This window comes from Sus scrofa, chromosome 6, assembly GCF_000003025.6.
Source record: "Sus scrofa isolate TJ Tabasco breed Duroc chromosome 6, Sscrofa11.1, whole genome shotgun sequence".
NCBI lineage: Eukaryota > Metazoa > Chordata > Mammalia > Artiodactyla > Suidae > Sus > Sus scrofa.
The window spans coordinates 150,187,135-150,763,850 of NC_010448.4; the positions used below are offsets into that span (position 1 = coordinate 150,187,135).

General features: G+C 40.3%; 3 protein-coding genes and 3 pseudogenes across 9 annotated transcripts; 2 read left to right on the forward strand and 4 right to left on the reverse strand.

Moving 5' to 3' along the window:
• LOC110261403 lies at positions 10,973-27,252 on the forward strand (annotated as a pseudogene).
• On the reverse strand, positions 32,869-41,024 carry LOC100624077 (endogenous retrovirus group V member 2 Env polyprotein). Of its 2 annotated transcripts, XR_002345170.1 has the most exons (4): positions 40,856-41,024; positions 40,082-40,162; positions 34,093-36,619; positions 32,869-33,683 (listed from the first exon to the last, which is right to left on the reverse strand). XR_002345170.1 is itself a non-coding variant. In XM_005658141.3 (3 exons), exon 3 carries the CDS (start codon positions 36,167-36,169, stop codon positions 35,063-35,065), a length of 1,107 nt encoding a protein of 368 aa, XP_005658198.1. In that variant the 5' UTR covers positions 36,170-36,619; positions 40,082-40,162; positions 40,856-41,011; the 3' UTR covers positions 34,128-35,062. The 2 variants fall into 2 exon arrangements, 1 of the variants encoding a protein (XP_005658198.1); XM_005658141.3 differs by lacking the exon at positions 32,869-33,683 and having other exon boundaries at positions 34,128-36,619; positions 40,856-41,011.
• On the reverse strand, positions 42,701-43,353 carry LOC110261404 (annotated as a pseudogene).
• Positions 61,580-418,431, reverse strand: PATJ (PATJ, crumbs cell polarity complex component). 5 transcript variants are annotated; one of them, XM_021096557.1, is made up of 45 exons: positions 418,298-418,431; positions 404,756-404,815; positions 404,487-404,653; positions 401,865-402,059; positions 399,756-399,895; positions 393,709-393,904; positions 391,600-391,728; positions 378,867-379,085; positions 372,520-372,622; positions 369,422-369,513; positions 367,438-367,579; positions 361,614-361,757; positions 357,261-357,337; positions 355,214-355,270; positions 343,431-343,565; positions 337,783-337,944; positions 333,928-334,059; positions 309,097-309,306; positions 304,264-304,377; positions 302,050-302,445; positions 296,455-296,578; positions 289,712-289,886; positions 278,244-278,315; positions 276,183-276,360; positions 270,372-270,482; positions 266,021-266,098; positions 255,134-255,233; positions 217,867-218,063; positions 191,362-191,453; positions 170,135-170,207; positions 155,352-155,444; positions 140,187-140,261; positions 134,627-134,741; positions 130,874-131,007; positions 110,589-110,672; positions 104,393-104,586; positions 100,881-101,028; positions 99,644-99,730; positions 95,735-95,849; positions 94,453-94,490; positions 91,141-91,263; positions 90,303-90,407; positions 72,498-72,604; positions 69,040-69,163; positions 61,580-64,351 (listed from the first exon to the last, which is right to left on the reverse strand). In XM_021096557.1, the coding sequence occupies exons 2-45, from the start codon at positions 404,775-404,777 to the stop codon at positions 64,205-64,207; spliced, it is 5,721 nt and encodes a 1,906-aa protein (XP_020952216.1). In that variant the 5' UTR covers positions 404,778-404,815; positions 418,298-418,431; the 3' UTR covers positions 61,580-64,204. The 5 variants fall into 5 exon arrangements, with proteins under 5 accessions (XP_020952216.1, XP_020952218.1, XP_020952217.1 ...); XM_021096559.1 differs by lacking the exon at positions 361,614-361,757; XM_021096558.1 differs by lacking the exon at positions 155,352-155,444.
• On the forward strand, positions 428,177-467,797 carry TM2D1 (TM2 domain containing 1). Of its 2 annotated transcripts, XM_013988894.2 has the most exons (7): positions 428,177-428,394; positions 429,627-429,700; positions 434,626-434,734; positions 443,509-443,600; positions 451,918-451,991; positions 462,375-462,503; positions 464,726-467,797. In XM_013988894.2, the coding sequence occupies exons 1-6, from the start codon at positions 428,237-428,239 to the stop codon at positions 462,483-462,485; spliced, it is 618 nt and encodes a 205-aa protein (XP_013844348.2). In that variant the 5' UTR covers positions 428,177-428,236; the 3' UTR covers positions 462,486-462,503; positions 464,726-467,797. The 2 variants fall into 2 exon arrangements, with proteins under 2 accessions (XP_013844348.2, XP_020952221.1); XM_021096562.1 differs by lacking the exon at positions 462,375-462,503 and having other exon boundaries at positions 428,194-428,394.
• Positions 496,073-497,387, reverse strand: LOC110261220 (annotated as a pseudogene).

Consider the following 576,716-nt stretch of genomic DNA (forward strand, 5'->3'; position numbering starts at 1 on the left):
AAGAGCCCTAAAGCTGTGATAAGTCTTTGTTCTAAAGGCAATGAAAGCTATTGATTTATGATGGGGAAGTTCATTCATCTAACCCTCAGTTAACAGACTCGGCAGGTACTTCCTTCTTTCCAAACACTGTGTTCGGGGCTGGGCACATACAAGTAGGCAAATTAGGTACAGAATTTACAGATTAGCAGGGAAGAAAGACAAGTCATTTTGGCCCAGAATGATGCACGTTGCAACCGGGAAAGTTCAGGTTGTGATGGGGACATATTGGCAGGGGGTGGGGCGGGGGAGGGGGGCTGTGCTCAGTCTAGCCTGAGGGTGGGAAGAGGGTCAAGGAATACTTAACCAGTGTGCAGGATGATTAGGCATTAGCCAGGCAAAAAGTAGCTGAGGAAGCATGCATAAAGACTCAAGACCAGAGACGACATTGATCTGGAGCATTACAACTTTAGTGTTCTCAGGTAGAAAGAAAGAACTGGAAGATGCGGCTAGAGAGAAAGCCACTGTAACGAGCTGGGACTTGAAAGAAATAGGAACACAGGAAGTGATCCTCAGATTTACAATTTAGAAAGAACACTCCAGGTTTGGGGGCATGAGTGACACTTACTCAACAAACACTTGTGGACTATCTATTCTGAGTCCTAAGCTCTAGAGGTCATGGTTTGGTGGAGGAGACAGACATAGGCTGATAGCAACTGTGCAGTGGGATGAGTAGTGGAGGTCTAGATAGGGCTGCAGGAACTGACTTGGCCAAAGGGAGTCAGGGAAGCCTCCAGAGGAGGTGGCTTTTGAGCTAAGCTGTAAGGATGTATAGGCGTTTGCCCAGGCTTTCTAGATAGAACAGCAGGTGTAAAGGTATAGCACATGGAAGAGTGTGGCCTGCTCCTTCAGAGTCATTTTAGAATGATTTGGGTTTAGGCTGCGTGGGAAAAGTGACTAGAGAGGAAAGTCAGTAGACACAGTCATGTGCATATTGAGCTCAGGGATTTGAACTTGAACCTGTACTTTAGGGTGTAGGAGATTTTCTTAGAGAATTTGAAGCTCTCTTTGGAAAAATGCATGTGTGCCAAATTTGCATGTCATTTCAGGGATTCAGAAATCTGCAGTTAAAATCTCACTGCTCCAGGCCATGGGGTGCCATGGAAGAATTTCGAAGTAGTGCAGCCACATGATCAGATTTGCGCAGATCACAGGGGGTGTGTAGAGGGAGATTGGAAGCAAGAAATATGCTAAGAGTTTCTCATAAGGTACTGAGTATGAAGCAGTGAGGGCCTGTTCCCCTCATGGCATCAGTGGAATAAAAAATAGGCTACATGCATACTACCCAAAGCAATCTGCAAACTTAGTATGATCCCCATCAAATCACCCATGACTTTTTTTTCACAGAACTAGAACAAATAATCATAAAATTTATATGGACCCATTAAAGACCCAGAATTGCCAAAGCAATCCTGAAGACAAAGAACAAAGCAGGAGGCATAACCCTCCCTGACTACGTACAGAACTACAGTAATCAAAACAGCATGGAACTGGCACAAAAACAGACATGTGGATCAATGGAACAGAACAGACACCCCCGAAATAAACCCACACAGCTACAGTCACTTAATCTTGAACAAGGGAGGCAAGAATATACAACAGAGAAAAGACTGTTTCTTCAGCAGGTCATATTGGGAAAGTTTCACAGCCACATGCAAATCAATGAAGTTAGAACACTCCCTCACACCATATACAAAAATAAACTCAAAATGACTTAAAGACTTAAATAGAAGACACGATACCATAAAACTCCTAGAAGAGAACATAGACAAAACATTCTCTGACACAAATCGTACCAATGTTTTTCTTAGATCAGTCTCCCAAGGCAATAGAAATAAAAGCAAAAATAAACAAATAGGACTTAAACTTACAAGCTTTTGTACAGCAAAGGAAACCATAAACAAAGAGAAAAGAAACCTATGGACCAGGAAAAAATATTCGCAACTGACAAGCTTAATTTCCACAATACACAGAGAACTCATACAGCTCAGTATCAAATAAACAGCCCAATCAAGAAATGGGCAGAGAGCAGAGCTCCCGCTGTGGCACAACAGGATTGGCAGTGTCTTGGGAACATTGGGACATGGGTTTGATCCCTGGCCTGGAACAGTGGGTTAAGGATCCAGCATTGCTGGAGCTGCAGCTTAGGTCAAGACTGTGGCTCAGATCTGATCCCTAGCCCAGGAACTCCACATGCTGCAAGGTGGCCCAAAATGGAAAACAAACAAACAAACAAAGAAATGACAGAGAGTTCTCTTATGGTATAGCAGATTAAGGATCTGGCATTGTCACTGCAATGGTTCAGGTCGCTACTGTGGCGCTGGTTCAGTCCCTGGCCCAGGAACTGCCAGATGCCCCAGGCATGGCCACAAAAAAAAAAAAAGACATAAGACATAAATAGACATTTCTCCAAAGACTACATACGGATGACCAACATGCACATGAAATGCTGCTCTATGTGACTAAATATTAGAGAACTGCAAATCAAAACTACAGTGAGGCGTCATCTCACACCAGTCAGAATGGCCGTTGTCAAAATGTCTACAAATAATAAATGCTAGAGAGGGTGTGGAAAAAAGGGAAACCTCTTACACTGTTGGTGGGAATGTAAATTGGTGCAGCCATTATGGAAAACAGTATGGAGGATTCTTAAAAAACTGAAAATGGAGCTACCAGATGATCCAACAACCTCACTCCCAAAAAGATTATGATTCAAAAATATCCATGAACTCCTATGTTCAGAGCAGCACTCTTTCCAATAGCCAAGAACATAAAAGCAACCTAAATGTCCATTGACAGATGAATGGATAAAGAAGATGTGTATGTACACACACACACACACACACACACACAAATAGAATTACCACTCAGCCAAAAAAGAATGGAACAGTGTCATTTGCAATAACATAGATGGACCTAAGATTATTGTACTAAGTCATAAATAGAAAGATAAATACTATATGATATCACTTATACGTGAAATCTAAAACATTGACACAAATGAATTTATCTATGAAATAGAAACAGACTCACAGATGAAGAACAGACTTGTGGTTGCCAAGAGGGAGAGAGGGTAGAGGAGGGAAAAATTGGGTGTTTGGGATTAGCAGGTGCAAACTATTATATACAGAATGGATAAACAACAAGGTCCTACTGTGTGGCACAGGGAACAATAGTCCATATCCTGTGACAAACTGTAATGGAAAAGAATATGAAAAAGAATGTGTGTATATCTATTGAATATACTGAATCACTTTATTGTACAGCAGAAATTAATACAACATTGTAAATCAACTATACTTCAATAAAACAAATTTAAAAAAAAATAAAAAGCAGTGTCCATTTCTTCCCTCCAGCTTTAATGTGGCTACTTAAGGGCAGAACATGCCCATTCAAATGCAAGTTCAATGAGGACAGAGTCCTATCACGGTCATTGTTTAACTCCCAGCACCTAGGATAGTACCCAGCATGTAGTTGTTCAATAAATGTTTGTTGAATGAGTTACTGACTGCTTTCCCCTAGAGTGTAGCCTTGTTGTTCATTGTGTCCTCTTTGTTTAGAGCAGTACTTGGCACCTAGTTGTCACTCAATAAACATTTGTTAAATGAAAAAGAAAAAAGAATAGGGCCCTACAGGAAAGGCATCAGGGGTGGGCATGTGCCAGGATGTAATTACAAACTGGATGGTGGAGAAGTGTCACAAAATGAAAAGATGTTCCACGTTGCTAACTATTAGAGAAATGCAAATTAAAGCGTACAATGAGGTATCACCTCACACAGGTCAGAATGGCCATCATCAAAAAGTCTACAGATAATAAATGCTAGACAAGGTGTGGAGGAAAAGGAGCCCCTCCTATACGGTACAGCCACTATGGAGAACAGTATAGAGGTTCCTTAAAAAACTAAAGATAGAACTACCAGTTGATCTTGCAGTCCCAGTCCTGGGAATATATCCAGAGAAAAACACAATTTGAAAATATCCATGCACCCCAAGGTTTATTGCAGCACATTTATAATAACAAGAGATGGGAGCAACCTAACTGTCCACTGACAGGTGAATGGACAAAGAAATGTGGTGTGTGTGTATATATATGTTTACCACACACGATGGAATATAACTCAGCCATAAAAGTGAAAGAAATAATGCCATTTGCAGCATCATGGATGGACCTAGAGATTATCACACAAAGTAAGCCAAAGACAATATCATATGATATCACTTACATGAAGAAACTAAAAGAAAAAAAGAGGTACAAATGAACTTATTTCCAAAACAGAAAGAGATGCACAGGCACAGAAAACTTATGGTTACCAAAGGGGAAAGGGGGTGGAGAGAGGGACAAATTAGGAGGGTGGGATTAACATATACACATGACTTTATTTATATTTATTTTTGCTTTTTAGGGCCATACACGTGGCATATCGAGGTTCCCAGGCTAGGGATCCAATCAGAACCTTTGCTGCGGCCTATGCCACAGCCAAGCAACATCAGATCCGAGCTGCGTCTGTGACCTACACCACAGCTCACGGCAACGCCAGATCCTTGACCCACTGAGCGAGGCCAGGGATCAAACCCGCAATCTCATGGTTCCTGGCCAGATTTGTTTCCACTGCACCATGATGGGAACTCCATACACACTACTTTCTACAAAATAGACAACCAACAATGACCTACTGTGTAGCACAGGGAACTGTAGTCAATATTATGTAATAACATATAAGTGAAAAGATTCTGAAAAAGTATATGTATATATACATATGTCTGTATAACTGAATTGCTATGCAGTATACCTGAAAATTACATGACATTATAAATCAAGTATAACTCAATAAAAAATTTTTTTACTGAGTGACACAAAAATGATGGCACCACCACTATCCCAAGTATCTCTCCTTCCCTTCATCCTTAGTAGTAGAATCCCCAACTTTCAGCTGGACACATCACCACCCAGAATAGAGACTATCTCCCAGCCTCCCTTATGGTTGGATGTGGCCACATAACTAGGTTCTGGCTAACAGATGAATGCAGAGTGATGTGCGCGGCAAACTCCAGCTCCTGTATGTATTTAAAGCAACAGGAAATGCATTTCTCCCTTCCCAGTCGCTGGAATGTGGTAGCAATAAATCCTGATACACAAAGATGAGGCCCACACTCTAGGGATCATAGAATAACAAGTCAGAAGGAGCTTAAGCCCTCAGCCGCTTAAAGCCATCAAATCTTCCCCTGACTGTTTATTCCCCATTGGATGTGTGAGCAAGAAAAACTCTTTAACTTTGTTTATATCATTGGACATTTGGAATCTCTGTTACAATAGGAACCGGATAAAAATTCCAAGGGAAAAGCCCAGGAAGAGGATCTTCTCAATGGCTAGGTGTCATGGGTATGTCCTCGGGGTACCAGCCCCTTATGCCCACAGTGAAATCACCCCACACACAGCCTTGCAGAAGGTGAGGCCTCGTGTCACCATAGCAGATTCCTAAATGCAGACTCTGGGCCACAAGGCAGACCTTAAGCGAGAAGGTCTATGAACCGGCCTGGTATAGAAATGTGGACGGGACCACGGAATCATCCGAGAAACTTTGAATAAAGAAACACGTAGAGGTGTTTCCGCTGTGGCTCAGAGGTAATGAATCTGGCTAGGAACCAAGAGGATGAAGGTTCGATCCCTGGCCTTGCTCAGTGGGTTAAGGATCTAGCACTGCCATGAGCTGTGGTGTAGGCTGCTGATGAGGCTCGGATCCTGCGTTGCTGTGGCTGTGGGGTAAGCCAGCAGCTGTAGCCCTGATTCGACCCCTAGCCTGGAAACCTCCCTATGCCCCACGTGTGGCCCTAAAAAGCAAAAAAAGAAGAAACAAAATAAAGAAATACATAGAGTTTTAGGCAGTAGCAGTAGGTCTTGTTAGGGAGAAGAGAGAAAAGCCCTACAAAGGACTGAGGCATGAGAACATGTGTGCATAGAGGTCAAGATAGGCCGGAAGTATGTGCGACAAGGAGTGATGAACAGAGAAAAGATGGAAGCAGAGTCTATTGAGGAGACATGTATGGACGGTCGCCAGGCCCTCCTGTCCTAGGACCCTCCTCCCCAGCCCCATCAGCACCACGTGACTGCAGCAGGAGTGGTCGCATAGCTACAAGAAACCTTGGCCCCTGGCCACTGAAGGCTGGACACTGGAACTGACTCGGCCAGTCAGACCTTCTCCTAGGGATTTTGGAGCTGGGATTTAGGACAGAAATTCAGTCTCCTTCTGGGTGTCTAAGTTATAACATGTCACCTCAGAAGCTCCTGGCGGCCAGGGTCAGCCTTGCACACTGAGGAGCAAAAGTGACACTTCAGTCAGGAAGCCTGAAGCAGGAGTTCCAGTTGTGGCTCAGCGGAAACGAATCTGGCTAGTATCCATGAGGACGCAGGTTCAATCCCTGGCCTTGCTCAGTGGGTTAAGGATCTGGCGTGTTGCCATGAGCTGTGGTGTAGGTTGCCGATGCAGCTTGGATCTGGCATTGCTGTGGCTGTGGTATAGGCTGGCGGCTCTGGCTCCAATTTGATCTCTAGCCTGGGAACTTCCATGTGCCGCAGGTGTGGCCCTGGAAAAAAAAAAAAAGACTTCCTGGCTTCACCAGAGCAACCGTGTTCCTTCCTCAGATCCCAGCAGGTAGCTACTCTTCAGCTCCATGTCTACCCCACTGGCCTCTTCCCCCAGCCTCCCCTGGGGGGTTGTGTAACACGGTGGGAGGGGAGCAAGGGCGTGGTCCCTGGAAGCGGCTGTGTCTGGGGTTGGATCCCAGCTGGACCACTTGGCCACTCGGGCTCCTGATCTGTGAACCAGGGAGTATTAGTTCCTCCTCTGTTCTTGTAAGAGGTTGGTGAGCTGAGGCATCCTCTTAAACGCTTGGTTCCGGTGACCAAACCCAGCATGCAGAACAGGGCTCCCCCTTTCCCCTGGCCATTGAGACTTTCCCCCAAGTCCGACCCATAAAAATAGAAGCTCACCTTCACTGAGCACTTAGAACTACTTGGGCATCAATCTTAAGAGTGTCGTATGAAACCATTTACTCCTCACAACAACCCTGTGACGTAGGCATTAATATTATCCTTGTTGAACGGAAAAAGAAACTGAAGCACAGACAGGTTAAGTAATTCACCCAAGGCCATACAGCTAGTAAACAGCAGATCTGGGTCTGGCTCTGTGACTCTGCACAGGCCTGGCCGTGCCTCCCTGGGGGACTAAGATTCTGATCACCAACCCCAATTTTTGGAGGGTTTTCCCCACATCCAAGCCCTTCTTGGACACAGCTGGGAGTCCAACTTTCACCTTGACCTGGAACCAGCATCAGATTCCACAGGTTCAGGGTCCAGTCTCACAGGACTGCCCTGCACATCAGATGCCAAATCACAAGCCCAGGTTGTCACTTGTGCTTCTGACCAACCGGCTACAGCTTAGAGGTTCCCATGACCTCCTCCTTGGGTTTCATCAATTTGCTAGCTTGGCTCACACAACTCAGAGAAACATTTACTTACTAGATCACCGGTTAATCATAAAAGGTAGAACTCAGGAACAGCCAGATGGAACAGATGCAGAAGGCGAGACGGGGGGAGGGCACAGAGGGCATTGTGCTCCGCATCTCCACGTGTTCACCAACCAGGATGCTCTCTGAACCCTGGTCCTTTGGGTTTTATAGAGACTTCACTACAGAGGTAAGACTGATTTAATCACTGGCCACTGATGACCGAACGCAATCTCCAGCCCCTCTCACATCCTCAGAGTGTCAGAGGAATAAGACAGAAAGTTCCAACCCTCTAATCCCATGGTTGGTTCTCCTGGCAACCAGTCCCCATCCTTAGGGGCCGTCCAGTAAGTCTTTCATTAACACAACAAAAGACACCTTCATGGCTCTCACCACTTAGAGATTCCAACGGTTTTAGGAGCTCTGTGCCAGAAATGGGACAAAGTCCAAATTCATATTTCTTACTATAAATCACACTATCACAGGGACACTGCATGGGACACTGCGGCTCTGCTTGTAACCAGAGTGAATGTGTGATTCTGGCCTCAAGTGTGAGATACTGTGTACATTTAAGCCAGGCCCTTCTTTTGAGCCCTGATCAGTATAAAACTGATACCTTTGGCATCCCATCTGCCAGTTGTTTCCCAGCTTGGGAAATGAGAAAAGTTGTAGTTATTTATCACCCTGAACTCCTCCCCCAAGTTCCCCACACACCCTGGGCAGCACGTTGGTCATGCAGATGACACCCAGCCTGGTCCAGCTGGGCAGAGTAGGATTGCCCCCCCAGCGCCACTACAGACATCCACCCAGCTGAACAGATGACATGCAGCCCTGATAACCGCCGCATCAGTGCCACTCAAAGTCTGCCCAGTAATTGACATCTTGTGATCAGTGGACTTGTATTGTGTTTGTTTGAAATTTCATTTTCCTTCTTAGTCATTTTTACAGATGTTGTGGGTTGAATGATGCCCCCTCTCCAAAGAAGTCCTTGTCTTCTTCCCTTGGAATGTGTGCATGTGACCTTGTTTGGAAAAAGAGTCTTTGCAGACGTAATTAAGGCTGGCAAAATGAGATCATCCTCCATCTCATCCTGGATTACCCAGGTGAACCCTAAACCCAATGCCAACGTCCTTAAAAGAGACACAGAGATGGCGGTAGAGAATGGAGCGATGCAACCACGAGCCAAGGAGCACCTGGAGCCACAAGACGCTGGAAGGAGCAAGAACTGATCCTTCCCTAAAGCCCCAGAAGGAGTACAGCCCTGCCAACATCTTGATTTCAGACTTCTGGCCTCCAAAACTATAAGACAATACATTTCTGTTGATTTAAGCCACTTAACCTGTGCCTATTTGTTGTAGCAGCCAAAGAAACTGAATACAATGGCATTTTACAAAAGCATTGCTCCAAAATGGATTTGGGGTGGGGTGGGGTCACTTCTTAACCACATACCGTTTAAGAATCACTATTCTGCATAATGTCATTACCCATAACACAAAGTATCTGTTTAAAAGTCTCTTCCCCACTATGCTGTGGATTCAAGGCAGACAGGATGACTCCATATTTCTTCAGCTTTTAATTCCCATTGCCCTGTTTTTGACCTGACAAATAGGACACAATAATAAGTAGATTCACCTAGGCAGATCACCTGGGGCCAGTACGTGGCACATACATGTATGTCGAACCGCCTTAGTCCAGTGGACTAAGGCTTCTGTCCTGCTGGAACAGAGTCCCCGGAACCCCTATCCCCTTCGTCTGAGGTCCAAATGGGTTCCAACATGTGGAGAAAGGCTGGGATGACAGATGGGATTGTCGAATGCTGTCTTCCCCTCAATACCACTGGGACAGACGATAAGATAAGACTGAGTCTTAGCAGTGTCTTGAAGAGAAGAAGGCACATTGGGATATCTCTAAGGATTTGGAGTCTGGTTTAAGGTAGCTTGTTCAATGAGAGGCTTGATTAAGATTGGGTAAATATCATGAAATAATAGTTTAAGACTGATGGCCACAGCAAGGGAAGCAGCATGTATGCAAAGACTCTTGGGAGGTAAATTGTCAGTTGAGGTTTTCCTTTGAAGAGTTGAAACATTGAATGATCATTTAAACAATTTTTTGGCAATCTCTAGGAATAAGCAATAGCTACTTTATCTTCCAGGCAAGAGTCTCCCGGAAGAGTCAACCGATGTTGATGAAGAGAGTGGACTATCAGACTTGTGTTGATGTAGACAGCAGTGGTGTGGGTGTAGCTGGTTTCAGTTCTCACAAGTCAGGGGCCTAACTGAGGGAGGAGAGAGCCAGGAAGGCCCAGACACCTATCAGTTACTTATCAGGATGCTAAAACAATCATCTTGCAATGAGAAACTCCAGTTCCTCACAGCAGCATAGCACAGTAATGCCATTTGAAGGCACATTCACTTTTGTCTTGGCCCTGACGTTTCTTCACTGGCCCCTTTGGAAGCCCTTTGGTCACTCTTCTCTATCTTCCTCTTTTTCTGGCCCTGGCTTAGCCTTGACTCAATCATGGGGCTAGAATAGGTACCTCAAATCTGGATAGGCTTTCCCTTTTCTCCCAGAGCCCACCATGGTCAGTGTGAGCATGTGCTGGTGGTAAGTCCCATATGACTGTACAGGTAACTTTTTTCCACAGCCCTCCCGAACCAGGAGACCTTCCCAGCAACTTCCAAAGTGATTATCCTGCTGCAGACATCAGATAAAACCAGCGGGCCGAGTGGGGGTGGATGCTGATGCGTGCTGGAAAGGCCAAGCAAGGCTGGTGCGTGCACGGCCTCTGGCTGGAGAGACACAGATGCATCTGGCCCCAGACGAGAAGACCTAATCTAATTTCTAAGCAGGAAGACCATAGCTCCCTGTGACAGAACACCAGGCCTGATTTGCCCAGAAATTTACTGGGACTGGGAAGTGAGGGGGGATAACTAACATTTATTGAGGGCCTGCAAGACATTCTTTACACACCATTTCATGGAAGAAAGGCTTTATCCACAATCTTTGTAAACTGAATAATATTTTCAGTACCTCTAAGAGAGACCTCCGCTTGAAAGAAATGTGTAGCAAATCTTCTCTAAAATGAAGGGAATATATTCCTTTTTGGGTTTTTTTTCCCTCTAGTTGAATGCCCTTTGACAAAAATTGTCATCTGAAAGAAAGCACCCTTGCTATTTTCCCCTGAATATAGGCTGCCCAGATAGGTAAGGTGCAATTACCCCAGTCCCAGCAACAGCCACAATTCGCTGATGTTTTGTTCATTGTGAATAAAATGAAAAGCTCTGAAGGGTGAAGAGCCTGTTTTCGACATAACCATGCCCAATTTCTGCATATGCAAATCTCACCCAGGGTTCTTGTCTAGTCCTTTTGATTTAAGGTTCCAAAATATCTAGGAAAGCACACAAATCCCCCAAAGCCATCTCCAGTGAGTGTCATGTCCTGGAACGTCGACAGAGGGCGCATGTCCACTACCTCAGAGGAAGATCCAGTTGTACGAATTTCCACGGTGTGGCGGGGGGGATGCATGAGGACTCTTTTTTCCCAAGAAGTTAGAAAAACAGCGAAATAAACCCAAAGAAAGTAGAATAAGGAGGCATCAAAGTCAGCAATTAATGATTAAGAAAACAGACAAAAGAGGATTAGTAAATCTAGAAGCTGGATAGTTGAACAATACTTCCAGACACAGCTGCTTCCAGGCACCATGCCCTTGCTCCCCTCCCACCATGTGACACAACCCCCAGGGGAATGGAAATGAATCTGACTAGCATCCCTGAGGACTCAGGTTCAATCCCCGGCCTTGCTCAGTGGATTAAGGATCTGGTGTTGCCGTGAGCTGTCATGTAGGTCACAGACAAGGCTTGGATCCCACGTTGCTGGGGTTGTGGGGTAGGCCAGCATCTATAGCTCCAATTCAACCCCCAGCCTGGGAACCTCCATATGTGGAGGGTGTAGCCCTAAAAAGACAAAAAAAAAAAAAGAGTCTGTCTTCCAAAATCAAGAAGAATGACATGGTATTATCCGCTGGCTTGGGGAGCCCCAGCTCAGCTTCCAGGATTGGTACAATGATCCAGCGAGGCTAAGCTTAGCCCAGACCCATGGCAGCCCTAAGCACTTTCCTTGTACCCCATGGCCACGCAAAGCCTGCCTCCACTCCAGTTTTATTGAACTAGGTCCTTTCTACTGGAAAACTGTCTCATTTCTTTTATGCAAGCCCAAGATGTTTAGCACCTGAGGTGGTGCGTGCACCGCTGGGCCAGCTTGACCTTTCCGGAACGCATTAGCATTTCCTCCAGCCAGGCCTGCTGGTTTCCCTGACAAGCAGCAGGTTTGGAAAAGGTTACCAGTGTCCTTGGCTGCAACTGTCTCGTCAGGCTCACAGAGTACGACAGACTCTGTTGCGACAATTTACTCTGAGCTCACCTGACTGCAGTTTCTTGCTTTGGCTCTGTAAGAAGGAATCGAGGCTAAACAGGGAGGGGAGGGGACAAAGACCCAGAAGAAGGGAGGGGACTAGACAATATCATGGGTGACAAAGTCATTGCCCTGGAAAACTGACCCCTAGCCTGGGGATCTCTATATGCTGCGGGAGCAGCCCTAGAAAAGGCAAAAAGACAGGAAAAAAAAAAAAAAAGTTCAGGGGAGAGTAGTTTGCAGCAGTGACAAGCACACGCGGACCAGGCAGAGGCAAAGAGAGCACAGCAGCTTCAGGGAACTGCTAGTCCCGAGGGGTTGGATGAAGCGCAGTGAGGGAAGGGAGAAACCAGGCAGGTTCTTTATAATCTCTGCTGCCTGAAGTTTTAAACTGGTTTTGGACACGCAATTTTTAAAATTAAAATTTTCCTAATGAGAATATAAATTCTCCTATGGCAGAGAGCTTGCCATACATCTTTCTTCCCAAAGGAGCTCCATCCTAGTCTGAGAGACCTACTGCCAGGCAGCCAGGCCCAACTTTGGAATCATCAGAAGCATGAACAGACAAGGATAAAGGTCCCTACAGACAGATAAGCTTTCTGCCCCTGGTGTTCGTGGGCTCCATTCGGAACACAGAGGTCTCTGCTTCTAAGGCCCTGGCAGAGGTGAGTGGGGCTCTGGGGCTGCAGGGGGGGTGCAGCCCATGCCCTCACCCTGGGTGACATGGCAGAGGTATTGCTTCTGAGGTAACCACTCTTGTATCAGGTGTTGCTGCCTTAGTCTTTTGATAATTTGCCAGCCGAATTCAGAATTTTTCAAACAATGGTTTTGGGGGGAGTCTGTGTGGTCTCAGGAACAATTCAATTTTGTGTTTTACTTTAGAAAGGATAAGAACAAAGCTTAATATAAGCATCTTCCGTGTCTTTGCCCTATAGTGATAGAGTGGCTTCTGTCCTTGGTACCCTGGGAGAAGGAAGGCTGGTCTGAAGAGAGAAATGCCCTGTGAGGATTAGGTTTCCCCAAAATAGATGCAAAAAGCCTGTTCTTGGAGTTCCCTGGTGGTCTAATGGCTAAGGATTAGGCATCACTGGTGTGGCTTGTGTTCAGTCCCTGGCCTGGGAACTTCTGCATGCCATGGGCATGGCCAAAAAAAAAAAAAACCACAACCCACCACCGACGAAAGAGCCTGTTCTGGAGTAGACAGACCATCATCATGCTGTGAGCAACTATTATATTCCAGAAAAACAACATCGCAGAAAGGGTTATATTAATGTATTAATATTTCTAATTTCATTGGCCTTGCAGCTTTGCTTATAATTCAGATATAAGTCTGTTTCCATTTTACAGTGGCACAGAAGCTGTAAGTCCAAGGAGTTTAATATGCAGAAAGTTCAGCATTAAGTAATGGCGTTAACAGAAAATTTTATAACAAATTCTTTTTTCTTTAAAAGAAGTCAGGCCTGGGAGCTCCCTGGTGGCACCATGGATTAAGCAGTGTTGTCACTGCTGTGGCTCTGGTTACAGCTGTGGTGCAGGTTCCATTCTTCACCTGGGAACTTCCACATGCCGTGTGTATGATTAAAAAAAAAGTCAAGCCTGTGAGGCCTTTGGTTTTTGAGGAAGTGGATCAGCGGCTGACCTTATGATACCCTGTTGGTTTGGGGTTTTTTTTGGCCATGCCCATGGCATGCAGAAGCTCAAGGATCGAATGAGCCACAGCCGTGACAATGCTAGATCCTTAACCTGCTGAGCCACCAGGGACTCCCTACTCTGTTGGTTTTGAGGCCTGGGTCCAGGTGGACTCCTGGCCCCAGCCAGCACACTCAGGTCACCTCCACTCTACCACTCCCAACATCTGGGCGCATGCACCTCAACTGCACACTCCATCAACTGGGGCAGCTGGGACACCAATTCATGTACCCCAGAGACAACTGGTTCCAAAGCCTTCTTCCTTTGCAGCCTGACCTAATGTGGCTGAGGTGATGTCCTGCCAAATGGGGTGCCAATGATTATCGCCTTTGTAGGCAACAAAGTTTCATAGCCAAAGACACTGGTTGGCACCACCACTGTTCTACCAAGTAACAAGACTCGAAAACATGGCCCACCTCACTCTGATTTGCAGGAATTTTGTTTGCATAGTGTGTTAGAGAAAGTAAAGACAGCTGAAGACGTCATTATTAACTGCTAATGGGACACGCCAACTTATACCAGATGAACTATGTTTGGATGATTCAGATTTTTTCAAAAATAATTCACCCACTAGGAAAAAATACTAAAGAAATAATGAAGGAAGGCAAGAAATTTCAGAGAAGTGATGCAAGATTGCTGTCTTTATAATATCCATGTGAATGTGGAAAGTATAAGCAGGCTGATTCTAAAACCTGTGGAATACATAGGAATGTTACTTATTTAGATGTTGGTCCATTTGAAGCAGTCCTGATGACCAGTAAGGGTCATTTAGACTTGCTTGACACTTCAACTTTACACCTCTAAAAATTACAGTGCAGACCTTATTTCAAGAGTACTATTGAGCATGCTTGCTTATTTTATGCTTTAAACCTTAAAGTATGCAGCAGCTATAAAACATTAATGATCCTGGTACAAAACAAAGAGAACGTCACAAGGGTTTCCCCTTCTGAAGTGTTTTATTATCTCAAAAGTTTAAATAAGATGTTCTACTGTTATTGCTCTAGCTGTCTAGTCTATTAGCAATTGCCCTGGTGTGCTGAACAGGGTAAATGAATTCCTTAGACTTTTGCTGGAATTAATTTAATGGTGTCATGACTAAGTGGTGAACAGCAGATTGTGACAAGCTCCAAGAGATACTGTTGTTGTTGTTGTTGTTGTTATTGCTATGTCTTTAACTTTGATGATTAAAAAAAATCCAATTCTGTTTAAAACTGGAAGGAAGGAGAGAATCAGAAAGAGGAGGAGGAGTCATTCAGTACCTTAGTCAAGCCTGAGAAACACTAGAGTAGGAAATCTATTTACCAAGCCAAGATCCTAAGGTATAAGTATTTCCTTTGAAGAACTTAAATTGGTATATTCTATGGCTTTGATATTGAGGGCCCAAATAATCTTTTTTATTTTCATCTTGGGGTGGTAGGTTCAGCAAATCCAGGTGGCTTCTCAAAAAAAAAAAAAAAAAAAAAAAAAAAAAAAAAAAAAAGGAATCTGGAAACCACCATCAGCTTGAGTTAAGAAGTATGGCCTTTGGACAGAAGCTCTGACAAGATAGTGCAGTAGAGACCTTGAGCTCACCTCCTTTCATGAGCACACCAAAATTACAGCTGCTGAAGAACCATCAATAAAAAAGACTGGAAACTACCAAAAAGATACTATACATCTAAAGACAAAGAAGAAATCACAATAATAGGAAATAATCACTTGTGACATAATCAAATCCCATATCCTCTGGGTGGATGGCCCCCAAACTGGAGAATAATTATATAACAGAAGTTCTCCCATGGGAGTGAGAGTTCTGAGCACCATGTCAGGTTCCTCAGCCTGGGAGTCTGGTATTGGGAGAAGGAACCCCAAGAGTACTTGATTTAGATCAAATCTTTGATTGCAGGAGCTCCCCTCCACAGGATTAGGGAAAACAGACACTCTGCTCTTGGAGGATGCACACAAGGTCACTGTGTACTGGAACCCAGGGCAAAACCAATGACTTCATAGGAGCCTAGTCCAGACTTACCTGCTGGCCTTGGAGGGTCACCCAGGGAGATGAGAGGCAGCTGTAACTCTGGGACATAAAATCTGGTGGTGAACATATGATGGAGTACTCACTTGGGACACTGGCACCAAGACCTGGCCCCAACCAACAGCCTCTAGGCTCCAATGCTGGTATGCCTCAGGCTAAACAACCAATAGAGTGGGAACACGGTCCCACCCATCAACAGAAAGGCAACCTAAAGAATTTCTGAGCCCACACACATCTCTAGACATGCCCACTGACACAGCCCTGCTCACCAGAGGGCAAGGCCTAACTCCACTCACCAGTTGGTAGGTACTGCCCCCTCCCTCCAGGATACCTGCACAGGCCTTTAGACCAGCCTCACCCATCATGGAGAAGATACCATAAGCAAGAAATACACAGTCCCACAGCCTGCAAAACTGAGTCCACAAACACAGGTCAGGAACCACCCTGGAACCAACTGGTCCCTTGACATTGGGTGATGAGAGGGAAGTGTACTGCTGGGACATATAGGGCATCCCCTACAGAGGCTGCTTCTCCAAGGTCAAGAAATATAACTAACCTCCCACATACATAAAATTAAAATAGAATTTAGAAAAAATGAGATGGCAGAGGAATATGATCCAGATGAAGGAGCAAGATAAAACCCCAGGAGAACAACTAAGTGACATGAAGACAGGTAATCTACCTGAGAAGGAATTCGGAGTAACGATCATAAAAAGGATCTATGAACTTGGAGAAAGAATGGATGCAGAGAGCAAGAAGTTACAAGAAGTTTTTTTTGGTTTTTTTTTTTGTCTTTTTGTCTTTTTGTTGTTGTTGCTGTTGTTGTTGTTGTTGTTGTTGTTATTGTTGCTATTTCTTGGGCCGCTCCCGCGGCATATGGAGGTTCCCAGGCTAGGGGTTGAATCGGAGCTGTAGCCACCGGCCTTTGCCAGAGCCACAGCAACGCGGGATCCGAGCCGTGTCTGCAACCTACACCACAGCTCACAGCAACGCCGGATCGTTAACCCACTGAGCAAGGGCAGGGACCGAACCCACAACCTCATGGTTCCTAGTCGGATTGGTTAACTACTGCGCCACGACGGGAACTCCTACAAGAAATTTTTAACAAAGAGTTAGAAAATATAAAGAATAACCAAACAGCTGAAGAGTATAAAAACTGAAATGAAAAATACACCAGAAGTAACAGAAGAATAATTAAGACAGAAGAATGGATAAGTGAGTTGGAAGACAGATTCGTGGAAATCACTGCCACAGAACAGAAGAAAAAAAATGAAAAGAAATGAGGACAATTTGAGAGATTTCTGGGACAATGTCAAATGCACTAATATTCACATTTAGGGGTCTCAGACAAAGAAGAGAGAGAGAAACGGTCTGAAAAAACAATTGAAGATGTAATAGCTAAAAAATTCCCTAACATGGAAAAACGTAGCAGTCATACAAGTCCTGGAAGCAGAGAGAGGATCAACTCGAGGAGGAACACAGCAAGACACATAGTAATCAAATTCACAAAAATTAAAGAGAAAATATTAAAATCAATGAAGGAAAAGCAACATATAACATAAAAAGGATCCCCTATAGGTTATCAGGTGATTTTTCAGCAGAAACTCTGCAAACTAGAAGAGAGTGGCACTTTAAATTTAAAGTGATAAAAGAGAAAAACCTACAACTAAGAATATTATACCCAGTAAGGCTCTCATTCAGATTTGAAGGAGAAATTAAAAGCTTTACATACAAGCAAAACATAATTCAGCACCACCAAACCAGTTTTACAAAAAATGCTAAAGTAACCTCTCTAGGCAGAAAGAAAAAGTTACATCTAGCAAAAATAAAATTACAAAGTGAGGAAGTTCACTGGTAAAAGCATACATAGAGTAAAGATAGGAAACCATTCACACAAAAATATGATATTTAAAAAAATAAACATGAGAGGAGGAGAGTACAAATGCAGGATATTTGAAATGCACTTGAAATCAAGACATCAATAATTTAAAATAATTATATATATATATATATACACATACACTTCTATATCAAAACCTCATGGTAACCTCAAGTCAAAAACCCATAATAGATATACATACAAATAAGAAAAAGGAATCCAAACACAACACTAAAGAAAATCATCAGATCACAGAGAATGGAACAAAAGAGGAAAGGAAAAAAAAAATAGCTACAAAAACAAATCCAAAACAACTAACAAAATAGCAATAAGAAAATAAACATTGGTAATTATCTTAAATGTAAATGGATTAAATGTTCCAACCAAAAGACATAGTCTGGATCAATAGATACAAAAATAAGACCCATATATATACTGTCCAGACATACATAGAGACTGAAAGTGCGGAAATGGTAAAAGATATTCCATGCAAATAAAATTTAAAAGAAAGCTAGAGAAGGAGTTCCCTGGTGGGCTAGTAGTTAAGGATTTTGCATGGTCATTGCTGTGGCATGGTTTAATCTCTGGATTAAATCTTAGGAATTTTGAATGCTGTGGGCATGGCCAAAAAAAAAAAAAAAAAAAGCTGGAGTAGCAATACTTATATCAGACAAAACAGACTGTAAAATAAAGAATGTTGCAAGAGAAAAAGAAGGACACTACATAATGATCAAGGGATCAATCCAAGAAGAAAATATAACAATTGAAAATATATATGCACCCAACATAGGAGCACCTCAATATATAAGGCAAATGTTAACAGAAATAAAAAGGAGGAGTTCCCGTCATGGCGCAGTGGTTAACGAATCCGACTAGGAACCATGAGCTTGCGGGTTCGGTCCCTGCCCTTGCTCAGTGGGTTAACGATCCGGCGTTGCCATGAGCTGTGGTGTAGGTCACAGATGCGGCTCGGATCCCGCGTTGCTGTGGCTCTGGCGAAGGCCGGTGGCTACAGCTCCGATTCAACCCCTAGCCTGGGAACCTCCATATGCCGCGGGAGCGGCCCAAGAAATAGCAACAACAACAACAACAAAAAGACAAAAGACAAAAAAAAAAAAGAAATAAATAAAAAGGAGAAATTGACAGTACCACAATAATAGGGGGGACTTTAATACACTTATATCAAGGGGCAGACCATCCAGACAGAAAATCAATAAGGAAACACAGGCCTTAAAAGATGCCTTAGACCAATGGACTTAATTGATATTTATAGAGCATCACATCTGAAAGCAGCAGAACTTATTTTCAAGTGCACACGGAACATTCTCCAGGATAGGTCACATGCTCAGCCACAAAGAAAGCCTCAGTAAGTTTAACAAAACTGAAAATGTATCAAGCATCTTTTCTGACCACAACACTGAGATTAGAAATCAACTGCAAGGAAAAAACTGCAAAAAACCAAACACATGTATGCTAAACAATATGCTGCTAAACAACCACTGGATAACTTAATAAATCAAAGAGGAAATAAAAAAATACCTAGAGAGAAGTGAAAATGAAAACACGACACTCCAAAACCTATGGGATGAAGAAAAAGCAGATCTAAGAGGGAAGTTTAGAGCAATAAAAGCTTACCTTAGGAAACAAGAAAAATCTTAAATAACCTAATGTTACGCTTAAACTAACTAGAGAAGGAAGACCAAACAAAACCCAAGGTTAGTAGAAGGGGAAAAATCATAAGGGTCAGAGCAGAAATAAATGAAACAGAGATGAAAAAACAAAAATAGAAAAAAATCAAAAAAATAAAAGCTGAGTCTGAAAAGATAAACAAAATGGGTAAACCTTTAGCCAGACTCACTAAGAAAAACAGGGAGAGGGCCCAAATCAATATAATTAGAAATGAAAAATGAGAAATTACAACCAACACTGCAGAAACACAAAGGGCCATAAGAAACTACTACAAACAACTATATGCCAATAAAATGGACAATCTTTTAACAGACAAATTCTTAAAAAGGTACAATCTCCCAAGACTGAACAAGGAAGAAATAAAAAATACAAACAGACCAATTACAAGTACTGAAATTGAGTCTGTGATTTAAAAACTCCCAACAGGTAGCTCCCATTGTGGTGCAGCAGAAACGAATCTGACTAGTATCCATAAGGATGAGGGTTCAATCCCTGGCCTCATTCAGTGGGTTGGGGATCCTGCATTGCTGTGAGCTGTGGTGTAGGCTACAGACATAGCTTGGATCCTTCATTGCTGTTGCGTGGCATAGGCCAGCAACTGTAGCTCCTATTCAACTTCCTAGCCTGGGAAATTCCATATGCTGCAAATTTGGCCCTAAAATGTAAAAATGTCCCAACAAACAAAAGTCCAAGACCAGATGGCTTCAAAGGCAAATTCTATCAAATATTTACCTATCCTTCTGAAATTATTTCAAAAATTTGCAGAGGAAGAAATATTTCCAAACTGATTCTATGAGGTCAGCATCACTCTGATACCATAACTAGACAAAGATACCACAAAAGAACATTACAGGCCAATATTACTGATGAACATAGATGCAAAAATCCTCAACAACTAGCAGACCAAACCCAACAATAGATTAAAAGGATCATACACCATTATCAGGTGGGATTTATCCCAAGGATGCAAGGATTTTTCAATATCCATAAATCAACTAGTGTTTTATATATATACCACAGAAACAAATTGAAGAATAAAAGCCATATGGTCATCTCAACAGATGCCAAAAAAATATTTGATAAAATTCAATATTGGAGTTCCCATCGTGGCTCGGTAGTTAACGAATCTGACTAGGAACCATGAGGTTGTGGGTTGGATCTCTGGCTGCGCTCAGTGGGTTAAGGATCCAGCATTGCCATGACCTGTGGTGTAGATCACAGACATGGCTTGGATCTGGTATTGCTATGGCTCTGGCATAGGCCGGTGACCACAGCCCCAAGTAGACCCCTAGCCTGGGAACCTCCATATGCCCTGGGTGTGGCCATAGAAAAGACAAAAACAAAAATTCAATATCCACTTATGATTAAAAAAAAAAAACTCTCCGTAAAGTTGGCATTGAAGGGAACATACTTCAACATAATAAAAGCCATATATGACAAACCCACAGCTAACATACTCAATGGTGAAGAGCTGAAAGCATTTCCTTTAAGATCGGGAACAAGATAAGGATGTCCATTCTCACCAATCTTATTTAACATAGCTTTGGAAGTCCTAGCCATGGAAATCAGAGAAGAAAAAGAAATAAAAAAGAATCCAAATTGGAAAAGAAGTATCACTGTCACTGTTCTCAGATGACATATTATATACATAGAATATCCTAAAGATGCTACCAGAAAGCCACCAGAGATCATCAAGGAATTCAGTAAAGTTGCAGGATATAAAATAATACAGAGAAATCTCTTGCATTCCTATACAATAAGAGCAAAAGATCAGAAAGAGAAATTAAGGAAACAATCCCGTTTACCACTGCATCAAAAGGAATTAAATACCTGCAAATAAACATATTGAAGGAGCCAAAAGACCTGTACTCTAAAAACTATAAGGTGCTGATGAAAGAAATCAAAGATGACACAGATGGAAAGATGTATCATGCTCTTGAATTGGAAGAATCAATATTGCCAAAATGACTATATTACCCAAGGCCATCTACAGAGTTAATGCAATTCCTATCAAATAACCAATAGCATTTTTCACAGACCTAGAACAAAAAAATTTTAAATTTGTATGGAAACAGAGAAGACCACAAGTAACCAAAGAAATCCTAAGAAAGAAAAATGGAGCTGGAGGAATCAGGCTCCTGACTTCAGACTATACTACAAAGCTACAGTCATCAAAACAGTATGGGGGGTTCCTGTTTGATGCAGTGGAAATGAATCTAACTAGTATCCATGAGGATGCTGGTTCAATCCCTGGCCTCGCTCAGTGGGTTAAGGTTTCAGCATTGCCATGAGCTGTGGTGTAGGTGGCAGATGAGGCTTGGATTCTGCCTCACTGCAGTGTGGGCTGACAGCTGTAGCTCCGATTTGACCCCTAGCCTGGGAACTTGCATGTGCCATGGGTGTGGCCCTAAAAAGCAAAACAAAAAAACCCAAAAAACCCCGAAAACAAACCAAAAAAAAAAACCAGTATGGTACTGACACAAAAACAGAAATATAAATCAGTAGAACAGGACAGAATACCCAGAATTAAACCCATGCACTAATCTATGACAAACAAGTCTAGAAAATACAATGGAGATAAAGACAGTCCCTTCAATAAGTGCTGCTGGGAAAACTAGACAGCTACATGTAAAAGAATGAAATCAGAACATTCCCAAACACCATACACAAAAATAAACTCAAAATAGATTAAGACCTAAATATAAGACCAAATGCTATAAAACTCTTAGAGGAAAACTTAGGCCAAACCCTCTGTGACATAAACCACAGCAATATCTTCTCAGATCCCCCTCCTAGAGTAATGACAATAAAAACCAAAATAAGTAAATGGGGCTTCATTATATTTAAATGTTATCGCACAGCAAAGGAAATTGTAAAAAAAATGAAAAGACAACCCACAGAATGGGAGAAAACATTTGCAAATGAAATGACTGACAAGGTATTAATCTCCAAAATATATAAACATCTCCTGCAGCTCAATACCAAAAAAAATTATCCCATCAAAAAATGGGCAGAAGATCTACACAGATATTTCTCCAAAGAAGACATACACATGGCCAAAAAACACATGAAAAGATGCTCAACATCACTAGTTATTGAAGAAATGCAAATAACAACTACTATAAGTTACCACTTCCCACCATCCAGAATGGCTATCATCAAAAAGTCTACACACAATGAATACCGGAGAGACTGCAGGAAAAAAGGGAATCCTCTTACACTGTTGCTAGGAATGTAAATTGGAAAACAGTATGGAGGCTCCTTAAAAAACTGAAAATAGAGCTACCAAATGATCCTGCAATCCCACTCCTGAGCATATAGGCAGAGAAAACCATAATTTAAAAAGATATGCACCCAAGGTTCATAGCAGCACTGTTTATGATAGGCAAAACATGAAAGCAACCTAAGTGTCCATTGACAGATGAATGGATAAGGAAGATGTAGTACATACATACAATGGAATATTACTCAGCCATAAAAAGAGTGAAATAATGCCATTTGCAGCAATATGGATGGACCTAGAGATTATCATACTAAATGAAGTTAGCCAAAGACAAATATCATGATATCATTTATATGTGGAATCTAAAAGATACAAATGAACTTATTTAAAAAACAGAAATAGACTTACAGACATAAAAAACGAACTTAGGTTACCAAAGAAGAGGTGGAAGAGGGATACACTGGGAGTTTGAGATTAAAATATACACACTATTATATAAAATAGATAACCAAAAAGGCCCTACTGTATAACACAGGGAACTATACTCAATATCCTGTAATAACCTACCATGGAAGGGAATGTAAAAAAAGAATACATATATATGTATTTATGTGTGTGTATATATGTATGTGTGTGTGTATATGTGTGTATATATATATATATATATATATATATATATATATACACACATACAATCTCACTTGTATGTGGCATTTAAAAAAAATCACAAAATGAGCTTATAGATACAGAGAACAGATTGGTGGTTGCCAGAGGGGAATGGTGTCAAAAGCTACAAACTTCCATTTATAAGATAAATAAGTCATGGGGATGTAATGTAACCTCACGGCAACTGTAGGCAGTAATACCGTATGGCATATTTGACAGTTGTTAATGGTGTAAATCTGAAAAGTTCTCATCACATGAAAAAAAATTCTGCATGCATGGTGATGGATGATAAGTAGAATATAGTTTTGCAATATATACAAATAATGAATTATGTTATATACCTGATGCTAATATGTTGAATGTCAATTATACCTCAGTGAAAAAAAGACCATAATTTACCACTACCATCCCCCAAAATGCACTGTTACATGCTAAGTACCAAAAAAAAAAAAAAAACTAATCAAATAACTGAAAATTGGTATTTACACAAAACAAAAAAAAAGGAAGTAATTTGGCCAGTGCCTTCAAAGGGGAAACCTTGAAAGAAAGGACTGTATGAAGAATCCAGCCCGAGGAGAGGCTCCTCCCAATGTTTTAAACCTATGCCAATTTCTTGGCTGCTAGTTCTTTAGGCAGGAAACAGGCTCACTTAATAGACTTTGGAAAGGGGGTCAGGACTGACTGGTAGACTGAGTCCATGAGACTGACCCTTGAGGAAATTTGTCCCACATGAGACCCTGGAGATGCTTGTTTGCCAAATTCTTAAAGTATCTCTGATTGTCAGACTAGAGCACAGGGAGGCACACAATACTGCTGAGGAAGCCCCAGCACAGCAGAGATAGGTTAGAATCCTAGCAGTGCAGGATTCTTTGATGATCTTATCCCTGTTGTAAATGGTCTGAAGTCTTCCTCTGTTCCATCTCATCACACACTCTGGAGAAAGCGCAAGAGCTTTTGGTTTTGTCTTTACATTTTGTTTTGGACACTGCATTCTTCCCAGGCCTGGAAGTTCACATTTTCCAAGGTCTGAGGATAAAAGATATCTTTGAAGGTTGATATGGGAAGTGTGCGCCCAGGTTGGTCCCCTCCAAGGGAAGCCAGAGAGAGGATCCTGGGGTAGGTGTCCTGATAGTCACGGCCTCCTTGATGCCAGAACACTGGAGAAGCAGAAACTGACCCCAAACTTTGGGCTGCCCACAGTTTGCATCTTTCAAACTCTGTTGTGCTGGAGATTGGGTTTTTGGTTGTTGTTTTTACTTCTGTTTTTGTTTTTGTGGGTTTTCTTTTTTTTATTTGGTGAAATAGCCAATAATGGCTTAGTTACAAGCCGCCTAATTTTGAGCACTTGATGGATCACAAAGACTGAGTCCAATTTTCCAGCATTTGGCCGTGAGGGAAAAGCTGTTTTCCAAGGAAAGCCATTTCCCCTGAGTGTCCTTGTGCTGGTCAGCACTATTCAGTTTGTGTCAACTTTGTAGGCAGCTGCTCAAGAGCTGAAAGCTAAGTATTTGTGAGTGTCCCACTGTGCAAGCCCCATATCTGGGGAGATTCCGGGCTGCCCATCCCCTCACCTACTAAGCAGGTGAAGGCTGTTGCGTATCTTGGAAATGGCTGCTTCCATCTGGAATCTGTCATGATTGCCAACCCCAATGTCCCTGCTTACCAACGTGACCCGGAGAGTGGAGTTCTGTCCAGAGAGCACTATGACCACCAGTGCACACAGACCAACCCCCAAGAAGTCATAGCCTCTGCCTGCTCAGCTAAATCCTAGGCCTTATCCTAGGCACTTTGGGAGGCCAGGACATTCTCGAAATTCTGGAGCACCTGGAATCTCAGCTCCACGCCTTGGGATTTCCCTTTGTGAAGCTGCTGCTCTCTGAGACCTTCCTCAGCCTTCTTCCTGATGGGAGGTGTGGATGCAAGTGACATGTCCACACCTCTCCATTGATTAGAGTACAGCTGATGCTCACATCCTATGAGGTGGCGGTGGCCCTGGGGGACATTTCATGCCCCCATGAACTTCTATGCTGGCAGCTCCTTGGGGCCATGGACAGTGAAACAAAGGTGGAACCGGCTGCTCCAGGCTGCAGGCAAGGCCAGCTCTGGAAGAGGTATAGGAGGGGTCCAAGCCCCTCTCCAACTGCAGCCTGCAATGCTTTCAGCTGCAGAGGAGGTGGCATTGCTCACGTGCCGAGACTGTCCTAGGTCCCAGAGTCCTGCCCTCTGGAGGAGCAGCTTCAAGGCTGATGGTTTTCCAAACATGAGGCAGATGTTTTCTTGGCACTGAAACAGCCCACCGTGTGGGTGTGCAGAGGTCTGAAGGAAGCCCTTGGAACGGTGGCACAGGCACTGAACACACTGGGACTTTTTGATGGGATCTTTGATTTCAGCCAGGGGGTCATGCTGGCAGCCCTTGTGTGTGCCCTTGGCCAAGACTGTGGTCCCTGCTTCCCTTTGCCCTTTCATCTTGGTATCCGGATTCTGTCCCCCAAGCCTTGGTCTCCAGGAAGCACTCCTGCAGGGCCCCTTGTCACTGACCTCACTACAGGTTTTTTGGGACACCGACTGTGTCATCCCCTCTCAGGAGAGTATACAATAGTGTAGCTGAATTGCTGGCACTAATCACCCTTAACAACTCTGGTGGCCACTTCTTTCCAGCCACCACACCCCAGTGCTAGGCCTATCTCAAGCTCTTGGACCAGTTTGCAGGGTGAAAAATCAACAAATGCCTTTGCCTCTGCCTCCCCTCTTCACCTCTACCCCAACCCCTAGTGGGGACTCATGACCTTGGTTCAGTCTCTATAATCCCTGCCCTCCCTTCCTTTCCCCTACCTGGGGCCTCCACTGCTATTACTGGTCCCCACCATCACCAATTAAGAGACAAACATCAAATTATATAAGCCCAGCTCTGTACTCAAGACACTTTAATGGACTTTGATCTTGGCATCTTATATTCAAACATGAAAAATGTCAGTGTGGCCCTGGATGAGTAGAGGGTGACACAGGAAAAGCAGAGACTGGCAGCACTGTAACTGCCACACAATAAAGTATGATTTGGATTTTGAGTATCTTTTTCCTGATACATAGGAAAATCCATTTTATTTAGTTTGGATTCCTAACCATCCACACGGCCTCCAGGGCAGCAACAAGCAGGAAGGTGTTTCCAGTTATGAATCCCCAGGACAAGCTCATGCATGTGTGCACATAGACACTTAGATGGTTTGGGTGGAAGTCTTAAGTCCCAAGATGGAGGAAAGGAGGCATTGGTGGCTGAAGCCGGAAAGAATTTACATTTGAGAAGTTTGGGGAAGAGATCACCTACCAAGGTTCTGCCTGGGCCCAAAGTTTAGGCTTCCTCCATCCTGATCCCTTAGCGGTGTATGCTGGCCTGTCCAACCCTGGCTTTGTGTGTTCTCTGCTTCCCCTCCATTACTGTCTTAGCCCCGCTGACCTACGAGCTTGAAAGGTAGGATGGTGCTAGACACTGGATGGAAGCCAAAGGCAGCAGAGAAGTGACCTTTTCCCAAAACTTGATCCTATTTGCAGAATTTCTGAGATTGATGCTACTCAGTAGTGATCACAGCCAAGGCCTGAGCAGCCCATCTGGTCTGAATGTGCTGTTAGTTGTTCCTAGACACTCTGAATTTTGCTCATTTTTTTAGCCATGTTCTCCACTTCCAATGCCTCTATCCCCAGACTGCCCTCTTCTCTGATTTCAACACTACCTCTGCAGACTCACCAGCTTGTTCCTTTTCTGGAAGATCACAACAGTCCCTATCTGGCCTTCAAGCATGGCTGCCCCCAAGGAATTTAGTAATTGAGCAGGAAGTTGTATTAGGGGATATAGCACAAATGCTCTATCTAGCCCATCCTGGGACAACCAGACTAGTAGCCTTAAATCACTTGAAATTCTGAATTCTTCCCTATGGACGGCTGCTGTCCAAGAAGGGGAAAAAAAGCTAGAGTTACTTGCCCAGACAGACCCAGTTTACTGAGTTTGAGATCTTTACAGCAGAAAGTGAGGGTGGGGAGGAAGTTCTCCCTTGCTATGGTCTGCTTCTGCCTTATTTTCATTTTATTTTTTAGTTTATTTAATTTTTTGTCTTTTTAGGGCCGTACCTGTGGCATATAGAAGTTCCCAGGTTAGGGGTTGAATCAGAGTTATGGCCGCCAGCCTCCACCACAGCCACAGCAACATGGGATCTGAGCCGTGTCTGCAACCTATACCACAACTCACAGCTCAACAGATCCTTAATCCACTGAGCAAGGTCAGGGATCCAACCCACGTCCTCATGCATCCTAGTCACATTCGTTTCTGCTGAGCCACGGCAGGAACTCCTAGTCTTAATGTCTTAAAGGAATCTCTTCCTTGGCAAAAGGAGAAGACTATGAAATGGACTACGGACTGGATTACTCCCATGGACTGTTGGATTTCGTCCATAGAGTTTTACAAAAAATTGGGTTTATCATATTTAAAATTTTAGGAATTTCAGACAAAAATTCAGATTCCTGGCTTCTCTGGAAATAAGCAGTTCAGAATAGAATGCACTGAGCGGATCTGCAGCTAAGGGCTCACATGCCCTCATGGGAATCATGGGCCTCCCCCTTGAGCAAGGCCCCAAGAGGTGAAAATGACAGTGACTTGCCTACCACAGTTGCCGCTATTTGGGATTAATGGTGGGAGGGAAAGACACTGGGGGGATGAATTTTAAGGCAGGGTTTAAGGTTCAAAGGGTGAAGCTGAAGACCAGAGCAGTATCTGGTGGAACTGAAGTAAGGAGGTGAGACTTCCCCAGAGAACCTAGAATGAAACAGATCATGTGGTTCTGGTCCTGTGGTTCCCAGCAAGTGAGACAGGTTATCTCCCATCAAGCCCTCCAGGAATAATGGGAACTCTTAGGGGGTTATCCCCCTACCTCCCACACACAGATTCCATGGACCTTTTGCATCAGGATCATGTTAAAACTTGGACTCCTGGGGCTAATCCAGACCTACTGAGTCACTCACTGGGATCCAGGAAGCTGCATTTAGACAAACCATTTCTGGTCATTCCCATGGAATGAAATACTTAAAAACCACTGCATTAGAGAGTAGAGAGTAAGTCTACTAAATACATGTTACTTGAAAACAAACAAACAAACAAACATCTACTCGTGTGATTCTCATGCACTCCTCTAGGGAGGGAGGACAAGTGCTCCAGTTAAGAAACACTGGTCTGGGAGTTCCCACTGTGGCACAGCGGAAATGAATCCAACTAGTATCCATGAGGATGAGGTTTCAACCCCTGACCTCTTTCAGTGGGTCAGGCGTTGCTGTGAGCTGTGGTATAGGTTGCAGACGAGGTCACAGCCATGTGGCTGTGGTGTAGGCCGGCAGCTGTAGCTCTGATTTAACCCCTAGCCTGAGAATTTCCATATGCCATGGGTGTGGCCCTAAAAAGCCAAATATATAAATAAATAAAAATCATTGATCCACTATTTTCAGCTAAGAATGAGGTCCAGAGGATGACAAGAGGAATACCATTTACTGAGCGTAACTATGCCAGACATGGCGCCAAGCAGAAGCTTTAGAGTTACCTAGTTTAATCTCACAATTGCATGAGGTAGATACTGTTATTAAACCAGTTTTACAACTTAGGAAAGAAGCACAGAGAGGCTAAGTAACTTTCCTAAACTTGGATGCAGATCCAAGAATTTTACTAGTCATTGTTTTCTCTACTGCTTCACAGAAGATGAGCACAAGGGCCTCTATTCACTGCTGTTGGACTGCAAGTCCTGTGTGGGCCATACCTTCCTCATCATAAAATAAGTTGGGGTGCAGTGTCCCACATGATCGCCAAGATTAAAAACTCTAACGTTGAAAAAAAAAGAAAGAAAGAAAGAAAAGAAAAAGAAGGAAGAAAGAAAGAAATGGGCCATTTCCTCTGCAAAGTTATCATGTTTTGTCTGGTGACTTTTTTTTTTAATGGCTACACCTGGAGCGTATGGACGTTCCTGGGCCAGGGACTGCATCTGAGCTGCCTACTAGCAGCTGCAGCAGCGCTGGATGCTTCAACCCACCACACTACGCCTGGTATCAAACCCGCACCTCCGAAGTGACCCAAGCCACTGCACAGACTCTTAACCCATTGAGTCAGGGCAGGAACTCCTCGCCTGGTGTCTTAAGTGTTCTTCCTCAACCCCCAATCCGCCCCTCAACAATATTTTAGTATAAAAGCCTCATAGGTCTAAACTTATTTCCCTTCGAACATCAGTTCCTCTTGTAAGAAATAGAGCCTTGGGCACCTCCGCCTTCACTATGCTGGCCTCCGGGTACAGTTATGGGGCTGGGGGTAGGAGGGCGGCTGGCAAGGTAACATGCCGGCTCTTACAGGAGAAACACGAAACCAAAGCAACCAACTCATTGCGGCCAATTTCAAGTAACAATTTTAAGTAAAAAGCTAGCTTTTTATCCTCCCAGAAGGATAGACCAATGATAACCTTTTTTTCTTTTTTCTTTTTTTTTTTTCCTGTGAGAATCAAGGCCTTTCTCCTTCCAAAAGCAGATTATCTGTACTTACATTGTTCTGGACGCTCCAGAGTTGGTCCCCAGCCAGGGTCCTTCTGTCCGGGGTCCCTTGCGCCAATAGAAGAGTTCAGTTCAGAAGCAAAGGAAAGCTTTCTCCTTCCAGGAAAGAAGGGCGAAGCACAAACTCCCACTCTAGAGCAAACCCTCTCCCGACAGGCCCTTGGCGGGGCTGCTTGATAGGATGGGGGCGCGGCCCTCTCTTCAGTGGGCTCAGCTGCGCAGCCTGCGCCCCCGCCCGCGGGGCCTCCGAGCTCAGCCCACTGCCGCCATCTTGGATTGAGGCACCGCGGGCGGTGCTGCTGCTCGTGGCCCCAGAGCGGAGATGTGGAGCACCGCTGTTTTGCACCAGGAAGCCTCATCTGAAGTGCCAGGTGCAAGTCCTCTGTAGGACTATTAGCAAGTGAAACTACAGGATGTACAAAGAAAAAAAAAAAAAAAAAAAAGAAGGGTTAGACTTTATTTCCCGGGAGGTGTTGATGGGCTTTGCTGGTGACAGCATTACCGATAAGATGAACTCAGCATCTCCAAAGCATATAAAACTTACTAGCAATCTCCCTAATGCTCCATACAAAGACATCAATTTTCCTGTTAGGTCAGGTCACACAGTGGTTCAAGGAGAAGCTGGGTGGGAGGTGGAATGAACTGCAATAATTGAGAGTAAGTACTTCATAGTGCAGGACCTTGGTGCATTCTTCTATTTCTAACTCTGTTTTGGTTGAACTTTGTCCTTTTAAAAAAAATTATTTATTACCATTTTCAGGTCAAAGAAATTTACTGAGATATAAGAACATTAAGTGTAAGTTTAAGGTGTACATATTTTGTCCTCAAGCTCTAAAATTCTACCTTCATTATTCTTTTGTTACCTTTAAATAAAAGTAAAAATATTTTATTAGTATTTTAATTTACCTGAAGGTAAAAAGAGTTTGTATATTTGTTTATGGAGTCTGCTTCCCTTTAAGTTTTAACCACTTCCTGCTGCATCCTGCCTGGTACCTTCTCATTTAAAAAAACCTTACCACCTAAATTTTTTTTTTTTTTTTGGTCTTTTGTCTTTTTAGGGCCGCAACCGCGGCATATGGAGGTTCCCAAGCTATGGGTCGAATCAGAGCTGTAGCTGCCAGCCTACTCCACAGCCACAGCAATGGGAGATCCAAGCCGAGTCTGCGACCTACACCACAGCTCACAGCAACGCCAGATCCTTAACCCACTGAGCAAGGCCAGGGATCAAACCCTCCTCCTCATGGATGCTAGTCAGTTTCATTAACCACTGAGCCACGACAGGTATCCAACCACCTAAATCTTTGAATGCAGCTTTGATCATGACATTCCCCTGAAATAATCCTTCAAAAGCCTCTAAGTTCTATAAAATCAGAATGGCTTACCCCTAACTTTGGAGAAAAAGTACCAGTGGAGGCTCACTTATCTGCCTAAACATCTAAAAATTATAAAGCTAAAAAACTGCTATAAATATGCCTTCATGAGGACCTAGAATTCCAAGTTCAAATTCAGAGTTCTCAGACCCCTCAGAATGCTGCCCTAGAATCTGGAGAAGAGGGGAGTCATCTCTGGCTCGTAGCCCATCTCTTCTCTGCCTACTCCCAGCTCATGCTTGAATTTGGAGGATTCTCATAATATACAAGTGGACATCCAGACTTATGCACATGTCTCTCCAATTAGCCCCACTCAGAGAGTCAGTCCTCTGTCACCTCTAGGGCCCAGTGATGCTCACATCAGCTGTCTATCCTTGGGAGGTTAGGTGGGTAATAGGTGTTGGAAAGCCCTAGCAAGGGGCTCCAAGCTTTCCAACCAGGAAATTCCTAGGCTAGATGGTAAGGGGAGGAGTAGGTTCTCTGCATGGGCTCCTCCTTCAGCTCCTTGGACTCCTCTTGTGGGTGGGGGAAGGTCCAAGAGGTAAGGGGATTTGAGAACCCAGTGGGACAGAGATTAAGATGAGGGTTTAAGGACAGCAGTGGCCTCCAAGTTTGCTTGCAAACACAGAGTCCTCTCTATACTTCTCCCCTGAGGAATGGTTTTCTCCAGCTCTTGCTCTAAACACGAACTAAAATAAAACACAGGAGAGCAAGGGAAAAAACGCATAATCAGATAGAACCCTAAAGTGAAGCAGGGATAAAGGGAAAGAGTGACTTAAAACTACATTAGGAATAAGAAAGAAGAGTTCCCACTGTGGCACAGTGGGTTAAGGATCTGTCATCGCTACAGCTGAGGCCCAGGAACTTCCATATGCCACAAGTGCAGCCAAAAAAGAAAAAAAAAAAAAAAAAAAGAACAAGAAAGAGGTAAACGCTGGTAAAAGAAATGAAATAAAATTTTAAAATAAGCACCGGAAACCCCAAGGAGATATGATGAAGGATATTTAATGTAAATGAATTAAAATGCTAAAACCAATACAAGAATTTAAAAACAGGAAAGTAGAGGGGATAAAAGATTTAATGCGTAGAAAGGTGAGCACACAAGGCCCAGCTCTTTAGGCCTGCAAGGAGAAATGAGATAAAAAGCACTTAAAGCTATAAAATTAAAAGCACATTCTACAAGTAAATAAATGGGTGCAGTGCCTGAACATAACACCCAGGGAAATAATGCAAGCAGAGGTGTCGTATCTCAATAGAAGTCAACATCAAAAGTTACAAGGTACCACTTTTTTCATATCAAAAGGTGTTTTTAATTACAATAGTCCCCTCCCCTTTAATCCAGGGTTTCACTTTCCACAGTTTAGTTGCCTATGATCAACCTTGGTCCAAAAGTTTTAAATGGAAGATTCCAGAAACAAGTTTTAAATTGCACACCATTCTGAGTAGTGATGTAAATCATCCCTTTGTCCAGTGTCTTAGTCTCTTAGAAGCCATTTAGTTTATCAGATGGCTGCAGTATTGCATTGCTGGTATTCAACTGACCCTATTTTATGTAATAATGGCCCTCCAAATGGGGTAGTGCTACTGGCCAAAGCAAAGACATAATGTGCTTCTTTTAAGTAAAAGGGTGAAAGTTCTCAGTTTTCAAAACTGAGAATACAGTGTTTAATGGGGAGAGTTTCAGTTTGGAAAAATTGTGACATGGGCAGTGGTGATGTTTGCATGACAATGTGAATGTATTTACTGGCGCTCGACTGTGCTTCAAAATACCTGTGGTAAATTTTGTGTTACATATACTTTACCACACCAAAAAATGCAAGAGTTTAAAAGCAAATAATTTATAAACATAATTCACTACTTTAACCACTTAAACAATCTATATTGGTTATTAAAAACTCTTAAATTTAGCATTTATTTGTTATAAAATAACTCAAATTATGAACGACAGATGAAGGTTAAAAACGTATATGAAAGGCGTTACGTTACAGAAAAGGTCAAAACTGAAAACATAAGAATGATTACTAATAAAAAAGTGATCAATGTTAGTTACATACACCCTCTTGATGAAACAAACTAAAAATAGAAGTTGTATCTAAAGCTATCAACGTGAGTGTGAGGAAGCAACCAGAAAATCCACAGGTAGGATCTTCAACAGGACTCCAATAACTCCATGACTTGGGGGATGAGGGGCTGCTCTAGTTTAGCAGACAAAGAGAACTATGTGCCTCTTATTTAGATTCTGTCTTGAATAAATAAATTGTAGAAGGAAATTTTGCATATGGACTAAATATTAAGGAATTTGAAATTTATTAGCTGGGGCAATATTATTGTGATTATTTGAAAAAACATTTTTATATTTTAAGAGGTAGATACTGAAGTTTTTAAGGGTGAAGTAGTATTGTGGTTGGAATTTACTTTAAAATACTTCAGCCAAAAAAAAAAAAAAAAAAAAAGGAACAGATGAAGTAAATAAAGAAGATGCTTGTTCTTGAATCTGGGTGAGAGTTTATTCTTTTGTATGCTTGAAAGTATTCCTAAGGAGTTCCCTTGTGATGCAGTGGGTTAAGGACATGGTGTTGTCACTGCAGCAGCTCAGGTCACTGCTGTGGTCCAGGAAATTTCACATGCCACAGGTGCCTAAAAGGAAAGAAAAAAGAAAGTGCTCCTAAAATTTAAAAAATTGAAAAGTTGTGGAGTTCCCATGTGGCACAGTGGTTAACGAATCTGACTAGGAACCACAAGGTTGTGGGTTCGATCCCTGGCCTTGTTCAGTAGGTTAGGGATCCAGCATTGCCATGAGCTGTGGTGTAGTTCACAGACACGGCTTGGATCCCTCACTGCTGTGGCTCTGGCATAGGCCGGTGGCTACAGCTCTGATTAGACACCTAGCCTGAGAACCTCCATATGCCATGAGAAGTGGCCCTAGAAAAGGCAAAAAAGACCCCCCTCCAAAAAAAATTGAAAAGTTGTTAAGGAAAACCACTGAACTCTCCCAGTTGAAATGCAGGCTGTTACTGAACTGAATGCCAAACTGAGGTCTGCTCACCCAATGCACAGTAAAGTCAATCCACTGACACTGGATTGTGATGAAGAAAAGTACAGCATTTATTCACAGGATGTCAAGCAAGCAGGATGGGCAGCTAATGCTTAATGGACCTGAACTCCCTGATAGCTTTCAGGCAAGGGTTTTTAAAGACTAAAATTAAGGATGAGTGTCTTAAGCATGTGATTAGCTTATGGATTCTTCTGATTGTCTGGGTGTTAAGCAACAAAGTTATATTTCTGCCATCTTGGTCATCACTCTTCTGGTTCCAACTTTTCTGGGTCTCCATGGCTGTGGTCAGCAGGTTTCATCACGGGGTCTTGGTTTCTGTAAAACAACTCAAGAAAATGCATTGGATTGTTATCTATATCCCTTGAGGAGGAACTAGGAGTCCTGTGACTCTGCTTTATGGCTGAACTTTTCTTGCTTGATTGCTATTCTTTGTTTCTGCATTTTTTTTTCACTTCTATAATTATTAACTGCTTGAGTCTGCTCTTTGGAACCTGCAAAGGCCTAGGGGACTAAAGATTTTTCTACAAACAGGAAGTGGGGGACACAGAGGGCACTGTATCCAGGAAGGCCCTGCAGGATCCTGCTCAGTTTCAGTTCCCCCTTTCTTCCATACTCCTCAATCCTAAGGGGAACAGGGGCGACGACCGCTCTGGCTACTTCCTGCTGAACAGGGGCGATGTTAATTCTTTAGGATTAGAGGAGAGAAAGTTTTGAAACTTCTTTTCAAAGAATTCCCAAGTCCCAGGCTTAACATCAGTATTTTGGATTATGAAAACATTTGTCTCTCTTTTGACCACTTTGTCACAGCACCTGGACAGATATTTGAAAATTAATAAGCACATTACAAAGAGGATGATCATCAAAGTGGACCCTTGAATCAGTACCCCCCAAAGAGTCCCCCCTATTCCAGATGGCAACCAGGAAAATAAAAGTCCTGGTGCATATCCTCTTTAGGTCCATCCTATAACCAGGTAGCCTGTTGACTTACTTTATTTACTTGGGTTTCAACTTCTCCATTGGAATTGATGTATGTGCAGCATGTGTCATGAGCCACTGCACATACTCCTCCTTCTTTTGCCCGTAAGAAATCAAGAGCCATTCTATTATCCAGGACCACTCGAGCCATGGAGTTCAAAGATGTGTGTTGGGCTGCAATACTTTCAGCTGTGTCCTCAGCAATTTGTTCAATTGTGGCAGATAGGTTACGGATCATATCTCTATTGATATAAATTCCGGCACTTGGTATGAGGTTGCTTTGTCCTTTATTGTCCTCATACCTAGCCATTATCTCTCTTTTAAGGCGGGAGTTTGATTTAGAGTGGGAAGTGATGCTCTGCAGGCTGTGCACGGAGAAGGGGGTCCTAAAATATCCCAGTAGACATGACCCTTGCATTTGCCAGCTGTCTAAGCAGCGATGTGCCCATCCTTGCGTTGGCGAGTCACTCCCTATGCCACAGACAAAGACAAATCCTGGAGGAGCACAAGTTACACCTCCCAGGGTAGTGTCATTAATTTGTTCATTTTGGGGGAGTTTAGAGATTATGTTGTCAAGCCAGGAGTGAGAACTACTACAAGCCTTCCACAGTCCATTTACATGATATCCAACTTGTTTGACTTTCTGGCATAAATTGGAGTCAGAATTAGCCCTTACACATTCATTCAGTGTACACTTGGGGGGGTTTTGGGCATCACATTTTCTCAGAAGAAATTTGAGGGACCTTGGGGGACCAGTAGTCATTTTTCCTGCGATGGAAATTACCTCAGACAGGTGGAAGCAAGGAGTTGGGGTATTCGGAGGCCCACTGGCTATCTGAACTTGGAATGTGAGTCGTGGAGGAGAAAGATTATAGAAGGTCTCAGGGTCTGGTATGGTATCAAAATCAGTGATGGGGACCACTGATGGGAGATACTGTCCATGGCTGGCATGAGGGCTCATATGACATATCCAACAATTATTTAAATTCCCACCATCGGCTACACTCTGAGACAACTTAACTAGAGTATTTTCCTTCCAGGAAGTAGCAGACACCAGTGAGATGAGACAGTAAAGAACAACAAGAGCCATCATTACAGTTGGGGCCAACAGCTTATATGGGAAAAGAGTGGTGGCCCTAAACTTTGGTACTAACCCTATTACCACAAGGGTTAAATTAAAATAGAGCAAGAGATAAGTATCTCCTGTTATCAATATCACAACAAATAACAGATCTGATTGACTGCAATAACAGGCAGGTAAAGTGATGAATCAGGAAGCAAGCAAAGGGACCTAAGCAAATGATAAATCGGAAAAGTGCTCCAGCTGATTATAAATGCTATTATGAATGGCCACACGTCCTTGACTACTTATCTAAGATAATTTCTTCAACTTTAACTGGAGCCTGGGTCCAGACTTGCAGGAAGGAGCACTGGCTTTCAGCCAGCCTTGTGGTTATCTTTTCTTTAACTGCTGAGGACTAGGTTCGCAGTTGGGTCAGGAGCCAGCTTCACCCACGTGCCTGCTTCATCCACAGCTTGACTCCTGTCAATTTAACGGAAGAACGAGTTACCAGCAGAACAAGGTAAGGTCCCACCCTCTAAGGGTGGAGTCGGTTCTTTGGGTGTTTGCCCTTCTGCGTTTTCAGGAGTACCCAGTCTCCAGGTCTACCATGCTGGAGGGGGACATCTGTGGGAAGCATCATTTTATCAGTAACAAATTTATAAGTAGCATCTAAAACCAACCCCAGGGAGTTCCTGTTGTGGCAAAGCGGAAATGAATCCAACTAACATCCGTGAGGATGTGGGTTCGATCCCTGGCCTCAGTGGGTTAAAAGATCTGGCGTTGCCATGAGCTGTGGTGTAGGTCGCAGAAGCAGCTCGGATCCCGAGTTGCTGTGGCTGTGGTGTAGGCTGGCAGCTGTAGCTCTGATTTGATCCTTAGCCTGGAAATTTCTGTATGCCATGGGTGCAGCCCTAAAAATAAAACCAACCCCAATATTTGCACATATTTTACAGTGTCCTGTTCTCTTACCTTTCGATCAGATGTCTGGTCCCCTAACCACTCAGAGTAGAGGAAGGGTCTCCTACACAATATCTCATAAGGACTCTACTGGAGTCTACTTCTAGGAGCCACTCACGTTCTTTTTTTCTTTTTTTTTTTTAGCTACAGTTGTGGCATGCAGAAATTCCCAGGCCAGGGGTCGAACCTGCACCGTAGCAGCTACCCAAGCTACAGCAGCGACAACGCTGGATCCTTTACCCACGGAGCTACCAGGGAACTCCAGAGGCATTCTACTTCTAAGCAGTGTGACCAGCAGTCCTCTATCCCAAGTTATGTTAGTTTCTTGGTAGAAACTGTCAAGATACAAGATTCTTCTTTCTCTAGCTAAAAGGAAGTCCACAAAACCGCCAGCAAATCAAGAAGAAAAAAAAAGCATACTAAGAATAGGCCGCCTATTCTGAAAAGTTAATTCCCCATAGAGGAAACACAAGTAGATAATAAACATATGAAATGATGGGAGTCACAAGCCAAGAAAACGCAAATCAGAACAAGCTTTTTTTCACCCTTGAAATGAAGGGAAATTGGTTTACTGTGGCGCAGCCTTGCAGGAAGCCCAGGTGAGTCTCGGAATTGGAGACCTATCGAAACGCAGCCAAATGCAATTTACGATTCGTTCTATTTATTGCACACAATCCCAACATCACAAGTGAGTCATGTAAGTAAGAGAGAGAAGAGGGTTCTGGAAGGAGGCAGCCCAACGGGAATGACGCCCCCAGCCCTCACCCCCATGGGTCTCAGCATTAGAGTGAGGGGGACGTCACAGAGCCTCCAAGAGCACAGCTCACCCGTGACCAAGAGCCTTCAAGTTGCTCAGCTCAGTGGTTCCATTTTAAGGAGCCTCCAGCAGGGAGTACCCTTTAGGTCCTGGGGTGGGGGTGGGGGGTCTTATCTCTATTAATCGTTCCTGTTTCAGTGAAGTCTTTCCTTGGACCTTACCAAAGTCTTTACTCCTATCAATACTCTTAATATATCACACTTACACACTTGCAGTCTAACATCTTTTTTTTTTTTTTTTTCCTTATTTTTAAGGGCCGTGCCCACAGCATATGGAGGTTCCCAGGCTAGGGATCTAATCGGAGGTACAGCTGCCAGTCTGCACCACAGTCACAACAATGCAGGATCCAAGCCACGTCTGCAACCTACACCACAGCTCATGGCCATGCCATATCCTTAACCCACTGAGCGAGGCCAGGGATCGAACCCACAACCCCATGGTTCCTAGTCAGATCTGTTTCCGTTCTGCCACGACGGGAACCCCAACATGTGAGCTTCTTAACCTACTATTTAACAAGATTGAGTGGCAGATCTAAACTGTTTGTAAATTTTGATGTAGAATGTAAAACTCTGCTTCATGATACGTGCAAAACTGTAACATAAAATTAAAACACCTGTGATTTCTAGTAGTGACAAAGTCATGAATTCTGCCAATAATGTTGGGCTGCCAAAGCTCCAGGTTAAGGATCCTCATCCTAGACTTGTTCCTCATCAGTCCAAAGGGCCACTTCCCCTGATTCACTCTAAAATATGTGTGCCCCCACCCCCGCCCTCCACTTCTCCACTTACCGAGACACTCAACTACCAAGTCTTAGCTGCTGATTAAGTGAAAAACCACAGGCCCAAAATGGCATCACTTATGCTAAAGCCAGGAAACCAAATCTAGACTTGACTTGACTCATCTGCATGTTTCCACCTTCTCCAGAAATGTAATCCTTTTTTTTTTTTTTCTTCTTTTGCTTTTTAGGGCCGCACTCACAGCATGTAGAGGTTCCCAGGCTAGGGATCTAATCAGAGCTACAGCTGCGGGCCTACACCTGAGCCACAGCAACGTGGGACCTGAGCTGCCTCTGTGACCTACACCACAGCTCACAGCAACGCTGGATCCTTAATCCATTGAGCAAGGCTAGGGATTGAACCCGCAACCTCATGGTTCCTAGTCGGATTTGTTTCCGCAGCGCCATGAAAACTCTCTCCAGAAATGTAATCTTAACCAAGGAGTTTGGAATTTGCTGGTCAGCACCAAGGAGTGGTCTGTCTGTGGACCCTCTCCATCCCTGGTGCCCAGAGGAAGAAGTGGACTTGTGTGGTAAACTCCATTCCTTTCCCCCGTCAAAGAAAACCTGGCCTAAAAATAATCTTTCCTTTTGTTTCCCTAATGGCTCCCTTGCTCCACCCTTCTTCCTATTAAAAACCTTGTATTTTGTGTAATTGCTGGAAGCCTTCTGGTTGCCACATGGGCTGCTGCCCAGTTCTTGAAACACCTAATAAAGCAATTCAATCTTCACATGTACTCAGTTGAATTTGTGTGCGTGTTTTGTTTCTTTGGGTTGTTTGTTTTTCCTGCCACATGAAGCAGCTTGATCTGGGAATCTCAGTTCCCAGACCAGGGATTGAACTTGGGCTGCAGTGGTGAATGTGCCAAGTCCTAAGCCCCAAACCACCAAGGAACCCCTTGAATTTTGTTTTTTTGATGTTTTTTTCTTTTTTGGCTTCCCTGCAGCATATGGAGTTCTTGGCCCTGGGATGAGATTGGAGCTGCAGTTGTGACCTATCAGCAGCTGCAGTAATACTTTAACCCACTGTGCCAGGCTGGGGCTCCCTGGCACTGCAGAGACACCATCCATCCCATTGAGCCACAGCAGGAACTCCTGAATTATTATTATTATTATTATTATTTTGTCTTTTTAGGGCTGCACCCATGGCATATGGAGGTTCCCAGGCTAGAGGTCAAATCGGAGCTGCAGCCGCTGGCCGACACCACAGCCACAGCAATGCAGGATCCAAGCCGCGTTTGTGACCTACACCACAGCTCAAGGCAACACCAGATCCTTAACCCACTGAGCAAGGCCAGGGATTGAACCTGCGTCTTCATGATGCTAGTCAGATTCGTTTCTGCTGAGCCACGACAGGAACGCCCTTGAATTTTGTTTTTTTAACACTGCTCACCTGCTGAAGATCCTTGTTCTGGAAGGAGAAGGAGTTCTCTGCAGAGCAGGACTTGGTCTCCTGTAGAGCTGCGTCTCAGGCCTAGAGTTCAAGAAAAGCCCATGATACAAAATTCAAGTTTAAGGTCTAGCATGTAGAAGAGTACCCAATTTTGCACATGGGAAAAAAGATACTCATCTAGCTATGTGTTTGTTTAAACTTCTGTGACTATAGCAGTAAACGTCATTCCTTTCATTGCTTGAAAGATAATTCAATCAATTGTTTGAACAAGGAAGCAAATGCAGAAAAAGTTAACTACTTCCAAATCTATCTCCCAAACATACTCTGAAGAAATAGGTTGGAGATAAAATTCAGTGCCTCACATCTAGGAAACGGAGGGGATAGAATGAAAGCCTCGGTCCAGGCTCCAAAGCTCTCACTTAGGCCATTGCTCCCAAAGACACTGCCAATTTTACCTCCTGAACCTGGGGCAGGCAGGTGCTTCTAGGCCAGGGATCAAACCTGCACCACAGCAGTGACAATGCCAGATCATTAACCCCTAGGCCACCAGGGAACTCCCCAACCCTGTATTTAAAGGTGCTTAAGTACGTCCTCATTTCCTCCTGGACTTTGTTTTCTGCTCATGGCACTCCTCTTTCAATATCCCCATCTGGGGGGAAGGGGACACCTAGGAAAGTGCCTTTCTCCCAGGCCGGTGAGGGACAGAGCAGGCTGTAAAGCTAGTGGGGCTCAGAGCAGCACCCAGCCCCTGCCCCCTGCCTCCCCCATTCTTACCTGGAGAAGGGCGCCAGCCCAAGGACGCAGCCCTGAGCAAAGTGAGGAAGGAGGCCAGGGGACTGGCTCTATTTGTCTGGCTCCTCCCCTCCTCTTGCAGAGTCTGCAAATTCTTAGACTCAATCCTTTTTCAATCCGCAACCCCCCTCGGGATATCTCAAGCAGCCCAAGGTCCCTGCTGACTTCCTGTCCAGCGCCCACTTGAGCAACACCTCCAGCTCCCATTCGTTGGTTCTCTAGCTGAATGCATCTCGCCCCCAACACACAGCCAGGATGCCAAGCTCCCCATGCAATAAAGCCACTGCTCATTGCCGAGTTATTCAGCCAGAACCCCCAGAGTCAAACCTGTTTTCTCTCTTTTCCTCAATCCTCACATTTAATCACTCGCAAGCCCTTGACCTGGTCTGCTTCTTTCTCTCTGTGGCTCTGTACCCGAGCAGGACCCTATGGGGCCTTCCCCCCAGGTCCAATGCTACAGTGCCTCTCGGAAGCACCTAGGTAACAGTCTCTGATGCACATTTCCTCAGTTGTTTTACAGATGCTGAAACCCCCACCAAATGGAAGAAGTTAACTGCTTGACAACCATGAATCCCCAGACCTACTGGAGTCTGAAGATTGAAATGTGACACTGCTTGGTTACCGCACCACCAACCCATCAGAGATTTGTGCATGAGCTGATCCCATACCCTGGGACTCCTATTCCCCACCTAGCCTTTAAAAACGCTTTCCTGGAAAAAAAAAAAAAAAATGCTTTCCTAGAGTTCCCTTTGTGGTTCAGCGGGTTAAGAACCCGACTAGTATCCATGAGAATGTGGGTTCAATACCTGGCCTCACTCAGTGGGTTAAGGACCTGGTATTGCTGCAAGCTATGGTGTAGGTCACAGATGCAGCTTGGATCTGGCATTGCTGTGGCTCTGGCATAGGCTGGCAGCTGCGGCTCTGATTTGACCCCTAGCCTGGGTATGGTCCTAAAAAGAAAAAAAATTTCCTGAAACCCGTGGGGGCTTTCAGGTGTTCTGAGCCCTGTCCTGGACCCTTGCTCGGCACCCGCTTTCCTCACCACAACCCCTTGTTGGTAGATTGGCTTTACTGCAGGTAGGTGAGTGGTCCAAGTCTGGTTCTAAAACAGCTCCTGATGTGTGTCACAGGGCCCGGCAATCAGGGCAGGCAGATAGTAAAGGCACTGGAGAGAGACCAAACACGGCCAATATTCGATTCACTAATCACTCAGGTTATTGCACACAATTGACACACAAGACAGGTTAGTCAAAGGAGGAAAAATAAAAACAAAGGTAAGGAACCCCTCCAAGGAGAAGTCTGGGCAGGAGACATCTCAGCAGGAGCAGGGTCTCCAGACAAGGGTGAAGGGGAGTCCCCTAGACTCCGACAGGGTCCCTCTGGAACAGCTCTCAGCAGGTGCAGTCAGGTCCTCAGCGAAGAGCCTCATTTAAGCAGGGACATGTCCTCAGGGGAGGAGGCTTTGACTCTTTATCAGTTGCTCCTTCTGTTCCAGTACGTACATCACCCATCAAACTCCTCTCAGTTTATCCAAGACACCCTCAGTCCTAGAGCAGATGTTTCAAGACAACAGATATGGAAGTTGACCACTGGCCACAGCTGCCTCCATGTTGAACTGCTTTACCTGTCTTAACCCAGTTGAAATCCTCTGAGTTTCACACAAGATGAGTAGGAATCACAACACAAAAGAAGACACATTCTAACCCCATTTATAACTAATATTTGAGAACACATATAACATCAATGGTACTTAATGCTAAGACATTCAATTTACATTTTGTTTTACATCTCAAACAAGAGAGATGGTCAAAATAATTATAGTCAAAATTATAATGTCAAAAACTTATAAATGCCTTGTGTTAGTATGTCTATGTTCAGTTTTTGTTGAAATTCTTTGGCTGTAAGAAAGAACGTCCAGTTCACTTTATTGAGAGGAATAGCTCTTAATACCAAGATGGCTTTTTCTTGGCATTTCTTCTGTGATTGTACGAATGAAGTTGAGTGACAAGGTACTTACCAGGTAATTCCAAAAAAAGAGCACGCAGCCAATGATTATAAAGAGGTAGACAGGTAGTGCAACTGCCCAATATTTTGGAGGCTGATATGTTACACATAAGAAGTTTAGCCAAGTTTCAGGAATAAAAGCCTACATGGGCTAGAGGATGAAGCTAAAGTGGGAAGTTAAGAAAAGAACGAAGCATTGATGAATAGCTCTTTCCATCACAGCCATGGTGAATTTTCTATCATTTTCTCTCTGGCTTTGCACATTCTCAGTGTTAAGTCTAAGAGGGTAAGAGAGGAAAAACCAAGGGAAAGACGATTGTGCCACAGCCCCTCAACCTACACACTGTGGATCCCGAATAGTTTTAAGAGACTCGGTTTCCAGGGTCTCAACTTCCATAAGTATCTGAGGCTTATCTCCCTGAGAAGGTGAGTGAGCTATTTTTTTTCTCTCTCTTTCTCAATTTTTCTTTTCCTGATTTACAGAATGATTACTGGACTCACTATGGGGGCATTTCTCCCTGGTATAAAAGTCTAGGTGAGAGTGCCTGCTTCTGAGTAGGAATTCCAGGCCCAGCCTGGAGGATTCCCTGAGAAATATTGAAAAGGGAGTACTTCCTCTCATCCAGGCAACAAATCTCTCTATCCTGCCATCCATCCATCCATCCACTCATTCATCCACTCATCTATCTATCCATCCACCCACCCGTCCATCCATCCATCCACCCACCCCTTCATTTATCCACACACTCTTCCCTCTCTTTCTTCCTTCCTACCCTCCACCCATCTCTATTGGACTGAGAATCGAAAAAGTGAGAGAGATGTCGCCAGGATATACTTTAACACTATTATTTCGACTAAAATGTGAATTCCAACTTTTCCTGATAGAAAGTATGATTTGTCTGAGGGGACTGGCTATGCCAATTAGCTTATAATTTTCCATAAACTGGATGAACTAAACCTATTTTTGACAAAAAAAATACACTTAAAGTATGTCGGAATATAAAAAACACTAGAAAATTTATCCTTTGGGAGTTCCTGCTGTGGTTCAGTGAAAACAAATCTGACGAGCATCCACGAGGACGCAGGTTCGATCCCTGGTCTTGCTCAGTGGGTTAAGGATCCAGCATTGCCATGAGCTGTGGTGTAGGTTGCAGACTCGGCTCAGATCCCATGTTGCTTAGGCTGTGGCATAGGCCAGCAGCTACAGCTCCAATTGGACCCCTAGCCTGGGAACCTCCATATGCTGCAGGTGTGGCCCTAAAAAGACAAAGAGAAATAAAGAAATAAACTACGATTCAAAATTTTTAGATGTCATCCTAAAAATGTATTTTTTAAGGAATATAAGTGAAAAGCATTAGAAAAAAAATGTCCCTTTGGCCCCTACCTGGTCTAAAACAATCCTAAGGAATCACCTTGGAAGTAGAGAATGAACTATCCAGGGGGTTTGGGCAAAGAGGCTGAGCCTTGCAGCGGACTTCTTGTCCAAAACCAGTTCATCTTTGAGTCTGCCCAGCTCTTCAGACTTGTCTGGACTGTCAGAACAGATTTTGCCTGTTTCAGTTTGATTATGAAGTTGACACTCCTGCCACCTGCTAGACCACCCTTGGCCCCAAAGGCAGAGGCATTCCTGGACTTGTAGCATCCGAATGTTGAAGAAACCTAGCTTGGAGCAGGAGCAGAGACACACCTCTTATGCTTATTCTGCTTGAGAAGCCCTTTCTCACCCCAGATCCACCCTCTTTGCTCGGTTAATCAGCTCACTTGTCAAATGTTTAGTGTAAACATGCTGGGCGCCAAGCACTGTTTTTCAAAGTCCTGCTTTGCTGACCCTCTGTTCCTCTAAGGAGAAGTACTGTTTGACCCTCTAGCCCGAATTAGGAACTGTCCCGAGTCCCAGCATCCGGAGACTTCTGCTATTAAGGCAGTCACCTCTGGGTACAGTCATTGTTTTTTGGAATGTAGAAATGGCCACTCAAAAGACAGCTGGAGCCAGATTCAGGCTATTGGGCTGAAACCACCACTTTACCAGCTCTGTGAACTTAAGTTGGTTAACCTCTCTATGCTTCCATTTCTAAAAGCTATCAGGCAGGCAAAACAGTACCTGCCTCAAAGTTTTGGGAAAACTTGAGATAATTCAGTGAAAGTGCCTTTCACAATGCTTAGAATTCAGTGACACACGCATATTGAGATGTTTGTTAAATACAAGAAAGCATAAAGAATTAAAGACTATGGTCAACATTTGATGCACATTCTTTCGGATTTTTTCTAGCGCTTAGGCACTTACATAAAATATGAACCTCTTCCACAGTGAACTTTCCTTCTTTAGGGATTTTGATGAGATTTGGGTTAAATATAAAAGCAATTGGGGTGGAGTTTGTATATTATTCAAGCTTTCCAGGAATGAAGTCTCATCAGGCAATTACTTAACCTCTTTGTACCTTTGTTTCCCTTAAAATACTGTAGTACCTCCCTCATAGATTGTTGGTTAAGTGATCTAAAATATGCAAAAGTGCTTAGAATAGTGCTCTGGTAAGCCTCCTATAAATGTTTGTTATTGATATTGTTAATATCTGGAGTTCCTACTATGGCGCAGCAGGTTAAGCATCTGACATTATCTCTGAGGTGGCGTGCGTCCAATCCGCAGCCTGTCACAGTGGGTTAAGGATCCAGCATTGCTGCAGTTGTGGCACAGCTGTGGCTCATATTTGACCCCTGGCCCAGGAACTTCCATAGGATGCAGGTGAGGTAAAAAAAAAAATTGTTAATATCATTTGTTCCAAATTTGGCCATTTTTTTTCTCATATAGGTCTTACATATTTTCTTATTTGGGGTTAATATTATTCCTAGGTAAGAATTATTTTCATTGCTATTGTGAATGATATTCCCCCCTCCCCCAGTCTATGATTGATATGTAGGAAGGCAGTAGCTGACAGGTGACAGCTAGTGGCTCAGCCTAGCATCTCCTGGGAAAGATGGATCTCGTAAACAGATTAATTTTAATGCAACTTGTTCATTGAAAAGGTAAAGGCAAGCAGGGGTTCTACGAATGGCAGAGAAAGCTGTCAGTGATGCTTGCAGGGGAGGCCTGGACAAGGTTTCTTGGAGTCATAATATGGGGCTGGATCTTGAAGGACAAGGCATATTCTGCACATGTTGTGGGAACTGTGCTCCCATCACTACTTAGCAGTGTTCAGCAGAGGTGCCAAGGTGGTGGGCTCTGCCTCCAGCTCCCATTGACATGAGGACTCAAAGTGGAGGCAAAAGAAGAGAACAGGTTAGGGAGTCTGTTGCATCCATCTCTACTTGTGCTGGGACGAGAGACCTTCACTCCTGTAGTTCCTAAATTCCAAAGAGACCCACACTGCCCTAACCGCTGGCCCTGACTTTGCAGCCAAGATGAAACAAGAGTTTGCTTAGAGCTTTCCTTTGGGGTGTCGTAGTATTCTAGCCCAAAGGTCATATCCTAACCTACTGATTTTTCTCTAGAGGAAAGTGGCGTCTAAGGAGAAAGAATGCTTAATTCCATCCTTCATTAAAAGTTCTTGGGAGTTCCCACTGGTGTAGCAGAAACGAATCTGACTAGCGACCATGAGGTTGCAGGTTCGATTCCCGGCCTCGCTCAGTGGGTTAAGGATCGGCATTGCCGTGAGCTGTGGTGTAGGCCGATAACGAGGCTTAGATCCTTGCGTTGCTGTGGCTGTGGCGTAGGCCAGTAGCTGTAGCTCCCATTCAGTCCCCAGCCTGGGAACTTCCATATGCCATGGGTGAGGCCCTAGAAAGCAAATAAAAAAAAAAGGTTCTAGTTTCTCATTTCTGGGTGAGGGTGCACTCCTGGATTGTGGTAATGAGATTAAGCAATTTCTTTTGAACAAGATTTCATTCTGAAGGTAGTGATCAGGTCAATGGAAAACCTGCGCCATCTTCTGGCCATGATTGTGAATAGCTTTTTTGAGACGCCTTGTTCCTTTTTTTTTTTTTAAATGAAGCATAGCTGCTGTACAGTATTGTATAAGTTACATCATAGTGGTTCACAATTTTTAAAGGTTACACTCCATCTATACTTCTCTAATAGTAAACACAGGTTTTTCTCTTCTTTCCTAGTTGTTAAAACAAAATTTTGGAACTTCAGCATGTATTCAATGAAGATTTACCCAAGGAGCTTGGTGAAAGGGCAGATTCTGATCCCTAAGTGTCCACCCGTCTGCGCCAAAATCCTTCTGAAAACTGTTCATGGACTATACTGTTTCTTGAGAAACAGTAACAATGATGGGATGAATGCCAAAATATAAAACAAATAATGAGTTTCTAAAATCATTCTATGATTAAAAAAGAAACCACTTTTTCATTCAAGTATAAACGTTTGGAAAGTCCAGAAATTTTAGAGATTAAAAATTAAAATGACATATCCCAGATAAAAGCAACATTTTATAATCTTGCTTTTGTGCCTTTTAATTTTGTATCCCCAGTACAGAAATTACTTTGAAAATGTGCTTTGAACTAGGCGCGTCATTTTCCACTGGGTGGCTCTGTGCCATGTCGCGTTTACCTGTTCCCATGTGGATTACGAAGACCTTTAGGCTGTTTTCACTATTATAAATCTAGTACGGTATTGGTGTGACCATCTAGTTACATTAATCTTTGTGCAACTTTGATCATTTCCACGGCGTATACTAGGAATGATCGTGGTAACTTACTCTCTTTTTTTTTTGCTTTTTAGGGCCACACTCTTGGCATATGGAGTTCCAGGCTAGGGGTCAAATCCTAGCTGCAGCCACCAGCCTACACCACAGCCACAGCAACATGGGATCTGAGCTGCATCTGCGACCTACACCACAGCTCATGGCAATGCTGGATCCTTAACCCACTGAGCGATGCCAGGGATCAAACCTGCAACCTGATGGATACTAGTCAGATTTGTTACAACTGAACCACAACCTGAACCCCTTATTAATTCTTAATAATATTGCCAGCTCATTATTTCCTGATTTACTACATTAGCCAGGATGTCCAAAACACGGAATTGCATAGATTAAAGGAATCTATAACTTCTCTACAAACGTAACAGTCTCTAGTTAGAATTATGGAGACTAAGAGTTCCCGTTGTGGCTCAGCAGTAATGAACCTGGCCAGTATCCATGAAGATGAAAGTTCCTTCCTTAATCCTTAGTGGGTTAAGAATCCAGCATTGCCATGAGCTGTGGTTTAGGTCGCAGACGCGGTTGCCAGCGTTGCTGTGGCGTAAACTGGCAGCTGTAGCTCCAATTCGACCCCTAGCCTGGGAACCTCCATGTGCCATGGGTATGGCCCTAAAAAGACCCCCACCCCCCCAAAAAAAGATTATGGAGATAATGTTTGATGGAATTTTGCATCCTAAGAAATAATTCCTCTGCACGTAGACTTTCTTACTTCTGCTCTTTGTTTTCCATTCTACTTTTCTTCAAGTAAAAAAATCTTAAATTTTGATGGTTTTTAAAATTAGCTATTAGAAAAATAGCTAATTTTACTATGTGCCAAGCACTGCTGTTTTTACATCTACGATAATTTGTTCAATTGCCCTATGTTATGTTATCCTATGAAGTAAGTCTTATCTTTTATTTTTTGTCTTTTTGCCTTTTCTAGGGCCGCTCCCATGGCACATGGAGGTTCCCAGGATAGGGGTCGAATCGGAGTTGTAACCCACTGAGCAAGGCCAGGGATCGAACCCGCAACCTCATGGTTCCTAGTCAGATTTGTTAACCACTGGGCCACGACGGGAACTCCAGTAAGTCGTATTCTTATCACCATCTTCCCCATTTCCAGATGAGGATATTAAGGCAGACTAACTTGCCCAAAGTTCTAAGAGCCAGAATTTGAACCTGGGTGTTCCTGCTCCAGAGTCCATGCACATAACTGCTAAACAATAGTATCTCTGTGTAATACCAAACGGAAGGATTCTAACTGTGGAGGGTCAAGAAGATTTACAAAATCACTACTTCAGTGAATGTTAATTGAGCAACTACTACATGGCGAGCAATGTGCAGAGCTGGATGGATACACCGTGGTGAGATAGTCATGGTCCCTGTCTTCATGAAGCTTGGGCCAACTTAAAGCAACACACACAACATAAGAGTGTGAGTTTCAGTTTATTCGGGGAACTTACTGAGGACTATAGCCTGGGAAAGAGCCCCACAGACAGCTCTGAGGAACTGCTCCAAAGGGGAGCAGGGAGGGGCCAGTATAAATATGATTTTGGCTTGGGAGTACGTGCAGACAAGCCCAAATCTTTTTTTTTTTTTTTTTTGTCTTTTTGCCTTTTCTAGGGCTGCTCTCTCAGCATATGGAGGTTCCCAGGCTAGGGGTCGAATCGGAGCTGCAGCTGCCAGCCTACACCAGAGCCACAGCAACGCAGGATCCGAGCAGCATCTGCGACCTACACCACAGCTCATGGCAATGCCAGATCCTTAACCCACTGAGCAAGGTCAGGGATCGAACCCGCAACCTCATGTTTCCTAACCACAACCTCATGTTTCCTCAGCGGAATTCGTTAACGAATTCCTCAGCGGATTCGTTAACCGCTGAGCCACGACGGGAACTCTCCTAAATCTTGATATAAGGTTACTGCCAACCATGAGGGCGGATACCTCAGTTAATGATTTTAGTGATTTTCCTATGTATGGGAAGATGCAAGAATCCATAAAAGTTTCATTAAAAATTTTCCCAAGGTACATCTAACTTTCTAAGGGCTTGTTTTCAAAGCAGAGTGCCTCATCCTGTTCTTTGGCTGGAACTGTTTCCAGGGCACACTGTCAGTCAGCAACTGCTGTGGCTAATGACTTGATCCTTACAGAACTGGAGAATGGGCAACATTCTTTGTTTTACACTTGCAATCAAGCAGGGGAGCCACAGAGTAAACAAAAAACCCAAATAAATACACAATTGCATACTATTATAAATGTCACAGAAGCAAAGAAACAAGTACTAATATAAAAATAACAACAGGATGAGGAGGGGGTATTAGGTTATGGTGGCATCATGAATGACCTCTCCGAAGAGACACCAAATCTGGAATTGGGGGAAGAGGAAGCGTTGACTAGGCTCGAAAGTGGGAGAAAGAACTTGAGTGCAGGCCCTGGGGTCAGAAGCTCAGGACAAAAGGAACTGAAAGAGGTTGCAACAGCACAGGAGATGCTGTTAAGAAGAGATTATTCTCGGTCATGTCAAACAGGAAATGAATTTATCCTGAGGTCAATGAAGGGTTTGAAGCAGGAGTGGAGAAGGGGTTACAAGGTCCTATTAACATTTCGAGAAGATCATTCGGTTCTATAGAGTATGAACTGAAGGCTGAGAGGCTGAAAACTGAGAGAGCAGTCAGAAGCTGTTCCAGGCAGAAACGATGGAGGTCGGGACCAGGCTGGTGCCTCTGGAGATGGAGCCAAGTGGACCTTCTACAGACACGCATTTGGAGCAGACCCAGCAGTTCTGGGGTGGCTAAGACGTGAGGGTGACCTCTAGGGTTTTGACTTGGCCAGCTAGATGGAGGTGAAGGTGTTGATTGAGATGGAGAAGACGGGGGCGAACAGGTTTTGGAGGCATCACAGAAGATCTTTTAAAAAGCCAGCTCCCAGAAGTGATCTTCTACCAGAGTTCAACTAACTTAAGCTAGTTCAATCACATTCCCTTTTCAGCATAATTCACACTCACCTCCTCTTCTATCTCTATAAACAATCCTAATAACCCCAGGACAATAAGCACTGTGACCTAGGGTCTTGAGAAGTGGGACGAATGAGCACTTGCACCAGACTCCTCGAACCTCACCCAGCCATCTTTCCTTCCTTTTGTGCAGTGACTCGACCCTCTGAGAGGTCAGGGATCTTATCTGATGGTTCATGGACACATCCCTTTTCTGAGAGGGCTATTGTGTTTTCAGACTTATTCCTTGATGAGCTCTCAACCAGCCCTTTCCACTCACAATTAGAAAGTTTATTACTCACCCCCCATTTTTTCCCCAAATCAATTTCAAAGGGGAGGGGAATGCTGGAGTATTTTGGACATCAGGGCAGATATTTGAGATTTTTTTCAGACATACAACTCTTGTTCTTACTCCACTATTAGAGTGATTTCTTTAAAGGGCAAATCTGACCACAAAACTTCCCAGATTAAATGTTCTCAGTGACTCCAGGATGCTGAAAAGATAAAGTCTAGGCTGGGAAGTGGCCCAGAGGCTCCTTCCTGACTTGGATCCTGTCTGTCTGCCCAGTTACCTCTGATCCCACTTCTCAAATCTCATGTTCCAGTCACACTTGACCCTTGGTAGTTTGCTGAACTCACCATTGTTGATTTTCACTTTGAAAATGCTGCTGTTCTCCCTGGACTCCTTGTCACCCCTTCACCTAGCCACCTAGCCACCTGTGACTGCTCCCAAAGCCTCTGAAGGCAGTTTCCATAGCACCCTCTACTCGCCCCCATCACAGCATGACCTCCCTTGGCCCTAATATCAACCTCCCACTACGGCAGTACCATTTCCTTACCTGCCTCCCCTTTAGACCAAGGCGGTCAAGGACAGGGAATATGTCTTATTAGCTTCTGTATCTCTGGAACCTAACACACAGTCAGCTCTTAATAAATGTTACATGAATAGTAACTGAAAAGGTCTTACTGTACCTCGTTGTTTTAAAATCGATTTTAATGACTGTTAAATCTTTTAGCACTTTCTAAGTGTATCTAACAAAAGCAATTTTAAAATGCACAATAAAATGATAAATTCCAGCAATAGGACTGTGCCAGAGCTCAGGTTCTGAAAGGGAGCAGGACGATGGGCGCCGGGGCGAGAGGTGGGGGGGGTCGAGGGGTGGAGGGGGCCCCGAGAGGTGGTGGTGGGGGAAGGGATCTTAAGGACTGAAATTCTTGCCCTAGCCCTGAAATCCTAACATCTCTAACTTATTTGCTCACTGTCAAGAGCCAGACAATTCAGTTAATGGAAACGTGGAGCTTATAATGCAATCAAACCTGGTCATAGGACCAAACCACTAACAACTACGAGATGTGATGTCCACGCTCCTTTACTCTTAATAACGTGGCCGGCTGGGAGGGCCAACTTTCCAAATCTCTGCCCTTCTCCATCCTTCACTTCCTCTTCTAGTTACTGAAGACTCAGCTAAATGGTACATGTTTTTCCCCCCAATCTGGTGCAGCTGCTGATTGCAGACTCCGAGGACTCGCAGCGTCTCTCGTGCGCCCCCGCGCGGCTGTCTGTGGTTTCGCAGGTTGCCGCCGGGAGGGACGCACTTGGAGTCTAAAGTGAGCAAGTTTGGGTGCAAGTGACCCTGAGCCAGGCTTTCATTTCTAGCCTTTGCAGGTGAAAGAGTATCAACCTGCCAGTGAAGCACGTGTCCTGACCTCACTGCGTTCGGCAAACCAAATGCCTGGCAAACTTCCCTGGTTAAAATCCTCCCATGTCTCTAGAAAACCAGTGTTTTAAGGAAAGGTTTGAACAGAGTAATTATATTTCCATTATGGACATAAAACTCCGAAGCTTTGGGAGAGTCCCGGTGGTGTTTCAGACGAGTCCTTGATCCTCCGCTTTGATTTTTAAGCCACATTTAATTGAGGCATCTTTGTCTAATGTTAATACAGAATGGCTCTGTGAAGCAAGGACATTGCCTACTGAGCAGTCAGGCCACTTCCGGGAAGGAGTGTGTGTTGGGGTGGGGGTGAGGGGAGTCCTCCAGCTCCCTAGGGAAACAGGAAACCCCACCTCTACCCTCTGCGTTGGTCAGAAGCAAGCATTGTAGCCTTCCCAATCCTGGAAACAAAACGTTTCCATTTAATTCATGGGTCACAACTGGGCTATCTGGACCTGGTGACCGCATTCTGTCTGACAAACAGAAAAGGAGTCTGTCTCAGAGCAGAGGGGGAAATGGTTTGGCAGAGTCGGTGTGATCCCACTTCCTTCTTTGTGTGACCTTGAGCAGGTTTCTAATTTATTTGATTATTAGTTTCCACCTTTTGTAAACGGTGAGGACAATAAAATCTATCCTTAAGGATTGTGAAGATGCATTGGGTCTCCCCCCAATATTCTCTTATGCAAAATTTCAAACATTCAGCAAAGCTGAAAAATTTCAGAGAACATCCACCACCAAGACTGTCATTAACATTTTACTAGACTTGTATTATCACACAGCTATCCATGTATCCATCCATCTATTCATCCGTGAAGACTTTCTTTTAAAAGATACATTTCAAAGTAAAGCACAGAGAGATTTAAAAAATTGTATCTGGTACAGTGCCTGGCCACATGTTTCAATTCAACAAATATTTGAACATTTAGTTTGTGCCAGGAAATATGCTAGGTGCTGGGGGTACAAGTGGGAAACTTTGTCCTTAAGGTGTTCAGAATTTGGCATGAATAAGAGAGAGAGTTTAACAGTTGCCAACTTTCTTATAGTTGATAGCATAGGGAAGCTCCACAGTTGACCCCAAAAAGAGGAGAGAGACTTAACAAGATATGTGAAGTCAGGGAAGTCTTCCTGGAGGAAGTGACTTTTTCAAAAGAGACTCTGTGTGATGTGCACTTAAACTAGCTTTACTCTACACCCCAGGATGGTGAATTAACACTGAGGTTGTACCCCAAATAGGAATCTTATGTCCAAAAAGTGGATAATTAGCATCTAACACCACATGCTTCTAGAATGTCTTCAATAGCGATGGAAAGATATTATACTCTTGGGATGGCTCCACACATCAACATCAAAAATTAAAAGGTTCATTAATTATCTTAAGGGTAATTTCTTTCTTTTTTGTCTTTTTTGTTGTTGTTGTTGTTGTCTTTTTTTTAGGGCCGCACCTGTGGCTTTTTTTTTTTTTTCTTTTCCTTTTATTTAAAGGCTTGCAGCATATATAAGTTCTCAGGCCAGGGGTCCAATTGGAGCTGCTGGCCTACACCACAACCACCACAGCACCAGATCCAAGCTGTATCTGTGAACTACAATGCAGCTTGCTGCAATGCCGGATCCTTAACCCACTGATTGAGGCCAGGGATCAAACCCACATCCTCATGGAGACAACATCAGGTCCTTAACCTGCTGACCCACAACAGGAACTCCTTAAGGGTAATTATCAGGCGAAGTGAATGTGTACACGATCTGCTGTTGGTAAGAGGATGGAAGCGGCACTGTCCCCACTCTTGCTTGAATAGGAACTGGTGATCTAAAGCCAGCACCTTCAAGGGGCCTTCTGGGTTGAGAACTCTCAGTTCAGCCTGTCCCATCTCCACCCCCTCCTCAAGAAGGGTTTATCTGATGGGTCAGAACATCTGAATGTTGTTGCAATTGCCCGGGACTGAAACTTTTCAAGCCAGGTGTTTGTGGGAGGACCTAAAACAATTGTACTTAACGGCATCTGAACATTAGAATCCCCGGGGGATCCTTAAAAAAAAATCCTTGGACCTCACCTTCCCCCCCCCCCCCGCAGTTCCTATTTACAATATTGGCCTGGCGTGTAGCCAGCCCTTGGGCACTTAAAATACCCAGATGATTTTAATGTACGGCCAAAGGTGAGAACCACTGGCCTAAAAAGAAAGGACAGCTCAAGAGACTTTCTAGACAGGTGGGCTGTATGTTGTGGTGCCTGCTGACGAATGGTTGTACAGTTGCCCAACTCAGGCAGGGGGGCTTTCAGTGTGAGAGAGAGCAAGGCAGTGAGGAAGGAGGCCTGCCTTCCTGTCTGCCTCTAACACTAGGGGTCCACAGGTATTTACCAAAAAGAACTTGGCAGCTGTAACTGACCACTGGCCAGAAGGAAAATGGAAGAGAGTGGTCCACCCTAGTGGTTCTCCAACCTCTGTATGTATCAGAGGCAACTGGAGAGTCAGTTAAAACACAGGTTGCTGGGGGAGTTCCCACTGTGGCTCAAGGGGTTAAGAACCCAACTAGTATCCATGAAGATGCAGGTTCGCTCCCCGGCCTCGATCAATGGGTTTAGGATCTGGTGTTGCCAGAGCTGTGGTGTAGACTGCAGATGTGGTGCAGATCTGGCGTTGCTGTGGCTGTGGTGTAGGCTGGCAGCTGCAGCTTCGATTTGACCTCTAGCCTGGGAAGGTCCATGTACCACAGGTGCAGCCCTAAGAAGCAAAAACAAATGAAAACAGATTGCTGGGCCCCACCCCAGAGATTCTGACTCAGTTGGTCCAGGGCAGAGCACGCATTTGCATCTCTCCCAGCTGCTGCTGCTGCCCGTCAGTGGTTTAAACCTTGAGCGCCATGCTCTCTCTGCTAATGAACAAGGTGTGCGAAGACCTAAGGGAAAGAGAGCTTGGCAAGCTTATTCTGGGAGGTACCTGGTGACACCAGTGTTAATCCTATTGCTGGAGGTTGAGATGGAGGCTGAATCATGAAGTGCCTCCATAACCTGCTGAGTTTGGACTTTACCCTGAATGCACTAAGCCCCCTAATTAGATATAAATACCTAGGGCTCCCTGGTGCTGGGATGGCAGGGGCAAGATCTCAGCTATCTGCGAGGGGCCTGGGGAGGTGATTGTGGTGATGGTGACAGCATCGGGGCTGTGGACACCAGAGGGGGACAGGAGACCAGTTGAGAACGAGGATAGAGATCATGCCCAGGCTTACCTTAACGGCAAGGCTGCCTCTAGAGGAGTTGCAGTTCAAAGTCCCATCGGGTCTGTGATAGCTGATGTGAAGTGTCAACTCTGAGGGTGTTTTGGATGAGATGAACATTTAAATCAGTACACTCAATCTAACCAATCGGTTGTGTATGTGTTAAAAAAAAAGAAATGCAGGAGTTCCCGTTGTGGCTCAGTGGTTAATGAATCTGACTAGGAATCATGAGGTTGCCGGTTCGATCCCTGGCCTTGCTCAGTGGGTTAAGGATCTGGCGTTACCGTGAGCTGTGGTGTAGGTCACAGATGCGGCTCGGATCCTGCGTTGCAGTGGCTGTGGCATAGGCCAGCGGCAACAGCTCCGATTAGACCCCTAGCCTGGAAACTTCCATATGCCTCAGGTGCGGCCCTAGAAAAGACAAAACAAAAAACATGTAATCTTATAATCTAATAAATAAATAAATAAATCAGTAGACTCTGGGAGTTTCCGTTGTGGTACAGCGGAAACGAATCAGACTAGGAACCATGAGGTTTAGGGTTCAATCCCTGGCCTCGCTCAGTGGATTAAGGATCCAGTGTTGCCATGAGCTGTGGTGTAGGTTGCAGACTCGGCTTGGATCCCGCATTGCTGTGGCTGTGGTGTAGGCCAGCAGCTGTAGCTCTGATTCGACCCCTAGCCTAGGAACTTCCATATGCCTCGAGTGTGGCCCTAAAAAAACCAAAAAACAAAAAACAAAACAAAACAAAAAAACTCATTAAAAAAAAATCAGTAGACTCTGAATTGGCAGATTGCCTCACATGACATGGGTATGGACTTCAGCAGTTGAAGTCCTGAATAGAACAAAAAGACTGGCCTCCCTGAGCAGGAGGGAACTCTCCTGCAGCCTTTAGAACTCATCTGCATCAACTCTCTGGAGTTTGTGAAACTGCCAATTTTGGACTTGCCAGCTTCCGTAACTGCATGAGCCAGTTCCAGGTAATAAATCTCTCTTCTCTCTCTCTCATACACACACCACCCCCCCATTGGTTCTGTTTCTCTGGAGGACCCTGACCAATACTATGTCAGGCAGGTAATTTCTGCTCCCAACCTTTAAAAACAATAAATCCCATCCCTCAGCGGGATGGGGGCCACTTGGAACCTGTTTTCAAACACCTCTCTTGAAGTTCGCAGGAAAATAAGTTTCTGGAGTTGAGTGGCTGGTATCCCTGGTTCCATCACCATTTCTTCTGCTCTCCCAGGAGGGGAAAGCTGGGCACATATACAGACAAGATATTAGGCAGGAGGGGCAGGCGACATTGTACCTGTCATCAGCCATGGCTGTCTTGAGAAGAATTCCACCCTGCCATAAGCATTTCTCCCAGAATGTAGAGCTGAATGTGGAGTCGGCAGCCTGGGTTTCTTTGTCAATATCCAAAAGCTACCTCTCTTTTCCCTTCCTTCCTAGGCTTTATTTTTGTCTTGTAAGAACCTTGTGTGGGGGAACTAAGTTAGGGAGAACTGACATATGCTTTAAAAGTGTTGGGCTAATTTACAAGCCATGTGTGGATGCTCTGCAATAGCTTTCTAAATTGATGAATTCCCACCGAGGTTTATTGAAGACTTTTCCGCCTGCGAATTAGCTGAGTGAATGGGCAAGCCCCTTACTTCCTCTGGCATGTTGTCCCCACCTGTGAAATGGGAGTGGCAAGCAGGTGTGAGCAGGACAGACGCTGATTTTTTTTTTTTTTTTTAATGGCTGCACCTGCGGCATATGGACGTTCCCAGGCTAGGGGTCCAATTGGAGCTGTAGCTGCTGGCCTACGCCACAGCCACAGGGGATCTGAGCCATGTATGCTACCTTATATCATAGCCCATAGCAATGTCGGATCCTTAACCCACTGAGCGAGGCCAGGGATTGAACCCGCATCCTCATGGATACTAGCCTGGTTCGTTACTGCTGAACCACAATGGGAACTCCCAACAGATTCCAATTCTGAGGTGGCCAGGATTTCTAAAATCTGATTATAGAAGGAGGATCAGAATTTTTTTTGCTCCTGTATAGCTTTGCCCAGCACAGGTCCTGATACTTGATAGCAACATCTCAGGGACCCATGGCCAAAGCAGCTTCTTCCTCCTTAAAGTGACAGGAAATGGAGTGCTGCTCAGAATGGGTGGAGATTAGAGACTTTTAAACACACATGCACACACACTTCTCTTCCAAATTTTATCTTGGTTTTATGCAGACAGTGAAATTTCTTTTTCATCTTTACTTAAATACAGAGAATCTGAAGTTTGTCAAGCTATTGAAAACTTACCGTTTGTACTAGGCTGACATAAAATTGGAGTTATTACCTAAATTGAAAACTGTGTGCTCAAAAAAGTCTCACTATTCTGATCACCTTTAATAGAAAAATAGAGGTATAAATAAAATATAAAATTGGGGAAGGGAATTGGGGACACAAGGTTTGAAAACCAACACTTAAGTAAAGGAGATGTGGCTCCATCTTTCAAGATGAGGTGGTGGTAGTTCTGATCCTGATAAAGTGTGTCCTGAAGATGATGCTCCCTCCAGGTCACCTGGGCAGGTGTGGCAATGGCCAGGGGTGGGAGAAGGAGCCCAAGGACTGAGTCAAATGGACTGTCAATTCCAGAGACTGGGAGAAACCAAGGGGTATCCTGGGAGAGTGCTTCTTTGAGCAGAAAATGCTTACAGAAAATCGAATCATCATACTGTGAAAAATGCTCATTAGCATCTCAAATCCTTTTGATTAGATCAAGGATAAAGGACTTTTGCTTCTGTCCATGAATGAAATGCTATGGGAATTACCCACCTATGCTATGGGAATTTCTAGTGAACAATTAGAAAAGTGGGTATAATATATTAAACAACCATTTTCAGACACCGGACAACAGGCAGCACAGAATTTTAATGCCCCAAAGAGGGGAAACAAGGGATGGTCTACAAGTGCCCCAGTTTACTGCCTGGAAGCAGTGCCCAGGCCCCAAGTCAGCAAAAGGGAACCAAATGGACTCCATGAGCAGCGGAAAGCAAGATCAAAGTTGAGGGAGGCCACGGCTTAAGTCTTGTTAGGAATATCAATCTGCACATGCACAAGAGGGAACTCCTCAAGGCCAGGGAAGAACCATCTGGAGTGCAGACTATGGATAGTTTCCACCTGTCAGAGTAGAAAGACCTCATAACACAAAGCATTGGGTAGAAATTTCAGAATAATGACTTAATAGTGAGACAAAGTTAGCCCTAATGGCTGCATTAGACCCACCCTGAGAAAGCCTAAAATCAAGAATTGAAAGGTTCCAACTGGGAGTTCCCTTGTGGTATAGTTAGGTTAGGTTAGGACTTGGCATTTTTTACCACTGTGGCCCAGGTTCCACCCCTGGTCTGGGAACTGAGATCCCGTATCAAGTCACTGCATTCCATGGCTAAAAAATATTTTTTTACAAATGGATCAAACTGATCACAAGTTAACATAACTGCATGCCAGAACAGTCTACTGCTACTTAAAGGAATGCAGTGGTACCCATCACCCAACAATGTACATTTTCTTTTTTATTTTTGGCCCCGCTGTGGCATATGAAAGTTCCCAGGGCAGGGATCAAATCCTTGCCACTGTGGCAGGCCAGATCTTTAACCCAATGCACTGGGCTGGGGATTGAACTCATGCCACCACAGAGACAACACTAGACCTTAGTTCACTGTGCCACAGCAGGAACTCCTCTGATAATGTAAATTTTACAATGTCTGGCATCCAACAAAAAATTATCAGACATTCAAAGAAAAAAAAATTAGACCTATCCATAGTCAGGAAAGATATTTCAATCAATAGAAAGCCTCTCAGGAATATCAAAGACGGAATACTAATTCTGGATAAGGATCTTAGCTACCATAAACCTTAAAATACATTCAAGTATATGCATGGGTAAAGTACAGCCTGTGGGGCAAATGTGGCCCACTGCCTGTGTTTGTAAGTAAAGCTTTATTAGAACACAGCCAGCTTGTTCATTTATGTATTATCTATTGATACTTCCATGGTAAAGTTGAATAGTTATGACGAAGGTTGCAAAGGCCTGAAAAACTTAAAATATTATTTGGTTCTTCACATCAAAAATTTGCTGACTTCTGATGCAAAGGGAAACATGAACATGAGGAGGGAAATGGAAGATATTAAAAAAAAAAAAAAACAAATAAAAAAACATCTACAGAGTTCCCGTCGTGGTGCAGTGGCTAAAGAATCCCACTAGGAACCATGAGGTTGCGGGTTCGGTCCCTGGCCTTGCTCAGTGGGTTAAGGATCCGGCGTTGCTGTGAGCTGTGGTGTAGGTTGCAGACGCAGCTTGGATCCCGAGTTGCTGTGGCTCTGGTGTAGGCCGGTGGCTACAGCTCCGATTAGACCCCTAGCCTGGTAACCTCCATATGCCTCGGGAGTGGCCCAAGAAATGGCAAAAAGACAAAAAAACAAAAAACAAACAAAAAACCCATCTAAAGATGGGACATACAGAATTTGAAAAGGACGCTGGATGGAATTAACATGAAGATCAATAAGACCTAGTCCTTGTTTGCAAAGCTTATCATCTGTTGGGAGGAGGCTGACTTCGCTGACAATGGGTAAGTGTGAAGAAGGGAAGAAAGGCAGTGTCGCTGAGTTGATAAAATACAGTTTACAATTCCAAATTCATGGAACTAAGGTACATACCAGGTTAAAATTCCTTGCCAAGGGGTGATAGTTCTGGACGTGGGTGGCAGGGGCAGGCATATGAGCTGGTACTACTCCCATCCCAGCAGCACAGCTGACGGCTGAAGCCTTGATTTCAGCTTAGTTGCAGCTTCTTGAAAACACAAGCTCTAGTTACTCAAGCTCATGCCATCATAATCAGATAAACACTTCGTTATCTGATTTGGGGCAACCATTCAGAGCTAAGCCACCCTCAAAAATAGTTTTTTTAAAGGTCATTACTGATTTACACCACTAATCTCCAGTGTCTAAATTTAGACCTCTATAAATGGGATAAAAGGTTTATTGTTAATATTTACGTAGTACTTACTATGAGCCAGGTACTAGACTAAGGGTTCTACTTAGATTTTATTCACTATAGTGCTTAAAACCCCTTCCCCCCTTCTAGCCAAAGAGACTAAATAATTTGGATAAGGTCACATGGCTAATAACTCAGGATTCAAACTCCAGCAGTGTCATGCCAAGACTCATCTCCCCCACATACACCTTTTTTTCCCCATTGAATCTAATGTTAGATTTTTAAAAAATTTTTATTTGGCCACATCTGCAACATACGGAAGTTCCTGGACCTGGGATTGTGATAGAGCCACATCTTAACCCACTGTGCTGGGCCAGGGATCGACCCGTACCACCACTGAGACAATGCCAGATCTTAATCTGCTGCATCACAGTAGGAACTCGTTTATTTTTAAAATTCAGATGATTTACAATGTTGTGCCAATTTCTGCTATACAGCAAAATGACTCAGTTATATATTCCAGGAGACTGGGTAGAGTTCCCTGTGCTAAACAGTAGGACTTTGTGGATAATTCTAAATGCAATAGTTTGCATCTATTAATCCCAACTCTTAGGCCATCCCACTCCCTCCCCCTACGGTTGGCAACCACAAGTCTGTTCTTTATGTCCCAGAAAACTCACCTTCTGGACTGCTATACTGGCTCCTTTGTAAAGCATCTCTTCTAATGCCTGACAACACAGCTGGCAATTAATACAAGATAGTTATTAATGGGCCCCAGATTGTTAAGGGGATTGGAAAACTTTGTGAAAAGTTGAATTTTTTTTTCCTTTCTATTTGGGAACATAATAGCTGAAGAAAGAAAATCAGATGCAGGAGTTCCTGTCATAGCACAGTGGTTAATGAATCCGACTAGGAACTATGAGGTTGTGGGTTTGATCCCTGGCCTTGCTCGGTGGGGTAAGGATCCAGTGTTGCTGTGAGCTGTGGTGTAGGCCAGAGGCAACAGCTCTGATTAGACCCCTAGCCTGGGAACCTCCATGTGCCGAGGGAGCAGCCCTAGAAAAGACCAAAAAAAAAAAAAAAAAAAAAAAAAATCAGATGCAGAAATTAATATTTTTGTATAAAATAAAACTCCATTTGCTCCCTGGCAACAATATTTATTTAGAATCTTTAGAAACATTTTATACATACAGACATTCATCATTTTGTTTTGTTTGTTTCGTCTTTTTAGAGTTGTACCCGCAGCATATGGAGGTTCCCAGGCTAGGGGGCAGAATCAGAGCTGCAGTCGCTGACCTACACCACAGCCACAGCAATGCAGGATCCTTAACCCACTGAGCAAGGCCAGGGATCGAACCTGTATCCTCATGGATACTAGCTGGGTTCGTTAATTGCTGAGCCATGACGGGAACTCCAAACATTCAGCATTTTTATCTTTTCTGTCTTAATTTCCTCTCATGCTAACTCTAATTTGTAATATCATTACTATAATTAAATGGCCCAAATGATGAGGTTATAACAATATATGTGGCTATGAGAGAACTACTCCTTTCACAAATTCTCATCTTCACATCCTCTTAGTTTGTTGGTAAGTTCTGATGCAAAAACAAATGTTTTGGGGAAAACATTTATTAGTCATGCAAGAAAGAATCAGTTATGAGAAGCACTAGTTCTATCAATTTACTGGTGCAAGGAGTATAAAGTATCACAATTCCTTTATCAATAGACTTTTCGTAGCATGTCCTAAGAGGATACTGTGTAAAGAAATACAACAAGGGGAGTTCCCTGGTGGTCTAGTGGTTAGGATTAGGGGTTTTCACACTGTGGCCCGGGTTCAGTCCCTGGTCTGGGAACTGAGAGCCCACATCAAGCCACTGCACAGTGCAGCAAAAAAGAAACAGCAATGATGTATTATTTCAAAATGTGAATTTAATGGCCATTCCATCAAAATCAAGCAGAATCACATTTCAAAAGTGTGTGTGTATATATATATATATATATAATATACATCATATTATATATATATTTTTTAAGGTGCATTTTCAAGTTTTATTTGGGCTTCATTTCTTCTTGGCTGCTTGAGATGTTCTTGCAGATATAATTACCATAGAACATTCTGAGGCTGATAGGTTTCATGCATTGAAGGACAGTTTTTAACAACACTGCAGATCTTGGGATACGTTAGAAATTTCAAAAGCCATGTGTAATTTCAGAAAACTTGATACCAGTCATGAAAGACATTTTCAACAGAAAATTTAGGCACTCTATACTTTGGAATAGCCACAGAATATTCCAACAAGGGTTAATGCACTTTGTGATTACAGCGACTGAAAGATAGCTCTCAATTAAAGTCTCTACTTCTTATCAAATCACATTTTAAATTAGAGCCCACTACATTTTGCTAATTTTTGTGACTCATTTGTAGCACTGTGTTTTTGTTAAATAATGCCACACTATTGGTACGCATCTTACATGGCACACTTTTTATAGAGGAACCTAGAACATTCACTGATAAGCATCTCCCCCTTTTCCTGCTAATACCTGAATAAGAAGGCTGCTCACCAAACTGAAAGGTATTCTTGTATTTTCTGTAGTTGCTTTCTTAGCATGCACACTTCAGCAAATCGGAGGCTCCCTGGAGACCAGGAAACATTATTAGCCAAGGGGCCACCACTGACTCCCAAGGCTCAGTTCATTTGCTCAGTCACTTTGTGGCTAACTGCATTGCTCCATCTATGGTCCTACAGTCTGTGCTGTTAGACTGACAGGGAGGGAGCCAAGGGGAGGGATCTTCACAACTGTCACTTTACTTTGCACAGTGCCAAGGCCATCCAGACCTCGGCTGACTTGAGGCAAAACTCACTGATCTCTGTGGGGTGACGCTGGGGCTTCCACCTCCTCATCTGAAGCCTGAGGGGTGGTAATGATGCCCTGCCTGCTGAGATGCCATTAACTCCAGATGAAATTCCCAGACTTAGGCATCACTTAGCATTGTTAGGATTCAGAACATGGAAGCTAATTGTTCCGGCTGAGAATAAGGTGCAGTTGCTCAATAGTATGCATTTATGTAGCTAAGAAAATAATTAGGAAGCCATTCAGAATTTTTAGATTACAGTCTGCAAATTGACTCATCATAATCACCAATGACTAACTTATAAAGATCTATCCAGAGAAATGAATTTGAGACTTATGTGACGATAAGCTGTACAGAAAAGAGTATAGTAATTTCCCACGGAAGAATTTGGTATTTCATCATGGGGATCACTGCTAAGTTAATTACACTGCTAATGTTTCCTGGTGTATCTGAAGAGACAATTAGCATAGGTAAATCATGAGTGAGATGACAGGATGCTTAACATTTGTTTCTGTTCATTGGATGAGATCTGGTTGCTGCTCAGCCTCCGTATGAGTCAGGATGGGAAGAGAAGGACATAAGGAATGAGAGGCTATGAACTTTAGTTTCAGCAAATTTAAACAGAACCACTTGCAAATGTGGACAGACATTGATGTTAAATGCAAAATGCATAAGACTAATTCAGCTGTCAGGAATTGACCTCACCAAGAGGTGAGAGAGGCTGGGAAACACTGGACTGTTTGTTGACTTGGGAGAGTCATGGGAATCCTTGGCTGTCTCTTCTAAGAAGCGAGGATAAGACAGTAAGAGTGAAGGTGGGTTTTGGTTGAGACTGCTTTTCATCCTCTTTCAGATCGTGGGCTTCCTATGGATATTCTACAACAACAACTACCTCTGATCAGGACCCGAGGCTCATGACAGCACAGTTAAGACTACAGTCCCTCTCTGGTGTTTAAGAATGGCCACGGCTTGCTCATGAGTAACGCCTTCCAGAGTCTCGCCATTAACTGCTAAAATCTGATCACCTCGCTTCAATCGGCCGTCATCTGCAGCTGCTCCCTACAAACAAGAAACATTCTCGTTTAATCGGGGGTGATGCAATTAAGAGTCAAATAACATTAATATCATAGGATGCATATTAAAAGAACAACTTTAAAAACAGTTATTTCTAGGTAATGTATTTAAATTAAGGAAACTAAGAAATGTAGGACATATTATTTGAACACTAGTCGAATAGCAATCATAATTATGCATTGTTAATACCACACACTAGTAGAAATTTACTGACATTCATATTTTAATACAGGTAGGACCTTATTTCAAAATTGAGTACTGAATGGAATCTGAACGTCATACCATATCATGTTCATGAATATATAACCTACAACAAAGGCAGAACTGAATCTGGTATTAGTTTTATTGCCAACGCCATCATTATACAGGGCTTCATTGCATTATGAAGCTATCAGCACTGCAGTGATCTGTCAGACATAACTGTAGCTTCTAAATGAGTGAATTGCATCGTACGTGAATTATAACTCAATAAAACTGTTCTATATGAAGATACACAAAAGCAGAGCATCTCTAAAATTCTGCAATATCATATCCAAGAGCCTCAACTTCATCTGTGATCCATCTACATAGGTTTCTAGATGACTGCTTTCATTACAGACTCAGTCAGGCATGGCTCTTCAGAATGGCAAACACAAGAGAAACTCGGGCTTTTTTTCACTCTAAAGCTGAGTATCCCCAAATGCCACGATATTATAAGAAATACTTTGGATGGGTAAGGAAAGAAAAGACCTAGAAAATGATTCATAGGAAGCTTTCTGCATCTGCCAGGGTAACTGTGAGCATCCCTTGAAGAGTTGGTGCCCCAAGAGTTCTCTACATGATGTCGAACTACTGGGGAAAACAATCCAGGCCCACACATAGCTGGTCCCTGACTCGCTCATGCAGAAGCAGAGCGAAGCGGCACTAACACTCTAGAGGCTTGCATCCCACAGCGTGGGGGTCCTGAGCTGATGGGTGCATTAGCTAGAATTTCAAAACTGTGAACAGGGTGGAGTTCCTGTATAAAGGTGTAATAAACAGTACTCAAAACCAGGGGGAAAACACGAAGATTAAATAATTTGTAGCTTTATTCCAATCTTTTTTTTTTTTAAGAAAATGTGTTAACGGCACTAAGGACAGGATTCAACCAGTTACTCTAATGGATAAACTAACTTGATTCCGATCCATTTTACACGCTGAGATTTCAGGGCTGCCGTAAACGTCAGATACCAGAGCCATTCGTTTTTGAAAAAGCACATGAAGCTCTTCAAGTTTTCATTTTCACTACTGCAAAAGAGGAGGGTTGTTCAGCCTTCTAGGGACTGAATACTGTTTCAGGTATTGCTGTGCTTACCTGATAACTGACCTGTATCTCCTCTCCTACTTGATCAGTGTGGCATTTGTGGACTAGACAGGGAAGGAAGAAATAAACGACTCACAGGCAGATGTCCGTCTAGCTTGGACACGTGGCCTTACCCACTTGCTCTGTCCCAGCTTGGACACTTTGCCCTCCCTGATGCTGTACAATGGGCTTTCCAGCCTGGTCTAAGGATTAAGTGTAGGGCACACAGCATTGACTCAGACATGGTGGTCATGTAATAAAATGAAACCTGAATGATGATCAAACTCATGTTTTCAGATTTCACAGGCTCTGAAAAACCGCTCCCTCAATTTTCAGGGTTGCTGAAGTCTTTAGGCCAATCTCTTGTTGGTTTATGTAAAATTGGCTGCTGAAGGGACTAAGACCTAAAGTTGGCTTTGATTTAGATTTGATTTGATTTCCAACCAAACACTTGAAAGAAAAGGGAAGGCCCTAACAGTCTGTTAATCCAACTAAGTCTTTTTTTTTTTTTTTTTTTTGGTCTTTTTAGGACCACATTCTCAGCTTATGGAAGTTCTCAGGCTAGGGGTCAAATCAGAGCTGTAGCCACCAGCCTATGCCACAGCCACAGCCACACAGGATCTGAGCTACATCTGAGACCTACACCACAGCTCACAGCAATGTTGGATTCTTAACCCAGTGAGCAGGGCCAGGGATCGAACCCATGTCCTCATGGATACTAGTTGGGTCGTTACCACTGAGCCAAGACGGGAACTCCCAGACTAAGTTTTATAAAGCTTACACACCTGAAGTCCCTGTGATACTTCCTACTTCTGGAGGTGAAAGAAGACCTGGATGGGCCAAGTTAATTTTTCAGTTGAGTGAGAAAAGTGTTACAAGATGCTCAGGGTATCAAAAAGTTCATGTGATAATCCATACCCTGTGGACATCTGAGATCCAGAAACCCGAGTCAGAGACAAACATTTTAAAGACTATAGGTTCAGTGTTAAAGAAACACAGAAAATACATAGCTATAATTCTTAGATCTTCAAAATTCCTATTGGGGAATCTTTAGCTTACTGTCCAAATTTGCTTTTTTTTTTTTTTGGTCTTTTTGCCTTTTTCTAGGGTCACACCTGCGGCATGTGGTGGTTCCCAGGCTAGGGGTCTAATTGGAGCTGTAGCCGCTGGCCTACGCCAGAGCCACAGCAACATGGGATCCAGGCTGCGTCTGCGACCTACACCACAGCTCACAGCATCGCCGGATCCTTAACCCACTGAGCGAGGCCAGGGATCGAACCTGCAACCTCATGGTTCCTAGTCGGATTTGTTAACCACTGAGCCATGATGGGAACTGCAGTGTCCAAATTTGTTATACAAAGACCTTACCATAAATTCTGTTGCTAGGTTTTGGTTTATTCATTCTCTATAGAAACCTTTTACATTATGATATACTGGTTCACTCTAACAAATAAAAAAGGAGAAAAAGGCATCACAAGAAATCATGTTAGAATAAGCTATCGGAATAATAAGCAGGATAATTATTGGGATTGGAATATTCTTTTATTGAGGCTGAAATAAGTAGGCCATTAGCTAGGACTTTAGAACCTTTTTCTTGTTCTATTGAGTTTTTCATTTCCAGGTGTGCCTCACTTTACCAAAAGGTCCATTCCTTAATAAAACACACCGAGGATACTCAGTCCTTACTACGCAGTTACTGCTTGCACAGGTGCTTCCTCAATGAACTCGGTCAGTGGGGACCTTTGAAAAGAGTGTTCTGTATGAGCTTCAGTCCATTCATTACACCTACTGCTCCTGTCCCTGTTACTCTTGCTTCTTTTCAAAAATCTGCCAGAAAAGCATGTTCTGGTGACCTGAGAAATAGCGCCTGGCTCACCCCATAGTCTCTGTGCAAGTGTGGACAGGAACAGGAGTGGCCTGAATAACTCTGGGCCCCGGGGCAAAGGTCCTTAGAAATTAACCTGTCCTCCCTCTGGACTGTAGCTGATCTACCCACAGTTATGAAGTGAGCTGTGATTACAGACATTCTGGAGTGGCTTTGCAGAGGCGAAGGCAGGCAGAACTTGCGAACAAGTAGGGGCTCTCTCTGTAGCTTTCCACTGTCCTTAACTACAGAGCTGGCTCTTTACATGCAAAGCAAAACAATGCCCCTAAAGAAGAATTATCTCAGCTACTTAGGGTGTTATCTTAGGAAAGAAGGGTCTGAAGGTGGATTATCCACCTTGGAAATTCTCAGACTGGGGTTGCATGGTTATCCAGAATATTCTGATCTGCCTTCCCTCTCCCCTTTCCTCTGTCACCAGGTCAACAGTCGTGTGTTTGGGAATAACATGGCTTCTTAACAGGCACTCTAGCAAGATGGAAACAGGTGCATAAATCTGCAGCTGCCTAATGTGTTCCAAAAGCAAATGCCAGATGATGTAAGGCTTACGTCAGGTCTCAGATCCAGGTAACGGGTAGATAAGAGCTGCACAGGGAAAAGCAAACGTGCATGTAGTGTACAGTGTAGCTTTCCAGGCAGAAAGAATCTATCTTATTTTTTCTTTTGAAGATCTTTATTACTTTAGGAAAATAAAGCGCTAGGGGTCAACTGGATCAATTAATAAGATTGTGATAAAAATCAATGAAGAATAAAGTTGTAATATCAATACTAAATAATTTTCAGAGATCTCAAAAGTTTATAATAAATTTAAATTCCAACTTATAATAATGAAATGAAAAACTTATCTAAGAGCCATCTAGGGGCAGCAATAGAGGGGCACACCATGACCTCTGAATTAAGTAGGATAAACTGGAATATTTAATTCCTGAAAAATATCATTATCCTGTCTTGGTCTAACTCACTGGGCAGTTCCTGCAAGTACTTGGCAGATTATTGGGAGAGAGAAACCACCTTCGGCTAAAGCATCCTGAGGTTTTGGTGATGGGCAGCCATTGACGCTGCACCGATTTGAGGCTTATACAAAGCTTTATGCCAAGGCCTTTTGATAACATAAAGGAGAAAGCCAAATCTGTGTCCAGCCCAGAACAATAGTTCCAAGACTAAAGAACGCTTCCAAAGCATGTGGCATGCTCCTTATACTGGCTGCTGAAAGAAGACACTCTTTAAAAAGTGTTAGCATCTACTTTTGTAATAGGGTCCAAAGAAAATTATATTTCTTGTGACTCCATTTTTACATAAAAGAATTCTTCTTGTGCTAGTGTGGTGCGGGAATTTCCTATAAGATGAAAATGAAACAAGCATACATGCACATATTCAGGTATTATCCAAAGTAAAGCAAAGCAAAACACTTGAAAAAAAAATCTCACCTAGGTTTCATTAAAAAAATTAGAGTAAAAAGGAAAAAAATACCTTTGCAAATATAGTCTTGACATAAATTGGCAGGTCTCCATGGGGACTTCCATAACCCCCTACAATACTAAACCCCAATCCTTCAGAGCCTTTCTCCAAAGTAATAATCTTAGGTGGAGGTGTTCTGAAAACACAATGCATGCTGTTTAATTCAAGAATCGATATTGCGAGGGAATTTCATTTTAATGGAAGAACACAGATTTGAGAGAGACTTTCATACTGCGAAACGATGAAGGTCAATTTATCAAATCAAACTGTCAGAGAGCAATCTAGAAACTTATTTTGAAATGGCCTATATCATGCCAATATTCTCGATGTTTTAGAGGTTTCTCTTTCATAAAACTCACTGTTTTTTTTTAACTAAAAATAAAGTCATGAGGCTGACGTTGTCAAAGCACTCTTCCATTCACTGAGGTCTTAACTTTTAAACTTAACTGCTTAACGCTGAACAGAACTGTCTTCACACCCTTGAAAAATGAGCCTGGACAGGGGATATCCTCTGAGCTTGGTGTGCACCGCAGTTTCAAGTGGACTTCTGAACAAAATAGGTGACGCCAGCCCAAGAGCTCCTTTGAGGGCTGTTCCTCTTCTACCTGAACATCCTCACGGCCCCTGACCCCACTCCCACCGAGAGGGGAAACTCACTCTTCAAAAACCCAACTCTGATCTCCAGTGTGATGCTTCTCTGACCCTCTTGGAAGCATGAGCCCTGATCTTCTCTGTGCTCCCTTTGCTCCTGGTCCAGATTTCCATACGGCACTTGTCATGTCACACTGTCATTACTCAACCGTCTTTCTCCTCTAACAGGCTAGCAGCCTCTCAGGTCCCCCCCCCGTCCCCCGCCACCGCTGAGCACTCCCAACACCAAGCATCATGCCTGGCACAACCTCAGGATCATGACTGTGTAAATGATGACTGAAATCCAGGAGAGAAGAGAGAAACCATGGTGAAGCAAAACGGATGAGGACAATCTGTTTCAAATGCGCAATTTCGATTTTCAAAGCTTCGTCCAGTGTGGAAGTCATCTCTCTCAGAAACAACATAGGTAAAAATGAAATTACCTGTGTGGGCTCAAGGAGTTAAAGCTAAGCTTAACTAATGCCAATTTCTTGGTCCCAGATGTGGTTGTCCGAAGGGTAAAAACCTAAAGGAACTCTGGCACCCCAGACCCTGTCCTCTTACTTGCAGGAGTGTATCCTGGCAGTGTCACTTGTTTTGGGGCCACACACGTCCAAAGAGGCTGAGCCATCTGATATAAACACAGCCATTTGTGTACTCAGAGCAATTTGCAAAACTGGGATATAAGCAACCTTTGAAAGAGCTGTTCTGTCTGACTAGAATATTCTTCCCTCTTCTCCTCCTTAGTTTGGCCCAGCTTGTTTTAGGCTTTATTTTGAGCTGCTTCCCACGGATACCAGTGCTGATGAACTTGCTGGTTGTTTACAGCAGGCATCCCTAGTAATTGCTAACGTCTATGTCATATATATATTAACTGTTTCAAATGCCACTTCTGCTTCTTCCAGTTATTTCATTTATTTATTTAAAATTTTTTTTTTTTTTTTTCTTTTTAGAGCTGCATCTGCGGCATATGGACGTTCCTGGGCTAGGGGTCGAATCGGAGCTGCAGCTGCCGGCCTATGAGGGATCCGAGCAGTATCTGCGACTATGATGCAGATTGCGGCAATGCCGGACCCTTAACCTGCGGAGCAAGGCCAGGGATGGAACCCACGTCCTCACGGACACTATGTTGGGTTTTTAACCCACTGAGCTACAATGAGAACCCCTTTCCAGTTATTGCAACACTTGCCAACTCTTTCGGAACCATGGATGCATGGCTTTGTTTTCCAGTTCTCAGGCAGATCCATGAGGACTGGGGCAATGCCTTCACTATGTTTCTAAGTTTGAATCCTTAGGATCCAGCACTTGTGCAGTGTCTAGCCTTAGGAAAGCACCCAAAAAATATCTGCTGAAATGATTCATTATTCCCCAGGCTGAATGGTAATGACATCGTGAATAAGCTCTACCTCTCATCACACTGTGGCCTTATAAGCACGCTCAGGAACAGCCCCACTGGCTAGGCATGAACTGGATTCACGTCTCTGCAGTCAAACAGGGCCCCATTTCTAAGGATATTGAAATGGGAACCCAGGCATCCAAAGCCACTGTTCTAGAGCTAGCCCCTGGGGGCCACCAAATCTTTAGAGACGTTCACAATTGTGTCTCTTCACAATCAGAGCCTGTTTTCTCCGGAAGAGGGAGGGACACAGCTCTACTCCTCCACTGGCACCATTCGATGGAGTTTGTCTCCTTTGTCGCACACTTTCAGTTAATTTTAATTTACTTTCACGTAGAAGACTGATGGAAAAACAAACAAACTTCAAATGTTAACAGTGGTTGGATCATAAATGACTTTTAAATTATTTTATTCTAGTGGTTCCCAATGTGCCAGGAGCTGTGGAATTAGAGCAAAGGGCCTAAGTACACAGGGCATCTCTATTTCTGTGGACACATTAAGGGATGCTAAGTGTACAATATTCTTCATTTAAGGGCTCTGTTTTTTTTTTTTTTTAATAAAGGGCCACTAAAGCTCAAAAATGTCTTACTTTCATATATTTGTTACATTTTAATAGTAAGCATTCATTATTTTCATAATGAGAAAAAAGTAAAATGAGTTTAGTTTCATATTCTATCCTCAAGAAAAACAAACTCAAAGCTGTCATTTAAGCTGATGAACTATCAGGACAAAGTTGGGAATGGCTGTGACCATCAGATCCTTCCAATAAACCATTCAGATCAGTCAACAAACATTTATTTAGTGACCAGGCAGCGGAGGAGCTAAGAGGAGTAACTCTGGGCAGCATTTCTCCAAGTGTGGATCCTTTGTCTGCAGCAACATTTCCCCGGAGAACCCACCACAGACCACCTGCTAGAACCTCTCAGAATGGGCCATAGGAATTAGCATTCTAAAATACGCTCTTTAGATCATTCTTAGGGATGTTCTAGTTTGAGGGACACTGCTTTAATGAGCAGCTTTAACTGCAATGACTGGTTTTAATGAAGAATGAATGCCAGCAAGTACGACAGTAAGAGTTAACCTCAGAACAAGATTTTAGCTCGGAAGACAGAGGCAACCTGTTTCCTTGCATAATAAAGCAGGGTGCACCTGGGCCATAAATCTGTGGTTTCTTAGGGGAAAAGGCACGGGCACTGGGCACAATGACGAGGGGCTGTGCGGGCAGGCTCTGTGGCAACGGTGTGTGCAGGGGGTGGAACAAAGCCCCATTAGAAGAAGTAGGGTAATGCTGGTGCTTTCTTGGAGATTCTCTAGCAACTAGAAAAGGTAAGGTGCACCTTCCCATTCTTCTCCTTTAGACAGCAACCTTTTCTACAATCTGGAAAAGGCCTCACTGCACTTTGGCCCACACACGTATGAGATGCTCTGCATCTAGAATACTCACTCTGTGTCCTCCGGATGGTGCTCAGTAGTGGGTGAACCAAGGTGATAGCCCGTGGACATGTTTTCAAGTTGAGTTGCTATGGCGCTTATATTGGTATCTGCTACAACCTGGGGGGAGTCAGAATAGGACAATTCATTATAAGTCAGTGGGCCAGCAGAGAAACTGTGCTCTATCCAACTTCAGTTCTCAGCCTCATCTTTTTTAACCTATCTGCACATTGGCACAATGGATTATTCTAAACTATTCTCTTTATTTGGCTTCTAGGACACTCCACTTGCAACCAGTTTCCTTTCTACCTTCTGGATCACTTGCTGAAGTTCTTGGATGATTGATTTATAAGGTCATCTATAAGTGATGTGCCCAATTGGGTCTCCACCTTCGTCTCCTAAGGTTCTCCTCTGGCTTCATTCTGCTCCAGCCCTGCTGGCCTCCTGGCTGTTCCTCCAACATGTAGAGACATCCCCACCTTGGCGCTTTGCAACTGCTGTGCATTCTGCCTGGAAGGCTCTATAGCCAACATCTGCATGGCCAGCTCCTTCACTTCCCTCAGGTCTTCACTCTAAAGTCACCGTCCTTGGCCACTCTAACAAAATTTCCACACCGATATTCCAGCCCCATATTTTATATTGTTTAAAAATAAATAACAGGCTCCTGGCACAAAAACAGACACATGGATCACTGGAACAGAATCAAGAACCCAGAAGTAAATGTACACACTTAGGGTTGATTAACCTATATCAAAAGAGGCATAAATATGCTATGGGGAATAGACAGGGTCTTCAACAAGTGATCCTGGGAAAATTGGACAGGTAGGTTTAAAAAAATGAAATTAGAACACTTTTTCACATCATAGAAAAAATAAACTCAAAATAGGTTAAAGAGCTAAATGTAATACTGAAAACCATGAAACTCCTAGAAGAAAACAAGCAGTACACTCTTTGATAGAAGTCTTAGCAGTATTCTTTTGGATCTGTTTCCTTAGGTAAGGGAAACAAAAGCAAAAATAAACAAAGGGAAGTAATCAAAAGTTTTTCACAGTGAAGGAAACCACCAACAACATGAAAAGACAACCTGTGAATGGGAAAAAATATTTGCAAATGATATGTCTGATAAGAGGTTAATATCCAAAATACATAAAGGGCTCATACAAATCAATGTCAAAAAAACAAACCACTTATTCAAAAAAGATGGAGTTCCCTTGTGGCATAGTGGGTTAAGATCTGACATTATCATTGTAATGGCTGGGGTTGCTCCTGTGGCATAGGTTCCATCCCTGGTCTGGAAACTTCTACATGCTGCAGGCATGGGGGAAAAAAAAAAGACAGCAGACTTGAATAGACAATTTTTTTTTTTTTTTTTTTTGCTTTTTAGGGCCAAACTCCTGGCATATGGAAGTTTCACAGGCTAGGGGTCAAATTAGAGCTAAAGCTGCTGGCCTACACCACAGCAGCTCTGGATCCAAGCCACCTCTGTGACCTACACCACAGCTCACTGCAACGCTGGATCCCTGACCCACTGAGCGAGGCCAGGGATTGAATCCACATCCTCATGGATACTAGTTGGATTCATTTCCGCTGCGCCAAAATAGGAACTCCAACAGTTTTTTTTTTTTTTCTAAAGAAGACAGAGATGGCCAACAGGCACATGAAAAGATGCTCAACATCACTGATCATCTGAGAGAAGAAAATCAAAACCAAAATGAGATATCACCTCATACCTGTTAGAATGGCTATCAGTAAAAAGACTACAAATCATACATTGGCAAGGATGTGGAGAAAAGGGAACCCAAGTACACTTTGGTGGGAATATAAACTGGTGCAGTCACAAACAGTATGGAGTAACATAAGTGTCCATATACAAAGAACAAACTAGTTGTTACCAGTTGGGAGAGGGAAGGTGAGAGGGTAAAGATAGAAGGAGTTTAAGAAAAACAAACTACTAGATATAAAATAAATAAGATACAAGGATATAATGTACAGCACAAGGAATAGAGCCAGTATTATACAATAACATTAATGGAGTACAATCCGCAAAAACACTGAAGTACTATGTTGCATGTCTGAAACTAATACAATGTAAATCAGCTATATTTTAATTAAAAAATAAATTAAAAAAAAAAGAAACTGGCCCAAAATGGAGTCATTGCATGCTAAGCCCCTGGGACTTAACACCTAACTTAAGTGCAGTTTCAGCTCCTCCTTGGAGTGAATTTTAAACCAATCAGTCAGGAATTTCCTATCAACACTAGAGAGGGGATCTTCTTGATAAGACCCTCTGCCTTCCCCTAAGGGCAGGTGACCTTGCCTGAAATAATCCACTCTTTTATTTTCAGAGAAAGACAAATATATGATATTGCTTATATGTGGAATCTTAAAAAAAAAAAAAGATACATAGAAAAAAAAAAAGAAAGAAAGAAATAGACCCACAGACATAGAAAACAAACGTATGGTTATCAAAGGAGAAAGGAAGAGGAGGGATAAATTAGGAGTTTGGGATTAACAGATACATACTATTACATATATGATAGATAACCAACAAGGACCCACTGTGTAGCACAGGGAATTATACTCAATATTCTGTAACAGACTATAAGGGAAAAGAATCTGAAAAAGAATATATATGTGTGTGTCTGTGTGTATAACTGAATCACTGTTCTGCACACCTGAAACAAATTCAACATTGTAAATTAACTATACTGCAATAAAATAAACAAAAAACCACAAAACCATTTCAAAATATTAAGAACAAATATGGTATAGTTCCGACAGCCCATACTAGGTACAGAGAATGAAGATCTGGAGTTGAGTTTTTGCCACCTAAACGATACTGTTTTGTTTTTGGCACTCAAGTTTTAGTTTTCTCATCTGTTAAACAGGAATTATAAAAAGCCTGCATTGTCCTCTTATCCTGAAGTTGTCTTCCATCTCAACTAGTCTGTTTGTTAAGTTTGTTTTTTTCCTTTTTACACTGCCCCTGTGGGATAAGGAAGTTCCCAGGCTAGGGGTCAAATCAGAGCTATAGCTGCTGGCCTGTCTCACATGCAGCAATGCAGTATCTGAGCTGCACCAGATCCTTAACCCACTGAGCAAGGCCAGGGATCAAACTTACATCCTCACAGACACTATGTCATGTTCTCAACCTGCTGAGCCAAGACAGGAACTCCTTGTCAGAGGTTTTTATTTTGTTTTGTTTTTCAAGAACTCCTGGGCTACCTCTGCTTCTGATGAATAGTTCTTCTATATAATAGTTCATTATAACAGTGTACAAGTACAGAGTGAAGGGATTTGGATGGCAGTGAAAAAGGAGCTTGATTTGATAGCAGCTTCAGAATAAGCCACAGAGGGTATGGTTGCCTAAATAGGTAAATTTTGCCTCAGTTAGTAGAGTATTAAGAACAAGGAAAGCCACAGGCGGGGCCTGGCCCCAGCCCCTGCTGGATCAGAACACATTTTGAGTGAAGCACTGTATTTTTTTTTTTTGATTTTTCAAAAAGTTTTATTGAACTATAGTTCATTTACGAGGTTGTGATAATTTCTGCTGTACAACAAAGTGACCCAGTCATACATATCCACATATCCACTCTCTCTCAGAATCTTTTCCCACATAGATTATCACAGAACACTGGGCAGAGTTCTCTGTGCTGTACAGCAGGTCTCTGTTGGCCAATCATTCCACATACCTCAGCGGAAGCATTATATTCTGGGAGGAAACACTGCTCTGCATGGATTATTGGATCCTCTGGAAAGTCCATCATATAAAGAATGAATTGGAGAATATTTAGGATAAGAGACAAAGAGGAAATGACAGATCCTTCCTGACCACAAGAGTCCCTCCCTCTACTTACCACCAGTTCTTTATGCTCTTCTCCCAGGCAAATGGAGTGGAGGAGTTGTCTTCGCTAGGTAATCCTATCTACTCTTAATCTCCACCATCTTCAGAAGCCCATTCCATTCCAGCTTCCATCCCTACTGCCCGGCCCAAACTTTCCACTTGATCACCCTCTGGTTCTTCCCTTGCTCCTGGGGCACACCCTTCCATCTCTGCTATTCAGCCCTCATGGCTCAGTCTTGACTCCCTTCCCACTTGCACCCTCAGGGTCCAGGTCACAGCATGGACATTTCTGCAGCTCTAAATTCCAACAATGTGGATGGAGTTCCCAACATGGTTCAGCGGTTAACGAATCTGACTAGGAACCATGAGGTTGCAGGTTTGATCCCTGGCCTCACTCAGTGGGTTAAGGATCTGGCGTTGCTGTGAGCTGTGGTGTAGGTCACAGATGCGGGTTGGATCTGGCGTTGTGGCATAGGCCAGCGGCTACAGCTCGGATTCGACCCCTAGCCTGGGAACCTCCATATGCCGCGGGTATAGCCCTAGAAAAGACAATAAATAAATAAATAAATTCATTCATTCACTCATTCATTCCAACAATGTGCTGCTTCTTCTCAGCTTAGTTTGTTGTATCCAACTGCCAGTTCAACATTTGTGTTTCAATATTCCAAAGCTTTTGTTTTTTTGCCACACCTGCTGTATGTGAAAGTTCCTGGGCCAGGGATTGAATGCATGCCACAGCAGCAACCCGGATCACTGCAGTGATAATGCCAGATCCTGAAGCTGCTGTACCACAGGAGAACTCCTCAAAGTCTTATTAAAGTTAACACAACCAAACCCAAACTCTTGATTCAACAACCAAGTACCTTCAATTCATTTTCCCTCTGGTTTTCTTCTTAGTGGAAGGCACTAAGATGCCTTCTACTAAGGCACCTCAAAGCTGCCTAATTAGAAACTCACTAGGTGTAATACTGCATATACTAGATTGCTGGCTGGTGACCATCTAACTGGAAAGGATGCTAGGATGCTAAACATACAGGTGCTTATTCTGAATATCAACCTGATTCCGCCCTCACCTGTCATGTGTAATCCACCACCAAATCCTCTGGACTTTACCTCCAAAGTACTTCTCAATTCTGTTTACTTTTCATCTCTATGGTGACCATTCTGACCAAGCCATCATCACCAGCTGGCTTTTTTTTTTTTTTTTTGGTTTTTTTCCTTTTCTAGGGCCTCTTCCCGGGGCATATGGAGGTTCCCAGGCTAGGGGTCTAATCAGAGCTGTAGCCACTGGCCTATGCCAGAGCCACAGCAACTCAGGATCCAAGCCATGTCTGCAACCTACACCACAGCTCATGGCAACGCTGGATCCCCAACCCACTGGGCAAGGCCAAGGATCAAGCCTGCAACCTCATGGTTTCTAGTCGGATTTGTTAACCACTGCGCCATGATGCGAACTCCCATCATCAGCTGCCTTTTAACTGGAATTCCCATTCACCCTCTTCCACTCTTTCTTCCATACAACAGCCAGTTATCTTTTAAAATATAAAATGGATAATGGCCCTTTGCTGCTCAAAACCTTTCAGTGGTCTCTCTTTGTACCTGGAATAAAATTACAGACTCCCTAATTATAAACACAAATATCCCTCCCTAGCCTACCCCTCTAATCCCATCTTTATCTTCCACTCCACCCCACATTCCACAGTTCTCTCTGCCTGGAATTCCACACCCTCCCCACCCTCCACCAAACCAGTTGGCCTGGCATCAGCTTAAAAGTCACTTCTATCATACAAGCCTTCTTTGGCCACCCCATGGGTAATTTCTTCTGTTTTTCTCCCCATAGCACTCTAAGTATTTCTCACAAACTGTCATGACATTTCCTTGTGATTGTTAACTGCCTTTCCCACCCAATCACAGGATTCATGAGGATAAGAACAGTTTCTCAGTATGAAGGTGCCCAGCACACAATTGTTTAGTGAATAAGTGACTGAACCTAAAACCTTCCTAAGGAATATGGTGTATGAGGTTCAATTTTCTGAATTTCCACAGAGCCAAGTGAGACTGATAGAGCTTATAAAGAGACTGGTTTGGGGTCTCTTTAGGAAGAAAAAAAAAATCTAATAATTAAGGCAGTTACAGAATGGAATGGCTCCCTTTGTTAGGACACAAGCCCACGGAGAAGCAAGTACTTAAATAGACACCACAAATCTATCAAATCTCAACGTGGTCAAGGGGATTCCTGTAGTTGGTGGGAATTTGGACTGTATATTCTCAACTGACATGCAACAGATCATCTGCTATAGAGGTGAGGAAGAAGGTCAGTAGAATACTGTTTTTTACTTTTCTTTTTTTCAGGCCACACCTGCGGCATATGGAAGTTCCCAGGCTATGTGGGGGTGGAATTGGAGCTGCAGCTGCCGGCCTACACCACAGCCACAGCAACACCAGATCCGAGCTGCATCTGCGATCTACACCACAGCTCACAGCAACGCTGCATCCTTAACCCACTGAGCGAGGCCAGAGGTCAAATCTGCATCCTCATGGATACTAGTCGGGTTCTATTCTTTTTTTTCATTACTCCATGAATTGTATTACATTTATAACTGAACATCGATCATCACAACTCAATTTTAAATCATTTCCATCCCAAATCCCACTAGTCAGGTTCTTAATCTTCTGAACCACAATGGGAACTCCTGCTTTTTTCTGTTTCCTTTTGGTCGCACCCTGACATGGAGAAGTTCCCAGGCCAGGGATCAAACCTGTGCCAGGGCAGTGACAATGCTGAATCCTAACTACAAGGTCACCAGGGAACACCCCGCTTTTTTCTAAGATACCTTCAAAAGCTAAGACTTGATTGATGGCAACCTGCTCCTTTCTTTAGTGGCTCATTTATTCAACATATAACAGCTCCATGATACTGAATATAAACTGACCACTTACTCTGTGCTAAGCATTCTTCCCTATAGAGACAGGTACCATAATTATTCCCATGTTACAGAGCAGAGAGGTTAAGTAACTTTACCAAAGTCAGCTAAGGAGTGAGGGCTGGATTCAAATCCATGCCACCTCTCGCTAGAATCCTGTGCTCGTGATTGAATGCAGCGTGAGGCAAACCGCCTGGTGAGGGAGTCACAGGGTACAGACCCGGTCTGCCTCACCTGGCATCTAACTACAGTCTAGATGTGGAGCTGGGAAGAAAGAGGAGCAGAGTCAAACAAAAGCAACAGCAAGGAGAGTAGGTCTTCACGGCCCGTGCTTAGCAACAGCGGGACAGGGGAAGGAGGGAAATACATCTCTCCCAACCCCCACCCAGTACTATAAGGAGGGGGCTCAGGGTGTAGGAGGGGCATCCCACAGATGTTCTAGGAGGAAAGCTTTTGAACTTTAAGAGAGTAAAATTTCAGCAGTCCATGAAATCAGGCACGTAAAACTATGAAACCAAGGTCGTCGGTTTTATTTGGGTAAAATTATTTTTTTTTAATCTAGCTAGAAAACATCAACTTACTTCCACAGCACCATCTTACAGAAAAACTCATATTCCCTCTAAAATCTGAAGGCCTCTTGCTCACCTCCAACCTTGAAATGAAAAGGGCCTGCCAACAACCGATAATGTTAAATCCTAGGGACCACCGAGGGTCCCTGGATCCCTAGAGCACACCGGGCTCCTGCCTGGTTGGGAGGAGTGAGAAATGTGAATGATTTTCACTGATAGCTTGGTCTTCTGCAGGAAAACAAGGAGACAAATTCATCACCCCCAGGATGACTTTACAGCCTCAAGGCATATGTATCAACCACCCTGGTCTCAGAGTTGATTGGTCTTCCCAGGGATTGACCTGGGAAAGGGGATAATCTGATCTTGGAAGGGTGTAGATGTTCCTCTGGGTACAAGTTTGAGGAGATTGCATGTGGAGTGGCAGTCCTGGCTCAGCCCTGTGTCTGAAGTGCTCTTCGCCCACCAATACCAGGGACTGCAGCATGGAGGTAAGGCTGGGGAGGTCAACTTGAGTGTTTGAGGAAGGTGGGAAGGCAATAGGCTCCATGGGAAGTTAGCTCATTTTTTAAAATGTAAATCTTGGAGTTCCCATCATGGTTGTGGAGCAGTGGTTAATGAATCCCGACTAGGAACCGTGAGGTTGTAGGTTCGTGAGGTTGTGGGTTCGATCCCTGGCCTTGCTCAGTGGGTTAAGGATCCCGAGTTGCTGTGAGCTGTGGTGTAGGTCCCAGATGCGGCTTGGATCCCGAGTTGTTGTGGCTCTGGTGTAGGCCGGCAGCCACAGCTCTGATTAGACCCCTAGCCTGGGAACCTCCATATGCCACAGGAGTGGCCCTAGAAATGGCAAAAAGACAAAAATAAATGAATAAATAAATAAATAAAACAAAAATAAATGCAAATCTTGAACTCTTGGGCGCAAACTTCTGTGGTAGGTCCTGAGGACAGGGATGGGAGCAGAAGAAACCACAGGATAGCAAATTGTTCCCTGCACTCCAGTAAGCAGGCTTGCCATGCATCTAGTTCGGGAGGCAGAGAGGAACACGTGCCCTTCTGAATTGAGTGGAGAGGGATTCCTGGGCAACGCAGAGAGGCTTTGAGGTCCCGGGGATGGGTACTAAGGTCCGTGCAGCTTGATAGAGCTGTGGTGTCTGGAGTCCTTGGATCCCGCCACGGCCAACTCCAGCTCCTAAGATCTGCAGCCGAGGGTATGGCTTTTTACATCACTCAGATCAGCAACCCTTTCTCTCATCCCTCATGCCCAGGGGACTGGAGGGTGGCAGATGTGCTGCTTGTTTCCCACTCACTCTACAAGGTCATTAACCTGGTTCAAGACCTGTGGGTTCCTAAACCTATGTATTCCTCTTTGTTGCATGCAGTGCTGCTGTAGATACCCTGAGAGAGGTTCTTTTATTTTTTTTTAATTTTAGTTGATTTGCAATGTTGTGCCAATGTCTTTTGTACAGCAAATTGACTTAGGCATATATATATATATATATATTCTTTTTTTTAAAATATTATCTTTGGAGTTCCCATTGTGGCTCAGTGAATTTAACTAGCATCCATGGATGCAGGTTCAATCCCTGGCTTTGCTCAGTGGGTTAAGGATCCAGCGTTGCTGTGGCCCTTAAAAAGACAAACAAAAACAAAAACAAAAAACTTCCATCATGGTCTATCCCAGGAGATTGGATATGGTTCCCTGTGCTATACAGTAGGACCTTATTGTTTATCCATTCTTCTTTTTTTTTTTTTCATTAGGGGTCACACCCGCGGCATATGAAGGTTCCCAGGCTAGGCGTTGAATCAGAGCTATAGCTGCTGGCCTACACCACAGCACAGCAATGCCAGATTTGAGCCACATCTGTGACCTACACCACAGCTCATAACAATGCCAGATCCTTAACCCACTGAGCAAGGCCGGGGATCAAACCTGCAGCCTCTTGGATATGAATCGGGTTCATTACTGCTGAACCACAATGGGAAATCCAGGGTGCATGTATCTTTTTGAATTATAGGTTTGTCCAGATATATGCGCAGGAATAAGATAGCTGGGTCATATGGTAGTTCTATATTCAGTTTTCTGAGGAAGCTGCATACTCTCTCCCATAGTGGTTTTACCAATTTACATTCCCACCAACAGCGTAGGAAAGTTCCCTTCTCTCTACACCTTCCCGAGAGAGCTTCTTTAAGAGGGCAACTAGAAGGATGCACATATGAAATGCACAGACCTCCCTAAGGTGCCATGTAGTTGCACCGGTCCAAACTCTCACCAGATACTTAATGAAAATACTTTGTTTTCGCACATCTCCCCAACCTTGTTATGATCAAACATCTCATAAGCGCCTACCAGAGCAGAGGGATGTCGCTGACCCAAAGGAAGAAGAGGAGGAAACCTCGTCCCCGGAGCACAGGGCGGCCATGGACTTGGAAGAAGAGGAGCAGGTGTCTCTACCTTTGGAGGGGGAGGACACTGATCTGAGGGAAGAGGAGGAGGAGATCACCCCACCTGAGGAGGGATGGACGTGTGAAACGACGGATGGGAAAGAAGCCCTATCCTTCAAGCCTAAGGAACAAGCAGAGAGCGTGGAATCTCTGGAAGAAGAACCAATCAGTGTATTCCCACCTCCAAATACGTTTCCTCCTCCTGATGCAACTCCCCCTCCCTCCGTGTTTCCCCCTCCAACAGCATTTACCTTTAACTCTGTGTTTCCCCCTCCAACTGGGCATACCCCCAACTCTGTGTTTCCCCCTCCAACTGGACATACCCCCAACTCTGTGTTTCCCCCTCCAACTGGCCATACCCCCAACTCTGTGTTTCCCCCTCCAACTGGGCATACCCCCAACTCTGTGTTTCCCCCTCCAACTGGCCATACCCCTAACTCTGTGTTTCCCCCTCCAAATGAATTCCCCCTTCAAGAAAGTTCCCCCTTTGATATTTATTTCCTTCAATTTTCTCTCTTCCTCAAACTTACTCTGACATGCTCTCTTGTGCTTTGGCTCCTTTCTGGCATTTAGTAATTTATATTAAAAGCAAAACTAAATTCCATCAGAACTGTACGTTCTATATCAGGACCCTGTATGTCTGGTAAATTTTCTAATTTACCAGAGTAATAAAGCACAGGTCTTTACGGCATGGACCCTAGGATGAGCACCTTTCCTTAGGAACAGATTTGGGGGATGATGCTTTGAAGAATTGAGAAGTACACATATTTTCCAGATAAGTATGACCTTACAATGCATGAAAGCATGAGCTTCTTGCTTAGAACCTTCCTGACCTGCTAGTCCTGTAAAGGAGGGAGATTAGCTTTTAGATCTGTTAGGACTCAAGATCTTGTAGTACAAAATACAAACTCAGCACTCACGCCCAGCTGCTGTCCTGGATCCATAGAGCAGATATACTAGAGAGAGACAGGAAGGCTGTCACGTTAAGATGACCCTTGAGAAAGTTGGCATCTTAAGGGCACATTACAGTACAATCAGAAAAGCTTGCCTTGTCCTATGCCTGGCGTTTGGTGTAACTTAATGAGGTAGAAAGCATACCTGATTAAGATTTTCATTTAGAATCTAAAGACACCGATTCTAGCGGCATCAGAATATATTGATTTTAATGTACCTGTTGTAAAAATATAATGGTCTGACGGTCAAATGGTTTTAAGTTTGGAGGGAAATAAGAAAGAAAGTGACCTAGCCACATCACCATCTAGTGGCACACACCTCAAATGCCACCTGGAGAACCACCACACTTCTAGAGTTCAGAGGAATTTTAGCACCCTTTGACTTCAAGACTATGCCATTACAATGAGATAATAAAATATCACCTACTTAATGCTTAACATTTGCAATTAGCTGTTTTTATTAAATGCTACATCTCAATCCTCACAGTGACCTTGGAAGGAAGAAGCTATGATCCAGTTTTCCTAGAGGAAACTGAAGGATTAAGAGGATTCAAAACACACAGCCTTCTGAGAGTTCCCTTCTTGGCTCAGTGGTTAATGAACCCGACTAGGATCCACGAGGATGCAGGTTCGATCCCTGGCCTTGCTCAAGGAGCTAAGGATCCGGCATTGCCATGAGGTCGCAGATGTGGCTCAGATCCTGTGTGGCTGTGGCGTAGGCCAGCAGCTGTAGCTCCAATTCTACCCCTAGCCTGGGAACTTCCATATGCCAAGAATGAGGCCCCGAAATGCAAAACAAATAAAGGTAAAAATAAAAATAAATGAAAAGCACAACTTTCTGACACTAAATAGCCTACCTGTCCTACAAAATTCACCCTAGGTCTTCACTTCGACTTTCTAACCTTGAGCTTTGTCCTTTTCCTGAAGCTTATGACCACTTCCTGGCATCATTTGGCTCTTTACCCATCATGAACCCCCACAGATCAGCTGGTCCTAACTCCTGGCTTCAAAACCTAATCACCTGGAAAGCTTTAAAACATGCCAGGGTTGGAGCCATGGTCCAGACCAATTAAATCCATGGAGTGAGACCCAGAAACTGACACTAGAATCTGTGATTTTATTGGGCAACCAAGGTTAAGAATCAACCATATGTACCTTTCTAAAGCGGGGATGTGGGTGGAGAGAGATCATATTCCAGGCATAGAGAAGAGCATGTGTAACCCTTTGCTCAACCCTAAAGGATGCACTACTACTCCAGGGGCTCTCAGGTTGCTCTCTGAGCTGGCAGCATCAGTACCACTTGGGAGCTTGTTATAACTGGAAATTCTTAGATCCACCCCCGTCCTACAGAGTCAGAAGCTCTGGGGACCCAGCACTAGTGTTTGTTTAATGAGCCCTCCAGAAGATTCAGGAATGTGCAAAATTTGAGAAGCACTTCTCCCAAATGTCAAAATCTTATCTCTGTTCATTCTTGGAAAATGATTATCCTAGAAGGGAAGCCATCAGATTCAAATGCCCCTGGAAATTCTTTTATCCTCTTTTTCAGAGGTAACATAATCTCCATCTATTATCTTCTTTGCTCCCAACTACTTTCCTGCTCTCTACTGATTTGCCACCAACTTTGAAAGAAAGAAAGAAATTCCTTTAAAGAGTACCACTGATTTATCTGCCAGTTGTAGTGACTTTCCCAGCTTGATTTACTTCTGCCTCATTGGTAAGTGTGCTATTCTTTTCTTTTTGTCTTCTTAGGGCCGCCAGCAGCATATGGAGGTTCCCAGGCTAGGGGTTGAATGAGAGTGTAGCTGCCGGCCTACACCACAGCCACAGCAATGCCAGATCTGAGCTGTGTCTGTGACCTACACCACAGCTCATAGCAATGCCGGATCCCTCACTACTGAGCCAGGCCAGGGATCAAGCCCATATCCTCATGGATACTAGTGAGATTCATTTCCACTGCGCCACCAGAGGAACTCCAGTAAGTGTGCCATTCTTAAGTTTCTTTTCTCTTGGGAGTTACAGACGTGGCTCGGATCTGGCGTTGCTATGGCTATGCTGTAGGCAGGCAGCTATAGCTCCTATTCAACCTCTAGCCTGGGAACTTCCATATGTTGTGGGTGCAGCCCTAAAAAGCAAAAAATAATTTAAAAAATTCTTTTCTACTTTAAGGTCTAGGATCTATATTCTTGACTCTTGGTCTTTTTCAATTTCGTTTTTTTTTTTTTTTTTAGGATATTTCCTTTTGTGTGCACATGATAAAATTTTAATAGTACAGTATATGATAAACTCAACACTCTCACTTCCTAGAGAGAGACATATTAAACTTTTCTCTTTTCTTTTCTTTTTTTTTTTTTTTTTTGTCTTTTGTCTTTTTTTGTTGTTGTTGTTGTTGTTGTTGCTATTTCTTGGGCCGCTCCCGCGGCATATGGAGGTTCCCAGGCTAGGGGTCGAATCGGAGCTGTAGCCACCGGCCTATGCCAGAGCCACAGCAACGCAGGATCCGAGCCGCGTCTGCAACCTACACCACAGCTCACGGCAACGCCGGATCGTTAACCCCCTGAGGAAGGACAGGGACCGAACCCGCAACCTCATGGTTCCTAGTCGGATTCGTTAACCACTGCGCCACGACGGGAACTCCCTTTTCTCTTTTCAATTCTAGAAGTATAAGCTAAATAATATGCTTTATAAACCTTTTTTGAAATTTATCTTGATGACATCTATAGATTACCTATTCCAACAGATGAAAAATTTAGCTTGCCAAAATCTTACAATTAACTTTTATATTTTTAAGTTCTTTATGTTTCCTCTGTTTAAATATGTACTTAAACCTTGGTAGTTTCAATGATTTTCAGCACTCTCTTTATTTCAACTTTAAAGATTTAGTTCTCTTATATTTTCCTCTCCATGAACACATCCCAAACCCTCACGCTACTCACATTTCATGCATTATGATGCTTCATTTTATTGGCTTTATTATGATTTTAATGCTTATAAAAATGTTATTCATACTGAGCCAACTACTATACTTTGCTTACATTTCTCTCTTTTTTTAGTATAAGTTTATTTTCCTCAAGGTTAATAATGATCTCATTTTAACTTTCATACACATATCAGAAATTCAGTCCCAAACTTTCCAACTGATCTTAAACTTCCAATTCACTTAAACATATGAGATCATCTATTTGTTCCTCTTTTTTCCCTCCTTAATTTAGAGCATCTCTCTTAGAGCCCTCTTTTCCTCCTGCTCCAGTTTGGACAAATTGTTCTCCCAGGACACTGCTGTCCTGGGAACTTCCATGTTCCTCATCATTGGATCCACTGGCTTCCCTCTCTCATACTTCGCTCTTTGGCTGGAGTACATCCTCAAGTCATTTTCTCAAAAATACACTGCTGAAAAAGAGATGGGTGCCATTTGAATCTCATGTTCTTTTGGAAGCAGCTTATACTTTGAACGTTTTAGAATGTAGTATACAGGTATTATTCTTCTTTTATTTATATTGCTTATTGATTAATGGACCTTAAGCTTAACTTATTTCATATCTTTATTTTTCTGTTTCTCTTTTTCAACCCCTGGTGGTTGGATATTGGACCTCCTGAATTCATCCTGTGTCTTATTTTTCCTCTTCTATTTTCAATCTAGGGATCACAAGAGAAGTGACTGTTTTCTCTACATTATCTTGAACATGACACATCTCTCTCTCCTAACCAGCTACTGGGCCCTCTCACATCAGTTTGTGTGTGTGTGTGTGTGTGTGTGTGTGTGTGTGTGTGTTCTGGAAGATGTTCTCAAGGACCCCCCAAACTACTTTGTAGACAGACCCTTAATTAATCCCCCTTGACTGCAGACTCTCTTCTGCACTCCACACTCGCTGCTGACTCCAAGCCTTTGTCCTCTTTGTCTCCACTGTTTTCACTCATTTATTCAGCCAGTATCGGTGAAGCATAAGGTGTCAGGCAGTGAAGATGTCAACCCCCAAAAGCCTCAAATGGCTTTCTTCACCCCGGTTTCCAGCACTGACGTCTCCCCGAGAGCTGGCAGGGCATTTCCTCTGCCTGCTGGACGTCTCCACTGGGACACCTCCCATACAATGTTCTCCTCTCCCTCAACGTGCCCTCCTGGTCTAGTTAACCCTACCTCGAGCCACATTCTCCTGCAATGTCTGACCAGAATGACCCCCACAAGTTCCTTTAGCGATAAAAATCCCTGATGTACTCTTTTTATCTTCTATGTTCTCGAAGAAAGAGGTGAAAATAAACACAATTTTCTGGGGGAGAGCCTTACTTGATTTTATCCCGTTTTAGGTGCTACGGTAATTCATAGACAAAAGCACTAAACCAAGCAATCAGATTACAGAAGCAAATCTACTTGTGAACATTTAAAATGACCCTCCCTGGAGTTGCTGCTGTGGTACAGCAGAAACAAATCCAACTAGGATCCATGAGGATGGGTGTTTAATCCCTGGCCTCGTTCAGTGGGTTGGACATCCAGCATTGCTGTGAGCTGTGGTACAGGTCACCAATGCAGCTTGGATCCTGCGCTGCTGTGGCTGTGGTATAGGCCAGCAGCTGTAGTTCTAATTTGACCCCTAGCCTGGGAACTTCCATATGCCACAGGGGCAGCCCTAAAAAGCAAAAAAAAGAATATAAATAAATAAAAAAGACCTCTTATGCCCAAATCAATCCCCACTGACCGATCTATAATTGACAATAGGAACCTTTAGACTTTAAGGGCAGAAATATATACCTCCTCACTACACGTAGTAGTAGCAATTTGAACTATGGGGAGAAGCTTCCAGAAGTGTGTTGGTTGTCTCCCCCACTCTCTTCCCCTTCTCCACCCTGCAGTCTGCTGACCCAGACCTTAATCTTCCCCGCTCAATCAGCAGTTGCTGGTTGCTTTGCACGTACACCGACAATAAGTCTTTTCCACATCATCAGACACAATTATCTGACTTTCCCTACTACCCTGTCAATGGGCTGGTTCACCTAATAATAAAAATGATTACCTACTGCCAAGTCAGCTGTGATAATTGCATTGCTGGTACCACTCCATGCACATTGTTTTAATTAAAGTAAATACACTATGCAATCGAAAGGCGTCTGATTCAGGACCTAAGAATTTCCTGAATTTTGTGTTTAAGGCCTTTGGCAGCACATATGCTCCATACCCAGAGTTGTGTATATCCCAACTGTCAAAATCCCAAAGGATTCCATTAAGCTTTTAACAGCACCTGTTAGACAATAACACCACTAACTGATGTGATTAACACAAGAGAATGTTTTGAAACCAAAAGTCATTTTCTTAAAATGCAGAAATAGGAAAAATAAGGAACTCCTTCAGAAGTATGTCCACAGTGGCAATCTGGCCGAAGGAAGAGTTAACTCTGCATGGGAGAGCATGAGTTCATTTCCAGTTAAGGTATTTTTATAGTGTTACACTTTTACACTGTGTCTTCTCACTGTGAAGAAGGTGGAGCTGAACAAATTATACTGGCATATAAAAATGTCGACAGGGAGTTCCTGTTGTGGCTCAGTGGCAACAAACCTGACTAGTATCCATGAAGGCACGGTTCGATTCCTAGCCTTGCTCAGTGGGTTAAGGATCGGGCATTGCTCACTTGCTCAGTGAGCTGTGATGTAGGTCGCAGACACAGGTCAGATTCTAAGTTGCTGCGGCGTAGGCCTGCCACTGCAACTCCACTTCAACCCCTAGCCTGGGAACTTCCATATGCTGCGGGTGCAGTCCTAAAAAAAAAAAAAAAAAAAAAGACTAAAAAATGTCAATAATAGTAGATTCTGCCAAGGGAAACACCTTGTTTTTTTCCCTGACATAGTTACCATTTGAAGTAAATTCTTCATAAAATTCTGTATAACTAATGGGCCGCAGCTGGGCGACTGAAGCGCTACATCTGTACCGCCTCTAGGGGTCAGCATAACTCGAAGGAAGCACAAGGTCCGCAAATACGGAACCGCAAGGATCTGCAGGTTCTGAGGATGGCGGGGGTGGCAGGTGAAAAAGAGGTAACCCCTGGGGGTGAGGAAAAGGAGTGGAGAGGAAGCCAGCCCTCCTGCCAGTCCCCACAGTGTTTCTGTTTGTGTTCAACAAAGAGTACCCACATCACTGAATAGTATGTTGCCTATCACATAAATGCCCTGGAAACTACCGCATAAAAGCCGCTGACTTTTTTTTTTTTTAAATGTCTGTTTTGGCACTTTGAATTTAGATCTTTGAGTTATGAGTTAAGCATTGCAATTGGTCCTCCCCAAAGCAATGGTTTTTCAACTCAAACTTATTATTTAAAGACTAGAATGATTAGGGGGGCTGGCTAGCCCTCTCTCCAAGGTACTAAATGGTGGATTTTATCCTTTCCACCTATAAACCATTTAATACTACCCCTTTGGAAGTACGATGATTATAGCCATACATTTTGGAGGGAACTCATTAACAAAACTGGCTGCCAGTATGCTGCCTCCAACTCACTGCACGATATCATTCTCAGAGATATTCAAAGCGCTGAAAGAGAGGGCGGGGGGCTTAACAGCACACCTCGTTTTTACTTCCTAGTATATCTCCCTGTGCCTCTAGACAATACTCTCGGGGACCACAGTGGATCAATGATTGTCTGCCTTAGTTGATGACTACCATGCAGTGAGAATTTAGCAGTGTTGGCAATCATTCCTGCTGCAGGAAAGAGCACTGTTACTTTTCCCTTCCTTTGAAAGGAGTGGAAGAAACAACCCTTGGGCAGTTCAGACACAGTTTTGGGGCATAAGAAAAGAAATCATTTCCTATTCCTTGCAAACTTTGATTTACAAAAGGATGCCAGAAGCTAAAAGCCTTGTTGATTTATCATGTGAAGCAAAGAGTAATTTTTCTCCCCTTGTTATGCTTTCATATAATCATGCTCACTGCCTGTATGGGTGGCATTAAAGAATTTCTGAATAAAAATAATAATTTCTTGCTTTCAACCTTCATAATTCACATCAGCAAGCACCCTGCCGGGTGGTGATGCCTCCTGCCAGTGACGCTCAATCTTTTTTGCACGCCACTTATCTGCCTCTTGCAGCTGCCCTTTCCATTGATCGTGGTACCTGCAGGATAATGCGCCCGTAGGCGTTCTTCAGCAGATTAACCACATCCGCGTGAGACAGCCCATCCAGAGGTTGCCCATTAATGCTGACAATCCGATCTCCAACCTGGAGGTACAAAAGTGGGAGAAAAATCACTATCATTAAGAAAAATTAAATTTGAGAAGAATGCTTAAAATTCTTTGTAAGTCATATTTCCCATTTGTGGCTATTGTGAAGATTCTGTTGCTACTGTGTATGCATGTTCCAGAAGCATGAGGAATTTTTATGGCTTTCTCCAAATACAGACCAATCACAGAAACAAGAAGGGGGTCAAATTTGATTATTAAAAGGCCCGGCAGGCCACTTTTGTGTTTTGGTAATGGTGGTGTTGCATACATCCATTTGCCAGTAATAGTGGGGTGTACAAATTAACTGTTCAATAAAGCTCTAATGAGGAAGCCAAACATTTTCTGCTTTTTTTTTTTTTTCTACTTAAGATTAAGGGGGGATGGGGTAAAAATCATAAGAACGTTAATTCTTTTGGTGGAAGGGAGAGGCTATGGTCAAGTCTCAGGTGAAAATAATTTTGGCTGGACTGAGGTGCTAAAAATATGGCAGGTTTTGCAAATGAGCTGCAATTTCTTCTTTCACTGAGACGCTCTAGCCCAGAACAATATTTTTATATGCTCAGGGACATAATGAATTTCAGGTATAAACTTTCTCCAGTGCATTTTGCCTTCAGTGTGGGTTTCTGACAGCTGCTGGATTCCAGTTTTAAACAGAGAGTCTCTCGAGGCCACCCTCTCCCACCCCCCCACCCATCGCATGCTGTTAGCGCTTCGCCACCCCCTTTGTTTACTTTAAGCTTCTGTGTACGTGCAGCCACGCCGCTGGCCTGAATCATGGCAATAAATATTGGTATGTCTCCTAAGGGACTTCCTTTTCCTCCAGCAATACTGATTCCAAGGGCATCACTGAGCTCCTAAAAAAAGAAGAAGAAGAAAAACAATGAGTATGCACTGAACAAAGAGCCACAACCTGACTGTCCTCGGATAGATGCTGAACAGAATCCCTCTGTGATGCAGGAGGCCAGGGGAATACAGGAGTTAACTGCAGCATCTTTGAAGTCCGAAAGACCAGTGTTTCAGCTCTTACTAAGCTGGAGCACTCGGGGGGGGTCGGGGGGGGGGTCCCAAGGAAGTCCCTTAACCCCTTAGAGCTTCTGTCTCTATGCATAAAGTGGAAATAAAAGCAGGAAGCTCACAGAGCTGATGTGAGGATTAAATGAGGTGATACAGTGCAGTCCTGGCCCACAGAGAGGGCTCAGTAAAAGGCAAGAGTAGGAGTGGAGAAAACAAACAACCCTATGCTATTGCTCAGTTGACTGGCCAATGTTGATGCAAACTTGGCAAACATGTCCTCATATGGTGTTTACGATTAAACTGCCGCACATATCATGCTCTTCTGGGTGTGAACAAACACACTTGGCTCTGGAAAAGCTTCAGGCCGGCGTTAGAACAAAGGATCTTCTAGGACGCCCCCTGTCGTGATTACAGTTTGGAGAGAGAAGTTTCACGTGACTGAAAATGTTCCCTACGATTAGTAGGTGAGGCAGTCTGGTTCACTTCGACCCTGGTGAAGGGACCCCGGCTTTTGTTTATGTTTCCCCCACATTTATATCACAGGCTTAATACTTTAAAACTCCCGAAAAGAACAAATGACAAGGTTCAGGTTCTGCATGGTGGCATGGGCCCCCTATAGCGTCGCTCTCCTGCTGATTAAAATGAAGACTTTTTGTCCAAATCTAAAGAATGACTACCAGAGGCTTCTGAAAAGTAAAGAAACTCAAACAAATTGTGGTAGAGACCCAACACCTGGAGAAACGACAGCAGGGGGTGAATTTCCCAGGAGTTTTCTGGGCAGCTCTGTCCTGAAGGCAAGACCCATTCAAGGAGCTGTAAAGGTGGCGCAAACTGCTAAAACTCTGATGTTAACTCCCAACTTTCTGGTCAGAGGAACCAGGAGAAGGAGCCCTGGTGCCTGGAGAATAAAGGAAGGAAACTAGAGAGAGCCCGCCGAGGAGGGCACTCTTTCCCACTGTGAGTAAACCCAGAGAACTCTCAGGCTCCATTTAAGCCACACACGTGCAAGACAGACCCATACTTGGCAACAGAACTGAGATGTGAACAACCACGCACAAAAGGTGATGCAGAACCTGCAGTCTGAGCCTAAATGGGCAGACACTGGCTGAAACATAAATACAAATATTCTTCACAGCATAACTTTCACCCAAGCTGGGAAAAACTCCTATGTTACTTGGCAAGCAAAGAACCAGGAAAATGTGACCAACCTTCTTACGTTTTTTCAAATATGCAGGACAGTTTAAACCAAAATGATGTGCCACTGTCTGGTGGGGCTCTCAATTTACGTAGATATAAACATATGACAGCTATAACATAAATGTTAGTGGCGTGGGTGGGGTCAAGTGACCTACAGGGCTGCAAGGCTTCTGCAGTTTTAACTGATCACTTCAAAACATACACGTTTAACGTGCTTCAATTTTCCTCAATAAAGTGGGAAAAAGGAAAAATAAAGGACAACAAAACCACATAAGAAAGAACGATCATATCCTTTTTTCCAAAGTGTTTGTGATTGGCTTATATTTTCTGAATGCATCAATAGTACAGCCCTACATGCAAAATGGCAATACGCATTTTATCATGAAGTTTCTGCTTGGACTGCATGTGGGAGAATAGGGTGGGTAGGAACAGGTTTTTGTTTTTTTTTTTTAATATAAAATCCTGTAAAAACAAGCAACTGAAATGACATTAAAAATCTCAGAATGAGGGGAAATTTCTGGAATGATTTGGCTTTGTTCAAATCCATTTTCCATTATTACGCACATGTTGGTACATTTAACTTCCCCATCAGAGGAACACGTGAGTTGCCACTCTGGTGGAAAGACGCTAGGAACAGATACGGCAGATTTAGTCAAAGTTGTAGTCAGGAACAATGGACGGCACTTCCTGGCCATTCATGAGGCACTTGGTATGATGCTAAGTACACTGTATGCGTTACCTCATTTAATCCACATAACAAGATTTACCTGGTGAGGTAAGCGTAATCATTTTCAACCTACAGATGAGCAAATTGGTCACAGAGCTAATACACGGTAGTGTGTTCAAACACAACTGTGATCGAGTCCAGAAAAATAAGTTAAGCTGGATAACTTTTACGGCAGTTGATCTATGATTTACAACAAGGCCATTTTTTCATGACTTCTGGAATCCCCATTTTTTTTTATATTATGATTTTTATTTATTTTTTTCATTATAGCTAGTTCATGACATTCTGTCAATTTTCTACTGTACAGCATGGTGACCCAGTTACACATACATGCACAGATTCTTTTTTCTCACATTATCATGCTCCATCCTAAGTGACTAGATATAGTTCCCTGAATCCCAAATTTAATGGTGAGAATGATAAAAATCAAAGTGCTTTCCGGAATTCAGGATATCATACAGGAATCTCAAAGTCAGAATTTGACAATTTAAGAACTGAAATGCATCTTACACAATCTTCTCAGGAGGGCGATTTAGAATTACATATAAATGCCTCGAAACAAATGCGGATTTTGACGCAACAATTCATTGCTAATAACTGATCCTAAGGAAATCACCCATGATGAGCAAAAAAGAAAATACAAAGATATTTTGCTATAAAAGACAGCAAAAGTTGAGAAATATGCTAATATGCTTAATTATTATAAGAGGACACTGGTTAAGAAAAAGGAAAACACATTCATATGATGGATACTAAGAAACTGATAAAAATCATGCCATATGCTTCCAAAAAAACACTTACTGGCATGGCTAAAAGTTCATGCTTTAAAGTAAAAAAAGGCAAGCTACAAGAGTATAATACTATGACACCATTTTTTGCTTTATAAAACTTAAACACAGGGCATAAAAGGTAGTGGATAGGATGTACCAAAAAATTCACAGTGGGCATGTATGTGCTTTATTACATTTTTCTAAGTCTGTTGTATTACATAGACCACACATTTTCTTCAGTAACTTAAAATAACATGCTAACAATATTGTATTGAGGGGACTAGGTACATATGATGTAAATCCAACGCAAATCAGAAGAAAAACAATTCACTTACTCTGATTATCTCAACAGTCCTTGGTCCCACATCTGTGCCTATAAAGAAGCAACAAATTAACTTTTTAAAAGTAAGAGATAACATATTTAGGATATAGTATTGTCCCATGAAAATGGTATCATTTTCTCGGTCTTTCAAGAGAGAAAACTAAGGCACACAGGCATTATAACTTTTCTCAAAATTCAAACTGGCAGCTGTCGATATGGCCTATGTCCTCTATTTTAAAGAAGTCCTCTGTTTGAGATGGATGTGGCTGTAATCATTTGGCCTGACAAGAGCTGATAGGCTATAGCAGCAGCTGCCTGGAATATGGTGATTAAATGGCTTAGAGGGTGAGCCATTTGTGTTTCATTTCACATTTTTCTGCCTTAAACAAAGATAACCTTACCCAAGGAAAGACTTAAAAAGACCCCCTGCCCTATTCTACCCACAATGATGTAGGTGCTTCTGACCTTCCTGGAGTGACCTGTAATTTTTAAATTTTCTCTTTGGAAATGGCTTTACTTTATAAGTATTTTAGATTTCTGCTTTTCTCTCTTTTTTTTTTTTTTTTTTTTTTTTTTTTGTCTTTTTGCCTTTCCTTGAGTCACTCCCGAAGCATATGGAGGTTCCCAGGCTAGGGGTCTAATCAGAGCTGTAGCCACCAGCCTGCGCCAGAACCACAGCGACATGGGATCCAAGCTGTGTCTGTGACCCACACCATGGCTCACGGCAATGCCAGATCCTTAACCCACGGAGCAAGGCCAGAGATCGAACCTGCAACCTCATGGTTCCTAGTTGGATTCGTTAACCACTGAGCCACAATGGGAACTCCATCTGCTTTTCTCTTTTTTATGTGATTTGCATAAAGTTAAAAGCAAATTCCAAAAATGAATCTCTATGGCCTTCCTTCCTTTAGAAGAGGCCTTTTAGAAAGCTTGGGTGTATGTTCAAAGATTTTAAAATATTTTAATTGAAGGCAAAAAGAATCTTTTTTTTTTTCTCCTTCTTTTAGTGCCATACCTGCGGCATATGGAGGCTCCCAGGCTAGGGGGTCCAATCGGAACTGTAGCTGCCAGCCTATGCCACAGCCACAGCAATACATGATCCAAGCCTCTCTGCAACCTACACCACAGCTCACAGCAACATCGTATCCTTAACCCACTGAGCAAGGCCAGGGATCGAACCTGCAACCTTAAGGTCACTAGTCAGATTTGCTTCCGCTGCACCATAACGGGAACTTCACCAACTATTAATATTTTTAAAAATTGGGTAACAGGATGGTTTTGCTGAGGGTGTGTACCTGAGCCTTTTGGGGAAGGATCCGAAGGTCTTTTTGAGCTGACCAGGTTTTGCAGGCTGGTGATAACAGGAGCAAGGGAAGGAGGAAAGCTGCTGTGTGTGCTGTTCTGACTCCCCTGAAAAGGAAACTCAGTGCTCAGTGTTAAAAATTCACACTTATTTTACTGTTTTACTTACTGAAGTAACCATAACAATGTAATAGAAAATTCTGGAGAGCCCAAAAGAATAAAAATTACCCATACCCACTTGCTTTTCACCCTAAGCAATTCCATTAACATTTGCTCCACTGTCTTCTCCATTGTACATCCTTTTTTTTTTTTTTTTTTTTTTGGTCTTTTTGTCTTTTAAGGATAGCACCTGCGGCATATGGAGGTTCCCAGGCCAGGGGTCCAATCAAAGCTGTAGCCACCAGCCTACACCACAGCACAACAATTCTGGATCTAAGCCGTGTCTGCAACCTACACCACAGCTCACAGCAACGCCAAATCCTTAACCCACTGAACAAGGCCAAGGACTGAACCTGCTTCCTCATAGATGCTAGTCAGGTTCGCTAACCACTGAGCCACAATGGGAACTCTCACTGTATGTACTTTTATATGTGGTTTCAATCATCAAAGTGGAAAACATGCAAAAATTTTAGCTTTACATGTTCCACATGAAATCAGAAACATTTTCCTAACCTGTTACACAGCATTTACATTTGATTAGTTAACGACACTATGTGTCATTTGGGGACTACAGTCAACATTTATTTCCTTACTACCCAAATTACATGATCTATCTTATTAAAACAAGACTAATAAGATCAGAAATTTGGGAAAACAGAACCCTCAACTGTAAGCAAAAGCAACAAATACCAAGGGAACATATTGTTTTAAGAATATTAAAATTTTTTTCTCAAAGATTTTCCTGGGCTAAATTTGCTCTACCTGCATTTCATGGATTTTGAATAAATCCATGTTTATTTAAATAAATTTAAATAATGTATAATCATGTTTGGCTAGTGGCTAGTCAGTGAAAATCATATGCCCAATGAAGGATCTTTCCAAGGCAGAAAACAATGACACCAATAATGAATAAAGACTTTTTTCTACCAAATTATCAATATTATGTGTAATTGCCTCAAAATTTGAAGATAAACCTAAGCCACAATAATCACATGATAAATTATAATTTGCTCTATTTCCTTAGTGTGATGTAAGTTGTTTAATACTTTAACATTCCTTAAATATGAAAATTTTCAAATATACAGAACAGTTGAATTATACAGTAGACACAATACCTAGATTCCAAAATTAATATTTTACTATATTTTCTTTGTGGTATGTCCATATGTTACTCATTTGTCTTTTAAAAAAAATTCACTTCAAATTTACAAACATCAGTATACTTCACAATATTCATATATCCACACACACACACACACACACACACATACATATCCAAATAGTGCTTTTCTATTTTTCCTGAACAGATAGGATTTAAATAAATTGTGCTATAATAGGCAACTATTTGGAATTAAGAAAGGAAGGAAGCATATAACAATTTGCCTAAACAAAAATCTCAGAACATTGGGTTTGCCAAGGCCTTTAGAAATATGAATTTTGCCTAGCAGTGTCCCCTCAGTTATCTGAGGAAAAGATTTCTCAATACTATTACACATACGTTCCTCTGCAAAGTAGTGACACTTTTTCCTGGTTAGTGGGGCCTTTTTGTTGTTGTTGTTGTTGTTGTTTGCCACACCGGCAGCATCATACTGAAGTTCCCAGACCATGAATCAAACCCATGCCACAGCTGTAAACAGAGCCACAGCAGTGACAACACCGGATCCTGACCAGCTGAGCCACGAGGGAAAAGGCATTTTAAAAGAAGAGGCTTGGTAACCCCACAGCTAGAAGATCACTCTTAGGGAAGCGACTTTAGGACAAGTCAATGAGCTATAATTCCTCCAGACCCTCAAAAGAAAACATTTGTGTATCATATAATTGCCCTCAAAGAAATCTGTGCCCCTAGAGAGTCCTGACTGCTTTAAAAACACGTGGAGGGGAAAATGCTTGGGAATAGGTTCCATTTTTTCTCCGTCTGGGTCATGGACTGGTCTTAACTCATGATGATGGGAGAAACTTCCTTTTCACAGCCAGCTATGAGCCTTCTTCCCATTAGCCAAATCTTAGGATAGACTCTCATATCATCTAGGTCATAATTTTAAGGACAAAGCAAGAATAAAATGTATTTGCTGTTTTTCTTAAAATGGAATTAAATGTCTACCCTCTCAAATAAAAATTATGTGCAAGGACATTAAAGTATTTGATACTTTGTCCCAGGTTTCTAAAATATGACAGCTTACATTACCTAACAGATAAATGGCAATGGTAGGTTTTTGATATTTAACAATGAAGCCCCTAAATATGTTAGTTCTGTATTTAACCTGTGAACTTCATTAATCATCTAGATGCATATATATATTCCTCAAGGACAGAAATCCAGTTCTATCTACCATCTCACCTGGCTGTTCAAACTTTTCTTAAAACACTGGGATTCCTTGCACCCCTTTTTGCCTTTGCATATGTCACACCCTCTGTCTAAGAGGTCTTCTCCCTCTTTTCAACCTATCAAACTCCTTCTGGAGTGAGACCCAATGGAACCGCCTCTGTGTCACCCTCCTGTACTCTCCAGGAAGAAACATTTCATCTCCAGTGTTTTTCATTCTGCATTCTAACCCCTATGTACAATGGGGCTTCAGTGAAATCACTCCAGCTAATCTTCCCTTAAGGAGGAAGCCAAGACAACTACTTTGCATCTCAAGTTTCCACTTTTGATTCAAGTCTGGTCAGAATCCTCACCAACCACTGACTTCCAGAATCCTACTCTGGGTGTACTTGATATTTGCTACTCATTACATAAATCAGAAATGAAAAAAAAAAAGTTCCAAACTTAAACATGAAGTTTATCGGGTTTGACTGTGATGAAGATTCTCTAAGACAAGCCAGCTGATCTGTGATCCTGTCTGAACAATGGTATTTTTTTTTTTTTTCCAACTCATTTTCTAACACGAATGAGACAAAAGGGGCAGCTAATAGCATTCCGGAAACACCTGTGTGCTAACACTACAATCAGAACATCTTTCAAACAAAGGCTTTGGACAGGCTTTAAGTCTAAGGAAACCAGGGAAGGGACCAAACGTCGTGCTTTAACCTCAAAATAAAGGCCTATCTAATAACCCACAAGGGGAATAGGGGGTCTCATCTAGGTTTCTATAGCTTTATTATGACTTAACATAGAGTCTACCATCTTGATTTTGTCAGCCTTTATGATGGTAAAAACAAAACAAAACAAAAACAGTGAAATATACTTTAAAAAAAATGGTACTTACATCAGCCTTGCAAATAAACATGAGATGTTTGCTAACCCACAAAATATCACCCACTAAGACCTCCCTCCCACAGGAGAAACTCCCACACTTTGCTCTCCCAGGAATATACCATTAATTGCCCTCAGCATGTGTGAGTGGCTATTCACAAGTTAACTTTATGGCAATATTTAATTGAATGAACAGAACAATGTTGTGCTAATGAGGGTCAAATTGCCACCAGATGTTGCTGCTTTCTCTTTTTTTTAAATAAACACAGCTGTGTACAGGCAATGCCTGGGCAATATAGAACTAATAGTGGGAGAGAAAAGTTGTTCTAAGAAAACATTTGGAGGCAATAAAGGAGAGAAAAATCTAGGGATTCATGAATTTCCATCCCCCCTCTCATTTTTATTTCAAACACATTAAAGTACAACCCATTGGGTGTTGTGAATATGCTATTAGACATTATTTCCAAACAATCATTAATGAAATGGGGAACTTTCTCCCAATGGGAACAGGTGGGTGAGTGAGTCAGTCCGACAGGAGCCCATCAACAACCTGACTGTTTTGCGATGTCTTCCTCGAGGAGGTCCAGGAACCAGCTCGCAGTCTTCCAATCTCTAGCTGCACAAGCCCCTGTGCACACTTGAGAAGACATGAAAAGAACATCGGTGAAAAACTGGAGCATCTGTGTTCTAAATTATCATGGCAGAGCCTCCCACTCACCTCTGCAGCCAAGAACTGTAAATGGCCAATGAAGGCCACAGGTGGAAAGGAAATTCAGTTATCAAAAAAAAAAAAAAAAAAAAAAAAAATCACATGAGGTGACAAAAGTTCATCAACTCATGATTTTGGACTTCTTTAAACATGTTAAAAGGGTTACGTTTCAATTCACCTCTTTTCCCTTCTGATGAACGTATTCATGAGCAGTGAAATGATCAAGAAATGGTGAAAAGGAGAAGAGAAAAACCCAACACAGAGGTGATCTATACAAGCCCTCCCTTGAGTGATAACTGATAGTTGACTATTTCAGGAAATTAGGATTTTAAAAGACACAATATTCATTTATCTTTGCAAAAGTTCCCACAGTTACAGTATTTGTGAAACAGAATATGATTATTTATAGGTGAATGGACCTGGTTATAGTTGAATGGAAATTTACAAGGACTTTTATTAACCAGTTTCTTCCAAAGGAGGTAGGATCCACGTGGCAGAGATGCCTGGAAGGGAATCTTGAGCCCTAGCCTCTCTGGAGCTTCAGTGAGAGACAGCTTGGATGGCAGGAAAACCCCTCACACACAGCTTTGGGATCATCCTGCTTCTCAAACTTCCTTGTGAGACAGAGGAGTTGGTCTTTAACAATTTTTAATGTCCCTTCAAGCAATAATAGCTGGATTTGATGAATTCATAAATATAGCCTCAGAGGGAAGAAGATAAATGTTGTGACTCCAGGAGAACCTGTCCCATCAGATGCATTGAGAGGACGGTTATGGATACTTGGAATTCTCACAAATATGAAAAACTAGCTTAGAAATCCCTGAATAGCATTCCCGTCAATCCAGTCAGTCAATATTACAACTTCCTTTTAGAGCTATTCCTGATTGGCTAAAATAATCAGAGATTAAGTCTCTCATAAAGAGTAGAATCAGCATAAAGTAGAATCAGCACAATACGCAGCATATGAATATATGTTATTGGCATATAACAATCCAGATCAGAATCCAGATCCAGAATCCACATTAGAATATACAGACCTGAGTTACACCAGCCAGACGGAAAGCAGCTAGGGACTCACCTTGAGGATAGTGGCCACTGTCTCCTGGGAGGCACTTCTCATGTCCTCCCCATTCACAGATAAGATCTGATCTCCCTGAATCAACCTCCCATCAAGGTCTGCGGCTCCACCTTTCACGATGTCAGAAATAAACACTCCACTTCCATTTCTGTGAATACCATAAAGCAGTGTAATGGCACCACCTAAGTATTTCTGTACTAAATCTGAGATTACTGATACTCTGCCCAAATGATAAACCTCAGAGTGCTCACCCTTTAAAGAGTTTATACCTAAATGCTGCCTATTGTAATACTCACTTTCATTGGCCCATGGGCATAATTTCTGCAAGAGGATAATTTTAATGAAATGAAATAGAAATTCACTTTAAAGAGGAAAGTGCTGTTAAAATGTGCAAGTTATTTCCTTAGAGATCAATTCAATTGTTATCATCTGATCTATTTCTAGACTCTCACTCTCCCTCCCTTTCTCTGCCTCTATTACTTTAAGGTTTTAATTACATTTATTTTGCCATCAGATAAATAAACGTGCATATTAAAATTCAAGAGGTTAAAAAGCGGGACCTTGAAAAGTCCTCCTCTCACCTCTATTCTGTCCCCCTTCTCTTCTCAGAGGTAACCAATGTTACCCATTTCTCAGGTATCTCCAAGAGATATTCTGAGTATACATAAGAAATACCTGTATGTATAGTACATATATTTGTAAGTGGATATACATGCATATATATTCCTTTTATCCCATACAGTTTTATTTTAACTTTGCTTTTTTCACTTAACACGCTTTGGCAATGGTCTTTATCAGCACTTGGAGCTTCCTCAATGATTTTTTTTATGGCCACATACTATTCTATGAATGTTCCTTAATTTCATTTATTGGTAAACCATTGATAGATGTACAAGTTATTTCCATTCTTTGGCTATTCCAAACAACATACAGTGAATAACATACCTACAAGCATATTGCTGGGATAAATTCCGAGTCATGACGTTGCTAAAGAATTGTGAATTTTGGAAGCTTATACATCTGCCCTTTTACAATGAAACCTCTCATGCTAAGGAATGTAAATGTTCCTTACAAACTCAATCTAAAATGCTGGTGTTGTATGAAGATTGTTTCATCAACCTACTACGAGACAATAAAGGAAAAAACCATTACTCTAAGTGGAATCTCTCCAAGCACAAGTACACATCACAAGAGAGCAAACTTTAACATGGGCTCCATCAGCTGTTCTGCACCCAGATGTGCACTAAGTTTGCTTAGAAATATGTGTCCTCAGCTCCTCTGTTTTGTAATGCATTTCCAAAATGATAGTTCTATGGTGCTAAAGTGAAAAATGAGATTATGAGAGCACAGTATATAGTACAAACTCAGTGCTTAAAAGGGGTATCTTTTTCTTTTTTCTTTTTAGGCTGCACCTGCGGCATAGAGAAGTTCCCAGGCCAGAGGTCAAACCCGAGCCACAGCATGTGGCTGTGGTGTAGGTGTGCTGGCCTACACCACAGCCACATCAGTGCAGGATCCGAGCTTTATCTGCGACCTACACCACAGCCCATGGCAACGCCAGATCCTCAACCCACTGATCGAAGCCAGGGATCCCTGAACCCACTACCTCATGGTTCCTAGTTGGATTCGTTTCCACTGCACCACTACAGGAACTCCAGCTAATATCTTAATAACAGCTCAGACTGCTGGAAAAATCTCTAGGCTAGTCAGCAGAGGTCTGTGAGGGCAGATGACAATGTATATAAAATTAAGTTCGGAGTTCCCGCAGTGGCTCAGTGGAAACGAATCTGACTAGCATCCATGAGGACACAGGTTCGATCCCTGGCCTTGCTCAGTGGGTTAAGGATCCGGTGTTGCCGTGAACTGTGGTGGAGGTTGCTGTGGCTCTGGTGTAGGCTGGTCGGTAGTTGTAGCTCCGATTAGACCCCTAGTCTGGGAACCACCATATGTCACGGGAGTGGCCCTAGAAAAGGCAAAAAAAGACAAAAAAAAAAAAAAAGTTCAATTCTTCCTCATACGGTTGATACCATTTAAAGCTATTTGGGGCGTCAAGTGAAAATCCTGCAGCCCCGTTGGAATAAGTACACTGTAGATATCTAAAGCCAGTAAATGGTGGAAGTTGGAACTGCAGTTTCAAGATCCTACTTACTTCTCTAATTTATTAATATTATTCTGGAATAACTATTGCCATTCTTATGAGTAAGCAGCATGGATTTCAAAAGAGAAACCAAGCCATTGGGATCTACCTACATCTTTGGTGCAAGCTGTTATTTTGGGGACATTTTTCTTTTTTAAATCTTTTTTTTTTTTTTTTTTTTTTGGCTGTGCCTGTGGCACGTAAAAGTTCCCAGGCCAGGGACTGAACCTGTGCCACAGCAGTCACTTGGGCCAGAGTAGTGATAACACTGGATCCTTAACCTCTAGCCCACCAGGGAACTCCTGGGAACATCTTTCTTAATAAAACACTGTCAGGAAGAATCTATGTCACTCAACTATGTCAACTCAGCTAATTTCAGTAACTCTTCAAGTAGCTTTAGGTAACAGAGTATGAAATTAACATGGTACTCTATGGCACAGCAATTGTCCTAACCCAACATTGTATATATAAATCTTTCTTGACACTAGCTGTTTCTTGGGTATGGTTGCTTTAATTAACCTCCACAAGCCTCCGATCTAAGTGACTCCAAGTTGAGAGAACTTTGTTGACTCTATTCTTACTCAACATGGGAATTAAAGTCTAAACAGTCTAGGTTGACTGGACTTAGAGTTCTCTCTCTCTCTTTTTTTTAAAGACTCATCTGACTGATGTACAAATCCAGTTTTCTTTTTAGGGCCGCATCTGCGGCATATGGAAGTTCCCAGGCTAGAGGTTGACCTACAGCTGCCAGCCTATGCCACAGCCATGCCAGTTCTGAGCCGTGTCTACGACCTACAACCACAGCTCATGGCGACACCAGAGCCCCGACCCACTGAGAGGGGCCAGGGATTGAACCCGCATCCTCATGGATTCTAATTGGATTCAGTTCCTCTTCGCCATAGAACTCTCCATAGAGTTCTATCTTTATATGACACAGTTTTTGGCTAAGACCTGCTCAGAAACATAACCGATCTTATTTAAATGTTCATAAATATGTTATTTAGAAATTAAGGAGTTCCCTTTGTGGCTCAGTGGTTAATGAACCCGACTAGGATCCATGAGGATTCAGATTCAATCCCTGGCCTCGCTCAGGATTGCCGTGAGCTGTGGTGTAGGTTGAAGATGTGGCTTGGATCCTGTGTTGCTGTGGTTGTGGTGTAGGCCGGCAGCTGCAGCTTCAATTCAAACCCTAGCCCGGGAACCTCCATATGCCGCAAAAAGCGAAGGAAAAAAAAAAAAAAAAGAAAGAAAGAAATCAAGTCACTAGTCTGCATTAGGCTTACTAGGTTTTCTCTTTCAGTATTTACAGGCATTAGTCCCTAGGATTCCAAAGGAACAAGGCCAATCGGTCCTAACATTCACGTCATTTCCTTACCGTTTCCCAACGATGCTCAGGCCCAGTCCTCGGCCGGCCTTCTTCTGAAGATCCACGGGAAAAACCTCCAAGTTCTCCTCATCCCTATAGTGGGCCTCATCTCTATACACCACCAGTCGTACCTTCTGGGGGGTCTGCCTCAGAGCTGTGATGGCTTCTTCGTGGCTGGCGCTTCTGAGGTCAATCCCGTTAACCTGGAACAGTTGGCATCTGAGATGGGCTGCTGACAGCAGAAGCCTCTCTGCCTGCTGGAGCTCCTTGACCCAACCCACGAAAAACCTCTAGAAATTTCCAGCCATTTCCAAACATACTGGTAGTGACCACTAGCAGTCATAGCTGCTTCAGATACCAAGGACGTAACCCTTATACTCCACACCGCCCCCACCACCAAAAAATATTGAGGGTAGGTTAGTACACAGGAGAATGTGACTTTAGATAGCTGTGAACTTTACTACGAACTCAGCCTGAGAGAGCAAGGACTGACTGGCTCATATAATTAAGGTCAAAGGGGAAATAAACATTAGTGTTTGGTCAGCATCTTTCAGATGCAGAATGCTTATTGAATTTGACATCCTCAGCCATAACTACTGACATCACAACTACTTCAGAACAGGCCAGAAAGAGATGAGGGACTGGAATTTGACAGCGTCATAGACACCCTGAAGCCCGCTTATTTGAACCTGGATCCGAGTGAGCAGAGATAGGACCATGTATTCGACAGCAAACTGCACCAGAAAAAGCACTGAGTAAAAACACCGCCCTGTTGCTGGCTGGTCATGTGACCTCTGAGCCTCTGTTTCCTTGTCTGTTAAATGGAAATTATAGCCAACTTTTTACTTAACAAATGCCTTTCATGAGCATTTTACTCTATTAATCCTCACGTTAACTCTTTGAAATAGATACCATCTCCATTTTACAGATGAGGAAACTGAGGTATGGAGAGGTTACATGACTTAACCAAGATTACACAGCTAGCACATGGAGGGGCCACAGTTTGAACCCAGACTACCTTTCTTTCCACCCCTAGTCTCTATACCATGCTGCCTCATCTTACGCTGGGTTTTTGGAGCCCTCTGCTACAAGGAAAGTCAAATACTTTATTTTTTGCTTTTTAGGGCTGCATGTGCGGCATATGGAATTTCCCAGGCTAGGGGTCGAATCAGAGCTGCAGATGCTGGCCTACACCATAGCCATAGCAATGCAGGATCCTTAACCCACTGAGCGAGGCCAGGGATTGAAGCCGTATCCTCATGGATACTGGCTGGCTCTGTTCCTGCTGAGCCACAACAGGAACTCCCAAAAAGTCAGGATTGATGTTGATAAGTGAACTTCACACAAGGGAGAAATGGAGGGGCAGGGCAGCCCAGACTCAAAGGAAGGGAGTCCTGGGTCTCTTCTTCAAGGTCACAGCTAAAAAGTTCCAAACAAAGGGAAGGATGGGCCCAGGCTGTGGCCAGGTAGCTGGCAGAATAGGACCGTTCTTTCAAGATGCTGGTCTCAGTCCATGTTTTGGTCCATGCCTGTGTGTCCTGGGCAGGTCAAACCTACGTCTGCACCTTTATTCCCTCATTTGTATAATGAAGGGCTGCTCTACAGGCTTTTTCAGTTTTAACATTCCAAACACTTGTGCATAAAGAATGGTTGCCAAGAAATAGCAACAACAACAAAGGCAAAAAGACAAAAAGACAAAAAAAAAAAAAAGAATGGTTGCAGGAGTTCCCGTTGTGGCATAGTGGAAATGAATCTGACTAGTATCCATAAGGATGCGAGTTTGATCCCTGGCCTCACTCAGTGGGTTAAGGATATCCGGTGCTCCCATGAGCTGTGGTATAGGTTGCAGACATGGCTCAGATCTGGCATTGCTGTGGCTGTGGCCAGCAGACATAGCTCTGATTCAACCCCTAGCCTGAGAACTTTCATATGCTGGTTGTGCAATGCTAAAAAGCAAAAAAAAAAAAAGAATGGTTACAGAGAAAGAAAAAAGAGGAATGAGCCTTCTGGAGGAAGTGATTTAAAAAAAATTTTTTTTATTTTTGTCTTTTGTCTTTTTAGAGCTGCACCTGTGGCATATGGAGGTTCCCAGGCTAGGGATATAATTGGAGCTACAGCTGCTGGCCTACACCACAGCCACAGTAACACAGGATCGGAGCTGCGTCTGCGACCTACACCACAGCTCATGGCAACGCTGGATCCTTAACCCACTGAGTGAGGAGGTGATTTTTGAGCTATTATTTAAAGCTGATTCTATGAGTCAAGAAAATGATTAAAAGCCTGATTTTTCAGAGTTCCTGTTGTGGCTCAGTGGTTAATGAACCCAACTAGTAGCAATGAGGACACCGTTTCAATCCCTGGTCTCGCTCAGTGGGTTAAGGATCTGGCGTTGCCATGAGCTGTGGTGTAGGTCCCAGATGCAGCTCGGATTCAGCATTGCTGTGGCTCTGGTGCAGGCTGGCAGCAACAGCTCCAATTAGACCCCTAGCCTGGGAACCTCCATATGCCTCGGGTGCGGCCCTAAAAAGACAAATACATAAATAAATACATAAAAAAATAAAATGCAAGCCTGATTTTCAAGCTGCTTTTTCTTTTCTGGTACATCTTGGTAAGTGTGTGTACTTGTTTAGATTAACTACACCTAGATTAACAGTGATTAGGCATGGGTCTTGGATATAGATGGACTTTGGTTTGAGTGCTGATTTCAACTTACTGTGTGTAACCCTATATACAGTACTTAAGGCAGCTTCACCTCTGACTTCCACCAGCTGGAGAGTCATCATCTCTAACATCACCTTCATATCTACGTAGTGTTGTGAGGATTAAATGAAACAAACCCTGCAGTATATTCGGCATAGCTTGGCGCACAGTTAAGTCGATGGAAGTTAGAAATTGCTATTTTACAAGGAACTGAAGTCACTGCAGTCGAGGCTGTGCTCTCTCAGCACCAGCACTCACTTTAGGCCCACGAATGCACTTTCATTTTTCCTGAGATAAAACCCACAGAACAAAAGGGAAAACAATGTCTCTGGCAAAAGTGGCCTGAGCTGATTATGTTCCTGTATTCCAACAGATGGCACACTAGACCACTTCTGTTACTCAACTGAAAAAAAAGTTACCTCCATGAACGGAAGGTGAATTCTCTAAGCCTCTAAAATATCTTTGGAAAGGCCCTAACAGCTATGCTTTTAATTAAAAGCATTGTCATTAAACTGTAATGTGACAAAAGCAATTCACACTAAATGGCAGCATCAAGATGTCTGTTCAAATCAAAGTGATCGGTTCCAAGTTCACAATTTTCATTTTCTCCTCTATGGAGAGACACCACTAAATGCACCAATAATCGTAAGAGAAATACTGCCGTGCGGCTAGAGTATTGTGCGGTGATGTATTACCTTAAGTGCCTTCCATAAGTAGCAGATAAATTATTCAGAACACTGATTGTAGAGAAGTAGGGGTGGCAACAACAGGACTCCCTTTTTGAGAAGGGCCATAGGAAGCCCCATTTGTCAGGGTGTATATCATGTCCCTCCAGTAGGACGAGCATGAGGGGAAGAGAGTGAGCTGCTGCTTTGCAAGGAAAGAATAATCAAACTAAGGGCAGCCGTTCCACATTATTTGATTCCACAGGGAAAAATAAGGTATGAACCCTCTACTCTTTCTGTTCCCACTTGTACAAAAATAGAAGGGGATCACAGAAGTAGGGGTAGGGTAAGAGGAAGGACTGACCCTTTAAAAAGATCATAAAGTACAGAGTCCATGCCAATTAATTATTTGACTATATCATTGTAAGCAAAATCTGGCTTGTCTTAATTTTAACATGAGGATAGTATAAAACCATGGAAGGCCAGCTTGCATAATGCAGAGGACTCATGAGTAGAAAGGTCATTGTTTGGAAAAATACGGTCTCAAAATATATCACCGAGGCTGATCTGTCTTCTTCTCGAGGCAACCTTCAGGCCCCAGGCTGATTATATCTCATTATACATCTGTACATAGAGACAAAATCAGAACAAGTTCAAATGTGGAGTCTAAAGGTGCTTGGAAAGGAGACATGTTCCTTGACCAAACTGAGAGCTATATTTCTTTCTTTTCTTTTTTGGCCATGCCCATGGCATGAGGAAATTCCTGGGCCAGGGATCAACGCCACACTTGTAACCAGAGCCATGGCAGTGACAATGCTGGATCCTTTACCCACTAAGCCACCAGGGACCTCTGAGAGCTACATTTCTTAACAAAACACACAATATTCTTTTGTGGACAAGACCCTGTCTGGCCATCTTTCTTTGGGGGGGGGGTCTATTTTAGGGCTACATCCATGGCATATGGAAGTTCGGAGGCTAGGGGTTGAATTGGAGCTGCAGCTGCAGGCCTACATCACAGACACAGCAACGTTAGATCCGAGCTGTGTCTGTGACTTACACTGCAGCTCATGGCAACATCAAATCCTTAAACCACTGAGCAAGGCCAGGGATCAAGCCTGCATCCTCATGGATACTAGTTGGGTTTGTTACCACTAAGTCACAAAGGGAACTCCTTTAATGAGAAGTGTAGACCATCCATCCACACTGGGTAATATAACTCGGCCAAATGCCAGGAAATAGTTTACTTGACCTTTCAAATTCTCCTTGCACTTAAAACAAATTTGCTTTCTTCATGCTAATCTGTCCTAAGGATTCACTTGAACATAAATATACTTTATGGAAGAGAGAAGCTATAGCTGACGGTCTATTCAATACAAATAGATAAATTTAAAATTTTTCTTTTATTGAGGTATAACTGCTATGACACAAACTATACATATATAAAGTGTACAATTTATACTGTAAATTATACCTGTGCAACCATTGCCACAATCAAGATAATGCACATTTTTAAATCTATATGACCATTATGGAAAAATGTGTGGGCTTACAAATCATCTAAGTACCAAGACATGAATGCATCTGTATTCTTTTGAATATTCAATCTATTCCTCTGTAAACCAATTATGATAGCGAGAGCTAATTAAAAAATCTGGGGGCAGAGGGGAACCCCTCAAAACTCCTGACCACTAAAAAACTGGTGTTGCATGCTAAAGCAGACAAGTTCATTCCCAAAGAGGACACATTTATTTTTCTAACCTCATACACTTGCACTTTAATGAACACACTGGGAATATGTCCTAATCCAGTGATGAAGTACAGTACAGGCCTGCAGAGAAACCCTATAACTTGTCCTGAATTTAATTTGTAGTCAGCCTGGCCTCTCCTTTAACTCCTTCTTGCCTATATTCCCTACCCTTAATTATATCTCTAGTTTCATCTTGGGAGGCAGACTTGAAACACCAACGGGAAAAATAAAATTCTATGATGTCATGCATAATGTGCTATATTAAAGTTGCAAAGCAAAAATGCACATGCCCACCATAAAATGTTAACTATTCAATTAAATTCATCCAATGAAAGAAATAAATGTTGCCTAAAGTTTTCACACCATTGAAAAAGCTCTTTAGTTTCACCTACCAGAATGCCTGGCATTGACTTGCTCTTCAACCGTTACCTAGTTCAGATATTGCCTGCCCTGGCTCTTTTTAAAAGGCTTTAACACCTTTCCAAATGAGAGTCCTTTTAAAAGAGGCAAGTTAAGTTTCAATGTTTAATAAATACCATATACCACCTAAAAAGAAGATTCTACATTTTCATCAGCTGGAAAGCAAAGATGCCAGGGGATGGACCTCCACGTGACATAAACATTTATCAGGAATAAGAAAAATATACTTAGAGCTGCAATAAAATCTTTTAAGATATCAAATGTGCATGTTTATGTGTGTCTATAGAAGGGAATTTAGTAAGAGGTAATAGAGATGGAAAAAGTAAACTGCAATACTATAGAGTTTCCTTTGATAAAATTATAGAACCATGAGCGGTACTTTCCCTTTTAATTAAAAAAAGTTTCCAGAGACAGATTTAGGTTGATAATCTGTCATAATTCTAATGACAGCTATTTGATGCATATCAGAAGAAAAAAGAATATGAAGAATACACACACACACACACACAAAAGAAAAAGAAAAAGAAGAAAGAATATAGTACATGTTTTGTTAAATTTGGAAAAAAATAAGTGAGGATACAGTTGAATGGGAGACAGTGAATAGGTAAATTGACTGCTGGTCAAGTCAGTAAAGGAACCATATTGGATGGTATGAAACAATTCATAATCATACCTCTAATATCTGGTCACCAGCCCAAAGTCTTCCATCTCGGGCTGCTGCCCCTTCTTCATAGACTTCGTGTATAACTATAGCATCCTATGAAAAAAAAATCCTTATTAATTTTCAACAACCATAAATGCTTCCTTAAGCAAACAACCAAACCATAGGCAGCAATCCATAATTTGCAATTTGCTAATAAAGCCATATTTTATTTGACTTAAAATACACAGTTATGGTACATTTAGAGGTATAATTAATTTTTTCTAAGTTTATTATTTCATTCTTTTAGGACTGGTTTTGCCTAATATTTCAGGTTAAACTTCCCCCGTGTGTTTTACTGTTAACTCTGTGTATACATTGCTGTTACGTATAAACTTGAGGTGAACTATGCCTCATTCTTATTTACATTTTATGGTATATTTTGAAACATGGTTTCAGGTATTTATTGATATTCAAAGATTTGGCATAGCTGTGTGGCCTGATGAAGGGGGCCCATCAGGCCTCATTACTTCGGCAATGAAAGACAAGAACTTAGTGGAATGAACTGGCCCTGGAGGACAGAGCATGGAGTAGGAGAAAGGGCAATCTAAGACCAATGTGGGTTCAAATCCAGACTCTGCCCCTGTGCAATCTTGAGCAAATTAACTCCTGAACTCAGGCTTCTGAACCATAGAATCAGGACAGACAGTAGTTACGGTAGGTAAGGTTTGGTTGAAGAAAGTGTTTCATGGTTAATGAGTTAAAAAATAATTTTTCTTCAAATTAATAACCTTAAATTTGTTATCATCATAAAAATAACATGTATCAACGTAAAGGACTTGAGCAAAACCACAGGGTGTAGGAAACCACAAAAAGACTGCCTACTGTGCCTGGCCTTCAGTCCTGCTCCCCAGAAACAATGACCACCAACAGTTTCCTAAGGATCCCTCCAGACAATTTACATCCATACACCCAATTATTTATGTTCTGGTGAGATGTATTTGAAAACATTCAACAGTGTATGTTCATACAATCTTTCCCCTTTCCCTCAGGTTGAACAAGAAGTCAAGCTTTGACATTTCTTGCCTCAGGGATTTTTGTGGAGCTGAAAACTGAAGCAACCAGAAGTCATTTTTTTTCTGCTGCTTATAAAAGTGAAGGGCACTGAAAAACCGATGTTACAGGAGGTTCTAGGAGTCTTGGAGAGCTGCTGGGAGAGGAAAAGTGCTTTTGAATGGAGACTAGAAACAGAGTTGTGTGGAGCTCCCCCTGTGGCACAATGGGATGGGCAGTGTCTTGGGAGCACTGGGACACAGATTCGATCTCCAGCCTGGCACAGTGGGTTAAGGATCCAGTGTTGCTGCAACTGAGGCTAAGGTCATGACTGCGTCTGGGATCTGATTCCTGGCCCGGGAACTCCATATACTGTGGGGTGGCCAAAAAAGAAAAGGAAAAGAAACAGAGCAATCCTGAGGAACAAAAACCATGCAGGAGGCATAACTCTCCCAGACTTCAGGCAATATTATAAAGCCGTGGTAATCAAGACAGTGTGGTACTGGTACCAAAACAGACATACAGACCAATGGCACAGAAGAGAGAACCCAGAAATAAATCCAGAGACCAAGAGTCAATTTATCTTTGACAAAGGAGGCAAGAATATAAATGGGAAAAAGTCTTTTCAGGAAGTGGTGCTGGGAAAACTGGACAGCTGCATGTAAATCAGTGAAACTAGAACACATCCTCATATCATATACAAAAATAAACTCAAAATGGCTTAAAGACTTAAACGTAAGGCAAGACACCATCAAACTCCTAGAAAAGAACATAGGTAAACATTCTCGACATCAACCTTGCAAATGTTTTCTTAGGTCAGTCTCCCAAGGCAAAATATATAAAAACAAAAACAAACCAATGGGACCTAATCAAACTGACAAACTTTTGTATAGCAAAGGAAACCATAAAAAACCAAACCAAACCAAACAAAAACAACAACAAAAACCCTACAGAATGGGAGAAAACAGTTTCAAATGATGCAATTAACAAGGGCCTAATCTCTAAAATATATAAACAATTTATACAATTTAATAGCAAAATAGCAAAAGAACCAACAACACAATTGAAAAATGGGCAAAAGAACTGAATAGACATTTCTCCAAAGAAGATATACGGGTGGCCAACATGAAAAAATGCTCAACATCACTGACTATTAAAGAAATACAAATCAAAACCACCATGAGGTACCACTTCACACCTATCAGAATGGCCGTCATTAATAAATCCACAAATAAAAAATGCTAGAGAGGGTATGGAGAAAAGGGAACCCTCCCACACTGTTGGTAAGAATGTAAACTGGTACAACCACTATGGAAAACAGCATGGAGGTACCTTAGAAAACTAAATATAGAACTACCATATGACCCAGCAATCCTACTCTTGGGCATATATCCAGACAAAACTTCCCTTGAAAAAGACACATGTACCCGCATGTTCATTGCAGGACTAGTCATAATAGCCAAGACATTGAAACAACCTAAATGTCTATCAACAGAAGAATGGATTAAGAAGACATGGTATATATACACAATAGAATACTACTCAGCCATAAAAAAGAACAAAATAATGCCATTTCCAGAAACATGGATGGAACTAGAGACTCTCATACTAAATGAAGTAAGAAAGAGAAAGACAAATACCTTATGATATCACGTGTATCTGGAATCTAATATATGGCACAAATGAAACTTTCCACAGAAGAGAAACTCATCAACTTGGAGAATAGACTTCTGGTTTCCCAGAGGAGGGGAAGGGAGTGGGATGGACTGTGAATCTGTGGTTAACTGATGCAAATTATTGCATTTGGAATGGATAAGCAATGAGATCCTGCTGTATAGCACTGGGAACTATATCTAGTCACTTGCGATGGAGCACGATGGAGGATAATGTGAGAAAAAGAATGCATATGTATGAATGGGTTACTTTGCTGTACAGTAGAAAATGGACAGAATACTATAAACCAACTATAATGGAAAAAATAAAAATTATTTAAAAAAAAAAAAAGAAAGAAAAGTAACAGAGATCTGAGGGTCCCCAGAGAAGTGAGGATTTGAGTCTTGCACTGCCCAGTGTCCTCACATTCCCTGGCCCTTCAGCCCACACACAGGAAAGACTCAGCAGGCAATGGTCAAAGGTGGCAGACTCCAAGCATCCCACACTGAAAGAGGTCTTGAGTCCAAGCATGAGGCCCGGAAGCAGGAGGACTTCTGGATGTGATGAGATGGTACAGGCTTGGATAAGCATGGGCTTATGATTAACAAGATGGATTGATGACAATGACCACAGGGGCCTACCAACATTGGGGAGCTTGTGGCAGAACCAGCTCAAAAAAGACTGAGGTTGACTCTGCCTCAGTCCAGAGTGTGGAGCTTCAGAGTTAGAATTAAATTCACTTGAAGTAAATAAATGAAATATTTCTTGCAAAAATATAAGATAACCCCAAACCAAACCTTTCAAAAAACTTCAAAAAAAAAAAAAAGTTTCCTAGACAAACGCTGGGAAGCAACAAAAGAAAATAGGAGGTCTTTCAAGATGATCCATCTGGATTCCAAATATCTTTACAATATTAAATGCTCTTATTTTATCACCCACACAGTTCTGAAAATATTCTTTATTATGGCAATTACAGAGGCAGCCCCTAAGAGCCAGGAAAAGTTCCTGGATCCAGACAATTTACATTTTAGATTCTGTACCAGCAGTATATTTTAGACTATTCTTTGTTTTAACTCTGACTTATGAAGTTTCCAGACCCAGAGAGCATTTATATTGCCAGGAGATTGTTTCTCTGAACTGTTTCAGGGGAATGATCTTGAGGAAACTTGCTGGGCCAGTGGCTTAAGGCAATCCCAACAACCCTGCCATTTGACACTAAGGGCCATTTTTATGAAGGTAGTGCAGGGAGCAACTGATGCAAGCTCCTGATTACACCCTGTGCCACGCTGGTTTTCAAAGCCTTGGTGGCCAAACACCCGATTTTCATTGGATCTGGGAGAATCAGACTGAACTCATACCACGCATGGCTTTTACAGAGTTGAATTTTCAGCATAAGCTCCTTTGATCTTGGAACATTACATAAGTTGAATGGAAAATTTCTCTTAGTTCATACTCAAAGAGAAGAAAAAGACTCACTGAAGTTTCTGTTCAATAGAAGCAGACTGAATTCAAACTCTTACTTTCTGGTACTCAATGAATTATAAATACATAAAATAAATATACTGCTAGTAAGCTCAAATAAATGCTGAACTCCCTGCCAGTGATCTGTTTTTAGTCCATGAGTCTTGCCGTATGGAAAACTCCCTTTCTTTCTTTTTCTTTCTTTCTTTCACTTGACTACTGCTGTGATTTCTCTTAAAGTCAGAGAACTTACAAGAAAATGTGACACTCTGACCTGTCAATAGAAAAAGGTCACATTTCTTACCATGTGTTCCTGTCTGCCAGAAGTGTTCTATGAAGCTGTGGTTCTGGACAGCTGTATTAGTTGGGGGTGACAGAGGTGAGCGAGAAGGACCACATTAGAAATGTGAGCCACTGAATTGAAAAGTTTTTTAAACTTACACAGTTCATAGCATGGGACAGAAATAGTAAGACAGATGCTGGTTTGGGATATTTTAGGCATCTGCCTGATAAGGCTACATTAAAATTTTGGTTCTTTTTGGCTTTGAAAAAATTGTGATTAGATGAAATAATGGGTCATTGATGAAAGACCGACCTTTTTTATTTTAAAGAAAAGTGTGGAGTTGAGGCGTTCCCTTGTGGTACAGCAGTTAAGGATCCAGCATTGTTGCTGCAGCAGCTTGGGTTGCTGCTGTGGCACAGGTTCAATCCCTGGTTGGGAACTTCCACATCCCACAGACACAGCTGATTATACACTTCATTCTTACCTGCTCATTGTATCCTCCTGATCACAATGCTTTTGAGCTATTGGGCAATATTGCTTATTGGCACAGTTCTGAGTGCTTGGTCCCCCTATCTTTGTATGTTTAAATAATACTCCACCCTGGATGCCTCAGTGACTCTGTCTACCAGTACCAAGGACATCTAAACATCACCTCTTCCAGAAGCAGTCTATTGGTCCTTTCTCTGTGGCTGGGTTGCTGGCTCATGCTGAGAAGAGGCGGTAGGGATAAGTGATTATGAGGCAGGCCTCTGGAGTCAGACTTCTCAGTCCAAATCCTGGCCCTGCTACTTCTGTCCTGGGAAGACTGTTAACCTCTCAGTGTCCTCATTTTCACATGGTTTTAACAATACTATCTACACATAAGGCTTTAGGAACAATGCCAGCATGCAGTAAGGAGGTGATAACATCTCATATAACATCTGTGTGGCAAAGAGGCCCCACACTTTCCACTTGTGCCATTGAATCCTCCTAGCAACTATGCCAGTTTAGTATTATTAGTCTCATGTACAGTTGGGGAAAAGGAGGCTCAGAAGGGTCAGATTTAACCAGGTCTTTGCAGCTTCTAAGTAGGAAAGACGAAATTCCCACTTGGGACTGTTTAACACCAAAGCCTATGTTCCTAACCACTACTGCAAGCTTCTCATCTGCTTTGAATATTTTATTTTGCACTTGTATAAAAATGAACTTGAGATTTTCCATATGGCATCAATTCTGTTGAAATATTATCTCCTCGACTCCACAGCAAAAACCTTGAGGGCATGAGCTGATCCTTTTATAGAGAGTGAATAAACAGACAACTATGGAAGTGAAAACTGAAGCTTTGGGCTTAACGAGGTGGGTGATGATCTATGGGTCTCACTTGCTGGTGCTGGTACCTGATTAGGGATTTGCATGGCACAAAGCATGATGGGCAGGCCCTCTACCCACCCCGACACAAGGTCTTTCTTAATTCTACTTGTTATTCTTGTCACTTTTTCATCTTTTCAGTCTTGGTTCTGTGTACTCATATTATTCACAGAATATTTTTTGCCCCCACAGGAGCAGATAGAGACCATTATATACAAGCGATAAATCAGTGTTTAAAATAAGAAGTGGAGTTCCCATCATGGCTCAGTGGTAACCAATCCAACTGGTATCCATGAGGACTTGGGTTGGATCTCTGGCCTAGATCAGTGGGTTAAGGATACGGAGTTGCCGTGAGCTGTGGTGTAGGTCACAGACGAGGCTTGGATCCTGAGGTGCTGTGGCTGTGGTGTAGGCCAGCAGCTGCAGCTCCAATTGGACCCCTAGCCTGGGAATGTCCATATGCTACAGGTGAAGCCCTTAAAAAAAAAAAAAAAGTGTTCAATCCAGGAAAATTAATTTCTCCTAATTAATGGTAGCCTTGAGAATCATTTATAGATGACCAAGACTGACATATTAAAAAAAAAACAACTAATTTTTCTTGGTAGCAAGGTGACTTTCACTGGGACAATAGTAATTTAAATAAGATAGTTTGTTGACTTAATGTCAGAGCTGGACCAACAATTTCCCCTGGACATCCAAATTTGAGCCAGAGAAGAATTTGATCAGAGAAGAAGAGCTGATAAGAGAAGAGCTGTTTGAGAGAGTTGGAGAGTCTCGCAAACAATGGGTTTTCCCTAATCAGAAGGGTAAGGCAGGATTTTAGAAATTAGGAAAATCTTCTACTTAAAAACTTCTCCCTCACCAGTCTATATCTGAAACACATTCAACTTGAAAAAAAAAAATTCCCTTATTCCACAATTGGGGGTAATATTAAAACAAACAAACAAACAAAACCCCCAAAAACAGACAGCCAGGAAGAAGTAGCTGGCTAGGGAATTCATCATATTGTTTAAGGAATCACTCATTGCTTTAATGTCTCTATCCCTAAAATAGTAAGTATTTACTTATTTTAAAATATAAATAAAAGGAGTTCCTGCTGTGGTGCAGTGGAAACAAATCCGACTGGGAACCATGAGGCTGTGGGTTCAATTCCTGGCCTTGCTCAGTGGGTTAAGGATCTGGCGTTGACATAAGCTATGGTATAGGTCAAAGATGAGGCTCAGATCTGATGTTGCTGTGGCTGTGATGTAGGCCGACAGCTGTAGCTCCAAATGGACCCTAACCTGGGAACCTCCATATGCCGCAAGTGTGGCCCTGAAAAGCGCACAAAAAAAAAAGTATATAAATATATATATTTATATATATATAAATAAATATATATATATAAAGTATGTATACATATATATAAAGTATATATAATATGCACATGGTATTAGCCTCAAAAATAATATATGCTGAGATGTTTCTCTGTAGTACCTGTCCCTCACTCGATTCCCCTAATGAGAAACATTGAGTATGAATGTTTCTTATGTCCTTTTACAATGAGTCTCTATATCTACATTTAGTAAGTACTTAGATATATACTTAGAAACCAAATTAGGCACCAAATACTTGAAGGTTGTGCCCTCTTTTATCTGCTACCTCCTTTGTTTCATGAAATTCTGTTGGAGCCAGCCAACCATCAGCTCTTCTGTGAAACCTCTGACTCTCTTCCTCGGTAAAGTGGATCAACCTGCCCTGTGGGTCATGACTCTCTTAGTATTGAACTTACAGATCACGATAGCTTGTTCATGGATCTAGGTCCTGCATCACTTCCTACCCTCAGTGGAGCCCTTCCAGAGAGGGGCTGTTCCCAACTCTTCTTTATATCCTGGTGCTGAGCCCAGAGTAGGTGCTCAATGAATGTTTGCTAAATGACTATCAAGAAATGGGTTGGAGATAGAAAAAAGGCATCAAAATGACCCAGAAAGAGGAGGCTGGCAGGGTTATTAGGATGTCATAATCTTACCCTGACCCAAACAAGTTTCTGAAATAAAAGTATATACAATCAAAATACCCATCACACATGGATATTAAATCCATCTGAATTTCCGAAGGATTTACTTTAGCTCAGAGAGCAGTTTTAAAAAGCCAAGTATGAGGGACTTAATTATCACCAAGACCCACAAAATCACAAACATCTCCAGGGGGATTTAAACTTTGAATTACTGGAAAAGAATTTCACAACATGCAGTAATGTATCCTTAGACAGAGTCAAAGTCATCAGACACTTCAGCCCATCAATCACCATTTTCTTTACTGTTCAAGCTGCCAACAAGTAGATAAAGTAACTCACAAACACACCAATCATTCAGCAAAAGGAAATTTTACTGTTGTCACAATAGGCCCATAACATTTAAAAAAGCCATGTGTTAGAAAAATTCACCACGGGTCTCCTGTGGATTGAAGGCTACCAATGAGCACTGACTGCTGTGTGGGTAAACTATTTCCACAGAATGAGGTTTTATAGTTTTCATTTCGAGATATTCAGTGGATTGTTCTAAAAAGCATTTTAGGACAAAACTTTGACACAGAATTGTATGTCAGATATTATTATAAAGGATTACATATATAAGGCTTAATTTTACTGCTTGAAGGCACATCTTACTTAATTTGGATAACTCTGGAATTCAACTCAATCTTTGCCATACCCATAAAAGCCCCCACACCCACGCCTAAGGGACATTTTAACTATAGAAAAGTTTCACATTGAATTTCATATTCAAGTGGAAAACATATTTATCAATGATCCAAAAAGAGTGTTTTGTGTTTTTTACCCCCTGCTTTATGAGAAAAAATAAAATCCCTGCTAACAAGAAGAATTTAAAATATTATATGTAAAATGGGCATTTTCTTCCCCCTTTAGAAGAAGCCATGGTTCGGATCTCCAGCCTTAGAGGAGCAATGCTATTTTTAAACATTTAATAAAGTTTCCCTTTATGGCTGTGTGTGTTTAGAAGTCATACAGAGTTCCTGTGGTGGCTCAGGAGAAACGAATCTGACTAGGATCCATGAGGACACAGGTCCGATCCCTGGCCTCACTCAGTGGGTTAAGGATCTGGCACTGCCATGAGCTGTGGTGTAGGTTGCAGAAGAGGCTGGGATCTGGCATTGCTGTGGCTGTGGCATATGCCAGCAACTGTGGTTCTGATTTGACCCCTAGCCTGGGAACCTCCATATGCCTCGAGTGCGGCCGGAAAAAAAGCAAAACAAAACAAAAGAAAGTCATACAGACATGCCTTCTATAGAGTTTACTTTCTTAACAAGAAGGCCAAACCAATGAAGGATGATAATACAGTGGGGTTAGTAAAACATGTAAATCAAAATTACATGCAACTCTACACTGAAAAACGCATGTAGATGAGTAAGTTACTGATTTGTGATATCTATCACCGTTAGAGAGTTTAAAAAGAAAGTGTGGGTTAAGACTGTTATAGGATATCTCACGTTGAGCAAAGATGACAGGCTCCAAACTGTATTTATATAAAGGGAGGAGTATCCTAGAACATGATTCTTTTCTATCCCAAATCCCTGTGGTCCACATTCTTTAAAATCGCAGCTTTTCTTTACATTTCGATTAGAATATGATTTGCACTTTGATGCAAAAAGTGATTTGAAAAAAAAGGGCAGTAGGTTGTGAAAGAAGGACCCAGGACTGGGAGTAAGAGGAGTTAAATTTTCTGACAGCTCTGCAGGTAGCCAATTCTGCAAGTGGTTCTGCATGAACCACTTTTTTTGGTGACACTTACCATCATCAGGAAAGCACAGAGCTAAATCACAGGACTTCTAAAGTCATTCCAGCTCTAAACTTGCCCACTGTATGCCCACCTCTATGGACCCATACAGTGGGCAAAGCAAAGCAGAGAAAGCCTTTGTTTTACACAGATGCTTAGGCCTCACCTAGGAATAAGACCTCCTTCTACATGACAGACCAGGAGAACTCCAACCCTCAGAGCCTGAGAAAGACCAGAAAGATACAGGGGCTTGGGCAGACTACATGAGTCATCATTTGCTGCAAAACGTATTGGCTTAAAACAAAAACTAACCATTTGTTTGTAAAATGCAAAGATGATTCAAGACAAGTTGCAAAGTAGTTAATCTTCCCCACCTTCAGACCAAGAACTTTTTTCTTCTTCTTTGAAGCAAAAAGTATTTGGCATATCCTCATGGATTCATAAGAAGCAAACGATTAAGAGGTTACTTTCAATATTCATAAGAATGTGCAGGACCTGAGGCAGAATGCAGTCAATAATTACCATATTTCCTTTATTCTAAGATTTTTTTCTCACTTTAATAATTTTATAATTTGGTGTCCAATTAATGTACTGCATTCATACCTTGGATACAATAAGATTGTTACTTAAGAAGAAATACAGTATTTGTCAAATTGATGTAGTTTTGCCTGCCAACTTCATAGACTGAATATTCTAATTGTTCAGAATATCTGAAAGGCCTATAGGTTATACAAGGGAAGTCAGCAAGAGTCAAAGGAACTTATCTTACATATTTGGAATTTTAAGAACCTGGATTCTCTATTCTGCTCACTGTTAAAACATACGGATTTTCTAAGAATCTCAGGATAATTAAGACTTCAATTAGTCCCCATACAACTCTGCTACAAAAATAAAGAAGCATCTATATATTCTAATCTCAATTTATTCATCTATTCTAATATGCTTGGGGTGGCATATAAAGATTTGCACCTACAAAACCCTTCAAAGAGAAGGAAAATGGATCACAGGGTTCGGTACCTATTATTTTGGAATACTGCAATATTCTCAGACAATACCTACAGACAACAAATAAGCTTTAAATCAGCAATAGATATAGAGGCTCTTTTGATATAAAAGTAAAAGTAAGGATTAAATGATCAGCTATACAGTATGTAATAACATCAACCTGTGTGTGCATGACTATATAAGCTACGCTAAAACTCAAACTCAGGGATTGCAAATTTTTGCACACTATTTACAAGTAACTAAAATGTGGAATGAAAATCACAGCAATAAAAGAGCTAATATAAGAATTGCTGTGAATACATTAAAAAAATGTTTCACATTTTAAGGCTTTGAAAAGGTTTCTCTTCTCAAGCTCAGAAGAGAAAATCTTTTATATTTACTTAAAATGGAGTTCCCTAGTCAAGGCTGATTTAACAAAAAAGTTGATACTCATCAATATGAATATAATTTTTCATACTGAAATACAGGTTTAAGGAAATGGGATAATATTTGCATTATAGTTTATAAGTCCCTATAGTTCCATCTGGTCCTTATTTATCTAAATTTTACTCAGCTTGCATATTATTTTTGCTTACAGTCATCTTCTTTAAGATCAGAAATGCCCAAATCTGGAAATTTTGAGGTACTATTCATTAACATTCTTTCAGTGTGATTCATGGACTTTTTAGCAAACTCTGCTTTGATTTAAAATAAAACTAAGGTAGTAAGATGTTTTGTATAAAAATATATGACTTAAGCAATAACAATAAAAGGAACTTAGCTTTGGGGGATTACATGCCAAAGCAAACCACACTCCTCGTGAAATAGACTGTGCAAAGTTCATTTGAAGGGGAACAGCAAAATAAAACACTTAATCAAAAGTAAAATAGCTTTCTACGCTGCTTACTTAAAATATCTAGTGTTTTAAGTTGCTACAGTCCTACAGTTAAATGGTCAGAAGCTGTAACAGCTAAACAATAGCATGCCGCATGGTGAAGAGGTTAATCAGGTCACTTCAGAACCTGATATTGCTACAGCTAAAGGACATCCTTCAGTTTCTAGATGGACAAACTTTGCCACATAGCGTCCTCCCTGATGCTTGTTGTTAATGTGCCTACCCTACAGAACTCCTCTTTAGTAAGAATGAATTAAATTGAGAGTATTTTGGGTGGTGAAAAAAATAAAGGTGTACAACCTGGACAGAAATGATGAGATTCTGAATCTGACATTCCCTGGCCTTTTTAATATTAAGAGTATCTAAATTTTACAATCTGGCATGCTGGAGTTCCTCTCGTGGCTCAGTGGTTAACGAATCCGATTAGGAACCATGAGGTTGTGGGTTCGATCCCTGCCCTCCCTCAGTGGGTTAAGGATCTGGTGTTGCCATGACCTGTGGTGTAGGTTGCAGACGCAGCTCAGATCCCGTGTTGCTGTGGCTCTGGTGTAGGCCAGTGGCTATGGCTCCAATTCCACCCCTCGCCTGGGAACCTCCATATGCTGCAAGAACGGCCCAAGAAATGGCAAAAAGACAATAAATAAATAAATAAATAAATTTCACAATCTATCCTGGAAATCCACTGACCTCATTTACAATGGGGTAGTACCAAGAATATAAAGATAAATGCCCTAGTCTAACTGTTTTCCTTTTGCAAAGAGACAAGCTTATCTCCAGACCCAGAAGAATACCAGTATAGCCACTAGGGCTTATATTTACACACTGTTCTTTACAAAATGATAACAAATATTAGCTTCCATAAAACAAAACAACATAACAATGATTATGCCTTATTCTCTAGTTTAAAACTCATGAACATGAGGTTTAGAAATTTATGAGATAGGAATGCAAAGGTGGGGGGGGGATGAATTTTCTTATATTATCACTATTTTGAAAAAGAGCGTTATAAATGAAAATGTTCCTCCCTGATTAAGAAACAAATCTTAGGCGTTCCCACTGCAGCACAGAGGGATTGATGGCATCTTGGGAGCCCTGGGACACAGGTCTGCTTCCACGCCCAGTACAATGCTAGAGCTGAGGCTTGGGTTGAGACTGTGGCTCAGATCTGATCCCTGGCCTGGGAACTCCATATGTCATGAGGCGTGTCCCCCCCCCACCAAAAAGAAAAAAGAAAGCAAGCCTAATAATAATACAATCCTTGCAGAGTGGCTTCCTGCCTTTGTCAAAATATTTCCTGAGATGGGACACTCATTATCCCCAGGCAATTCATCCCATCTTTGGTTTGCTGATGTTCAGAAAGTCCTTCCTTAAAACAATGTGAAACCTGTCTTTCTATGGGTCCCTTGGGAGCACCTGAATTTTCTCATCTTTCATCCATAAGAAAATAATCTTAGAGGAGTTCCCATCATGGTGCGTCGAAAATGAATCTGACTAGGAAGCATGAGGTTGCAGGTTCAATCCTTGGCCTTGCTCAGTGGGTTAAGGATCTGGTGTTGCCATGACCTGTGGTGTAGGTTGCAGACGAGGCTCAGATCTGATGTTGCTGTGACTGTGGTGTAGGCCAGCAGCTGTGGCTCTGATTCGACCCCTAGGTGGGAACCTCCACATGCTGCGGGTACAGCCATAGAAAGCAAACAATAAATATATAAGAAGATAATCTTGCATGTTTGCAGAAAGTCACTATTTGTCCTTTCTGTCCTTTCTTTTCCAGTCTGTTCTACTCTTCCTTAGAGGATGCTGTTTCAACAATGTTTTTGTTAAGCCCAGAAATAAACAGAGTACTCTAGTTATAGTTAAAACTTGTCAGAGAAGCACTCCAGACAGATTTAACAGCATGTGCAAAAGCCCTGCCTTAGGTGGGAACAAGTCTCTTTAAAGGACCTGAAGGAGGCCAGAATGGCTAGAATTTAGCAGGAGCCAGTGAGGGCTGGGTAGAGTCCTATTTGCTTTTTTTTTTTTTTTTTTTTTCTTTTTTTTCTTTTTAGGGCCACACCTGTAGCATATGGAGGGTCACAGGCTAGCGGTCCATTTGGAGCTGCAGCCACTGGCCTACATCACAGCCATAGCCAGAGCAATGTCAGATCAGAGCCGTCTCTACAACCTACACCATAGCTCACAGTAATGCCAGATCCTTAGCCCACTGAGCGAGGCCAGGAATCGAACCCTCATCCTGATGGATACTAGTTGGGCTCATAACGGGAACTCTAGAGTCCTATTTTAAGTGTGAAGGCATTTGTGAGGGTACGAAAGATACAAAATAAAACAGGTCTGTTCTCAAGGAGGTCAGGGTCTGGTGGGTAAGGTGGATAACTCCCTTTCCAGGTGATGACACAGAGTGGCAGCGCTAGAAAAGAGGCCCACAGAGTGTGGCTTTTGAGTCAGATTGCCCGATGCAACCTCAGCTGGACCAACTGCTAGTATTTCGTGCTTGGAGAAGTTACCTAACTAATCTGTGTCTCAGTTTCTTCACCTATAAAATGGGGCGAATACTACTCCTTCTCCTACAGGGTTGTTATGAGGATTAAATGAGATGATGTTTCTAAGACCAGGACAAACCACTTTTTAAAAGTTAGATGTTAAAAAACAGCTAATTATCTCAAAATGAAGTCACTTTTCTCAACGTGCAGGTATCATCCTAAAGACGCCCAGATGAGGGGAGTGAAGGATGGACTTTAAGACAAATATTTAGTAATAATTAATCATAACTGAACTCAGTGTACACAGCCACTGCGTAAAAGTCCTTTACAATCTTAACTTTAACTAATCTCTATATCAACCTTAAGAGAGAGATTTGTCATCACCACTATTTTACAAAGGAAGACACAGATTTAACTTAGAAGAGTTAAGACACAGGTCCAAGGCCTCACAGTTAAAGACCTGGGATTCTGAGGCCTTGGGAAGCATCATCACTCTGCTATGCTGCCTGCTAGATTTAAGGAAACATTGCATATAGTCAATGTGGACCTTTGACCACGGTACTTGGAGAAAAGAAAATGCAGAGTGAAGGTCCTGGAGAACCTTTCCTCAATCTTTCTCTACTTCATTCGCTCAATCCCAAGAACAGTTCAAGTCGGCTGATACTCTAAAATAAATTTTTTCTTTGAATCTAGAATTTCCAAGGCTGATAATAAAATAACCTCAATAAATGACACTAGAGAACTATATTTTACTTCTTCTGAAGACACTGCAAAAAAAATTTTCTCATCAGCAAGCAAACATTTCTGAGAATTGGGCATTGTGAGGAATATGGTACAAGCATCCTAAGAGCTAAGAGTCCTTGATCTTGCCTTTGGCAGAATACATCAAGTCTTCGGAGCAAAGGGATTTCATGCAGACTAAAAAGAGGTGGCAGGGAGAGACAGGATGAAAGGATGGCTAGATAGATAAGACGGAAGGAAATTTAAAAAATATAAGTTAATATACTATCTCTTTTATGCATGAGCCTTAGCCGGTTTCTTGGCTGTGTGTCCCCTTAAAATTCATATGTTGAAATCTTCATGTCCAATGTGATGGTATTTGGAGAAGAATCTTTGAGAGGTGACGCGGGCATGAAGGCGAAGGCCTCATGAATGGAATGGGTGCCCTTGTGAAAGAGATTCCACAGAACTCCCTTGCTCCCTTCATCATGGAAGGAGTGAAAGAGGGCTATCATTTGACCATGCTGGCACCCTGATCTTGGACTTCCAGCCTCCAGAACTGTGACAAATAAATTTCCCTTGTTTATAAGCCACCCAGTCTGCTGTATTTTGTTACGGCAGCCCAAACGGACTAAGATATCTGCTTAGGAGAAACATAAAAACTAACCTATATTAATTAAACCTAGAAAAGTTTATACTATGGTTTTGCTTTTTTCTATTTTCTAGAGTTATTCCCTATTTAAATAATCCTGCATTAGGGATTAATAAACATTAAAGGCAGTAGAATCACCTTGAAGGGCAGGGTTATTTTAATTCTGTATCCTCAGCTCTAAGCCAAGGGCAGCCTTTGAGCAAATACATGCATCCTATCACAGAAGAGCCACATTTGCCACAAGTAGACCTAGGAGCACATCATAGGATTAAAACAACAGAGGCAACAGAGGCAAAGGTTGTCACCGAGGATCGGGTCCAGGTGTGCTCGTAAACCTACCAAGAAGCTCACCTTTAGCATTACCTTGGTGTTTTAAGAGTCTGTTTAGATGACTGGCTACAAAAACAATGAGATGCTGTGTGAGATCTCCTTCTGTGATCTGGGAAACCATCTGTCTTGGCTCCAGAGAAGCTATTTATAGCAGGTAGGACGGATATGGTGTCAAGACCAAGTCCCAGGGGTTTAATTCTTCTAAAGATGGCAAAAAATATCTGTTGGACACACCAGAAACCCTAATTGGGAGGGTTGTGGCAAATGCTTAATGAAGATCACGAGTCCTCAGAATTCGCCCTTTCCCGGCATCGGAGCTGAAGTAGGGATGTGTCATATAATCGAAAGCACAAAGTGCTAAGGTGCTTCTGTCGCGGATCTCAACACTGTCCACAATTTCTTTCCATAAGGTCTCACCTTTGTTTGCTAACTTCCTGCTGGCTGGCTGCACTTCCATGACCTGACTGGATAAAGTGACCTGGACTGTCAATTAGGCTGTGTGTCCCATGCCAAAATTTGGGAGTGGGGGGAGGAAAAAAGATAAGATTCTTATTGTGATGAATAACAGTTTTATCTGTTAAAGCACCTTCCACCTGCTGCTGACCAGCCTCGCCAAAATAACACCCCTATATATTACTTGTGAGCCTAACTTACAGCTTTTGATGAGGTACTTGAGGTTAGGAAATAAAAGCTGTGTTTCATTTTTCATGTTTAAGTGGTGCTTATCCTTCCAAGGACAATGCGATTTACAGTCTCAAAAGGCAGAACTATATATTATGAACCTCAAGATGCTCTTAAAGAATTTTTTTGGGCTGCCTCATGGTGGCAAGAGAAGCAGAGCACAGGTGAGCAGAGTCTGAGAGGCTGAATGTGTATGTGGGTCTGGGTTACACTGGTCTGGTCCTGTGTGGTGGTGTGTTGCCTCCTGCGTACAGCAGGAGCTTGCTGAATGGCTGGAAGGATGGCCAGAGGGTTTCTATGAACTGTTCAAAGACCAGGTCACATATAATTAGAGGGCATTATGAAATATACAGTTTGAAAAGATAACCTAGACCAAATCACATGAAGGGAAGCTTCTCTAAGGAAGACTTTGCCCCCTTCCTCACAAAGAGCCTCCCTTCCAGGATGCAGGAGGTGATGTCAAGCAGCAGAAGTCCTCCAGCTGGTGGCCAGAAGCACAACCATACACAGTATTAAGAACCCGAGAGCAGCCAGGCACATCTGACCAACCCGCACAAAGGAAAATTATATTGATAACAACAAAAGCGAAAAACAAAACCCAAAAAACCAAATCAGCTAACAAACTCACTCAGCTAGGCCAGACATGCTGATTAAAGTCTTCTAATTTCCTCTGGGAAATCTAGTTCTGTATTATTTTTGAGCCGTATTAAGAGAGTTATATTTATGAAAAATCAGAGGATTTTTATTCTATGAAATAACTCACTGAAGAATTTCCTTCAAGTGTAATTTCTCTGGTTCATTGCAAATATAACTTTATACAAATTCAATTTATTTACTGTTCAGGAACACCACTTTGGGAAAATGAGGCAACAGGCTATGGGAGGGGGATATCCCTCATGTTCAAAGTCAACCAGCAGTTTCTGAAAACTTCTCCAATGGCCTTAGTAGAACAATGATATATGTATACATACATAGAATTTTCTACTGTTTATAAAGGCTCTGATACTCATAGTAGTACCATGAGTTGGTATTATTAAGTTTACTTAGTACCTGTGGTAACTGAGGCTTGGAGAAGGTACATGTCCTGTGCTATTTCTTACTATGTACGAAGCACCAGGCTGAGGTCATCTCTTTGATCTTCCTAGCAACTCTACAAGGTATTAGTGCCCCACACTAATAGATCAGGAAATAGGCTGAGAGGTTAAGGGACCTACCCCAGCTGGGAATGGTCGAGAGAAAATGTGGCTGAGCATTGAAGGAGAGGGATGGTTGGCCATCTGCTTCAAGTTCAACTGAGGTGAGACTGTGGAAGCCGGAGAAGCAAGGGAAGATGCAGGCGTGGGGTTTGAGAAGGAACAGAATCTTGATGGGGGGGGGCAGCTGTGCAGGAAGAGAGCAGTTCGAGGGGAGGTGAGCAGAGTCTAAGAGGCTCAAATGTGTACGTGGGTCTGGGTTACACTGGTCTGGTCCTGTGTGGTGGTGTGTTGCCTCCTACATATAGCAGGAGCTTGCTGAATGGCTGGAAGGATGGCCAGAGGGTTTCTATGAACTGTTCAAAGACCAGGTCACATATAATTAGAGGGCATTATGAAATATACAGTTTGAAAAGATAACCTAGACCAAATCACATGAAGGGAAGCTTCTCTAAGGAAGACTTTGCCCCCTTCCTCAGTGACAAAGCCTGAACAGAGAGCATCCCAAGCCAGACAGCAAAAAAAAAAAAAAAAAAAAAAGTAGAAAAGTCCTGTGCCTTAAGCGGCCAAAGACCCATGAAAGGGCTGGGAGCTGAAAGTGGCCACTGAACTGGCTAACTCCAGATGTTCCCAATTCCATGCAAGCTGATGAAAGCATCACAGCTATGCAGGAAGCCACACACAGCAGCTCCTGCCTGCACAGGCAAACCGAGAGTAACTCAGGAAATAAATTATCCCAAACCCTGGAGAAAAATTTTAACAATACTTTAATCAAGCTGGAGGTAATAAAATCCTTTAATAAATAAATATCAGCCTCTTGAGCACATTTAGGTTCAGGTGGTTCACTGGCAGAGTCAAACTAAACACCGGGATTCTCTACATCAGGCCGGCTGGGAGAGAGAAGGATCATGACAGGAAACACGCAGAAGCATTAAGACCCTGGTTTCTGTGGCATATGCTGTTGTTGAGTTGCCTTGTGCCTCAGAGGACCAATATTTATTGCAGAAAAATAAAGTAGGACCTCCTCACCCCCCCAAAAGTACTAACACAGAAACATTACATGCCTGTCAAAAATGGAAAGAATTGTCTTATTGATCATATTATACCTGTTTTACCTAAAAACCTGGCATGTACATTTACTTTTTGCCAAATGAGCAAAAGAAATACCAAAACATTCATTTAAAAACATATTAAGCCAAAAAGAAAACAAAAAGACAACTTACGGAATGGGAGAAAATAGTTTCAAACGATGCAATGGACAAGGGCTTCATCTCTAGAACATACTTATACAACTTATATAACTCAACAGCAAAAAAGCCAACCACCCAGTGGAAAAATGGGCAAAAGACCTGAATAGACCATTCTCCAAGAAAGATATACAGATGGCCAACAAGCACATGAAAAAATGCTCAATATCCCTGATTATTAGACAAATGCAAATCAAAACTACCATGAGATACCACCTCACACCAGTAGGAATGGCCATCCTTAATAAGTCCACAAGTAACAAGTGCTGGAGGGGGTGGGGAGAAAAGGGAACCCTCCTGTGCTGTTGGGGGGAATGTAAGCTGGTATAGCCACTATGGAGAACAGTATGGCGGTACCTTAGAAATCTATACATCGAACTGCCATGTGACCCAGCAGTCCCACTCTTGGGCATATATCCGGACAAAACTCTCCTTAAAAGAGACACATGCACCCGCATGTGCATTGTAGCACTATTCACAATAGCCAAGACTTGGAAACAACCTAAATGTCCATCAACAGACGATTGCATTAGGAAGATGTGGTATATATACACAATGGAATACCACTCAGCCATGAAAAAGAACAAAATAATGCCATTTGCAGCAACATGGATGGACTCTCATACTGAGTGAAGTAAGTCAGAAAGAGAAAGACAAATACAGTATGATGTCGCTTATAACTGGAATCTAATATATAGCACAAATGAATGTTTCCACAGAAAAGAAAATCATAGACTTGGAGAATAGACTTGTGGCTGCCTGGGGGAAGAGGAAGGGAGTGGGAGGGATCAGGAGCTTGGGGTTAACGGATGCAAACTATTGCTCTTGGAATGGATTTACAATGAGATCCTACTGTGTACTGAGAACTATGTCTAGATACTTACTTTGCAACACAGCAATGGGAGGAAAAAGTATGTGTACATGTATGTGTAACTTGGTCCCCATGCTGCACAGTGGAAAAAAATTTAAATTTTTTAAAATTTAATAAAAATAAAATAAAATATATAAAAAACTTAAAAAAAACCCATATTCATTAATAAGAGTGATTGTCTCTAGGGAGAGGCCCTGGTTGGGGTTGAGGGTGGGGTTGGAGGGCAAGGCTAGGGCAAAAGGGTAGGAGGGGGATTTATCTTTCACTTTAGATCCTTCTGTGTCCAATTTAACTTTGCATAATGTGCAAGTATTGCCTATTCAAATACATATGCATTAATTAATCACATCTTTGTAAGTCAAAACCCCAGAAGTTTCACATTTTAATGGCACTATTGATTAGTGACATTCAAAATGCACTGAATAATCAAAGTTCCATCATCCGAGTAAAAACATTCTAAACCAATTTTTTAAAAAATTACAAGTAGACATGAACATGGTCAAAATAAGGCCATGCCTAAATTTGGGGGCTAGAATAACTGATGTATACTTTTATGTAGCAGTCCACTAAATAATAATGACGATCATGATAACAATAGTTCATATACGTGCGGTGAACAGTCTTCCACAGAAGTGAGACGCCTAGGACTCAGCAACGAACTCTGTGCCAACAGATATATTTCATTTCTAGAAACTTACCAAGGGTGTGTCTTTTCCTCCCACGATGCTGAGACCAAGCCCCGAACGTCCCTTGGATATTTCTATAATCATTTCTTGGCCGGGAATAATGGGACATGTGGCAGGGTCCACTGACAGAGGAGCCTGGAAACCACCTGGAGAAGGATTGAACACAGAATGACTGGCAAGTAGGAGATGCAGCTCCACCTGCACGCTCCACCGCTCGGGCCGTGTTTATCATTTCACTCCACTCCTGCCAAGCACCATGAAGGGGCAAGTGGGTCACTCCTGCCCATTCACCCGGTGAAGAAACATGACACCCCTCTGACACTTTTGAGATTAAAACAGGAACTACCCCAACCCCAACAATCAATTACTTTAGTTATACTTGACATTTTTAAAATCTTAAAATACACCATGAAAACTGGTATGGAAAATTTTAAATTGACTGAATGACTAAGTATATATGGGTATGTGTTATAATGAGAATAAAGACTGATATAAATTCTGAGCTATAGTTATAAAATACTAATTAAGAAATAATGCTTACTTTTCAATTAGAGCATATCATATGGATTAAGATGTATAAAGGATATAATCAGTAAAGTATGATGCACCTGAAAATAATAATTACCTAAAAATTATCCCCAAATACATAATAGTAAAAAAAAAAAAAAGTTATAAATACTGTGGAATTAATTGCTCGGTCCATAACTGAAAAGTTTGTTAAAGGAATTAGTGCTGTTTTACAAAGGTTTACTTTTAAAAATCATTGTTTTAAGCTGAGCTTTTCCAAAAACTGGAAGAAAAAAATATTTACAGGCTAAGAGATGTTCAGTCACGCTTACTAAAGAAGTTCTTACTAGCATAAATTCTCCACATGTTCATTTTCAGTCAAACCTAACTCACTGAAAAATGAAAACATCCAGAATTCCTATTGAAGCTCCAGGGTAATGAACCCAACTAGTCTTTGGGTTTGGTCCCTTGATTCGCCCAGTACGTTAAGGATACAGCATTGCCATGAGCTGTGGTGTAGGTTGCAGATGCCGCTAGGATCCTGCATTCCTGTGGCTGTAGTTGGCAGCTGTAGCTCTGATTCGACCCTTAGCCTGGGAACCTCCACATGCTGTGGGTGAGGCCCTAAAAAGTAAATAAATAAATAAATAAATAATCTAAACATCCAAAATGTTAGTTTCAAGAGAATCTTATACAAATAATAGTTTCTAGAGAATGCCATCTTTTCTGATAATTAGGTTTGATCATTAAGAGTACTGACTCTTACGTAGTGATATAATTGGGTAAAAGGCTGGTGACAGAGGGCCCCGTCTGCTGGTCAGGTGCAGCTAATGCACAGGGGCAAGGCTGAAATCCACAAACCTCTGAACAAGCAAGAGCCAAGAGACTGTGGCTAGAGGACCAACAATCATTTTTGTTTTCAAAAGGTTGGGGGGAAGAAAGAAAAGAAAAAGAACACTAAATTCCATGAACTTCAAATTTTAACGTCCATAAATAAAGTAGTATTGGAACACAGCCTTACTAATATATTTCCATCTAGACTACGGCTACTAATGGCAGAGTTGAGAAGCTGCAACAGAGACCATATGGCACATAAGACTTAAATATTTACTATCTGCTCCTTACACAAAAAGTTTGCCAATCCTTGTATAAACCAAAAGGAAACCGGCTCTAGCCTGTGAGGGTTCTGCTCTGACTAAGCAACAATCATTGTCTTTGGGACAAAAGGGCACAGGTTTGGGGGTGGTGCAGAAATGGATTTGAGGAGTTCCCATTGTGGAGCAGCAGAAATGAATCCGACTAGGAACCATGAAGTTGTGGGTTCGATCCCTGGCCTCATTCATTGGGTTAAGGATCTGGCATTGCCATGAGCTGTGGTGTAGGTCACAGACGCGGCTCGGATTTCGTGTTGCTGTGGCTGTGGTGTAGGCCAGCAGCTGCAGCTCCAATTCGACCCCTAGCCTGGGAACTTCCATATGCCGTGGGTGTGGCCCTAAAAAACAAATAAATAAAAAATAAACAAACAAACAAAAAGAAGTGGATTTGAGTTCCTAAGAGGGAAATCAGTAAGTGGGTGAAACTGAGGCTCATCTGTCATCAGAAAAAAGCATATAATCACAATCTAAGAGGCTGTTCCAGATCTTAGGCCCAGGTACTGGCATAGCGTAGGAGTCACATAGGTGCTGTTCCTGGCCACATGGAATTTATTAATCTGATGGCCTCTTGGTTAACAGTGAGAAATTCAGATACAACCTCAGCAACAATTTTAAAATGCCAAATTAGAGGAATATTAAATTGTAAACCTAATTTGACTCTAGATCTTTTGGCAACATGTATTTCATGCTACATTTTTCACTAATTTACCGTAAAGACAATGTAGGATAGAGGCAGCACACCACAGATGCTTTAAAAATTGATACTCCTTATGTAAATCACTAGCTTTAGTGTCTTGAGTGAGTAGAGAAAACACAGCAGGAGATACTGGTGGTGGCATTTCTTTCCCTCCTCTGCTTCTGCCTCACCCTGGCCAATTCTGGTCAGTGTTGGTATTTATTTCTCTCATAGAATCTGGCTGAAGGCCTGGCTCCCTCCGAGCCCCCCAGTCAATGCTTGGTAAATGGACAGCTGAATGAATATAACCTCCACAGATTAAACTGCAGGATGAGTAATTTCTCTTCTCGAGGTAAAGATATATGATATATACTCTCAATACTCAATTGGTCTACATTGGGGTCATCAAACATTTTTGGTAAAAGGCAGGTGGCAAATATCTTAGACCATACAGGCTCTGGTGCAGCCACTCAGCTCTATCCTTATAGAGTGAAAGCAGCCATATACAATATGTACACAAATGAGTATTCCAACAAAATACTATGTATGGATACTGAAATCTGAATTTCACATAATTTCTATGAAATAGTCTTTTGATTTTTTTTCCCAACATTTTAAAAATGTGAAAACCATTTTTAGCTTGTAGACCATATAAAAAGAGCTGCTGGGCCAAATGTGACTCAGGGGTCATAGTTTGCTGACCACATTCATCAATTATTTTAGCAAAAAGCTAGAGCTTTAGAATAATACCTGCCTGCTAAATTTTTTGTGAGTTAATGTTCATGAAAAAAATACCGTAAAGACAAATACCATGATGGTGTCAGGTCTGCTAAATTCATGCAGGGTTATATTTTACCATTGGGGAGCATGGTGTTTTAAATAGTCCTTCTTTTAAAACTGACTTATATTGCATGAAAGCAAAATGGAAATATTCATTATTCATCTTGAAGTTCTATTTTCAACCATTAGTCAGCATAATTCAACCCAGAAATTCCAAGAGAGAAAGTGAATACCAATGTTTTTAAGCACTGAAAATTAATAGTCTTTAAATAGCTGATTACATTGACCTAAGCAAAAGCTACAGTCTGGTTCAACGTGATTTTTAAGAGATACTGCTCATGAACTAAACACAATCTTTTGGAGAGCTTAGAGAATAATCTGGAAACCTCAGATTCAACTAGCATTTACTGAGGGCCTTTTTGTTCTGGTATTTTTATGTTCAATAAATAAGAGGCAATCCCATGGATGGAAATGAAGAAAATGGTGTTGGAAGTAAAGTGACCTGCCCACGTCCCATAGCTCAGGGACTGGGGTAGGGAGGACGACCAGGCTTCCTGATTCCTGGTCCACTGGGCTCCTCAGGACATCACAATTCCTTCCGTTCCTAAGGTTTGATGAATCAAGTCAATTCTGCTGAGAGAGACATACCATAGCCTGTGAAGTCTGCATCTGTTGAATGGTATGAAGCTGGTGCTAAAGGGATCTCTTGTGAACTGAAGGAGACCTTTGTTGAATATTTCTGCTGTTTACTTTGGCTGCCAGCCTACAAAAAGAAAGAAAATTAGATGAACATCAGAGAGGAGAAAGGTAACAAGAGAAAACTTTAAAATTGGTGTATTAACCAATGGTACACTCCAATAACGTCTCGTGAAAGTTTAGAGTTAGAGAGGTGGCAAGGGGAAGTTGGGATGATTTCTGCTCCATTCTCCATGCTTCCCTGTTTAACTTTACATCTAAAATGCTTCAGTGAAGGATGGATCAAGGAAGGGAAGAAGGACAGAAGCTGAAGCTAAGTGAATGGTGTGGTTTGCGAATGGAGCTGGGGCTGGGAAGCATTTTTACATGACGAAATCATCATGGAGTCTACGTATCTGTGCTGTGCCCAATGACAAACAATCTATGCTGTGGATGTTCTGAGCACACAACACTGTCCATCTTTTCTGGACATATTCATATAGTTAAAAAGCATGAGGTAGGTTAACTGCACAACATAAGGGGCAGGAAGAGACAACAAACATCTACTGAAAGCCTACTAAGTGCCAGGCACAACAATTACAATTAATTTACCTAAAATAGTGCATATTCACCTTTGATTCCCCAGCCTGGAACATAGTGTGACCTCAATAAATGTTTGATGAATGAATGAATGAATAAATGAATAAATGTAGAAGAGCAAAACTGAAGACATGGAAACAGAATAAGAAAGAAATCTGTAATTCAATGACGGTACAGAGACCTTTGCTGTGTGAGCTTTGGAAAATTAACTTGTAATTCTGTATTTTTATTGATAATACCACTAATGAATATTAGTATTAGAAAAACTAAGACAAACCAAAAGGACTCCATGCTTTCTTAACAGGCAGCTAGTTAACATAGGTAGTGACCTGACCTGCCTTCTGGATCTGTAGTTAGCCAGGGAACCCATCCCCAGCTGGAAGATTCTGGTAGAGGCAGTGAAGCACCAGACTGTCCCTGGAGTCTAGAAACAGGATCAAATTAACTGCTCCAGAACATAACCGTTCAAGATTCTGTCAATGGAAGGCTGTGCCTCACTCAATACACAGTACTGTGCAGTGTGTAACAGGAAATACAGTAACACCCATGGTACATCTGCATTGTGCGTTCCAGTTTTCAAAAACACTCTTACATTCAATGAATTCATTTAATCATGAGAACAACCCTGAGAATTAGACAATATTCTGCTTTCTTACAGATGAAGAAACTAAGACACAAATGTCAAGTGACATATCTGAAACCATACAGCTAAACAGAGGAAGAGTGTAGGACTGAAAGTGGGTATTTGAAGAATGCTACAAATTTAAAGAGTTTATCAAACAGCTAGGCAATGATTCTACTGATGTTCTTTTTTTTCTGCAGTTTTTTTATCACCGTCATTTCATAATGACTGTACACTTATTTAAAAAGACTTTTTTGGAGTTCCCACTGTGGCGCAGTGGAAATGAATCCGACTGGGAACCATGAAGTTGCAGGTTTGATCTCTGGCCTCGCTCAGGGATCTGGCATTGTCATGAGCTGTAGTATAGGTAGCAGAAGACAACTCAGATCCTGTGGTGTAGGCCGGCATCTATAGCTCTGATTTGACCCCTAGCCTGGGAACCTCCATATGCCATCTGGGTGTGGCCTTAAAAAGCAATAAATAAAAATAAATAAAAAATAAAGACTTTTTTGGGTACATATTTTCAGTGATTTTTTTTTAATTTTAATTTTAATTTAGTTATTTTTGGCTATGCCTGTGGCATGCAGAAGTTCCTGCACCAGGGATTGAACCCGCACCACTGCAGTGACCATGCCAGATCCTTAGCCTGCTAGGCCACCAGAGAACTCCATTTTCAGTGATTTTAAAAAGAGGAAAGTGGAAAAATGACAAAGTGGGGGTTACAACCAGAAAACTGAACAGTGGAACCACCTAGATATCCAGTTACTCCATGAACCACATCTGCCAACCTCCTTGAACTAGATGTGACCACAGACCACTCTATGGTCAATGGGATGGAAACAGATAGGAGCTGTACAATTTTCAGGCCATTTTCTTAAGGAGAACAATCTTGCCTTTCCCTTCTCTTTAGATGAAATACAGATGGAACAGTAGTAATTAGAGCAGCCATTTTAGACTAAAAAAGTGGATGCTACGTTTTGAGGACGGTAATCAAATAAGAATTGTACAGTAATCAGATAAGAGGTGCTTGGGTCCATGACATCATGGAGCCACCATATGGTCCTCAAACTGATCACATCTGCACTGTTATGTAGAAGAGAAACTTCTTGTACCAACGGAACATAAGCTTAACGGAGATGGTACAGCTTTCCTTTGCATCGTCTCAAGAAAGAACATTGCTAACAAAGCTAAACGCAAGCTACAGAGCTCTTTTATGAAAAATGGCATGAATTTTAAAACAGGAAAGCAGAAGAGACACCCATGACTATAGCATGACTTTTATAACAGCAGGGAATGTTTGTTGTTCATCTTTATTCCCCAGCTTATGCAGCCTCCCATTTCATTGTGCATACTAGGTAGGCTTCTAATAGATATGGGTAGAACTGAATTCAATTCAAAAATAAGGAAACAGGAGTTCCCGCTGTGGCTCAGTGCAAACAAATCTGACTAGCATCCATGAAGATGCAGGTTCGATCGGATCCCTGCTCAGTGAGTTTAGGATCCAGTGTTGTTGTGAGCTGTGGTGTAGGTCACAGACACAGCTCAGATCCCACGTTGATGTGGCTGTGGTGTTGGCCAGCGTCTACAGCTCCAATTTAACCCTTGGCCTGGGAACCTCTATATGCCATGGATACGGCCCTAGAAGGACAAATAAATAAATAAATGAAATGGTCCATAGAAACCAAGAGAAACAAAATGTGTTTAGAGGCAGACTGCTTGTTGCTAAGTGTGGTAATGGATGAACATAGCTCCCATGACTCATCCATTGACGCAAAACCAAACTACCAAGTATGAAAGATAATAAAGGTCAGATTTGTAGACTGCAACCATTAAAAATTATATAAATTTTATTTTATTTTATTTTATTTTGCTTTTTAGGGCTGCAACTGTGGCATATGGAAGTTCCCAGGCTAGGGGTCAAATTGGAACCGCAGCTGCTGGCCTACGTCACAGCCACAGCAACTCGGGATCTAAGCCGTGTCTGTGACCTACACTAGAGCTCACAGCAACGCCAGATCCTTAACCCACTGAGTGAAGCCGGGGATAAAACCCACATCCTCATGGATGCGAGTCGGATTTGTTTCCACTGGGCCACCATGAGAACTCCCCAAATTTTTTTAAAATAAGAAAAATCAGACTTGCTATTGAATGTCACTGTATTCAAACATAAGAGCTGGAGAGGACTTTATTTAAGTCATTCAACCTAACTAAACCTGGGGTTCTCAACCCTGTCTTCATAATAGGAACTGCTAGGGAGCCTTTAAAATTTATGAATGCTGGAACTCCCATTCTAGACCAAACACACTAATATAGGAGTGTGGAGCTCAGACGAGTATTTTCTGGTTTTTTTGTTTGTTCGTTTTTGTTTTTTTGTCTTTTTAGGGCTGCACAGGCAGCATATGGAGGTTCCCAGGCTGGGGGTCGAATCAGAGCTACAGTTGCCGGCCTGCATTATAGCCACAGCAACTCGGGATCCGAGCCGTGTCTGCAACCTACACCACAGCTCACAGCAACACTGGATCCTTAACCCACTGAGTGAGGCCAGGGATGGAACCCATGTCCTCATGGATACTAGTCAGGTTCATTAACCACTGAGCCACGATGGGAACTCTCATTTTCTGGATTCTTTTTTTGAATTTGTGTGTGTGTGTTTTAATTGAGACTTATTTTTTAAAATTAAATTATGGAGTCATAACCCATAAATGGGTAAATGGGTTTCTGAGATTTAGATGGAAATTCTAGGAACTGTAAAACCTCTGCAGTTGTATCAAAGTTTTATCTAACAATGTTCTTCTGGAGAAAGAGTCCACAATTCATCAGATTTTCATGCTGAGGAAAAAAAAAAAAAGACCACTCCTCAAAAGAAGATATGAATTGCTGAGTTTTTTAACACTAATTAGCTGTGTGACCACAGCCAAGTCACTCAACCTCCTAAACACCCTCATCTGTAAACTGGTGGCCATACATTTCTGCCTTGAAGGGTTGTTGTGAAGACCGAGGAGATAGGTACATAAAGAAACCTCTCGCCATGTCAGGAACAAAGGAGGAGTTCAGTTAATAATAGCTACTAATGTTTTATGTCTTTTGATAACTTGTAATAAATTATCACCCAGCTTCAGATGGAAAAACTTCAAGGATGAAAAAATTCCATTTCCTCAAGGAACCTCATTCCATTTTGGAAGAGCGCGAATGCTTAGCAAGTTCTTTATGATGAGCTGCCCCAGCTTCACTGCAGACGCTGCCCACTGCTCTCTGGGCTGTTTCTCTTCTGCAGCCACAGAAAAGGCAGATAATCACTTTCCCAAAGGAGAATGCTTTAGATATTTTAAGTGCTCCTTTTTCAGCAAGGAAAAGAAAGGCAGGAGGATGTGTAAGATGTGCCTCAGCTCTAAAGTCCTATGGTTACACAATTTTAGAGATGGTTAAAATAGAATGTGTACATGTATGTATAACTGGGTCACCATGCTGAACAGTAGAAAAAAAAAGTATTGGGGAAATAACTATTAAAAAATAATGAATATGTACCTTGAAATAGGTAAGAGTATGTATATAAAGTACTAACATATTAATAGTATTGGCAAATACATTAAATAAAAATCTGGTTCTACATTTTTTAAAAAGTGCTTAGAGGTTTTCAATTGCACCTTATTTTTAAGGGTCTTTTATACCTACTTATATTTACTTAGATATTTAGCATATTAGCATATTAGAGACTTTTCAAAGGCATTTTCTGTGGCAACGTTTGAAATATCATATATTTCCTGTAAGCTCTGATCATCTATAGTTCCATAAACATAAAAACAGTTAACATTGTAATAATGTAAATTTTAGCAGCACAGAAGTACAAATGAGCACACAGAAATGAGAATCAGGACTTAAGAAAAAGTTCAGCAGCAACACAAATACAAAAATCTGACAGAAATTTATTGTTTTTTTTTAAGAGAAGTGAAACTCAAAATACAAGGAACTGCATTTATATTTTTATAGAGCTACAAATGCTCCCACTTAAAATTTTTATTTATCTAAGACATGAGGCTCTCAGAATTTAGATGCAAGTGTGTTTTCAGGGATGCCTCACTTTTAAACCCTGCTTAAGATGCTGGTACAAGGAGGCACACAGAAGCTATTTCCACACACCTTACGCAGAATCGGTGATACAGCTGTGGGCTGACTCCAAGTTGAAAGACACACCATAACTTCCTGCCAAGTAGTAAAGGGTCTAATTTCATTTCAATCACTCCCTTTTCTTCTGGAACCCGTTTATAATGCACACCACATCAGAAGAGCAAACCTAAAGGGTAGGTTACGTACATTGTCAGTTGGACATTCTGGTGCCTTCTGCTGACCTGTCACCACACCTTGACCAGCTGCCTGGGAGATGTCTTCCTGAAACGTAAAAGATATGGCCAGTTATCAGCATTATAGGGCTCACCTGCACGCTCCAACTTCCACAGTCAAGCACCATTTAATGGGGTTTCAGGCAACTGCCAGGCAAAAAAGTTGTATTTATCCATCTGGACTAGTTCTCAGAAATGAACATAGCCTTACCATTTCTAAATGCTTTTTTGGCCCTTTTAAATCTGTTAGTCTTTAAGCCTATCAGATACCTTTGGATGGTCATTTCAGCCAGAATTTTTTTCTTCTGCTGTCATACCAGTAATCCCTATATATAGATATACTTACACTGGATATTAAATCCTTTCAGGTTTCAAGTCGTGACATGAGAAACTCACTAAAGATCCTGGGAAATACAAAGATAAGTTGGCCCTGAACTCCATGGAAAAGTGTAAACTTCAGTCTTGGGAGAGAGGCAAACTACCAGAACATGTGTGAAACCGATGAATAATTAAAGGATAGTTAACTGAAATACGTAACAGTGATAAATTGACCAGAATGCTTAGGTCCATCTTCCACCTTATCTCATCCTTTTTATTTTTTTAATTGCTTAATTTTTATTTTATTTTTTTGCCTTTTAGTGCTGCACGCACAGCATATGGAAGTTCCCGGGCTAGGGGGTCTAATGGGGGCTACACCTGCTGGCCTATGCCACAGCCTCAGCAATGCAGGGTCGGAATGGCATCTGCACCCTACACCACAGCTCACGGTAGTGCCGGATCCTTAACCCACTGAGTGAGGCCAGGGATTGAACCTACGGCCTCATGGTTCCTAGTCGGATTCGTTTCCACTGTGCCACCATAGGAACTCCTTCTCTCATCCTTTTTAATAGGCAGTTTACAGGGGAAATGATCACACAATGGTTTACTCTAAGGCATGAACTCACGCATTTGGCTTGGACAAGGCAGGGAACACAGGAAGACTGATTTGGGTAGGAGAAAGGATGGTTTACTCTGGCTCTTGGTAAATGTCTCCACACCCAGGTGGGGAGGTCTAGCGCACAGCTGACAGGTAGGCAAGCTATCTCAGGACGACGCCGAGAGGTGTGCCTTGTACAGTGGAAAGTTGGGAGTTTGTGACCCTAGCTCCTTGACTGAAAAATTACGAAATCCTGAGCAGGTTATCTGACCTCTCCAAGCCTGAATTTCTTCATCTTTAAAATGCAAGAAAAATAAGAGTAGTTAAATAATAGGGATGTTGAAAGGATTAAATGGAGGAATGCATGCAAAGCACTTAGCATGTTTCCTGGCACATAGCAAGTATTTAATAAAGATGCTAATGACGACAGTAAATGAAATCAACCTATGGGACACTCTGCTAGCTCTGCTACAGGGGTGGTGAAAAGAGTTACCTGGATGGGACACTTTCTTCTCAGGGGAACACTGGCCTATTATCTGACACCCCAACCCCAACCCTCACCCTGGTTTATTTTCTGGGCATACTGACTTACTCTTTCTTCAATAGGCTCCCATCACATTTGTAACAATACAACAGATAAAGATCAGTGTATGCCCAGCCATTATTACTAGATTATGTTATACTTTCCTTTTGTCTCTGCAATTCCTTATCAGTTTCGAACCTGAGAGATTTAACCCTACCATGTAAAACCCTGAGACAGCAGCCGAGGACTGCTGGAGGACTGTGAGTACCCAGAGCTGCCTACTTGTAACTTATGTTTTAGGACCAGAACTATCTCCCATTTAGATTATCTCTTATTTCTCCCATATGGGAGGAAGATTCTAGAACTCCTCTCCCTCATTCCTGTTTTTTTTTTTTTTTTTAACTTTACTCCTAAACAGATTATGTGACATAAAATAAATTTTTATTTTTTATTTTTTTAGAGCTGTGCCTGTGGCACATGGAAGTTCCCAGGCTAGGGGCTGAATCAGAGCTATAGCTGCTGGTCACACAACAATGGAACTGTAGCTGCTCGTCACCACAGCTACAGCAATGCCAGATCCAAGCTGCATCTGTGACCACAGCTCATGGCAATGCCAGATCCTTAACCCACTGAGCAAGGCCTGGGATCGAACCCACATCCTCATGAATACTAGTTGGATTCATTACCACTGAGCCACAATGGGAACTCCTAAAATTAATTTTAAAATTACCTCACCCTTTAATTCCTCCCTGAGCCCCTGGGTGATGTTCCTTCCACAGCATGACCAATTATTTCACCACAATTTTTGCAACATTACGTAAATTTAAGTCTTATGTGTTTGCCTTCCATATAATAACGTCATTGATTTTGTCCTACTGGTTTCTTAAACATGTGGTAGAATAGAATATGCACTTGATAAAAGGCTAGTGCTGAATGAATCAAAGTTCGAGAACTTAAATCTTAAATGCACCTGGGTGGATGTCACAGCCAGCCACGAAAGGAAGGTGACCTGTGGCCTCTACTTTAAAGATTCACAGTTGAAAAGAGAGAAGAAAGACATGGGAAGGTCAATAAATAGGGCTCAATTTTCAGAATAAAGTTCAAAAACCCCTGCCTTATAAATGGAAGCCATGGGTGTTGTTCTTTACAGTGGGGATCAAATGGCTTTAGGATCAAATGCCTCTATTTGAAAATGATACTGCAGAGGTCCGCCATCCTGGCTTTGTTTAAACCCGGATTAACCAGCAAAGTGGAGCTGCCTCTCCCAACTAAACCCACTTTGCATATGATGTAGAGGTACTATTAATTTGGTAGAATTTGTCCTCATCATTGACCCTTGTAAATAAAAGAGAGGGTGCTGGGATAGCAGCCAGAAAAATCTGGGCTTACATTGGTTATACCACTTATTAGCAGGAGTAGGACTTGGAAAACTTCGTTTTTTGCAAGAGTAAGAACTACCTGAATGAAGAGGTGGGATCAAAGTTGAGTTCAACACACGATCATTGAGCATCTGCTCTGTGCTCTGAGAAAAGATGAATGGAACTTAACATTGAAGACATATTACAGAAATAATTACGGAAATGTCGAATTACAACTGAACGATATATGGGGTATATGGGTGAAGGCATGTGGCAGACAGCAGGTGCCCAAGAGGCGTCAGTTCCCTTCTCTTTCTTTTATCTCGTCCTGAAAAATGTGAAAGGAGGAAAGCAGAGCTCTGAAAAGCATCCGGTCCACCACACTGTCCCATGTGTTATACAGAAGATCCTTAAACTTTTGGGGCCAAGGGATGGAGCCAGTCCAAGATGACCATAATAATAACATCCGCTAGAACTTGCGGAGCACTGACGCCAAGGTACCCAGCCAGGTAGGTTACACATTTTAGATGTCAATGTATGCAACAGATTTACAAGTCAGGTACAGCGTTAACTGCCATTATTCTTGGAAGCTCTGAAAGCTCTCTGAAGGTAAGACCGATGTGTCCTGTTCACTGTGATATGCCCTGTGGGGTCGCACAGTGCTGGGGACATAACAGGCTTAATTTCCACTTTCTTTGAAGGAGACCATAATTAACATAGGGTTTAGAACCTTAAAATTAGATTCAGTAAAAAAGGGTTCCTCAGAGAAGTAAAAACTTTACAAACTCAAAGAACATCACTACATTAAATAAATGAGCAAACAAAACATATAGATATGTAGGAGTAATCTCCCTCCCTCAAAAAAAAAAAAAAAAAAGGACATCACTACATCTCTAAGAAGCTCTGGGATTCAGATGATAGGGCACCAGACACAGGTAAAAGAGTATGAATTCAGGGCTCTGAGCTGCCACGTCTAAGGGCTTCTCTGGACCCTTCGTGCATGCTAAACAATTATGATTGTAAGATTACTTTCTCAATTTAGAAACATCTGATAAGTAATCATTTCCTTCCAGGCAAGATGAAATTCCACGTTGAATAACAAGTCTCCATAGCAGGCCATGAAGTTGGTTGGGAGTAAAAGAAAGCTAGCAGACACCCAAGATGTGAATTTGTGTTAAAAATGTATACCTAATATTTTTACTGTCTTGGAGTTCATGAGGTTACTTTACTGGCTACCCTCACATCTCTATATTATTGTCATTTCAATGCAGAGGGGAAGAGAATGAAAGAAAATGCCAAAAGCTTGTCTCTCCTGACTTCCATAAGGAGGAAGGCTTGACTGTAGATCCGTCTTTTATGACCAGGAAAGGGAAATTTATCATGTAGGCAAATCTCAAGTGCTTTTCAGAAATACAAGACATAAAGTACAATGAGCTGTGAAAAATATCCCCTATCTGAATGCACCTGAATTCTGCCATTGGCAATTTGCATACTGTCACAAGAGAGAGGCCAGTGCTGACTGAGACACATTCTCTCCTGCTCCCTATAGCGGATGCCTACACTCCTGCTACAGATGCCGTTCTCATATCAGATCTAAAACAGAAAATAAGATTCACATGTGGCCCTGGCTTCCACAGCCAAACTAGAAATCCTGCACTTCTTGATGGAGAGCAAACTGGGGATAAAAACGGATTTTAAGCACGCAGCTCAGAACTTTGCTTTTAAAATGAGTAGGATATTACACCTGAAAATTCTAGCCTGGATATAAGACCTAACAAGAACTTATAATCATCAGAAACACATTTTAAAGTCCCCCCACCCCAAATTTGGATGACAGCACTTTAAAAACACTTAGGAATAACTTTTAATCAAGCACAGCAGTCAAAATTGATAAATTGAACCTGTGTCAGCAACCACATGGTATGTTATACCTTATTCATTATCTTCTCACACATCCACTTTTTCTCATATTCTTTTTTTTTAATTAGTGATAATATCAACTTCCTGCATATCCAGGTTTAAAACCACAGCTAGCTTGTGTTAACCTCTCTCCTTGCCTGCTTTCATCTAATCATTTGTAAAGCACTCTCAATTCCAGGAACACAACATGAAGCAAAGTAGATTTTTCTTAGATGCTGGGATTTCACAGACCAGAAATTTTTCCAAAGAACTTTGAGGATATAGAGTTACCTTTTCTTTTTCCCCAAGTAATTGAGACCAAAGAAGTATTAGGTTGGAGCATATGAATTTGCTACTTTATGGGTCAAGAAAGGGTCAAATAGCACCGATTTCTGAGGGTCCAACCTATTAAAGTCATCTCTCCCACAACTAACCACTGTATGTTACCACCATAATGTCAGGTAGGAAGAGCCATGAACACTAAAAAATTAGGTGTGACACAGTTTTAAATTGAAGGACAGTCCTTTGGAGTTCCCGCTGTGGTGCCGTGGGTTAATGATCCCGCCTGCCTCTGGTGTTGCCAGTTTGATCCCCGGCCTGTTACAGGGGATTAAGGATCCAGTGTTGCTGTAGCTGTGACAGAGGTGGCAGATGTGGCTTGGATTCAATCCCTGGCTCTGGAACTTCCATATGCTGCAGATGTGGCCAAAAAAGGGAAACATGTTTTTAAAAATTGCAAATTAAAGGACAGTTCTTTAAATTGAATAAATTTAGCTTTATGAAGAACTCTCCATGTGGTTATTATTTTTCACATTTCCCACAGACTCATGAAAACTGTCATGGATCCACATGGGTCTAATTAATAACACTTCAGAATTATCTGGACACAGAAGAAAGCTTGGACTCTGAAGTCTGCCAGTGGCTCATATAGATTACATGCTCTGTGACAAATTAGGCCTCTCTGAACTTCAGCTTCTTTATGGTTTAATACCGAATATCTCTTGGAGAGGCAGGATGGCATGAGTCAGGCACGTGAGGCACAACCATAAGGTTTTGAATCCTTACTGTGGTACTTACTGCCTCTAGGTTTTTGAGCAAGTGAATTAACTTGTGAAATACTCAGGTACCTCAGATGCAAAATGGAGATAATAATGCTTCATTATGGAGAGGATGGAGATAATACACTGTGTTCAGTTCCCAACAAATAATAAGTGCTCAATAAATGGTAGATGGTATTTTTTTTTTTTTTTTTTTTTTTTGTCTTTTTGCCTAGAAAGGGCTGCACCCGTGGCATATGGAGGTTCCCAGGCTAGGGGTCTAATCGGAGCTGTAACTGCCAGCCTACGCCAGAGCCACAGCAACGCAGGATCCGAGCCGCGTCTGCGACCTACACCACAGCTCACGGCAACGCCGGACCCTTAACCCACTGAACAAGGCCAGGGATCGAAGCCACAACCTCATGGTTCCTAGTCGGATTCGTTAACCACAGCGCCACAACGGGAACTCCTAGATGGTATTATTACTACTACTATTAACTACTGTTTTTGTCGGGGTAAATGAGATAACCTTTTAAGGTGCCTACTACAGTGACAGGAACATAATGAGTAGCCATTAAATAACAATTGCCTATCTTACAGTGACACCTAAAACTCAGTAGACAAGAAAGAACAAATCATCTTTCCCCACAAATCTGCTTTTCCTCCTGTCTCTTTTCTCAGTGAATGGCATCAGCCACCCAGCCAGTTCCCTGCCCAGGATGAAATCTGAGAGTCCTTGCCTCACCCCACTTCACCTCCAGCTTTGACATTCACACAACCATCAAGTCCTATCAATTTTAACTCCTGTATTTACTGAACATCTTGCACTCACTGACAGATCCCTAGTTTAGATCAACTTTCATCTCAGTTACTCTAACAGCTCTCTAACTCCCAGACTTCAGTTTTGATTTTTTATCAGATTCTTCACAGGGAGCTCAGAAGGGTCTTTTCAATAGGCTAATCTCATCATTATAATCCCCCTGTAAAAACCATTCCAAAGGCTTCTGCTGGTATAAAGACTTTCCTTCTGGCCCACAAGGCCCTCTACCACCTAGCTCCCGTCTATTTCCTGGCCTTCACCTTCTACCACTCCATCCACATGGCCACAGCTAGTAGACCAGGGATACAGCCTCAGGTACCCAGAGGTGATGTGGATGACGTGGGGACTCAGGTACATCACTCAGGTGGGTGATGGGGAAGCAGGCTGGGGTTAGAGAATGGTGGAAAGGTAGGGACCGAAATAAACTAGAAGAGTGTAACTGGGGAAACAGACAGCCTAGAATGCTGGTCCATTTTCAGTAGAAAATAGAAACTAGGATTTTTAATGTAAAAATCTTCTGACAACCAGTTTGTAACCTTTGAATTAGACCTCAAATGGTAAACTCCGGATGAGAGATGTCTTTTTTATCTTTACATTCCTGGAGTTGACACACCTCAGGTTCTTGGGGAATGCATACTAAATAACGAGCTTTCTGGCACACCTGGATCTTACATAGACAAAATCCGGTGTTAACAACAGCTGCATTTACTGGGCCCTTACGGCATGCTGATCACCATTAAGAATTTCACATATAAAATCACACTTGATCCCCACAAAAAAATAGGCAGGCTTCCTCCTCCCCCATTTTTGGAGGAAAAGTGAAAACGAGTAAGAGAATTCACTTTCTAGGTCAGAGCTAGTGAGGGCAAAGGGGAAGTTCATGTTCGTTCAGACTGCAGAGCCCATGATTGATATCTGACAGCCTTTTTCATCTGAGAAAGCAAGTGCTAGCAGGCATTTGAAGATATAGGTATTATTTATAACACTCAACACTGATTTTTCAATAAGTATGTTTGGAAATTTTGTGCAGATCGAGCGTCTCAAGGTAGAGAGTAAAAAGTGTTCTAAGATATTGCTATGCTGGCTGGTGGGGACTCTTGAAATGCATCAACTGTGGCGTGAATTTCCTGTCACAGCCTATTCAGGTTAATGATAGTTAATTCAGAAACAGTTCGTGCTTCCCAGGCATCTTGCTACCCTGTAAATTCTAAAACCTCCACAAAGAAATTACAGGTTGAATGCCACATCAAGCTGACTGGAATACTCTCATTTTTCTATTCTTATCCTAAGGGTCAAAAATTACATTTCATAATGAAAGACAACAGTAAAGACAAACACGGCAGACAGTTTGAAAAAAAATCTAGACATTCTGAGGAATTTTGAAAAATCTAATCGTTATTGAGGCCGTCTCTCATGACAGGGATCGCCTGACACACAGACTGCATTGTTGCTAAGCAGTGTCGTAAAACAGGGAAAGAACGCTGGGCGCATCTGCCAGGGGCATTTCCTAGCAGGGTTAGCACGGGCTGCGGGCCAAACTCTGGGATGATGCTTTTTCTCAAGACCCAGATGGTGTAGAAAGCGCCATTTTAATAGCTCTAAATCTGCATGCAGAGGAAAGCTTAAAGCATACATGCGGCAGCAGGTTTGCGTACTGAGAGCAAGAGAGGTATATTCTTTGACTGGCAACTCTCTGTGGCTCTTACTTGGTAAACACATATATTACCTTGCCATTTATTTTATTATGATTTTTGCAAAGACGAAATGGGAGACTATATCCTGCCACCGCCATCTCTCACAGGCTGCCATTGCCATTGCCACAGCAGTCCGTCAGCATTCACTCTGGCCCCTGTCCAGCCTGATGGCTACATTACAGCTACAGTTTAGAGTCACCTCCTACTAAAGCCCTCTGTGGCTTCCCCCTGCTGTTAGCATACAGACCATCTAATCAGCATGGCCTGGCTCCTGTCAACCACTCCAGTGTCGTTCCCATCTCATCAGTTCTGGCAACCGTGAACTTTCTGAGTTTCAGTTTCCCAGACTCCCTGAGGCTCTTAAGTTGCCTAGCTCCCTCCTTTGTTTCTTTTTGTCCCAATGTCAGGTAGCACCGGCTTCTCCTTCAGTTTTCAGTTTAATTTCTACCCCCCACCCCAAGAGCCCTCCCTGATAAGGTTAAATCCCCCTATTATATGCTCTCTTAGTACCAAGAGCCTCTAGTTCTCAGCTTTGATCCAAGTTGAGATTTCAATCTATTTGTGACACGACATGATGTCCCTCTCCCACACAGACTATGAGACGCAAGGAGAGAGACTATTTATCTTCAGTAGCATCTTCCCAGGAACCAGCAGAGAAGGTAGCAACAGGCAGAATGCAAGAATCTGTAAGATGAAGTCAGGCTTTCATTCAGATGGACAAGTGGGGTTTTTTCTACCGGGGTGCAAATTACTAAACACTTGCAAAATTTTCCAAAAGATAGACTAGACATTTAAAATTCTTTGCATGGATCATATTATATTTATTTAACAGAATCACAGAATTTCCAGTCTGGAGGTTACCTAGAATCAAATTTCTGATTTTATTTCGGTTTGTGGATTATCTATATTCTATCGTTCCTTCTTTCTTCTTCCTCTTGTAATTTTTAAAAACATCTTTACTGAGATATAATTAACATAGCATAAATGCACCCCTCTAAAGTAGGCAATACAATGGTTTTGCCATTCAGAGTTGTAAAAGTGTCATCACAATTTGAGTTTAGAGCATTTCATAACCTCTGAAAAAAACTTGTACCTCTTAGGTTCCTCCTTATTCCCCAGCCATAGGCAACTACTAATTTACTTTCTGTTTCCATAGATTTTACTTCTTCTATACAATATGTGGTTGTAGCATCATGTATCAGTCTTTATCTTTCATTGCTAAATATTATTTCCATTGTATGGATATACCATATTTTATTTATGCATTCATCAGTTGGCAGACATTTAGGTTGTTTCCATTTGGGGGCTATTATTAATAACACTATGTGTTATGTGTCTTATGTGGTTTTGTTGTAAGCTAGTTGCTTTGAAATTATTTTATAGGCTATTAGTATCTATAACAACATAGAGAAAGAGACAGATAAGAAAAGAAAATGTAAACTGGTTTTACGTCAAAGCAGAAAACTACAGAATTAGACAGGGATAGAGATCCAAAAGTGGTAGCAAGAACAGAGGTTAGTATTTATAAGAAGAATATACACTACTGCCTCTTCTTTTCCTTCTCTTGCTCCTTCCTTCTGGCCTAACTCCTGAGCTTCTAAAGACCGCAAGGTGATGTGAACACCTGTCCTTGACCATCTCAAGCCTTTTAAGCACTGCTAAGTTTTGCTCATCACTGAATCCTCTGTACCTCACACTGTCTGACATGCAAGAGATACTCAATATTTGTTGTTTGAACAAACAGATCACACAGTGATATTTCTGATATTCCAAGAAAGGCTGTCTATGCGAACTACACAGTGAAGTGAAGATGGTGATTAGAGGCAAAGAGAATGGGGTTTGGGTCCCAGTGGTACAACCCACCAGCTGGGAGATCCTGGAAGAGATTTGCCATCTTTTAGCCTCAGCGTCTTATCAGTTAAGTAGGGCCAATAACGTGTTCACCATGGGGTTAAATCAGATAACCAGTATGAAAGTGCCGGACATAGCTTAGCTTCTTGAAAAGTTTTAGTTTCCTTCATTTTATGAAACATCTGTTTGGAGGTCTATATAACTTCATTTACCAGTGTGAAAGGCAAATTTCAGTAACTATCTGTTTCTACGTGTAACTTTCTATGTCGAAGTTCAAGATGTGGACAAAAGGGAAAGAAAATCACCAACTTCAAACCCCAGCATAACTTTCTTGCTGTCCTTGTTTTGTCTGCCTCCGAGAGCAGTACTACACAGGGGTTATAGGGCAGCCTCTAGTCCCAAAGGGCACAGGCCTGGATCCTGGTTTTACCATGTGCTTACTTAACATTTCAGTACCTCGATCTCCTCATCTCTAAATTTGGGTAATACCAGTACTAACTTCATAGGATTGTTATGTGAATGATCTTAGAAGAACACCTGACACATAGGCATTCACTAGATGCTGTCTATTATTATCAGCAATTGCAGTTTGGGGGTTAAAAATTCACTTCAGTTTTCTAAGTTACATCAAATGCTTCCTTCAGTACAGCCCTCCTGGCTAACCCTTAATGCTTTAATCAGCATAACACCATCAGCATCAACGAGTCCCCTTTGTACACTGACTCCAGTGTATTCTGGTATGGTTCTACATAGTATTTTTTCCCCTTTTTTAGGGCTGCACCCACGGCATATGGAAGTTCTCAGGCTAGAGGTCAAATGAGAGCTATGGCCTATGCCACTGCCACAGCAACACCAGATCTGAGCCACATCTGTCACCCATGCTGCAGTTCATGGCAACTGTGGATCCTTACTTAACTCACTGAGCAAGGCCAGAGGTTGCATCCTCATGGATACTAGTTGGGTTTTAACCCACAGTGGGAACTCCTAGTCCTTTATCAACTCCTTTCTTTTACATTAACTCTTTGTTTCTTTCTCCTATTTTACAGATGCAGAAACTGAGGCATAGAGAGGTTAAGCCATTTGCCTAAGGTTATATTGCTAGTAAATGGTGGAACCAGAATTTGAATCTAAGTAGAAAGGCTCTAATCTTTGCACTCTTAATAATTTAGTTACAGGGCCTCAAAAGAGTATATTATGTTAACACAGATATCCCCCAAATGACAAAAACATACCAAAAGATTAAAATAATCATTTGTAGGGGTTCGTGATCTTCTATGTCTAGGGAGATACCAGGGAGACAAAGGACCCTTCTCTTTTGAGGCCCATCTCTTTTAATTTCTTGTTTTGCGATCTTTCACTAAAGCAGCTTAAAGTCACATCTGTAAGTCAGGGATAAATAACTCCTGTCCTACTTTTTTACATAGGGCTATTTGGGGGATAAAATTGAATAAAATTATGAACACACTAATATCATGTTAGAAAAATTTAGATATTAAAAAATTAAGCTAATGAGATATAGTTGAGATTGTCCCGCAAATTGCAAAGCTCTATGTAAATAGGGTTTTTTTTTTTTTAAGTTCCTTTCAAAAGGCTTAATGGGCTCTCACCTAGACATCTGAAATAGATTCCAGACACTTCCCTGCCTCCAGTCTCTCACAATTGAAATCTATGCTTCACAAACCATCATCTGATCAGTTGTTTAAAAGTTATTTTTCCTTTAAAAAATATTTTAGGGAAATCTAATACCTACCTACATTATTCTGAACTCCTTGGCTGTCGATCTGGAGACTACTGAGATATGGACCAAAGCCAACCATAACTGAATAGTGGAAATAAGCATTGGAATATATGTCAACTCAAGCCTTAGTCCTGCTCTGAAAACAGGTAATCTTGGAGAAGCAATTTAATAGCTCTTTGGGGTACGGTTTCTCATGGGTAGCACTTTGGGCATGTATGTGTCCATGCAGTTAATGAGACATTTATTGAGTACCAAGCATAAAAAGATGAATACACTAATCTATAATTCATAGTGTACAGTTCTGTGAATGGTTCTACTGTTCAACCTTATTGCCCACTGTACAAAAGCCCAGCCCTTACTCGTTACTCCATAATCCACATTTTGATTCACCTGGTGAACCGTCTCCGATTTATACCAACTTCAGCAGTCAATTGCCTTCCCATCTTTAAAGGTTCACCTTAAAGGCCATGATCCAAGACACCTTCTCTAATTCCTGAATGAGACAGTTTTCCTTCCACTTTTGAACTCTCATAACATATCTTTCCCCCTCTCTCTAGTACACTTCTGCCTGGTCTAATTTTCCAGACACAAATTCTGTTATTCTCACTGATAGCTCGAGGGTAAGCCACTTAAGAGCAAGGCCTGTGTTTTTCTCCTCCTCGTCTCTCCTGTAGGGGCCAGCAGTGCTTAATGAAATGCAGGCTCCCACAGGAGGCAAGCAATGCAATCTTTAGAGGTTTAGAACCTACTGCTTCCAACTGACATAAAATAACAAAAGCCAAGGCCCATAAGGATCACAGACTGTCCTCTGACAAGGCACATCCAGCAACAACCCTGGAATGGTGAAGCAATACAGAGGAGCTCACACCAATCTCAAAACAGAAACAATCAAACGATGACTAGCGATGAGGAACTACTATCAATACGGTCAGCCCTTGAACTGCATGGGTTTGAACCATGTGGGTCCACTGATACACAGATTTTTTTCAACAGTAAATACTATAGTACTGCACAATACGCAATCTAAGGTTGGTTGAATCCATGGATGTAAAGGAACCCTGAACCCAGAGGGCATTATAACTATGTGTTATTCGTGGATTTTCCACTGCGCAGAAGGTCGGAACCCCCAAGCAATGCATTTTTCAAGGGTCAACTGTACTTTATAATGGGACAAAGATGAATATTTTAGGTTGTGCCATTTGAATTTTTTTTCCCCCTCAAACCCAGCAATTTCATATGATTTACTACAATTCGCTAATTTATGTATTATCTAACTCCCTTTCCCCCACCTACCCATGAATGAGTCTCCATGAAGGCAGGCATTTGCATTGTGTTCACTGTTATATCTCCAATGCCTTGGACATAGTGGTATTTGGCAAATATTTTCTGAATGAATGAATGAACTTACTAAGCACCAACTATGTGCCTCAAACTCCACTATATGTTTCTACTTTATTGCCCATTTGTTTCCTCATAACGTCCCAATGACTCCCATTCTTCGGAGGAGTAAACTAAGGCTTGGTGAGGTTTAACTTCCCCAAGTTAGACACATGCTTAGCAATACTTTATCCTAGGCCATTTACAATACCTAAAAAGTATCCCCCAGGCCTCAGGTCCTCTGCCTCAGGGTGGGGCTCATTCATTTTCTTGGCACTTGGAGCCCCATCACTGGCGGTGCCTTCTTGGGAAGAGGGGGCGGTGGATGATGGATGGCTTTTGCCTGCAGCCTACAAGTGAGCCTCTGTGGGATGCCAGCCTCTCCCAGCAAGCAAGGGAATGTTCTCACTCTTTTCACCATTTCCTTTGTGGATGAAATCGGGGGCCCCTACTTACAAAACCCTTTTGCTTTAAAAGGCATTTCCCTAACATCCATGGAGAAATGGTGCCAAAGAGAACAAGTTAATGGTATTTTTAAACGAAGGAAGGAGTGTGAATTTGAAATTTGTTGATGTTACCCATTCCCCTTCGGTGCAAATATGCAGTTTATCTTTTGGAAAGGGAACAGTGTAACCCTGGAACATCTTGTTCAAGAACAGCAGTCATAATCTGCTAGTCCCACTATTCTTGATGACTGACATAGGGTTTGCATAAGCGTGGCCCATTATAATTTTCCTGCAGACTGAAAGAATCAGTTCATTTTCTAGGATATGGATTCTAAGCCAGTCCTGATAGATACTTTCTAAAAGTTGAAGGAAGATAAATGGATGATTTTTCAAACTCCCTGAAATAAAATGAACAACTTTGTGCTGTCATAAAATCACAGGGACCCTCCTAAATGATTAATTCTTTGAGATTTGTAAGACAGTTTGAAACACAGAAGGGAAAAAGTCCAGATTTCTTTCCAGAACTTGCAGTCTAACCCTGGAAGTTCTAGGCCACAAAACAGAAAGGCAGATTATGAGCAAAGGGTTAAAAGTCAGATTGAATGAGATCAATCTCCAGTCTAGGACACACCGTGGAGTGGCCTTTGGTTAGTTAACATTGCTAAGCCTTCAGTTCCCTCACATGTAAAAGAAAAATACTGTCACCTACAGAAAATGAATGTAGAACACAGCATAGTACATGGTACACAGTGAAAGTTCCATAAATAGTAAATAATAAGGTATCAAATGTCAGGACACATAAGGAGGGAGCATTCTCTAAAATCACTTCTCTCCTAATGCTCCAGCCCTTGGATGAGTTTAAGCATCTTTTACTATGAATAAAGAAACACTTTTAAAAAATTAATTAATTTATTTATTTATTTTGCTTTTTAGGGCTGTACCCGTGGCATATGGAAGTTCCCAGGCTAGGGGTCAAATGAGAGCTGCAGCTGCAGGCCTATGCCATAGCCATAGCAATACAGGATCTGAGCTGCATGTGTGACCTACACCAAGGCTCATGGCAACACTGGACCTTAACCCACCAAGCGAGCCCAGGGATCGAACCTGCATCCTCATGCATACTAGTTGGGCTTGTTTCCTCTGAGTCAGAACAGGAACTCCAAAGAAACACATTTAACATCCCTTTTGAGCCTCTAGGACTAATTTGGCACAGTCCCAGCCTTAAAGAAGCCCAATGTTAAATATGATTTAAAATAGAGATTACTTTTTTAGTCGTAGACAGCACTTAAGTGTGAAGAAAGCAGGAGAACCTGTTGTTCTTTGGGTCATTTGCTGTGTGGATGAGTCATTTTTTATACAGAACAGCTTCCCCTGTCTCAGCAATCAAGATTCCTAGAGACATAAACACATCAATTGATCCAAAATATAAAAAAAATACATCCCTAAAAAGAACACTGGATGAAACGCCCAGGATTCTCACCAGTTTGGAGCTTGCACTTTCAGGCAATTGCCTAATACCAACTTCGACACTGCCGTCTTCCTCACTACCAACCAGTTCAGTGCCACTCTGATCCTACGAGACATTAAAAAGAAAATGGCAAAGACGTCATTCTTACTCACAGTGACCTGAACTGTACGCAATCAGAGTTACTTGTTTTCTTCTTGCAATGGATAGTGTCTCCTCTCCAGAAGTCATTCTTATTCCCCTCCTTTGCAGAAGAAGGCCCTCTTTTCCCTCAGGTACCTATCCCATCGCTCAGAGACACACCTTAGAGAAGGCTTATCCTCCTCTCCGTCCCAAGAGTAGGCCTGACCGCCCTAAAGCTAATCTCATTCTTTTTGCCACTGATTTTTTCAGGAACAGGTACGTGATCCAGTTGCAGTCAATGAGACACTGAGACAGCTTTGCTGGAGACTTCTGGAAAGGTCCCTTCCAGAACTTAAAGAACTGCAAGCAGTCCCCATACCTCCCAAATTAGCAAGAGAGCATTAAGTGCAAATAGCCACGGGCAGCCATTGCATAACGAGAAGGAAACAGCCTGAGAGTGACAGAGCAAAGACAGAGATGGAAAGAACTGGATCAACCAAACCTGAAGCCCAGCCTTATTCTTAGCAATCTTCTAATGAGACCTGACCCATTTACTTATTGTTTCACCCAGTTTGAGTTTGCTATTTTGTTCCCTCCAGCCAAAACTTTGAGACATTTCTTTATCTTCTGCACAAGTCTACACTGTTTGAGATAAAAAACTGTGTTTATCTTTCTTATTTCTGAAACTCAAGTACTCAGCATCCTGCCTGGCATGTGGAAAACACTTGATAAATACTGGTTGAATCAGTGAATACGGTGCTTGTTTTCTTGATGATTTTTTTCCTGAAGATTCCTAAAAATATTTAATATAAATAAGACATCTGGTAATAATAAGCCCCATTAAAATTTCAAAACACATTAGGCATCTCTTCAATTGAATTATGAGATATTAAATGTTATAGTTAATTAACCAGAATTGTCTTCACTTTCTAAGGGCACACAGAGGAGAATAAGGGTATTAATGGAATATCTACACTGTATTTATCTGGATTTTTATTTTAAAACACTACTGTCATGGGATTACTACAAATTCATGTGGGAATGTTTGTACAGAAAGAGTTTTTATTTTGAGACATTTAACCTCATAATTTAAGAAGTGCAAATTGGGAGTTTTCCTGTGGCTCAGCAGGTTAAAGATCTGGCTTTGTCATTCATTACAGTGGCTCATCTTGCTGCTGTGGTACAGGTTCAATCTCTGGCCTGGAAACTTCCACATGCTGATGGTGCAGCCCAAAAAAAAGGGCAGTGCAAATTAAAGCAAACATTCTTTTCATCTGTCAAATGGACAAGAGAATAGACAGAGAACATTCTGTATTAATAATGTTGTAGAGAAACAGGAATTCTTACACACCAGTGAAAAATGTAAATTAACACAGCCTTTTCAGAAAAAAAGCCTCATACATTATAAAGATACAGATGCAGGGAAAAATATATGTAAGCATATAGAACACATTTTTAAATGGCATACTTCTGGGGAGTAGGATTAGGGATTTTTCAACTAATTTTTGCATTTAGTAAGTTCTACACTGTTCGATTATAGAAGAATTAGTGTGTATTATTGCATGTTAAAAACAATTAGGCAAAGCTATGAGAAATGTCTAAAGGAAAAAAAAAAATCCAAGAAAGTAAGTGGCATAGGCTTTAGAATTGGTCCGACCTGCCTGAACTTAAATCTCAACTTTGTCAATAGAATTAGAATTACATGATTTTCTGCAAATTACTTTCTAAATCTGAGTTCAGTTAGTTGACCCTTGAATAATGAAGGAATTGGGCAACCAACACTCCCTACAGTAAAAAAAATCTATGTGTAAATTATAGTTGACCCTCTGTATCTGTGGATCCTCCACATCCAGCTACAGATTGGGTAGTACTGTAAAATTTACTATTGAAAAAAAGTATGCATAAGTGGATGCACACAGTTCAAACCATGTTGTTCAAGGTCAACTGCGCTTGTTTTTAAAGTACAGATAAAAGTATAAATGAAAAATACTACACCACTAGGTTGCCTTGAAGACTAATTCATTAATACTAACTTTTGTTTCCAGATTTTTGTTGACACAGCTTCTTTGACCTATTTCATATAGTTGCCATAAAAATGCTAAATGGGTTTGTACCACTGTGATCCCCATTCATAGATGGGAAAATGATACATTTAAGATACATTAAGATACATTAACAGGTTACCTTTCAGATAACCTGTTAAAAGAACTCCTAGCTGGTAAGATGTGAGCCCAGCTTCCACAGCTAGGTAAGACTGCCGCAGAAGGCCATGCTTTTGGTAATTATGCTCCAGGCCCTAAGTAAATGATGCTCTTGTTTCTCTCTCTCTCTATTATATATATATATTTTTCAGTATTGAGCAATGATAACTAATCTCAGAGAAGACAAGATTCACAATCTTAAAAAAAAAAAAAATCACTGTCATTAGACCATGGATTTAACAAAAAGCATTTCCGCATCTGTCAACCAGAAAATTTCATTAGATAGGACATCCTCTTCTCAGTGAATTTGGGGGAATCAAGAAGTTACCATACAATATAAACATTCTGAAGTTAAGAAACAAAGCTTGAAAATACATTGATTTTCAGTGTTGCCGACAGTGGGTAAGTTCCAGAGACAGAAAAATTCTTTAGATACAAACTATAGTTTTAAAAAACTTAACTGATGAAAAACCTTTAATGCTCTGGTTACTTAGTGTGTCTGGTTCTGTAAGCTGTGGGAAACCCTGAAGGGGCCCTGGTGAGGTTACGCTATCCAATCGGAGGATATGATGGAAACCATCCTTGTAACCTCAGCATTAGATTAGAAAACAAACCTACAGGTAGCTTCTCTAGTCACTCTGTAAATGGCCACCTCCTCTGGTCCCAGATAAGAGGAGGTTTTTTCACCAGGATGGTGGTCAGCTGATGCCATAGATCTAATTATGTCTCTTTGGGGAAAGTGTCGTTTAAAAAATCAGAGGAATCTTTACATTTCTCAGCAATATGAGTATGCATGTTGAAATTTTTTTGGTCTTTATAATATGAATATTAAAGAGGGAAAGAAAACAGCTGTTTGATGCTTCAACTTTTTTTTTTGGTCTTTTTTTTTTTTTTTTAGGGCTGCACCCCGACATACGGAGTATCCCATGCTAGGGGTCGAATAGGAGCTATACCTGCTGGCCTACACCACAAGCCACAGCAACACGGGATCCAAGCCTCATCTGCAACCTTCACCACAGCTCATGGCAACACTGGATCCTTAGCCCACTGAGCAAGGCCAGGGATCAAACCACTGTCCTCAGAGATGCTAATCAGGTTCATTAACCACTGAGCCACAATGGGAACTCTCTGATGCTTCAACTTTAAGAAAACATGGGCAAGGCAGTCTAGGTTGCAGATGGTCTACATCTCCTTTAAGATTTAAATAAAAACAACAAAAAAGAATACCCTTTATCTCCACCACACCCATAGATTTTATCATACAAAGTCTCCAATGCCACTTGCTCCAAAAACCTTATTCTTCTTAACTAGAAAATGTCTCTTCTTCCTCTCAGTTTATCTAACAGTTTACCAGAACTTCTCATGTCACTCACATGTCTCAATTGTATCCTAATTATATATGTACAGAATTGATCTCCCTGATGAGATGGAAAGATGCTTGAATCCAACATCTGTGCCTCATTCATTTCCTTGGTCTGATTCATTTTTATATTTATCCTAGGTCTGTCTCATTTCGAAGCTGATGCTCTTTTTAACTGAACTTTGAGCCCCTTCTAAAGCATTTCTTCTGTTTTCAGTTCCCGGTTTAGTATGAGATAGCTCCACAGAGGAGGGTTTGAGGTCAAAATCAAGGTGGAGAGTCAGGGAAAAAGGAAGTTGGAATTGAAAGAGGTTAGCAATAAAGTATTTACTTTCCTAGGAGAGCCAAAGTACATAAAAGAGTTTTCATGCTTAAATGAAGCACAGAACAAAACAATGAAACAATGTAGGGTCTGTTCTGAAAAAAAGAACGGCTTATATGTATGAAGGAGCCTTCAAAATACCCTGATGACTAGGAGCTTAGAAAACAAGAATCACTCGGAGATGGAAAGGGGAAAATAGGTCAGCAGGCATGATTTCTAAAGCACAATTGCATCATGGTGGTTTGAGGACCATCTGGCTGATGGATGGTGGCCCATTGACACCCAAGATGATTTGGCTTATCTGGATGGCTGGGTGTTGCCTCTCTCTGTTGCTGATCTTCAAACCACCTGTCCAAAGCTGCCAGCTCAGCCAAGGCTGCTCAAAGAGAATGACCTTTCCCCATGAAGACAACAGTCAGTAGATTCCACAGTGAATTATGCTTTATAGATAAATGAAAGGAAAAGGCAAGGCTCATGATTTTACATTTAACACTGACTTCACCCCTCAAAAAAAGAACTGATAAGAAATGCTTTTCAATTCCTACAGAGAAGTCTCTTACAAATTCTTTGAAAGTTTTGAACTCCCTCTGCTGGGTTCCTCCAAAACCTTCTACAGAAAGTGATGATAAGTTTTGTTTTATTTTTGTACTACTTTGTTTTTTTTCATACCCATTGTCTATAGTTTTCTCCAACTAGGCAGTGAGAACCAAGCAGGAGTTTTTGTTTTATTTGAAGGAGGCTATCAATAAAAGTTAAATTACTTGTTGTGGATTGGAAAAACACTTCTGATCAGATAAATGTTCCAAAGTGTTGTTCCCTATCCTCTTTCTCATTTAACATGACACAGGGTACATCAGTATACACAACTGTTTTTCCTTTTAAGATTTTACTAGGCAAAATTAATTTTAAAAACCCTAGCAATTATACCTCTCTGATATAACTGAACTTTTTTAAAAAAATAAATAAAACATATGTTGGTTTAAATTTTGTCATCTCATTATTTCCTAAATCCAATGCTCTCTTCAAAAAACCACAAATGATTTATTAGTTTCATTGCCGGCCTAAATTCACAAATATTTCTTTCTGCAAAGTCATATTTACTTGATGTGACAAACTGAATTTCTTCCTCCTACCACCAATTATGAGCACTATTTTCAGGGCTACTCAGAATTCCAGGAAGGCAGTGCACAATTAAAGATAAAATAGAAATTATGGTAATAGGACTCCCTAGGTGATCAACCTTGTCATTCTTTATGAGGCCTGCTCCATCTCAATATTCAAAAAAGCACAGCTTCTGAAAAAAGAAAAAAACAAAGATTCTTGTTTCTATAAAGATATTCTGAAAGACTCAGCCTGCCTGGTTGAGGAATAGAATAAATATCTTACCTCCCAACAATACCTGAGCCCTCATACCTCTGAAAAGACACCAGAGCAGTAACTTCGTATTTGGGTTTCCACCTTCAAGATATCTTTGACTTTGCTATTAGACTAATCTACCTGAAGTAGAGCCCTGATCAGATCAATTCATTATTCAAAATACCTTCAACACCTCCAAGTGCCTACGGCATGACATTCAAAGATTTAAATTCAAGTCTCTCTCATTTGACTTCAATTTATTTTTCCAACTCTATCTGCCACTACTCCCTTTCACATACCCATCTTATTCTTCTCCCTATTCCTCACCCTATTCTTTTCTTACTTTCGTGTTTTTGTCTGTGCTTTTCCCACATTCTTATCTAACAATATCCACATTTTATTTTTATTATTTTATTTTATTTTTTTGTCTTTTTAAGGGCCACACCCCTGGCATATGGAAATTCCCAGGATAGGGGCTGAATCAGAGTTGTAGCTGCCGGCCTAGGCCACAGCAACATGGGATCCAAGCCACATCTTCAACGTATACCACAGCTCATGGCAATCCCAGATCTTTAACTCACTGAGTGAGGCCAGGGATCGAACCCACATCCTCATGGATACTAGTCAGGTTCGTTACCGCTGAGCCATGACGGGATTTAAAATCAAATATATCCATCAGAAATAGCTGTTCTCCTATCAAGAAATACAATTCATCTTCTGTGAACTGCTACGATAGCTTTATCTCTTGGGCCACTCTGTTTTGGTTATTTGCATGTCTTATTTCCCCTGTGAGACTACAAGTTCTTTGAAGGTAGGAATGTTGTACAATTAATCTTTTTATGCTCTACAAAATAGGTATTTGGCAAATAGTGGCAGAATGAATTGAATCAATAAGAAATAAATATTCAGCATTGAAATAAGGCATTTAGAATGCAGTAGAAATGGCAGCAACCTAAATTTCCATTGACAGATAAAGAAGAGGTGGTACATATACATAACAGGATACTATTCAGCCATAAAAAAAGAATGAAATAATGTCATCTGCAGCCACATGGATGGACCTGGAGATTATCAAGTCAGAGAGAGAAAGACAAGTACCACATGATGTCACTTATATGTGAATTCTAATAAAAATAAAGAACTGATTTATAAAATAGAAACAAACTCACAGATTTCCAAAATCAAACTTATGGTTACCATACATAAAATTGGGGCAGACCGAGGAGAGATGAATTAGGAGGATGGGAATAACATATGGCTACTGTATAGTAGTTATTTGTAATAACTTATATGGGAAAAAAGAATGGATATATGTGTGTGTATAATGGAGTCACTCTACTGAACACCTGAAACTAACACAACATTGTAAGTCAAGTATACTCCAATAAAATTAAAATGAGAATACAGTGGAAAAGCCAAAATATAATTTCTATCATTCACTTATTTCACAAATATTTATTAAGCAAGCACTATATGCTAAGCACTGAGGATACAGTAGTCAAGAAGACAACAAGCCTGGCCCTGCAAAAGCATTCAATTTAGCGTGGTGTTTATGGACCCACTCTCTTAAAACATGGAGATAACAAAGGAAAGACAAGTGAGAAGATCTCAGTTTATAAATCCATTTAAACATGGGTCCCCCCTTTTCTTCTCTTTCTTCTTCCCTCCCTTTTTCCCTTTCTTTCTTTTCCTTTCTCTCTTTTTTTTCTCTCCCTCCCTTCCTTCCATCCGTCCATCCTTCCTCCCTTCCTCCCTTTTCTTTCCTTCTTTCTTCCCTCTGCTTTTTAGGGCCGCACCTGCAGCATATGGAGGTTCCAGGCTAGGGGTCAGATCAAAGCTGCAGCTGCCAGCCTATGCCATGGCCACAGCAATGCCAGATCCAAGCTGTGTCTTTGACCTACACCACAGCTCACAGCAACGCCCAATCCCCGACCCACTGAGCAAGGCCAGGGATCAAACCTTCATCCTCATGGATACCAGTCAGATGTGTTACCGCTGAGCCACTGCAGGAACTCCAAGGGTCCCTATTTTTCTATAAGGCCCAAGTGACATCACACAAAGGGCAAAGGGTAATTTTTATTTTTTAAACAAATCATAAGTGTAACTACAAAGGGATTAAAGATTACCAAAGGGAACAGTGTGGGATGAAGTTGGTCAGAATAGTATCCCACGTCTTTGAGCCTTATATCCCAGGTACTATGCTTATTGCTCGGTATGCATTATTTTATTCATTTTGAGTCATGGAAAAATTGGAGGCAGCTCCCAAAAAGCAATTCTTCAAGGACTGTGCATTAACAAAGAGGAAGTGGGAAGGCAACCCTGGTGGAAGAAACAACAGGAACAAAAACATAAGGGGTGGAGAGACAAAGATGCCCATGGCGGGGTGGGGGTGGGGGGTTGGAAATCAACAAACGCATGTAGAGTGCCCAGCACTGTGGTATACACGGGAGAGAAAAAGGGCTGTGGAAACAGGTATGATCACAACTACAACGAGCTCTTACTGTGTGCCAAGAGAAAGGCTAAACATTTTATAAATATTATTCAATTCTCCCACCCAATCTAAAAAATTATTATTATCAAACGCCATTTAAGAGTGAGGAAATGCCATTATCAAACACCATTTAAAAGCTCTTACAGAGCTTAACTGGCTCAAGTTCACTGTGCTAGTAAATGGCTGAGCAATGATGAGGGATCTGTTTGACTTCCAAGCTTGTGTTCTCAATCACTGTGTTGTTCAGCTGCCCCAACAATATTACAATTACCCAAAGTGCAGCAGCAGAAATGCTAATCATCCTTGACATATGTATAGAGCTGCACAGACTATAAAGTACTTTTACCTCCATTTAGAACTTGATCCTCACAGCTACCTGTTGACATGGGCATGGGAGGCTACTGACCTGGCTTTACAGGAAAAGGCAGACTCTGAAAGGTTAAATACTTTTGCAGATAGTCAGATGCCCAACAGGCAATTGGTAAAGCAAGAATAAGAAGCCACATTTTCTTGTTCCACAGTCAAGCGAGCGCTTTTGTTCACTCTCTTAGTGCACAACTGCAAGAAGCAATTTGTTCTCTGCTATAACCATGGCAGTTGCTGACACATAATAAGAGCTCAGTAAATGTTTGCTCAAAAAAGGCATGAACATGAGGTCCCATTAGTATTTAATAAAAGTGCTATTCAGCTATACTGAATTATTATGTCAGGTCTGAATTCATGATGATATGGCTGAATTTCATCTATTTGATCATGATCTAAATGGGCTAGCTCCCTCGGTCATATGTCACATATGAATTATGCTTAAGTATTTACTAGAAATAGCCGTAGGGGGAACTGGCATAGTGAGAGGGGCACACAGGTGGATGGGGAGGGATAAAGAGGTGGTCACGGGACCAGAGCAGTCCTATATAGTACTTCATATACCACCTGCAGAAGGGGTATCGCTCACCATTTGGTGGCAGCTACTGGAGGCTAAAAGTCCAGAGAGAAACTAAGAAGAAAATCTCTTTATAGCATAACTCACTGTGAATGTGCAACACAAGCATCACATAGGGTATCCTTTTAGAGAAGAGAATTTATTATATATTTATAAATTTAAATGCCTGACGTGATTTATTTTGGAAGATTAAATGCAAATAAGGCACCCTCAAACCTGATTTAAGTATTGTGATAAGGTTCTTAAAACTTAAGACTGGCATTATTTATATTTTACACATACTATTGGTTCTTTATTCAAAAGTAAAATCAGTTCTAAAATTTCAGAATACAGTGGAGTTATTTTTCTCACTTACTACTGATTCTGCTGTTATAGTATAAGTGAAATTTATTTTTTTACAGGTGACTGAATAATGACAGTCATTTCTGTGGTTAGCAAAATTTAAAAAATTAAATACGGCTAATATCAAATCATATATTTAAATATTTTAATAACTAGATCACTTTTACTGAGCATTTACTTTGTGCCATGAACTATACTAAATGCTTTAAATACATGACTTCCTTTACTTTTTTCTAGTCTACAAAGGATTGGTGGTAACACCTCCACAGACAGATGAGGAAACTAATGCTGAATAACACAGCTGTCTCTGGGCACATGGGTGTTCTCTGTAGCCTCTCTACACCCCAATCTCTTCCTCTGTAAAGTGAAAATAATAATAATGTCTCTCAGAAGTCTGGATGTAAATAGGACTTGGGACAATGTGTCTAAGATAGTGTTTAACACAGTCCATATTATACTCAATCATTCTCTTCCAAGTTGCTGCCCTGTCAGCAGGAAGGCAGCAGAAACCAGCTGGCTGGGTACAGAGGAGAGAAAACACACAGCTGATATCATAGGTCATTCCTGACAGAAGGAAAACACAGGAAAACAGAGACCCCAGAAATGGTCTTCTCAAACTAAGTGTTCACACCTCCACTATACCTTTACTCTAAGACACAAAAGCTGGATCTTACATCAGCTTTACAAGTTGATGACAGGCTAGCCTTCTGGATTATAAAGGCTTTTTTTTTGCTCTGAGAAAAAAATATGAGCAATGAAAGAAAAATTCAGTTCCAAGGGGATGCTATTTGGTCTTTTTTTTTTTTTTTTTTTTTTTTTATAGGGCCATACCTGCAGCATATGGAGGTTCCCAGGCTAGGGGCTGAATCAGAGCTGTAGCTGCCAGCCTACGCCAGAGCCACATCAATGCCAGATCCGAGCCTTGTCTGGGAACCTCATATGGAGGTTCCCAGGCTAGGGATCGAGTCGGAGCTGTAGCCGCCGCTCTACACCACAGCCACAGCAACTCGGGATCCCAGCCGCGTCTGCAACCTACACCACAGCTCATGGCGATGCCAGATCCTTAACCCACTGAGCAAGGCCAGGGATCAAACCAGCAACCTCATGGTTCCTAGTCAGATTCGTTTCCACTGCACCACGATGGGAACTCCATGGGGATGTTATTTTGATGGGAACATTCATAACTAACAATCCTATAGAAAACAATTATTCTAAAATATTGAGCTCCACCCATCCAAGAAAAAGATTTATATGACATCGTATAAACAGAAAATTAGGAATTAAGTCAATAACAACAACAACACAACCCAATCAAAAAATGGGGAGAAGACCTAAATAGACATTTTTCCAAAGAAGACATACAGATGGCCAATAGGCACATGAAAAGATGTTCATTATCGGTACTTATTAGAGAACTGTAAATCAAAACTACAATGAGGTACCATCTCAAACTGGTCAGAATGGCTACCTTAAAAAAAAGTCTAGGAGTTACCATTGTAGCTCAGCAGTTAATGAACCTGACTAGGATCCATGAGGATGCAGGTTCAATCCCTGGCCTCTTTCAGTGGGTCAGGGATCCGGCGTTGCTGTGGCTGTGGTGTAGGCCAGAAGCTATAGTTCTTATTCGAGCCCTAGCCTGAGAATCTCCATGTGCTCTGAGTGGCCCTAAAAAAACAAACAAACCCAAAAAACACAACTCTACAATCACTAAATGCTGCAGTGGATGTGAAAAAAAAAAGGAGCTCTTTACTGTTGGTGGGAGTATAAATTGGTGAGCCACCATGGAAAACAGTTTGGAGGTTCTTCCAAAAACTAGAGTTGCCATAAAATCTAGTAATCTCACTCCTGGACATATATCTGGACAAAACTATAATTTGAAAAGCTACATGCACCTCTATGTTCATTATAGCACTATTCACAATAGCCAAGAATGGAAAAAACTTATATGTCCATCAACAAATGAATGGATTAAGAAGATATGATCTATATATCATACATATATAAACATAAAATGGAGTATCACTCAACCATTAAAAGGAATGAAATAATGCTATTTGCACAACGTGGCTGGATCTAGAGATTATCATTCTCAATGAAGTCAGAAAGAGAAAGACAAGTACTATATCACTTATATGTAGAATCTAAAATAAGGACACAAATCAACACATCTATGAAATAAAAAGACTCACAGATATAGAGAACAGACTTGTGGTTGCCAAGAAGGAGGAAGTGTGGGGGAGGGGAGGAGTGGGAGTTTGGGATTAGCAGAAGCAAAATATCATATAGAGGATGGATAAACAACAGGGTCCTACTGTATAGCACAAGGAACTAAATTCAATATCCAGTGAGAAATCATAATGGAAAAGAATATGAAAAAGAATATATATATATGTATGTATATATATGTATATATATAACTGAGTCATTGAGCACTTTGCTGTATAGTAGAAATCAACACAGCATTGTAAATCAACTATACTTCAATAAAATTTTTAAAAAGAAGTAGAAATTAAGTTCTAATATTTATTGGGTAGCTACCTTGTGCCTGGTAAAAGATATCTCTATCTAGAATGACAGATAACATAGATATGGATACTTTCTTTCTCACTTAATCTTAACAACCTTATGAAAAAGTAACTGTTGTTATCTCCCTTTAGATAAGTAAGGCTAGAAGAAGTTACTATAACTACCCAAGTTCATACGACCAGGGTGTCTTTGTGCTGGGAACTAAAAGGAAGCAGTGTGCCTTTGGGGCCCCTCATCTCCACCACCATGCTAACTGCTTACCCTAGTCTAAGCACAATGAAATCTATGCTATAGAAATAAAAGCACCATGAGTTCCCATCATGGCTCAGCAGTTAACAAACCTGACTAGTATCCATGAAGGCGCCGATTCGATCCCTGGCCTTTCTCAGTGGGTTAAGGATCCCATGTTGCTGTGAGCTGTGGTGTAGGTCGTAGATGCAGATTGGATCTGGTGTGGCTGTGGCTGGCAACTACAGCTCTGATTGGACTCCTAGCCTGGGAACCTCCATATGCCATGGGTGTGGCCCTAAAAAGCCAAAAAAAAAAAAAAGAAAAAGAAAGAAAGAAAGAAGGAAAGAAAGAGAAAAAAGAAAAGCACCAGTATCAAATTATTGCTATACACATGTGTACACATTGCACATGTATGTTTATTTTGGTATTCTTTTCTGGGGGGGGGGGCTGCACCTGCAGCATATGGAAGTTCCAAGGCCAAGGACTGAATCTGAGCTGCAGCTGCAACCTACAGCACAGCTGCAACAACACTGGATCCTTAACCCACTGTGCTGCACTGGGAATTGAACCTGCACACCTCAGCAGCAACCTGAGCTGCTGCAGAGACAACGCTGGATCTTTAATCCACTGCACCACAGTGGGCACTCCGATTATGGTATTATTTAACTGGAAAATAATTGGAAAATCATCTGAATGTCTGTCAATTGGGAAAAAAAACATGTAATACAGCATACTAAAATATGACCATTAGATTAGAGAACATTAAAAATAGTGTTTCTCTCTCTCTCTTTTTTTTTTTTTGTCTTTTCCAGGGCTTCAGAGTAAAGCCAGGAAAAGCCATATGGAGGTTCCCAGGCTAGTGGTTGAATCGGATCTGTAGCCGCAGGCCTACGCTAGGTCCGAGCTGCGTCTGAGACCTACACCACAGCTCAGGGCAACGCCAATTCCTTAACCCACTGAGTGAGGCCAGGGATCGAACCTGCAACCTCATAGTTCCTAGTCGGATTCGTTAACCACTGAGCTACGACAGGAACTCCCAGTCGTTCTCTTTTTAATGTATAGAATCTATTCCAGAAGAATGACACCTCAAATTTGACGGATCTAAAACAAATCTCTTAATTTCTGCCTAAATGTAAACGGCATCACCATCCGTCTAGTTGCTCGTGCCAAAAAACTAGGCTTAGGTAAGATTCTCTAGTTCTTCTGAGCTCCCACATTTAATCAGTCAAATCTGATTCAACACCCCAAACATCACGCCTCAGCTCACTTTGCTTCCAACAACAAAACTTCACCTAACCACAATCAAGCTTCACCTGGGCTTTTGCCATCTAACATACTACTTTTACTGTCCATTCTCTACCTAGCAGACTCAATTATCAGCCCATCTCACTCCCCTGTTAAAATCCTCCCAGTGGCTTCCACTGCACATGGAATAAAACGTGAACTTCTTACTCTGACTCACAGAGCTCCTCTCTCACTTCCATCTCGCCCCACCCTTCCATCTTCCTCCCACCCCATCCTATTCCACTATTCTCCCAATACGCTCCCAGCTCATTCTCACTTGAGAGCTATTTTTGTCTTCTCTACAGAAAAAGAGCTTTCCCCTTATTTTTGCATGTCTGGCTCCTTCTTATCATTTTGACCTTGTTTAAATTTCACCTTGCCTAAGAGGCTTCCTCCATAACCAAAGTGGTCACAAGCCACATTTCCTTTTTAAATTCCCTGCAAGGCACTGAGCACTACTGATAATTCTTTTAGTCTACTTACGCTACTTGCTAATTAATTTCCTCATCAGAATGCAGCTGAACCATGGCAGGGAGCCTTATCTGTTTTCTTCATGCCTATACCTTTAATACCAAAATAGTACCTGACACGTAATATGCATTCATCGAATACTTGCTGAATGGAAAGAATAAGTATTATATGATCAAATATTTACTAAAAAAGATGCTATTCATATATAGGTGTTTATTTTTGTTGTAGGAGCAAAGGAAAAAGTAAACAGAGACAATAACAAGTAAATATTAATTTCCTTGAGAGGGAGGAGGAAAATCAAAATTTCTTTCTTTTTTTTTTTTTTTTTTTTTTTTTTTGTCTTTTTGCCTTTTTTAGGGCTGCTCCCATGGCATATGGAGGTTCCCAGGCTAGGGGTCTAATTGGAGCTGTAGCTGGCCAGCCTATGCTACAGCCACAGCAACGCCTGATCCGAGGCGCATCTGCGACCTACACCATAGCTCACGGCAACGCCGGATCCTTAACCCACTGAGCAAGGCCAGGGATCGAACCCTCAACCTCGTGGTTCCTAGTCGGATTCGTTAACCACTGAGCCACGACAGGAACTCTGAGGAAAATCAAAGTTTCTAATAACTGCATTGTTTGATTAGTTATGATAAACATGTATTGGGGGATTAAAAGTAATTTAAAAAGTAAAAAATGTGAGGAGAATGTGATATTCCCTCAGCTGATTATTTATACAGCTAGCTAAAAGTAGATCAATGTTAGTGACCTTGCTGTATTAGTAATTTCTTAGTAGATAAAAGTATTTCAAAACACCCACAATCATAACATTAAAGTCTTTTGAAACCATAAAGAAAGGTACAATTCAGTTATTCAAAAAGAGAATTTTCTAATAAATTCTGAAATGCCCAATGTGGACAACTTGCATATCTAGAATGAACCTTAAGGAACTTTGAGGAAAGCGGCACTCATACGGTTAAGTTCTGATGTGCTTAACACTTTTATAATCATACCTCAAATACTTCCAGTTTTAATTAGGGAAATCCCCTGGTTAATAAGTTCTGAGTTCAGAACACCAGACACTGAAAATAAAAAATGTCAGATTTGGGGAAAATGACCATGACAAATCCATGTCATTTATTCACTGAGCTTATTAGGAGCCAACTTACCTCAATAGAAGAAGGAGAACTTGACGGCAATGGAAAGGGAGTAACGGCCATCTGATTGACCGCATCTTCGTTTCTGCGGATGTTAAAGTAGGCAGAATCAGTACACAGTACACGTTAAGTTCTTGGCTCAAATTAGAATCGTTTCCTCAGTTCTTAGTTGAAAATGCACATACAGCACCACAGAATTTAAAAAAAAAAAAGCATGTAAATATACATTGGTTTCAAGCATGACAAGCTATTAGGCACAGAAAGAGATATATTACTCAAGGAATACTAAGGTACAATTATTAGTGACAAAGAATGATGATGCAAGGGGTTGGCCAAATCCTGCCCCGTCAGTCAGGTGCTGCAGAAGGTAATTGTGGGAAGGCATCAAGTCTCTCGGCACCAAGGACTATACACTTTTTCATATAGCCATGTGCAACTTCTAGGACCCGTTAACACCTAGAGTATTTTGTTTTTTGAACTGTAAAGTAGGTTCCCAGCTTCATCACTTGCCTTCTAACTTTGTTCTACAAGATGAAGGATGCTGGGATGTATGTGACAGTGGCCGTATGGATGGACTGTGTAAGGAGGAGTGATGGATGGGGAGAGTAGAAATCCAGACAGACAGTGCTTTGTGGGTTAGGTTAATTCTACTCCTCATTATCCTAATTGGAGCAGAAGTGGGAGCTGAAACTTCATTACCAGGAGGTGCAGAACAACTCCTAGGATACCAGTTCTGGTGATGTGGGATTGTTTCCGCTACATTACTAGCAAACGGTAGATAGGCAATGGTTCTGTGGGAGAGCTATCCTTTACTGATATTTCATGATGCATCACCAAAATAATTATCTCAATATTTACGTGACATTTGACTTTAGGTTTCACAACATAAACCAAAAACTGGTATGCAAAGATCTAAGATTCTCATAACTTTCTATGTCCAGGGTACACAGGATAGCCAGTGCTTGGCAGGAAGGCACTTAAGTCCATTTGACCAAATTCTAAAATTCTCACCAACTGAAAAAAGATTCGTTGGTTGCTTTCATTCCTACTTTGAGGCTTTAATCTTTCTTATCACTTCCTTTACCTGAAATCCTTCTCTTTCATTGCGAGTTCAGTAACCTCAACTACATGAATTATTCCCTTGAGCTCAAAAAATACAAATTGTTATCTTTAAATGCACAGTCAGCCTGTATCTTTTCTCTTTCTTTTTTTCTTTTTTTTTTTTTTGTCCTTTTTGGGACACACCCATGGCATATATGGAGGTTCCCAGACTAGGGGTCGAATTGGAGCTGCAGCTGCTGACCTACCACAGCCACAACAACGCAGGATCCGAACTGCGTCTGTTACCTGCACCACAGTTCACAGCAATGCAGGATCCTTAGCCACTGAGCAAGGTCAGGGATCAAAACCGCGTCCTCATGGATACTAGTTGGATTTGTTTCCACTGAGCCACAACGTGCACCCTGACAGTTAGCCTGGACCTTTTTCTAAGCCTAGGATCTGCATATTCAACTCCTACTTTTGCATCTTCACTAAAGGTCTTAGAAGCATCCCAAACAAAATAGAACTCTTTATCCCACTCAGTCCCCAGAATGGTCTATAATCAACTTCCTCCCCACTGTAGTAAAGATCAGCAATATTATCCAGTTATTTAACCAGGAACCTAAGAGTCATTCTTAAACCTCTCGCCCCTCAATGACATATCCACTCCATCAAGAAGTCCTACTGATTCTACCTTCAAAACGTAGCTTGAATCTTTGCACTTCTTTCTATCCTATCCTAGTATATACTGTCATCATTCCTCACCTGAATTAATCTAAGAGCATCCTTCATCCTCAGTCCAATTCATTCTTCAGCCGAATGGTTATTATGGTTCTAAAACATTAATCTGCTTATATTTCTATCACCTGCTTAAAATCCTCCTATGGCTCTAGCCTTGAGCAATATGGCCTTGAGCAACATGGCCCCAGCTCCTATCTACCAACTTTTGTCTCCCTTCTCCTTCCTCACTTTGCTCCAATCCAGCTACACAGGCCTTCTTTCCATTTCTTAGCTGAGCCAAACTCTATCCGTCTCATGGCCTTCTCTCATCATCTTCTCTTCTGCTCTGCATGCTTGATGACAAAATCCTTTGTCTGATTTTCTATTTCTCCTTCATAGCTCACCATAAATGTTATTTCCTGAAACAAGTTTTCCAGAACCTATATATAGCCAATCTATATGCTTATAGCACCCTACCAATGATCACGGATCTGTTTTCTTTCATAATTTACCTAACTGATTTGTTTGAATACTTACTTCAAATACGTCTTCCCCTTAGACGGTAAGCACTCTGAGGATGGGACTTAATTCTTCCCACTTTCAGTTACATCATCTACAGCAAACTCAGTACCACCGGGCAAATAATTTGTTCTCAACAGTTATTGAAAAAAATCACTTCAGTAAGGAGAAAGAGGTAGAGTCAGTCTCAGCACTATCACAAATTAGCGGTAGGGTTTGGGGGTAATCACTTCTAAGAGAATTAGTTTCCTGATTTCTTAAGACAGTTGAACAAGAAGAATCCTAAGCCAATAGAAATGCTTGTGGAATAAGGCAGAGTAGAAATAAGGAGATTAAACCTAGGTACCACTTCTTTCTCTAACCTTCTTAAATTTTTGAATTATCTAGCACACCAGCCAAACCAAAGCAAAAGGGAGAAAAACTAAAACCAAAGTGACACAGAGCATGAAGAATATTTCTTTTGACAGCATTATAGAGGCCTTGAACATGCACTATTATGTTAGGAGATGGCTGTTGTTTTTCAGGGAGTACAATCCATTCCTCAGCAGTTCGCCTGTACATGGAAGAAGTAATCAGTTACCCCTGGGTAAGGGATAGCATTTTCCCAGTGGCAATTCCCTTTTCCATTCAGTTTCCCCCATGGAATAACACAATGGAGCTCAGTGCTGGCTTAGAGCTGAAAGCCAACAGGACATGTCTGTTCCAGATTCAGAACCCATGGGGGTAGAGAGTATTCAGGAGTAATTAAGCAGATGGCTTTTCATATATCTTTCAAAGGTTACCGGCATTAAATATACGGCTGCACACAAATTCTTACAGAGAAATCATGATTAACTGGACCAAGTTAGCGCAAATCAGCCAAGTTACCCCTTCATAATTTAATAATTTCCCCCAAATTAGTATGCCTACAATGGCCTTTAAATCCACATTAATTTTTTTAAGCCCCCACCCCCACCCCAAGAATAGAAAACCTCAATGGAGAGAAGAAAGCTGCTTTAAGAAGTTACAGTTCATAATCCCTCATAATCCACTTGTGAGTGAGTGTTCACACACTCCGCATCAAGCAAGTGGAAACCTGACAGGGCAGCAAATTAAAAGAGAAAGATGTGGGAAGAGGGAAACAAAAGGAGAGAAGGCATTTACACTTTACACAAGCAGTTATCCCAAAAGAATTCTGGTGACCCTGTGACCCCCTCATAGTCCACGATTCTCATAAGGAAGGAAATCTGTTTGATTCATCATTAACCTTTCCTTTCCAGTATAATCAACATACGTTTCTTGGGCCCCATACAGGACACAGCCAGGAACTGTAACTGTTTGTGGTGTTTTTATGACTCCCTTTAACAGCTGCAGGGAGAGAGACAGTGGAGTTCTCCATAAATGCGAGTAAGAAGGCTTTCTGGGGTACAGAACCCTGTACATATATCGTCCTCATCACTGTACTTTCCGAGCTCTATTAAAGTCATTTGTGCTGTTCTTTCTCCTTCCCAAAACAGAAATGGGATCTTATTTCTTTGTTCCCCAGTTTGTAGCAGGACACCTGACAGAGAGTAAGTGTAATACAAATGTCTGTTGAATGACAGGGGTCTTGACAAAGCAGGAAAAACATATGAAGCAGAACTATCAAGAGCATGCCCTGTGCATTTCAAGCTGCTTCACGAGTTAGTGACAGTGCGCTGCCTGCAGTCACCCAGCTATTGGTGTTTACATGGATGAATGTTTCTTGGGGCATCTGCCCAGCTCACAGTGTTTCCCTGAATGGGCTGCACTGTGACACACGGACAGCCAGCCTCAAGCTCAGTGCACATAGGGAGCAGACATCTGCCTCGTTTTGAGCCAATCATGTTCTCTCTCCCAGGGACTCAAAATTTATAGAGACGGAGAGTGGGGTATCCAGACAATACCAGCGGAAATGCTCAAGGCGACACAGGGGGTCAGAACTCCCTCTGCTGACATCTCTGGAGGCACCCTGGTTACTTCTCTTCTGTCTTAATTGTACTTCTTAAAGAGTCCTCAGATACTCCTGGTTTGAAATGATGATGGCCCAATCCAGCTGCAAGGATCTGAGATCTAAGCAGGCTGGAATAGGTTGTAGACCCTGAGGAGTCAGCTTGAGTTTTATTTACAAACTAAATCATATCAACAGTATTTTTATTCACACTGGAATGTTTGTTCTTAAATTTTATTCACTGTAATTAAAGAATAAAGATAAAGCCTTAAAAAAAAGAGTCCACAAGATAGTACTGCCTTCTTTAAAAAAAAAAAAAATTAAGGCATTCCCATCATGGCTCAGTGATAAAGAACCTGACTAGGATCCATGAGGATGCAGGTTTGATCCCTGGCCTCCCTCAGTGGATTAAGGATCCAGTGTTGCCATGAGCTGTGTTGCAGGTTACAGATGTGGCTTGGATACCACTGTGACTGTGGTATAGGCCTGCAGCTGTAGCTCCGATTAGACCCCCAGCCTGGGAACTTCCACATGCTGTGGGTACAGCCACCCCCCCAGAAAAAAAATTTTTTTAAATTACAGTTGATTTATGTGTTCTTTACAATACGTTCTCTTTTTAATTTAAGCTGGCTGGAGTTTAATTGGTTGAAACTCAACAATATAGTTCTAAATTTATTTTGAATATATTCATTTGTTTATTTAACAAATATTTATACTATGAATACAAAGATGAATAAAACATGATTCCTGCCTTTGATGATATTAGCAATTAGTGAGGAACATAGCTAAGTAAACAGACAATTATAATGGTGGAATTTCTATCTAGGGACTGTCAATTTAGTTTTTCTCCAAAAGGATGCTAGAAACACACCCACTTCAGTTCTTTGTTTGTAGAATATACTTATATATATGGCAAACACATATTCTAGGTCCTGGTTTCAATTCTATTTCATTATAAAAATATATTCACATTGGTAAAAATCATACAACATGTGTTAGGCAGAATTCTAAGTCTTACAGGTTACGAACAGGATGAATTTCACTTTCATATAAGTCATATTCTACAGCACAGTTGACCTCAAGATAAAGGGACCCTACCAGTATGGGCCAGACTTAATCACATGAGCCCTTTAAATCTGGAGATTTCACTTCACAGAGCCTCACTGTCCTGATCTCTTAAATGAGTAGGTTGACTTAGGTGCATTCTAGAGAATTTCTGGAGGTCAGAGACAGAAAGTCAGAGCTCAGAAGTGCCATCTCTGATTTGAAGGTGAAAGGTGCCTCATGGTAACAAATCTGAATGGCCTCTAAAAGCTAGGAGAAGTCTCCATCTAAGAACCGACAAAGAAACCGACTTCAACAAGAATGAGCTTGCAAGTGGATTTTTCTCAAGGCTCTAGATGGGATCAGCCTGGTCAGCATCTTGATTTCTGCCCTGTCAACCAGTCAGCAGAGAGCCCAGCCCTTTTCAGCCTGACTTCTGACCTCCAGAACTGTCAGTTCATACACGGGGTTATTTTAAGCCATGAAATTTGTGGTAGTTTGTTATATAGCGAGAGAAAAGTAATACACAACAAAACTTTTTGATTTGGAAAACATGGGCACCATAAACATAACTTTTGAGTTATCACATATCACTATTCTAATGCTTTTTACACGTTAACTCACTTAACTTTCACAACAGCTCTATGTGGTAGTTACAGTTACTTGCTTCATTTTACACAGACATTAAGCAACCTGACCAACGTCACGAAGCTAATACATAGCAAGCTGAGATTAAAATCCAGCTGTCTAGTTTAAAAACCTATTCTTTTAAACTATTACAATGTTTCCCATGTCAGTAGCCTATTCCAAGGCCACAAATATATGCTCTTATTTATCCAGACCCATCCTGAGGAGAAGTTCTACTAGGTTGCAATTTACGCTTTTAAAGCTATTGCACAATTTTCTTTGGGGTAAAGATGCATGCAGGGTTCTAAGTTTGCTCACACTGATCCTACCAACTTTTCATATTTAAATGCTGAGTGCTACAACTGCAGTACCATCCCTTAGATGAATGACTATAAAATGCATTAAAATATTCACTGTGCTTGGTGGGGCAGGCAGGGTGGTGAATAACACAAGGGAGTACCATTCCCTCAGTCCTCTTCTGTGATAGTTATTAGCACTGCTCATAAATGCTCTGGCTTGTACTTTTCTTCACCTTTAAAGTTGAGCCAGTACTTGATTAACTGTGTTTCCCTTTCTGCATCAGTGGTCATGGAGACACATGCTGAGATGGAACTTCTGTTGCCTGGGTACGTGAATGACCACAGTGAGCAAAAAGCCCCCCTGTTGAGCCTCATGTAAACATGAGAAAGAAATAAACCTTTGTTGTTTTAAGCCACTGAGATTTGGGCTGTTAGTTACTGAAGCATACAAGACAAGGATGCCCACTCTTACCACTTTTATTCAATACAGTATTAGAAGCCCTAGCCAAGGCAATCAGACAAACAAAAGAAATAAAAGGTATCCAAATTGGAAGAGAAGAGGTAAAACTGTCACTGTATGCAGATGACAGAATACTATATATAGAAAACTATAAACTAGAAAACTATAAGGATTCAACCCCAAAACTACTCGAACTGATCAACAAATTCAGCAAAGTAGCAGAATACAAGATTAATATTCAGAAATCTGTTGCATATCTGTATACTAACAATGAAATATTGGAAAAGGAATATAAAAATACAATACCTTTTAAAATTTCACCCCATGATGAGCATTGTACAACCATAAATGTAATAAATTCATTGAGTAATAAAAAAATAAAATTGCACCCCCAAAAATTAAATACCTGGGAATAAACCTGACCAAGGAGATGAAAGACTTATATGCTGAGAACTATAAAACATTTACCAAGGAAATTAAAAAGGATTCAAAGAAATGGAAAGATATTCCATGATCCTGGGTTGGAAAAAATTAATATTGTAAAAGTGGCCATACTACCCAAAGCAATCTACACATTCAATGCAATCCCTATCAAATTACCCATGACATTTTTCACAGAACTAGAACAAACAATCCAAAAATTTATATGGAACCACAAAAGACCCAGAATTGCCAAAGCAATCCTGAGGAACAAAAACTAAGCAGGAGGCATAACTTTCCAAGACTTCAGACAATATTACAAAGCCATAGTAATCAAGACAGTGTGGTACTGGCACCAAAACAGATATACAGACCAATGGAACAACAGAGAGAACCCAGAAATAAACCCAGACACCTATGGTCAATTAATCTTTGACAAAGGAGGCAAGAATATAAAATGGGAAAAAGACAATATTTTCAGCAAGTGGTGCTGGGAAAACTGGACAGCCACCTGTAAATCAAGGAAACTGGAACACACCCTCACATCAGGAACTAAAATAAACTCAAAATGGCTCAAAGACTTAAACGTAAGACAAGACACCATCAAACTCCTAGAAGAGAACATAAGTAAACATTCTCTGACATCAACCCTACAAATGTTTTCTTAACTCAGTCTCCCAAGGCAACAGGAATAAAAGCAAAAATAAACCAATGGGACCTAATCAAACTGACAAGATTTTGTACAGCAAAGGAAAACATTAAAAAAAAAAAAAAAAAAGACAACCTATGGAATGGGAGAAAATAGTTTCAAATGATGCAACGGACAAGGGCTTCATCTCTAAAATATACAAACAATACAAACAATTTACATAACTCAACAGCAAAAAAATCAATAACCCGATTGAAAAATGGGCAAAAGACCTGAATAGACATTTCTCTAAGGAAGATATACAGATAGCCAGCAAGCACATGAAAAAATGCTCGGCATCCCTGATCATTAGAGAAATGCAAATCAAAACTAGTATGAGGTACCACCTCACACCTGTCAGAATGGCCATCATTAACAAGTCCACAAATAACAAATGCTGGAGAGGGTATGGAGAAAAGGGAACCCTCCTGCACTGTTGGGGGGAATGTAAGCTGGTATAGCCACTATGGAGAACAGTATGGGGGTGCCTTAGAAAACGATGCATAGAACTACCATATGACCCAGCAACCCCACTCTTGGGCAAATATCCAGACAAAACCTTCCTTGAAAAAGACACATGCACCCACATGTGCATTGCAGCACTATTCACAACAGCCAAGACATGGAAACAACCCAATTGTGCATCCACAGACGAGTGGATTAGGAAGATGTGGTATATATACACAATGGAGTACTACTCAGCCATGAAAAAGAACAAAATAATGCCACGTGCAGCAACATGGATGGAATTAGAGACTCTCATACTAAGTGAAGTAAGTCAGAAAGAGAAAAAGAAATACCATATGATACCACTTATATCTGGAATCTAATATATGGCACAAATGAACCTTTCCACAGAAAAGAAACTCATGGACCTGGAGAATAGATTTGTGGTTGCCGAGGGGGAGAGAGTGGGGTGGACTGGGAGTTTGGGGTCAGTTAATAGATGCAAACTATTGCATATGGAATGGATAAGCAATGAGATTCTGCTGTATAGCACTGGGAACTATATCTAGTCACTTATGATGGAGCATGATGGAGGATAATGTGAGGAAAAGAATGTACATGCATGTGTGACTGGGTCACTTTGCTGTGGTATAGAAAATTGACAGAACACTGAAAACTATAAAGAAAAAAATCATTAAAAAAAACACAACTAAATCTACACTGATTCAAACATGCTCCAAGCAAGTTTATTCCATATATATTTTTTAATTATTATTTTTTTTTTGTTTGTTTTTTGCCTTTTCTAGGGCTGCTCCCGCGGCATATGGAGATTCCAGGCTAGGGGTCTAATTGGAGCCATAGCCACTGCCTACTCCAGAGCCACAGCAATGCAGGGTCCGAGCCACGTCTGCAACCTACACCACAGCTCACAGCAACGCCAGATCCTTAACCCACTGAGCAAGGTCAGGGATCGAACCGTAACCTCATGGCTCCTAGACGGATTCATTAACCAGTGAGGCACGATGGGAACTCCATATTCTATGTATTTTTTTAAAGTCATGCTTGCATCTTACTCAGAATAGCTAAATACTGGAAACAACGTAACTGTCCACCTACAGGAGAATGGATCAACAAACTGTGGTATATTCATAGACTGGAATATTTCTCAGCAGTTAAAGGAACTACTGACATACAAAACATGGATAGATCTCCAAAAATTATATAAAATGAAAGAAACCAGACACAAAATAATGAATGTTGTTTAATTCTATTTACAGGAAGCTCGAGAATAGTTAAAACTAATCTATGGTGACAGAAATCAGAAGTGTTGGTGGCTCTGGGGGATCTAACTGGAAAGGAACACCAGGAAATGTTCTGGGGTGAATGACCTTTTTATGTTTTTGTTTTAGATGATGGCTACACAGGCATATGCTCTTCAAAACTCAACAAACTTAACACTTAAAATATATTGCAGTGAGTATAAAGTATATCCCACTTAAAAGTAATTCATAATTATATACAGTATAAAACAACTATGTGCTATTCTGGAAAGAAATCCAGTCCAAAGCAGACCTAGGTAAATGTACAGTCCTATCTGCAGTTCCACCAGTAAGATGAAAGCAAGATACTAAACTTTTAAAAAGTCTTTTTTCTTAATCTATAAAATTAGAATAATATCCTCCAATAGAATCGTGAAGTAATATAAATGTCAGAATAGTAAAGCAGCAGAATAACAATAGTTACCATTTAATATTTTATATTCAGTCTTAGATGCTTACATTAATAGGTGCTAAGTCCTCAGTTACTGTTAATTCATTCAATCATCAACACTTATACCCAAAGAAATCATCAAATCTAAAGGCTTCATTCTAAAGATTTCATCTTTATTTTCTCTTTTCTTCCAGGGTCATATCTCCATATTAATTCATGTACTTTTCATGTTGCCTATAGTGTGAAAACAGTGACCCTGCTAGTTTCCTTGTTCTGCTTTCTCTATGTTTTGGTCAATCTAAATCACTCCACTCTCAACTGTGCAAACCCTCTCTGCAACTAAGCCTCAAATGCATCTGAATAATCCAACATTATAGAGTTCCCCCTGTTAGTGCTTGTTTTGCATGATGTATAGTTATTTATCTGCATGTCCTAGACATTCTTGGAGATTTTCTTACTTAACTCCATGTTCTTATATACCATCAGAGATACAGTACGTACTCAATAAATACTTGAATTAAATTTGTTCATGTGGTTTAGACTTAATTTTATCCTATGTAAATCTATCTGGGTAGCATTAACTAGCTCTTGCTATACCAACTTTCCCAGCAGATCTCTCTCTATCTCTCTCTCTGAATTTCTAAACTACTTACATGGCTTTTCGCAGCAACCTCATTCTATTCTTCTAAGAATATGTCACTGCGTTTTGGAACATACAAGCCACACACAGGGATTTGCTGATAAAACCTTCTTTGTCTATTCCTTATCCGTCAAAGTTGTAACCATAACTAAATTGTAGTAAGAGATCTCAGTACATGTTATTTGAAGCATCAGTCCAGCAACCATTGACTGATTCCTTAAGATTAAGTAAGAGGGAATTAATATTCTCTAATATAAATTTTGAAAGAATGCTATAAATTGTGATCAAAAGAAAGATTAGTGCAATATGAGGAGAAAATGATGAGTCCAGGACAACAATGTCTGAATGAGGAGAAAAAACACATCTGATGTAATGGGCTGTGTGTGTGTGTGTGTGATTCCATAACTTTTCATTTATCAGGATCTGAGATATCTCCAAGGAGTATTTCTCATCCTTTAAAAAGTGAAAGTATGTTCCATCCTAAAATTTTTTTGGAACATCCAAAAAAATCTTGGAAAAGAGCAAAGTTGCTGGTCCCACCCATTCTGACTTCAAATGTACTACAAAGCTACAGTAATCAAAACAATGTAGTACTGGCTTAAAAACAGGAATGTAGACCAAAGGAATAGAATAGAAAGTCCTGAAATAAACCCTCACATGTCAGGTCAAATGATTTTCAACAAGGGTGCCAAGACCATTCAATGGGGAAAGAAAGATCTTTTCAACAAATGGTGCTGGGAAATTTGGATATCCACACGCAAAAGAATGAAATTGGATCCTTCTACATCATATACAAAAATTAACTCAAAATGGATTGAAGACCTAAATGTTAGAGCTAAAACTGTAAAACTGTTACAAGAAAACATAGGGGGAAAGTTTTATGACATTGGATTTGGCAATGATATATTAGATCTGACACCAAAAGCCCAAGCAACAACAAAGAGATAAACTGGACTACAATAAAATTAAAAACTTCCATGCATCAAAAGACACAGTCAACAGAGTGGAAGGCAACGTATGGAATGTGAGAAAATGTTTGCAAATCATACATCTGATAATGAATTCACAAAGAATTCCTACAACTCAACAGTGATAACAAAACAACCTATTTAAAAAAAAAATCGGCAAAGAAAGGACTTGAAAAGATATCTCTTCAAAGAAGTTATACAAATGGCCAATAAACATATCAAAAGATGCTCAACATCACTAATCATCAGTGAAGTGCACAACAAAACCATGCTGAGATACCACCTCATAGCCAATAGGATAACTAATATAAAAAAAAAAATAGAAAACAACAAGAATTGGCAAGGTTGTGTAGAAAATGGAACCCTTGTCTGCTGTTGTAGGAATGTAATATGGTGCCGCTGCTATGGAAAATACAGTGGTTTCTCAAAAAATTAAAAATAGAATTACACCTTTAGGTATAGATGGAAAGACTTGAGGGTGGTCTCAGAGAGACATGTGTATACTCATGTTCACAGTAGGATTATTCACAATAGTCAAAAGAAGCAACCCAAGTGTCTCTCAAAAGATGAATGGATAAACATTCAATAGAATATCACTCAGCCTTAAAAAGGAAGGCAGGAGTTCCCATCGTGGTGCAGTGGTTAACGAATCCAACTAGGAATCATTGCGGGTTTGATCCCTGGCCTTGCTCAGTGGGTTAAAGATCCAGCGTTGCCGTGAGCTGTGGTGTAGCTTGCAGACGTGGCTCGGATCTGGCGTTGCTGTGGCTCTGGCGTAGGCTGGCAGCTACAGCTCCAATTCGACCCCTAGCCTGGGAACCTCCACATGCTGTTGGTGTGGCCCTAAAAAAAAAAGGACAAAAGACTAAATAAATAAATAAATAAATAGGAAGGCAATTCTTCTTCTTCTTCTTTTTTTTTTTTTTTTTGGTCTTTTTGCTTTTTCTAGGGCCACTCCTGTGGCATATGGAGGTTCCCAGGCTAGGGGTCTAATCAGAGCTATAGCTGCTGGCCTATGCCACAGTCACAGCAATGTGGGATCCAAGCCACATCTGCAACCTATGCCACAGCTCACGGCAACGCTGGATCCTTAACCCACTGAGCAAGGCCAGGGATCGAACCGGCAACCTTATGGTTCCTAGTCAGATTCATTAACCACTGAGCCATGATGGGAACTCCAGGAAGGCAATTCTGATGCATGCTTCAACATGGATGAACCTTAGAAATATTACGGCTAAATAAAATAAGCCAGTAACAGACAGAAAAATACTACAGACAAATACTATATAATTCCACTTTTATAAGGTACTTAATATAGTTAAATTCAGAGACAAAAGGTAGAAAGATGGTTGTCAGGAGCAGGGGGGAGGGTAGGTGAGAATGGGGTGTTATTTGTTAATGAGTACAGAGTTGCAGTTTTGCAAGATATGAAGAATTTTGGTGATGGCTGCACAACAATGTGACTATACTTAATGCCACTAAACTGTACACTTAAAAATGGTTAATAAGGTGAATTTTATGTTATGCACATTTTACCATAAATTTAAAAATTAGGACAAAAAATACAAGTGTGATGAGAATATGTTTGAATTATTTAGAATATCACATAAAAGCATTTTATCTTCAGGACTGCTCTGGTCTTGCCATTTGGAAATTCACCTTCACTAAACCCATAGAATCTTATTTCATATCCAAAAAACAGCAATATATCGAAAGTAAAAGTTATATGCCTGAATTCAACCTGGATTCCTGAGTGAGCTGATTTCATTTTCTGCAACCTGTTCATAAAATGATCTAGGGGCTACCACATTTGTTTAGGTCCATTCACAATCTAGGGGCTACCACATTTGTTTAGGTCCATTCACACACACACACACAAGCTGTATTAATGAGGAACAGATAAATACAACAAAACTTGCCTAGATAATGTTTTTCTGACTGTACTAAATACAGTGATGAGAGGCAGCTGAGGACAGAAAAAAGAAATACTGCATTTGCTCTATTAATTGGAACATGACATACTAACATTTGGCCAGGAAAGCTCCATGTAAATGAACCAGAAGTAACATATAAAACAAATCACTACATCTCAGTGGGAACAAAACTCCTTTCTGAAAAGATACCAAGAGATATTTCTAACTCTATGAGTACATTGAACAGTTTCTGATTTCCAACAGGGAGAAACCACCAACATAGCTGAATATACTGAATCTGAAATAAATGTCCAATGACAGTGGGATTATGAACTCTATCTACTTGGCATTCCAAACAGTGCCAGTCACTAAGGAGGGCTGCTGGGAGTAACTGAGCATCTAGACCCACATCTTACAAAGGTGGCCCCAGGCAAGTTCTAAGTAATTGTTGCCAGTCATAAAATACTTGATAGTGTAGGTTGGTGGCAGTGTTAGTGTGGGGAACTTTAGGACTGGACAGCCTAGTAAGTTTCTCATAGAGATTCTTTCTAAAGACAGCATGGTAGACACCCACAGCCATTCTTCTCGTTACCCTGGCTGGCAAAGTCCAAGTGCTGTTAAGATATCCAGCCCTCACCATAAGGCCATGTGCAAGGAAAGATGACTCTTCTCACAGGCATAAGTCTGGCAAAAAGCCTGCCTGATTGCTCTGAAATCAATCTCATTTCAAGAGCCAGCAGCAATGGCAACATGTCACACTGGAGATCCTTGGTAGAGACTTGTTCAGAGGGAGGTCTATGCTCTGCTAAATAAGTTTGAAGGATATAAAAACTTCTTAGGATCAAGGGTACAGCCCACATGTGACAAGCATAGGTGCAGAGGGAAATCACTTTGGTTGCTCATGATTTGTTCAGATAACTCTTACCACCCTTCTCATTCATGAGGATTCTTTGGCAACAAGCAATAGAAATGAATTTAGGGCAATTAAGCAAAAGGTAATTAGAGGGGTATTCAGATCTCACAAAACATAGGCAGACTCTGTACTCAGACTTGGAACAGATAGGAACTAAGAGACCTCCAGTGACAAGGAAGCTGGATGCAGAATGACGTCATTTTGGGAACCTCTCATCAAGGCCCTGTGGCTCCTTGAATAAATACCATCCAAATAAAATCACTCACATTATCTGCTTCCTGTTCTAAGTCTAAGGTATCACATTGTCCATATTTAGGTTGCAGGACCACCCACTGGCCACACCTTGGCAGTGAGAGAAGGATCTGGCTCCTTCAGCTTCTATAGAGAAAGATAGATTTACTGTTTTTACTGTTCCACCACACTACATACATTGTGTGTGTGTGTGTGTGTGTGTGTGTATCTTTGCCTATCAAAGGAAATAGACATCCTATGGGGAAAGGAGTAAAAGTATTGATCAGCGGGGGGGCGGGGGGGGAAGACAAAAGGTGGAGGGAGAAAAATGCCCTTGTCATCCCTGACCATCACAATGAGGTGCTTTCGAGGGCCCAAAGAAGTGAGGCAAATAGTTATAATTACCACAAGCTGATACTATGTTAAGAAATAGGAGCAGCAAATGAAAAATTAGCAGTTCTATTCATGAGATATTAAAATTGGTTTTCAAAGATAACAAGTCCTACAAGAAAGGTGGGCTTGGTGTTTGGTAGCAACACTTTACCTAATTGACTGAATTCACCTAATTCATGAATGGCCCTATAAAATTTCTGGTTATTTCAGGCTATCTAACTCCAACCACTCCTCAAAAGAGGAAAATGTATGTCTGCTGTAGATATTCAAAAGAGAATGTCACAGGCTTTCAAGATGATTCCAGAAATGTACGACCCAGTGGAAATGATAACTGGATTAAATATACAGCTTCCCAAGGTTACTATAGACTGAAAGGGGCAATGTTTCCTATGTGGCTGTATAAATTCCCACATCTTTGACAAAAGATCAAAACACAAAACACTCCAATTCCACCTTGTTCTTGAAGTAAAAGTCTTATAAATTCTACTTATGTGCACTTGAAAAGGGACACTGCATTCTCTAATGGTCCATGAGAGTGATAAAGACGCTTGCTTACAGGTATCAAAACAAATGACATACTTAGCTGTATTCATCCAATAGTACTTTCCTAGAGATGGACTGCTTTTCTCCTAGAGATAAACATGCAGGTACACTGGGCATAACACCCAATTCCAGAAATGTTTAGGTTGCTGTCCATGCTATGAGTTTGCTGACTTCAGGTCTGAGCTTTACAAAGGCTGACACCTTTACAAAGGCTGCAAAACTAGGTTAGATGTGTCTCCCATATTTTCCTGCAGTATCACATCACTTACATCACTGGGTAAGGTACCAGACTGTTTTACTCTCTGCTTCCTGCTTTAGGGGACAGATTGTGTTATCTGTCACTTGCTCCACAGCACCCCCACAAGGTGGCACTCAGCTAATGCTTGTCAAGTAAATGTGTGAATATCTATGAAAGTCAAACTCATACTTGTTCCTACAATCTTTTTCTATTTATCAAAACTAGATATAAAAAGGTGGCTGGTGGGTTAGCAGGTTAAGAATCTGGTGTTGTCACTGCTGCGGCACGGGTTCAATCCCTGGCCTGGGAATTTCCACATGCCTTGGGTACAAAAAAACAACTAAAACCAAAGCATCATGCCTACATGTATAACAACAACCACCCAACCTAGATATAAAGGATCAAGAACATGACAAAGATGTTAAAAACAAGTATTCCATTGGCTTACTCAGCTGGAGTTACTCTGACATTCACGTTAATTTCAAATCAACCTCCTCTTTTATGGACATGGCCAGAGGATTATAGGTCACACTCTTTTTAATTACAAAAAAAACAAGACATGTTCAATGGATGGATACAGTCCTGTGGCTCCCATGGTGAGTCCACACTCACTCAGTAGGTCTTTATAGCTATAGCACTAAATCTCTCCAAGGGTTTCAGTTTCATTTGGCCTCCTTTAGCCTCAGGAGTTTTTCACAGTACACATTTTCCACATGTAATTAAGTAAAGGAGAGTGAGTTGTTATACATGACATTTAATTTTCGATAGTGGGGGAAGGTATGACAGGAGCTGCAGGCAAGATCATTAATCTCCTTGGATCCCTGCACTGCCAAACACAGCAATTCATTCTTCATCGTTATTAATACAGCATTCCTCCTGTACTGAAAATGCAGTGCTTGTGTAGAGGGAATCATGCGGCATGGAAAACCCATAGAACTGCATGGGTGGTACACGGTAAGATCCCGGATTGTGATACACGTCCAGATGATCCACCGTAGAATAATTTAGTGTCCCAGAGTCCATGTGTGCTATCGGGCACAACTACATGATTACGGAATTGTCCACAATCTAACGATGTGGGGGGAAAAGGCCAAAAAGCGATTATGTAAATCATGCGTACCTAGCATCACTTGCTAATTTTCCCTAATGACTCAAAGACCTCTTGTGAATTATAGATCAATTAGTATACGAATAAATACAAGTGCTAAAAGAATATGACAAGGACCTGATCAAACAAATGCACATCACTGCAGACTAAAGGCCCTAGTTAATTAAAATGCTGCCTGCAGCATATTTTAACAGCTTTCTGTCATTACTGTTAATCATTCTCTCAAACCCGTGGCCAGTTCCCATTTTTAATCTCAATTGTCAAGAAAATTTGAAAGGAGTTGCTGAGGTGTAAAAGCCAAAAATTTCTGTATAATGGAAATGCACAGGGAATCAAAAATTTCAGCCAAGATGGAGTTCCCGTCGTGGCTCTGCAGAAACGGAGCTGACTAGGAACCATGAGATTGTGGGTTTGATTCCTGGACTCTCTCAGTGGGTTAGGGATCCAGTGTTGCCGTGAACTGTGGTGTAGGCCACAGAAGTGGCTTGGATCTGATGTTGCTATGGCTATGGCATAGGCTGACAGCCACAGCTCCGATTCGACCCCTAGCCTGGGAACTTCCATATGCTATGCATGCAGCCCTAAAAGGCAAAACAAAAACAAACAAATAAACAAAAAACAAACAAAAAATTCAACTGAGGGAGTTAGTACTTCCAAGTAGAAACACTAACCAAAGATACACGATTTATAAAAATTAGTTTTTAAAGTAACATTATATAACACAAAGCAAGTTATGCCATTTTAAAGAAAAGTATAATTGCATCCATTGTACTGAGATGACTTAAGTGCTAACTTCCTGAAACTTGGTAACAAATCAATATTTAATTGTTTCAGGATTTGGCTCTAAAACCGACAAAATTAGGGTTCTGGTAGCAATAGTCTGAAAAAAGTAATGCATAGGCAGAGGTTGAAAGAAATACCTAAATGAGCAATGAACCAAACAGTCTGAAGAAGTGAGGATGATGTGTGGGTAGCATCTAAAATGCACAGGTAACCACACATGGTTAGGATACCAATTACCATCATACTCTTACTCGTGATGTACCGAGCTGATGAGCAGTAAATATTTTATGCTTTGATTTTCTTAAGTGCTTTAAATTCTGACCCTATTTGGTATTACTTACCTCAGTAAAATCTGTTATATTTTATTGACATGGGGATAATTCCTGTTAATTAGACTTCTCTTTATACATTTCTAAACTAAATAGCATTCTACTCCTCATTAGAACATGAGGTCATCATTTAAAAAAAAGAAGACAACGACAATGCGGAAGCATCAGCAGCGAAGGGACAGCAGACAGAGAACTAGATGTTTTAGGCAGGCTGTGTCCATGTCTCTTATTCTAACATTTACCAGAATGTCTGTATGTAATGTCTGTGGCTATCTCTTCCCATACTTAATCATTACGATGTTAATCAAAGCATCCTTAAACTGTGAATGTGCTTTACTAAAAAAAAAAAAGTCTAGAAGTAGGCAAAGCATATGAGAAATCATTCTTTTTCCCCAACCTCCTCTTTCATCCTCCCTGACTACTTCTTTCCTTTTCTTTGACCTCCGGCCTCCCTCCCTCCCCACGGTGTCCTGCCATGGACATCATCACCACCATCTCATCACCATAGCAGCCAGCCCTGTAGATTGAGTCCATACTGCCAGGCAATTTATATGTATTAATACACAAGATAATTTATGAGATAGCTATATTATTCCCATACTATAGCTCAGGAAATTGACCAAGCTCACACAGCTAGGGTATCACAGAGTGGGTTTCAAACCCAGGTGGGGTGAATTCATGATTTCTTTTTTTTTTCATCTCTAAGCCTTTGAGTTCAGTCTTGCTTTAGAAAAGAATTCATTACTGAATTCTTTTTAGGTGAGAGTTCTCAGTCGGATGACTAGTTCCTTCCCTATGGAAACTGAAGCATTAACTAATTAATGTTGGCACACAAATTATCAGCTACATATCTGCTGATCAAACAAGAGGTTGTGCTCAGTGCATACATCACTCTTGATTCAACTAATTTTCCTTTGGTCTAAAAGTGGTTATGACAATAGATTTTTCAGAATCATGCCTACATCATTTTTCTTCCTACAAAAGAAGATATAGAAAAATCTTCCTAGTTAAATAATTTGGAAAGGTAGTGGGAAAAGGGACTAAGGTATGAATGTATGAGAAATTTTGCAAAATAATGAGTAATCTATCTATATGTGGTTTTGAATCCACAAAATAAGTTTAACTTACTATGATTGTTGTCTTGGACAGTAAGTAATCTGGATTGCTCAATAGGAGCTAAAAGGAAATTTATTCTGTAAAGCTTTCTGAATACCCACTATGTGCTAGGCATGATAATTTAATGACCATGGAATAAAGGTTCATCATTAGATGACATGAAATTCTGAAAGAAGCATGATATTTCAAAAATCAAAACTGAAACCATCAGACACTAGACTACTGGGGATTTATTACTATTAAAATTCTACTCAGCTTTCTCTTCTGCATTCTAAATACTTTCAAATCATTTACCCTTTCTTAAAGATGAGGGCTTCTGTTTCCCAACTACTTAATTGCATTACACGATCTCCTTTGGAATCTATTCAATTTTTTTTCTCTTTAAAATGGGATGACTCAGTGTGAGTAATAAAGGCCCCAAAAATGCTGAAGAAGTAAACAATCATGTTAATGACATCTTTTGCTGCACTTTTGGCCACCACTGCAAGCACTGATGTGTGGACAATGAGTGCTACATAATGTCTTCTTATGTAAGCCTCAAACCACTTTATACAAAGTTCTCAAGCCTACATGGTTCAACTCTTTACTTGTGTGGGCTTCTATTGATGGACATCTTAAATTTTCGAGTGGCTGAACCTTCTTCAAGTCTGTTCATGCTTTTACATCTAACTCTAACTTTGTGACCTCTAGCTACACGAAGGATCAAGAATCTCCCCCCAAAAGAGACTGGTGCCAAACAGAGGACTTCAAGGTAAGTAAGCCAGAGGAGGTTTCTTAATACATGAAGACAGATGAGAAGGAAGGTTTCTTCCTCTAGGAAAAAAAAAAAAAAAAGTAAAAAAACCCAAAAAACCTGGAAATCTAGGAAGTGTTACTGAGCAGAAGAAAAGGGTATCAACATAGGCTTTCTCCAGGAGCAGAGGAGCAATGCCTGTGAGACTAAAGCGATGGCATGGGAAGGAATATTTCAATCACCTGCATTAGGGCCCATCTCTGGGAATAAAACTACTCCTTAGTCCCAGTCGTCTCCTGGGAATAATAAGCAGGTCTTACTGACAAGTAACTACTGAGAAGAGGAAGAATTACAATCACCACCATAAGGACCAGCTAACACTTTTTCAAGCCTTTACTCTATGCTCAACATTGTGGTAAGCATTTATTTTTTTTACGGCTGCACCAGCGGCATATGGAGGTTCAAAGGCTAGGCATGGATCTAGAAATGCAGGATCCAAGAGGCTTCGGAGGCAACCTACACTGCAGCTTGCGGCAATGCTGGATCCTTTAACCCAGTGAGTGAGGCCAGGGATTAAACCCACATCCTCATGGATATTAGTCAGATTCTTAACCTGTTGAGTCACAGTGGGAACTTCATGATAAGCATTTCTAATTTTTGAAATACCACAATGAATGAGGCAAGCACTTTATAACCCCCATTCTACAGATAATATCTGAAGCCCAGAAGGAAAAGACAGAGGGACAGTTAACATACAGGGTTAGTTGCATCCCGTAAAAATAATTCAGATTTATGTCACTTCGGTCCAACAACAGGGAATCCAACCTCATTCCACTGCTGATGAGGCAATGATGGCTACACAGAAGGAGAGTCCCAATCCTGACTCACTTATGCCAAAAGGATTCAGTCAGCAAGCAGACGAGGTATGGGCAAATGTGGAGCCTCACCAACCACACAATTCAGACAGCAGAGCTCATGTCCCCTCTGCTGTGTATTTCTTATCAGCACTCTTAACTGTGAAGTACCTAAAACTTTCCTGGGTTCTGCGTTCCTGCCCACTTTTCAACAAAGGCATTAATGAGCCAGCAAACGTACTGAGTGATGGTGACAGGAGGAGAAGCTAGAATGCTGTATTATATTTATAAAGAGGATAATCAGGAAGATCCAGGAAGGGAAGAATTTTTAAAAATGGAAAATATAAATACCAGCCCCGACTAACAGTTCTATCACAGGAAACAAATAACATCTCAAAATCAAAACAATCTAGAAAGTGTTGTTACAGAAGGAAAATGCATTTTTAGAATACAGTGATTTTGTTAAACGAACCAAAGATAAAACAGTCTCACACAAATAAGAACATCTCCAGAAGAGATGTGAAGCTTTAGAAAATCAGATTTCTCTCTCTTACCTGATGAAAACCAGCTTGACCTTTGAGGGGGCAGTCTTAATAATGGCAGATGCATTTTGGTGACTTCTTCCATACAGGATCTGATTGTTTATCTACATGGGCAAAACAAAATTTTTTTTTGTAAGATTGCAATGAGTATATTTTGTATGGAAATATATAGGAATATACTTATACATGTGTCCAAGTATATGTGTATATACTTGAAATTAAACAATGAGGTCCATTCTTTTTTAAGTAGGCAGATGAAGGACTCTTTAATGCTAAAAATCTTTCTCTACAATCTGGATTCAAACACGAATTCTAAGCAGCTACTAAGATCTTATAAATTTAGCTTTGAATGCATTTGATAAAGAACTTACAGTTTTTGACTCTTTACTAAACTGGAGAGCAGTAGTTGAGCTGGATGCAAAAACCTTATGATAAATATTTCATTTCCTATCGCTTTTCCAGGTTCCTAAAAAATGTGGAAAGCAGACCAAATTGTGGTACCCATCAGAGCTCTGAAGGGCCCATTAAACGTGATTCTGTAAACGTGTCAAGTTATTACACAGCATAAATTTTGTTACTCCAGGGGACATAAATACTATGTCTTCATTGTAAGTCAAATATTAGATCAGCTGCACAGAAACATTTTACATAACCAATCAATGAGGCATCTGCTCTTATGCAAGATGCGGTGGGATTTTTAACTTGATTGAATTCACCTAAGTATGATCTAAAAACATCTGTATTCTAAATTTTTTCACTCCAGATTTTCCCACTGCTAAACTATGATGATAGTCATAAGCAATCTTTTATTTTATTTCAGCCATCTGATAAAAGCTCATACAGTTTTGGTTTTTTCCCTCATCTCTTCAATAAGTAGTTAATGACCTATGTTATACTACCCTTATTTGAGGCCTTGATAATTTCTATTTAAAGGACAATAGAGTACACTATATAAACAATAGTAAAAAGGGATTTACACTTTTTGTAATTAGCATCTAATTTGTCTGTCCTTGATGTCTCTGAACATTTGCATTTGAAGACACGTCTGAAAAAGGTATCATTTTTGTCATAATAGCTAAACTGAGAAAATATATGGAAATAAACCCTTCAAAGGATGGAATTCACCATTTCCAAGTGGTAAAGCTGGGATTCGTATCACAGGCTGTTACCAAGACTAAACCTGAACTACATTTCACTACGCCTCTCATTTTGTCGGCTTTTGTTCTTAAGATAATCAGTCTCCCAGAAATCCAGTGATCTCCATACTGTCAATTCTCTGTGCCTCAGTTTCTCCTTCTTTAAAAGGAATGTAGGCATCTATTTCATAGAACTGTTGTGAGAATTAAATAATGCCTCAAAATTTTATTTACAGTAATCTTGATGCTCAAAGGATTTTTATGTGTTAAAATTACTTGTCTTTTCTGTTAAGATTTCTCCCTTTTTCAATATCGTGGGTTATTTTTCCTTTTTTGAACACACTCAGGGCATATTTGAAGTTCCCAGGCCAGAGGTCAAATCTGAGCCACAGCTGTGACCCATGGGCTGGAGCTACGGCAACGTCAGATCCTTAAACCACTGTGCCAGATAGGGGATCGATCCCACACCACCTCAGAGACAACGCTGGATGCTTAACCCGCTGCACCACTGTGGGAACTCCCCAGTGTCATGTGTTTTAAAATGCGTCCACCCTCTGTATGATACTATGATGATGGATACATGCCAACATCCATTTGTCCAAACCTATAAAATGTACAGCACCAAGACTGAGTGCTAATGTAAACTGTGGACTTTGGGTGACGGTGCTGGGTCACTTGTAACCAATGTACTGATCTGGAGAGGGAAGTTGGTAATGAGGGCAGCTGTGCCTGTGTGAGGATAGAAGGGATGTGGGAAGTCTCTTAGTTTTCTCTTAATTTTCCTGCTCCAAAAATATAAAAAACATTTTAACTGTCCACCCTCTAGATAATATATTTTCTCCTAATACTTCATGGCTTTATTTTTCTTATATACATACACACACACACACACACACACACATACATATATACATAACCACGTAGTCATTGGGAGTAATGTGAAAAAACATACATTAATGACATACGAAATATCCAAAATGTATTAAATGACAAAGCCTGGCTACAGAATAGTATATCTAGCATGATCACTTTTTTTTTGCTCATCAGTTTATTATAATGAACTGAATAAAGTAAGGAACTTTAAATCACAATTTGAAAATGAGCTGATGCATGAAATATGCTTGATTCAATGTCTAGGCACTCAGGTAATTATTTGTGAATATCTTCCCCACTGTGCCTGGCCTCTATTTTCAAAAAGTCTTTCCTAAACCATAACCTATCAAACCTTCCTGTCTTTGAACTCTATGGCACTAGGCTTAAAATTTTTTCTCTGATCGCACTTGCACTCCACCCACAAAGTCAAGTCCACCTGTCAGGTGGAAGCTTCAGTGCGGGCATGCAACAGTTACTGAACAGAGCTAAACCCTGTGAGGGCAAGAACTGGTATCCTTTTCTTGGAATCCTGATATCCCCCGGCTTGCACACAGAGCTTGCCACAGTGACGCTCCATGAGGATGCACTGAATCACAGAGCCCTGAATGGAAGTAGTCCTTCCATTAATTGACTGCTAGGACACTTTCTCTAAGGTGGGCTCCAGTCTTCAACGTGATTGAAGTTTTTTTGTTTTTTTTTTTAAGTTTTTTTGATTAGCAAAAGCTTGAGCATATAGAAAACTGAGCTGTTTCATGTTTATGAATATGCCTGCTTTTTAGCTGTGACCCTCCATTTTGATAGGATAGAATCCTTGGCACTACTATTCTAAGAGGGAAAAATCGCAGTCCAAATGAAAAAAGCAAGTCATTAATTTTAATTTACCTAAGAGTAAATCTCAAGTTATATCTTTCATGGTGCCACTTCTGAATATTCAGAGGCCCTGGCAGTAGAAAGGCGAGGCAGCTTGCTTGCTGTCGATGTTTTTTTCCATTGCCAACAACGGTAGCATTTACTGCTAAGGCATCAGCTCCCTGCCAATGTTCAGGGGCCTCTGGAGAGACTGTTACCCAGTGGAAAACTGGGAACAAAACAAGAAACCCAAGATAGAGTGAAACCTGATTTTACCGGATTAAATCTAAAAGAAAAGTGCATCTTTCCGGATTAAAAAAAAAAAAACAAAAAAAAAAACAAAGCCTCTTTTCGGCTGTAGAAATGATACATTAGCAGCCCTCTGAGTTTCAGGAGAGAATAATCTTTGCCTTTTCTCAGATCTTAACTGTGTATGAAACAATTTCACTATTTAAACAAAAGGTATATAGCTTCCAATGATATCAACAGTTTTTATATTTCCTCATCTCTAAGGAAACACATTCCAGAGAAAATTTGCCAAGTGATTAGAAAGACTACGCTGCACTTCAGGTGACTTATCCTATTTCTGAGAAACTGCTATTTTCTGAGGGCACTATTGTTTAAATAACAGATTTATGACATCTTCTAAGTACAGCGTTGACAAGAAAGAAAACATTTTACACCTCGTGGAAGTTTTTCGGGTTAATTCTAATTAATGATAGCCTCCAGTTACTGATTGCTTACTCTGTGCCAAACACTCTGCAAAGCTCTTTATGCACAGAATCTCAGTTAAATTTCAGAATAACTGGGTGTAATGTACTTTCACCAGATGATGAAACTGTCACTCAAGAGCTTGTTCAAGGTGATTTAGCTATTAGCTTAAAATCCTATAATCCTGAAGCACACCTAGAAGTTACATCATCTGTACAGTGTACATAAAAATCAGTTGATTTCTGAAGTCATCTTTGTAAAAATGTCTATAAAATAAACTCTGAACTGGACACTTACCATCTTGGGTCCTGGAGTTTTGAAACAAAAAGACAACTTACAAAATGGGAGAAAAATAGTTTCAAATGATGCAACTGACAAGGACTTCATCTCTAAAATATATAAACAACTTATGCAACTCAACAGCAAAAAAGCCAACCACCCAATGGAAAAACGGGCAAAAGACCTGAACAAACATTTATCCAAAGAAGATATACAGATGGCCAACAAGTACATGAAAAAATGCTCAACATCACTGATTATTAGAGAAATGCAAATCAAAAACTACTATGAGGAGTTCCCGTCATGGCGCAGTGGTTAACAGGTCCGGCTAGGAACCATGAGGTTGCGGGTTCGGTCCCTGCCCTTGCTCAGTGGGTTAAGGATCCGGCGTTGCCGTGAGCTGTGGTGTAGGTTGCAGACACGGCTCGGATCCCGCGTTGCTGTGGCTCTGGCGTAGGCCGGTGGCTACAGCTCCGATTCAACCCCTAGCCTGGGAACCTCCATATGCCGCGGGAGTGGCCCAAGAAACAGCAGCAACAACAACAACAACAACAACAAAAGACAGAAAAAAAAAAAAAAAACTACTATGAGGTACCACCTCACACCTGTCAGAATGTTTGTCGTTAATGACTGCACAAATAACAAATGCTGGAGGGGGTGTGGAGAAAAGGGAACCCTCCTGCACTGTTGGTGGGAATGTAATCTGGTACAACCACTATGGAGATCAGTACAGAGATACCTTAGAAATCTATACAAAGAACTACCGTATGACCCGGCAATCCCACTCTTGGGCACATATCTGGACAAAACTCTCCTGAAAAAGACATGTGCACCCACATGTTCATTGCAGCACTATTCACAATAGCCAAGACATGGAAACAACCGAACTGTCCATTCACAGACAATTGGATTAGGAAGATGTGGTATATATACACAATGGAATACTACTCAGCCATAAAAAAGAATGACATAATGCCATTTGCAGCAACATGGATGGAACTAGAGACTCTCATACTGAGTGAAATAAGTCAGAAAGAAAAAGACAAATACCATATGATATCATTTATATCTGGAATCTAATATACAGCACTAATGAACCTTTCCACAGAAAAGAAACTCATGGACTTAGAGAATAGATTTGTGGTTGCCAAGGGGGAGGAGGAGGGAGTGGGGTAGATTGGGAACTTGGGGTTAATAGATGCAAACTATTGCATATGGAATGGATAAGCAATGAGATCCTGCTGTATAGCACTGGGAACTATGTCTAGTCACTTATGATGGAGCATGATGGAGGATAATGTGAGAAAAAAGAATGTATACATGTATGTGTAACTGGGTCACTATGCTGTATAGCAGAAAATTGACAGAACACTGTAAACCAGCTATAATGGAAAAAAATAAAAATCATTATATATAAAAAATTTTAAAAAGTGTACAAATGCCTCTAAGCATTCCACCACAATGCACAGAGGCAAACAAAGCCTGACAGTTCTGTTAGGCTTTTGCAATCCCTAGCGCAGTATATAGTCCTGCATAAGACTGTACCTTTCTCTTTGTGCAAACAAATCATGCCCTGAACAATAATACACTTACTACATCTTTTTTCATTATACAAATAGACATATTGACCACGTTTTAAATTATTTTCTGACCCAAGCCAAAGGAAAAGTTAAAATATTTCATTCTTTTAGAATAAAAGTGATCAGATGATCTAGAAATTGGAAAAAACATTTTCCATTTACTTCCAATAAACTGAGAAGTAGAGAAACTAAGTGCTTTTCCCAAAGTTTCTCCTTTCAAAGGTGACTCAATATACGGAAAGAATAACAAATTTTTTAGATATATCCTTACCTTTGACACTATCTTATAAGGGTAGAAAGAACTATCCTTAGCCCTGACTTGGTATTCCAATTCCACCCAAATTATCTATCTATCTATCTGTCTGTCTGTCTATCGATCTATTTACCTTATTTTTTCTTTTTAGGGCGACACCCATGGCATATGGAGGTTCCCAGGATAGGGGTCCAATCGGAGCTGTAGCTGCCGGCCTACGTCAGAGGCACTGCAATGCGGGATCCGAGCTGCGTCTGCGACCTACATCAGAGCTTATGGCAACGCCGGATCCTTAACCCACTGAGTGAGGCCAGGGATCAAACCTGCAACTTCATGGTTCCTAGTTGGATTCCTTAACCACTGAGCCACTATAGGAACTCCCAAATAATCTATTACCTTAAAATCTGAGATGTACAACTCTTCCATTCAAGGGTAACCATATATTCTAAATCTGGGACATGTTGTCCCCCTTATTAATAGTGTTCCCTCTCAAAAGAAATCCAGTTTGGATGATAAATAGTATCTTTTTTCCCCACATCCACCTAGCCATGACTGTGGGAAGTACATTTTATACCTCTCCATCTCGAGTTCCGTATTACCGAATGAGAAAGCTGGATCAGGCTGGGAAGCAGTAGAGACTTTGGGGATCTTTGCCAGCACACAATCACTTCTCTCTGCAAACGACAGTCCTTGAAACCTTCCCATCACAAATGCCACCCGCGCTGGTCAATTGCCAGGTTAGAATTGCTTGTCATAGAACTCCAGGCTGAAGCTGGAGGACATATGACACAGGCTAGAACCATCAAGATTTCCTCTTTTGGGGGGTTTGAACTGTGCCCCAGCTGCAGGTGACAATCCTCTACATCTTTTCTGTGACATGGCCACAATCTGCCACATGGATAAAGAGACAGGATAAGTCACCACTCCTGAGCCCCACCCCCCAACATCCTGATTTTCGGTTCCAGAAGGATCACTCATGCCATTCCAAGAAATTCTCCTTCTTTTGGTTAAATTACCTTGAACTAATTTCTATTCTTTTCCATTGAAACGTCTCTGCTAATATCATATCAGGGAGTCCTAATTCTAAATATTAATTTATACACCCAAATTACTCTATCTTCTAGTCTTATGTTCTTTCAGACACTTGAAAAAAGAAAAAGACAAAGGAAAAGGACTTTGGTGTAAAGGGTGCTTTCTATGCTCTTGACTCACAATTCTGGTTTTCTTATCTGAGTTTGGCTTCTCTTTTGTTTACTGACAATAAAAGCCTTTCCTCAGGGTTAGCTCCGTGACCTAATATTTATCATAGGTAAGTAAGCTCATCTTTTTATAGTTCTGAATTTCCAGTTGAATGGAATGTCATTCAGGAGCACCTTAGAGCAGTTCTGGATACTGAAGGCAATAGCATCAAATAAGAAACATCTGTATTTGTAAAACATATAAGTCATATTATAATTGGTTTTCATTTTGATCCATATTTCCCTTCATGGGTTTGTTTCTGCTTACTGTAGTGGGGGAGGGGGCGGAAACAAACCAAAAAACATCACTGATTTGAGGTAAACCCTCTATATTTAGGTACCAGAGATGGGACACTTAATTGCAATCTTTTATAGAAGTAGAAGTAGAACTAGGGTTAAAGGGATATAAATTCTTTTATTATACTACATAAACTTTCACTTTAGAGGTCCTTAATTAGATTTGTTTCAATAAAATTAATTATTCAAAAATGTCCTGAAGAAATAGGCTTTCAACTACTCTTAATTTTCTATAGTTTAATTGAACATGAATATAAATTTATGCTGAAGAGTCGCTCAATTAAATCTACTCAAAATTTTATCAAATTGGTAGTAAAAGTTAATTAACTTATGCTTAGATTAAAAATATTAATTATACAAAAATTAAAATTTAGTTCAAGTAACAGATTTACCTGAGGTTTGAATACTGTGTTAAAACATACTCAACTCTCTGCCCACGTTCTTATTAAAGTAGGATGATTTATTATGAACAGTGTTAAATTATTATTAAAAAATTGAGTTGGAATTCAGGTAACTGGAATGCTGATAATGAAATCTGAAAGTCTTCCCTAATCCACCTTTAAATATGTTCTAAACTTTTCCTTCCAAAACATTACAGGCTATAGGTTAACTTTCGTCTTTAATCAATTCTCTTATTGACTATAACACACATAGGAAAAAACAAACTAGGATCCTCTTATAGGTTCCTTTTAAATCTAATAATTCCATTTCTAAGAATTCATCTTAAAAAGATTAAAAACCCAGGTTTCAAAATGTCTGTATGGCTATACCAACAACTTTAAAAAATTGGAAAAAATTATACATTCATTAACGAAAGATTTTATTATATTTGCTATCATACATCAACAAGTGGAAATCTATGCCATTAAAAGGAGGTGAAGGAGGATGACATAGATCTGTATCAACTGCCCTAAAAGATAACATTATTGAGTAAAAAAAGTAACAAAACATCATGTAATCTGTTTATCACATTATTTTCATTTATGTAAAAGTTCTGAGACTAAAGAAAGCTCTGTGAGTATCTCTACTAAATGTCAACAACAATGCGATCTCTGGTGGGAGGTGATTTCCAGTTTATTTTTCTATATTGATATCATAACCGTTTTGTAATAATATCATTGATAAATGCTTACAGCATACAAGGCATAATACGCTACACTTGTACATACACATGTGCCTTAAATACATTATTTCATACAAGTCAGTACAAGAATGCATTATTACCTCTTTACACAGATGGAAAAATTGAGGCATAATGAATTAGGAATTTGACCAACATATCTAGAGCCAATATTTATAGCCAAATCTGTTTGAATCCCAAAGCCTTTCCTATTAATAATTCAAAACTGCTTCTAAGAGTATTGGGATAGAGGGGGGAAAAGCCATAGAATAAGTAACTCCTTTTAATCCCATGTAATTTTAAATCCAATTAACAGAGCCTCACAAAATAGAAACCCCAGATCAAGAAATATTCCAATAAAGATATAATAGACATGCGTTAATACCCATCAATTTATTCACTTATCCAATAGTCATGGGGCAAGTGATGAGGATACAGGAATTTCATTATCATCATTACCATAGCTACCATGTATTGAGCACCAAGCATGTTCCAGATATCTGTTCTCTGAAAGTCACTTTATAGTGACTTTTATTTCTTTTTATTTAGTCGGATATGGTCTTTGCACTCAAGAACCTGGTACTCTAATGAGCGGCACAGTCTTGGAAATAAATAATTGTGTTGCTGTTATGATGGATACAGGCACAAAGCAAAAGGTGATCATCTTGACTCAGATGGGTACAGGCCCAGGATGCGTTGCGGGCAGGAAGGGCACCAGGACTGGGGAAAAGCATATGAAAAGACATGTAGGTGGAAAACGGCAGGTCTCTCCCTAGGAACCACAGGTATAGCTTTAGAAGGTGAGGTATAGACTTAACGGAATAGAGGTAACCAGGTCCTGTACAAAGAGGACTTCGTAGAATATCGTCTACTTCCAAAGCTCTTGGCCACCCCCACCTCCATGAAGAATAATCCTCCCTTTCCAAACCACTGCCTTCAGTTTTGCAGATGGGAAAACTGAAGGGAAGAAAAGAGCACACACCGAGGCGGGGATAGATCTGGGAAGACAACATACTCACGTAAAAATGCAATTTCGGATAACAAAAGAAAATTTATGAATCAATTATCACATTAATTTCTTTCTCAAAAGACAAAATAGTACATGTCAAGCTCCAGTAACTTAATAGTTTGGGCAAGGAAGCAGGCTTTATGGACTAAGTTTAATGAATACAGTACTGAAATGAGGTCCTCTGCTACTTCAATTTAATCTCTTTCCTGTGAAGGACAATGTTCCCAAAGGAGCACATTCATTTACAAAGCCTAAGCCTGAGAGATTTATTTTCTCTCAGACAAAATGAATTAAATTGAAAAATCTTCTAAAGGCAGAGTAATAGTACGTCACTCACATCTCTCTGAAGATGATATATTAGGAAAACAGTAAGATGTTCCTTTGAATCCTAAACCCTGACAATACTGAAAAATACTGACTTCAAAGAAGCGAGAAGGGAAATGTTTTTATGTGTTGCTCTAATTTTTAGTGTTTCTGTGGAAGCTGCCCCAATTGCTGTAGGTTGGTTCATCTGACCAAACGAAGTAGGTATCTGTAGATAATTTCCTATTACCTGCAGGGCCTAGGAAGGAATAAGGGAATAGAGGCAGAAGTACCAACTACTTCTCAGCAGCTCATTGATATTGCAGAGGAGTCATGCTCTCCTAGGAGGCTGAGGCATTACAGTCTATCTCTGTTAATGGTATTGTTAGTTTTGTAAGTAAATGGGACTCAGGAACAGTGACCTGGAATTCCTTCTTCCAAGTTCTTCCAAGAACATCAGTACATGCTACCAAGTCAAGACTTCTCCCAAACTAATAATATCCAACTTAAAAGTTGCATCATTCATACAAATAATCTGATTAGCCCTCTATTCCAAGTCCCTGTTACTAGAATCTTTTTTCTCTTGCCTTCAAAATATTTTCTTTGTTGCTTCTATAGACACAGCCATAAACCCAATCAACCATCAAAGTTTATCAAAACCTCCAACTCTCCTCCTTCCAACCCCAGTCTTGTCCCCCACTTCCCTCCCTCCCCCCTGCCACATCTCATCAGTGACTCAGTCCGTAAGGCAGGATTATATCACACGCATTTGATGTCTTTTAAAAGCATATTTCACAAGGAGTCCGGCCCTGCCACAGTGCTCAGTGTCACACACTGGAAGAGTAGGTGCTCCTGTACTTTTGTAAGTAGGACACTGAGACTCACAAGCTCGGCAACCAGCGCAAGGGTTCTAAGTGAGGTAGTGGCAGAGTCAGAATCCAAACTCAGGTCTCCCGATCCCAAAGCCTCTTTCCAGGTAGGTATGGGGCCTTTGGTATGGGTGACATGTATGTTCAACTGGAGGCTATGAGACTCTTGCTACGTTGCTTAATACTCATTCTATCACCCATATCTCATCCCCAACCACCTTGCTCCTTCTCCAAAATAATTCCCCAACACCGAATTCTCTCTGTACAGTGAGTGATGGCAGAGAAAAATCCAATTCAAATGTCAACTTTAAAAACTCTGCCTAATAAGAGTGTAGTACTATTTTCGTAGTTACTTCCTCTTGTGCATATGTGTGATATATGCATGAAATTTTTTTCAATGGAAAAAACTGCACCTGGCAGGCTGGTTAAGGTCTGATTATATCCAATGGTTGTAACATCTGGGTGGAGGGGGGGACAGCCCATACTTACATACTGTTAGTGGGGCAGAAAATGTGTATAATACTAAAGAAAGATGATTTATTTATGCCACAGGTTTATTCAAACAATTGCACAGAGACATACAGACCCGTATGTTACATTATTTGTAATGGTGTGGAAAATAATACATCATTCAGTAAAAAAAGTATGTACAATATGACTCTATTTGTGTATATTAACTATAAAATCTATATTTGCACAAACGTATATGACTATGCATGAGACCAACAGGAAGTCATGGTGAATTGATAGTGGTCACTTCCGAAGGAATATGATTATACAGGTAAAGTAGGGACAATTATTACTTTTACCTGTACAATTACAATTTTCTATGATTACATGTCACTTTAAAAACATGTAAAAAACCATAATCTACCAGTTAAAAAAGAGAAAAACAGCAGGAAGAAGCGATGCCTTTACGAAAACTTGGTATGTTAGGATATCAATTAGAATTAAAGCCAACTTGCTAACTTAATAGTTTTAAGCCAGAAACAGAAATAAGGATGGTCAGTAAACTTCAGCTAAAATCATTTAAAATTATAATATTTTAAAACTGTACAAAACTTGAAGCATTCAGCTGAGAAATTATTCTATTCTCCTGCTCTCGCTTTTCCAGCCACAGCTGCGGCGTCTAGGTCAACCCTACTTTCTTAGCATTTAGAAGAGATGGATTGAGACAGAGACGCAGAGGAAGGGCCGGCAGTACTATGGACCATGTAAGGATCTCTTCTCTGCCCGTTGTGGATTAAGGGACACATCCAATGTTACTTGAATCAGTTGTCAAAATTTGCTAGTTCCATTACTGGGTACACCATTTTATTTCATGCAGTTGCTGGGGAGTCTGTATGAACAGCAAATGGTTATATTTTCTGCTGTAAGAGGCTGCTATTATAAGAGCAAAATTTCCCATCTAGACTTCTGATTAGATTTATGTAATATTACAATTTTTTGCAACGTACAAGAAGCATACCAAGGCCTTCAAACTTCAGAGATTTTCATTTAGTAGGCTGGGGTGGAGGGTTGTTAGTGAGGCAAAACTGCCCACAATTCTGCTCTGCAACCTTGGTTAAGATCAACTTACATAGTTAAAGAGATTTATTTAGTAAAATTTTTGAGAAAGGATTTATAGCTTTTATGTTCCCCAGAATAAAGATCAGAAATACCTTAGGCTAAATTATATGCTGAAATTTGGGAAGCAAAGATTTAGGTCCCAGTATTATAAAACATTAAGTTTGAAAGGTTCTCAAAGATTTTATTGACTATTCTTCCAATTTATAGTTAAGTGATGACCAAAGAGATTAAGGGAGCTACATAAGAAAAATAATTACTTAAAAATACATGTAATATTAGAAGCTACCTCTCTTCTTAAAGAAATAGTACATTTTCAACATCTAATAGTATTTGTTTTTCCATCCTGTAATCTTTACCTCTGAATTTCAAGTCAATTACCTAAAGTTAACAAACATTAAAAAAAAAAACAAAAAACAAAAAACCAACAAGCCCTATACTAACAGATATCAAATTTAAATAAGAATTTTTATTTAGGATAATAACAAAAATAATCTCATGAATTTATGCCAAAATAGTTGAGCTAGGTCTTAAAAATGCGTTAGTATACCTAATAAAATACATGGGCAAAAGAAGAGAATAAGAAATGCACGTCTGTAATGAGAACTTATTTAAGTGGTTTGATATATATAGCTGGATTGTAGAATAGTGAAGTAGTGGCAAAAACTGAAAAAGGAAGAATTTTGAATATTATAATAAAGACTTCTGGAGTTCCTCTTGTGGCTCAGTGGTAACGAACCCTACTAGTAACCACGAGGATGCAGGTTTGATCCCTGGCCTCACTCAGTGGCTTAGAGATCCAGCATTGCTGTGAGCTGCTGTGGAGGTCGCAGAAGCGGCTCAGATCTGGCGTTGCTGTGGTTGTGGTGTATGTAGCCAGCAGCTGCAGCTCCGATTCCACCCCTATCTTGGGACCTTCCATATGCCTCAGGTGTGGCCCGAAAAAGAAAAAGAAAAAAAAAGAAGTTTTGACTAGCCCACAAATCAATATCCTTTTGTGTTATATTTAAATTTCATTTTAAAACATATACAGATATGCTAATTGGGTGCAGAAAAAGCATTTGACAAAATATCCAACTGTGATTTAAAAAGGAGGAGGAGGAAGAGGGGAAGAGGACAGAGAGGAAGAGGTAGAGGAGGAGGGAAAGAAATGAAGGCAGAAGGCAGGAAAGAAGGAAAAATAAAAGGTCATAAAAATTGAAAGGGAAGAAATAAAACTTCCTATAGTAGGTGAAATGACTATTTCCCTCTAGAAAATGCAAAGGAATCAAATTTTTTTTTTTTTTTTTTGCTTTTTAAGGGCCGCACCTGAAGCATATGGAGGTTCCCAGACTAGGGGTCGAATGGGAGTTACAGATGCTGGCCTACACCACAGCCACAGAAACACGGGGTCCGAGCTGCATCTGCGACCTACACCACAGCTCATGGCAATGCTGGATCCCCAACCCACTGAGTGAGGCCAGGGATCGAATTCACACCCTCGTGGATACTAGTCAGATTAGCTTCCACTGCAACACGAAGGGAACTCCCAATAAAAGCTCTTAAAACTAGTAAGTTAGCTTAGCATGACTATAGGATACAGGGTCAATACATAAATATATAAAAATCAATTATATTTCTACATATGTAATAGCAACAAACAAGAATGAAACTATAAAAATCCCACTTAGGAGAGCATTGAAAAATATAAAATACTCAGAATACACTTAACTGAAAATGGAAAAGCTCTACACTGAAACTTATGAAACATTGCAGATAAATAAATAAATGGAGAGCTATTCACATTCGTAATTTGGAAACTCAGAATTGCTAAGATGTCCAGCCCTCTTAACTTAAACTATGGATTTAATACATTCTCAATGGAAATCCCAGGAGGCTTTTTTTTCTTAATAGAAATTTGCAAGTTGGTTCTAAGATGCATATGGAAATTCAAAGGACAGAATAGCCAAAATCAATTTTGATAAATAAGAACAAAGTCATATGTGAAATCTAAAAAAACACAACAAACTAGTGAATATAACAAAAAAGAAGCAGACTTACAGATAGTTAAGAGATTCTAGTGGGAAAGGACATAAGAGTTTCTCGGGAGATGGAGAGGATAGGTTTTTAGATCACACAGGTGTACACAGTTGTTGAAAGCATACACAGATTTGAGCATTTTAATGCAAATTTTAACATACCCACATATACACAACTATAAAAATAATAATTGTTTAGAGCAGAGGTGGGTGTATGGAGATACAGATGATACATGAGTGGCATAGCATTGAACTATGTGACAACTATACAAAAGAATTATGTTATTCTTTTTACTTTGTAGATGTTAAAAAATCTCTATAATAAATATTTTTAAAAGACGAAAGACACATATGGATATGCCTCCCTGGTTAACATTTTCCTGATAGAATACCTTTTGATTTTCCATACTCAAACTTCATAGAACTACATCTCTCTCAATATAATATTTTCCAAATGTTTATAAAGAAAAAATTTGTATCTACATCACCCCATATAAAGTAAAAGACTTTATTTATTTATTATTTTTTTGGGGGGGGAGGGCATGCCTGTGGTAATGCAGAGGTTCCTGGGCCCAGGATTAAACCTGTGATACAGCACTGACCTGAGCCACAGGTGACACCACCAGATCCTTAATCCACTGAGCCACCAGGGAACTCCCAAAGCAAAAGATTTTAAACAGACACTTGTGAGAGAAAAGGCTGGAGCTATATTTCAAATATAGAATCACAGGGAGACATTCAGAATCACAAATTCAGTATCAACAAAGAGAGTGGACAGCTTAGATGCTAGCAGAGTTAACAGAAGCCATGTTATTGCGTACACAGCAGTTATGTTAGCCATCACAGTACCTGGTGATTCAGAAGTAGTATCAGCTACTTTACATCCTAACATGATTATATGTTACCTCTATACAATATTGTTACCATATTTTAGTTATTTTTTAGAAAACTGAATGGGAGGTTTGGAGTTGACATGTTGTGCTTCGATTTTCCTGACCTAATGTGAAATTGGGACATGCTTATTACCATGTGGGGTGGAATATCTGATTTTTCAGGTTGGATTACTGATGTTAGGCCTACATCTTAAAAACTATAATTAAAACACACATACATGAGCCATGATTGTGATGAGCTCAAGCAGGTGTTTGCTATTGTTAGTAAGGCAAATTTGGAGTAAGAATTTCATGGGAGTTCCCATCGTGGCGCACGGGGAAACAAATCTGACAAGTATCCATGAGGATGCTGGTTCGATCCCTGGCCTCACTCCCTGGGTCGGGATCCAGTGTGGCCGTGAGCTGTGGTGTACATTGCAGACATGGCTCGGATCTGGTGTTGCTGTGGCTGTGATGTAGGCCAGCAGCTGTAGCTCCTATTCAACCCCTACTAGCCTGGGAACTTTCATATGCTGCAGGCGCAGCCCTTAAAAAAAAAAAAAATCATCAACACTTCTCTTTCAGGTTTTGTATCTGAAAATTGCATGGAGTCTGTAAGAAATTTCTATTGTGCAACTAAAGCAAAATACAGAAATAAATTATATAATGGGGCTGATATAAGGAAACACTTCTCCATAGCCTAAGAACCTATCTTTCCAGACTGCACTGCAATGTGACAATGAGTAGGGCTGGAAGGGAGTGGGGAAGAAATTGGACAAAGGAGGGAACAGAGGCATGGACACTTATCCCAGTATGTCATGTAATGGTCTGAGAGTCTCAAGAGGCACAGCTGAAATCCAGTTACTCCTTCCAAACGGCACTTTCTTCCCCTGCATACATTCTTATGCCTTTTGTTTATATTCTTCTACAATAATTAACTTCCTTTGAATACCCTCATTTTTACCTTCTCTTGCAGGGCACTTTGTCTCCATGCTTTTAAGACAACATAGTTAATGGTAGAGAGCCCAAAAAAAGCTTTTGTGCAGCAATAATGAAGACTGCAATAATAAAAATGAAATGATTGTCATTCCTCCAAAAGATTAGTAAGAATATAGATCTTTAGCCAAACTATTTCAGCAGCATAGATAATGATGTGTGACCAAAAAATTCAAAACACTTCCCCCGAGAAGCCAGAGCCAAAAACAAAAATGGCAGCAGAGCTCAAAGACTTCACTCCAGGAAACACAGAAAAGAATGAGGCCACCCAATATGAGCAAGGTTTTTTACATAATATTTCCTGCAGCCTGAAAATAAAACCTTAACTCTATAGTGGCTCTGAGAGGAAAAGGTGTTAAATTATGAAACTCAGAGAAGCTCTCAAACTGGCCAAGAACAACATTTCAAAAAAAAAAAAAAGATTATTTTTCTTCTTTGGTTCTTGAGAGATGGGTATAATTTCGCTGACTGCATTCCTCTTTTAATGAATTCCAAGTGGCATTGAATTTTAAGAAGATAAAAAGAGGAACAGGGTATTGTGAGACACTATATCAGATAGTTTAAACTAGGACTGGATTAAGTTCATTAAATTAGACCTATCAAAACTAGAAAATGATGAGAAATTCACTTATTACCTTCTACGATCACCAATCCGGAACTAAATAACTTACGAACACACAATCTTTAGAGTCTAAAAAGTCAGTGTTGATTCTGCCCCTCATGTTTCAGTGTCCTTATCTGTAAAGTAGGGATTAAAACAACACTTACTTTTGCTAAAAAGAGAATGCACGTAAAGGATTTAACATTGGCTAGCAAATAGTAAGTGTTCGAGCTTAATTCCCAATACAGCTCCTCTACTCCCATTTCTTTTTTTTCTTCCTTTTTTTTTTTTTTTTTGGTATTATTCTGTTTGTTTTTTTTTTTCCCCCAGTTTTACTGCGATGTTATTGACATATAAGATTGTGTAATAAGGTGTCCAATTTGAAGATTTGATACTGCAATGGTTACCAAAATAATGTTCGTTTACCAACATATTCATCAACTCACATAGTTACCTTCTTTGTTGTTTTAATGGTGAGAAATTTTAAGATCTACTCTTAGCAATTTCAAGTATACAATGCTGTGTTGCAACTATGGTTACTGTGTTGTATGTTACATTCCCAGAACTTACTCATCTTATAACTGAAATTTGTACCCACTGACCTCATTGACTTATTCCCCACCCCTGCCAACCAGTGATCTACTGTTTCTATGAATTTATTTGTTTGTTTGTTTAAGGGTTTCGATTACACATATAAGTGGGATTATAGAGAGTCAGTCTTTCTCTGACTTATTTCACTTAGGATAATGTCCTCAAGATCCACCTCGGTTGTTGCAAATAGTAGAATTTCCTTCTTTTTATTTTTTATTTATCTGTCTCTTATCTTTCTAGGGCCGCACTTGAGGCACACGAGGTTCCCAGGCAAGGGCTCCAGTCAGAGCTGTAGCTGCTGGCCTTTGCCACAGCCACGCCAACCCGAGCCACCTCTGCAATCTACCCCACAGCTCATGGCAACACCAGATCCTTGGCCCACTGAGCCATGACAGGAACTCCAGAATTTCCTTCTTTAATAATACCCCTCAGTGTGTGTGTGTGCACGCGCGCGCACACGCACACATGTTGAGGGCGAGATATCCCAGATTTCTTTTAATAAGCACATCTTTTTGTAACCCAGATTGAATGTAATACAATGGATTACTTAGGGATGATTATTCAGCAAAAAACAGATACTACTGGTTACAATGCTGTAATGACCAAGGAGGCTGAACACCAAAGAAGGAAAAAACGTACACACATCAGAGGTCTCAGGACACACTTGTGTGTGAAGCCAACCATTCAGCCAGCACCACATTCTTCTGTTGACTTTGAGAGTTGTGAATTAGGCTGCAGACTATTTTAAGAGTCCAAAAATGGAGTGACTCTAGCTTTGCATAATGGAAGGTCATATTCAGGCCCTGCTAAGAATATCTATTTTTGTTAGGTTTGATCAACCCTTTTTTAAAAACAGGTTTATGGAGATACAGTAGACATACAGTAAATCACATTTTTTTTTCTTTTGTCTTTTTTAAGGCCGCACCCATGGCATATGGAGGTTCCCAAGATAGGGGCTGAATCAGGGCTGTAGCTGCTGGCCTACACCAGAGCCACAGCAACACTGGATCCAAGCCGCATCTGCGACCTACACCACAGCTCACGGCCAGGCCGGATCCTTAACCCACTGAGCGAGTCCAGGGATTGAACCTGCAACCTCCTGGTTCCTAGTCAGATTTGTTAACCACTGAGCCGCAACAGGCACTCTTAAGTCACGTATTTGAAATGTAAAATAAGGAGTTCCCGTCGTGGCTCAGTGGTTAAGGAATGCGACTAAGAACCATGAGGGTTGCGGGTTCGATCCCTGACCTTGATCAGTGTGTTAAGGATCCAGCGTTGCCGTGAGCTGTGGTGTAGGTCACAGACGCGGCTCTGATCTCGTGTTGCTGTTACTCTGGTGTAGGCTGGTGGCTACAGCTCCGATTAGACTCCTAGCCTGGGCACCTCCATATGCTGTGGGAGCAGCCCGAGAAACGGCAAAAAAGACCAAAAAAATAAAATAAAATGTAAAATAAATAAAATGTTAAAATGTGATATACGTTGTCACTCTTGACACCCTAAAAAAAAAAAAAAAAGATTTAATCAATTTATTCTTGTGCTTTTAGCTACTGTAAATCTATCTCGGTTAATAACACTGTAGGAAAATAATTTTCTTCCAATTTTGAAATCCTTTACTCTTCTTTCTCTGCTCCTCAAACTAGTGTTTTTACCACTAGGGATATTTACTCCATGAGGTCCCTTAGGGCATAATTATTGCACGTAAGAAGTATACTTTATAAAATCATATCTATCTATGGTAATAATGGTAATAATCTAAAAGAGCCAATCTAAGAAGATAGAGGCTTTTGACCGTAAATTAGAAAGAACTTATCTGTGGATGCCCAAAAGCTAGTGATTTACTAACATAATGTGCTTCTAAATCATATCTAAGTCTTCCAAGATATTATTTATCTATTTATTTATTGGTCTTTTTAGGGCTATACCCGCGTCATATGGAAGTTCCCAGGCTAGGGGTCAAATCAGAGCTCTAGCTGCTGGCCTACACCACAGCCACAGCAACACCAGATCCGAGCTGCATCTGCAACCTACACCACTGCTTGCAGCAATGCCGGATCCTCGACCCACTGAGCAAGGCCAAGGATCAAACCTGCGTCCTCATGGATACTAGTCAGAGTCATTTCTGGTGAGCTATGATGGGAACTCCAGTCTTCCAAGAAATTAAAAAAAAAAAAATTTCACTCATAACAAGCAGAGAGCAAAGGATCAGACTTTGCTAAGGACCATCAGACAGGAGTTCTGTCATAAATCAGCTGCACATACCCGGATTAGTCATTTAACTTTTTTCTCCCCAGTTTTTTCCTCTTATAAATACTACTAGACAAAAAGATCTGAGTTTACCTGTAGTTCTATACCTTTACCCCTGGCAAATATGGAAATTATTCATACTTTTATAATTATTTATTTATTTATTTATTTTTGGCAGCAGGCGGAAGTTCCCAGGCCAGGGATTGAACCCATGCCACAGCTGTGCCCTGACCCAAAGAAGTGACAACACCAGATCCTTAACACCAGGCCACCAGGAAGCTCCAGATACTTTTACTTTTAATGGTTCTTAAACTTATTATACACATGCAAAATAAGATTTAATTTAGATTATCCTGCAAGTAAATGCTACAAAGGGAATGGACTTCCTCTATCTTGAAGGGTGTGGGAGCCACACAATACACAGGTCTACCTGCTAGTCCCATCCACAGCACTCCTTACACCACCCACACTGTTCCCTCTGGCTGCCTCTGTCACCTGACAAATCACTTCAATTCCCCACACGGCACTCTCAGCTCTCTCCTCCCACCCTTGCACTGTAGGAAAAATTATAAATAAATCCTATATTCACATGACAGCCCATGCCCAGGCCTGTGTATTTTCTGGGACTAATTGCTTAGGGAAAGCCAATACTCTAGAGCAAATCTCATTCCAGTCTACATGGTAATTATATGCTAATGCCTTTTGAAATTAATTCAGAACCCCCACACCAGCACTGCAGTAAAGGAGAAAGACGCTGAGATTTAATCGCATTGTCTTCTGGGGGTTTAATGTAAGATTTCTTTTATACATGAACTGGGCCATCCATCGACAGAACCGACTGCTCTTGCACTGTAACAATGCGGTTCCACAGCCACAAAACTGCTGGAGGTGTTGTGGCAAAAATCAGTCATGGAGAGGGCGCTAGGAGAGATGCAAAATTCCGCACTTCAAAAAAGCCACTGCATATGTTTGACCGTTCTCTCTTCTACTTCCTATAAATTAGCCTCAGCTGAGGGCCTAAAAGAAGTCAGCTCAACTATAAATAAAAGGAAGCTGTGAGCAAAGTAATAATGTAATGACAACAACAAAGCAATTATGAGAATTAATAAGAGGCAATGGTGGAGGTATAAGAATAATCAAGACACAGATAACTTTACCTCAATTGAGGAGAGAAACCACAAAAATGAACGGAGTGTGAATGGATAAGTAAATACACAAGATTTGCCGTAGCCCAGAAATCTAGTAAGTATCATCTAAAAGCCTCCTTTGTGAGGCAGTGTCCTTCTGCAATCGAATATGCTGTTTATCCAAACAACAGCTACTATAACCCTGGCTTCTAGCTTTCCTGGTACTCATAATTAAATCAATGTCTTATTCTCAGTTCAAATGCGCACTGGATTTGATGTTAGTTTACGCTATGTACAAATTCTTCACATATCATAGAGAAATGACTGAAATTTTTCTCAGCTATAAAAAGAAACCAGGAGAATATTTCCCACATGAATATTTTTCCCCTGTCGACTCTGGCTTGTAACTGTGTAAGACTCCAGTATGTGCATTTTTCCACTCTCAGCTTTTTAAGATGCTACATGGAGCTACTGAACAACTGAAGACCGTCTCCCTCTGGGACATATTTTCAGAGACAAATGTATCACTGTAAGTAAGCTAAAAACTGAAATACACAAATCCACATGAAAATATTATAAACATATTAGTTGAAATGTACTGTGGTATTACCATGTGCCAGACAACAGAGAAAAACTTGCTACATATTCTCTCATTAATTCTCATAACAGGAGTTCCCATTTTGGCTCAGTGGTAACGAACCTGACTAGTATCCATAAAGATGTGGGTTCAATCTCCGGCCTCAATCAGCAGATTGAGGATCCAGCATTGCCATGAGCTGTGGTTTAGGTCCCAGATGCGGCTCGGATCCCACATTGCTGTGACTGTGGCGTAACCCAGCATGTACAACACTGATTTGACCCCTAGCCTTGGGAACTTCGATATGCCATGGTTGTGGCCATAAAAAGACACACACACACACAATTCTCATAACACCCTCTGAGGTTGATGCAGTCACTAGGCTGTAAGCTCTCTGAAAACAGGACCACAAATGTCAAAGCAAAATCAGCACCTTGTTCCTAGACTTCCTCCTATATGACAGATGCACAGTCAAGTACTTGCTGAATTAATGAAAACTTTCCACTTGATAGAACAATAAAGATTAATAATTAGCCAAAGATATGTGATGCTAGAATATGTTTTCATTTGTTTGTCTCAATATGTTTTCATTTGTTATTTTTAAAAAATAAGAGACTCTTGGAGAATGGAAGGGGGATTAATTTATTGCAATATCTAATCTTCTTGTTCTTTTCATCTCTAAATGAACATAAGATTGCTAAGCAGTAACAGAAGGACCAAATTCAGAATGTCAAAGGAAGGAATAGGAGGAGTCTGAAATGGCAAGATGATAATAACATTCTTTTTCATTCAGGAGGGCCTCTAGCCTAGAAAACAGTTACCTGAAGTTTCTGTCTTTAAGGGAAGAATCGTGTTCTAATTAACAACCATGTGCCATGCACTATGTTAAGTCCCTTATGAAATGCAACTAATAACTGAAAGAATTAGGATAAGTTAACATAGGTCTTCCAAGTCCAGTGTTCATGGCCCTGCACAGTGTTGACTATTCTGTAGGACCCGTAAAACACTCTCATTTCTCTGTAGCCACAGCTCATCTGCTACCTCTATCTAATAAAATGTCAGACAGAGAAATAAAATACCAGTTCCCCAGATGGCCATGATCCCATAGGCTATTCCATCTTGGGTATTACTAAGGTAGAGGGAATAGAATAAGAATCTTCATGTTCCGAATTATAGCTTTTGGAACATTTCCACGTACCACGCAAGACAGGAAATCTCTGTCTAGGTTCGTATAATACAACAGAATGATTTAAAATACATGATTCCCTAGAGCCGAGGGCATCATAAATCAGGACTCCCATGGATCTAAACAGATGGGGTTCAGCTGATGTACCATGGGGAACACAGTAGACCTCAGTGGCCAGAGCATGGATATTGGAGCCTGGTATGCCTAGGTTCTTAATAAAACATAGTAACTTGGTTCTATAAGTTATCTATGCACTTTTTAAAATACATAAAGTGGGGATAACAGCAGTTATTACCATATAGGGCTCTTAAGAATACTGAATACAAATGTGGAGCACATAGACACAATGCTAGGAATTACTCAGCAAATTAGTTTTTACTTTCTTTTTTTTTTTTTTTTTTTTTTTTTTTGGCTTTTCTAGGGCTGCACCTACAGCATATGGAAGTTCCCAGGCTAAAGGTCCAATTGGAGCTGTAGCTGCCGGCCTACACCACAGCCACAGCACCTCAGGAATCCAAGCCGCGTCTGCAACCTACACCATAGCCCATGGCAACACCGGATCCCCAACCCACTGAGTGAGGTCAGGGATCGAACCCACAACCTCATGGTTCCTAGTCGGATTTGTTAACCACTGAGCCACGACGGGAACTCCAGTTTTTACTTTCATCATTATTACTCCCACTACAACTTTGGTTTCATTTCTCAAGAAATCTCAAAACTTAAGCCAAAGGTGGTTTGTTTTTACAGTTGTGTAAATTATTTGTATAATTTGGAGATTAGGCCCTTGTCAGGTGCATTGTTTGCAAAGATTTTCTCCTATTCTGTGGGTTGTCTTTCAGTTTTTTTTGTTTCTTTGTTTATTTTTCTTTTTACGGCCACTGGGCTAGGGGTTGAATTGGAGCTGTAACTAGCTGCCAGACTATGCCACAACCACTGCAGTGACAGATCTGAGCCACATCTGTGACCTACACTGCAGCTTGAAGCAATGCTAGACCCTTAACCTAATGAGCAAGGCCGGGGATTGAACCCGCATCCTCACAGACACTATGTCAGATTCTTAACCTGCTGAGCCACAACAGGAACTCTTTTTTTTTTTTTTTCCCTCCATTTTTTTAAATGGTTTCCTTTGCTGTGTGAAATCTTTTGAGTTTATTTTTGTTTTTATTGTCTTTATTCCAGGAGGTAGATCAAACAAGATCTTGCTGTGATTTATGTCAAAGAGCATTTTGCCTATGTTTTCTTCTAGGAGTATTATAGAATCTGGCCTGACGTTTAGGTGTTTAACCCATTTTGAGATTATTTTTGTGTATGGTGTTAGAGAAAAAAATGAAACAACCCAATTGAAAAATAGGCAGAAGACATAAATAGACATTTCTTCAGAGAAGACATACGGATGGCCAGTAGACACATGAAAAAATGCTCAACGTTGCTAGATATTAGAGAAATGTAAATCAAAACTACGATGAGGCACCACTTCATACTGGTCAGAATGGCCATCAATAACAAGTCTACAGGAGTTCCTGTCATGGCTCAGCGGTTAACAAACCTAACTAGCATCCATGACGATGTGGGTTCAATCCCTGGCCTTGCTCAGTGGGTTAAGGATACAGCGTTGCTGTGAGCTGTGATGTAGGTCACAAACTCAGCTCGGATCCCACGTTGCTGTGGCTCTGGCATAGGCTGGAGGTTATAGCTCCAATTGGACCCCTAGCCTGTGAATTCCATATGACATGGGTGCAGCCCTAAAAAACCAAAAAGACAACTACAACAACAAAAATAACAAGTCTACAAATACATGCTGGAGAGGGTGTGGAGAAACAGGAACTCCTTCACTGTTGGTAGAAATGTAAATTGGTACAACAGCTATAGGAAATCAGCATGGCGGTTCCTTAGAAAACTAAAAATAGAACTATCGTACAGTCCACAGTCCCATTCCTGGGCATATACCTGGACAAAACTATAATTCAAAAAGCTACATGCACCCCTATGTTCATAGCAGCACTATTCACAAATAGCCACAACATGGAAACAATCTAAATGTCCATCAGTAGATGAATGGAATACTACTCAGCCATAAAAAAGCATGAAATGATGCCATTTGAAGCAACATGGTTGGAACTAGAGATTCTCATACTAAGTGAATAAGTCAGAAAGAGGAAGACAAATACATATGATATCACTTATATGTGGAATCTAAAATACAGCACAAATGAACCTATCCATAAAATAGAAACAGACTCACAGACATGGGGAACAGACTTGTGGTTGCCAAGGGGGAGGGAGGAGGAAGAGGGATGAACAGGGAGTTTAGGGTTGGTAGATGCAAACTATTACATTTAGAATGGATAAACAATGAGTTCCTACTCTACAGTATAGTGAACTATGTCCAGTTTCTTGGGATGGAACGTGATGGAAGACAGTATGAGAAAAAGAATGTGTATACACACACACACACACATATGGCTCACTATGCTGTACAGCAGAGATTGACACAACACTGTAAATCAACTATACTTCAATAAAAATACAATAAAACAAAAATATAAGCCAAAGGAAATAAACTTGAAGCAATGAATTATATTGGTTAATACATACTGTCACTTTCGATTTTTATTAAAGATCATGTGAGTTGGTGCTACTATCCAACATGGGTCATTTCATGATGTTATACTACAACATATAAAGAACAAGAAAAGTAATTCCAGTAGTGCCTTCTTCATGGAAACAGGTTTTAGATGGGGAGACAATGCTGGGGCTTAGAAGACAGAGAGTGATGCTAATGGTCTCACAGTGGTATCTGACCAGCTTTGGCTAGAGATATTATTAGGCAAGTCACATTATGGTTGTCTATGAATTCTATTCTGAGTCGGAGTCTGAAAAGGAAATTGTAAAATGAAAAATTAGTAAGGCCTCATTTTAAGTAAGCCGTCTGACACTTAGTGCCTCTGTGATTCAATCCCCCTCAATGTCCAAGAGTTGGAGTATTTTAGGCAAGAGGTCTCACAGCACACTGGGTAACAAAGAGCTAAGAAGTCAAAGCTGCTCAATACTGGACCCCAACACTTCATTTACTTTATGATCTCAGCAGTAAAACAGTATCTGGTACCAGGTACATATTAGCTGTTGCTACTGTTGTTGTTTTGGGGTTTTGGGTTTTTTTTGTTGTTGTTGTTGTTGTTATATAACAAGCTTTTTATGTCTCTTTTCTTCCTTGAGACTGTGAGCTATTTGAATGAAGGGACTGGATGTACTCATCTCTTTTTCTGTGTCCAGTCCTAGGAGATACTCAAAAAAATGTTAGCTGAATGAATGACTGAACAGGCCAATAAATATCAAAATATCAGAGTAGAAACCCTAACTTTAAGTATAGGAAAATAAGAACAACCTTTTCATATTACTGATGAAATCATCTAAAGTATTAGCAGAGGATCAGTCATCTCCTTAGTTTCTCTTATCTCTCCTGTTCCTAAATGAGGAACCCATGTGGGCTTAACCACATCACCAACTTCACAGGTATTAACCAGTCCTTGACAACAAGTTTATAAAGTTTTGTTTGCTATAACACCTTCACCCCAAACTAAACAACAACAGAAACAAATGTTAATACATATGGTAAGTTCGAAAGCTAAAAAGAATTTTGATAAATACTAATAATATTAGATTAATAAACAAATAAGTTTTGAACCTTTGGAATTTATATATAAAAACAAGCCCTGGTGGTCCTGCTGTGGCTCGGTGGGTTAAAAACCTGGCATAGTGTCATGAGGATGCAGGTTAGACCCTTGGCCTCACTCAGTGGGTTAAGGATCTGGCTTTGTTGCAAGCTGCAGTGTAGGTTACAGATGCAGCTCAGATCTGGTATCTCTGTGGCTGTGGCATAGACCTGGGAACTTCCACCCCTAGCCTGGGAACCCCTAGCCTGGGAACTTCCAAATGCCGCAGGTGTGGCACGGGGGCAGGGAAACAAGCCCTATCCTTTTAATATGTTTCCATGAGACTTTACTTAAGGGGCCCCTAAATTATTTTGTGAGATTAGTTTTTTAGTTATGTGGCACACAGCAACTATAAGCAACAACATGACTTTTGTTCTTGCTTAGGAAAATTTTCTATAGATGAAGAAACTGTAATTCATGGCATTCTTCCCCTTCACTTCATTTTTCTGTACACTATGCTCTATATCCCTTCCTCTGGCAGAACAGAAATTAAGAACATATGCCCTCACCTCCAACAGTTCATCTCCGATACGCATTCGCCCGTCCTTGGCAGCAGGTCCTTCCGGGTTAATTCCCACCACGAATATGCTCATGCGTGATCTGTCTTTGTTACCAGCAAGGCTGAGTCCAAGTCCATTTTTATCCTTTTCGAGTTCAATAATATGCAATTCTCCAGGCAGGTCTGCATACCTTTGCCTAATTTTTTCTGTCAAAAAAAATTTAAATAGAGCACTTGAATCTATATTACAAAAGTACTAACATTGCCTCATCCTTACGGATTCCTTTATAATGAACTGTCCCTTCTCAAGAGTGAAGTACTTGAGGTCATTCATAGCTTTACATATAGATTACAGTTAAAAATTATTTGAGATCCTTCTGAGAAGACTAGCTCACCCATAAAACCTCTGATTGTTCAGTTCACACTGCCCTAGAATTTCTATGCAATATTTTTGTACCTAAGAGAGTCCCCACAACATGGTAGAAACCCTGGTCTCCTGACACACCCCCCACCCCAAATAAACGAAAAAGGGAAATAATATATACTGATCACCAGCTATGTTGCAAGCAAGGCATTTGGTCTTGGAAATATCATTTTGAATAAAACATACATGGTTCTATTCTCAAGGACTAGCAGTCCAGGAGGAAAGCAAATCAACAATTCTAAATAATTACATTTACAAATTGTACAAAACAATATCGGGTGTTATGTGAGTACAAACAAGGGGAAATAAGGATGCTGGTTTAGCTTCAGATCTGAATTCAATACACAAATATACCACCTACTCAGTGTCTAATAAATAATACATTATTTCACCTCCAAGGAGTTCCACTTCTTTGTCTTTAAAATGGGCATATTAATACCCACTTCATGGATTAAATAAAATAAACATTAAAGGACTTAATAGCTCATGGTTTATAGGTATTTTACAATTCTTTTTATTTATTTATTTTATATTAATTATTATTTTTTAATAGTAAATCAATGAAACTAGAACACACCCTCACACCATGCACGAAAATAAACTCAAAATGGCTTAAAGACTTAAATATAAGACAAGACACCATCAAACTCCTGAAAGAGAACATAGACAAAACATTCTCTAATATCAGCCTTATGAATATTTTCTTAAGTCAGTCTCCCAAAGCAATGGAAGTAAGAGCAAAAATAAAGCAAGGGACCTAATCAAACTGACAAGCTTTTGCACAGCAAAGGAAACCAAAAAGAAAACAAAAAGACAACTTACAGAATGGGAGAAAATAGTTTCAAATGATGCAACTGACAAGGGCTTTATCTCTAAAATATACAAACAACTTATATAACTCAACAGCAAAAAAGCCAACCACCCAATGGAAAAATGGGCAAAAGACCTGAACAGACATTTCTCCAAAGAAGATACACAGATGGCCAACAAGCACATGAAAAAATGTTCAACATCACTGATTATTAGAGAAATGCAAATCAAAACTACTATGAGGTACCACCTCACACCTGTCAGAATGGCTGTCGTTAATGACTGCACAAATAACAAATGCTGGAGGGGGTGTGGAGAAAAGGGAACCCTCCTGCACTGTTGGTGGGAATGTAAGCTGGTACAGCCACTATGGAGAACAGTTTGGAGATACCGTAGAAATCTATACATAGAACTTCCATATGACCCCGCAATCTCACTCTTGGGCATCTATCCAGACAAAGCTCTACTTAAAAGAGACACATGCACCCGCATGTTCATTGCAGCACTATTCACAATAGCCAGGACATGGAAACAACCCAAATGTCCATCGACAAATGATTGGATTAGGAAGATGTGGTACATATAGACAATGGAATACTACTCAGCCATAAAAAAGAACAAAATAATGCCATTTGCACCAACATGGATGGAACTAGAGACTCTCATACTGAGTGAAGTAAGTCAGAAAGAGAAAGACAAATACCACTGATATCACTTATATCTGGAATCTAATATACGGAACTAATGAAACTTTCCACAGAAAAGAAAATCATGGACTTGCAAAATAGACTTGTGGTTGCCAAGGGGGAAGAGGAGGGAGTGGGGTGGTTGGGGAGCTTGGGGTTAATAGATACAAACTATTGCCTTTGGGATGGATTAGCAATGAGATCCTGCTGTGTAGCCCTGGGAACTATGTCTAGTCATTTATGATGGAGCATGATAATGTTCAAAAATTGAATGTGTACATGTATGTGTAACTGGGTCACTGTACTATACAGTAGGAAAAAATTGCATTGTGGTATTTTTTATAATTCTTTAATTTGATCTTCTGTCTCACCTTCCAACCTCCACTTTATGGTCTAAATTCCGTATTTGAAGATATAGCTGGTTATGCTTCACTTGTGTTGTTTCTGTGCAACAAAACCACATTGGCAGATCACTGTGGAGAATGATACTGCTTTAAAAATGCCTTGTACCCCATGCAGCACCAGTTCAGGCCAGGTGTGCTGCCAAGGCTTGCTGACTACTCCATGGCATGATGCAATCATCTCATCAGCCAAATAACCAAGCGGGAGCTTGTGGCTATCCTGAAACTCTCCACACTCAGTCTAACACTTAAGTTCACTGTCCTCAGAGGGAACCTTGTAACCTGAAAGTTTAACTCAAATAATTGGTGGTAAGGGGGTGGGGAAGGAAAACAGCCTGGTCCACTGCATCACTTTACCAGACTCAACACTGCCTTATAAAAGAACAGACAAATATAAACCCGTAAAAGCTATTTTATGCATAAATTTACCCCGAAAGAATTAATCATAAATGACTGCTTATTTTAGAAAGAGGTTAAATCTGTCTGCTTTGCAAAGATTTTGAAAAGAATCAAAGAACTTTCATTGATAATGCTTATTATAAAGAACACATTTCGCAAAATACACTAAAATAAATTACTTACAACGTAATAAAACTGTCCTTTATATAGAAATAAAATTATTCATATTAACATTGAAGTAGATAAACACAGTATTTTAGTCAACTACCAAGGAAAAGCCACTATGTGGGTATTTTAATTAACAGAGACAATACAAAACACATTACCCTCAAGTTGTTTGCACAATAACATAGGGAAAGCAAAAAAATACAACACATATTAAACAACTACAACTATGAAAATAGCAATTCCAACCACCATAAGTGCTGGTCACTGAATAAATATTAATTTATTAGTGAATTAGGTCAGTGAATAAACACTACATTAACTGTGCTAGCAATAATTACTTTTAGAGTTCTAAGAGTTGACATGACTAAAGAGATTTTGTGGAAGAAGCAGAATTTGAGGAGGGTTTTGCTTTATTTTTTATTTTTTTAAGTGAAGTATAGCTGACATACTGTAGTATAATAGTTTCAGGTGTTTACCAAAGTGATTTAACATTTATACATTACACACTGATCACCATAGTAAGTCTGGTAACCATCTGCCATCATACAAAGTTATCACAATATTACTGACCATATTCCCCATGCTGTACATTATAGCCCATGCCTTTTTTTTTTTTTTTTTTTTGTCTTGCCATTTTCTAGGGCAGCACCGGCGGCATATGGAGGTTCCCAGGCTAGGGGTTCAATCAGAGCTGTAGCCGCAGCCTACGCCAGAGCCACAGCAATGTGGGATCCGAGCCTCGTCTGCAACCTACACCACAGCTCACGGCAACGCCGGATCCTTAACCCACTGGCAAAGGCAGGGATCGAACCCACAACCTCATGGTTCCTAGTCAGATTTGTAAACCACTGCACCATGATGGGAACTCCCATCCCATGTTTTTTATAATCATAAGTTTGTACCTCTTAATCCCCCTCATCTATTTCACCCACCCCCATCCCCTCTGGTGACCACCAGACTGTTCTCTATAACTATGGGTCTGTTTCTGTTCTGTTTAGTTTATTGTTTTGTTTCTTAGATTCCACATTTAAGTGAAATCATATCGTGTTTGTCTTTGACTGCCTCAGTGCAACAGCATCTAGGTCCATCTATTTTGTCACAAACGGCAAGACATTTTTATGGCTGAGTAGTATTCCACTGTGTATTTATACACCATTTTTTCTTCATCCATTCGTCTAAGGATGGACACTTAGGTTACTTGGATATTATAAATAATGTTTCTAATAACACTGAGGTGTGTATATCTTTTCAAAGTAGCTGAGAAATCTGGACAGCTACGTGCAAAATGAAATGAGAACATCCTCTAACACCATACACAAAAATAAACTCATTAAAGACCTAAATGCAAGACAAGATGGTATAACACTCTTAGAGGAAAACTTAGGCCAAACACTCTCTGACATAAACTGCAGCAATACCTTCTCAGATCCACCTCCTAGAGTGATGACAATAAAAACAAAATAAACAAACAGGACCTAATTAAACTTAAAAGTTTAGCACCACAAAGGAAACCATAAACAAAACAAAAAGACAACCCACAGAATGGAAGAAAATGTCTACAAATGAAGCAACTGATAAGGGATTAATCTCTAAAATATATAAACACTTCTGCAACTCAATATTAAAAAAAAACCTCCAATCAAAAAATGGGCAGAAGATCTAAATAGACATGTCTCCACAGAAGACACACTGATGGTCAAAAAACCCATGAAAAGATGCTCAACATCACTAATTATCAGAGAATTGCAAATCAAAACTACTATGAGGTACCACTTTACACCAGCCAGGATGGCCATCATCAAAAAATCTACAAATAATAAATGCTGGAGAGGGTGTAGAGAAAAAGAAACCCCCTTATCTATTGGTAGGAATGTACACTGGTGCAACCACTATGGAAAACAGTATGGAGGTTCAAAATAAAAAAAAACACCTAAAAATAGAACTTCAATGAGATCTAGCAATCTCACACCTGGGCATCTATCCAGAGAAAACCATATTTGAAAAGATACATGTACCCCAGTGTTCATCAGAGCACTATTTAAAACAACTAAGACATGGAAGCAACCTAAATGTCCATCAACTGAGGAGTAGACAACAAAGATGTGGTGCATATATACAATGGAATATTACTCAGACATAAAAAGGAATGAAATAATGCCATTTGGAGCAACATGGATGGACCTAGAAACTATCATACTAAGTGAAATCAGACAATGAAAGACAAACATCATGTAATATCACTTATATGTGGAATCTTAAAAAAAAAGGATACAAAAAATTTATTTGCAGAACAGAAGCAGACTCACAGACTTTGAAAAACTTAAGGTTACCAAAGGGGACAGGTGATGAAGGGGGTGGACTGGTGGTTTGAGATTGGCATATGCACACTGAGGTATATGAAATGATTGGCCAACAGAGACCTGCTGTATAGCACAGAGAACTCTACCCAGTATTCTGTGATAATCTATGTGGGGAAAGAATCAGAGAGAATGCATACGTGTATATGTATCACTTAGTCACTTTGTTGGACAACAGCACTTATCACAATCTTGAAAATTAATTACACTTCAATAAAACTTTTTAAAAAAGAACAAAAGAAGAGTATGAGGTAAAAGGGTTAATTGTTTGATAGCTTGTTTACAGAAATACTATTCCAATTCAGGGATTCTGCCCAGATACCTTGGGCTACACTCTGGGGATGGGGCCTTGTGAAGACACTCAAATTAAGACCTATTCTTCCAGATTAAACCAGAGCAGTTATAATTTCATCTGCTTTGTTTACTGAATTTACACGGTAAAATGCTGAAGAAATGATACCACGGCTAAGAAAACAAATAAAATAAAAATTTAACACATCCTTCTCAGAAAATAATAAAATGGAAAAAGATTTTTAAAAACAGAAACCGAAGACTTAACAACGCAATAAGCTCAAGGTATTAAATGTAAGAGAAAACTGACAGACAGAAAATACATTTTGGGGGAATTATATACAGAACAACTGCAGAAACAGATGGTGTATTAGACCATAAAAGAAACTTCAAAAGTCTCAAAAAATCATTAGTATACATGGGTGTCTCTGGACATAGTACAATAAAAGTTTGAAAACCTGTTAACACCAAAAATAACTTTAAAGCTCTCTTATATTTAGACATAAATTTAGACATAAATTAATAATAAGTTAACGTTAGTATTGACATACCTAAAGAGTTTCAAAACAGTGCTAAATGAAAAGGGGGGAAAGCAGAATAGGCTCAATACAGTTATGCAATACCACTTATGCAAATTAAGATTTCTGCACAAATACTACAGTATATATTTTGGAAGTACATATACAAAAACACGAATATTTAACACATTAGAATGGTTGATTATAGTGGACAGAAAAAGAGAGAATGCAAGGGAGTAAAGAAAACCAAACTGGGACCCCCAGTTGAGCAGTGGTGGTAGCATGCCATGAAGGATTACATTTAATGCAATCTTGTGCCCCTGAGGATGGAAAAAAAGAATGATCCTGAGAAAGGTGTTAGCATTAATATAAAAAGAATTCCAGGTTCAAAATTTGTCTTTCTGCAACTTTCATCAGAGAAAAAAGAATAACCTTTATGGCCATTAAGTATATATTCAACTGTGCAGACATGTAAGTGATTAATGACAAGAGGGACCCTCCTTTGGTAAAACATGGGTCCGTTACAACTGATGAGCAACTCAAACTATGCTACAAATGGTGAAGCCCTATCAACCCGTCCTGTGGCAGAATAGAAAGAGCAAGTGCTAACGGATGAGAATTTGGTTCAAGTCCTAGCTGAGGCACGTGACACCACTGGTTCCTTGGACCATTACTGAACCTCTACGAATGGCAGCTTTCTTATTTGTAAAATAGGACCGTTACCTTAACTAAAAATTCCTGGGACAGAGGGTCCCAATGCTAGAGGGAAAATACAGCCATGACTTCATTTTCATCATTTAGTTATGCTGAGGTGTTAAGTGGATCTTCAGTTGGTGACAAAGCTACTCGTTTCTTCTTTGTCTATCTTGAGGAAAACTGAGACTTGGGAAAGGAAGCAGTGGTTCCCATGATGGCATAAGGGAAGCAGGCACACAGCTCTCCAGTGGGGATCTTTAGAGGAAGGGGCTAGCATCATTCTTCCCAATTTTCCTCGTTGAGTTACTCATATGGAGACGTCCCAAGGAGAACTTCTTGAGGGGCAAAGGAATCACAGCACTGGTTCAAGTGACGGTCCTGTGGCTCACAGGCCACTGAGGGGGCTTTAAACTGTGTGCCAGTCAAGTGTGGAGTTAAAAACCCTTTCTGTAGTTTCAGTTTGGGACGATGAGAAAGTTCTAGAGATAGATGGTGGTCATAATTGCCCAACAATGTGAATGTACTTAATGCCACTGAGTTGTACACTTAAAAGTAGTTAAAATAGTAAACTTATTATGCATATTTTACCACAATTCAAAAAAAAAAAAAAAAGCTATCCATAGGCTTAAAAGACCCTTCGAAAAATTAGTTCCCTTATCAACATTCCACCAAGGGACTAGGTTATAGATTTTATCCTGAACTTTTGAAACAAGCAGTCCTGTTTTTCTAGCTAATGTTTTGTTATGACACTAGTATATTTCCATTTCTTCCATTAACAAATATCGATCGAATTCACATTCTTGTCAGGCCTGTAATGTAAAGGGCACACTATGGAATTTGTTTTCTATCATTGAAGATAAGCAAACATATCATTAATTCTAATTCAGAGAGAAACGATGAGAAAAAAAAAAACCCAGCAGCTGAAGTCACCCATCCATTTCACTTAGTTGTCAGAAAAGCCAATTAATGTCTACAAACAACACTGAGTATTATAGATATTCTAGCCATCTCTCACTCTACACATCAGATGCACTTTCTAATGCATAACGTGCCCTAAATGCGTGTCATTTTAGCTGACATTTCCAATAATCCTGCATTCAGCTTCTTCCAACTTTATTTCTCTAAACACTAGGACATGGATTATTCAGCTTTCCTTGACTTTTTTTTTACTATCCTTTTTTTTTTCTTTCTCTTTTTAATGGGAGAAGGGGGTAAGCTCAACAGAATAAAAATCAGCAAAAAAGTAAACCCAAGAAAAATAAAGAGCTGGGAGTACTTGAATAGTTATAAAGTTTTATTAATAATTTATTGGGGACCTGCTAAATAGCAGAAACTATACTAAAATCATTCAATAAATTTTCTCTCATTCATGCTAAAAACCACCCTATCAGGTAGGAATTATCATATCTGTATTTAAGATGTGGGAAATACGACTTTGATGTTTAATAATTTTCCAAAGGTTACCCAGCTAGAAACTGATATGAGGATGCAAACTGATGTTATCTTTTTTTTTTTTTTTTGGTCTTTTCTAGGGTTGGCATATGGAGGTTCCCAGGCTAGGGGTCTAATCGGAGCTGTAGCTGCCAGCCTATGCCACAGCCACAGCAACATCAGATCCAAGCCAAGTCTGCAACCTACACCACAGCTCATGGCAACACCGGATCCTTAACCCACTGAACAAGGCCAGGGATCGAAGCCGCAACCTCATGGTTCCTAGTCGGATTCGTTAACCACTGAGCCGGGACGGGAACTCCAGACTTTTAAATAAGAAGCAGCTCCCTTAAAGGAACTTAAACAGTGGTTCCTAGGCTTTTTTTTTTTTTCTTTTTTTTTTTTTTTTTTGGTCTCCTTAGATTATTTGCTAAGCTGGCTACCTAAAAATTATCTTTAGAGCCTATAAAGCAGAATCATGGCTGGGCTCCTCCAGCTGAGATCCTAAGTCAGTCTGCGCTAAGTTTACACATGGGGTACAGTTTTCTTTGTAAAAAGGTCCTTAGATGATTCTTGTGGTCAGCTATGTCTGTAAATAACACACTAATCTCTCGGGCAACGCAAAAATTTTTTCTACGGCAGCAACGACAGTCAACCATAAATTTCATACTTATCAAAGTTAAGGCAGACTTTAAATAGTCCCTTCACAAGACTAGTCTAATATGGAGATTGTCTCTGACTTCATAATTACACCTTAGAGTTAAATAAGACATTTGGCTTGACTATACAATAGACTACTCTGAAATCTCAATCTTTCTCCCTCTATCTCCCACTGGCCCAGACTGCCTCTCTCCTCCAGTCTCAAGAAGATTCCTGTAACTTCCATTACCAGTTGCTTCTACTCCGTAGGTATAACAAAAGACGAACTAGAATTTCAAAAGAATAGATGGAAAACAAAGTTGGGGGAGCGGGGGAAGCAGACCAGAATTTTTATCTTTGAAAAATCAAGACACAAGTGAGTTTGTTAACTCAGAATCTAAGAAAGAAATCATAGCTGAGGTCTCCCTGTGTGGCTGAGTCAGCAAGTCAGTACAAACTGTTCTATAGCATCAAACATGTGGCCCCACCACAGGGGAAGCTCACACTACCTGGTATTTGGTCTAAGGGCTGCAGGGAGTCATTTCCATGGCAACCAGTGGGTGAGGAAAAGGATAAGTAAAAAGAGAATGGTTTTCTTATAACTTATTCATTTCCATTTCATTACAAATCATTGAAGAGGTGGGTAAAGACTATGATTTTATCTGAAGCCAATGAGGTTCTCGTCTAAAATTAAGAAAAAAGAAAATCCAAGAACTCATACTTTGTTTCCTATAAACATGCATACACACACATACACATAAACATATAAGTACCAGCTTTTAGCAACATATCCATTACTAGTATTTCCTAGAAATATCTGTAATAAACAGCCAATCTTAATACTGATTTTCACTGACTTTCACAGTATGTTAGTCAAGTGGCAGTAGTTCCTACCCCACATAACCTGGATGCCTTCCATTTCTAAACCCAAATCAGAGATTAGGAGGCACCAGGCTTCTTTTGACACCATGCTTTATTTGAGTACCCCCTGAACAGACATCAGACTAGAATAACTAGAGAGAGAGAACAGACTTTTGACTCAGCTGAAGAGTCACACTTGTTTTAAACATGGATTTTCTAACCCCATAACAATGCTATCTGAAAAGGAATCTCAGGTTGCTCATAATTCTTTATCAAAGAATCAGCTCCTTTTCCTTGTCCATGAAAGCCAGTAAGATTTCTCTAGTGTATTCTCAGGGTGTTTTCCTATAATCATGGGATATTAGATGTTGCTAAGTAACAAAGCCTTTCTCCCAAGAAGGAAACAATTCAAGTCACTGCCCAGTATCTTAATAGAAGATGTTCAACACACCGGAATAATGACCCAGTACAATTTCAGAAGCACTTAGTTATCTGATCTGTTTCCAAACAGTAAAAAATAACTTAATACAGAGAAAATATTTAAATACATTTCTTATACATTAAATACATCTCCACTTATAAATAATCAGATGCTTCTCTTGAAGCATCCTTCTTAATTTTCTTAACCAGTAACCAACTTTTAATTCTCTGCTGGTACATGCAGATTTAAGAAGTAAAAAACATATTTTTCAAAACTCGTAATCAATCAGAAGAAACAGCATGTGAACTGAGGTAGCAAGAAGAAACTCTCAAGTGAAATTTCAGACCAAATAAAGAAACTAATGAAAACATGTCAGTGGAAAGAAACCGTATTTGACAGGACACTTCCCTCTGAAATATAGTAGATTGAGAGCTGGAATAAAAACATTATATACAGAATTTGGAAGAAAAACAGAAGTCATTTCCTTCCTTTCATTCACAAAAATTCAATCCATATTAAATATACAGATGGAAAAGGAAAGCAACCATAATTTTAAATTAACATAATTCACGCTGTCAATTAGAACAAGAATCATTACAATTAATTCCTTAAGAGACCATTATGTTAAAAAAACAAACTAAAGTTTTGCCATTAAAAGAAACAAAATTCAAATGAATCACTATGCAATAAGCAGATTTTAAACACAAGGCAAAAAATTAAAAATAAAACTACCATATGATCTAGCACTCCCATCTCTGGGTATTTACCCAGAAGGATTTAAACTAGAGTCTTGAAGAGGTATTTGTATACCTGTGTTCATAGCGGCATGACTCACAATAGTTTTCTACCACAATCAAAAAAAATTTTTTAAATAGTTTTTTTTTTTGAAAATTTAACCCCTGAAAATGTATTCAAGGTTATGTTGTGATCAAGATCTGCATTTGCCAAAACAACATCTAAGAGTTAGGAAGGAGACCACATACATATTTTGTAGGAAAGCCACTTTTGAAAGGAAGCATGTACTCCACACATCTGAGGAAGCCAACAAAAAGTTCAAAAAACAAAAAACCCGGTAGCTAAGATGATTATAAAAAAAACACAGAAAAGATACTAGAGAGTGTCAAAACAAACTGCTGACACTCAGCATTCAGCTCCTTCCCACAGAGGAACTGATAACTGGTTTCCTCTATGGTGTGTTTTTGCACCATATAATACTTTACCCCTTGGGCTTTAATATCTTTTTGGCTCTTTTTCAGGCAGACAATATAGTCATATGAAAAAGGAATTGTTTCAGGCATTGTAGCCAGTCTGTTCTCATGTGTGTCTTGTCTTTAGATTGATTCCACTCCAAAAGCAGCGGACAGTCAGAACGAGGACAGGAGCTTGCACATCAGCGAACAACTGCTTTCTCTCAAGATAAAAGAAAAAGTAAATGAGAGGGGGTGGAACTGCAAGAAAGAAGCAAGCAAAAGAGAAAGGCAAAAGTCATGGCAGAGGAAGAAAGCAAGCAAGGAAACATGTGCTGAAGACCAAGCTAAAATCCCTTAAGAGCAATTCTGAACCCAAATTTATAACAGCAGCAAATGCTGCCTTTGAGAAACAGGTACCCTTAAATAAATGATCTCATTTAATACTTTGTCCTTTCTAGAAATAAGAAACACTGCAACTGGGAGAGATTAACTGAACTTCCCAAGAACATTAGCTACAAAGGGCAGAGTTGATATTTTAATATATGTCACTCTCTTTTATAAATTATAAACCACACATACTTTTTAAAAGGTAACATGAAACTGTATTTAGTACTCTCTTTTTCTAATGTGTAATCAAACTGATCCTATAAAGAGCAGGTATTGAATGCTTGTTAAAATGTCCTTCCTTGAGGAGTTCCGCCGTGGTAGAAGAATCCAACTAGGAACCATGAGGTTGCGGGTTTGATTCCTGGCCTTGCTCAGTGGGTTAACGATCTGGCTTTGTCGGGAGCTGTGGTGTGAGTCTCAGATGAAGCTCGGATCCCGAGTTGCTGTGGCTCTGGGGTAGGCCGGTGACTACAGCTCCAATTAGACCCCTAGCCTGGGATCCTCCATATGTCATGGGATCGGCTCAAGAAAAGGATAAAAAGACCAAAAAAAAAAAAAAAAAAAAAAAAACTTTCCTTGAATAGAAAGTTCAATTCTTGAGAGATAATATAAGGTATAATTAGCAAAACAAAAAAATATCAAAAAAAAATCAAAAGTTTAGAAAAAACTTTAATAAAAGATTTGAAGAATAAAAGGAGTTCTTAATCTAGTATAACCAAATAAAAACAAAATGATCCCTTTATTTTATTATTATTTGCTTTTTTTAGGGCCACACCCACAGCATATGCAGGTTCCCAGGCTAGGGGTCAGATTGGAGCTACAGCTTCCAGCCTACACCACAGCCACAGCAACACTGGATCCAAGCCGAATCTGCAATCTACACCACAGCTCACGGCAACACCAGATACTTAAGCCACTGAGCGAGGCCAGGGATTACACCCGCAACCTCAGGGTTCCTAGTTTCTGCTGTGCCATGACAGGAACTCCAACCCCTTATATTTTAGATAGTCTAAACATGTGAAAGTGCTCAGTAAATACTGCTTAGAAGCTCCATTTCTTCCCATGCTCCCCAGCAGGATGTACCCTGGTCAGGCCTCCTCTGTTTTTCCATGCCTTAGTGACTTTGTACAATGCTCAATGGGCCATTCAATGACTCCTTGATTCTTAGAATGAGAAGTCCTTTTATTATTTCCAAGGTGCTCTCAGCCTTTCTCTATCAAAGTTCTTCCTCCACTGTGAAAATTGAATTCTTTTAGCTTTCTCATAGGATGGGGGCTCTTTAAGAACCAGACCTGTGTGTGACTTTTTGTAGCCCCAACACCTATCATGGAATCTGGCACATAGTAAGCACTCAGTTAAATGATTAATACTTTGATTTGCAGTCTCAAAGAATTTAAAGATAAGAGTCTATATTTCTTTCAGGTTTGCCTTTCCTGGCAATTTACTTTTGCTTCAATCTTCATCCCTAAGAGATAACAATTCAAACATAAGGCCAAAAGGGAGTTCCCATTATGGCACAGCAGAAACAAATCGATTAGGGACCATGAGGTTGCGGGTTTGACCCCTGGCCTCACTCAGCGGGTTAAGGATTCGGAGTTGCCGTGAGCTGTGGTGTAGATCACAGACGAGGCTTGGATCCCGCGTTGCTGTGGCTCTGGCGTAGGCCAGCGGCAACAGCTCCAACTAGACCCCTAGCCTGGGAACCTCCATGTGCCGCGGGTGCGGCTCTAAAATTTAAACAAAAGGCAAAACACACACACACAAACCCATAAGGTCAAAAGAGTACCAGCAGGAGAATCCAAGATACTTGGTAAAAGGGCACCCCAAATCCATCTTAAACCCTATGTAACAGCTTCTTGGGTGAACTCCCAAACTCTCCCGGTACAAATCCCTAGTACTCTAACCATCCAAAACAATGTCTCCTTAGTAAACTGGGCAATAAAAACTAGTGACTAAGAATGTGGGCTCTGGTGTCAGAAGATGCATTCAGATGCTGCTTTGGCCACTCACAGCTAGAAAACCTTGGGTTGATTAACCTCCTACGTCTCTCAGTCACCTCGTGCATAAACTGAAGATAATAATGGTAACTACATGTGCGAGTTGTTTGGGGGACTATGCAAGGTAATGCATTTGAAGCACAGCACAACACCTGGCCCTACTTCCCACTCTCACTCCACTTGACCTTGCAGAATCCCAGAGCTCCCCATACAGGCAGTCTCTCCACATGATAATATGGCTACCTTATAGCCCAGACTGGATTTCTCTGTCCCGGGTCAACTTAACTACTTAACTCCCTGGTCCCCAATTCTATCTCATGAGATCAAAGAAGAGAAATTAAAAAGGTTCCATTGATTGACATGCGGGGGTGGGGTGGGGGGGTTGCACTTTGTAAATCACTAGGTTCGCTTAAACAATTATGTAACCTTTAGCTTAGAGATATCAAAAACAGTTATGATGAACCCAGAAGATATTAAAGACTAGTTATATTCAAATGCAAATAATATCTATTGAGAATGCTTGTATATTAGGCACTGCAACAGCCTCCTTCACATGTCTTTTTTTCATTTAATCTTCAAACTTATATTCAAGGTAGGCTTTCCCCCTGTATACAGAGAATGAATAACCTGAATCCAAGAAAGTTTTAGTGGCTTAACTGAGCAGACACAACTAGAGAACAACTGAGCTCAAATCTGAATAAAGACTTTCTGACTCTATGGGAAAAGGTGCTTTGACTCCACTGTAAGGGTTTTTTAACTCCAAAGATAAGGGTGAGTTAAAGTGATGTATTTTTCTTGATCAGGATCAGTAATATAAAAGCGAACTTTGCTTGGTTCTCCAGTACGAAGTATAAAGGCTGACAATTATGCTTACTCCTTCGCTCATTCAAAAAAAGGTTTTGGTGGAGCTCCTGTCATAGTGCAGCAGAAACCAATCCGAATAGAATCCATGAGGATGTGGTTCGATTGCTAGCCTCGCTCAGTGAGTTGGGGATCCAGCATTGCTGTGAGCTGTGGTGTAGGTCTCACATGTGGCTCAGATCCCACATTGCTGTGGTTGTGGTGTAGGCAGGCAGTTGTAGCTCTGATTCAACCTCTAGCCTGGGAACCTTCATATGCCATGCGTGCAGCCCTTAAAAAAAAAGTTTTTGGTGGTACTGATTAGGCGACAAGCATGGTGCTGGGAGCTGGCGGGCAATGTAGAACCTGGCTCAGGAGGCTACCACCAAGTGGAAGAGACAGAATTAATCTCTTATCATAAGATAAACACAGATAAAGGGTATTTAAAAAAAAAAAAGCACTACAGGGAATGTATAGTAAAAGTATCTATATTTGAATTAGACATCAAGGAGGTCTTCCTTAAGGAAGTGAGGTTTAAGACAGTTGAGAGAAAATTATTAGGCAGCGGAAAACTGAGCAGAGGTTGTGAGGCAAGGATGACGACGGCATTCTGGGAAAATGCCACTATAGAGGGGACCCAGAAGAGAGGGGAGGGAAGTGGAAAGAGATCCTGGGACAGGTCCAGGAGATCCTTAGACACTCACAATGGGAAGGGAAGTCACCAAACTGGGGGCAGGGATTGTCAGCCAAACAGGATGAATGGCTTCTCCACAGAAATATCCAAATGAACAACCATGTCATAAGTGAAATTCAAAGCTTTCTTAAAGGTTATATACAATTAAATTAAATGTAAAAACTTCTATAATGTTAATTCCCAAAGAAATAGGCAAACACAGATTTTATAGCAGACAACAAAAGAAAAAGAAAAAAAGAAATCACCCACAAAACGCATTTTAATACTCAGGCACAGAGATGAAATCCTAGTTATACATCCAACCACAGATTAGAGGGTTTTAAATTTTTCAAATTATAAAATTAAGTTTTCTAATATCATTTTTCATTTTTATATGATTCTAAGAATATATAATCAAATGATCAGGCAGTGCAGTATGTAAGTAGAGGGTTCATACATTATTTGCTTTCAGCTCTAACCTACAAACTCCATTCAGAGTAAATGCCTTATTTTCTTTTCAAATTACAACTTAGGCAGAATTTAAATACCTTTTCTACATGTCAAAGAAATCTCTTCTGAAAGCTTTAACCTGCCAATATATCACATTTTTATTTAACTGGTTATTTTAGGGATAGTCAAGAACATTAAGAAATCATACTGCTTTTTAAAAACCTTAATATAAACTATAATAAATAACAAAATATACATTACTTTCTAGAAATGATTATATTACAATAAACATTCAACTATAAAATCATAAACCTTTAGAAATACCTCCAAGAGACTTAAAACACCACACAGGCCAAAACTTTTCACTCTCTTCTAGTTTGTATAGTTAAGTGCAAACAAGCAAATAAACACAATTTTTAAAAGGGATAAGACACGCTGTTTTTATTCTCTTCTTCTTAAAGTGTTTGAAGTCCTATATAGGAAAGCATATTTTGGTCTCATTCCACAAATATAAAAACATGCCCCTTGAAAAAAGGTATAATATTATACCACAGATTCTTCCTTACTCTTATTCCCAACGTTTAAACCTATGACATAAACATAGGTCAAGGCCAGAATGACCAGAAAAGAAGTTAATAAAATATGAAGCTGACAGGTCAAAAGAGTGAAGGTGCTGGGCTTTCTGATATGTTCACAGGCCTGAGGTCTTTAGTTCCTCACATGAAATTGGAAGAGGTACGTTTCATCTTAAAGGTTAAATGCTGCCCTCTGCCTCTCCTGCACTGCCTGGACACTGGTCTTGTTTTGTTTTTGTCTTTTTAGGGCAACGCCCGCAGCATATGGAAATGCCCAGGACAGGCACTGATTGGGAGCTGCAGCTGACGGCCTACACCCCAGGCGTGCTGCATCCAAGTCATGTCTGCGACCTACACCACAGCTTGGGGCAACACCGGATCCTTAATCCACCGAGGGAGGCCAAGGGATCAAACCTGCATCCTCATGGATACTAGTCAGGTTCGGTACTGCTGTGCCACAGTGGGAACACCTGGACATTGGCCTTAAAGGTGCCTTCTAATGATGGTCCTCGGGGGTCCTGTGCCAGGCCTTTATACTCTCTCCCTGATCATCACAGCTGCTCTCACAGCTTCGAGCACCAACTCCACACGGACAACACCCTTTACAGTTAGGACTACACTAGACTCTCGATACAACTCTCAATAAATGTGTGTGTTGAATGAATGCATACGTGCATCACTTATCTTCTAAGAAGAGTTCTATTTACACCAGCTCATGGCCTGCTCTCCATATTTCCTAAAATATTTCTTGAAAAATATGATATCCATTCTTTCTTCCTTCTTAATAGAAACAAGTATGTTTAGCTGGGCATGTGTCAGCCCAGAAGAACAATAACACTTCCTAGCCTCATTTATGCTAACTGTATTATTAAACTCTGGATAGTAAAATAAAAGCTAAGAAGTTATACGCAACTTTGCAGAAATTATAATGAGAAGGAAGAAGGTTGCCCTTCTCTTTTCTCCATCCTGGAAGCGGAATAAGCTCTGATAGCTGGTGCTCGTGTCCCCTGGATCCTAAGGCGATGTAGGGAATGGGCTCAGGCACTGAAGAGCACCAACAGGAAAGACAAAGGTGCTTGAGTCCCAGACACCAGGCAGTGCCCACGTCCAGGCACATACCCGTGAGAAAAATAAACTTCTGTCCTCTAACTGTACTTTGGGGTTTCTTTGCTCACAGCTGGAACTTCATCCGAACTAACACATCTTCTAAGTAGTTCTCTATACCCATCCCATGTAATCTATCAAGCTCCTTTTAAATTGTGGTCAGAAGACTATTTCTCAGGCTCAAAAGTTTTTAATAGTTCTCTCCTGACCACAAGAATAAGTCTCTCCTCATTCCAAGCCCTGGAGCATCTCAACACAAACCTCACTCACTTCCTCCACACTTGAAGCCTGATTTGCCTCTTACCTGCTTTATCAACTAGAAAACTGCTTTGTACCAATCACGCAAAAGTAAACTCCAGACAGGGTATTTGAAATTTCAAGAAGAGAAAAATATCAAAAAATAGAAGATTATCGTCAATGCCCTAACCCTTCCTATTCACATGTCTTCTGAATAATTTTACATAACCTGATGTTCATCCATTCACCCTTTCATTTAATATTTATTGAGAGTGTCCTCTGCACAAGGCAGTGACAAGACATGCTGAATTAAACATAAATCAAGACATGCTATTTTCCTGAAGCTATAAATATAATGAATAACTATATACAAATAACTATAATATCAACATAGGCTATGAAAGTAAAAGTGAAACAAGAGAAGAACCAGTAGGAGTTCCGGTGGTGGCGCAGTGGTTAACAAATCCGACTAGGAACCATGAGGTTGTGGGTTCGATCCCTGGCCTTGCTCAGTGGGTTGAGGATCTGGCATTGCTGTGAGCTGTGGTGTAGGTCACAGACACAGCTCGGATCTGGCGTTGCTGTGGCTCTGGCGTAAGCTGGTGGCTACAGCTCTGATTGGACCCCTGGCCTGGAACCTCCATGTGCCGCGGGAGCAGCCCAAAGAAATGGCAAAAAGACCAAAAAAAAAAAAGAACCAATAGAAAGAACTGGAGAAAACAACACTGGCAGCTGAGGTAATCAACAAACATTTCCCAGCAAGAAGATAAGATGGTAGAGTTTGAGCTTTGGTATGAAAGGCTGCTTACTGTCCAACTAAATAGAGGCTTCTGTATTCATATTTCTTATGTCTTCTTTAGTTTTTCTACCTCTTTTGCTGTCTGGTTGATACTTTTCATTTGTTAATCCTGCAGTTAGCACTCCTCTCTAAAGTCTCTCTGACAAACAGTTTTTGTCCCATTCTATATGAATGCAAAATATGATAGGATATGATAGGTAACAATTGAAAATTTTATCTGCACGTTGGTGGCTAACAAGATCTTCAAGTCAGGGATTCATTTTTGAAAAGAAAAAAAAAAAGAGCTATGAGTACAAATGTACTCATATTCATTTTGGCCTCTGGGAACCACACATGATCATTTCTTTCATGGCTTCGTGCTTAGGCTAGAGATGGTCAGGACGTCAGAAAGCTAAGTTTCAGAAGATTCAGTACCAGAACCATCCATGTTTCCTTGTACTGAGTGTGTACCGCACAAGAGTGCCTGACACAGCAAGGAGAGGCTGATATCCAGTCCACTCACCGCTCATGGAGTTCCCACCCTTTGTGAGAGATTGCATCCAAAGCTTCCTTTTTCCTTTGCTCAAAGGCATTTGCTTTGCTACATCTTGTGTGTGCTTAGGCCGGTGTTTTTCCAAAAGGTGGGACTATTCCCAATTCACACGATGGGATAGCTCGTGGTAGTAAAGGAGCGAGAACTCCAGTCTTACTTCTTCCCAGGCCCATTTTGAGAGCTCAGCCATATCCTTGGACACCTGTTTATCTTTCTGTCTTTAAAACAGGCAAGTCTTTTCTTTCCCACCTGAAATATTTAGGTGTCGTTACAGAGATCAATCTTTCTGTCTTTAATTCTGCCCCTTTTAGTGAAAATGCATTGTGTTAAAACCAAAGACACAGAAATCAGTGTTGCCCCTTATGTGAAACTGTGACCGAAACCAAGAACACTGAGAAAAATGCTCTGTAAAATCACCTTTTCTAGAGTACTTTTCAAGATTTGGAGAAATTTCTGAAGATCAAGTCAACAAGATCTTTAAGTCGGTGATTCATTTAATATGACAGGAATATGAGCTGTTCTCCATGAAAATTATACCAAAACAATTTTTACAATGCGCTTAGATTTATAGGAGAGCAAAAGAGAAAAAGATGATCAACTTGGCTGACAAATTTATGCCATCAAAGTACAGAATTAGAAATAGTGAGGATGTCACTATTTCTAATAAAAAATATAACACAATAACCATGTCAACAAATTATTTCACAGGAAGAGTGTACCACTATAAAGTTAGCTTTCAATCTTGCACAAAGGAAAATATACTAATACATAGTTTTTGAATGTAGCTAACTTTTTCAGAGTCATTATCATTTAAAAATCAACATGTTAAATACTTTACATATTTTATTCCATATAATCACCAGGAAAAACACATGGGGTAAGTATTAGTATCCCCATTTATAAAAAAGGAAATAAAAAGTCAGACAATTTTGCAACAAGTAATTTACTGAAAGCTACACAGGAGCAAGCTGTAAAGCAAGATTCAAAGCTTTAACTTCTTTGGAGTAACTCCAGGGTTGGCAAACTTTCTGGAAAGAGCTAAACAGTACATTTTTTAGACTTTGTGGGCCCTGTTTTTTCCATTACACTGATCAACTCTGCTGGGTTTGGTACCTCAAAAGCACTAGAGACAATATGTAAATGAACGGGTATATCTGTGTCTCGATAAAACTTTATGACAGAAACATGCAGCAAACCAAATCTGGCCCAAGGTTATAGTTTGCTGAATACTGGAATAAATGATTAATTTCAAATTTGCTCATCCCACACCAAAGGTTTGCTGATTACAAAATGGAAAAGTTGTTATTTTTTCCTACTTGACCAAGAAACTATTCTGTTACTTGCCCTGAACACAAGACAATGCACAAATCATGTCATGAATTTGTTCAGAAACCACTGAAGAAGCAAATACAATGGACTGACCAATTTTTTAAAAAATGATAGTAGGAAAATAAACTTGTCTGTTCATTATTATCCTGTTCACCTCATAAGAACTTCTTTATGATTATTTTTAAAAATTTTCCAAGAAAAACCACTGGGAGAAAATGCCTTTTCCTTATGTACTATCATCACACTATGTAGTCCGTAAAAAGAACCTTCTAAGTAATACATGTAGCTGCTAGAATGATTTCCTTTTCTTTAGAGAGCCATGGTTCCAAGAGAATTCCCACTTTATGAATTGAATAGATCCGGCCATTCTCTCATGCATATTCATTAGGCTTTTCGACATCAGTTCCAAGAGCATTTACTGAACATCTACTGTGACCTAAACTTGGGCAGTGAAGGAGATTAACACCTAAACATCTAATCCCAACACAGCACTGTAAATGCGTTAAGAACCATATTCACATGAGGAATGTGATTATTTAAGCACAAACTGAAAGAAATAAGGGCACAGGCATAGGATGAAAGTGATAGACTCCACAGAGACTGAAGAATGAGAAGCTGGTTTTGTAGGTTCTATGATCTGTGAAAACACAGATTATCCATCTGCCAATGAGTCTTCTCAAAGAACAATCAAAACAGGAGACTAAACAACTTGCAAATTATTATATAAATGTGCCTTGGCAATCAATCAAATGCAACATCTGTCATTAGAGGAAACAAAGCATTTAACTTAATTCTGCACAGAAGCAAAATCTCTGTTGTCAGAGACTTTGCATGGCACGGAAGAACAGCCATAACTAATATAATTTTGTTATTAGACTTCTACTCTCTGTGCATGCTTTATCCCTGCAGGTCTATCAAAATGTTTCCAATCAGATGTATTCAAGCAAACACCTAGATGGGAAGCTAGTAAGCTCCATTAGATGTAAATTCTTTTACATAAGTCTTCTATATGTTGTGATCTTTTGCGTTATGAAGCTAACAAGGGCTCCTCTCTCATCCACAGTACATTCTTCTATCTGTATTGGCTTTTGACAAATATTGAAAACCTGAAGAAGATACAGGCAACACTGAGCAAAACTGAAATGCAACTCAAAATATTTACCAAAATGCTTATACTTCCATCTCACCTAGGATGAACATGAAAATACTGAGTGACTCAAAATATAATTTTGAAAAATTTCATTTAAATATCTCATTAACCTTAGATACTTACCCATCCCCTCCTGGTTAGCATCAAGAGACTTGCTATTCCTTCTCCAAATACAGAGATTTCTCAGTAATGGAAAAGAAATGTGTTTACACCAAGAAGCTTGATTCATGCTGTGCTGGGTATGATGCCACAGTGAAGTACACCCAGAAGACTAATGGCATGTCTCCATTACTGTATTTTTCCCCAATTCTGCTTCATTTGGTCTGTGACTTTTCTTTTAAATTGGAACTTTCAATATTAAAATGTGGTTTGCTGAAGAATAAACATTTTTTAGAATTCAGAACTTCGGCATTTGAGGGGGGGAGTTCTAATTATATGTCTATTACCCAATTAATGAAAAGATAGCTATCAATTTGTCTTCGCCAATGGATGGATTACCTGAGAAGAGCCTTGAAAATATGTGAATGAAAACTTGTTAAAAGGACAGACTTTGAAATAAAATAATGAGACTTCGAAAAAGAAACTCATATAATTCTATGAATTGAAGAAAGTAATGTATATATTACATATAACATATATTATATAAATAACATATATATTCAAAACAGAACTTAAGTATGCAGGCAAGAGTAAATAAAGTGGAATTTTAATTCAGCGTTCTGAAATGTTGTCCCCGTGGCTTGGCCATCACTACAATTCATATTTCAGAAAAGAGCAAGTTCTTCTGCTTTGAGACCACTGGCTCTTCTAACACCTGCTATTAATTCATCTGCTCTGCTTTGCGGCACGTCTCTGTCCCCTCTTGGTACAGTTCATCTTTGCCCACTCCCTCCTACACATCTGGCTTAGAATATTCCTTTGCCTTTTAGTGGATGCCTCGGCTGGAGCTGCCACGCTCCTGCCAAATCCTGCCAACCTCTCAAACTCAGTCTCTTCCAGAGGGCCTTCCAATACATCTGCACCTATTCACATTTTCTCTTTTTAGGAAGATCATAAATTTCTTGATGGCAGAGACTGCATTAGCTTGTTTCTCCCAGTAGGCTCCAATTTTTTTTTTTTTGTATTTATGCTATTTTTTTTAATCGTAATCAATTGTTATTTCCCAATACCTTTTTTTTTTTTCCTACTGTAGAGCTGGCTGACCCAGTTACACATTATCATGCTCCATCATAAGTAACCAAGGAAGATATACAGATGGCCAACAAGCACATGAAAATATGCTCAACATCACTGATTATTAGAGAAATGCAAATCAAAACTACCATGAGATGCCACCTCACACCAATTAGAATGGCCATCATTAATAAGTCCACAATTTTTTTTAATGCCATATCATCACAGTAACTGAGACTATGTCATACTTCGACCAACTCATGGATAAACCACTCCTAGCCTTCTATAAAAAATTTTACTATCTATAAATGTGAATAATAAGTCTAACTAACTTGGGATATATTCAGAATATACAGTATGAATCTTTCACACTATATAAGTATCTTAAGAGGCTTGGAATATCATAAATATAAAGGAATAGATAAATGTGATTAAAAAAAAACTAAGTAAGAGACTATTATAGAAATAGAGTAATATTTTTTACTTTCCTTCCCCATTATACTCATCAAAATAGAGGCAATCTTTCAAGAAACTAACTTTTAAATGCTACTTAATTTTTGACACACTCTCTTCCTAATTAAAATTATAATACTCTTTTTTGGTTCAACAATGGATCAATTAAAATGATGAGGGTTTAACTTATATTCATATATGTAAATCTGAAATATTTTAAAGCAACATAAAACCACTAATATCAAGGCAGCATAAACCTACCGAAAATAACATTTCCAAGTAAGTACAAAAGAAAAAGTAAATTCTCTGCAGACTGAGGCCTCATCCTGTACTTATCATCCTCTGTATAACTTTTTGTAAAACATGTCAAAAAGAGAAATGAAATAGAAAGATGCTCTTAAAATTAACTGAATTCAGAGCAGGAAAGTAATACAAATACTATTACAAAGCATTAAAATGCTGTGGAGTTAGAAGTGTATACACAAAGAGGAACCTTTAATAAATGCTGGGGAAAAAAATATATATATATATCAGGAAAATCGTAAATGGTTAATCCTGAGCGTGAACACTGGAAAAGTAATATATATAATGCAAATACATGTTTACTTCTAAGATACATTTATAGCTAATAACCTAAAAACCAAATTCATATATTATTTTGAATAAAATGCAAAAGACACTGAAATTCCTACTGATTATATATATTCCATTCGATTTCTGGAAAACCCACTGTGAGGATTCTTGAAGGTTTGACTGGGGTTACGAAGCCCGGACAGTGGCAACTATATCATGGTGAGATGGAAATTAAGGAAATTATCAGTGACGGTAGGTTACACTGAGAAGACTAAAGCACTAGCATATTTTTAATCTGGAGAAATAGATTTTAAAATTAAAAAACTTCCTGAAAGAAAAAAAAATGAGCAAACTGCTCTGGGGACTCTGATGAAAAGCAGGGAGGGTCCACATATATTCGGAATCACTCCTATAGCTGCCTTGTCAATACAAGTCTGAGAAACAGTATTAAAAAGATGACTTTTGTACACTTAAAAACAATTCCAACCACAGCATGGAAAGAAATACAATATGGACAGTTGTCACTACATGGAATCTGTGACACACCCATTTAGGAGCTATAATATTTCCTCTAAATTAAAATAAAAAAATTGGATACTAGATAGCTCAGGACTTCAACAGGATCTTCAGAAATTATATTTTAGACAAAAGGAAAGTTCTTGCTCAAGTATTTTGACTACACAGCTAGGAAGACGCTTTGCTAGCTTAAATCTGGAATGCAGCATATATCCTTGCCGTTGCAGTAGAAATAACCTAATTTGCGTGTGCACTGCTGAAAAGAAAAAGGCTATAATGTGATGTCTAACTCTTTGAGTTTGCAATTGCCTCCCTCAGGCAATAAATGCTTAGACGAGAAGATCCCTATTATGTCTAAATATGGCATATCTTACGAGGATAAAAGAAAAGAAGCTCTGATGTTAATATATTAATTTTCAAAAGTCAGGACAAAAGCGTACACTAAAGAGAGCATTTTATGGCATGAAATTACATTATCAACCTAGCAATCATTTCAAGAACCATATGCTCACAAGGAGTTGCTGATAATACTTCCAAGCACTGAGCCCCCACCCCTAATGAATTTGAATTGGTAGGTTTAGATCAATGTGACCACAATCACGATTAGCAAATAATACTTGAGGTATTATCTTACAGTTTAGTAAAAGAAGCCTTTGTTTACTCTGTGATTCCTTAATGATGCTCCGCTTTTACCTACAATAAAATGCTGCATGACCAGTTTTTCAAATTAATCCTAACAACCTCTTTGATTACAGTGAAGTCACAAATAACAACAACAATAACAAATGTCCATGAGCTCGACTTCTCAATTACAATTCTGAGAGGATACTGCATAAACACAGTGTTAAGAATTTTGGCACTGACTACTAGCATATTCCTGACAGTCTGATAAACTGTTCTACTTTACGAAAACATTACAGGGATGATTCCAGCTACAATACACATGAAAAGAAATGTTTACAGGTTTGTTTCTAACGTACAATTGCCTTGCACATGCAGAGGTACCCTTACTCTTTCCCTTAAGATAAATGCCTTCGCTTACGATTGTTCAAACCTTTTACAACATCCTGCACCATCACTAAAATGGCTTAAGACTGCATTCCCAGAGACGAACCGAAGATCAAAGAGGCACAGATCTCTTACCTGGGAACCCCCCTTGGACCATTGCTGCACCAGTGTTTCCTTCAGGGTGTCTGCATTCCTGAGAAACATTCAGTGCTGGAAGCAGCTCAGATCCTCACCACAGACTCTGTCCTCTCTCTTCTGTCGACCTTGGGCCTATTTTTTTTTCCCCTCAGATTTTTATTCTCCTTAAGGGCACGTTGTCAGTCTATTTCTCTCAAGAGAAGCAATCAATTAAGCTAATTTCCAGCTACCCCCCAAGCTAATAGTCACATCTGTCAAGGAGGTGAAAGCTGCCTGGGAAAGTACGCCAGGAGAAGCAAAAATCCCAGGTTTCCAACATCTGACCCTCGGATGCTTCACGCTGCCGGCTGTGTACCCTGCTCGCATCAGGATGACAGCTCTATTCCAGAACAGGAGGTAATATAAACACAACCATTTATTTTGTGGCCAGCTTCAATTAATATCATTTTAATGACCCAGTTTTCCTGCTGCGAAATAGTTCATCACATTAGCTGCATCTTTGTAACGCAGATGAAAAAGAAACAGCAGTTGATTTTAGCCTGTCCGAAGTAAGAGGAATAGTCATCAACTTTCTCCTTACTGCTCACAGCACTGAATCATTTTTGTAACAAAGAAACTGGTGAACCACACTGAACATGCAGTATCCCCTAGCGAGATTCATTTGTGTCGCAGCAACATTCTAAACGTGCAGTAAAGATTCTACTGAAGCAGTCAAGTCTTCAAGTTAGCTTTCTGAGGGGGGAAAAAAAACTTATGGAGAAAAAACAACCCAGAAGCTTCAGAGAAATCACCAGATTCTTAAACTTCACTTAAAATTCTACATTGCAACGCCTACCCCAGCCCAACCCCAGCAGACCTTCGTATAATTATCTAACCAACTGTAATTACTTCAGATTCACCTATCAATCACTACAGTATCTTCTGACCGTTCTTTGTAAAATGTAGAATAAGAAGTCATCTGTCTGATCACAGATCAAATGGATGAGCAATATAAGGTCAAGAACATCAGAACATAATTTAGATGATTCTCAAGAGATCTTAAACAATATATGTCTTTACTTATGGTTACAATAAATGCATCCAAACAATATCAAGGGCTGAAGCTTTGGAAATTTTCAGAAAAAAAAAATTCCACTAAAATAGAAAGTAATATTCATCTATCTCCAATTATAGGGCTTATTTTACTTCATCACAAAGATCAAGGGTTCAGAAAAGGATAATTAACTATAGGAAATGAGAAAAAGAATTTATATAAAACTAAAAAATTAAATTTTAGCTTTTATGTCTTAATCTTTCCCCTCCCATTGTGCACTGCCAAAAAAAAAAAAAAAGGAAAAAGCAAATAAATTCACATATTTAGTAAAATGAACATGGAGATACCAGTACAAGCCACTAATGAACACAGTTTGCTTGAGGTGAATATTCTTAACATATTCTTTAAATCCTCGATATAATTGCTGTTGATTGTAGTGACATCTATTGGCAAGGTAGAGATCAACTACAGAGGCCACAAGAAAACAATTTTTTAAATCAAAATAATGACTAGTTGCTCAATAAATCTTCACTAATCATGAGTCCACATCATGTTAAAAACTAGCATGGTGCACACAGGAAGGTCCTGGAAGGCAGATCCTAAATGTAGCTCTGAAATGAGACCTGGGTTCCAGCACTGCCCTCGAGAGTAACTCATCATGTGTCTTTGGATGAATTAATAGCTATGGGTTTTCAGATTGACTGTAAAATCGGCCGTATCATACAAGACTGATGGTTCTCAAATCCCATCACCATCAAGGAAGACATTGATTAAGATACTTTGGGAATGATACTTCTTTTAAAATAATTTGCTATTTGATTGCCCTCCTCCTTTTATGCAGACCTTTTTATAATTACTGTTTTAACCAACCCTTACAAATGTGTTTTTTTTTTTTTTAGTGTAACATGATGTCTAATTTTGAAATGACTTTAAGCTTTAATATAATTTACACACCATAAAATTCACTCAAGCACACAATTCAGTGATTTTTTTTTTTTTTTTTGGAAATTCATAGGCGTGTACAACCATCACCATGATCCAGTTTTAGAATACTTCTGCCAAAAAATTCCTTCAAGCCCAATTCCAACTCCAACTCTAAGCAACCACTGGCCTGCTTTCTATCTCTAAAAATTTGTTTTCTATGGACATTCTATATAAATGTAATCATACAGTATACAGCCTTTTGCATCAGGATTCCTTTACTTAGCATAATGAGCATATATCAGTATTTTGCTCTTTTTATTGAGTGTATAAGAGTATATTCCATTGCATGGACATACAACATTTTGTTAATCCATTCACCAGTTGATGCACATTTGGCTATTTCCAGTTTTTGGTTATTATGAATAATGCTGCTATGAACATTCATATAAGAGTCTTTGTGTAGACATCTGTTTTCATTTCTCTTGCGTACATACCTAGAGGTAGAATTGCTAGGTTGTAGGGTAAACTTGTAACTTTTTAAGAAAATGCCAAATCGTTTTCCAAAGTGGCTGTACCACTTTACCTTTTTTTTTTTTTTTTTTTTTTTTTTTTTTTTCCCACTGTACAGCAAGGGGGTCAGGTTATCCTTACATGTATCCACTTTACATTTCTACCAGCAGTGTATGAGGGTTCCAGTTGTATGTCTAATTTAAATAATTCTAGTGGATGTGAAGTGCTTAATTTGAATTTCCCCAATAAATTAATAATGATGAGCACCTTTTTGTTGCTTATTAGACATTTATATTTATTTGGTGAAATGTCATTTCAAGTTTTCCCATTTTTAAAAATTGAGTTGCTTGTTTTCTTATTACTGAGCTGTAAGACAAAATGCCTTTTTTTCTTCCAAATGAACACATTTTGTTATACAAAAATTCAAGTAGATTAAATAAAGTTGAAAGTAGAAGTTTCTTCTCAAAATTCCCTTCTCAAAGCATCTTGGTGTACATGCTTCTACACTTTTTTTCAATAAAAAAAATACTAGGGATTCTATAAAGTTCAGCTTTGGCCTTAGAATTTGACTGAAGTCTGCACTTTGGCTTTGCTTCCAGGAGGCCAAAGATCTGGGAGACACCTGGATATCATTCAGGCACCTCTGAATCAGTACACCATCAATGATCCTGGGTCAGCATGGATTAACAATGAAAAACTAAATTGTGTGTTAATGGCAGTGATTCAAGCAAGGCTGACATTTCTATTCAGTTATTCCCGAGGTGAGCAATCTTTTTCTTTTTTGCCTTTTTAGGGCTGAACCCACGACATATGGAGGTTCCCAGGCTAGGGGTTGAATCAGAGTTGTAGTCACTGGCCTACGCCAGAGCCATAGCAACACCAGATATGAGCCGCATCTGCAACCTACACCACAGCTCACGGCAACACTGGATCCTCAACCCATTGAGCAAGGCCAGGGATCAAACCTATATCCTCATGGATACTGGTCAGATTCGTTTCCGTAGAGCCACTTCTAGGTGAGCAATCTTGATGTAACTTGGAGTGAAAATGTCTTTATGTGCTTGATGTGTTGAAATTCTAACAGCTTATTTAAGTATACAAGTGTTTACCACTACAAGAGCAAAATATCACAAAGATAAGGATAAAACCTAATTTTTACATTAAAATTAATAAAACTTTAAAAATGTTAGGTAGAAAAATACATTTAGAGTTAATGTGAATATTTAGAATTAACTCTACAAAGAACATTATAACCTTTTGTGAATCAACAAATGTTTATAAATATTTAAATACAATAAAGCATAATAATAGAGATTGTCACGTCATAAACTTGGTAGGATTGTTCAGCAAACTAGCACTCACATTAAATAAAGTAATCTTTAAAAGATATATTTTTAGTTTTTAAATTCTACTTGAACCATGAATTTTTTTTAATTTTTATTGAAATATAGTTGATTTATAATATCAGTGTTAAATGTACAACATAGTGATTCAATATTTTTATAGATTATACTCCACTTAAAGTCATTATAAATACTGGCTATATTCCCCAAGCTGTATAATGTATCCTTGTAGCTTATTTATTTTATATCTCTTAATCCCCTACGCTTATCTTGCCCCTCACCTTCCCCTCCCTCCACTGTCAACCACTAGTTTGTTTCTATCTGTGAGTCTGTTTTATTATATTCATTCATTTTGGACCACAAATTTTTCTCAAAAACTCCTCTGGTGTATCCTTCCTACACTGGGAGGAATGAAATGCAGGTAAATTATCAACCCTACAACACTGAAATTCCTTGAGAAGGAAAAAAAAAAAATCACAAAATCATAAACAAATGCTTCTAAGATAATTCCACCTTTGGTCCAGATAAAATAAATCATAAACAAATGCTTCTATGATAATTCCACCTTTGGTCCAGAGAAAACAAGATGAGAGAAAAGTACCAAAGAAAAATGAAGTACTCCAAATATCTTTCTCTTCTAATGATCTCCATTGAAAATATAAGAGTGTTAGGGAGTTCCCACTGTGGCCCAGCAGAAACGCATCTGACTAGTATCCGTGAGGAAGTGCGGGTTCAATCCCTGGCCTCACGCATGGGTCAGGGATCCTGTGTAGCCGTGAGCTGTGGTGTAGACGGCAGACACGGCCCAGATACTGCGCTGTTGTTGCTGTGGCTGCGGTGTAGGCTGGCAGCTGCAGCTCTGATTCAACTCTTGGCCTGGGAACTTCCATATGCCACAGGTGCAGGCCTAAAAAGAAAAAAGAAAACATAAGAGGGTTAAAATATTCAACAGTGCTCAAGGAACTATTAGTTGTAGACAGTGTTAATGAAGTACTGTTCCAATACTGTTAAACTTCAAAAAACTGACTTCTAAAATGTTTAAAACATGCTCATCCCGGAATTTCATTCTATAACGGGAATATCCAGCAAACATTAAAGAATGTTGTATATACTGGTAAGAATAAAGAGTAGCAGCTAGCGTTTCTGGAGCACTTCCTATGTGCCACCTTCTATATCAGCACGTTGCATTCATCATTTCTTCTAGTTTTTCACAAGCACACAGTGGAAGGAATACTACTATTATCCTCATCATCCAAAGAAGGAAACTAAGAGAGAGACATGCAACTCGTTCTAGGTCAAATGGCTAGAAATGTTTAGAAATTAAGTAACTTAAGGCTATATTATACCTCGATTTCATATAGTATATATATATATATTGCTTTGCTATTCTTGAAAAACGCAGCAGTAAACTTCTTTGTGGGTATACGTATACACACACACATATTCATGTGGGCAATGAATTCCTTAGGATATGCCACTGAAAGTTGCATTATTCCAAGAACATGTACATTTAAATGTTTTCTATGTCCTGCCAAATGAGGTACATGAATTCAAATTCCCACCAACAGTACATCAACTATTTTTCTACAACCTCTCTAATAATGAACAATATTAAAATCTTAAGTAACTAGTAGGTCAAAAAAATCTTATTTTTTGGATAACTTACATATCTCTCATTATTACTGATGCTAAACAAACTTTTGGTACTTGTTGCCCAAATCTATTACATGATGTTTGATTTTTGCTTGCTTTTCTACTGTTGTACATGTCTTTTTCCTGAATACATACACATATTTTTTTTTTTTTGTCTTTTGTCTTTTGCTGCTGTTGTTGTTGTTGCTATTTCTTGGGCTGCTCCCGCGGCATATGGAGGTTCCCAGGATAGGGGTTGAATTGGAGCTGTAGCCACCGGCCTACGCCAGAGCCACAGCAACGCGGGATCCAAGCCGCATCTGCAACCTACACCACAGCTCACGGCAACGCCGGATCGTTAACCTGCTGAGCAAGGGCAGGGACCGAACCCGCAACCTCATGGTTCCTAGTCGGATTCGTTAACCACTGCGCCATGACGGGAACTCCCATACACATATTTTATACATGTATGTTTTTGACTTTTATATAAGCCAACTTATGATTCTCTTTAAAGTGTTGGAATAACATGAAAGGCCTCTCTCTGTTCCAAGCGAGTAGAGGGTAAGGATCTATTAAACATCCATCAATGCAAAGGTTACGTCCTGCACAAAAAAGATTTAAAGGCTAAAATGTCAATATACCAAGGTTGATAAAAACTCTTCCAGATAGCCTAAAACTCTCCCACTCATTTCTAAAAGCTACAGACTGAGTTTAAAAACCATCAGTTTAGAATATATTCAGATACTAGAGAAGTGCAAGTCCTCCACCTCTAAATATTTTTCTTTCCCAAAACAGTCTAGCACTTCATTTCCAAATCAATGTTCAGTCAAATGCTCATATTTTTAAAAAAAGCCTACATAGCCTTAGGATTTGGATTCAAATTACCTTAAGTGGGATTCAGGACTTTCACTAAATAGGCAAAATGATACCTATTTAAAATTGTGTGTGTGTGTGTGTATCTGCATACATTTTTCTTGAGCATGGGTTTATGGCTTTCATAAAAACTGCCAAAGAATAAATGACTGTAAAAAGAAATGCAAATCACTGCCATTATTTACATTTCTAATCGTATTATTACTGGATTTTTTTTCAGTTTTTCTATCATTGCTTTTAGAAATTTCTATATTTTCAAAGTAGATAATACTGACTAGAAGACTTTTTCATATGTGCAAAGAATATATAGCCTGACTTATTGCTGCCAAAAGATTCCTTTAGGTTTTGCATTTTTGAGACTGACCACTGCATTATCGATGAATAATAATTTTGTTCTCTTTTTTTTATTTTCCTTTTTTTGTCTGAGCCCATAGCATGTGGAAGTTCCTGGGCTAGGGATCAAACCAGCAGCCACAGCAGCTACCTGAGCCGCTGCCATGACAATGCTGGATCCTTAACCTGCTGTGCCCTCCGCAAGAGAAACCCTTGTTTTTTTTCTTTCTTTCCTCTTTTTTTTTTTTAATTTTGGAGCTGGGAAGAAAGTGATCTTAGTTCACTGCTAGATTCTTGAGGACAGTGGGGTTAACAAGCATCTTTGTCTTCTAAATTTAAATTCAGTTTGGATTTTTGTGGGTGTGTGGGTGTGTGTGGGTGTGTGTGGTGTGTGTGGTGTGTGTGTGTGTGTGTTTTAATAAGAGGAAGAGAGGTTTGGGGCAGTTTTCACCAGACCACTCTATGGGAACACATGAAGATTATCTATAAAATATTTTTAAAAATTAAAATATGTGTTTGTATATTTTATATTGAATGAATGTATTTAAATATATGGATTTATTTATATCTTTTTTTAATAAATATGCTAAATAAGAATGACTGCTAATAAGCAGGGTTTGATATGGGGAGGTGTATGAAAATGTTCTAAATATTCTAAAACTGATAATGATGATGGTTGAACAATTCTGTAAAAATACTAAAAGCTACTGAATTGGACACTTTAAGTCCATGAATTATATGGTAATATGGATTATATGTGAATAAAGTTGTTGTTTTTTAAAAATCGTCCCCTTTAAACTTACACATGTGACTCTGAGTAACTTGGTAGCAAATCACATTTCAGAAGGTCTTAGTGAGTGTCCTATCCTTAAAAAAAAAGACAAAACTGAAAGAAAACAGTAAGAATTAAAGTAAAACAAAGATGTAACCTAATTTTCATTTGTGTGGTGTGGTTCACAGGCTAATTTCTCTATGCTTCATAATTCAAATATATTCCTTATACCAAATATTACATTATGACATATAATGGGGGGGGAGAGTCTGAACAAAAAGTCATAAAGATGTATCATAGTCAATAATTAAACCAAATTCTTACTAAAGAATTTTTACTAAATAAGGGGGAAAAAAACAAAACACACAGAGAATATGCTACTCTGTAATTAAAAGATAACAAAAGGGCTCTAAGAGGCCATTCATAGAAGATTCCATTCACATCTCTGCTACATCACTTAAAAGCCAGGTGTCAAACAAGTCAATTATATTCTGAATATTTAGGACCTAATATGCATCAAGAGACATTCCTATTGTATGATTCTCATTGCTTCACTCTCTCATTTTACAAAAAGCCATTCTTCTGCTCCTTGCAGTTTAAACCTGTAATTAAAAAAATGAATGCTAACAGGTTAGAAAGAACTGACTGATAAAAAAGCACTTAACTTCTGAGAACAAGAATGAACAAAGGAGGACTTTCTGGAGATTGTGGTTCTCTCTCTGGGGATAGAAACTTTTAGATAACGTACGAAGTGGCATATTGAGAAAGAGACATCAAGCTGTTCTGGACAGAATGCTCTGAAACTACGTGGATGGTACAGTTCAGTAGAAAGGGTACCTCCGAAGTGCCAGGAGCATACCGGGGTTTTCAGTGCACCCCCATGTGACTAGGTGAGTCGCATACCCTCTGTCAATAATTTGCCCCAAATACTGAATTCCCATTATGTCCCAGGCCAAGACAGAGGGTAACCAGGCTCAAGGAATTTAAAGTTTTGATGGGGAAGACAGGTATTAATCTAATAAATAATTATATTTTGTTAAGTACTATGAAAGAAAAATACAGGAAGGAGTAGGGCAGTTTTCAAAAAAACACAACATGAAGCTAAAATCAGCAGAAGAGATAATATCTCCTTTCAAAGGCTCTTCTGAGAATGCACTTACAGAGTTGGGGAGAATTTACGGCACAAGGCAGGTACTCACTGTGGCTAATTACCATATAGTTACTAAAATGGTGGTAATAAAAGTACTAAGGAAACTACAAATATGAGAGAGATTGGAAAAGAAGATTCATCTACATTTGTTTATCCACTGTCAGGAAGTAAGATAATAAAGGTATGGCATCTTTCCAAAAGCCAGTTGAAAATCTGGGCCAGGATATCAGAAGAAGGTTAAGGCTAGAAGCAAATACTGGAAAGACACTACGTGACAGTGAACTGAGTGATCACTTTATGCCTTCGATGATCTTATGACAAGACAATCTAGCTTTACATTTAGGCATTAAAGACTACTGCCACAGAAGTTCCCATCACGGCTCAGTGGTTAACGAATCCGACTAGGAACCATGAGGTTTTGGGTTCAATCCCTGGCCTTGCTCAGTGGGTTAGGGATCTGGCGTTGCCGTGAGCTGTGGTGTAGGCTACAGACATGGCTTGGATCCTGCATTGCTGTGGCTGTGGTGTAGGCCGGTGGCTACAGCTCTGATTAGACTCCTAGTCTGGGAACCTCCATATGCTGCGGGAGCGGCCCAAGAAATGGCAAAAAGACCAAAAAAAAAAAAAAAAAAAAAAAAAAAAAAAGACTATTGCCACAAAGTTAAGTCAAAAGTTCTGCACCATTGATACCTCCTTTTGACAAATCCTGCAGGTTTGATAATGGTAGTTGTGTTAACAGCTAAGCATTTATGTGGATATTGTTTCTTAATGCTTAATTGTTCCGTAATTCTTAAAATTCAAGAAATTGGAGTTCCCGTCATGGCACAGCAGAAATGAATCCGACTAGAAACCATAAGGTTGCAGGTTCAATCCCTGGCCTTGCTCAGTGGGTTAAGAATCCAGTGTGGCCGTGAGCTGTGGTGTAGGTTACAGACCTGGCTTGGATCCAGTGTTGCTGGGGCTGTGGCGTGGGCTGGCAGCTGTAGTTCCGTTCAACCCCTAGCCTGGGATCCTCCTTGGGCTGCAGATGCGGCCCTAAAAAGACAAAGAGGCCAAAAACAAGTAAAAATAAAATTCAAGAAATTTTCATTATTAAAATGGTTGTAAGACTTCTTACGGTAATTAGACACCAGAATGTTACATGTACAACTATGCAAGACAGGTGATTTATAATAAAAATGCCTGTTATGTAACACATTCTCCATGCAGGTATACAGACCTGTACACAGACCACCGTAATAACGTGCATGTCAGAATAAAGTGAGTCATGCCAATTTTTTGGTTTCTCAGTGCATATGGTTTACACTATACCATAATCTACCAAGTATGCAGTAGCATTATGTCTAAAGAACGATTACATACCTTAACTAAAAAACACTTTATTGTTAAAAATTGCTATCCATCATTGGACAATGCAGGATTGCCATAAATCTTCAATTAGTATAAAACACAATTATTTGTGAAGAGCAATAAAGTGAAGCACAATAAAAGGAAGTATGCCTGTATTAACGTACCACTGAATTCTCACAACAACCTGAACAATAATTAGCTTGGCTATTTTACCTTCCTCTGTTCTTCCTCATCAACCCCATGTTGCTAACTTCAGTGGTTCCTATTCTGTCTCCCATCTCCTCAGTCCCTCAGAATCATTCCGCAGTTGACAACTGAGGTTCAGTGACAGAACTCCTCTTGAAACACATTCTTCTCTTAATCTATTTAACTCTATAATCGCTTCAAAGGGTTCTCAAGCTAAGACGCCCTTACGCAGACAGGTGCTGCATTCCCTCTTGTCCCTGTCTACACCCACTACTCTACCTCACCTGTTCCCATTACCTTAATACCATCCAGATCAGTAGTTTTCAGAATGTGGTCCCTGAAATGGAATGATCAACATCACCTAGGAACTAATTAGAAATGCAAGTTATTGGGTGATGCTAGATGTAAGAAATTAGAAACTGGGGTGGGGCCCAGCAATCAGTATTTTAACAAGCTCAACAGGTGCTTCTGATGCACACTGTTATTTGAAAACAATTGATTCAGATTTGTGTTTTTTTATATTGCAGGTTGTAACTCATTAGCTGATCAAGAAATAAACTGAGGTGCAAATAGCCTTTAAAAAAAATAAAAGTACAAAAAAAGAATAAACTTCTTTATATGATATCACGGTAAGTATATTTCATGAAACTTTTGTTTCAATTATATATGTATATTAGAGTGTGTGTGCCTGTGCATATCTATATTTGGTTATTAAATATGTATTACTGTGGATGACAGTCTAAAAAAAATCTGATCGATATAACTATAGAAATCAGCTCTTTGGTTCCTTGTTATTTAAGTCTTATCTTGCTTGGGCTTCCTTACTGATAAGTGAAAATAATGCATGAGAAAGTGCCCTGTAGAGTACAAAGTACAAACCAAGTACTTTATAAGGTCAACTTAATTATTATAGCTAATTTATTTTATATTGTATTTATATTTATATATTGCTATATTTAGAAAAATATAAAGTTATGGTCAAATTAAAAATAATTATTAACAATACTAAGAATTATAATACTTGTTAAAGATTCATAATATGCCAGGCTATTTTCATCCTTACTTTAATCCTCATCACAATTTTATGAAATAGGTACCATTATTTTCACAGAAGGGGGCATGCTCAAGGGTACACACTAGGAAGTACTAGAGCCACTAATTTAACTTCTTCAATTTCTATATCAAATTTCTTTTCAATATTATAGAAAAAATATTATTTAAAAGGAAAATACTACTTTAAAATATGTATGTTTCAAAAACCATAAAATTTACCCATTTAAATGCATAATCCTATAGGTCTTGGTATATTCACAAATTGTGCAACCATCACCACAATCTAATTTTAGCACATTTTCACCACTCCCCAAATAAATTCCATACACAACAGCAATCAGATCTAACTACATATACTTTACATGCATAAAAGAAACATAAATTCTCTTACAGAAAGCCTCCATTAAATATATGTATGAATGTATATTTGATACAACTAATGCAAAAGAACATCATGCAATGAAGTCTAAAGGAGAAATTATGACATGGTGGGCTTTCTGTAATTGTACATTGACAGTATCACCACCCATGCGAGGAGGGCATGTAATCAAGAGCTAACACCTACATTCAACTGATTATTAGGGGTCAAACTCCAATATCAAGGACTTCTTAACATTTTTGTATTCACAGCCAAACAATAAGACTAGGAGAGAATGTAGATGAAAGTGTACTATCTAGGTGCCTTTGATATTTTCTTTGTTACATAGTGTCAAAGACAAAAGCTTAGGAAAATAAAGTCATAAAAGCTTAGGAGATGAAAACTTTCTTTTTCAACAAGATATATTCATGTACATTTTCTAAGAACCTATAGTACTGTATTTGATAACTTACTATTATTAAAGCAGAATTTAATGAATTCTGCATCCACACCAAATAATGAAAAGGAACTCACTATTGGTAAATGCATATTCTTCTTCAGTCTCATCACTGTCATCAGATGGAGCTTTATAAGGAGGCGGCAGTTTCATTGGAGGTGGAGCAGTTCCTCGCCTCTGAGGATGCAAAATTGAGAGAAGGGTTAATTGCCTTTGTACAACCTATTCCTCAATGACAAATAGGATAAAAAGATAATTTGTAAATATTTTGACTGTATTTATATCACTAGGACTATAAAAAAAAACACAATTTATTTTCATGTTATTCTGTAGAAGTGACTCTAGGATATAAACAACCCAGTAACAGTAAACAGAAATTCAAAAGCAGTTTTTAAGACTGACCTACCCAGAAGAATGCATTTCTTTCTCTAGTATTTTCCTTGAATTCCTGAGCTTAATTTTCTTTGTTTCTGACCAAATAACTCAAATGAAGGACGTTTCAAAATTAAGTCTAAATATAAAAACTACCCACTGTGTTAAACCTACATTTAAACATCTTATTCAATTGCAAAAGGCACAGATTTCATTCTTTAAAAAGCACGTGAAATACCAAGATTTTCTAACTAAAGAGGTATTCATAATTTGTAAATAGAAAACACATTTTAATGTTTTAAAAAAGAAAGAAAAAGGTTTATATGAATATTTTTGTATTTCTGTATAAGTCATCTTTAAATTTATGCACCAAATGAAACAGTACATCAACATTTGGTTCAAATAGACTTAAAGCAGACTTTATGATCAGATTACCTTCACAGAATGTAGACATTTTCTTGAACGCTGGGGAAAATAAAACATGCCAACCTATGGAGAGTTCCAAGCTGCTGGAAAGAATAGGAGCCGATATACCCAGGCACTCCAAATACCAAAACAACTGGATTAAGATTTGTTTTGCTACAGGATTCCAATAAAGTACAATCAATTATGCTTTATAGGACGGAGCCACTAATGGCAGGATATACTTCAGTAAATGGACAATGAGTGGTCCATTACAGAAAGCAGGCATGTCATAAATTCCTCCAAAATAGAACACACTATTTGGGAGCCACAGAGAAAAACACACATGCAAATTTATTTAAGATAATGTCTAACCAAAGCAGTACTTTGTATATTTGTAGAACATCCAAAAATCAATAAAATGCAACAGTGATGAAGAAGATGCCAAGTACAAAAATACTTATTAAGCAACAAAAGAATTCAGAAATGTGATTACTGCATCTCTAATTCCTGCTTGAGAAAACATAAAAGTTAGTTAAATGAAGAATGAAAAAGGCAAACGAATTTTCAGCAAAACTTTTCCTCAGAATCAGATCATTCTAAGTGAAAGACAATGCTCAGAACAAGGACAGCCAACCTTCCAAATAGTATTAAAAGATATGAATTCTCTTGAATAGCACTTTAAACAATATATAAAGGGGAAATTGTTTATGCAACTGATTTATTTAATTTCTACCAACACTCTCAGAAAGAATGCAAGATAAGTGTATTCTGGGCTCCCTATGGTTTGAATGTGGGTTGCCAGATGCCCAGGCCATCTTTCTCCTGCACAAGGGAGAAGGGTGCAGGCAGGTCCAGGATCTCCCTGTGGCAACAAAGGCTGGAGCAGAGTGTGTACAGGAAGGGCCAGATAAACAGAACCTCTATGAGGACAGAGAACAACTCAGACTGTATGGCATCCTCAGCTCTAAGAACAGGGCCCTTAACTATTTCCCAAAGGAGTAAATAGCTAGTTGTCACTCATATTGCTTAGGTTCCCTGACATATTAACTCTTAGAAAATGACAATAACATAAATGCACTACATATTTATTTTGTCTGGCAGACAAAATTTGCTAAATTATTTTAGCAAATTATTATATTTATATTGCCCATATAATATATAAATATATTTATTAATATAATATAAATATATTTATATTAACCAGTTTTGTATCTAAATTTGAATTTTACTTATGCATTCTTTCCTTCAGCAATTATAAATACTTTACTCTGAACCAGGCTAACCACCTTGTTGTCTCTCTTCCTAGGGATCTAAATAAATACCTGGCACCTGTACAGTCTGCACAATTTCACAAGTTATGCTTTTATTTTTTCCTAAATTACACTAGTGAGTCTTAGGGGTCCCACTGAGATGTTCAAGTAGACTCACCTTCCAGACCAAGGGAACTGTGACGCCTGAGATACACAACTCATCAGCTATTTAAGCCCATACACGTGATTTCCTGGTTCCCACAGTAAATCCCCAGTGGCAACAGAACCTTGTCTTTTTGACTGTTTCTCCATTTTTAAATTTCCAATTCTATATTTTTGTTTCTGATACTAAGCTCGGTTTGGTTCTGATTTTTACTTGGGCTATAAGTTACTCGCCATTGGTAGCAGCAATCACTGAAGTCTGGTTTTATGATCTGGCAATTTAGCAGTATTTGTTGGAATGATGAGGATCTACTATCCACTGGTTCCACAGGCACCTATTCTCTCTGGATTGAGAGACAACAGGGAACGTGTTTATTAGACTTCCTGTTTGCCTGTCCATGCTTTTGTACACGAAGATGTCTTGGGTCCACTGGAAAGAACAGCTTTTTGCCATACAGATCAGTGGGATTTAGCACTTCTGCGTCTATATTTGACATATGGCTAAGGTTGCAGGACAGAAACCAAAGTGCTCTGTGTATCTGACAGGCAGAAGAGGTCTTACATCATTGTGAGTGTGAAATATTTTCCTATCTTCGGGGGGTATTAAAAATTTAGTCTCAAAGAATATTTTACTGATTGGTTTATATAGACTAATACATATTATTTAAATCCAATATTCCCAGAGTCTTCCAGAAAATAATGAGCCTCAACTTATAAAATTTTAGATATGCCAGCCTTCAAAAAAAAAAAAAATCCCTTTTCATAGAAATCAGTAACTCAAAAGCGTATTTATATAAGAATATAGATTCACAAAATCAAAGAGATTTGTTAACTTTAATTGAAAATTCTATACTTTCTCCCTGAGCTTCTTGATCTTTGGTACAAAATATAAAACAAAAACACACAAGATGATAAAAACATGTATAGCAATGTTGCATGACACGCACACATCTAGATGCTGTGTGTGTGTGTGTATCACAATGTTTACACATTAACCTGAGTATTAGCAGCCAACTCTAAAGGCTAGTACAGTAGGGAATATCATGGATGGAACACTGTATTATTTGTTGCTCTTAAGGGTAATCAGAGAGTGTGCATCCTGCAACACTCTAAGTGTCACTAAGAGATCCACAAGAGATTCTGATCTTAGCAAAATGCCTTCATGAGGTTCCACTTAGTCCTAGAGTTTGGCATGCTCAGACTTTTCACTTGGAATAGATACATGTCTTAACAGCAACCTTACTGAAGTATAATTTACCTGTATTAAAGTGTATTCATTTGGAATAGGTCATTTTTATAAGGTAACTATATTTTAAAGACTACTATGTTTAATGGGAAACATTTTCATTTGGGAAAAACATAAAATAAAGTGGAGAAAACAGTAGAGGATGACTCTTCCGCTGATGAACATCTCCTATTTATGACTAGTGTCCACAGTTCCTTTAAAGAGAATATAGGAGAGAACACCGAGAATGTAGAAAGAAAATACCAAAGAGTTGTTATGAACAGCATTTCTGTGAATAATGACCGTCATTATTTCACATTCTGAATCATGCAAAACAGGTCAGAAAACACTCAACTGAGAAAAAAACAAGAAAAAACTAGGGATTTACTCAAGAAATGCTTATTAATTCTTTTTTCGTTTTTCACCACTCTCTTCCCCTCTCTTTTTTTAATGTGAATAATTTTAGGTCAAACTTATATCTCTAACCTAAATTTCCACTAGTGATGAATTTCAAGTGATTTTTATTGTCTCCTTTCTGATTTTCAGAAATTCTACTGGACATAAACTGCTTCCTCATTAAAGGAAGAAAAAATGCGTAACAGGAATTACTTCTATCGATAATAATTGTTAACAAAACAGTTATCATCTGACCTTCCATCTTTGGGAAAGTCTCCCAGCCTGTTCTCCTCTAGCACCCTGGGCATATTTCTATCATACTAATTAGACTTCTGATTATTTCACTACATGCGACATTCATCTGTGTACCTCTTGGAGTGAAGGTGCTTTGTCATTCCAGAATGGAGAATACTGCTTCATACACAAGATATAATTCCAGAGGAGAGTAATACAGTAAAGTATATCCTTTTCTCATTAAAACATCATTCTGTAATGGAGACGTAGATTCTGGTATGTTCAATCAACTCATAAACGGGAGTGATCTGGGGGCAATAATCACCTCTGCATTCTCCAAAGAACTCACATAAGTGACGAAGTATCATCTACCTATGAGGGCCAGAACACTGCCTTGCAACTGATAGACCCACAATACCTATTTAGTGAAAGAAGAATCCTGAAGACAAAACAAAAAAATCTCTGCCTTTAGGTCACTAGGATTGGCACAAACTCTGGACAAGTGCCACCCTCCTGTGCTCCACTTAACCTTCTGATTTGGGGTTTATGGCTGCAATGTTAACTACTGCCATGTCACCTTAGTGATTAGTTATTTATATCCAGGAACTTAGCTGGATAGACCAACACTGACTTTTGGTATTACAACTCTTATTGGATTTTTAAAATTTGAATGCAAATTTGAAATTCAATTTCATTTAACAGAGCGGGTCAAAGTTGATAAGAATCATACATTTATCTTTTTCCTTCTTGAGCTCTTATGTGTAATTTTCCTTAATTAAATTGCTTTGGTCCTCAAAGTAATTAAATTAGTAACTAGTTTATTCATCTGTGTGTGTTTATTGTCTGGATCCCCCAGACTGATCCTTTGTCTGTTTTCTTTTTGACATTATATCCACTGACTGAACAGTAACCCACACACTGAGGTTTCCAATAAACATTTGATGAATGTTCAGATATTTAAAACATATGAATCAACAAAACGTCCTGCAATGGGACAGACTAAATATTCTGAGAAATCCTTCTTTAAAAAAAACATATGAGTACAGCAGGTTAAGGATCTGGCATAGTTACTACTGTAGCATGGGTTTGATTCCTAGCCTGGGAACTTCAACATGCTGTGGGTGTGGCAAAAAAAAATATGTGTGTGTGTGTGTGTGTGTGTGTGTGTGTGTATACACTTTATAACTAAGGCCAGAAATAACCTTAAGTCCCAAACCCGAAGGTAAATCTCCAGAGGGCATGTCCCAATCCTCAGTGACCTAAGGCCAGAGATTTTGTTTTGTTCTGTTTTAGAACTCTTTATTCATTCAATAAACATTCAATAAACATGTATTCTGTGCCTACCAGGCACCTGGTGGTGTTCTGGGTGATATGGAGAGAGTAACTATGAGACAGATTATCTCCCTGCCCTCATGGAGCTTATATTCCAATCCCTTTTAAATACCATATTTTGAGGGGCTTCAGGTCTTATCCCCAAATCACTTTAAAGTAGCAGTCACTGAATTCTATATTGCTTGATTTGCCCTACTAAAATGCAAACTCCAGAAAAGCATGAAATTTTTGTCTTTGGTAGCTTCATTGTAGCATACTGAAGTATAATGAAATAAAGTTGCACAGATTTTAAAGTGTACAATTTGAATCCACCACCACAATCAAGACAATGAACATACAACCACCACCCACAAAAGTTCCTTTATGACTCTTTCTAGTCACCCTCTTTCTCCCCCCTTCCCCTGGCACCCTGTTCTCCTGAACGACTTATCTCCTTTTTGTCACTACAGGTTGTATTTTTCTATACATTTATATAATCATGCAGTATCTATTCATTTTTATCAAATGAGAGTTAGGAATCTAATTAGTCCATAGTTTTTGTTTCAGGTCAAACTACGTGGGAGGGGGGACTAAAGATTCAACCCTTCCAAACCCCAATCCCTGCAAATAAAGCCAGTGCCTCCAAAAGGCTGAGGGAGAATTCTGCAAGTGATGACCTGCAATCTACACATAGGTAACACTTCTGCGAGCAATAACCATGGTCTTCTAGAATCTACAAATTATCTGTTTATTGGCGGTTTTCAAAAACAAATCACAGAATCCTGAACACACAGAGTATGCCGCTGCTAATCTGAACATCATCTTTGTGATTAAGATCTGAACTCAAAAAAGGCAGCCACGCAAGCTAAAACAGACAGTTCTATGATTTGGTAACCACTTAATCCTTTATCCTTTTCAAAACCCTTCCCCACAAATCCCCACATACTCTGGAAACAGGGTATTCTCAAGTGCTCTCAAGTCATTGTTTGTTTGTTTTCGCTTTAACAGGGTGAAACCTGAAATGGATGAAGTTACAAACAAACAAATCAAAAACCAAAATCTTGATCACAGCAGACAGAAGAATTATTTCCTGGCCCTGGCCTTAGCTTGAGATGGAAGGAAACGAAAGAAAAAAAAAAAAAAAAAAAAAAAGGTGTCCTTTGAGAATTTCTTATAACTCCAGACTGAGCTGGAGACCTGAATTCAATCTGTGTGTGGCTCAAACATTTCCAAGCCAAAATACCAGGCAAATACAAAAAGAAACCTGGCATAGTTTCAGTGATATTGCATGAAATGAATATTAAGACACTACTAAACAATGACACATGTTAATAAAGGGCTAATTATACCCCATGAGGACATAAAATTTTAAAACTTATAGATACTTATTAAATTAACTTGAAAAAATATAAAATAAAAACTGAAAAACTACACACGAAGCAGACTAATTTAACCATCAAAATGGAAGTTACACTGACAAAAAAAAAAAAAACAGTACATATATAGAATATCTGAATAATTGAATTCATTTGCCCTCATGACTTTGTATAAAAATCTGTAACCAATAACTAGATTATAGTTATTCTTTTAAATCACAAGTATACATTTACAATAACTATGTGCTAGGCCATAAAAAAAGTCTCAGCCAATGTAAAAGATATTATATAAACCAAAATTTCTGGTTCTAACTGAAATATGTTAGACAACAACAGCAATAAAGTTTTTAAAAATGCTTATATGCAAATTTTAAACTACATATGGAAATTTGAAAATACATTACAAAAAAACAAACGGGTTAAAAAAATAAATCACTTTGGGAGTTCCCCCTGTGGTACAACAGGATCAGCAACATCTTGGGAGTGCTGAGACGCAGGCTCGATCCCTGGCCCAACTCTGGTGTTGCCACAGCTGTGGCTTAGGTCAAAACTGCAGCCCGGATCTGAGCCCTGGCCCAGGAACTCCATAAGCCTCAGGACGTAGGGAAAAAAAAAAAAAAAGAAAGAAAGAAAAAATATCATTCGGAAGCTAAAAACATACACAGATACACAAACTTAGTACAACAGAAATTCAACTGAATATATTGGGATGCAGAAAAAAAGGACTCTAGGAAGAAGTGTATGGTCTTAAATGATTATTTTAGAAAAAAAGAATGGCTAAAAATTAATAAACTCGACAACAATCTAAAGATTAGTAGAGGGGGGATAAACCCAAATAAGGCATAATAAAAATGAGAACAAAATTAATTAAGCACAATAAAGATACAGTAGAAAAGACTGATACAGCTCAAACATTAACTCTTCAAAAAGAGGAATTAGGGAGTTCCTGTTGTGGCTCAGTGGTAGCGAACTGGACTAGTATCCATGAGGATGCAGGTTCTATCCCTGACCTCACTCAGTAGGTTAAGAATCTGGCATTGCCATGAGCTATGGTGTAGTTCGCAGACACAGCTCGGATCTGGCATTGCTATGGCTGTGGCATAGGTTGGCAACTGCAGCTCCGATCTGACCCCTAGCTGGGGAATTTTCATATGCAACGAATGTGGCCCTAAAAAGCAAGAACAACAAAAACACATAGAGGAATTAAAGGAAAAATTACTTTCAAGATTAGTTAAAAATAAACTATATTCACACACACAAAAAAAAAAACCTATCATGGAGAAAACATAGATTATACATGTTCAGAGAATACATGAACAACTTTATACCAACAAATGTAAAAAATAGATGATATCAATATTCCTAAAAAAGAGCCAGTAATCAAAACTGATTCTAAAAGGAACAGAAAACCTGAATAGCTCAGTAACTACTAAAGAACTAAATCGGTATTTTAGATTTTTGCCACATAGAAAACACAGGCCCACGATGGCTTCACAGGCTAGTTTGACCAAACATTTAAACCATAAATAATTACTATTTTACACAAACTCTCAGAGAACCGAAAAGAAGAAATACTCCTACTATTCATTTTAGTAGTCTTGTATAACCCAAACCAGAGAGGACAGAACATAAATGTAAAATTCTAGGCCAAACTCATGCAAGACCACAGATGGAAAAATTCTAAAAGAAATAATACTAGGAAGTGGCAAAAAAGATCCTGACCAAATTAATTTAATTCAAGATTGGTTTAACATTGGGAGTTCCCTTTGTGGCTCAGTGGTTAAACTAGGATCCCTGGCCTGGCTTAGTGGGTTAGGGATCTGGCATTGCTGGGAGCTGTGGTATAGGGCGCAGACACGGCTCAGATCCACATTGCTGTGGCCGGCAGCTGTAGCTCTGATTCAACCCCTACCCTGGGAACCTCCACATGCCACAGGCACAGCCCTAAGATAAAGAAAAAAAAAGAAAAAGATAGGTTTAACATTACAGAATCTATTAACATAATTCAGAGTTCCTGTTGTAGCTCAATGGCTTAAGAACCCAACTAATACCCACGAGGATGTGGGTTTGATCCCTGGCCTCGATGTGTGGGTTAAAGGATCTGGCATTGCCACAAGCTACGGTGTTGCTGTGGCCGGCAACTGTAGCTCTGATTGACCTCCTAGCCTGGGAACTTCCATATGCCATAGGTGTGGCCCTAAAAAGAAAAAGAGAAAAAAAAGAATCTATTAATATAATTCACATTAAGGGATTCAAGGAGAAAAAAAACACACTCTCGATTATTTCAGTGAATGTAGATAATATATTTGATAAAATTCAATGTCAACGCTACTCATGATAAAAATTCTTAGCAAAATAAAAATGAAAAGGAATATTTCCTTAACCAAAGGATTATCCACCAAAACTGACAGCACACATCACATTCAATGGTTAAATACTGAAAGCAATTTCTTAATTATCAGGAGGCAAAACAAGAAGAATGTTAACTCTTATTACTTCTAATAAACATAATAGAGTTCCTAGCAGATATAATACAACAAGGGGAAAATACGGGAAAGGGAAAAAGAAAACTGCCTTTATCCAAAGTGGTTACTATTATCTATACAGAAAATCCAGAAATGAACATCTACAGACACAGTACTAGTACAAATTTGAGATTCATATTCTTATTAAAAATTCTTTACATATGGAGTTCCTATCGTGGCTCAGTGGTTAACGAATCCAACTAGGAACCATGAGGTTGCGGGTTCGATCTCTGGCCTTGCTCAGTGGGTTAAGGATCTGGCGTTGCCATGAGGTGTGGTGTAGGTTGCAGATGCAGTTTGGATCCCGCGTTGCTGTGGCTGTGGTGTAGGCCGGAGGCTACAGCTCCAATTAGACCCCTAGCCTGGGAACTCCATATGCCACGGGAGCAGCCCTCGAAATGGCAAAAAGACAAAAAAAAAAAATTTTTTTTACATACATATTGTTGCAGCATATATACCAAGACACTAAAAGCCTCTATATGAAATATTTAATGTTTACTTTTGGGTGGTACGTTTATGGAAGATTTTAATTTTTTTATTTCAGCATTTTGGTTTTGCCATTGTTCTGCACTAGATTATTTTGTAAAAGATTGAGAATAATATTACAGGATGTCAAAAAATACGTAGAAGTCAATTTTATATCTACATATTAGGAACAAACAGAAAATACAGCTCAAAAATATTTAAAAGCAACACAAAATATAAAGATTTCTAGAAATAAACCAAAGATTTACAATGCCTTTCTGAAGAAAATTATAACAATTAATTGTAAGAAATAAAAGAGGAATTTAATAAATAGACATAATCACATTAACGGTTAAATAGGCTCAATAACATAAAGACGTGAGTTCTTTACAAATTAATCTATAGAGTTGACATGATTCTAATCAAAATCACCAATGAGATTTTTTGGTAGAATTTGACAACCTAACTATAAAATTTATATGGAAAACATAAAGGACACAAATAGGTAAGACAGTTCTAAATAAGAAGAAATACGTAAAGGAGACTGCTTTACTAGAAAACAAGATTTATTATTGGGCTTTAATAATTTAGGTAGCATCTGTGCTGGGACAGACAAAAGGAACAAAGAGAAAGCTCAGAAAGGGACTCCCTCTGACAACCTGAGATGTGACAGAGGTCGTGGTGCACATCAGTGGGGGAAGGAGGGCCTACTTAAAACACGGGGATAATTAGCTGTCTTTATGGGTAAAAGTGAAAGTCCATCCTACCAGATACCACCTCCTAAGATAAATTTTAGATCAACTAATTCTACCAGAATAGAGATGGGAAAACAGGAATGGAGGATTTAGTTTGATTAATGCGAGCAGTGTTTTCCCGGTAAAGATGACCTTTGACCTGCTCGTTGGAGGATGAAAAGGAAGAACAATGTGAGACATGAATTTCCAGCTGAAAGAACAGCAAGGGCAAAAATCTCAGAAACAGACTGGATAGGCGACCAGCCCTGCAGAATAGGAAAGACAGATGAAGATGAAGATGGCTGATTAGTGCTTCCTGACATTTTTACACCTCTGTTTCCCTAGGTCTTTATCCAGGCCAGAACCAGTTATGTTCACAGAAGGAAAATGTGATAACTACAGGACTGCTACCCTGATCCTCATCAAAAAAAAACCCACTTATTAATTGCAGCTCAGCTATGCAAAAAGAAACCAAAAACATTTTTTAAAAGCTTGAGAGGTTAGGTTACCTTTTCTTTTTTTTCTTGAGTGTTCTTGTCCTGGTTATTAGCAATTTTGTTGGTCTTATTGTGCGCACTAGGAATAACCTACCACCACAAAAACAAGGAAGAGGGAGGAGGAAAACATTAAAACGTCACAGTCATTACATTGCTTCATGTATTTTTTTTTAAAGCAGTTAAAAATCTTACTTAATTCTCTTTCATCTAAAAAGTAAAAACATGAGAAGTACAATTCAAAGCCAACAAAACAACTTGGGAAATCTACAGCTGTATAACCCCAAATGTGTATGTGTGTGTAGCATCAATGGGCAATAAATTCACACGCTTGAGTAGATCCAGAAAGTGAAGATGAAGAAGACCAAAAAGAAGGTCACACTTCTTACTGTCATCCAAATACCTCATTTTGCAAAATACAAGGGTGACCAAAGTTAATTCCCAGAACGCTGGATTCAACATTTATTTCGTAGATCTACTTTATTCATCACTGCACCCCGGTTCATGCATGATACCCAGCACACTGAACATTCAGTAAATATCTCTTTATCACTGTTAACATATAGAGAAATTACAAATCTATTTACATCCCTGGATAAAAGCTCAATGAGAGCTGGAGTTTAGTGTTATTTATCACTAAACACCCTGTTGCTCAGAAAAAGCTTAATACATAGCAGGGTTTAATAAAATTGTTTATTATGGGAGTTCCCATTGTGGCTCAGTGGGTTACAAACCCAACTAGTATCCATGAGGATGCAGGCTCAATCCCTGGCCTTGCTCAGTGGGTTAAGGATCTGGCGTTGCTGCGAACTGTGGTGTAGATAACTGATGCTGCTCGGATCCTGCATTGTGCTACAATTCAGCCCTAGCCAGGGAACTTCTATATGCCACAGGTGCGGCCCTTAAAAAAAAAAAAAAAAAAAAAAAAAGTTTATATGTGAATCAAACAGTTCAATTTCATAGAAATAATTTTAATTCTTAATGGTGCCAACAGCATATTTTTTTATTCATTTCTTTTTGTAAAACTACCCAAGAAACATCTTGGGAAAATATAACTTTTTTAGTGATATTTTAAAGGCTCCTCAAATAGTTAATACAGATAATGTTGACATAAGTCTGATGACAGACATGAAGATTAAAAGGAAAAATAAATCTCCTTTCTCAAAATTAAAGGACCTGCTTGTCTAGTTCCTTTGTAACAACAAGGCTAAAAAACCTCTTCTTTCTAATAGCAATTTAAGGTTAATTCTTCTTCACTTTTAATAGAGTCCAAAGAAATAATTTTGGAATAAATGAGAAAATCTTAGAAATGTTTGAGTAAAAAAAAAAACAGTAATGATAAGACATCAGCATATATCTGGGGCCTCCTATGTGAATAGACACTGTGCTTAATATTTGTTTCTCTATTTAATACACACAAAAATGTAAGTCAGAGTTCAAAAATTGGTGGGTCTACAGGAATGTGTTTCTTGTCCTGAAAAGTCTTAAAACAAATACTTGTTTCTCAGTCAGAATATTGGCCCACACTGGATCTACTTTTTCCTACGGAAAAACCAAGCTGGAGCTGAACACAGAAGCTTTGGGATGGGCCAGAATGTCAGTTGCCATTTATAACGTTTACACTGCTTGTTTTTCCGAATAGCAGAGAAAAACCTTCAGTACACATATCATTAGCAAAATTTGGAAGACAAAAGGCCCACAAAAAAGACTACATCTTTAAGGAAAGTAAAATGGTGCACATTTCTTATGAAAGTACAAAACATATGAATGTATGATTAATATGCAAAATGTACATGTGTCAACAAAGTATAGGTGCCATTATGAAATGATGATATTAGGGAAATACAAATGGAATACAGAAAAAAAAAACCACAACACATGAAAATAAATTTAATGAATGGAAGGAATTACCTCAATTACAAAGGATTTGTTTTTGAATATGAAAAAAAAATCTGACATTACTATGAAATGCAATTATAAGTGGAAATTACACTGGCGTAAAAACTTTCTATGGAGGTGTGCCGTATAAATCATGAGTTCTGCTCTCAAACAAGCACTTACCAAGTAAATCTAAGTGGATATACACATTTCTTTCTAACATGCTGAAAATATGTTGAGAAAAGAGTTGAGAAATTCAAGAGAAAAGGCTTAAAAAGGTAACATGTTGTTGATCCTCCTAAGGAATATGTTAAAAGTGCAAATATAAAAAAAAAGAAACTCAAAAAAAGCACAAATATAAGTGCCACTGCTCAGTTCATGATGTTGATGAGAATTTCCATGTAATCAAGGCATGTTTAGACATAGGGCCTTTGATGGACCAAACATTAGGAAATGATTTCTTTTGAGGTTTTGAAGAAAGTCTCAAAGATTCATGTAAACTGATCAAAAATTATTAAGAATTTGGATCTTTTTCTGTTCCCGTGATGACCAATATTACTTGCAATAAGAGGTGAGCCAAAGAGGGTACCATTTTGCAAAGATATGAAACGATTTATTTCATGCCTTATTCAATTGGAATCACTTTATGCTAAAAAAAAATAAAAATAAAAAAGGAACAAGTCATGGACATTAAAATATCACTTGAACTCACTCCCTCGGCCAGAATCACAGAATGCACAGTTCATGCAAGTTCAATATTTGATGACCTGAATGCACAACGTGACAGTCTGTGATGCTGCCTAAGGGAAAGTGACTTGAACATGTCATGATGCTGAAGACATTTTCTTCTTTGTGAACAGTTGAAAGAAACTGTACTGTTTGTACAAATTTTCCAAATGAAAATTTCCACGTCAGCTCACCAGCAAAGCTGGATTAAAAGCTTGGCTTTTTGGCTGACTTTATAACCTATTGAAATGCTTTGAATATTTTTCGGCAGGGCATTGAAAGGTAGCCACATAAATATATAACTTGACTGGCTCATTCTGGCTCAAAACTGTTTCCTTGGAAGTGTTATTTTGGCAGGAATAATCTGGCCAAATGTCCTACTGAATTCAATTTCCAGAAATAGAAAATGATGCCCTCAACCACTCTCTCAGTAAGAGTTGAAAGGTAGATTCCAATAAATCTAGAATTTCAAACTGCGTAGAAATGTGAAGACTTTATTCAGTTTACCCCTCTCAGTTAGTCTTCATGGTGTAAACAGAGCACTAAGACTGGAAGGAACCTTGCTGCAGTCCAGGGCATCACAGCAGAGTTGCCTAAGTGGGGTGAGGCTGCAGCCCCCCGCCCCGTGTGCAGGCACGCTACAAGTCTGCTGAGAAAGCAGGTTGATGTCTCCGCCCTTGGGATAGCCAAAAATCTGTTTACCCAGTTTGCCATACAAATGTTATTTTCCAAATGCCTTGACACAAAAAAAGTTAAAAACCACTGCATTCATGTATTGGAAAGCAAATTTTTAAAAAATAGGCAGAGTTTTTTCTACTGTTCAGAAGTGTCCATGTTTTGAACAGCTATCTTCCATTACAAAATAAAGAAAAAATAAACATTGTTTCCAGTTACAAACTTATTCATGACATTTTCTAATGCATATTGCAATGTAAAATACACATCCTACCACTGACATCTGTGAATCTAATTCCATATCAAAAGATTAATTTATTACAGAAAAAAAATTTGATTAAATACTGCTCTTTGTGCACTCAGAATCTCCAACAGAACATATAACAATGCAACATGTTTGCATTTTTAGTCACCTGTAATAACCATACAGAACATTTGATATGCCTCTAGAAAGTTTTTATACTTGGCCCACCTTGTATTTCAAGTATTTAGGTAACTTGCCTCTAAATTAGCAAAACTGGTAAATAGAGAATTGAGGATGAGGAATTAAAAACAGGTCTTTTGGGAGTTCCTGTTGTGGCTCAGAGGAAACTAATCTGACTAGCATCCATGAGGACACAGGTTCAATCCCTGGCCTCACTTAGCGGGTTAAGGATCAGGTGTTGCCGTGAGCTGTGGTGTAGGTCACAGGCATGGCTCGGATCTGGTGTTGCTGTGGCTGTTGTGTAGGCCAGTAGCCATGGCTCCAATTGGACCCCTAGCCTGAGAATCTCCAAATGCTGCGGGTGCGGCCCTAAAAAGACAAAAAAAAAAAAAAAACCAAAAAACAGGTCTTTTGGACTATATAGACTCTGACTTAAACCACCGTACATTGGAACAACTTGATCTTCATGACCAGGAGATCAAAATCAGAGGAAAAAAGGGGAAACTGAAGTTAATAACTAAATTTTTATGAAGGTACTACTCCATTTAAGTAATAGTAGAGTAACAATAAAAATAAGTTGAAAAATACTTGGAGGCAAAAGCTTGGTCCACAGATATACAGAGAATATTTTAAAACTTTTTGAAATTATAAACTAAAGCTTACTCTTGGAGTAGATGACAAGCTCTGAACAACGAACACCACAGGGTTTCCTGCATTCTTAATGGCCTCAACCGCTTCTTTGTGTGAGGCATTCTGCAAATCTATTCCAGACACCTAAAAATACAGAAGTAATTTATGTCCATTAGAAAGGCAGATCTTGTGCACAGGTTCAATTCAAAGTTCATGCGTATTATCTAGTTATGAGAGCAGCTAGAATCTAATGAATTAGACCAAAGCCAGAAAAAAATAAGATTAGCCCATGAAAAGCTTTGCTTTGTTCCTTTAACACCATGTTTAAGGAAAATAATGTTTCGCTTCCAAGAAAAGTAAATAAGATAAATATTATAGTAAGACCAGCCTTAGTTAAATATATTCATCCGAAATAGGTAGCTCAGTCAGTGACAGAATCTTGAGAAGCTTCTGAACTTGTAATGTCACCTCTGTCATTATCACAGCACACAATTCTGAGTGGGGGCAGCAGGCTAGGCTCTCTTTGAACTCATCTTCTTTCAATTAAACTAAGAAGAATATTTTAAACAAACTGCCCATTATTACAACTGAGTAGTTGAACATTTCTCAGATTATGTTCAAAGAAAGAAGTATGAAAACTTCCATAGGTTCTTTTACTAAAAGTTAACCATTTGGTTAAGTGTAAATGTCCTGTTATTACATAAATCTGAGATCTAATTTGTGAATATGCCCCAAAACTCAAAGAGCCTTCTAGATTAATCCAACATATTTAACAGATCCGGTTTTTCAAAGCAAGAATGTAAAGAAGCCTTGGTAACAGCTGAGGTGGTTTAGAGTCAGTGGATAGTGACATTTTGTGAACATTGTTTTGCCATCAAGGGACCAAAGAAATAGGAATGTAGAGAGGTCTGTGGATCAAGGTTTTGTTTTTAAGAAGGTGTGCATGACAGTAATAATGATGCAGTGGGAGAGGGAAAATGAAGGATAAAGAGAGAAATGACGACAGCAAAAGCAAACCCCCTTGAAGAGGGAATAGTTAGAGAGACTGGCTTTAGACAGAAGCACAGAGAGTTCCTGTCTTGTGACAGCCAGTTAGAAAAAAGCGTTGGTATGCAGTGAAAACAAGGGGAACCACCCTTCTGCCCGCTTTGATTTTCTCAATGAACTAAGAAACAAGGACCCTAAACTGAGATTACGACTGAGGAAGGAGGTATAGAAGGTCTGAAGTGTGAAAGCGGAAGACTGAAACAACTCCAGAAATACCACAGAACTGCAGAGCGGAATTAAAGTCCCACTTGAGGGGGTGGTCATGATTTTAAAATGAGACCAGACAGCACGGGTAGTTATTTTCTCCAGTCATGCTGGAGACCTGAAATAAGCCAAGTGTTGCATTTAACTAGGATGTGGTTCTTGCAAACAAGTCCAATGAAAGGAAAGAGGATCCAAGGAGTTGCAAGTATAAGCAAGGGAGTGACAGTCACTGGACCTGAGCAGAGTGAGGAGAAAAGTGAGCACGCCAGAAGCTGAGGGACTGAGAACGGAGGGCCCTAAGGCAGGAGATGGGAGCCTGGTGTGCTAGAGGGGTTTCAGGCTAGGTGAGTATAAAGACAGTGAAAGAGGAGCGAGCAGAAAGAGGTACGGTCGGGGGGCAACTGAAGCCACATCATGCAAAATCCAAAAGGCCATGGCAAGAACTTTGGCTTTTTATTCTCGTAGACATCCATAAAGATTTTATTGCTCTGTCAATGCTCTTTTCCCATCTGAGCTGAGGAAAAAGAACAGCAATTTTTTTTAAAACACAGAAAAAACAAAGTGAATGCTTAAAAGCTGTCACAACAGTTTGACAAGTTTAATGAAAGGAAAGAGGATCTTTCTTATCTCTTGAATAACTTAATCCCCAAAATATTCAACAGTAAGAGAAGTGGAGACTACATGGGAACTACTTCCTCTGAGTAATAATCAGGTTTTTTTTTTTTTTCCCCTAACACATATTTCTACAGTCTTAAATGGGAATCACTGAAGTTAAGGGAAAAAATAGAATTGTCATGTTACAACAGAAAAATAATCTTACTTTTTCTTAACTTTAAAATTATAACCTAAAGTATGTCCATTCACACAGATGAAGACCATTTCTAAAAACTAAGTTAAATTCTAATTTCCTAGTTTAAAAAAAACTCTTCTTTATACAGACCTAAACCTTTTATGCAATTGTTTCAAGACAGAGAGAAATGATTACTAAACTTCACTAACAAAACAAACAAGCAATGCTTTTCATAGAAAAGAGTAAACAAATGACTCATTATGCTTCACAAAAAAAATAGAGTGTAACATTTCAAGGCTGTTGTGAATTTGAAGAAATATAAATTATTAAATCTGAGACAAAAGAGTAGAGACTTATTAGTAGGTGTAAAGTGATGATGGATTAAGTGAGAGAATACTTTGTAGTCAACCAAGAACAGAGAAAAGATAGGAGGAAAAAAACCTAAATTCAAAAAGATAAAACAATGAACAATCCAATTAAAAAACAGGCAAAAGACATGCACAGACTTCTCACCAAAGAGGGTATTAGGTGGCCATTAAGCACATGAAAATTTCTTCATCATTCGCCATTAGCGAAGCATAAATTAAAAACAACAATATCAATATATACCCATCAGAATGGCTAAAACGAAAAACAGTGACAACACCAAATGTTGGTGAGGATGTGGAGAAACTGCATCACTTACACACTGCTGGTGGGAATATAGAATAGTACAGTTTGGCAGTTTCTTTCAAAACTAAAAATCGACTTAACACACAACCCAGCTGTTATACTCTCGGGCATTTAACCCGGAGAAATGAAGACTTATTTTCACTCAGGAACATGTGTACACATGTTTATAGGCGCTTTCTTCATAATTGCCAAGAACTGGAAACCACTCAAATGTCTTTCCATGAGTGAATGGTTAAACCGTGGTATCAGGGAATACTACTCATCCACAAAAGGAATAAACTGTTGGTAGACACAACGAACTGAATGAACGTCAGTAAAATTTCACAGGGTGAAGAAAACCAATCTCAAAAAGATACGAAGTACATAATTTCATTCACATTTACATGGTAACTGTGAAATAACAATTATGTACATGGAGAAACAGAATAGTGAGAAACAGGCTAGAGGGTAGGGATGGGAGAGGAGAGGGCAGGAGAGCAGTGGCTACAGAGGGGTCACATAAGGGAGTCTTTGAGTTGACGACACAATTGAGTTCCTTGATTGCTGTGGTGGTTATGCAAGACTACACATGTGATAAAACTGTGTAGAGCTATAAATACACACAAAGGGAGCATGGGTGAAATGTGACTAAGGTCTATAAATTGTGCCAATATCAGTATTTTGGTTTTGTGATTACACTGTGGTTGTGTAAGACATTAACACTGTGTGAGGCTGAGGGGAGGGTATGTGGGACTTCCTTGTACATTTCTTTGCAATTTCCCATGAGTCTATCATAATTTCAAAATAGAAAGGAAGAAAGATAATTTTAAAATATATATTTTGTATTTTGTTCTAAGTCCGAATGTATCAGTAATGAATATAAAAAATAAATGTTCCTTATTTATTAAAGGTTATCCATTTAGACTTAAAAAAAGCAAAACCAGTTATATGTTGCTTAGAAAAATACAACTAAAACAAAACCACAAATAAGGGTGAAAATGAAGAAATGAAAAAAATGTACCATGCAAACACTACCTAAAAGAAACTCTTGGGGTGCAGCAGGGGATATTCCCCATGCCAAGTGGGGCAGCCAAAAAAAAAAAAAAAAAAAAAAAAAAAAGAAAAGAAAAGAAAAGATATGAAATCACACACCACACTGCCCCAGAAGCCAGAATAATCCTTTTTAAAAATGTGTATGTGGTGTTCCCATTGTGGCTCAGCGGTAACAAACCCAACTAGTATCCATGAGGACGTGGGTTCAATCCTTGGCCTTGCTCAGTGGGTTAAGGATCTGGCATTGCTGTGGGCTGCAGTGTAGGTCATAGATGCAGCTTGGATCTGGCATTGCTATTGCTGTGGTGTAGACCAGCAGCTACAGATCCAATTCAACTCCTAGCCTGGAAACTTCCATATGCCCTGGTGTGGCCCTAAAAAGACAAAAAAAAAAAAAGTGTATGTGGTCATAATTCTCTAATGGGTTCTCCACTATTCAGTGTAGACAACTTTCCAAGCACTACATGGTCTGGCTTCCGAGTAGTTCTCAGACCTTTTTTCTTTCACCCTCTCTCTTGTTCACTCTACCTACCTTAGCAGCGCTGCACTTCCTCCGTTCCTTCAGCACATCCAGTCAAGCTCCCACTTCGGGCTTTTGCATTTTAGTTCTGTCTGCCTGGAGCCTTCTTCCCCCACATATCTACATTGCTCACTCTCTCATTTCCTACATTTGTCCCAATACCATGTTGCATCACAAACCTATTCATTGCAACCATTGCCTACCCATCATTCCTTATCCTTGTCCTTGTTTTTTTTCTCCATAGACACTTATTACAATTTAACATTCTATACATTCCTTATTTTGCATATTGCCTATGTCCCCCACTACCATGTAAATGCCCTAAGAGAAGGGATTTTGGGTCATTTTCTTCATTGTCATATACCCAAGGTGTTTAATTTTTATTTCACAAACATAAATAAAACCTAAAATCTGTATACACAGAACAGTTTTAAGCAACTGTTCGACTTAATCCTCAGAATGATGCTATCAGTTTTGAAATCTTATTTCCATTTTATTTGGAAACTGAAAATAGGTACAAGAACAAACAGAAAACAAACAGGACAATCTAGACTTCAACCAATGACTCCCAGAGTTCTCCTCACTCTATCAGAGCTAAAACACCACAGCAGATGTTTAGCATCATAAAGCATGGACCAAGAAGAAGCGGATTCTGGGGATGGAACTAAGTGAAGTAAGTCAGAAAGAAAAAGACAAATACCATATGATATCACTTATACCTGGAATCTAATATATGGCACAAATGAATCTTTCCACAGAAAAGAAACTCATGGACTTGGAGAACAGACTTGTGGTTGCCAAGGGGGAGGGAGTGGGATGGATTGGGAATTTGGGGTTAATAGATACAAACTATTCCCTCTAGAATGGATAAGCAATGAGGTCCTGCTGTATAGCACTGGGAACTATATCTGGTCACTTATGATGGAGCATGATAATGTGAGAAAAAAGAATGTATACATGTATGTGTGACTGGGTCACCTTGTTGTACAGTAGAAAATTGAAAGAACACTGTAAACCAGCTATAATGGAAAAAAATAAAAATCATTATTAAAAAAAAAAAGCAGATTCTGGGTTTCAAGATATTCAATATGGTCTCACCCAATAAACCCACGCAAAGAAATGTATCAGATTCAGACCTCTTAGTGCCTTGATATGCCCATGAAACTCACTCTGCAAAGCCTGCCACATGTAAAGGGTAGACTCACCTCTCCCGCAATGGCCTTTGCCTTCCAGGGTCAAATTTGGGAGGACAGCGTGGCTACCCCACTGACACGCACAATTCAGTATTTGTTAAAAGACTATGGGCAAAGCTTGGTGCGAACCATCTGCTTCATTTTGCTAAACTGCAAATTCATTTTTTCAGTCAGCTGAGGCTTTTCCTTTTATTGTTTTATATGCTGTCAGCCCAACTTCAGAAACTCACAGAGTTGTACAATCATACAAACTACACTATCTGAACAAACGATACCAATTGTACACACAGATACCACAACACATAAAGGAAGGACTTCTGGCTGTATGATTATTTTACTGCCTGACAGCATGTTTCAACCAAAAGCAGAACTTTAACACAATTTACCTCAAGTATTTTATCTCCAGTTTTAAGGGCATTTGTTTTTCCTGCTGGACTGTCTTCCAAAACTTGTTTGATAAATATACCTTTAAGCTCCTCTCCATTCTTTAGGCGTTTTATAACCGTTTGTCCACCAACAATACTAATGCCAAGAGATACATCTGGTTCTCTAAAAATCTCAACACTGTAGAAATAAAAAAACAAAATTCAGTCATGAACAAGGTAATGTAATTTGTTGTACTGTCACTGTGTTCAATGTGTACCACCTCCTTGTGATTCATATTTTATATAAATATATTTTAATTTTTTTGTCTTTTGTCTTTTTAGGGCTACACCTGTGACACATGGAGGTTCCCAGGCTAGGGGTCCAATAGGAGCTACAGCTGCCACCTACACCACAGCAACGAGGGATCCAAGCCACGTCTGTGACCTACACCACAGCTCACGGTGACACCAGAAACTTAACCCACTGAGTGAGGCCAGGGATCAAACCCACAACCTCATGGATGCTAGTTAGATTCGTTTCTGCTGAGCCCTAACAGGAATTCCATACATAAATATATTTTATAAATATATTTATAACTGTCATAGAAATTATATTTAGCACCAACATTATAAGATACTGTCAATAATTCATAGCATATGTGAATGTTTAACTCCTGAAAAATACTTCCCAAACAATAAACACAATGTTTAATATTCAAAGGTTTAATCAAGCCTTAATGTTCTTATCTCCTACCACCACATATTTTCTGTGTTTAGTCCTTTTCATCTACATTGTAACAAGAGCAAAGAATGAACTAAGGAAATGACAAATGGGTGGGGAAAATAGAATCAAGAAAGTCACATATATCGTTTTGGCAAGAAAGACAGACTCGTGGAATAAGATAAACTTGCCACTGACAGGCTCACTGCCCATAACGTTTTTCTAAGTCAGCAGGTTTAACTTGTGGTTCTGTTACCAGAAGGCAGATTTTACTGACCTTACGGCCAGAGGTTTTCTTTCCTTCCTACTTCCATATCATTTTCATAAAGAAAGTATAGGATAAAACTTCCCCTTAAAATATTAGAAATTTTGCTCAAACTGCACAGACATGGTCAATAATTAATTTTTAAAAAGTTGCTCAGAAAACAGCTCCTAAGAATTTATAAGACAAAACTCAAAGGTGCAAGAAAAAAAAAAATTGGGGTGGCATGGTGGAATTAATAATGCATGAAGAATAGAGACAGCAAATAAAGGGAAAATTTTATAATCTTAATAAAGTGCAGCCCCGGTGACTACTTAAAACCATGAGAGGATCTGAGGGAACATGGGCCCAACGCATTCTGTTAGTTCAAACAAGGCACACACTTGACCTAACACAAGGAGAGGAGGGTAAAGATACTGTTATATAAGAGCCTCAACTACTACCATTGTTGTTTCATAAAAAAAACAAAAACAAAAAAAACCACAAAAAACAAAAACAAACAGCTTTCCTGCACTCAAGGCAGCCCTACCTGCCTTGCTTAGTGATGCAGTGAGAAAATATACTTAGTCCATCACAGAGGGACATTTATAAATTGCTTTCTCTGAAAGACTATGACAAAGATTTTCCTAAATATTGGGTATGGTCATTTTGCCTGGCTAAAAATCTCTAAGTAAGGAGTTCCTGTTGTGGCTCAGTGGAAACGAATCTGAATAGCATCCATGAGGACGCAGGTCTGATCCCTGGTCTCACTCAGTGGGTTAAGGATCTGGCGTTGTCGTGAGCTGTGGTATAGGCCGCAGGCATGGCTTGGATTCCGCGTTGCTGCGGCTGTGGTGTAGGTGAGCGGCTACAGCTCCAATTTGATCCCTGGCCTGGGAACCTCCATATGTCATGGGTGTGGCCCTATAAAAAAACCAAAAAAAAAAAAAAAAACCCCAAAACAAAAACTAAATAAAAGTAAATGAAACTAAAATTTAGACCAGCGTAAATGGGAAGTAGGGCTATCATTTGAGATTAACTGAATGATACAGTTATGGTAAAGAAAAGAGCAACTAATCGTGCTGTCCTATCAAGAAAGCCAATCATGTCATCAACATACATTCTTGGTGGTCCCCAGTGGCTGAAGTTTGGCGTTTCTTCTCCTTCACCTTCTTCCCTCTCAGGTAATTCACTGAGGAGAAAGAAAACACACATAACAACACACTCATCTTAAAGTTTCTTGAAAAGTTTTGACCTTGCACCATTTGTATTTAAATACCTACTAATTTCTAAGCTTTAAAAGGATTTAAATCAATAGTTAACTATTCATACAAAGCAAAAATATATTGCTTTAATGTTCAACTTAATATCCACCAGAAAATCACTGATTATACTTTTACTGGTGACACTCTAGATGCTATTTTCTAAAAAAAAAAAAAAAAACAACAACTGTATTTGAACTTGCATAATTTCACACGTTTCTCTATCATCATATAAATGTTATAAAATATATTCCTTAAAACTTGGTATGATTAACCAACTAATAGAACCGTCTAGGATAAACTGAGAAACAGCTGAAATAATTAAACAGTCAGTAAACATGACTATTCTTTCTAGATTTCTTTGTCGCTCTAACCCTAAATAATTTCTCCTGTCATTTGTAAACTAGAAGCATTTGGTGTAGTTCCACTGCACTTCTCAGTTTTAGGGCATTTTACTTATATAATGTGACTGTCCCACCTACCACCACCATATTTCACCCATCAAGTCACGTTAATATGGAAATGCCTAACTGGTTAACAGAAAATTTTGGATTACAGGACAGTTATAAAAGGAATGCTTTTATACCTATTATCTATTATCTGGGAGAAGAGTCTGGATTTCTAAGCTCCAGGCTAACCTGTACCACAAAACAGGTGTGTGACTTTGGACCACCAAATGAAACAATACATGGGATACTGTCACTTGTATTGCTCTATTCAAAAATGTAGGTACTACCTCTTCCATTTCATTTTCAAGATAACCCTGTGACATAAGTACAGCAGGTCATACTACTATATTTTCCACATGAGTAAGTCAGGCGCAGAGAAGACTCAGACAACACAACCTCTCCACAGTATCCACATCTTTCAGCATGAAGTTTCCATGCTCCACTTTCCTCTGGACTCTCAAATAAGTCCTATAAAAAGAACACAACTCAACCTACTTGCCACTCTATAACCTTCTGGGATATAATGGTTTAAGGCTGTGTGAAAAGGAGAAAGTGAAAGATCTAGACAATCTAAAAATCAGTTAAGGAACTGGGATCCTTAGGGATCACTGACAGCTCACCCACTGCCAGATGGCCTTCTTGTCTTGGTATACTTGTTATAATTAAAAATATCAAAGAATTCAAGGACAAACAAGTTGGCAGATACTTGCTGGTAATTTATCTAAAGTTCTATTTCCCCTTCTTCCTTACCAACATAACCTCCCTTTATTCCAGGTGGCTCTATGCCCAGCTTTAAAAAAATAAATTTTCTGGATTTCCTTTCAACTAAGGGTAACTGTGTGCATTGGCTCTGATCAGCAACAAGGAAACAAAAGTCCTTGGATAAGATTTCCAGAAAAACAGTAGAGGAGAGAGAATAAGTTGACAGGAGACTTTTGCTCTAGGTTTTCTCTCTTCTTCCCTCTTTCCCTAGAAGGCAGAGGTGATTATTGGTGATGAAGAATCCATCTTAAAATCAGAAAGAAACAAGGAGAACTTGTCAGTACACTAAGGACAGCTGAGCAGAAAGGAAGATGGTGTTTAAGACCCTGACATACAACCTTCTCCAGGACTTTTTTACATTAAAAAAAAAGTACTCCCCAGTTGGGTTAAGCCACACTAAAAAGAAGATGTGGTATATATGTACACAGTGGAATATTATTCAGCCATTAAAAAAGAATGAAATAATACCTTTTACAGAAACATGGATGGACCTAGATATTATCATGCTAAGGTGAAGTAACCAAAGACAAATATATGATTCGCTTATATATGGAATCTAAAAAAAGACACAAATGAACTTACATACAAAATAGAAACAGTTCCATAGACACAGAAAACATACCTATGGTTATCAAAGGGGAAAGGTAAGGATACATTAGGAGTTTGGGATTAACATACATATACAACTATATATAAAATGAATAACCAACAAGGACCTACTGTATAGCACAAAGAACTATACTCAATACCTTGTAATAACCCATTAGGGAAAATAAATCTGAAAAAAGAACAAATATATATATATATATAATTGAATCACTTTGTGGTACACCTCAAATTAATACAACTATACTTCAACTTATAAAACAAAAAAAAAAAAGCATAAGGATGGGGGGGAGAGTTTAGTTTATAAGCAGCTAAATGTAATTGCTAAATGATATACCCAGGAGTCTGCCAATTTAAGTGAAGTATTCCTTTATCATATCATATTATTTTTGTACATTTGCATATATGTTCATTGGGTAGTTACAATCATAGTGTAAAGTTTCATATTTTGAGTACATAGTAACAAGGATTAAATGAGATATGACTGGCATTTATCTGAGGCTCAACCAATATTCATTCCCTTTACACTTTTTTCATTTGAATTTACATCATCATTTTCCCCAAGATTATTATAATCTTGACCATTTTTTATTTAATAGCATCCTAAGAGTCCATGGTATTGCTGTAATTTAATTTGTCTGCTATCCCAGTATATGATGCGCTTAGATTATACCCTGTTTTTTGGAACATAAACATTATTGCAAAGAATATTTTCATACTCTGCTATATTTAGTATTCTCCTTTAAACAGATATTAATTGAAGTAAGATTGAGAACTAAAAACCAAACCAACACTGAAAACTTCTCTCCATTTTCCACTTTCCAGTTGCTACAGGTGTGATAATATGAAATAAATATTTGGTCTTTGTCCCTGGTTTCTGACACAGAGCTTCTAAAACATTTGGAATTTTCTGAAGGATAGGGGTGACAGAAGCATTTTTTTGTTACTCATAACAAGCCTCACTAACCATACCTGAGTTTATGCTAATAAGGGAACACTAGGTAGGACCATGGACAGGTTCAGGATGGGGGCTGGATGCCAGAGAAACAACCGTGTGATCAGAGTTAGAACTTTCAGCTCCACCCCCACCCTCTGGGGTTCAATCACCAATGGCCAATGGTATAATCAATCATACCTGCATAAGAGAGTCTCCATAAAGCCCCTTGAAGGACAGGGTGCAGAGAGCCTGCATCCTGGAGAACACACCAAGGTGGGAGGAGTTAGGTAATGCGCCCTGAGAGAGCATGGAAGCTGTTGCATCCTCCACACACCCTTCCTTGCATTATACATCTCTTCCATTATTTCAGAATTGTATCTTTTATAATAAACCAGTAAGAGTGAAGCACTTTCCTGAGTTCTATGAGCCATCCTAGAAAAGTTTCAAACCTAAGGAAGTTGCACCTACTTTAGAGCCACTTAGTCAGAAATAGGGTTGGCAGCCAGGGACTTGTAACTTGCATCTGAAGTTGGGGCAGTCTTGTGGGGCTGAGCCCTTATCTTATGGGGTCTGCACAAACTCCAGGTAGTTAATGTCAGAACTGAAATGAATTGCAGGACACACAGTGCGAAGAAAATCAAAGAATTAGTGGTTGGGTGGAGGAAAAAACTCAAGACGTTTGGTGTCAGAAGTGTTGTGAGCAAAAACAGTTCATGATAAATGTAAAGAAAAAAACATAAATACACATTTTTTTCCTTTTTTGGCCACGCCCACAGTGTATGGAAGTTCCCAGGCTAGGGACTGAACCCTCGCCACAACAGTGACCTGTGTCACAGCAGTGACAATGCCAGATCCTTAACCTGCTAAGCCAGAAGGGAACTCCTGTACATATTTTTTATTATGGCATGTGTATAATATAAGAATTAAATTCTTAAATTTAAAATAACTTAAAGAATGGAAACTAAGCTTAACATTAATATGGGATATATTATTTTCTGTTTCAAAAAGTTAAAACCAAAAATTTCCTAAACTGCTGGCTTTCACATACGATATTAAGAGAAAGGGGGGAAATCTGTCTAAAATATGGAAAATTTTACTTTTCTTTAAGAAAATGTGTAACAAAAGGATTATTGTTAGAAGAGACTCAATGACATTTTTGAAGCATATAATCTTTCTTCCAGATGGTGATAAACACATATTTTGTTTACATTATTTCATACCTAAAGAGAGAAAACTTCCAAAAAGTAGATAGTGTGATTAGTTTTGGAAATACAGTTACAGGAGATGAGAAACTATACGAAGCAATGTAGTCTCTTTACACTGATGAATGCAAATATATTTTAACCCAAATTAAAACTTAACTGAGAAAGTAAAATAATTTTAGGGGAGTTACCATCATGGCTCAGCAGTTAACAAACCTGACTAGTATCCATGAGGATGCAGGTTGGATCCCTGGCCTCGCTCAGTGGGTTAAGGATCCGGCCTTGCCATGAGCTGTGGTGTAAGTCACAGAGGCAGCTCAGATCTAGCATTGCTGTGGTTGTGGCGTAGGCTGGCAGCTGTAGCTCCAATTAGACCCCTAGCCTGGGAACTACACGTGCCGCTAGTGAAGCCAAAAAAAAGAAAGTAAAATAATTTTATTGTACCTATTAAGATGTGAATTTGCACAAATGTATCTGAAACTTTCACAAGGGATTTCTAACATCAAATTTTACAATTCACACTTTGACTTAACATGGTCAATAGCTCATTCAGTTAGAATCTCAAGTCTTAAAATAACTAACTTTTGCCTTTTACAATTTTTTTCTTTTTTTTTTTTGCCTTGTAGGGCCACACCTGTGGCATATGGAGGTTCCCAGGCTAGGGGTCGAATCGGAGCAGCAGCTGCCAGCCTATGCCACAACCACAGCAACATCAGATCCGAGCTGCATCTGCAACCTACACCACAGCACCTAGCAACGCCAGATCCTTAGCCCACTGAGCAAGGCCAGGGATCGAACCTGCAACCTCATGGTTCCTAGTCGGATTCGTTAACCCCTGCGCCATGACAGGAATTCCTGCCTTTTACAATTAACCAGAGTTTTACCACCATTTTTTCTCTAAAATTAACCATGTAATAGAAACAACGTTTTTTATTCCAGTCCTTTATAACAAGTGCCCAAAGTTATCATCCTTTACATATTTGGAAGGAAAGATGGAATGCCCTATTAGTGAATAAGTGGACATTAATCGTAAGATTTGATCATGATATACAATGTCTTTGAGAATAAAATTTTCAACATCATACAAAATCAGATGAATCCAGATAAGCCAAGGTAACCTTTCCTTTTCAATATACCTTTTTTCATATAAAATTTATATGTGCTAAGCCATAGGAGGGTCAAGCAAATTCAGCACTCCAAAATGATGTAAGCAGGAAGAGTTATGGTTGTGGCTAAGTTTTCTCAAGATTTCTTTTTCCTCTTAAAATATAGATTCTATATGGCAATTTTCTGTGACACACGAAGGGAATATGAGCCTTTGGAAGCAGGAAGAAAGGGCACTAGCATTTTCCAAACTAGTGGGGTTAGTTACACAAATGTTACACTATGACTCTGAAGTTACAAAGCGAATTATTAACTGACACCAGAATACTTAAATTAGGCATTCTTGTATAAGAAAGCTTAGAATGACACAGACATGGTGCTGTGTAAAAGAAGCCAGACACGCACCTACTGCATAATTATACATTTACATGAGTTCCTGAACAGAAAAGGTAATTTACAGTATTAGAAGTCAAGAGGTGGGGGTCAGGGGAGGGAAATAGTCAATATTTTGATTGGGGTACTGATAACATGAATGCACACATTTACCAAAATTAAGAAAACTGTCTCATAAAACTGCATTTAAGACACTTGTGAAGAAAGAAAAGTTCAAGGCATGAAGGGTAAGTCGCTTCCTTAGGCTATTCTCTTTTTACCTTTTGTAAAGCCTGGATTAGCAATCAAATGTCTCATTATGTTTATAAAAGCAATATTTCTATGTACCACTTGGCCTCATTTCTCACATTTGTCTCCACCTACAGTGTGGGCCACAGCTGCAACAGCGCAGTAAAAACGGGAAAGTGTCACATATGGAGAGGCCATAAAGTCCCTGGAAACTCCCCCTTTTCCCCCCAATGCAAACATTCCAGAGTAGTCCTCTCTCAAATAGACATATATATTTTCCCCTCACCCTCAGTCTTCTACCACTATTCTGAATTTACACATAGTTTTTGGCATTTGAACTCAAAGGTAAACCTACTTGATATTCATCATTTACTTAGAAAGTACTAAATTCCAGGCACTGCGTTGGGAGCTTAAAACATAACATTAACTCATTTAATCCTTTCCCCAATGACTATACTCTGCCTCCTATTTCACCTCCCACTATTCACAACAAAGTATCCAAAACCTGAAAGCACTTCTTTTCATTTGCACCCTATTGTACCTTCAACATGAATTTTTTTTTTTTTTTCAATTTGAAATAAGTATGTCTTTCAACCTCAGGTTCATCACCTTCCCAGGCTTTAGCCTCTGGCATCTTCCTTGTTTTATTTACTGTGAGTTGATTCTTTTTCTTTTTCTTTTTTCTTTTTTGTCTTTTTGCCTTTTCTAGGGCCACTGCCGCAGCATATGGAGATTCCCAGGCTAGGGGTCTAATTGGAGCTATAGCCTTCGGCCTATGCCACAGCCATAGCAATGCAGGAGCCAAGCCGAGTCTGCAACCTACACCACAGCTCACAGCAACACTGGATCCTTAACCCACTAAGAAAGGCCAGGGATCGAACCCGCAACCTCGTGGTTCCTAGTCGGATTCGTTAACCACTGCACCATGACGGGAATTCCCGTGAGTTGATTCTATTTTAGTTCTTCATAAAAAAAAATCTGTAAGTTTCCAATCTGACTGCAGCAGTTTGGGTCACTGCAGAGGTGCAGGTTTGATCCCTAACAGTGGGGATAAAGTTCTGGCATTGCTGCAGCTGTGGCTCAGGTCCCAGCTACAGCATGGATTTGATCTCTGGCCTGGGAACTTACATATGCTGTGGATGTGGCAAAAAAATTAAAAAACAAATTAAATAAAATAAAATAGTCTACAATCTCCTTAAGTGTTTCAAAAACCTCAGCAATGATGACTACCAGATACACTCTGGGGTCCGTGAGCCCATCACTGTCCTCCAGAATCACTGCTAACCTTTCATTAAACATTTACTATGTTCAAAGCATCACATGAAGGCCTTCATATTCACTCTTAATTGAACCATAGAGCAACCTACTTTACAAGTGAGGAAATAAAGGCACGAGGGAAACCCTCTCAGGGTCACATGGCCATAAATAATAGAGAACATTTGTGAATAGCACCACCATACATTTATACTGTAGATCTCATTAGTCTAAGAAATACCACGTCCCCCACTAATGGGCACATCCATGGCTTCCAGCAGCAGGTGACAACAGAGGTGAGTTAGAAAAAAAAAACTGAAACCAGGTGAATTCTGAAAACACAATCTCAAGTGATTTCCTGAGAAAGAAGGATACTCAGAATCTAAGATCACTTGGATTCCTTTCAGAGTTCTAACGCTCTGCCTGCCCACAGTCCTCCCTTCCTGGAGATCTTCACATTCGGGGTGCATCTGACCTCTCAGCATCAATCCTGCCTCCAAAGGAAAGGGGCACAGTGCACAATGAGCAGCTCTGCTGGACCCTGTGCAAAAATTAATGCAAAGAAGAAAGTGTAAAAGGGCATTTAGCACTAGATGGCACCCTGATGAGCTGAGAGACTATGTTCTGAAAGAATCTCTGCATTACTCAAGGAGTCTCTGAGTGGCAGTAAATATTCACCTATGAACCTGAGTCTATGGGGCATACTCTGAAAGATTAAAAGGGTGAGTATGATTTACCGGAACGCTTCTGGAGTCTGCTAAGGTTTAAATACATCCTGAACCTATGACAGCAAGCCAAAACAGCAACATTCAAATGCAAGACCGATCTCCCCTGATAAAAGTTAGGCTGGAGCGCTTAAATGCCTGTGCTGGCACAAGAAAGCAGCTGGTCAAAGTACTCACTTTAGGAGTAAAGCAAATCCTCTCTCTCTGAAGCTGAGCGAATTGAGTAAGACACAACTGACGGGACGTTTCATCTTTTGTACAACAGAGGAGGGGTGGGTTTGGAAATTCATTTAAATCTTTTCCAACTTATAGTTACAATTCTACATCTTTCTTTTTTTATTATTATTATTTTTTGTTTTTTGTCTTTTTAGGGCCATATCCGAGGCATATGGAGGGTCCCAGGTCAGGGGTTGAATCAGAGTTACAGCTGCCGGCCTACCCCACAACCACAGCAACATGGGATCCGAGCTGCGTCTGCGATCTACACCACAGCTCACGGAAACACAGGATCCTTAACCCACTGAGCGAGGCCAGGGATCGAACCCGCAACCTCATGGTTCCTAGTTGGATTCGTTTCTGCTGCACCATGATGGGAACTCCACAATCCCACATCTTAAAAAGTAGCCTCATTTCTGAATTCTTCAGCCAGATTCAATTATTAACACTCAGCACAAGAGGAATTTTAAAAACAAAAGTATCTTATTTGACAAGTAATTTGATCATATAAAAAGTCAAAACAGGAGTTCCCGTCGTGGCGCAGTGGTTGGCGGATCCGACTGGGAGCCATGAGGTTGCGGGTTCGGTCCCTGCTCTTGCTCAGTGGGTTAACGATCCGGCGTTGCCGTGAGCTGTGGTGTAGGTTGCAGACGCGGCTCGGATCCCGCGTTGCTGTGGCTCTGGCGTAGGCCGGTGGCTACAGCTCCAATTCAGCCCCTAGCCTGGGAACCTCCATATGCCGCAGGAGCGGCCCAAGAAATAGCAGCAACAACAACAACAACAAAAAAAGACAAAAGACAAAAAAAAAAAAAAAAAAAAAAAAAAAAAAAAAAAAAAAAAAGTCAAAACATACTCCTAACTCTTCCACTGCCAGGCGTCTCTCCTAAAGAAACAAATCCACTGCTGTTTGACACCATGTTCCTCTGGGAGATGGGGAGATCCCTCCCACTAGGACCCTGAGGTGTCAGCTTCTCCCCACTGCACCCTGGTCCAGGTCTGTGGAAGAAAAGCCACCAGTGGATTCCTCTGACTAGTTGGGCCTTTCATTCTTTTCTTTCCATTCAGAGATGAACTTTGCAGAAACAGACAAGAACATTTCATGAAGCTTCTACCTAAACCACTAAGCAAAGGTCATAAGTCACTGTACAGAGAAGTGATATCATAAAAGTCCTGAGACACTTCACATAGCAACACAAAGTCTTTCTTGGACTAAGGTTTTAATAAAAGCATTAAGGCCAGTTAATTGCATCCTGTCCATCCCTACCAGGTTTTGCCGACATCTCTAACTCTTGTTCGCTTCTCCTGCACACACAGTGCTACACACCTCTCTGGTTTTTCTTTCAGATGTACTTCTGTTCCCATATCCCACCCCAAGGCTCACCCAGACAAACTACCCGTTACCTTCCAGGAAATCCCTGTGAATTGTAAAGAAACCTCTGCACACACTAACTTCTTTCCTCAACTCCCTCTGCCCTCCCAATAGCTTCTGCTTCCCCTCCATGGATGCCGCACTTCAGTGGGTGATGACGCTCCTTCTCTTACTCCCTGGGAAGCTGGGAGAAGACAGTCGGTATTTTTCTGAATTCCTTCCTATCACTAGGCCATACGCCTCTATCCTCGCTTCAAAAGCTAATCCCTACTCTGATACCTCTCCTTTTATGGCCCTCTTTACTAGCACCCCTGCATAAATAACCTTTCTCTTTTTAAATGACAGAAAAATAAAAAAATCAAGGTCATTGGGCAAGAAACTCCTTGGGTCCTGTCCTCAAGGTACCAACAGTACCTGCATTCGTGCTTTCCTTTCATTCCTGGCACCTATTTCCATGGAGGAGATGACGTTCCTCCTATCAAATTATTGTTTTTCCTTTTTCTTTTTATTGCCACACCTGCAGCATATGGAAGTTCTGGGTCTAGGGGTTGATTCGGAGTTGCAGCTGCAGGCCTATGCCACAGCAATACCAGATCTGAGCCACGTCTGCGACCCATACTGCAGCCTGCAGCAAGCCGGACCCTTAGCCCACTGAAGGAGGCCAGGGATGGACGCTGCATCCCCATGGACACAATGTTGGGTTCTTAACCCGTTGAGCCACAATGGGAACTCCCTATCAAACTACTAAAGGTAAATCTCTAGGTGTGCACTGTCCTCCTCTCCTTCCACCCTCTCCGGGGATTACCTTTAATCACCCATTATCTAGCATCTACACATTCTTTTCCTGGATCTTTCACACCCACAATCTGTGTAGTCATATGTGTATATCCCCCCTTGCCTCAGACCCCAATACTCACTCTCCAGTTGTCTAGGTAACATGCATTCTTTCTGCCTCTTTTCATGATCAGTTTTCTCAAAACACCAGTCTGCTCTTACGTTGTTCAATTTCTGACCTTCTGTTCAATTCTCAAGCCATTATTCTCTGATTTCCACTTTAATGAAACTGTTCTTTGCTTACCAAGGTCATTCAGGTGATCAAGCCCCATGAAACTTTTCCATTTTATCTACCTTCACCTCTCTGCAGCACGTAACCGTCTTTAATGATCCTTTTGTTAAAATGCTCTCTTCCCTTGGTTTCCACATCGACTTCTAGGTCCACAATTTTCTTCTACCTTTTGTTCATGCCACTTCGCTATTTTCTTCCCCCATTTATGCCCTTAGTATTGCTGCTTTGCAGAACGCCAATATTCATCCCAGATGCTTATCACCTAACCCTCCCATGGATGATTATTCACATCCAAAAATTTCACCTACACTTGATTTTGCTCCCAATTATCCACATCAGGATAGACCTCAATATTAATTCCCAGAATCATGTATTTAACTCCTTTTCACTTTGTTGTCCTATGGATACATGACCTTACAACATGTCCCAAACTAACTCATTATTTTCTCTTTCAACCTGCACATGCTCCTATAATCATACGTCAAAGAATAAATGGTCCTGCTATCCACTTGCTATCTATCCGGCTTCCCAGTTCAGAACCACAGGTCATCCTCCTACTCCTTCTTACTCCCAACATGTTACCAGTCACCAACTCCTAAAGATTCTCTAACCCCATAGTCCATTCCTTCCTTAATGTCAAGTACTTCTTGCTTGAGTTGTTAAATTTTTAATTAACCTCCCATTCTCTAAGTAAGTACTCTACATAATTCATTTTGCACACAACTGCAAGAATACGAAATTGTATATATGGTCACCTTGCTGTACAGTAGAAAATTGACAGAACACTGTAAACCAGCTATAATGGAAAAATTAAAAATAATTATTAAAAAAATTGTATATATGGTACAATTTTAAGTGTGTGAAATTCTCACAGTCATTGTCTGATGTAGCAGATTTTATTGTGTTTTTCTGTATTTTCCAAACATTCTCCCATGATCACGCCTGTTGTTGCTTTTAACAGAAGCAAAAAGAAAACAATTTTACAATTAGAAAACAAAGAGAAGTAATATCATACCATGGATCAGTGGCATATCTAGAAGACAATATTCCTGTATATGCTGAGGCTTTGGAAACAGCTTGAGTCCTGGGGAGTTGGTACAGAGGCAAATCTTCTTGCTCCCTTCTTTGAGCTACAGCAGGAAGTTCAACAAGCAAGCCAGGACCCTGGACATCGGTGGGAATCATCATGCCTAAAGGGCAAACCCAGATGATAGTGAGCACATGATATACTCACTCACTTCATTCATTCAACAAATAGTTATGGATACCTACTACAGGGGGGCCCCTTCGACATAGATTATTTTAAACTAAATAAGTAAAACATTTAAATGTCAGATGGCGACAAGTACCATGGTTAAAAAAAAAGTGCAGAGTTCCTATTGTGGCTTAGTGGGTAAAGAACCTGACACAGTGTCCCCGAGGATACAAGCTCAATCTCTAGACTTGCTCAGTGGGTTAAGCATCTGACATTGCTGCAAGCTGCAGCACAGGTTGCAGATTCAACTCAGATCTGGTGTTGACATGGCTGTGGTACAGGTCTGCAGCTTCAGCTCTGATTCAATCCATAGCCCTGGAACTTCCAAATGCCGCAGGTACAGCTGTAAAAGAAAAAAAAAATTCAAGAAAGGGGGCTAAGGTATTGCTCAGTGGAAGAGGGTTATAGTCTTTAAGTGTGGGCTCATTGGAAGGTGATATTTTAGCAATATGAATCATTTGTCAAAAGAATCCCCTCTGTAAGTCAGACGGAGAAAGACAAATACTGTATGATATCATATGTATGTGGAACCTAAAAAAAAACCAATAAATGAGTAAATAAAACAAGAAAGGAGCAGACGTACAGATACAGAGAACAAACTGGTGGCTATCAGTGGGGAGAAGAAAAGAGAGAGAGATAATACAGGGGTAGGGAGAAAAAAAGGGCATTATTATAGGATTATGTGAACTCGTGTGAAACTTCTGAAAACTCTAAGCACTGTAGAAATTAAAGAATCTTTCATTCAATTTACAAAAGAAGAATCCCCTTTCCTTTGGTATTCATATCTTACCACACAATTTCCTTTTCTCAACCTAGGCTGTCTCAATGACAGGTGCACGGACATTTCACTGATTTAAAAAAAATAATGCCAGAGTAACAATCAAATAAAACACATTTTTAAAGGGGCTTTGTTTATAACTTCTAGAATTCTTTTACACTTGTTACTTTATCTCTCACATTAAACTATGAGTTAGAAGAGATACTAGCAACCATATTTTACAGATGTGGAATTCTAGGTTAAGCAATTTTGCCAATTAGAATGTGCAAATTTACCTGGTATGTCATCTGTATCATTTTCCCATTTATTGAAAAAAGGAGTAACTAGGGCAGAGCTGTGCATGCAGTCCTATGGCACATGTTTTAGAGACCTGCACCCAAGCTGCCATAAACCCATTAATCACTCTTAAGATACACCCCCAGTAACCACTATATCGAATCCATTATAAATTCCCAGCCAATCTTTCTTCATCATGGAATGATGAAGACAGGATGACTAGTGCATCAAATGCTTCCCTTAAATCCATATACTTATAGGAATTCCCTGGTGGCTTAGCAGGTTAAGGATCCAGCATTGTCACTGCTGTGGCCAGGAACAGGTTTGATCCCTGGGCTGGGAACTTCCACATGCTATGGGGATGGCCAAAAAAAAAAAAAAAAAAAAAAAAAAAAAAAAAAAAATCCACATATTTGTAGTATATCTTGGAGACCTGGCTTATCAGAAAATTAGAAATGATCACTAAGAGAGAAAGATACTCTTCTACAACTTTTCCTATAAGCATCACCTAAACGTTCCATTTCTTCAAACTGAACAAATTTTCTAGTACACTTCTGCTTTTTATCTTGTCTAGACACTTTGGAATCAGGATTCAATCAGTGGTAATGCAGAGGGGGTGAAAGTAACTCTAACACTCAGGTGGTGTTAGCATCAGTTTCAGGCGCCTATCCCTCAGCCCCAGGCACACTCCACCCCCATCTGCTGGGCCTACATCCCTGCCTGCAGTCAAATCTACATGAGTGCTCCACCACTCTAGCGTCACCTATGCCCCCCTGAGAAGGGACCAGGGGAGGGATGGAGATCCTGGCAGGAATGGCCAAAAACCAGAGTTTAAAGAACAGAGGACTGGCTCTGTTTGCAGAGCTAGTTCCCATCCAGCTATGCTGGTAAACAGCAGCCCAGTGAACTAGAGCACTGGGTTTCACAGGTTGAAGCAGATGGCTTAAAACTTACATATAGTAGCATGTATATTTTAATCCCAACACCCTAATTTATCCCTCCCCTGCCCCACGTTTCCCCTTTGGTAACCATAAATTTGGTTTCAAATTCTTTTGAGTCTGTTTCTGTTTCATGTTTCTTTGTATCATTTTTTATTAGATTCCACATATGAGTGAGCTCATACGATATTCGTCCTTCACTGTCTGACTCACTTCAATTAGTATGGTAATTTCTAGGTCCAACAAGAAATATTTTTTGAGCACCCACTCTGGTAACATAATCAGATATAAGCCTTGACCATCAGAGGCTCATGGTAAGAGCCGGGCATGCAAATGTGTGAGTGTGCCTGCTGCGCAGGTGCAAGGACAGAAATTCATCCAGGTTCATTGGAGGCCCATTCCAGGCAGGGCCAGCCAAAGACAGAACTACTTTCTGAATGAAATCTCTTCACACTGAATGTACTAGCTACTTGGAATTTATCTTACATGCTTTACATGTGCTAGTTTCACAGCCCATGAAGAGCACAGGTTCTTTGAGGAGACCTCATTTTAGGTGAAATCAGGCACATTCAGGGTGGTCCACAAATGCTGGAGAGGGTGTGGAGAAAAGGGAACCTTCCCACACTGTTGGTGGGAATGTAAATTGATACAACCACTAATGGAAAACACTATGGAGGTACCTCAGAAAACTAAATATAGAACTACCATATGACCCAACAATCCCACTCTTGGGCATATATCTGGAAAAAGTTTCCATAAAAAGACACATGCACCCACATGTTCACTGCAGTTCTATTCACACTAGCCAAGACATGGAAACAACTCGTGTCCATCGACAGATGATTGGATTGGGAAGATGTGGTATATATACACAATGGAATACTACTCAGCCATAAAAAAGAACGAAATAATGCCATTTGCAGCAACATGGATGGAGCTGGAGACTCTCATGCTGAGTGAAGTAAGTCAGAGAGAGAAAGACAAATACCAGATGATATCACTTATATCTGGAATCTAATATACAGCACAAATGAACCTTTCCACAGAAAAGAAACTCATGGACATGGAGAACAGACTTGTGGTTGCCAAGGGGAAGGGGGAGGGAGTGGAACAGATTGGGAGCTTGGGGTTAACAGATGCAGACTATTGTCTTTGGAATGGATTAGCGATGAGATCCTGCTGTGTAGCACTGGGAACTATGTCTGGTCACTTATGACGGTGCATAATAATGTGAGAAAAAAGAATGTATACATGTATGTGTAAGTGGGTCACTATGCTGTACAGTAGAAAATTGACAGAACACTGTAAACCAGCTACAATGGAAAAAATAAAAATCATTATATAAAAATTTAAAAAAGAAGATATGGTATATATACACAGTGGAATACTGCTCAGCCATAAAAAAGAACAAAATAATGCCATTTGCAGCAACATGGATGGAGCTGGAGACTCTCATACTAAGTGAAGTCAGTCCGAAAGAGAAAGACAAATACCGTATGATATCACTTATATCTGGAATCTAATATATTGCACAAATGAACCTTTCCACAGAAAAGAAACTCATGGACTTGGAGAATAGACTTGTGGTTGCCACAGGGGAGGGGTAGGGAGTGGGATGGATTGGGAATTTGGGGTTGATAGATGCAAACTATTGCCTCTGGAATGGATAAGCAATGAGGTCCTGCTGTGTAACACTGGGAACTATATCTAGTCACTTGTGACGGAGCATGACAATGTGAGAAAAAAAATGTATATATTATGTGTGACTGGGTCACTTTGTTGTATAGTAAAAAATTGTTACAGAACACTGTAAACCAGCTATAGTGGAAAAATTTTAAATCATTAAAAAAATAGATTAGGTACAGGGTCAAGAATAGCCTTTTACGCATAGGGGCTCAAAAATAATCGTTAATCTAGTTGCTCAAAGATAAATCTAAAATTATCTGTTACTAATAGAGTGGTCAAAGGGCTACAGATTTGAAAGAGGCTTTACAGAATACTTAGCCCAAGTCCTTCATTTTACAGCTGAGAAAGAGGAGTGGCTTGGAGAAGGAGGCAGCTTGCTAGATAACACAGCAGGCTAACAGCTCAGTACAGAAGGACCTGGAACTGAAGCTACAGTGACTCTGTATCAACAATTTCTCAGTCCACCCACAGTTAGCTCTAATCCAAGTACTCACACCTGCCACATGGCATTCTGGTGGCTCTCAATTTTTCTGAAAAGCATGAGGTTATGAACACTTTTCTAATGAGGACGGGCCTAAAGTATACAAGTACAGATTAATTACTAAAACTATAATCTCCAAAAATAATTACCCTGGGCCTTGCCAAATATAATATTAATGCAGTACAGTGTGTTGAATGATGGCACACCTAAAATATGTATCCTGCCACAGGACCTATAAATGAGACCTTAGATGGAAATAAAAGGTCTTCAGAGGTGTAATTAAATTAAGTATCTTGAGATGAGACCATCTGGGATTACTGAAGGGGGCCCTAATCCAACAATAGGTATCCCTGTAAGAGAAAGAAGAAAAGATGTGGATCATAAGTGACTAGATATAGTTCCCAGTGCTACACAGCAGGATCTCATCACTAATCCATTCCAAAGGCAATAGTCCGCATCTGTTAACCCCAAACTCCCAATCTGTTCCACTCCCACCCCTTCCTCTTGGCAACCACAAGTCTATTCTCCATGTCCATGAGTTTCTTTTCTGTGGAAAGGTTCATTTGTGCTGTATATTAGATTCCAGATATAAGTGATATCATCTGGTATTTGTCTTTCTCTCTCTGACTTACTTCACTCAGCATGAGAGTCTCCAGCTCCATCCATGTTGCTGCAAATGGCATTATTTCGTTCTTTTTTATGGCTGAGTAGTATTTCATTGCGTATATATATCACATCTTCCTTTGACTTTGATCATAACTGTCACAGCTGAGAGTAGGAATACTACTGAATCTAGGGTTAGGAGGCAGGGAGACTGTTAAGCATCTTACAATGCACAGGTAAGCCCTCCAGAGTAGAATTCTCTATTCCAAAACAATGGTGATACTGCTATGAAGTACCAGTGGTAATCAAACAGATATGGACCATTAATTCATTTATTCCTTCATTTTTGCCAAAAATTTTCTCCAAGTATCTAACAGGCAGAGGACTACAGAAATGTGGTGAATAATAATAATTTTTAAAAAGCAGTATACCATGAGAATTCTCGTGGAAAAAAGTCCCATTTTTCTCCTAGTCACAATCAGTTTTATACGTTATGAAAAACTGACTCATTTACTCTTACATATTCAAAATTAACTATCCTAGTTTACTTAATTTTTACTTTATCTTGGAGTATAGTTGATTTACAATGTTTTATTAGTTTCATGTATATGGCAAAGTGATCCAGTTTATATGTATATAAATTATATATTAATATACATATTTTTTCAGATCCTTTTCTGTTATCGATTATTACTAGATATTGAATATAGTTCCTTGTGCTATGCAGTTCGTCCTCCTTGGTTATCTATTTTATATATAGTAGTGTATACATGCTAGTTCCAAACTCATAATTTCTCCCTCCCCACTCATTTTCTTTTTTAATTAATTAATGATATATTTTGACCCGCAGGAAACTGGCAATTATTATGATCTTATAGATGCCTTCCATCTTCAACCACATTAAGAATACTATTTGCTAGATTTCACTTGACAGAATGTTGAATTCACATGAAACTGCTACATAACTTTCTATAGCTATCTCTATCCCTCCTAACATATTACCATACAACATGAGAACTGCCTACATAGTGAGACTTTTCTTATACAAGGGGTGAAAACAGGTGAAGGACAGCATAAATCCTGAACAATAGCTCTATAAATCCCAATGCTATGAAAGAACTTACCAGTCTCACTAGGGATCTTAAAATTCAATGACATTCAATATTGCAGTGCCAGATAAGGAAAGATTATTTTTTAAAATCAAGTTTTCAAAAATATATAAGAATCAATATGGGACAAGGCAAGGAGAAGCACTATACTTTTAGGATTCTTTAATGGAAATAAGTTATTAATGTACCAAAATTGACTGTAATATATGGCTATAAAAATGTTTCATAAATGTTTAAAATATGTCTCTCTTTATTAATATTTAACAACCCCATTCAATGAGCTAACAGTATCACTTAATAGCATCAGAGATTTTAATATATATTAGCAGAGACTTATTTCAGATTCAGCATAAGGCACTAGTTTTCGTTTTAATACATACAGCTAATAAAAAGCAAAATGAGACGGGGAAAATGCAGCCTTTTCAGAAAACAGGATCTGAAAGTTCTAAGTTGTTGAACTATGAGTTACATTATTTTTCCAGATATTCTGAAGCAGATTAATTAACCAGATTTCAATTCAAAACATTGTAATGAATGAAGATTTGACAGTAAAATTTATCATTTAAACAAATAAAACTTAAAAGATTGCAAGATAATGTCATTTGTGCTTATGAAAAATGAAAATCACAAACCTAAATCCAGACTGCTTTTTGTTAATGAATTAAGATTTTCCAGATCATCAAATCTGCCTCGTGGACTGTTTCCTTCCGTTGACGACATGGAGGGTAGGGAATCAATGCCAACATTTTCTTTCATCTTGAGAGGAAGAAGAACAGAAACGCATTAGCAGCACTTTTATGACAGTGTGGAACACCATATATTGTTCAGCTCAGATCCTAATGCCGGTGGAAAACTGGCCCGGCAAACAGGCCTTCTCTAGTAACGGTTTATGCTGTGCTAAGCAGTAACGAGTGCCAGTAACTTAAAACCTGAAAGGGTTCAGGCTAGTAAAACCTGTCTTTTCCAAGCACTGGATTTTTTTAACAACAAAAAAAAAATTTCTTTTAGAAACATTAATAAGTGGATTTAAATAAACATTCCACCAAGGTGGAGGAGAAAAAGATTTATCAGGTCAAGCAAGGTCGATGGTTTGGTACACTAAGTCCTGGATTATGCTGGACCACAACTTAAATAGCTTCATTGCTGATCCAGAAACACCTGGTCAATTTTCATGGTTTTAAGCCTTTGCTATGAACCTCCTTCCTCCCTGGCACTTTTATCTGCCTAGTGAACAACCTGTTCCCTAAACTGAAAAACTACAGATAAGCACCATCAATACTTCTTATGCTTTCCTTGTCTTCCTCTTCTACACATTTTTTATGGCTTTCCAAAGTTACAATCTTCCAGAACATACAGTTTTCACTGATGTATTTTACTTTGAGATTAACACAAAACTTTTATATGCATGAAATTAAATGACAACATCATGGCCACCATAGGAGGATACATTATTTCATTTAAGGTGAATAACAATATATTATTCTCTACTGCTGGAAATTTTGGTTCATCATAGCAAAAGTACAAATTACATTTTTTTTCAGCAGTCCATGTTTCTTTATGGTTATACCAGTCATACTTCCATGGTAGGAAAAGGACCTCTCCTAAACTGATATACCAAATACTGCTAGATGTTACCAAACAGGTTATGAATATAACTGAGTATATAACTGTATCAGATCCATAATGGAGCCTACAGCACACAGAACTCAACTCGAATACTAAACAGAAGTGAAACAGGAGATGACCACTGACCACTTAGTTGCCTAGAATAAAATAAGCAAAAAGAACTTACAGAAGGGAGTAAGGAGGAGATGGCAGCCACTGGGTACTTAAAAACAAAATTACAAACAATTTTTGAATTGTTCAGACTTTTTAAAAAAAGTTTATAGCAATTATATAACTGAGGAATAAGAATTGATTACTTGAATCTGAGATTTCAATACAGTGGGTATGAAAGTTTAGGTCTTTAGAAAAATCAATTCATTTTTTTCCTAAATAGAGAAGAAAATAAGAACATAAAATTATTCTCAGGCAAATAGTCCTCGGGCAAAAAGAATTAGATCTTTTTTAAAAACAGCAAAAGACTCAGACATTTCTCCAAAGAATATTTGAAGATGGCCAATAAGCACATGAAAACTTGCTCAACATGACTAATGGAGAAACAAAAATCAAAACCACAGCAAGCTACTATTTTATACCTATTTAAAAAACAGAAAACAGGAGTTCCCATCATGGCTCAGCGGAAACAAATCTGACTCAGCCTCACTCAGTGGGTTATGGATCTGGCATTACCATGAGCTGTGGTGTAGGTCACAGATGCAGCTCGGATCTGGCATTGCTGTGTCTGTGGCGTAGGCCAGCAGCTACAGCTCCGATCCCATCCCTAGCCTGGGAACCTCCATATGCTGCAGGTGCAGCCCTAAAAAGACAAACAAACAAAAAAAACAGAAAACAAATGTTGGTGAGCATGTAGAAAAATTAGAAAATATGTACATTGCTGATAGGAATGTAAAATGATAGAGCTGCTACGGAAAACAGCATGGTGGTTCCTCAGTGAATTAAACAGAATTACCATATGATCCCACAGTTTCACCTCTGGGTGCATACCACCCAAAATTTGGTTATTGAATAGATATTTGCATACCAATATCCACAGCAGCACTGTTCACGAAAGCCAAAGATAGAAACACCCAAATGGCCCTCAGCTGATAAATGAGTACACAAAATGTGCTATATACATTCAATGGAATGTTATTCGGCCTCAAAAAGGGAGAAAATGCCCACACATGCTACATGCATAAAGCTTAAGACCTCATGCTAAGTGAAATAAGCCAGACTCTCAAGGATAACTCCTGTATGATTCCCCTTATATGAGGTACTAGGGGTGGTCAAATTCTTAGGCAGAAAGCAGAATTATGGTTGGCTGCCAAAGGATGAGGGAAGGGAACAAGGAGCAGTAACTGTTTAGTGGGTACAGTTTCAATTTGGGAACGTGAAAAAGTTCTGGAGATGGATGGTGGTAATGGCTGTACAATAATGCGAATGTACTAACGTCACGGCAACTGTAAGCCTATAAATGGTCAAGTTTATGTAATGTATATTTTACCACAACTAAAAATAAAGAACCAGATCCATAAACCTTGATGGTTTCACCCTTCAATAAAATGGAGTTAAGAAGGTGGTTGAGAAAGATAAACTTGTAAGTAGTTGGCTACTCTTTGCACTCCACAGATACAGCTATATCTTTTGCCCTTCAACATCACACTGAAGACAGAAGTGATAAAGTTCTCCACCTTTCTGGAGGGCACCCTTCAAATAGAAGAGTAATGGGAATTACATATTTGTAAGGCATTTGACTATGTTTTTAAAACCTACACAGAGCTTACAGTATAAGGTAATAAAGCATCATCCTGGGGTCCACCATCAAGAAAGAAAGGCAAATAAAGATCCAAGCCTGGAGTTCCCTTGTGGCTCAGTGAGTTAAGAACCTAACTAGTATCCATGAGGACTTGGGTTTGATCCCTGGCCTCACTCAGTGGATTAAGGATCTGGCATTGCTGTGAGCTGTGGTGTAGGTCACAGACGTGGCTCAAATCCCACGTTGCTATGGCTGTGGGGTAGTCCAGCATCTACAGCTCCAATTCCACCCCTAACCTTGGGAACTTCCATAGGCCGTGGGTGCAGCCCTAAAAATAAAATACAATAAAAATATATATCCAAGCCCATCCTGATATGTGGATACAAAGGTTAGAGGAGATCAGAATATTCAACCCAGAACCATGCCACTTTGGCATAAGGATTTTTTTGTGCTGAAGAAAAAGAGCAGACTCAGAAAAGCTCCTTATTTTCCCTTGATTCTCAATCAACAGAGATGACTCTAGATCTATTTTCGCTCAGAGACGGCACTAGAAGAAATGTACGTGACAAATCTTACCAAAACGAACTTATCGTCCATCAATTCCCCCTACATATTTACCTTCCCACAGTATGCTGTGCCTAGAAGCCTAAATCTCTTGTTCTTTGTCTTGCCATTTTTCTATAAAGGTACTGTTCTTTGTTAAGATGCTATATAAGCCCAAGTTCTAACCCCTCCTTTGAGTGACTCATCACAGAGTTTCTTCGGTGTGTATGCATGCTGCAGGTGTTAATAAACTGTTTTTCTTCTGTTAATCTGTCTTTCGTCAGTTTCATTTCCAGGGCCGCACCCAGAGGAACCCAGGAGGGTAGAGGAAAGAGGTTTTCTTTCCCTCCCCAACACTGGCATCCTTGGGGGGTGTGGAAAGGGAGGAAAAGAGTTAATGACCAAATCAAGAATATGTAATTATCTAAAGAAAATAAAATACTATTTAGGCAAGACACATCAGGGCTGAAACAATCTTAATCAAGGCCAGTTTAGGGAACCTATACAAGTTACTTCACAGACAGAAAGCCAGGAAATTTAACCTAGCTTTCTAGTTACTAACCTAGTTAGTGAATTAGTAATCAGGATGCATGTCCTTCAAACTGTGAGCATTCGATGTCATTAATCAAAAATTTTTAAGAGCATTTGAATAAACAATAAAGTGGTTACATTGTGTAAATCATCAATATAAACTTACAGGGGAATTTTTTAAAAACCTAATGTTATGCAAATGATACTTGAGATCAGAGTAAAATTTTGACTGACGGTATGGATTCAAAAATTACCGTCTCTCAACCTAGATGGAAATGAAGATGGCACAGTTGAAAAACAGTGTTAAAAGATCAAAAAGTAATCCTAGTAATAATGTAGATTCTGGCATTAAATATGCATTGAAAAAATTGGAATAAAATTCCATCATTAAATGTGAAACCAGGTAAAAATTAATATTTTACAGGCTTTAAAATATGAATGCTTAACTAAATTTATAGAGTAAATATTGTGAATGGGTATTTGACTATTTCATCTATATCCCTAAATGTTTACTTAGTAAAATGGACCTATATTTCAGGTTGCCTTATACTGGGGTAAAAAACTTTTTATAGAAGAAAACAGCCCCAATAGGGGAATGTTTATGAATATTCACCAATCCGTGATCACTAATTTGTTCCATATAGCTGAATATTCTGTTTGAGGTCAAGCACTCACAGACATAAAAGTGGATCTGGCAAAGACAGAGAGAACCAGTGTCAGTGGCAACACACCAGGTGATCCTCTGTCACCTCTTCCCACGTTATTCACAGAATCCCCAAACATCTGTTCTCTGGTCGACTGCCCAGAGTCTTGTCATCATGGGGAATCCTCTGGGATTCCTTAAACACAGAAATACAGTGTCTTGCATAGCAGAGGGACTCACAAGCACTTGCAGGAAGGAAAAAGGGAGGAAGGTCTGGGAGAGGCAAGAAAAACACCAGCTCTACACCTGCCCTGTGAGAGAGCTAAGAAGGCCACTTTGCACATGGCTGCAGGGAAGCTGCCACCTCAGTAAGGAGGACACCAGGCTGTATCTGAACGCACTGCCACATACCCACACAATAGGTTCCATTTGTCTGGAAGTTAACTGGGGGCAGGAAATAAAAAAGCAAAAATAAAACATTAAGAAAAATCTCTAAGGAAAGATTCCATTTGCTGCCTAGCCAACTCTAATTTTATTAAAAATAAATGTTTATCTGTCATTTAATGGTAAGGGCAAACCTATTAAAATATACTGCCTCCCTGCCAAGTTGTCAATAGACAGTATCACAAATGTAAAGGGAAAGAAAAAAAAAATAAAGATATTTTTCTAGAGTTCAGTGACTTTCTCTTTAGTATCATATATAATGCAGAGAACAGTGTGGATAAGCAAGACAGAAACAGTAATATATCTTTAATCATTTTGCCTTGATTTTCCCTGACAAAATACACTATGCAAGAAATATAAATCTTCCTGAGGGAATTAAAAAAAAGTCACAAATGGCCAAAGAACTCTTCCCTGAAATGGGTTATTAGGAGAAAAATATCACTAAATAAGCAAAATTAAAAAAAAAAAAAAAAACATAAAAGCAAGGCAATTGCAGGTACTGACTCCAACTAGAAGTTATGTAATACAGAAATGATGAGCTTTTACTTAAAGCAACACATGGCATGGTACATGTTGGGGGAAAAAATGATTGATGAAGAAAAGATCCATTAAAGTTTGTTCATCTGTTTGAAAGTTACATGACTCATGCACAGAGCTAGGGAGGGAAGGAGTCAAGGACAAGATGGAAGATGTATTCTAACCCCATACCGTGTTTTCAGCGCTATAGCCACACTGCTGCATCTCCTGGGAATACACGCTCATCACAGATCTTGCTTCCTGAGGCTCAGGCAGTTCATGATCACAGAACCACTGTGCACCAAAGTGAAGTTCCTTCATGGATGGAACAGGAGCGGCCTCCTGAATGTGCGGTGAAGGATACGACTCCATGGACTGAAGGTGGTCTTGATACAGCTCATATTCTTCATCGACAAGCATTTCTCTTTCTTCGCCCATTTCCTGCATTCTGGGAGCCATAAATTCGTGCATTTCCCAGGCCTCCTTGCTGGTGTCTATCTCTTTTTGTTGGGACTGGAAAGCCTTTCCCAAATCTAGAAATGGCTCATCCACAAGTTCTTCTTTAAAATAAGGCTCATCTCTAAAGCCCTGTTAAAAAAAAAAAAAAAAAAATGCAGAAAATCTTAAACTATGCCTGTCTTAAAGCTGCACTCTATACATTAACTAGGAAATTAACCCCTGACATAACTGCAGCAAGGGGTATTATGTGCCAATGCACAGTTGACCTAAACAGCTCTCCACTACAAATGAGGAGAAACACAAGCTTACTACCACACAACCCTCAACCTCAGAAAGAAACAAACAGCAAAATAGGAAGCAAATACGCCTTTGGCAAGGTGACTGACTGGTTTAATAGGTTCATTATTCATTAACCACCTGAAAATTCTCAGTCAGAAATAGGAATTTTGTTCAACACTGTAAACCAATTACAATGGAAAAAATAAAAATCATTATAAAAAATTCATACTTCACTACTCAGAAGATCAAGTACATAAAACTGAAGCTAGATAGTCACACGTGAGCAGAAACTTTGTGGCGTTCTTAGGTAACACTTGAAATCTGCTGCGCCTTGACTGAACTCCAAGGCTCCTGATGTCCATCTTTTTTGTTGGGACTGGAAAGCCTTTCCCAAATCTAGAAACTTTAGGGTGCTGAGCAGTGAGGCCCAATTCCTTCTAAGGAATCAATGACATTTCCTATTTTAAGTGCTATTCACTACATATCAATAAATGTAAATTCCTGAAATGAATCTACTTCTTCCCATTGCTTCCTCATTTGCAGCTAAACATTACTGTAGTGAAGCTTTTAAACTAGTACAGTATACCAAATACTGCAACCTAGTTATTTCAAAAAAAATTAAAAGCAGCACTTAGAGGATATAACCTGTCACAGAGTTATGAAATTATAACAAAAAAAATGTCTAAACTGAAAAAAGATAACGGGGCGTTCCCTGGCAGCCAAGTAGTTTAAGGATCCAGTGTTGTGACTTAGGCTGCTGCTATGGCATGGGTTTGATTCATGGTCTTGGAACTTCCACATGCCGTAGCAAAAAAAAAAAAAAAAAAAAAATACACACACACACACACACACATAGAGAGAGAGAGAGAGAGGAGAGAGAGAGATAAAATGTACATTACAGGACTAAATATCGGCTTTAGACACTGTCAACAAACTGTGCAAAGAATATCAAAAGACAGTTGTTATCAAGTAAAGCAAAACCATACTCTAACTGCAAAGAGCAAAATAAACACAATTCATTTTAAGAATAAAAAAGGAAAAGTTTCCTTTCTAATATTAAAGCATAAAGTAAGGTTTGTCTAAATAACTTTTTGCTTAAAAAGTATTCAATAAGAAGCTCTTCTGTTCAGCTCTTATTCTACAGCATTTTAAATGCAGGTCTATTCGCAAAAATATGTTCTACCCTCCAAATTTTCAGAATATATTAGTGACATAAAATCAGGTATGTTTGTTTGTTCTTTGAAAATGTCTTACACACCTGGCTGATGTCAATGTGATATGAGAAAAAATTTTAGTTTAAAAAAAATTAATAAAGATAGAAGGATTATTTAATTTGTATCTATTTAGCCAAGGGAGGGAGAACAAGCTTTTGTCTTCTTTAAAATAGCAATGGTTGGAGTTCCCGTTGTGGCTCAGAGGTTAACGAACCCAACTAGTATCCATGAGGACGCGGGTTTGACCCTTGGCCTTGCTCAGTGGGTTAAGGACCTGGTGTTGCTGTGTAGGTCGCAGACATGGTTCGGATCCCGAGTTGCTGTGGCTGTGGGGGCTACAGCTCCAATTTGACCCCTAGGCTGGGAATCTCCATGTGCCAGCAGTGCAGTCCTAAAAAGACAAAAGACCAAAAAAAAAAAGCAGCTGTTTAAATGGAAAAATAAATAAATGTACCTTGGGTGCTTCAAGTATTAAAGATGAATTTAGACCATGAATTGTTCCTGAAGTTTCAGTCTTGTCTTCATTATTGTTTGAATATAAAATATTACTTTCTTCCTCTTTTTCTTCCTGAAAATAGAAGCACTTTTAATTTTTAATTTTTTAGCATGATTGAAGAAATGATTTTGTCAACCATGAAACTTTTTTTTACTGAGTTCTAATCAACATATAATATTATATTAGTTTTAAGTGTACAACAGAATGATTTGTATCTTTTGATCACTTTCACCCATTTTACCCACTCCCAACTCCCACACTTAGCAACCAAAGTAGTGGTTTTTTTTGGGGGGGGGGGTGTTGACTGCGCCTGATGCAGAAGTTCCTGGGCCAGGAATGAAACCCATGCCACAGCTGTGACCTGAATTACAGCAGTAACAATGCTGGATCCTTATTTCAACTGAGTCAAAAGGAAACTCCAAGTAAAGAAGCATTTTCATAATCAAGAAAATATCTTACTTTCAAACGCCTTTCAGATTAATTCTCATCTTTACACTAAAAGCAAGTATGCAATAAAAGTTATGTAAATTGTTTTATTAGACCAAATTTTATTTAATAATAATTTTAAAAGGCATAGGCAGGTCAAAGCTTCTCAAGGCTTTTACTTTTTTCACGTATTCCTTAAAGAAAAAAATCACTTTCCTTAATATTAAGAAATGCCTAAGTTTATACGGTTGATACTCGAAATATTTAACAAAAGTACATTATAGTCACTCTCCATCAGAAGAGGGACAATCCCGAGGCTCACCAGCTCAGTATCAGTTGCCGGTAATAACACAACTGCTATTTATCAAGTCCTAGCTATTTATCACCATCTATGGTAAATTTTACGTGCTTCATCTCAATCTTTACAGCAATCCCATTAGGTCATGAATTTATATTCACATAAAAACAACAGCAAATATATATATATATATATACACATACATATATATGTCTCACAGGCACAGGTTTTTGCACTTAAAATGTAGCAATTCATTTATTTATATATACTCTAAGAAGTAGGTGCTCTTGGAGTTTCTGTCGTGGCTCAGAGGTAACGAATCTGACTAGGAACCATGAGGTTGCAGGTTCGATCCCTGGCCTCGCTCAGTGGGTTAAGGATCTGGCGTTGCCGTGAGCTGTGGTGTAGGTTGCAGATGCAGCTCGGATCCTGTGTAGGCCGGTGGCTACAGCTCCGATTCAGCCCCTAGCCTGGGAACCTCCATATGCCGCAGGAGCGGCCCAAGAAATGGCAAAAAGACAAAAAAAAAAAAAAAAAAAAAGGTAGGTGCTCTTATGAACTACATTTTACAGAATGAGTAAAAGATGCACAAAAATTTGCTCAATGTTACATAACTAGCCAGTTATACAGTTATACACCCAGAATTTGAGTCCCGGCTGTCTGGCTCTAGATCCTGGGACTTCCACCAGCATGCTATGTGATCCCAAGCGGGAGCTGGTGAGGGAAATAACTGGCCCAAAGATACATAGCTTTGCAAATCACAGAACTAAGCAAAAACCCACAGCCATCTGGCTCAAGAACTCCATTGCCAGCTCTGTCCTGTTAGTTCTGAAGATACAATACAGTTTTTAAGGTCAGTTCATTCATATTTTGTATGTGGAATATTTGAGGTGAGTTGAGAAAAGAAAAAGTCGCATTTGTGCTTATAAAAATACACATGTAATATATATGTATATAAGACTACAAGATTGTAATACAAGATTATATAATATCTATAATATATAAATAGTACATATCTATATAAGACAATAAAAAATAATTTTGTTCTCCTGTTTTCTATTCATAGTCTTTCTGCTCCAACCTGACTCTTCTTTACACTCTATTCCTGGTTCCTTTGAGGACTAAATAAATATTCAGCAAACATTAGGTGATAGATAAGTGGCCACCCATTGGACCATAAAAGAGAGAGAGACAGGCAGACAGACCTCAGCAGAGATCGATTTAGACTGTTCTGCTAAAAGAAACCAGGTGTTATAGAAGGAACAACTCAGTGGCAATTCCACTAAGAATTTTTAAGTCTTGAAAGTGACCTTCCTCTCATTCCTTTCCTGGCCTCCCACACCCCAGTATTCCAGCAGCCTTTACTTGCTGAGGGAGGCCTGGGCAAAGGTCCATCTCACAATTATCACATTCAAAAATCCTCCCAGAGTAAAGCTCCGAGGTCCAGAAGTTTCTGCATCTCCACCTCTCCCCAGAATAGCGCAGGCATCCACACCCAGTTAGTACTAAGTTCTGGTTTTTGTGGTTTTTTTACACTTCCTGAGACTTCCTTAAACTGTTTCAAAGTAAAGTCACACTGTATGCGATGGGATTTCTTCTAGCAACCCAAATAAAGAGGCAAATAGTCATCAGGGGAAATCTGAACCAAAGTGCTTGCCACAATCCAAAATAAAGAAGATGAGGTCCCCGTAAAAACACCAAGTTTTCCGCTTCTCAATTTTTCCAAAAATCAAATGGGCATCTCCTGGTATATATTGGGATGCCCCCCCACCCCCACACACACACACTAAATATGAACATAAAGTCAAGAACATAGCTATGTGCTATATTCCATTTTGAAATGTTTAAAGTATCTGGTGAGTATAACATACAGTCATTTTAATGTGTAATAGATGAAGAATAATAAAGTAATGCATGAAGATCATGTGGGGTTCCCCAAGGCAAAAGTACTATATGCAATACATGAATCTGTCTTTATCTATATATGAACACATCTAACTATATCTATGCAGACAGTTATCTACCTACACATCTATCTATTTGAACACTTGTGGTATGCTAATCTGTTGCATGGAATAAAAGAATTTTAAAGTTAAGAAAGATCTTAGGAATTTGCTCAACTTGCTCAGTCTTTTCAGAAATGCAAAAGTAGGTTCAGAAAAGAAAACTGATGTACCTACGATCAAACAACTGGTACAGTGTTTCTCAAAGCACAAGAATCTACATCAGAACTGAAGCAGTGAAAAAGTAGGTTCAGAAAAGAAAACTGATGTACCTACGATCAAACAACTGGTACAGTGTTTCTCAAAGCACAAGAATCTGCATCAGAACTGAAGCGGTGACTCACTAAAGAGGTAGACTCCTGAACAGCACATGGCAACCACTAGATCAGAATCTCTGAGAGTAGGATCTGGGAAACTGCATTTTGTTGTTGTTGTTGTTGTTGTTGTTGTTGTTGTTGTTGTTGCTATTTCTTGGGCCGCTCCCGCAGCATATGGAGGTTCCCAGGCTAGGGGTCTAATCGGAGCTGTAGCCACCGGCCTACGCCAGAGCCACAGCAACGCGGGATCCGAGCCGCGTCTGCAACCTACACCACAGCTCACGGCAACGCCGGATCGTTAACCCACTGAGCAAGGGCAGGGACCGAACCCACAACCTCATGGTTCCTAGTCGGATTCGTTAACCACTGCGCCACGACGGGAACTCCCGGAAGCTGCATTTTAACCATCTTCATGGTGATTCTGGCCACATCCATGGCAAGTGGAAGTTTCTGGGCCAGGGACTAGACCCAAGCCACTGTAGTAAGAACACCAGACCCCTAACCCACTCAGCTACCCAGGAACCACTCCACAGCAATTTTTATGTCTATCACATATCTTTGAATTTGAGACCCACTGGGCTAACTTGTAGCAAAGTTAAAATAGAGCCCAGATTTCTTGAAATCCAGTCCAGCACTCCACCACAACCATGCTATTTAAAACATGCTGCATAAAACCAAACAACTAGTGACAATAAATTAAAATAAGAACACACAGCATTGTGGCTAAGAGCACAGGGTCTGAAGCTGACTTTCTATTCCAACTCTGCCCCTTACTAGTTATATCACCTTGGACAACTGACTTAACTCTGTGTTGTGACTAACTCATCTGTAATGACAGTAAGAAGAGGACTGCCTCCTCTTAAAGTTTCTGTGATGATTGAATTAGTGTGAGTTAAGAGCTTAAAATACCGACTGACATTCAGTAAGCACTCAAAAATACTTTCGTGCCGCTTGAGAATTATCAAGTATTTTTTACAAGGGGAACCTCAACAGCACCATAGCTAATGCAGCTTTCAGTCAGAAACAGTTAACTGATCTAGTACATGTAATTAAGCAACAAGGTGACTTCAGGAGAGCTTGACCACATCAGAGTTGTTACAAGGCACTTTGATGGTCAGAAAAATATATTAAAATCTCTTTGCCATATGGTTAAAATGATATGGTTAACTAGATTTCAACTTATCATGCCATCTCGACATCATGCCCAAATGACAGTTAAAACACATAAACAGACTTAATTTATATCATAGGGGATATATATAATGAGAATGTAGAAGTCTGTGCTAAAAGCATGAAGGTAGAAGTAGTAGCAGTAAGATCCGTAATGTTGGCAGCTAGCACTGATGTTGTAATGTGCTAAGCTCTTAACATCATCTCTAATCCTCAAAACGCTGCGAGGTAGACGTTTTTTCTGAACATTAAGAAACTTGCACAAGGACTTCTCACTGTGGCTCAGTGGGTTAAGGACCCAATGTTGTCTCTGTGAGGACGTGGGCTTGATCCCTGGCCTCGCTCAGTGGGTTAAGGATCTGGCAGTGATGCAAGCTGCAGTGAAAGTCACAGATGCAGCTCGGATCTGGTGGCTGTGGGCTGTGGCACAGGCCTCAGCTGCAGCTTTGATTCCACTCCTGCCCCAGGAACTTCAATATGCCACAGGTGTAGCCATTTAAAAAAAAAAAAAAAACAAAAAAAAAACTGTAATTAACCATTACAGTATTATCCTATATTAATAAAATTCAACACTTACCACCAAAGGCTTACAGATGCCAAGGCGTACAGTGCCTGGTGGCACAGCCTTCAGCACTTCTACAGCTTCAGCAAGGGTGGTATTGTCCAAACAGTATTCATTGACTGAGACCAGGCGGTCTCCAGGTAAAAGTTCTCCACCTCTTTCTGCCACACCATCTGGTACCAGGGAGCGAATCACAATCACTGATCTTGTGGGATCTAAGGGGTCCTAGGGATCAACCAGAAAAGAAAGATAAGTCAGTTCCCTGAAAACAAACACAGAGCCTTAAGACAGGTAGGTGTACCGGTATCCCTCAGAGATAACGTGGGTTCCAGACCACTGCAATAAAGCGAGCATCACAGTAAAGCAAGTCACACAAGGTTTCTGGTTTTCCCGGGGCATATAAGTTACGTTTATACTATACTATAGTTTATAAAGTGTACAATAGCATTATGTCTGAAAAAGGAAGGTCATACCTTAGTGAAAAAAATACTTTATTACTAAAAAATGCTAACCATCACCTGACAACATAGGGTTGCCACAAACTTTCAATTTGAAAAGAAAAAAAAAATGCAGTATCTGCAAAATGCAATAGAAAAAGGTATGTCTGACTCATGACTTATCTATTTATATGCCCAGCATCCTGGTGATACTCTTCCAGGACATAATCTATTAAAATATCACTCTATACATCCACACAAAGACAAGATCTATTAAAATATCACTCTGGGAGTTCCCGTCGTGGCGCAGTGGTTAACGAATCCGACTAGGAACCATGAGGCTGCGGGTTCGATCCCTGCCCTTGCTCAGTGGGTCAAGGTTCCGGCGTTGCCGTGAGCTGTGGTGTAGGTCACAGACGCGGCTCGGATCCTGCGTTGCTGTGGCTCTGGCGTAGGCTGGCAGCTACAGCTCCGATTCGACCTCTAGCCCGGGAACCTCCATATGCCGCAGGAGCGGCCCAAGAAATGGCAAAAAGACAAAAAAAAAAAAAAAAAAAAAAAAAAAAAAAAAAAAAAAAAATATCACTCTGTACACCTATGCAAATATCAGCGTGTATCAGGGTAAAGTCATAACCTTAACAATTTCAATTGCATGTCTGAGTGCTTAATACATATGAATTTCTTTTTTAAACTTTTGATGACTGTTATTTTGTTGGACAAGAGGTCTGGGGAGTTGGGAAAGACTCCGTGACATCCTCAAGCAGAATCATAGTATGGACCAAAGACAAGCCCATCTAATTACTGCTCTTGGACAATAAGTATATGGGGAGTATAAAATCTTCTTGCGAAATCACTTAAGTTCAAAACAGACATGTCAACGATGGCATACTCCACTGTATTTAAGAAGTATGTTTATAATGCCATTTGCAGCAACATGGATGGAACTAGAGAATCTCATCCTGAGTGAAATGAGCCAGAAAGACAAAGACAAATACCGTACGATATCACTTATAACTGGAATCTAATATCCAGCACAAATGAACATCTCAGAAAAGAAAATCATGGACTTGGAGAAGAGAATTGTGGCTGCCTGATGGGAGGGGGAGGGAGTGGGAGGGATTGGGAGCTTGGGCTTATCAGACACAACTTAGAATAGATTTACAAGGAGATCCTGCTGAATAGCATTGAGAACTATGTCTAGATACTCATGTCGCAACCGAAGAAAGGGTGGGGGAAAAACTGTAATTGCAATGTATACATGTAAGGATAACCTGACCCCCTTGCTGTACAGTGGGAAAATAAAAAAAAAAAAAAAAAAAAAGTATGTTTAAAAATAACATAACCTGGTGAGTTCCCATTGCAGCTCAGCAGTAATGAATCCAACTAGGATCCATAGGGACACAGGTTTGATCCCTGGCCTCGATTACTGCATTAAGGATCTGGGGTTGCCATGAGTTGTGGTGTAGGTTGCAGACACAGCTTGGATCCTGCGTGGCTGTGGCTGTGGTGTAGGCTAGCAGCTGCAGCTCTAATTTGAACCCTAGCCTGGGAACTTTCACATGCCTCGAGTGCAGCCCTTCAAAAAAAAAACAAACAGGAGTTCCCATCGTGGCCCAGTGGAAACAAATGCAACTAGGAACCGTGAGGTTATGAGTTTGATCCCTGGCTTTGCTCAGTGGGTTAAGGATCTGGCATTGCCGTGAGCTGTGGTGTAGATCGCAGACACGGCTTGGATCTGGCATGGCTGTGGCTGTAGTGTAGGCAGGCAGCAAGAGTTCTGATTAGACCTCTAGCCTGGGAACCTCCATATGCCACAGGTGTGGCCCTAAAAGGACAAAAGACAAAACAAACCAAAAAACCCTGAAATTTTGACATGGTATATATAGGTTTCCCTAGGTGAGAACTACCCCAATCCAGAGAAAATGAATATGAATCCATGAACAAAACCCAGAGTTCCCGTTGTGGCACAGCAGTAATGAATACAACTAGGAACCATGAAGTTGAGGGTTCAATCCCTGGCCTCACTCAGTGGGTTAAGGATCCAGCACTGCCATGAGCTGTGGTGCAGGTAGCAGACACAGCTTGGATCTGGCCTTGCTGTGGCTGTGGTGTAGGCCGGCAGCTACAGCTCTGATTGGACCCCTAGCCTGCAAACCTCCACATGCTGTGGGTGTGGCCCTAAAAAGACAAAAACAAAAACAAAAACAAAAACAAAAAAACAAAAAAAAGAATCCGACTAGGAACCTTGTACAAAACCCAATGTGCAAGTCTCTCTCATCAACTGGGAGGACCCTATATTTTTTTTCATTAAGCACAGAAGAAAACATTGAAACTCTATAAATAGATATGGCTAATAAAAACTTATAACCCCACTGTTATTTTTTACTTTATTCAACAAACACTGTGTGTCAGGCTTTGTTGTAAGTGGTTGATAATCAGTAATTCAACTAATCCTTACAATAAACTCCAGGATGTGGGTAGATTTATTGTCTGTATTTTACAGATGAGGAAACTGAAGGTCAAAAAGTTAAGGAAAATTGCCAAGATCACCCAGCTGGTGAGTGGCAGAACCAGGATCCAAACTCAGTCTGGCTCCTAAGCCCTTTTCTTGACTACCGTGCCTCTTTCACTTTCTCTACATCATAACAGTTCAGAAGAAATTGGAAATGAAGAGTTATGAGTGGGAAAGACATATTCACATGAAAATCCTATGGTTGAGTAGAATCCCTTAATTCATCCTAATGGTGCGGGTATATGATACTATTACTGAACCCCAAACTTTACAGTGGAGAGAACAACAGATCTCACTCATAACATCGTTTGCTTTGGTTTGTCTATTTTGCTCCTACTGTTTCATTACTCACACACTATTCCATAAAGGCAAGACGTAGTAACATAAGATTTTACTACTGCTAGTCTCTATTAAACCCTTCCTGAGAAAGTAGAAACTATTAAGTTTTGCATCAGAATTATAATTTGGAATTAGTAAAGTGAGACTTTGGCAAGTTCCAGGCTATATCTGTTTGAAGTGGCTGGGTTTTGCTTTTTTTTTTTTTTTTTCAAGTTTTCTAATGCAGTTTTCTATATCTCTGTGTACAGACATCAAGGCTCATTTTCATTACTGCATGAAATTTTAACCAAATATACTATATCTAACTCAACAAAGGCTACAGAACTAATTCCCTGAAAAATGCCTTCAAACAATCAATTTCACTTTCCTTAACTAATCTTGCTTGTGCATAACCAGGTCAAGAGATTCTTGGTGAATTTCTAACATGCCCTGTTGTTATAATATCACATATTTATAAAGAGGATTGAAAGTAAAAATAGTCATGGGAACTCATTAATAAAGTACATAGTGTTAAACTATAATTACACCAATATTTTCAAGTAGAGGGAGCTATTGCATAGGAAAAGAATAGGAAGGAACCAAAAAGAAAAAAAAGTACAGTGGTGTATCAGCAGGCAATCACTGCAGTCATATAAAAGAGCTGTCTATTTTGTCACCAGCAACCATGAATCACAACACACTTTTTCATTCTGAAATATGAAACCATTACATTTTAAGTCTGACACACTAATAAATAAGCTGTACAATTATGTCCTTCATTTAGGATGTCAGTTTTTGATGGAAGGCTTTTTTATTAGGGGGGAAGGGAAACTACATAATAGCTGATTCCCCTCATGAAATGCACAGAAAGCAGTCAGTGTTACTTCGTATTAATAATTACTAAACTTTCTTAGAGAAAACTGCCCCAGTAAAATATACCAAAAGCAAATAAATGATTTCACTGGGTTGGTGTGAGCCATCTCCACAGCTTCATTTAACACCTAATCAAAAAGTACTGTTTTTAACCTGAATAAAGAGGTGAATTGGTTTACAAAATGCAGCCAGTTGAAATGATAATTAGAAACATTTCAAAGGAAGATTAACCAGGAAAAAATAGAAATAGAAGATAGACTAATAGATTTCCTTTATTATAGAAAAGTCATGGTGAGCAGTTAGTTGTACAAAATGTAATCTTCTTTAGACTGCAAAGTAGTACGGGGTGTGCTCGCTTACTAAAATTTATTCAGGCTGGGGTCTCTACTTCTTCTAAACACTAAATCTAATCTACCACCCCTTTTCCTGGAGGAGAAAACTCAAGAGCAGCTTCTTTGTCACTTAAAAAAAAAAAAGACAAACCTCCCACTGCTGAAGATACCCCATTATGGATAATCACTACTTCATTTTCCACGGTGACGTTTCTGACTGTGTGATTTCTCACGTAGCTGCATGGAGTTGCTCTACTGAGTGAGTAATGGTCGTTTCCTTTCATGGTCATTACATGGTAAGGCCCGTAGCAGCCACTTTATGGAAAAAGAGCTACTAGGGCAGCTACTGCAAAAAACATGCTTAAAAACCAGCCTCATTCAGGCTGCTTCTCATCAGAAAAGTCTCTTAGCTGAAAATACAGTCTATAATAGCATATCCACGTTAAAACAAACAAAATGTTATTAGAGATATTTCTTAAGACCTCTACACAACTCCTGGACCCTATCCAGATTTTTTCCAATTCCTCATCAGTTTTAATCATCTTTTAACATAATTTTAAAATCTAATTTTTCTTGTTTTGGTTAAAAAAAAAAAAACAATGCAAGGAACACTGTTTTCAAGAATAAAGATGTTGTTTATTCTTTATCCTCTAAACAGCCAATAGAGGGCACTCAATGCCAACCACAGAACCCAAAAAATATCATCTTTTAGTATGTAAGCTTTTCTCCTCTTCTGAAAGATGTTTTTTCCTATTTATTCAAAAGCCATATATTCTTGTACATGTCCTAACAGTATCCCATATGTTTACTTTAACTCTACCATTTATGAAATTGTTCCCTACAGCTCCTAAAAACTCTTACAATCAATTAAGCACGGCCGACTTTCACCAGAATACTGCACAGGAAGACAGGAGATCTGACCTGAATTCTTCTCACTACTTAGCTATGAAATCCAGAGAGAACCAACCTTAACTGCTCTCACAGGTGAATAAAAGTGCCTGAAGAAAAGTGCATATAAGTGCATTTTTGAGGTCTCTTGAGGTGATAACTAATGTTTGATAGTTATTATAAACACAGGATGTTTCAACATTGGGGGAAAGCCAAGCTGACAGACTCCACTCCTCCCATAACCCCTAAGTGGTACGACCATACATGAGCCTTAACTTCTTTTCCTTTGCCCCTTCACAAAGTTGCTAACTAAGGCACCTCCTTTTTTTGTTTGTTTTGTTTTGGCTTTTTGTTTTTGCAGGGCCACACCTGCGGCATATGGAGGTTCCCAGGCTAGGCGTCGAATCAGAGCTGTAGTCACCACTGGGCCTATGCCAGAGCCACCGCAAAGCGGGATCTGAGCCACGTCTGTGACCTACACCACAGCTCACGGCAACGCTGGATCCTTAACCCACTGAGCGAGGCTAAGGATTGAACCAGTGTCCTCATGGATGCTAGTCAGGTTCGTTAACCGCTGAGCCACTTCGGAAACTCGAAGGCACCTCAATTTCATCTTCTATCTCTTCTATCTGATCCTCTCTCCATTTCTGCTGCCACAGCCTTGGTTCAGCCTCTCATTATTTCTTCCCTACTCAACAGCTTCAGTCTCGAAAAAGGTCTATTTCCAAGCTTACCCTCATCAGTCTATTTTCTACAGAAATAAAGCAATGATTTTAAAGACAAAAATGGGTTCAGAATTCCTCCTTTGCTTCACTTTGGTGACACTCACTGCCTTCAGGATAAAGTCCTAACTCTTTGGTAGAGAAATTCTTCCAGATCCGCAGTTTAGTCTCATCTCCCCTTGCTCGTCCCCCGTGTACCACTGCCCACCTCCATTTGCCCCACACGTTGTCCCAACAATCCAGAACTCCTGAGGTTCAGGGACTGTGAAAGGCTTCAGCATGCTTCAGCACACCCTACAAACCATTCCATCTGCCAGGAATGCTTTCCCTGTCCCACTGCCACTGATCCAACTCTTTACCACCAGAGTCAGCTCAAGGGCTTCCTCAAAGCTTTCCCTGACCCTCTGAAGAAGACACCAGTGCTTCCTACTCTGCGATATCTCTAAACCCAAAAACGACCTTCCCTTCCAGCATCTGTCGTAATATCGTCTCCAGATCTTTTCGAATAAGTTAGGCCCTCCTGCTAGATGTACCCACGGCACCTTGCATTTTTCCTGTAACAACTCTTGACATTTTACTGAAATTATTTTAACCATCTTCCCTACTGAGCCCAAGCTTCATGAGAACAAGGCTATATTTGCTCATCTGCTACTTTGTTTCCAGGGCCAACCACAGTGCCTGCCACACAGAAGGGACGGAATAAGACTGGAAACATCAAATGACTGCATCTATTTAGTTTCTCTCTCCTTGCTAGACTGTAAGTACATTACAAGCAAAGACCATGTTCCATCACTTGTGAATAACAACTCTTGTTAATGCTTACTGAACTCTTGCCGTGACAGGCACAATCTAAATATTTTACTTTTTTGAACCTATTTTATCCTCACGGCAACACGAGGTAGGGACCATTATGATTCCTGCTTTCCACATGAGAAAACCAAGACAGAGGAACATTAAATAACTTAATCAAAACCCACAGTTGATAAATGATAGAACCGGTATTTAAACATGCCAGTCAAGCCCCAGAGTTTAGGCTCTTAGCCACTATGTGATGCAGCTTCTCTGTCTTAAGGTAGTGTTTACTAACTAGATGAATGTTGAAAGAAGGCAAATTGTTAGAAAACGTATTTTATTACCTTGCCAAAGTGTATAAAACTGAGCCCATGAAATACCACATTGGCCACTAGAGGTTTGTATTTTGGTACCTAGTTGAGAAAGTGGGAAAGCACAGAATGGGTGGCGTGCCTGCATGGACATCTAAAACACGCATTTGTTTGCCAGGTTTTAATTTACACTGATATTCTTAAGAATCCATTCCTTTGGTGAGCTAAGAACACCTTTATGTGAACAGATACAAACATGTGACAATCATTATGCCCAAATGGATGTAATTCAAAGATCCGAGGTGTGTATAAAATATATTCTATGAATATTTGTGTGCATTCCTACCGAACAAAGAGACTGGGGTTCACATAAACTAAAGGATTGTACAGGGGTGTCACCTGAGGCAGAAAGGTGCTTCAACTGAAACTGGTCTCTCTCAGAGACAGGACATCAGCCAGAAGGCAGGCAGAGCTCTAGGTGTAAAGCTGCTCTGAAACTAGTAACAATACAAGCAAGCAACCGTGGTCAGTGGAAAGGCACGAAGCAGAACATGTATATAAAGGAAGAAATGCACATGAAGAAACGTGTTCATTTAATAAACTGGCCAATGCCTCAGTAAGAGGCATTTTTTAAAATAAGAGGAATATAAGACATATATCAAGGACCATTCTGACATTCAATAGTTACATGTTTGCAGTATTACTCTAATGAAGAACAACAAAGAATAAGGTGTAACAATCACTGGACTACATGGATTCACAATAAAAGATAACCTGTGGGTTGTCCTTCTTTTTAAAAAAAAATCTATTTTGGGGAGTTCCCTGGTGGCCTAGCAGTTAAGGACACAGCATTGTCACTGCTCTGGCTTGGGTTTGATCCCTGGCCCAGAAACCTCTGCATACTGTGAGCGTGGGCAAACAAAATGAAAACAAACCTATTTTGTATCCACCACCAAAACGTTTTAAAAACATTAAGTCATGGAATAGGAATGTAGGGACCACAACAAGATGGCAGAGACCACAGTTTATTTCAGATAAAAACTTGGGTATAAACTATGTACCCTTGATAATGTTAACACTTATTGTCAACTGAGTATAAAACATAAAGTTGGCCTATAGTAAACTCAGGAGAGGAAATAGGGTTCATTCATAGAGCCTTAACTCTACGTCATCAAAGCGCTGTGCTGTTAGATATCTCACCACACCCAATCACCTGCTCTCCTGTATTACAGGAGTCCTTCCCTAAAATGAAATGATTCCAAAGAATGACTAAGAAAACAACTTCAAACAACTAGGAAATAAACAGTGCTCTACAAAACTGATCTCTTAACCGATGAATTCAGTGTTGTGTATGTTACTACACAATCGGGCTACTGAGCTTCACCCCACAAAGTTATTCACATTAGTATGAGGAATTGCGTTTCAAAGATAATGTGGAAGGATCAATGTGCATTAATTTCTGGACAACATGAGGCAGCTAACACATAATATTTGATAAGATAATTGCTCCAACCTTATATATGTATATATATATACGTATATCGTATATATGTGTATATGTGTGTTTGTGTGTGTATGTATATATATATATATATATATATATATATTTTTTTTTTTTTTTGGTCTTTTTGCCTTTTCAAGGGCCGCTTCCCGCGGCATATGGAGGTTCCCAGGCTAGGAGTCGAATCGGAGCCGTAGTCACTGGCCTATGCCAGAGCCACAGCAACGCAGGATCCAAGCTGAGTCTGCAACCTACACCACAGCTCATGGCAACGTGGGATCCTTAACCCACTGAGCAAGGCCAGGGATCAAACCCACAACCTCATGGTTCCTAGTCAGATTCATTAACCACTGCACCACGATGGGAACTCCGTTCCAACTTAATGTTGGTCAACTGCGAGAAAACTATGAAAGCAAAGAGCCAAATATGTGCTTCTTGAAGAGTCTACTCTTTTCCTTTTGGATATATAAAATTTATCATTTTAAGTGTACAGTTCAGCGGCATTAAGCACATTCACAATGTGGTACTACTGTCGTACCACTATTCATCTCCAGAACTTTCTCATCTTCCCACACTGAAACTTCAGACCCATTAAATGAGTCCCAAATTTCTCCCAACACCCAGTTCCTGGTAAGTACAATTGCACTTTCTGTCTCTCTGAATTTGTTCTTGGTTTGAGGCATATACTCTTAGAGGTGGTAATGACTCTTTGGAACTAAAGAGTCGTAAGTTAAAATCTAAGTAAATTAATAGCTAAATAATTTTTAAAGTAAGATCTCAAGGAAGTTACTAGAATGGAGAACAAAGAAAGACACCATTGAGTTTAAAAGGGAGACAGCTAGCTATCTCATCCTGAAGGAAGGCAGAAGAAAGAATAGGGGACAAAGAAGGGCAAAGCAAAGGTTCTTTTAAACACACACACACACACACGTATACATTTAAAGGAAAAAAAACAGTGATCTGCAGACGTGCTGATGCACAGCTGGCATGAATTAAAATTTCCACAGCGAGCGATGTCAGTCAGGAAACAGGAATCCAAAGATTTTTCTAAAAAGAAGAAAATAAACAAAGGAGAAGACGACAAGGAAGACAGTCACTCAATCCATTAGTAGTAGGATGGGTGAGGATTAGAAGTCAAGGAACAAGTTCTGAGCCCACAGCCTGACTGTGTTTGGTTTCACAAGTTCCACATTTCTCTGAGTCAGTTTTCTCAACTGTAAAATGAGAAAGTTGGATATATGACAGTTAAGATCTGTTCCCAACTCCAAAATCATTAACTAAATTTGACAGAACATCTAGAGTCAGATTTGTCCTTAATTTCTACCAAAACATGCACGAAACCACTACAAAAAGTAGGGAATGACGGAAGTTAATTACAAACACAGCACCAGCAATGAAAAGATGTACACTCGGGTCACAAACATGGGATAAGTGTGTCAATGATGTCTTTTAAGAACTCGTAAAACTGCCACTACCAAGAACTAACTTCCTGAGAATTCTACCATTGAAACAAAAGATATATGACGTGTTCTTTTTTATAACATGAATATTAAAAAGAACTTGTTAGGGCAAGAAAGGGCTGTGGGTTTGGAGCTGAAGTAAATAGAGGCAGGGAGTCCAGACTGTTGAGGCTTCAAGTAGTTTTACTGACCAACAAATGGCCAGGAGCACTGAGAAAAGGTCCAGGCTCCCCAGCGTTAAGGTGGTAGTAGGTTTTATAGGGGCTTGTGGCTGAAATAACCTGTGTCAAGGTTAGCATCAGGGTACAGGGGAGAGGATGAGAAAGTTCCAAGATAGGGTGTGGGAGGCGTAGGAGGAAAGGGTGAGAATGTTCCAAGATAGGGTGTGGGATGAAGATGAACAGACAAAATGTAGGGCAATCATTGTTCTGAAACGGTCGGTTCTTGGCAAGATAAGGGGGGTCAGTGGTTTGATCAGTTTAATCTGGCTCTAAGACAACTTTTTTGCCATTTTTTACTTTATCTGTCTATTTATTTATTGGCCAAGCCCGCAGGATATGGAAGTTCCCAGGCCAGGGACAAAACCTACAATACAGCAGTGGCCCAACTGGCTGCATCACAAGAGAATCCCCCCCCCCTTTTTTTTTCTTTTTTACCATTTTTATTTTTTATTTTTTAGTCTTTTTGGCCTTTTCTAGGGCTGCTGCCGCAGCATATGGAGGTTCCCAGGCTAGGGGTCTAATCAGAGCGGTAGCCACTGGCCTACACCACAGCCACAGCAATGTGGGATCTGAGCCATGTCTGAGACCTACACCACAGGTCACAGCAATGCTGGATCCTTAACCCACTGAGAAAGGCCAGGGATCAAACCTGCCATCTCATGGTTCCTAGTCGGATTCATTAACCACTGCACCATGATGGGAACTCCTCTTTTTCACCATTTTTAAATAGCAACAAAAGACATGGTAGGGACAAAATGCTGAATTAAAATCACTAGATTAGTCCTGGTTTAAGACAGTAGGATGCAATTAATAAACACTAGAAGAGCATCCTCTGACTTAACCAGTAACCAAGCATTTACTTTTAGGAAAGAGAAACAAATGCATTTATAGTGAAGGCAAGGCAATAACTAAGTGATTCTAATGTATAATGAGCAAGTTATCTTATCAGAATCTAACCCCATTTTTTTTTTTACTATTTTATAATAGCCAAGTTTTACACTAATCATACCAATCACCACAACACCATAACATTCAAAGTATCCACAAAATACTTTCAGTGCACTCAAGATAAATTAAACTGATATGGTTCCTGGCTCCTTGTGTCTTATTACTTCCTAAACACTATCAGGCATTAAGAACAGATTTTTTTCATGCATCATACATAGAAGGAAACAATCCCTGAGTAGCACAGCAAGCATAGTTCACAAGGCAATTAGAAGTGCAATGGAAGAGAAGTAGACAGAGAAACTTGCTAAAAGATCAAAATATAGTCTAAAGTAGAGGGGGAAAAATATCTAAGCTTGCACATGATTTTATTCTATATAGTTTAGTACTTTAAGAATCCATTTTAAGTACCATAATAATTTAAACGGCTCAAGCAGATTCCCATGACTTTATCTTTTCTCCTTCTTTTCTCCCAATAGATATTTTCTTGGATACTAAATATGTTTCATCTCTTGAAAATTTTATATCAAGCTGTATTTGTTGGAATTCCTGTCGTGGCTCAGTGGTTAACGACTCTGACTAGGAACCATGAGGTTGCGGGTTTGATCCCTGCCCTTGCTCAGTGGGTTGAGGATCCGGCATTGCCGTGAGCTGTGGTGTGGTTTGCAGACGTGGCTTGGATCCCGAGTTGCTGCGGCTCTGGTGTAGGCCGGCAGCTACAGCTCCCATTCAACCCTAGCCTGGGAACTCCATGTGCCCAAGTAGTGGCAAAAAGACAAAAAGATAAAAAAAAAAAAAAAAAAAGGCTGTATTTGTTTACATATTTACCATATGTAAATATGTAAACAAATACATATGTAAATATGTAAACAAACACAGCTCCTGGCCCAGGACTTCTGCCAGCTGTAAGGAAGACAAAACAAACCACAACTGTCCTTTATCTAAAAATCCCATCATCTGACTGAAATGGTTGGGGTTCCTCAGGCTGACTATATTACTCAAGGAGAAAGTCACACCCTTTATTAAAATTACATTATGAAATGTGAATATACCTAACACGAACTACATACTTAAAAACTGTTAAGATGGTAAATTTTGTATAATATATATTTTACCCTCAAATTTTTTTCAGGTAGAAAATGGATTTGTAAGAGACACCTCATTATCCTCCAGAAACTCTATCAGATGAAAGCTAATATGATGCAGGGAAAGTATGGACACATAAAACATTAAAAGCTTCTTACGTATTAGAGCTTATTTTAATTTCCCAAACACATCACTCTTAACCTAAGTCAAACACTTAGAAATACCAGCTGAGTGATACTGTTCAATTTGTCTAATCTCTGAGTTTCTCAAACGTAAGCAGAAATAACAATAGTATAGATTTGGTAGAGTTGTTAAAGCATTAAATGAGATAAGCCTTGACTAAAGTCCTTGGCAAACCCAAAGTAATCACTTCCTAAGTGTTTTTACTCTTGTTATTGTTATTACTCTTATTATTACTGTTACTATGAAGACGATGGAAAAGAAGTTGATAGGACTTATGTGTCCAAGGCGTCAACAATTACCATTTCATCAACTGCCTTCTGAATTCAACTGAGCATGTGTGGTTTAGAAGCACCCCTGGTATTACACTTACACCTTAACACATGACAGTGACGTGCTGACCTTGCACTCTCCAGATATGCGGACCTCTGCACCTGAAGAGAGGCTTAGAGCAGGGAGGCGTCCCCCGTTCCCACTCTTTCTTAAAGCAGACACTGAAAGACAGGCGCCTCTCTACACTGGCAACTTCTCTGACAACCGCCGCCTCATCAGGTGCACATGACGCCCTTCTTTCTTTAGAAAAGATTCTGCCCAGTTTTTGTTTTGTTTGGGGAGAGGGCTTTTTTTTTTTTTTTTTTTTTTTTTTTCCTACTCTATGAGATGTAGCAGGCAACACGCAGAACGAAACTTTACCAACTTTGAACCTAACTGGAAAAAGGCTTAAGGAGTCCTGCTGGGAAATGTAAGATAAAACACACAGTTTCCACTCTCTGGCAGGGAAAAGGCCATCAGGTCTCTAAAGAACTCTGGCTAGGTGGGAGCAATAAAGGCAGGAGACCATAAGGATTCAGGAATAATATGAAGTAAATCGTTTGGAACTGCTGTTTCTCTCTGGAAAGATAATCAGAAATTTTTATCATTTTTCACTGGAGCCACAACTATGAAGAATCAGTGTTGTTTCTGGTCAAAAGATGTACTTTCACGCTAGTAGACCACAGACTTGGGAGCCCAGCTCCATCACTTACTAACTGGTGATCTTGAGCAAATTCCTTAACCTCTTGTCATCAGTTTCCTTATCTATGAGGATGAGTGTAAGACCTACTACATGGGATTGTACAGATAGTTAGTGTGTGTATGCAGCACATAATTACTAGCTATCACATCCTGTGAGATGGTGGTCATGTTTTATAAATATGAGAATAGATATTTTTTCAAAGGATTGTTCCTTAAAAGGAAAAGACATCAAAGGTTCGATAGATATTAAACAGTTCACAGGAGTTCCTGTCGTGGCGCAGTGGTTAATGAATCCGACTGGGAACCATGAGGTTGTGGGGTTCGATCCCTGGCCTTGCTCAGTGGGTTAAGGCTCTGGCGTTGCCGTGAGCTGTGGTGTAGGTTGCAGACGTGGCTCAGATCCCGCGTTGCTGTGGCTCTGGCGTAGGCGGGCGGCTACAGCTCCGATTCGACCCCTAGCCTGGGAATCTCCATATGCCTCGGGAGCGGCCCAAGAAATAGCAACAACAACAACAAAAAAAAGACAAAAAGACAAAAAAAAAAAAAAAACAAAACAGTTCACAATTACTAAAGAAAATAAAGACGTAAAATCAGGGCCAAGTTAGCAATTTCAGGACATTCCTGTGCCTGGAATGCCCACGACCTGTGTGTACAAGACATGCCTCAGGTCCCTCTGAGGCCTCTCTGAATGCTAAGAAACAATCATCACAGATTCCCTGAGTCTTAAATCCATCATTGCTAAAATCACAATGGATTACGCAGAGTTGTTTTCAAGTCTGTTTCCTTTATAATATTTTAACAAATGTTTATTTATCCATTGTCTCTCTACTCCCAACTGACCTTAAACTGCATAAGGACACAAGGCCCATTACCTATTTTGTTTATTGCAACATCCCCAGTGTCTGGAATCGTGCCTGGCACAGAAGAGGCCCAATATCCATTTGCTAAACATCAGATCGTGAAAAGAATTATATCCTTTCATCTTTATGTCCCCCCATACTAACTCATAAGTGAATAATAATTTTTTGGAAGGAGAGAATGAATAACAAGTATACCAAGTCTGTGCTCAGATTTTATTTTTAAAAATCATCACCATCATCGTTTTTCAGGAACGAGAAAAACATTACTTTATGCCTGGAAAATTGAGGGCATTTATAAACAACTTTTATTTAGTCTTTACAACTTTATAAGGCAAATATTACTTCTGTTTTAGAGATGACTGTAGAAGATAGACTAACAAGTTTGCCCAAAGTCCCAGGAGGGACTTACTTGAGAGTGCTCTCAGCCACACTCCATGTTCACAGTGGCATACTCTATGTTATGCTGAACATAACATATGATTAAAATGAAACACAGAGGAGACAGCTGAGAGGGGAACTGGAGCCCTAGAAGTGGTGTGTCAAGGTCAGGTAGCCAGTCCCCTTTCATGCACCATTAACAAATTAGCCCTTTGGTCCCACATGGAGGCAACACCACTTTCTGGTGCTCACTGGGGAAGAGTGTGCCTTCTCTGGACCACTGCCTGGCTCCAAATGATACTCCCAAACAGAGCAGAGCAGTACAAACCACCATGTCCTAGGAAAACAGGTTCTCAATGCCTTCTGCCATACTCTAGGAAGGGCCATGACTTTCATCTATGAGCATGGTGCTCACCCCTGACATCAGAATCTAGAGGAAACATACAAAACACACCCACACCTAGAGGTAGAGGAAGACTGGTGAGGAGACACCTCTGGAGACAGAGTTTTTTCTTTAGACTATTTGGAATGGATAAGCAATGGGATCCTGCTGTACAGCACAGGGAAATATGTGTGATTGGGTCACTTTGTTGTATGATAGAACTTGAAGAAACACTGTAAATCAACTATACTTCAATCATAATAAGTAAAAAAAAAAAAAAATAGTAATTGTTCTATTTCTAATGACAAGGGAGACAGACATGCAGAGCCAGACTGACATTCAGTAACTTCTGAAACATCTTAAGCATTTCACAGAAGAAACATAATTACCAGCTATTGCCATAAACCTGAGCACTCTTATACCTATGTTTTAACTCTCCATGGTCGTTTCATAAGCACTAATATTTAAAGATTTACCATTTGGCCATTTCTGAAATCCTCACTAAAGGTAAAATAACAGACATATCATTTTCAGAACCTCCTCCTCCTCAGCAAAGCAATGCCTTCCAGTAACATGCAGAAAGAGTCCTTAAGAAACACTTGTGAAAAGGGGAGCTACCCTATGAGAAAGCACAATCAGCTGACTAACATTTGCTGCCTGCCCCTATTCTCTCTCCCCCCATTAGACACAATGGGATTTTTTGCCAAATTCGTATTCCAGAGGAGCCATGAAATTCCCGCAAAGTTCAACATCAGGCCTGACTTCAGATCTTTGAGGCCTCCTGCTAACTTCATCCCCCTGCAGCTGCCTCGCTAAGGCAAGCTTTTGATCTGTACTATCTGGATTTCAAGCTGATATACACACAGCCTCTTTGATCTCTTATTAAGTGGCTTCTGGTCTCCTGATGCCTTTAGTCTTGCTGCACTGAGGTTTTTGGAAGTCAGTCACCGTCCTGAGTGCCCTACAAACTCCACACACCAGGAGTGGGCTTCCTTCATTCACCCACTTTGCAGGCTTGAAAAGCAATCTTTAAGCCATGAGAGAATTTCCCCAGTAGCCACAATCAATCCACTCCATGAACACACTACTAAGAATTATTTTTCAAATGAAGCAGCTTAAAATGATTTAAAGGATATAGAACTTTCCCATAGAGGAAAAGGCAGCAAATCCTCTGTGAAAAGAAATCTTCAGCCCAGTTGGCACTGGAGCTTACAGTACTTTGATGTTAATAAAAATAAATGTGGGTAGGAATCAGGGATAGACAAAGAGTAGCCTCTATCAGGCCCAAGTTCTGGTAAGCAAAAGTGACCTTTAAATGCAGCTGTGTGATGTGTTTAATAGTAGGCTGTAGGCTCTATTTCCAAGAACATGGATACTGCCATTAGGAGCAGACTGATGGCATTTTTTTAGTACCAATATCTTAATCCTACATGGGTGAACTGGACCCAAAGCTCCTTAAAAAAAAGATAAAAACAGCAACAAAAGGAAAAAACAAAAACAGAAACCAGACATTGGTGGCTATGTTATGAGATCTCCTGAGCATTAAAGTGGAAATATCTAATAACTTAGACTATGTTACTGTCCTCTGTATCTGAGATTCTGGAAATAGCATAGGTTTGAGCCTGACTTTTTAATGTTACTCATTAATATAGGTACTATTATATGTCAAAATTATGTCAACACCTATCAAATTCTATATACTGGATTCCATAAACTAATCAATTGGTATGAATGTAAAGATACTGGGTTTCCACATATTCCTAAAGACTATGTGCTGATGGTAGCATTCACCCCAAATCTCAAGTCTCATGCCAAAAAATTAAAGTCCTTAACTTCTTCCATTTTTAAACTCAACCTTCTAATAAACAAGATTAAAACTGGTGAAAAAAATAGGGATAGAACCAAGGGCATTAACATCATGATCTGCGTATAGTTTATGCCCTTTCTTATGCCCACTCTTAGCTATAAAGGTCAATAAATTAATTGCTACCAATATAAATTTGAAAAAAGTTGATAGTTATATATTGCTATCACTTAGTCCATCTGTATTATGGGAAATCATTAGCAAATCCATGAATTATGCACCTACTTGCACTTTATTTTTCAGGAGAATTATCTAAAAGAAATTATATAAGAGGACATCAATTCTGAGAGCCTATTTGGAGGTTCTCACAGGGGAGTGCAGCTACTTCTTTTCCCTTGACCAAAGATGGTCCTCCTCTATCGGGAAAGGTCATCTTCTTCGACTGAGCATGCAGCTTCAGGAGAGATGCACGTGGAGCGGAGAGAGAGGAAGGGGACACCCACCCAGCCAGCCAATCAGCTGTATCCATCCTATCCATCAATGGAGTGACAGATGTTGCAGCCAGATTGCCCTCACCTCCAATGAGAAAACATCAATTCTAAGTGGTCTAAACACTTGTGAGTCTCACGAACATTTATGTTCAAGCAATTTAGTAAAAATACACCGAAATTTAAAAGATATACGCCCTTTCAATGAGCAATTCCTCATCTAGGGATTTATCACAAGATTTATTTCCACCCTTTTACAAGAGTATGACAAGGATATCCACTACAGCCTCACCTGAAATACCCACCAACTGGGTACAGGAGATTGTTTAAATAAGTTACTGCACAACAGCAATAATAAAATATGCATTCATTAAAAAGAATTGGGTAGCTCTATAAATCCCAAAATAAAATATATAATGGGGGGGGAGCAATGTGCTTAAAGTGAGTTTGACATATTCCATTTATGTATAAAAAGTAAAAAACATTAGACAACCAAACAACTATTACTTATATAACTACGTCTTTATAAAGTATCTCTGTGAGGACAGACAAGAAAAACAGGAGTTTTTATCTGGGAGAACTGATGAATTATGGTCAGAGATAGATTTACTTGTCACAAGATACTACTATGTACTTTTAAATTTTTATGCCATACATATGCATTACTTATTTTTAAAACATTTCTAATATGCACAGAAAGTCATCTATTGCACATATAAGAAAAAAGCTAACTTAAATCACATGCATGAAATGTATACAATCCTTTCCTATAACTTTTAAGAATCATTTTTAGAGAACCCCATTTAACAGAATTAGTAATTAGGCAAAAACTGTACACTAGGTTTTTCTCACAAATACTAAGGCATGCCACACCCAAGACTCAGCAACACTGCGATTTTTTAATACTCATACTATTTAAGTTTTATAACGCATTTTTTTAAGAAAAATTAAACACTTAATTTTCATAGGGAGCAATACTTTCACTACTTTTTTTAATGAGTCATCTTTTGTCTTTGGCCTTTCAAACAACTTTGCTAATAGTATTTACGTATGAATCACCTCTCAAGGCTGTGCTATTATGCTTTCTATTTTTATCTCAATGTCTAAGATAAACCCAAAGTCTTTCAAAAATATCTGCTTTGGCAAAAATTTTTGAGTTGGGTCCCCATGTCAGGAATGGAGAGCACTGAGGAATGGAATGTGGGAGGGAAGAGAATTATTGGTTAATAAATTTTACCTTCTAAACCATTGAAATTCAAAAGTATCAAGAATGGCAATATCATGGCTAATGTTCAAAAATTGGCTAATGTCAAACATTTCTAGTGAATTATAATCATGAGGGGTTATTCAAAGTTCAACATAAATCAAAACACCAGAAAATATCCACTTGCCATGTTTAATTTATAAGGTCAACTGAAGGTAAAATCCACACGGTTCCAAATTTATTTCAAGCTTTTTGGTACAAATTTAAAATTACAGACTCTCGGACTATGTAATAATTGCTTCACTACTGAACATTATCCCACAACAAATTACTTTCACTAATTTAGGATTCTTAAATTTGTAATTATTTTCGTTTGCAGCAATAAACACTAGCTCTTACGCACTGCATATAAGCACACTGTATTAATTTTTAATACTTACTAAACTTTCATATAAGCATTGAAAATGAGAATACTATCTAGCAGCTTGTCTTTAAGATATGAATTTTTTTCCAAGCTGAAAAAACAGGAAGATCTGCTGCAATAAATTTATTACAGGGATGCCCTACAATAAAATATGCATAGAAATAGCACTCATAAGTAAAGAAGCAATTTGTATGGCAGTTAAAAGCACAGATTCGGGCAGCTAATTGCTTGAGTTCAAATTCTAGTTCTGCCATATACCAGCTGAGTGAATGTGGACTAGTTACTTTACCTCTCTGTGCCCCAGGTTCCTCACTTATAAAATAAGGATAACAATAGTACGTCCTTCATATGGTTCTTGTGAGGAACACATTAAGCATTTAGCAAATATTAAACATTCACTGTATGTTTGCTATTATTATTGAATTTGTATTAATATTAGGGTTAATATCTCTATGACCATTAGTGATATTCCAAAAAATAATGACCTTACAAATAAAAAAAGGGTAATCAAGACAAAGATATAACTAGGGAGTTCCCATCGTGGCTCATCGGTAATGAATTCAACTAGTACCCATGAGGATGGGGGTTCAATCCCTGGCCTTGCTCGGTGGGTTTAGGATCTGGCATTGCAGTGAGCTGTGGTGTAGGTCACAGCCAAGGCTCAGATCCTGCATTGCTGTGTGACTGTGGCATAGGTCATCTTCTACAGCTCTGATTCGACCCCTGGTCTGGGAACGTCCATATGCCATGGGTGTGCCCCCCCCAAAAAAAGACAAAGATAATTAGGGTATAGTATGCAAATTATACCTAGAAACTAGCAAAAACAAAAAACAAAAAATATACTATAAAAACTTATAACCGGGAGTTCCTGTCGTAGCGTAGTGGTTAACGAATCCAACTAGGAACCATGAGGTTGCGGGTTCGATCCCTGCCCTTGCTCAGTGGGTTAAGGATCCAGTGTTGCCGTGAGCTGTGGTGTAGGTCGCAGACGCGGCTTGGATCTGGCGTTGCTGTGGCTCTGACGTAGGCTGGCAGCTACAGCTCTGATTAGACCCCTAGCCTGGGAACCTCCCATATGCCGTGGGAGCGGCCCAAGAAATAGCAAAAAGACAAAAAAACAAAAAACAAAACAACAAAAAAAAACTTATAACCAAGTTTCTTAAGAGTTCTATATTGCTTAGAAACAGAGTACACAGTTAAGTCATAACATTCATGTGCTTGACAAACTGTGCCCATCACTGCTTTCTATGACACGATCCTACAAGGCGTGACGTCACAATGACCAATGACTCTTCTAATATGGTACACACACAGGCAGGATTTTAACTAGCCATTACATGCAACAGTGCCTACACATTTTGGGACTAAAATATTCTACCTCCGTTCAAACCACAGCCAAAAAAGCCACAATTATTTCACCCTACAATTTCATGAGGAGACTTACAACTTGAACCCTGTTTACCAAGCCTTCCCTGTTGCTTTCTTCTCTTCCTTTGCCCCAATCTATTTAAAATGTGTTTCATGAAAATGAATTTCAACATATTCCTCTTTGGCCATATGACTGAGTGGCAGAACTGCACATCAGATTCAGATCTGTTTTTGTTGTTGTTGTTGTTTGTTTGTTTGTTTGTTTTGATTCAGCTCTTTCATTTCAGGTATCAAGGACTGGTTCTTCTCTCTGCTCACTACACACCTTCCATCAATGGAGAACCACTGAATCACCTGTCGTGGCTCAGCGGTTAGACCGCCATCCTATCATTTCATGACCAATTCAAGATCCTTTATCTGCTCGCTCATCTTTTCTTAAGGTTTAGCTCAATTTATGTAAAAAGTAAGTTTCTGGCCAATAATCCACAACTGGATAATTCACATATGGCTCATCAAGAGTTGTCTGCATTTTATTTTATTTTGCTTTTTAGGGTCGCACCCACAGCATATGGAGGGTCCCAGGCTAGAGGTTGAATTGGAGCTACAGCTGCCGGCCTACACCACAGCCACAGCAACATGGGTACCAAGCCGTGTCTGCGACCTACACCACAGCTCATGGCAACACCAGATCCTGAACCCACTGAGCGAGGCCAGGGATCGAACCCGCAACCTCATGGTTCCTAGTCGGATTCATTGCTGCTGTGCCACAAAGGGAACGCCTGTGTGCATTTCAGAATGTAATTTTACAATTAAATGTAGACTTCATTAAACTAAGGCATCTACTCATTAACTTTCCTAAACTAACTAGACAGTTAAAAATTGATAGAGTATAAACATACTGTAGCATGGCTCCATCTTTAAGGAAAATTCCAAGTCTTTCTGTGCTTATTTTCAAAGTCAGATGATTGTTGGTGGTACTCACATTTCCAAAATAACGTAACATTTCCACATCTTTACATATTAATTTACTTAATCCACAAGACTTCTTTCACTAAATATTGTGATCCCCCTTTTACAGATGAAGAAATTGAATAAGCACAAAGATATATTGTATATCATTTTGTCAGGCTCTTGAGGAAGCTCTTATTTTTCTAGAGAAAAACTCACTAGTGAGAAAAGTGGTTAACTAAAATTAAAATATCAAAGTAAATTTTCAATCTCTTCAATACTGCTAATGCAGGTTCTTTACAACCTCAAAGCCCTCTCACGCTACAAAAATTTTCTCCATGGGCTAAGATGTTTCTACAGCATTACATATATTAATTATATATATATATATATATATATATGTTCTTACTTGAAATATGCTAAGCTAGGGGTGAGGTTGAAGATCAGCATCAGTCTTATTCAGCTGCTTAATAAATTCATACAAGAAGCATCAAATTCAATAATAACCAGGAGCATAGCCTTTCATGGCTTTTGCCAAACCTTCACCTGGCCTTGCAAAAAATACTTTGAACTTTAGAATTTATTGCCTAATTATAATAAGGGAGAGTATAACCAATTAATTAACTTGCCCAAAACCAAATTTTAAATTGTGTTTATGTGTCATCTAAATGTCACAGTGGATAACAGTTCTACATATCACTGACAAATGGTGAAAATGTGCTGTGTACAACTATAAATGTATTTAAGATTGACTTAAAAACATTCAATTTACTTCTGAATGGTTTTTTTTTGTTCCAAAGTTCAGCTACAGAAATAAATAAGCTGAGCCTTTTAATGTGAACCAAAGTAACATTTAAAAAATGAAGTATTTTTCCAACAGTTCTCCAGTAAGCACAAAATCAAGAAGACTACCTAAACACTTCTTTTGCAGCAAAATCACTTTATATAATTTGTGAAGAAATCAACACCAGTATGTGCAATGAAGATTGTGAGGAAGATGAGGGGGGAACACCTAGAGTTTAATAAATAAAAATAAAATTCAAAAAAATCCATAGGAGGTTACGATGCATGTCTGTTGGAATATAGTGAAGAAACTCTTTAGAACTGACTGTATACATTTATATTTTTTAAATGTAAAGCTAAGAACTAATAAAAGAATCTTTCTGTTAACTATGAATTAACTGTTAAAGACTATCAAGTTTTTCTTTCCATCTTTTGCTGAAGTTTTTGTTTTTTAAAAATTTCCAAAGTACCTCTTTAACATGTACAATATTCAAAATATAAAACTTGTAGATTATATCATTTAAGAGAGTAAAAGCAATCATTATGATATATTTATAAGGATGCAAAAACATATAGAGTCCAATGACAATGAAAATGTAATGAATATCTAAAATCATAACTGAAAGGTGTTTTCTAAATTAAATTCCAATACTAAAAGGCTAACAGGAGTTCCCGTCGTGGCGCAGTGGTTAACGAATCCGACTAGGAACCGTGAGGTTGCGGGTTCGGACCCTGCCCTTGCTCAGTGGGTCAACGATCCGGCGTTGCCATGAGCTGTGGTGTAGGTTGCAGACGCAGCTCGGATCCCGCGTTGCTGTGGCTCTGGCGTAGGCCAGTGGCTAAGGCTCCGATTCGACCCCTAGCCTGGGAACCTCCATATGCCGCAGGGGCGGCCCAAGAAATAGAAAAAAAAAAAAAAAAAAAAGGCTAACAAAAAATCCTATTCAATGTGTTCATTTAGTTTAGTCCCAGTTAATTTTGGCTAACCTAAACTTTGTTTAATTATTCTGCAAATATTTATTAATCACTTACCATGTGCTAGGTAATAGGGCAACACTGGAAAGGAAAAAATAAGATAGTACCTGCCATTTGTTTCACAGGCCTTGATATTAACCAATATATAAACTTCCAGAATCTTATATATTGATATTTCTTGATAAAAAATATTTCCCAAAATATGCATTATTTAGAATCAACAACTCACAATTCAATAATATTCCAAAGAGAACTTTCAATAACAAAGAGGGTTATCTGGCACAAAAACATGGCAGCAAAAGTAAAAGAGATATAATCTATTTCAGTAATCTTAAATCACACTGCCAAAATATGGAATTTAATGTTCTTACATAATGCTCAAAGTATTTTTCTTTTAATCTATTCCCGATTGCCTTATTAAAAAAAAAAGAATTGATTTTTCCATCACTTGGCATTTTATGTGCTTTGATAGAGTACATTTTGCTTTATTAAACCACAATGTGTTTAGGCAGCACTAATGTATTAAAATATGGATCTTAAAAGTGAAGAGATTTCTTGCCAACACTTTTAATTCCCCATGATAATCAGATGGTCTAAAAATATTATAAACTGGTAAACTGGTACCCCAAATGTATCACTAACTTTACACTTTGTTATAATTGGGGCACGTATAAACATATTAAATGTTCTATATTAAATTTAAATATATACACATATACACCCCAAATGCATCAGTAACTTTACACATTGTTATAACTGGGGTACATACAAACATATATTAAATGTTCTATATTAAACATATACATATATATACATACACACACATAACTTCATCAAGAACATTTCTACTTAATTAAGTTGAGATTAACAGGTAAGTAAAACTATAAAAACTTTTATGCGAAGGGAAGAGAGTGAAGATTGAGAATTGGGAGTGACTGCTTTGGGGTTTCTTTTTGGGGTGATAAAAGTGTTCTTAAATTAGAGAGTGGTAATGGTTATACAACTCTGAATATACTAAAAACAACCAAACTGGGTTTTAAATGGTTGAATTTTATGGCATGGGAAATATATCTCAATACAGCTGGGGAAAAAACCCTCCATATAAAAAAATTCATCAAGTTCCAGTCTCGAAAAGCATCCATGGGAGTTCCTGTCAAGGCTCAGTGGTTAAGGAACGTAGCTAGCATCCATGAGGACGCGGCTTCGGTCCCTGGCCTCACTCAGTGGATTAAGGATCGGGCGTTGCTGTGAGCTGTGGGGTGTAGGTCGCAGACGTGGCTCGGATCCTGCAATGCTGTGTAGTGTAGGCCAGCGGCTACTCCTAGCCTGGGAACCTCCATATGCCACAGGTGTGGCCCTCAAAAGACAAAAAAAATTAAAACTTTAAAAAAATAATATAAGCTTCCATGGGTATAAAACTATTGGTTCCCTTATGGTCCAGTTATCATATCATCCATCATGTTATGCACTGAGGGAGCTATCAATTGTAAAGGTAACAATGGAAATTCAAACATCCTGTCTTTGGACAGTAGCATGACACATCAAATAATTCAGTTCTGCCTACGTCAATAGGTGTCTTAAACAATTACCACTTCCTATAACTTTAATACAAACTGATTGCTCTATAAGGGTTCTTATACCTGGTAATCCAAAATGCTGAATCCCAAGCCTTTGTGATCTTTCACTAGTTCAACAGTCTTGACTTCAGGAGACCACAGTGCTAATTCCCCATCATCATCTTCTTCAGTATGGACATCTATATTGCGGTTGGCCTGAAACATCAAAAAAACATAAATGCTTCAAAACACTGTTCTTTCAATCCTGAAAAGAATCAACATATTAGGAATCTCATAGCTTCTTCTCAAACTAAGGAGTCTCACTAGCATATGGCTTTTCTTTTTAACCTTTTAAAAAGGGGCATGCACTAGGGCACATGTACTTTAATATAAAAGTCTTTGTGAAAATTCAAGCACTTAAAAAAACAGACTGTTCATATAGTTTTTTTTTTAAGTTAAAGTACCTGTTTCATTCAAAGTGTTAACACTGACCTCTTATACTTCAATGAGTTCTGTCATCCCATTAGAAGCATAAAAGGAAAAATATGCAGTTTAAGAAAAAATGAAAACATCATACAAAGTCAAAGTTCATATGATATTTAAGTAGCAATAGCTGAATTCGTAATTACAGTGAGAGAGAGAAAGATACCAACACAGAGGCCAGGACAGGACACTGAGATGCCCTTCTGTTGGCCCCTAGAAGTTTTCAACAAAAACTTTGCTAGAAAAATAAGGGGGAAAAAAATCTAAATCTTTTGGGAATCATGTAAATCTAAAAACAGGTATCTCACAGAGCTGAAATAATGAAAAACTGATCTTGGAGGAAGTAGGTCAGCACAACTATCCAGTGTGCAGGTCTTCGGTTACTTTCCCTCACTCCACAACCTCCTATTCCAAGCTCCCTCCTTTCAGGGAAAAAGAGCTGCTGCCATATGGACTTCGAGGAAGCTAATGAGGGTCAGTGAGTGGAACACACAGGAGAAGAGCTGCTCCAAGCTTCTGCTTTTATTCAATGTATAGCATTGTGTGGTTTTCATGTGATTTAACTTCCCCAAATACTCTGAATTTCTACCTGAGGCTCAAGAATTACCTTCTTTTTCTTGGGAGCCCTAGCAATTAACAAAATGCCTGGCTAGAACGGAGCAGGCTATCACAGAGTTTACCCTGGTAAACTCTACAAGAGTATGTGGTTCTGGGTAGGCCCTTGACAAGTGCTTGTTCAATACACAATGAATCAATCATCCATCTTTGAGTGGCTTTCCCTTGAAACTTTTTTCTTCTTTAACAGCCACACCTGCAGCATATGGATATTCCCGGGCTAGGGGTCAAACCAGAGCTTCAGCTTCCAGCCTACACCTCAGCAACCACAATGCAGAATCTGAACTGCATCTGCGACCTACAGCACAGCTTGCAGTGACACCAGATCTTTAACCCACTGGGCAAGGCCAGGGATCAAACCTGAACCCGCATTCTCACAGAGAGTATGTCAGGTTCTTAATCTGCTGAGCCACAACCGGACTTCTGAAACTCTTTTTAAATAAAGCTATAAACTAAATTTTAGAAGTAGACTTTTTTTTTCTTTTTTTCTTTTTTTTTAAATAGGGCCACACTCATGGCATGTGGAGCTTCCCAGGCTAGGGGTCTAATTGGAGCTACAGCTGCCGACCTACACCACAGACGCAGTAACATGGGAGCCGAGCCATGTCTGCAACCTACACCACAGCTCACGGCAACACCAGATCCTTAACCCACTAAGCGAGGCCAGGGATCAAACCCCAACCTCATGGTTCCTAGTCAGATTCGTTTCTGCTGTGCCACAATGGGAACTCCTAGAAGTAGACTTTTTAAAAGTTTGGATGATCTTAGTAAATAAAACAGAAGTACATCACTCCTATGAATATAATTTTGAGTGACCTGTGTAAGAAAATCCACTTAATAGAATCAAAATCGACAGCAGGGCTCTATTATAGAGGAGTAAGGCACTATAGCTAATACAAAACCATCTTAAAATTAGCACTGGACCTGATCTCAAACTGTCTCCACAGGACATATAAAGTCAATATTCAATATTCAATCCCTGGTGAATTGAGTCTAAACATGGGAACAATTTCTTGGTTCTTGAATTACAAAACTTGAAATTAGTGGGAATGTTCTGGATCAATAAACTTCTGTTTATATCAGTCTGATGTGAGGAAATAATACATTTAAAAAGAAAACATTCATACTTTCCAATAAAAAGTAAAGTTACAATGGCTAATACAATGTGATTGATGTTTTACTGGGGCATTTAATACTTTCACTGATTAATGAGCATTAGAATTTTGGCTGAGCTGCCTAACCAGACAGGGTTGAAGAACCTAAGATGGTACTGAGATAAATGAAAAAGAGACAGAAGAGGGCCAGGATTTCGAGAAACCACATATAATTTCAAAACCCAAGTTTATAGAAATTTCAAGGCATCCAACATATATAAGATATTATACTCCAACATGAAATATATCACTTTGATGCAATCAATCCTCCACAACTGCTATATTTACAGAATAGAAAGCAATCAACTAATGGGCAGCAAGGTTGACATTTAGCATAATTCAAAGCTGTTGTTTATCCATTGTGGTAAAGTATGACAGATGGGAGCACAGAGTCAGCAAGCTGGGTTGGTGATTTACACACCCTGTAAGATTAGATTGATGGCATTTTTATCAACCTTTAGAGGTAAGCCATTATCCACATTTAATTTTAGTAAAGGTAGCAAGAATCACAAAAGTGTAGCATTTGAAGTATGTTTACCAAAGATGCACATTTTTAAAAAATCACAATCAATAATCCATAATTTACTAAGCACTTCTTATATGCCCAGTAAAGATAAAAACACTGAGAGACACAAAATAATTCCAAGATATGGACTCTGCCTGCAGGAGCTGACAGTCGTCTTGTAAAAACAAACTTAATACACATTAAAGTATCTGGGACTAAAGGACAGAGCTAAACTCTTGTACTTTAGGAAGTCACAAAAGAGATAGGTGGACTTGAGGCATGGTGAACAGCCATAGCTAATTTTTACTGAGCACTGTCCATGTGCAAGGCTCTGCTAAGAACTTTGCACACATTACTTCATTTCCTCCTCCCACAAACTGATGACGTAAATACCCCCAAGTATCCTCACTTTTCAGAGGAAAGTCAAGTTATTTGCTCAAGGATTCAAAATCCTTAAGTAATAGATGCAGCATAAGGGTCCATATATCTTGAAAATCAGACCGTAGGCAGGTAAAAGGAGGGCCCTATGGATCAAAACTGTTGTTAATGGAATAATAATCTAAAAAAGTCTGGAAAAGGGGAAAGTGACATAAAAAAATAGTTATAAATAACATAAGATGCCACAGCATGTGTTTAAAACTGTTTTCATAATTACAATGCTCTAAGAAACAAAACAAAAAACCAGCAGCACAGAAAGTGTTATTTTGTTCTCTGACCTTCTGAAGGCTTTTACAGCAATTTTTAGACTCACTTCAAAATTGGTCATAGATCTTCGTGTTTTTAAAGCTCTGAAAAAAGGAAGTCCATTAGATATTCAACACTCTCCAACATCTTAAACTTATTAAGATGAACTGAGTTGAAGTGGGAGCCAAAAGTAACACGCTCAGGCAATCACTAAAAAAAAAGGTTTTCTAAAATCAAAGTGCATGCACATTAATGTCACCAACATTTCAAGTAAAAAAAAAAAAAAAAAAGAAAGAAAAGAAAAAAAGGAATGTTTCATAATGATAAAGAAAAGCAACAATTTGAAAAGCTATGCGTCGTTGCCCTTGAGAGCGACTGTTGCCGGATAAGAGAGGAAGGAGGTTTCCCCCTCCCCCTTCACATTACAGTACACTCTCTGGAGCATCCCTGCTGAAGGGGCATGCCTAGGCCACTACAGTCTGTGCACTCATCTAGTACCTCCATTGCGGGAAGAGAGGCTTCCGTGGTCCTTGGCTCATCTACAGAGGCTTCATCATCAAACAACCGTCGACAGCAAACCAAGGTAAAGGGGGGTGGCACTTCTTTAAGAAAGGAGACTGCTTCTCGGCGAGATTTCCCATAAAGCTGCACGCCATTGACCTAGAAAGACAAAGGATATGTCAGAACTCAGGAGGCCCCAGATGAAAAAACAAAAATCTCTTGCTTATGTCAATCCATCAAAATGAAAACAGGATATCGTTTTATTTTTCCTGTAAACAAAGGGCCTAAACTTAATCATTCAAGCAGTAAAAAAAAAAAAAAAAGAAAAAAGAAATTAGAAATCCTTAAAATTTATAACAATTAAGACTAAAGTTTACTGAACTTGGGTGAATAAAGTACAAAACAGGCTCAGAGCACAACTATTACTGGGTATGTGGTTGGCCTGACTTTTCACACCTCCCTGCTTTCTCCTTTCTGTATTCGAGTCTGTGTGGTTATTTCCTCAATCTACTCCCCATCTCTCCTTAAACACACTAAATATCAATATCAATTATAGCCTTAAGTCCACTTCGTTTCACTCTGTCATTTTGTGCGAATATCAATAGGCATATTAACACTATTTTAAGGCTGTTAAAAATGGCTCAACTTACAATGTGTAGATAACAAAATCTGGGCTACCCAGCTGTCAAACTTAGCATCAGTTCACAATTTTCTTTCGCATCCCATGAACTCTTAAAACCATCCTAAAAAATCACTTCTAAACACACATAACTTAGCATCAGATCCATCGTTATGTACTCTGCTAACACAGTCATCAAGTATAAGAAGGGAGTCAAGTTTTCAAATTGTTTTATACAAGTCTTCCACATGTTTAAAAGAATAAAAAGATAACGAACTGTTCCTCATTAATGATTAGCGCTTATCACTACAAGATTATCTAAATTTCATATTCTATTTAGTGTCTAGTAATAATGCTTTGCACCAAAGATAATTTAGAGACATAAATCTATTCTAATTTTTAATATATGTGACTTTAGCTCAAGGAGCTCTCGCCTCTGTCAGCCACTCCCTAAAAGCTGAGGCATGAACACAATCCAGGCAACAAATACTCTTTTCACATCTAACTCATACCTTCCTGGGAGGGTTCAGCAGGGTTATTAGTTTTAAAGATATTATGTCTGGCCTTAATTTCGGACAGGTGCAATGCTAACGTCCAGATAACTGGCAGGGTTGACTTTCTAGGGAGGGACATTTCCACAAAATCTGTCATTGCTCAGAGAATAAGAGCACAGTGGGGTGCGGGAAGCATCCCACCAACAGTGGTCTGAACCCAGAGTCATTCATGCCTTGGAATTACTCTCAGGCCCATAACACACCAAGCACTTAGCCATCAGGCCAGACATAATCTCCCTGCCTCTTAATTATTTACAAAGAAATCACCACATAGTAAAGAGATCCACATGTGCATCAGGAAGCAAGTCCTGAAAAGGAAATGCTGTCTCCCAAGACTTTATGACTGATGAAGGGGGCCAAGGGGTAGCAAGTTCAACAGCAGCAGAAAGGTTTTTCCTGGAAGAACTGCAAGTCCATCCTCACACAAAAAAAAAATGGGAAAGGAGGTACTTGGGATCTTCTTGTGATCAGTCACACCACGTCCATGGTGCCAACTGGTGCCACAAGGACAGAAAGTTCTAAAATCAACCAGATGGGGAGTAATGAATACTGAAAATAAAACAAGTGGATACATTCAAAGCAGGAATTTTACCCATGCTCAAGTATTAGTCTGTGTTTCCCATTGCTTCAACAAATTAGAAAAATCACTTTTCAGGTTTTTATCTTGCAGTACATTTAAATATTTATTTAGCTCATTATTTATTCATTTGAATCGTCTCCAATTATTACAGCAATGCCTGGTAGTCCTTCTCACCACTCTCTATCGCTAAAGGGATTGGTCACATTTCCCATTAGCAACTCCTATCTAAGGGGATTTATGGCCACTGTAAATAGCTGCTCTGGGCTGAGACTTGGCACAATGTTCTAACCCCAAAGCATATTTGTCTTTCTGGTTTTAAGCTCTAAAGAGTACATTACAGACACACACACACACATACACACACACAAAGTTCAGGAGTTTATTTGGCAAACTTTACAGGGACTTTTTAATTTCTATATTGGGTTACTTAGTTGAAGCCAATTTTTATTTTAAGTTCACAATATTTCTCCAGGCTCTTCAAACCCTCTCAAGGGTTGTCAAGTCTCAGTTATTCAGACTTTGTGATAAGAAAACACACGCACACATTCACACGTATTCATTTGCAGAGTACATAATACTGTAAAAGTACTGTCCTACTACGTTACATCATTCAGTCCTCATTCATCCAATCCCGAAACGGTTCTTTTTGTTTTGTTTTTATTTGTTTTTATTGGTATTTCCCCCAACAAAATTTCTTTTTCTACTGTACAGCATGGGGACCCAGTTACACATACATGGATACATACTTTTTTCTCCCATTGTCATGCTCGGTTGTAAGTATCTAGGCATCATTACACCTTTTCACAGTGGTCATATTGCCTGTATCTCACAGTAAGATGATGCTTTTACAGTTTCCATGGAAGATATTCCATTAGATCCTCACAAACATACAGTGAAGTAGGCATTTATTGATAAAGAAATGATTCTCAAACCAAGTGACATGCTAAAACACACAGCTCGGCTGTGGCAAACTCAGAATCAAAAGCAGCTGACTTTCAAACCTGGGCTTCTTTCCCGATGCCAAGTTCTTTCATCCGAAATCTACACTTGTGAATTCAACCCGTCTTCGTGCTTCCTTATTATATCCCATACTATTACAAGGCAGAAGGCCCATGGAATTCCAACTAAAACAGAGGACTCAGCTGATGGCTGGGATCTCCTACACTTGCTCTACTCAGATCCAGCCAACATTTCTTTATCACCTACCAGGACTAGCGTATAACTCATATTTTATGCCACTGAGTTATACACTAAAAATGCTTTAAATCATATATCTTGTGTTGTATATATTTACCACAAAAAGTAAACTAAACTGGTTTTTAGTCATATTTCCACATCTCCCAACTAAATACCCAAACAACCACCTATTATAGAAAGTGTTCCCGTCGTGGCGCAGTGGTTAACAAATCTGACTAGGAACCATGAGGTTGTGGGTTCGGTCCCTGCCCTTGCTCAGTGGGTTAAGGATCCAGCGTTGCCGTGAGCTGTGGTGTAGGTTGCAGACGCGGCTCGGATCCCACATTGCTATGGCTCTGGCGTAGGCCGTCAGCTACAGCTCCGATTCGACCCCTAGCCTGGGAACCTCCATATGCCGCAGAAGCAGCCCAAAGAAATAGCAAAAAGACAAAAAAAAAAAAAAACAACTCCAATCTGCAGATTATCTTGTGTGATATCCACAAAATTGTGCCATACATTCTGCAAATCAGAAAAGAAAGACATGATTCAGCACCAAAAAAATCATAAGTGATAAGAGTAAAATCTAAGGTGTGAATCTACAATAAGAGTCCCAATTTCTTGGGAGCAGCCCAAGAAATGGCAAAAGATGAAAAAGAGGGGAAAAAAAAAAACAAAACAAGCCCTTTGCTACCTCTTAAAATAGGACCCCAACAGTTGGCCTCCCATGCTTATAAAAGAATTTGACAATAGCCATAGCACTTTTCTCTCTGACCTCAACATTTAACTCAGAATTTTCAATATACTCATCCAGGTGATTGAATGAGTCACTCACTATTAAAACACCCACATATCTTTGCCATCTATCTTGCTATCTTTGCCATTCAACTTTAAGCAAATATAAGTTTAAGAAAGAAACTTTAAAAAGACAACAAAAGGAGTTCCCATTGTGGCTCAGCGGAAAAGAACCTGACTAGTATCCATGAGGATGTGGGTTTGATCCCTGGCCTTGCTCAGTGGGTTAAGGATCCAATATTGCCGTAAGCTTCAATGTAGGTCATAGACACAGCTCAGATCTGGTGTTGCTATGGCTGTGGTGTAGGCTGGCAGCTGCAGCTCAGATTCAACCTGTAGCCTGGGAACGTCCATATGCTACAGGTGCAGCCATTTAAAAAATAAATAAATAAATAAATAAATAAATAAATAAAAGGCCAATAAGAAACCTATTTGCTATCCTTGCCTTTTCACTTTAAACAAATATAAATTTTAGGAAGCAATCTCTATTTCAAGGCCCATGGGATTCTAATCTTGGCTAAGGAAACTAAGCTGATTCTACCAAATCCACACTAGGACTTCTTGTGGACCTTAACTCTTGGGTGAACCCTCTTCTACACAGCCTTCCTTAAGTTTGAACATTGCTCACATCTCTCTTTAGAAGCTTAGAAAGTAATGTGATGTACTGAAAAAAATAGTGAAATGGGAGTTAGAAAACATGAACTAAAGTCATCAGCCTATCAGTGTATAAAATTGGGGAAATCAGTGCCTTATTTGCTTATCTATAAAATTAAGGGTTTCAAGATTGTTTGCTTTGTTGTACTCCAGAACTGTCCAATCTAACAAAACCTCTCAAGGAAGTCATGTCAAAGCAGAATTGCTCTAGAATTGCTCCAACTAAGAGAGGCTGGGAAGTCTGCATAAGCCAGCCCACCAGACGCTGCCACGTTGAGAGGAGGGGGTTCCAAGGAGACAATCTGAAAAGCAGTCAGTGCCACATAAGCCTGAGTTCATCCAACCCTAGTCCTTATTAGAAATAATGAATAAAATTCTGGAAAACAAAACAAAATAAAGCAAAACAAAAAACAGACTACATGTAAACAGGGGTCAGGGATTAGATACTTAAAAACAGTTTGGGCGGAAAAAACTAATTACGCTGTCAAACTGAAACAAGACATTAGCTTCTTCCTTAATATTAAAACTAAGCACTCACATCTCAGGTGTCCCAAAGACGGGAAAAATGAACTGAAAACATATCATCTATTTCCCTTCTCATTACATAAGCAGTTAGTATTTTTCTTCATCTTCATTTTGGTTTTTCCAGGTTTACTGAGATATAAATGACATATAACATGTACAAGTTTAAGGTGTACAATCTAATGATTTGATATATATAGTAAAATGATTACCCCAATGAGATTAATACATCTATTCTCTCATAAAGTGACCATATTGTGTATGTGTAGTAAGAACACTTAAGATCTACTCTTTTAGGAGTTCCCGTCACGGCGCAGTGGTTAACGAATCCGACTAGGAACCATGAGGTTGCGGGTTCGGTCCCTGCCCTTGCTCAGTGGCTTAAGGATCCAGCGTTGCTGTGAGCTGTGGTGTAGGTTGCAGACGCGGCTCAGATTCCACGTTGCTGTGGCTCTGGCATAGGCCAGTGGCTACAGCTCCTATTCGACCCCTAGCCTGGGAACCTCCATATGCCACGGGAGCGGCCCAAAGAAACAGCAAAAAGACAAAAAAAAAAAAAAAAAGATCTACTCTTTTAGCAACTTTCAAGTACACAATACAGTCAAGTATAGTCTCCAAGTATTTTTCTAAGTAGCTCACATTACAGCAGCACTGGGGATAATGTAACTCAGCGGATTTCTGGTGAGAACACATTTTCCTACAAGTTAGAAATTCCTGCCCTCTGTCTTTTTTCCCTCAAAAATTTTACCTCAAGAAGCTCATCCTCTGGCTGTAGGAGGTTCAGGGTATCAACAGGACCACCTGGAGCGATCGAAGAGATGTAATGGTGCCCATCAAAGGAATCCACTTCCATGCCAAGCCTCAGAGTGTGAATGGGCAGCAGCTGCAGCAAAACACAGGGCAGTAATATAAACACGACAAGGACACATCTGGCTGTTAATCCTCCATCAAGTATTGTTTTGACTTGAAAGCCCCACCCCTTGAATCGGATCACTGAAATCCCAAAAGAGACAATAATGGGAAAACTAGCCCCAAGTAAAACATCAAGTCATTTATCATCTTGTTCCCACTCTTTTCCTTTCAGATTCCCTGGGAACAAAGAAACAGATGTACAAAGTATCCAATTCTAAACTCTGGCACTCACAACTTCCTACAGTTCCCACTATGTATACTGTTTCACTTTTCTACAGGGCTTCCCATCCCCCGGAATATTCTAGCTCCTTTTTATCACCTAACTTCCACTCATACTTCAGTACCAAAGCAGTGTCACGTCCATGAAGCCCGTCCTGATATCTGAGTTAATTCACCTCCATCTGGGGTCTAAGACCACCCTGTACAATCTTCATCATAGCTCGCAATACACTGTGTTTACAATTGTTATTTTTTCCTTTTTTTTTTTTTTTTTTTTTTGTGGGGGTTGGGGGAAGATGCTTGCCGCATGTGGAAGTTCCCACAAGTTGGCCAGTGATCAAACCTTTGCCATGGCAGCAACCCAAGCTGCTGCAGGGACATCACTGGATCCTTAATCGGCTGCACCACAAAAGAACTCCTAAAATCCTTATTTTCTTAATTGTTCCTCCTCCTTGAGGGCAGAGTCTGTAATTTTTTTCTCTATATAAACTCAGGCCCTAGAATAGTACCAGGCACTGAATGTGGGCTCATTAAATGCTATTTGAACTAACCCATGAAAGATGGAATCTCATTCAAGATGTCTTTTTTCATCTCACCAAGTTAAGGGAGAACGATTCCTGATTTGGGGGGAGGAGGGGTATGTAACAAAGAAGGCAATCATTATTCCACTCTAGGATTGATTCTGTTAGTTTAGAAGGATTCATACATGTTCAGATACGAGCCAAGCATTATGGAACTCCAGACAATGTCAAGGTAAAAAGATGAGTATCTTAGTGTTGTTGGCTATAAAGGTCAAAGACATTCACCAAACTCCATTCCCTTAACTTTCAAAGATGGAGCTAATGATTTCTCACTGTGGCCGTATAAACTCAAATATGATAAATGGTACTAATCATGATTTATATTTCCTATATCAATAGTCTGTTTATCTAAAATTCCAGGCTCACCTCTAAATACACAGTTGCTAAGAAGAAAACCCCACACAAGATGGCAATGCATCCACAACATGGCTTTTCCCCTCCTATCTCCTTTTCTCCATGATCCCTAACCTCAGAGCTTGCCACCTCCCCCTAGAAATCTGCTCTGAGTCCCCAGAGTTCCACAAGCCTTGCTGCAGACACCATCTGGGGCTCATTTCTGTCCCACTCCAGACACAAAGACAAATGTGAAGTGGCAAGCAGTCCAGCTGACTGGCTTAAAACAGGCATGAGGGACTCCTGGCCTTGGGCTAATTTTCTGAAAATTAAGTGCTCTTGAGCACCAACCACTTCAGGGCCTACAGCCATCTCTGGCAATAAGATGTTCTAGCACTCTACATGGAAGGGTAAAACTGTTTTCACTCTTGTTCCCTCTCTGTGACGTATTTCTCACTGCTGCCATCACATTCTTTCTAGTCATGGTACCAACTTCTGTACATCAAGCTACGTTAGGATCATTTTTTTAGCACTAAAAGGTAAATTAAAACTCTCAAGGAAATGTTTCTGTAATAACAAGCTGCCCATCCATCTCCGCCAACTCTCTTCCCTCCTTTGTTTATAAGCCAAACACTAGGGCAGAGAGTGGTCAGTAGGTCCACCCATAGGTCATCCCCAACAGTATGCTGAAATCTGCTCATAAGAGAAGACGGTTCAATTTTCAGGAATTTTGCAAGCCAGTGGTTAAGGATAACCACTGCGACACACAAAACTGCAATAGTACACTTTTTTTAAATGTTAAAAACAAATTTAGTAAGTGCTCAAAATCTATCACTTCCCAATTACTTTGACCTCATGTTATCTATGCTCTTGAAGTCAGTCCTATCTGTTATATAGGCATGGTTGAAATACTCTCTAAGAATGAAAGGAATCCAAAGAGGTGAACAACTTAAAAAGACAGATGAAATGGTTGATTTGTTTAGTGCTAGGTCAGGTCATCAAACAGCCTGGCTCCCACAGAGAAACTTGGAACAGTGAAATGCTATGGTGAATTGCTACCTAACTGGATGTTCAATGATGTCATGTTGGTAGCTTGCAATCTGCCACGGCAGAACTGTTTACACCACAAATAGTGGTAAATGCTGCAAATTAAGGTTGCCCCCCCCCTTTTTTTCCCCTGAGAGCTAGATATTTACCAGCATACCAGAGATCCACAATCTAGTTTGGACATGATATCTAGGACATATTTATAGGGTGTAAACTATGTAAAAGAATTTGAGCTTTGGGCTGGAACTATGGGATGAGCAAAAGAATCTCTTACTCTCTGGAACTAACATCTAGTGTGGAAGACAGACAATATAAACAAGAGAGCAAGCAGAGCAAGCAAAACAAGCAGGCCAATAAACAAAGCACCAGCAAACAAATGAAAGACCCCAAATTAGTGTGATAAATGCTATGAAGATGTTAATCAGGGTCAGGATATCAGACACGACTGGTGGAGAACATTTGAAAAATTGCCTAGAGTAAGTTTCACAGAAATGGGGACATTTAAGGTGAGACATGAAGGGCAAGAATGAGTCAGCCCTACAGAGAGTCTGCTGGCAGACTGCTTGTGAGGGGTGAGTGAGAACAGCAATTACTAAATTTTTGGTTTGAGCGACTGAGTAGATAAGTGGTAGCAATTTCTGCATAGAAATAAATGCCCAAATTAAGACAGACATTACTATAAACAAAGAGAGATCACTGCTACTTATATAATAACATGCCCCTACAAAAAGTAAAAGGATTTAGGAGGGAACGGACTCCTATCTCCCCTTCCAGACACTCACTAGTCATGCTCTGTTCACATGGTTGCCTCCCATGCCCACACCGTGGAACAGGTGACTTCAGGAACAGGCTGGAGCACTGAGTTGCAGCAGGGGCTCACCAGATACAGAGCTGTGCCCTTCTAGGCTATTCCCCCAGATATCTATAAACACCACACATGCTCCCTAGAAACTTAATGCTGTGAGTGGAACACACGTGCTCCATCTTCAATCACACTACACAAATAAACCAGAAATGATGTTTACAGAAATCTGTCAATCTGAAAGAGGCCCACCTAATATAGTTCTGAATCTAAATCTGAGTACAGCTGTGTTTCTGAGACTTCATGTTACATGGCTGCAGGCTTCCCTGTGGGGGCAGAACTGTTTAATTACCTATCCCAGCTGCATTTAGCAACCAAACAAATCAACCATTTCATCTGTCTCTTTCAGCTGTCCACCCCTTCCCTATTCTGCATTCTTAGAGAGCAGTAAGTGCTAAAATGACAGGAGTGAGTGCAACAGACAGATGACTGATGCCTTCACGCACACTGCACATTACGCTTTTTGATGCTTATTCAGTGCGCTCTGCAGGGGGTCTGATTTAAAGTTCATGAATAGCAGGATTTTCATGATCCTGATATGGCAAGTAAAGGATACAAGGAAATGCATCCAATGAAAGTGTGACCACTGCGTGATTTACTGTCAGTGCTAAAATGATAAGGATCAAATGAGATCGAGAAAGCTAGAGGCCTTCAACCTATGAGTGGAAAGATCTGTCAGGAAATAAACTGCAGCTCATTCATTTCACTAGAAGTTTCACTTTTAGGTCTCTAAAATAAGATATCAAAATGCTCAAGGGGGGGATAGAAAAGATGTTGCGGGGTGGGGGGCGCTTCTGAGAGGGACAGCTATGTCAGTGGGATGGGGAAGGATGCTTCCAAAAAAGCAGAACTTAGAACAGAAGGAACTCTAATTGGCTCTTATAACTGTTTATCTCTCTCTCTCTTTCTCTCACATACACACACACACACACACACACAGGATATTAAGTAACCATTTATGTTCAAAGATTGGAGGAAAAGAGTTGCTAAATTTACCACAAATAAAAAACAAACCAAGAATGAGGCTATAGCTTTTAAACTCCTAGTGAAACACAGCACAAGGGCTCTCTAAAGTTGGTTATGCTCTCACAGAGGTTATGCAGGACAGTCAGCTTAATTTATATTAGTTTTTCTTATCCATCTAAAATTTTAATTCTGAATGTTCAAAAAATATATATTACATACTCTGGGATACAGAAATATACTGAAGGGTCTCTTCAGCTACTTAACATGAAGGTCATATGTCAGTTGCCATTTTTCATCTTAGGAATCAATTATGTTGCCTGTCCGGCCCGTGTGGTATTTGAGTTTTTGATACCTAATCTAACACTTTGCACTTACGACTCTTTCTCTACTTTTGCTCATGGTATCTATTCCACCTGGAATATCCATTGTTCTTATTTCTCCAAACTCATTCTTCATCCACCCAATAAGCCTCCTTCATCTGGCCTGAGGAAGTTACACCTCCTTCCTTGAATAGAGTTGACCATTTAGAATTCAGGGTTGGAGGCAATGAGCCTCCATAAAGTCAAATATCTGTGTATAACGTACAGTCAGCCCTCCATATCTGAGGTTCCTCTGTGTCCAAGGATGGTATAGTATGTGGTATTGACGATTGAAAAAAGTCACATATAAGTGCACTCATGTAGTTCAAACCTGTGTTGTTCAGGGGTCAACTGTATGTATAAGGCATTTCAGCAACACCTCAACAATAATTCTCAATGAAGCAAGGGAAGGAAGGAATCAGACCTTCCTTTAGGGACCTCCTCCCAAACCTACCAAATCAGAATATTGGTCAGGAGGAACAAAATAGGTTATATGTATTTTGAAAAAGCTCCTCTGATGTTTCCAATAAGCCACCTGCCCTAGTAGATAACCATTGTCACAACAGGTATTTGATTCTGTGTCAGGTTCTCTGCTCCAAAAGAGACCAGAAAAGTGTAAAATCACATGCCTAAGCATTGTTAAGAGTGGTTGGTTCTCATGTAGTTCAAACCTGTGTTGTTCAGGGGTCAACTGTATGTATAAGGCATTTCAGCAACACCTCAACAGTAATTCTCAATGAAGCAAGGGAAGGAAGGAATCAGACCTTCCTTTAGGGACCTCCTCCCAAACCTACCAAATCAGAATATTGGTCAGGAGGAACAAAATAGGTTATATGTATTTTGAAAAAGCTCCTCTGATGTTTCCAATAAGCCACCTGCCCTAGTAGATAACCATTGTCACAACAGGTATTTGATTCTGTGTCAGGCTCTCTGCTCCAAAAGAGACCAGAAAAGTGTAAAATTACATGCCTAAGCATTGTTAAGAGTGGTTGGTTGCTTCTGATGAGGAGAACAATGGGACTGGGATGAGAGGGAAACATTTTATGCAGTCCTTCTTTCTTTAACTTTTAATATTTTTCTTGTCCATATATTTTCTATTCAAAAGGGAAAGAATAAAGACTGACACAGACTCAGGAGCCAGATACTTCTGACTGTTTCCTAAATGTTGCCACTTCCTAGCTGTGTACTGTGTTAGGCAAGTCATTTTACCTACCTGATACTTAGCTTCCACATGTTAAAAATGGAAAGGAAGAAACAGCCCTGACCAATAGAGTGACTATGAGAAATAATGGAGAAAATGCCTTTAAAGCAAAGCCCTGACCCTGGTTGCTGAGAGGGGCCCAGGACATCCCACTGCCTTCACAATTCTATTTGTGCAGAGTGAGGGGGACACACCCATTTTAATGCCCTCTGTCTCAGACAATGTAACTCAGGAAGGGAGTAAAGCGAAATTTGTCAGTCTGTCTTGTCAAAACCAGAAAAAAGGACCTGGTCTGTTTGATTCCCACGCCACGGATGTTAGGAATTACTAATGCTCACTTCGCATTACAACTCATGGCCGGCAGAAGGGTCACTGGCATAAGGATAATGCGTCTCCCTCATAGTGCTGTGATTATCTTAACAGTAAACACTTGCCAAGAAAGCCATCCCTAAAAGTGCGAGTCTCCCCAGATGCGGGAAAACTGTTCTCGTGTCATGATTAACAGCTTCCTAGAAGCAGTGCAGCTAATGCTCAAACCACTGCAAATTGCTTTCCCCTCTCTCTTTCCCTATAACGCCATCCACCTCAAAAGAAAATCTTATTAACATCCTCCTGTCATACAGGAAGATGCTTCTTGAATCAGCATCCCTTTAAGAGAAGCTATGAGGTGGTAACCAGAGCGACCAACTAAAGAAGCTAAACCCTTAAGAACACCAGCTATAGCCAAGAAACATGATCTTCCTAATCAGAAAGTTGCTAGGACAGAGGAAAAACCTACAGCCTCGACCACAGAGCATGACACTACTCCGCTTAGAACCCTCACTGGTGGAGTTCCCGTCGTGGTGCAGTGGTTAACGAATCCGACTAGGAACCATGAGGTTGCGGGTTCAGTCCCTGCCCTTGCTCAGTGGGTTAACCATCCGGCGTTGCCGTGAGCTGTGGTGTAGGTTGCAGACGCGGCTCGGATCCCGCGTTGCTGTGGCTCTGGCATAGGCCAGTGGCTACAGCTCCGATTCGACCCCTAGTCTGGGAACCTCCATATGCTGCGGGAGCGGCCCAAGAAATAGCAAAAAGACGAAAGAAAAAAAAAAAAAAAAAAAAGAACCCTCACTGGTGTTACCTCCTGAGAATTAAGCCCAGGCTTATCAGTGTGGATCTCAAGGCCCCACAGCACCTGGGCCTCCTCACCTAACAACTCTTCATTCAGTTTGACTGAGACACCACAAAACAACCAACTTCTATTCCTTCTACAGCCCAGCTTTTTCCCACCTGCACCGGCTGTTCGCCACGTTCGGATCCTTCAAGAGTGAACTCGGAAAGGCTTTCCCCAGCTCTCTCTTAAAGTGGCTCTCATCACCCTGTTTCTGCCTTTTTCTTTTCTTTTTTTTTAATAATTTAGTGTGCTTTTATTATTCCAGGAAAACTTATTTAATTCTATGCCTTGCCTCACTCCACAAAGCTTTTAAGTTAGCAGAAAACTTTCTACCATCTTAGGATCTAATTTTTATAATCTAAAATTGGAATTTGGAGCTCAGATCAATTCAAACACTATTAACTCTTCTCTAAGAACAGCTACTTTGTTTTGGGGGCCTGGTTCTTCTAGCATAGTTACTGTTTTTTCTGTCATTATAGTTTGTCCTTCTAGCTCTTCAGAAGTTAATTTATGATGACCTAGGGGTCTCCAGCCCATGAGAAAGCCAGGCGCTGCTGTGTTTCCTGACAGGCGGGAGGGAATCCCAGTGCTGCTTTGTTGTAGAGCTTCCTTTTCTAGGAAGATGAGGCTAAGCCATAAGACCATACCAGATGTCCCAGGCAATGAACATGCCCGGGAATTTCTGGCCCACACACCCCATTTCTGCCTCTTGAATCCTCATCACTTCTTACAGTGGCTTCTTTGCAACACCTCTTAGAATTTATCATTATCTTCTTAGGTTATGCTCTACTCGTCCATTATCCTGCCCAGAACTCAGGCTCTAGGAGGGTGAGGACCCTTTCTACTTGCTTCCCACGCATGGGAGCACAGTGTCTGCACAGAGTAGCAGCTCAGTAAATACTTCAGGAATGAAAGAATGCTCTCTATGCTGCAAGCTGCCTCTGGTATTATCTAGCTGTGCAACTGGAGGTGATTCATTCAACCAAGGCAAACTTTAGGGTCCTCATGTGTGAAATGGGTTTGGGTAGGCCAGCATCCTTTTACGCACTGTAGGGAGAAATTAGAAACTACTGAATTAAGAAGTAAAATTCCCATTTTAAGAAAAATTCCAACTGATCAGAATAATTAATGTGGACAGACATAATTAAGAAATCAATGCACAAAAAAGTAAACATGTGTGATAATGTTACACAGAAAAGGCACACATCCCTTCTCTGACATTATACAAAAGGATGGGTTTACCAACTACAAGCATATAAACATATACAGGGGTAACAGCTAAATACAAAAAGGGAACAGTGCAAGTATGGATGACTCTTTCTTCTAGAGTAAAAAATAAAAAAAAGTTCTTGCTACAACGAAATTTGAATTAAATAATTAAATGTTTTAAAATAGCTCTCTTTTTTTTTTTGAAAGAGTCTTTAAAAGGTCAGAGACTAAAAGTACTAGAAACATACAACTGGGAAACAAAACCACCATTAACTGAATGGTTCTTATGTGTTGGCCAATATTTTAATTGGGGCATATATTTATTATACTTATATTTAACCTTCTACAACATAGGTATCACTTTTCATATTATGTAGAAGAAAAGTTAGGCTGCTTATTTCACCTACGAAAGTATTTCCCCAAATGTCACCTTCTTAATGAGGCTTTTTTACCTGGATAAACTACCTAAAATGGAAAATCCACATTCTCTCCCAAGTTCCTTATTCATCTTCCATGCGTGGCACATATCACCCATACTATATAACTTATTACATATTATCTATCTCCCTCTACTAAAATATAAGCTCTACAAGGCCAGGATTTTCTTTTTTTTCCTGTTCTCTTCTGAAATCCCAGCACCCAGTAAAGAACTTGGCACTGAGTAAATATCAATAAACACCTGATGATTGAATGAATGAACAGTTCAACTCAGTCCTTCCAAGCCATTATACCAGAGTAACTGAGTACAAATATATACAACACATAGCTGCTGTTCAGGAAAAAGATAAAGTTCATATGACTGGAGCAAGGAACTAGGTAATGAAGGTGAGAGAACATCTTCTGCCTGGAGAAAGACAATGACCTTCTTTAAGATGTTCAAAGTGCAGTTACAGTCCATTTTTCTTACTATAGAATATGACGATGATGACATAGGATCTTATGGCTTTGCATATGGGAGGTCAACAACTAAAGCTGAACTGCACAATGAACAGAGCCTCAGTTAGGGCATGTTTCCCTCCAAGGACTCTCTTGAGTTCTAATGGGCAGGGAGGCTAAAAGCGAATCAGGAAACCTTGGAAGAGCAAAGAAAAGATTTCTACAGTCCTAAAGCACTGAAGGAGAACTGGAGTTCAGGTCCCACCAGGAAGAGGGGACTGGTAAACACTCCAGACTCACTGGAATACTTGGAAGGCTATGTATGAGAAGCAAAAGCAACTGGGGAGAGTCTGAATCTTACCTGAACTATACCTTTGGCTTACCTCTGAGATGACCACCCACCGGTTAGGGGTCAAACTGGAGCTGCAGCTGCTGGCCTACACCACAGCCACAGCAACGCAGGATCCGAGCCACGTCTGCAACCTACACCAAAGCTCACGGTGACGCCAGATCTTTAACCCACTGAGCGAGGCCAGGGATTGAGCCCACATCCTCATGAATACTAGTAGGGTTTGTTATTGCTGAGCCACAATGAGAACTCCCTCTATCTTCTTTTTAGAAGGAAGACTGACTCCTCTGAATGTAGATAACACTGCCTGAAGACTTTTGTAGTTGACACTCATAATATGAAACATTCAGTCAAATTATGCCATGCTGAGACATACAACCAAATAACCATAACAAGAGAAAACATCAAACCATAGAGACACATCCATAGTTATCTAGATATTGGAATTAATTATATAAAGTCCTTCATATGTTCAAGAAAAGATGACAAATACAGATTTTTTTTAAAAAATTAGAATTCTTCCAAGAGAATTATAATCTAGAAAGACTAGAAGAGAAAAATAGAACAAGTAAAATTAAGAACTCAATAGACAGGCTGTAGTAGCAGATAAGGCACAAGAAATTTAGTAAAGTGGAATTCCTACACAGTCCATATCACCAGCAAACTATACTGCAATAATTAACAACACATGAAGTTTAGTGAGGTATCTATATTTCTTACTCTTATTTTGAGTTAAATCCCTCTCGACCAATTTAGATGAAACTCATAATGAGTGACTAATCTAACCTAAAGATGATTTTGTAAATAATTTAAAATTCAGTACGAGTTGTGTCGTGTTCTTAAATATCGCACATCTGAGGAAAGCCTGGTCAGCTGGCCACACAGCACAGCAAGGAAGTGACTCCAAATGCAGGCTTGCTTACAAGGAAAGAAACGCTCTCCACAGCATCAGCTTTGAAAGCAACACAATTTTAGAAGGAAACTGTTCATCACAAATACTCAAGGAAGGAAATGGTAAAACTATCTACGGAGATGACTTCTTACAAAACCCACTTGGGACACAGAAAACTCATTCTGAATGCTGCATGTGACAGCAGAGTTTAAGCTGGACTCAGCTCATACATCCCAGGTAGGATGAGAGTATAATGTTTGAAACTACTCAGACAACAACAACAACAAAAAAAACACCTTTCCTTTCACATCCTTTGTGGAGAAAGCCACCTGGAAGGCTTCCCTAAGGTTCAATTCCCCTGGCCTCTGATGATCCAGAGTAAGGACTATAAAATTAATTTGTAGTGAGAGGACACTAAAAATGTTAGGAACACCTGTAAAAGTTACCTTTGACAATCTTGCCTTTAGAAATTAAGGTCTAACTACCAAATTTTCTAAGTCCAAGAAAAAGCATTACCTATCTCAGAAGATAAAACCACTTTTTTTTTTTTTTTTTTGTCCTTAGGCATCTGGACTGGGAGGATTTTTTTAAGGCTATATCAAAGATATAGACATAGAACATTGTGTTAGTTTAAGGTGTGCACTTGATATGCTGCACTTACATACTGCAAAATGATTACCACCACAGACTTAGCTGTCATCTCCATCACTCACACAATTACCATTTCTTTTTTTTATTATTATTATTAAAGTATAGTTGATTCACCATGTCGTGCCAATGCTGTACTTGGCCATACATACAATCTTTTTGTTTATATTATTTTCCATCGTGGTCTAGCCCATGAGATTGGATATCATTCCCTGTGCTGTACCACAGGACCTTGTTGTTTATCCGTTCTAAATGTAATAGTTTGCATCTACTAACCCCAAACTCCCAGTCCCTCCCACTCCCTCCCTGCTCCCCCCATGGAAACCACAAGTCTGTTCTCTATGTCTGTGCATCTGTTTCTGTTCTGTAGGTAGGTTCGTTTCTAAGTCTACATCTTGATCTTGAATTTTAGGAAACATTTTAAAAGGACTTTCGATAGCTGAAAAGCTAACACACTGGGCACAAAGCCGCTCTGCATACGATCTTGAAGGTGGGCAAAGCAGTCAAACCGGGAATTTTGGTTTCTGGAAAGGACACGATGACCCACATTTTCCCCAGGCATATCTAACCATCACTTGTCATAAGTGAGAACCTACTACATTTCTAGAAAAGTTCTAAAACTAAATCATGGAAACGTCAGATCACAGCACTAATCTCATTTCTTCAACAAGAACTTAGAGAAAGTTTTTCAAACAACAAAAAACTGGCAACAATTTAAAAAATAATGCTTGAGTTCCCATCTTGGCGCAGCAGAAACAAATTTGACTAGGAACCAAGAGGTTCAGATTCTGCGTTGCTGTTACTGTGGTGTAGGCTGGCAGCTGTGGCTCCGATTTGACCCCTAGCCTGGGAACCTCCATATGCTGTGGGTGCGGCCCTAAAAGGTCAAAAATTAATGAATAAATAATAAAAAATAATGCTTACCTTTGAATACTTCTGTAACTCAGCATCATCTGCAATCTGTGTGTCCAAAGTAGCAACCTAAATTCACAAGAAAAAGTACTTCCAATATTTGTAAAAGCATTAACTCTATTTCTTCCTAGGCTTTCTGAAATTAAAAAATCTGTATAAAACCATATATTGATAACTCCATCTAATTTCTTTTCTGAAATCCTTAACACTAATGTTAAATTTCAGAGCATATTTACTTTGTTGTCGTCATTGTTCTCCACAGCAATCTTTTTTCATAAATTATTCAAAAGCTGAACTAGAAGGTGATGGGCAAATGTACTATTTTTAAAAACCCATGATCCCTAAAATTTTAATATAATCTTCCATTATATTAAAGCCATAAAAATTGTATTCTTTTGACAAAACCAAGAGCATGTTCATTTTTACTTCTAAACTCAAGCCTTGAAACAAAGTTTGCAAGGTCAATAAAATCAGACAAGTTTGGAAAATCTGAAGCATCTGACTTTCCATGGCGTGCTCAAACCATTTCCCCAGGAAAAAGATCTGGCAAGGACATAAACAGAAAGACCTGGACTGGTGGGAAGCTGATGGAATACTGAAAATCTTTAATCCTGGCCTAAAACTATTGTTCTGAACTTCAATGGTAGACATCCACAGAAATGAATTCCTTGCAAGCAAAATACTTTACAAATGATCTGCATCTGTAAGTTGTTAATAAAATATGGTGTATCTGCAGGGAGGGGATAAGTTAAACAATGACCCAACTAAAGCTTCTGAAGGTACTGCACTTCAGGTAAGTAGATTCTGGAAGAAAATAGAGAAACACGAGTGCATGCATGCATGTATGTACACATGCCTGGCTTCTCTTTTTGGCTCCTCTTCCCTCAGAACATGCTACAGGTCTTAATGAATGAACAAAACTGTCACTTTAAATTTCCAACTTCAAATTCCTTCTCCTCTTTGTAGCTCCTCTGTTACAACCTCACCATGTGATAAATAAATTTTGGAAGGGTAGTTATAAAGAGGAAACATTTTTAACAAAAGAGCTCAACGCAAAACTAACCATTTCAAAAACTGGTACACCAACTATTTCAAACATCAACTACTTAGGTGAGTAGAAAAGGTCATATGCTGCATGACAGCCTAGTGACAAAACAGCTTCAAAATCTACGAAGTTAAGAGCGAGCAGTTCATGAGGACTGACGTGCAAGTACAAAACTAAGAAGAGAGAGTATGGACTGTTTTGACTCATCTTCATGACACTGAAAAATGTCTGATAATAGTGGCTGTACACTTTGAACCAAGAAGAAGAAAAAAAAAATCTCCAACCAGCCAATGAGTACTAATGACAAACATATGTAAGAAAATGTGAATGACAATAGAAATTTAATAGAATACTTTATTACTAATGCATTTAGTGAACACTGTAGAGGCTTTTCTAAGCGCGGCTTTCTGCTTTCATGTGGATTCATACGGGGAAATGTAATCAATCCCTTACTCAATGAATCTAATAACAGGTGAAAGGAAGTCTAATGGACCACTGGCACTATAAACTTATACCTAACCTAAATTACTTCCTTTTCTCCCAAATATATTTGATAATCATTCTTACATTTTTCTCATAAAACTGTAAGATTCCTTGTGAAACATAGGACTAATATCCACGGCCCTTTCAGTGTACGATAAAACAAACAGATCATAAAAGCAATCATAAAAATGCCAGCAATTTTAAGCAGCTGATACAGGTTATAAATTTAAAGGCAAGCTCTCTCTCTCCCCGAACATTTTTCTGCCTATCGTTGACTGAAATGATTTCAACATGAACTGAGTGGCTGATAATTGTAACTGAAACTTGTGTGCAGTCCTTAACTGCTCTTGCAGGTTAAAATGAAAAGGAAAAAAAAAAAATCAATTAATGGTTCCAATGAGGAAGAAAGGCAGGAGGAAAAAATAAAGGCAGGCTGGCTATTCCTTGACTCTCCCATTTTTTTCAGTTGTAGCATTAGGAGCTAGACATGAAATGAGACGTGAGTGTTTTTTATTAGAAGATTTAACATACCATTACTTCATAATCAGGGCCCAATAGGTTTTCCCATCTGGATTTCAGCTCATTTTCTAGAGAGTCTGGGACTTTTTCTGGATTAAAAAAAATGTTGGAAGATACTGTGAGCCAAACACACCAAACTACTAAATAATTCTTTCATAACAGCACAGTTTTCATAAGTAAAAGAGAAATGAATAAAAAGAAATAGGCATTAACTTAGGTCTATTAACTAAAGCAAATCAGAAATGATTTTATACGATTTTTTTTGTTTCATTTTTTAGGGCCGTACCTACAGTATATGGAGGTTCCCAGGCTAGGGGTGGAATTGGAGCTAACGCTGCTGGCCTACACCACAGCCACAGCAACACCAGATCCTTAACCCAGAGTGATGCCAGGGATCAAACCCACAACCTCATGGTTACTAGTCAGATTCGTTTCTGCTGTGCCACAATGGGAACTCCCAGAGGTGACTTATAAAACTAATGCAAGATGTAAAGACAGGCTGTGACCAAATTATGATGGCGCTTTTGCTGTTAAGAAATATTTTAAAGGGAAGAGGGAATTATGACTATTAAAGGAAATTTGAATTTCAGTTTACATACATTCTGTGGTTTACAAGTAAAATGCACCTGGCTTTGCTTTATGCTGTGTTAGGAAACAAGGATTTGGGTGATCACTCCAGAGTAGTACCTTCCACTCACCTATAGGAAAAGTAAAAATTTATCAAGGTATCTTTACTATTGGAGTTCCTGTTGTAAACTGAATCTGACTAGGAATCATGAAGTTGCAGGTTTGATCTCTGGCCTCAATGAGTGGGTTAGGGATCTGGCGTTGTTGTGAGCTGTGGTATAGGTTGCAGATGCAGCTCGGATCCTGCGCTGTTGCTGTGGCTGTGGTGTAGAGGGGCAGCTGTAACTCTGATTAGACCCCTGGCCTGGGAACCTCCATGTGTCTCAAGTGGGGCCCTAAAAAAAGAAAAAGAAAAAAAAAGATATCTTTACTATCAACACGATCCAATCAAATTTTTCACTTGGGCACACATAAAAGCTTACCTGGTTTAATTCAACCAATAAGCTGCATAAGCCTTACTATAACAGAAACTTTGGTTTTACTTTGGGCTTTTGTGGCTACTTTGTTATTATAGCTTTATGGTTTTCTTATTTAAGGGTAATATTGCCTTTTTTGCACTGGTTAGATGATTTTTAAAGAGCTAAGGCAGATTTTAAGTGTCCTCCCTGCCTTTCACATGATCTTAGCCAGAAGCTCAGTGCAGTTTGTAGTCTGAATAATGCCTAATAGATAAAAGTCAAGACTAAAACTATAATTTTAATTTATAACCATGTAGTAGCAGAAAATAAATTTCTACTTTTCTTTAAGTTTAAGAAAAACTCAATTTTGTCACAAGATTAGACAAGTCACAGAACACTTATCACAACTGACATAACCATCTGCCTAAAATCAAACATAACTTGCAATATCAGCTTTTTCAGCCTTCAGCACAGACAGCTAATCTTGGATGCACATAATACTTAATTACATAATACAAATCATTAACTAAAACAGGCTAACCTCAAAAAGCAGAGACTAAGACTAATGAACACTAAAGAATTTAAATTACCAGATTTACAAAAGAATATCCATGAAGTAACTATATTAACTGATATGCTAGATTACATTTCAAAGATAACTAACTAAAGATCCTATTACAAACAGTATCATTCATGTGGACTCTGCACCTTTGTGCCTACTCTGTTAACATTTCCATAAGAAATTACATTAAGAGTTCTATTAAATTTCTTGCAGGCAGCAGTTTCTTCTGTGGTAGGCTAACTTGAACAAAATTTGCAACGCATTAGTTGAATTCTAAGCGTAAAACATAATATTTAAAGATATTTTATACAATAATGTTGACATTTCGCCTACAATTCTTTTGACTATATTTTCACCCTTTAGTCATACAAGGAGAGCAGACAATCATGAGTTTTGAAACACAGCACGAAGGCCTAAGTACCAGAGGAAAGAGAGTAATTTGTTTTCAGCAGCTCAAAAAAATCCTGGGCTACACAAAATGATTTTTAAAAACAGGTGGGGGTGGGGTGGGAGTAGTATGATGATCTGAAACAATTATGCAGTAGTATGAAGGGGAGCAGAATATGCTATTCCCAAATACTGCCACTTTGGCATGTGGATTATTTTGAGATGAAGGCAATCAAGACTCAGCAGGGTCAGGATAACTTTTGCCTCTCCATTAACTACCTTAAAGAATTTAGATAGGGGCCCTGTACCAGAAAAAGAGCTATCATCAAAGGTAATGATGATAGCTTTATTTGAGAGACCTATCTGCAAACATCTGCTCTTCTTATCATCTTGTCAGTTACTCTCCTCCCCTATCCCATTCCTTAGCTCGGGATGGCACAGAAACCTCAACTGCCCAACCTGCCCTTGGATCTCATATTTTTATGGGACTCCTATACATAGAAACTTTGTTTTTCTCTTGTGTTAATCTGTCTTACGTCAATTTAATTGTTAGACCAGCTAAAGAACCTAAAGGAGAAGAGGGGGAAACTATTCCACCTCTACAGCAAAAAAGAGCTAACTTCATAACAGTTGGAAGAATGTGGTCTCTCAAGCTAAAATTATACATACTCATGAAAAAAAAAAAAGTAGTGATGTTGATCCAAAAAGAGCAGATATTTCTAAATTTTTTTTTTTTTTTAATGGCTGCACCCATGGAATATGGAAGTTCCCAGGCTAGGGGTTGAATCAGAGCTGCAGCTGCTAGCCTGTGCTACAGCCACTAGCCTATGCTACAGCCACTAGCCTATGCTACAGCCACAGCAACTCAGGATTGAAGTCAAATCTGCAACCTGCACCACAGCTCAGGGCAATGCCAGATACTCAACCCGCTGAGTGAGACCAGGGATCGAACCTGCATCCTCACAGACCTTAGTCAGGTTCATTACCCCTGAGCCATGATGGGAATTCCTCTAAAAATATTTTTGACTTTAGAATGTATTTGATTTTCACCTGAGAGGTCACTCTAAATCAATCTGGGTTCACTTAAATTTAAAAAGCAAAAATTAACTTCAATATAAGTGTGTCAAAAAAAAAAAAAAAAAAAGGTAAGTTTCCAAACTATAGGAAATTTTTAAATTTGAATGAGGGGTTTACTCCTTTCTTCAGGCCATTCTTTCCAGAGAGAAGATAATCCCCAAAGCCATAAGCCAAAAAGTCTCTAGACAGGGAGTTCCCGTTGTGGCACAGAGGAAACCAACCTGACTAATATCCGTGAGGATGCAGGACTGATCCTTGGCCTTCCCCAGTGGGTCGGGGAGATCCGGTGTTGCCCTGAGCTGTGGTGTAGGTTGTAGACACAGCTTGGATCCAGCATTGCTGTGGCTATGGTGTAGGCCAGCAGCTGTAGCTCTGATTCTACCCCTAGCCTAGGAACCTCCAAATGCCACAGGTGCAGCCCTTAAAAAAGCAAAAAAAAAAGTCTCTGAACAGTGATGAAGTTTAAGTATTCTGTCCATTTCATTCAAATGGCAAGGCTTTCCTGAGTGTCTTTGTACAGGGAACTGTATGAGATTTTTACTCAACATGCTTATAGAACTGAGTCATCTACAGCAGCCATGGTATCAAAGATCAAAGCACAAGGACAAAGCTGCATATCAATTTAAAAAAATAAAGGATAAATATATAGCAACCTGGCAATCTGATGAAACACTGTTATGGTGAAAAGGAAATACTATTTGTATAGATAGCAACATGTCTATATCAATGATAATATACAAGCTAAAGTATGCAGTAATTTAAAATGCTGACAAGATTAAAAAATTCCCATCCTACAAAAGCAAATAAACAAAGATTAGACAATAATATGCATAGTGCTCAACTGCCACAAATGATAAGATGTTGATATTAAGAATATCCTATTTTAAGAGTTCCCGTCATGGCTTAGCGGAAACAAATCCAACTAGGAACCATGAGGTTGCAGGTTCGATCCCTGGCCTCACTCAGTGGGTTAAGGATCCAGTGTTGTCATGAGCTGTGGTGTAGGTCACATACATGGCTTCGATCTGGTGTTGCTGTGGCTGTGGTGTAGGTTGGCAGCTGTAGGTCCGATTAGACCTCTAGCCTGGGAATTTCCATATGCCACAGGTGTGGCCCTAAAAAGCAAAAATAAAATAAATAAATAAATAAAATCAGTTCCATGCAAAAAAAATGTATATATATATATCCTATTTTATAGCTCCAAAAATGCCTCTAAAATTCCTCACATTATATTAACTATAAAAAGAGAAAATGGTTAACAAATGAGAAAGTCAAATTACTTTGACAGCTTTGAATTGAATGCTTTGTGCCTACCCAGTTTTTCTAAGGCTTGTATGTTGTCATTTTTTAGATTATCTATTCTTTCTTCAGTTTCCTCATCTTCATCCAAATTAGTTTCTGTTTCCACTGCTCCAGTCAGAAAGAGGGCTGGTGTTTTCAGTGGTTCTACCACAGTTCCTAAAATAAGAATTGCCAGCTTGAATCACTCAAAGATGAAGACCACATTTAAGTAAGCTTATTCCATCCCTGTTCTTCGATTTTACAACCTCATTACAAGCATCTCAGGTAACTTACATATATGATTTCTTTACTTAAAATGCTATGTGTGATAACCTCTCAATTCCTTAAAAGAATAATTATGTATTGGTATTTAATAGAATAAAGAACTAGGCAATGGGAAGAGAAAGGCAAGGTAAAGTCGATGACAAAGCAGGAGTCAGTGCTTTTCAATAAGGCCTTGGCGGGAGGGGAGGGCTGCGGTGGGGGGATGATGGAGAAGAATATTGGGGTCATGTGATCTCGCTGTGGTCATGGGCAGGGAGCCAGATAGGCAGAAGAAGCCAGTCCCACTGTTCTGGGCAATCCTAGGTTCTGACATGACATCATCATGAGTTTAACAACTCTACATTAAGTAACCTTGTGCATGGGAAGGAAAAGGGAGAGAATTCCCCTGCTTGCAGAGGTTTCTTCCTTAGCTAAACTAGCTCAGTAAGCTTGCAATCTCAAGCATGCTAGTCACTATATATCTCCTACACAGAAGAAAGGTTGAACAAGAATCACTTTAAGTTATTTTTGTTAATTTTTTTTTTGCATTTTAGGGCCACTCCCATGGCATTTGGAAGTTCCTAGGCTAGGGGGAGAATAGGAGCTACAGCTGCTGGCCTACGCCACAGCCACAGCAGTGTGGTGTCTGAGCCACATGTGTGACCTACACCATAGCTCATGGCAACGCCGTATCCTTGATCGAGGTCAGGGATCAAATCTGCATCCTCGTGGATACTAGTCAAGTTCATTTCCACTGCACATCAGGAACGCCCTAGGTTATTTTTAAATAGCCACATGTGACTGATAAGGTATTGAACCTGAATATAGGCTTTAGCTCTAGCTCCTGGCTCCTAAGAAAATAGTGGACAGAGGAACAAGTTAAATGACACCACGAGGAAACAATCAACTTCTGAATACAGCATTCTAATGACAAACAGACAAATCCCTTCAAAAAGTCTATGTTGGAGATCCCATCATGGCTCAGCAGTTAACGAACCCAAATAGAATCCATGAAGACAACGGGTTTGATCCCTGGCCTTGCCCAGTGGGTTGAAGATCTGGCATTGCCATGAGCTGTGGTGAGGGTTGAAGACGCAGCTCGGAACCCATGTTGCTGTGGCATAGGCTGGCAGCTATAGCTCCAATTTGACCCCTGGCCTGGGAATCTCCATGTGCCATGGGTATGGACCCAAAAAAAACAAACCAAAAAAAAAAAAAAAAGTCTATGTCATGGAGGCAGGAGCTGTGTATTCTCTTAGGCTAAGAAACCAAAGAAGCATAATACATGCAATAAATGCAATGCATAAAATCAATGATCTTAATTTTATGAGGTTTCGGATGGAGAGGGAAAGGAAGTAAAGAAAGAAACTAGAAAAGATATTTGAAACAAGTGCTGGAGGGGCTATGGAGAAAAGGGAACCCTCCTGCACTGTTGGTGGGAATGTAAACTGGTACAGCCACTATGGAGAACAGTTTGGAGACACGTTAGAAGTCTATACATAGAACTTCCATATGACCCCGCAATCCCACTCTTGGGCATATATCCGGACAAAACTCTACTTAAAAGAGACACGTGCACCTGCATGTTCACTGCAGCACTATTCACAATAGCCAGGACATGGAAACAACCCAAATGTCCATTGACAGAGGATTGGATTAGGAAGATGTGGTATATATACACAATGGAATACTACTCAGCCATAAAAAAGAACGACATAATGCCATTTGCAGCAACATGAATGGAACTAGAGACTCTCATACTCAGTGAAATGAGTCAGAAAGACAAAGACAAATACCATATGATATCACTTATAACTGGAATCTAATATTTGCATTTTAGGGCCACTCCCATGGCATTTGGAAGTTCCTAGGCTAGGGGGAGAATAGGGAAACAAATCCAACTAGGAACCATGAGGTTGCAGGTTCGATCCCTGGCCTCACTCAGTGGGTTAAGGATCCAGTGTTGTCATGAGCACAAATGAACATCTCCTCAGAAAAGAAAATCATGGACTTGGAGAATAGACTTGTGGCTGCCTGATGGAAGAGGGAGGGAGTGGGAGGGATCGGGAGGTTGGGGTTATCAGATACAACTTAGAATAGATTTACAAGGAGATCCTGCTGAGTAGCATTGAGAACTATGTCTAGATACTCATATTGCAACAGAACAAAGGGTGGGGAAAAAAATGTAATTGTAACGTATACATGTAAGGATAACTTGATCCTCTTGCTGTACAGTGGGAAAATAAAATTAAAAAAAAGAAGTTACCATTAAAAAAATAAATAAATAAGGGTTTTAAACTTAGAGAACAAAGGATAAAATATAAATTCAATATTCGTTTCACAGTTGACACATAATCTGTTAGCCATGAGGAAGGTTTATTTCTTCCTCGGCAGCAGAAATTCATCTTTTATCGGTTGAGGGTTATACCATCATAACTATTAAACACAAATATGTAAGATAACTTTTTCAAAATTTAGTGTGAGCATCTGGGTGCCACTCATAGGTTGTTTCTGCCATGCCAGGCCTGTTCCTTAACCATCCATCTTTACTGTCACTTTAGTCATTGATTTGAAAAAAAATCCAAAGTTTCCATTTGGTGTTCAAATACTCAATACCACTGCAACTATCCAGAGGCTTTACATATGTCATTTACCCAATACTATATTTATTGTATGTAAATATTAATTATAAATGTGTGAATTGATCTGACATCTACTTTCATTACAGTTAGCCTAGAAAAGTGAAGAAAGGCCCCTGTGATCTCCAGTAGTTGAATTTACCTAGGATATCAATAAACAATACTGACAGTAAAAAAAAAAAAAAAAAAAAAAAAAGACATTTGAGAGCAATTGGGAAAATTTAAGTATGTGTTCGGTATTTGATATTAAGGAATTAATATTAATTTTCTTTGGTATGATGCTATCATGTCTATAAACTGAAGCATGCAGAGCTAAAGTGTCATGACGGCTACTATTCACTCTTAAAACAGTTCAGAAAAAGAAACAGATGAAGTAAATATGGCAAAATGTTAACTGCTGAAATCAAATGGTGAGTTTGTGGGTATTTGCTACATTACTTTTCAATTTTTCTGTACATTGAAAATTTTTCACAATAAAAAGTTTAAAAATATCACCAGTTTAAAGTTCCTATGATATCAGCATGACTTTTTTTTTTCTCTTTATGACTGCACCTGTGGCATATAGAAGTTCCTGGAACTAGGGGTCAAATTGGGGCTGCAGCTGCAGCCTGCACCAGAGACGTAGCAACACCAGATCCAAGCCACATCTGTTACCTCTGCTGCAGCTTGTGGCAACACTGGATCCTTAACCCACCAAGTGAAGCCAGAAATCGAACCCACATCCTCTCAGAGACAATGTCAGGTCCTTCACCTGCTAAGCCACAACAGGAATTCCTTAGCATGACATTTTAAAGCACACCTAGGATATTTTAGAACATTAATCTCTATACATACTAAACGCACATCTCTCTGCTATCAAAACAACTGCTAGCCAGAAGCTGCTGGTATAGCTTGGGGAAAAGTGTTACACAGTAAACAGAGTGTATAGTACAAAGCAATACATGATTAACTGTATGCTACTAGTATACAAACTGGTACACAATATATGGGAGGTATGCAAATAATAGTAGTTTAGAGGAGAAAAAGATAGTAGGATTTTGAATGTGGTAGAGGAAAGTATTACATGAGAGCTAGAAGCTGTGCAGTATGTTTCAGTAAAACTGCTTTAAATGCTGACTCTAAGGAAGGCACACAGAGGTGTGTTAGATGGGGCAGGGGACACAGGAATAACCACTCCCCCACATTATAATGGCCCACACATAAAACAGGTAATTACAATCCACTGTGATAAATGCTATAGTAGAGTGCTCTTCAAAAGGTGCTAGTGAAACATAGAGGGAAGACATCCAAACCATGGAAGAAATAGTGCAGATTTAGTCAAAACCTATGCCAATACAAAAGTAAAATGTAGGCATGCCCCAGTAAAGAATTAGTATTTGCAGGAGTTCCCATCGTGGCGCAGTGGTTAACGAATCCGACTAGGAACCATGAGGTTGCAGGTTCGGTCCCTGCCCTTGCTCAGAGGGTTAAGGATCCGGCGTTGCCGTGAGCTGCGGTGTTAGGTTGCAGACGCGGCTGGGATCCCACGTTGCTGTGGCTCTCGAGTAGGCCGGTGGCTACAGCTCCGATTGGACCCCTAGCCTGGGAACCTCCATATGCCACGGGAGCGGCCCAAGAAATAGCAAAAAGACAAAAAAAAAAAAAAAAAAAAAAGAATTAGTATCTGCAGATGACATAGTTCATTTGATATAGCAAACTAAAGCCAACGGCTCTCTTTTTCAGAGCTACTAAAAACCATTATATTGGTATAAATATTTATGTAAACCTTTTAAGGTCAATATAACATTTGTGCAATTTGTACTATTTACACAATTTTAAATTTCATATATAAAATGCAGTGTATAGGGCATCTATCTTTCTGCAGCAAAATTTCTACTATCACGTAAAACTTAAAAAGTTCCAATGTAAATACAACTCAGTATCAGTTGAAAGCAAAGGATTCCAGGCTCATTCTATCTCAAAGGAGGGAAAAAATGTATTCATCTTCTGACAAATTCTAATGGAATTATTTCTTACTCGATAGATATACAATCAGTCACTCGTTTTAAATTCAATGTGTTCCCATGATTGTCAAAATTTTTGATCGATATTTATAAGTTAATAATTAAAAATTGTCATGCATACAATTATGTATTTGTTCCATAATGAAAATTTACTATTTTTGTAATCAAAATAACAAATATCATTTTACAAATAAAATGTTCTTGGGAGTTCTGTCATGGCTCAGAAGTTAACAAACCTGACTAGCATCATGAACCAAGTCCACCATGAGGACTTGGGTTCAATCCCGGGCCTTGCTCAGTGAGTTAAGAATCTGGTGTTGCCATGAGCTGTGGTGTAGGCTGCAGACACGGCTTGGACCCAGTATTGCTGTGGCTGTGGTGTAGGTCAGCAGCTGCAGCTCTGATTCGACCCCTACCCTGGGACTTTCATATGCAGCGGGTACAGCCCTAAAAAGACAAAAAAAAAAAAAAAAAATGTTCTTGATAGAAATCCATGTTTTATTTTCTCTTGCTATAGTTCACAAAGTAAATCAAGAAACATTAAGACTTAAATACATCATTAGAAGTCATATGAAACCTGAAGTTTGCAAAATGTCAAAGCATTAGACAAATGAGAGCCCTTGGAACAAAAGGCGGCAAAGCTTTATTATTCAAATATAAGTAATAATGAAATTTGGAAGCTTTTTGGGACAACAATTTCCATCTCCATTTAAAGAAGCTCTCAGAGCTTAATGCATGTCAGGGTTCATGTTCTAACATTTGAACTGGCACATTATAATAGGCAAAGGAAACTCTTCCTCAATGCATAAATGGCTGATTCACTGCTCCATTAATGCATTATACAAGGTGGGCATTTTTTTCTCTTCCAGACTTACAGAACGACTTCCATAAATGAGCTATTCTTCCAAATCCAGACCACAAGGTGGGGAGAGGGACAGCAGGATTAATTACCTCTGTCTGAGTTCCCTTCAAGAGGAGAAGCAGATGAAGATGTCCTCTTTCGAATCAGGGTTAGGTGCACCACTTGCCCTGCATTTCGTAACACTTCAACAACATCCTGGTTGGCAAAACCCTGAATATTCACACCATCGACCTACAACATTAAGAGATACATAAACAGAGGTTTCAAGTTAGCGACTCCTTTTAATTCTGGAAAGGCAGGGTAAAATTAGGCCATTCATTTCATTCCAAAAATAATTTGCATTATACCTAAGAAAGTATTTTTGGATAAGGATGTAAAATTAGTAGTAAAACATGCAGACAAATGTCCTGAGAAACCAGAAAGCAAACTTAAACTTGTATTCCTCAGTCATACATTTTAACTTAAAGCCTGAGGAGTTCCCATTGTGATTTAACTGTAACAAACCCTAGGAGTATCCATGAGGATGTGGGTTTGATCCCTGGCCTTGCTCAGTGGGTTAAGGTTCTGGCATTGCCATGAGCTGTGGTGTAGGTCTCAGACGCAACTCGGATCCCATAATGCTGTGGCTGTGGCATAGGCTGGCAGCTACAGTTCCAATTTGACCCCTAGACTGGGAACTTCCATATGCTGCAGGTACAGCCCAGAAAAGCAAAAAATAAATAAATAAAAATAAAAACTAAAATAATAATAATAACTTAAAGCCTGAGAGAAGTAAAAGGTCTTAATCTCTGATGCTACTCAAAATGCAAAGTGCCATTAAAGGTGGTCGGTTGTTATGCACAGCTCTCAGGATGTATCAACAGAAGCCATTATTACTAAAATTGAAGAGGCCATCCGACACTTCATCCCTCTACCATGTATCACTAGGTGATATTTTCCAGAAGAAACTCATCTCCCTCCATTAGGTTTTCTAGTATTCTGAAAATGCGTGGGAAAGAAAAGTATTTACCAATTGCAATCAAGCCCAATTACACATTCTTAAATCTATCAGGACCAATAGGCCTCCTTTACTCAGTATTCTTCAAGCTAGCCAAAGCACTGCTTTAGATTTCCCCCTAATATTTTCTCCAAAGCATCCACTGCTACCACTGGTCTCCAAACTGCCAGTCACATTTCCTAAACCCAATAATGGAAAAAGCCAAGGGTCATGAAAGGTGCATCCTTTGATGGACTTGAAGGACAAACATTCAAATTACACCAATAAATATTTGTTTCTGTGCAAAAACTAAATGTGTGTGTGTACATGCGTCAAAATTATTATGAAAATTAACTATATGAGTTTCTGCCATGGTGCAGTAGGTTAAGAATCTGACTGCAGCAGCTCGGGTCACTGTGGAGGTGCAGGTTTGATCCCCGGTCTGGTGCAGTGGGTTAAAGGATACAGATTGCCACACCTGTCACAGCTGTGGCTTCAATTCAGTCCCTGGCCCAGGAACTTCTATATGCCACAGGTGCAGTCACAAAATGGAAAAAAAAAAAAAAAAAAAAGGAAGAAAAAAGAAATTAACTGTAAAATTTAAGTAATTTCTATTAACTTGAGGAAACATCAATCTTAATTGATAAAAGGCAATCATTATATTCTCAAATACACAAAATACCTTACTTTTGTATATACTCAAAATTACTATTAATAGAAAAACTACTTTCACAAAGAGATAATAGTTTAGGCAAATGGCTTGTGTATTAACTAAAATTAATAAATTTATAGAACACAAAGAAGTGCTTGAAAAGTGTTTTCTAGGCGGATACTAGAGCATCTTTCAAATATATGTGTACATATATTTAATAGACAGACAGAATTTTTTTTCACAGGCAGTTTAAAACATACACACACACACTAAATTTAAGACTATGAGAGTCCAAATTATGAGATTATACTGCGCTAACAGATTTAATTTTTAAAACATTATGAGACTTTATTAAGCCATTCTCTTTGGGTACATATTATAATAGTAACTTTTTCCCCCAACTTGATTCAGTGCTAAAAGAGAGGGCAGTTACTTAGTTACTTACAGCAATTATTTGGTCATTCACTTGAATTTGGCCATTGTGGTATGCAGCACTGCCAGGTATTATACTTTTCACATAAATCCCTGAAGCTTCTCCTAAGGTGCACAAAACATATGGAAAAAGGAAGAAAGCTCTAATTAGGCTGTGATTGCAAAATTCATATCAAGAGGTTAATTAGCTAAAGGGGCTGACTGGAGGCTTGATAAATACTATTCTGAACACAAGCAGAGAAATTGATGGATTATTTCAAACTGTCACCATCACAAGTGACCTGAATTTGAAATGATTTGACTGATGCCTACTTTTGGAAAAATAATTCATAATGAAACCTTGAGGAAATGTGCTCCAATATAAGCTGGAATTCGAGAGAGTTCAGGTTAAGTCTTATCTTCTTTCTCTTGGTCCATCTCCCTTCTTGCTGCTAATTTGGCATAAGCCTTCATCAATTCTCACCAGTACTAAGACAAGAGTGTCCCAACAGGTCTTCCTGCCTACATTTAGTTCACTGCTTATGTTAGCTTCTATACATATGATAAAACATATATGCATACATATAAATTACGACTATATAAAAAGCATGCATGTCTAGGGGCAAGGACCAGAAGGGATGTTAGAAAAAACGTAACTCTGGATGATTTTACATTTTTGTATTTTAATTTCGAATAAACTTAAAATATTGTCTGTAGATGGAAAATGAACATCAATGGATCCCTATAATCTACGTAATAAAAGGAAAATTTCATACAGTCACATTCAAGGACCTCCATAATTTGCCCCAAACTTTTGTTACTTCATCTTCCAACTACAATCCCTCCAATAAGACAAAAGTCCAGACACACAAGACTCATGATGTTCTACCAAATCATCAAGTATTTTCATGATTTTATCCCTTTTCTCATTTTTTTCTTCCTGTCAATCTCATCCTTCTCTCAAATCCTTCTCCTTTCCATGCCTACTACAACTGTCCCTTTCTCTCTGAATTCTCCCTTTCCCTCTGACAAATGAGACTTTCATCTGCCATGTGATGAGAGTTTGCTGGCATCTCTGCTAAAATGTATTTCATTTATCTTCAAACAACTGAGAGTTATTTATACGTCTGTCTCCTTGAATAGACTCTTCTTCTTTCTTCTTTTTTTGGCTGAACCCCACAGCATACAGAAGTTCCCAGGCCAAGGATCAAATCCGAGCCAGAGCGGCAACCCACACCACAGCTGCAACCTACACCACAGCTGCAGCAACGCCAGATCCTTAACTCACTGCACTGGGCCAAGGATCAAACCACTGCCTCCACAGAGACCAGCTGGTTCATTAATTCATTACACCGCAGTGGGAACTTCTAAATAGACTTTTCTTATATTCATTTTTCTACTCCTTCTGAAACTAAGCAAAGCAACTGCTCTAAAGTCTCCAAGAATGGAATAAAGTAAATAATTATTTTGAAATACTACACGTTAAAAAAATATTGTTATAAAATGTTATAGTTTTTATTTTTGTTTTGATTTGTTTGTTTGGCCACAGAAGTTCTTGGGCCAGGGATAAAACCCCCACCACAGCAGTGACCCAAACTACAGGAGTGATGATGCCAGACACTTAACCCACTAGACCACCAAGGAACTCCCAAATATTCCAGTTTTGGGGTTCAGCACTGCTCCCCCAGCCCTTGCTCCAGGCCTAAAAGCTTCATTTTGAGGATAAAGAAGTAAAATGGGAGTTCCTGTCATGGCGCAGTGGTTAATGAATCTGACTAGGAGCCATGAGGTTGCGGGTTCGGTCCCTGGCCTCGCTCAGTGGATTAACGATCCGGAGTTGCCGTGAGCTGTGGTGTAGGTTGCAGACGCAGCTAGGATCCCGCGTTGCTGTGGCTCTGGCGTAGGCCGGTGGCTATAGCTCCAATCCGACCCCTAGCCTGGGAACCTCCATATGCCGTGGGAGTGGCCCAAAGAAATAGCAAAAAGACAAAAAAAAAAAAAAAAAAAAAAAAAAAGAAGTAAAATGATTCCTTCTTTTATTCAGGAATATAAACACCAAATTTTCTCAATTTTCTACTAGTTCATTTTACTAATGCATGAATATTTTACTCCGCATGAATATTGTTAGATTTACAACTTGAAAACTTAATGTAATAAAGGTTCATAAAACACAAGTTTAGGAACTTAGCCATGATTTCTCCAACCAGACAGCCTATTAAGCACTGCTCAATACTTTTTTTTTTTTTTTTTTGCAACATTATTATACAACCCATACTTAGCTCTTTTGGAATTCATTTAAATTCTGAACCTAAAAATGGTGGCACTTGGAAAAATCTAAAGGTTTGAAAACAGTTACTTCATTAGGCTAAAATAGCACAAGGTAGCCTGACATGAATTTCACTCAGGACTTTGAATACATTAGCACTTTTAATCTTTCCACCTGCTTTATATATGCAAAATTGTAACTTTTAAAAAAATTAACTCTCTAACCTTGCAATTTTAAAAAACTAGAACATATAACTCTGACTTTTCATCTTAACGGCAAATGTTTATGAAAAAGGTTTACTTTTCCTTACTGTAATTATTTCTTATCATAACAGGATAACTCTTTCAGTGAAAGTTACCAAAGCTTTGCATGTAGGAGTTGAGGGAGTATGATTCAGAGATACTTGGGCTGTGTATTTACTCTTACAATGTACTCCTTTTATATGAAAGAAAAATAATTCTGATTAAGGTGTTTATCTTTTTTGATAATTAAATAGTAATACTTTTTTGACATTCACAATATGAAATATATGCAGGAATGATTTTACTATATCACATATAAAATGTCATAATACATAACAGGCTCAATATTCAAAATATATGTTCTAAGAGAAGGTACAACGCAAATGTTATACACTGTGTTAGATAATTAAATTCTTTTGTTAATGACTATCAAGCCAGCTATAAAACTACTGAGATAAAACTCTGATTCTCTAATCACTGAAAAGTAACTGGTTGCTATTATAGATTCATAGTTTTATTGTTCAATGTTTAAATTAAAATCTGAAGATATTTAATTTTACTGTCTAGAAACCTTAACATCCTTTACAATTATTTCCAAATATAAAATAGAAATGATTCATTTACCTGTATGAGTAGTTCCAACATAGCCAACAATTCTAATCCCAAGACTCTGTCCATCTTTTTTAATAAGTTCAACATCATAAGTTTCACAGGGAGTAGAACTGTCCTGGAAGGAAAAAATAATTTTAATTACATACAATGTTTAGTTACATTAACTTTGTGGACATAATCAATTTTTGCAGGTTTGTCAAGTATTTTCTGAGCACCCATGGTATGCAGAATTTTAAAATGATCTCCATGACTTTTGATCCCTGGTGCCATTTCTGTGTTACTCATGGGAAAAGGAGAATATCCAAGAGGGCCTAATCTAACCAGACACCCTTCAAAAGCAGAGTTTTCTACTACTGATGGCAGAAAGGGAAGTTAAAGATTCGAAGCATAAGGAATGGAACTGTGGTTTAAAGAGAGAGGGGTCATGTAAGAAGGAAGACAGGGGGCCTTAAGGAGCTGAAAGAGGGCCTTAACTGACAGGCAGTAAAGAGAGACTTCAGTCTTAGAGTTGCAAGAAACTGTATTCTGCCAAGAGTACGACAGAGCTTGGAAATGCATTGTCCCCAGAGCATCCAGCTAAGACCCAGCCCAGCTGACACCTTGATTTTGGCCTTGTAAGGATCTAAGCAGAGAGCCCAGCCAAGTTCACCCAGACTACTGACCTACAGAACTGTGGATCAACAAAGTTTGTCATAATTTGTTACATGACAACAGAAAACAAATACAGCCACTTAGAAAACACTCTGCATAAATTTGTATCTGAAAGAACTTAATATAAAAGAAAAAGTTAAATACTACTATACAGCACAAGAAACTATATCCAATCTCGTGAGCTAGAACATGATGGAAGATAATGAGAAAAAGAATGTGTGTATATATGTATATACACACACATTTTAATATATATATACACATATATATATATATATGACTGGATCACTTTGCCATAGGTGGAAATTGGCACAACATTTTAAATCAACTATACTTTAATTAAAAAAATACTACTTTATAAGAAAAAAACACCACCAAAAAGAAGTGGTGAGACTAATTATTGTAACAATACTGTGAACAAAAAATATTGACCTAAAACGCATCAGTTATGTCTTCTAATTTAAAATATTTCTGTAAGAGCAAAATATCTAAAAAACATAGTACTTTGCTTTCAATTCAAAACATCAACAACAGAAAAATAGATAACTGATTGCACCAAATTCTCACCTATCACACAGCTACACTGGTCCCTCCCTACAAAGTAGAAGGCTTTAAAAATAAATAAATAAATATTAAAAAAAAAAGGAGTTCCCGTCATGGCGCAGTGGTTAATGAATCCCACTAGGAACCATGAGGTTGCGGGTTCGATCCCTGGCCTTACTCAGTGGGTTAAGGATTTGGCCTTGCCGAGAGATGTGGTGTAGGTCGTAGATGCGGCTCGGATCCATGTTGCTGTGCCTCTGGTGTAGGCCAGTGGCTACGACTCCGATTAGACCCCTAGCCTGGGAATCTCCATATGCTGCGGGAGCAGCCCTAGAAAAGGCAAAAAGACAAAAAATAAATTAAAAAACAAACAAACAAAGTAGAAGGCTTCAGAGAACCAGAGTAATCGAGGGAAAAGAAAATGGTCCTAACTGGTTTGGAGAAGAAAACAAAAATGATTCTACTACCTCCAACAGAAAACTGCAAAAAACACAAACACATGGAGACTAACCAACATGCTACTAAACAACCAATGGATGACTGAAGAAATCAAAAAGAAAATCAAAAAATACCTAGAAGCAAATGGCAACAAAGATACAACATTCCAAAACCCATGGGATGCAGCAAAAGCCATTCTAAGAGGAAAGTTTACAGCACTACAAGCCCACCTCAAGAAACAGGAAAAAGCTCAAATAAACAACCCAACTTTACATCTAAAGCAGCTTAGAGAGAACAGACAAGACTAAAGTTAGTAGGACAGAAATCATAAAGATCAGAGTGGAAATCAATGAAATAGAAACAAAGAAAACCACAGAAAAGATCAGTGAAACAAAAAGCTAACTGGTTCTTTGAAAAGATCAACAAAATTGATAAACCCTTAGCCAGACTTATCAAGAACAAAAGAGGACTCAAATCAATAAAATAAGAAATGAAAAAGGAGAAGTAACAATGCGCATCACAGAAATGCAAAGGATCATAAGATACTACTATATGCAACTATATGCCAATAAAACAGAAAACCTAGAAGAAATGGACAAATTCTTAGAAAGGTACAATCTTCCAAGACTAAATCAAGATGAAATAGAAAAGATGAACGGACCAATCACAAGTACTGATATTGAAACTTTGATTTAAAAACTTCTAACAAACAAAAGTCCAGGACCAGATTTCTTTGCAGAGGAAGGGATCCTCCCAAACTCATTCTATGAGGCCACCATTACCCTTATACCAAAACCAGACAAAGATACCACAGAAAAAGAAAATTACAAGCCAATTTCACTGATGAACATCAATGCAAAAATCCTCAACAAAATACCAGCAAACCTCATCCAACAACACATTCAAAGGATTGTATATCATGATCAAGTGGGATTTATCCTAGGGATGCAAGGGTTCTTCAATATTCGCAAGTCAATCAGTGTAATACACCACATTAACAAACTGAAGAATAAAAACCATATGATCCTCTCAATAGATGCAGAAAAAGCCTTTGACAAAATCCAACACCCATTTCTGAGAAAAACCCTTCAGAAAGTGGGCACAGAGGGAACCTACCTCAACATAATAAAGGCCATATATGACAAACCCACAGCTAACATCATTTTAAATGGTGAAAAGCTAAAAGAATTCCCATCAGGAACAAGACAAGGATGTCTGCTCTCACCACTACTATTCAACATAGTTTCGGAAGTCCTAGCCACAGCAATCAGAGAAGTAAAAGAAATAAAAGGAATCCAAATTGGAAAGGAAGAAGTAAAACTATCACTATTTGCAGATGACATGATACTATACCTAGAGAATCCAAAAGACTCTACCAAAAAACTGTTAGGGCTCATCCATGAATTTGGTAAAGTTGCAGGATACAAAATTAATACACAGAAATCGACAGCACTTCTATACACTAACAATGAAAGATCAGAAAGAGAAGTCATTTACCACCACATCCAAAAGAATAAAATACTTAGGAGTAAACCTACCTAAAAAGACAAAAGACCTGTATGCTGAAAACTCTATAAAACGCTGATGAAAGAAATCAAAGATGACACAAACAGATGGAAAGACATACCATGCTCTTGGATTGGAAGAGTCAATATTATCAAAATGACTATACTACCCAAGGCAATCTACATATTCAATGCAATCCCTATCAAATTATCAAGGACATTTTTCACGGAACTCAAACAAAATATTTTAAAGTTTGTTTGGAAGTACAAAAGACCCAGAATAGCCAAAGACATCCTGAAAAAGAAAAATGGAGCTGGAGGAATCAGGCTCCTGGACTTCAGACTATACTACAAAGCAAGAGTCATCGAAACCATATGGTACTGGCACAAAGACACACACATAGATCAGTGGAACAAGATAGAAAGCCCAGAATTAAACCCACGCACCTACAGCCAACTCGTCTATGACAAAGGAGGCAAGAATATACAATGGAGAAAAGACAGCCTGTTCAATAAGTGGTGCTGGGAAAACTGGACAGCCACATGGAAAAGAATGAAATTAGAACACTCCCTAACACCATACACAAAAATAAACTCAAAATGGATTAAAGACCTAGATATAAGACCAGACGCTATAAAACTCCTAGAGAAAAACATAGGCCAAACACTCTCCAACATAAATGACAGCAACATCTTCTCAGATCCACCTCTTAGAGTAATGACAGTAAAAACAAAAATAAACAAATGGGACCTAATCAAACTTAAAAGTTTCTGCACAGCAAAGGAAATCCTAAACGAAATGAAAAGACAACCCACAGAATGGGAGAAAATATTTGCAAATGAATCGACTGAAAAAGGATTAATCTCCAAAGTTTATGAACACCTCCTACCACTCAATATCAAAAAACCAACAACAACAACAAAAACCATCAAAAAATGGATAGATCTAAACAGACAATTCTCCAAAGAAGACATATGGATGGCCAAAAAACACATGAAAAGATATTCAACATCACTCGTTATTAGAGAAATGCAAATCAAAACCATGATGAGGTACCACCTTACACCAGCCAGAATGGCCATCATCCAAAAGTCTACAAATAATAAGTGCTGGAGAGGGTGTGGAGAAAAAGGAACCCTACTACACTGTTGGTGGGAATGTAAATTGGTGCAACCACTGTGGAAAAGAGTATGGAGAGTCCTCAGAAAACTAAAAATAGAATTACAATTTGATCCAGCAATCCCACTCCTGGGCATCTATCCAGAGAAAACCATGACTAGAAAAGACATGTTCTCCAATGTTCATTGCAGCACTATATGCAATAGCCAAGATATGGAAATAACCTAAATGTCCACTGACAGAGGAGTGGATCAAGAAGATGTGGTACATATACACAATGGAATATTACTCAGCCATTAAAAGGAAAGAAATGATGCCATTTGCAGCAACATGGATGGACCTAGAAATTATCATGCTAAGTGAAGTCAGTCAGACAATGAGACACCAACATCAAATATGATTACTTACATGTGGAATCTAAAAAAAAAAAAAAAATGACACAATGAACTTCTTTGCAGAACAATGAACTTCTCACAGACTCTGAAAAACTTATGGTTTCCAAAGGAGATAGGTTGGGGGGTGGGGGGATGTACTGAGGGTTTGGGATGGAAATGCTGTGAAATTTTGTTGTAATGATTTTTGTACACCTATAAATGTAATAAAATTCATTAATTAAAAAAAGACAAAAAAATCAACAACAGGAAAATAAATAATTGATTGCATCAAAGTCTCACTTATCACATAGCTACACTGGTCCCTCACTACAAAGTAGAAGGCTTTAGAGAACCAGAATAATGGAGGAAAAGAAAATGTTCGTAACTGGTTTGGAGAAGAACACAAAAATGATTCTAATATCTCCAACAGAAAACCTCCATTCATACGGTTTCAAGTAGGGAAAGGGAAATAACTTTCCAGAAGACACTGAATGGTCCTTCTGATGAATGCTGAAAAGGCAGTTTCCCATCCCCTTCTCATCGTAATCATTTCCCTTTTCTCTTCTTCCTTGTTCTTCCTTTTAAAAACTATTTCTTTCCTTTGGCCACATTATCTCTTTTTTTCTTTCTCTCTCTCTCTTTTTTTTTTTTTTTTTTTTGGTCTTTTGTCCTTTCACCCACGGCATAAAGAGGTTCCCAGGCTAGGGGTCGAGTGGAGCTATAGCTGCCAGGCTACACCACAGTCACAGCAACGCCAGATCTGAGCCTCATCTGCGATCTACACCACAGCTCACGGCAACGCTAGATCCTTAACTCACTAAGTGACACCAGGGGTTGAACCCACAACCTCATGGTTCCTAGTCAGATTCATTTCCACTGCTCCATATGGGAACTCTCACATTATCTCTTGATTCAAAGCCTGTGAAATGATTGGAAAGAGCTGGAATTGGGGAGGAGCGGGGGTGCTAGATTGAGGCAGTCAAAGGTACAGACTTAGAGTTATAAGATAAATAAGTACTAGGGATGTAATGTACAGCATAATAAATATAATTAACACTGCTATATGTTACATGTAAAAGTTGAGAGTAAATCTTAAGAGTTCTCATTATTAAAAAAACTGGGGGGCGTTTTCTGGTAGTCTAGTGGTTAGGATTCAGTACTCTCACCTCGGTGGCCAGGGTTCAATCCCTTGGTCTGGGAATTGAAATCCCACATCAAGCCACTGCATGCCAAAATTTAAAAAAAAAAAAAAAAAAAAGCTGTTTCTCTTTCTTTAATTTCCTATCTATATGAGATAATGGTCACTAAACTTATGTGATAATCACTTCATCAGGTATGTAAATTAAATCACTATGCTGTACCTGTAAAATTATACAATACTATATGTCAATTAAATCTTAATAAGATTGGAAGGAAAAAAAAAAGAGAGCTTGGAATGGACCAGAAAGAACTAAATTCAAATCCCAGTTTTGCAACTTACTACCTATATGACCTTTACAGATGAGGAGCTGAGGCTCAAGGAAGTTAAATGACTTAACCATGAGAAACGGCAAAAAAAGAAATCAAACTTGTCTAGTTATCTCCAAACTGGGTCCTCCTCTGCTTGGCTGCTGAGCATTGAGACACTACTCACACCCACATGGCACCTGGCATTGAGAGCATTTCTAATCCTGCAGTCTATCACACCCAGTATTGGATTTAAGAGGAAAGAATAATTTGCATACTCACAGAACCAGGGCTCCTGTTGGCTACAGCAGGCAGGGCAACAGGTAAGGCTGCAGGGGTAGGAGGGGTTACGGAAACTTCACCAATTGGATCTCTTGCCACAAGCATCCTGACAGAATTCCCACAGTTCCTTAGCACTTGTGCAACTTGCTCACTGGTCATTCCCTGCACATTTGTGCCACCAATCTTCAAGATGTGATCCCCGGTCTGGAGTCTGCCATCCTTTAATCCAAGAGGGAAAAAAAAATTACTGAGAAATCATTGATCTAACTTCATTAGTTATTTACAATTCATCAGACTTTGAGTTCTGGTAAAATGGCTGATAAAGAATCCACCTAAAAATAAATGAAATGGGAGTTCCCGTCGTGGCGCAGTGGTTAACGAATCCGACTAGGAACCATGAGGTTGCGGGTTCGGTCCCTGCCCTTGCTCAGTGGGTTAACCATCCGGCATTGTCGTGAGCTGTGGTGTAGGTTGCAGATGCAGCTCGGATCCCGCGTTGCTGTGGCTCTGGAGTAGGCCGGTGGTTACAGCTCCGATTAGACCCCTAGCCTAGGAACCTCCATATGCCGTGGGAGCGGCCCAAGAAATAGCAAAAAGACAAAAAATAAAAAAATAAATAAAAATAAATGAAATGGACTACACATTTAATAAATACTGAATTGGCAACAGAGAAAGAGAAGTCCATGTAAAACAAAACAAAAGACGGAGGTGGGGAGGCGTACAGGAGGAGAGTTCAAAAAAAGAAGAAGAATTAGAATTCTAAAATGGGCACTTACTTGAGGGTATCACTTTGTGTCTAATGACTGCGGCGCCAGGTGTGAATGGCCACACATGTAAGGAAGAGACTGAAAGCCTGGGCATCAGGAAGGGAAGAAGCCAGATGATAAGCCTCCAGCACAAAGCTAGGAACCCTAAGGGCCCACAAGCCTAGTGACATGCTTAAGGAATGGCCAGAGGTCAGTGTGGCCAGAAATGAATGAGCAAAAAGAAGAGTCATTTAAAAACAAACAAACAAAAAGATGGGAGCTTTAATATGGGTCAGCAGAGTAGACCATCTGAGTGAGTGACAAGGGAAGTCACTGGAGCATTTTGAGCAGAAGAGTGACATTATCTGACTTATTTTGAACAAAATCACTCCAGCCTCTGTGCTGAAAATAGACTGTAGGAGAGAAAGTAATACATGCAGAGATACCAGCTGGGAGACTAATGCAATAATCTAGAAAGAGAAAAAAATAGCTTGGACTAGGATAGCAGTCAGGGTGTTGCAAAGTAATTTTTTTTTTTTTTGATCTTTTTGTGGACCATACCTGCATATGGAGGTTCCCAGGCTAGGGGTCCAATCAGAGCTATAGCTGCTGGCCTAAGCTAGAGCCACAGCAACACAGTATCCAAGACTCGTCTGCAACCTACACCACAGCTCACGATAATGCCGGATACTTGACCCACTGAGCGAGGCAAGGGATCAAACCCGCATCCTCATGGATGCTAGTCGGGTTCATTAACCACTGAGCCACGAAAGGAACTCCCAAAGTTAGATTCTTGATGCATTTTCAATGAAGGGCCAACAAGCTCTGATGATAGCTTCTACATGGGCTATGAGGGGAAAAAAGGAATCAAAACCCTAAAGGTTTAGCCCAAGCAGCTGGAAAGATAGAGTTGCTGCTGAGATAAAAAATAAAAGACAAAGCAAAAAACTGCAGAGGAGCAGATAGGTGGGAATAGAAATCAGGAGTTCAGTTTTAAAGATGTCAAATATGAGATACCTATTAGACACTGCAAGTGGAGATAGCAGATATGCAGCTGGATGTACAAGTCTAGAATTCAGAAGAGAAGCCCAGACTACACATTCAAATTTGGGAATCATTAGCAGATACACGGTATTTAAAGTCATGATTCTGGATGAGTTTAGAGAAGGGACACGTAATGTCCTGTTTCTTAGGCTGGTGACACGTAGATGAGTAATTATTACTATTATTATTATTTAAAATGTTCTATTTCTTGGAGTTCCCCTTGTAGCGCAGCGGAAACGAATCCAACTAGGAACCATGGGGTTGTGGGTAAGATCCTTGGCCTCACTCAGTAGGTTAAGGATTTGGTGTTTGCAGCAAGCTGTGTAGGTCGCAGACATGGCTCAGGTCCTGTGTTGCTGTGGCTGTGGCATAGGCCTGAAGCTGTAGCTCCAATTAGACCCTTAGGTGGGAAGTGCCATATGCCACCAATGTGGCCCTAAAAAAGGCAAAAAAAAAAGTTCTATTTCTTAAACTGGGATATTTGTACGTTGGTGATTATTGTCATTATTATTTAAAATGTGCAGACATTATATGTACTTTTATATTCCATACATGAAAAAGTTTAAAAACATATCAAAGAGTATATCGGTTCAAAATGTTTATTCTACTTTCATTTGTGAAATTTTTGAAATAGCTGATCCACCCACCTTTTCACTAAATTTATTACATCAGAAAGTTTGAATTCATGGGAGTTCCTGCTGTGGCTCAGGGTGTTAAGAACCTGACTAGTATCCATGAAGATTCGGGTTCAATCACTTGCCTCACTCAGTGGGTTAAGAATCCAACATTGCCATGAGCTGTGGTGTATGTAGGTTGCAGATGTGGCTCAGATCTGGCATTGCTGTGGTGCAGGCCAGCAGCTACAGCTCCAATTAGACCCTTAGGCTGGGAACGTCCATATGTCACAGGTGTGGCCCTAAATAAATAAATAAATAAATAAATAAATAAATATAGTTTTAATTATCTTATCTTTACTACAATATATTAAGGATTCCAAAATGTAAATACACTGATTATGAAAAAATTACACCAGCAGAGCACTTCACAGGTTGAAAATCACTTTTCATATATTATCTCTTTCAATGAAGGACAACTTTTAACATGAGAAAACCCAGATTCAAAAAGGTTGACTAATTTGACCAAGATCACAAAGCTAGTAAGTGGCAGACCCAAATTTCAACCTACCGTCACACTGAAGACCTGTCCTTTAGTCATTTGTCTTAGGCTTTGATATCTCCAAAGTAACATTAGTGGATAGCAAATTTACTGTGTTCCTATTCTCTAAGAAAGGCCCTATAACTGTCAAAAAGCTTTAAATAAAATCAAGATTAAAAATAGATATTTTGCAACTGGGCTAGTTCAGTTCTAAGCTTCACATTCCTGGCTCCAGAAGGCACCAGATATCTATGTAAGCTGCAGATGGAATTCAGAAGGAAAAAATGGAAAGAAAAAAGGGGAAAGGAAGGAGGGCCTTAAAACCAAAAAGCCTATTTCCCATTATGCCTTTTCTCCAATTTTGCAGAAACCTACATGAAAGAAGGTATTAGATCAAAATAATGAGTAGAAAGCTATGTGCTTTGTTTTGAATTCTGCAGAAGGCACCAGAAGCTACTGAAGGAAGAGGAGCCATGACAGAAAACAATTTAATTCAGAAACATTTGGAAAGACTGAGAGAAAAGAAATAGATGCAAGGAGAAAATTATTGTGAAAAAAAGGAATAAAGAATTGCTGGATTTCTCTGTTAAGCATCGACAATTTGATATTCTATTTTGATTAATGCAACATACTTGAAATAAAACAAGCAACTACGTAAGAGAAAGTTAGTGTTCATGATGAAAAATAAGGGTAAGCTGCCTCTGAATTAAACCACTCTTGGAGAGAATTATAGCCTGACCACAGAATAAAGAATATGTCGAGTAAGTATTTTTAAACTTGGCCAAAGGACATTTCCCTGCAAGTGCATATTTAGCCACTTCTTAGGCACTATTTTCTGTTTGTTTCCCATTTTACCTCAACTCAATTTAAAATGATGTAGATAATTTGCATCTGTCACTGAAAGTCAAACATTTTCTTCTTCCAGAAAACAGGTGTTCTAAGGAATTCATAAGTACAAAAACAATCATAATCAGACTGATAGGAAAGACACCAAAATGACAGCTAGCTTTTAAAAGTCCAGCAGCCTTAAACATTGCATTTTATTGATATTTTCCGATTAACATTCTCCTTTCATAACCTGTCTACTGTGGAAGGAAACTAAATGGCATAGAGTCCTTTCCGTTAACAGAAATCATAAATCAATGATAGCCAATAAATAGCTATGCCAAGATTCAAGGATATAGAATGTTAACCAAACATTCAAACATAAAAGTTTATTAATCCATGGATTCTTTCAAAATAGAAAAAAATTATGCATACAAAGATAGTATGGAAGGCAAAATAATTAAAACACCTGATTTAACAGGTTAATACACCATCATAGCAAAAACACTAACAGTACTGTTTGCGTAGTTTTTAAAAGAAAAAAAATACTTTAATCCAAGTTAGCAGTTATTGGCTGAAAAATATTTATTCATTTGCATTTTAAGTTCTCTGACAGGCTATTGTAGATAATAATGTCAATTCAAAAAATATTTGAAAACCTAAAGGAATTCAGGCCTGAGCTACAAAAGAAATAAATGTTTCTCTGAAAACTAAAAAAAAATGACACCAAACTATAACTCAGAAGATGAAATTAATACCACATTCAATTTCAGGACATTTCCCTTTCTTTCTATCTTTTTTTTTTTTAAGATTTTTTTTGGCCATGCCCACAACATGTGGAAGTTTCTGGGTCAGGAACAGAACCCAACCCACAGCAGTGACACCACCAGATACTTAACAACTTAGGCCACCAGGAACTTCCTTCTAGGCTATTTCTGTCATCGGTCTTTAATCAAAAGTTATTGGAGTTCCCATCGTGGCGCAGCGGAAACGAATCCGACTAGGAACCATGAGGTTGCAGGTTCGATCCCTGGCCTCGCTCAGTGGGTTAAGGATCTGGTGTTGCTGTGGCTCTGGTGCAGGCCGGCAGCTACAGTTCTGATTCGACCCCTAGCCTGGGAACCTCCATATGCTGCAGGTGAGGCCCTAAAAAGACAAAAAACAAAACAAAACCTATAAGGAGTTCCCGTCGTGGCGCAGTGGTTAACGAATCCGACTAGGAACCATGAGGTTGCGGGTTCAGTCCCTGCCCTTGCTCAGTGGGTTAACCATCCGGCGTTGCCGTGAGCTGTGGTGTAGGTTGCAGACGCGGCTCGGATCCCGCGTTGCTGTGGCTCTGGCGTAGGCCGGTGGCTACAGCTCCGATTCAACCCCTAGCCTGGGAACCTCCATATGCCGCGGGAGCGGCCCAAGAAATAGCAAAAAAAAAAAAAAAAAAAAAAAAAGAAAAAAGAAAAAAAAAAAAAAAAAAGTTATTAACAGAAATGTCATTAACAGAAAATAGTTTATAAAATAAACACTCTTTCCCTCAAAGAATAAAGTACTCAATATATCTATCCTATTTGACTCAAATTTTCAGAGCCCTCATCAATGATTTTTAAGGATAAGGAAGATACCAGTTTATAGACTCACTCAAAGCAAAATTACTGACAATAATCAATTATTTAGTGGCCTCAAGCTGGTCCTTGATTATTCTAGATTGAAAATTCCACATAGTTCACACCCACCCCTCAATCATTGGTTGGTTCTATTCCTTCTTAGCATTAAACATTACTGGATCATTAATCTGACTCATAATTTCCTCGTACCAAGAAGTCAATAATTCATGACAACTTTTAAATAGGTTGGGTTCTAACAGTTACCTTTTGGGAAACAAGATAACTCAATGTACCTCATCTCTCTAGAAGTCCTCCAGATCACATGAAAGAGATTTTTGCAAAACAAACAAGTTTTACACCGCCCATAACAATTTCCAAAAAAAAAAAAAAAAATCTTCTAGTTGCTGAAATTTTTGCCATAGCCGAATTCTCAAAAGACGAATGTTTCAGGTACTGTGAATTTTGAAGAATATCTAAGGATTACAGGTAGATAGGTCTTTTAGCTCCCCTTACATAATATCATATAATTTCCTTATCCAAGGAATTGGCCATGATTACATTTACTGACTGCTCATTGTAACTAGGTCTCAACAAACATTTCTAAAAAATTCATACAAATCAATATTCTTCCATTTCATTTACTTTATAACCTTAGAGGCAGTAGACTTTAGAATGACGCATAAAGGCTTTAGAGTCAGACACCCAAGTTCAAATCTTGGCACCACTTTGATCCAGCTTCAGGGCCAGAGATCAGTTACTTATCCTACCTATATCTCAGATCCCTCTTAAACGCAATGGGGATAAATTCCTCTCTCATTGCGTTTGTGAGCACTACACTCAATACTATATGTAAAAACGTTTCAGCCTAGTGCAAGTCCTCAATTGCATCCATTTCTGATGCTTCTTTAGGCTGCAGTGACCTCATTTAAGTGCTCATTGCTACACCCCCTCAATTCTACGCCAATTGACTCATCTGCACACAAAAGGAGATATAAGGGGCTATTTTATAAAATCATTTTAAATAAGAAATACTGACTTCCTTTTCTAACTTTGTTATACAATTTTCTAGTCTTTGAAGAAAGAAGTATTAACCCCTTTAGTGGAATGTAGGTACCACTTTATTTATTTATTTATTTATTTATTTATTTATTATTTGCTTTTTAGGGCCACACCTGTGGCATATGGAAGTTCCCAGGCTAGGGATTGAATTGGAGCTACAACTGCAGGCCTACGCCACAGCCACTGCCACCTGGGATCCAAGCCGCATCTGAGACCTACACCACAGCTCACGGCAACGCTGGATTCCCAACCCACTGTGCAAAACCAGGGATGGAACCTGCATCCTCACGGATATTAGTCAGCTTCGCTTCCACTGCACCAAAACAGGAACTCCCATAGGTATCACTTTATCATCAATTTTGATCATATGTAATTAGTGACATCCATATTCCCTTACCATGCAGATAGCCACAGTCAACAGTATTAATATTCAAAATATGAGTAGATTTTAATAAAAAGCAATATTCCCTTTAATAATTTTAAAGCAATGATTGGGCCACATAAGCAACAACTGTAAGATTTAGCAACAAAGCACAGAGTCAGTTGAAGAGATTTTATCTGCCATTAGCTGGGATGAGGGGAAGAGAGAAGTAAATACTACCCTGACCCCTACTTTTAGGTATGCCCATACTCCCTACAGGATAGATGCTCTCAGAGCTGGCTGTTTCCTAATGACAGGCTTGACCAGACCCGGACAGGTGTACACCAGGAAAGTGAAAACAGCAGGATCAACATTGGATAGGTTTAAGCAGTAATGCACAGGATGCAAACAGATGTGGGCTCAATCCTGACTTCCTCAATAGCCTTGGGCAATTTCTTAACAGTTTCCATATCTAAAATTTGGGAATCAAAGTCATAACTGTTTTAAGGACTACATGAGAATAATGTGCATTAGGCTGACAACAATGTCTGGCATAAATACTCACTTCTCCATTAAGACTCTGACAGGCACACTGTCGTCCCCTTCTGGAGACCAGGAATAGGGACGACGCCTTCCAGGAAAGGGTGAAAAATCAGACCTGGGATTTTACCAACACTGCCTCAAAAAGATTAATCTGGGAAACTCTGTGCATCATATTCATGTGAAAATTCATAATGCACATTAGGATATTAATAGCTCAGAAAATTCTTACAGTAAGAAATCTATTTGATTTCATTTAACTTAATGCTCTCTAAATTTATTTGGCTCTTTTTTCTTCATAATAACTACTCCACTTAACATCTTGAAAAAAAACCTACGCCAACAAGTAAGTCTATTAAAATTGCTAAAGGAGGGGTAGGTGGATAGGAAGAGGCGTCAATATACTCTTCAATATCTCATTCCTTTTCAGGTTTCGAAAAAAAAAAATTTAGATCCTTAAAGATTATTATTTGTATTGTGTCACAGAGGTGTTTTGAAGCCCCATAAAATGACCATTTCAACCATCTGGATCTCAGAACTATCTTAAAAATAATTTGAGGATGGGAGTTCCCACTGTGGTGCAACAGGACTGGTAGTGTCTCTGGAGTGCTAGGACACAGGTTTGATCCCTGACCCGGCACCGTGGGTTAAGGACCCAGGTGTCACAACAGCTGCAGCCTAGGTCACAAGTGCGGCTTGGCTCTTATCGCTGGCCTGGGAACTCCATATACTGTGGGATGGCCAAAAAAAGAATAAATAAATAAATAAATAAGTAACTGACGACAATGGAACAGGGATTACAAAAGGGCACAGAACATCTTTGTGGGTGATGGATATGTTCATTGTCTTGACCGTAGTGATAGATGGTATCATGGTTAAATTTTATGTGTCACCTTGGCTAAGCTCTGGTGCCCAGTTGTTAGGTCAAAAAAGAGCCCAGATGTTACTGTGAAGGTATTTGGTAGCTGTAATTAACATCTACAATCAGTTGGCTTTCAGTAAAGGATGTTACTCTGATAACACAGATGTGCTCCATCTAAAAAGTTGAAGACTTTATGAGCAAAACCAAGATTTCCTAGAGAAGGAATTCTGCTGTAAAACTGTAACAGAAATCTTGCCAACTTGCCCCACAACTTTCAGAGTCCAAACTGCAACATCAGCTCTTGCCTGAGTTTCCAGCCTGCTGGTCTGCCCCATAGATTTCATATTTGCAGTAAACACATCAAATTGTATACTTTGTATATGTGAAATTTAATTTATATTGTATGTCAATTATATCTCAAAAATTACGGCACTTTTTTTATATGGTTCTCTCTGTTGATACCAACTGAATTAAGAAAGAGCATTGAGAAATTTTTTAAATACTGAAGATATGCAATATATTAATATAAATATTTTATATATTGAGGTATATATTTTTATTTTTAAAAGTTATATTTGCTAAAATGAAAAAAAAAAATTGTGACAAGAGTGGAATTCCTTTTTTTTTTTCTTTTTGGCCATGCCTGTGGCATACAGAACTTCCCAGGCCAGTGAATGAACCCGCACCACAGCAGCAACCTGAGCCACCGCAGTGACAACGCCAGATGTTTAACTCACAGTGCCACCAAGGAACTCCAAAGAGTGGTATTCTTAAAGCTATTTCTTCAAGTCTCTTTAATGTCTGGCTTAAAAGAAGACAGCTGAATTTTCATATCCACTTTAGCATTCAGTGTGTTTCAGTATGTTACTCTTGTTGAAGTATATAAAGAAAACCTGGCCTCAACCATATACACAGTTGGAAAATGGATAAGTATTTTAATAGCTCTTTCAGCTCATTCTTTGATAACATATCAAAACTTGACAAGAGGCGATCAGTTGCAATGTGGAACCTGAAACTGTATCAACAAATTTTCAGAAGATCCTGTCGTGGCTCAGTAGTTAAGGAATCCGACTAGGAACCATGAGGTTGCGGGTTGGATCCCTGGCCTCGCTCAGTGGGTTAAGGAAATTGCCATGAGCCGTGGTGTAGGTCACAGATGCAACTTGGATCTGGCGTTGCTGTGGCTGTGGCCTAGGCTGGCGACTACAGCTCTGATTAGACTCCTAGCCTGGGAAACTCCATATGCCGCAGGTGCAGCCCTAGAAAATAGACGAAAAGACGAAAAAAAAAAAAAAATTTCAGATGCTGTTTCGTTAATATCTATTAATTAATCTTGAATTTTGAATGGATTGTTTTACCTATATATTATTTTCATATCACACAGGTCTTCAGAAAACACTGATTCATAGAATAATGCAGATCTTCCAAATATTAGTATATCACATTATACAATATCAAAAAAATCACATTGATTAATATCACCAACAATCTAATTTTGAAATTTTCAAGTTTATGATAAAACACAAATTTTCCAAGATTCTAATTCATGCTTAAAAGTTCAAGTTTTACATTCGGCAACAAATGCCATCAACTGTTTTCCTTGAAGTAACAGGCTCACATCATTCATTTTCAAGGAAATGTCTCCCAAATATCCAAGTCTGAATAAACATACTTTTTCAGTCATTCTTTCAATAATAAAAATGTGATTCCATGTATACATCTAAGGATAACCTGACCCCCTTGCTGTACAGTGGGAAAATTAAAAATAAATAAATAAATAAATATACGCACCCATCAAAAAAAAAAAAAAAAAACAAACAAACAAACAAACAAAAAAAAATGTGATTCCAGATTGGTGACTGCCAGAGGCAGGGGAGTAGGGTGGACAAAATGGGTGAAGAAGATCAAAAGGTACAAATTTTCAGCTATAAAGTAAGTAAGTTATAGGGATACAAACTACAGCATGGTGACTATAGTTAACAATACTGTATTGTATATCTAAAATTTGATAAGCGTAGATCTTAAAAGTTCTTATCATAAGAAAAAAAATTCTAACTATGCAATAATGAATATTAACTAGACTTCTTATGGTGATCATTTAATATATAGAAATATCAAATCAGGAGTTCCTGCTGCAGCGCAGCAGATTAAGAATCTGACTTCAGCAGCGTGGGTCTCTATGGAGCCACAGGTTCAATCCCTGGCTAAGAGCAGTAGGTTAAAGAATCTGGTGTGGCTGCAGCTGTAGCTCAGATTCAACCTGGGGCCCAAGAACTTCCATATGCCATGAATGTGGCCATAAAAAAGAAAGAAATATCAAGTCATTGTGTTGTATACCTGAAACTAAAATAATGTATCTCCAAAAAATTAGATCTCAAAAAAATTGTTGAATAAAAGCAAAAAATGTAAAAATAAATTTAAAAAATTAAAATGTGGAGTTCCCATTGTGGCTCAGTGGTAACAAACCCATAGTATCCGTAAGGCTTTGGGTTCAATCCCTGGCCTCATTCAGTGGGTTAAGGATCCAGCATTGCCGTGAACTGTGATGTAGGCCTCAGGTGCAGCTCAGATTCTGCGGTGCTGTGGCATAGGCCAACATCTGTAGTTCTGATTTGACATCTAGCCTGAGAACTTCCATATACCGGCACATTCAGACCTAAAAAGCAAATAAATAAATAATAAATAAATAAATAAATAAAATGTTGGTCCATATTAAAAAGTGTCTAGTTTGTTCCTTGCTTTTTCTCAAGACAACCACCATACTTCAGTATATGGTAGAAGTGCTATTGGTACATCTCATTTTGTCATACAATATTAAAAGACAGGTACTAAAAGGTCAATTTTCTTTAATTTTTTTTTTTTGCTTTTTAGGGCTGCATCTGCAGCATATGGACGTTTCCAGGCTAGGGGTCGAATCGGAGCTACAGATGTTGGCCTACGCCACAGCCTCAGCAACTCTGGAACTGAGCAGTGTCTGTGACCTACACCAGAGCTCACGGCAATGCCAGATTCTTAACCCCACTGATCGAGGCCAGGAATCGAACCTGCATCCTCATGGATACTAGTTGGATCTGTTTCCTCTGTTCCATGAAGCTAACTCCTTAAAGGTCAGATTTTACTTAAATTAGTTTTTACTGCAATTTCTTAAGTGAAACTGGAATTTTTCTCTTTTTTGTTGCAAGCACAAGGCAGAGAAGAATGCCACGACAACTAGTGCAGCTTGATGCCATTGCCCTGTTTCACACTAATTTGCAGGGTTAGTCTACCACTGATTTGCATTATCTTATCAGTGCAAATGTCAACATGGTGAAGGGTTTAAATCTTTGTATTAGTACAAAGTGTTTTTGATCTTAAAGACCCGTACAAGAGACTCAGGACCCTTGGGGCCCAGAGAAAAGTCTTTGGGCCCAAGTCATTGTTCTAAATAAATACACTTACTTGCTGAAAGGATAATAGAAATATTAGTAACTCCACAATTATATAAGGTGGCGCAATCCTGATAGGAAATGGGAGCTGAGGAACTTGCCTCAAAGCTGAATGTACACAGCAACTTCATTTTTATTTCATATGTTAATTAGAAGGGATCAATTTATATGTAATTGGGCACTAATCAATAAAATTTACGTTACTCTGATTATCATGGGCAGTCCACATTATATGAACGTATTATTAAACAGCTTCATGACCAAATTTCTACTTTCTAAAAACTCAGTGTAGTATTTAACATTTCCTTCAATGTAAAACCAAACCAAAAGAGCTAATAAGTCTTTAAACAGCCCGCTTTCAGTTTAAGCACTGCTAAATAACGAAGGGTAGTGCTTTCATTTTTAGTGCAAAAAAAATTGTAATTCTAGTGAAATTTACCACATATGATATTGGGATAAACGTTTGTAATCTGCACCATCTGATTTCAACATATAGGTCCTCGAAAGACATACTGGAAAAAATAATACAGATATTCAGAATGCAATACCTATTAATGATTCCTTTCAATAAAATCATTGTCCTCTGATGGAATGAAGAAAATGGTCACTCATAGGCCCCCTCAAAACACCCAAAAATGTTGACGTAGAAGCTTCTTAAAATAAAGCAGAGTGAGTACATATGAACACTTAGGGGAAAAAAAAACATTTTTAGCTATACTTACTTTTTTTTTTTTTTTTTTTTTTTTTGCTTTTTAGGGCCACACCCGTGGCACATGGAGGTTCCCAGGCTAGGGGTTGAATTGGAGCTATAGCTGCCAGCCTACACCACAGCCACAGCAACTCAGAATCCAAGCCGTGTCTGTGACCTACACCATAGCTCATGGCAATACCAGATCCTTAACCCATTGAGTGGGGCCAGGAATCGAACCCACAACCTCATGGGTACTAGTCAGATTTGTCTCCCACTGCACTACAGCAGGAACTCCAGCATTTTTAGCTATACTTAAATTCTGGTCATAGACTCACATATCCTAGAAACCCACGCTATAAAATTACATTTCAAGCCACAGAATTTAAATTATATAAAACCAAAATGAAATCAAAGAAGATCAACTTACTCGATCTGCTAATCCTCCAGGAACTATAGTCCTCACAACGACACCACTTGATTTTCCTCCAACTATTCCAAACCCCAATCCAGAGCCATCGTTAACGAGTTCAACATCTTCAATATGGCCCCAACGAACCTACAAATTAAAGGCAAGTAAGAACCAAAGTGTTAGTAAAATACATAGATTCTTCACTTCCCAACACAGCAACTACTAAAATAACAGATACACAAAAAATTTAACATTCATACAATTCCTCAAGTCAACTTTCTCGAGGCTGAGAAATACATGAATATGATCATATGGTCCCTGCTCTTAAGAATTTTATAATCCACTGGAGAGATAAACTGAAACATAAACAACACGCAAGGCAGACTACTGGATTATAAGGCACTGTAGCTCTAAGTAGACAAACACACATTGTCTCATTCCCCAGTGGCTGCCTGATATCCAGCACAGTGCCAAGCACCTAGTAGGAACCAATAAAAATGTGTATATCTGAATTCAAAGAGAATCAGTAAATATTATAAAGATGAGGGGGATGCAGAGACAAGAAACAATGAAAAATTATGGAAAGCTTCAAGGAAAAGGTAGCATTTCAATTGCTCTACAGAGAGAAAAGCCATTCCAGCAAAAGGGAAGTTTAAGAGCAAAGCGAGGCTCAGACAAGCGGGAATAATGTGGGGAGGTTTTAGAAGAGGGACTGACAAGAACAAAGCACTGGTTTAGCGTGATTAATCTGGCAGCATGTGAAGTATAAAAAGGTGAGAGGGTCACAAAGTAATGAGACTAACTGAGGAGACTAAGATGAAGGAGAGGAAAGGGAGGCCCGACTGAAGATGTTAGCAACAGCATTATACAAATCAGACTAAGAGACATAAGCATTTTCCCTCTAATAGCAGGTCTGCTATCAGAAACGTGCATTAATCCACATAATCCAACTGCAGAGCAAATGTCTCCCCCTCGAGACATGAGGGCATACTCATTACTTAGTTTTTCCATTATGCTAAACTAGAAAATTACTATGCGATGTTAAAATAACCAGGAATATTGGGGATGTTTAATAAATTCATGACTGGGACAACATCTAGTATCTGGGAAGCAACAGTGTTTGCTAAAACATGCCTGAATTAGGGGCAGTAGTTAATATTTAGAGAGTTTTTTCTGCCCCAGGCCATGTGCTTTTCTCTTCACATGCATGCTCATTCAATCTTCACATCTGTGAATGGGACACGTTCATCAGTTCCAAGCAACCAAGAGCTGAGGAAACTGAGGTGTGGGGAAGTCAGGGAGACTCAGCTGTGAAGTGGAAGAACTGGACTTGAACCCACTGTAGCCTGACTCCAGGGCCCTTGTTCTTCACCACTATGCTAAACAACTTCCCATTCTATTTATTATGTAAATTGTGCTATATAAATATTACTGATCACAACAGGGAAAATGTCTATACATTAATTTGTGTTGTGACCTTGTACTATACCCAGACAGTCTATTTTTTCTTTGTCCCAATGAATGAAAATTAAATAAATCAGCTAGCACTTAGTGTTATAAGAAAATAAGATGTATTAGCTTGCATTCTGAGGATACAGGCCAAAGTCTGTAAAATGCTATAAAGCAAGTTTAAAGATACCCAAAGGACACATAAACTTTATTGTTTTAAATTGTCCAGTACACATCCTTACATGACAAAAAGAAAAACTTCCATAATTATGCAGTATCAATAATCCAGTCATAAACATTCAATATAATTTACAAAAATAAAGTTTTTGAAATATCAAATCTTACTTAAGATACTCAACAGTAAATCTCTAATAAAAATTCTCAGCGTAATTAAGTGGCTACATCACCAAGGAACTCTTTCCATCACCAAATTATATCCAATACTACAATGTGACCTCTATCTTAAATAATAATCTTGAACATGGAGAATCACAGGACAATGAAAAAACAAAAACCCTTCACGAAATATCTTGTTTAGTACATTAATGCCTGCATTTTGACATATAATCATCCTTCTCGAACTATAACAAGTAAAATGACACCATCTAAATGTCTTTGCTCTTCTTAAAATCAAAGGCATAATTCAAAATTAAGTATTTTTCCAAATTTGCAACTCACTGTTTCAGGCAGAGTTACATCAGTTAGGCTGGTAGAAGCACTGCTTTTGGTGTGGACTGGTTCCCTGGCCACAACCAGATGCAAAGATCCAGTGGTCTGTTGTAATAATGCAATTGCTTGCTGATGGGAAATGTTCTGATCCAATGGCGTGTGATTAATAGCCAATATTTGGTCATTTTCCTTTAACCTCTGATCCCTTGATCAAATAAGAAAAATTTAAGTGAAGTAACAACCTGATTTTTAAAAATCTATTACTTAAGGTAAGTAGTTTATACCACTTTCACTTAGTATTTTTATCGAAATATTTATTTAATTGTATAAGAGAGCTCCTCAGAGTGTTTTTCATCAAAGCACTTGTTAACTAATTAAACAATTAAGTAGCTCACCCCTACATACACAAAGACACACACACTCTTGAAAAGCCATTTGGCTAGAAAAGAAAGCAAACAAGTGTTGGGCCCCATTACTAAGATTTTCCAAGTATGGACAGTACTCTCATTGCTGCACCAACTCTGTACTCCCGAACCCCTTCCAATCTGACTCCCACATGCACCACACAAGGTGATATGTTCCCCAATAACCTCCTCCCTAGCAGATTCACCCCAGCTCCATCATCCTTCACTTCTCCAACATTTGTCAATAGAGGCCAAACTCTCCTTCTTAAAAATCAATAGAGATTATTTCCAATCTATATCTGAGCCCTGCTCTCTAATCACCCATCTCCAAACTGCTAACCAAGGTAAAAAGGATTTTTAAAAAGAAGTTAAGAAAATCTTAAGGAAAAAAAGCACTAATATAATTAATATTTACTGGGCACTGATGACTTGCCAGGTACTATGCTAAATGCTCTATAGGCATTATCTCCTTTATTCCTCATAATCACCTCTTATTTTACTTTACAATTTTTATTTTTATTTTTGGGTTTTTGTGTGTGTGTGCGCGTGTGTCCTTTTAGGGCCACGCCCACGTTATATGGAGGTTCCCAGGCTAGGGGTCCAATCAGAGCTGCAGCCGCCGGCCTACAAAACAGCCGCAACACAGGAACCACACCCCATCTGTGACCTACACCATAGCTCATGGCAATGCTGGATCCCTAACCCACTGAGCAAGGCTAGGGATCGAACCTGCATCCTCTTGGATACTAGTGGGTCTGTTAACCACTGAGCCATGTTGGGAACTTCCCACAATCCTCTTTTAAACTATTTAAATTTTAAGTGCCAGAAATTAGAGCCTGAATAAGCTTAACACCTTATCTAAGCGTCCTATCTGAGGCTTTAACTTCTTAAAGTGCATAGAAAAGGATTTACTTTGGTTTACTCTGTTTGACTTCATTATCTCTCAAACACCCCTCCTAGCCTCCCGGTTTCTCCATTATCACCACAATTCCTTCTTTATCTTCTCTTGCATCCACTCCTCTCCTCCTTTCTACTCCCAATGTCTACCATCTAACTGAGATCCTTATCTAATACCTAAAACCTACCGTGAAAAATTCCCTCAAGGTTTATTTTTCTAGGCTCTCTTCATGTTGGTATTTCTCAACTTGAAAGTATATAATGATTATCTATGATTATTGATCAGTAAGAAAAGACTCAAAGGAAAGAAAAACTCTTGTCATGACTGTGTTATAAATGAACATCTTTAGCCTTTAAAAAAATAAAAAAGTCCCTGAGGAGTTCCCGCTGTGACACAGTGGGTTAAGAATCTGACTGCAGCAATCAGGTGGTTGCAGAGGTGCAGGTTCAATCTCCCACCTGATGAAGTGGGTTAAAGGATCCTCTGTTACTACAGCTGCAGCTCGGATTCAATCCCTGACCCAGGAACTTCCATATACCATGGGTATAAGCATTAAAAAAAATTAAAAATTTAAAAATTAAAAATTTCCCTGAGAAGGAATTTATCTCAGCACAAAGTCTCATTCCTAAATTTAAAATTATAAAAATGCTACTACATTGCCCTTATTTTTTCTCAGGTCGCAGTAGATTCAGCAAAACTTCATCATGTACCAGAAGTTGGCAACGTCTGACCTCTAAAACACAAAGTAAACTTTGTTGGTTGGCCCCAAAGTACTAGTCCAAGTTTGGCTTCCTCCCTAAACTCCTTTTCCAAATATTTTGATTTACTCTTTCTATTGCAAACATGTCTGGTAGTTCCTGCTTTTGTATAAATGATTTTCTCCATCTCTAATGCCCTTGCATTCTGCTCAACCAAATTCAATCCATCCTCCGTGTTGCAGCTGTGTGTCCCTGTCCCTATCTCTTCATCACTTACCTCATTATCATGGTGCTCTGAACCACTTGTTTATCACACACTGAACATGCATTTACAAGTATGATGTCGATAGAGCTAGCTAAATCCTCCCCTTTTAGATTTTAAGTTTTCTGAGGACAGGAACTTAGATGTTTTAGATCCTCCTTTGGAACCAACGAGTTGAATATTTTAATGTTTGAGGCCAAAATTGTGGATGGCTCTTAAAATAGATCATGTAGCATTAAAAATATTGCTAATACATCCTTTTTATTAATATTAGAAAAGGCTTATGCTATCCTAAAGACTAACAATAAGATACAAAATTGCATATACTCTAAATCCTGTCTTTACAAAAGAAAACATTCTCATATACTTCCTAGTTGTCTCAGCGTGGTCAAAGTCCAACAGCTTTTTTGGGGTTTGGGGGGAGAGGAGGTTATTATACACCTGTATTTTCTAATTTTCTATTATAGGCACATATTACCTCCATAATAATTTTCTTAATTTTGAAATATATATTTTTAAAATTAAGAATGTTGCCTGTGAACTTTTTCCTTAGTCTTAAAGAAACATTTATTTTTCAATGTGACCACTACAGGACAATATCCAGGAATTACTTCCATTTTCCCATCACCAATGCCCTCCTTTGTCTAACTTCTTCACCTAAATTCCTATTCAGAGCCTGTTCATTAAAGGTAATTTCTTAATCCCAAATGAATGAGTTACTCTTGAATCTTTTCAAGCCTGTTAAAACCCATTTTGCATAAGTCAGTTTTTACACTCAAATTTTCCATTTTCTGGAAATCGATCTATTTTAATCTACTTTTCCCTCTACCCAATAGCCTTCCGGTACACCTCATTTCTTTCCAGTTAGTATATGCCTAGGGAATGTAAACTCAACCCAAAATAAACAAGGTTCAGAGAAGCCTCCTGGAAAATATGATTTGATGCATTTTAAAGTTGAACAGAATTCATTTTACTGCTACTATTATTTTATAATTTAACTCTCTCACACTATATATAGATAGATACATATGTATATACATAGATATATAGATATATTTAAATTCACACTTTCCATTCAAGAGGAGACCAGTCCTTGTCTTTCCATTGAGAGATTCAGAAATAATGGATTTCTGGGAGTCCCCACTATAGCACACTGGCTGAATGATCCAGCTTGTCTCTGTGGTGTTGCTGGTTCAATCCCCGGCCGGGTGCAGTAGGTTAAGGATTTGGAGTTGCCACAGCTATTGAGTAGGTCACAACTCTGGATCAGATTTCAATCTCTGGCCTGGGAACTTCCTACGCCATGGGTGCAGCCAAATAAATAAATAAATAATGGATTTCCATGACTTTAAGAACCAACAGGTCTTAAGCAAGCTCCTAAAATAACATAGTTCTATGTGGAAAGTTCTCAGAAAAAAGAGCTGATCATAAGACTACTTAATATGATCTAGAAAGTCCTGCTTGGCTGGCCACTACCTCCCTCCAACCCCTTCTTGTAATGTCTCGCACTAAACTCCCAGACCAGATGAATACCAGCCACACTCCAAGGACACAAGCTGTGTTCCAATTCTTCACGGGACTACTGGTGAGGTGTCTCTATTCCTCTTTCCAACACCTTCTGTTCTCTGCAGACTCCATTGTCTCCGTTCAAATTTCCCTTCACACACTACTGCCTCTGGGAAGCCACCTGACTCCTTAGCCTTGGTCATGGGTCTTCACACATTCAAATATCAAACTCCTCTTTTTGGAAATGCTCACCTCAATTTGTACATGCAAACCTATTAACTGAGATATAAGGTTTGACAACAAAGATCGACAACATTAAAAATACACTAAAAACTACTGATTCATACATTTTAAAATGGTGATACTTATGTGAATTATACCCCAATATTTTGGAGGGTGGCTGTGCCCATATATGTGAAAATTCCGGGGCCAGGGATTGAACCCAAGCCACTGCAATGACAACACCGGAAACTTACCCTGCTGCACTACAAGGGAACACCTTAATAATGATTTTTAAATTTAAAAAAATTAAAAAGTTTGGCCAAAGTTTAATAGGCTTTTTGTTAAGGAAATTTACAGTCTTAAAGGAAACTAAGATCAAGTGACCCTAAGTTCAGGTTTACCCTGAATTATTTAGGTTTGCAAGAACAGTCCTAGTTTATATCTGCTATCTCAGTGCCATTTTTTCTTTTTTTTTTTCTTTTTAGGGCCGCACCTGCAGCATATGGAAGTTCCCAGGCTAGGGGTCGAATCAGAGCTACAGCTGCCAGCCTACGTATGCCACAGCCACAGCAAGGTGGGATCCAAGCATTGTTTTCCACCTACACCACAGGTGATGGCAACTCTGGATCCCTGACCCACTGGGTGAGGCCAGGGATTGAAACCGCATCCTCGTGGATACTAGTCAGATTTGTTTCTGCTGTTCCACAACAAGAACTCCTCAGTGTCATTATTAATAGCATATCCTCTCACTCCCAAAACCGTCTCAACTTGAACAATAAATTGCATTATTACCCTAAGTACACATATTCACTCTGCATGAACAGGATAGAGATTCTCAAATATAATTGACCACTGCTATGGCTCCTGAGAATATACCAGAGGAAATGCTAAATGAGATGGCAGAATAAAGATGCAAAGTCATGGAAATCCATTATTTCTGAATTTTCAGTTGGGGAGACTAAAACTGATCCCTAATGAACGAATACTGTGAATTCAAAAATATATTATTAACTGATCATTTTTCTGTACTAGTTAATGCTACTGTTGCTACTTTTCTAACAGGCAGTAGTAATATAATGAATAGTATGCTTATTGAGTGAATAATAAAGACCTAAAATCAAATAGAGACAAAATATAAGTCTTGCACAGAACACTTAAAAAATCCAGACACAAATGCAACAGAGATTATCACATAGACTTGAGAGGGCATTTTACTGATGACAAGCAAAAAAATAAACACTATGTTATGACCACCAGAAAAAAGTTATAATCTCAAATTTAAGAAACAATATAGTATGCAGAATGTGAATTTCAAATGCCCATCTCACTGATCCGACCTTAGCTAAAATATCATGTTCAGGAGTTCCCGTCGTGGCGCAGTGGTTAATGAATCCGACTAGGAACCATGAGGTTGCCGGTTCGGTCCCTGCCCTTGCTCAGTGGGTTAACGATCCGGCGTTGCCGTGAGCTGTGGTGTAGGTTGCAGATGCAGCTCGGATCCCGCGTTGCTGTGGCTCTGGCGTAGGCCAGTGGCTACAGCTCCGACTAGACCCCTAGCCTGGGAACCTCCATATGCCGAAGGAGCGGCCCAAAGAAACAGCAAAAAGACAAACAAACAAAAAAAAAAAAATTAAAAAAAAAAAAATCATGTTCAATTGTGAGAGAATATGATGGAGTAGAAAGAACACTAGCTTTGCTGTCAGACAGTCTTGGAATCACATCATGGTTCAACATTAAAAGTTCTATGACTACAGATAAACCACTGAGCCTCTCTGAAACTCACTCCTCTCATCCATTAAATGGAGTAATGTCACACTAGCGAGACTGCTGCCACTAGTATATGCGAGAATACTCACAAAAGGCCTAAAAAAGGGGGGTGGGGATGTTAGCGGGTGTCATTAACGGTTTTGTATGACGAGTTTCTTATTCTCTGTGTAAAGTTTTCAGAATCGTATCCTTAACCGTTTTGTATGACTAGTTTCTTATTCTCTGTATAATGTTTTCAGAATCGTCAGGGAAAAAAAAAAAAAAAAATCAGCAAAACACAAGATAAACGTCTTCCTCACCTGCCAGCGATACTCCCCGGCTGCACCTCCTTCACAAAGATATTGACTTCGCCCAGGTTTTGACCTCTAAGGGCCACCACACTGAATCCAAGGCCTCCAGTTGAGGGCCGTTCTATATCTATACTTTCAATGTGCCGGCCCTAAGGAAGGGGGATTTAAAAAAAAAAAAAAAAAAAAAAAAAGTCGATGAAGGGTACATTTAACCAATATACCTGTTCTGAAGAACTGAAATTTCTATTTTGCGAATAGCCCTTCTTAAATCATTTCTATAAAAGCAAATAAACTCAGCATTTCAGGAATAAATTATTTCTGGAAACCCACTTAATTATTTTCAGCAGGATGTAAGAGGAACTGCATCCACAGTAGGAGATGAATCCCAAGCTGGATGAAAATTCCTGAGAAAAATGTCTTTTCCCAAAGTAAATTCTAAACTACTTTTTACCCTCAATTTCTCTAAATTCTTTTGAAGCAAAATATATTTTTAAATGAGGAAAGTAAATTAGATTTATCAAAAATATGCTATTATGGAGCTCTAAGTCAGAATCAACTGCATTTTTCAGGGTTCTATTTTAATTCTTTAGTGATAAATTTTTTTTTTTTTTTTTTTTTTATCTTTTTCTCCTTTTAGGGCCGCACTGGCAGCATGTGGAGGTTCCCAGGCTAGGAGTCTAATCGGAGCTGTAGCTACTAGCCCACACCAGAGCCACAGCAATGCCAGATCTGAGCCACATCTGTGACTAACACCACAGCTCACGGCAACGCCGGATCCTTAACCCACTGGGCGAGGCCAGGGATCAAACCCGCAACCTCATGGTTCCTAGTTGGATTCCTTTCCACTGCACCACAACGGGAACTCCGAAAAATTAATCTTCTAATATTAGGTTAACCCAAAAGATTATGGAAAGGCCACCATTCAAATGGGTCTCCTGTGACAAATATTTTATGACTTTGGTTAATAATTGCAATTATGATATGAGACCTTCGTAAACGTAATCAACTGATAACAGAAAAATAATTACTAGTCAAATTAAGGAGATAAAGCAATAAGATTAAAAAGAGGAATCAGGGAGTTCTCTCGTGGCACAATGGGTTAAGGATCTGGCGTTGTCACTGCAGCAGCTCAGGTCACTGCTGTGGTGCAGGTTCAATCCCTAGCCCAGGAACTTCCACACGCCATGGGTGCAGCCAAAAAAAATAAAAACAAGGAATTAGGTACAGAACATTATTTAACTATCACACTTAAATGGATTCTTTTTAACTTTCAAACTCAAGTTAAATTGTCTAGGACACTTGTTAGAAGACAAGGTGAACAAACATAAAACTAACACATCCAAAAACTCAATTGTCTACTATTTAATTTGTAATAGGTATTAAGAATAAAAGTGGATTACTCTTTCAAATATTTCCCTAGATTTTCCAAATTATATTAGTTCTAATTCCCATTAATTCTCTTTTGATATAAAATTAAAAATACTTTCAAAGGGGAGTTCCCATCGTGACACAGTGGTTAACCAATCCGACTAGTAAGCATGAGGTTGCGGGTACGATCCCTGGCCTTGCTCAGTGGGTTAAGGATCCGGTGTTGCCGTGAGCCGCGGTGTAGGTGTGTAGGTTGCAGATGCGGCTCGGATCCTGTATTGCTGTGGTTCCGGCATAGGCCTGCGGCTACAGCTCTGATTAGACCCCTAGCCTGGAAACCTCCATATGTCATGGGAAGCAGCCCTAGACAAGGCAAAAAGACAAAAAAAAATAAAATAAAATACTTTCAAAAGAATTACAATACTTCTGGTAGACATAGTAATTTTCCTATGAGCAAAACTATTAGAATCTCTTTCCCTACAAGTATATAGATGTGTCAAATTGGAGTCACTGTCTTAAAAACTTTGCTCACCACACACAGGGATATTTTCCTTATGTAATTTGAAATGAACAAATTTCCAACACATGGGTTAAAAAATAGTATCAATTTCTCCTAAGAATATAAACACACAAGCTGACAAAACAAAGAGCAACACATTTTAAAGGCAAAAAGAGAGAGTGGAGGTTTCTTTTCCAACCTATAATAGGAGAAATAAAACTAAATATTCCCATGACAAGATATAACTTTACCTGGGCCATCTGTTGCATGATAGAGCTAAAATCTTCATTTCCCAACTTTGTGGTCCAAGGAAATAACCCAGATACACTCTGGTTATTAGTGGACCTGTGGGCATTCCCACTAGTACTGGCACCATCCGTGAATACCAATAACCCTTTCCTAGAAAAATCAAAGTTGGCTGTACAATCTGAGGGAATATGGCTGAGCTGTTGGGGGGAAAAAAAAAGAGAATTATCAACAGAAACCTATAGACAAAAAAAATTCTATTTATTAAATACTATATTTTGTACATCACATGTATAATTGCATGCTAAATATATACATGTGAAAGAAATAAGATACAGATCCATGAATCTGTGTTTATAAGGCTATAAATTTTTTATTTAGTATTACACAAAACGTTTAATAGCTTAAAATTTGTTGTTTCCTGCCTTTTACCATTACCTCAAGTTAACAGCGTATTCGACAGCTCATTATACTTCACATACAGATACATCCAGTCATATAAAGATGCATGTAAGACACTGAGCCCTTTTGCATTTATCTATATATTTCCACTGGGGAGTCACAAGAGATCTGCAGGTGGTATGTAACAAAAATAACTCAGTATTTATTAAGTGCTTGCTATGAACAAAGTACTAAACCAAAACTCGTACATTGTCTCACTCAATGCTTACATCAGCCCTAGGAGATGTTCCTATTTCATTTTGTGAACATGAAAATTGAGGCACATGGGGATTAGTAACTTGCCTAAGATTAGTAGCAAATGAGTTGTAGAGCCACTTAAACACTCCTAAGGCAGGGGTGAGGTAGGGTGGTGGAATCCAGTAATTATGCAAAGAGGAAAATAGAGGTTAATTTTTAAAATATCTTTGGCTGATACAAGTGCCAACACAATGAAATAAAGATTAACATCAAGAACAAATGTCAAGGAGTTCCCATTGTGGCTCCATGGGTTAAGAACCCAACTAGTATCCATGAGAATGTAGGTTCGATCCCTGGCCTTGCTCAGTGGGTTAAAGGATCGGTCGTTGCCGTGAGCTTGTAGCGTAGGTCACAGATGCGGCTCAGATCCAGTATTGCTGTGGCTGGGTTAAAGGGTGGCAGCTGCAGCTCTAATTTGACCCCTAGCCCAGGGAACTTCCATATGCCACAGGTGCAGCCTTGGAAGGAAGGAAGGGACAATGTCCTCGCCAAAAAAAAAAAAAAAAAAAAATGTCAATAGCACCTCAAAGAAAAAAATCAACACACAGAGAAACTCCATGATAGGGCACTGATAGGAAAAAATCATGGGGATTTTATAGCTGAATGGATAAAATATGATTATGTATATAACAATGCAAACTATATAAGAGATTGTTATGAGGCAGTAGTTAGTTAGGTCCACTCTGAGTCCAGTAAGAGGGGTAGATTTATAGTGCTCTTTCTCACTTTCTATTGCCATAGCATCCACTGTTGTGATGTACTCATTCTATGATCAGAGAATAAAGAAAATGAAACTTCAATACAGGGAGTGCTAAAATTAGAGAAAGAAATTCACAGAAAGACATATGTGCAGAATTCAATCCTTAATTAGCTACATAAAAATCACTTGCTAAATATTTATGGATAGGCATTTTGGTTTATCAGAAAATAGCACTTTTTCCCAAACTTTGTTAATTTTCATTTAACAACTCTGCTACATCATCTTCAATTGCATTGAAAATTCATGCCCAGGAGTTCCCGTCATGGCACAGCAGAGACGAATCCGACTAGGAACCATGAGGTTGCGGGTTCAATCCCTGGCCTCGCTTAGTGAGTTAAGGATCTGATGCTGCCGTGAGCTATGGTGTAGGTCACAGACGTGGCTTGGATCTGGCATTGCTATGGCGTAGGCCAGCAGCTGTAGCTCTGATTCAACCCCTAGCCTAGGAATCTACATATGCCACAGGTACGGCCCTAAAAAGCAAAAAGTAATAATAACAGAAATAAACAAATAAAATTCTGCCCATATTTAACCTATAGGATAGCTACTATTCAAGCTCTGATTCTGCCATCCCTGACCCCAAAAGACCGTCAACAAGAGGACAGTTAAAACTCTTAATTTACATCATTCCAAACAGAGGTGTTAGGTGTCCCAAAATTCAGCAACCATGTATTAGTGGCTGCAAGAGCCCAGGTAGTGGGGGAAACCGAAAAATAGGGAAACACTGGGTACACCGCTATCAGGGGCTTTCTAATCACAACATGCATGGCATCTGATATTTATTAGATAAATATTTGATAATTATTCAAAGGTATAAATATGTAATGTCCTATAAGGACATGATCACTTCATGCTAGAAAAAAGATTTCCTGAAGAAAATATATTTAAGCTAAACACTATTTTATTATTTTGAAGAAAATGTTGAGATCTCTATGTACCTGACCTTTACTTAAGAAACCATATTCCAAAGCCAAACATAAAATTTATTATCAACGTTTTTAAACATTTATCAGCATTTTTAAACTACCCATGCCAATGCTACCCACAGGTTACAAGTCCTAATAATCTCTTTGCTGAATTGAGAGTAGAGACAATTTGTATCTATCTCCTTCTATCTTTCTTTGCTGCTTTGAGTGTATCAACATATAAAACCCTGAGGGTAACTTACTTGCCCCTTCAGCTGCTTGATGGACTGCTGGAGTGTGAGTATCTGGTTGAAGAGAGGGCTCTTTAGTGTCTCATAAAACAGAGACAACTTCTCATTCTGCGAAGTGTCACCTTTCTCCTGCAGTTTCATTTTCAAGCGATCGAGAACTTGCAGGACCTGCAGTTTATCTTGTGTGAAGAAAGATAATCAGAGTATAGGTTAAATCCCATTTTAACTTCCATTTTTGAATAATGAATTAATTTAGTGATAGGAGGATATGTCTAGTATACCTGTAGCAGGATTTTCAGGCATTTTGAATTATTGCCTCCAATCACTTAAACTGAAAACACCTAAAGAAAAAAATTGAATACAAAACATGATTTTTCATTAGTGTATAAGCCTATCATCCTATAATAAAATTACAGAAAACCTTAAGAACATTCTCCATCAGAAGACTTTACTCAGGAAATTCAAATCAAACCACGATGAGCTGCCACTACACAGCCACTAAGATGGCTAAAACTACAGAGCCGAACAGAGAATATGAAGTCTTGGCAAAGATGTGAAGCAACTGGGACTCTGATACATTGGTAGTAGGCATGTAAAATGACACACTTTGAAAAATTGTTTGAAAGTTTTGTGAAAGTTAAAATTACACTTCCTACATGACGCAGCCTTTCTACTCCTAAATACTTACCTAAGAGAAATGAAAATACATGCCCACAAAAGACTGGTATGAATGTTCACAGCTCTTTTATTTATCAAAGCTCAAAACTAGAAAAATCCAAATGTCTGATAATAGATAAATGGATAAATCAATTATGATATGTAAGCAGAAAACTCAGAAATAAAAAATTACTGGTACATAAAATAAGGATGAATCTCAAAAACAGTATGTTGAGGGAAAGAATACAAAAAAGGATATAAGTTATATGTTATATGACTCCATTCATATTAAATTGAGCCTGTAGTTATAGATTAGTTTACCTTGGCCAGGTGGAAAGGAGTTGAATGGGAAGGTATTTGAGGGAGCTTTTTGGGATGACGGAAATGTTCTATGTTTTGAGCAGAGTATTATTTATACAGATGTGTATGTGCCTGTCAAAATTCCTTGAACTACATATATATATTTTTATGAACAACATATATGTACAATTTATATTTTATATAAATTACATTTAATAAAGTTAATTTTTTAAAAAAGGATCTTAGGCTGGAAAAGAACATCCAAATTAAGGGATCAAGAAGATATTAGAGGGGAGTTACCTGGTGGTCTAGTGGTTAGGATCTGGCACTTTTACCACTGCGGCCTGGGTTCAATCCCCGATCTGGGAACTGAGATCCCACAGTATGCTGCTGCCTGCAATGGACTACACACACACACACACACACACACACACACACACACACACACACGCGCGCGCGCGCGCGCGCGCATATGATTGGGGGAGGGGGGAACCCAAACTAATCATCCAAACTGGTCATCTGAGTAAGTCTCCAAGAGGTAATCACCCAACAGGCATTTTCCATGGATAATTTAATTCCAGTTATTTGCTCAAACTTGCCCAAAGTATAATGTAAACAAAATTCAAAAAGCTAGCAAACCCTATCCTATGACCAAAATGGCACTTTTACAGTGGTCATTTTCACTATTGGTACATTGTTGTAATGAACCATCAAAGAAACGAGCACTAAACAGTCAAGATGTTCTTACACCATTCCTGTTTACAATTTGCTTGAACATAATCTTCTATCTTATAATTCAAGGTCATCAAGTAAGAAAGTGCACTAAAAACCAATAAGGGGAGTTCCTATTGAGGCGCAGTGGAAACGCATCAGACTAGGAACCACGAGGTTGTGGGTTTGATCCCTGGCCTCGCTCAGTGGGTTATGGATCTGGCGTTGCCATGAGCTGTGGCATAGTTTGCAGACACGGTTCAGATGTGGTGTTGCTGTGGCTATGGCATAGGCCAGCAGCTGTAGCTCTGATTCAGCCCCTAGCCTGGGAATCTCCATATGCCGCAGGTGTAGCCCTAAAAAGCAAAAAAAAAAAAAAAAAAAAAAAAAAGCCCACTAAAAAGGGATTCCTTTGGTATTGATAAGAGGTCCATGTATTTCCATCCCAATATCCACTGGATTCTATGAGAACTACCAAACTGCTGAATAGAGCAACACAGAAACACTTCTGAGGTGCTTAGCATCTCAGCTATACAACCCCAAACACTCACTGCTCATTGACAGGTAACGATGAATAACGGAAAGGCAGTCACAATAGCATTGTCCTTTTCCGTAGCAGCATGGAGCCCAAAAGGACTAACAAGAGCAGCTTTATGGCCATTCATACATCAACCTTTCTAAACCAAAAAATGCGACTTAAAACTATGAGGTACTATTTTTTACTGTTAGATTGATGTTTTTTCCTAATAATAGACTGTACTCTAAATGTCCTAGAAAAACAGATGGGAATATAAATTTGCACAATCTTTTGGAAGAACTGAGCAATATCTATCAATATGGTAAGCGTATATTCTCCTCTACCCTGAATATCTATCTACTTCTGAGTGTCTCTCCTAAAGAAGTCTTCCAAACAAGATTGACTCAAAAAGGTAAAAAACTTAAAAAAAAAAAAAAAAGCCTTACAAAAAGGGCACACAGATATATATATATATACACAAGCATATTTGCTGGATTGTTTTTAATAAAAAAAACACTCAGACAAATTGAACTATCAAAACTAACCAAAGTTCCTACTTTGGCGCAACCATTAAGGATCTGGTTTGTGTCTGCAGCGGCTGGGGTCGCTGCTGAGGCATGGGTTCAATCCCCAGCCCTGAGCAGTGGGTTAAGGATCAGGGTGTTGAGGCCACTGTGGCATAGGTCGCAGCTATAGCTGATTCTATCCCTGTCCCAGGTACTTCCATATGCCGCAAGTATGGGGGGGGGGGGTAATCAGTCATTAGCATAAAGCTTCAAATATAGTGAAACAAGAATGAGAGGGAAACAGTGAACAGTAAGACTGTGGCTCAATCCTTCAGCGAGGGATTCCAAACTTTATACCAGACCTCCTTGCAAACAAGCTAAAGGTTTTTAATAGTAAGAGACAGGGTCCTTCATTTTAAAATGTCGGGAAAATACCTGATCTGTCTTAATTGCTTTTGTAAATAATCTGAGAACATATAGATTTATGGGGCATGGCTGGCCAAAAGACATTTTCTTTTTTTTTTTTTTTTGATCTTTTTGCCATTTTCTTGGGCTGCTCCCACGACATATGGAAGTTCCCAAGCTAGGGATCTAATTGGAGCTGTAGCCGCTGGCCTAGGCCAGAGCCACAGCAACTCGGGATCCGAGCCTCGTCTGCAACCTAAAGCACAGCTCACAGCAACACCGGATCCTTAACCCACTGAGCAGGGCCAGAGATCAAACCCACAACCTCATGGTTCCTAGTTGGATTCGATAACCACTGAGCCACGACGGGAACTCCACAAAGACATTTTCTATTTGGGTAACTAATGGAGTATAAACCTTGGGATTCTCCAAACAGAAAAGGCTTCCTTTGAGAAAGCATTTTGGTATATATTGTTCGGAACTTGCAGGTAACCCAAAACAAAACAAAACGTGTCCAAAGGTTGAATTTCATTCCTATAAACACATTAAAAATCACAGTGAAAAAGTCTGTTAGAAATTTATAAGTGACTTAATGTCAATCTATATGGAAGTAAGTATTTTAAGTATGTTGATAATATGCTCCAATATGAGAAAGTGATATTCTTTGGAAGCTGTGTCTACTGGCTGGGGGCTCTTTCAGCAAGGAATGGTTATGCCTAGCTCCTGTGTTAGCCTCCTACCTATAACCTCCAAATCATGAGTAAGGTTTAGTGCCGGAAAAGATCTCTCATTCACAGGAGGATGCTTTGGCAATTCAACCCTTTGTGTTAACAGGGGACATTATCTAATATACACAACTAATTCAGGAAAACAGCAGGTTTCAGGATACGTATATTATTTTCTCCTTTTTGTAAGAAAACAATACAAATTTGTGTGTGCATACGTTTCTAGATTTAGAAAGGTAGTCAATTTAATAGTGATAACTTCTAAGAAAGGGAGATAAAAAATTAGACTTTTCCTTTGTAGATTTCAGTGCTATTTGAATTTTATTTAAAAAGCATGTTAGGAGTTCCCGTCATGGCTCAGTGGTTAACGAATCCGTCTAGGAACCATGAGGTTGCGGGTTCGATCCCTGGTCTTGCTCAGTGGGTTAAGGATCCCGCGTTGCTGTGGCTCTGGCGTTGGCAGGCGGCTACAGCTCCGATTAGACTCCTAGCCTGGGAACCTCCATATGCCACAGGAGCGGCCCAAAAAATGGCAAAAAGACAAAAAAAATAAAATAAAATATAAAAAGCATGTGATTGAAGGAGTTCCCATCATGGCTCAGCGGTTTAGGAATCTGACTGGCATCCCTGAGGACTCAGGTGTGATCCCTGGCCTTGCTCAGTGGCTTAAGGATCCAGCGTTGCCATGAGCTGTGGTATAGGTCACAGATGTGGCTCAGATCCTGCGTACCTGTGGCTGTGGCGTAGCCCGGCAGCTATAGCTCTGATTCGACTCCTAGGCTGGGAACCTCCATATGCCATGGGTGTGGCCCTAAAAAGCAATAAAATAAAATAAAATAAATACAAATAAAAAGCATGTTATTATTTTTATAACTTGAAAAGTAAAAGAGACGAAAAGATAATGGCTAAATAAAAAGTATGAGACAATGCCGTTCACAGCAACATGGATGGGCCTAGAAAGAAATCAGAAAAAGACAAATATCATATGAGATCACTAATATGTGGAATCTAATAAAAGTGATACAACAGAACTTACAAAATACAAACAGATTCAAAGATTTCACAATCAAACTTATGTTTACCAAAGGGGAAAAGTTGCGGGGGTGGTAAACTATGGGGCTGGGATTGATATAAACACACAATTATATATGGAATAGGTGGGTAATGGGGGCCTACTTGTAGCAAAGGGAAATTTACTCAGTACTGTGTGGTAGCTTGCATGGGAAAAGAACCTGAAAAGAAATGGATATAACTGATTTACTATGCTGTGTACCTGAGATTAACACAACTTTATGAGTCAACTATACTCCAATAAAAATTTTTTTAGAAAGATAATGGTTAAGATCGTCTAATGAGGGAGTTCCCATCATGGCTCAGCAGTTACGGAATCTGACTAGGAACCATGAGGACGAAGGTTCAATCCCTGGCCTTGTTCAGTGGGTTAAGGATCCAGTGTTGCCCTGAGCTGTGGTGTAGGTTACAGACACGGGTGGGATCCTGGGTGGCTGTGGCACAGGCCGGCAGCTAAAGCTCTGATTAGACCCTAGCGTGGGAACCTCCATATGCCGCGGGTACGGCCCTATAAAAACTAAGTAAATAGATAAAATTTTAAAAAGGCCAATGAGAGAGCAAGACAGACACAGAGCAAGATAATGGCAATATAGCAGGATAATTATATTGTAAGGCACAGACATACAACAGCAAAGGTATGTACCATGTGCAGAGGGAGATCATAAAAAGAAAGCAATTCCCGTGCCTGGGGAAGTTTGGGAATGCTGGAATGAGAACACACTAGAGACCTCTCGCAGGAAAGAAAAAAAAAAAAATGTAAAAGCAGAGGGACCATTTGTCCTCCTTCGCCTAAAAGAGTCTCAGAATACCCAGCATCTTTATTAATAGTGCTCCATTTCACTCTCAAATGTGTTTCAGTTTGAATGACACATGGGGCTTCCCTAAGTTAGTGGTACTCAAATGTTAGTGTGCATTGGAATCACCGTGAGAGCTTGCTAAAACACAAATTGCAGGAACCACTCCCAGTGCTTCTGATTCTGGAGGTCTGAGGTGAGCCCAGAGAATCTGCATCTCTAACAAAATTTGCATGTGATCCAGGTGTGACTAGCCTAGAGACCACAATTTGAGAATTACCACATACAGGTGTAAAAGTGCGTGAAAATATGTGAGAGGACTAACTGGCTGTAAACTACTCTAACATCTCTAAAAGCAGCAGGATGGACAAAAAAGTGGTTTAGACCTGTGTTACCACAGGTATGAACTGTGGATTGATGCTTGACCTACAAAGAGATAAGTACCAAAATTGGAAATAAGCATTTAGAAATCATGGAATGTTGTGGAGATATAAAACCACTTGACTTACATTGTATTTTTGTAAATTTATAAAAATTTTATTTTGTGTATTTATAAAAATACTAGTCCTTGAAAGACTGGGGGAAGGGAACCCTAATCTTTCACCACTGATAGTTTGAGAAGCACTGGTTTAGACAGACTATTTTGAGAGGGTCCTTGTAAATAATGCTAAGTAGACTGGTCTTTATCCTGTAAGTAGCAGGAAGTAATCAAAAGGCTTTTAAGTAGGGAAGTAGTGAGTCCAGATTTCTATTTAAAAAGGTAATTCTGGTAACAGGATAGATTAGAGGTCTTCAAACTTTTTTAAACACACATTCCCATCTAAAAATAAGTTGACCACTCATTTTATTTTTTGTATAAACATATATTACTATATTTGCATGTCATGTGTTTTAAAACATATATAGCTGGTTTGTTCCCGGATTTCAGCACCAACACATTTATAAAATAGAAACATCATGAGAGTAAGATAAAAACTAAAAAGAAAGATTCTACTGTCATCATCCTACTTTCTCAATGGATCATCCCGCACATTTTTGGAAACCATGGTGGTAGATGTCCCTCCGTAAGGGCTAAGGTTAGAACTGGCTGGCTATCCAACTCTATGACTCAGATTTAATGAAAGCCAAACTATGTCCATAAAGCAGGCCTGGAAAATTACTACAGTTTCATGGGGTTAGATAATATCTAGGGACAGGCACCTAGGCCTTAAGAGCATACGAGGACAGAAGGAAGAAATGCAACAATGCTATAGCTAAATATCCAGGAAGCAGCATGTATACTAAATGGAATGAATGTTTCACTCATTTTGTGGTCATAGGAAATCTTTAAACAATCCTGACCTGTTTGGCCAGGCTAAGCAACAAACAGGACTTACAACAAGGAATTTCAAGTCTGTTTCAACACGGTAAAGCTAAGTCTAACTTGTAGACAGGCTACCTACAATCGGGCAGCACCTGGACATTAAATGCAACAACGTGCCACTGTCCACATACTTATACAGCCTCCAGAGAATGAGTCGTTCTTTGTGTTTAGCAGCTTCCACTCCGTCATTGATCCACAGAGTCTGTGCCATGAATTTTTCATGTCCAGGTCACTGTGGGATTTGACTGAAGGAAATCATTATAATATTGTGGCTTTTTAAAAATACCCATGCCCTTCACCACTACCAATTAATGGAATATTTGAGAAGAGCTAATGCCAAGTTAGAAATTTGTTTCAAATTTTGAGGTGAAGGAAACTTATTGAAAAGATGAACCTCCTCAGTTCAAGAATGGGGGGGCAATAAGGACCCTAAGATACTCTTCAGACTCCTAACAGCACACAAGAATGTAACTCTCCAAGACATCCTATGTCTGAACAAGATTATTTTATACATGGAAAATTTGGTGTAACAAAACATCTTATATGTCTATCTTTTTTTTTTTTTTTTGGCGATTTCTTGGGCTGCTCCCGAGGCATATGGAGGTTCCCAGGCTAGGGGTCGAATCAGAGCTGCAGCCACTGGCCTACACCAGAGCCACAGCAACTCGGGATCCAAGCCGCATCTGCAACCTACACCACAGCTCACGGCAACGCCGGATCGTTAACCCACTGAGCAAGGCCAGGGATCGAACCCACAACCTCATGGTTCCTAGTCGGAGTCATTAACCATTGAGCAACGATGGGAACTCTAAAACATCTTATATGTCTAGCTTAAAAAAAAAAAAAAAGAAAAAGAAAAAAAAAAAGGAATTCCCATTGTAGCTCAGCGGTTAATGAACCCAGCTAGCATCCATGAGGACACAGGTTCGATCCCTGGCCTCACTCAGTGGGTTAAAGGATCCGGCATTGCCGTGAACTGTGGTGTAGGTCACAGACACGGCTCAAATCCCACCTTGCTGTGGCTGTGGTGTAGGCAAATTGGACCCCTAGCCTGGGAACCTCAATATGCCACAGGTGCAGCCCTAAAAAGACAAAAAAAAAAAAAAAAAAAAAAAGAGAGAGAAATAGGTGACTCGAAATCTGTTTGGGCAAGTATAGGTAGTCAGCCTTTAACTGCAGGTGTGAGTTGAGCAGATCACAATTAGACAGCATGTAACTCCTCAAAGCCAGTTCCCCAGAGCTCAAGGGAACCAGGGAGTCTGAATGATCTAAAACCTATTAACTTAGGAGTTCCCGTCGTGGCGCAGTGATTAACGAATCCGACTAGGAACCATGAGGATTAACCTGTCCAGCGCTCTCAAGACACTGGAGAGCCACTGTGCAGAGCGGAACTCCTAAGCTCCGTTATTAACATTCTAATTATTTGAATTTTTAACAATCTTAAATGTCATTAGGCGTCTGGAACTCAGCTCATTTTAGCTAATAGTCACCTTTGCTGACGCTGCAAACGAACAACTTGAGATTTTACTCTACTCTCCTAGCTTTTTTTAAAAGTTGTGGCAATAAATTGACAGACAGCTATAGGAGTTTAGACGCTAGAGTGGTATTACATCTTCAGTGTAATTTCTTTTCTTAGTTTCAGAAGTCTTGTTTCCTTAGGTCTTCATTCACTTAGAACACTGTTTGGAGTTCCCGTCGTGGCGCAGTGGTTAACGAATCCGACTAGGAACCATGGTAGTCGGGTTCGGTCCCTGCTTTTGCTCAGTGGGTTAGGGATCCGGCGTTGCCGTGAGCTGTGGTGTAGGTTGCAGACGCGGCTCGGATCCCACGTTGCTGTGGCTCTGGCGTAAGCTGGCAGCTACAGCTCCGACTAGACCTCTAGCCTGAGAACCTCCATATGCCACAGGAGCGGCCTAAGAAATGGCAAAAAGACAAAAAAAAAAAAAATTCCATTGCTTCCTTTGGAAACCAAAGTTCTTGTTATGTCTAGTTATCACACCTTTGTCCTCAAAGCTCAGCCTGTATGAGGTACTGATTAAATGGAAAACTCTCCTAGCCAGAGAGCAATAATGGCTCTTCACCCAACTATAAATAAACACATCTGTTACTATCTTAATGCAGATTCAAGTCAGGTGTCCTGGCCTTGTGTCCATACAAATGACAAGGGCTTTTTTCAATCCCTTAGATGTAAAAAATACTGCCACCAAAACACTGTACCCCTAGCATTTTGGAAACAGATATATATGTAAATTCCACAACTATCCTGATATTTTGGGACCATGTGCCTAGGCTATAGGCAATTAAGTCCACTTAATGCGGGACATTTAGAACATGTTGAAATCAAGGCTAAAAGATAAATTTTAAACTCAAAGTCAGAACTGAAAATGGAGTCACTTCTTCAGAATAATTCAGTTAGCTAAACACTAATTTTTCTCAGCGTTCCTGCTGTGGTACAGTGGGTTAAAAACCTGACTGCAGCATCTCAGCTGCAGAAGTGTGGGTTCCATCCCAGCCTGGCACAGTGGGTTAAATGATCTGGCTTCGCCGCAGCTGCAGCACAAGTCGGATGTAACTCCTGGCTTGGGAATTTCCATACGCCTCAGGTGCGGCCATTAAAAAAATTTTTTTAATTTTTTTTTAAATACCAATCTTTCTCATTGAATATTCAAAGTTAATCAATGTGTGTCAATTTCTGCCTGCAGCTTGGTCACTGTGTATGAACACAGTGAATCTGTTTTATGGCGGGGTTTTGTTGTTTTGTTTTGTATTTGTCTTTAGGGCCACACCCAAGGCATACAAAGGTTTCCAGGCTAGGGGTCCAATTGGAGCTGCAGTCACTGACCTACGCCACAGGCACAGCAACGCAGGATCCCTGCTGTGTTTCAACCTACACCACAGCTCACGGCAATGCCAGATCCTTAACCCTCTGAGCAAGGCCAGGGATCGAACCCATGTCCTCATGGATACTAGTTGGGTTGAAAGGACTATGAAAGATAAAGCATTCCATATGCCGCCAGTGCAGCCCTAAAAAGCAAAAAAATAAAATTTAAATTTAAAAAAAAGAGCTCTGATGTGTAGCCAGTCACTCACTGAAATGAACCAGGCATTCATACTCCTCACTAATGACTAGTTTCCACCTCAGTCTCCTGTTCAATCCTCCCTACATGGCAGACCTGTGCCCCTAACTTCTCTCCAGAAATGTAGTCATGCCAATACTTGTCATATTCAAAACAATCCTAACAAACTGTAAAACAGGCCAAACCATGCTTTAGACACTCCTCCCACCAATGTTCCCCATTCTCCTGGCCTTTTCCCAAAATCTGTGTTATCTGTCACAAATCAAGTAACTAGTTTTTTGGTGCCTACTGTGTACACTGCAGGACCATTCTGTATCACATCTCATTTATCTTCTTAACAATGTATTATCTCTACTTTGCAAATGCAGAAAATTTCTTAAACTTCAAAAAAAAAGAAAGAAAGAAAGGGGAAAGCACTTGGAAAAAGATAATAACAGGAAGACAGCATAGCTGCTACTACTGAATGAAATTAATTCCACCTTGGGAGGAGGGCCAGTCAATCATTCAAGACTTTTTCAGCAGATAACTCCTTAATTTTATCAGAATTAAACATCTCACTGAAGGAGCAAAAAATGGGAAGAGAATGGCTTACAGTTTACAAGGCACTTTTTTTTTTTTTTTTTTTTTGGTTTTTAGGGCAGCACTCATGGATATTCCCAGACTAGGGGTCTAATTGGAGTTACAGCTGCCAACCTACACCACAGCCACTCCAGATCCGAGCCACATCTGTGACCTACACCATAGCTCATGGCAACGTTGGATCCTTGACCTACTGAATGAGGCCAGGGATCGAACCCACAACCTCATGGTTCCTAGTCGGATTCGTTTCCACTGCACCACCACGTGAACTCCTACAAGGCACATTCTTGAACATTATTTCTTTCACTTCACCTTTCCCAAACTCAATGAGGTAGATCATTTACAAATGGACCAGAGTCAAGTAACTTGCCAAGAGTTATGTGGTAGGTGGACCAAATTCCTTGTCTCCAAACTCCACAGGCTACATGGTTGCACAAATGCAAAAAGTAAGCAGACGGGAGTTCCCCTGTGGTGCAGCTGGTTAAAAATCCGGCATGGTCACTACAACAACCTGGGTCACTGGCATGGGTTCGATCCCTGGCCCAGAAACTTCCACTTGCCAAGAGCATGGCCAATAATAAATAAGCAAGCAGGCTCTCCATCTTCAGCCTAGATCTATCCCACAACTACGAAGGGTACTGACAGGCTCTAAATTTCTCTCCATTTGCACCAGAACCTAGAACAAGTGCTTTAAAAAGAGCATCCAAATCTGCAAAAATATCTGAATACAGGGGGAAAAGTAATGGCCAAACGATCTCAAATATTAAGGTGGAATAGTCCTGTTTCTCAGTTTACTACCAAGGTGAGCAAAATCTTAAAACTTAGTAAATCCCACTTCAGCTTCCCCAACCTAATGCATTTTTGTTAAAGTTTAACAAAGCAAGGAAATTCAGACTGCTTGGTTGTTTAGTTTAAGGATAATTATTAATTGCATTTAAATAAAAATGCAACTGCAAGAATTAGTGAATGCTGAACCACTGTCTCAGAATCATAAGGTTCTAAAAGTGAACTCACCATGAGAAAATACAAAGATTTTTCTTTTTTAAGAATACTAACTGAAAGACATACTATAATTTTATTAGTGGTTATTTTCAATGGTAGGTGGGTTTCTGTGTGCTGTTAGTTTCTTTTTTGAAAATTCTCCCCAATTTTCCCACAATGAATATGTCAGATTTATAGTTATAAAAATATTATTACTTGAATTTATTTAGCATCATTAAACACAAATGGGGCCTTAACACAATTTATTTACAGCTTTAAACACAAATATCATTCTGATACCAAGTTCATGTTATGTAACCGATGCAGGATCTCAATTAGCAAAAGCAAACCTCTTCAGAATTCGGTTTGTAAATTCTATCAGTAAATTACCTTCCAGCTCTTTTATGTTTTGTATTTCCTTTTCTTTTTTGGCCACCCTGCGACATACGGAGTTCCCAAGCTAGGGGTCAGATCCAAGCTGCAGTTGCAACCTAAGCAGCAGCTCCTGCAACACCAGATCCCTAACCCGCTTGTGCCGGCAGGGGATCGGGGATTTAACCTGTGTCCCAGCGCTCTCAAGACACTGGAGAGCCCACTGTGCCAGAGCGGGAACTCCTAAGCTCCGTTATTAAACATTCTAATTATTTGAATTTTTTAACAATCCTTAAAATGTCATTAGGCGTCTGGAAACTCAAGCTCATTTTAGCTAATAGTCACCTTTGCTGACGCTGCAAAACGAACCAACTTGAGATTTTTACCTCTACTCCTCCCTAGCTTTTCTTTTAAAAAGTTGTGGGCAAATAAATTGACAGACAACCTATAGGAGTTTAGACGGCCTAGAAGTGGTATTACCATCTTCAGTGTAACATTTCTTTTCCTCTTAGGTCTTCAGAAGGTCTTGGTTCTCCTTAGGTCTTCATTCACTTAGGAAACACTGGTTTGGAGTTCCCGTCGTGGCGCAGTGGTTGACGAATCCGACTAGGAACCATGGTAGTCGGGTTCGGTCCCTGCTTTTGCTCAGTGGGTTAACGATCCGGCGTTGCCGTGAGCTGTGGTGTAGGTTGCAGACACTGCTCGGATCCCGCGTTGCTGTGGCTCTGGCGTTGACTGGTGGCTACGGGTCTCCGATTAGACCCCTAGCCTGGGAATCTCCATATGCCGCGGAAGCGGCCCAAGAAATAGCAAAAAAAAAAAAAAAAAAAAAAAAAAAGAAAGAAAGAACACTGGTTTACTGCGCACCTACCAATGGCCAGATTCTGAACACAGCTGAAAAGCAGCCTAGAGAAGTAAGGCCCTTAAAGGCCACCCTCTCAATCGCGCAAACCAGTAAACAACTACTTCCAATCCAAAGTGATAAGAGCCATCTGGAGATATGACAAACTACCAAGAGAGCACTCCAGGGGGAGAGTAATTCGGCCTCCAGAAGGGCTGCGACGCTTTGGAGGAAGGGGGAAGGATTTGAAAATGCTTTCCTGAGCTTGACTTAAAGCAGGAACCCAGCAATTTCCCCAAAGGCTGGAGCCAGAGCACTTTCTGCCTGGTCCTCCCCACCTATAAAGTGGGATAAGCAAAGCCCAGGCCTGACCGCCGTTCTGGGAACTCCTCTAAATGACCACCAGGCGCCCAGATGCGGCCGGGGCCAAGCCTCCCCTCATCTGGGGACTGGGCACCCCCTCCTCCGGGACCCCGAGCAGGCCACCACCTGTTCACTCCTTTCACCATCACCAGGTGGGGAAAGACTCCACCCAGCTCGGGGGGCGAAGCACAGGCACAGATCCGGGTGCAAAATTTGATCCCGGCCACTCCCGGTACAGACTCAGGCCGAGATTGGAGGGCCGGTAGGGCCTGCTGGAGCCGGATGGCTCCGCGGCCTCCGGCGAGCCCTGCACCCAGGGGGCGGGTCCCACGGTGGGGTCACCAGGCCAGACGCAGAAGGACGGCGTCCCGCACCCTCGGCGGGACCGACTGGTCGCCCAGCGGCGCCCTCGGTCCTCAGTGCCCACTCCTCCCGGAGGGCGGGAGGAGCGCGCGCCGGGGCAGAGGCGGCGGCTCCGGACGCGAGGAGAGCGGCCCCGGCCGGCTCGAGGGGCAGGGTCCCCGCCGCCCAGCGCGCGCCCGCCCCCCACCCCCGCCTTACCTGGTCGGGCAGAGGCGCGGGTGGGACCCCGAAGCTGGCGAGCGGGCGGCCTCGGCGTCGGCCCTCCCTCACCTGGGCGGAAGTGAGTGGCCCAGGGCGACCGCGCCTCACCTGGCAGGCCCTCCCCCTCACGCCTCCCCTCCCCTCCCCTCCCCTCCGGGGCGGGGCGCCGAGGTGGCGCGGGAGGGGCGGGCGGGGGAGCCGGGGGCCGACTCCAGGGGGGGAAGGCGGGAGCAGTGGGCTTCTCTCCTTTCCGCAGGTGAAGCTCTACTGAGTGAGAGAAAGTTAAAGAGCCTGAAAAAGGTAGGGTCTGGGGGCCGCGTGGGCAGACGAAAAGCTGAGTAGTGGAGTGAACCGGCTGGACAGGTGTTGTAAGAGGGCTGGGCGGAGAGCAAGACCCGAGATCTAGGAAATGAAAGGACATTGATCAAAGGATTAGGTCAAGTCTGCTTGCTCTTTTTGTCCCTTTCCTTCCCCGTTTTGTCACCCCTTCTTTGTGTTTTCTGTATCAGCTGACCCAACATAAAATTCTAAGAAATATAACTGGGGGGGCGGGGGTATTTTTTTCTCAGTTGAGGAAAGGCAAGAACCCAGTCTAGCAGAATTTGCCCGCGAGAGTCCAGGCGCTAGGTTATACCTTACCTCTTTTACTGGGAAGAAACTGAGCCCCTACAGGTTAAGTAATTTGTCCAAAGTTTGGGACCCTGACGGGATCGTTTGACTCTAAGTACAATGTTGACTTCATTATATGTTTTAACATCTTTATCCTTGATGTCAAAACTTGATTTTGAGAAAGACTGTAAAACCTGCAGTGGCTTTATTCCACTCTCTTTAAGTTTAGAGTTTTGACGATAGGCGTTTTATTTTGTCTGCTACAGTGTGCACATTAACGATAAACAGAATCAGTCTTCAGGTATGTATTCATTAAATAAATCCAATATTTGTAAAACACCTGTCATTGTAAAATGTTTATTATGGGGTACCTGGCCTCAGGAAGATGATATCTACAAAACAACTACAACATAAGGACATTTGTTGGAGTTCCCATTGTGCTGCAGTGGTTAACGAAGCCGACTAGGAACCGTGGGGTTGCGGGTTCGATCCTTGGCCTTGCCCATTGGGTTGGGGATCCCGCGTTGCGGTGAGCTGTGGTGTGGGTCGCAGACACGGCTTGGATCCTGCGTTACTGTGGCTCTGGCATAGGCCAGTGGCTTCAGTTCCAATTAGACCTCTAGCCTGGGAACCTTCCATATGCCGCGGGGAGTGGCCCTAGAAAAAGGCAAAAAGACAAAAAAAAAAAAAGGACATTTGTTGTAAAATCATACACTTGACACCTTATACTGTTATTTTTAGGGGGTTTGTTTTGTTTTTTTAAAGAAAATATCTCTTAGACTTGGTAAGAGATACACAATTTCAGCACGGTTTCTGCCTCTTAGGAATGAACAAACTTATTGAGGGAAATAAATTTATATAATAATTTATCAAAAAAATGAGTTCCCCTTGTGGTTCAGCTCATTAAGAATCTGACTGGGGAGTTCCCATCGTGGCGCAGTGGTTAACGAATCCGACTAGGAACCATGAGGTTTCGGGTTCAGTCCCTGCCCTTGCTCAGTGGGTTGACGATCCGGCGTTGCCGTGAGCTGTGGTGTAGGTTGCAGATGCGGCTCGGATCCCATGTTGCTGTGGCTCTGGCGTAGGCCGGTGGCTACAGCTCCGATTCGACCCCTAGCCTGGGAACCTCCATATGCCGCGGGTGCGGCCCAAAGAAATAGCAAAAAGACAAAAAAAAAAAAGAATCTGACTGGAATCCATGAAGATGCGGGTTCCATCCCTGGCCTTGCTCAGTGGGTTAAGCATCCAGCATAGCTATGCATGTAGGTCACCCATGTGGCTTGGATCCCTGTTGCTGTGGCTGTGCCGTAGGCTGGCAGCTGTAGCTCCAATTTGACCCCTCACCCAGAACATCCATATGCTGTGGGTGCAGCCCTAAAAAGAAAAAAGAAAAAAAAAAAAAATACTAAATAGAATGAAGCCCGAACTTTCAGAAAAAAAATTATGCCTGTTGAAAGCATTGGTTAGAACTTAAACAGGTCTTAAGAGGTGTTTAGGGTTTGCTTTAGAAGGGATTTATTTGGATGGGGAAATGCTCCCTAAATGGGGGGAGGAGAGGGGTAATATGCAGGTGGAGACCAGTTATCTTAAAGCATCACCTTGCAAACATTAGGACTCTTCTTTGACATTTGATGATGGTTATGAACATATTTCCCCTTTCTCAAAAAATAACTTTTAATTGTGAAACAAAGTTCAGACTTCTGTTCCTAGTATTCAAGGCCCTCTAAACTCTCCTTGCTTGTTCTTCAACCTACTCTTCCATTTCACATCTCCAAGATACTCGGGTCAAATGGTCTGGTCCATTCTCTGTCCTGGCACGAGCACACCATGACCTTTCTGTTGGTTACTCAGCCCCTTTCCCATGTTTGGAATGCCCTATGAGCCCTCCTTCCCCCAGGGCCTTAATGACCATTCCCAGAAAACATCCATTTCAATCACCTTTAATCTCATTTTCTCCATATTTTAGTGTGTTTTTTTTTTTTTCTTTTTTTTTTTTTCACGGCCACACCAGCAGCACATGGAGATTCCCAGGCTAAGTGTCTAATCAGAGCTACAGCTGCTGGCCTATGCCACAGCCACAGCAATGCCAGATCCGAGATGCATCTGCAAGCTACACCATAGCTCACAGCAACGCAGGATCCTTAACCTACTGATCAAGGCCAGGGATCGAACCAGCAACCTCATGGTTACTAGTCAGATTCATTTCCACTGAGCCACAACAGGAACTCTTAGTGTGGTCATTTTAATGTGAGCCTTCCTCTGGCTCTTAACTGGAATGTAAAGAAAGGTTTAACTTATTCCATACGTTTTTAAGGCACATACTCTGTAGTAAACATATTCTGATCACAGAGGGGCTTTTGGTTTTGGGGGTTTTTTTTAACCTCAAGAGTATCTTTTTTTATTTTATTTTATTTTTGTCTTTTTAGGGCTGCACCCAGAGCTGTTGCTGCCGGCCTATGACAGAGCCACAGCAACTCGGGATTCAAGCCGAGGCGTCTGCAACCTACACCACAGCTCATAGCAACACTAGATCCCTAACCCACTAAGCAAGGCCAGGGATCAAACCCACAACCTCATGGTTCCTAGTCGGGTTTGTTTCTTTTGCACCACGATGGGAACTCCTGAACACAGTTCTTAAGAACACATCTCTGGAGTGGCACAGTGGAAATGAATCCAACTAGTATCCATGAGGATATGGGTTCAATCCCTGTCCTTGCTCAGTGGGCTAAAGATCTGGCATTGCCATGAACTGTGGTGCACGCTGCAGATGTGGCTTAGGTCCTGCAGTGTAGGCTGGCAGCTGCAGCTCCAATTCGAGATTCGACCCCCAGCGTGGGAATTTCCATATGCCTCAGGTGTGGCCCTATAAAGGAAAAAAAAAGAACACATCTCTGATGTCAGAAGATCTGACCTTGAAACCTGACTCCACCTCCACCATTTCCTAAAGCACGTGACTTTGACAAGTTACTTAAACCTTCTAATTCCCATTAGTGAAATTTCAGTACCAGTACTTGCTTCACCTGGTTGTTTTGAAGATTAAATGAAAGAATTATATGCATCGCATACACCTGACAAACAGAAAGTAATAAATGAAGCAGGATCTAGATGGGGATGAACATGACAGATGCTTGTACACAACAGCAAGGAGATAGCTAAGAGTAGTAATAAAGTTAGGCCAGAGCAGGTGGTGGAGGACCTGAAAATACTACAGAGAACTTTAGGTTATAAGACTTTATCCTTTATCTCTAAGAAATTAAAGAACCACTGAAAAGTTTTGAATAGGATCTTTATTTTGGGTTTTTTTTAAAAAAAGATTAATGATGGTATTTATTCTAAAAAAGTGCGTCATTTTTTTTAGAGAAGTTTTAGGGTCTAAACTGAAAAGAAGGTCCAGCTTTCCCATGTACCCAGTGCCCCCCCACACGCATAGCCTCCCCCTTTATCAACATCCCTCACCAGAGTGATACATCTGTTACAAATGAAGAACCTGTGTTGACACACAATCACCCAAAGTCCATGGTTTAACGTTACAGTTCCATTTTGTGTTAAACATTCTAGGGGTTTGGACAAATGTATAAGGGCATGTAGTCACAATTCTAGTATCATACGGAGTATTTCCACTGCCCTAAAAATCCTCTGTGCTCTGCCTATTCATCCACCTGCAGCTGCCCTCCCTCCTCAACGCCTGGAAATCACTGATCTTTTAATTACCTCTGTAGTTTGGTCTTTTCCAGAATGTTAGATAGTCGGATTCATGCAATATTCGAAGCCTTTTCAGACTGGCTTTTTAGTAATACGCAATTAAATTTCCTCTATGTCTTCTCATGACTTAATAGCTCATTCCTTCTGGCATTGAATAATATTCCATTGCTTGGATGTACCACAGCTTATGTATCTGTTTACTTCCTGAAGACATCTTATGCTTCCAAGTTTGAGCAATTATGAATAAGGCTGCTACTCATAGGTGTGTAGGTTTTTGTCTGGACAAACATTTTTAACTCCTTTGGATAAAATCCAAGGAGTTTAAATAGGATTCTGAATAAGATTTTGAAAATGGAATTCCCTTCATGGCTCGGTGGTTGACAAATCCGACTAGGATCCATGAGGATGCAGGTTCGATCCCTGGCCTCGCTCAGTGGTTAAGGATCCAACATTGCCGTGAGCCATGGTGTAAGTGACAAACACGGCTTGGATCCTGTGTTGCTGTGGCGTAGGCCAGCAGCTGCGGCTCCAATTCACCCGCTAGCCTGGGAACTTCCATATGCCTCGGGTGCAACCCTAAAAAAGCAAAACATTAAAAAAAAAAAAAAAAAATTTAAGATTTTGAATATGATATAGGTTTTGTGCTTTCTTAAATGAAAGATTAGTCTGGAAGCATTGTGAAAAATGGATTGACAAAGTTGAGGAGAAGGCCTAGAATCAAAAAGAGGAAGGAAAAAGTCACCACAGCAAGGTACACAGAAAATGATGAATACCCGAAATAGGGTGAAAACATAGGATTAAAAAAATGAGCACTTTAAGGTATCAGTTGTTTTGATAAAGGAATTAAAGAAAAACAAGGAGAAAACTGAAGTGCAAAGATGATTCAAACTCTGGACCTGATGAAAGGGATATTGGTGGTGAAACTCACAAAAGCCAAATTCTTCTTTTTTTTTTTTTTTTTTTTTGAGAAAAAGGACTCTGATAAAATCAGTTTTAGCTCCTACATTTGACATTCAAGATGAAAATACACTCGGCATAGAGTGGGCCTTCCTAAGTGATGAGTCAAAGTTAATCTAATTGGAGGGTGGGCAGATTGGTGCACCAAAAAGAGGACACAAAAATACTTGAGAGACAACAGCATGGATGCAGAAAGATTCCCAATGTGCAGAAGACTATAATAAAGATGTACAAGGATCCAGTATCGTGGATTTAACACCAGAGGAAAAAAAATTGCCCATCTCAAGCAAAAAAAAAAATTGGGGAAAGTTATAATCTTTTACCTCGTAATGATTTTGTTCTAATCATGGAAACAGGAATGGGTTTGCTATGGACAAAACTATCTGTTAATGTAATTAGGTGTATGCTAGAATCTTAGGAATGGAAAGATCCAATGTGCAGAGTCCTGGAATCCCACCGAAAGCTCTGCTTCAGGCGTCACTGATAATCCTCTTTTCTACAGTTTCTACATAGCAGTTTCCATCTTGGGCTGTGCTACTCATGTCCTTTACTTTCTACTGGATTTCCATGGAATTCTATTAAAAAAATTTTTCTTTTTCGGAGTTCCCATCGTGGCTCAGTGGTTAATGAATGCGACTAGGAACCATGAGGTTGCGGGTTCGATCCCTGGCCTTGCTCAGTGGGTTAAGGATTCGGCGTTGCCATGAGCTGTGGTGTAGGTTTCGGGTGCGCCTCGGATCCCGGGTTGCTACAGCTCCGATTAGACCCCTAGCCTGGGAACCTCCATATGCCACGGAAGCAGCCCTAGAAAAGGCAAAAAGACTTTCTCTCCCTCTCTCTCTCTCTCTCTCTTTTTTTTTTTTTTTTCCTCTGCTTTTTAGGGCCGCATCCGCAGCATATGGAAGTTCCCAGGCTAGGGGTCAAATTGGAGCTGTATCCTCCAGCCTACACCACAGCCACAGCAACGCCAGATCATTAACTCACTGAGCGAGGCCAGGGATCAAACCTGCAACCTCATGGTTCCTAGTTGGATTTGTTTCTGCTGCGCCATAATGGGAACTCCAGAATTCTATAAAATTTTTAAGTTCAAAGAAGTTTTGCATTGAAAATGTGTTTAAGACTGAGACTTAACTTTCTTACTCCAACTAGACAAAGTAGCAATCCTCTGATCAGAGACTATACTTGCAAAGAAATAAAATATTTTACTGAACTGTGAGAAAATAGATTAAGGGGCAGTAAGAAGAGAGAGTGAACCAGAATCAGTTCGAGTCAAAAAACTGAATTTCTTTACTTTCATAGGAAGGGGAAGACTCTCATTCGTTTTAATTTATATATTATAGGAGAGAACAAAAATAATCATTAGAATCATAAAGACAGATTTTTGTAATGGGATTGATCAGTCAGCAAAGCATGGTTAATTGTTCAAAATCTTTATGAAAAATGACACAAAGGTTAGCCATATTCCTACAGTCGGCCAGAAAATATCTAATTTTGCCATATTTTCAACAAACTTAAACTAAAAATTGCTTCCTTTCACCTTCTGACTTGATTTAGATTGTATTTTGAAAATCTAACCAGAACTTTTTTTTTTTTGCCTTTTTATTTTTTTAGGGCTGCACCTGTTCCCAGGCTAAGGGTCAAATCAAAGCCACAGCTGTCAGCCTATGCCACAGCCACAGCAACAAGGGATCTGAGCTGAGTCTGTGACCTACACCACAGCTCATGGCAACGCTGGATTCTTAACCCAATGAGCAAGGCCAGGGATCAAACCCACATGGTCATGGATCCTAGCCTGGGTTCATTAACCGCTGAGCCAGGAAGGGAACTTCTAAACAGAACTTTCTAAAAGTGTCAAAATGGTAGTCAAAATGCAAAGTCACTGCCGTTTATCACCGGATAATATATTTAACAGATATTCTGATCCTTATCCCTGGATTTTATCTAATCCTTCCTTGCCCCCACCCCCACCCCACCCCCTCCACCTCTTTCTTTCTTTCTTGTTGTTGTTGTTGCTGTTTGATTGGTTGATTTTTTTTTTTTTTTTGGTCATGCTGAGGCATGTAGCATATTGAAGTTTCTCAGCCAGGGATTGAACCTTAGCCCCAGCAAGGACACTGCTGAATCCTTAACCACAAGGCCACCAGGGAACTCCCCAATCCCTTTTTAAAGTTTCATCTCAGGATAAGGCTGAGGATTGGTGTTGAGCTAGATATTATATACATTATTTGTATTGTTTTTAACTTAAACCTAATTGTCTAGGCTATATTTTTTTAGGTGTTGTATTCTATGAAGATCTAACTCTGATCATTCAGTTAGGTCTGGATTTTGGGGGAGTGTTTTTGTTTTTTGGCCACACCTACAGCATGTGGAATTTCTTGGGCCAGAGATCACACCCAAGCCACAACAGCCACCCGGGCTGCTGCAGTGAAAACAACACCAGATCCTAAACTGCTGCACCAGAAGGGGATCTCCTAGCCTGGATTTTGAATTATTTTAATGCCAGTGACAAAATACTGTGTTCTAAGTACTGTCTGGGGGATTATGTTATCAAAATCCTTATCTACTACAGTAACTAGCACATGCTTCTATTGTAACAATTATCAGACAGTATGTTAACTATCTTTCTCCCCAGCAAACAAAAAGTGCTTAACTACTGGGTTCTCGTTTGTTTGTTTATTTATTTATTTATCTTTTTGCCTTTTCTAGGGCCACTCCCGCAGCATATGGAGGTTCCTAGGCTAGGGGTCTAATCAGAGCTACAGCCGCTGGTCTACGACAGAGCCACAGTAATGCGAAATCCGAGCCATGTCTGCAACCTACACCACAGCTCACGGCAACGCCAGATCCTTAACCCATTGAGCAAGGCCAGGGATCAAATCCTCAACCTCAGGGTTCCTAGTCGGATTTGTTAACCACTGAGCCACGATGGGAACTCCTTTTCTCTTTATTTTTTAAGTAGGGTCTCATCTAAGGCTGGGTATATAATAAATTCTTGATAAACATTTTTGTGTAGGGGAAGAAGGAGGGAAAGAGAGAGAAAGAAGGAAAGGAAGACTCTAAGAGGAAAGGTGGGGCGGAGATAAGGTATAAGTTCAATTAAAACAATTTAAAATTTGAACTAGTAGAAGTTCCCGTCTACTAGTTCCGGCTTTGTCATGAGCTGTGGTGTAGGTCACAGACGCAGCTCGGATCTGGCGTTGCTGTGGCTCTGGTGTAGGCTGTCGGCTACAGCTCCGATTCGATCCCTAGCCTGGGAACCTCCATATGCCTCTGGTGCGGCCCTAAAAAGACAAAAAAAAAAAAAAAAAAAGAAAAAAGACCCCCCGCAAAATTGAACCACTAAATTTACCCTTAAATCTTTAAGTATAAACGTTTTAATTTTTAAAATAGCACAGTTAATGTTGCAAAATTGGTTTAAGAAAAAAAAAATTTTTTTTTGTCATTTTAGGGCCACACCTGTGGCACATGGAGGTTCCCAGGCTAGGGGTGGAATTGAAGCTGTAGCTGCTAACCTACGGCACAACAATGCTGAATCTGAGTTGTGTCTTCCACCTACACCACAGGTCAAGGCAATGCCGGATTCTTAACCCACTGAGTGAGGCCAGGGATTGAACCCACTTCCTCATGAATCCCAGTCAAGTTCGTTACAGCTGAGCCACAACAGGAGCTCCCAAGAAAGTGTTTAAATGTAGTTACAATACTAAGTTATTATTGCAAATAGTTTCATATCTTCTCATTCAAAAGCGATACGCCTCCTGTTATCTCAAGGTTGTCAAAGTGTGGTCTCTAGACCAGCAATATCAGCATAGCTAGGCAATTAATTAGAAACGCAAATTATCCTACCCATTCTACATCTTCAGAATCAGAAAATGAGGCGGGCTCAACCTTCTGCGTTTCAACAAATACTCCAGGTGATACTAATGCTCCCGAAAATTTGGAACCACCACACAACACAATTAGTACTTAGTCCCACGGTGGCGAAGAGGCACCAAACGCAGTATTTTTATATTAGCGAAAAAAGATTAAATTTTCACTAAAAAAGTACACATTTTGTTTGGTATAGAAGATACCTCCAGAGAAGAGATGGAGGAAAAAACCCTCCAACTTTTCACTTGGCTTAAACTCTTTGTCTCCTCTTGTTTTTAGGCCCTTTCCTTCACTTCACTTTTACTGATAAAGATAAAGGTGCAGTGCTTATCTTTGTGATACAGCGTCCTCAAGATCTATTCGTAAAAGCTCCTCCTCTAAGAAAAAGGCCAGGCCATTATATCCTGAGAGCACAGAGTCTGAAATCGGGGAAACGTCAATTCTGTTCTAACTCAGTAACTAAGGTCAACATGCTTTTCAGCGTCTCTGAGACTGGTTCGTTATCTGTCAACCCAAATCCTACTAGACTAATGGAGATAATGTTTGTAAGATGTTTATCAAATCTCCGGGCGCCGCTGGCACTTCTGCAGATGGAGGGCAGCGGATTTTCCAAGCCAGCTTTTTTCCTCGGGCTTTGAAAGACCAATCAAATCTCTTCGAGCTGATTCTGCAGGCCTAGAGGGAGGCTCTACTCCAGCCCTTGCAGGGTCCCTTTAAGAGCCTCCCTCCCATGGTCCGACTCCGCCCGGCTCCCGGGCGAGGGCGGAACCGGAAGTTGTGGGGGACGCCCCGGTGCTCAGCATGGCGGCCGCCTGGCCCTCCAGGCCGGCTGCTCCCGACACAGTGGCCGCCCGGTTCCTCGGTGTCCTGTGGTTCATATCAGCCACCACTGGACCTTGGGGAGCTGCCGCCGGCGGCAGCGAGGAGCCACTTAAGTGCGAGGACCTCAAAGTGGGACAATATCCTCTATGAGGAGCCCCCAGTGGGGGCAAGGTAGATTTCGGGTTGAGAGTGGGTTGTGGACCTCAATACCGGCTAGGATTGGACTGAAGGGAACGGTGACCTGTGTCCTCTAATGACCTCGGGACCTCGCGGGGGCGGGGGGTGAAGAGAGATGTGGGGGTGGGACGGACAGAGGCCATCCTGTGAGTTCCTTGGGATTTTACTGTTCCTTGGCGCTTCCCCTTCTTATCCACCTTTCTTCTTTCCTTTCCTTCCTCCCTCCTTCCTTCCCGGTGAGTTTGTTTGTTCAGTAAACACATAAATGCTGAAGTATGTAGGGTCCTGTTTCTAGGCACTAGTATTAAATTAAATGATTGATAGACCCTACCGCGGAAATTTGCCCACTTAGAGGGAAACACAGTAGTTAATAACGATATAGCCAATGTATGCTACCCATTTATCATTAACTTTACACTTACTATCTTATATCCTCTAAATCTCCATGAGAAACTGAGGCAGTTCATCAGTTAGGTAGATCTGTTCATCAGTTTATTTTTAGCTCTGATAAAGAGAGGAGTTAGGTAGGTCTGTTAATCAGTTTATTTCTGCTCTCACTGTCATGGGGCAAATTCCTGCTCCACTTTGTAACCGTGGACAAGTTATTTGAACTCTGTTTTCTCATGAGTAAGAATGTAGATAACAGTGGTACCAACCTAAAGGTTTGTTTTGATAAACTGGTACAGGTAGAAGGTAAGTCACTTAGAACAATGCCTGGAACACAGGAGTAGGGGCTATATGTGTAAGCTGTTTATTTACTGATGAGAAACTGAGGCTGTTCATCAGTTTATTTTTAGCTTTGATAAAGAGAGGAATTAGGTAGATCTGTTCTTCAGTTTTCAGTCAGATCTCTAGAAACTGATTTTTTTTAACCTAAAATTCTCTTAATAATTTGGTGACAATTTTTATTTTAATTTTTTCTTTGTGCTTTGTACATAAACACTGACCGATGTTCTTTAAAGATAGCACCCTCTGCTAGAGTTTTAACAGATGTTAGTATACTTTTCCTATAATAAATTCATGTTCAGGTCTTATTTAGTGACACCGAAAATATATCTGTGCCCGTACCTGTTGACTTGGACAAACTAACATCCTCTATTTACATGTAAATATAAACATAAATGTATAAGTTAAAGACTGGATAATATTGTTTTATATTGGAATGTGGTTCATATTTCCTTAACTTTTCTACATATATTTGTAAAGATCCAAAAATAAATGAGGCTACACAAGAACCAGTTAACTGTACAAACTACACAGCTTATGGTAAGACTTCCAGAAACATATTTTTTTTATTTTTTTAAAATTTTTTATTGTTTTTGCTTTTTAGGGCCACACCCATGGCATATGGAGGTTCCCAGGTTAGGGGTTTAATCTGAGCTACAGCTGCTGGTCTACCCCACAGCCACACCAGATACAAGCTGCATCTGCAATCTACACCACAGCTCACGGCAATGCCAGATCCTTAACCCACTAAGTGAGGCCAGAGATAGAACCCGGAACCTCATGGTTCCTCGTGGGATTCAGTTCCACTGTGCCACTATGGGAATTTCAGAAACATATTTTTTTTTTTTTTGTCTTTTGTTGTTGTTGTTGCTATTTCTTGGGCCGCTTCCTCGGCATATGGAGGTTCCCAGGCTAGGGGTTGAATCGGAGCTGCAGCCACCGGCCTACGCCAGAGACGCGGGATCCGAGCCGCGTCTGCAACCTACACCACAGCTCACGGCAACGCTGGATCATTAACCCACTGAGCAAGGGCAGGGATCGAACCCGCAACCTCATGGTTCCTAGTCGGATTCGTTAACCACTGCGCCACGACGGGAACTCCCCAGAAACATATTTTTAAAAATACTTTTTTTTTTTTTTTTTTTTGCTTTTTATAGAGTCGCATCCTTGGCACATGGAAGTTCCTAGGCTAGGGGTTGAATCAGAGCTGTAGCTGCTGGCCTACACCACAGCCACAGCAACAAGGGATCCAAGCTGCATCTGACCTACACCACAGCTCACGGCAATGCCGGATCCTTAACCTGCTGAGCAGCTCCAGGGATCGAACATGCATCCTCATGGATACTAGTTGGATTCATTTCTGCTGAGCCACGACAGGAACTCCTAAAATAATTTTTAAGACATTATTTCATAGATCAGTTTTTAATAACCTAAAGTAATTAATAAATGTGCTTTTTCTTGAGTTACAACATTATTCTGTTTCCAGAATGAATGAATATTGGAGAACTGGCTAGGAACTGTTAATATTTAATTTAAAAAAGAATCTTACTCTATTACTTATATAAATTGTGTTGTGTGTGTGTTCAGTTTCTCCTTTTTAAAGGATACCAGTGTTACTGGATTAGGGCCCATCTTAATGACCTTATCTTAAGTTGGTTAAATCTGCAAAGCCCCTATTTCCAAGTCAGGTCAAAGTCTGAGGATTAGGACTTCAACATCTTTTTGGGAGGAAATAATTCAGCCCCTAATATGTCTTTAAAATAATCAGTTTCCAGATCCTCGGCTTTCATATGTGTACTTTTTCCTACAAATGATGTAAAATTTCTGAATTTTTCAGAAGGTGCCTTTTATATCCTCTTTTGAGTCTTGTTGGCTGTTAAATTGCTGTGGTATTTAGATTCCATTTTAAAGAATGCTTTAATAGGAGTTCCTGTTGTGGCTCAGTGCAAACTTTCAAACCTGGCTGGTATCCATGAGGATGTGGGTTTGATACTTGGCCTCGCTCAGTGGTTAAGGATCTGGCTTTGCTGTGAGCTGTGGTGTAGGTCACAGATGTGGCTTACATTCTGCATTGCTGGGGATGTGGTATAGGCTGGCAGCTGTGGCTCTGATTTGATCCCTAGCTTGGGAACTTCCATGTGCCTTTGGTGTGGCCCTAAAAGCAAAAAAAAAAAAAAAGAAAAAAAAAGAAAAAAAAGAAAAAGAATGCTATAATATTTAAATATTGACAGCAGTATTTACAATATTTTGGAAATAATATTTTTCTAATCATTTATATCCATGTTGAAAAATTTCAGATGTCAAATTTAAAATGTGTGAAGAAGTACACAGTTTAAAAAAATTATTTTAGGGAACATGAGCAAAATTTTTTGGACACCACTGATCTGAAGGGGTGTTTTTCACTCTTGACACTATTAGTGTTTGGAGCTAGAGAATTCTTTACTGTGAGGAGGCTGTCTGCGCATGGTAGGATGTTTAGGAGCATCCCTGACCTCTAACCCTAGATGCCAGGAGCAGCTTTCCAGTGTTTTTTTTTTTCTTTTCCTTGTCTTTTGTGGTTTATTTTGTCTTTTTAGGGCCACACCTGCGGCATTTGGAGGTTCCCAGGCTAAGGGTTGAATCAGAGCTGTAGCTGCTGGCCACAGCCACAGCCACTAGGAATCTTCAACCAGTGGAGTGGAGTGAGGCCAGGGATCAAACCTGCGTCCTCACAGATGCTAGTCAGATTTGTTTCTGCTGAGCCACGATGGGAACTCCAGCTTCTCAATATTGACAACCAGAAATGTTTCCAGACATTGCCAAATATCCTCTGGAAAGCAAAATTGTCACCTATCATTGAAATAGAACATATCTGTCTCCTTTCAGTTGGCAACATAGAATATATATTGGCATTTTAGGCATATGCTAATCCCAATTTTGAGTTGTTTACTATATAACTCCAGTCAAAAAGCATGACCTCAGATGGAAGATCAAGAGATATAACCTAAGGGGCATGATAATCATTCACAAAGGTCAGAAAGTTTTATTCCTATATCAAGGCAGGTGACCACGTAACTGCATATAAATCATGGTAACTTCTGACCCATCTCTGTAGATCTTAACATTGTAAGCTCTTGCTTATATTTGGAGTCAGAATGAGAAATGACTTTGTGAAAAACCTCTATTGTTTTATAAAAGTTCTTATTGAGGAACTTCTCTCTTATGTTCTGTTACCCTTGTGTCATGAACCAAACCAGGCTCCCACAGTGGTTTAAAGGTGAATTGGTATGTTTTCTTTCCATTATATTGCAATAGCTTGGTAAAGCTTTTTGCCTTAACTACCAGGAAACTCTGAGCTAAATTTGTGATCAATTACACTATTTTCTCTTAGTTGTTTCCTAGTGTAATTATTTCTTTACTCTCCTTTTCCCTTCCATTTTGTTACTTTTTTTTTTCTTTTTTAAATTGTTCTCAGTTATATTGAGTCTATGCTTTTTAGCATAATACCTCCTTGTTTTGAAAATGTAAATATATGAAATAAACATAATGTTTGTAGGGTGATGTAGTTTGAACCATCATTAATACAGCAAAAGGGTGCAAAGTCATAGGATTTTTTTCTTGGCATCATTCTCAGTGTACTACTGGGGCTTAAAAAAGGACAATGATTTGTTGGAAATTTTAGGATAATTATAAAGTAGGCAGGAAACAAATGCCATTTTTCTCCCATAATAAAACTCTGGGGTCTCTGGGGTTTTTTAAGACTGTTTTACCAAGTTCTATTTTCATTTTCTCAAAAAAACATCTGTAACTATTGATGTTAAACATAGCATAAGCATTTACTAAAACTAGCCTAAAAACATTAGTACCTATTAGTCAGAAATGGTGAAGAAGGAGTTCCTGTCATGGCCCAGTGGTTAATGAATCCGACTAGGAACCGTGAGGTTGCAGGTTCGATCCCTGGCCTTGCTCAGTGGGTTAAGGATCCAGCAGTGTGGTGAGCTGTGTTGTAGGTCGCAGATGCGGTTTGGACCCCATGTTGCTGTGGCTCTGGTGTAGGCCAGCATCTACAGCTCCAATTAAACCCCTCTCCTGGGAACCTCCATATGCCACGGGAGTGGCCTAAGAAATGGCAAAAAAAAAAAAAAAAAAAATGGTGAAGGAGGAAAAGGCACTAACATTTATTGAATACCTACTAAATGCTCTGCTTATCACATTTAATCCCCACAGTAGTCTTATGATACAGGTGATCTTGGTGCTATTTTTATTTACAAAGAATCCAAGGTTCTAAAAGAGTCAGTGAACAGAGAGGTCATTCCCATTGCAAAGTTCTTGTTCTTTACATGGTGAGGCTTTAGGACAGTGTCTGCCTAGCACATAGTAAGTTCTATCAAGTGTTACTTCCTTTTATTATCATGTCCTCTGGGGTGTGAATAAAGATTAAAATTGCTAAATGCTGAAATAATATACTACATCAAATCCTAGAGAGAATAGAGAAATACATTTAAAATAAAAAGAATCTATTTATGGATTTCCCTCAAGGTACAGGGGGTTAAGGATCCAGTGTTGTCACTGTAGTGGCTGGGGTTGCTGCTGCAGCGTGGAGTCAGTCCTTGGCCCAGGAACTTCCACATATTGTGGGCATGGCCAAAAAAATAATCTATTTAGAATATATAAAGAAGAATCTTAGTTTATTGTAGCCATCATCTATAAGAATTTAATTTATTTTATTTATCTTTTTAGGGCCGCACCCAGGGTGCATGGAGTTTCCCAAGCTAGGGGTCAAATTGGAGCTACAGCTGCTGGCCTACAGCACAGCCACAGCAACACGGGATCCAAGCTGAGTCTGCAACCTACACCACAGCTCACAGTAACACCAGATCCTTAACCCACTGAGCGAGACCAAATTTTATAAATTGGGAATTACCACTGTGGCACAGTGGGTTAAGGATCTGGTGTAGGTCAGAGCTGCAGCTTGGAATTGATCCCGAAGTTCGTGGGAACTTCCATATGCCTCAGGTGTGACCAAAAAAAGAAAAAAAAAAAAAAAAGGAATTTTATAAACTGAAAGTACAAAACCAGATTATGTTAAATTTAGTGAATTACCCAATGAATTACCAACAGAAATTCCAGAAGTGTTCTTTATCCTAGAGATGAAGTAAAGGATAGTAATATTGTGCACTTCTTTCTTTGTCACCTTTGTCAGAGGCGAAAGATTGAACCAGATGGGTCATGCATCTAACCCAGTGTGTCAGTTCTTACGCTTGTGTTGAGGCCACTGTATCATATTATCTTTATCTTATCCTGTGCATGAACATATATATAATGTAGCTTTTCCCATCTAAATTAAAGTCTCATATGTTATTTGGGGAGGTGGTTTATTTTAACATTCTATTTTCTTGTGTGCTATGCTAACCTTAAAAAAAATGTAATTACATACTTTTCCATAGGAAAGAAATAATAGGCACTTGCTTTTTTTCTGTCTTTAGTTGAATGTTTTCCAGCACCCAACATAACTTGTAAGGATTATGGTGGCAATGAAACACATTTTACGGGAAATGAAGTTGGTTTTCTCAAGCCCATACCTTGCCGGAATGTGTAAGTACATTACTGAAGCTAAATTTTCAGAAATCTTATTTATATTGTATCTTGATTGCATAAAGTGAAGAGGTAAAGAGTTAATTTATAAGGACAATTCTGCGCTAATTTAACTTTTATCTTTCCGCTTATGTCAGAAAACCTCTATTTTAAGTGTGCATATTGCTTTATAAATGCAATTTACTAAGTAAAGCTCAGTCGTTCACTCTGTGGGATAAATAAAGACTTAATGGCTTCATGCCATGTCAGTTCAGTCGGTTTATGCTAGCAAATAAGTTATGTAAAAATTCTGTTTTCAAAATTCGGGGCCTTTCTAGAGTGCAAATAGGGGATTGTGTACCTATAGTATGACAAGAATGCTAAGTAGTAGTTGTTTTCATTTTGAAACTTGGTTTTATTCTTTGTAATAGGTATGGATGATGACTGGTGATGTTAAACAGAATTCAAAAGTTAGTTTGGTATATTAAGAGAGAAGACCATCTTCTTGAGAATGTTCTTTGTGTGAAGGACTTAAGTTTGCGATTTATTTTTGATACAGTAAAGCTAACAGTTTATTCTGATATGCATGCTTTGTACTGAAAACCTGATTTAGTTTTAACTATTTTTGTTAATTTCTGGCACTATATGTTTACCTTTTATCTGTACATTGTTGCATTGTATTTGATGGCACCTATTTTCCAGCTGTATCAAGAAATAACCACTATTTGACTTTCTGTAAGTTCTATTAGAATTCTTAGAAATTACCATTAGAGTCTTTTTTTTTTTTCTTCTTTTGACCCTACTTCACTGAGTTAATTAGGAGCTTTAAATTCTATCTTGCTGTGTAATCCAATCACTTTAAGCTTCTTGAGTTCCAAGATTTCTCATTAGTAAAAATTGTTAAAAGGAATTATTTCCAAAGTACTTAGATATGATTTAGTCACTTTTTAAATTTAGAAATTGTTATTTCCAAATGATAAATAATTTATTAAGTACTGGTCCAAGATATCATAGGTTATAATACAACAACTAAAAAAATCGTCTGTTAAGAATAGCTACTCAGTTTGTACCTTGCAGCTTCATATTACCTGTAATGGTAGCACCACAACAGTCTGCCACTTAATTTCCAAGTTAACTCTGATTTTTCTTTTAGTATCTCTGATTAAGCACAATGCAACTGAGCTGTATTAATCATGCTCACGAGACATTGATGTCAATTATGATAAGAAATATCACTCCCAAGGAAACTAGATACTCTTTAAGTCTCCTGGCCAACTTAATCCCCTCCTGTAATAAAGTCTGCAATTCCAAGGTAGAATTTGCTTGATGAGAATTGAATCAGAACAAGTAGAGATGGATCGATAGATAAATGATAAGTCATAAAAGTAAGATAACCTGATAGGTCACTTTCCTTTTTTTTTTTTTTTTTTGTCTTTTTGCTTTTTCTAGGGCCGCTCCTGCGGTATATGGAGGTTCGAAGGCTAGGGGTCCAGTAGGAGCCATAGCCGCCGGCCTATGCCAGAGCCACAGCAACACAGGATTCAAGCTGCGTCTGCAACCTAAACCACAGCTCACGGCAACGCCAGATCCTTAACCCACCGAGCAAGGGCAGGGATCGAATCTGCAACCTTGTGGTTCCTAGTCAGATTCGTTAACCACTGCACCATGAAGGGAACTCCAGGTCACTTTCCTTTATCAGGATATTCAGTACATGCTTACCAAACAGCCAGCTGCTTGTCAGCTGCTGAATAAAGCTCACTGACAAATTCATTTTCATCGAGTGTCCTTTTTCTAATGTACATATTTTCCTTTTTCTCCTGCTAGCATATTCTTTTTTTACTTTTTTTGCTGTTAGCGTATTTTTTCAAACGTATATAATATTAATATTTGATTAAAACCTCATCTTAATATTGCAGATATAGCCATTCTATAATGTATTGTTCAGCTCAAGTCTAGTAACTAATTATATCTGATTAGTTACTGAGTCTCACACCTGTTTATACTGGCTATATTAGCTGGAGCAGCTAACTGTTGTAACTAATGCCTTTAGAATTTCATTGGCTTAATACAGTAAATGTTATTCTCACTCCCATCATAGTACAATTTGCGTTGCCTTGGAGCTCTGGATGGGTAAAGGGAGTAATGGTTGTTCCATGCAGTCATGCAGGGCCTTGCTCCTTTCATCTGATGACTTTGCTCCTCTAGTCCTTAGAGTCCTTTCTGTTTAGCCAGCAGATGAGAAAGAGGGAAGGGAACCCCTGTAGGAATGTTTTATGGGCCAAACCTGGCAATGACATACATAGCTTTTGTCCTCATGCCATTGGTCAAAACTCAGTTATGGCTGCACTGAACTGCAAGGTGAGCTAGAATCCACACAGGCATACCTTAGGTTTGGTTTCAGACTACTGCAATAAAGCAAGTCACACAAATCTTTGGTTTCCCAGTATGTATAAAAGTTATGTTTACACTATAAGTAGTTTGTCAAATGTTCTATAGTATTGTCTAAAAAACCCATGTACATACCTTAATTTAAAAAATAAGGCTGGGGAGTTCCCATAGCAGTGGAAACAAATCCGACTAGGAACCATGGGGTTGCAGGTTCCATCCTTGGCCTCGCTCAGTGGGTTAAAGACCCCATATTTCCGTGATCTGTGGTGTAGGTCACAGACACGGCTCGGATCTGGCATGCTGTGGCTGTGGTGTAGGCCAGCAGCTGTAGCTCCAATTCAACCCCTAGCCTGGGAGCTTCCATATGACTTGAGTGCAGCCCTAAAAAGCAAAAAAAGTAAAAAATAAGGCTGTTGGGGAAGTGCCCATTGTGGCTCACTGATAAAGAACCTGAGTAGTATCCATGAGAATGCTGTTCGATTCCTGGCTTTGCTCAGTGGGTTAAGAATCTAGCATGGCCATGAGCTGTGATTAGGTCACAGATGCAGCCAGGATCCAGCTTTGCTGTGGCTGTGGCTGGCAGCTAGAGCTCCAGTTCGACCCCTAGCCTGGGAACTTTCATGTCCTTGGGATGCGGCCGTAAAAAGACCAAAATAATAACAATAATAAGGCCGTTGGAAAAACAGTGCCAGTAGACTTGTTTGACATAGAGTTGCCACAAACCTTCAGTTTGTAAAAAGCACAGTGATTCAAAGCACACTAGCAAGGCTTGTTTGTAGTTTATCTGTATGTCCATGAGAAAAATAGAACTGATTTGGTTAGCAGTTAGACAGATCTTTGCTACACACTAGTTTTCAGATTATTCTTTAGGGTGATTCATTTAATAACTGCTTTTCTTTCTTCTTTTCTTTTTTGCTTTTTAGGGCCGCAACCTCAGCATATGGAGGTTCCCAGACTAGGGGTCGAATCGGAGCTGTAGCTGCTGGCCTACACCACAGCCACAGCGATGCAGAACAGAGCACATCTGCAACCTACACCACAGCTCACAGCAACGCCAGATCCTTAACGCATTGAGCAAGGCCAGGGATTGAACCTGCATCCTCGTGGATCCTAGTCAGATTCCTTTCTGCTACACTACAAGGGGAACTCTGATAACTGCTTTTCTAATTTCATTCCCCTTCCCAGCCAAGCTTTTTGAGAGGCTGTTTCTATAATATTTATCTTTTATGAATTTTTCAGTCTAATGCAGTATGGCTTTTGAAATTCACCAGCGATCTTTGTTGCTATATCAAATGGATATTTATAGTTCACATCATAATCCTTCTTCAGCGTTTAGCATCCTCTTCTCTTAAAATACTTATTTCCTTAACTTCCCGTATAAAACCCACTTCTCTTTCCTTTGATTCCTAGTCTTTCCTTCTTCCTTAAATCTCAATATTACCAAAATTATATCCTTGGTCCTTTTCTCTTTTTCATTCATTCACCCCTTTGGTTTCTCTCACCATCTTTCTATAAGGCCCCAAACTGAATCTGTCATCTTTTCCTAGAAATCATTTCCTCATTTGTATTGGTGAATACAGATGTTCTACCCAGCTTCCTAATCAGAAACGTCCATATTCCATACCTATAGCCCTACAAAGATCAAAAAAAGAAAAAGAAGAAGATGCAGTGAATATGTCTATGGAATGTTCTGTGTACATCTATTACTAGGTCTGTTTGGTCTAATATTTCATTTAAGGATAACTTTTCTTTGTTCTCTTTCTGTCTGGATGGTCTTTCCATTGATGTACATAGGGTGTTAAAGCTTCCTACTTTTATTATGTTGCTGTTAGTCTCTTCCTTTATGCTTGTAAATAATGCTTTATATATTTTAATGCTCCTTTGTTAAGTGCATATACAAAATAAGTGTTATGTTTTCTTGATGGATTATCTCCATTATCCTTACTATATAATGTCCATCTTTGTCTCTTGTTAAATTTTTTATTTTGAACTCTGTTTTGTCTGATATGAGTATGGTTATTTCTGCTTTTTTTTTTTTTTTCTTTTGTCTTTTTAGGGCTATTCTCGTGGCATATGGAAGTTCCCAGACTAGGGGTCGAATCGGAGCTGTAGCTGCCAGCCTACACCAACACCACAGCAATGCCAGATCTGAGCTGAATCTTCGACCTATACCACATGTTACCACAGTTCATGGCAACACCAGATCTTCTTTAACCCACTAAGTGAGGCCAGGGATCAAACTCGCGTCCTTCATGGTTGCTCATTGGGTTTGTTACTGCTGAGCCACAATGGAAACTCCCTATTCCTGCGTTCTTTTCACTGCCATTTGCTTGGAACATTATTTTCCGTCCCTTTCCTTTTAGCCTCATCTCATTTCGAAATGAGATGAATCTCATGTAGGCAGCACGTAGTTGGGTCTTACTTTTTTATTCCTTTTCGGGTGCACCCACAGCATGTGGAAGTTCCCAGGCCATGGATCAAATCCGAGCCACAGCTGGGGCAGTGCTGGCTCCTTAACCCACTGTGCTGTAGCAGGAATTCCGGATCTTATTTTTTATTCCGTCCAGCCACTCTGTGTCTTTCAATTGGCGAATTCAGTCCATTTACATTCAGTATGATTATTGGACCTGGTGTTGACATTTTATCTTTTGTTTTCAGGTTGTTCTGTATTACCATTGTTTCTTTTTCCTTGTGTTTTTGTTTGCCATTTTAGTTTGGTGGATTTCTATGATTTTTTCTCAATTTTCTCTTTTTTTATGTTTTGTTTCTTTGCTCTAGACTTTTGTTTTGTGGTTGTCATGAGATTTGTATAAATATCTTAAAGATAGAATAGTTCTTTTCCTGCTGTTAGTATCTTTCCCTCATATGCCTATACAGGTTCCATTTTTTTCCTCTTCCCCTTTATGTTTTTGCTGTCACAAATATGTCTTAATACAAAATGATGTTTGTTACCAAATTTGTGTAGCTAGGTATTTTTAGTGTTTTCTCTCCCTTTACTCTTTGTTAAGGCTATTATCACTTTATCTGATTAAGTACAGGGGGGTTGTTCTTTTTTTGTTTTGTTTTGTTTTTGCTTTTAGCTGTATCCATGGCATCTGGAAGTTCCCTGGCCAAGGACTGAACCTGCACCATAGCAGCCACCCAAGCAACTGAGGTGACAATGCCAGATCCTTAACCTGCTGTGCCATAAGGGAACTCTGACAGTTTTAATATAATGTCTTGGAGAAGGTCTTTTTGCATTGAGATAGTTAAGTGTTCTATTAGTTTTGTGAACTTTTATATCTAGTTCCCTTCCCAGATTTGTGAAGTTCCCATGTCATTTCCTTAAATAAATTCTCTGCTACTCTCTCCCTTTCTTCTCTTTTTGGGATACCCATTGTCCTTATGTTGCCTTTTCTAATGGAGTTGGCTAGTTCTTATGGTTTCTTCATTAAAAAAAAAAAAAAATCTTAGGGATTTCTCTTGTGGAGCAGCAGGTTAAGGATCCAGCATTGTCACTATAGTGGCTTGGGTTGCTGCTGTGGCATGGGTTTTATCCCCGGCCCAAGAACTTCCACCTGCTGTGGTCATGCCCCCCTCCAAAAAAACAAAAACAAACAAAAAAAAACTGAATCATTTCTCAGTTTCTCTCTTTGAGTTCACTAAATCTCTCTTCCACATGGTCTACTCTACTTCCAACTTTTCTAATGCATTCTTCATCTCATTTATCAAGTTCTTGAGCTTTGTAATTTCTGTTTTTTTGTTTGTTTGTTTTGTTTTTGTTTTTTTTTTTAGTTTCTCTCTCTTTGATAAAGTATTCCTTCTGTTCATTAATTTTATTCCTCAGTTCATTGAACCACCTTTCTGAGTTTTCTTGTTGAATTTCTTCCTGATAGCTATTTTGAATTCTCTGTCAGACCACAGTCTTCTGGGTCCCACTTTAAATTTGGCCTCTGGGAAATTGTCATTTTCTTTTTCTGATACTATGTTACTGTGGTTTTTCATGATGCTTGATGAGTTGTTCCTTTGCTGACACATTTGAAGTAGTGAATATCTTACTTAGGTACAATTTATTTACTTTGATTCTAACAGTTAAACAGTTTGTTAATTAGAGTTCTTTCTTTTGTTTTTCAGTAGGTGGCACTATAGCATAAGTTATAGCTTGGTTTCACTTACCTCTGGCTATATTTGAGAATTGGCATTTTGCACCCTCCACCACCTCTACCAGTGCCCTTGCCATCGCTGCTTGTTCCTCTGGGGTTATTGGTGCCTTGATGCTACCAGCGTTGCTACTCTTGCTGGTATCACCACTGGGGACACCAGGATGATGGGTCCCTCTGCCACATGTTGCCTGGCTTGTGGGCATTGCTGTAGCAGCAGGGGGAACATGACAGGTTTATGGGTTCTGTGAGATGGGGGCAGAGTCACAGACACTGCTGTGGTCCTTCCAGATTTTCTTAAATATGTATTCTGTCTTTTGCCCTTATCATGTTACCAGAGTTGCTCTTGCGGAGGTCACTAAAGATCTCCTTTTGGTTAAATTTAGTGGTGAATACTCAGGCATTCTTATTTGTTAGTCACAATTAGCACAGTTGATCACTCTGTTCTCCGTAATACTGTCTGCACTTGGCTTCCACGATACTTCACTCTTTTGGTTTTACTTCTTCATTGTTAGCTCTTTTCTGGTTTCTTCTTTCTTGATCTCTTAGTATTAGAGTATCTCAGGGCTCATTCTGTGACTTTCTTCTTTTGCCTCTTTATTCACTTGGCAATCTCCTGACTTCACATACTTCCTGTATGCCTGCAGCTCCCTAATTTGTATAGCCAGCCCAGACTTGTCTCCCTCACTCCAGACTTGCAAATCTCGCTGTCTTTTGGACGACTCCACTTGGATGTCTGAGAATCATCTCAAACTCACATGTCCCAAACTGATGTCCTGATCATCCTTTCTAGGTCTGGGTCATCCTCAGCCTTCCCAAACTCAGTTAACGCTAGTTTCATTTTATAGTTACTTAGGCTAAAATCTTTAGCATTGTCCTTACTCCTTTCTCTTTTCATGCCCTAAATCTAATATATCAGGGAATTGACTTGGATGGACTTAAAAATATATCCAGAATCTGGTCACTTCTCACTCTTTCCTTTGCTATTCCTCCAGGTTAAGCCACTATTAATTTTCACCTGGATTTCAATAGCCGTCAAACTCCTTTGTCCCTGTGATAGTGTGAATTTGTTCAGCAAATCTACTTCTCTCAGTCCCTGCTAACTGGGTAGTGTATACTTCCCACTCTGTTGGTTTGGGGCTTGACCACGTGTAATGTTAGCAGATATAAAATAAGGAGAGGCTTGAATGTGCTTGTGGGGTTGAGCTTTCATCTTATACTTGGTAATATATGCTGGAAAGAATTTATCCCAAGTAAATGCCCCTTCAGCCTGGGCCCTAGAAGAACTTAAGTGGAACTGATTTGAACTGAATCCTCAGCCTGGATTCAACTGCAGACAAACTTCAGCCTAAAGTAGCACCTCCTAGCCAACTCCAGCCTAGGTCAGCTGGACCATAGCCAATTGCCATCTACAGGTATGAGAATAATTGCTTATTGTTGTAAGTCACTGACTTTGGGGATGGTTTGTTATAAGTTATTGTGACAGTAGTTCACAAATACTCCCCTACAGTCTATTTTCAGCACAGCAGCTAGAGTGATTATTTGAAAATCTAAATCAGATCACACCACACCCCTTCTTACCTCTGCAGTAGCTTCACATATGTCTGAGAGTGAAAGACAGAGGTTTCTACTTGTGATGATATTCAAGGCCTGTATGACCTGCCCTTTTCGCCCCCTTTCATCTCTCTGACCTCGTCTCCTGTTATTCTTTCCTTCTCTGACCCCACTCCCACTACAATGGCCTCCTTAATAGAGCTCAGACATGTCAGGTATGCTGCCTTTGCAACAGCAATTTCTTTTGTCTGGGACTCTTCCCTCTGAGATATGGCATGACTAAGTCACTTATATCCTTTAGGTCTTTGGTCAAATATCACCTTCTCAATGAAGCTTCCTCTTGTCATGCCACTTAAATGGCCTTTGTCTGTACCCCTGGCATTCTGGATTCCCCCATATACCCTAATCCATTTCTTTTTTTCATAGCGTTTATGACTTTCTAACATATGATTTACTTTTTAAATGTGTTCGTGTTTATTGCTTGTTGCCATTAGATTGTAAACTCTTTAGGGGCAGGGATATTTGTCTCTTTTGTTCATTAATATATTCCAGTAGCCTAAAGTAGTGCCTGGCACTCTGTATCTGCCCAGAAATCATTAACTGGATGGATGAATGAGCCAATTAACAAATAATAATAATTAACACTTGTATTTTCTACAATGTTTACGTGTTGGAAATATACGAATGTGACATTCAGGTTCTAATTCTGTGCAGAAATGGCTATTCATACAAAGTGGCAGTTGCACTGTCTCTTTTTCTTGGATGGTTGGGAGCAGATCGATTTTACCTTGGATACCCTGCCTTGGGTGAGTATGTTTCATTTAAAAAAAAAAAATCTTGTGGAACTTGTAGGTAAATGTACCTCTTCTCATAGTTTGAATCTCTGCATACTTTTAATAGTTATAAGTTCCTTGTAGCTGGAGTTGAATAGTCAACCTTCTTCTATAAGTATAGAGTGAGCAGTTAGCTCTCTAGTTAACTTGGGTAAGAAATATTGACTTTTCCTGTCTTTTCATCTTTTATGAAAACATTCACTCAAGATAGTATAGACTTGAGCTGTTATTGCCAGTGCTGGTCATGCAGTGGACATTCAGTAAGTTTTATGAATAAATGCCCATCTCTCCCTACTCGTTCAAGAAATATTTGCCTTCTACCTGAACGTCTATCAATGTTGCCTTGGGAATAAAAACTACTTTCTGGAGAAGCTGGGTTTGGGACAACAGCAACCGGCACGAGCTGGTGCGGAGCCTGATTATTACTCTTGATCCCTCTCCATACCTTCTTTTTAGGGCCGCACTTGCAGCATATGGAATTTCCCAGGCTAGGGGTTGAATCAGAGCTGCAGCTGCCAGCCTACGCCACAGCCGCAGCAGCATGGGATCTGAGCCACGTCTGCAACCTACACCACAGTTCACGGCAACTCCAGATCCTTAACCCCCTGAGTGAGGCCAGGGATCGAACCTGCATCCTCATGGACACTAGTCGGACTCGTTTCTGCTGCGCAACGTTGGGAACCCCCTAGCTATAATCTTTACATTTACCATAGTCACCAATGCCTATGAAATCGATTTACATTTGATGATGGCTTTTGCTGAATACTTTGACATGCCTGCCCTTATTTAGGCCTTAAAACTCTCTTGAGTTTATCATCCTGCTTAAATCTTCTTTTACAGGTAGGGAAGTTGTCACCAGAGGGGTTAAGGGATTTACTCTCTGGAGGCCTTGCTTTATACTGTGACATATTTGTTGTTATCATCCTTGTTTTATGGATAGGGAAATAGTGATGAGATTAAGAGATTTACCCAAGGACACTCAGCTAGTGACCTGAATTTGAACCCAAATATTCTGGCTCAAGAGCTCATGCTTTATTTACTGTAGTACTTTGCTTCTATGTTAAGCCCTTCACTGGGCAAATGTAAAGTTTCTGAATGATTTGCTTTCTAGCTAGCAAAGTTAATCTTATTCTTTCCATGTTGCTACCCACCAGAGATCAAAGAGGAATCTTCACTGGTAACCTTGGTGGGAAGTATGCTTCTGTTAGCCTTACCTAGAACTTGGTGTTATAAGGCCATAAATGGAAGTCAAAGTTTAAAATACTATATACATGATGGTTTTTTGTTTTTTGTTTTCAGTTAGCAAACATTTGTTCAATGTTTACTCCTTTTTAAGTGAGTAACAAAGTGCTCTGGAAATGATGGAGATTACAGTTCATAATGGTTAGAAGAAAATAAATAAGAAATAAATGTGTTTGGTGGGCCAGTTTATGATACAGCACTCTCACAGAACCATTGTTAAGTGCTGTGAGAGCAAAGGGACTGATTTAGTTAGCCTTAGGATGTGAGGGAAGACTTCTTGGATGAAGTAACCTTCGAATTAGCTTTTAAAGGATGAGCAGATGGCAGAGACTTAGGGCATTAGAGGGAACAGCATGTGCAAAGGCACAAGGTGTGAAAGAGCATGGGTGTGTTGAGAGAATGGGGGATAGTTTAGCCTATGGTGTAGGAAGAAAGATGGCAGGAGATGAAAAGTGATTCCAGAGGTAACCTGCGGTCAGATTATAGAAAGCTTTGAGAGTCTTGTATTGGAGTTTGGACTTTCCCTTTAAGCATCAGAAGCTGTCAAGGTTTTTGAGCAGAGGAGTGTCATGGTCATATTTATATTTTGGGAAGATGGTACTGCTGAAATTGTGAGAAGTAGCCTAAAATGGAGGAAAATTGGTGGCAGAGGAAGATAAAAAGAGATTGATGCAGTCTCCTGACCTGAATGATATCTTAACTGCATTCTCATGCCATTTGTTATATAGCAATCATGCCTCTCTATAATACGCCTGAAAACCAGATAATATGTACAGAAGGCGTCTGAGTTGCCATAATAAGAGTCTTTTAGTCTAACTAGTGTTTTTAGATGATGGATAGATGGGCAGAAGGACAGATGATCAGATGGAGAAACTATCTTTAAGGGGGTCTTAGAGTGGAAGGTGAGAGGAGTTAAGTGGACATGTCAGATTCATTATCTTTTTTTTTTTTTTTTTTCTTTTTTTTTTGGTCTTTTTAGGGTTGCACCCATGGCACATGGAAATTCCCAGGCTAGGGGTCAAATCAGAACTATAGCCACTGGCCTACACCACAGCTATAGCCACTGGCCTACACCACAGCAACACGGGATCCAAGCCACAGCTCATGGAAACATCGGATCCTTTAACACACTAAGTGAGGCCACGTCCTCTTGGATGTTGGTCTGGTTCGTTACCACTGAGCCACAACAGGAGCTCCCAAATTCATTATCTTTAACTGAAAGTTCTTTTATTTCTTTAAGCATTTAAATATTTTTATATCTATCTTACTTGCATTTAAACCATCTTAAGTTTAAGGATTTTGATGTTTTATCAACTTAATCTAATCTAATATGTAAAATTACAGTGTTTGTAAACTTAAAAAATTTAAATGTTTTTAACTGAGTTTAAATTTTTTACTAAGAATCCAAGGTTAAGGAATTCTGGCATTCAATTAAAACAATTACTGTCATTTTAAAAAATTCTTAACTGGCTAATGCAATGTTGACTGGTATGAAAATAGTTATAGGTAGAACCTCAAATTCTGTTTTTCTTATGATCTTATTTATGGTTATGAAAAGTAGTAGTAGTATTTTTAGATAGCTTTTTTTTTTTTTTCCTTTTTGTCTTTTGTCTTTTTAGGGCCACACCCGCGGCATATGGAGATTCCCAGGCTAGGGGTCTAATCAGAGCTATAGCTGCCAGCCACAGCCACAGCCACAGCAACGCCAGATAGGAGCCACATCTGCAACCTACACCACAGCTCATGGCAACGCTGGATCCTTAATCTGATGAGCAAGGCTAGGGATCGAACTGAAACCTCATGGTTCCTAGTCGGATTTGTTTCCGCTGTGCCAAGATGGGAACTCCTGCATTGTCTTAGATAGTTGCACAGATAGAAGGGTATTTTCAAGACTCGACCTGTAATAAAATAAAAAATTCTCCTCCCAATTTTTTAAATACCAAATATTAATCTTTGTTTTTTTTTTTTAATCTTATACCCAATTAAATCTTTTTATTGAATTTATGTACTTTAAAAGTAAAGTTTAAGTTACTAAAGTGTTGGCGTCATGGCTCAGCTGTTGACGAATCTGACTAGCATCCATGAAGATGCAGGTTCAATCCCTGGCCTTGCTCAGTGGGTTAAGGATCCAGCGTTGCTGTGAGCTGTGATGTAGGTTGCAGATGCGGCTCCGATTCTGCATTGCTGTTCTTGTGTCGGCCAGTAGCTACAGCTCCAATTCCACCCCTAGCCTGGGAACCTCCATATGCCGAGGTTGCGGCCCTAAAAAGCAAAAAATAAATAAAGTGTTAGTAAGGTACATTCAAAATAGGAGCTTTATTAATGTCATCTGAAGCATAATCTTTTGGGAAGAATATATCTACAGTAGTAATGGTTTAGGACAGAAACGGACCCTTCTTGACTAGAATCACTTATTTGGAATTTCAAAACTGTTTAAAATCTAAATACAATATTTCTTTCCACAGTAAGGTAAGTAAATAGGATCTGTACAAAGAGAGCTAACAACTTTTTTCTTTGGACAAAAAGGCTACTTTTGGAGTTCCCGTCGTGGCTCGGTAGTTAATGAATCTGACTAGGAACCATGGGGTTGCGGGTTCGATCCCTGCCCTTGCTCAGTGGGTTAAGGATCCGGCATTGCCGTGACCTGTGGTATAGGTCGCAGACGAGGCTTGGATCCCGAGTTGCTGTGGCTCTGGCGTAGGCCGTCAGCTACAGCTCCGATGACTCCTAGCCTGGGAATCTCCATATGCCGCAGGAGCAGCCCAAGAAATGGCAAAAAGACAAAAAAAAAAAAAAAAAAAAAAGCGTCAGGCTACTTTAGGTAGCTCGCAAATATCCACCTATCTTTTAAAAAACCGAAACTGGTGTGCTAAGTAATGAAATCCATAAGAGTAACAGCTTGCACTTCTTTTAGTAAGTGCTGTTTAGAATGTATGCTGCTTTGTGTTGTTCAAGTTGATCAGTGTTTGTTTACAAGTAAGGTAATTTACTATTGATACAGTTTGTTCCCCAGCAGTCTTATTGATCAGGCATAGGAATGACTCAGCCCTGACTTCGTATTGCTCATGGAAGGGTAGTGGAAGACAGACAAATAAATAGTAAGTCCCACTATGGGATATGTGCCCTGCTGAAAATTAAGGGCAGTGTGCTGGGGAGCATCTAGGAATGTCATTAAATTTATCCTGGGAGTGTTAGAGAAGACATTCCAGAAGTTTTATGAGACAATTAAGAATTAGCTAGATGACTGATTGGGAATAGTGGGGGCAAAGGAGGAGGCAAGGAAGAAGACAGCATAGCACATATAAATGCAGTGATGGATGAGGGAGACATGAGTTTTCTTCCACAGCACAATGGAAGAGAACTTCGGGTAGTTGGGCTGTAACATGGGCAGAGGAATTTGCAGGAGATGAGACTAGGTTAGATGATGCTACTATAAATAGTGTGGACTTATGCTGTCTAAATTTCTCAACTATAATAATAATTGTAATATGGTAGAATTGCAATAGTGTAGCACAAATAACACCTGAGATAACATTTATCATATGTTTGTCATGAGCCTTGTACTATTTGGAGTTTTATTTTGTTTTGTTCTCTTTTAATTCTTAATATCATCCCTGTCTTCTTTTCATAAATTGTTTTTACATTTGAAAAACTAAAACAAGTTTAAGATAGCATTATCAGCAACTTCATTAATAAAGTCATCCTTTGTCTTAAATTTGTAGAAACGGATGGATCTTAGTTAATATCACAAGTGAGACAGGATGTAAATGACTAGTGATTGTAAACTTTAAAGTTTTTTTTTTTTAAACAATCAACTTAATTCCTTATTACTATTTTTTTGTGCATCTTTTTTTTTAAGTCCACACCCGTGGCATATGGAGGTTCACAGGCTAGGGGTCGAATCGGAGCTATAGCCACTGGCCTACACCACAACCACAGTGACGCATGATCAAAGCCACATCTGCAACCTATACCACATCTCACAACAATGCCGGATCCTTAACCCACTGAGCGATAGAACCCACAACCTCATGGTTCCTAGTCGGATTTGTTTCCACTGGGCCACAATGGGAACTCCCAGTTCCTTATTTTTTAAAAACAACTTTATTGAGGTATCAATAACATATATTAATGTGCACATATTTAAGACGTACCATACAGTTTGATAAATTAGACATATACACATATGAAACAATCGCCATAATCAAGAAAATGACCATATCTGTCACTCCCCTAAGTTTCCCCATGCCTATATTTATTTTTATTTATTTATTATTTTATTATTATTATTATTTTGCATTTTCTTGAGCCGCTCCTGCGGCATATGGAGGTTTGCAGGCTAGGGGTCTAATCGGAGCTGTAGCCACCAGCCTACGCCAGAGCCACAGCAACATGGGATCCGAGCCGAGTCTGCAACCTACACCATAGCTCACGGCAACACTGGATCCTTAACCCACTGAGAAAGGCCAGGGATCGAACCTGCAACCTCATGGTTCCTAGTCGGATTCATTAACCACTGAGCCACAATGGGAACTCCCGTTATGCCTATTTTTAATCCCAGCCTTTTGGCCCTCTTTGTCCTGCTCTTACCTGCTTTCTGTCAGATTAGTTTGCAGATTCCTTAAAAGCTTAAATATCATCTGGATCTGTCCTTTAGTTTCTTAAATGTGTTACTCTGGGAGAAGGTAACATTTACTAAAGTTCCAAACATATGTATCATTCTCTTATCTAATATTTTATCTGAACCTCTCATGTTCGTTCTTATGAAGCACCCTTAGAGAAGGGCAGCACAATATCTAGGTTTTTAATGGACTCTTATCTTCCTCTGTTTTGAGTGTTATCACATTACTTTGCCAATAAATAGACTTCATTCACTGTTTTCAAATAGCTGTATGAGAGAGTTCTCATCCTGGCTCAGCAGTAACGAAACCGACTAGGATCCATGAGGATGCTGGGTCAATCCCGGGCCTTGCTCAGTGGGTTAAGGATCTGGCATTGCCGTGAGATGTAGTGTAGGTCGCAGATGTGGTTGGATCTGGCCTTGCTGTGGCTGTGGTGTAGGCCAGCAGCTGCAGCTCTGATTCAACCTCTATCCTGGGAACTTCCATATACCCAGGTACAGCCCTAAAAAGCAAATAAAATAAGATAAAATAAAATAAAAATATGCATGATATTTTCTCCTATTATTAGATGTACCTTAATTTCTTGAGGCAATTTTTCCTTGTTAGACATTTAGGCTGTTTCTAGTTTTTTGGTAGTTATTAAACAAAAATTTATCAAAATCTGTCTGTCACATACCATTCAAGGAATTGAGGTAAGAACCCTACCTTTAGGAATTTACATGGCATAGGAAGATTGAGAATGAATGAACAAACCAACAAATATTTCTAATCATCACCACGAAGAGAATGAATTGAGGAGATGTGATGGAGTGCTGGGGCTAAAGATGTAGCCTGAGATGAGAAGAGCTTCAGGAAGAATATCGTTGGCAGAGGATATGATAAGGGCACAGGCTCTGACATGGTTGCATTGTCTTCATAGAGTAGCAGCAGTTAATTAAAGACAAACTTTTGGGAGACCATTCTTAATATTCTTTTTATTAAAAATTGAAGGAAGGGAAACTGATATTTCCAAAATGTTCTTTGAAGAAGGATACGTTTCTGAAATCAAATGAGTGAATGGATATAATACATATGTAATATGTATATAATACTAAGTGGATAAAGCTCCTTGGGCAACTGTACTAAAATGCAGTGAATGAAAAAATAAATAAAGGAATTGTTATATAAGGTCATGGAAAAGGTTAAGGGTCTTTAGGAAACAGAAAAGCTGAGAAAACATCTATTCATTCAACAAATATTGAGCATTTACCATGTGACAGACAATATTGTAGGTACTAAGGACACAGAAGTAAACAAGTCAGATGAAAGACCCTCTCCTACCGGGGCTTCCATGAAGCATATAATAAACAAGTATAAACTATTAGGTAGGTTATAAGTGTTTTGAAGAACACTTTTAAAATTATTTCCAACAAGTGTTATCCCAGTACTTATAGCATTGTTCTGCTGTATATCTAATACTAATAAGGATGGGGAATCATCTAATATACCTGCATATTTCAGAACTTATTTGTGTATTTTCAAATGTGTGCAAGACGTGATCTCATCCAGTCTTTCAGTTTTAGCTAGCATCTATTTGTAGTTGATGCTTAGAACTACCCTTTCACGAAGAGTCCTGTTTCATACCATTTTTACATCTCAAATTGGATGTCTGGAAAGCAACTCAAGTTTAAATATGGAAGAGAGATTACTCATCCCACCCCCACCCCCAATCTGCCTCTTCTAATTTCATCACCATGTTTTTGTGTTGTATCGTTGTATATGTCCTAAATTCTGTGCTCTATTACCATCTATTATTGTACCTTAGCTCTAAGGTTGGAACCAAGGACAGAGGTGTATATAGTTCACAGAATTGTTGATTTTAACTATAGAGCTAATAATAAACTTAAGATGCTTAGGAAAAAAGTATAGGATAAACCCAAGATAATTGGGTTCCTAATAGAGTTTTGCAATTTAACTCCAGGATCAGTGGTTTTTCCCCTAATTATTTTTTCTGTACCTTTATTTATTTGAACTTTCTTTATTTGAACTTTGTTATACATGAATATTAAAATTTGAATCTATAATATATTAAGTCTAAATAAATAAGGATTTTAGGACTAAAAGATGTTCTGTAACTCTGATGTACTGAGATTTAAAAGATTTATTTTCTTAGGCCTTTTCTCTTAAGATATTTTTTAAAATTGCTTTGAGTTTTTATTTCAGTTCCTATTGTTTATTTGTTAAGTGAATAATACATTTTTGGTGACTTTTCCGTATTGCCCATTTAACTTTTTTCATGTTTTTAGATGAAGATTTTTTCTTAAGTGTTAATTTTATGTTCTTGATATAAGGAGTTTGTGGTATATATAATGGTTTATTGGGAAACAGAAAAGTTTATTAATATCTAAGACTTTCCATATTGCAAATGACTTTACCTTCTTTTCTAGGTTTGTTAAAGTTTTGCACTGTAGGGTTTTGTGGAATTGGGAGCCTAATTGATTTCATTCTTATTTCAATGCAGGTAAGTTAGTTTCGGTCTAGAAGATTCCTACTTTTTCATTTAAATTTGAGTTCTGTGATATATTTTAACTATGTCAGAAAGCAGTTAAGAGTGCTTTTTAAATTTTTCTGCAGATGCTAAATCTAAGGGATCACAGGCATGATTTGAGTAGCATTTCCTAGCCTGCGCTCTACCAATAGTAGTTCCAAAAGACATAAGAATAAATATGATTTGTAAATTGTGAGTTCAACCAAGTGAATAGAGGTTTCTTTACTGAAGAACATCACAGAATCTTTTTTTCTTTTTTTAGGGCCACACCTATGACATAGAGAAGTTCCCAGGCTTAGAGTCAAATTGGAGCTACAGCCATAGCCATAGCCACAGCAACTCCAGATCCAAGCCGAGTCTGTGACCTACATCACAGCTCACGGCAATGCTGGATCCTTAACCCACTAAGCGAGGCCCAGGATCAAACCCTCATCCTCATGGATACTAGTTGGATTCATTTTCACTGAGCCGCAATGGGAACTCCCTCAGAACCTTTAATTTATATTTTGAGTCCCTAAATATACATGGGATTGAGATTTAAACTATTTCTTTTCCTGATACTCAAAATAATGTCAATTACTAAATAGGATACTGATGGGAATCTGATATTTACATATGAACATATAGAGGCAGAAACAAGATTTTTATTTGTACTGGACAGGTACTTTATAGTAGTATTCTTTTGGTTGCAAAAACGTGGTAACTGAAATCCAGCTAGCTTAAGCCAAAAAAGAAAAAAGGACTATCTGGGCACTCTGTGGAAAATCCAGGAGTGGGGCTAGTCTCAGGTTAAGACCAAATCCATAGAATCAAATCATGTGTTCAGGACTCTCCTGCTCTTTGTCTCTGCTTCTTTGTGTTAGCTTTGTTGTCTCCTGCTGCAGTGGTTTGTGAATGCTCTCCTTAAGCATTTAAAAGTGCCACCAGATGTTTTCTATTAAATTATACTGAACTGGTTGTGGCTAACTTATGAGGATTCTTAAATTAGAGAAGAAATGAATTTATTACAGCAAATGTCACAAGACAGCATTTCAGTAAGCATTTATGGAGCACCGAATGTCTTCAGCAAGTGTGTCAATGTGTGTATTTAGATCATTATCAGTTTTGCTCTTCTTTCTCATACAGTATTTCCACTCCTCAAGTCTGCTTGATGTTATCCTTATGCTCTAAAAGAAAGTCAAAATCTAGGAGTTTTTTGGTAACATACTGTGAGGAGGGGACCATACTGTGAGGAGGAGGCAACATATGGACCAATAAGATACCAGAATTAAACAAGGAAAATATTTGGTTTTAAAGTTGGAATTCTCCTGTCTTTATTCATAAACATATGCCTAACCAAATATCCTGCCTTCTCTGACTGTGGGACAGGCAAGCAGGCATGAAGAGGCTAAGGTACTCGTGCACATATGCTTGGAAATGGGTTTCTCACTTTAAATGAGGATCCAAGGATTTTAATGTATTATTGGGATCCTTTAAGATACATACAGAATTCCGTGTCTTTAAAACCCAACCATTTAGTTAATATTTTGCACTAGGTTCTTTCTTTGGCGATGTCAGTGTTTGTCGCTTTATCTATGTCAAATTACAGAGCTTTCTTGATTCAGCCGCTATTTTCCGGCACATGTATATCTACACTTTTCAGAACTAGTAGTTCTTTTTCTTAAAGATCTAGAATTGAGACTATCACATTAACAGAGTATTGAAGTAGAGTTAGAGTGTTTAAATTTCTGCAGTAAATTTCCCTAAATAAAACATTTTTATGAAGATGACCACTTAAGACTCTTTTCAGATTGGGAGAAAAATCATTTTTCAAAAGTAGCCAAATGAGATGTGTGGCCTTATACTATATGTTGTTTAATATACTTAACATGTGATGTTGATCACATTAGTTTTAGAGAATTTTTTTAGCAAATCAAGTAGGTTTTTACTATAAATATCATAAACTATGTTAATATTTTTGCCTTGAATATATTTTTTAAATTTCTCATAAACCTTTTACATTCTATCATCTTTTTTGTTTATTCTTTTTTCCTTCCTCTCTTTCTCTATCCCCAATTTCTTTTCTTTGCTATTAAATATTATTCCCCAGGGAATTGCAATGTTTTTCTTTTTGGACTATGATTCCAGAAACATATTGTGCAAGAACTCAAGACCTATAAAAACGTCACAGTGTTTATAACAAAAATCCAGGAAAATCTGCTTTTAAAAAAATAGGTCTAGTTATTTCATCTTTTGATGGAAACAATATAAAATATAGAGCATCTTTTACTAGCGTAAGGAAGCTTTATAACTGCATTTACTAAAAATGCTTTGAGAAGTTTGTTAGCAAACCTTTGACATTTCTTCTATTTTTTATTCTTAAAAAATATGCAGATGGCATTGTGTGAATGAATGGTATAAAATGATCCATAAAATTAATTCAGTTCTTTTGTGCATTCAACAAAATCTAAATCATGATACGTGTATAGCATATCATCTTTCAGTTATGGGCAGCTATTTTGTATAACTGCTGTATGTATGTTTGTATTCCTAAGACAGGTCTTAATTTTTGTCTTTTTGCCTTTTCTACGGCCACTCCCGTGGCATATAGAAGTTCCCAGGCTAGGGCTCTAATCGGAGCTATAGCTGCTGGCCTGTGTCAGAGCCACAGCAACGTGGGATCCGAGCTGCATCTTCTACCTACACCACAACTCATGGCAGTGCTGGATCCTTAACCCACTGAGCAAGGGCAGGGATCGAACCTGCAACCTCATGGTTCCTAGTCAGATTCGCTAACCACTACACCATGATGGGAACTCTGACAGGTCTTAAAATTTTAAAACACTGTTTTGTGCTTATATATATATTTATATACATCATGGAGGATAGATAATTTTTTTATCAAAAAATATGAGAATATTTGATTTCATTTAAACCTCTTTTCTTTTCATACAATCTGGACATTCTTAATTATGCTAAAACTACTGTTGTGTACTCCACCAAACAAAAAGGAAAGAAAATCTGTTAAGTGGTGACAAGACAGCCACAAATCATAAAGATGAAGATGGGTAGAGGGAGAATGGAAAAATGATTTGGAATATGAAAAGTTGTTAGAAGGAAATATGTCAGAGTTCTTTGTGACAGTTTTAAAAAATTCTATGCATTGTGAAAGAAATTACTTTTATTTTCATTCCTATTAACATTGCAGAGTAGATGTCCTTAAAGGACTCCTGACTTTATAAGCAGCAAAAATTTACAAAAGCAGTGTAATCTCCAAGATGTTTATGAATTTTCTAAATAAACTTATCAAATATCTCATTAGTTTGGCACGTTAACTCATTTTAGCACTGGATTATATACTGCTTTTGTATTCTTTTTCTTTAAATTTTACATCCCAAGTTTGGCTTTTCATGCAGATTTCTTGAGGAAAAAAAGATTTCATCTCCTCTAGCACTAACAGTATGCTCAACATAGAGTATGCTCTCAAAATTTTTACTGATTTGAGCTAAATACAGTATACCTTGTGAAAAGTGTGACTTTGTGCCAGTTACAGGGGGTGATGAGAGGCTAAAAATGGTAGTTTTTAAAAAGTGCTTTTCTTTAGGGCTTTAAGTTTCTAAATTTCATAGGGTCACTTGAGAGGTAATGAACAAAATAAAAGTAGGTATGATAAACTCTAAATAGTAGGTTTTGTGCCATTGGTGAGAATGGATTTAACGTGTACCAATTACGTATAAAAGTTGGAGTCCTTGCCCTATAAGTTAGGGTCTTTGCCCTAAAGGAACTTATAATCTTACTCTCTCCAAAGAGGTCTAAGAATAAGAATCCACTTATTATCAGAAATATTTCCTTGAACACTCTAGGCTGAAAATTTAAAAAGGCTCAACTTTATTTCATCTTGTTTAGATTCTTGGAATTTTACTAAAATTTTTAAAAGCCTAGGCTTTTTGATTTAGAGCATAAATAAGGCTAAGATTATAGATGCAGTTCTGTGTAAACCATATGTTTTGTCAAAGATGTAACCTATGCCCTTGCCCCATGAAATACATGTTATTGATCAAAAGGAGGACTGACTGTGGGATCACTCTGAATCTCTTATTAGTCCTGGAAAAGTTGGTCCGAGTCCTTGATAGTTCGCTAGATGTAGGACAGCAATATACAAAAACTAGATATCAAATCTTCCCAATAGCTCTGCTTTATTTATTTAACCCTGGTATGATTTATTGGGGAAGGTAACTGGAAAACTGAGGAGACTGATTCGGGTAGCTTCCGCTCTGTCACATGACCTTAGTGAGGTAGATTTCACTTAGTTCCCTTACCTGTGAGCTGTGGTGTAGGTTTCGGACACGGCTTGGATCCCATGTTGCTGTGGCTGTGGCGTAGGCCAGCAGCAGTAGCTTGGATTAGACCCCTAGCCTGGAAACCTCCATATGCCACGGGTGCAGCCCTAGAAAAGACAAAAACAACCAACCAACCAAAAAACTAGTCTTGTGTCTGAGCCAAAAGCTGTGTTTTCCTCAGGAGATATAATGGTGAATCTTATTCATTTCTTGAGGAATGATGTTTATATTGATCCTTCAGGATAAATAACAACCAGTCTTTAAATCAGATAAAGTCAGGGGATCTGCATGTATAACTTACAGCACGTGTGGGAATTCTGGTGCTTAATTACAATGTGACTAATCAGATGGTTTTAACAGCCTCATGTTAAGATTAACGACATGTAGAAGTCCACTCTGGACCCAAACATTTGACTTTTAAGAGAATATGAATTTCCTCTTTGGGGAATTGGGAGGGACACAGGATGCAGCATTATCCTCTAACTGCAGACAGCTGTGTCATTTTACTTGGCACCAGGTTAATAGGTCTTCAGGAGATGATTTGATCTTGCCAGTATTAATATTTGCATTCTTCATATGGAGAAACTCATATGTGGATTAGATAGAAAAGTGATACATTGACAGAGTTGTATAGTGTTAGTTTTTTTCTTTCTCTCCCTAAATCTTTCATAACATTTTAAATTCATAAGAATTGAGTAATCTAAGCCATCTAACTTCAACAACAAGACAAAGTCAGTAAAAAGAGATCATGTCTGTTGTTAAAGTTTAGGTGTTAAAGTACTTACTGGTAACCGAGCTCTTTCATTTGCTTATTTTTATTAGAATGCTACTTAAAACTTATACAAACAAAAATATGTTTTCCACTAACAAAATCAAAAATTTATAAATTACAAGAAACACTACAACATTGTTCAAGTTCAAATAAGCTCTTTTTTGGTGTGGTAAAATATATATGCACAATATAAAATCTCCCATTTTAATGTTTTTTAAGCATACAGTTCTTTGGCATTAAGGATATTCAGAATATTGTACAACTGTCACTAATATATATATATATATAATTTTTTTTTGTGGCCACCCTTAGCAGAATGAAATTCTCAGGCCAGGGATCTAATCTGAGCCACAGTTGCAACCTATGCCATAGCTACAGCAATGCCAGATCCATAACCCACTGTGGCCAGGCCAGGAATTGAACCTGTATCTCCACAGCAACCTGAGCTGCTGCAGAGACAATACTGAATCCTTAACCCACTGCTCCACAACAGACACTCCACCACTATCTATTTCTTAAACTTTTCATCACTCAAAATGGAAACTACCCAACAAGCAGCAACTTCCCATTTCCCCTTCTCCCGGATCCTGGTAATCTCTAACCTACTTTTTATCCCAAAGAAATTGCCTACTCTAGATATTTCACGTAAATGGAATCATATAATATTTGTCCTTTTATGTCTGGTTTATTTTACTTTGCATAATGTTTTCAAGATTCCTTGATATTGTGGCATGTATCAGATCTTCATTAACTTTTAAGGCTGAACAGTAATATTCCATTGTATGTATATATACCACATGAATGGATAAAAATCCGTTCATCTGTTGGTGGACACTTGGGTTGTTTGCATGTTTTGGCTATTGTGAATAACGCTGCTATGAACACTTGTGTATAAGTATCTGTTTAAGCCCGTATTGAATTCTTTGGTGTATATACCTAGGAGAAGATAAACTTTTACATAAAGCTAGTTGAAGAGACTGTCTTCATGACCTTATATGGATTAAGACTTCTTAAGCAAGACCCCAAAAACATAAACCATAAATAAATCACTGACTTTGATACATTAAAATTAAGAAATTTCTTTTCTAGCAGTTTCCATGGTGGCTCAACAGGTTAAGAGCCTGACGTAATGTCTGAGAATGCAGGTTTAGTCCCTGGCCTCACTCTGTATGTTAAGGATCCGGCATTGCTGCAAGCTGCAGCATAGGTCACAGATGTGGCATAGATCTGGTGTTGCTGAGGCTGTGGTGTAGGCCTTATCTGCAGTTCCAATTCGACCCCTAGCCTGGGAACTTCCATATGCAAGTACAGCCACTGAACAAAAAAAAGAGAGAGAGAGAAATTCTTTTCTAAAAAGGATACTATAGACCAAGTTAACAGTTAATAGACTGAGTTAAAAGTATACTAGCAACAGGAATTGATATGTGGAACATGCAGGTCATCAAGAAAATGATAGGGAGCCTAGTAGTTAAATGAGCCCAGTAAACTAAGAGGTGATTCATAAAATCACCCAAATAACTAATGTGTAAGTAGAGATATTTCTGGGCATTTACTCACGCTCCTGTCCACAGGGTGACATTGTACAAATATGTCTGTTGTAGTACTGTTTGTGGAGCAGGAGGTTGGACTTAACCTAGATAGGTGCACTAATTGGAGAACAGATGCATCCTCTGTAACACTAGGCAGCAGTTACAGTAGATGTACATAACAGCTACACAGAAATGTCTTGCTGTCCTGTGAAAATAATTTGAAACTGAACAAGATCTACAACATCCAAGTATCATTTGGATAAATTAAAGATACCTATTTATTCAAAGAACACGTTTTTCAAAAATAAATATGTTACATACCAGATTAAGTATATGGCCATTATTTGTGTGGGTGCATATGAGTGGGTCAGTGGAGTTATAGAGAATTAGAATAGAGATCGAAGTTGAAGAACAGAAAAACAATAGGAAATTTGGTGACCCCTGCTTAACATTCTTGACTTTGATATGTTTTTCTAAAGTTTTCTGATTTACTCTTCTTGCTATAGATTTGCACCCGTAGAAAAGCCTACTCTTTTTTGTTTGTTTGTTTTTTAGGGCCACACCTGCGGCATATGGAGGTTCCCAGGCTAGGGGCAAATCAGAACTACAGCTGCCTGCTATGCCACAGCCACAGCAACGTGGGATCCAAGCCATGTCTGTGACCTATACCACAGCTTATGGCAATGCTGGATCCCCAACTCACTGAGCGAGGCCAGGGATCAAACCCACAACCTCATGGTCGAATTCATTTCCACTGCACCACGACAGGATCTCCGAAAAGCCTACTCTTTTAAGTAAACAATTCAAAAATTTTTGCATTTAAGCTGCAAACAATATTTCATCATGAAAACAATCAGAAGTGTCAAGGAAGAAGAAATTAAATTCCACCTAATTGCTTCACACCACTGCAGCCATCTCCATAGAAGGAGAAATGGTAGGACAAGAGATACCCGTATCAAATCCCTGGAAACTGTGAATATTATCCTGTTTGGGAAAAGTGTCTCTGTAGAGATGTGATTAAAATAAGGATGTCGATGTGAAGAAATCATAAATCCACTGACCAGTGTCCTTCTAGAAGACAAAAGAAAGAAAGACACAGACACACAGAAAAGAAGCTGGTGTGAAGACAAAGGCAGAGATTGGGGTGAGGTGTCCACAGCCGTGCAGTGCCTGGCAGTCCCTTAGAATGGGTTTTCCCCTGGAGTCTCCACAGGGCTTCTGGCTGGGCCCATACCTTGATTTTAGACTTCTGGCGTTCAAAACTGTGAGACTGTATTTCTGTTGTTTTAATCCACTAAATCTGTGGTAATTTGTAATTATAGGAAGCTCACGTGGAGGAATATGAGGTTGCTTTCTTGCGGTCTTAGGGCTTCTCACACAATAGACATCGACCCCCCTTTGTACAGAATAGCTTCCCATGGAGTAGTGGCCCCCCTTTTGCCCTCTTGTAACATGAAGACATGTAGCAGCCTCTTGGTGCATTGATTGGTAGTAAGTGGTCTTCTCGCCATAGGTTTTCAGAAATGTCCCAGCTTATCAAACAAATACTTCATGCTATAGAATTTGGCTTCAGGCTATTTCTTAGAGAAATAAACACATAATTTTAGGTGTCATACTCTGTTGACAGTGAACAAAGTGGGCATAGGCATATTTAACTGAGTAAAAAAGTCTCATTATGAGGTATTTCATTCTCTAGAATAAGCTCCCTGTTGGCATATTGTATCTTATTCACTGTTCTGGGTATAATGCCCAGCACAGTGACTGGGATGTGGGAATTAAGTATTTGTTGAATAGCTTTTAAAACCAAATTTATTTTAAAAATGTAGACTGCTCTACAGAAGTGTTCTTCAAACTCTGGTTGCATAACCCCTAAAAGAATTTTTTTAAATCCCTACCCTACGCATGTTTTAGGTTGACATTTAAGTTCTCTATCATAAGTTTAAATAGTTGCAAGGGATATCATTTCCAGTTTGTAAATATTGACATATTTAAATAAAACTGTTACATCAATTTAAAAATGTATCCAACAGAATGTAAATGCCATAGAGTTTAAAGTATCCCTCACTCTAAAAAGACATGAATGAATCCTTCACTAACCATTATAATTTTTACATTGTTTCTTTTTCTCCTTAAATTTTTATTCCTATTCCCATTTCCAACAGAATTTTATCCTAATGTAACATGTTTTTATGCTTTAAAATAATACTGATCATATTATTCATTAAAATTAAAATGTACAAAAATTTTCTGTGATTTCTGGATTAAGTTGTAATTATAATTATTGGCATACAGTTTGTCAAAATAGCATAAATATGATACAAATATTAGCAAATTTTTTTAAGCAAAGAAAGTAAAAATTTTACTAGGAATGGATCTTTTGAACAGGATGTAACAACATATTTTTGGACCCTTGATTAAAGAGGATTTTCCTAAGTCTAATATTTTGAATTATCCCTTTCTTTGACATATCAGAGATTTTTATGCCTCAAGGCAGTGTGCCATCATAAGGCTCAGGGGAGGAGTTCCCATTGTGGCTCAGATGCTTAAGAATCCGACATAGTGTCTGGAGGATGCGGGTTCTATCCCTGGCCTCGCTCAGTGGGTTAAAGATATGGCGTTGCCGCAAGCTGCGGCATAGGTCACAGATGCGGCTTGGATGCTGTTTTACTGTGACTGTGCTGTAGGCCTGCAGGTGCAGCTCCAATTCGACCCCTAGCCCGGGAATGTCCATATGTTGCAGGTGTGGCCCTAAAAAGAAAAAGAAAAAAAAAAGACTTGGAAGGTGTGCTTTGATGGAAAGTATGCTTTACTGTTGTCAAGTGGAGAGAAGACTACAGTGAGAGGGAAGTGGGCAGGGGACAAGCAGGATGCTTTTACCCTGGTGTGGTATCAGGAGAATCAGTTTTTCACAGAATATTTATGTGAATTACATATCTCAAAATGACCTCCCTTGGAACTATCTGGGCTTACATATACTTTGGTAAGTCCTTGTGTACCCCTAAGGCTACATTTGAGGATTATTTTCTTTTAACTTTTTTTTTTTGCTATGGAGGATTATTCTTAAAGGATCCGTTGTAGAGATCATGTTAAAGTAGATTGTTACCAGTGTGATGAAATGGACAAGACTACTGTAATGAGCATGGGTTATTTTTTTCCCATCTCTTCCTTTTCCATTCCATGTGGTTGCGTTAGGACTGTCAGTTATACCACCTCAACCTCCAGAGGAAGCCTGGTCTGGTCAATGTTAATCCTATTTCCTTGGATATGACCATTTGTTTATCAATAGATATAAAAACCAGGCAGATCAATCAAAGTCCTTTCCTGAAATTGGTATATAAACATGAAGGAAGAACATTTTACTTTCTTTCTATTGGGAACTGCTAAGCTGCAACGATTTGTATCTGGAATTGTTGGCAACCAATTGGGAGTGCCTATCTGCAGAATGAAGGCAAGCAGAGCTACGTAAAGAGGCAGGGAGCCAAACCAAGGGCCTTGTGGGGTGTGGGATTTCAGTCCTTGAGGCCTTGTTTCCTGCAGCGGCCAGAATTATGTAAGCTTCCTCAGAATCCTTTTTAGCTGCGTGAGCCACTGCATTACTTTTTCTGCTTGAGTTAGTTTGAATTGTATTTGTGGTGTTAGTGAAATGATTTTTTTTGTTTTTAACGAGAAAGTAAACTCAAAGTATGGTTAAAATATCTTTTGCAAAATGGGTAACTTGGAAATTTTTCTCTTCTAGATTGTTGGACCTTCAGATGGAAGTAGTTACATTATAGATTATTATGGAACCAGACTTACAAGACTAAGTATTACCAATGAGACATTTAGAAAAACGCAGTTATATCCATGAATATTTTTAAAAGAAACAGTAAGTGATATATGTGTGTGTAATCTTAATTATAGTATGTTATCTGTATAAAATTATGGGAATTTGAAAACCAAACGAAATTTAAGAGATCATCTAGTGTTACAAACCTGTCATTTTGCTTATCAGGAAACACAGGTCTCTATTTTTATTTTTTATTTATTTATTTATTTTTTTTAGGACCGTACCCGTGGCATATGGAGGTTCCCAGGCTAGCCATCATATCGGAGCTGTAGCCACTGGCCTGCGCCACAGCCACAGCAACGCCAGATCTGAGCTGAGTCTGTACCCTACACCACAGCTCACAGCGGCACCAGATCCTTAACCCACTGAGCAAGACCAGGGATCAAACCCACGACTTTATGGATGCTAGTCAGATTCATTTCCACTGAACCACGTCAAGAACTCCCCAGTCTCTAATATTTCATAAAGTGTTTTTATGTGTGTGATCATTGCTTCTGCAGTTCTCAATTTAAACTCTCTGCAGTGAGTATAGTTTAAGGGAAAAGTTCATGAGAAAAGATACCATCAAAACAAAAAGATATTCCATGGTTTTATATAATGGGTATGATGAAAGTATGTGTTGTAGATAACGAAGCGTGTCTTTTCTACTGTCCATCTTTCTTCGGGTCAATATGATCCTTAAACCTCATTCTTCTCTCCTCCTTTCCTAAACCGGAAAGTTGATGGAGTTGCAACCCTAAACTACTACAAGTACTTACTTTAACCTAAAGTTTGGTCCTGCCCACAAGAATTATTGATTAGCCTGAGAACTATTTAGCAGCTTTGAGGGAAGGCAGAAACAGGCTGAATGTTTTGGCCACAGTCATAGTCCTAGGGTTTTCAGTTGACTCTCAGTGTGTGCTTCTAGAGGCCAGGAAGGGAATAGATATTCATGTTCTATGTTATAAAATATCAATAGGATTTGAATTATTATTTTTACCCTTAAGGTATATTTTTTTCTTTTCTCACAGTAAAATTATGGAATATGCATAGTTACAGTCTTGAGAGTTGAAAAGTGGCAGACCCTTCCTGTCAAGATCTGAGGAATTTAGGAGTTCCCATCATGGCGCAGCGGTTAATGAATGACTAGGAACCATGAGGTTGCAGGTTCGATTCCCTGGCCTTGCTCAGTGGGTTAAGGATCCAGCATTGCCGTGACCTGTGGTGTAGGTCGCAGATGCAGCTTGGATCCCGCGTTGCTGTGGCTTTGGTGTAGGCTCTGGGAACCTCCATAAGCTGCGGGAGCGGCCCTGGAAAAGGCAAAAAGACTAAAAAAAAAAAAGAAGATCTGAGGAATTTATTCAATGATCCAAAAAGTTTTTCAAATCTTTTCTTATAAACTGTAAGAGACTTTGGATTTAAAAGTGAGATGAAGCATAGAGATCCATCTGCCTCTTTAACGGGGAAGAAACTAAGACCTAAGAAAGCTAATTGAGACCTAAGAAAATGTAATCAGTGCTAAACTGAATCTAGAACTGAAGTCTTCTGTGCCTTCCACAGCTTGTTCTCCACCTCCCACCCTCACTCTCCACTGTGGCATTTTTTATTAGGCATCTTTGTCTTGGAAATTATTACTCCTACTTTATGAGAAAGGTTGTGTAGTTTCACATCACCTTATTTTCACACTATAAATTGTTGTTTCTCTTTTTAAAGTATGTAGATTATTTTAAAACTACAATGTGAGAGTTCCTGTTGTGGCTCAGCAGTAACAAACCTGACTAGTATCTGTGAATGAAGACAGGACTCGGGTTCGATCCCTGGTCTCTATCAGCGAGTTAAGGATCCGGCATTGCTGTGAGCTGTGGCATAGGTCACAGATGTGGCTTAGACCTCACATTGCTGTGGCTGTGGTGTAGGCTGGCAGCTCTAGCTCTGATTAGACCCCTAGCCTGGGAACTTCGATGTGCCACAGAGGCAGCCCTAAAAACAGCAAAATCTATAAAGTGAAAAGTAAGCAAATGCAACTTGAAAAGCAGTTCCATTCTCTGTAGCCTATCATATAAACATTTGATTGGGGTTCCAGATTCAAAACTTGAAGGGCCCATTGAGAAGGCAGGTCTCTACATTGTCATGCTGTGATCTCTGATAGCACATGTGCAGGTGTTCCTAGTGTAAGAAAAAATGACTTGAATAAATGAAAGCATTAAAATGTGCATCTACAATAACCCCATTGGATTCTTTTAAAATATTGTGTTTTAACATATTTCTCTTTTCTGTTTTAGGATTTGAGCCTTCTTGATTTTGATAGAGAACTCTCAATATGTAAATTCCCAGGTTTTCTTTTTCCTTCTTCACATACCACTTTATGGATTCTTTTTAATTTTTTGTTGCTGATGTTTTTGTTTTGTTGTTTTAGTTAAAAGCATATCAATCTGAGATTTATTTACTAGGATTTTCTTTGAGAGCTGCATGATAATAGAGTCTTTTCAGGCTACTGTCTCTGAGATAGATGACTTCCTACGCTGATATTCTTTAATGCTTTTCCCAAAGGCAAGTTGCCTCTTGTCATCTTCACTTCTGAAAAATAAAATTATACTTACTCCAATTTTTAGTGCTTTATTATTAAGAAAATCATCTTAAACATTGAATATTGCTGTCTTCTGCATTTTGATCCTTCAAAGCAGTTAATCCATGATGCAAACAAATACCATTTATATTGCCTGGGGCTGCAATCTTGTATATGACAACCCACCTGTTTTTCCTGACACTTTCAGATCCGTATTTGCCTTGGTATCTATCCAAAGAGCTAAAGATCATCACGGAGTCTGAAACCATGAGGCAACATGGATACTTCTGGCATTGATTCAGGCCTCTGAAGTGTGGACTTTTTCCTTTTTGCTTTGGAAGTGATACACTAGCTTTTGGAGGACGAGATACTGACTCATCTAGCTCAGTGCAGTTATATTTGAAGCCGGCTGGACAAGGTGGGAACACCAAACAGATGAATAATGTCTTCCATCTGTTAGCACTGCCCAGCAGATGCCGGCACAAGTGTCTTAAGTGATGCACCAGTGTCTGGAGGAAGCAGCACCTGTACGTTAGCACTGGTTTTTCTTCCTGTGTTTAGAAGGGTTTTAAGAGATGGAAATACAAGAAATGTTATGTCCCTAAAATTCTGTCATACTCTTAACTTTAGTAACAGGCATACCAATTTCAAAATTACTGGCATCTGGGCTCCCCAAAAGTAAAAAGCGTAATTTTTCATCCCTCATTTCACTCATAAATATACAGTATAGTCCAGTTAGCTTCATAACATGTTAGACATTCAGTAACAGCTTCTTCAGTTGGTAGATTATTTAAGTATTGATATATGAAGTGAATTTGGATTGACTCCTAATATATACCCGGAATGGTGTCTGATTTGTTCATTAATGAAAATACTGAGTGTCTACCATGTATTTTATTTATTTGTTATTTATTTATTTATTTTTATGGTCGTGCCCATGGCATGGCAGAAGCTCCTGGGCCAGGGACCGAACCTATTCCACAGCAGTGACAACGCCTGATCCCCAATCCACTGAGCCACACGGGAACTCCTGGGAGGCACTCTTCTAGATTCTAGGATACAGCAGTGAACAAAACACAAGCTCCCTTCGGGGCTTACATTTCCTTGGGATTCACTTTCTCAGTTAAGCTTGATGTCCATTTGCTAGTATTCCGAAGTTCCTTTTGGTTGCAAATAGTGCTTTGAAGTTTCTTTCAGGATCACCTAAGCTCAGATCTTAAGTCTTTTAAGTTGCTACAGCCATATACATATAATTACATAAGAAATACTTGCACTTAAATCTTGAAACTAATCTTGCTTTCCGTGTAATTGTTATAATTAACTTGACCAGGTATGAAGTCTGTTTCAAAGCAAGTGTTTCTAAAAGTATTTATTTACATAAACTGTGCTCTGAAAGAGTTGTTGGTAAAAATCTAGAAGTAAAGTCCCTTCCCAGCACACTCTTAACCTTTAGACTTTATTTTCACTATACTTTTCTTAATTTATATGACAAGAACACTTTAGTTTTTCCAGTCTGTATTTTCCCTGTTGCCTAACATATGTAATTTTTACAAATAGGTTTTTTTTGGTCTTTTTTTTTTTTTTTTAATGTGATTGCATTTAAAGTATGTGCATGCAGTTCTGTTTTTTGGTGTTTGTTTTAGTTTCATGGAGCACTGTATTATTACGGCTATTTATTTGTTAGCAGTGTGTGTGTGAATGAAGTATATATTATGGCCTTTATATGAGGTGTTTTATATGATAACCCTGCTTTTAGAACAGTGACCACAATTGCGAGATGGATCAGTTTAGTCATTCCTGATTACTTCCAAACCCTCTAAAGTAAGGTGGAAAGGTTTCTTTGACTTCTATAGAAATAGTGTTTCTACAGGAGCATTTACAAATGGTACTATAGCCTGAAAGGATTAATACAATATCCAAAAGTACCTCTTTACCTAGAAAGATTTCTTACCTTCTCTCATTAAGCTAAAGGACCTTTTTAAGATTTCAAAGATTCTGTTAGGTCTACAGCCAGCATTTGTTCATAGGACCCCTGCTAAGACCAGGAGAAATACTAGTTTGGGGGTATGTTTTGTTTCACAAAAATTTTCTGGAGTTCCCATCATGGCTCAGCAGTAACGAACCCAACTAGTATCCATGAGGATGTGGATTCGATCCCTGGCCTTTCTCAGTGGCTTAAGGATCCTGCATTACCATGAGCTGTGGTGTAGGCCAGCAGCTGTAGCTCTGATTCAAACCCAAGCCTGGGAGCTTCCATATGCTGTGGGTGTGACCCTAAAAAAACAAACAAAAAATTTCTGTGTTTTTTCCCCCTTATTATAACTTAGATAGTTAAAGCTAAGTATTATTATACAGACAGGCAGCTAGGAGGCTAAAATAAATCTAATGGCAAGAAACTAGCAAAAAAAAAAAAAAAAGTTCATAAAAAGTACAAGCCTAAGATGTTGGTTCATCTTTCTTATTCACATACCTTAAATGTAGGTATTCCCAAAGGTTCTGGTACCTTCCTTCTTCCTTTCTTTAAATAAGCGTCCATTTTGCTTTTTTTCTATTTACAAAATTAATATAAACTTAACGCAGAAATTTTGGAGTAACACATAAAAGCAAAGAAAAAATTCATTCCAGAGCTCAAAGATAACAGTATTTTTGTATATGTCCTAGTAGTTTTTCCATGCCTGTATGTTTATCTTTCTTCACAAAAATGATGTATTATCCATACTGTTTTGTAGCCTGCTTCTTCTTCTTGTAAAGATTTTTCTATTTCAGTAAATAATCTTTTACAAAATTATTTTTAATGGCTGCTGAGTATTCCATGTCTGTATCATTATTTATGTAATTCCTTATTATTTGGTGTTTAACTTATTATAAGGTGTTTAACTTATAAATAAACAGTGTACATTTTGATTTTTTTTTTAGAATTGTCCTTTTTAGGCAAATTGTAATTATTTAATGATGTGTGTGTGTATATATAACCATGTATATAGCCTTAGTTAATCAAGGTAATAGAAAAAGAATGAAGTAAAATAGTCCAAACTCAAACCAAACCATAACTAAATCTTAATTATTCCAGTGCAAATTAACTGTAGATAAAATGCTACAAGGACCTGCAACTACCCCCTGCTCTGCAGTTTGACCATTGCATACTTACTAGTGCTGACTGCTGCTCACATCCCAGGAGCTGGAGAAGATAAGCCACACTTGAGAGTACAGAATGCTGGTTATGGGTATCAGGGAATAATAGCAAATCTGTTAGTTTGCTCAGGATGTCAAATAGTTGACCGAGTTACCTAATTGCCCTCTTTGACAAGAGAGGACAATAGTTTTAAGGAGTACATAGGAAGCTCATTCATAATGGTCTTTATTCGCCACTGCTGAGAAGGAAAGGGGAATAGACAAATTTGGAAAATGAGAAAAGTTACTAATTGAGAAGGAATAAAAATTCTGTACAGCACCGAGTACCCAGTGGAGTCCTGGAACCGTGCATTTGTAGCTGAGCCAGTCAGCGTGGTACTCATTCCTGTATCTTTTGCAATAGAGCCTAATAGCTTAATTCTTAGGAAATGTAGCAAAGCTAGTCACTATCTGATGAAGAAACACTGTCATCTACTCTCTTAGAAAATAGATGTTTTTAGGGAAAAAAATTTTAAATTGAGGCTTAATATCTTAAATTTTCAAGATTTTAGCTTGTTAAAAGTTCCTTTTACTGCTCTCCATGTGCAAGATATTAAGCTCTAGAGAATCTTCCTAAAGAGTCGCTATCATTATGCCCACTTTATAGATAAGTAAAGTGAGTCCCACAAAGATTGATTCACTAGCCCAAGGTCATGAAATAAACTCAGGTCTGTTGACTGCTATCCTCCTGCAATGTGATAGAATTTTCTAATTCTTTGAACTCTACTGCTAATGATTGTGTACTAGAGATTTTTCTAGCTTTGTTGTTCAATGTGTTCAGTAAAGATGGAATTGTCTTCCTATATGGTCTTTTTACTTAACGGGTAGTTTGCTGGTTTAAAAAGAAAAAAAGAACTTACTTATTCAAACTTCTCAACTTTACATCATGCAATTGCCAAAATGTTTTATGAATATTAAAAGAAGGATGTGGTAGACCAGCGGTTATTGTCCAGAACCCAAAGATTTTTCTGCTGTTACCTCATCTGACATTTACAGCACGTTTAGATCAAAAGCCTAATTGTGGAGTTCCCGTCGTGGCGCAGTGGTTAACGAATCCGACTAGGAACCATGAGGTTGCGGGTTCGGTCCCTGCCCTTGCTCAGTGGGGTAACGATCCGGCGTTGCCATGAGCTGTGGTGTAGGTTGCAGACTCGGCTCGGATCCCGAGTTGCTATGGCTCTGGTGTAGGCTGGCGGCTACAGCTCCAACTGGACCCCTAGCCTGGGAACCTCCATATGCCGCGGGAGCGGCCCAAAGAAATAGCAAAAGACAAAAAAAAAAAAAAAAAAAAAGCCTAATTGTGATAAGAGGAGAGATGCTAGGTAGTCCCATACTGTCACGTTCTGCTTAGTCTTGCTGAGGTCAAATGAAACTAAAGACATCTTAGGTGGTGGGATTGCAGGCAATTTTTATTTAGTTTTTCTTTTGGCTTATTGGAACCTTCTAGTTTTTCCACAGTAAACATGCATTATTTGCATGCCTATATTGAGCACAATAAATAATAGTATAGGTAAATTAGAACAAAGAACCCAAGAGAATTTTATTCTCTTCTCCCTTTCCTTCCACTTCAAGATATGCTTACCCTGATTTCTGACACAATTCTGATTTTAAAGAGTAGATACATTTCAAAGAAAAAGATCTAACATATGATATCAAAGGTTAGTCATCTAAGCAGCACTGTTTGTCATCTAAGCAACACAAGACTTTAGAATCAGGCCTGAGTTTGTCTTCTGTCTTTTCTGCTTGTTTTTATTTTTTATTTATTTACTTACTTACTTACTTACTTACTTATTTATTTATTTATTTATTTATTTTAGGACCACATCCATGGCATATGGAAATTCCTAGGCCAGGAGTCAAACCAGAACTGCAGCTGCTGGCCTACAACGCAGCCACAGCAACACCAGACCTGAACCGCATCTGTGACCTACACCACAGCTCACGCCAGTGCTGGATCCTTAACCCACTGAGTGGGGCCAGGGATCAAACCCGCATCCTCATGGATCCTAGTCAGGTTCATTACCACTGAGCCATGACAGGAACTCATTTTGCTTCTTGTTTTACTGTAAGAGTTATGAGCACCTCTGTAGGGAAAACAATATCAGGTAATGTTGAGAGATTACGATGACAGTGATAATGGTCACCTTTTACTAAACTTATATTAAAGGAATGGAATGATGTCACATTAGGCATTGGGGAGCCCCATCTGGAATTTGCAAGGGGTTCTTCACCCTTTGGCTGTAGTGTGGTTATACCTTGAGTAAAATAGCTGTGGACTCAAAAATTCCTTTTACAGAAAAAAGGAAGGAAAGATGTGTACTTTAGGTTTTAACTTACGCTTTTCTTATCTCCACTATCGTTATCTGTGGCTACTCTGTGTAATAAGGGCCAACAACGTCTCTTTTCTAGAGAAAGTAGTCTTATTGGCACCTGCACTGTTTTAAGATTCTCTTTACTAAGGGAGGCCTGCAGTGTCGCAGGTTTTGTTTTTGTTGCTTTTTAATCTGAAGTTCTCTGGAGATATTTATCTAATAAATTTAGAAATGTTGCTATGAGGCAGCTGTTCAGTCTACTTTCAGCCTAAATTAAGGTTAATTGCAAGCAATCGCTAGGCATATAACAGAATGTTGCTTTTAACCTGTCAATGTTATCAGAATATGCCAAGCATGTGGAGATTAAAACTTGAAAAATGATGAAAGTCAGAGCTATTTGGACTGCACATGCCAAAGAAAAACGTTGTTTTACCAGAATGCTTTAAAAAGTGTATGGTGTTTGAACTTTTATTCCTGTGAGCTAATTTTATATATAAGTGGGTATGATTATGAAGGCTCACAGTCCCATCTTTGATTTTCAGGCAGACCTCAAAATTGGACTCCTAAGATTGTGAAATTAATTTATTATTACAGCACAAGGATCAGGAAGGATGCCATGTCTTCTTTATACGATTTGAGTGGTTCAAGTGAGACATGACACAAATTACTTGAAATAAGTGCAGCAAGTCTTTTAAAAGGTGTTCAAAAGAAATTTTATTGTTTATTAATTTTTAATGAGTTGTGGATCTACTGTATGTCTCTTCTGCTCTTGCCTTCTTGTATATATTCTCCTCACAGACAAATGATGAAAGTCAGATGTCATTTGCTTTGTCATATCATGACAAAATATCTTTTTTTTTTTTTTTTTTGCTTTTTAGGGCCACACCCTTGGCACATGGAAGTTCCCAGATTAGGGGGTCAAATCAGAGTTACAGCTGCTGGCCACAGCCACAGCCACAGCCACATCCACTGCAATGTGGGACCTGAGCCATGTCTGTGACCTACACCACAGCTCACGGCAACACCTGATCCTTAACCTACTGTATGAGGCCAGGGATTGAACCATGTCCTCATAGATACTAGTCAGATTCATTACTACTGAACCACGATGGGAACTTCCAAAAATGTCATTTTTCTGCCAATTCTCCCATGGTTACTTATCATGCTCCTACATGCTAAAATGGTTCCCATTTCAAGATTTTCATACTGGCTTTTTCCTTTGCTCTTACCTGGATCTTTGCACGGCTTACTTCCTCACTTGTTCAGTCTCTGCTCAAGTATTATCCCTGCCATTCGTCCTCAAATACTACCCCAGCCCTCCACTAGTCGCTCTCTGAATCTGGATCCCACTTCATTCTCTTCATGGCACTTATTGCTCCTGGAAATTATGTGTGTTTATGTATTCTCCCTTTCTCTCCCTACTAGAATGTAAGCTTGGTGAGGGCAGGAACTGTTTCATGTGTTGCTGTATCCTTGGTTCTTAGAACAGTTCCTGGAACATAAGACGTGCTCAAAGTTGGTTTTTTTTGTTTTGTTTTGTTTTTTGAGTGAATGGGAATGCTAGAATGGGTTAACAGGAATATGAATTAATCTGAGATTAAATAACTCCACTTTAGTTCACTTACCTCAGGAGTTGTCATTCCATCCTGGTTCCACCCGTAACTTTTGTCTACAGGAGGCGGGTGAGGAAACGAGCCTGTGCTGATCTATTCAGGCCTTTCGTGGTCCCAACGCTTAGAGCAATGCCTGGTACAGCATAAGAATTTCATAAACATTAAATGGTGGGTGATTACTGGAGGTAGTTCTCGAAAAAAGACCAACCAGTAGATTATTAGAATAGGGAAGTGGGAGGCGAGGGGGGGATGCCTACTAAATCACCTAATATGTGTCATTATGATAAGTCAGGTACTATCTCAGTTATTCCCCATAGTCACAAGGCAGGTCAATAATTAGCTTCCCTTCCAGTGATCTAGGCTGTAGATGTCGATTGCTAGCCTTTAAGATGTTGACAGAGGAAGTCCCATTGTGGCACAGCAGAAATGAATCCGACTGGCATCCATGAGGATGTGGGTTCGATCCCTGGCCTCACCCAGTGGGTTAAGGATTTGGTGTTGCTGTGAGCTGTGGGGTAGGTCACAGACGTGGCTCAGATCCCACGTTGCCATGGCTGTGCCATGTAAGCTGGCAGCTATAGCTCTGATTCGACCCCTAGCCTGGGAACTTCCATATGCCATGGCTGTGGCACTAAAAAGCATTTAAAAAAGATGTTAACAGAAAGCTTTAGCTAAATATTATGCTTCTCTGAAGAACTCAGGCTGGTTCCTGATTCAGCTTTTCACTATCCACTTACCATCCAGTTATACCACTGGTTACACAGATTAATGTTTTACGCTCATGTGCTTTGGGATCAGACAAATCTGCCACGTATTATGGGCCAACTCTTAGAATCTTAGTTTCCTTACAGTTAAAGTGGAGATATTATCTTATGTGGTTGCTGTAGAGCTAAATAAAATCATATATTTCACAGTGTGTAGTCCATAGTATGTATTTAATAAGTGATAGATGATTGTTTTTAAGATTTTTGTATTTATCTCATGTAGTACTTACCACACTTTTGTAAGGTACTATTATTTTTTAAATAATAAAAAAATTATTTTGTCGGTACTATTATTTTTTAAATAATAAAAAAATTATTTTGTCGGTACTATTATTTTTTAAATAATAAATTGTCTTTGATTTGTTTTATACCGAGTATCCCCAAAGACCCTGATATACACACCTCACATCCCAAAGTTCTAGACCTTCACTAGAGAGTATCTAGTATGCTTTGATAAAAACTGAACCTGGACCTAAAATTTCATTATCTTCTCAAGCATATTCCTTAAAGAGGGATACCCAAGATCAAAATGGTACCTGGCAGGCATCGAAACAAAAGAATTTGGTGATTAATTTTAGAGTAGAACTTTCCGTATGTTTACTTGCTTAATCTTTAATCTCAACGGTACTCACCCAGAAAAAATTAAAATCCAATCACAAAGTATTAGCATTTCTGCAGCAATAGGAAACTAAGATGCACTCCAAACCTCATTTTATACAAGGCTACCTTTGTGGGCATGGAAGTTAAACTTCCTAAGTTCAACTTCTACCCTCTGCACTTCATGTGCTGCTTGACCTTGGGCAAAATCCTTCACCCCTCTAAGCCTCAGTTTCCTCATCTATAAATTGGGTCGGAAGTAATAACTACCCGTTAAAACATTTCTACTTATATTTTTTTCTGGCCCTGTATGCAGCATTTTCATTGTTATCATCATCTTCTTCTCCTTCTTCTTCTTCTTTTTTTTTTTTTTTTTTTTTTTTTTTTGGCTGGGCCCATGGCATACAGAAGGTTCTGGGGCTAGGGAATGAACCTGCACCACAGCAGTGACAACACCAGATCCAGAACCACCAGGGAATCCCCTCATCTTGATTTTTTAATGTAATGTAAGGCTTTATTTTTTAGAGCAGGTTCACAGCAAAATTGAGCAGAAGGTATCAAGAGTTCCCATATACTCCCTGCCCACACATACATAATTTCCCTAATTATCAACACCTCTCACAACAGTGGTACATTTGTTACAATTGATGAACCTACACTGACACAGCATAATCAGCCAAAGTCCATATAGTTTGCTTTTGGGTTCAGTCCTGGTGTTGTGGACTCAATGAGTTGAGACAAATGTATAGTGACAAGCACCCACCATTATAGTATCTTGCAGAGTATTTTCACAGACCTAAAAATTCTCTCTGCTCTGCCTGTTCATCCCTCCCTCCCCCTAACCCAGCCTAACCACTGATCATTTCACTCTCTCCAAGGCTTTACCTTTTCCAGAAAGTTATTTAATTGGAATCATGGACTATGTAGCCTTTTTAGTTCAGCCTCTTTGGGAATAAGGCATTTAAGCTTCCTCCATATCTTTTCATTGCTTTATAGCTTATTTCTTTTTAGGGCTGAGTAATAATAGTCCATTGCCCAGGTATACCACAGTTTAGTTATCCTTCCATCTCCCAAAGGATATCATGGTTGTTTCCAAGTTTTGGCAGTTATAATAAAGCAGCTACAAACATATATGTGAAGGTTTCTGTGTGGACAGAGTTTTTAACACCTTTAGGTAAAGTCCAAGAAACATGATTGCTGGACTGTGTGGTAAGGGTATGTGTGGTTTTGTTAGAAATTGTTAAACTGCCTTATAAAGTGGCTGTATCCATTTACATTTTCACCAGTACTTAGTGAGAGTTCCTGTGGCTCCACATCCTCACCAGCAGTTGGTGTTGTCGTGGGTGTTTTTTGATTATGACCATCCAGTTGCGTAGTGGTGTCTTACTGTTTTTTTAATTTGCATTTCCTTGATGAGATATGACATGAAACACCTTTTTGTATGATTGTTTGCCATCTGTATATCTAATTTCGTGAGTTATCTGTTAAGGTCTTTGGCCTATTTTTTAATGATTTGCTTTTTTTCTTACTCTTGAGTTTTAAAGAGTTCATATTTTCAATAATGGTTTTTTCTCAGATAAGACTTATGCAGAATTTTCTCCTAATGTGTGGCTTGTTGTCTCATTCTCTTGAAAGTGTCTTTTGCATAGCAGAATTTTTAAATTTTAATGAAGTCTAGCTTATCATTATTTCACGTACTGTGTTTTTGGCATCATATCTAAAAAGTCATTACCAGGAGTTCCCATTGTGGCTCAGTGGGTTAAGAATCTGACGTAGTGTTTGTGAGGGTACAGGTTCAGTCTGTGTCCCTGCTCAGTGAATTAAGGATCTGGCGTTGCCACAAGCTGTGGCCTAGGTCACAAATGTGGCTTAGATCGGGTATTGCTGTCTCTGTGGTATAGACCATCAGTGGCAGCTCCTATTTGACCCCTAGCCTGGGAACTTCCATGTGCCACAGGTACAGCCCTAAAAGGAAAAAAAAAAAAGTCATTGCCAAACCCAGAGTCATCTAGATTTTCTCCTATGTTATCTTCTAGGATTTTCATTTGGGATTTTACATTTAACTCTGTAATCTATTTCGAGTAAATTTGTAAAGATATGAGGTCTGTGTATCAAGATTCATTTTTTGGGGAGGGGGGCAGATTTCCTGCTGTGGCTTAGCGGAAATGAATCTGAATAGTATCCATGAGAAGGCAGGTTCATTTCCTGGCATTGCTCAGTAGGTTAAGGATTCAGCATTGCCGTGAGCTGTGGTGTAGGTTGCAGACAGGGTTCAGATCTGGTGTTGCTGTGGCTGTGGTATAGGCTGGCAGCTACTGCTCCAATTTGACCCCTAGCTTTGGAACCTCCATGCAGATGTCTGGTTGTTTTAGCACCATTTGTACAAAATTCATCTTCATCTTTAAAGTGATTTCTGCTGTGTTCCTTATGACAGAAAATAGCAGCACATCCACTAAGAAAGAAACTCAGAAGTGATCTTTGATGCTGTCGATGCTGTCTCTTCCCTACGTCGATGGATCACCAAGCTTTTAAATGCCACCTCATAGATTCTCTGTCAATATTACTTCACCCACACTGCAGCTTGGTCATTTCAGAGGCCAGCACATCTCTCGTCTAGGATCCTGTGATAAACTCCTGCCTGGTCCACCTGCCTGAGCCCCACCTTCTCTCAGTTTACCTTTCCTCCTCCCATCAGAATGATCTTTCTGAAAAGCAAGTCTGATCATCTCTATTTGGCTGCAAACTCCCCAGAAGCTCCCTATTTCATTTATGATAAAATCCACATTCCTCCTCCAGACTTAAAAAGTTTCTCCTGGAGTTCCTGTCATGGCTCAGTGGAAACAAACCTGACTGGTATCTGTGAGGACACAGGTTTGATCCCAGGCCTCACTCAGTGGGTTAAGGATCTGGTGTTGCCCTGAGCTGTGGTGCAGGTCACAGACACAGCTCAGATCCTGTATCGCTGTGGCTGAGGCATAGGCCAATGGCTAGAGCTCCCATCTGACCCCTAGTCTGGGAAACTCCATATGCTGAAGGTGCAACCCTAGAAAAGATTAAAGAAAAAAAAAAAGAAGGTTTACCCTGATTGAGTCCCAGCCACCACCTCTCCTCTCCCTTCACTGTCAGGACCTGGAAACTGGAGTTTACGGCAATGTGCCCTGCTCTGTTTTACTCTGAGACTTTTGCTTCCTGCTTGCTGTTCCTTGTTTTGAAACACTCTGATCACCCACTTCCAGGTATCTCATACGGGTTCTGGAAGACATGGCTGGAGGCAGAAGTCCCGCAGGAATCACGAGACTAAAATGAAAGAATCCTCAGGGATACGTCCTCCTGGAGGCGCTCCGGGAGAATCCATTTCCTTGCCTTTTCCAGCTTTTTTGGCCACCCCGCAGCATATGGAGTTCCCAGGCCAGGAATCAGATCCAAGCCACAAGGGCAACCTAAGCTGCAGCTGCAGCAACACCAGATCCTTAACCCACTGGGACGGTGGGGGTGAAACCTGCATCCCAGCTCTCCCAAGACGCTGCTGATCCCATTGCGCCACAGTGGGAACTCCTCCAGCTTCTTTCTCCATTGGGTTAGCTGCCCTTCTTCTGTCCTGTAGTATCCTAGGCTTCTCAGTAGCATAGCCCTGATGATTTATGATTTTGATTATTAAAACAATAATAATACTTCTTAACATTGATTTAGGCCTTATTGTGCCATATTACAAACTAATGAAGAAAAGTGATGTAACAGATATCTGTGTACTCAGCACTGAGATTAAAACATGGTAGTAATTTGCCAAACATTTCAGATTTCTCTTTTTTATCTTATGAAATAAAATGTTATGACATATCTAGTTCTACTTTTCCCAAACCTTTCTCCATCTTCCCTCCCTAAAGGTAAACACCAACCCAAAGCTGGTGAGAAAAAGTTTTTTGGTTTTTTTTTGTTTGTTTTCTTTTTAGGGCCGAACCCAAGGCCTATGGAAGTTCCTGGGCTAGGGGTAGAATTGAAGACACAGCTGCCACGGCAACGTGAGATCCTTAACCCACTGAGCAAGGCCAGGGATCAAACCCACATCCTCCTGGATACTAGTCAGATTTGTTACCACTGGACCACAATGGGAACTGCCTGGAAAAATCTTTCTACCTCCTGTTCCCCTTGCTAAACACAAGGCCAGGCAGGGAAAGTGTGTGTTGTTTTGCTGTGATCTCTCTATTGCCAGTGCTTGGCCCAGGGCTTGTCAATCACGCTCTTTGAACAGCTGGCTGGATAAAACCAGCCTCAGCTTAATTGCCTTTAACTTGCCACCTTCCAAAGCAGCTCTTTCCATTTTTCAAGACAGCTCTGCCTGTCATTCTTTCTTTAATGGAAATTTGTTCCTTCTCAGAGAAGGGCTGAGATTATTGCAGAGGCAAAAAAAAACAAAGGACAGAGCATGAATTTTGGAATCAAACTTACTGGGTGCATGCCTTTCAGCAATTACTTAAATCTCTCTGGATGTTTAATTTCCTCTTTTGTAAAAACAAGGCTAATAATACTCATTTAGCAGAGTTTTGTGAGGACTAAATGGAAAAAAAAAACAAAAACAAATGTGAATGTTCCCTTTTTGGTGGAAGAGGTGCTCCATAAATGATAATGTTCCCATAAAGTAATTATTTTATCTTTTCGTTTTTCTTACTCAGATTTTTCCCCTTGCAGACTTTTCATTTTTTCCTCTTGTCCATGCTTATCTGTGCCACTGCTCCTCCCTTCATTCCATTGCTCCAGGAAGGGAGCTCCACTTTGTGCTGCTTGACAGGGTACAAAAGTTCAAAGACACTTCAAGGTCCAGCTCTCCCCAATCCTGAATATTCTGACCTTCTTGTCCGCTTTACTTCCTCAAATGTAGGTCATAGATCCTTTAGCATCTGTGATAGACTCTTGCTAACATGGCATCTGTGCTGGCCACATTATTGTCTTTAAGTTACTTCCCATTCTGTCTGTAAGCTGCTTGAAGGCCGGGACTGTGTCTTTTTTTTTTTTTTTTTTTTTGTCTTTTTCTATTTCTTTGGGCCGCTCCCACGGCATATGGAGGTTCCCAGGCTAGGGGTCCAATCGGAGCTGTAGCCGCCAGCCTGTGCCAGAGCCATAGCAACGCGGGATCCGAGCCGAGTCTGCAACCTACACCACAGCTCATGGCAACGCCGGATCCTTAAGCCACTGAGCAAGGGCAGGGACCGAACCCGCAACCTCATGGTTCCCAGTCGGATTCGTTAACCACTGCGCCACGATGGGAACTCCCGGGACTTGTCTTAATGGTTCTCTATTTCCACGCTTCTCAGCACGAGCCTGGGAAATGGTATGACATGGACTCAGGGGGTTGCCTGAGTTCAAATCCTTGTTCTGCCACTTGCTAAACTCTGCAATCTTGATCAAGTATCTTCACTTTTTTAGGCCTCCGTTTCCTTAGTTGTAAAGTGAGTGGAATATAATATCTACCTTTTGGTAGAGTTCTGAGAATTAATAAGATATGTCTATAAAGCATCTTGCACTGAGATTCTCCCTAAGTGCTCAATAAATGCTGGCTGCATTATTATCCATTAAATAATACAATGTTATATGTCAGTTATAGTTCAATTTCCAAAAAGGACTGCTGTGTTTTCTTAATGTTAGTGCTAATGCATTAGTTTCCCATTGCCACTGTAACAAAGCATCCCAAACTTCTGGCTTACAACCACGTATGTTTTTCATCTCACTGTCAAAAGTCCAAATTGGGCCTCATGGGCTACAGTGAAAGTATCTGCAGGACTGTGTCCTTCTGGAGGATCTAGGGGAGGAGCTGTCGCCTTGCCTTTTCCAGCTTCTAGAGTTTGTTCACATCTCTTGGCCCCTGGCCCTTCATTATTCTGACCTCTGCTTTTGTCATCCTGTTGCCTTTTCTTTTTTTTTTTTTTTTTGTCTTTTGTCTTTTGTTGTTGTTGTTGTTGTTGTTGTTGCTATTTCTTGGGCCGCTCCTGCGGCATATGGAGATTCCCAGGCTAGGGGTCGAATCAGAGCTGTAGCCACCGGCCTACGCCAGAGCCACAGCAACGCAGGATCCGAGCCGCGTCTGCAACCTACATCACAGCTCAGGGCAATGCCGGATCGTTAACCCACTGAGCAAGGGCAGGGACCGAAACCGCAACCTCATGGTTCCTAGTCGGATTCGTTAACCACTGCACCACGACGGGAACTCCCTGTTGCCTTTTCTGACTCTGACTCCCCCTCCTCCCTCTTTCACTTATAAGGACCCTTGTGAGTACCTTAGGCCCACCTAGATTATCCAGGATAATCTCCCCATCCCAAGATTATTAACTCAGCCACATCTGCAAAGTTCTTTTTGCAGTAAGATAAAACAGTCAAAGGTTCTGGGAATTATGATGTAGATATTTTTTGGGGGTATCTATTTTGCCTACCAACCAATAGAGTAAAACTCATTCACCCATTTAACTTACATGTACTCATCATGTACTCTATGCCAGGTCTTGTTTCAGACCCTGGCACTGCAAACAAAAACAATACCTACTCCTCACATGACTTTTAGTCTAGAGAAAATTTGGAAGGCAGTGGATCTATCTTATGAAAGGACTCCCCAAAATGTGGAGGGGAAATGATAATGTCTCATAGTTAACAGTTACCCAAAGCTTGGTGTCAGTTTGACTGATGGAGAAACAGAACATGGATGCAGCATATTACTTGCTAGGGTATGCCTACCATAGACGTGGGTGTGTGAACACATGTTAATGAAGTTAAGGTATTCTTTTTTTTTCTTTTTGTCTTTTTAGGGTGGCACCCATGGCATATGGAGATTCCTAGGCTAGGGGTCAAATCAGAGCTTCAGCTTCCGGCCTACACCACAGCCATAGCAACAAGGGATCCAAGCCATGTCTGCTACCTACACCACAGCTCACAGAAATGCCAGATCCTTAACCCACTGAGAAAGGTCAGGGATCGAATCTGCATCCTCATAGATCCTAGTTGGGTTCATTAACAACTGAGCCGTGATGGGAACGCCGTATTTTTTTTTTTTTTTTAGGGGCTGCGCCAGCGGTGTATGGGAAGCTCCCAGGCCATGGGTCGAATCGGAGCTGCAGCTGCTGGCCTATACCACAGCCACAGCAACACGGAATCCTTAACACACTGAGCAAGGCCACGGATAGAACTCACAGCTTCGTGGAAACTAATTGGGTTCTTAACCCGCTGAGCCACAACTGGACCTCCAAGTGGAGGTATGCTTGAAATTGTTCTCCTAATAAGGAACCAATGGAAACCAGACACACAATTTTCAAGTAAGAGGAAGAAAGTGGAAGGACAGTATTTCCTTTTATTTTCTGCTTAGCACTGAGGTTTCACGTGTGCATTGCAAGGAATAGGAGTGAAAATTTACTTGGGGCATTATCTATCCAAAAGGGTAAGCTTATTTCATTTACCTTCTCACTCATTAGAATAAACACACTGCTTCTTATGTTTTTGTTTTTTTCCACATCTGTACTTTCAGTGACTGATCACCAAGCTGCCCAGGAGCATCATCACATGCTATTCACTGAAACAGAAAGTGGAATGGGAAGAATGAGCACGGGGATGGGAAGTACCTGCCGTAATTCTTAGACATATGGCCTTGGTTGGAAAGGCAAAGCCAGGAAAAGAGAACAAACCAAAAATACTATTTCCAAGGGTCAAGTCAATCATGTCTTTATTTCGATTCCATTCTCAGAAATGAACAAAAATATTTCTCTCTAGACCCTGTGTTTCCTATCTAATAATTCTACCTGACGTCTTTGGACCCAAATGTTGCCCCTAAACTTCTCTTCTCATCCATAATCTTCCTCCTGTATGACTATTAAGACGTGGGCTAATGACACCAGAAAGACAGAAGCTTGAAAGAGTTTCCTACTTTGCAAATACCTGACAGTACATCATGTGTTTTTGTTGGTTGGGGCCTTGGCTTGTCTGTATTTTGTCTTCTTTAGCTCTGACAGATCCAGAAATGGCCTTTTCAAAATGCAGGAAGTTCATTCTAACTGTGTTTTCTTTATTCTTTATTTTCTTTTCTTTTTTTCTTTTTTCTTTTTTTGGTGTGTGTGTGAGTCTTTTTAGGGCCACACCCATGGCATGTGGAAGATCCCAGACTAGAAGACGAATCAGACTTACAGCTGCCAGCTTATACCACAGCCACAGAAAAGCAGGATCCAAGCCACATCTGTGACCTACACTACAGCTCACAGCAACGCCGTATCCTTTAACCCACTGAGCGAGATCAGGGATCGAACCTGTGTTCTCATGGATACTGCTTAGGTTCGTTGCCACTGAGCCACAATGGGAACTGTCAATTCATTATCTTAAAGGCGGGATCTTTGTAAGTCACTTTGGTTTGTAGAGATCATTTTGTGAAGGTTGCACTGACGTTCTCTCATTTGACACATAATTATTGGGTACCTACTGTGTGAAAGATGGATGCGGGGGGGCCAAAGATGGGGAAGGGAATTCACATTTACTGAGTGCAGTAGGTACATGCACTGTGACCTCCTATGCTTATTTAATTTGCCTAAGAACTATAAGCCATCATACTCAAAGTTTTCAGTATGTAGACAGCTTTCTTCCAGTCCAGCTCCAGCTATTTGTCTGTAGCACTGTTTGGAGAAGGACTGTGAGGCTGAGCTTGAGCATAATGGGAAAGCATGGGAAGATCAATCAATAACATCTGCTGTGAGTGCGAGAGGGGAGAAGGGTGGCACATATGCCATAGAAACTTTCATTTCCTCATTGAATTCTTACCGAATACAAAGTATATTCTGAGCACCATGAACGCATATGTGGATATAAAGGCGATACAGAGCTATGGGTAAGTAATGCCAGTGGATGACCACCAACATGTCGTACCACTGAAATGTAGAGAAAATACTCTGGAATGGCGAGGAATCCATCAAGGAGCAGCTGTTGCATGAACTCGTTACATGATCCTGGGGTATTGGTTAAGGTTTCATCAGAGAAGCAGAACCACTATGAGTGTTATGGAATAAGGAATTTAGTATAGCAATGAGACATCACATAATCATGGGAGCATCTGGGGAAGTAAAGTCCTGAAAGGGGAGCTAGAGGATCAGAGATAAAGTCACCACCTCATCTTCTGAAACACTGGCACTGGTAGATAAGTAGAAATTTCCCAGGGAAACCTGGGAAACCAGGATAAATTGAGCAGCTGAGATAGGACCAGCAAGGGGAACTGATGGAGAAACCCATGGAGGTGACTGACGCTACGTTAGGATGGGCTGGGGGAGCTGGTGGTCACAGGGCCAGCAGTTGGGAAGAAGAGCTGGTCGCGGAGCAGGGGAGAGACAGGACAAACTTGAACCTGCGAACACCTCTTGCTGCATCTCAGCAAGTCTCTAGTCTTCCAGAACTCTTGAAAATTCCTCTCTTGATCAACTCTAACCTGGACTCCTACAGGAAAAGACATCGTGGGACATGCAGTTCTAGCTTAGTCAAATTGACAGCTCAAAACATCAGACCTCAAAAAGTAGGACAAATTTTCATAATAAGGAATGAATATAGCTTGTGGGGAAGGTTTGTGGGCAAAGGTTTGCCAGGAATAAGTAAGTCAGTGTTTATGAAACCACACGTAGATCAGCCTGGATATAGTGAAGGGCTCATTCTGGAAGATAGTGGAAGATAATAAAGATAAGGCTAGAAACAAACATTGGAATGAAAAATTAACAAGTTCATTAGCTTATTCAACCATTATTTATTGAGCACATTTTATCTACCAGGCACTGTACTAGGTGCTAGACGTATAGTGATGAGTGAAAGAGCCAGATTTGAAAATGTTTTGAATGTTAGGCTGAAATGCTTGCTCAGGCTTTGATCTATCTCTTGAGAAAAAGTAGACTCTTCCACTTGGAACAACTAGTCGCTTGAACTTCTGCCCTTGATTCAACTCGTCTAGTACTTAATTCAATTCAACCAACATTTAAGTTCCTTCTCTGAGCAAGCTCTTCACAGGCCCACTCTCAATGTCCTCTCAAATTGTGAAATGTGCCTGCATCTCATAATATTGATCAGAGTGCAAGCGTGAGTCACTTTTTTCCTTCATAATTTTCTAGAATGATTTGTGTTCACATTTTATTTTAGGCAATGATGTCCTTATTCCAAAGCAGATACTTTATTATTCACTTAAGTGAGACAAATAATGTGTAGAATAAATTGCCTAAAACAGCCCCATTTTTGTTAAAATACATGTTATTTCAGACTTCTGTAAAAGTGTTGATGCCTAATTCACATTAGCTTATCTTGTGTGATAAATGGGCTCTGTGCAAGTCAAGGGTAGCACAGCTTCATGTTGTGCCTTTTGCTTGACATACCTGATCTCATTTCACCCTCACTGAAGCCCTGAAAGGTAGGTACTTTTTATTGGCCCAGTTTTGCAGAAAAGGAGATTAAGTACCCTTCCTAGGATTATATAATGGGTAAGAGGTTTAGCTAGGCATCCACTCTTCTTAATCACTCTACAGCCAACAAAGGAGCAGCCAACTACTCTAGAGTTTGGCACCCATCGACTTAAGACTCTTTAGTGACTCAGAAGGACTATTTTACAGGCAGGAAAGGTGTCTAAGAAATATTACTCATAGTCTTAATAGATACAAGTTGAGGATAAAACATCTGTGGAAGGAAATCTGCAAAGAGCAAAGGAGACCTTTGAAGTCTTTAGGCTTCGCTCCAAGGGTGCAAGTTGGCACGTGAGCATTTCCTCTAGATTCCAAGATACAGGCACCTGCGTGTCCAACCTCTCCTTTTGATGGTTGGATAGCTTTAGGCATTGTGTGATGGGTGTTTTTTTTTTTTTTTTCTTTACAACGATCCCCCAAACTTATTCCTGGATATTGTGCTGCCTTTTCTTCTAAACCTGCAATGTCAGGAGGATCTTATTGCATGGCATGTGTGCTTGTGTGTGAGAAAGAGTAAAGCATCTTTGCAGAGTGAGAACAGAACTGAAACCAAAGACAGTCCCTGACCCTTGAAGGGTTTGCCATGGAGTCAGTAGCTTTTCCTTCTTTTATTTCTATTTTACCACTTTCTGCTGCCTCAGATCCTTACTGAATATTTCTATCAGCTTGATAGACTCTATATTTCTTGATACTGAGCCCATTCTCCTCCCTCTGCTAGATCTAGTAACAGATTCCCACATTCCTTTGTAAATTACCAAGCAGTGTTGCACTGAACCCTCTTAGTTAGTGAGTTAGTGAGTTAGGTTAGTGGGGTTGTCAAGGTTAGTAGTACCTTTGCCATTGTACCGAAAAGGCAATGGAGGCCAAGAGAGACAAAAGACTTGGCCAGCTACTTAATGGCAGAACCAAGACTAGTCCCAGCTTTTTCTGCTCTGACCATAATTCTAATGTCAGTTTTGGGAAGGGGAGCATCATAGTTCTGAGTCAGATATTTTGTTTTTTAATCAAATTTTCCCAGGCTGACATCCTATTCTCTTTTGGACCCATTTAAAATTAACTTTGGGGTGGGGACATGAGGTTGTGTTGTGATGGGGAAGGGGGATAGGAATCCAAAACACAAAGTCCAGTGACCAAGGGGTGGCCTTGTTTACAGCACAAACCATCCAAACCAAATGTGACAAATGGGCAGAATCTCATAAGTATTCCAGCTCTTCACTTCCCTAGTTTGATTACATTGTACCGGATGGCATTTGGAACTCGGTTCAGGGTGCATATAGCTGAATTATGCAATTTGCCAATATGCAATTAACTGGAGTAGCAACACATTCAATCTAATGGGGGCCAGACAGAGACTGCATAATTCTTGGGAGCACAAGCTGATTATGCAGTTAAGTGATATGCACTTAAGAGAAGTGCACCACATCTATCTGATCCCATTTCTTCCAATAGATTCTTCATGGCACTTTACTCCAGCATTTCTGCTTTTATGGTCAAACATATTCTAACCTGTATCCACTTGAAATGAGAACCTTATAGTTCATATGTAGATTTGGGATTCATTTCTTTTAAAAATCAACCTTTAAAAACTTAACTCTTAGATGCAAAAATGGTTAAATACATGAGAGAAGAAAGGGGAAAATCAGGGCCTTGGTATGTTTGGGTCTCAGAGATAGGAAAAGAGACCCGAATTGTACAATTTAGGATGCTTCGTTTTTTAGTACCGCCCCCCTCCTCCACCCCCGCCGCCGCCGCCACACCTCCCGTTAGGAAGTTGTATTTCAAATGTAAACGTGAGGTGCATGAAAAGATTCCTTTTTAAAAGCAAAGGTCTTTGCAGTCAGTATTTGTTTTTTTTTTTTTTTTACTTGAAAATGGATATTGTAGAAAGGAGGCCCTTTTACGAGAAATTCCAATTAAATGACAGTTCATTGAGTATAGCCAGTTTTAAGTTACTCTGATGATGATGGATTGTTAATTTAATTTGGCAGGTTTTACTGGTTTACTGTGTGCTTGCTATGTGCCCTGGATTGACCTAAATCCTTTGGGGGACCCCCTGAAGTATAAAATATGGCTGGCTGTCCTCAGCCTCCTTGGGAGGTCATGACTCATGAAAACGAAGTAATTGAGAAACAATGAAACATAGCAAATGATTAGGTGTCCAAAATGGCTGTTAGAGAGAGTGAAAGATAAAAGAAATCAGAGAAGGTAGAAAGGGAACTGGGCTGGGGCTTTTCATCATGAGAGGGAGATAGAGGGAGAAGCTAAAGTCAGTGCTTCACATGCAACCAAAACAACTCTGAAAAGGAATTACTATCCCCAATTTACAGATTACGAAACTGAGACTCAGGGAGCTTGAGAAACTTGTCCACAATCAACGGGCAGTAGGAAACAAGAGTCAGAATTTAGGATCCGGTCTTTGTCCACACTTCCTTCTTGAAGGTGTTCTAGCAGGAGGCCATGGCAGACGGGCTGTGTAAGATTGAGACTTATCAGAGCATAAATATCCTAACCAATGCTATTTCTCCCAATTCTGGGGTCCACTGGTCTGGGAGGATCTCAAGAAGCAGGTGGGAGCTGTGGTCTCCATTTTGAGGAAACTCCTTATTCTTTTAGCAGAAGAGACACCAGCCTCATAGACAGAGCTTTTCCTGAGATGAATACATTTCTTCAAGTTCCGCAAAACCAAAAGTGGTGATGGAGCAAAGAACAGAACTTGGCATTTGGGATTCTTGTGGTGGGTAAGGAAGAGAGGACACTGAAGATGAATTATCACATTCTCATTAAATCTCCTTACCCTAAAAGAGAAGCTGTTCATGGCCCAGGAATGGGGAGCCAGGTGTGATGGGGCCCAGCTGGGACCGAATTGGTTCCTGTCTTTAAGGTTTGTATCAAGCACTTCAGGGCTTTCTGCCAGTCAATAATTTACTCTTCACCTGTATTAGTTTCCCCTTGCTATGTAACAACTCGCCATGCTTGGTGGCTTGAAACAATACCCATTTGTTATATCTTAGTTTCTGTAGGTTTGCAGTATATGTATGGGTTAGCTAGTTCCCCTGCTCAGTATCTCACAAGACTGAGCTCAAGATGGTATCAGGGCTGCATTCTCATCTGGAGGTTTGACCAGGGCAGAATTTACTTCCAGGCCCATTCAGATTGTTGGCAGAATTCAGTTCCTTGCAGCTGTAGGACTCACAATGGCTTCTTTCTTCAGGGTCGGTTAGCTCTGGGAAAGTACTTTGTAGTTTGCATAAATGCTTTTCCTTTCTAAAATTAACCACAATCATGTTCTTCTCAGCTAAAGTCTTCATCCATCATTCAAACAGTTGTCCAAACCAAAATCCTAAAGGATACCCTTGATCATTCTCAAGTCCTATGGTCTACACCTCCAAATAAATCCTGAATTCAATAGCCAGTTTGCATTTCTCCGCTACCACCATTGTGTAAGGCATCTTTCATCAAGCCTACTGCAATGCCTTCTCACTGCCTTGCCTGCTTTCCCCCTAATTCTCTCCAAATCCGTTCTCCACTGAGCAGCCAGGTAGTCTGCTAAAGATGAAACTAAGATCACAGGGTTCCTCTTGTGGCTCAGCAGTTAACGAACCCGACTAGCACCCACGAGGACACGGGTCCAATCCCTGACCTTGCTCAGTGGGTGAAGGGTCTGGCATTGCCATGAGCTGTGGTGTAGGTCACAGACGAGGCTCAGCTCTAGCATGGCTATGGCTGTGGTGTAGGCCAGCGGCTGCAGCTCTGAATGGACCCCTAGCCTGGGAACCTCCATATGTCGTGGGTTCGGCCCTAAAAAGACCAAAAAAAAAAAAAAAAGAAAGAAAGAAAAGAAAAAAATGAGATCATGTCCCCTTGCTTAAAATCTTCCCATGACTTCTCACAGTTGTTGCGATAAAATCCAAATTCCTATCCTTCCATGATCTGGCCCCTGCTTACCTCTCTGATGTTATGCCCTACCACTCTCCCTCTTGGTCATCAAGTTTTGGCTACACTGGCTTCCCTGTGTGAACTCTCTGTGCCTGGACCTGCATATGGCCACTTGCTTTTCATTATTCAGATCTCAGCTCTACTTTACAGAGAACATTCCTGATCACATTTTGCAAAGTAAAAACCACCCCCCCAATTTAAAATCATTCTTCATCTCATTACTCAACTTCCTTTTTCTCATGACTCTTATTACCATACCAAAGATCTTCTCCTTCCCTCTCTTCCTTCCTTCTTCCTTCCTTTCTCTCTCCTACATTCCCTCCCTCTCCTTTCCTTTATCTTGCTCTCTCCTTACTTATGTACCTATTTTTTATATGATCATTGCTTTTACTTCTTTCTGGAATATAATTGTGTGAGAGACTTTCAGCACTATGCCTGGCACATAATAGATGTTCGATTAAAATTTGTAGAATAAACACTGTAATGAGAGCAAGAAAGGGGTTATTAGTTTCCATTTTAATGAGAAATATTAGGTCACTTGCCCAAACTGAAAGTATTGTCCAGTGTTTACCCATGAGCTCTCTAAAGACCAGGACCACATATATTTTTTTTCTTTTTATGCCTGCACCCGTGGCATATGGAAGTTACCAGGCTGGAGTGGAAGTGGAGCTGTATCTGCCAGCCTACACAACAGCCATGGCAACACCAGATCCGAGTTGCATCTGTGACCTATGCTGCAGCTAGCAGAAATACTGGATCCTTAACCCAGTATTGGGATCAAACCCTCATCTTCACAGAGCAAGGCCAGGGATCGAATCCTCATGTTCACAGATCCAGAAACAATGCTGGATCCTACTGAGCAACAGCAGGAACTCTGGGGCCATATTTGATACATTTTTCTTACCCCAACACAGTCTCTAGCATACATTCCCTGGGAACAGGATAGAGCAGTGGTTAGTGAGTTGAAGTCCTGACTCCCCTATTAACTATGTGACCCTGTGCAGGATATTTAACCTCTTTGAGGCACGATTTCCTCATGCGTGAAATAGGAATAAAAACTAGTACATATTTCATAGGATTATGAAGATCAACTCAATTAATACAGGCAAAGCTCTAAGCTCCGTGTTTGACATATATTGAGGGCCATGGACTTTCTGCATTTCCTTCTTTTATTTTGCCTCCTTTTCCTCTTTGTAAGCATTCATTTAATTTTGGGCTGAGTCATTAAACTTTCTATAGTTTTCAAACTGTTTGAAGTGAGTCACCTGATTGGTTTTCAGTCTCTCTAATCCCAAGCAAGTTTTCTTTCTTGACCTCAAATACAAATGTGAGTGGTATTTGCTCCATGCAAAATAGCAATGTCAACACAACTGCAAAGGTGCTTCCCCTCCTGGCATTCTGCGAGGTTCAAGGTGCAGAGGTGGAGCCCGGATGAAGAGGGAAGGAGCTGCCAAGGCTGGATAAGGTTTTGCCTTCAATCGTGAGCAGAAATGTTTCTGGCCTTCAGCGGTTTCCTGGGAGTCCAGCTTCCGGCTGGATCTTCCGCCTCCTCCTCATCTTGTCCTTCCTCCTTGCTCTTCTTTCACCCCCTTTCCTCTTCCTTTTCTTTCTTTAGCCAGTCTCAGCCCTCTTCCCTCTGCTGCTACTTGTTCTCTGTCCACACAAGACCTCTCATTGAAGTCTGTCTGCCTTTGGGTCTCTTTACCAAGCCTCCGGCCAGAGATGCAGCAGTGAGAAGCAGGGGTGCAGAACATTGACTGCAAGTCAGACAGGTCTGTGTGCAAATTCCTGGTTTTCTGTTTAGTAACTCTGTGAACTGGGGCAAGTTCTTCAACTTCTTGGTGCCTCGATTTCCTTATCAGTATAATAAGAATAATATCTACTTCACAGTTTCGTGTTCTTGTGAAGATTTACGAGATAACCTATGTATATGGATGAGCACTTAGTAGGTGTCTATGCCCAACCCACCATACAGATTTTAATTTCGAATCACTTCCAAATCAAATTTGAAGGTCTTTTTTAAAAAGGATTATTTGTTTTCCATGTAAGGTTGATTATTTTATTGCCAATTTGAACACAAATGACTGGGAGTTCCCTTCGTGTCTCAGCGGAAAGGAATCTGACTAGTATCCATGAAGACTCTGGCTGGATCCCTGGCCTCGCTCAGTGGGTTAAGGATTTGGCATTGTCGAGAGCTATGGTGTAGCTTGCAAACATGGCTCAGATCTGGTGTTGCAGTGGCTGTGGCGTAGGTCGGCAGCTGTAGCTCTGTTTCAACCTCTAACCTGGGAACTTCTATATGCTGTGGGTGCAACCCTAAAAAGACATACATACATACATACATACATACAAATGACTTTATATTGGAAAAAAACCTATTTGCTGCAAAAGTAAGAGTCAAACTAATGTAGGCAGAAGATTTCTTCATATTAGCCAAAGATGAGAAGCAACCAAAATGTCCTTCAATGGGCGAAAGGAGAAACTGTGGTTATAGCACATCCAAACAATGGAATACAACGTGAATCAGCAATAAAAAGAAATGAAGTATAAATATAACACAGCAATATGGGTGGATCTCAAAAACATTATACTAAGCAAAAGAAGACACACACAAAAGGGTACATAAATGCATGATTCTCTTTATGTGAAATATTAGAAAAGACAAACATAATCTACGGTGATAGAAAGCAGATCAGTGAGTCTCTGGGACCAGGGGTGGAAGTGGGGATCAACTGGCACAAAGAAACATTTTTGAATGAAGGAATAGCCTCCAAAATTGATCGTGGTGGTAGTTAACGAGGGTGTTACTGGTCAAAACTCATGGACGTGTACCATGAAAACGGATGCGTTTTACCTTATGTAAACTCTACCACAATAAAGGTGATTTAGAAAAATAAGAATCGAGAAAAACTGACAATTTGGATAACTCACACTTGACAAGTACCTGCCCACAGTGATTTATCTTTTTTTCCTTTAACATCCCTCATCTAAGGAAAGAGAGAAAAACATGCCTTTGTTGTACAGATATTCCAGTAAGAGGTATTAGCCACGCCTTGGAATGAGGAGGAGTTTGGGGTGTAGAGTGTTGTGCTTTCATGGTTTGGGAAGGAGGCCATCTGTTGTCTCCCATCAGCTTTGTTCCTTTATTCCCGAGGGTATGGGGTGTGTTATATTACTTTATAAACCCTTCTCAAGTTCTGCCCATCTTCTTTTGCCCCTTCCCCCCTGCCCTTTGCCCCTTTCCTTTTCTTCCTTTCTTTGTATTTCTTTGCCTGCCAAGTTCTGCGAGGTTCTGAATCACAGAAAAACAGATCACCTCACATTAATCTGAAAAGCCAGGTTCAAACAGGAAAAGTAAGCAGGAACATTTCGGGCAATTGTCTTGAGATAATCCAAGCCAAAGTTCTGCTTTTTGTCTTGTTCTCGTGATAAACTGGGTTTCTTTGCCTGAATAAGTAAGCCTAATTCTTCATTACTATCCACGTCCGTGCCCGTGGAGGAAACATAGTGAGTTCAGGTGTGTTTGGAAGTTGTAGATCAGAAGAGATGCTGACAAAGCATATAAACACTTTGGAATTTCTGGTAGCAAATACATTTTAAAAAAGAGATATAGGAGTTCTGGCTGTGGTGCAGTGGGTTAAGAGTCCAACTGCAACAGCTCAGGTGGCTGCAGTGGTGCGGGTTTGATCCCTGGCTCCCACGCAGTGGGTTAAAGGATACGGTGTTGTTGCAGCTGCGGCTCAGATTCAATTCCTGGCCTGGGAACTTCCATATGCTGCAGGTATAGCCACTAGGGGGAAAAAAAAAAAAAAAAGAAAAGAAATTATAAAAAAATTATCATTGACAAAGTCCTAGAAATGACCAGTTAACTCTTCAGTATCTTTCTTATTGTCTACATTTTTGTTTCTTATGTTTTTTTTTTTTTTTTCCTTTTCTTAGAGCCATACCTGAGGCATATGGAGTTTCTCAGTCTAGGGGTCAAATTGGAGCTGATGGCAATGCCGGATCGTTCACCCACAGAGCGAGGCCAGGGACTGAACCTGCGTCCTCATGGATGCTAGTCAGATTCGTTAACTGCTGAGCCACAATGGGAACTCTAGTTTCTTGTGTTTTAACATAAATACATCATGCTTTGCAACTTGCCTTTTTCAGTTTCTGATATGCTTAGAAATTGTTCATATCTGTACATACATGAAGTTGAACCATGTGGAATGACTATTTGCATAGATCTAAATAGGAAAGAACTGGCAGTTTTATGTAGCTAACCTAATAATCTACTTCGATATTTTAATGGCTATATAATATTACATTGTAACACATATTTTAAAAAAATCATTCCATTATTGATGGGCATTTAGATTGTTTCCATTTTATTTTCCTAATACAAACAGAACTGTAAGGAATGCACACACATATAAATACATATACATATATACATACACATATATCTTTCTGTGTGTGTGTATATATATATATGTATATCTTTGCAGATAAATGCATATATGTCTGTGTGTATGTATACATACATATATATCTTTGTAAATATAGGTACATCTTTGTATGTGTGTATACACACACACATACACGCAAATATTTCTATATATGTATCAGTATTTCTGTGGAATAGATTGAATAGATTTCTAGACCTGTAGCTGTGGTCAAGGGGTTTAAACATTCCACATTTTTTGATAATTACTTCCAAAGGGTCCTCTAAAATGACTTGTAACAATTTATACCCCCCGAATGTCCTTTTCCCCTACACTCTCAATAATCCAATGGGTGAACTGGCTTTTGAAGCATTCTGAAATTATTTTATTCAGCAAAAGATGTAAGACAGACCTACCATGTGCCCAGCTCTATGCTAAGACTCAGAAATAAATATGTGCCTGATTAATCTGGTCTCACAATGTGTGTGTTCTGACAGGTATAATGACTAATGCACAGGTGCTTACACCCCCCCCAAAAAGCAATGATTTCCCTGTCATAATTACCGATTATTTCTAGCAAGACTAACTGAAAATATACCAATTGCCTATGCTGAAGGTCTACTGGAGTCAGACAAAACAAGTGTCATTCCAGTTCCTCTGCTATCGGTGTGACCTGAGTTTCTTTATCTATTTTATCTCTTGTAAAATAGAGAGATAGTAACATCGGTGCCCTTCTGGGGTGGTTGTGAAGATTCATGTACAGTACAAAGCACAGCTCCCTTGGTAGGGACCCCACGAATGTTAGCTACTGCCACTTGCCTTCATTTCAGGAGCACCAGCTTCAGTGCCTATTGTTATCCCCCTTCTAATGTGGCATTCCATTCTGAATAAAAACTATTTCTGGAGTTCTCCTGTGGTGCAGCAGGTTAGGGATCCAGCATTTTCGTTTCAGTGGCTCGGGTTGTTGCTGTCATGCAGGTTCAATCCCTGGCCAGGAACTTCCACCTGTGGTGGGCTAGTCCCCCCGTGAAAAAAGTCCCCCAAACTATATTTTATGTGATATGTGTAGCCCTGGGGAGACGGGCCTGTTACTCCCCTTATTCTGAACATTATACTTATGTTAGTACAATCTGGTTGCTAAGGTTTCTGCTCTAAAATTATTTTATTCTAAGAACTTTACACATTGCCTGCACCCTCAAACAGAGAGATTGCTTATTGGTATTTTGATAAACCTTGATTCCTTTTTTTTTTCCTTTTTGTCTTTTAGGGCCGCACCCATGACACATGGAAATTCCTAGGCTAGGGGTTGAATTGGAGCCACATGCACAGTAATGCCAGATCCGAGCTGTGTCTGTGACCACACCACAACTCACAGCAACACCAGATTCTTTAACCCACTGAGCAGGACCAGAGATAGAACCCGCATCTTCGTGGATACTAGTTGGGTCCATTACTGCTGAGCCACAACAGGCACCTCCCCCAAAAAAACCTTTATTCCTGATGAAAGAAGGGCCATTTCAATTACCACTAGTGTGTTTTATGAGGAAGGGGGTAAGGGACTACACTCTAAGTATTTTTTGGCCAAAATAGAATGATGCAAAGCCATGAGGTATTTACCCATAACAGACAAATTTCCTGCATTTACTTTTAATGTTTCAGAAAAAGACTGTTTTCTTCCAGATGTGGAAATTTCGGGTCAGTGTGGTAGCCTGAGCAGGTGGCTGGAAAAGCGCTCGGTCCGTTATGCATGACCATGGAAACACTGTAGTCCCTAAACATGCAGCTTCCTTCTTCAGGACATTTATTACATCTGTTCCAATTAATTGTCTATTCCTTGCTTAGGTGGCTGCAGCAACTGCTGCTCAATGGAAATTGTGAGAAAAGATCAGAGAAATGTGAACAGGTGACAGTCTAACAAGAGGCCATTGTCCCCACTGGAAACTCATTAAGGGGAAGGACTTGGGTATATGTAAATGGCCTTTGGAAGGAGGCCTCTCCATCAGCTGCTGAGGATACCCTGACGATGTGGACAGGTCTGGATTGATAAGTGGCAGCAACAATATGCTAAAATGCTGTCAAAATGCAGAGCTGAAACCATCCAGTGCAATCAGACCCAAGGTTTTCTGTATGGGGATTCCTTGACATAATTATTTGTAATCAGTAAATGATTCATAGGCTACCTTGAAAAAGCTACCTGTTCCCTAGGAGACGGTCCTAATCTGGTTAGGGTCCCTGGGCTCCTTTGATCATCTGGTGAAATTCTAGTCCTTTGCCCAGGAAAAAAATAGTCCTGCATACACACACCTAGGGTTTTGCTTATATTCTCTGGGGCTTCATAGATGCCCCAGAAGCTCCATGGGCGCTGGATTAAGAAACTCTGCTTTGTGCTCATTTCTTGCTTTTTTTTTTTTTTTTTTTATCCTTTACCCCCAACAATGAACTGCTAGTTTTTCCTTTTCAGGACAGATGTCTACTCATCTCCCCTACATCCCATAGATTCTACCCTTCCATCAAACCCAGTTCTCATTCACACCCTAATGGAGCTCTTGGTGTTCTGAACTCCTAGGACACTTAGAGTTGGTAACAACTTAGTACCCAGTTGTTAGGATGTCCTGAGACTATCACTCACATGGCATTTAGGTAGGCATCCATTCAACATGTATTTAATGAGTGCGCACTATGTGCCAGGCACTGTTCCCAAACAACGATTGTAGGGATTAAAATCAGGATACTATTGGAGTTCCCATCATGGCTCAGTGGTTAACGAACCCGACTAGCATCCATGAGAACTTGGGTTCAATCCCTGGCCTTGCTCAGTAGGTTAAGGGTTTGGCGTTGTCATGAGCTGTGGTGTAGGTGGCAGATGCGGCTTGGATCCTGTATTGCTGTGGATGTGGTGTGGGCTGGCAGCTAGAGCTTTGATTCAAACCCCCCTTGCCTGGGAACCTCCATATGCTGCAGGGCCTGAAAAAGACAAAAAAAATAAATAAATAATAATAAAAATAATAATAACAAAATCAGGATCCTATAATGCAACTTGCCAACGTGCCCATCAGACTGTGTTCTCAGGAGCAAGGACCAGCTCTCCTACCTTGTCATCTCCTTTTCTCTTGCCTTTTCTTCACTTATCAGTGAAGGCTCAGTTGAGGCATCCTTTCTCCTGGGCTGGGTTAGGAAATCTTCAGTATGTCTCTGGCACCCTGTGCTTACCCACTATTAAAACCCTTGCCACACTGATTTGAAGTCATCTGTTTCCATGTCTGTCTCTCCCACTGTGCTTTCCTCTAGTACAGAGCCTGGAAATGGTAAAATGCAGTAAAATATTTGTAGAAATGCTAAGCTTCAAACATGCTGTTCCCTCTACCTAAAATATTCTTCCTCCTTGGCTGTTGACTAATTCTCATCAACTTTAACATCACTTCCTCAGGAAAGCTTTTTATTTTTTTGGCCCCATCTGCAGCATGTGGAAGTTCCCGGGCCAGGGATCAAACCTGCAAAGATAGCAGTAACCAGATCTACAGCAGTGACAACAATGGTTCCTTAACTTGCTGAGCCACAAGGGAACTCCCAGGAAAGATTTTTGTTGATTCCTAAGTGAAATTAGATCCCCTCACAAGATGCTCCCCAGAAGACTTTAAACACCCCTAAACATTGTATCTTACTGTAATTCCTTGTTTAATATTTACGCTCATTGTTAAAATATCAGCTTCATTAGGGCAGAGGTTTAGCAAAGGGCAAGACACTCTATGGTCCTTTACTACTTAAAGGGTGGTTCAGGGACCAACAGCCCTGGCATTCCTTTCGAGCTTGCTAGAAATGTGGAATCTCAAGCCTCACCCCAAACCCATGGAATTAGAATCCTCAGATGATTTACATACATATTAAGGCTTGACAAGCAGTACCTGCTGAATGAGTAACAAGCGCTGAACTGAATACGATGGAACCAGTTCAGCCTTGGTACCTCTCTTGCTTTGCACGGCTTCTGGCTCAAGTAGGCACTCAGTAAGTGTACAAGGAACAAATACTGTCTTCCATTCATCCACAGTTTCCACTAGCTTGTAAGCCAAACTTTGGGGGCCAGAGTCCTATTTTGGCCATTTCTCTTTTATTTTTTAAAGTTGTAAGACTTTCTTGAGAGATGGTTAACAATCAAATTTCCAACATAAGGACAGTATGCTTGGCTTCTATCTGTCTTTGTTTAAATCTATGGTTGTCTTTCACCTGCTTCTGGCATTTTCATGGCTTCCTGACTTGGTATCTCCTTCTTGACATCATGACTGTCTCCAGGCTCATCCAGGATCTTCAGCAGAGCCAGCTCCTATTTTCACTATCAGGACTTTGAGCTACAGGTGCCCTTCTGAGCAGGTATAATATCCTGACTCTCTTCTGGTGGTTCCTCTAGTTGAGGTTGTTTATCACGGGGCTGCTGAGCTGATGGAGGTCCAACCATCATCTCTTGGAAGGATGCTCCATCATCTCTGGTTGCTATGGATTTGGATCTTGTTCTCACATGCCCACTCATATTTCCCAACTTGGTGCCCAGGAGTACCTCCGGGAGGGTTTCCTGGCTTGGTGTCAGTCCATGAGACTGGCACAGCTACTGTTGGCCTTTTTCCTTACATCTGTATCTTCTAACTCTGCACCCTATGCCTAGTAAGTACTCACTAAAGCCTTAAAGGTAACCTGACATTTCAAAATTAGGTCACAAATCATCCACCGATTGGTTTCAAGCCAGCTGGTTTGAAGGGTGGGGTGTGTGTGAAGGGACCAGGGACATTTTCCGTTGTCTTAGACCTTCGAGCCTAGAGAGCTGGGCTTTTAGTCTCCTTCGTCCTCTCCACAGGTAAGATCCCATGCGCAGCCCCAAAATGGAGAGGCCATGGCTATGAGAACTTTGGTTTCTGGCTTTCACTCTTTTCTCAGGACACTGTTTGGTTTGAAGAGGCCTAATTATGCCACTTACACAAGCAGAAACAGTGAAACAGATCCTTCTGAGCAGTATGTTTTAGTATAATTGCGTCTTCCAGATTTTCTCCAGGCAAAAACATTTGCTTTTTGGCATTTGGTCTTAGTATTAGGACAACTTACAGACTGTGGGCAAAGGCTTTGTGAAAACAGGCATATTGATGCATAAGGTTAGGCTTTTTTTTTTTTTTAACTAGGTGAAAATAAAATTGGGATTTAAAAATTATATTAATGCATTCAGTGAATACTCTTGATATTGTAAGAGAACCTTGCCCTGAGTTAGACTCAGCAGATGTTTCTTGAGCACCTCCTGAGTTTAGTGGTGCAGAGTCAATCTTCAACCTCGAGGAGTTCTAGTCTGGAAAAGAGATTGTGCCCTGGATGTAAAACAATTTTTATTTATTTATTTATTTTCTTTTTATGGTCACTCCTGCAGCCTATGGAAGTTCCCGGGCTAGGGGTCGAAGAATTGGAGCTGCAGCTGAGACCTACGCCACAGCCACGGCAATGCCAGAGCCTTAACCCACTGAGCAAGATCAGGAATTGAACAAGCATCCTCATGGAGACGATGTCTGGTTCTCAACCTGCTGAGCCACAGTTGGAACTCCTTGAATTTCTTTTAAAAGTCAATGTATTAGGATGCCAAGTTTTGGCGAGAATTTATGTTTGCTTAACGCTGTAAGACTTTAGAAAGAAGAACTGGAACGCTGGATTCCTGGAGTCTTTGACCCTTAAGTTGTAGATCACAAACTTTCCAAAACAGGTTAGATTATCCTGTGATGAAGAGTCACCATCAAGTTAATGGCCATCAGAGTCTCTCCGACTCTTTTCGTGCCTGCTCTGGGAGAGTTTCCACCATGTCAAAATTCCTTTCAGATAGTACTGGGAATTTTCAAGGATGTTCTCACATGAGCTCTACTTCCTGGTCCTTGGCTACACGGTGGGGCCACAATTTTGGTCCTATCCTTCTCTAACTTCTTGCAATGAATCTTCTTCCACGACAAAAGCTGGTGCCCTGGGTGACTCTCGCTGCAGGTCACCAAAGGCCCAGCTGGTGTGTATGGTCACACCTCCGACAGCACCTCCACCAGTCCTGGTGCCACCACCCACTCTGTCTATGGATACAGGTCGACACCTTTCCCCTCCTTCCCTGCCTGTGGCCAAAAGACTCTAAAACAAAAACAGAGCACACACCTGGATCCAGTTAACAATCTGCTCAGAAGCCAAGTAAACAAGGAATTTCTGAGTCACAGCCTTTCTATCCCTCACTTCATGTCTTCTGCCTGCTACCTCATCAGGCAGGAGAGGCCTGACATGAGAAGCTCAGCCTTGGCTTCAGACGTCCCAGACTGTGTTTCCATTTTTGCTCTCATTTACCATCCCCCCCGGGAGGAACCAATTTAACTCCAAATAAATGAAGGGAATCTATCAGGTAGGTGCATTTGTAATAAGGCAGATGCCTGTACTCCCCACGCCCCCAAAATTAGCTCAGAGAGACCCTTCCTTTCTCCCTACAGTCAGCTCAGACTGCCAAAGAGAAGCAGATTTCCTGGGGCTGTTTGTCCTAGACTTTCCCCTCTGAGGGGGCGTGGGGGATGGGGATCTGGGCTGTTTCATTTATTGTCTGCCTTAGAAAGAATAGTCTGGTTTGGTCAAGAGGTTATGAATCCCAACTTTGTACCCAGCACCCCAAACAGTTAGGAGCACAGGCTTTGGTAGCCAGATCCTGACTCTGCCACCTCTATCACCTCTAACTGTGCCCTTATCTGAAAAATAGGGGCGATCCTTGTGACAGTGGGGAGCGTGCGTGCACATGCACACACACATACACAAACACACGCATATAGATATTACACATGTTTAGACTTGAATCGTGTAATCATTCAGTTTTTGGTTGCTACTAATAAAAACTAAAATCCTTTTTATAGCAAGACATATGAGAGGAGTGTTTTAACATGTCTTCCTGTCTCCAGTTTCTTATTCTCTGCAATCCATTTTCATTCGGCTGCTAGATTCCTCTCCCCAGAACATTTTGAGCACATTACTCCTCCATGTGAAAATGTTAGATGGCTTCCCATTACTTACAAATAAAGTCTAGAGTCCTTCTCTTTGCAGTCTGGCTGCAACCAAACATTACCTCCGTTTCTCTACTACTCCTTCTCACACCTCCTCCACTCCAATTAAAATAAACCAACATTCCTTATGTACACCCACACTCTGTGCACTCTTTGTCCTTTTTTCCAGAATCCAGATCTCATATCTTTGTGCCTGGCTCCAGGGCCACCTCCTCCACCAAGTCTTCCCCAGCCCACAGTCAAACCCATAGCTCCCTAGGGACTCTGTGGCGCTTATGCTTTGTCACAACACAGGTATCTACGCAAACTTTGTGCTTCAAATTTACACATACATCTCTCATATGATTAATGATGCTATCTGCCTGATTCATCTCCATATTCCTAAGCCAGGGCTTCTCAGCCTCAGCACTATTGACATTTTGGGCTGAATAATTCTTTGTTGTGGTGGGGTGTCATGTGTACAGTAGGCTGTTTAGCTGCATCCCTGTCTCCACTCACCTGATGCAAACAGCATCCCCCAACCCCCAGTTATGACAACTCAAACTGCCTCCAGACATTGCCCAATGTCCCCTGGAGGGCAAAATCACCCCCAGTTGAGAGTCACTGCCCAGCTTGGATGCTTGAATGTGGATGGTCCTCCATAAACGCTTGTGAAAGAAAAGAAGGAGTTTGGCTTAGACCCTTTTAAGTTTAACCAGTAGTGGAATATACAATTAATGATATTATTTCAGTAAGTGGACATTAAAGCACAGAGTTCCCGTGAGGACTCAGAACTAGAGATAAAGATTTGAATGCCACCAGCACCGAGTCAGCCAGTGGGTATCTATCGTGTAACATAACACATGTCGATGGGTCTGGAGTCATATAGGACTTGGGTTCCAATACGGCCTCACCGCGGTTGGCTGTCACCATAGGTGAGCACCTTTACATCTGTGAGCTTCAGTTCTCTCATTCTGTAAAATGGGGATAATAATCGTAACCCACATGGGGTTGTTAGAAGGATAAATTAGATAATGCACTTAAAGTGGTTAGCAGAGGGCCTGGAATGTAGTAAGCACTTAATAACAGTTCAAAGCTATTATTAATATTGTGATTATTGTTGTAATAATGATTCATGTCTAATCCTTTCAGAGGTCATGACAGTCTTATTTCCATTTTATAATGGGTTGTGGTTAGAATCTAGATCTTCTGATCTCTAACTTTCACTGCATCATCATTTATGTGAAACAACGCAAATGCAGTCTCTTTACAGGAAGAATCTTCACATTTTTAAGTTGGAAACTGAGTGCTAACTGCCTACAGCAAAAATTCTTTTTCAGTTGGTAAATATCCTCATCTGTAACAATCACTGGGACATTCAATAACTTCTTATTAACACTTCTGATAAGTAGATGTGCTAGATATAAGACCTGTGTTGCTAAAACATAGCACCTGCTTGTTTGTAGCCTACAAACCCACAAGTTCAAAGACTGCCTTTTAGGCTTAAATAAAATGAATCCATAAGTTTAGCAACCGGTTGGCACCAACCCCAGGCGGCATTTGATTTTTGGAGTAAAGCAGCAGGAGCAGCTGCCTTAGCCCCTAGCAGGGGCTGGGACTGAAACTCAGGGACGGGACCACAGGTAGGTGGGGTAGTCAGCTTCCGCCAGAGAGAGCCAATCAGCTAAGCGTATCTGTGCTGGTCAAGCCGCAGTCCCGCAGAACAATTCTCTGGCTTTTGTAAACAAACGTCAGAGAGAAGGTCACGAAAATTTAGCCCCAAAGCAGTACTACCACCAACAAACTTGTTGGGGCGGGAGGGGAGTTGCGGGGGGAGGAGGATTGAGGAGGGGAACCTCGCCAAGCCTCAGCTTACTCATCCGCAAATTAAGGGCATCAGATGTAATGAGTGTTTTTGTTTGGTTTTTTTTGGGTTTTTGTAGGGCTGCACTTCTGGCATATGGAAGCTCCCAGCCTATACACCACAGCTTTATGGCAAGGTGGGATCCTTAACCTACTGAGTGAGGCCAGGGATCAAACCCGCCTCCTCATGGATACTAATGGACTTCTTAACCTGATGAGCCACAAGGGGAACTCCAGATGAGTGGTTCTTAATTAGTGCTACCCACATTGCAAATGGACCACTGGACTAGTCTAAGATGGTGCAGGATTTTTGTAGCAATTACTAGCCCTTAACAAAATGTCTGATTACTCACATTTATTCCTGGGTGGGGGGTGGGGGGCGCATTTGTTTTTATCACATTAGGTCTCTTGCTTAATTGAGTGTATTATCCTGTGTGTTGGATTCATTTGTTTGTTCATTCATCCAGCAGTTGGGCACAGTGACTCTGTGCTGGCCCTGAACTGGGATCAGAAATAGCCCAAATAGGGCTTATATTTAACTAGTGAAATCAATTCGTAGGTTATAAGAGGAGGCCTGAAGTCTTTTCTCCTCCAAATACGAATCCCGGCGCTGCATCCGATATGCTGCTCTGGATCTGGTGATGCAGATCTCTACCTGCCGAGTCCTGACCGCCAGCTCCTTACACGCCGCATTCTGATTGGCCGGGAAATTCACCAGCAGTTGTCCCCCAACCCCACCCCCATCCCACCCGGTTTCCGCGGCAGAAGAGGGATCGGCTTGAAGTACCTTCTGCTTCCTGTAGGTGGAGCCAAACCCCCTGGCTGAGAGGCTGCGGCCCCGCCGACGCTTCTCAACCCGCCTTCCCTCTCCTCTCTCGGGAGGCCTCCCTCCACGTCCCCACCAACCCAGTGCGTCGGAGGGGAAATCGTGCCAGACTAGGAGACGGCTGCCAGGTTCCTCTCAAGTCTTGGCTTAACAAAGGAAAGCAAATTACAAAAATGGAAATTTTCAAACCAGCGTTCAGTGGTATTCAGATCGACGTTTGGGTAGCACGCAGGCACAGACCGCATTCGTGCTATTTTGTGATTAAAATGATACCGAAAATACCGCCTTGCTTGGGTTTTCTTCTACGACGACCTGTTTCCCTCCCTCTTCTCATTTCCCCCCTTTTTTTTTCACGGAGGGGCAGCCCCCCCTGACCACTGCAGAACCGCTAACATCTGTTGAAATCTTGCTTCTCCTGACTTTTCTAAAGAGTTGAACTTGAAAAATGCCTGCGCTTTTCAGTCTGGAAAAAAAGCCAGATAAAGAAGTTTCTAGGCACCTTCCCAGGGCGTCCTGCGTTTCGCGTAAGGCGCTCTGAGTTCTCTGACAGAGCATCAATCGTCTTTGCATTTCACCTCGATGCGAGGACAACACCTGAAGGCGAACCCTGCCAGAAAAGCAGGCTACCTTGTTCCCCCCTCAGCTTGAGCTGTGCGCTCCGTCTCCTCCTTTAAAAATGGGTTTAAAGTGGCCCTTGAGTTGGGTCTTGAAGGATTTTACTTTAGGCTGGAGGGGTGGTTTTTGTTTTTGTTTGTAAACCTGCCCGCGTCCTCCTTGCTAATTTCTGCAGTTGCTAGACCGGCTCTGTCCCAAGTGGGTTTGTGAGAAAGGCCCTCCCATTGTTTGCACCCCCTACCCCCCCACCCCACACTGCACCGTGGTGTTGTGTTTTTTTTCCTCCTTGGAAGCTTTGACTGTCTCCTTCTTACACAGCTGTGTTTGCAGTGCCTGGAGACAGGTGGGGGGCAGCCTCTAGGCCAAAGCTGCCAATTCTCTCTCTAAGGACTGTCTGAATAGCTATTAAAATTTAAAGATCTCTCTCTCGCTCACACACACACACACAAACACGCTTTTTTCCCCCCCCCCCACACACACTTTTTTGGTGGCGTGGTCACTCACTAAGTCTGTTTGTTGTTTAGGAGGGGCTGTACCAGTAGCCAGACAGAGTCTAGAGGTCGCAGCCATTCTATTCTCTGTATCCTCCAGCCCACATAAGCATTACCTTGGGCCACAGCCTCATCTTTCTAGGCACCTTGGAAAACTGGGTCCAGTGGCCTTAGCTGGGTTGTGAGAAAGAGGACCACTCATCTCAACAGATAAATGTGAGCCATCTCCAGGCAACAGTCACAGTATGGGGATGTTGTGGGTTGGGGCCCATGCAAATGAGAGTTCTCTACTTGGTCAAAGGAGAGCAGAACGCTTGGACTAGATGGGTAGTGATGGCCAGACTTTGAATGGAAGCATGGCTTTCTGACACAGGATCAGACACCCTGTGGTTTCACCCCGATGGCTCTAGTTCTGAGTACCCAGAGTCCTCTAGGGACATCCTCTTAGAATTTCTCCCCCCTCCTTGCTCTACTTCACAAACTCTTGTTTGTCTTTCAAGAATTCTCAAATGCACCCCCCTTGAAGTCTTTCATAGCTATGCCTATGTGCCACTCGCCCTGAAGAATTAATCATTCTGTCATCTGTTCAATATAACTCTATTGCTTGAGCTATGTGACATACGACACTGTATTATGCATATTTTTATGCCTCTTTCTCCCTTGATAGAATATATACTCTTTGCCAAGGCAGGGAACATGTCTTATTTACCACATACCCCTCACACTAAAAATGCTCCGGAAAAAAAAAATCTCGTGGTCGAACAAATAAACATCCTTTGTTTTTAAATGCTTTCAAAGGGGAAATTTGTTTTCTTTCAAGTTCTTCTAAGTCAATGGCCAGACATCTATGACTGTAGAGATGAAAGTAAAAATTTTAAGTTTAAGTCTGATTTTAATAGCTCAGAGACGTTCTTTTGCTTATGGTAAGGAAAGTTTGATATGCATGTAGGTGGAAAATTTCTATATCCCCACCATCTGATTAATGCATCTGTTCTTACAAAATCCAGTGAGAACAGAATATCACTGCAGATCTGGGAGCTTGTAAGAATGATGTAGTCCTATCATTTCGTGTCGCTCTATGAGTTATACTAACGAGTTGTTATTTATTAGACTGTCTTCCTTAAGTTGCTCAAGCTAGAAACCTGGGAATGTCCTTGGAACTTCCTTCTCCATCACTTCCCACGTCCAGTTATCTCCAAGTCATGTCATTTCTCCCAACTATCTCTCAGATTCGTCCACTGTTTTTCATCTCTGCCATTGTGCCATTCCAAGCCATTATCACTTTCCACCTGGATGATTGCCAAAACCTTCTAGTTAGTCTTTCTGCTTCTTGTCTTGCCTGCCTCCCATCATGTCACTCCCTGGCCAACCACTTCTCAATGGCTGCACTTAGCATAATCCTTTATGTGGTGTGGTGTGGTCTGGCTCCTGCTTGTCTTTTTAGCCTCTTTCTCACTGAATATACTGTCCTTCGGGTCCTTGAACTTGCCAAAGCCTTGCCCACTTCAAAGCCTATCCCTGTGCTTACTTTTCCTGTGAATACTCATTCACCCTCTTGGATCACTTCTCATCTTTCAGAAGTCAATTTCAGTGGCACTTTCTTGGCAATGTGTTCCCTGCCTCTCCTCGCTATTTCCTCTTCCCTGGACAAATCAGATCCCCGTTATTGTCCCTCCTAATGCTTTGTTTTTCCTTCATGTTAATTATCATAGGTTACAATAATGAAATATTGATGCTTTTAGTTATTTTATGTTTGTCTCCCCATCCACAGTAGAGCACACGAAGGTGGGGATCGTGTCTCTTTATTTGAGAGAGTTGACCTCTATACCCAACGCCTGACATATAGAAGGTTGTCGAGAAATACCCTGGGTTGTGCTGCAATGAGAAATGGAGCAGGTCATGTGTAACAGGTCTGTGATATGAAAATTCATGCAAAAAAAAAATGGTAATCTGAAATGAGACTCAAAGATGTTTAAGTACGTGGAGCAAAGCAAGGGGAAGACTTGAGTTATGATATGATATCCCACTGCTATTTGAAAAATAAGAAGAGAACAAGAACAAAAATATTTGTTTTACAGCTCTACCAAGATTCAGCCCTCCCCTTTCTCTCCCCCTTGCATCAAGTACATCCTGTACTTTTGGCAACATGTTGACTGGATATTTAAAAGCTGTGAACTGTTCTGAAAATTTCACATACTGGGTTATGGGCCATGTGTGTTTGATCAAAATTCAATTACCACGCTGTACCATACTTGGAAACCTATCATCCCAAGTTATGAAGTATGACGAAATAGGCGAACCTAATTGGTTCAGTATGGGAACAGTATCAACCAAGCTTGTTATGATAAATAGCTTCCTGTGTTAAAGGTTCTCTAGAGCTTATAAGTATCTTGGCTCACCTCCTTCAGTGGAATAAGAATATTGCTCCCAGGGACCCCCTAGATCACTGTCCCTCCAATGCAACAGCAGTTTGGAGTTTTCTTCAATTTACTACCCCGAAAAAGTAAATTGCCGTGCAATTTTTTCTCTTCTTTCTCATTTCTTCATTTAAAATTTGAGCACCTGGTACCTTCTTAGCCTTTTTTTTTTTTTCATAGAAAAATAATTTTAAAAATTGTGGAGTTCCAATCATGCCCCAGTGGAAACGAATCTGACTAGTATCCATGAGGACTCAGGTTTGACCCTGGCCTGGCTCAGTGGGTTAAGGATCTGGCATTGCAGTGAGCTGTGGTGTAGGTCACAGACATGGCTCAGATCTGAGATTGCTGTGGCTGTAGTGGAGGCCAGCAACTACAGCTCCAATTCAACTGCTAGCCTGGGAATCTCCATATGCTGCGGGTCCGGCCCTAGAAAAGACAAAGAAAAAAAAAAAAATTTGTGAAGCATTCCAAACACAGACACATAGAGCAAACTTCAGACATCTTTATACCTACTGCTCAGAATTAACAATTACTTTTTCCTATTTCTGTCAGATTTTTTGTCTTTGTTTTTTACAGCTCCTTTATCCTGCTTCTTGGGACCAAAGGTGGACCATCATTTATCAAATGACAGCATCCATGAAATGTATAAATTCAGTCCTGACACACCTAAACACCCGCGAGTCAAGTGGGTACGCTGTCCATCACAGAGCAGTAACTGTACATGTAAGTCTTTTCAGGTCTTGAAATGGACTCAGTGAGAATTCCTGGTCTACACTGTAGATGAGATTACAAGGATCCATAGAGGAAGAGGGTTGTTGGAAGTGTGAGGAGAGAGATCAAGACATTCGGAAAGGATAAACAAATAAAACAAAACGGAAAATCCTTCCATGCTTTGTGGTCATCGTGGGCATATGGTCATAATTTTTCTTTAGAAGTGGTATTTTGGGTTGGGTTAGAATTATTTCCTTCTAGTGATCTCGGTAAAGGGCAAAACAGCTGGATGATTGCCATCTCAACTTTTGAAGAACAATCAGTAGCACGGGCATTTCCCTTAGAATAGAATAGACAGGTTTAGGGAGTTCCCATTATGGCTCAACAGAAACAAACCTAACTAGTATCCATGAGGATGTGGTTTCAATCCCCGGCCTCTCTCAGTGGGTAAGGATCCAGCATTGCCATGAGCTGTGGTGTAGGTTGAAGACACAGCTCAGATCCCGAGTTGCTATGGTTATGGTTTAGCCCAGCCGCTGCAGCTCCCATTGACCCCAGCCTGGAATTTCCCAGTGCTGTGGGTGTGGCCCTAAAGAGCAAACAAACAAACAAACAAACAAACAGCTTTAAGCCCAGGAAAACTTGCATGGATTTACCTTAATTCAAGCCATCCACTTGCAGTGGCTTCTCAGGTTTGCTCTCAGTTTGTTCACCACGTGTATTAGACCACCCACCTAACCCGTGAACAAAAATGCATAATGCCAAATCTACATGTCTCTCCTAGAAAAAAAAAAAAAATGTGTGTTCCATAAAAAGTTGTTTTGGTAAAAAGCAAAAGCCTGAGTTGGTCCTTGACAATAATTCATCAATCATGGGTGCTACAAGACACAGGAAGATCCTGGGTGAAGGTAATATGTGAGCCCACACAGAGGAAAAGTGAATATACCGTATGGTTTAGCAGTTTGAAACTGCATTGCTGTCAAGATTAGATTAGAGATATTCTTGTTCTGTGCAGTACCATTAGGTTTACTTTAGAAATTGCAATTAGCTTCAAAGTTGTGATTTCTAAAATGGCCCACTCTGCTTTCTTGTTTCCGTTTGAGGTGGATGCTTGTATCCTAATCCTTCTGTAATTTTTAAATAGAACTTCCAACAAGAAGTGCTCCTTGAGAGATATAAACTTCAAAAAATAGAATGTGACTGTAGGCACTTATGCTAATACGTGCCTACATAATTTTTTTCTCATAGCAAATGTCTGATTTTGGCAAATCAGCTACTTCTTTCTTCCTTTCTTCCTTTCTCTCTCTCTCTCTTTCTTCCTTCCTCCCTCCCTTCTTCCCTCCCTCCCTGTTCATTCCTTCCTTCTTTCCTTCCTTTCTTCCTTCCTTCCTTTCTAATCTTGCCCAGTTGAATAGCATGGGAATTGCCAGAATAAACACTCTTATCTACGTACAGTAATTAAGGAAACAGTTGTCATCCTTCTAATCCAGATCAGGCTCTTCCCGCCTGTAATAAAGTTAAATGGAAAAGAATTACTGGGAGTTCCCGTCGTGGCGCAGCAGAAATGAATCCGACTAGGAACCATGAGGTTGCAGGTTTGATCCCTGGCCTCAGTCAGTGGGTTAAGGATCTGGTGTTGCCATGAGCTGTGGTGTAGGTTGCAGACCCAGCTCAGATCTGGTGTTGCTGTGAGCTGTGTTGTAGGCTGGTGGCTACCGCTCCGATTGGACCCCTAGCCTGGGAACCTCCATATGCCGCAGGTGCGGCCCTAAAAATTGGAAGAAAAAATAAAAAAGAATTGCTGGAGTATAGTGCAAAATAAAGGGAGGTCAGTGACTGGCATGTAGTTATTCTAGATGAAGAGCAGGTAAAACGGAGGGACACATTTTATAGAGTGGAAGAAGTTAAGTAACAAAAATAGGTCCACTTTTCTAATTTAATGAAATCATTATGTCAGAAACAGAAATGCTTCAGTTTCTCTCTTTGGAGAGAGTTGATCTTTGCTTCATAAACTTCAGTGTCTTATTTTAAAACACAGCTTCACCAAATACAGGTCAAACTCTACCATAGTAAACATCGGTTCTAAGACAGCAATTCTGTCAGTAATCACAGTAAACAGTTTACTGCAATAAAAATAGAACCAAGCTTTGGAAAAGGCCACTTTACACGGTTCTGAAAGGATGCTGACAGGAGTAAAATTTCCCTTCTGGAGCCAGCGTGCCAAAGTGTGGAGCCTTATTTCGTCCCCCGAGGTCCTCTATCGTCCTCTTCTGTCTCTGTGTGGGTGTATTTATCTATCCTGACTACTATATATCTTGTGCTTCAAATACGGCCAAGCGGAGCCTAAGGGCCCCGGCAAGGCTTAGAACAAGGCTCACCCTGAAGCCATGAAATGGAAGAAACCAGTTTATTTTCTTTAGAAGAAATTGTAGCAAAGGCGTGGTTCTGTGCCAGGGAAGGCGGTAACACCGTATCAACCAGCATCTTAAAAACTGCTGTGCTCTGTGCCTTGGAAATTCTGGTGCAGGGGTCGGCAAACTTTTCTCGGAGTGGGCCAGAGAGAAATATTCTCAGCTTTGCAGGACATACGTTCTCTGTCACAACTACTCAACTCTGCTGTTGTAGCACGAAAGCACCACAGACAACATGTGAAAAAATGAGCATGGCCGTGTTCCAATAAAACTTTATTTATGGACACTGAAATTTGAATTGCACATACTTTTCATGTGTCATGAAATATTATTCTTCTTTTCATTTTTTCCAACCCTCGAAAAATGTAAAAATCATTCTTAGTTCATGGGCCGTACAAAACCAGGTGGCAGGCGGGATCTGGCCAGCAGGCTGGAGTTTGTTGGCCTCTGATCAAGTTGAGCTTTTTTTTCACTTAACAAATGTCTGTTAAGCACCTATTTGGACCCACATACTTTTAAAGCATTTTGATGAGTATTAAAATGTAGACGACACTGAACATATATGGGTTGAGCTCTGCTGTCCCAAGCATGGTGCTCGGTGCTGGGGATGCGGCGGAGAGTGACACAGCCATCACCCGGCTCTCCTGAGGTTTTGCTGTAATGAAGCATGAAAAGTGCTACAGCAGGGAAATTACAGGGATTGTGGTAGCACAGGGTAAATAAAACCTGACGTTGAGTAGTTTTCATCTTTTTTGTTTGTTTGTTTTTTGGCCACGGTGTACAGCACCTTGATGTGGAATCTCAGTTCCCAGGCCAGGGGCTGAACTCCAGTCTCAACTGTGAAAGCGCTAAATCCTAACCGCTAGACCACAAAGGAACGCACAGGTTTTTTTTTTTTGTTTTTTTTTTTATGGCATTTTGTCCTTGCTCTTCCCATTTCTAATTCCTCCCCTCTACGTCACTATCTCATTCTTCTTCTTCCCCCCTTTTTTTTGTTTTGTCTTTTCCGTGCTGCACCCACGGCATATGGAAGTTCACAGGCTAGGGGTGGAATCAGAGCTGTAGCTGCCAGCTTATGCCACGGCCACAGCAACGCAGAATCCGAGGTGAGTCTTTGACCTACACCACAGCTCACAGCAACACTGGATCCTTAACCGGCTGAGCAAGGCCAGGGATCGAACCCACAACCTCATGGTTACTAGTCAGGTTCCTTAAACACTGAGCCACGATGGGAACTCCCCTTCTTCCCCTTTTTTAAGGCCATACCTGCAACGTGTGGAAGTTCCCAGGCAAGGGGTTGAATCAGAGCTGCAGCTGCCGGCCTACACCACAACCACAGCAGTGACAGATCCAAGCCACACCTGCGACCCACACCACAGCTTGCAGCAACACAGGCTCCTTAACCTCGTGGGAGAGGCCAGGGATCAAAGCCAAATCCTCATAGACATTATGTTGGGTTCTTTACCCTCCGAGCCATAATGAGGACTCCTAATTATTCTTCTAAAGGTAGAGTGTGATGATGATACTTCCCTGCAGGCGGGAAAAGTAAGATCATACCTAGAACAAATTTCTCTTTCCGTGAGGACAAATTGTCGCCCACTCCACTAGGGAGTGGTCCAATTTATCTGCTGCCACGTGATTATCTGATCTTTGCAGAGGATGGTATCAGATGGGGGGCTAAGCTGGGGTCTCTGCTGTTGGAAGAGTGAGGGCTTATCGCAGTGCCACGCAGATCCAACAAGATGACAAGTCATTCTGTTACCATTTCTCTTACTAGGGCCACTTACTGTATTCATGAACACAGTGAGCAAGCTCTGGCATTGCTCGGAAGGATACTGGCAGATATTCACAGATCGGATCATCTTTTCCTACTATTATTTTGGGAGCCTCCTCTGCAGGGGGTGCCCTGGGACAAGCATCCCTATGGACTACAAACATTCTCACACTCGGGCCATTCATCCCTGTTACTAACGGTCCAATCGCGTTCCTCCCAAGTCTATGGTCATTTAGCTAAACAATTTAGCACTACATATTTCTTTCCTTTTCTTTTTCTTTTTCCTTTTTTTGTCTTTTTGCCTTTTCTGGGGCCGCTCCCGCGGCATATGGAGGTTCCCTGGCTAGGGGTCCAATCGGAGCTGTAGCTGCCGGCCTACGCCAGAGCCACAGCAATGCGGGATCCAAATGACTAAACTTAAGAGAATCCTTTGACATTTTCCAAAACCCATACATTTTCTGCCATGGCCATAGTGGTGAATTAAATGGAGCTGTGTTTAAAATCACCACCCAGCATATTTCAAATCTTATTTTTTAAATAGCTTATTATTGTAACCAACACATGACTCAAGGTAGAACTTGGCCAGTCACCCCAGAAGCCTCTATTATTCCAATCATAGCCCTCTTCCTCCCTTCAGAAATATCTATCCTGACTTCTATGTAGTGATCACTTCCTTGCATCTTTATGCTCTTATCACCTAAGTGTGCATTCTTAAATATTATAGTTTTATCATGCCCATTTGAAATTTTAGACATTTATCCAGCCCTTTGGAACTGTAGAGTTTCCTCATATCTGGGGTTTTTTTTAAATTGCACATTCATGGAGCAATTCAACTTGCCTCTTCCCCCTTTGTATTTCCTATAGCTCCCTTCTGACCCCATCCCTGTGGGGCAGGGGGATGCGACGGCAGCATGTGGAAGTTCCCAGTCCAGGGATCAAACCTGTGCCACAGCAGTGACAACACCAGGTCCTTAACTTGTTGGGCCACCAGGGAACTCCTACAGGTTTTTTTTCTTTCCTTTTCGTCCTTCCTCTCTCACTTTCTTTCTCCCTTTCTTCTGCTCTCCCTTTTTTTCTTTCATTTTTCTTTCTTTCTTTTATTTCTCTCTCTCTCTCTCTCTCTCTCTCTCTCTTTCTTTCTTTTTGGCTATATTTCATACAGGTGGGCAGCTGGCTCCAGAGGACTGATTGGACTCAGATTCAATCTCTTTGGCAATGTTATAGGTGATGTTTTGTTCTTTCATTAGAGGACACATAATATCTGTCTGATTTTCACTTTTTTATGATTTCAGTAGCTGATGAGGCTCAAGGCCTAGACCCACTTACTTATTGGAGGTTTCAAAATTGTGATATTTTATCTGTTTGTTTTCATATTAGCTGGAATAATTTTATAAAGGGACATTTGCTCATACCTATTAACTGGTTAGGCTGTTTTTGTAGAATAGGCCAGATAAATGCTTGATTCTTTCCTTTCATCAGTCCAATTCTCAGGGAAGTATATTGAGTTCTTTTTCATCCTCCGAATGTGACTAATGAGTTGATTTTTCCTTTACTATTATTATAAATAACTCATGGATTTACACATATTTTAGGAATTTTGATCTATCGCCATTTTTATTGAAGCTGAAATTTCCCCATCTTTGGCCAGAAGCAGCCTCTTCGAGCTGGCCGTTGAGTCTTTTTGACATGACCCCGTGGTCTTTGAGAGTTTCCTTACTATCTGGCATATCAGGATGTTTCAGGAATGGCTTGTATATATCCTGGAATCTGGAATAATTTCTCCCCCAACCCCCAGTTTCTTTTAATGAGAAATGGTATTTCAAACCACAGTCAGGGTTCTAGAGATGCCCAGGATGACTGGGTCAATCATGGGTTCTACTTCATACTAAATTTTCCAATTTACATTCAGGCTCAGGATCTTTTATTTAATCTTTTTGGTATGACATCCATTATCTTCCTTTCTTTCTGAGAATCCTGGTTTTCAAGGACATGATAGAATTAGAATATCCCTAAATTATTTATCTGTTTTATCCCATATCATATATATAATAGTTGCAGAATAGCAATATTAATACTGTCATCAAAAAATATGAGGAGTTCCTGCTATGGCACAGTGGTTTGATCCCCAGCCCAGTACAGTGGATTAAAGGATCTGGTGTTTCTGCAGCTGTGGCATAGGTCACAGCCAAGGTTCAGATTCAGTCCCTGGCCTGGGAACTTCCGTATGCCCTGCATGTGGCCATAAAAAGAAAAGAAAACAAAACAGAACAAAAAGCAGTTATGAGTACTGAAAATATAACTTAAAATGGGTTTTTTTTTGCATATACTATTCCATCTCACCCATTTTTACTCTATGTAGATTGTCAAATTATGCAATTTTTATATACTATGATCTTTCCCTTTTAATCCTCATTTAGTCTGTTATTCAAGTAATATATATATATATTTGTGGGGTTTTTTGCTCTTATTTTTTATAACTTTATAAATGGCATGACTGTTTTAGATATCTTCTCTCAGGCACACAGTGTACTCTTTCAATGTGTAATTTCAAATACTTTTATTTTTTATTTTAGGAAAGATTTTAGTATTTGGTCTATTCTCCTGATTTGGGTTTCTTCAGAAACTCTTATTATCCATGTGTTGGATTTTCTTTGCCTATCTTCAGTATTTATCATGTTTCAATACATTTTTCTTATTTCTTTTCAGATTTAAAATTTTTCTGGAGTTCCCTTGTGCTGCATTGGGTTGAGGATCCAGCATTGTCACTGCAGCGGCTCGGGTCACTACTGTGGCACAGGTTCTGACCCAGGAATTTCCATATGCCATAGGCATGATAAAAAAAAACATTTTTTCCCCTTCTTTTCACCTCCATTTTTAAGACATTACTTGTATTTATTTGCTCCTACCTTTTTCCTGCAGTAATCCTCATTAAAATTCTTTTCCTTTTATTAGCAGTTCTTCCTTGAGTTTTGTCACATCATTTCTGAGTTTACCTAAATCTGATCTATGTTATTTTTTATACTGTATTATTATTATTTCATTAATTAATTAGTTAATTAATTTGACTTTTAGGGCTGCACCCAAGGCATATGGCGGTTCCCAGGCTAGGGGTCCAATTGGAGCTGTAGCCACCAGCCTACACCACAGCCAAAACAACACAGGATCTGAGCCGTGTCTATGACCTACACCACAGCTCATGGCAATGCCAGATCCTTAACCCACTGAACAAGGCCTGGGATCGAACCCACAACCTCATGGTTACTAGTCAGATTCGTTTCTGCTCCCCCACAAGGGGAACTCCTATGTTGTATGATTTTCTTAATCTCTTTAGCTTTTTGAGAGTACGTTGGACTTTGAGCACAAAAAAGCCTTTCAGGTGTGCTTTCATTGTCTGTAGAGATATTATTCTGCTTCTTTTCTTTTTTTCAAATAGTAACATTTTATGAGATTTCATCTTGGTGTTTTGGGGTTTGTTACTCATTGTCATGTACATTTGGTTTTTTATCGAACATTTATTTATTTATTTATTTATTTATTTATCTTTTTGCCATTTCTTGGGCCACTCCTGTGGCATATGGAGGTTCCCAGACTAGGGGTCTAATTGGAGCTGTAGCCACCGGCCTATGCCAGAGCCACAGCAACATGGGATCCGAGCCACGTCTGCAACCTACACCACAGCTCACGGCAACGCCGGATCCTTAACCCACTGAGCAAGGCCAGGGACCGAACCCGAAACCTCCTGGCTTCTAGTCGGATTTGTTAACCACTGTGCCACAACAGGAACTCCTTTACCAAACTTTTAAAAGGAGACTTGTTTCAGATAGACTTTCTAACTTTACAGAGCTCCCTCTTCTGTTGTTCTCATGTAATGTTAAAAAATATGGTGGCTTATTTTCTGAGACTTTCTGGCTCTATTCTCCTTCCCCACTTTGATCTAGATCTCTTCTTGTTTTTTTCTTTCAAATTTTAAGGGCCACAACTTCAGTGTATGGAAATTCCCAGGCTAGGGGTGGAATCAGAGCTTACAGCTGCCAGCCTACACACACCATAGCCCACAGCTCGGGGCAATGCCAGGTCCTTAACCCACTAAGTGAGGCCAAGGATCAAACCTGAGTCCTCATGGATACTAGTCAGGTTTTTTTTTTTTGTTTTGTTTTGTTTTTTTTTAACCACTGAGCTGCAGCAGGAACTCCTAGATCTCTTTTTCTGCTGCTCCTGTCCTACTCAAATTTAATTCTACTTGCAGGAGTTCTTTCTGTGGGCTTCTGTTTGGAGAGGGAGCCCTGTCAGATCTGCTTTAAGAGTTCAGAGGATTAGACTGTCCTGGCCCCTTTTGGGCCCTGCTCCTGACTACTGGACTTTCTGCAGCTATTCTCGAATTGGCCTGCTGCACTTTTTGTTGGTACCTGTTGCCTTTTATAGTGGTTTCCGTCCATCAGTTTCACTGTGGCTTTCCTCTGATCTCCTCAACACAGACACCAATAACATACAGATATTGTTACTGTTGGTATTTGTACCGATTTGTATTTTGGGGTTCATCATCTACTTTTGTTGTAAATAAAGATTATTTCAATAGCAGCATCTCCCACAGAGGGCAGTCCCTATAATACTTTGATGGTTATTCGTGCTTCAACCAGATGTTCTTTTCTGTATCTTAGCTAAGAGAGCATCATTTGGACTTTTGTGGCAAATAAAGTTGAATGGTAAAAGAGCAAGTCATAAATAATTGTTCTATTTCAACATTATTATCTCCTTAAGTCTTTGTCCCCCCCACCCACACACATTGTATCAAGAAATTCTCGCATTTTACTCTCACTTGGGGTAGGACTCTGTGGAAACCAGATTTCAGCAGGTCAACTGAGCAAGCAGATGCATCCTCCTGAATTAGACCATTGAATTAAATATCTCTAGTAAATGCGTCCATGTTGACAATTACTTTTTATGGATCTATTCCTTCCCTTATCTGAAGCCATCATCACACATATTTCCCAGGTTTCTACAGATTTAAAAAATAGGATAGTGTAACTATCTAAATAGGTAAACTCTTTATTTGTCTCCCTGAGGCATAATGATATTTGACTTAAAAAAAAATAGGTCAAGAGATGATGGAAGTTGTTACAATGGAACATGAGGTTGAGAGGCATCCTCCTAAAGCTAGATGCTCAGGGAGATCAGTGCAGGGTCTCCACACAGGGCAGAGCCAACTTCTTCAAATGGGGAGAAAGGACTATTTCTTCTGGCAAGTGGGTATTGGGGGGCTCCAGGGATGAATAGTCATCTGAATTTAATCAAATGTTCTCATCTCAGTTTCCAGGGTTTCACTCTTCCTTTTTTCTTTTTAGGAGGCTTTTTTTTTTTTTTTTTTTTGGTCTCTCTCTGTCTTTTTTTTTTAAGGGCTGCACCTGTGGCATATGGAGGTTCCCAGGCTAGAGGCCCAATAGGAGCTACAGCTGTGACATACGCCACAGCAACCCCAGATCCGAGCCACATCTGCAGCCTACACCACAGCCACAGCAATGCCAGATCTGAGCCACATCTGCAGCCTACACCACAGCTCACAGCAACAATGGATCCTTAACCCACTGAGTGAGGTCAGGGATTGAACCTACGTCCTCATGGATATGAGTCAGATTTGTTTCTGCTGAGCCACAATGGAAACTCTGATTTCATTCTTTCTTAATCAAAGTCTATCTTGACCACAAAAGATTTGGTGAGGCTATTAATTCAATTTCATTCCAAAACTCATATGCTCAAGCCTTGGCATCTTATTTGGACAGGTCAGTCCACTGGTTTTAAGAGATTAGATACTGTTTCATGGTAGTTGTAGTCAATATCTAGTCTTCTAATTTTGCCTAGATGGTAGAATTCAAAGACATGTAAGGCCTGAGCACATAGTACCTTTCATTAAACTCTCTAGGGCCTCAGAAGTGTCTAGCTTGACCCATCGTCCTTGTCTGCCCCATTTCTACCACTGGAAGTCTTGCCTTCAATAAGTCCAAAAATGTGATAATTTAAGTAACCCTTTTTTGCAACTCTCATGGACTTCCAGTTCCCTTTTCTCAGGGAACTGAGTCATCTCTACCTTCAGATCCAACCAAATCAAATAACCACTCCCAAATGCCTGCTGTTGAGAACCTGTTGTCCATAACCACTTAGAGTTTCACAAACTACATTAGGGCTCACAATTTAGAAGATAGGAAATTGGAGTTTCCATCATGGCTCAGTGGTTAATGAACCCGACTAGTATCCACAGGAAATGGGTTCGATCCCTGACCTCGCTCAGTGGGTTAAGGATCTGGCGTTGCCATGAGCTGTGGTGTAGGTCATAGACACGGCTCTGATCTGATGTTGCTGTAGCTGTGGTGTAGGTCAGCAGCTACATCTCCAATTTGACCCCTAGCCTGGGAACTTCCATATGCCAAGGGTGCAGCCCTAAAAAGACCAAAAAAAAAAAAAAAAAAAAGAAAAAGAAAAGAAAAGAAAAAAGAAAATATCCTAGGTATTTTTTTTATATAGGAAATTGGATATTTTTTAAATGATCAGAGATGCTAGAGTAGCATGAATCAGGAGACCCCCACTGGAACTATAAAGTTCAGTGCTGGTCATCATAGAGGATGTTCAGAGATCAGGTATTTGGCATTAGGAAGCCAATTTCTCTGTCACTGTTGAAACTTTCTTGACACCCATAAATGTGGTAACCAGACACTGAGTCTAGTCATCATTGCCTCTCACCTGCTTTTTGACACTCAAGTTTTTGTTTCATGAGCTTGCTTGTTAGCAGAAAAAAACAACAGGAAGATTGCCTTTGATCCATATTTGTCTTTCAAAACTTTTGGGACTGTGTTACCCGTGGCAGAACCTAATTTGCATACAGAACCTAGCTGCAAGAGAGTCTGGGAGATGTAGGTTTTAACTTTCTAGTCTCTGAGAAGGTGAGAATGGATACTATTCAGTATTTTGAACAACCAATTTTGGGCGGCCTATGTCAGTTTCTGTTGCTTTATGCAAAACTGTAGTGAGGTGAAGAGTTAATGGAAAGGAGCAAAAATAGTATACTCTTTTAAAGAATTTGCACATGAAGAGGTGAGAGATGAAATGGCAATTAGTGGGGGAATTCAGAGTTTCTATTTAGAAGTCAGAGATTTAAGCATTGTAAGAGGGAGGAAAGAGTAGAGAAGAGATTGGCTAAGGATTTAGAATAGGACTCTAGGGCCAATTGACTAAATAAGGTCTGGGGGAGGTGGGGAGGAACCAGGGTTATAGGCATTAGGGTTGGCCACATCACAGAGAAGTAGTCTTTCTCTACAGTTTCCTGCCAGGCCCTTGAACCCACAAAGATCAAACACACGCAGGGACCCTCCAGATGTGAGAGATCAGAGAGTTTGATCACAGGCTAACACATGCCTACTTCAGTCACATAAGTATTTTGTGTAAAATAGATGAGATGTGAGTGTAGTGTTTTTGTTTTGTTTTGTTTTGTTTTGTCTTTTTCCAGGGCTGCACCCACAGCATATGGAGGTTCCCAGGCTAGGGGTCTAATCAGAGCTGCAGCCGCCGGCTTACACCAGAGCCACATCAGTGTCAGATCTGAGCCACTTCTGCAACCTACACCACAGCTCACGGCAACGCCAGATCCTTAACCCACTGAGCAAGGCCAGGGATCGAACCCGCCACCTCATGGTTCCTAGTCAGATTGGTTAACTGCTGAGCCACGATAGGAACTCCTGCGTGTAGTTTTTTTGTTTTGTTTTTGTTTTTTAGTTTTGGCCCACTCATGGTCTATGGAAGTTCCTGGGCCAGGGGTTGAATCCGAGCCTCATCTGTGACCTATAGCAATGCTAGATCCTTAACCCACTGTGCTGGGCTAAGGATTGAACCCATGCCTCCGCAACAGGAGGATTCTTAATCTACTACACCAGAGCAGGAACTCCTCCTTCAATCTTTTATTGTCCTTTTCTACCACTATTTAACATGTCTTGAGTATGTGCTGGCTTCTCACCTTTTGAATACGTTTAACTGCTTGTTCTCAAGATATTTGCTCAGGACAGATCAAATCTGACCTATCAAAAACAACATATTGTGTAAAATATGACACTGTTTCCCTACTCTTTTTTGGGGGGGGTGTTAAGGAGGACAAAGGTAGCTTTATTGCTTTGCCAGGCAAAGGGGGCCACAGCAGGCTAATGCCTTAAGACTGTGCCCCCTCCCACTCTTTTTCCACTCTTGCAAATGTGTGTAGCTGCCTGACACTGGATCCATGGATGGGTCAGAACTCAGCATTGCTCTGCTCAAGCCTGGCTCTTACGGACCTCCTTTCTGCTGACCACTGGCTCTCCGTCACCTCGCTTTAGCCATGGTGGGTGTGGCCCCGTGTAAACCCCTGAAAAGTGAGCTGGTTTTGGTCAGGGAGAATAATAAAACAATGAGGTTATATCACTCTAAGCCTGTCTATTCTTGGGAGAAACTATGATAAGAAGAGACATTTTGAACTAGGGTATTCACCAAGCCCAGAGGTAGGAAAGTAGGTGATGAGGGCAGCGTGCAGCCTGAATTCACATTTGCATTTTGCTAGGGATGCTGGTCTAAAACCCCTGGACGGAGGGCTCTTATATGTAAGGAAAGCGGAGAAGTCAGTTCTCTCCAGCTGTCAGGATCTTGTCTTCCCAGGTAGAGCAGAGACATGAAGGGACCATTTAAGGGGAGTGGTGGTGTGGAGGGAGCTTTCCAAGGGAAAGTAAGAGGATTTCCAGTTTCCCTCTTCCTCTTCTTTGGTCAATCTTAGGGTTAAGAGGTCACTTGGCTAGGTCCTAAAGTCTCCCTTATAATCTAACGCTCATTCCTCCAGCACGTCTCTTATCCTTAATAAACCCACAGCCCAGTTCAGAGTGGTTGTGCAAATGTAGCGCCACTGTGCCCTGAAGACTGGTCCCCGAGCAACCCTCTTCAGCCAGCAGGTGCCCCAAGCCCTTCCCACACAGTCTGGAGCTACTATGGCCTGATCACATACGTATGTCCTAACGCTCTATTCTGGAAACAAAGTTGAAAACCACTTTCCTGTAACATGTTAAAAACGTCTGTGATTCTCCTTTCTCACCCGTACATCCTCCTCAGCCTGCCTGCCTTTCGCTGCCTCTATTTGCCCAGCTCTCCTCTTCTCCTACCCACCCAAATCTAGGGCCCTTTCTCCCTTTTTTGAGATGAACCCTACCTGCGTCCCTTTCTCTCAGGGCTCTGCAAGGTGACTGGCTAGCAAATTTAATTAACTAATGCACAATGAAGTCCCAACTGGCTTCATGCATCACTCTTTGAGGATAACATTTGCATTTTAAATGAAGCTTCTTAGGCGTCAAGCTCCTTCAGTAGCTTATAGATCATCAGGACAAATGCCCTGACTTTTCAAAGGAGGCCACCGAGGCTCAGAGGCCTCACAGGACTTGCCAGAGGTCTCTGGGGCGGGGGTGGGCGGGGTGGGGTCAGAGCCAGAACTGGAACCAATTTGGGGTCTAGGGCACCTTGCCCCATAACACACATGCTCTCACCACATGATCAATCATAGTGTTCAGATATGAAGGGAAAAAATACTTTGAAATGGGTATTTATTTAATATTCAACTTACATTTATCCACAGAGTTATCACTTCTTACCGAGAATTCCTATTCTCCCAGTATTTCTCTCTATGGTGCACTTGGCACAGAAAACTATAATTGTTTCTTATTGCATGTCTTCCCCAGCTGGATTCTGAACTCTTCGGATGGGGTCTGGGCTTTATTTATCATTGATCCCAGCACCTAGGCCAAGGTAGGGTGAGTGGGGATTTGATATATACTATTGAAATAATGAGAGAACAATCAAATGCTTGCCAAGCACAGGAGAGAGAGAGTCTTAAGCCGCACACTCTGGTGGTCCTGACACAGTTATCCTATCAGTAAAGCATCTTTTCTAAAATTCCCCCAGTCACATCAGACACTTGCCTTCCTCCTCCATTTCTTCTTAAGGCTGGTCGCTGCCTTTAAATAATTTGTACTTTTGTGTCGTTTGACTGTCATACACTAACGTTGTCCCCTCTCGAGTTTCCTCTACTCCACGAAATTTCCTTTCCTCAATGGTTATCATTTTCTTTGTGTGAGATTAAGAAATGACATACTTAGAGAATACCAGATGAATCTGTTCTGATTTTTTTTTTTCTCAGCTAGGGATAAAAAAAGAGCCTTTTGAACAACCTTCACATCAACAGTAATTTCAAATTTTCACAACATAAAGAGGCAGAGCGCAAAGTGAATTTGACACGTTGAAATATGCTGCAAGCCTCCCAGTAGACGGATGAACATGCTTCCACTTCATGAATGCTTGTTTCTTAAGTATTCCATAAATATCGATGTCAGGGTTGTTAAGTAATTAATATTAACCTATTGAGAAAGCGTTTCTTTTCTACGTGGTTGATTTCCAGTGGGGAGACTAATTAAATATTAAAGAGCATGTGAAACGTTCTCTATAATTACAGTTTCGAACTCTCTTTACAAATGATGTGTCTACGTGCAGAGTGAAATAATATATGGTATTAATCCATTTTTATTCCTGCAAAGAATATATAGTTTTTTTTCAGTCTCTGCCTAAGACTGTCCATAGCTATGTATTACCCCTCAAGTTTGTCTTCATGAACCCTTTCCATCCTACTTCTACCACGATTTGAAAAGCTACCATGCCACTTTTTTTCTTTTTTCTTTTTTTTTTTGGCTTTTTAAGGCCACACCTGTGGCATATGGAGGTTCCCAGGCTAGGGGTCGAATCAGAGCTGTAGCTGCCGGCCTACACCACAGCCACAGCAACGCAGGATCTGAGCTGCATCTGCGTCCTACACCACAGCTCATGGCAATGCCAGATGCTTTACCCACTGAGCAAGGCCACGGTTCAAACCTATGTCCTCATGGTTACTAGTTGGATTCTCTTCCCCTGCGCCACAATGGGAACTCCTATTCCACATTTTTTAATGCCTCACTGCTTTCTGGCCTTATCTTCAGGCATCATGAGTTATTTCTGTCAGTCCCTCTTACTTGTGTTATTTATAGGCCAATAACAAAGACTCTCCTGTCATCAATATGACCCATTGCAAGTTAGTTGAGTGCTTAGATCTTGGGGTTTGGGGCAATCATCATACCAACGCTTACAGCATCTGCAGCATCCTTACCTCTTAACCTCTTCCTGAGATTAAACTGAACCGAAGTTCACACTTCGTAGGAAAGTCTAATGACTTCCCCAGCACTTGCACAAATTCTCAGGGACCTTAATTTCTTATAGTCATCTTTGAATACAGTCTCATATTTCTACTCAGCTCTTATTTTCCTTTCTGCCTTTTTGGGGATGGTCATTTACCTTCTTCACTTTAGCACTGATCCCCAGAGAATTCAAACATATTTTCTTTTCCATATACATGCATATATATACATGCGTATACATAATACATATACATATGTGTATATATAATACATATACATATGTGTATGTGTAATAAAAAACGCAAATGTATTTTTGTTTGTTTTTCGTCTTTTTAGGGCTGCACCCACAGCATATGGAGGTTCCCAGGCTAGGGGTCCAATCACAGCTGTTGCTGCCAGCCTATGCCACAGACACAGCAATGCTAGATCCGAGCTGCATCTGCGACCTCCACCACAGCTCACGGCAATGCTGGATCCTTAATCCATTGAGCGAGGCCAGGGATTGAATCTGCAACCTCGTGGTTCCTAGTCGGACTTCTTCAGCTGCGCCAAGACAGGAACTCACACACACACAAAAAAACCGCAAATGTATTTGTGTACGTATATATAAATATTATATTTTTTAAATCACCAAAGGCCTCTATACATGTGGCAAACTCAGTTTCACTAAGACAAAAGCTCTAAGATAGAGCAATATAGACAGTTTAAAAGAAAACTTAGGCCTGTTCTTAAGCGTTTTTCTGCTAATCCTCCATTTGCTTGCCCAGTATCCCCTTCATTCTCCTGTGACCCCTTCCTCTCAGGAACAAAAAGTCTTTCTCAAATGCTTCCCAACCTCTGTGCAGAGCAATCTAACCCTCTTCACCCTACTCCAAATTCCCTCAAGCCCTGGCTTTTCTTTGTAAATGCAACAACTGTCTTACAGTGCATGTAAGAGCCTAAACCACCATATTCTTTGATTCTCTGCTAGGGGATGGGTCGTGCCTGGTTTTGGAGCTTTCATGACACTTACTCTTCAAGCATAAACCATCAGATACTCACACATTTTCCTAACAACTCAAAAGCACACGAACAAGGCGGTTCTGATTTTTGCTTTTATCCTTTTCTTTATGTACGTATCTTTTGCTATAAAAACATACCATGCTTTGGGGGATTTTCGACCATGGTCCTTAAGAAATAATTGAAAGGAAAGTGTTCCGAAGCATCCTTTCTGACCTTGCTAAATATTTATATTAGCTAAGTGGATACAAGCAGATTGTTTCTGATGCAAAGAACCTTGACTCGTTTTTAATATATAAAATGCTATGACTTTCACGTGTATGTTGAAAGAGGATTAGACTTGGCTGTATTTAAATAGGGAGTGATAACTTTGATGAGGACATTTACCTTATATGGAGAAAATGTTTCCAAATCAAATAAAATTTGCTCATTAAAAAAAAAAAAAAGCACTGCCTTTCATTCTCTAAAAACCGAGGAAGGGAATTAATCTACTAATGGTTTAGAAGTTCCATTTCCTTCCATTCAAGGCAGTAGTCCTCTGTAGCTACACAGGGGAGAGGACTTGCCCAATCAATTCCTGCAAGAGGGAAATTCTCTCCTCAGACTCATGGATGCACAATCACAAGACTCAAGCACACTTAAGTCTAGACTCCTTTTGCAAAGTCCAATGCCAGGTGGGCTGCTCCTGAATCTTTTCATTCAGTGAATTGGACCAGGCATGATGGCTTTTCTGATAAAAGCTTTCCTAACTTGAGGCTCATTTAACACATTGAACTAGGAAAATAAGAATACGAACTGGAGTCCTTCCAAGTGTTTACAGGTTAATAGACATTGTAGGCACTTGCTAACTAGGCAATTATTGTTAAAGGAGAAACCACATATAGACACAGGTGGTATAGCCTCTGTAACGGGATGCAGGAAGCGGGGGTGGGTGCTGCTGATGAACAGCAGACACTAAGCCGTTTGGGGGTGGGGGCAGAAGGAGTTCACTTTACAAAGAGGTAACTCCTAAATCTTTTGCTAAGTTGTTTGTTCACCCATGGAACATGTTTTTATTGAGTCCTATGTGCCAGTTACTGTGATTCAGAAGGAACATAAATTCTCAAGATGTATCCGTCAGGATTCTTGGTTGCAAGTAACAGAATGTAACTCAAATGCCTTAGGCATAGCAGGGCATTAGTGGCTTATATAACTGGGAAAGGCAGCATGCAGTTATTTCTCATCGATTCTGGGGTCGAGTTATGTCACTCCGGCTTTAGTTCCTTATTCTAACCGTGCAATCCTCCCTGGGGTTAGCTGGACTCCATGGACATGCTATCGTCATGAGACAAGAGGGTGACTGATCACAGTGCAAGGCTTCTATCATTATGGTATTCAGTTCAAAAGAAAAAGAGGACTCTTCTCTTTCCAAGATTTATCTGTTATTGGTGTTCCCATCGTGGTGCAGCAGAAATGAATCTCACTAGGAACCATGAGGTTTCGGGTTCGACCCCTGGCCTCGCTCTGTGGCTTAAGGATACAGCGTTGCTGTGAGCTGTGGCATAGGTCGCAGACACGGCTCGGATCTGGCGTTGCTGTGGCTCTGGCCTAGGCTGGCAACCGTAGCTCCTATTCGACGCCTAGCCTGGGAGAAATACAGTTCAGTCACATGGCTGTGCTTACACCCGTCATTGATGTCAAGGGGATACGGTGAGGAATTCCCAGGACTGCACCCCACACTCAAGCAGGTAGACAGAGACCTGTGAAGAAGAGTCTTTGCAGAACCACACGGGATGAAGGCTTCCCCCGTGGGAAAAAATGGTCCTGGACGTTCTTGACAGAATTGATAAAATTCTTAGAATAAAAAACTTAGTCCCTCCCTCCAGAAACTGAATATGGTGAGGGATGTGGACATATAAACAACAGCAAGAGTCGGATGAAAACGGAGACAGTACAGATAAGCATAAGATACCATGTGAACATAGGCTGAGGACCTGTAACTCAGATTTGGGGAATCAGTGATGGTTTCCTGGATGGTACACCCCTTAGCAGAGTCCCGATGAACAAATAAATGGGGACTATCAGGTGAATGGGGGGGGTGCAGAATAGATTTCTTGGCAGTAGAAATAGCACAGACAAAAGCTGGCAGATGACAGAGTATAATGGCTGTTTGAGGAGCTCCAAGTAGTTTGAAATGGCTGGGGCTGCAGCTGCTGGCCTACACTGCAGCCACAGCAACATCGGATTAGAGACTTGACTTGTCTGCAACTTATACTGCAGTTCATCTCTATTTTTAACCATGCACTAGTTTTCCCTTATCCACGGTTTTACTTTCAACAGTTTCTGTTACCTCTCAACATGGTCCGGAATATTAAAAGGAAAATTCCAGAAATAAGCAATTCACGGGTTTTAGATTGCTGTTTTGTTCTGCAATCTCATACCTTCCTGCTCCCTCCCATCTTCAGTTCCCCAACCATCCACAGGGTCTGCTCCTGACATCCAGGCGTGAACAACATCATAGCTGGATGATCCAGGATCACCCGAAGCTGACCAGCCTCCTTCTGCTGTGTTGTTAGCTCAGTAAAAGCCTAACGCGACGTCACCACGCCTACCTCCCTCACCTCCCTTCGCCTCATAATGTAGGCATTTTATCTTCTCACATCATCACAAGAAGAGGAGCGAGTACAGTGTAGGACGGTATTCTGAGAGGAGAGAGAGACCACTAACTTTTACTACAGTATCTGGTTACAATTGTTCTATTTTATTATCAGCTATCAGTGTAAGTTTTATCATAGGCATGTGTATAGGAAAAATATAGCATACATAGAGTTCAGGACTATTTGCAATTTCGGGCATCCACTGGGGTTCTGGGAACATTCCCCTTCCTACTATCAGAAATTCCTGTGACTTTTGTTGTTTCTGATGCAGCTTCCATACAATGTGCTCCTATATCTGGGGACCTTAGGCAGAGAGGTGGGAATTTCAAGACTTGGGCTTTGTTGATTTAGTCATCATAATTTAGGAACAGCAGCCTAGTGATATGAAAACCACTTTTTAAATTAGTGCTTAATCATTTCCTCCATAAATAGGGTAGGGGGACAAGAATGGAATTATCGGAGTTCCCATCGTGGCACAGTGGTTAACAAATCCGACTAGGAACGATGAGGTTGTGGGTTCAGTCCCCGGCCTTGCTCAGTGGATTGGGGATCCAGCGTTGCCATAAGCTGTGGTGTAGGTCGCAGACGCGGTTCGGATCCCGCGTTGCTGTGGCTCTGGCATAGGCCAGTGGCTATGGCTCTGATTTGACCCCTAGTCTGGGAACCTCCATATGCTGCGGGAGCAGTCCGAGAAATGGCAAAAAGACAAAAAAATAAATAAATTAATTAATTAAAAAAAGAGAGAATGGAATTACATTTTTTTTTCTTTTTTTTCAGCAGGCAATTGGCACATTCACAGGTTTTCTTCATAATGATTTCCTCAGACACTGCAAAGCTTGCAGAATGGGGTCCAAGATCTCTTATCTGACCTACGGGGTCATGAACAACCTGATCCCATCCATCTTTCCAGCCCCACTTCCTACCACTCTCTGATCTACAGACTCAACACTGATCCAGGTGATCCGACCTCCAAATGACACTGTGACAAAGGCCTGGCACACACTGGCACTTAGGGACATTCAATTTTTTTTTTTTTTGTCTTTTTGCCTTTTCTAGGGCCGCTCCTGCGCCATATGGAGGTTCCCAGGCTAGGGGTCCAATCGGAGCTGTAGCCGCCGGCCTACACCAGAGCCACAGCAATGCGGAATCTTAGCCGTGTCTGCAACCTACACCACAGCTCACAGCAACACCAGATCCTTAATCCACTGAGCAAGGCCAGGGATCGAACCCGCTACCTCATCGTTCCTAGTCGGATTCGTTAACCACTGCGCCACGATGGGAACTCCCTCACGTAGCATTTATCCTAAACTTTCCCTCAATTTTCGAATACTCATGTATAATACCCTTCTAAATTTTCTGTACGAATATTAATTGAGTGCATAGTTTACTTAACATTCCCTTGTAGCTAGATATTTAGGGTCTTTCTAGTTTTTGTAAATTGGAAATACTTTATAATGAACATCCTCAAAGATGAATTTGATCAATATTTCTAATTATTTCTAAGATACATAGTTTTTCTTTTTATGGCTACCCCTATGGCAAATGGAAGACCCCAGGCTAAAAGCTGAATTGGAGCTGCAGCTGAGGCCTATGCCACAGCCACAGCAACAAATTTGAGCTGCGTCTGTGACCTACATTGCAGCTTCTTGGCAACACGGGATCCTTAACCCATGAGCGAGGCCAGGGATCAAACCCACATTCCCAAGGAGAATATGTTGGGTTTTTAACCTGCTGAGGCACAATGGGAACTCCTCTTTAGATAAATTCTTAAAATTCTGGATCAAAATACATGAACATTTAAAACAATCCTGGATTCACATAGCCAAGCTTTTTCTAGAATAAAATTATTCTTGTATTCTCATCAAATTGTGTTATAATTATCATCAAATTGCATGTTAATGATTAATTTTCAGGATATTTACTCATATGTCAGGTTAAAAATTGTGGGGTTTTTTTGGGGTAACTTTATTAAACATCTAGATAAGTTGGAGAATACTTTTTATTTTAATAATATTTAAACTTCCAATAGTCTGTACTTCTCTACTTATTCCAGTGCTATTTTGAACCTTTAAATTTTCAAAGTCTTCCTCCATGGATAAGTTACACACATTTCTTATAAGTTTATCCTAAGTATTTACAATTTCTACTGATAATGACAATGGGATAGTTTCACATTGTAGTTTCTAATTAGCTACCTCTGCTACATAAGAAAAAAATATTGATTAAAAAAACACTGAAAAATCTCTTTCCCATCTTCTAAAGGGCATTTAAAGGGGAGGAAAATGTTTGACCATCTTCCAAACATGCCTTACAATTTATTCTCCTCTAATTTTTTGTTTTTTACCACACCCACGGCATGTGGAAATTCCCGGGGCCAGGGATTGAAACCAAACCACAGCGTAGGCCACAGTGTAACCAGAGCCACAGCAGCAATGACGCCAGATCCTTAACCCGCTTGAGCCATTTACCTAGGAAAATATTGACCATGAGGTAGGGATCTCCTCTACCTAGGAAAATATTGACCTTGAGGAAGAGACTGGTGGCTGCCAGAACTCCTTTGCATAGAGGATGCAGGTTCTAGGACCCCAGGTGGCACCAGCCAGATGTGCCAATGCTATCTTCTCACTGTCATCAGGCTCTGTGGCATCTCAGCAACTGCCAGTGATAGCCAACAAAGAGGAAAAGAAATGCCCGGTCTTTTCCTACCAGAGGAATCCCTCATTCCTGCCAGAGGTACAAGCACCAACACGTATTGGCCCTCCAGTGGGCCAGACTCTTTTTTGAGGCCAAAAGTTTCAGCCCCATCTCCCCCCATTACCCATTTCCTCTGATATGGTTGTCTCTTGTCTTTCAACTCCCAAACCGTCCCCTCTATGTTCTGCTCTGTGCTGCTGGGTCAGGGTCTGTAAGCTGTGCTTCTCAGAAACTTTTGCCAGTTGGTTTCCTATTAGCTGATGGACTGGCAATGGGAAGAACCAGAGGGAGATTGGAAGACAGAATTAAGTAGAAGGGGCCTTTTCTATTTCTAGTGTTGGCCTCACTGCAGCAGGAACAGCCACAAAGTAGAGCGATGGCTTTAGCCCCCGGTTTTACGTGGCACTCCAGTGTGCTGTTCTCTCGTAGATGTGCCAACACCAGCCAGCCACATCCTTCTGGAGGTCTGATCAGCAGCAGGTAGGCAGGGCCTCTTCTAACCCTCTCTCTTCTCACTTGTTCCCCTAATTTGGCTCCCAGCTGCTTTCTGCAGTTACGAATACTTGGGCTACTTCCGCTTCCCCCTTTTTTGCCCCCTCAACTTCCCATCATTTCTGTAACAAATTCTCCGAATTAAGTCCCTTCTGTTTGAAATACCTAGCTTGGTTTCCACTTTCCTGACTAGACCCTGTCTGATGCAACAGCCATCCTCAGCAGGCCGAGGAGAGGTCTGTGGTTACTTTGGCTGAACACAGCCTGCTGAGACCTAGCTGCCCAGACACCGTGAAGCCCACACCCAACCAGTAAGATGGTTATTAAGATGGTCCTGCCTTCTCTTTCACTGAGAAACTTGGCAGCATCAGCTGCAGATTCCATAGACTTTTTTCTTCCTTCCCAACTAATGTGGGCCCTCCATGCATGGCATTCTTTACAGGGGCGTCTCTCCCTTCTCCTGCCGAACTGAGATCCTCAAGAGAACATGCCCTTGACTGGCGGTCAAGGTCACTGGTGCTCCGTAAGTCCTTCTGAAACATCCTTTTTCAGAAGCAGAAAGAAGCCCATGGTTCCAAGATGAGGGGCTGAGGATTCATGGCTACACCCCGGACCACATGGAGTCGAAGTATTGAGAAGAAGAACGGGACCTCATGCTGAGATAGCGTCTCCCAAGTTGAGTTGGCTCGCTGGAAAACAACTGGATAGGGTATGGGTCTTTATCACAGTTTCCACAGACTTTTTTTAAAAAAAAAAGATGTTTATAAAACAAAAGCCGCATATGATTTGGTATGGTAACATTTTTGAGAATTTTGTTTTTGCACAGCGGAAACCAGGGCTGATGTGGTCATGGTGGAAATGGAGCCAGTTCTGTTACCCCAAAGCACCTCTCCTAAAACACGAATCTGAGTAAGCCAGGCCCGGCCTTGCCAGGAACAGCCAGCATTGTTTGGCTCTTTGGAGAGACTCGCGGGTCAAAACGCTCCAGCCGACGCCAGCAGAGCCCCTCGCACGCACAGCCGGGCTCACCCCTTCCCATGCAGGAGGGCGCCTCCCGGGTCCCTCCTTTGCTCAATCCCACGGGAGTCAAGCGAGGTCACTGTGTGGGGACAGCATCGTGGAGGACACGGCTCCGGCCTTCCTCTCCAGCGCCAGGACCGCCTGGGCAAACGGAGACACCTCTCTTGTTTGCAGTTCTGTTCTCAGGCAGTGAAAGACGCCAAACGAAACATTCAAGTTTCCTGCTGTTTTGAGCCAGATCATGTGAAAACTGAAGAAAATCCATGTTTGCTGGCTTTGAGAACAGGAGTTAACACACTACTTTTTAAGCACAAAGGAAGCAACTTACAAGGGCCAGACTCACGGTGAGGAAGTGAAATGTGGAGGAAACCTATTAAAATGGGGGCTTTGGGAGACCTCCTATTGGCCGTGTCTTCATTTTCCATACAGTTAGCATCGTTGGGTTTCCTTCTGCCTGCCATTCTGTGGTGAAACATTAAATTCCGTGCTGCAAGCAAAAATGGGTGGGTGGGGGAAGAGTTGTTGTATTTTGGAGGCTATGGTCCTATAGAAACAATTTGGAGAGTTTTTATATGTATATTTTCCTAGGAAAATGAAAAGAGATACTTCATTTTTTTGATGCATTCAGTGGTGTGGTGACTCAGGTCTGGACACCAACAGACTAAGCTCCTGCCCTCGGGAGCTCACATGTGGTAAGCGGGGGAGAGGAACCACAAATTTGTAAACTCGGAAATACATCATGTAATTTCTTTCTTTCTTTTTTTTTTTTTAAAGGACTTCTGATTGTTTTAATAATGATTTCTATTTTTTCCATTATAGCTGGTTTACTGCGTTCTGTCAATTTTCTACTGTATAGCAAGGTGACCCATCGTCATGTAATTTCTGACAGTGATAGTGCTTTGAGAAAAAATATTGCAGGGTAAGGAGATAGACAATGAATAGGCAAGTGGTCAGAGAAGGTCCCTAGGAAGACCAGCTCTTTGTGCTGAGAGTTGAAGGACTGGAAGGAGTGAGCCATGCACAGTTCTGGAGGAAGAGCATTCCAAGCAAGGGTGGTGGCCCAAGCTGTGTACGGGAGGGAAACTGGTTGCAGCTGAGATTGGAAAGGTAGGCAGAAGTCAGGGCTTGTGGGCCCCTGTTCCCCACGATAAGGCATCTAGATTTTATTCCAAGTGTTATGGGAAGCCTTTGAAGAACTTTGCTGTCAGCTTACTCTCTACCCAGTTCTAGAAAGAGATAGAGGGAATTTCATCCACTCATTTGACAGTTATTTATGGATCACTAAGCACAGATCAGACTGGATCTAGTGTTTTAAAAATTGTGACCTCTGTCATCAAATGAGGTAATACAAAAGTAAGAAGATAATGTGAACAACCAGAACAAACTTAGCATGAGGAAAGTTCCAGAAGAGATGGGAAAATACTACTACTACTAATAATGTAAGAAGACAAATTACAAATACTATTGCTGATTGATTAATGTGAATGCTATGCACTAGGTACTATTCATGTATTTTTGGGCAATGACTCAATGCCTACGTATTTTATTCTTCCTTGTAAATGAGGAAACTGAGGTCAGAAAAGCAAAGTAATGCTTTAGACCAGAAGGCAGTTAGGCTGAGAAGCCAGGATTTGAATCCAAGTTTGTCTGATTCTAAAGCACAAGGTTTACCTACACATAGAAAGGAGCTACTGTGACAAGCCACATTTTGGGTAACTCAACATGCATAGGTGCTGCTTCTAGAAATAAGATAACTTCATCAGTCGAACTTGGGTCAGATTGGTTTCTAATACATACTCCAAATTGAACAAGTACAGCACTTTAAAAATCGGGTATTAAGCTATTTTTTATGATTGAATGCTGTATTGAGTTTCTATTAATTTGAATCATGGTCACATATCTTTGGCATAAGAATTTTCAACCAAACAAGCAGATTCATGCGTTTTCTCCCTTTATCTCGTTTTCCAAAGTCTTTGAATTATGAGACTTAAAAGGAGTGACAAAATCTAATTAACAAGAAAAATATTGGAAAATATACTGAGCTCAGTTTTTTTTTTTTGTTTTGTTTTGTTTTGTTTTCTGTTTTTGTTTTTTTTGTCTTGTTGCCTTTTCTAGGGCCGCTCCCGTGGCATATGGAGGTTCCCAGGCTAGGGGTCTAATCGGAGCTGTAGCTGCCAGCCTATGCCAGAGCCACAGCAACGCAGGATCTGAGCCACGTCTGCGACCTACACCACAGCTCACGGCAATGCCGGAACCTTGACCCACTGAGCAAGGGCAGGGATCGAACCCGCAACCTCATGGTTCCTAGTCGGATTCGTTAACCCATGAGCCACGACAGGAACTCCTATACTGAGCTCAGTTTAAGGAATTCATTCCATATAAAGGTTGAAATACTGTTTTTCAGTACTGAAACTGCCTCTATAGCTAATCAGCGCAAGAAACCAGGAATGGTTTGAGTTTCTATGAAATGATAATTTATAAAATTTTAAGACAAATTTTTTCCTTCGATTGATTTATTAGTTTAATGGACGTATAGTTGATTTACAATGTCATGTTAGTTTCAGGTGTAGGCTATGAAGACCTTTAAGAAACAATACTAGGAGTTCCTGTTGTGGCTCAGGGGTTAACGAATCCGACTAGGAACCATGAGGTTGTGGGTTTGATCCCTGGCCTTGCTCAGTGGGTTAAGGATCCGGCATTTCTGTGAGCTGTGGTGTAGGTCGCAGACGTGGTTCGGATCCCACCTCGCTATAGCTGTGGTATAGGCCAGCAGCTACAGCTCCGATTAGACCCCTAGCCTGGGAACCTCCATATGCTGTGGGAGCAGCCCAAGAAATGGCAAAAAAAAAAAAAAAAAAAAAAGAAAGAAAGGAACAATACCAAAATCCTGCAAGGAAAAGAGCTCACGGATGACTTTTTTCCTTCAGAAAACATGTTACCATCTGTAATAACTGTGTTCTATTTGTTTGTTCCTTACTTTTTACCCGCCTCCCCTAGAGCACTGGAGCTGCCATAAGGGCAAAACCCATGTCAGACTGTTCACCCTTTGTCTGCAGATAAAATGACAGCACCTAGACTGCAGTTGGGGCTCCATTAATATTTGTGGAATGAATGAATGAATGCATGAAGCTTCACTGTATTTCTTTCCAGGGCCTGCCTTCACTGCCGTGTACCGCCCCAGACAGCACACAGAGATGGTGGAAGTACAATAAACATCAGAGGTATTTTGCAATTCATGGCTGACCCGTGCTGACCCTTTCTTTAATTAAATCTTTCACTTGTGAATGAATCATTTCTTCCATTAATTAAAATAGGATACACATATGTCTCTGTAAAGTATGTGTCAAAAGAAAGCATTCCACCGAAAATATACAGGAGGCGCTGACCACCGTGGCGAGTCATCCATCATAATCTGCTGAAAAGATCAGCTCTGGAGTTAGAACTAACACAGTCATCTCTCATGCCCACCAAAATATGAGTCGCAGCTTCTCAACCAATCTGTCCGCTCCTGTGTTAACATGAGGAGTAAACGCAGAGGGTGAAGCTGTAAGAGGACCGTTTACTTTGGAGGGCAGAGCATGCGGCCCCAGGGCTCTGGGAATGCCAGCATCCCTAATAACGGCTTGGAGCCCAAGCTCTCTGGAGGCTTGTCTCTTGACTGTTAGAGCTGAAGGGCAGCAGGATCGCACTGTTGCAAGGCTCAACAATCGCTTCTTCAGTTCCCCCAGAAGCCAACGGGACAACTGCAAGAAACCTGATGGTCCTGTTTAGGCAGACAAAGCAAGTCCGTGTTCCCCCTCACCCCACCGTCTCCTCCTAGAAGAAGTGGGATGCAAAAGTTGATTTGCAATCTTTCGCTCTAGGAACAGTAAGCACATGCAGCCATTGTTCAAAATATTTTGTCTCAGAGTCAACTCTGCGGGGCCCACACCTCAAAGACCCTCGATGAAGTACCTAACCATGTTTAAAAAAAATCACCACTGGGGATTCTCCAGGCAAGATGAAAGGAAGGAGGGATAAAGCCTTGGGTAACTCAGCTTAAAAGTGCCTGAGGTCCTCTAAAAACAAGTTTTAAATATCCCGCAAGATTTCAAATGCAGCAATTTCTGTGAGAGTGAGCGGTTGTAAAGCCTATTCTCTCAGTGAAGTGTCGGGCTTTGTAGGAGCAGGAATGATAAACACTCTTCCTGCATGTTTAGGAGGCTGTTTCAGGAGAGGCCAAGTGATCGCTAAACCAGTTGTGCATTCAGCGTAGTTTTATTACCACTGTCTTCTGTCCAATACTAACTGCTTTTTACTTTTCCTTCAAATTAATCCTGTAAGGCTGGCGCAAAAATGTTGGAGGAATGGTTAAGGGCTTTTGCCATCATGGGGGCTCTTTCCAACCGTAAAATGATGGCCCGGAAAGGCGAAGTGACTTGTCCAAGGCCACAGGCAGGTCCATGGCTCCCAATTCCTCATAGTCCTGGGCTCTTTCTTCTCTGTCTGTACTGACAGCTGAGTGAGGGATGATTTATTTCCCCAGCAGAGTGCTGGGTACACTGCCTGTGGATCGATTCATGTGGTAAGAAATTCAAGATCACTCGACAGATCTCTCTTGCATTCAGGAAAAAAGTCAAGAGTTTTTCTTAGCCTTCAAGTCCCTGATATTTGGATTATTTCAGAGGTACTTTTCTCCTGCCTTCAACACTTCTCTGGGGAGTTCCCGTCGTGGTGCAGTGGTTAACGAATCCAACTAGGAACCATGATGTTGCGAGTTTGATCCCTGGCCTTGCTCAGTGGGTTAAGGATCCAGCATTGCCGTGAGCTGTGGCGTGGGTCGCAGATGCGGCTTGGATCCCGAGTTGCTGTGGCTGTGGTGTAGGCTGGCGGCTACAGCTCCGATTAGACCCCTAGCCTGGGAACCTCCATATGCCGTGGGAGCAGCTCAAGAAAACACAAAAAGACAACAAACAAACAAACAAACAAACAAAAACCACTTCTCTGATACGCACTGGCTTGTCTCCTGGGTCAAGATAAATGAGACTGAAGAGAGAAGGCATGTAAGCGACTTAACAATTAGTGGAGATGGACAGTAACCTTGGAGAATGAATTGTTTCGAATAGATTTGTGAGTAAGAGCATAGACTCTTGGGAGTTCCTGTTGTGGCACAGAGGAAACAAATCCGACTAGTATCAGGAAGATGTGGGATCTGGCCCTGCTCAGTGGGTTAAGGAATCCGGTGTTGCAGTGAGCTGTAGCGTAGGCTCTGATTCCGAATCCAGCGGCCACAGCTCCGATTCAACCCCTCGCCTGGGAACTTCCATGTGCCACAGGTATGGTCCTAAAAGGACCAAAAAAACAAAACAAAACAAAACAAAACAAACAAACAAACAAAAAAAACCATACTCTTAATTAGGGAATCACACTGATTGAATCCTGGGTTCAAAAGCTGTCTTTGACCTTGAGGAGATACGGTAGTCTAAGATTACTGATCTTGGGCTTTTAAAATCCCTGAGCCTCCGTTTTCTCCTCTGCAAAATAGGAATATTAGTACCTAATTTACGGGATTGTCTCAAGGATAAATTTTAAAATCTGAGGTTACCCTTCAAGATCCCATTCGTGTATGTAATTTAATGATACATATATACCTGTTCAAACAGTAATATTTGACAAGAGCGATGAAGAAAATTAGACCACTGGATTTGCTTTATCTTGATTGGAGCCTTCATAATAGACCATTTGTAAGAGATAATATCCTTGTGCTATTTGATGATGCCATCTTCTTCCTCTGTACCCCCACCGCACCCCACTGCCGTTTAGATGCCCTGTGTTCTTTGTCAGCGCAGTTGCAAGAGCCTCCTCTCTGCTGCCTGCCTCTTTCTCTTTTTCTCTATCTGCAAGCTAGTTCTTCTTGTGTAACTTTTTAAAGTCTATGTTTGGCCATATCGTGCTTAAAAGTTTAAAAGTCTTCAGGGGTTCCTATGGCTTATCTGATAAAGCAGTATGTTCTAATCCCAATTCGCTATTACAACACACTTCTACCAGCATCCTCCCCACACACCTGTTCTAACCAAACAGGACTAGTCACTGGTCCCTCAACACTCCATGTACAAATACGTCTCTGTGCCTTTGCTCATGTTGTATTCTTGGCCTGAAATTGTCTTTCCCCACTTCCTCACCTACTAAATTCCTGGTCACCCATCAAGACCCAACTACAATGTCACCTCTTCCACTATGCCCTTCCCTACTCCACTCTTCTCTTGGCAAAATGAATTACTCCCTGCTCTGTTTGCTGCTACTTTGTTCTTATCTCACGAAAAGCACTTACTCCATTAAATTATATTTTCTTGTTTCTGTGGTCTGTCCCTAGCTAAACCTGGGTTATCAAACATTCAAAAGCATTCCTTCTTTCCAAACCCAGGACTTGTGTCCCCACTAAGATCCACTGCTGCCTAGAACTGTTGTTAACCAGTGCTCTGGGAAGCCCCTCTAAATCCATCAGAATTGACACTAGTGTGAAACGTATTTGCAACCTGTAGCTAAACAGGAACTGCCAGGACCTTCTCCATGTATCTCTCTACCTCTGGAACCTAGTGCAATACCTAGTACTTAAAAAATGTTTGTTAGATACATGAATGCAAAGTGCCACAGCAATGAATTACTACTAGATGTGAACTCTAAGGAGCAATTCTGGGTACTAATAATGTAGAGTTGGACCTAGGCTGTTAATACTTGACACCACACTTCATATCCTAGACTTGGTTATATAGAAATGTAAATTCTTTTTCTTTTCTTTTTTTTTTTTTTTTGTCTTTTTGGTGCCGCACCTGCAGCATATGGAGGTTCCCAGGCTAGGGGTCTAATCGGAGCTGCAGCCTCTGGCCTACACCTCAGCCACAGCCTCATGGGATCTGAGCCGCATCTGCAACCTACTCCACAGCCCACGGCAATGTCTGATCCTTAATGCACTGAGTGGAGCCAGGGATTGAACCCACATCCTCATGGATGCTAGTTGGGTTCATTAACTGCTGAACCATGATGGGAACTCGAGAAATGTAAATTCTGACTGGAAAAAAGGCCCAGGTTTTAGATATTGTTACAAAGTATCTCGAACTGTATTATACACACAGATGATCTTGCTTGGTAGAAAATATTCCTTTTTAATATCATATGAACTTATTGGCCATATGACAGAATACTTCATCCTTCTTCATCAGATATTCCAAATAAGCCTTTATATCCAGTTTTATAATGCAAGTTACCAGGAAAATAAGATTTACTTTATAGAGATTATAATAATAATTACTATGAATAATAGCAAACATTTATTCGTTCCTCACTATGTCCCAGGAGCTGCCTTAGCTGCTTGATATGTATTAGTTTATTTTGTCTACACAACAGTGCTATGAGGTTGGTACCATGATTATCTCCATTTGTAGATGAGGGGAAATTGAGTCTCAGAGAAGTTAAGTCAGTTGTGCAACAGAAGTGAGATACAAAACAAATGGGCTTAATTTCAGAAACATAGCTTAACCATCATGTTATATCAGAAGAACCCACACTGCATCTTGTATTAGTCAGCTTTTTCACAATAATGCTGTGTAACAACCACCTCAAAACTCTGTGGCTTAAAACAATAAGCACTTATTCTCATGCTCGAAGGTCTGCAGATCAACTGTGATTCAGCTGAGTTAGGCTGAGCTCAGCTGGGAGGGGCTGCAGGTTTAGCTTATATTTGCTCCACATTTTAAATTTTGGGCTCCAGACTAAGGAGACAATAGGTACCCAGGGCATCTGACGGTGGGTCACCAGTGCACAAGATCAAAGCTAAATAGAGGAAACCACAGTGTTTGTCACATCCACAAACATTTCAGAGGCAAAAGCAACCCAACATCAGTGGCGGAGGAAAGTGAAGCCTCATGATGGAACATGGAAGGGAGTAAATAGTTACTACTAATAATACCAAATATCACACAGTACTTTTTTTTTTTTTAAGTCTTGGATAGTTGGTATTTTGCAGTTAGGCAGATATTTCGTTTCTGCCTCTGGGTAAAGACACAAAATTCCAAAGCTGCTGCTAAAGACTTCAGCCCTTCTAGTTCTTATGCAGTTGTGTGCTGAATGCTAAAATGTTGACTATCGATCGAGCTCCTCAGAATGGCATCACTGTTGGCAGATCAAAATCCACACTATTCCTGGGAGTTCCCGTCGTGGCTCAGTGGTTAACGAATCTGACTAGGAACCATGAGGTTTTGGGTTCGATCCCTGGCCTCACTCAGTGGGTTAAGGATCCGGCGTTACCGTGAGCTGTGGTGTAGGTTGCAGACAAGGCTCGGATCCCATGTTGCTGTGGCTCTGGTGCAAGCGGGTGGCTACAGCTCTGATGAGACCCCTAGCCTGGGAGCCTCCATATGCTGAGGGAGCAGCCCTAGAAAAAGGCAAAAAGACAAAAAAAAAAAAAAAAAAAAAAAAAAAAACCACACTATTCCTCACCTGATTCTTTGCCAAGTTCGTAAAGGTGTTTATATATTTTTAAAAACCTTGCAATTAAACTTCGATGTCCTCAAGAGCAATGTATTTTCAGAAACCCAGAAGTTCTTGTGAACAGCTTTTATAAAGACTTGTAGAATAAGGTCACAGAGTTTCAGAACAGCCTTAGAGGGCACTTAGTTCAACTTTCTCATTTTACAGATGAGGAAACAAATAGTTTCAGTTTCAAACTTCCAATTACTGCATACTGCAGTCTGCACTTTTTTCTCGTATAAAAAAAGCAATGAGAAAAAAAAAATCTGGGGCAATCTTTACATGTTTACTGCAACTGTAATTCTATAATGCAGACTTTCATTCAGTTTTTTTTATGAGACCCTTCATACGACTTTGCCAGCTTTATCACTACAACCAACTTCACTGGTTGCTTAGGAAAAACAAAAATTAAGTGTGTCCATTTCTCTCCAGAATCTTGGTGATCTGCTTTTAGAGCCAGCAGAATAGGCTAAGAGACACCTGGTTACCTGCTCCAGTGTCCTAAAGACATCAAGGGTTGTTTTTCACAAGGGAGAGTGACAGAGAGGCACCCAGCCCAGTTTTCCAGAAAGAGAACTGTGAGTATCTTTCCAAGGGCAAACGCTTTCAATATTTAACCAATATTCTCTGCTTTCAGAATAGCACATTTAGAAGGGAGAGTATGCTGAGGTGAAGGTGGAAGCAAAGCTTAGAAAACTCTAATGTAAAAAGTACAGCTTATTAAATAAGTGTCTACTGAAGACCTCCTATGGGCCAGGTCTGGTGCTGGGTACCAGGGTGATGATGTGAACAAGACAGAAAAAGAGCCTGTGCTCCTGAGGCTTCCAGTCTAGCTTGTAACTAAAGTGCTATCAAAGCGAAAGCACAGGGTGTGGTGGGAGTGCCATGCAGTATTTAACCGAGTGTATGTGAAAAGGGGCTACGACGGTCAGAGAAGGTCTCCCTGGGTAAAGAGGTTTGACCCAATAGAAACTTTAAGGGGCTGCGGTAGAGAGCTTTCCAGGCAGAGGAAAGAGCATGTGCAAAGGCCTAACAGAACTGAGAAGTAGCCAAGGAAGCCAGCGCTTACTGGGGAGGGGAGGCTAATATAAGACTAATGCAAACCCCCCAAAGCATGGGGTTGGGGGTGTGGAGTGGGGCGCTTACAGAACAAGAGTAGAGTACAGAACTTTATCATAAGGGCAAAGAAAAGACATCACAGGCTTTGAAGTAAGGGAATGACATATGACAACAGGATTTTCATTTTTTTTTTTTTTTTTTTTTGTCTTTTTGCCATTTCTTGGGCCGCTCCCGTGGCATATGGAGGTTCCCAGGCTAGGGGTCTAATAGGAGCTGTAGCTGCCAGCCTACGCCAGAGCCACAGCAACGCAGGATCCGAGCCATGTCTGCGACCTACACCACAGCTCACGGCAATGCCGGAACCTTGACCCACTGAGCAAGGGCAGGGATCGAACCCGCAACCTCATGGTTCCTAGTCGGATTCGTTAACCACTGCGCCACGACGGGAACTCCCGGGATTTTCATTTTTAAAGGGAACACTTTATGCTATCAAGAATAAATCGGAGAGGGGATCTGCCGTATAGCACAGGGAACTCTACTCAATATTCTGTGATACTCTATATGAGAAAAGAATCTGGAAATGAATGAATGCATGTATATGTATAACCGAATCTGCTGCACAGCAGAAATTAACACATTATAAATCAACTATACTACAATAAAACTTAAAAAACTTACAAGGAAAAAGAATACATTGGAGCGAGGCGGGAAGAGAGAATTGGGGAATGTAAGAAAATTACATGGAGATCCTGCCGTGGCTCAGCGGTTAACGAGTCTGACTAGCATCCATAAGGATGCAGGTTTGATCCCTGGCCTCTCTCAGTGGGTTAAGGATCTGGCGTTGTCGTGAGCTGTGGGGTAGGCTGGTAGCTCCAATTGAGCCCCTAACTTGGGAACCTCCATATGCTGCGAATGCGGCCCTAAAAAGCCAAAAAAAAAAAAAAAAAAAAAAAAAAGGAAAGAAAGAAAGAAAATTACATGGACAACAAAATAAGAATCTGGAGCTGATTCTAAACACTCAGCCCACATTGGCTGTTGATGATGCATAGTGGACAACTGGGCTGAGCTTGTACTCGTGTGTGTACTGCATGTGCACATGTTCATAGATCTCATAGAGCAAACTGAAGTTCTTCTCCTCAAACTCACCTACAGCTTCTAGATAGCTCAGGAATAAGATCACTCATTTGGGGTTTAAAAATGTCTCCAGAACATGCTGGTGAAAGGACAAGAATGGGTTTAGAGCTAAAACTGGGAAATTGGGCACATGTATTTAGCTTCCTTTCTTCTTGAAACCCACTAACACAAAAACAAAGAGATGGGAAAAGGTGAAAACAGCAAAGCCCGTGAAGGACTGGTGACTGAGCTGGTGGACCAGGTGGACAAGGCCCATGGGAAGCCTGCTGTGGCACAACTCCCAGAGCTTCTTGGGAACAGAGAGCAAGGGCAGGAACTGGTGGTCCTAGTACCTCTGCAAGTGAGCATGGAGGTGGGGCTCAGGTGGGAGGGTTGGCAGAGAGGGTGTAGAAGCAGGTAGATGCCCCTCTCCGCCACTCCCACTCTCCCTGTGCCATGCAGTGACTTAACTCCTTCTTCTCAGCAGTACATGACAGGAGAGATTTATTTTCCAGAGACAGAAAACAGGGAGCTTCTGAGCTGGAGATGCAGGGAGAGTTGAGGTGTGGGAGACTGCTGTACTAACAGAGGGAGGTAAGGAATATTGATGGGCTGAACAAATTTCTGTGTTCCACTATCCTTCCAGAACACAGCAGCCCGACATATAGTCTACAAGAAAGGGATTGAGGAGTCTTCTCTGGACATCTAAGCAGTCCAAAAGGAAAGGCCCACATGGAAGGTTCCTTAGAAAATAGTCTAGTCATGTAATCCCCAGGGCCAGGTGGGAGTAGGTCAGAGAGCTCTGGGAGAGATCTCAAGAGAATGAAATCAACAACTACTAATGTGTTTGGATGTATTGAGAAACTTTTACACAACTGTGGCAGAATTTGGATGTGATTAGTGATAAGGACACTAAAACCCAAGCAAGTGGAAAGGAAAAGTTTTGTTTTTGTTTTTGTTTTTGTTTTGGCTGCACCAGGGCCAGAGATCAAACCTATGCACAGCAGTGACAATACCGGATCCTTAACACACTAAGCCACCAGGGAATTCCAAGGAAAAGTATTCTTGATATTCTATGCAACTTAGCTGCTTACAGCATTTATACAGTCATGGCGAAGGAAACATTGGCTACTGATCTGACTTACAACACCACTATAGTGGACAGATGGAATACTACAAGTGTGTGTGTGTGTGTGTGTGTGTGTGTGTGTGTGTGTGTGTGTGTGCGCGTTCTAGAGGTGGAGTGCAACCTATAGATGGCTAAGTCCCCATCTTGCATGTTGGGAAGCTAACAGATAACATCTGTAATTGAAATATCATGTAGCAACATAAGTCTGTTATTTGGAAACTCGTAGTTAAATACTAATAGAATCAGAAAACTTGAAAAAGATTGGATTTGAGAGTGTGCAATAGGAGTGGGAAGCACTGCATGACTTATTAGCTCCTATTTTTAATAATAAGTCTTATAAAAGTACTTGACACTTACATATATGTGTGTATAATGTTAACGAAAATTAACATTAAATTTAAAAAGGAACATCACATCAATAAGAGAACAAAACCACGTGACCATCTCAATATTTGCAGAAAAAGGAGTTCCTGTTGTGGTTCAGCAGTTAACAAATCTGACTGGCATCCATACAGATGCAGGTTTTATCCCTGGCCTTACTCAGTGGGTTAAGGATCTGGCATTGCCGTGAGCTGTGGTGTGGGTCACAGACGTGGCTTGGACCCCACGTTACTGTGGCCCTTGTATAGACTGGCAGCTGAGACTCTGATTGGACCTCTGACCTGGGAACCTTCATGTGCCAAAGATGTGGCCTAAAAATAGAGAAAGACAGAAAAGAAATAGATGCAGAAAAAGCATTTGATAAGATTCAACATCCACTGATGATAAAAACTCTAATCAAAGTAGGTGTAGAAGAAATTCATCTCAACATAATAAGACAAACCTACAGCCAATACAATACTCACTGATTAAAAGCCGAAAGCGTCTACTAAATTCTGGAACAGGATGATTACTCTCACCACTGCTATGCAACATAATATTGGAAGTTCTAGCCACAGCAATCAGACAAGAAAAAGAAATTAAAGGTATCCAACTTGTAAGGGAAGAGATACAACTGTCAAAATCCTAAAGACTCCACACAATAACTACTAGAAATAATATATGAATTCAGCAAGGCAGCAGGATACAACATTAATACACAGAAATCTGTATAAAGCTTTTTTTTTTTTTTTGCTTTTTAGGGCAAAACTATAAAACATTGATAAAAGAAACTGAATATGATTTAAAGAAATGGAAAGCTATCCCATGTTCCTGGATTGGAAGAATTAATATTGTTATAATGGCTATTCTACCCAAAGCAATATACAGATTTGATGCAATTCCTATCAAATTACTTACGAAATTTTTTGCAAAACTAGAAAAAATAATTATAAAATTTATATGGAACTAAGAAAGACCAAAATTGCCAAAGCAATCCTAGGAAAATGAATGAAACTGAAGGCATAGCCCTCCCAGACTTCAGACAATACTACAACGCTACTGTAATCAAACAGCATGGTTTTGGAATATATATATATATATCAATGGAACAGAATGGAGAGCCCAGAAATAAACCCACACACTTATGGACAATTAATCTTCAACAAAAGAGGCAAGAATACACAATGGAGAAAAGAGTCTCTTCAGCAAGTGGTCTTGGGAAAGCTGGCCAGCCACATATATATCAATTAAATTAGAACACTTCTTCACATGTATACAAAAACAAACTCAAAATGGTTTAAAGACCTAAATATAAGAAATGACTCCATAAAACTCAGAGAAGAAAATATAGGCAAAACATCCTTGAATATAAATTATAGCAGTATTTTCTCAGATTGATCTCCCAAGGCAAAAGAAATAAAAGTAAAAATAAACTAATGGGACCTAATCAAACTTAAAAGCTTTTGCACAGCAAAGGAAACAGTAAACAAGGTGAAAAGACAACCTATGGACTGCGAGAAAATATTTGTGAATGATGTGACTGATAATGGATTAATTTCCAAAATATACAAACAGCTCATATAACTCAACATCAAAAACAAACCCAATCAATCAAAAAATGGGCAGAAGATTTACATAGACATTTATCCAAAGGAGACATACAGATGGTTGATAAGCACGTGAAAAGATGCTCAACATTGTTAATTATTAGAGAAACACAAATCAATAGCACAATGCAGTATCACCTCATACCGGTCAGAATGAGTATCACCAAAAAATTTACAAATAATAAATGCTGCAGAAGGTGCAGAGAAAAGGGAACTCTCCTACACTATTGGTAGGAATGTAAATTGGTACAGTTACTATGGAAAATAGTTTGGAGTTTCTTTAAAAACTAAAAAATAGAGCTACTGTATGATCCAGCAATCCCACTCCTGGGTATATATCTAGGAGAGAGGAAAACTCTAATTCAAAAAGATACATGCACCCCAATGTCCATAGCAGCACTATTTACAATAGTCAAGACATGGAAGCCACCTAAGTGTCCAGCAACAGATGAATGGATAAAGAAGATGTTAGCCACAAAAAAGAATGAAATAATGACATTTTCAGCAACATGGATGGACCTAGAGAATATCATATTAAGTAAACTAAGTCAGACAGAGAAGGACAAATATTATACAATATCGCTTCCACATAGAATCTAAAAAATAATACAAATGAATTTATTTACAAAACAGAAACAGACTCACAGATCTAGAAACCAAACTTATGGTTACCAAAGAGGAAAAGTAGGAGGATGGGATTAACAGATACACACTACTGTATATAAAATAGATAAACAACAAGGATTTACCCCGTAACACAGGGAAATTGTGTGTATAGAGAGAGAGGGAGGGCAGAGGGAGGAGGGAGAGGGAGCGTTTTATATATATATGCATAAAATCACTTTGCTGTACACCTGAAACTAACACAGCATTATAAATCAATTATATTTCAAGAAATAAAGGAAAAAGTAGCTATGTTAATATATCCCATTATTGGCTTTTTTATGTTTGGTACTCCCTTCTGGGTATGACCCCAGCACCGAGCACACATGGCTGTCACTTTACCTGGGGTTATGGGTTGAACTGATGTGGAAGACCTAACCCAAAGTACTTCAGAATGTGTCCTTATTAGGTGATGGCATCTTTATAGAGGTAACCAAAGTAAAATCAGGCCGTTAGGGTGGGCCTTATTCTAACATGACCAGCTGTCCTTATAAAACAGGGAAAGTGGGACCCAGAGACAGACACACACACACACACACACACACACACACACACACACACACACACACACACACAGCGAGAATGCCATGTGAGGCTGGAGGTGTAGATCTGGGTGATGCATGTAAAAGACAAGGAATACCAAAGGTTGCCAGCAAACCCTCAGAAGCTAGAGGAGCATGGAACAGAGTTGCCCTCACAGACGTATGAAAGAACCAACTGGGAGACAGCACAGCTCTGCTGGCGAAGCCGCCCAATATGTGGTACACGGTCATGGCAGATCTAGGAACTAATGCATGTGGCACACGACCGCTCAATTCCATGGACTCCATAAAGGAAGGGGCCATGTGTCCGAATCTTCCACTGAAGGCAGGAGAAACGGAAGGGAGGAAAGAAAAGAAGGAGAAAAGGAAGGAGAGGAGACGGGCCAGAATATGCCTAGATCACACTCGACTCCCACTGGAAGATGTGCCTTTGAGAGAGAAGGGTTACACTTCTGCCTCTAGTTCTTTTATAGCCAGAACATATGCATATAATGTTTGTCGTTAAAAAATAAATAAATACAAACGTACACACCTACCAAAGAAAAATAGAAAAGAAAATGTTTCTCCTAAATTCTTCAAAATCTCCAAGTGGGAGAACAACCAATTGGTAATGTTGAGGTGACTATAGGATATTGAGGTCAATAAAGTATTGCATTTGAATTTGTACTTTTTTCCTTAACAAAGTAAGGTAACTGCACTGGGGCAAGTTGGCCTCCATCTTCCTTCTCCCTTGATACTCACAGAGCCAGGAAGACAGGGACCCAGGGCAGTCCTTCCAGGACTTACCTGGGAACATTTAGAAAAGTTTCCGAAGACTGGCCCTCAGTGGATGTAGGCTATCAGGAGACAGCTCCCCTTTCCACCCAGTTGTCCAGCTCCAGCCTCTCTGTGCTTCACAAAGTTAAAAGTTATTAACTGAAATCAACTGAAATAAAGAGTCGCATTTGATGTGGTACACAATCGACTTCTCCAGCCGGTTTGGCCTGCACTGCAGGGGACACACACACACACACACACACTCAGTAACCCTGGGGGAGAGCCCAGGCAGCTGCAGAAGCCCCAAACCTCCCCAGTCCTAATTAAAATCTCCAAGTTTCCAGGCAACACAGCCAAGGAAAAAAAATCACTTCCAAGCTGAAGACCCCCAGCCCCCACCCCAGCCAAGGAAACGGTCGTTTGGTTTAATCAGCCCACGTGCACATTCTTGCTCCCCAGGTTGCCAAGACGGAGCCTGTACCTAGCAGAGGTATTTGTGTAATCAAAGCTTCTGGAACTTTCCCTGCCAAGGCTACCAAAGTGAATAGGCTCCTGAGGTAAAAATGTTCCCCCTGCTGGGGACGGCGCCCTTGAAGTCGACATCAAAATCAAGCCAGGGTCACAGCTGTTGCGGCACCCCACAGCGGAAAACTTGCAAGAAATCCTAGCCTGCACTACTGCTTTGCCTCAGGTCTAGAGGAAACAGGCCCCAGTTGCAAAGGAGGGAGGAAGGGAGGGAGGGAGAGGAGAAAGGGAATATGCTTTCAAAAAGCCACCCCCTCTAACTAGTACTCTGGGGTGGAGAGACAAAGCTGCTCGGCTCCGGAACCTTGCCCCTTCACCAAGGCAACCCCACCCCATCCCCCTCGCCCGCTCCTCCTCTGGGAGCCGGGGGGTCACGCAGGTTGGCCGAGAGCCACTAGGTGGCAGCAGATTAACTCTTCAAATGCCAGGGTGGGCTCAGAGACCGTCCGTCGGGAGCTGGGTCCGAACACTTTGCACCTGACCACTTCTGGGAGGAAAGGAAAAGACGAGTGGCTTTGTCTGTCTTTAAAGATCCTTGCCTTGCAGGGTTGATTTGGAGGAATTCCCGAGAGGGGCGGACTGCTTCCTGGTCACCCAGATGGTAGCGTGAGACAGGGTGAGATGTGATGGCGACTGCTCCAGGTTTCACGTCAGTGACACTTGGTTTACACTTGGTTCAGGGGACTAAAAGGTCCTTTGAGAAATGTATGCTCACTTTCGATCCACTTCAATAAACACTAACTATAATAAGAAATGAGTGCCCGCATTTTCCAGGGATGGTGCTAATGGATGCGGGGGCGGGGGGGGGGTCGGGGGCCCTGCCCTTGGGGAGTGTGGGATGACAGGCACTCCATGAATTGTATTCTTTTTAAAAAATTCAAGTATACTTGGTGTACTATATTCTGTAAGTTACAGGTGTACAGTTACTGATTCACAATTAAGTTTATGCTCTATAGTTATTATAAAATATTAGCTGTATTCCCTGTGTTGTACAATAGGTCCTTGAAGCTTATTTTGTGCCTAATAGTTTGTACCTCTTACACCCCTTATGTTGCATCTCCCTGTTTCCCTCTCCCTGCTGGTAACCACTGGTAACCACTAGTTCCTTCTCTGTGAGTCTGCCTCTTTTTTGTTAATATCATCAGTTGCATTGGTGTGCTAACCACCTTGGAGAGTAAGGAGACTCAAATTTTCTATAACTAAAAAGGAAAGGATTATTAAATTAGGGAAAAGAGGCTCACGAAGATCATTTTACAGTAAGCTTCTCTGATATGGGAAACCTTATGCTTTTACGGTGAGCGAGGTCTAAAATATGGGAGCCACCCAAAAGAAACTTTGCCAGCAGGGGCCAAAGCTGCATGCTGTTCAGATGACGAGGGAAACAAATCATTCCCCTGGCTATTCTAGCCTCAGCAAAGCATCCCCCCATTCTGCCTATTAAACTTCTGCCACAAATGTAAAAATACGGTGGTGTTGATTGGAGCAGTGGGCCAGGAAGGTGAAACTGATTTACTTTAGAAGAGGGAGAGAGAGAGAGAGCTACCAGCCTCCGGAGGAATAAATTCAGCAAGAGGGGGGCAGGGAGCTGGGAGGGAGAGGACAAGTGCTCTTGTCATTGGGTTTAAGAGAGTTTGGAGGGATATGGGAGGAGGAGGAAAGAATTAGGAGGGAGCCATAAACATGTGATATACACAACTAGAGAGAGACGGGAAAGGCAATTTTTAAGATGTTTTGCTGTGCATTTGGGTTTCTCCTTGATATGTTTCAACAGAACTCAGTAAAGATTAAAATTCCCTCACATTTATTTTTATTTCTTGGACTGGGAAGTCACCGCCAACCCAGCAAGGAACTTTGATGGCAACGCTCCGTTCCCTTCCCGCCTATCTAGGTGGCAGGATAGTGTCCAGATTGTAAATTCTTTCAGGAAAAGCAACTCCAGGACGCTGGTAGCTTATATAAACCTAAGTATTTATTATGCTAATCCTAAGATACAATGTCTCATTCTTCTATGGGCAGCCTCAGAGTTTAAATTTTACTCTACTTTTCACAAAAGGATAGGAAGCATCACAGTAGGACAACTCTCCGTTCATCAAGGGATTTTGGACAGTGATATTGTGTTGTTTTCTTGAATCATCACCGTATTTTTACGAGTACATGGCAGGACTAATAGGTGTTGGATGGAATTGGGGCTCAGAGTGGCCCATGAACCTCAGTTCTTATTTGGGAGAAGAACTCTTTTGTCTTGGAGAATTTTAAATCAGTTAGTCCTAAAGACCATACTTGCATTTTGCACCCCCCCACACACACCCCCGACCAGATTCCCTGTACCCCTACCCACTCCTTCACCACCCAACCATGTCTGGTCTGCTTAGCAACTTCCTACCCTAAAGGGAAGCCTTTTGAAATGTCCTGGACTCTGTGAAACCTGACCCGACCAGGTCTGTCCTCTGTACAGAAGCCACCCTTGGGAGCTACAGCACTGTTTTCGTGTCTACCTTCCCAGCTAGACTGGGTGACACACATGATGTCCGTACCTTCAGTGCCCAGAACAGCGGCTGGCACACAGCTGTTGCTCAATAAGCCATCGGACCAAGACCTGTCCCGTATTTGTCATTCCATGCTGAGAAAGCTTTTGAAAGCCGTCACTTTCCAAGCAGTTGACCTAGTACTCACATGGAAGTTAGGTGCTAGGGAATTCGACCTCAATCACTCATCCTTCTAAGTATAACGTGTATTCTTCAATTGGCAGTCTCAGAACCAGAGTTCACTCAAATTCACAAAAAGTAGGGGAAAATGCCTCAATAAGGCAACTTTCCCTCATCAGTGCTGTAGGAATATGGTTCTATAAGCCTTTCGCGATAGAGGTTTCTGTGGGTGTACTTCTGTTTCTGACACGGAATTTTTACGCTTTTAAAAAATATGTATTCTTTTCAATATAAAAGTACCCCATGCCCATTAAAGAAACTGTGCAAAACAGAGAAAAGCAGAGAATCACAGAACAGTTTTTAATCAGTATCACTATGTAAATGGTAAGTCTGCAACATTTTGGAGTATGAATTACTCTCTTACTTATGAACTTTAATAAAAACCAGACAACAGCTCGTGCTGTCTGCTAAATCAGAGCCAGATTCCACAGAAAATACGTACGTGGATTTCATAGTTGGTTCCTGCAGCACAGTTGCCTATAGGCGCACTCTGCTAAGCACTTCTTTAGGGAGAGATGAGGTAACGGAAAGGGGTGAATTAGCACAGAGGGGTGCCTTTGCTTGATCTTGTGGAGCTTTGTCTGTTGCCAACCACCCTGGAGCCCAGACAAGCCTCAGGCTTCCAGCTCCCATTTGTGCAATTATTGGTCAATCCTCTCAGGCTGCAATAATGGATGTGAGGTCCTTCATAAAAATCCAAGGGCCTCCCCGACAGCCCCATGCCCTTCATCACTTGTTTCCTCGACTGACCTTGCCTTGAGCTCCCGCACTTGAACTCTAGCTTCCAGCATGACATCCTTCCTTGGACCCTTAGTGGCAACCCCAGCACCATCACTTACTACTGTAGTGGGACAAATAGCTCCCCAGAATTGAATGATCGTGTCAGAGACATGACACCTCATTAAAGTTAATAAACAGATAGAGGCAGCTGTCAAACTGAGCAGGATGTTCCCATCCACGTGGAATGACCAGCCCCATGAAAAGCACACACTGGCTACTGAACGCTGGAATGGATCTTTACATGTGTATAAATGTTTGCTTTATTTAATGTAAAAAGTATTTCTGGGCTCAGAGGAATGAATCACTGCTGTGACTAAACAGTTTACCTGGGCTCCGCCAGGCACTGGGCTAATTGCTGAAGACATAAATATACATAGGAGAGTCCAGCTAGGGACAGAACTATGCACCTGTATGGAGGGAAAGGTTTTAATATTTATTGACTGCTCACTCTGTGCTGGGCGTTGTGCTAGGTGTTTTGTAAAATTCACACATTTAATCTCAACAAAGTGTAAATTAGATTATATTTCTTTTCATTTTGTGCAAGAAGAAACCACGGTTCAGAGAGCTACTTACTTCTCTAACTCCCACAGCTGGAATGTTTAACAAAACTCAAAATCCTCATCCCTGCCAGTTTGATGGAGCGGCAGGGGGCAGTGGGTTGGGGAGCATGACCTCCTTGTGGCCCCATTGCTCCGCTTTCTGGGTCAGCCAGGGCTCAGGAGCCACACTGTCCTGGTCTTAATGCCACCTTCCCTGGTGATGCAAAGGAGGGAATGGCGGAATGAATTGGATGTGTTGATTTGCCCACCTACCAATGGCGTGGCCTCAGCTTCACTTCTTGATATTTTTGAGCTCGCTTCCTCAGCCACATGAGGACACAATGACCACTTTACAGGGTTAATATTGTGCATCCTGAGTTGTGAGAAGTGCTCACACAGCGCGTAGAATGTTTCAATGGTCAACAAACACTCACTCTTGTCCCTTCAGTGCTTTACCAGCATAGACCTATATGGTCAGCAACGTGCATGTCCTTAAATACTCTCTTTTTTATGTGTGTTCATCTTTGTTCCCCAAGCCATTTCCTTCCCCCACTAGTTGGCCTTACATTATTTGAGGGGACGTATTAACACCTTTCATAGTGGACAACCCACAGCAAACACGAAAAAACAATACCCAAGCATTTGATTGATTCGTTATTGCAGACACCACATTCTGACTGCTAAGTGATAGGTTAGCAGGAGATAACTGGAGCTAGCTCCTGCTGGCTGTGAAAGCCATGTAAAAGTCTCAGGAAATTTGTGAGCTACTGTGGGTAGCTTAAAATTTGCTGCGGTAGGAGTATTTACACCACAGAAATTAGCAAACACTCCAAAGCAGGGCTTTGCTTCAATCTCCGTACCCAAACACTCGCGGAAAGCCAGTGTGTATGAGGTTTCCTGATAGTCCAATTTCAGATGCCTCATCACTTTCAAGAAACGTCCAGATGATATCATAGCTTGATTTCACCAGAGCAGAAACCTGTAGAGTATGTGAAGACTCCCTATACTGACAACAGGATTTCCAGTTTTAGAATTGGAAGTTTAAAGATCTCATTTACTTCCATCTTCCTCCAGTGTAGAAGTATCTTTTTTAACATTCCTGAGGAATGCCGTGGGAATGGCAGTCCCTCCCGTAGAAGGCTACAAGACTTTTCCAAAATTCTTCATCGTGGGAGTTCCCTTCGTGGCTCAGCAGTTAACAAACCCGACTGAGATCCATGAGGATGCGGGTTCGATCCCTGGCCTCACTCAGTGGATTAAGGATCCTGTGTTGCCACGAGCTGTGGTGTAGGTCACAGAGGCGCTCGGATCTGATGTTGCTGTGGCTGTGGATCTACAGCTTGGGAACCTCCATATATCATGGGTGTGGCCCTAAAAAGCAAAAAAAAAAAAAAAAATTCTTCTTTGTGATGGTCTGTTCCTACATTTCTTGTGACTTCCACTAATTGTTCTTGAGTCTGCCCACATTTTACAGCAAAGCAGTATGCCTACCCTCGCCAAGTGATGGTGTTGGTGTTGACTATCATTTCACATCTATCGGGACTCCTCTTTGTCACCCGGGTGGCCTTCATTTTCTCATAGGTAAGACACCCCCCCCCCCAATCATTGTAGTTATCTAAGAACTGAGTAAAACATTATGGCTTTGTCCTGGTAAGTAGAATAAAGTGAGACTACTCCTTCCTACGATATTTTCCCACAAGCATGTTTCACATTTAGTTTGCATTGTCCTTAAAAATCATTTTGGATAACTTTTCCCCTATTTTTTAAAGTTATATTGAAGTAAGTTGATTTACAATGTGTGATAATTTCTGCTGTACCACAAAGTGATTCAGTTATACCCATACACATATCCATTCTTTTTCAAAATATTTTCCTGTATGGGTGATTACAAAATATTGGGTAGAGTTCCCTGTACTGTGCAGCAAGTCCTCACTAACTATTTTCGTGGGCATTATTTTCAAGCCAGGCTACCTTTGTGCTGTGTCTATACAATTCATTTTATGAACTAGGCACTTTACATTAATGGTGGTCGTATGTCATAGTCTCATTTCTGATGTATTATTTTTTAAGTACTGATTTTGGTATCCATCATGTTGATTTAATTAATTTTAGTTTTGTGACCTCTCCTATAGGCCTTCCTATAGATAATTTTTCAAGACTGAATACAAATATGCAACCAGTTGTGGTTTTACCTAGTTTCTATTAACCAATGTGATTTTCTGAAATTTGTCTGCAAGGATGTCATACGAAGTTATGCCCAAGAGTTTGCTGAAATCGGGTGTGTTTACATAATTCTCAACATTTGTCAGTGCAGTCATTTCATCAAAGATGGTCTGAACTTAATGTGGTATGCCCTGTTTTTAGTGAACTCAGCTAGTTTCTTTCACTCATCTACTTGTTTTCTAATTTGCTTGTAAATGTTGTATTTAATAATTGATTCTAGAGAGTTCCTGTCGTGGGCAGTGGTTAACGAATCCAACTAGGAACCATGAGGTTGCGGATTCGATCCCTGGCCTTGCTCAGCGGGTTAAGGATTGGCATTGCCGTGACCTGTGGTGTAGGTTGGATACGCAGCTCGGATCCTGCGTTGCTGTGGCTCTGGTGTAGGCCAGCGTCTACAGCTCTGATTAGACCCCTAGCCTGGGAATCTCCGTATGCTGCGGAAAGTGGCCCTAGAAAAGGCAAAAAGACCAAAAAAAAAAAAAAAAAATTGATTCTAGAATTTTGTACTGAGAAAAAGTTTACCCATCAGTAGCTTCTGATAGCCACCTTTTCCTGTTTGTTGCGATTCCAGATGACATTTTCTTAATACTTCTTTTGACGCCTCTCCTGTTCACTTGGATGTCACATGGATTCCAGTCATGGGACTCTTGCAAGTCCAAGTCCTATCCTGTTAAATCATTTGTCTGGTCCTTTAGAAGGACTGCAGTCCAGTAGAAACATGCTACAAACCACAGGATGTGCCATGTACATGCTTTCAAAATGTCTAATGGCTGCATTAAATAACTAAAAACAAATAGGTAAAATTAATTTTAACCTTATATCTATAAATTATTATCATTTCAACATATAAGCTGTATAAAAATGATTGAGACTTGGCATTTTTCATACTAAGTCTTCCAAATCTAAAGCGTGTTTTATATTTACATTAAGCCTGTACACACACACACACACACACACACACACGTCACATTTCAAGTGCTCAGAAGGCACATGTAGCCAGCAGTTAGCATACTGAATTGGGCAGGGCTAGACTTCTACTCATTTCAATTGCTTGGACATTATGGTTATTATTATTCTTACGATGTATTCCTTTATCTTCCACTTCATTCCCACTCTCGTGATGTTTATTCTTTCCTTTTCAGCATGAAGTTCTCATATAGAGTCCAAAAGGCAAGAGCTAAATAGAGGTGGAACAGCCTCACTTTCTCTTTGTCTATTAATATTAACTAGGGTACCTTTTACAGTTAAGCACCATAAAGAAAGCTCATTAAGGGCAACAACATCCCCCAGCGCACAATTCTCCCTAGAACCACAAAATGGGTATGTTACAGGGCCTGGGAGCTAATTCTCTCCAGATGTTTGCAAAGTGAACAAGACCAAAAGGTGGAAACTGAAATTGCTAAACACTTAATAAGGAGCTGATGGAACCAAGGCCCCAGGGTTGGCCCAGCAATAAGTGAAACACAGAGACCCTGTTTGTTCAGAGGAACTTCAAAGCCCCCCATAAACTCCCAGGAAAGGTGAGAGGCAAAAACACTGCAGAGGAGACTGCAGCATTCCTGCAAAGTCAAGCTGGAGACTAACTTGAGATGCTTCCCCTGGTGCTTAAGAAGACGACTTAGGGGCAGGTCTGGTGAGCAGATGTTGGACTTTTGTTGATGCCCATTCTCACGTACAGTATGTGTATGGAGAATGTAGGCCTTTCTCTGGCGAGGCCAAAGGGGACAAAACAATTAAACATTCAGTTAAAAAAAGAAATAGAAAGAGCAAATGCTGTTTCTGTATTAAGTATTACTCCATACCAAAACCATAAAATTGCTAATGAGACATAACAGATCCAAATAAAGTTGGTAATGTTTATCTTTGGTTTTTTTTTTTCCTTCCTTCCCTTTAATGGTGGGGCAAACGGCATGGATTTTGTGGTTAAGATCACAATTAAAGAGGAAGAAAAAACATCAAATAATCAAATGTAATATCAGTTGAAAGTCTGATACGTTATCTCCTGGGTCTCAAGTTACCTTGCAGGAGAAAGGCTTGTGGGATCCAATCAAGTAGCTGTTTTGTTTTGTTTGTTGTTTGTTTGTTTGTTTTTCTATTGTTAACCCCTGTCACCTGCCAAGTATATGCTGTTTGCCTTTCATATCTTTCTTTGGGATTGAAAGAATGAAACAGTGGCAGCCAAAAAGCAAGGCAAGAAAAGTGATCAAAAGTGACCCCATGGCCTAAGCAAAATAGCTGCCAAAGAGGAAGGGAGAGAAATAACCTTATTAAATCATTTTAAGAGAGGGAAAAGCAGATAGTTGTGGGGTTATTAGAAACTGAGGCAAAATCTCTTCTCCTCCCTGGAGAATCAGAACAAAATAGTTTCCCCTCTTTTTTTTTTTTTTTTTTTTTTTTTTTTTTTTTTTTAAATGGAATCAGGTTCATTGCTCTCGGAATATAATGGTGAGTTAAATGCATAGTCTCTTTGGACCGAGACCTAGGATGGATTTCTGGCTCAGCCACTTAATAGATGTCTAACATTTTAGGTTTCTTAACCTCTCTTGGATTTCAGTCTCTTCATCTATAAACAGGGTAGGAAAAAAGTCCTTTCTTCCCAGGACTGTTCTGAGAATTAGCAGAGACAACAGGTACAAACACTTAGCTTTTATAGCCCAGTCCCTGGCACAAGGTCAGAGATAATTAACGATACCCAAGGTGACAGCTCACTATCCCATCCTCTGTTCACCTGTCTTCCTGAGGAAAACACCCTCTTGGTATTCGTAGACTTTGATAGGTTGCATTATTTGCAGGCAGATCCTTTTCTTTCTTAACCATCCAAAGGGTTGTTCCTTGTGTGAATTCTCTTCATAGAGAAAAGAAATCATCTCAAGTTACATACTGAATGCATTTCTTAACTCAGAGTATTTGCTGGAAGTATGGCTCCAGCAAATGGATCATTGCTGAGATCCACTGAGATGGATCATTGGCTAAGGAGTTACGTGCCACCCTGTACCCACGCTGCCCTCAGTCCCCCTTCTTAGGACTTTTGTGCATATGACCAGTCGCTATAATAACGCATCTCATAAAGTCATGATTCGACAAGAGAAAGATCAATGTAAACACTACACAGACAAACACTGAGGAGAAACATCTGGATGTCCACTGCTTATTTCCTGTTGAGAGAGTTTGGGAACTTGGGGATTTTAACAGTTTGGACAGGGCTAATTCTGGAAACGACTTCACATTTGTACAAAAAAAGAAAAGCACACATTTATTATGCTTTACTCGTCAGAGGAGGAAAGTCTGTGGTCAATTTCCCAAGCCTCTTGGAGGACAAAAGGATCGAATTGGGAACAGAGAGAGAATTTTTCCTTCCCCTTCTGCCCGCTCACTTTCAGGGCACCTCTTCTCCTTGTCATGACTTTGGGTTCTTTGATTGCTTTTTTTTTTTTTGTCTTTTCTAGGGCCGCACCTGCAGCATATGGAGGTTCCCAGACTAGGGGTCTAGCCAGAGCTACAGCCACTGGCCTACACCACGGCCACAGAAACACCAGATCCGAGCTGCGTCTTCAACCTACCCCACAGCTCACAGCAACACCAGATCGTTAACCCACTGAATGAGGCCAGGGATTGAACCCGCAACCTCATGGTTCCTAGTCGGATTCATTAACCACTGAGCCACAACAGGAACTCTGGGCTCCTTGATTTCTTCTTTTCCTTCTTATATTCAGTCTCCTCTTAGTTTCCGTAAGTCTTTTTTTTTTTTTTTTTTTTTTTTTTTTTTTTTATGTGTCAGACATATTTTAAACCATTCCAGCTTATTTTTTTTCCTTTGAATTTTGACTCTACCACTGGTGGATCTCTTACTCTGTCTAAGCATCAGTTTCTGCTTTTGAAAAGAAAATTAACCATCATAGTAATAATAAGAGTAATAAATACCTGCCTTCAAATTTCACAGGATTGTGTAAATCAAATCTTCTCCTCCTCCCTCCCAGTTCCCAGGACATTTGATATTCTTTCTGGCTTCTCTATCTTTTAATATGGAGTTTCCCCTTTTCCTTCCCTAAAAAACTCTGACTCACCTTTTTAGACCCAGCCCAAATATTACCAGTGCTATGAAGGATTCTTTGTCTCCATCTCACAGGCATTAAAAATAACATTTCAGAGCACATTAGGAGTATGGGAAGTTTTGTAACACATCTTTAAGTAAGAAAAAGCAAGTTAGGAGTTCCCACTGTGATATCTCAGGAGCACTGGGACACAGGTTCAATCCCTGGTCTGGCATGGTGGGTTAAAATTCTGGCATTGCTGAAGCTGTGGCATAGGTTGCAACTGTGGCTTGGATCTGATCCCTGGCCCAGGAACTCCTTATGCTGTGGGGTGGCCAAAAGAGGGGAAAAAAAAAAGAAAGAAAAGAAAAATCAAGTTATAAACCATATGATCCAAATTTAGTAAAATACTATATATGTTTAAATTTATTTAACAGGATGATAAATGGGGCTTTTTTGTCTTGCACTCTGGGCTAGGGCTGCAAAGCTGAAAGAACCCTCACATTTTAAAGTGGAGATGCTGGGTACCTATGCAGATGTTATTAAAGGTTAGACCAGGTAGCCTTGCAACACCCCACTATCTACATAAGAGAAAAGAAGAAATTCAAATTCAGTTTGCTTAAGTAGGAACTTCTTGCTAATGAGTCGTTGGTTGACCAGAGACTGCTGTGTCATTTCTCCTTCATTCCCCATGAGTTACTGATTTCTCAGGCCAAATGAGAGTCGCTTTAAGAGAACCATTCCAAGAAATCAGGGCTGATGGCTAAAAGAGGAGCCTGGCTTTTCACTCCTCTCTGGATGTTGGCTGAGTCATTCCCAGGCCCATGGGGTGCTGCTGCCCAAGCAGCATAGTTGAGAAAGTTCTCGAAAGGTTGACACATGATTCTTTCCCTGGAGGTGGGGGGCAACTGTGAACCCAGTGAGCCCTGGCTGAGCTCCCTGAACGTGGGAGCAGAGGAGAAGTTGGCAGCAGCAGGGCGAGGAGACAAAGGAGCAGAGGCGCCATTCTTCAGCATAGGAGGGACGCCTGAGTTCTCCGTGGAGCCACGAGGGTGCCTTGAAGGTAACTGGGTTTAAAGCTCCTTGAAGGTTACCCCAGCAGGAAACAGCAGTGGGGTAATTGCAAAAGCTGGGAGGGGAGGAGGGCAAGACATCAGCTGGATTGTGTCACTCACATAAATGTCGCAGTGTGTAGGTTGTCCAAGTAATCCACACGTGCAACTGGCCAAAGACCAGGGTGCGGGGGTCCAGAGGCAGGCAAGGGTGGCCGAAAATAGCAGCAGCAGCCCCAGGAAAGGGCTTTCCTCTCCCTTCCTCTTTCTCTTCCTTCCGATAGAGGTGAGGTGAACACAACCAGACATGCATTCTGACTCCCCTCTGAAGATTCCTGCCCGTGACTCAGACCTCTGTCGAAGGTTGCACTGTGGGGGATGTTGGGAAAAGCAGAAATTTTAAGTTGAGAGGGAGATGCAAACTGTGGTTTAGGCTCAATGAAACTTGATATTATAGGGAGTTCCTGCTGTGGCGCTGTGGAAACAAATCCAATTAGCATCCATGAGGATGCGTGTTCAATCCCTCGCCTCGCCCAGTGGGTGGGGGAGCCCCCACTGCCGTGAGCTGTGGTATAGATCACAGACACGGCATGGATCCCACGTTGCTGTGGCTGTGGTGTAAGCCGGCAGCTGTAGTTCCAAGCCGACCCCTAAGCCTGGGAACTCCCATGTGCCATGGGTGTGGCCTTATACAGAAAAAAAAAAAAAAAAAAAAAGAAAAAGGAAAGAAAGCAACTTGATATTATAACCAAAAGTGATATTTTCCTTGTGGATCCATTCTGCTGTCAAGATCTCATTCCTATTGATGAATGAAGAAAGCTTCAGACCTGCCAATGAAAGGTGATGCAGCCTTTCCTCACTGACTCAGAGAGGGATCCATACGTCATTGTCCTGGGATCTTATAACTTCAAGGGAAACTCTCCAATGTCCAGAGCTTTTGGTGTCCTAGCGATGAAGGAAAAGGATGCCCTCAAATCCCTTGCAGCAGGAACCCACCTAGGTGGCACCGACTGTGACTTACTTCCAAGTGGAACAGCACATCTACAAAAGGAAAAGCTCTATATTGAAGATCTGAAGGGGACGTGGGAGTAGCTTCTGTGATGGCTTGTGCCGTTGTCACCATTTAAAAACTGGCTGATCAGTGTCACATCCTCTGGGAACACTGGCCAGAGGGCTGTTCCAAAGTTTGCTGCTGTCACGGAGCTACCCCTATTGCTGCTGCCTCTCTCCTGGCACGTTCACTAACCAGGTCCAAGCAGCCTTCCAGGGCCACGTCTTTGGTGGTTCCTGATCCCAGGGCTGCCCACCAGCCTCCCACTGCTCCCTGCAACACAGACTCTCCTCTGCATCCTGTGCATGCTGCTGTCCTTGCAGCAACAAGGGCGATCACTGGGTGGGTCTGAGGTGGGGGCTGTGGGGCCGGGAGGTACCATCCCTCGTGAACCCCGTGGGAGTCACCATGGTTCTGCTGCTACAGAGGTGCTGGGGTGATGGACAAGGAAGAGCAGGCCTCCTGAGAAGGCCCTGACCAGGGAGGAACGTCAGGGTGTCCGGACTGCCCAGCTCCCTCGTCCTCTGCTATTCTTCCCAAGATCAGAGGAGCCTGGAGACAGAGGTGCTCCTGTGCCTGCCCAGCTGCTCCTGCAGAAGACGGAGCCCTTAGCCCACCACTGAGGACTGGCCTGCAGCTCCACTGAACGGGTAGAACAGGCACTGAGTGGGCTCTGCTGTTCTTCTCCTGATTTTAAAGCAGAAAACAGAGATAAGATTAGCAGAAAACAGTTTCTTTTTCCTTTTTTTTTGGGGTGCCCCTGTGGCATGTTGGAAGTTCCCAGCCAGGGATCAAAGCCTCGCCATAGCAGTGATCCGAGGTGCTGCAAAGACAACCCTGGATCCTTAACCCACTGTGCCACAAGGGAACTCCAGAGAACAGTTTCTTTAAAAAGAAAAGAGAAAGATAATGCCGTCTCTAGGTTTAAAGCTGTCCCAGGTATACATTCTGTGGATTCTGCTAGGAGGCCTACAGGGACCACATCTTCCTTCTCAAGGTGTCCCGCCTTTGCCCCTTACCTCTGTGAGGTGTCTGAGTTTAGGCAGAAGTTTACATAGCCTCTTCACACTGGGAGGGGACATCTCTAATTTACTTATGTTACAGATAAGAAAACCAAAGTAGCCTGTTAAGAGCCCATAGCTGATGAGGGGCACAGCTGCCTCTGTGGGTGAGCAGAGACTGACAAACATAAATGCAAGAGCACCCTGTGGATGGATTAGGCAATTGGCATGTCATAGTAGACAAATGAGGAGTGTGCTGGCTGGTTTGGGGGGCCATGGTGCCAGATCTTGGCATGCTTATCCGGATACTTTCAGACTCACATAAAACACACCAGCCTAATATGTTGGAGTCGTTTATTTTTGAAAGATGGACATGGTCCAGTAAAGGACACAGGACTTCAGACAGCTCCAAGTATGAGTGGTACTACGTCCTCCATTCATTTATTCCTCATTCACCTGTTAATAGGTGTGTTTTACATATAAGGTAATGTTCTAGGCACTGGGGATATAGAAAAACAAGACAAATGGCCCTTGAACTTGTGGAGCTTTTATTCTAAAAAGGAAGGGAGAGAATAAAAACTCATTGTGCGATTTTATGCCCCATGACAATTTTTGATAAGTGCTATGATGCATAAATTTAGCGTTCTGTGAGACCATAAAATAGGATATGATCTATTTGGTGGGTCAGAGAATCTTTTCCTGAGGGAATGGCCTTTGAGCCAAGCTAGAAAAGATGAGTAGAAGCTAGCCAAGGGGAAGACAAGTGTTAGAGGAATGTTCCAGAATGCTGATGTGCTATTCCTATTGAGACAGAGCATGGCTTAGTCACGAACTTGGGAAAGAGCTGGCATGACTGGATTGTGGTATAAGATTATAGATTAAGTAGGTATTGGATTCCGTCCATGGCCCACCGGATGATGTATGCAGCCGCACCCATAATCTTACCGGAAGTTTACTAGGAGGACCCAGGAACTGGAATAAGTAGCCTAAATATACTTGTATTATTTTGCCGTGGTTTCAATATGATGTGACAGAAAATCCACCTAACTGTACTTAAAACTAAGGTTAGCAAACTTTTTCTTTTCTTTTTTTTTTTTTTTTTTTTTTTTGTCTTTTTTTGCTATTTCTTGGGCCGCTCCCGCGGCATATGGAGGTTCCCAGGCTAGGGGTCAAATCAGAGCTGTAGCCACTGGCCTACGCCAGAGCCACAGCGAACTTTTTCTACCAAGGGCCAGGCTTTGCTGTCTCTGTTGTAAGCCGAAATCCTGTAGAACTTTCTAATTCTGTGACCTCCATACCAGTTGTGCATGTGTCCATGTACCAAGATGGAGAGCTGAACTTGAACATATCTGGATTGGTAACATCTTTTTTTTTTTTTTTTTGGTCTTTTTAGGGCTGCGCCTTCGGCATATGGAGGTTCCCAGGCTAGGGGTCTAATCGGAGCTGTAGCCGCCAGCCTACACCACAGCCACAGCAATAGCAACACCAGATCTGAGCTGTGTCTGTGACCTACATGGATTGATAAAATCTTGATGGGGTTCATAAGATGAATTTGGGAATTGTGCACAGCTGGATTTTTGGTGGAAAACTTATTACCTCATTCAAAAACTCTTGAGACAAGATTGTGCTTCCCTGTGGGAAAGGACATATGTTGCATGTGAGGTTTCAGTTATCCATGTATTTATTTTGTGTGCACTATAGGAATGCTAAATAAAACTTGTTACACAAGATCAAAAAAAGATGAAAGAGAAACTTTTTGGCTGTACATTCTTTTTCTTTTCTTTTCTTCTTCTTTTTTTTTTTTTTTTTTTTTTTTGGCTGCACCTGTGGCATGTGGAAGTTCCCAGGCCAGGGATGGAACCCATATTGCCATGGCAACCCAAGCGACTACAGTGACAACGACGGATCCTTCACCTGCTGCACTACAAGGGAACTCTGAGAAACCTTTATTTTCAATGAGACTGTCTAGAAGAGATAGTTCATTGATCCACTAGGAAAGTCTCTCACCAAATGTTTATTTTAAAAAATTTAAAAACACACACACACACATCCTCCCCCAAACCACACAACCCAGATCAAAAGGGAAAAACCAATCAAACTCAAAACCCTCACACAAAATAAGTCTTTGAATTGGGATTTCCAAGTTTATAGTCTTTCCCATGAAAAACGAAACAAAGAAAGAAACCAAGGGAGGGTAAAGAGAAACTTCTCATGAAAGCCTGACTTAGAGACTGGGAATGAAGGAGGTGTACTGTCTGCCTACTCAATCGAAGAAAGAAACCAAGCATCATAGCTTCTCAGATGCTCCGAGGGGAGCCACAAGTAGGAGGCTCTAAGTCCCTACAAGCCCAGGCTCAACAGTGCAGGAAAGCCTCCAGGAGCCAAAACGCCCAGAACACTGGTGATCACATTTGTCTCTGTTGCAACTGCTCAGCTCTGCAGGTACAGCACAAAATTGGCCAAAGACAGTATGTGAACACGGGAGCTCGGCTGTGTTCCAATAAAGCTTTATTTATTGGCTCATGGGCTATAGTTTGTCAATCCCTGGCATAAAACAAAAGGATATTTGAGATTCACTTAGGTCTAGCAGTGGTGGGTGGTGGTTTCAGGGTTGGTTCAGTAACATCACGAGTTTATCTTTCTTTTTTTTTTTTTTTGTTTGGCTGTGCCTGCAGTATGTGAAAGTTCCCGGACCAGGGATCAGCCCGTGCCACAGAAGCAACCTAAACCACTGCAATGAAAACATCAGATCCTTAGCCCGCTGTGACAAGAGAACTCCTGAGCTGGATGGAGTATCTTGTGCTTCCCCGTGGTCATGTGAGCAAATAAAATCAAGACCTTATGCTTTTATTTTTATTTTAAAAAATTTTTTAATTTTTTTCTTTTTTTCAGGGCTGCACCTGAATCATATGGAAGTTTCCAGGCTAGGGGTCGAATCAGAGCTGCAGCTGCAAGCCTATGCCACCGCCACAGCAATGCCAGATCAGAGCTGTGCCTAGATCTACATCAGAGCTCAAGGCAATGCCTGGATCTTTAACTCACTGAGCAAGGCCAGAGATCAAACCTGGGTTCTCGAGGATCCTAATTGAGTTCTTAATTTGCTAAGCCACAACGGGAATCCCTCTTGTTTTTGTTTTTAAATGCATGTTTATTAAATTAATAGTCAAGGGGACATAGATCCTTGAGGAAATTCACTGAGAAATTTCTTGAGGGGGAAACATCTAGGGGTTTTAAGAGCCAAATGAGGAGATGCAGTTCATGGTGGTTAGGCTGAGGATGGAAGCAGAATAAATCCACTAGCCTGTCTAGGATTTGTCGAAATCAGTGTTAATTCATTGGTTAGCAAAGGGTCTTCAGTTCCATCCAGTAGGGATCTGATTCCTGGGGTCCTTCCACATTTACCATCCTTCATCAGGTTCTGCTGCTTAGAACCAGTGGTGATAAAATACAGCAGTCAGTTTTGATCTCTTCTAGGCAAATGTTACATTTAGCAGAAATTTTACCTTTTCCAGTTTGTTCCCAGTGGCTGCTGATATTCCAAGCATCACTTGTTAAAGGAGAGCTTCTCACCAGGAGGAAAGGCATGGTCAGAGAGAGCTTACTCACAGCATTCCCGCTTAGAGCAGAGAAGGTGTCTTTCCCAGAAGCCTCCTCCCACTACTGCATCTTACGCTTCCATCTCACTGGCTAAAACGAGGTCCCGTGCACCTCTACACATATAAGAGATGCGGGCTAATCACAGCCCCTTCCCTGGGCTGCTGGTCTGATTCCTGAGCAACGCTGGGCATCTGTGTGCAAGGAGGAAGGGCTTTGGTGGTGATGGGGAAGGCCACCGCTGGGTCCTTTAACAACCCTTGCAGGTCTACATTACAGAAAATATAGAGACAATGGGAGTCCTGCGGTGCCGAAAAGCTCTCTGATAGTGGAATCTACAACAGTTCTGCAAGAAATTAGGAGCCTCTTAGAGCACAGACCCTGATAATAGGCGGAGTGCTCTGAAGGGAGATTCAATAAGCTGGCCAGGAGTGAGAATTATCCTCTATTATCTGTTGGGAGATTTGGATTTTGTTTTTCATTAGACTGTTTAAAGGGGAACAGCCCTCCATGCAATCCTTCTTTCTATGACACATAGAACCAATCTAAGAAAAAAGCTTGAGGACAGGAAACTCCAGTTTATCTATAAAACAAACATACTTATAGTTTAAATAATCAGCCATAGGTTATTGGATTTCTTCTATTTATACTCTACTTTTATGAGAAACTGGCAAAGTATATATACACATGCCACAGTTAGGGATTTAATAAGAAAAGCCATTTCCAGGGTATGTTATAATTAAAGTCATACTAATTCAGCCCTATCCTTAAACACCTACCCCGCCTCACTCTGCACTGTGGGATAATGATGTAATTATAACCTTGAGCCATTGCAAGACATGGGAGAAAGGACGAACTCTTCAAGTTTTATGTTAATTGTATGTTACTGTTGTCTAATTATTTGTCAGGGGAAGTCGATGGAGGATGATGAGAAAAGCATAGTATTTTGCAGCTGGCTGACTTGGGATCCCCACTCTGCCACTTAGTAACTGCTTGCCTCAGTTTCCTCATCTATGCCTCTCAGAGGGTTTGCTCATTTGTTTGTTTGTTTGTTTGTTGTATCCTCAAGGGCAGTTTTTGTGCACAGAAAGATTAGAGGCTTAGTTTAGTTTTTTAAATTAATGGGTTTTTTTTTCAAGTTACAAACTGAAAACTTGTGTTCTTCTTCAAGCTTTTAAGTTCAGTTTCAGCTCTTATTAATCCATTTACAAGGCTAGTAAATTTTAACAGTCAATTTTGAGGAGGCCTATGATTAACATTTGCTTTTATTTATAAACTTGGTTAATTAAACATCTTCAGATATTTTAAAGTGCATTTATATGTTTAACATATTTGAATCCTTTCTTAAGGATTTCGAGTGTCTGATGACAAATAAAATTTCCTTGGTTTAAAAAAAACCTTACAGGTCTGGTAAATTAAACTTAGAAATATGGGAAATTGCAGCTCTCTTAAGTGTTCTGATACAGTACCTAAACTCATGAGACTTCAAATGAAAATAACAAGTCTGATCATGTATTTGATTACATAATTTAAATTGCAGTTACAATATTGCCATTCTGTTTTGCCAAAGTCACACAAACATTGAAAATATGTAACACTCTCATAGCTTCCTCAGCCTGAAAGATTAATATTTAACAATTTCTCTGTTTAGGCAAATGTCATGGAGAGTCACTGAGGTTGCTTTCAACCAGGAGACCTGGAGCTTCGGCTACCTGGACCGACTCCTCTGGCAGCGCCCTTAGAAAAACAATGAATCTTCCCATGTAATTCACGGTTGGCTTTTTGAGTTTGCTTGTTTGTTACTCAAAACTTCAGAGTTCAGCCAGGATGTTGCCTGGGTTCTTGTTGACTCCGCTTGGATGTGCTCAACTTTATTCATGGTTGCAGATCAAGTTCAAGAGGTGTCTATCTGTGTCGCTCTTGTCCCTGAAGTCAATTTATACACATTTGGTTTTTTGGGTTTTTGTTTTTTGTCATTATTGTTCTTTTTTGGCCGCACCTGCAGCATATGAAAGTTCCCTGGCTGGGGATTAAATCTGAACTGCATCTGTGACCTAAACCACAGCTTCGGCAATGCTGGATCCTTAACCCATTGTGCCAGGCCAGAGATTGAACCTGCACCACGCCACCACAGAGACAATGCTGGATCCTTAACCCACTGAGGCACAGCGGGAACTCCAATTTATACACATTTTTACGTGTATGCTCTAGGAAGCCTGTAACTTTTGTCCAAGTCAGTCTCTTGGTAGGGTTTTGCATGTCTTCAGCAAAACCTTAAGATCCATAAGGGTCTCCTCACTTCTTCCAGGTTCCAAATGTATAAATAACAATGTAACACTTGTTATTTATATAATGTGCATTATGTATTGGATATTGAAATGATAACTGATTGAGTTTCAACTATCTCTTATGGCTTCGATTGTGGTCACAATACATGAGGCCAGTCTATTAGCAATCTGCACATTTGGAATTATAATATCCATCTTTGCAGGGCTGTTGTAAATGAGCATTCATTCATATTAAGCATCTACCCCATATTAAGTGATGGTACATTGTAGGCACTCAATCAGCCGTGGCCACTACTACTGTTTTTACAACTCATTGATTCTAATGCATTTTCTAATAACTTACCCGCTTCATTTCCTCATTGGCCAGCTTAAATTCCAGTATTAATTATGAAATCACTGTACCCTTGCATAAATCCTCAGTTGTCTTGACCCTTTCTTTCCTCATCAGATTACTATAGCAAACCACCAACCTGTGTAAACCCGTCGGTTTATCTACCCACGCAGCTGAAAGTGGCCAGAGAAAACCACACTAACACGCTCATTGGTCTCACTTGAATTCTTATTTACTCATTTAGGGATGAGTGGCGGTCATCATCTATTTTCCTAATCTGTTCACTTTCCCACTCTTCTCAACCACGATTTTATATCTTCTCATCTACCTTAAATTGCCACCCTATAGCAAGCCTATGAGCTTGCTTCCAATGTCACTAAGAAAATACAAGCACTCAAACACTAACTTCCACATACACCCTTCTCCACATGCAATTGCCCCCCTTCATCTATGTATATTTCACCTGGAAAAACGCCTGGCAAAAGCCAACTCCTCTATTTTTGCCCTAGATCTCATCTCTGGTATGCGAGGACACTGCTCGAGCAATCAATCTCCCCTCTCTCATTAGCAATCGCTTCTTCTAATAGATATTTTCCATTTGCCTACACAATGCTGTTGATTCTCCCATCTGTTATCCAATCTTCTCTTGACACCATTTTTTTGGCCAGTAAAACTCCATTTTTTTTTTTTTACTTCCTTTTATAACAGAACTCCTTGAATGGGTCATCTCCATTTCTTTTCTCCCATTATCTCTTGAGCATAGTCCAATCAGGTTGTTGGCCCATCACTCCAGGGAAAACTGCTTTTCTCAAGGTTGCAAATGACCGTCACTTTCTAAATCCCATGCTCAATTCTCAGACCTCATCTCATTGACCTATCTGCAGAATTTAACACTCTGAAAGTCTTTCTTCAACACATTTCTTATTTTTCTTACTCATTAGCAGCTCCTTCTGAGCCTACTTTGCTGTTTCTCCTCTTCTCCCCGATCTCTTAGCATTTAGTGAAGAAGTTCGATCTTTAGATCTCTATGCCTTTCCCTCCACTCTTTCTCCCTTGGCACTATCACTGAATGTCATGATTTTAATACTATCTATACACAAATGGACCCCAAATTTAAGTTTCCATCATGGGTCTTGCAACTCAACATCTCCACATCGCAGTCTAAAGAGCATCCCAAACTTAACATTGTCCAAAATTGAGGTCCTGTGTTTTCCCCAACAAATTTATCATAGTCTGTTCCATTTTAGAAAACAGCAGCTCCATCCTTCCATTTACTTATGGCAAAAATCTTGGAGTCATCTTTGACTCCATTTTTTTTTCTTCCAACCTATATCTGGCATATCCACTAGCAAATTGTGTCAGCTTCATATGAAAAATATGGCTATAATCCAACCATTTTTCAAGCAACTCTCCTCATTCCCTTAGATTTAAAGCAATAGCCTCTTTACTGTGCTCCCTGCTCTGTTTTTCCCCCACCTGTGTTTATTCCCAACAACCCAGTAGAATGTTTAAAAAAATTTTAAGTAAGATCATATTACTCTACTTCCTATGACTGACATTTTACTTACACAAAAAGTTAAAGTCCTTACAGTGGTACACAAGACCCTCCATGATCTGAAAGTCCATCACTTCTCGGACTGCATCTTCTGTTCGGGTTTTACTCATTTGTTTTACTGTAAAATGTCAAGCATCCTCCCACTGTGAGGCCTTTGCACTATTACTCATGCTGGGACTGCTCCTCCCTAAATATTTGCCTTTCCTACTCCTCAGTTTCCTTTGGGTCTTTAATCAACTGTCATTGTAACAGACAGGATGGGCTAGGTTATGCTTCAGGGATAAGCATCTCCAAACGCAGCAGCTTAAAGCAAGTCATAATACATGTCCATTTTGGGGTAGCTGGTCTCTACTCCATGTTATCATCATTCTGGGTCCTGACCTGACAGAACAGTGCAATTGGACAATTGCTGTGGCAGAGGGAAAGAAAAAGCATGAAGAATCACATGCTTGATCTTAAAGCCTCTATGCCAAATGTCACACATCACTTCTACTTACATTTCATCAGCCAAAGCAAGCCAGTGGGCATCTCCATTTCCAATGCATCAAGGAAACACAACCCTATCACATGCCAGAAGAACTAGAAATTCTGATAAACAATACTATATTAATGGTTATTGATCATCATCTAACGGAGACCTTCCCTGGCCACATAGGAAGTTACAAGTCTTCCCAACCCCTTCCTGATTTCCCTCTTCCCCTTAACTACTGTATTTATCTCTTCAGCATCTATCATTACCTACGCATACTATACAATTACATATTTATCTTGTTTGTTTTATATCATCCTTCATTAGAATGTAAACTCCAATGGAAAGGAGAGTTTTGCTGTTTTATTCAATAAATATATTTTGCTGTTGTGTTTGTTCCCACTGCTTAGAGTAGTAACCACTATACAGAGGCTTTAGATTTTAAAAAATTGTGGAATAAATCCACAAATGACAAAAAGTACAATTAGTGATCCATGTAAAATATGCTGTGATTTTCAGTTTCTCAGCCTTGGATTTGGCTTAAGCCAGGGTTGGCACTGTTCGTTTAGTCAACAAATTCTTGCATATGCTTAACTTACACAAGGCTCTATTCATCAAGGAGAAGATCCTCATCCTTGTACATACCAGCTCCCAGGGAAATTAGCACCTTTCCCACTGCACACTGCTTCTGCCAGGAGGAGGAGGTGGAGCCGCTTGACTTTCCTGGAAACAAAAGTTATAAGCTTCATTTTTTCAGCTAATATCTGGGCTGAAATCAGGGCTCTCGTTCAGACACACAAGAAATTCTCATAGGTGACAAGCAGACTTCCTAATTTCTCCTTCCCGGCCCGTTTGCATTTCATCACACGTGCAGACCCCCCAGAAAGCTACACTTATGCCAATAATGAAGCTCCCAGCATCTTAATTTGAAAAGTGTTCATCAGGTTGAACAGGTTGGCCTCTTTGCATCAGGGTCTTCTTTAATGAATCAAATAACGCATTTCTCATTGGTAATTAAATAATACCTTAAAAGGCTCTGCCTTCCTCCAAAGACTCAGGAGGAATTCATTTCTACATAGGGATAATTATAGTCAGCATTGAGGGTAGACCCTGTGGTGAGGGCTATGGATATTCACCAGCTCCTCGAAGGCAAATCATAAAAGAACTTAGTAGACAAGTTAAAAAAATAAAAAGGCTTCGTGGAAAATGAAGTTAAGATGTAAATATCGAATCCAAGGCTAGCTTGCTTCCCCACTTAGAGACATTATTGAGTCCATTATTTGCACCAAGGATTTTTTTGTTGTCGATCTCGTTCTTATTTTTTTTTTTTCAAAGATGACATCCACTTGTGTAAAATATTTGAGGGAGTAATGAGTACATTTGTATAGGATGTACAGAGAATTTGCATAGGGACATTGAACCAAGGACACAATGACCTCTTCAAGATCCCAGGTTCCTTCCCTCTTTCTCCTCTGCCAAGTCACGCATGTTACCCGCTCTCATAGTGATAGGATGTTGAGCATGTTCTAAGCATCACCTCCTTCTGTCACCCTGCCTAGAAGCACGAAAGAAGTGAGGCTCTGTCTTTTTTGGTGTCCTCATTTAAGACTCAGGAAACTTCCCAAGAAATCCCCAAATGCACGCCATTTTCAGGAAAATTCTAAGTTAAAATAAAATTCGTGCTATTTTTCTTTATTATGCTTTCCTTAGCTTCTGTGCCAGTCTTCATGTCTCCCTACTGCCTCGAGGGAAGACTGCCGTGTCTCCCGCTTGGCACCCAATCCATCACCTGCCATTTCTTTTCCTGTTTCCTGCATTATCTCATGCACCAGGCCCACAGAGCTACTCACTGTTTTCTAACATGCCATGAGAAGTCACTCTCAGTTGACTGTTCGTTACTCCCTTTCTCACTCTTCTTCCTTCCTAACAGAACAGTGATTTTCTTCCTTCTGGTATTGGTTGCTACAGGAGTCCTCACAAAGCTTTAGAGGGTAAGTTTTGATCCATTTACAACTAACTTGGTAGATCCAGCCCCTTGGTAAGTGACTGGTTTAGGCATGAGTATGTGTTACAATCCTGGCAAATGAGAAGAAAAGGGAAGATGCTAGGGGGTTTCTTGGAAAGTTTCCTGAGTCTTAAGTGAGGGCACCAAAAAAGACAGAACCTCACTTATTTCGTGCTTCTAGGCAGGGTGACAGAAGGAGGTGATGCTTAGAACATGCTCAACATCCTATCACTATGAGAGCGGGTAACATGCGTGACTTGGCAGAGGAGAAAGAGGGAAGGAACCTGGGATCTTGAAGAGCTCATTGCGTCCCTGGCTCAAGCCATCATAATACAATCATAATTATGACTTCAGTGTCAGGCACTGTTATGGGAAATTTGCATATATTTATTCAAGCCTCACAACTGTTGTAGGCAGTAGGTATTTTTTTTATTATTTCCACTTTATAATTCAGCAAACAGAACCAGGGAGGAGTTCACACACCAAGGTCACTCTCCTTATTTATTAGTTTGCTTTTTCAGCTTTTTTTTAATAGAAAGTTTAAAGACTATTCTAAAGTGGAGAGCAGCGTAATGCATCCCCATGTATTCATCCATCATCCAGTTTAAACAGCCACTCCTGACCAGTCTTGACTCATTTATGCCACTGTCCACTTTTCCTCTGCCCCACATTATTTTGAAGCAAATCCCAGACCTCATCATTTCATTCTGCGTTACATCATGCATGCAAAAACTAAAAGCTACTTTTATTTGGGTCTTCTGTTACAACTAAAACTAGTCTCTATGTATTAATAATTTTCTCATCATAAAAATTTGAAAATATAGATAAGCTGAAAGCAAAATATGAAAAACCATCTATAATATGATCCCATGGAAATAACAATGAATAACAATTTAGTGTATTTTCTTTCAATATTTTGAATAAATTTGTTCTGGATGTGAGACTGTATTTTTTTTTCTCCACTTATGATGAGCTCAGCATTTTCCATCCTCATTTTCATCCTCGTTCCATTGTCATTCCTTAGGATGACCTGAGCTGGGCTCCTTCTATCAATCCTTTTCCTAGGAACTTGAAGAAGAGCTTCCTTTGTCTTTGTACAACGCCTCCACCATGTTACTTTAATCACATGTGCCAATTGTCTATTTATCTGTGTTACTAACTTGACCAGGGCACCCTGAGGGCAGGGAACATTTCTAAGGTTTGCTGTTATTGTTGTTCTCTTGTACCTATATTGTCATAAGAAATAATCTGATAAACTTATTATTGGAAGGATGTTGTTGAACACGGGGTTGCCTGCATCATGCAGTGTCCCCTCTAAAAATCTAGTGGAGAAACTTTCTTTTCATCCCAGGCACAGATAAAACCATGCTGTTCCTGAAAAACAGATGTGCTTTCTTTAGTGGATGCCATGGACAGTTGCAATATTCGTGTGTGTGTTCGTTTTTGCTTCCAACCTACCTCCATAGCCTCATCTAAAAACATCCCTATTCTGACCCAAACCTGATTCTCACACAATACTGTCCACCCAGTATACTGCAAATGTGCCATCTCCCTTGTCTCTCCTGGTTCTTGCACATGTCTTCTTGTTGCTAATAATGCCTTTCCATTGGCAAACCCCTGCTCTTTCAGAACTCTTTCCAGGTGTCACTGTCATCCAGGCAGCCTTCTCCAATCTCTGTTGTCTTTATGAAGGCTAGATGTGGTGTCTCTTCTATGTGTTTCCAGAACATCCCAAGGTTACACCTATGTCTCTTTATCACAATGATTTGAACCGCATGTGTCACCGTAAGAAGGAACAGGGAAACTTGTTTACAATTAGGGTTCTGGCATCTACAGATATGTTTGATGCATGGTAAAATGGGAGCAGGAAGACATTGCGGGGAGGGGCAGTGAGAGCCTAGAGGAAATGAGGAAGCAGTCTGGTGCTGTGGTCCACACTTGGCAACAGAGCCTGAAGACACAGTGGATGAAGCACAAAATGAGGATGTATTCATATATGCCTGAGGCAGAGACCTCAACTCTGCCCACATCCATCCTCTTTGTTTTTCTTTTAGTAATTTAAAAAACCTCCTAAGAGTCAAGCAGTCATATGTCTACCCAGACAAAGATAACATTTTCCCAGCCTCCCTTGCAGCTAGCTATGGTCATATGACCAAGGTCGGCCCAATAGGATGAAAGTGATATATGGGAACGGCCAAGTCATCACCTTAAAGACAAATCTGCTTTGTCTGGCTTCCTCTTTCCCCTTGCTACAGACTGAACTGCAGATATAGATGAAGAATTCTGTGTTCCTGAATGACTCTATGGAGCAGAACTGTCTGTGCAGACTAGAGAGTTCCCCTAGCTCCATTCTGTTATATGAAAATGTAACAAACCTCTGCTGTGTTTACTTAAGATGACCATCTAAGTCTTAAGCTGTTTTCCAGGTATTCCACCCGGAAAAATGTTGTGGGATTTACCAATGGAAGAGGAAGTCAGGGTGAGGGGAGGTTATAAGAAATCATGCCAAAATGCATGTACCATAGAAGGCTCGGTGCAGTGTGAGACCCCTTGTAGGATCCCATGAAGGACTCAAGATGTGAAGGCTGTGGGAGACCCAGCATTTCAATTTCTGCTGTACCTGGGCATTGACTGCCAATGGAAAGAGGACCAAGAAACACCCTTTAAATAGAATTTTTGCTTCCCTCTTCCCCACTCTTCTTTAAGGCCCCAAAACATTAGAGAGGAAAGGGGAGGAAGGAAGAAAAGTGAAAGAGAAAAGCACACTCCTGTCCACAAGGAGTTAGAAGGAAGATGATTACATTGGATACAGTTTCAAAGGTTTAATCTGGATCAATTGTATTATACTGCATTTAAAAAAAAATTTGAAAATGAGAATAAAGTTTTACCTAACATGTCATTTAGGGAAGAGAGTGAGCTTCAACAGAGATTTTTTTAGGGTCAGTCCCTGTAAGAAATGGTATTTTTCATGTCTGAATTCTACCAAGTTTACAACATTCAATATGCTGGTTGTAAATTGGAAAAACCAAAAAAAAAAAAAAAAAAAAGCTAAAATGATAACTCTCACCCTGATTGGGCTATGGCCCTACTCTTATGAAAAGAACAGTGTATGAAAAGGGGAAGGAGAGGGGGTGAATTGGTCAGAGAGAGAGATGAATGCCTGGGATCTAGACTTAGGAGCCCCAGTGGCATTAGTTGCCAAAGGCAGAGCAGCATCACCATATAGGGGGTACTCAGCAAAACACTGCAGGGGATTAGGGGTCAGTGTTTCACAATTACTGCTGTCGTTTTCTTCTTTGTGGAATGAACTCAATGAAAGTCACATTCTCAGCCTCTCACTGTCCCTCTCTTCACTCCTTCCTAGGACAGTGGCAAAGCTTAACTGATCGGTAAGAAAAAAAGCCATAGTCAGCTGAACTTCTCTCTTGCTCCTTCTAAGAGTAAGTTGCCCCAAGGGCCATAATTCTGTTCCACCTCTCCATGCTGCAAATGATAGAGGCAACTTATCCCCCATGAGGAAGCCTACAGTGATTAATCCTGCCTGGGAATGGGTGGCAAAGGAAAGAATTAGCATTTGGGGCCCTCTCCAAATCAAACCTAGAGGGCATTAATATGGCTGAGCAGAAAAATAGCACATCCTAGATGACAGAATAACCAGAGGACAGGGAAGGAAGGATGATCAGAAAGTAGCTCAATTTTTTAAATTTTTTAAAATTTTTTTGTCTTTTGTCCTCTTTAGGGCCACACCTGTGGCATATGGAGGTTCCCAGGCTAGGGGTCTAATCAGAGCTGTTACTGCCAGCCTACGCCAGCGCCACAGGCAATGCCAGATCCAAGCCACGTCTGCGAACTACACCACAGCTCACAGCAACGCTGAATCCTTAACCCACAGAGAGAGGCCAGGGATTGAACCCCCAACTTCATGGTTCCTAGTCAGATTCATTTCCGCTGTGCCACAACGGCCCTTTAAAAATTTTTTTTAGGGCCACACTTGTGGCATATAGAAGTTCTCAGGCTAGGTGTCAAATTGGAGCTACAGCTGCCTGCCTACACCACAGCCACAGCAACACCAGCTCCTGAAGGATCCGAGCCGCATCTGCAACTATACCACAGCTCATGACAACACCGGCTCCTTAACTCACTGAGTGAGGCCAGGGAATGAACCAGAATCCTCATGGATACTAGTTGGGTTCCTTACTGCTGAGCCATAACGGGAACTCCCAGCAGCTCAAATTATATGGGAAACATGCCAACCCCTTTTTGGAACTCCCAAAGAGATGCAAAAAAAAAAAAAAAAAAAAAAAAAGTGTGAATAAGCCATATGGCAGGTGAAGACTGGTAACAGAGCAGATTTAGGGGCAAACCCTTTAAAGTGACTTAACCCTCGTTTCATCAGCTACGGCAATGAAGGGGGATTTGGGTTGCAATAATCAACTAATACTTGAAGAGCTCCTGATAGGTAAGTGATACTATTCCAGGTGTTTTATAGAACTTAGGGGAGAAGCAATCTAACACCTAATAAGTTTATAGTCTAATACAATTTACTGAAATGTCAACTTTTCTTCCTGCCATGGAAGGGAAAAAAAAAAAAAAAAACCCTGCATTTCCCTCAGAGGTTTCCACCTAAATTCTCTCCATTTTTACCCCACCTTGTTTTATTGCTTCTACAGCTTGGAGGAGAAGGTATAAGACTAGATTAGTTTAAAGGTACTAAGCAATAATGTTCAAATGAACCCCCTCAAATCCCATTGAAAGACTAAGATCTTCAGGATGCAGGGTTTTGAAGACGTTCATTTCAAATCATTAAAAAAAAAAAATGTAGATACACTTCACCATTCTTAACTGATTTTTTTTTTCCTGTAGGAGAAAATTCTGAATTCAGCACAATCCTTGTCCAAAATAAGTGTTTCATAATGATATTCATACAAGTTCTTGTTACAACACAGCTAATGAGGGCCAGATTGGTTGTGGTTGAGTTATATTTGCCATTTTGTGGGCTACATGTTTATAAATCAGCCAGATCATTGTCTTAATTGGGGTCATTTAGGGGTTTTTGGGGTGGTGTAATGAGGTCACTCCTTTTCACTCCTGTGGTTCTTCATTCGTCATTCTGTGTGCCAAAGTGCAACAAGCATGAAGAGGCCGGATCCTGTATTTGCTTTGGGAAAAACAGCAGATTTCCAGAGCTTGTGATGTTGTAGATGACTCAAAGTGTTGAAAACCATTTTTCTTAAACTGGCTGTAGTTCTCATCTCTCAGAAGTAGAGAGTCAGGACAGGCTAGCATGGAGGAAAAACAACTGCCTTTGGAGGCAGGCAGTGCTACGCTCTGCACTTACTCGCTATAACATGAGGTAAGTTCCTTAATCTTTCTGAGCCTCAACTTTCCCATCTGCAAAATGGGATAACAATACTAAGACCATGAGATTAACGCTAGCTCAAATGAGATTGTCTATGGAAGGGCCTAATGCACACTAGGCAAGGAAACAGCAATGCAATGACTTTGGTAGTGCTAGAAAAGAATAGAAAACCCAGAATGATATGCTAAAAAAAGGCAAGAGGATATGAGCATTTCATAAAAATGCAGAGTTTTGAAAAGGTGCTGTTAATCAAGGAAGAACATCAGGAACAAATTGAACAAAAGCCTGAGCTGTACAAATTTCACCTTGTGCCGCGTGCCATGGTGATTTACAAAGACCAAAGAAACATGGCCCCTCGCTTGAGGCCAACTCCATCCTGTTAGAGATATGAGTCCTAGATACATGTATACCCGAAACAGTAAGTTAATAGAGGTCAACCAGTAATAAAATCATTGCCTGCCACATAGTTGATACTCCATAAATATTTGTCAAGGGAATGAATAGAGTCCCTCTCTCTCTAATCAAATCATAGATTGTGTGGCTCCAAAACTTCCAGAATGGAAGAGTAAGAAAAACAAATCGCTGGTGAAAATTATAGGAGACAATCATTTAAAGTGTCTGAAATGTGTCCTAAGGGCTTACAGCAAAGGGAGAAAGATTCCTTCAAGAAAATCAACTAACTCTTGGTAAGAACAGTGAGAGTCTGTGGCATCCGAGCCAGACCCTGTTCTCTTAGCCTCTCCCCAGCGTCAGGTTACAGAAGCTCTGCTCCAGGCATGTGCAGCCAAGAGGACAGGGGCCCCCTTCTCCCTCCAGCCCCCAGTTTGGAGCTAAAGGTTCACGAGGGGAGGGGCAGGCTGCTGGTTCTTATCTTCCCGCATCCCCACATTTCGGAAGCTCGATTCTGGGCAGGTGTGACTAAAAGGATCCAGTTTCCCTTCCTGCCCAGCTCTACATCATAGGATGGACGTTCTCCTCTGGGTGCCGAGGCTGAGAACCCTGGAGTCCACGACCCCCTTCCCAGAGTTCTTGGAGGGAGGAGGATCCATGTCCGAGGAGGAAAGCCACGAAGATGCAGGGGCTGCCACCTCGTCCTGCCCCCGCAGGGCTCACTCAGGGAGCAAAGGGGGCACTCTGGCAAAAGCAGGGCTCTGTCCCCAACTCGGGTGCAGTGGCACAGGGGTTCTGCCCGGGGCAAAGCCAGGTCATAAGGACGGAAGAATTCTATAGCTCTGCCTGATGGATCGACTTCATTTGGAACAGTGTGGGGAACGGCCTACCTAAAGCCCTTCTAGAACAATGAGAAGCTTGGTGGAGAGCAGTTAAGAGGAGGCCGGTAGCTCCATTGCATAAGAACAGTGGCAGAGCAGAAGCGTAGTGGAGAGAAAGCAGAGAAAGACAGCAAAGACAAGTGCTCCGAGGATCACAGTTATTGTGGGGTCAGGAAGGATGTATGCATGTGCTAGGCCGTACTGGCCAGGCACAATCAGATTGGGGTGTGGGGTCAACTTGAAAATGTCTCTCGGAGTTCCCGTCGTGGCGCAGTGTTTAACGAATCCGACTAGGAACCATGAGGTTGCGGGTTCGGTCCCTGCCCTTGCTCAGTGGGTTAACGATCCAGATCTGGCGTTGCCGTGAGCTGTGGTGTAGGTTGCAGACGCGGCTCGGATCTTGCATTGCTGTGGCTCTGGCGTAGGCCGGCGGCTATAGCTCCAATTCGACCCCTAGCCTGGGAACCTCCATATGCCGCTGGAGCGGCTCAAGAAATGGCAAAAAGACAAAAAAAAAAAAAAGTCTCTCAAGCTGTACACAGACCTATTAAACCAGGGCAGAAGCCACAGTAGCACAAGCGGCTGAAACACAGCCTCTGACCAAACGACAACTGATCAATAAGCTACTCCAACCCAGGGGTGACTCCTGGAAAGCCAGGTTTAAAAACAAAATCATGGAGTTCCCATCATGGCTCAGTAGTGAGGAACCTGACTAGTATCCATGAGGACTTGGGTTCAATCC

Bases quoted from the DNA above. Each gene is read 5' to 3' on its own strand.
- LOC100624077 (XM_005658141.3), bottom strand. From the start codon at position 36,169: ATGATGGCTCTTGTTGTTCTTTACTGTCTCATCTCACTGGTGTCTGCT.
- TM2D1 (XM_021096562.1), top strand. From the start codon at position 428,237: ATGGCGGCCGCCTGGCCCTCCAGGCCGGCTGCTCCCGACACAGTGGCC. The intron at 428,395-429,626 runs ATATCCTCTATG...TAACTTTTCTAC, and splicing joins GAGGACCTCAAAGTGGGACA to ATATATTTGTAAAGATCCAA. The intron at 443,601-451,917 runs GTGAGTATGTTT...CTTCTTTTCTAG, and splicing joins CCTTGGATACCCTGCCTTGG to GTTTGTTAAAGTTTTGCACT.
- PATJ (XM_021096557.1), bottom strand. From the start codon at position 404,777: ATGCCTGAAAATCCTGCTACAG. The intron at 367,580-369,421 runs GTAAGTAACTAA...TTAATGTTGTAG, and splicing joins TGAATGACCAAATAATTGCT to GTCGATGGTGTGAATATTCA. The intron at 334,060-337,782 runs GTACTAGATGAG...TTGATGTTTCAG, and splicing joins CCTCTCTTCCCGCAATGGAG to GCCAACCGCAATATAGATGT.